Source organism: Triturus cristatus, chromosome 9 (genome assembly GCF_964204655.1).
Source record: "Triturus cristatus chromosome 9, aTriCri1.1, whole genome shotgun sequence".
Taxonomy (NCBI): domain Eukaryota; kingdom Metazoa; phylum Chordata; class Amphibia; order Caudata; family Salamandridae; genus Triturus; species Triturus cristatus.
The window spans coordinates 1,040,900,577-1,041,477,292 of NC_140592.1; the positions used below are offsets into that span (position 1 = coordinate 1,040,900,577).

Consider the following 576,716-nt stretch of genomic DNA (forward strand, 5'->3'; position numbering starts at 1 on the left):
GAACCACAACCCACTTTTTAGAACAGCAAAGTTTTGCGACCCACCTAACTTTATGGCCATGAGGCAGGTAATTTTTTAATGTAACTAAAGCATGGCAATGCACTCTCAATTATAGACAGCACATTGTCTATTGAAATGGCCACTACAGTTTCACAGCCATACAGTTTTACTGATAAAACCACATTGAACATAAATGATGTGTGGAAATTGGTTTTCAGTGAATATTTTTTAATTTGTGCATCAAGAAGTAAAGTGTCTCGATTTGTTTAGATCATATTAATATTGCTGCTTCCATCACAATTAAGAATTACAAACATCTGCAGTTTTGCTTTTCTAACTGCTGAATGTGTACAGTTCATTTACAGGTATTTGCATTTTGGTGTGTGTTACATAAAATGACATCCTACAGCCTTTGCATTCACACACTCTGTACTCCAGCAAGATTATCACATCATTCACTTTACTTGTCTTTCTCTGACTGTAAAGGGAAAGGGGTTTGTAAATACTAATCTCTGTGTTGAAAACATAAGAAGCAATTTGTCTGAAGACATAGGCTGACATTTGATCTCTGTGTTTGAAGCACAGCAAATGTGACAAGTTAAATACAGAACTTAAAGGCATCTTTATTTATTGTTTGGATTTTCCACGACCCACTAAAAATCGGCTTGCGATCCACTGGTGGGTGACGACCCACAGTTTGGGACACACTGGTCTAGGTTGATTTTTTAAAGAAATTCTTGAACATGAGTGTGTAGACACTGTTAGAGAGAATGGGATCGTGTTTCTATGTATACATGGGAATAATTAATACGATCATGGAAACAGGACAAGGATAGTTTCCGAATGAAAGCACTTGGACTTTGAATAATCAGCGCAATTGGTATACTAACCCTTTACAATGCTTAGAATGAATGAGTACAACTTACCTTTTAAAGACCAATTTTTAGAATGATCGGAACTTATATGAACATGTGTACTTTAAAGTGATAAAAATTGGAAAGATCACACTTTACACTGCACTTCTCTCAATACAGTGTGCTCTTGAGTCTGTAGTATCCAGATCAAAATCGAATTGTAAATTCCCGGTACAAACTGGCATCTATGGCAAAGGTACTTCTCGAGACCCAAGCCCCTTCCCGCAGAACAAGCTCCTGGGTAACCTGAGGAAAGTAATCAGTCTACTTAGACTCAAGTGAACGTTGCAACATTTCTGACTTCATGTAATCATGCTGCCCATGTTTACTCACTATGTTAATGGGAAATAAACTGTTCAGTTTTACTGTTAGGATATACAGCACTTCTAGACAGTTCTCCATAGAAATTACTACTGAAATGTCCTACTAAATTTTATTATATTCTGTTCTATTTTAATACGTTTCAACCACTCAAACCAATAGCATTCTTGTTCCCATAGCACTTTTACACCACAGGATTCCACATGGCCTGCCACTCTTCCCCTCTTACTTTATGTTTCAATACAGACATGAACCAATGCCTTCTTTGGAATTTAGTGCATGGTTCCTTGTTTGGGTATGCAGATTCAATTGTTGATCAAATCTTTGAAGACCATCTCACATTGGGCTGATCACTTCTCCAATTGTTACGTTCCAACGCAGACTAAATGGTGGATGTCTACAGGTGGAAACAGTGTTTTCTCCAGACCACTGCGTAAACAGACCTTTTTCAACTGCACTTCTAAATTAATTCAATTCAGTTAACTCATGCGCTCTTTAGCAACCTGTGTAAGATATAATGAGATTAAAAGTAACCTTTACAATACCAAAGATATACAGCACGAAAAAAGTAACTCATGAGTGCAGTCCTGGCAAATGAATCATTCCAGATTTATTTTTTTATGCATTGTTTTTGTGGGTTTCGTTTTCATTTTCCATTCACATACTATTTTATTCTGTGTTTGTAATATTCTTCCTTTAGAAGTACACCTGCTGTACAATACCAATGTAACTGCAGTTTTCCTATCACTTGAACATAATTTGAGAAGGCGATGGTTTGCCCACTTCATTTCAAAAATTCTCCCTGAAAAAAATCAGTCCTCCGTGCCTTCTAATGCAATCATCAGATTGAAAAAGAAAAATATTCCCTTAGAAATAGAGAATTGTCCTCTTTTCAAGGCACCGTTGAATCATTCTGGATCAGGCAAGAGATTAACATCCATCAGATTTCCTCCCTATAACAAAGGAAAGAAACAATTAAAGTAACATTTTAATTATGAGCTTTATTTAATGTGGAATGAGGTTTGGCAAAGGGAACGAGAGAGGGCACAATCACAGTTGTTTGTACAAGCATCTAAATGCTGGATCACTGACACAATAGCAAAACCATAAATATCATGTCAAAAATATCGATCACAAAAATATCATTTTTCTATACATATAATTGTAAGTACAAAAATATTTAAAAAAAATACCCTTTCACACTAATATCGAAAGATATATACAGAAATATCGTTTTTAGCTATATATGTAGTTTAACTAAGTAAACCTAATGGGCCTTGTTTTCGATGTCAGTCGGAGTTGCCTTCGACCAACACCGTTTCTGTGAAAGGGAACTGCCCGACCAGAGGTCGGCGTTTCAGCACACCTGAATATGATGTGACCGCACATAGTCTGGTCGCAAACTCCAATTTCTCTATGGGAGCTTGCGCGGAGGGCGGAAACTGCCCGCAGCACAAGCTCCCATTGAGAAATGAGAGTTTGTGAAAATCCCTGCACCGTGTGGCAGGCACTTCATTGTGTGGGGGGCACCATAGGCGCTGCAGGGCCAAAATATATAGAGGCATGGGGCTGCTAGGGGCCTCCAAAGTCCCTTTCCAACAGCCTTTCCATGTCTGAAAGGCAGACATCAAAATCCCGGCAGCAGAACATGTCCTTAAGGGGTTATGAGGCCATTCCAACTGGCTGGCGGGCTCCTTGTGCCCTTCGGAATCATGTCGGATTCCCCCACCGGTTTAAACTCCGACCACCGTCATTGTAGTATGGCGGTCGGACTTTTAACCTACAATATCGGGTGGAAAGCCTCCGACCCAGGGGCTGCTCCTCCACGTGGGTGGAGGAGAGTCGCCCCACTGCTTTCTTGCAGTGCGAGAAGCAGAAACATAAAATGGTATTTTAAGTACCATTTTATGTTTCTGCTTCTAGCACACGAGAAAGCAGGAGGTAGGGTTTGGTTGGGGGCGGGCATTCCTGCTCCAGGCAGGGGAGGAGTGGCTTGCCCACTGTTGTGGGCGCTGACTGTTTGGTTGGCCCCAGGGCCGACGAAACCAGTCATGTACTCTCTGCATTTTCTCTATGTAGGCCAGCCTACATAGAGAAAATAGCCTCCTCATAGATGCCTGTGGAGTCAGCATCCTAGCAATGGCAGCGTTGTGATTGGCTTAGGGGGCAGAGAGGGAGGCTGCCTGCTTCTGCTTCCTGTGAACAGACAGAGGAGACATGATGGGGGACCGGAGGCGAAGGTAAGTTAGAGGTTTTGTTGTTGTTTTTATTAAATTAACCCCCACCCCTCCCCCTGAAAAACCCCTCCCCCCTGACCCGCGAGTGATGCTGACCGCGACTGCTCCGACCGACATTGTAATTAGACCCTAAATATTTTACTGTAAATGAAATATTTTTAAATAATATATTTTTTTATATATATATAAATATTTACTATATTAAACAAACAACCACATATATTAAAAAGTGTGTATGTTTATATACACATATATAATATATAAAACTATTGAAAAAATATTAATTATTACTTATATTTTTATAATAATTTTTTCATTTTTATATATACACACATGTGTGATCAAGCTCGCGTGTGGCGAGAGAAACGCGTCATGGCAGGCACTATGCCTGAACAGCTTTGGAGCTTATAATTTTTCATGTGTGAAAAAATCACAGCACTGCGCATCAATAACATTGAAGTTGAGGTGACACATGCAAAAACAACAGTTGATGGACATCCCCTTTGGTATCACTTTATTCTTTTGGAGGCGTATAAGAGGTCTGTGCCTGGAGGTCCCATCGAGTTACTGATGGGTAAGGATTTGGAGTTATATATCACACAATTTAGTCCAGTTAGGGAGCGCCCTCAGGTATTTAACATACAGAACAAATGCAAATGTATTCAATCCTGTTATGCTTTTCGACTGTCACCAGTCTTGATCAAAGTGTGATCAAGACTGTTGACAGTCCAAACGCATAACACGAATGAATAAAGTTGCATTTGCACTGCACGTTGACCACCTGAGGGTGCGCTCCCTAATTGTAATATATTGTGTGGTATTTACTGACCGGCTAGCTCCGCCGGCATAGAGCACCACCTTCCGAGTGTTCCAGAAGGGGCAAGATTCTGTGGAAAAATATATATATATATATTTTTACTTATAAAAAAAGAAGTGCATCCAATACACTGCAAATTTTTTTAAATATTTCCAATTTAACAGTACATAAAAAGTTAACAATATATAAAAATACATTTTACTAAAAATATCGAATGTAATAGTACATAAAAAGTAAACAATATATAAAAATACGTTTTACTAAAAAAATCTCTAAAATTACATACATTTATATATAAAAACATAAAATGAAATACACAAACACTTAATAATATATATGTAACCAATATTAATTAAAAAAACAAAACTCTATAAATAATAAATGAACTATTCCCACTTCAATGTATACAACAGTAGAGAAAGCGTTAAACTGAGGAGGGGTACAATTCACTATTCCCACTCCAGTCTGTGCAACATTAGGGAAAGCATTGGACTCAGAAGGGATAAAAATTACCATTCCAAATCCAGTCTGTGCAACAGTAGGGAAAGTGTTGGACTCGGAAAGGATAAAAATTACTATTTCCACTCCAGTCGGTGCAACAGTAGAGAGAGAGTAGTTCACTTCAAACAAATAACAAATATTTAACAACATTATTAAATAACAAAAAATATAAATATTTAAAGTTAAAAATTACATCTAAATCTTAATAAAAATTAAACAAATTACTTATTTATTATACTCAAACACCTCCGAGCACTCAAAAATCCATGTTGAAATAGAAGACACTAAACACGTTTTGAATCTTTTGGTAGGTATTGTATGGCAAGATGGGATGCTATTGGCTACTCTTGACGTAGTTTCTTTATACACGTGTATAGACCATGGACTGGGCATTAAGGCACTTGATTTCTTTCTTAGTCGCAGGGCGGCCAAACTTTATGACCACACACAAATGATTTTGCAGATGACTGAGCTGATCCTTACTAACAATGTCTTCTTATTCGATGGGCATTGGTTTAGATAACGGACTGGGACTGCTACGGGATCCAGATTCGCTCCGTCTTTCGCGAACCTCTTCATGGGGCGGTTCGAGGCAGAGCGAATCTGGGGACCAGATGGCAGGGAGTGGGTGTCCCATATACATTATTGGGGCCGCTTTATTGATGACTGTCTGCTGATCTGGACAGGGACGGTAGACCAGTCGAAAGGTTTTTTCGACTATCTTAATGACAGTACTGCCAACCTTAGGTTTACAACACAATATGATACTCACAGCATCACATTCTTGGACGTTGAACTATTTGTGGATGGGGATAGACTCAAGAGTAGGATGTTCAGGAAACCAACTAGTTGTAATGCTATTTTGCATGCTGGGAGTTGCCACCCCAGCAGTCAAATAAACTCAATACCCCATGGCGAGATGATCAGGGCGCGACGGAACTGTGCTCTGGACGTAGATTTTGAGAGGAATCTCCAGGATATGGAGGGGAGATTTTTGAACAGGGATTATAACAAACATATAATTGAGTTAGCGGCACGAAAAACAAGGAATATGAAACGTGAGACTACTTTGATTAGACGGAGCAAAATGGAGAAAAAACTGGAAAGGGATAACAAGATTATCAATCAATCAATCAAAGCATTTGTATAGCGCACTACTCACCCGGAGGGTCTCAAGGCGCTAGGGGAGGGGGTCCGCTACTGCTCGAACAGCCATGTCTTGAGCTGTTTCCTGAAGGCGAGGTGGTCCTGGGTAAGGCGGAGGTGGGTCGGGAGGGAGTTCCAGGTCTTGGCGGCGAGGTAGGAAAAGGACCTTCCTCCTGTGGTGGCTCTTAGGATGCGGGGGACGGCGGCGAGGGCGTGGCTGGTCGATCGAAGCTGGCGTTTGGGAGCGTAGAAGTTGAGGCGGCTGTTGAGGTATCCTGGGCCTTGGTTGTGTAGGGCTTTGTGTGCGTGGGTGAGGAGACGGAAGGTGATTCTCTTGTTGACCGGGAGCCAGTGCAGGTCTCTCAGGTGTCCGGAGATGAGGTTGCGGCGGGGGATGTCCAGGATGAGACGTGCTGAGGCGTTCTGGATCCGCTGGAGTCTCTTCTGGAGTTTGGCGGTGGTTCCGGCGTAGAGGGAGTTGCCGTAGTCCAGACGGCTGGTGACGAGGGCCTGGGTGACCGTTTTCCTGGTCTCGGTGGGGATCCACCGGAAGATCTTACGTAGCATGCGCAGGATGTTGAAGCACGCCGAGGAGACGGCGTTGACTTGTCTGGTCATGGAGAGGGAGGAGTCCAGGATGAAGCCCAGGTTGCGAGCATGGTCTGTTGGTTTGGGTGCGTTGCCTAGGGCTACCAGGAGTCGTCCCAGGCGGAGGGTGAGGAACCCAGGATGAGGACTTCCGTCTTGTCCGAGTTCAGTTTCAGGCGGCTGTTCTTCATCCATTCGGCTACCTCTTTCATCCCTTCGTATAGGTTGGCTCTGGCGGTGTCGGGGTCGTTGGTGAGGGAGAGGATCAGCTGGGTGTCGTCGGCATAGGAGATGATGTTGAGGTTGTGCTGGCGTGCGATGGCTGCGAGGGGGCTCATGTAGACGTTGAAGAGGGTTGGGCTAAGCGAGGAGCCTTGAGGAACGCCGCAGATGACTTCGGTGGCTTCTGATCTGAACGGTGGGAGGCGGACTCTCTGTGTCCTTCCGGTGAGGAAGGAGATGATCCACTCCAGTGCCTTCTCCTGGATTCCGACGTTGTTGAGGCGCTGCACTAGGGTACGGTGGCAGACCGTGTCGAAGGCTGCGGAGAGGTCTAGGAGGATGAGGGCCGCTGTTTCTCCGTTGTCGAGCAGGGTTTGGATGTCATCGGTGGCTGCGATCAGGGCGGTCTCGGTGCTGTGGTTGGCTCGGAAGCCAGACTGCGAGAGGTCGAGGGATCCATTCGTCTCGAGGAAGGCGGACAGCTGCTTGTTGACGGTCTTCTCGATGACTTTTGCTGGAAACGGGAGCAGCGAGATGGGGCGGTAGTTCTTGAGGTCGGTGGGGTCGGCTGATGGCTTCTTTAGTAGAGCGCTGAGTTCGGCGTGCTTCCAGCTCTCCGGGAAGGTAGCGGTGTCGAAGGAGGTGTTGATGATGTCTCGCAGGTGGGGTGCGATGACAGCGTCGGCCTTGTTGAAGACATGGTGGGGGCAGGGGTCGGTCGGAGACCCGGAGTGGATGGAGTTCATCGTGCGGACGGTGTCTTCGGAGCTGATCGGGGTCCAGGCGCGGAGGGTGGTGGTGGGGGGGCGGTGGTTCGGACGTGGCGTGCGACGGTAGAGTGCTGAAGCTGTTGTGTATGTCCGCGATCTTGTTGTGGAAGTAGGAGATTAGACTAATCACCAATTTTGGTACAGATAGTGCTAAGTTATACAACGTTTTGCGTAAACATTGGCATTTATTAATGTTAGATTGTGACCTACAATCCTTTTTGACGTCAAAACCTAGCTTGACATTTAGGAAGGGCCTGACATTGGCAAACATGGTTAGTCCGAGCTACCCTAAAAAAGTGGACAAACGAGACTTTTCACTAAAATACAAAGGGTTTTACAAATGTGGAAGGTGTAGTTCTTGCAGATGGGCGAAACCAAAGGTCCTGCAATTCAATTACAATGCAACTGGTGACTTTGTGATCGAAGACTTTATAAACTGTGACACCACTTTTGTGGTGTACGTTATTGTTTGCTCCTGTGGCAAGATTTATGTGGGGAGCACTATTAGGAGACTAAAAGACAGGATGGTGGAACACTATAGGGCCTTGAAGAATGGCGACACAAGATACCCGATTGCATCCCATATGGTACAGAATTTTGACAAAAAAGATGAACATATCTTTACATACCATGGTATCGATCATGTACCGTGGGATCCCCGTGGGGGTAATAGACTGCTTGCACTGAGAAGGAGGGAGGTACTATGGTTGATCAAATTAAGGGCGGTAGAGTGCGGCCTTAATCGTGATCACGAATATGAATTCTTTTTAGGACAGGAATAAGGTAGATGAATTAAATGAGAGTGTCAATTTTTACTGATTGGAATTTTGGTACATGCTATATTCTTGATTATCAGTATAGGAATGCAGTACTACTAATAGCTGACTTTTGAATGGGATGGAAAATTTTCGGTGTTAATAATTTTTGAAAAAACTGAACTGTCTTTAATTTTGTAAGAATTTTTTGCAGGATGATGAATATGTAAAGTTGCATTATGAATTTTGACATATATGGGCAGATGTTTAGTTCAATGCCCGTGTAAGTAATGTGATGTTGTATGATTTTAAATAGTTTTGAAAAAATTGTCACAAGTTACAGATATTATACTTTAACTGGGACAAATTGAATTAAGAACTGTGAACTCCTACCTCTATATCATCTCTCTCATGGACTGGTGGAGGGGACTAGATATACTTTTGTTCAGAGATGTGGTCTTGGGGTGGGGACCGCGTCATACCATTTATAGCAAACTAATTATTTTGTATTCCAAAGGTACGGTGGCATATGGACTTTGTGTAGCATCTTGAAGGATAGTTACGTAATCTCCAGCCGTCTCAACATCGCGGTATTGCGGAAATATGGACATTCACATTGAAGATAAGTTATGAAGCGGGGTACTGAGCAAGATTATCATTAGCGATTGTGTGGTCAGAGATGACTTTCTGGATAACAAGACCACTGCGCGCGATATCTGATTTAAAATTGAATCGTATACGATTGGAATCCTGCGCGAAGTGTAGGACTTTTGGCATTAATTGAGATAAGAACGGGGTTAGGTGAATATTGCCCGTTCCAAGATGGTGTATACTTTTGTTGCACATATAAAGCCACTCTAAGATGGCGCCCGGTGTGAACGCCACCAGTTTGAACGAAGATTGGAGTTACCGTGGGTAAGTGAGTAGGCTGGAAGCTGCGAGTATAATTAACAGTATTGAATAGTGGATTTGGTGACTTATGGTGCGCTTTTGACTCTTTTTACAGGGCACGTACTCGTGTTCCGATTTTGCATGCAAATTTGGAGAGCTTTTATTACGGTGAGGAGTAGTACAGTTGGCCTATGTTAAGACCGGACCGGAGGAAATCCACGTGGAAACTGAGTTATGTTTTTGGTGAGATTATGCAAATGATAACTCGTACCCAATGGAGTACGCTGAATTGAGTGTACTTGATATATGTGCGCTCAAATAAGACAATGGTCAAGGTGATCAGTATTATTTATATACTGTTTCCTTGGATTTTTCTTGAGAGTTATTTGCTGATTTACTTAAGTGGAATGAAATAAGAAGGAAGTAACTTGGGAACTCCTTAAGCAAATGAGGGTGAGTTGCCATTATGGATAAATCGTTTTTGAAGACACTAATATGGAATTATTAGGGTGACATTTACTACGTTCATTGTGTTATTATAGAGTTTATAAGGGTTCATTTACTGGCGATCGGATTGGATGGATAATATTTCCTCTTTTTGTGGACTTGAAGGAGCGCTAAGAATTGCTATTTCAGGTATGACGTGGAATCCACTTGAGTCACATCACTTTTAATTTCTGGTTTCTTTACTTGGGGCCTATTTGACATCAATATGGGCAATAAATGTTATGTTAATTTGGTACGAAATGAGAATACATTTGGCATGCGGATATTTTGCCTGCCATTTGGACATATTACACTCTTTTGGGTGACTCATTCATGTCCTTGGAGGGGTCTATGTCATCTTTACTTTACACCACATTTCTGGGACTTGAGAGTGTTGAAGGTGTTTCCACTGTAATTGAACTGTGCTGTTAGAATGCTATACTCCGAGAGCGGAGTACTTATATGTATTATTTGGCCTTGAAGAAGTTGTGAGTCTGATCTGACTTTACGAAACACGTGTCGGCTGCGCTTGTATTGAACTGCTGTCCTGATGAATAAACAGTGGATGAATCTTATCAACTGATGATTCTAATTTTTGGAACTTTTTTCAACATGGATTTTTGAGTGCTCGGAGGTGTTTGAGTATAGTTCTGGACCACCTTGGTTGTCCTATTAGGGTTGTGGGAACCAATCCCTTCCTCCTGAGCACCATTTTTGGATTGGACATTGTTGACTGTTTGACCTACATCTGCTGAGCGCTTGAAATAACTGTTTTCCCAATTTGTTGAATTTACTTATTTATTATAATGTTGAATAATTATGATAAATTAAAACAAATACTATTAATGTAATTAAAATACCACACTATATTCTCACAATCATAACTAACAAATAAAATATATTTGAAATTAAAAAGCATAACACAATTAACATATAACAATAAATACCATTTTCAATAAATGAATACATATTTTTAAATTTATTTCTACTTAAATAACTTCCCATCCTGTTCCTCTACAAACTAAAACAACACACACCTAAACTATTACTTAACAAATATAATAATTTCACAATTTACATAATTATCAATTAAATAATTACCAAATTAATAATTATCATTAAAATATTTCTTAATTAACTTCCCACCCTTTACTCCTAAAACCCCAACAACCAACACCTCAAATATATCCTAAACATTATAACAATTACACAGTTTTAACAATGAATTATCAATTAAACAACTATTAACTAATATTAAATTAATTATATTCAATTAACATCCTACACCTTACATCTACAAACCTAGCAACCCACACCTGATATCTAACTTAAAAATATGTTAATTCCACAATTTACATAATAATCAATTTGAGCAATTAATAAGAATTAACAAATTAATCATATTTAATTAACTTCCCACACTTAACCCCTAGAAACCCAACAACTTGCAACAGAACTTGAAAAATATCTTAATTAAACAATTTACATAATTATCAATTAAATAATTATTTATAATTTACCTTCCCACCCTTTACCCCTACAAACCCCACAACCCGCACCAAAAATATAATTTAAAAGTGTAATTAATTACAAAACTAACAATTATCAATTAAATAATTATTAAAAATCAAATATTCTTCATTAATTATAATTACATTCCTTCCCACCCGGTACACCTACAAACCCCACAACCCGCATCTAAAACTCAACTTAAAAAAAAAAAATGTAAAAAATTTTACACAATTTACATAATTATTTATCAATTAAATAATTGATAAATACAATTAATTAATCATAATTTACTTCCCACCTGTCCCCCTACAAACCCCACAACCCACTATGACACTAAAAATACAATAAATGAAATTGAAAAACAACTACAAACTATATTAAAAACATTATCAATAATTATACAAACAATTTATAACACATACAATTAAAATATAAACTAAAAATACATAATAATTAAAAAAAATACTTTCAACAATATTTTTGCAACTGACATTAACATAGATATTTTTAACATCGATATTAACATAGATAATTTTGTAAACGATATTAACAACATAGACATTTTTGACATCTGTATTACTTACCTTAGAAAATCAATATTCTTGTCAACGATATTCCTGCATCAGGATATTTGTGGATCACAATATTAAAACTCAATATGTTTTACTCAATATTTTGTCCAAAAAACATAAGTGCTTTAAAAGTCAATCTGAAAAAAGTTGTTTGGAACCTTCTACAAAATACAGTATGCATTCAGATGCAAGGACACAAATCGCCATTATGCCAGAATTAACACAAAGTGAAAAAAAAGAAACATTGATTTTGTGGGCCATCAGTCCAAATCCATGCTAATCTGTATATGTGTGGCTTATAGCTGAAAGTGCCTCTTAATAGTTTGTCTGTGTTACTGTGATTGGGCTAGTGAGCGAGTACAAGAATTAGCCTGTGGAAGCACCCATGTACTCAATCATCCATCTCCCATGCACTCAGTCACTCAACATCCACAGACTTGGCCAACGATCTTCATCCACATTTATCCACCCATTAACACCCATACACAGTATTACAAATAGGGCTTTATTACGACTTTGTCGGTCTTCCGATGGGACCGCCACCTTGGCGGTCCCAGTAAGACTGCCAAGACCATGGTGTCCCCGCCCGCCAAAATATGAGTGGGTGGTGTTGCGGCAGTTTCACGGCAGCGGCTGTGTTAGGCTCTTAGGAGAGCTTAACCAGCATACTGCTGCCATGAGAGTGCCTGCAGCACGTATCTGCACGGTGTGGCAAGCACCATGTCATGCATGCCCCAACATGTAGGAACGAAGGTGCAATTTCAGGGGGCACACATATGCCCCCCCAATGCACCCTCAGGCCCAGAATTGGCCGGGGGCCCTGTTAGGGCCCCCTTACCTGCATGTCTGCTACCCTTTTCATGGTGGGGTCCCTGCCATGCCAAGGGCTGTGGATATGCAGATTGGAATATGCTCACATATTCAGGCCTTGAAACCGCAGAGGCAGCGGTCTTGTGGCAGTCTCACCTCCACACACTTACTAGGGCGGATGGGTGGTGGTGGGTGGACCGCCACCTTGAGTACGGTAGTCCCACCGTACTTGTTATATGGCCCATAATGTCATGACAACTAGATGGATTTCTGAGGGGCCATTGCCGACTGAGAATAGCACTACTGGCTTTGTTGAGATGAGAGTTCTATGTGTATTGCACATTCACATCTATGCAAAAGTAAGGATTTGGACACAACAGCCCCCCCACCCCACCAATGGCGCTACCTAACTCAGTCAAATGCGTTTCTTATTCGTCCAAAGAATACAATTTTTAATTTTACATTGAAAGACTTGAAAATATACATGTGGATCAATTGTAGATGTTTACAGGCTGTGTTTAACCCAATGAACTATTTCCCACGATTCTAACTTGTGGCCTGAAAGTTACACAAGGAAATCTACAACAACTGTATAAAACAACGGAGCCATCATGAAACTGGTTAGCAGGCTACACGAAGGGCTGCACTGAAAGTTCAATAACACTGCTAAGAAAGCTTTAAGACTGTGGAAATTGTTGCATGTAAAAATAGCAACTACACATGTGACAAGTATGCTGCAAAAGGACCTGACACTATCCCATGGGTAGGGCTTAAAGACCGAATTTGACTGAAGCTAAATGGATACCTTAGGAAAAGCAGGCTAGCAATGTGCCTACCTGCACAGATGAGGCAGGTGTCTGGACACTCAGTGAAGTGAAGAGATAAGAACAGGTTGGCAGGGAGTCACATGGAGTGTGAGGGCTCTGAGACTTGTGTAGGGTGTCTTAAAGTCCTTAGTGAGCGCAGATGAATGACTCAGACTCTTAGGGATCAAAAAGAGGTTCCAAGGCTTGCAGCCGACAGCAATGGCCGCAACCTAGGAGAGCTCCGCGATAGCCAGCGTCTCTCCCCAGCAATCCTGTAATAAATCCGGAGCCACAGTGATTATTGGAACCGGGACCGGGCGCCGGAACCTGCCGGCTTGCCCCGCTGCCGTTTTGAGATCGCCACATGAACGGAGGACAAAACATCACCGAATTAGGTGATCGGGGCCTACAAAAGGAAGGGCAGCCGGGGACTCCAGTACGGGGATGCTCCGCCCAAAGAGGTACCTAACGAGAGACTGGAGATACAGGCACGGGGAGACAGCGAGGCGGAGGTGCAAGACCACAGGAGGCGTAGGGGCCACCGGTTGACGCCGTGGTCCATTTGCACATTTATTAACACGGAAGATCTGCTGTCCGAATAGAGGCGCTAGCCAGGGAGCGGATCGTGCACCCAAGATATACCCGCGCTTCACCCGAAAACTCCTACGTGGACATAAATCCGACGCCCAGTAAGAAAGATCCGCCCGCCTGCTGCTGCAGAAAAGAAAAAGCGCCGATCAAAGACACCGGCCGGGCCAAGTCCTCACGCGCTGGGGTGCGGGGCCCGAGACACGAAGGCGGACGGTGGAACAGACGAGCGGCAAAGGGCCAATCACAGTCAAATTAGCAGGGACAACGCACCTGTGGTGAGGGAGTAACAAAGCGGGTGTCACGTCACTCTTGCCCCAGTCAGCACCGCCGCAACGTGCTCCATAATATGAACCATACTCAATAGCATGGGGCGGCAAGAAAACAAGGCGCACCATCAATAGCCTGCAAAGCTGAGGACTACATGTCTTAGTCCATTAGTAGAAAGTGTTACCAGCCACCCGAAGCCCCGGAGGGACGACACTCAGATCAGACAACCAAAGAGGCGCGAGCACCTGCAGTGGGACTCTAAACTTTGAGGGGACAGTGTCCGCACGTGCTCTGACCACAAGCACCCTCCCACAGTTCCGGGAGCCGCAGGATGGATGACCCCATCCGCACTCCATCACAGTAAATATAGCTACAGAGAGGTATTTCAGTGCCATCAGCGTGGGGGGGGGGAAACAGCACCCGGATAACTCCGCGCCCACAGCCCCGGACAGAATTGGGTGTCTCTCTGGGAGTACAGTGTCAGGACTAACCTTTTAACTACCGGAGGAGGTGGTGGGCGGGAAAACCGAAAGGCCGTGTGTGAAATTTTCTCACACAGTCAGGCAGAGGCGATTACCAATCACCATCCCTCATAGAGGTCAAACCTACCGGCCTATCTTGCAGCCATGGGGGGCAAAGGGCAGTGTGGGATGCAAGTGAATAAATTGGAAAAATATGCATACCGCGTCGACAAACTACAGACCCCAGAGACTCAAACGGAGGGAGAGGACGGCGCCCCGTCAGGAAAACCTAAAGAGGTTACCCTGCAGGATATAATGCACGCACTAAACCAAATTCAGACATCTATTGGTACGATTTCTACAGATATCACACTCCTGCGTGCGGACGTTTCCAAAATAAGTGACAGATTAAAAGAGGTGTAATCCACGATGACAAATCGTTCCACGGATACGGCGATGCTGCAAAGACAGGTACGGACTCTGGAAAAGGCGCACAAACTACTGGAAGCGAAGCTTGACGACCAGGAAGGCCGCTCCAGAGGTAACAACATCCGCCTGGTGGGGGTTCCGGAAAGTGTGCGGGGTCCGGCTCTAGACCCCTTTGTGGAGGAACTAGTCACTACTCAACTGCGACCAAAAGGATTATCTAGCTTCTTCTCGGTGGAACGCGCCCACAGAGTACCGGGTGGGAGACCAAAGCCAGGAGCTTCACCCAGGCCTATCCTAGCTCGGATATTCAATTTCCGCGACTGAGATGCTATCCTGCAGATAGCACGTATAGCACCCCCACTGCTAGTTGACTACAGCAAGACAGAGATGTACCCGGACTACACCGCACTAGTAACCAGGACACGACGCGACTTCCTGGACGTGAAAAAGAGCTCCGGAATAGAGAACTCAAATACGCAATGCTCTTACCCGCGAAGGCTTGCGCAAAGCCCAGGGATTCCGGAGATCGGAACAGAGGCACAGAGAAGCAGCCCAGAAATCCACAGGTTCAGAGACACCACACAAGAGAACCAATGGTGGGGATACGTCCCAGACTATACAGGATGACTCAGATTGAGAATGAATCGATCAGGCACAGACACCGGTACCACGAACAACCCCAGAGAGAACTGAGGGTTTTCAAAACTCAAACGGAGTGCGTTCACTCCGATGCGACACTACAACATAGATCTCACCGCGAACGTAAAGATGATACTGATGTAGACGCTGATGGACTACGGCGATGATGTTACTGAATACAACGTAGGAAGCCGTGGACATGTTATAGCATACAGGGAGAGACCGGGACTGGTCACGACTGGCTCTCCCCCTCAGCACGAAAGTACACAGTTATGGGGACTAAGCCGGGCAGGGAAGCAGGGAGGGGGGATGAGGGTTGGGATCAGTTACAGGGGTTGTTGTTTAAATTGGTTCAGCTGCATACCACATACAACGAGACAATACAAACTAACAGTAACGCATACACGCCTCACAGTAACTATGCGTTCCATAGCCGGGTAACACAACACAAGAATATGAACGTAACCACTGATGGGTGACAACACGCACACTATAGACCGTGTCGGGAGTCTTGCACACCTCTCCGTGATGTCCTGGAATGTGAATGGGTTGGGGGACACGATCAAGAGGGGGCTGGTCCTACAATATATCAAGAGAAAGGGACCGGCGGTAGCCCTACTACAAGAATCGCACCTGAAGGGCTCCACCTGTAAGGCCCTAGACAGATGGGGATACAAAATGGCGGTGCATTCCGAATTCACTTCAGGGTCCAGAGGAGTTGGGGTCCTAATACAGAAACGTTGCCCTTTAATAGTAATAAAGTCTTGGAGAGATGAACACGGCAGATTTGCAGCAGTCACGTGCCAATGGGAGGGAAAACCATATAACCTGGTATCGGTCTACATCACACCTGGTCTCCATCGCTCCACCCTCCCAGACCTAGGTAAATTCCTGCTCACACTCCTGCAGGGAGAACTTATTATAGGGGGAGACTTCAACGCAGTCATTAATGCACCCATAGATAGTAAACCCCCCCCAGAGACTCCGGTAACCCCAATTCCAAACTGCGGGATTTCATAAACGCGATCGGCTTAACAGATGTTTGGAGGACCAAACACCCAAATGAGTGCCAATATACCTTTCACTCTGGGGCACACAACAGTTTGTAAAGAATTGACTATATATTTACACTGGCGGCAGGGATGGAGAGGGTACTAGATATAGCACACCTACCTAGGGGTATATCGGACCACTCACCAGTATTGCTTACATATGCCTCCTTCGTCCCAGGTAGGCGCAGGGTTTTCCCCATATACCCACACTATTTAAGGAATAAAGACATAAAGAAAAAACTAATCACAACCACGAAACGATACTTTGAAGAAAATGTTCACTCAGTGCCGGCGCCAGCGACGCTGTGGGAAGCATACAAAACAGTCCTACGTGGCCAAGCTATATCACAGGTGGCACATCATAAGACACAACAACGTCAACAAATCCAAGCGTTAGAACACCAGTTAGAGAGGCCAGAAGCTGTCCACGCCTCTAATATTAACGAAGATACCACCCACGGGCTTCAATTAGCAAAACAGGAATATAAAACTTATGTATGGGAAGAAACAAAGTCCAGACTCACAGCCACGCTGCACACCATTTACGAACAAGGTGATAAGGCAGGAAAGCTGCTAGCATGGCTGGATACAAAGTAAACAGCCAGCAGATGGATAGCCCAGCTAGAAATACAACAAGGGGTGATGGTAACAGACCCACAGGTCATAGTCGACACACTAGCAACCCATTATGAACACATCTATACACCTACAGCCACTACCACAGAGGAGGAGAATATAGTCTTTCTTAAAGACATAAAAATGCCACGGCTAACCCAAGAGGAAGCGCAATCACTGGAGGTGGATCTCACATAAGATGAACACGGGCAATATCAGCTCTACATACAGGTAAAGCCATGGGACCCAACGGAATCCCGGTCGAATTTTATAAACAGGCAACTGATATTCTTACACCCCACCTCCTTACTATGTACACAGACAGCTTAGATAAAGGTGAACGTCCTAGAGATCAACGCCTGGCAACGATAGTAGCTATACATAAGCCTGGTAAACCTCCACACAAATTTATGTCCTACAGACCTATCTCCCTTATCAATGCAGAGGCTAAGAATTTGGCCAAAGCGCTGGCAACACGACAACAACTACATTTAGAAACTGAGATCCACTCGGATCAGTCGGGATTTATGCCACACCGCAATACTGCATTGAATCTACGGAGGGTCCACAGTGTTCTGGCACGCAGGTCCACTATCGAAGAGGACGCAATCATTCTATCTCTTGACGCATGGATGGCATTCGACATGGTCGAATGGCCCTTTCTATTTGCAGTCCTCCATCATATGGGCTTTGGACCCAAATTCATACGCTGGGTGAAATTGTTATACAGAAAGCATATGGCACAAGTGGTGGCCAACTGCCGCATCTCTGAAACCTTCCCTTTGTGGAAGGGAACAAGACAGGGATTTCCCTTATCGCCGCTATTATTTGCAATGGTATTGGAACCACTGGCGGCATGGATTCAACAAGACCCGGTAATCCGTGGGCTAAAGTGGACACTAGACTGGGAGGATCGCATCTTGCTCTATGCCGATGATGTGCTCCTATATCTGGCCACACCCTCTCGCTCCCTTAACTGTCTCCTGGACATTTGTGCGGCTTTTAGGCGTGTGTCAGGGTACACTATTAACTGGAGGAAATCTAATATGTTTATACGCTCGGTAGGTACCCCACGACTCCCGCGCAATTGTGACATACAAATAGCTCAGGAAGGGTTTAAATACCTCGGTATTTATATCACGTATCAAGACACGAAGTTTATTTCAGAAAATCTCATGAAGCCTCTGGCGCGTCTTCGCCGAGACTTAACACACTGGCGATCTCTGCCACTCACATTATTAGGCAGGGCAGCCCTTTTTAAAATGATGGCGCTCCCTAGATGTCTCTATATCCTGCAAAACACACCATTTCCGGTCCCACCGACATACTTCATAGAAATTAACACTGAAGTGAATAAACTATTGTGGGATGGTAAGGCAACCCGTATTGCCATGCATAAGCTGGTCAGAAGCTTTTATGATGGAGGCGTGGCGCTCCCCCATATCAAGACGTACTACTGGGCATCCCAACTGGCAGGAGTGAATCAGTGGCTACACGCCGCTCAAGACAACCGGCTTACCGCATGGACAGACATCTCCTGGGTGTAGATGGTATGATGGAGGAACTATACAATAAAAACAAGACAAAGAATATAACGGGACCCACGGCGCACACGATCAGGATATGGCATAAGGCGCAGAGAGAGTTGGGGTGACAAGGAGTCCTGACGCAGGCGACGCCATTATGGAACACAAGACAATTAGGCAGACTACGTAACACCAAGGGCTTTAGGCAATGGGACCTAATAGGCATCTCGAAGATTGGAGACCTATGGAAAAAAGGTGAGATCCTCTCCTTTCCACAATTACAACAGTCCTACGGCCTAGCAAAATCGGAGGCCTATAGATACATGCAAATAAGACACGCACTCACGACGTTGTTACCACATGGCACGCAATTACCAGAGTCGTCACCCCTAGAAGATAGACTCCTCACTGATCATATGATGAAAAGAGCTATCTCATTGACTTAATGGCAGGAAGCACTGGCGTCCCCTAGAGAGGTAGTGATCCCCTCCAGATTCAAACTAATACAACTCAAGGTTCTACACCGCACGTATTATACCAGAACACTGCTTTACAAACTACACAAGACAAACACACCACTATGCCTCCGGCAATGTGGAGAAAGTGGCACATTCTGGCATACAATCTGGCACTGCGAAGAGATCACCGTGTATTGTAAGGCAATCATGTACACAATTTCACAGGGGATAACGATTGACTTGGAACCGAAAAGATACTTACTCAACATCTGGGAGCCTACTGATCTCAATCACGCAGCTCAAACTTGGGTGGCGTTGGGTATGACCTTAGCTAAAAGGAACATAGCACAATTATGGGGGGCCAGACACACTCCCACGATGGGTAGATGGTGCAGAGACATGGATGGCTTAATGGTGACTGAAAAAAATCGGTATTTGTGCATAGGAGATGCCCCAAAAAATGGACACAAATATGGGGAAAGTGGAATTCATATAGGGGAAACATTTGCAATCCCCCACAAGAAGACTCTTTATCAGAAGATACGGATTAGATAAGATATTAACAGAAGATGTTGGTACGCTATATATTAATGTGGGCAGAAACGAAGGTGCAAAAGAAAAACCCCGAAATGGAGATGATCCAATTGTATTATTTCATGATTCTGTAGTGATTTGTTACTGTGATATATGCCGCAATGAACATGTATGGTATGGCAGCATTAGTATTTTCATTGAAAAGATTAATAAAAATATATTTAAAAAAAAAAAGAGGGTCCAAAGACTAATAACGATGCAAAGTGGGTGTATGAACATTAGTCAGGATGATCCAATGGCCATATGAGGTACACTTCTGTCTCAGTCATTTGAGGTCTCTGTGACTCTGGTGGCTAGCATGGTGGTGATGAGGATCTCAAATGATACATCAGAAACAATAGTTCACTAAGAACTCATTCTTGATCATTCATTCACTCATTACAATGATTCAGGCGAAATGAATTGCCAATACAATAAATAATATGAGAAAACCTAGCCAAAAAAGCTCTTTAATTGACAGAGATAAGAAAAGCATCAATGTAAGATTTTAGATGGTGAGTGCAGTGCTTAGTGCCCTGAAGAAAACACACAAGCACAGATTTACAAATAGTTACCACAATGCAGGGCAACAAGTAAAGTTGCAATGCTGTGTGGCATGAACTGAAGAGAGCAGAACTCCGCCATATCTACAAAGAAATGGTGTAGTTCTGCTCTCTGCATTCACTGGCACGCTTTGTGCAGCCTTGTCCCAACGTGGATACCCTTGAGACATAGTAGGTCTCTTCCTGCACAAAAACTATCCTTTGAGGCTATTTTCTCTATGTATGTGTGCTGCAGAAAGCAGCCCACATGCAACCAGGAAAAAAGGAGAAATACAAATATTTCTCCTTGTAATGCCAGCCTCAGGCAGGTGCAGGATTTTGGCGTACATTCTTATCTACAAGTCACTGTAGATATGGATTGGCGTCAAAACCAATGGCTGAAGGCACAGCAATGCCCATGCTCCACCCAAGCAATGCCACTGTGATGCAAAGTAACACAATGCTCCATCCGTGGAACACCTCCCTGATGCAAAGTAATTGTGCTGCATTGAGTTACTTTGGGTGACAAACCAATGCAAACTGTGATTTGTAAATCCCACTAGAAGACTTTGCATTGAGTTGGTGATCTCAAAACAGACCCATTTCTTTAATTAAATACAGTTTTACCCTCAGAAACATACATATACACACATGTTGACATACACAAACTCGTTAATTGGGAGAAAAAAAAACATTTAAGGGTTTTCAAAAATGGTGGTGAACTATCTCTGTGCAACACAAAGAAAATGCATATAAACTATGATTCGATGGTATTTGTCTTCAACAAGGTTGCATGCTGTTAAAACGATGAAGAAAGCGGTTCTCTGTTCCATATGTGGTGAGCTTGCAAGCATATACAAATGTATTGGAGGGAAATTCTGTCACAAATTGAGGCTAAAAGAGGAATTACCATGCCATTACGGCCCTTTATGGTGCTGCCTGGTGATCCAGGGAAAAACGGTATATATTCCTGTTAACTACCCGACGGGCAAACCTATTTCACATTTGTTTCTGAGAGCTTGAATGGCAATGGGCAGGTTTCCAAACTCCAATCTACTCCGTCAATACATATGTGGTGGGCAAAAATTCTTCAAAATACATGCTATAGAGAAATTATCCGTTATCTTGCATGATAGAGTCTACAAGTTGGAAAAAGTTTGACGCCCATTGAAGACAGATGTGAAAAGATTTTGCTTTGTGGAAGGGGATCTGACGAACATGTCAGAACTGTTACGCAAGTCTCTAATGCTGACCTTAAAACCCTACAAAGGTTTATTTGTTCTACAATTAATGAAGAGATTGATTCTGAATCCTGTTGATACTCTTTTGTAAATGTAAAAAAATTGATTGCTTATTTTGTAGTTATGCTATTGATTGGGATGCTTGTCTTCCTCTCGCAGTGACAGAAAAGTTAAAATAAAGTTTTTTAAAAACAGCTACATTAAAACAGCTGTTGTCCTTGATTTTGATTTATCAACAAACTATTTCTTACTCTATGCCAGGGCATAGAGTTGGATGAGCCACTGAAAGCTTGAGCCAAAGGCCTGGCGTGACGTAGTGGCTACAGCTGCCGACCATGTAGCATGGGGAACCAGGTTTGGATCTCAGCCTCGGCTCAGCATACTATGAATCCCAGGCAAATCTCCTTGTGCTGAAAAACTAAATGTAATGTAGTATCTGTCTGTTGTGAAGCACTCTTATGCCCTTGGACATGGTTTGCGTTACGTAAAACTGCCAAAAATAAAATGTGGAGTATGCCTGTCACTCATATTCTAATCTCACCCTCCAAGAATTAAGGGAAAGGCATTAACATTTGATGTCAGAAAGAAAACCCCATGTAGTGGCTGATCCGCGTACAGTGAAACTTGAAAATCTTGGATCAATCCTGGCTTTCATGCTTGACCAAATTGTGAGGTACTTGGTAAACACTTTCTTTCACCAAGCCTACTTTTTAGGTTTCACCTAAGACACTGCACGTGCTGTCTCTTGAGACACCTTTTGTTATCTTACAGGGGGCTTAGAATCCGCCCACTGCCTACCATTGGTTGGCTTCATTGTCACTTTCATTTGCTTGCTTTTTATTGGTTTGCTTCTATAAACGTATTTCTTCTCCGTGTGTTTATCCCTCCCTGGAGTATAGACGCATTATTTGTGTCCTTCCACTTTTCATTTTTTCAAGCTTTTTTTTAAAATATTTTTAATTACGCGCTCTCTGTGAGAGTGTATGTTTTTCAGCTGTCTCCCTTGTGTACTTCTCCCCTCTTTGTGTTCCTCCCCCAGTCCCACCTGCCTGCTGACCCACCAAACTCCAACCCTCTGTTTTGAGACTGCTTACCATAGCCCCTCCCATCACCCTTCTTTGTCTGTGTACTTGCTCCCAGCACCTCCAGACCACACTCCGTTGTTTATCTGATTACCCCTAGCCACTCCCTCCCACACTCTGTTGTCCGTCTGCTATCCCCCAGTCCCTCTCTCCAGCTCTCCTTTGTCTATCAGCTAGCCCCCAGCTTTCATTCCCACCCTCCATGTGCTTGCCACGAGCCCCTCCCTCCCATCATCTGTTGTTGGTCTGATTGCCCCAGACCCTTACTCCAACCTTTGGTTGTCCGACTGCTTGCCCCCAGGCCCTCCCGCATACCCTCCCTTGTCTGTGTCCTCTCTCAACTGCATCCTTGCTTCCTGTCATCCATGTTGCCTCCCTCCCTCTTGTGTTTCATCGGTGAAGCAATAAAAAAAAGGTCTGCGATGCAGCCAGCGCTGGCCATTTTACAGCACCTTTTTTTAATCCTCCCCGACACGTGTACTTGTATTGCCTCGGAGTAATAAAAAATGCTAAGACTCAGCCAGTGCTGGCTGCATCAATGTGCCACTTTTATTATTACTTTTAGCCATGCTGTACAGCACACGTGCTGCGGTACAACACAGCTACACAACATTGACTAAGCCAGTAGCTCTCATAGGCAAGACCTATTGGCTTTGCCAATGCTTGTTGTTCAATATAATATATGATGGCACTTTCAAATACGTGAAGTTCAGGGTGTGTTCTGACCAAAAATTGCCTCTTTAGCTTGATTTATTAGACTAAAATGTAGCTCCATGAATAATAAGAATCTAGCTCACATACAGGGTACACATGACCCTTAACCTCTCAGTTCACTAATAGCATTGCCATCAAGGCGAGTGCAAGAATGTTTCTTAGTTCATGTTTAAAAACTCTAACTTTTTATTAAATACTTGTTGTGACACAATGTAATGTTACTTACCCAATAAGCACTGTTTGTGGCATGTAGTGCTGTAGATTCACAAGCTTAGCATAAGTCCGCCATCTAGTGTTGAGCTTGGAAGTGTGGAAGAAAATCAATGTGCACAATTTCGAGCCCAACACTAGCTGGTGGACTTATACAGCCACACATGCCATCAAACATACACTTATTTGCATTTTTAAGTCAAATTATATTCTAAAATGATCTTGGTTGCATGATTTACAAGCCAAATACTTTTAAGACTCGGCTTGTGCACAGGCTCTTGGAGCCAGAGCTGAGCCTTGGCGTGACTCCCACAGTTAATTTGTTGGTTCACTCTCCTCTACGAATACATGATTTATTTTGAACGTAAATAACATCAAGACCATGGTGACAGAACTCTTCATATGATAAATCCATGATACATGCAATTTGTAAAATACATCAAATTTCTAATTCACCACTGCCAGCAAGGCTTGAAATTGCACCAGGTTCAAAGGCATAACGGGCAACAATGATCTTTGTCACTAAAACTCCTACCCCAAAACTTTGGCTGTGTTTATCAAGTTAAGATCCCGATAGCTTGGTGAATGCCATGTGCAAAAGTATATAGTACACCTTTAAAGGTCTATTCATTTTAACATGTGCTTTTAATAAAAAATAAGTCAGTTATAGATCCTGTGTTGTAACTTTTAATAACAGAACAGACTATTGGCATCTGACATGACTTCATAATGAACCAATAATGCTTCTAACCTTTAAAATTGGTTTCACATCACTATCAACTGGTGCCTGCTATATTGGGCATAAGCTTTCTCACAAAGTACACATCAGGCATGCAGTCATCAAGTTATAAAAATGCACAAAATTGTAGCTAGCAAAGCAATATACACCCAGTCCTAAAAGAAGCCCAACAGTGCAGATCTTCAAACCCCAGGGTTTGTAAGAGGGAGTAAAGAATACCAACACCCTTGCCTACTGTGGTAGATGGTGAGATTATTTGTAACTAAATACCTGTCTGGAGGCTTTAGCGCAGTGTACAAACAATCACCTCATAATTCATAATAAATAGATTAGACATTTAGCATCTGACAACCCGTTTACCAATAAACCAATGAGGCCTCTAGCCTTTAAAATTTGCATATCACCATAAGAAACTCAGGCCTACTGAAGTTAGCATAAGCTTTCTCAAGAGCAATCGTCAAGTACACTGTCTTAAAATTAAAGATATATACAAATGTACAATTGGTAACTCAATACCCAACCCCTCCTAAGTATTATCACAGTACAAATCTTTAGTGCAAGTGTTTGTTAGAGGGATAATAAACATCACACTCCTTGGCTACTACGGTAAGCTATAAGAATCTAAGTAATATACCTGTCTATAGGCTTTAACACTGTATAATAGCATTCCAACTTGAAGGGCTATTGGCTTTAGTATAGGCTTTTCACAATACACAAGTCAGGCATATTGCCTGCCATACCTTTAATATTGAGGAGGCCAGACCAATGGCATCTGACATAGCATACCCCAATGAACCAATCACACCTATAGCCTTTATCAATGCTTGTTACTATACCCAGTTCAAGCATACAGCATTGCACATAAGATTTCCCACATGGCAACCATCAAGCTTACAGTCATAAAATTACAATTATGGAAAAACTGCAGCTGGCAAAAAACATACAATCTTTTCTAGGAGTGTTAACAAGGATTATTAAAGTGAAAATCTTCTACCCCAGGCTTGTCGGAAGGGTTGACCAACACCAAGGAGCTTGCTTGCTTGAGGAATGTTGGAGATCTCATGAAACCCGCCGCCTGTCTGCAGGCTTTATCACAGCGTAATAACAATCTACTCTTACATGTCTATCGGATTTTGCACATGCTTTTTACAATAAATATGCTAAACCTGCTGCCTTTATCCTAACTTTTTAAAATAAAAAGGTAAGGCCAATAGCTGTGATCATTCGTTTACCAGCGTAACCAAATAACTCCTACTGTACTGAGCATACACTTTCCCACAAACCAAAAAAGGAGTAAAAGCACTTTTTTGGGGGGGGACTACGCACAACTTCTGCCCAATCAAATGCTGTGCTTAAGGTCCTCAACACGTGGGCCGAGTCTAATCCTATCACTCAGAAGTGCTTCTTAAAGCTCTTTTGCTGATGATCACAAAGTCTGGCGAGAGCAGCGCTCTTAAGCCAGAGAGCACGAAAACGCAGTGTTTGCCACTGCTAGAACACAGAACAATTACCATTGAGAAAAGTACCAGTTATACGGACTCCACTACATGCAACCCACAACTGAGCCTCCCCTAGAAAAGCAGTAAAAGGATGCAAAAAAAAGCCAACAAGGTGCCTAATGTCACCAAATCCAAGAAGCGCACCAGTGACATATGAAGCTAATATAACAAAAGCCCGGAGCACAGCTCCTGAACAATATCACCAGACGAGTTTACAAGTCAGGTGGTGCGTAATATCGAACTGGGCCAGGATGTCAGTGACCGGGACTACATCCCACAATTAAAGCAACATGACAGAATGGAAAGCAGTGTTGGCATTCAGATCCACAAGACGACAACAGGAGGTTCAAACAGATCACCCAGGGTGAGCACATTGACAGGAGGCAAAACATTTGCTTATTTCCATGGACAGGTGAGGCGGCCAACAAGGCTTATGGTCAGAGGCTGGGTGATGGACATCCTCGACAGCTCTGGCAAAGGCCACATCAGAAAACCTTGCACTTTGTAGGGTATAGCAGTTCAGGCCCACTCTACTAAGACTAGTTTAGGTCCTGTTTTTTCACCAATAACAGATACTGCATAGCTGAAAGTTGAAGTGGCTAGAGCTCCCAGTGATCTGCACAGGAAGGAGTAGTTTCTTTTCTGTAACTCCAGTTCTGTAGTAGGGGTATCTCTGTTATAGTCATAATCTAGTGAATAGTCCCGCCCATGTGCGTGGACCCCGGAGCAATAAAAAATAATCTCTAAAAGGTGACAAATCATGCAGACCTGCATACACCTTTAAGAGAGAATTTAATTTAAAGACAGATAATGCAGCCTATACCCACAGGCTACACTGTCCAGTACTTCAACTAGAATTCCACCAACATCCACAAACAGCACTGCCTGTCTAGTTTTTCTCCACATAGGAAAAAACCCTGCCTCTACCAGCAAAAGCCTCTGGAATGATAGAGAGGAAGGAGTGGACAGACAAGCCCCATAGGCTGCCATTATGTGGCTTGGAACAGGATACTGTGCCTTTAAGAAAACTTTCCAGTTTTCCAGAACTTTCCCCAGTATCCCAGAATGCCCAGCAGGTCCCATTTACTTTCAGTTCTTTTTGAAGGCGTAGCACGCCAGACCTGTAGCATTCTACATATGAATATGTATCTCTCCACCGGGGAGGAGGGCGGGAGCTTATGACTATAACAGAGATACCCCTACTACAGAACTGGAGTTACAGAAAAGAAACTACTCCTTCTGTAGTAGGGGATCTCTGTGTATAGTCATAATCTAGTGAATAGAATGGCAAGCCCATCCCCACACAACAAAAGCGGTGGAGAATACAGAAGACACTACCACTACTGTGCGAACAAATTTCGCAGCGAAGCCTGCCCAACCTGAGCATCTGCCCTGGCATCCGTGTCCAGACAGTAATGCGCAGCAAAGGTATGGACCGACTTCCAAGTGGCCGCCTTACAGATTTCCGCAATCGGAACATTACGCAGCAAAGCCGTCGTGGCAGCTTTGCCCCTGGTGGAATGAGCCTTAGGTTTACCCCCTAAGGTCTTATTAGCCTTTTGATAACACAATTGTATGCAGGACACAATCCACCGAGAAATGGACTGCTTAGAGGTCGCAAGACCAGTCCTGACTGAGCCATAATTAACAAACAATTGGTCAGACCTACGAATATCCTTGGTCTTATCCAGATAAAATTTCAACACCCTCCGAACATCCAGGGAATGGAGAGACCTTTCCGCTGGCGAAGAGGGATTCTGAAAGAACGTAGGTAAAGTTATGGTCTGGTTGACATGAAAATCAGAGATAACCTTAGGAAGAAATTTAGGGTGAGTACGCATCACAACCTTAGCAGCATGAAATACAGTATAAGGTTCTTGACAACATAATGCCTGAAGTTCACTCACCCTGCGGGCCGATGTAATGGCCACTAGGAACGCCGCCTTCCAGGATAGGTGCTGCAATGAAGCCTTGTGAATGGGTTCAAAAGGCTCCTTCATCAGTCTGGACAGCACCACATTCAAGTCCCAGGAAGGCGAGGGAAGTCTGACGGGAGGAAACACTTTCTTCAAGCCTTCCAAAAAATCCTTGACCACAGGGATCTGAAAGAAGGAAGTCTGTGAAGGGCATTTCCTGTAAGCAGTCAAAGCAGCCAGATGAACCTTAATGGAATGGAAATTAAGGCCAGACTGCGCCAGATGTAAAAGGTATGGAAGGATGACATCTTCCTTACATGTTGTCGGATCAAAGTTCTTGGACTTACACCAGATACAGAACCTCTTCCACTTGTAAGCATAGGATGTTCTAGTGGAAGGTCGCTTGGACTCCTTCAGAATGTCCATACAATCGTCTGGTAGATTCAGATGGCCATATTGCACTATTTCAGGAGCCATGCCGCCAAACTCAAAGACGAGAGGTTGGGGTGCACCATCCGCCCCCCGAACTTCGTGAGAAGGTCCGGCCTGCACGGCAACCGCATGTGAGGAAGGAGAGACCGGTGAAGAAGGTCCGTGAACCACCACTGCCTGGGCCACTCCGGGGCGATCAGGATCATCCGCGCCCTGGACTGGGACAACTTGATGAGCACCGCTGGAATCAGGGGAATGGGTGGAAAAGCGTACAGAAAGCTGTTCGACCAATCGATCCATAGCGCATTCCCCAGCGTCCCCCGCTGGTAGTACCTGGATGCGAAGTCTCGGCATTTGCTGTTTTCGGCGGTGGCGAACAGATCTACGTCTGGAGTCCCCCACCTTGCGAAGACTTCTCCTAGTACTTCGTCGTTTAAGACCCATTCGTGGTTTTCTTGAATCAGCCTGCTCAAGGCGTCCGCCTGAGCATTCTGCACTCCTGGCAGATGCGTGGCCGTAATCGTCAGTCCTCTGGCCAGCAGCCAGCGCCAGATCGCCTGCGCCTCCTGCGACAGAGTGCGCGATCTCGACCCCCCCTGCTTGTTGAGATAATACATCGTGGTTGTATTGTCCGTCTGTATCAGCAGCGAGTTGGTCTGGAAGGACGGAAGGAAGGCCTTCAGTGCCAGGAAGACAGATCTGAGTTCCAGGAAATTGATGTGGTACGTCGCTTCCAAAGCAGACCACTTCCCCTGAATCTGAAAGGCCCCGGAATGCGCTCCCCAGCCCTGGAGAGACGCATCCGTCACGACACTCGTCGTGGGAATGTCCTTGTGGAAGGGAACCCCCTTGAGGAGGTTTTCCGCCGAACACCACCACTTCAGAGACTGAAGAGCATGCAGCGACAGGCGTATCTTGTCGTCCCAAGAGCCTGTCCTCTGATCCCACTGATCCTCCAAACACTCCTGCAGTGGTCTCATGTGCAGCCGAGCGTGAGGCGTGAGGAAGATACAGGAGGCCATCGACCCCAGTAGAGACGACACCTTCCGCACTGTTGTCGATGGAGCAGTACTGAGGTCCTGAGCCTTCCGAAGGAGTGATAACCGTCTCTCCTCCGAAGGAGACACGCTTGCTGACCGCGTATCGATGGAGGCCCCCAGGTACTGTATGCACTGGACCGGAGTCGTGACCGACTTGGACATGTTGACGTGTAACCCCAGCTTGTGCAAGAGCTCGCACGTCCATCGGAAGTGTTCTTGCGCTTCCGCGAAGGATGATGCCTTGATCAGCCAATCGTCCAGATAGGGGTAGACAAACACCTTGTTCTTCCGCAGGTGTGCCGCCACCACCGCCATGCACTTTGAAAAAGTCCTGGGTGCAGATTTTAGCCCGAATGGCAGTACTGTGTATTGATAGTGATTGGCGCCGACTTGGAATCGCAGGAACTTCCTGTGCTTCCTCGCTATGGGCACATGGAAGTACGCATCCTGTAGATCTATGGCACAGAGCCAGTCTCCCCGTTGCAGCTGAGGGTAAATCTGGTGCAACGAGAGCATACGGAACTTCTCTCTGCGAATCCATTTGTTTGCCTGCCTCAAATCCAGAATGGGCCTGAACTCGTTCTTGTCCTTCTTGCGAACGAGGAAGAACCGAGAGTACAGACCTCTTCCCCTTTGAGACAGAGGTACCTCTTCTACCGCCTTTTTTCTCAACAAGATGTCTGCCTCCGCCTGGAGCTCTCTCAGCTGGAATCGAGAGCTGACCGGCGGAATCGCTGGAGGCGGGCTGATAAACCGAAGACTGTATCCATTGCAAACAATATTCAGCACCCACTTGTCCTGAGTAATTTTTCTCCACACTGCCGGAAAAAATTGAATGCTTCCCCCCACTGGAGTGGGTAACGGTTGAGGGGGAAGTAACCGCTCAGGGCCGAGACCCGGCCGGGCCCTTGGTTGTGGTAGTAGCCTGCTGGCCTCCTCTACCCCTCTGGCGTTTCTGGAAGGGCTTGCGGAACTGCTGCTGTTGTGGCTGCTGCTGTCCCGAGCCCTGCCCTCGCCCTCTGCCCGACGATCCGAACCTCCTTTGGAACGGGCGCTTCTTTTTCTCGGCCTTCTCCAACCCGACGGCCGTCAGGGTTTCCGCTTCAGCCTTCATGCGGGCCATCTCATCGTCCGCATGTTTCCCGAACAGGGTTTGCCCCGAGAAGGGCAGGTTGGCCACTCTTTGCTGCGCCTCTGGCTTGAGTGACGTCAGGCGCAACCACGAATGACGCCGCTGGTGGACGCCGTGACAGTAGGCGTGGGCGGCCAATAAAGCTACGTCCGCCGCTGCGCTGATCGTTTGATTGGACACCAGCATGCCTTCGCGCACCGTCTCCAAGAAGTCCTCCTTCTTGTCCCGTGGCAGGAGGTCTGCATATTGCTGCAGGGACTCCCACAGGGCCCAGTCGTAACGGCCCAACAAAGCCCCTGCACTCGCCGCCTTCATGGTGGTGGCGGCGGTGCCACACACCTTCCTGCCCGCAGAATCCAGCCAGCGGCTTTCTTTGTCGGGCGGAACCGTGGAGGCCGGGGCGGTCGCATGTTGTTTTCTTGCCGCCGTCACGATCACCGAATCCGGCTTCGGGTCCACTCTCAGAAATGACGGATCCGACTCCGGGGCCCTGTACTTTTTCATGAGCCTGGAAGGAGCGGCCTTCGTCGTCGCGGGAGTAAGGAACAGTTCCAAGGCGGGTTCCACCAGTCCTGGTACCAAAGGCAGTAGGGGGCGAGACAGGTGTTTTTTATGAAGCGTCTCGAATATCACGGACGTCGTGGGTGTTGGAACCGTCACCGTGATACCCAACTTTGCAGCCCCTCGAAACAGCACCTCTTGGAAAGACACCAGGTCGTCCACAGGAGACACCCTCGTCCCCGGGGAGTCCGACAGCGTCGGGGAAAGACCTCTGTCCGAGGTGCGCGACCTGGACCTATACCTCCTACGGCGTCGTCTTGAGTCCGACGAAGACCGTCCACGGCTCCGTGATCTTCTCCTCCTATGAGAGCAGGAGCGCGACCTCTTCGGCTTCGGCCTGTCCACCGGCCTCGCTGGTCCAGGCGACCGTGGGCGTCGTGGTTTCGGGGTCCCCTGCGGCGGAGTCGGGTACCGTGGAAGGGAAACCGACCGCGGAGGAACCGGCGGCGGCCCCACAGGGGTGCGTGGCAGCGACAGAGGCTGGGGCGGCGGAGGCAGCGCCCGCGGCCGAGGTGGCGGCGGTGGAGGTGTTTGTGGAGGTGGCGGTGGTGGTGGAGGTGGTGGTGGTGGCAGTGGCGGCGGCGTCGGCGGGAGAGGAGGAGGCGACGGAGGCATCCGCGGCGGCGTATACACCACCGAGTACACCGATCCCGGTGACTCTCTCTTCCTCGACGTCGATCTACTCCTCGACGTCGATCTTCTCCTCGACGTCGATCTGCGCCTCGACGCCGACCTGCGCCTCGACGGCGATCTGCGCCTCGACGGCGACCTGTGCCTCGACGCCGATCTTCTCCTCGGCGTCGATCTTCGCCTTGACGGCGACCTTCGCCTCGACGGCGACTTTCGCCTCGACGGCGACCTCAAGCGTCTCGACGTCGATCTCCTTCTCCTCTTCATCGACGGCGAGCTGCGATCCCTCGACGGCGAATGCCGACGCCGGGTCCCATCTCGACGACGACCGCTGGACGGGGCCGACGACGGCGTCGTCGCCGACGACGCCGATGTAGTCGACGGCGGCCTATGCACGTCCCTCGACGGCGATCGTCGACGTCGCTTCTCCCCAGAGCCCTGGGGGGACGGCGAACAGACGGTGGTCATCCTCCTCGACGTCGCCGTCGACGCCCTCGACGTCGACGGGGAGTGGGAGCGTTTACTGGTCTTCCTGCCCCTGGGGAGCCCCCCAGAGGCCTCAGTATGGGCCAAATCAGCCCCTCCAGACCCACCTGGTGCCTTCAGTCTTCGTTCCTCCAGAACTTGAAGCCTGATCTTCATTCTGTCCCTCAGGGTCCTTGCAGAGAACGAGTGGCAGATGGTACAGCTTTCAGGCACGTGGGACTGGGGAAGGCAACCTATGCACACCTCGTGTGGATCAGTTTTAGCCTTCTTTCGACCACATTCCGGGCACTTGTCGAACAAGCCAGGCATGTTGACAGTACCAGCTACTAAACACAAGAAAAAATGACTAAAATTGCCAAAATCTCAATTAAACCCTTGAAAGGGGAGAGCTCAATGCTCCAGGGTCCTGCTAGCAGGAGCCGGAAAAAAGAACTGAAAGTAAATGGGACCTGCTGGGCATTCTGGGATACTGGGGAAAGTTCTGGAAAACTGGAAAGTTTTCTTAAAGGCACAGTATCCTGTTCCAAGCCACATAATGGCAGCCTATGGGGCTTGTCTGTCCACTCCTTCCTCTCTATCATTCCAGAGGCTTTTGCTGGTAGAGGCAGGGTTTTTTCCTATGTGGAGAAAAACTAGACAGGCAGTGCTGTTTGTGGATGTTGGTGGAATTCTAGTTGAAGTACTGGACAGTGTAGCCTGTGGGTATAGGCTGCATTATCTGTCTTTAAATTAAATTCTCTCTTAAAGGTGTATGCAGGTCTGCATGATTTGTCACCTTTTAGAGATTATTTTGTATTGCTCCGGGGTCCACGCACATGGGCGGGACTATTCACTAGATTATGACTATACACAGAGATCCCCTACTACAGAATTGTAAATTCGCAGGATACAAGGGAATGTTGAGGGAACAACAGCAATGCAATCAGTACACGGGCATTGTTCTGAAGCACTTTCCATGTAAGTGCACAGGATCATCCTGCCAGATTGTTTATGCAGGTTTGCAGACATGTCCTCCAGGAATGAGGAGCAAAGTCAAGCAGCTGCTTCTTCGAACCATGACACAGGAGCAGAAAAACAAAGTATCATTATGTAACTACTAAAACACATTACTCATTAGGAAAATGTGCATGCAATGTATTGGCAGTGGGTTCACCTATGACAGCTTTGCAGGGTGCCTCTGTTGCATATGTCACTAAACTCATCCTTGTCCCTCCCAGTGATGGTATGGCACGCCGACCAGGATATGTATGCAAATTCACAGCTCTTATACTGCTCATACGACACACATCCCCACAGGCATCCCAAACCAGGCACCCATCACTGTCACTGCAATGTCATCCTTCTTTGAGATATGTCACCACCAGTTTTTCTGCATGTGAAACCTAAACCTGGCCATCCATGGCTTGACTATGATGTCTGCCTCCAATGTGGGGTCTGAAATAGACATGGCCAAACAGCAAGTCTGTTTGCCACACAGGACGCATGTAGTAGCCACAACAATGTCACCTGAAGACGTGTAAGGTCACAAAGTGCATTGAAGGCAACACTTCTCCTGCTGATAGATTGCACAGTGTAATTGGGGGCTTGAGGGATGCATGTATTACAGTGTAGTCCGGCATGCATAAAGTGGACGTGACAAGGACATTGCACACACCTACTCACTTCACTGAAGAAAATCAATTGGATAAACAAGGTACTGCGAGCTCACACACAGGTGCAACGCCAACATCTAGCACTGTTGGTTGAAATGCTATGTCTCAGCAGCATGGCAGTAGAACAACATGCGGGGTCAAAACAAATGTAGCAAGGCTTGTGAGGTGGTGTGCACCAACCAAGTCTCAGGAGGGCAGTTCAGCCAAACACCTCCAGCAATGTGCTTATGTACCAGGTGCTGTCAGTCATGCATCACGTCTGGTCGCCACAGCTCCTTCTGCAGACATTCCATCTGGTGTGCGTACTCCGGTTACAATTTGACATGGCATAAACTTGCTTACTATGCATGTTACAGTAGGTGTTAGCAAGTCTAGTGATATGCCTGCTGAGGACAGCAATCAAGTGAGAGAGCACAGGTGTTATTATATAAATTGAGCAAGTGGCCAGAATTCCTACGAGGGTGCCACTGCTCCCATTACAGATTCCTTCACGTTCTTAAATAATTACAGATGCATCTGCACAACCCTACCCATCAGCGTGTCAGTCATTAATTTCATAGGGAAGTGCTGTCATTATCAGGTATCTGCCACATGCTGGAAAGTCTGCGTGGCTGCGGTAGTGGGCCTTGCAATGGTTGTCCATGTGTTCAAGTACTGAGAGTCCTCTGAGGATGCCATCGTATGGTGCATGAGCCAGACCAGCGGCACGTCTCCTGCAACAAGAGGATCTGCTCCTCCAGAGCCCCTGAAGCAGGCTCAGAAGCCTTGTTTCACTATTCCAGTAGCTCTCTCGGAGGTAGCGTGTGTATATTTGTGGGGCTAGATCTCTTCTGTTAATGTTGACTAGATATTTAGTGGACCTCATTGTGAGAAGTTGGCCTGATGTATGATGTCACTAGTTCTAGTGTACACCTTATATCAGTCCAAATACCCTTATGGTGATTGGTTGTAAAGTCAACCTTATAGACCAGCTATCCTAGTGGTAGCATGGACAAGAGCAGTCTTAGGCTAAACTCTGAATGGCATGTGAAGCCAGCTGTGATACCATATATAATCCCTTGAATACCAAATGAAAGGACACCACAACAGATATATATATAAAATAAAGTGTATTTATTCTAAGCAAACCCTCAGCACTCTTTATGAGATTAGAGGTAAGTACAACACAGTCTTATTTATGCATACATTAAGTCACACAGGTAAGTAATACAGTTAGGCCCTAGGGGCCACGCAAACCATATACTAAGTAAGTGGTATAAGAACCACTGTCACGGAAATAGAATAGGCCTAGGCCTAGGGAATCGCTGGGGCTACACTACACTAGCGTTAGTTAGGAAGTGGGAGGCCCACGGGATTCGTGTGCAGAGTGGAAACACTCACGCGTAATGCGTAACAGTCAATAGCAATAGTACAGTTTAGAAAACGGTAGATTTAGGACACTTCCGGAGTAGCTAGGAAGTTGAGACTTGAAAACTAGACACTAGGATAGTCACTATCCTGATGAGCACCGGAGTACCCAAGTTACCTAGCCCACAGGCTGCGGGTGCATAGGGGTGAAGATGCGTCGTTTTCGTCGTCGACTCCTATGGATGCCTGAAGAAAGATGCTGACAGGCAGTCAGTGAAGAGTGTCCGGTGGATCCCAAGGCTGGGATCAAGAAGAAAGGAAACCTGCAAGCAGAAGGGACAGAGTCAAGGTCACTAGCCAGTGACCACGTGGAACCAGGAAGGAACCAGGCGATGTTGTGAAGATTGCAGGTGAAGGTGAAGCTTGTCGCTGCAGCCAGGAGGACCAGGAAGCGTCGAGGACGACCAGGAGGCGAGCTGTCCCACGAAGGCTCTTGCTGTCGGCGGCGTCGAAGTTGGACTAGGACTCACCAAGCCTTGGCAAGCGGAACCCACGAAGAACGAAGGACTTGCTTCTGGTGCAGACCAGGAAGGTCTGGGGTGCTTCTTCTTTGCAGAGAAGCGGGAGCCAGTCTGGAGGAGCCAAACCAGCGCAGAAGATTTCAGGGTGCGTCGTCACAAAGGCCACTAGCCAGCGGGCAAGCAACCGGACAGACGCGGCAAGCAGGAAAATGCTGAAGGGCCCCACGCAGGACTCGTGGAGTGTGGGGGGCTGATCTTCGGTGCAGATGGTGCTTGGGGTTGGGGCTTCTCAATCCCCGGTGCACAACTTCGAGGGTACCTCAGAAGCTGCGCTTTAAGTTACTAGCCACTTTTCCCAGGTAGCCGGTCCCACGTCACTCGTCGCCTCCACGGATCTCAGCTTTGCTGTCGATGTGGATCAGGGTCGGAGAAGTCTGGAAGTCAAGGCTTGGGTCAGGCTCTGCAGTCGGTTCCTCGTAGAACGTGGGCAAAGCAAAGGGTAGTCTCTTGATGGTGCCTGTTTGCACAGGGTAGCCACTCCTTGGCTACAAGGGAGATTCTTCAGTCTTCTTCTTTCGTCGAATGTCGAAGGTCCAGAGTTTCTGTTCAGTTTTGCAGGTTCAGGATAATCCAAAGTCTTGAGGCCCAACTCCCACTCTTATACTAATCTGGGGGGCTGGGATACCTGCTAGGTCACGCCTTATGGGTGGGACCTGGGAGGGGGTGGTTACACCCACTTCCCTTTGTCCAGTTTCGCGCCAGAGCTGGGGCTGGAGTGCCCCAGCGCCGGTTTGAACTGGACTATGCAAGGAACACCTTGTGTGCCCCAGGCATGTCTCATTCCTTTCAGCCCACCCTGCCCCAATACACTAAAGGCTGTCTGGGGAGGTGCTAGCACCTCCCCAAGCAGGAAACCTATTGTCCAGGCCTCCCTGGCTGGGATCACTCCCAGCTGCAGGAGGTCAGACTTGTGTCTGTGGCAGCAGCATCCATTTTGTGATGCTGAGGCTTTGGTTAGAGTTAAACAGCAAAGTAGGATTTTAACATGTCTCTCCCTCTAGAAGGGAGGAATACTATCCTCATCACCAGAAATGGTATGGGGGTATTATTCCAAAGTGTTAGACACCTTACACGACATGTTTTGATAAAGCCAAACCATAGTTACCATAACCGTTTAAGATTATAAGGCACTTTAAGAGTATATGGTAGGCTATATCATAGAACAGCTATAAGGACATGGTTCCGAAAGCTGCAGACAGGCTCAGCTCATGCTAGAGCACCATCTCACATGTTACCAAGCACTCTGCCTCCAGGATTGTTAAGGCCTGCCATAGGAGTGAATGATAGGTACACATGTGTCTATATATAAGGGTAGATATAGGCATACTATATCTAAGCAAGGGGTGATTACACGACCTTGCCCCAGCTGAGTGATCAGCCAGTTGTGTCTGATTGGAAGGCCAGACCAGGGGTGGCATAATACATGCTGCAGCCCCTGGGAGGCCTAGGGTACACCTATGCCCTGGGTACCTAGGGTACACTGTACAGGGTCCAATAAGGTGATCCTTACCAATTGGGAATGTACCTAGGGTACATGGAGTCCATTTTAAGGAGAGAGCAGACAGCCTGAGACCCTGAATGGCAGGATCTCAGGCCAACTAAGTCGAAAAACCAGCTAGACACTAGGCAAAAAGTTGGGGGTAACCATAGTCAGATATCCACCTTCCTACACTCATCAACTATGTCTTCAGTAGACAGCCCATGGCACCTCTCAAATAGAAAAATGGCATCACGTGTGGCTGTTGGTGTAGTATATGCACTGAAATATGCCTCACAAAGTAGGACACCGGTATCTGTGCCTTTGCACACATCTGAAACCTACACTGGCTTCCATAAAGTCAGCATCATGACATGAGCCAAGGAAGAATTTTCAGTATTGAGTGAAACGTAGGTGGGCATCGTATACAAACTGACGCTCATGCTGATAGTAAGGTGTGTGCAGTGAAATGCCAGGATGGCAAGGGAAAAGCTACTTGCAACATAGATATTTGAGCTCATCTCGTCCCCTGTGCTGTGCACGATAAGGGGACTAGAAAGCCATATGCAGTTTAGGGGCGTGCCTAATTTATCACACTGCCTTGCTGACTAATGGTGGTGAAATATAGAGTTTGCCTTAAGTGACTAACTGGAGTTAACATGTAGCGTATTATTGTAGTTCACATACCACCGTCGTCTCAGATGACATGGCATGAGGCATTTTTTGCAGGAAATCTGAGGTGCTACCAAGCTTACTAGCTTTTTCATGATATGCATAATCAAGCAATCTCTCTGTAGATATTTCCAGTCCATGAATTAAAACTCTGCTCTCTTTTCTCTAAATATGTTTCTCCTGTGTGTATCTGTTCTCCCACTCTTTGTGCAAAGTGGCACCGAGATCTTCTGGTGGTTTGCCATGGAATTGCTGTAATCTACAGTTATGGCTTCATCTTTGTTTGCTTTGGGTATTGGGACTGCTAGTCTAATACTTTTATATCGCCTTTGCAAGTGTGACTGTTCATAGGGCGCAGGCCTGTGCATTATTGTGTTGAGATTGTGATGTTGCAGTTGAAGTGGTGGCCTTCTATTATAAAGAACCAAACTTTATAATAGAAGGCCACCACTTCTCCTGTTTGCACTTTCAGCTGGCAGAAATAATCAATTTGTATGCATACATGTGAGTTTCTCTTTTTCTTTGTAAATCACTGTGGGTATTTGTATTTGTTTCTAGGCGCCTCAGTCTGATGAAGATCCTTTTGGAGCAATTTAGGTTCTGCCGTTTGAGCAGTCTGCGGTCTTTCCCGATTCCTTTATCTGCTTGATTTTGATGTTCACTTTGATTACAGTGTAGGAGTCCAAATGTGATAATATTAAGTTCCTTTATCACCGTGGTTTGTTTGGCAAAGATAGGCTTTCCCCATCTGCAACCATGTTTGTATATGATGGTAATTTGCATGAGCAATTATTTAGGTTTTATGGTCCATGTCCAAACTAGCTGCTCTTTAATCACTTTTGAGGCATTTGTGGTTTTGCTTCATGAGACCCCTTAGGTCCCTGACCCCAACATTGACTACCTTGACATTCGCTTACCTCGGCCATTGCTTCTTTTTGTCCGTCAAAGGCACGTACATCACTCCCATCAACTCTGTCTGGACTATCTGGCCATCACTGGTCTTGTCATACTGCTGCAGGGCCTGCCTTCCATACTCTGGCCCAACAGGAATAACGAGTCTTCCTCCGGGCTTCAAATGATCCAGCAACTGCAAGAGAATCAGAAACATGACATGTAAATCATCCACGATAAATTATAGGCCTTTAAGACCTGAAGCAATTATACAAATATGTGGAGATTTTAAGGTGGTAACAGAACATCAGAACAGTCCTTTTGTTTGGATCATATGGTTTCAAATACTGTATTTACAATGGACAAATTATACATTTGCTTTATCAATCGACTGCGTGATTGGGCAGAAATGATTAACCATTTTGGAAATGCAACAGTAATGCGGTTTACAATACAGAAGCGAGTAGCGTATGATGTGTCCTTGAATCATCAGGGTTGAATCTTTAAATGAATAACGTTGCGGAAAACCCCCTCAGTATAACTCCATCTGTACCTCAAGTTCGGCCAAGTCCCTCAAGTCTCTGCAGTAAACAGATTACCTGCAGGTTCTGTAAATTCTGACATAAAATATTAGAGGCTTGATAGGGCTACTGCAGCAGCTGAGTTATCAAACAAAAGTATCTTACTCATACTAGAGCAAAGTAATCCAAATGAGCTATTCATATGAAGAGTACTGCAATATATGTGGCAGTATTTAATATTAAAGCCTTCTAATACCTACCCACGTGTTCAGTGACAAGAGTGGGAAAAACTTCATTAGCCACCTAGCTGTGTGTCCGGGAGTTGGACGTCATTTACGGACCGACAGGGGTCGCTTCTGCGACCCCTGCCATGCCTCTTGTGACCCCTGGCACTGCTCAGGAGTGGCAAAATCAGTGGCAGAATCAGAAGCAGCTCGTCTTTATGGACGTCGGTGGTGGCTTCACTCATCGTTTTTGGTCAATTTTTTATTATAGTAATAGTGAATAATATTACATTATTCGCTATTATTTAAATAAAAAAATGGAGTACAAATAGCAATTTTGAGTGTGTATGTGGGTGCATGCATAGGCAGACTGTGTGTTTGTGTGAGTGTGTGTGTATGTATAAGCATATATCTGTGTGAGTGAAAGTGAAGGTCAAGGGGACGTGAAGTCACTTCCTATACCCCTAGCACTTTGTTGAATTGAGGTCCATGGGGGCCAGGCCGGCTGGAGGTTTTAAAGACGAGGACAGCCCTGTTCATCAAGTGTCCCACGTGATCTCAGAACATGCAGAACATTAAGGGCCTGATGCGTCAATGAGTCTTAGACGTTCTACGTCTATGGGGAAATGCCTTGATCCGAGAGGGCTAAGGCCCTTTAAAAGGAAGGCCTTATAGGCGGCATTTGTTCTTTTGAAATCTGCTTTTCGCACTGCACCCCAGGCCAAGCTGAGGAAAGTGTTTCTGGAACTGACACTTCCAGTTACTTTGTTTAAGCTGATTATTCAGTTACATTTCAAGTAATTGGCCAATGTAAGATGAGGCTCAAATGGAAAGAGACAAGGCCCCAAATGTTGTTAAATAGGAAGTGTCTTTCAGAATGTACACACAATACTCCTACAATGATAGTGGGGGAACTAAGGCCTCACTGTTTCCAGATGTCACCTGGCTGCTTCCAAAGATCCCGGAGGGCATTCAAACGCCCATGAATAAATTACCTGATTCCTGCCAGAGGTGTTCACTTATTGTTAATGCAGCTAAAAAGGAAATCTATGGCACGCAGATCTTCCAGAGGCAACTTTTACTTCACGGAGCTTGAAAAGGTCAACGAACTTGATTACCTCCGTAAACAATTAATTGCAAATGTATCTTGGTTCAAACAGATCCACCAAAGTAGCCTTATTATGTCGAAAGCTGTATTAAGGTTTGCCAAAAGAGTATGTGATCCTGCAGTTTTCCCTATTATTGAGGGTTATCGGAACCAGGAACAGTCAGTCACCCTGTATGGCAGTGGTAATGTCCAAATAAACACTAATGAACTCAGAAAAGTATAGGCATTTTTAAATTCTTTCTTTGTTTCGCATTAGTGCCTGAATTAATGTTTATCAAGAGTAAAGAACACTTAAAAGCGTCTCCACATTTCGGTTGATATCATGGGTGAATGTGCACCTAAATGTGATTTTTGAACCCAAATGTGTTTTGCACTTCTATGTGTCTTTTCAGTGCTATTTTTGTTGCTTCAACGATGGTTTTGCAACTAAACTAATGTTTGCTCCTAAATTTGATTTCTGCGCCTAAAAGCATTTCTACACTCCTGTTGATGCTGTAACAATAGTAACTGTGCAATTAAATGTGATTTTGCACCTAATTGCTTGTGTGTTTGTTTGCTCCTGAATGTGACTTGGGCTCCTAAACGTGGTTCCACACTTTTGGTGATGGTGCACCAAGAGTGATTTTGCACCTAAATGTGATTTTGCACCTAAATGGGTATAAACATTCTAAAAGGATTCCGCATGCAGCTGCAGCGCCAACTCGGATTATGCACTTCAGTGTGTCGACAACCTAATGTTATATATATATTCATGCACACCCTTTTAAACCTAATGTGAAATCTTACCACTGCATTTTTCTCACTATGTTGCATGATTTTGTGCCTAAATGTGATTCCACCCTCCTTCAGACTTCGCACTAAGGATGAATTGACCTAAATGTGTATGTACACCTACATGTACTCTCTGTACCTAAATATGTTATTGCTGTTAAGTGTTTGAACACTACTGGGATTATTTCAAATATATTTTATTGATTTTAAAGATCACCACAATAATCAGAAAATCAATAACATAACAATCCAACTAAATCCTGCAGTCATCAATTAGAGCAACAACCAGGCCTCCTCCCGCCCTCCGCCCTCCCCCGCTCCCACTCTGAGGAGTGATCACGAGTATGCAACCACCCCCCATCCAACACTCCCGAACTCCCCCCCCCCCCCCCCCCCGATAACACCGTCCTCCCCCACCTGCAGGCCAATGTCTAGGGCTCTACCCGCCCAGGTTTCTATATTTTCTCATATTTACGCAAACAAACCCCACCCTCACAAACCATTCTTTCTTTCACTCTAAACATTTCCATCCCTTTCTACCACTGCAGGCTACCCAAGCGCCTAGCCATGTGTCTCTTTGCTACTACGTAGCCAAGGTTGATCAGTAACTTATTGTGAGGAGAAACCTCAAAGTCAGTCTAGATCCTCAATAACACCTGCGATGTGTTCAGCTGCAAAGACACCCCCATGTCCACCCCCCATGTGTGTCGTCACCCCTTCCTGAAAGGGTCAGAGGTTCGGGAAATCGCACAGTGTGTGAAAGAAAGTGCCTCTGTCCGAAGCCTGGCCTATGTTGTATTACAGAACCCGGGTATAGTATGTCCTGTGGAGGATTTTTAGTTGGATGAGACGGAAGTTGGCCCGGGTGGCCACTCCCCATGGGAACTGCCAGGCCTTCCCCAGTCCTCTTCTTCGAGCCTTCCCACCTCAGCCTGCCATCGTTACCTTAAGCATGCTAGCTCCCTCCGTATTCCTCATTAGGGTCGCATACGTGAGGGAGATGGCCTTTCTGTTACCACAATGCCACGTGGTGAGGTATTACAGATGCATCTGGGGGATGTGCCACTTCCTCATGGAGGGCGTTTGTCAGATTTGGCTTCTACTGGAAGTAACTTACCTTCGGTAACGATGTATCTGTAAGAAACATTAGTTAGTTAGATTCCTCACCTTAGAATATCCCCAGGCGTCAGACTGGATCCGGAAGATTTTTCGTCAGCAATACCCCTTGCGCGTCGCTAGGCGTCGTCTGCGGCTCCGCGTCCGTCATCGGCGTCGTGCGCCGGGATGACGTCGTCGGAGTACTTAGACGCCGCCCTCGCGCGCTGACGTCAGTTCTTGTACATAGCCTTCCGCGCCAGGAATGCAGAGCCATGCAAAGACCGACACTGGTGCCAAAAATAAAATCTAGGGGCCTGAAAAGGATAACCTTAACCCTAGAGGTCAGTTCGCAGAACGGGGAGGATGGGTGGGTCGGTGAGGAATCTAACTAACTAATGTTTCTTACAGATACATCGTTACCGAAGGTAAGTAACTTGTTCATCTGAAAGAAACACGTTAGTTAGATTCCTCACCTTAGACTAGATACCCAAGCAATACCATCCCCGGTGGTGGGTCTGCGAACCAAGATCACACCAGAAAGTCCTGGAGGACAGAACGGCCAAAGAAGCCATCCCTCCGGACTTGGCTTTCAAGGCAATAATGCCTGGCAAACGTGTGTAGCGAAGCCCACGTCGCCGCCTGACAGATGTCCTGCAAAGGGACACCCCGTCCCAAAGCAGTAGTAGCCGCTGTGGCCAGAGTAGAGTGGGCGCGCAGCCCAACAGGAGGGTCCTTTTTTGCCAAGGAGTAACACATTTTGATGCACAAAACGACCCACCGAGAGATGGTCCGTTTGTGCACAGCCTTCCCCTTCTTAGCACCCACGTATCCAACGAAAAGTTGGTCGTCCACCCGGAACTGCTTTGTGCGGTCCAAATAAAAGGAGAGCGCACGTTTTGGGTCCAGACGGTGGAGCCTCTCTTCCTCTTTGGAAGGATGCGGAGGCGGAAAGAAGGTGGGCAAGGTGACAGACTGCCCAAGATGAAATGGAGTCACCACTTTCGGAAGAAAGGAGGGACGAGGCCGAAGGACAACCTTGTCCGGATGAACAGAGAGAAAAGGAGGCTTCGAAGATAAAGCCTGGAGCTCACTCACCCGTCTAGCCGAGGTGATGGCTACCAGAAAAGCAGTCTTAAGCGTCAGCAGACGAAGAGGACAATTATGAAGAGGCTCAAAGGGAGCACACATTAGAAATGTGAGAACAAGATTCAAGTCCCACTGAGGCATTACAAAAGGGACAGGAGGGAACGTGTGAGTAATGCCTTTTAGAAAGCGTGTAACTACAGGGGACTTGAAAAGAGAAGGCTGATCAGGAAGCCGCAAGAAGGCAGAGATGGCAGCAAGATAACCTTTCAGGGTGCCCAGGGCAGAGCCCTGCCGGGCCAAAGAAAGAAGAAAGAGGAGAACCTCAGAAAGAGGGGCGGAAAGGGAATCCACAGCCTTTGCTGTGCACCATGCCACAAATTTGTTCCACCGGCAGGCGTATACCGTCTTTGTGGAGGGACGCCTGGCTGCCAGAATGATATCACAGACTTCAGGAGGCAAGTCAAATGGCATCAACTGCCGCCGCTCAATCTCCACGCATGGAGGTGGAGGCTGGACAGGTTCGGGTGGAGGACCGTCCCCTGCTGCTGCGACAGAAGATCCTCCCGAAGGGGCAGACGTATCGGAGGATCGGTCAACATACTGAGTAGCTCGGGATACCAGTACCTTCGTGCCCAATCCGGAGCCACCAAGATGACTTGGGCCCGGTCGCGCCTGATCTTCTTCAGCACTCTGGGCAGTAGTGGTATAGGCGGAAAGGCGTACAACAGACCGCAACTCCACTCGTGACGAAAAGCGTCGCCGAGCGAGTGCCGCCTTGGAAATTCCAACGCGCAGAACTACTGACATTGCGCGTTCTCTTCGGTGGCGAATAGATCTAACCAAGGCTCTCCCCACTGCTGAAAGAGACCTTGCGCCACTTCGGAGTTCAGACGCCATTCGTGATCCATCATGCACCGGCGGCTGAGTTCGTCTGCTCTGGCGTTCAGAGAGCCCGCCAGATGTTGAACCACTAGGGTGACGCCCTGGTGTTCCAGCCACGTCCAGAGGCGCAGGGCCTCCTGACAAAGGGTCCACGACCCCACCCCGCCCTGTTTGTTGCAATACCACATGGCGGTGGTGTTGTCCGTGAACACCTGCACGACACTTCCCCTGACAGAGGGAAGGAAGGCTTTCAGTGCAAGTCGGATCGCTCTCAACTCCAACAGGTTGATGTGGAGACGAGACTCCGCCAGAGACCAGAGGCCTCTGATCTCCGCCTCTCCCATATGGCCACCCCATCCCAGGAGGGACGCATCCGTCACTACGACATGCTCCGGTTGGGACCCAATCGCGGTCCGTGAGCCACCACTGCAACTGCTGTGCAGTGCCCTCCGAGATCAAGACATGGTCGGACAGGTTGCCGTGATGCTGGGCCCACTGAAACTTCAGGTCCCACTGCAGAGCCCGCATGCGCCGCCTGGCGTGATGCACTAGTAGGATGCAGGAGGCTATCAGCCCCAGAAGCCGCAACACTAGCCTGACCGAAACCCAGGATAGAGCCCGAAAGATGGGAATCAGGGCCTGAATATCCCGGACCCGCTGTTCCGGTGGATAGACCCGGAACTGCGCCGAATCGAGAACCGCTGCGATGAAAAGGAGCTTCTGAGAGGGACTCAGGTGTGACTTCGGCACGTTGATGGAAAACCCCAGCAAATGCAGGAGATCCGCCGTAGTCTGGAGGTGGGAGACGACTGCCTGGGGCGAGCCCGCCTTCAACAACCAGTCGTCGAGATAGGGGAAGACTGGAACCCCTGATCTGCGCAGATGAGCTGCGACCACCGCCATCACTTTCGTGAACACCCGAGGGGCACTGGTGAGGCCGAAGGGGAGCACGGTAAACTGAAAGTGCTCGTGGACCACCGTGAACCGCAGGTAACGCCGGTGGGCCGGCAGGATGGGGATGTGGAAATATGCGTCCTGCAAGTCCAACGCTACCATCCAGTCTCCGGGGTCTAGGGCAGCTAGAACCTGAGCCAAAGTCAACATCTTGAACCTTTCCTTCCAGAGGAAGGCATTGACGTTCCGGAGGTCCAAGATAGGGCGTAGGCCCCCTTTGCCCTTCTTGGGAACCAGAAAGTAGTGGGAATAACAACCACGACCTACTTCTGGACTCGGAACGCGCTCGACGGCCCCCTTGGCCAAGAGGGCCGAAACTTCCTCGTGGAGAAGATTCAAATGATCCCCCGAGATACGGTGGTGCTGCGGTGGCATGGCTGGAGGGGTCGTCTCGAAGGGGAGGGAGTAGCCCCTTCGGACGATTTGCAGCACCCACCTGTCCGATGTGATGGACCGCCAGTGGAGCAGGTGATGGCGAACTCTGCCGCCCACTGGCGTGGAATGGGCCTGAAAGCTCGGACTAGGAAGGCTTTGAGGCGGATGCTGCCGGGGTGGATGTGGGCTGACCTCGTCGTCCTCCAGAACCGCCTCGGCGGAAACCACGTCCGCGACCGCGCGCAGGTTGGTTCTGCGGCTGGTGGCTAGGCGCACGTGAGGAGGCACCCCTTCCTTGGCCACGAAAGGGGCGAAAGGCGGAAGATTGCGACCGCGGGGCCGAGAGGCCCAAGGACTTGGCCGTAGCCCGGGAGTCCTTAAAGCAGTTCAGCGCACTGTCCGCCTTCTCGCCAAACAGGCGAGTGCCATCAAACGGCATGTCCATGAGAGTGCTCTGGACATCGCTCGAAAATGACGTGGACCGCAGCCAGGCGTGACGTCTAAGCGCCACTGTGGTAGAAATGGCCCTACCCAGCGAGTCCGTGTTGTCAAGCCCACAACGTATAGCATGTCGCGCGGCATCCCTCCCATCGGCCAGAGCCTGGGTGAGTCGTGTCCGGACCTCCTCCGGACACAGGGGCAGCGCGTCCTCCACCGCATCCCACAGAGAGTGGGAATAACGGTCCAAGAGACAAGCGGTGTTCAAAGACCGCAGGCCCAAACTAAGGGAAGAGAACAGCTTCTTGCCAAACTGTTCTAGTCTCTTGGAATCCCGGTCCAGCGGGGCGGTCGGGAACGAGGATTGGTAGGTGGAGGCCTGGATAACCAGGCTCTCAGGGGTAGGGTTAAACCAGATTGGTCGCACACTGCTACACCTACCAGTCGTGTTCCCCCAATGAAAATGGTCCCTGAAGGTCAGCGTCGGCGGATACACCTATGCTCGAGTGTGAATGTAAGTATGCGTGGCGTGTGCCATCCCTGGACACGTGTTTCGAGGTAGTTGCCTCTCGTCAGCAGGGAGTAGGAAAATGTTTGGGGATTGCTGTGTACCACTCCAGAACTCCATGTACCAGCTTCCCCAGGGGCGACCCGGAGGAGGGGCTAGCGGAGTGCGGTCCATTGCGATTGGTCTACAAATATGGCTCCCTCGAGCTTTGGGCTGACGAGCTCCTGGACGACGCACCTGCGTGCCTGTGCGGGCAACGAGGCCTTTGACGGTTGTTTGGCGGCCCTCTTTTCCACCCCTAACTATTTTCTCTACTGAGGAGGGAAGTTATCCCGAAACCCGAGCCATGTCTCGGGTGATATTCTAAAACCCGGGACATGTATCGGGTCTAGAGATCATCAATTCAACAAGTACTTACTTGCACCCACTGGGGTGAACCACTCAAGAACTCCATGTCAGAGATCATCAGTTCTACAAGTACTTACTTGCACCCATTGGGGTGAACCACTCCAGAACTCCATGTACCAGCTTCCCCAGGGGCGACCAGGAGGAGGGGCTAGCAGAGTGCGGTCCATTGCGATTGGTCTACAAATATGGCTCCCTCGAGCTTTGAGGTGACGAGCTCCTGGACGACGCACCTGCGTGCCTGTGCGGGCAACGAGGCCTTTGACGGTTGTTTGGCGGCCCTCTTTTCCACCCCTAACTATTTTCTCTACTGAGGAGGGAAGTTATCCCGAAACCCGAGCCATGTCTCGGGTGATATTCTAAAACCCGGGACATGTATCGGGTCTAGAGATCATCAATTCAACAAGTACTTACTTGCACCCACTGGGGTGAACCACTCAAGAACTCCATGTCAGAGATCATCAGTTCTACAAGTACTTACTTGCACTCATTGGGGTGAACCACTCCAAAACTCCATGTACCAGCTTCCCCAGGGGCGACCCGGAGGAGGGGCTAGCGGAGTGCGGTCCATTGCGATTGGTCTACAAATATGGCTCCCTCGAGCTTTGAGCTGACGAGCTCCTGGACGATGCACCTGCGTGCCTGTGCGGGCAACGAGGCCTTTGACGGTTGTTTGGCGGCCCTCTTTTCCACCCCTAACTATTTTCTCTACTGAGGAGGGAAGTTATCCCGAAACCCGAGCCATGTCTCGGGTGATATTCTAAAACCCGGGACATGTATCGGGTCTAGAGATCATCAATTCAACAAGTACTTACTTGCACCCACTGGGGTGAACCACTCAAGAACTCCATGTCAGAGATCATCAGTTCTACAAGTACTTACTTGCACCCATTGGGGTGAACCACTCCAGAACTCCATGTACCAGCTTCCCCAGGGGCGACCCGGAGGAGGGGCTAGCGGAGTGCGGTCCATTGCGATTGGTCTACAAATATGGCTCCCTCGAGCTTTGAGCTGACGAGCTCCTGGACGATGCACCTGCGTGCCTGTGCGGGCAACAAGGCCTTTGACGGTTGTTTGGCGGCCCTCTTTTCCACCCCTAACTATTTTCTCTACTGAGGAGGGAAGTTATCCCGAAACCCGAGCCATGTCTCGGGTGATATTCTAAAACCCGGGACATGTATCGGGTCTAGAGATCATCAATTCAACAAGTACTTACTTGCACCCACTGGGGTGAACCACTCAAGAACTCCATGTCAGAGATCATCAGTTCTACAAGTACTTACTTGCACCCATTGGGGTGAACCACTCCAGAACTCCATGTACCAGCTTCCCCAGGGGCGACCCGGAGGAGGGGCTAGCGGAGTGCGGTCCATTGCGATTGGTCTACAAATATGGCTCCCTCGAGCTTTGAGCTGATGAGCTCCTGGACGACGCACCTGCGTGCCTGTGCGGGCAACGAGGCCTTTGACGGTTGTTTGGCGGCCCTCTTTTCCACCCCTAACTATTTTCTCTACTGAGGAGGGAAGTTATCCCGAAACCCGAGCCATGTCTCGGGTGATATTCTAAAACCCGGGACATGTATCGGGTCTAGAGATCATCAATTCAACAAGTACTTACTTGCACCCACTGGGGTGAACCACTCAAGAACTCCATGTCAGAGATCATCAGTTCTACAAGTACTTACTTGCACCCATTGGGGTGAACCACTCCAGAACTCCATGTACCAGCTTCCCCAGGGGCGACCCGGAGGAGGGGCTAGCGGAGTGCGGTCCATTGCGATTGGTCTACAAATATGGCTCCCTCGAGCTTTGAGCTGACGAGCTCCTGGACGACGCACCTGCGTGACTGTGCGGGCAACGAGGCCTTTGACGGTTGTTTGGCGGCCCTCTTTTCCACCCCTAACTATTTTCTCTACTGAGGAGGGAAGTTATCCTGAAACCCGAGCCATGTCTCGGGTGATATTCTAAAACCCGGGACATGTATCGGGTCTAGAGATCATCAATTCAACAAGTACTTACTTGCACCCACTGGGGTGAACCACTCAAGAACTCCATGTCAGAGATCATCAGTTCTACAAGTACTTACTTGCACCCATTGAGGTGAACCACTCCAGAACTCCATGTACCAGCTTCCCCAGGGGCGACCCGGAGGAGGGGCTAGCAGAGTGCGGTCCATTGCGATTGGTCTACAAATATGGCTCCCTCGAGCTTTGAGCTGACGAGCTCCTGGACGACGCACCTGCGTGCCTGTGCGGGCAACGAGGCCTTTGACGGTTGTTTGGCGGCCCTCTTTTCCACCCCTAACTATTTTCTCTACTGAGGAGGGAAGTTATCCCGAAACCCGAGCCATGTCTCGGGTGATATTCTAAAACCCGGGACATGTATCGAGTCTAGAGATCATCAATTCAACAAGTACTTACTTGCACCCACTGGGGTGAACCACTCAAGAACTCCATGTCAGAGATCATCAGTTCTACAAGTACTTACTTGCACCCATTGGGGTGAACCACTCCAGAACTCCATGTACCAGCTTACCCAGGGGCGACCCGGAGGAGGGGCTAGCGGAGTGCGGTCCATTGCGATTGGTCTACAAATATGGCTCCCTCGAGCTTTGAGCTGACGAGCTCCTGGACGACGCACCTGTGTGCCTGTGCGGGCAACGAGGCCTTTGACGGTTGTTTGGCGGCCCTCTTTTCCACCCCTAACTATTTTCTCTACTGAGGAGGGAAGTTATCCCAAAACCCGAGCCATGTCTCGGGTGATATTCTAAAACCCGGGACATGTATCGGGTCTAGAGATCATCAATTCAACAAGTACTTACTTGCACCCACTGGGGTGAACCACTCAAGAACTCCATGTCAGAGATCATCAGTTCTACAAGTACTTACTTGCACCCATTGGGGTGAACCACTCCAGAACTCCATGTACCAGCTTCCCCAGGGGCGACCCGGAGGAGGGGCTAGCGGAGTGCGGTCCATTGCGATTGGTCTACAAATATGGCTCCCTCGAGCTTTGAGCTGACGAGCTCCTGGACGATGCACCTGCGTGCCTGTGCGGGCAACAAGGCCTTTGACGGTTGTTTGGCGGCCCTCTTTTCCACCCCTAACTATTTTCTCTACTGAGGAGGGAAGTTATCCCGAAACCCGAGCCATGTCTCGGGTGATATTCTAAAACCCGGGACATGTATCGGGTCTAGAGATCATAAATTCAACAAGTACTTACTTGCACCCACTGGGGTGAACCACTCAAGAACTCCATGTCAGAGATCATCAGTTCTACAAGTACTTACTTGCACCCATTGGGGTGAACCACTCCAGAACTCCATGTACCAGCTTCCCCAGGGGCGACCCGGAGGAGGGGCTAGCGGAGTGCGGTCCATTGCGATTGGTCTACAAATATGGCTCCCTCGAGCTTTGAGCTGATGAGCTCCTGGACGACGCACCTGCGTGCCTGTGCGGGCAACGAGGCCTTTGACGGTTGTTTGGCGGCCCTCTTTTCCACCCCTAACTATTTTCTCTACTGAGGAGGGAAGTTATCCCGAAACCCGAGCCATGTCTCGGGTGATATTCTAAAACCCGGGACATGTATCGGGTCTAGAGATCATCAATTCAACAAGTACTTACTTGCACCCACTGGGGTGAACCACTCAAGAACTCCATGTCAGAGATCATCAGTTCTACAAGTACTTACTTGCACCCATTGGGGTGAACCACTCCAGAACTCCATGTACCAGCTTCCCCAGGGGCGACCCGGAGGAGGGGCTAGCGGAGTGCGGTCCATTGCGATTGGTCTACAAATATGGCTCCCTCGAGCTTTGAGCGGACGAGCTCCTGGACGACGCACCTGCGTGCCTGTGCGGGCAACGAGGCCTTTGACGGTTGTTTGGCGGCCCTCTTTTCCACCCATAACTATTTTCTCTACTGAGGAGGGAAGTTATCCCGAAACCCGGGCCATGTCTCGGGTGATATTCTAAAACCCGGGACATGTATCGGGTCTAGAGATCATCAATTCAACAAGTACTTACTTGCACCCACTGGGGTGAACCACTCAAGAACTCCATGTCAGAGCTCATCAGTTCTACAAGTACTTACTTGCACCCATTGGGGTGAACCACTCCAGAACTCCATGTACCAGCTTCCCCAGGGGCGACCCGGAGGAGGGGCTAGCGGAGTGCGGTCCATTGCGATTGGTCTACAAATATGGCTCCCTCGAGCTTTGAGCTGACGAGCTCCTGGACGACGCACCTGCGTGCCTGTGCGGGCAACGAGGCCTTTGACGGTTGTTTGGCGGCCCTCTTTTCCACCCCTAACTATTTTCTCTACCGAGGAGGGAAGTTATCCCGAAACCCGAGCCATGTCTCGGGTGATATTCTAAAACCCGGGACATGTATCAGGTCTAGAGATCATCAATTCAACAAGTACTTACTTGCACCCACTGGGGTGAACCACTCAAGAACTCCATGTCAGAGATCATCAGTTCTACAAGTACTTACTTGCACCCATTGGGGTGAACCACTCCAGAACTCCATGTACCAGCTTCCCCAGGGGCGACCCGGAGGAGGGGCTAGCGGAGTGCGGTCCATTGCGATTGGTCTACAAATATGGCTCCCTCGAGCTTTGGGCTGACGAGCTCCTGGACGACGCACCTGCATGCCTGTGCGGGCAACGAGGCCTTTGACGGTTGTTTGGCGGCCCTCTTTTCCACCCCTAACTATTTTCTCTACTGAGGAGGGAAGTTATCCCGAAACCCGCGCCATGTCTCGGGTGAAATTCTAAAACCCGGGACATGTATCGGGTCTAGAGATCATCAATTCAACAAGTACTTACTTGCACCCACTGGGGTGAACCACTCAAGAACTCCATGTCAGAGATCATCAGTTCTACAAGTACTTACTTGCACCCATTGGGGTGAACCACTCCAGAACTCCATGTACCAGCTTCCCCAGGGGCGACCCGGAGGAGGGGCTAGCGGAGTGCGGTCCATTGCGATTGGTCTACAAATATGGCTCCCTCGAGCTTTGAGCTGACGAGCTCCTGGACGACGCACCTGCGTGCCTGTGCGGGCAACGAGGCCTTTGACGGTTGTTTGGCGGCCCTCTTTTCCACCCCTAACTATTTTCTCTACTGAGGAGGGAAGTTATCCCGAAACCCGAGCCATGTCTCGGGTGATATTCTAAAACCCGGGACATGTATCGGGTCTAGAGATCATCAATTCAACAAGTACTTACTTGCACCCACTGGGGTGAACCAGTCAAGAACTCCATGTCAGAGATCATCAGTTCTACAAGTACTTACTTGCACCCATTGGGGTGAACCACTCCAGAACTCCATGTACCAGCTTCCCCAGGGGCGACCCGGAGGAGGGGCTAGCGGAGTGCGGTCCATTGCGATTGGTCTACAAATATGGCTCCCTCGAGCTTTGAGCTGACGAGCTCCTGGACGACGCACCTGCGTGCCTGTGCGGGCAACGAGGCCTTTGACGGTTGTTTGGCGGCCCTCTTTTCCACCCCTAACTATTTTCTCTACCGAGGAGGGAAGTTATCCCGAAACCCGAGCCATGTCTCGGGTGATATTCTAAAACCCGGGACATGTATCGGGTCTAGAGATCATCAATTCAACAAGTACTTACTTGCACCCACTGGGGTGAACCACTCAAGAACTCCATGTCAGAGATCATCAGTTCTACAAGTACTTACTTGCACCCATTGGGGTGAACCACTCCAGAACTCCATGTACCAGCTTCCCCAGGGGCGACCCGGAGGAGGGGCTAGCGGAGTGCGGTCCATTGCGATTGGTCTACAAATATGGCTCCCTCGAGCTTTGAGCTGACGAGCTCCTGGACGACGCACCTGCGTGCCTGTGCGGGCAACGAGGCCTTTGACGGTTGTTTGGCGGCCCTCTTTTCCACCCCTAACTATTTTCTCTACTGAGGAGGGAAGTTATCCCGAAACCCGAGCCATGTCTCGGGTGATATTCTAAAACCCGGGACATGTATCGGGTCTAGAGATCATCAATTCAACAAGTACTTACTTGCACCCACTGGGGTGAACCACTCAAGAACTCCATGTCAGAGATCATCAGTTCTACAAGTACTTACTTGCACCCATTGGGGTGAACCACTCCAGAACTCCATGTACCAGCTTCCCCAGGGGCGACCCGGAGGAGGGGCTAGCGGAGTGCGGTCCATTGCGATTGGTCTACAAATATGGCTCCCTCGAGCTTTGAGCTGACGAGCTCCTGGACGATGCACCTGCGTGCCTGTGCGGGCAACAAGGCCTTTGACGGTTGTTTGGCGGCCCTCTTTTCCACCCCTAACTATTTTCTCTACTGAGGAGGGAAGTTATCCCGAAACCCGAGCCATGTCTCGGGTGATATTCTAAAACCCGGGACATGTATCGGGTCTAGAGATCATAAATTCAACAAGTACTTACTTGCACCCACTGGGGTGAACCACTCAAGAACTCCATGTCAGAGATCATCAGTTCTACAAGTACTTACTTGCACCCATTGGGGTGAACCACTCCAGAACTCCATGTACCAGCTTCCCCAGGGGCGACCCGGAGGAGGGGCTAGCGGAGTGCGGTCCATTGCGATTGGTCTACAAATATGGCTCCCTCGAGCTTTGAGCTGATGAGCTCCTGGACGACGCACCTGCGTGCCTGTGCGGGCAACGAGGCCTTTGACGGTTGTTTGGCGGCCCTCTTTTCCACCCCTAACTATTTTCTCTACTGAGGAGGGAAGTTATCCCGAAACCCGAGCCATGTCTCGGGTGATATTCTAAAACCCGGGACATGTATCGGGTCTAGAGATCATCAATTCAACAAGTACTTACTTGCACCCACTGGGGTGAACCACTCAAGAACTCCATGTCAGAGATCATCAGTTCTACAAGTACTTACTTGCACCCATTGGGGTGAACCACTCCAGAACTCCATGTACCAGCTTCCCCAGGGGCGACCCGGAGGAGGGGCTAGCGGAGTGCGGTCCATTGCGATTGGTCTACAAATATGGCTCCCTCGAGCTTTGAGCGGACGAGCTCCTGGACGACGCACCTGCGTGCCTGTGCGGGCAACGAGGCCTTTGACGGTTGTTTGGCGGCCCTCTTTTCCACCCATAACTATTTTCTCTACTGAGGAGGGAAGTTATCCCGAAACCCGGGCCATGTCTCGGGTGATATTCTAAAACCCGGGACATGTATCGGGTCTAGAGATCATCAATTCAACAAGTACTTACTTGCACCCACTGGGGTGAACCACTCAAGAACTCCATGTCAGAGCTCATCAGTTCTACAAGTACTTACTTGCACCCATTGGGGTGAACCACTCCAGAACTCCATGTACCAGCTTCCCCAGGGGCGACCCGGAGGAGGGGCTAGCGGAGTGCGGTCCATTGCGATTGGTCTACAAATATGGCTCCCTCGAGCTTTGAGCTGACGAGCTCCTGGACGACGCACCTGCGTGCCTGTGCGGGCAACGAGGCCTTTGACGGTTGTTTGGCGGCCCTCTTTTCCACCCCTAACTATTTTCTCTACCGAGGAGGGAAGTTATCCCGAAACCCGAGCCATGTCTCGGGTGATATTCTAAAACCCGGGACATGTATCAGGTCTAGAGATCATCAATTCAACAAGTACTTACTTGCACCCACTGGGGTGAACCACTCAAGAACTCCATGTCAGAGATCATCAGTTCTACAAGTACTTACTTGCACCCATTGGGGTGAACCACTCCAGAACTCCATGTACCAGCTTCCCCAGGGGCGACCCGGAGGAGGGGCTAGCGGAGTGCGGTCCATTGCGATTGGTCTACAAATATGGCTCCCTCGAGCTTTGGGCTGACGAGCTCCTGGACGACGCACCTGCATGCCTGTGCGGGCAACGAGGCCTTTGACGGTTGTTTGGCGGCCCTCTTTTCCACCCCTAACTATTTTCTCTACTGAGGAGGGAAGTTATCCCGAAACCCGCGCCATGTCTCGGGTGAAATTCTAAAACCCGGGACATGTATCGGGTCTAGAGATCATCAATTCAACAAGTACTTACTTGCACCCACTGGGGTGAACCACTCAAGAACTCCATGTCAGAGATCATCAGTTCTACAAGTACTTACTTGCACCCATTGGGGTGAACCACTCCAGAACTCCATGTACCAGCTTCCCCAGGGGCGACCCGGAGGAGGGGCTAGCGGAGTGCGGTCCATTGCGATTGGTCTACAAATATGGCTCCCTCGAGCTTTGAGCTGACGAGCTCCTGGACGACGCACCTGCGTGCCTGTGCGGGCAACGAGGCCTTTGACGGTTGTTTGGCGGCCCTCTTTTCCACCCCTAACTATTTTCTCTACTGAGGAGGGAAGTTATCCCGAAACCCGAGCCATGTCTCGGGTGATATTCTAAAACCCGGGACATGTATCGGGTCTAGAGATCATCAATTCAACAAGTACTTACTTGCACCCACTGGGGTGAACCAGTCAAGAACTCCATGTCAGAGATCATCAGTTCTACAAGTACTTACTTGCACCCATTGGGGTGAACCACTCCAGAACTCCATGTACCAGCTTCCCCAGGGGCGACCCGGAGGAGGGGCTAGCGGAGTGCGGTCCATTGCGATTGGTCTACAAATATGGCTCCCTCGAGCTTTGAGCTGACGAGCTCCTGGACGACGCACCTGCGTGCCTGTGCGGGCAACGAGGCCTTTGACGGTTGTTTGGCGGCCCTCTTTTCCACCCCTAACTATTTTCTCTACCGAGGAGGGAAGTTATCCCGAAACCCGAGCCATGTCTCGGGTGATATTCTAAAACCCGGGACATGTATCGGGTCTAGAGATCATCAATTCAACAAGTACTTACTTGCACCCACTGGGGTGAACCACTCAAGAACTCCATGTCAGAGATCATCAGTTCTACAAGTACTTACTTGCACCCATTGGGGTGAACCACTCCAGAACTCCATGTACCAGCTTCCCCAGGGGCGACCCGGAGGAGGGGCTAGCGGAGTGCGGTCCATTGCGATTGGTCTACAAATATGGCTCCCTCGAGCTTTGAGCTGACGAGCTCCTGGACGACGCACCTGCGTGCCTGTGCGGGCAACGAGGCCTTTGACGGTTGTTTGGCGGCCCTCTTTTCCACCCCTAACTATTTTCTCTACTGAGGAGGGAAGTTATCCCGAAACCCGAGCCATGTCTCGGGTGATATTCTAAAACCCGGGACATGTATCGGGTCTAGAGATCATCAATTCAACAAGTACTTACTTGCACCCACTGGGGTGAACCACTCAAGAACTCCATGTCAGAGATCATCAGTTCTACAAGTACTTACTTGCACCCATTGGGGTGAACCACTCCAGAACTCCATGTACCAGCTTCCCCAGGGGCGACCCGGAGGAGGGGCTAGCGGAGTGCGGTCCATTGCGATTGGTCTACAAATATGGCTCCCTCGAGCTTTGAGCTGATGAGCTCCTGGACGACGCACCTGCGTGCCTGTGCGGGCAACGAGGCCTTTGACGGTTGTTTGGCGGCCCTCTTTTCCACCCCTAACTATTTTCTCTACTGAGGAGGGAAGTTATCCCGAAACCCGAGCCATGTCTCGGGTGTTATTCTAAAACCCGGGACATGTATCGGGTCTAGAGATCATCAATTCAACAAGTACTTACTTGCACCCACTGGGGTGAACCACTCAAGAACTCCATGTCAGAGATCATCAGTTCTACAAGTACTTACTTGCACCCATTGGGGTGAACCACTCCAGAACTCCATGTACCAGCTTCCCCAGGGGCGACCCGGAGGAGGGGCTAGCGGAGTGCGGTCCATTGCGATTGGTCTACAAATATGGCTCCCTCGAGCTTTGAGCAGACGAGCTCCTGGACGACGCACCTGCGTGCCTGTGCGGGCAACGAGGCCTTTGACGGTTGTTTGGCGGCCCTCTTTTCCACCCCTAACTATTTTCTCTACTGAGGAGGGAAGTTATCCCGAAACCCGAGCCATGTCTCGGGTGATATTCTAAAACCCGGGACATGTATCGGGTCTAGAGATCATCAATTCAACAAGTACTTACTTGCACCCACTGGGGTGAACCACTCAAGAACTCCATGTCAGAGATCATCAGTTCTACAAGTACTTACTTGCACCCATTGGGGTGAACCACTCCAGAACTCCATGTACCAGCTTCCCCAGGGGCGACCCGGAGGAGGGGCTAGCGGAGTGCGGTCCATTGCGATTGGTCTACAAATATGGCTCCCTCGAGCTTTGAGCTGACGAGCTCCTGGACGACGCACCTGCGTGCCTGTGCGGGCAACGAGGCCTTTGACGGTTGTTTGGCGGCCCTCTTTTCCACCCCTAACTATTTTCTCTACTGAGGAGGGAAGTTATCCCGAAACCTGAGCCATGTCTCGGGTGATATTCTAAAACCCGGGACATGTATCGGGTCTAGAGATCATCAATTCAACAAGTACTTACTTGCACCCACTGGGGTGAACCACTCAAGAACTCCATGTCAGAGATCATCAGTTCTACAAGTACTTACTTGCACCCATTGGGGTGAACCACTCCAGAACTCCATGTACCAGCTTCCCCAGGGGCGACCCGGAGGAGGGGCTAGCGGAGTGCGGTCCATTGCGATTGGTCTACAAATATGGCTCCCTCGAGCTTTGAGCTGACGAGCTCCTGGACGACGCACCTGCGTGCCTGTGCGGGCAACGAGGCCTTTGACGGTTGTTTGGCGGCCATCTTTTCCACCCCTTACTATTTTCTCTACTGAGGAGGGAAGTTATCCCGAAACCCGAGCCATGTCTCGGGTGATATTCTAAAACCCGGGACATGTATCGGGTCTAGAGATCATCAATTCAACAAGTACTTACTTGCACCCACTGGGGTGAACCACTCCAGAACTCCATGTACCAGCTTCCCCAGGGGCGACCCGGAGGAGGGGCTAGCGGAGTGCGGTCCATTGCGATTGGTCTCAGGGGTAGGGTGTTGGGACAGAAAACTGGGGTCGCCCGGAGCAGGGCGGTGGCGCCTGGCGACGTTCCTGTCCACAGGGGGAACTGTGGAGGGCTTGGACCAGGTGCCCTGCAGAACGTCAATGAGGGCCTCATTGAATTGCAGCAGCGGCTCAGTGGAGCTTGCTGCAGACTGAAGCACCTCAGTAAGGACATTATCCTCACAGCCACGGCAGGCAGCTCGAGCCCAAGGGCTGCGGCCGCCTTGCGCAGCACCACAGAGAAAGCAGCGCCCTCCTCCGAAGCCACAGTCGGAGGAGAGACAAATCCAGTGTCTGGAGAGGTATCCAGGCCACTGGCCTCCCCCAGTTCATCTGCCCAGTCCTGGGACAGTTGAGCCTGAGCGGCCATAGGATCCTCGGATCCCTCCCAGTTGTCCCCATCATCCGACTCCTGGTATAGAGGAGAAAGTAACGGAGCCGGGCGGTAGACATAATGAGTCTCTAGCGGCGCCGATCTCGGCGTCCATCGACGCCGGGCCCGGAGTGGGACTGACCTGGGGTACGACGTCGAGCGGAGTCGACGTCGGCGTCGGGGGTGGTACCGGTGTCGACGCCGGCGGAGGAGGCGTGACGAGGTTGACCGGCGTCGACGGGGACTCGAGAACGGGTCCCTCGGGCGCTTGCGGCGTCGAGGCCGGAGCCGTCAACGGCGCCGGGGCTGGAGCCACCGGCAGGCAAGGCAGCCCAGTCGGGTCCGCGGGGCCCGAAGGCGCACCAGCGGGCGCCGACGGCGGAGCCAGGTTCCTCATGGCCGAGAGGAAGGCACTGACTTCCGCCGGCGTCGCGTTAGTCCCAGGGACCGGAGGGTATGGGGACGGGCGCGGCGCCTGCGGCTCCGCCGGAGCCGCGGGGGTGGAACCACCCTGACCCTCGGCCGAGTCGCGCGACCGGCGAGGGGAGTCCGAAGAGCGATGTCGCCTCTTGGACTTCTTGGAATGCTTCGACTTACCCGAAGACTTGGATCCCGACAACCGATGGTGACGTCGGCTGCGGCTCCGCGACCGATCCTTGGACCTCCTCCTGGACCGGGATCGAGAGGCGCGCGGAGCCGAGTGGCGAATCTCGAGGAGCTTACGGGACCGCTCCCGTCTAGCCTTCGAGGTCAGGGCCTTGCAGTCCGAACACGACTCCGCGTCGTGATCGAGGCCCAAGCAGTAAAGGCACCGGCGGTGATGGTCCGTAACCGACATCAATCGGTTACAGTCCGTACAGGCTTTAAACCCAGGCATCCTACCGGCACCGGTGTCGAGACACGATCAAAAAGGATCAAAAAAGTTAGTCAAAAATTGACTAAAGGGGTAGCTCTCCCGGATCTGCGCTTACTGGCGCGGAAAAAAGAAGAACTGACGTCAGCGCGCGAGGGCGGCGTCTAAGTACTCCGACGACGTCATCCCGGCGCACGACGCCGACGACGGACGCGGAGCCGCAGACGACGCCTAGCGACGCGCAAGGGGTATTGCTGACGAAAAATCTTCCGGATCCAGTCTGACGCCTGGGGATATTCTAAGGTGAGGAATCTAACTAACATGTTTCTTTCAGATAAGTTCTCCCAACATTTACCTCCCGTTGAATGTCTGAGGGCGGGAGATTTCCATGCCATTGTGATACTTCGTTTAAACAGGACGAAGGCCAGATCGATGAAACGATGTATATGTTTAGCACCCTTAGCTCGCTGGTGCAGTCCCAACAGGCAAGATTCAGGAGTGGGGGTTAGTCTGTGTGCCGACATGTCGGCCACAAGTTGTTTTTGTTCCTTAATATGATTTCACAATCCTTCTTTCTTTGCACCAAGGGTGATTTTTGAACCTAAATGCGATTGGTGCTCCTAAGTGTTTTACACACACGCTAAGACTGCATAAAGAGATCCTCCATGAAAACATTCAAATGTAGCCTCTTACTACAACATTGTCTTTATGCCCCGAGTTATACCTCATGGGTGCATATTAAGGCTATCTCATGCTACACCATACTCTAAAGATCGATTCCCCCCAAATTTCTTGTGTGATTTTATTATTGCCACCGAACCCAAAATTTAGAGTTTCACATCAGATCAGACTCCAGGTAATAATACCTGCAAGATTCTATTTTCACCTTTTCTACCCAAAAGTACCCTCAAATGCAACGAACACTGAACCCTGACAACCAATTTGGAAACCTTAATCCTTGGCAAATACCAATAACCTGTATACAAATGGGAATGTTAGCATCCAAACATTGCATTATCAACCTCCAAATCTTCACCAAATTGTTTGATACTCTAAAGGCCCTAATAGCTTCTACTATGGCTAGGGCTGCCAGGTATTTGAGAGACTGTGAGAGACCATAAGAGACTGTAAGAGTCCCCTGTGAATGCCTAAGCCTTGGCAGACACTAGAAGGTGACAGGAGGGCTCTTGCAGCCGAACATACATGGCTGTCTCTGGAGTGGTCCAATGCAATGAATGATTATCCGTGGGGGCTTCCCTCCCTATTATTGGATTGTTTTGTGGGAGGAAGAACATAGGGGCAAAGAAGATTAAGCATAAAGGACTTGTCTCTATGGTTCTCATCACCCTACAAAGCAGGCATCAGCACCAAAACTAGCAGAAGTTGGACATTCTATGCCATTCATTTTACACTCTGACCAATCAGATTTCATAAGACCAAAACAAGGTGGATAATTTACAGAAAGAAAAATAGCACATAGTGCAGAATATCACATGCTTGAAAGAGGGAAATGTCGCTTGCTTTCATCACCAAGAAGGCGTCTGAATCGGTGGATTGGCGGTTTTTGGAAAGCACATTTTTTGACCTTGGAAATGGGGATAACTTTATGACATGGATTATGACAAGCTAGTAAAGCCCCTCAGCAAGAGTAAGGGCCAATTGGACCCCGTCTGGACCCTCTATCTATCAGATTGGAATTCACCAAATATGCAGACTCTCGCCACATATATTTGCACTAGGAAAGAAGTCATTTACAAACAATATTAGGCAGAAGGGGCGGTCAAGGATATAAATAAAGGTCTGAGGCATGAGTTCAAACTCTCAACCTACACAACTGAAGTGTTTATCTCAGTGTCTGAGCTTCCGATGTCGTCCCATCCACATGTTGGAATTTTAGAAATGCTGTCAGTTTTTTGGGCGGTTCAAAATTATTGTTCAGCCTCCGCAGAAACAAGGATCTCCGAACTTGAAGATATGGTCACAGGCCTTTCGCAAGGAAGTCTCGGAGGCCTGGGCCATCACCAAAGACGTGGTTTGGAGACTTGAAGATGCTGAAAACCACGCCAGGCGGAACAACCTACGTTTCGAGGGGTTTCCGGAGAGCGTATAACTCTAAAAAAACAACGATGAGTAGCAAGAGTAATGAATAGTTGATCATTAATATCCTTGGATGAGGGCAGCACAGGTACTCTTTGAGCTAAAGCAGCTCGAAAACAATGAATGTTAGACCTCAGTCTGGGGAAGGCTAGACAAAGGAACTACATGATTTACTAAATGGAGAGATATTCTAGGGGAACATGAGGCAAGGAAAGGGTCAGTGTAGCAGGATGAGAATGATAGATTTATTCCAGTTGATTTCACAAATTGGGAATTTTGCACTGTTATGAAAGCATATTGAAAACTCAATAATGATTTAAATAATAGGGGAGTGCCACAGCATTCATTTGTTTAATCTGCTAATTAGTAGTGTTAACTCGTAGGTTATGTACATTAATCTGTATAGTGTAGCATATTTACAGCTCGTACAGTGTTCCTTGGATGTAAGGACTTACCTAAGGTGTGGTTAACTTAGCCTGCTTTTCCTTCCTGTTATAATAAATGGCTGATATTTATTAGCACACTATAGGCCATAGTATTTAGTACATGTAACAATGAGGGCATTATTTTTGTGTACTACTGTAATTCATCTTACATATTGAGCTAGCTGCTAGGGTTAGGTGTGATCATTCTTTTCTACTGGTCCATGTTTTAAGCTCCTGCCCATTCAGCCTACCCTTTTACTTTCAGGGCAGTCTTTATCTACCCTATGGAGGGTGTCTCTAGTCAGCTAAATACCCTTGGTACATGGGTACTCACAAGCTTTCTCTCGGGCTTGGTGGCAAGATGGCGACCGACTGATACCGCTGCAGTGATGCTCTGCTAAACATTTCCCCACAAGACATATCTACGGCGCCGTAAACATAGACTCTAGGATACTCGTAATATGAGCGAAATGTGAGAAATGCGGCTGCAACAGGAGTGCTTCACAGTTACCTGCTTGTTTTGGCCCGAGGGTGCACGGCGATCCGCTCTGGAGGACGCCCGGCAATTGCTGATAGCGTTGACGGCCCTCACGCTGACGGTGTTCCCTGGACTACGCAAGCAGCGGGCGGAGCTGCGGAATCGCGGGAAAGTGCCCAGGAGCGGAGACAGACGTCAGGCGAGAAGAGGCTGTCGATCTCTACTGCTGCAGTGTGGAAAGCGTGGACACAGCGGGAGGTGCTCTTCATACGCTGGCCCATCTGCACTGCTGCTCTCTGTCAGCAGCCTGGAGAGACAAGTAAGGATGGCTGCAAGAGGGGGGCGATTTGCAAAAAATAAAAATCTCATGATACCTCCCACGGACAGCACAACCCTAGGACTATCACGTCACAAGAAACCAGATTCTTCAACAGTGAAAGGCAAACCCGGGGTACAGAAGGGGGAGAAAGTGGAATATGCGAATAAAGGCCCTGGAGAGAGTGGGATGGTAAATACCGGGGCCACAAAAAAGAAAATCCTTACTAACTTTAATAAAGCAATTGACGGCTCTCAGCCTTTGATCACTAGTAGCTTTGTGGCTACGAATACTACAAATGGGGAAGGTGGCGATTTCCTACAACCAGAAGTGCTGCCTGGAGCAGGCACCTCAGCTACCTCTGTACCGGGACAGATAGAAATAGAAACATTGAATGATTTAGTCCTCTTGTACTCCTCCCGGCCCGCAGGTAATTGCGATTTTACAACTGATTTGGCCTCTTCTGCGCTGCGGGGGAACACTATCTCCGTGGGGGGAGGTCGTGCGGAGGGTGGATCAGAAGTTGCCCTTTCACCACAGGCCACAGATTGCACATGGAAGGATTATATGCTGAAAACATCTGACAATCAGGATCAATTTTTCTCCCCAACAGAAGAGTCTGAGCTGTCGGACATCAGTACTTCCTTATCTAGCGGAGCAGAGTAAATGGTATAGCAGCTCAAATACTGACCCACAGAGAACTAAACTTGTTGCTAAAAAATTACAGAAAAAGAGAAATAGAGACCGCTGTAAAAAATTTGATGGAATGGAGGCAATGGGTGAAACAAATGTCACTGACCTGGAATGGGAATACAACGATCCTTCACTTACTATAAGTTCTAATGTTACGACAGCATGGGGGGTAACCAAACATTTACGGACACTGCCAATGGTCAAATGAAAACACATGATGCCCCAAACGCCGAACAAGCTTTAATAGATATTTTGCAGTCTATCAAGGGCTTCCAGGCAGAAGCCAAAGCTGATAGTCACAGATCTCGTCACGCAGCAAAGAAACTGCAAGGGGCAGTCAGGAAAGTGGGTAAAACGTGTGCCGAAATTGCTGATCGAATGGCTTCAGTGGAAGCAAGAACGGAACAACTTGAGCAGGATGTATCCTCGCTGAATACTAAGTCGAAGGAACATGAGGGGGTAGTTAAGGATCTCATGTGGAAGCTGGAAGAACAGGAAAATCGACAGAGACTTAATAACCTCCGCTTTCTAGGGATTCCTGAGGGGGTCTAGAAAGAGGATCCCAGAAAATTTATGATTTCACTTCTCAAAGGTTCGTTCCCTGAACTACAATCTTGGGATTGGGACAAGGAAATCCAAAGAGCCCACCGGTTTCCTTTGTCTCTTGGGAAGCGTACCTCGGCACCCCAACAGCATCCTCGAGCTATGCTTTTATTTTTTGGAAATTTTTTACTGCGGCAAGCTCTCTATGATCTGGCCAGACCTACGAGTAAACGGACTTTTGACGGAATACATTTTTTTACGAGGCCTGACTTTGCACATGCCACAGTAGAACGTAGATGGAGAATGCGGCAGCTTTTTGACCCCCTTTTAAAGCTTGGGGCAATGGTATACCTTCAAAATCCAGCTAGATTGAAAGTTGTCCATCAAGGGACTACCCGTAGCTTCTTTTCGGAAATACAGGCGAAAGAGTACCAAGTGGAAATTTCGGAGCATAAGTAAAAAGGTATAAAAAATGTGCTGTCATCCAGATATCTAAGAAAGGAGCAGTAACAGAGATGCTCTGGGGTTTTTTTTTTTTTTGGCAATATAGTTACCCTGATATGATAATCCCGGGTGAAACACGATAAACTGAGGCTATAACCATATCTAAGGGATTCGTGGTGGAACTTAAGTCCCATGGTAGGATACTTGCTTTTTTGGTTTTGTATATTTGAAGGTTACTTAATAGTGGGGGAAATGTTGGCGGACACACAGGTGTTGTATTTGTCGGATGTCACACACCTGGCCCTGTGTTTGGCCAGGTAACCTCTAATAATGGTGGTGGGGGGGGGGGGGCGCAGCGTGGGGGGGGTTGGCTGGATAGGGTGGGCAGGGTCGAAGGTCAGACAGGTGGTTATATTGCTCTATGTTGGCAACAAGTTTTTGGAAACAGGGGGGTATGGGCCAGCTACGGGGGAATGTAAAAAACTAAGTACATATCCAGACCGCTTGATCTAATTAGATGGGGGTCCTAAAGGTGTTATCTTTAAATATTTGTGGTTTGAATGACCCCAAAAAGAGACAGATGGTCGCGATAGGATTACAATCCACCGGTGCAAATGTTGTGTGCTTACAGGAAACCCACATAGAAGGCACACAGACACATATACTCAAAACATTGAGGTATAAACTGGTGTGCGCAACTTCACAAGGTGGGCGGATACGGGGGGGTCGGCATACTAGCTAAGGGCTCAGCGTACACTTTTAACCGCTCTAAGGCCGATAGACTTGGCCGCTGGGCGGTGACGGAGTGTCAGGATGGACAGGGGCAAAAGACTATGCTATGTGCTATTTATGGGAGCAATAATGATGACCCGTCAGTCTTCCAGGAGATCTCTAATGAACTTACACATTGGCCTCTACCCCTAGTGGTTTGTGGGGATTTTAATATCAATCTCCCTAGCGACTGGTCACTAAGGGACGATTGGCAATACAAAGGCCGGAAACCTAGAGTGTTTAGGGCAATGAAATATATGTGCGATATACATTGGCTTATAGATGGCTGGCAGACTTTAAAAACTAACGATCCGGGCTATACCTTTTTTTCCAACCCGCATCGCACACACACTAGGATCAACTATATATTGATATCCAACTCGCTTAGATCTAAGTTTCAAATTGAGAAACTTCCCCGAGTACTCTCAGACCATAACCCTTTGATTGGCACTCTAGACATGGCACCTGGAAGTACAATATCTATCTCTTAGACATTCGAAAAATCCTTGCTTCTAGATGATAAGTACTTTGCGCACATGAAAGTGTGGATTCCTAATTTTATAGAGGATAACGTTGGGAGTGCTTCAATTGAAATTGTATGGGATGCTTTAAAAGCCGGGATTCGAGGAGAAACTATGCAATACTCATTAAGAGCTAACAAAATGGTCAGGGAACATCTGAGAGGGCTGCAGGAAAATCTTCGATTAGCGGAAGAGGAGCTGATAAGTGCAACTCGCGGGAGCCAACAGTTAGTAGATTTACATAGAATTCAAAATTTGGTGGCAATTGCAAAGGCCGCAATTACAAATATCTTTACCGTAAAAGCCATAAAAAAAGCTACTGCTCATAAAGAGATGGTGTATGAGGTTAATGAACAAGTCGGCCATCAACTGGCTATTCGCATGAGACAACAGGCCTCAGTGAATTTGATACGGGAAATACAGGATCCAGTGGAAGGCCAATTAACTGATCCCGAACGAATCAGAGAGGCATTTTGGCGATTTTACAGCACCCTATATGCCGAAGAGGGGGGGAGGGACTTAGCCAGAATCGAGAGTTATCTAGATGGAGGAGGGACCAAGAGGTTCGACAAAGATGATCAGCTCACCCTAGACGAAATCCCCAATAAAGAAGAAATTATAACTATAATCCAAAATTTACTTAAAGGGAAAGCAACCGGATTGGATAATATACAGTCGGAATTCTATCTAGTATTTATAGAACAGATTAAAGACATTTTATTTGAGTTAATAGTACATATCTTTAAAGGGGGGCAGCCTCCCAACTCATGGTCCAGGGCAAAGATAGTTATTTTTCCGAAAAAAAATAAACCTCCGGATCAGTTAGGTGCATATCGCCCTATCACCTTAATAAATGCAGATTCTAAATTATATTTAAAACTGTTGGCAAATTGGATCATCCCGATTATTCATAAAGTAATCGCCAAATACCAGCATGGCTTTTTCCCAGGGAGATCAACCACCAATCACATCCAGAAAGTGATCACCCTGTTTGACTATATGGATAGCACCAGGGAACCTATGGCATTGGTCCTTCTCGATGCTGAGAAGGCCTTTGATAGGGTCTCATGTCCATTCTTGTGGGCTGCTATGTCTAGAGTGGGGATCAATAGAGGGTTCATTCAGGCGGTGCAAAAACTATATATGAACCCCAGGGCCATGGCAATGGTGAATGGTAGCCTCACTAAAGAGTTGATTATATCTCGCGGAACTCGACAGGGGTGTCCTTGTTCGCCACTGCTTTTCGTGATCTATATCAACTCTTTAATTCGGAGACTAGAGGGTAATTGCGAAATAAGACCGATCTTGTCACAAGCATATCCAACTAAGATCTTGGCCTATGCAGACGATATTGCGGTGGTAACCGCGGATCCTAGCACGGCTATGCCGGTTATCGAATGCGAGGCTAATACATTTGGGGTCGTACCTGGATACGCAATTAATCAAGGGAAGACACAGATTGTGCTGAATAACCAAAGTGAAATGTCTGATCATCGAGTTATGCCTATATACCTATATACTTAGGTATTTGTATTACCTCTAAGCTTGAGACTCTGCTGGATGTAAATATGACACCGTTGCTATGTACCATACAGAAAGATCTCCGTCGCTTAGACAATTTACATCTATCACTAATCGGTAGGGCTAATGCCTTGAAAATGGTGTTTTTTCCCAAGATCTTATATTTATTTAGAGCAATATGCTTAGAATTTTCTGATCCATAGCTAAAATCTATGGAACGCACCTTCGCAAGTTTTATGTAGGCGTATGCACAACCTCGTTGTGCGTATAAATATCTGACCCTGGCAAAGGAAAGAGGAGGTCTGGCTCTCCCAAATTTAAAAGCCTACTATTGGGCATCTGTGCTACTCTACAGTAGGGAACTATTACAGAATACCGGAATAGAAATGACACCTGAGGGCGATTCTCCATCTATTTTTCAATTAACGTTAGGTAATAAGAATTATGGATATCTCTGGCGCCACCTTCATGATAGCTATCATAAAAAAGTGAAACTAAAAACATTGACTAACGGGTTTAGGGTATGGAAAGCTGTGAGAAAAATACTGGGTATTGGACGAATATCATTCTATACTCCCATAAGTGATAATCCGACTTTGCCTGAGATTTTTAAAGACAATCACATCAGCAGGTGGAAGGCGGCAGATATTAATCACATTGGGTGTTTCCTTTCCTCTGTAGGGATTCAATCATTCGAACAACTCAGGGATAAGTATCAATTGGACTGGCGGGATTTATTTAAATATCTACAAATTAGAGATTTTCTTATACGAAGGGTGCGGGGAGGGATTCTTCCAGGAAAAATAACTTTAGTAGAAACATTAATTCACAATAGGAAAAACACAATTGGGGGAATTTACTCCCTTATAAACTCACAATTCCCGGACGATCTGGAGAAAATATCTCAGAAGTGGCAGGAGAAAATAGGTTTAACTTCGGAAAAATTCTTCTCTGCATACTCCATGTTTCAAACAATTCTTCTGTCCATTAAACTTCAAACACAATTCTATAAAACATGCTTTTTTTTATACTACACTCCAGATAGGATTGCTAAATGGGGGAGTGGGAAGGGGACTTGTTGCCCAAGATGTATGCTATTCAATGCTGATTGTGTGCATATTTTCTCCACTTGTGATGGATTAACATATTTATTACAAAACATTGAGAAGTTTTTGTCGACCATACTGAAAAGAGAGATTGTCCTGGCTAGTGAAGTTATATTATTGGGAGCGACAGATTCTAGTATGCCCAACCCGGGTCATGAACTTATTTTTATAGCTATGGCAGTTTTAAGAATGTGTATTGCCTTGGCCTGGCTAGACCGCAATGCACCGTCTTTTCACCAATGGCTGGCTAGGCTCCTCGCAGTCTCCAATCTGGAGACTGCTATTTATAAACGGAAAGGGAGAATACGGTGTAAAAGGGGCTGGAAAATCTGGTCCCCTTTAATAGAATGGTGTCAATCCCAAAATAACATCGAGAACATTGTGAATCATAGTTAATTTTAATCGCAAGTGGTAGTTACAGGGATAATGTATAATGTAATATGATGATGAACTGGTGTGAACATACAAATATTTTTTTTTTTTTTTTACTTTGCTTGTATTGTATTATCAAATGTCTGACCTGGGTTGGTGGGAATTCTGGGCGTGTCAATTATGGTAAAATCAAATAAAGATAAATAAAAAAAAAACAAGCTTTCTCTCGGGGGCCAACTTTACAGTGTGGTTTGTGGCCGAGGGCCGCACCGGTGGGGGCGGGGTCAGAGGTGTAGGGGCGGGGCTAAAGCAAAAAAATATTGTGACCATGAGGTTGAACACAGGTCCCTGCAGCAGACGCCTTCGTCCACTGAGCCACCAGACCCAGCATACACACATCTCTCTCTCTCCCTCCCTCCCTCCCCCTCCCTCCCTCTCCCTCCCTCTCCCTCTCTCCCCCTCCTCCCTCTGTCTCCCTCCCCCTCCCTCTGTCTCACTCCCCCTCCCTCCATTTCTCCCCCTCCCTCTCCCTCCATCTCCCTCTCTCCATCTGCCTCTCCCTCCATCTCCCTCCCTCCCTCTGTCTCCCTCCCCCTCCGTCTCCCTCCCCCTCCCCCGCCCTCTCCCTCCGTCTCCCTCTGTCCTGTCTCCCTCCCTCCCTCCCTCTGTCCTGTCTCCCTCCCTCCCTCCTTCTCCCTCCCTCCCTCCACCTCCCTCCCTGTCTCCGTCTCCCTCCCTGTGTCCGTCTCCCTCCCTGTCTCCCTCCCTCCGTCTCTCTCTCCCTCCCTCCCCCCTCTCCCTCCCTCCCCCTCTCTCCCTCCCTGTCTCCGTCTCCCTCCCTGTCTCAGTCTCCCTCCCTGTCTCAGTCTCCCTCCCTGTCTCAGTCTCCCTCCCTGTCTCTCTCCCTCCCCCTCTCTCTCTCCCTCCCTCCATGTCTCCCTCCCTCTGTCTCTCTCCCTCCCTCTCCCTGTCTCTCTCCCCCTGTCTCCCTGTCTCCCTCCCTCTGTCTCCATCCCCCTGTCTCCCTGTCTCCCTCCCTCTGTCTCCATCCCCCTGTCTCCCTCCCCCTCCCTCTGTCTCCCTCCCCCTCCCTCCCTCTCCCTCCATCCATCTCCCTCCCTCCATCTCCCTCTCCCTCCCTCCCTCTCCCTCCATCTCCCTCTTTCTCCCTCCCTCTGTCTCCCTCCCTCTCCCTCTGTCTCCCTCCCTCCCTCTCCGTCCCTCAATCTCCCTCTCCCTCCATCTCCCTCCGTCTCCCTCCCTCACTTTCCCTCCCCCTCCCTCCCTCCCTCCCTCCCTCTCCCTCTGTCTCCCTCCATGTCTCCGTCTCCCTCCATGTCTCCGTCTCCCTCCCTGTCTCCGTCTCCTTCCCTGTCTCTCTTCCTCACTCTCCCTCTCTCTCTCTCTCTCTCTCCCTCCCTCTCCCTGTCTCCATCTCCCTCTGTCTCTCTCCCTCCCTCTGTCTCTCTCCCTCCCTCTGTCTCTCTCCCTCCCTCTGTCTCTCTCCCTCCCTCTGTCTCTCTCCCTCCCTCCGTCTGTCTCTCTCTCTCCCTCCCTCTGTCTCCCTCCCTCTCCCTCTGTCTCCCTCCCTCGCCCTCTGTCTCCCTCCCCCTCCCTCTGTCCCCCTCCCTCCCTCTCCCCCATCTCCCTCCCGCCCTCTCCCTCGGTCTCCCTCCCTCCGTCTCCCTCCATCTCCCTCTCCCTCCCTCCCTCTGTCTCCCTCCCTCCCTCTGTCCCCTCCCTCCCCTCCCTTCCTCTCCCTCCCTCCCCTCCCTCCCTTTGTCTCCCTCCCTCTGTCTCCTTTCCTCCCTCCGTCTCCCTCCCTCCCACTGTCTCCCTCCATCTCCCTCTGTCTCCCTCCATCTCCCTCTGTCTCCCTCCATCTCCCTCCTTCCCTCTGTCTCCCTCCATCTCCCTCTGTCTCCCTCCCTCTGTCTCCCTCCATCTCCCTGCCTCCGTCTCCCTCCCTCCCTCTGTCTCCCTCCCTCCCTCTGTCTCCCTCCATCTCCCTCCTTCCCTCTGTCTCCCTCCATCTCCCTCCCTCCCTCTGTCTCCCTCCATCTCCCTCTGTCTCCCTCCATCTCCCTCCCTCTGTCTCCCTCCATCTCCCTGCCTCCGTCTCCCTCCATCTCTCTCCCTCTGTCTCTCTCCCTCCTTCTGTCTCCCTCCCTCCGTCTCCCTCCCTGTCTCCCTCCCTCTCCCTCTGTCTCCCTCCCTCCGTCTCCCTCCTTGTCTCCCTCCCTCCCTCTGTCTCCCTCCCTCTGTCTCCCTCCCTCTCTTACCCTCCGTCTCCCTCCCTGTCTCTCTTCCTCTGTCTCTCTCCCTCCGTCTCCCTCCCTCTGCCTCCCTCCCTCCCTCCTTCTGTCACCCTCCGTCTCCCTCCCTGTCTCCCTCCCTCTCCCGGTCTCTCTCCCTCCGTCTCCCTCCCTCTCCCTCCATCTCCCACCCTCCCCCTCCCTCCCTCTCCCTTCCTCCCTCCCTCTCCCTCCCTCTGTCTCCCTCCGTCTCCCTCCCTCCCTCTGTCTCCCTCCAACTACCTCCATCTCCCTCCCTCCGTCTCCCTCCCTCCGTCACCCTCCCTCTCCCTCTGTTTCTCTCCCTCCGTCTCCCTCCCTCCCTGTCTCCCTCCCTCTCCCGGTCTCCCTCCCTGTCTCCCTCCCTCACCCTCCGTCTCTCTCCCTCCGTCTCTCTCCCTCCGTCTCTCTCCCTTTCCCTCCATCTGTCTCCCTCTGTCATCTCACCCAGTGAGTGTGTCAGCCCTCAGCCGGGGCTGGACAGCTTCCCAGAGCGCGCACACAGCCCCACTGAGACAGCTTCCCAGTGCGCACACACAGCCCCACCCGAGTACTTCACAGGTCTTTAAAAGACCATTTACATGTTAATAAAGCTTTGCTGTATTTCACCTCTTAGGCCCCTGCATCTCCACTTTGACAATCACTGGAATCCCCCGGCCCCCACAGAGCAGAGTCTGGGCTGCTGCAACCTGTCAGTGTTTGCTAACACTATTTAATATATATTTTTTTTAAAACACAGGAAGTCTGCAAGGTCCGCGGGCCGCCAAGGAAGGCTTGCCGGGCCGCTGGCGGCCCGCGAGCCGTACTATGAGTAACCGTGCCTTGGTAGAACCGTGCTCTACCATTCATCCCCTGCACAGTTCTCCTTACAGTAACTATACCCAGTGAGGACCAGTCATAGACGCCTACTGTTATCTACTAGTTCACTTCTCAGTGCCTACCACCTGCCCATGCATCCACTACTAAGTTATGTATATTTAACTTAAGCAGATGACCTGAAACTCTCTCATGGATCCAGGCTTTCTCGAGCTACAATAGCCCTCCCCACATTAAGTGCATTTGCAAATGCTTTGAAATGGTCTTCCACGCTAGACCTTTAATAAACTGTTACACCATAGTTCTCTGGCTGATGTGTTTGTACGAGGACACGCACTGAAGAGATGCATGTAAGGCTCCTGCTAATGGTATAACTATTCTTTGAATGATAAGTCGACCACTTTTTGCACTTCCCAATTCTGACCTTACCGCTTGCGGGACAGTAGATGCTGCTGCGCCAACGTGGATGGCATCGTAGGGCGCTCCCTCTGGATATCCCAGCCTTCCATCTCCAACTGTAGAAAGTACAGGGGAGAACGAGTAATAGTAAATATATGTTTCACCTAATCACACATCCTATGGCTCCTAAAGACTTAGGTGCAGTGTGGGATTTATAGGGAATAGGGTGGGAGGTAAATTAATTAATAATTAAATTATTATTATTTAAATGATAATTGTGTAATTAAGAGATTTCTTTCATTATATGTCAGGTGCGGGTTGTTGGGTATGTAGGGGTGCAGGGTGGGAAGTAAATTATTTTGATTAATTATTAAGCAATTTAAATGAATATTTAATTCATACTAAACTATGTAAATTGTATAATTAAGATTTTTTTTAAATTATAGGTCAGGTGTAAGTTGTGCTTTTAGGGTTACATGGGGGAGGTTAATTAAACAATAACTTATTGATAATTATTACTTTAATAATTATTTAATTGATAATTATGTTAACTGTAAACTTATCATATTTGTTACGTTATATTTTAGGTGTGTTTAGTATGTAGAGGAATGGGGGAAATTATTTAAGTAATGATACATAAAATAAAAAATGATTTATACAAAAAAAAATATTATTTAATGTGTTAATTGTGTTATACTTTGTTTATTTCTATTCCATTTTAATTGTTGGCGGTTATGTTTGTGAGAATAGAGTGTGGCATTTTAATTATAATAATATTTTTGTGAATTGATGATTATAAAGAAAATTATTATTTATGTTATTTTTTTTTTGTTAAAATTAAGACATTTAGTTTTTAGATTTTGAATTTTATATTTTGGGTATTTAATAGAATTGTTAGAAATACGTTATTTGTTTGAAAGTGAAGTACTCTCTGTACTGAACCAGTGAATGGAGTGGGAATAGTAAATTTTACCCCTTCTGAGTCGAACACTTTCCCTACTGTTGCACCTACTGGAGTAGGAGTAGTAAATTTAACCCCTCCCGAGTTCAACACTTGTACTACTGTTGCATCGACTGGTGTGGGAATAGTTAATATAACCTTCCTAAGTTCAACGCTTTCCCTACTGTTGCACACACTGGAGTGGGAAAAGTACATTTTACCCTTCCTGAATCCAACACTTTCCCTATTGTTGCACAGGCTGGAGTGGGAATAGTAAATTTAACCCCTCCTGAGTCTAATGCTTCCCTACTGTTGTACACACTGGAGTAGGAATATTTAATTTAACCCTTCCTGAGTCCAACACTTTCTCTACTGTTGCAAAGACTAGAGTGGGAGTAGCAAATGTAATCCTTCCTGAATCCAACGCTTTCCCTGCTGTTTCACATAATGATGTCGGAGTAGTAAATGTTACCCTTCCCGAGTCCAACGCTTTACCTACTGTTGAACCTACTGGAGTGGGAACAGTCAGAGGCCACTCCCCCTTTTTACACCACTCTGCAAATGCTCCTCCTGGCGCACTGCTGCTTGGGGGATGAAGTCCACTTTAGTCCTGAGGACACAAGGGGACCTCATCACCCCACCACCAGTGCGCCAAGAGGCATGTTTGCAGAGTGGTGTATAAAGGGGTGTGGCCTCCTACCACCTCTCAGCAATCCCACTGTGTGAGCCTTACTGGAGGTAACAGGTGAGCTAGTTGGCCCCTAAGGACCCTCAGTAGCGCCGGGGACTTCATCCCCCACACAAGATCACACCAGGAGGTGCGTTCGCAGAGTAGAGGTTAAAGGAGGCAGAACTTCCAGCGAGTTTCCGGTTCCACCATTTTCTTTTGTAGCGGGGGCTGTGTGGCCCCCCTTCCCTTGGTGCTTTTGGAAAGGGAGGGGGGCAGCGTGGCCCCCCCCAACCCGAGGCAGAAATATGCCTTGGGGACCCCCTCCCACGAGGCCAGGCCATTTATGTTTTTTTTAAGGGGGGGGGGGGGGGGGGGGGGTGAGTGGACCCTTCCCCAGGCCGATTTTGGCCTCGGGGACCCCATCTCCTGAGGCTCGGCCATTTTTGTTTTTATTTTATTTACTTTTTTAAGGGAGGGGCCCTGGTACCCCATCCAAAATTGTAAAGGAGGGGGCCACGCGTCCCCCCCTCCCCAGGCCGATTTCGTCTCTGCGAACCCCATCCCCTGGGGCTTGGCCATTAACAAAAAAAAAAAATTGTAAGGAGCGGGCCACGTGCCCCACCCCTCCCGGGCCATTTTCAGCCCCTAAGACCCTATCCCCCTGGGTATGGCCACTACATTGGGGACCGTAGGGGGAGCCCCAAGGCCCCTGTGATCCCTGCCAGCTCCGAACCTCCTGCGGGAGCCGGTATTGCTTTCGGACAAAGGGAGCTGCTAACATGCACCTCCCTTTACCCAAAAGCAATTCTGCTTTGCTTCATGGAAGCGAAAGCATTTTCGATGCTCTCGCTTCCATAGCAAACTGCAATGTCCCGGGCGTGGGCACCCTGGGACATTGCTGGGGCCAGCCCTGGGGGGTGGCGGTCCCACGGGCCTTGGAGGGCTCCTGGAGGGGGCCACACAGCCCCCTTCCATCTTATGTATAGCCGCGGGGAGGAGGTGGTTCCCGGGGCTGGGGGTCCGCAACAGACCCCCACATTTAATTAATCTGTGTGCCGGGGAGGTGGTGTACTCCGGTCCGTGTGTGTGGGGGTCGTGAGTCCTCCCACTCTTCATTTTTTAAGTTATCCCCAGGGAGGTGGCGGTCCCCAGGGCTTGATGGGGGGGGGGGGGGGTAGGACCCTCACGCCTTATTTTAACAAGATATAGCCCGGGGGGAGGGGGGGGGAAGGTGACGGACCCCGGGGCTTGGGGGGGGGGCGTGGCCCCCTGCATTTAATAAAATGAACCCCAGGGAGGTGGCGGTCCTCGGGGCTGTGTGGGGGGGCAGCGTGACCACCCCCCGCATTTAATAACTATGGCCCCAGGAAGGTGGCGGTCTTCGGGGCAGCGGGGGCCATTTCTGGATCCCGCATCATAATTAGGCATTGCCCCCGGGACCTGGCCCACCCGGAGGCTTAAAAGAAACGACGCACTGAAGACCGCACTTCGTTTAAAAGAAAAGTTTGCCAGGATTTGCGCACCAAGCGCGAATCCCGCTGCAATCTTTTTTTTTAAAAATGCTTTTTTTTGGCCCTCGGGGTCACGGTGTTTCTATCCTGCCACCTTTTATTGTTTTGTTACCTTTTTTTCTTGTGACTCGGTTGAACCGAGTCACAAGATGGCTGCCAACACTTCCTGGTTCGAAGTGTTGGCAGCCAATCAGATCTCACACTCAAGATCGGGAGGGTTCGCGGATCCTTCATGTCCCTAGATATGCAATTGGGAATTTCTTTGAATTTCTCAAAAACTACGGAACTGATTTACACCATTTAACAAAAAGAATGCACTCTGGACCAAGAGCTACATTTTTGCCAAATTTGGTGTAATTCAGTTCAGCAGTTCGGGCTGTAGCTGCGTCAAGAGTTTCTTCTGGAAATTAACAAGGAGAAAAAACATTTTGGGACCCCCCTCCTTATTCTCGGCCCCCGTTTGACAAATCACCCCGAAACTTTCAAGACAGCAGCTAAAGAGAGCGTGCCATTAGTTTTGAAAATTTTGCGAAGATTCGCCAAACGGCGCCACAGATATTGGCAAAAGAAAAAATGCTTTTTGAATAGAAACAAGGTCCTAACTATAACTACCTGCTGGCGACTGCCAGTAGGGAATATATATATTTGTTATATTGGAATATTAAAACAATTAAACTATTTTATTGTATATATATTTATATTAGTGTAAAACGGTCTGTTTTTCTCAATTGTTTTGCTTATGTATTGAAAAACTATATTTTAGTGATGGATATTTTTGACACAGTATTTTTGTATCACAATATTTTTTATTTGGATATTGTGTCAGTGATCCCAGGGTATCACATATATGACGATAATGGGGAGCTTTTAACTGCACATAACTTTCAAACTCTACTCCTGGCAAGCCAGGCATGCAGAATGTGAGTCCAGATTGGTCAAATAGACTGACCCACAGGATGACCAATTGGGTTTGGCAAAACACTAACCAAACTGGGTGTTTTGATGGGTGGGGATAAATAGGTCAGCGCAGACAAATCACTGTTGACAGACTGTAGAAAGAGTTTGAAGATACTCTGCTTTCGTCACCAAGAAATTGACAACCTTAGCATCAAGGAAATTCAGGTAACATCTCTGATATATCTAAGATGACTACCACATTACCTTTGTTTACTACACAATTTAAAGTCCTGTGTCAACCTAATGCATTCTGGGTGGTATAGTTTGGGTTCACTTCTATTGACCTAATAAGACTGACACACTTGATAGCAATGATTTGTAGGTTAGAGGTTCATGACTAAAAGTGGTGTACCAAATAACAAAGTGGAGTGGTCACCCTACATATATCAATATACAAACACGTTGCCCACCTTCTAAGAGCCCAATCTTATTGTGAAGGTAAAGAAACCCCAAAACTTGTCTCAAACTAGAAGACTTGAATACTCACCAACAATCTTTAGTCTGCCAGCTTCAAGTAGAGTTTGGTCATCCAATCTGATGTTTTCTATGGACTCCTGAACGAGCTGTTCGATATGTTCAATACCAACAACTTTTCCTGTGGGGCCCACCTGAAGAAAAGCACAGCAGAGCAATCAATCTCCAATAAGAGACACATGCCTTTCCTTCCACAGGCCTTGAAGGTCAGGAGTACCAAGCACAGGGACAAATTAAATGAAATGTAGCAAAATAATGTGTCCCTTGTCTGAGGCAAACAGCTGTTCTTTTAATGCAGCTGCGTCCAGAAAACACGAATAATTGGACTATAATTATTTGTGCTTATTAGTATCACTGCTCACAATTTCTGTGCCCAGTATTGGCAGTACTGGCCACAGTGCTTGGCCTTCAGCCACACCTTTGGCTCTGTGTCACTCTCACAAGTACACAGGGCCATGGTGAAAACTGCAGACCAGGTTTAAGCCAAACCACATAAAGGACCTATTTTGGCATAAGCTTTGTCTTTACGTGAGGTCTGGTGTAAATTTGTTCAGTAGTTTGGGCTGTAGCACAGAGCAACATTTTTTGCATTCATTAATCTCAAAATGATTTACCTTAATATCATCTAAAACCCTTGACCAATCTGAACCTAATATGGAACAAAGAACCTTAGTCAGAGGGGGGCATGTCCTTGTTAATTCTGGTGCAGATCAGAAAAAGGTCAATAGTCACCAAAGATTAACACAAATTTTTTTAAAACAGTACACTGTAATGACTCATCCTAGTAACTATAACTACAAGCCGTAATCTCAGTAACATACGGTTATTTTATCAAGAAGGAGCTAGAAGCAAAAATGTTTGATGATGAAATGGATGTATATGAGGTGTGCAGACCACTCTTTCGAATATGCCCTAATCATATTCTTACTAGATGCCACATATCTACTGCATCCAACTCTCAGTAGGTAACTCAATTTAATGATGTATACGGACACCTCCATTATAATGCGGTATGGCGGAACCAATTTTTGGGATGCCTTAGAGGCTCTGGCTAGAGAACTGTGTATGGCATGTTGGTGTGCCAAACTCAAGAAACTCAAGGAAAAAAGAGATCTCAATCCTCTTGTCCTAGATAAATCTTGAGAAACGTCACAAGTGGAGGGACAGACAAACGATTCATGAGCAGCTTATCAAGCATTGTACACATCTCATACAGGTTATCTCTCCAAAAGCTGAATAGTGTTTTTCAAGATGCACTCTGCAGTTAGCTGAGGAAGGAGACAGGTCCTTCTGGAGCCAAATTTACTTTTTAAATTGTAAACAGCAGGCACATTTCATTGTGCAAAGAAGAAGTTACAATTGCCCTCTACTAGGAATGATAGATTTAAAAATGTGTGCATCAATCTCTGTGCAGTACCTCTCTGCATTTCACTCACATGTGCCTTGGAATTTCTTCCAGCCACTGTGTCTTCCTCAGACTTTGAGCAAACATCATTATAACTTCATAACCATAGTACAACAAACAGTAGTGGAAGCAGCTATTAAATGTATCCAAAAAAGATGTCCAGCTAGGGTAACCATGTCTCCAAAAGAAAAATACCAACTATGTGTTTTAAGACTCGATTAGGTGATATTTAAATAGAACTGCATATAGAGTCATTTTTATAGATTTGTAACATGATCTTTCTGTTTTTATTTACTTTACTTATAAGTCAGTGATCATTAATGCAACTCTGGAACATGTTTTTAAGTGCTTTCTTCTTATATTTGTGGTATATACTGATAAGGAGGAAAAATACAGAGTTTCGATGATTTTGAATGGACGGACTGGCCCTAGCAGGCACTAGGTGTTTTCCCGGTAGGCCGGAAGTGTGGGGGACGGTTTTGAAGCAGTGCTGCAATATTGGCCACCCATTACAAAAGTGGGAGCGGTGCTGGTCGAGCAGATTACCAGTGCTGGTTGCCGTTTGTGGTAAAGGAATGATAAAGAGTCCAGCTGTACAAGTAGAGTACTTCTTTATTTGTAGCTTGGTTCCAAAATAGGAGGCCAGGAAAGTAGAAGAAGACAGATGGTACAAAGACAGCCCCCCCCAGCAGCAGGCTCCTAGCAGCTCAGCCTGAGTTGACCAACTGTCCATTGACCAACTGACACTGTCAGCACAGAGAGGCACTCAGACATTCCATGATGTCATGGTACATTCTACAGAGCAATACAGTGGAGAACAGTAGAGAAGTAATTTACTACACATCCTCCTTCCTTAGGGAACGACAGCAGAAATAAAGAGAAAGATAAGTAAGATACCTCAAATGTAACATTAACATGAAAGTACAACAAAAGATGCACATATGTAATAGTGTATTACATGAGGTATCAGAAATACCACTGGCATGAGCAGAAATGCATTAAGATGCAAAAATAACTGAATACATTGAAATTGAAAATAACATTACTACTACACGCCCCATCCCCCTCCCTTAGGGAAAAAACAAAGCATGGCTTAGATGAAAAAAAAAAACAATGCAACAGAGAAGGGTGGTAACCCTCACAACCTCCCCATAAGCGGGTACACCACAGGGTAGGCACCCTGTTAAACTAAGGTGGGTGTAGACACTGACCCTTGGGAGAAAACAACATCCCCAATAAAAGGTACAACAGGGGTTAGATTCACTCTAGATAACCGGAAGAGTGCAACCTCAACGACATAGATACACCAGAGAGAAAACGCTCTGGAAAGAAACAAAAGTTCCCATGATTAGGATAGAAGGCATGCTGACACTTAAACTAGAATAAAGGTCCGATAAGGATAACAGAAAAAGTCTAAACACTAGAGAGAAGCTTCCCACTCAAAGTCCTATGAACATGAAACCCTTGGCAACGAGTTCCAAGCAGGTGGACTTCAACCGGAGCATAGTGTCAACATGAAAAGATGTCCCATGGGTAGTAACCCTAGGCACTGACCAAACAACCTCCACCAAAAATAGGGGACAACACAGGGTAGTAACCCTGAAAAATACGCAACCTCCTCTAAATAGGGTACATCACAGGGTAGTCACCCTGGAAAACAACATAACCTCCTCTGATAAGGGTACACCACGGAGTACACACTCCGGAAACAACACAACCGCCACTAAAAATAGGGAACAATGCAGGGTACTAACCCTGGAAAATAACACAACCTCCCCTAGGTAGGGTACACCACAGGGTAGTCACCCCGGAAACAACCCAACCTCCACTAAAAATATGGAACAACGCAGGGTACTAACCCTGGAAAATAACACAACCTCCCCTAGGTATGGTACACCACAGGGTAGTCACCCTGGAAAACAACATAACCTCCCCTGATAAGGGTACACCACAGGGTACTCACCCTGGAAAACTGAAAATTACAACCTCCCCTAAAAAGGATACACTAAAGAGTACTAACCCTTAAAACAAGACTAAGTCTGAAATGGGCACTAAACGCCACCACAATCTCCCCAAAAGAAAAGGGTATACTCCAAGTTCACACTATTCTTCAAAACAAAGTTGGATCACTGGGGAACTAAACATCCGCTCAAGACATAGTGTTAAAACATGAATGGAGGTAATAAGTTCCCCCCACCCCTTACACAAAAAATACAAGAAAAGCTATATGAGTAAAGGCATTATAACCAAGAAGGAAATGTTAGACTCCGGTGATCGGTCTTTCACCCGAGGTCTCCAACCAAAGGCTTCCCGCAGCTACCAGCATACCATATAAAACATTTGAGTTTCTTCAGTGTGCACTCGCTGAATTCCGCCATAGAAATGAAATGTCACAACGTTGGAAGGTTCATCCTAAGTCACACACCTGATCGTGAGCCAAAAGTTCCAAACGGCACAACATCCTCCGCTTTTTATGCCGCACCGGTCGTTGACCACAGGAGAGAACTGTGTGACTGGTAATTTGTTGTCCGCAAACTTTATTAGCAACGCGGTTGGCAAAATAAGTACACCGCAGTGAAGATTGCCATGGAAGAAGAAAACTTCCAAACGCAAAATGGCGGCACGCATCCCTGACACTGTACAGGATGGCTTGCGGCAGGAGCGTGCACCAAAACGTCCACCGCAGCAAGTCACTGGAAGAGGAGACGGACGTCACCGAAGATATATTGCAGGCATCACTGGACCGGTAAGGCTGCGCATGTCGAGTGCGCGCGCGCGGTGGGGGCTTGTTGGCTATTTGAAAGGCAGCGGTTAAACTGCCATGGAGCAAAAGTAACATCTCGAATATCCAAATGAGTAACGTAAAGTGCCCCACACACCGGTATAACACGGCCCCGGTCACTGCCCCACATAACATGCGCGTCGGCTCACTAAAGGTGCCCCTCGTAACACATACGCTAGGACAGCTAGCAAAGTACTCCCTGTCACTGAATATTACTTGTCCAAAAATGCGCATGAGCTTACCAACGGTGCCGCTATTCTGAACACTCATAAGTCTTCTCCAACGCTGCCGGTTACTCTCATGCAGGCACCAAGCTCCACAGGCATACCAATAAATAGCATCTATATTGAAGAGTGTGCCAAAAAAGGGAAACTTGTAGCGTCTGTGGGAAGTGTGAAGCTAGAGAGAAAGATCACGGTAGAAGACTTCCAGGTGACAGTAGGGAGTGTGCCACAACAGGGAAACTTGTAGCGCCTGCGGGCAGGGTGTAGCTGGAGAGACAGATCACTGTTGAAGACTCCCAGGTGACGGTAGACTCCTCATCAATGAAAAAACAAACGCCCAGGCTGCAGGCTGTCCAGATGGTACAGGACACTGGTGGGGCTGGCCAGGGCGTTATCTTTGAGTATCAATTGACGTTTTGAAAGTCCTTAATGTCTTTAGTTCCTTGTCCTTTAGTTCCGTAGTTGTCCTTACTCCACACGTAGGTTCAAGATCGTTGCCAAATTGTGGTAAAGGAATGATACAGAGTCCAGCTGTACAAGTAGAGTACTTCTTTATTTGTAGCTTGGTTCCAAAATAGGAGATCAGGACAGTAGAAGATAGATGGTACAAAGACAGTCCCACCAGGAGCAGGCTCCTAGCAGCTCAGCCTGAGTTGACAAACTGACCGTTGACCAACTGACACTGTCAGCACAGAGAGGCACTCAGACATTCCATGATGTCATGGTACATTCTACAGAGCAATACAGTGGAGAACAGTAGAGAAGTAATTTACTACACTGTTCCTAGTCCGGCTGTGCTCCCTTTTACTTTTATCCCCTTGTGACTGAGGTTCTTGCACCAAAGATGACCCTGATCTTCAGAATGCTGTGACCACTCACTACTTTACTCTTCCCTAAAGAAGGGTTAGACGCCATCCGCTGCACTCCTTACAGACCAATATCCTTAGTGACTGAAGACACAAAATATGTGTTCAATACATTGCAAGGAACCTCAAATGGATTATATCAGGTTGATTAACAGAAGACATCACACAGATGTTAATCTTTTTGGTTCACACCAAAGAGGACGACATGATTCTCTTGCTAGATGTCGAGAAGGTGCTTCACAGAGGTAGTTAGGATTACTTGTTCCTCACCTTGACAGCTTTGTGAGTACTCTACTAATGATAATATCCCATCTACTCTGACCCACCACATTTGTCCTTACATATGGAGCACTATCTTGCCATTAATATATCATGTGTGGAACAAGTCAAGGATGTCCCGTCTCCCCTTTGCTTATTGCCAGACTATTGAATTGCTGGCTCAATGTTCCTGGCAGGAAGATGATCTACAAGGGATACAAACATCCAGCATGATGCATTAAATATCTCTTTATGACAATGATGTTCACTTTGGTTTATTGCTAGTACCAACTCGACACTCATTATACGCTATTGTGAGCATATGGTCGTATTTATGGCTATAAAGTTAACCTAAATGACTCAGCACTTAAGCAAATTTGAGACTCTAGGATTGTAACCCTACAAGATAACTGCCCCTCCAGGTTAGGTACTTAGGGCTCAATGTTCCTCACAATCTCTGCCCACTGCATACGTTTAAGTAGAAGTCCTTCCTTATTACAATTAGAGACAAAATGATGTGATGTGATGGATAGCTAAATGCTGGAATTAGCAGACACCCGCGAGGAGCAGCAGAAGTTATGTTGTAAAGAAACTGGCACTGCAAGCAAAGACCTGAATGATACCCAGACACTGTTGCATGGGATGTATTGAATCGAATTGAAGAGTGAGAAATGCAGGTCACCCTCAACAAGAGCTATCAGAAGGTAAAAACAGGAAAAAGAAGTTCTTGGATAACCTTCATGAAAACTGAGATAACATGCAAGTCAGAATGGTATTGATCGAAGGCAACATGGAGGAGACTCACACCAAGAATTATAGGACCAGGGAAGACTTATTCCAATGTTGGTTTGAGATTGAGAGGAGTGGACGTGGTAGGTAATAAAATCAGAGAACGCAAGGCAAGTGTTTTCACATTTTTAAGGTAGAGTGGTCACTCCCAGTTTCTACCTGGACAAAAATGTGAATATCTTGAAAATAAAGCAAGAGTAGTGCACCTACAGCACTATGGGTCACCTTGTAAAAATGTATTACCAGATAGAGAGGGCTTATTCTCGATCTATTGGAAAGAGTTGAAACTTTTAAATTTGATGATGTCACTGGTAGAAATCAGAGGACACACATTTCACACAAGGGGGCCTGCTAGAGAAGCAGATGGAGGTGGTGATGCTCTGGCAATATTGAGAGATCCTGATTTGCGTAACACAATTATCATGGCGGGCGCTAGGACCAAGCAGATGGATCACAAAAGTGAAAGATTTCTGTTTTACTGGAATTAAGGGAAGATCTCTAAATGAGAATCAGGGAATGGTTGCACTTAAAGGAAAAGGTGGGGGAAGAGGGAAGCCAAGGCATTCGTTCTCCAACCAATGTGTTTGTGAATGGCACATGAAAGCAAGATTTTCATGTTAATGGAACTAGCAAAGACAATTTTGGAGGACGTTAAAAAGGCCAAATATCACATGTATGATATGGGGGCAATGTAGGTTGACAAATAACAAACACTGCTGTTGGCCAAAATGAACTGTAGCGTGTAGTAGAATCCATGCTGCGGCGGAGATACTCAATGTTGGCTAAACATATAGCATTTGAATACTAGTGTTTATGCAGCACATTATAAATGTTAAACAAATAGTTAATGCAACAACACTTGCTGAAAATAATCCAGTGTAGTTATGTTAGAAGTTAGCTACGAAATAAGTGATGTACAAGGGAAAGGAGTACCTCATAGAGGCAGTGGGTGGTTGTCACCTTCAAAAGTACAAAACACAGGGCTAGCGGAATCCCACTAAGACAGCACCGGATTTTAGAATAACTCAATATAATAATATGGTGAAAAAGATTATTTATTCACCAGGAGTGTGCACTTTTGGTTAGCACCCGCCAGCACAATGCTGTTCCAATACTTGGAATCTACATATGAAAAAACACAGCACCAAATGCACCACTCAATCTATACAATACAAGTGAGTCCAAATCGTTAAAGCAGTTCGTTTTCCAAAAGGTTCTTCTTTATTATACAGTTTGACATGTGATTTTTTAAAAACTTCCGACAACAGCAAAAGCAGCCGACGCGTTTCGTCCAACTTTGGACTTCTTCAGGGCTGCAACAAATTTATATACAAAAAGCAAAATGAATGACATACATAAGGACCCAAACACAAGCAGCAAATACAATACAATTGTAAATATTAAAAAACAATTTGAATACAAACATATTGTTATCAATCTATATAAAAAAACTCGTCAGAGCACATCATATTGCAGCTAAAAGGCATTAGAGATAAGCAACATCATAGCAGTGATATATTATACACATTGAAATGTCGAATCAGTGTATTAGTAAAGCGTCAGGACACTCCTTACCATATGTCACATTTTTGGAGGCCCATAAAATCATGACAAAAAAGAGAAAGAGAGCCAGTAGGGGACAAGAAAGAGTGGGAAAGTCGTCACCCAGGGTAAAAAGTGCAGAGTATGCGACACGTGATAAAAAGATTTTTTAGAGAACCCGTAGAAAAAGAAGTGAAGTCAGGTGAAGGCGGTCAAATGAAGGGAACCCAGCTAGTGATAACATCTGGGCCCAACGAAGTAAAAAGAGAAAAGAGTGACTACAAACAAACAAAACGCTGGGTCTGTACCCACCCAAAATAGTAGATTGAATAATAAACACGTAGGGTTCTGATTAACTCAATTCAAGAGTCTTTCTCCATCCAATCGGATATAGTATATCCTTGATACGAGATCACTGTCCCTGAAAGGAAAAGCAGGTCACATCAGAGGCACTGTAGAGAAACGAGATCATTCTCTCTAGCTATTGTCATATAAAGGTCAAAATGTAACCCTACTTACTGTTTAAAAACAGAAGTAAATGGTACTAATTAGAAGTAGAAGATAAAAAAAGATTGTTTGCCATCAGTAACAAGCAATAGTAGGATAGTGGGTTTGTATGTAAACTCCTCCAATGATAAGGGCGAGTTTGTCCTATCGTGGGATACCTATGAAAAAAAGAAGGGACATACATGAGGCATGTTTCTTCAGAGAGATGGGCGTTTGTCGTTTTAATGAAAAAAAACAACAGAGAGGAGGTATCCAAATACCTTAGGAGTAGAGACCACGGACAAAAGTGAAAAGCGTGTGCTAAAACCATACATGTCTACATTAGGCATAAGTTAAGCGTTTCCTGCGCAATAATAAAGTTTAAAGCACCAAAAATCCTATAAACCTCACTTCAGAAAACTATAAATATCCAGAAGGTAGAGGCCATTTAGGAAATAAACAATACCCTCTGTAACTATCCACAAAGCGCTATTAACTCCATGCACGACTACCCTCCGTAAAAGCATGTCGGACAGCATCTTACCCGATTCAGTATCCAAATGGAAATCAAAGGGAGGCGCCAGCCCCGTCCGGTAACAGCGACATCCACTAGTGAAGAGAACTGTTTAAATAGTGTCAGATAACAGGCTATAATGGAAACACCTGAAACCAATCCCCAAGTGCGGGGAATCCAAACTATAGGTCAGGCGTCTCTCGAAGGGAAGGAAGATCGATAGGTCGGCCGCCATGTTGGAAAGGTGAAAGAAGCCTGTAAATCTGTTGCCCTCATCGTAACGTCAACGGGATATTCTTAATCACAAGTGTACATCAACACCCTATGCCGAACCTGTAGTAATGTCCCAGATTACCACAGGATCAACTGTGAGCCGTACAAAAACAATTATCCATGATTCAAAATGTATCGTCAACGGTATGTTACTAATCCAAAGTGTCCATGATTTAAAACTGTTCCGAACCTGTAATACTGTTCTAGACGTAAGGTAACCACTATGAGCCGTCCAAATTCATGTATGGACAGGGTTAGGATACGAAAATAGTCGCCATCTTAAAGTGGTGAAATGCGTGCGTGGTCGTATAGTTAAACAACGGTCTCAACCAAAGTATATCCGGAAAAAACACACGAGGTGCGCCGCCATCTTTAAATGGCCAAGGTGAAAATGGCTTCTAGTTGACGACAACGATGTACAAGGTGACTATGTCTCATAGTCAAAGGAGTAACCAAAAAGAGGTGAGAGTATTAAAAAAACCCAGCCAAACAATGGGGAAACACCCCCAAACGTCAATCTATGATTGGCAATAACTATCCAACTACTGCCTCAATATCGGGAAGGGCGCCATCTTGAAGGAGTAATGGACGCCCATGTATTAGCCAACATAAAAAGAAAAAATTGACTGGACACATCTTTATGAGCAGTCGGTGCAACAAAGAACGCCAAGTTGAACACCCCGGTCAGTCCCAGAATGGGCGAATGTTAATATATGAAGGGGGCGAATTAACACTGAGTGCCCGCTGCGGAAATGATAAAAGCACAGGATATGTCCCTTAAACCAGTAATGTCTATTGCAGGGCAGCGATCCACAGATATTGGTACCCATAAGTCATGTGTCATATGGAAAGGGGTGCCCAAAGGGATAATAGAGGGACGGGAGTACAATCAGGGACCAGAGCATTGTTCGAAATCGGAATATCACCACACAAATATGTTGAGCATCGTATCTAGCATGGTCAGTGGTGATATCATTAGAATTCACATCTAATTTGAATGCAGATTAGAAACACAGAGGTCACCTACAGAAGGAAACCGTTGGATGATCTGGTAAATTTCAGAGGAAATAATGCATTTCGGATTCACTGTTGTGACCCATCTCTACGCACCGAAGTCTACAAATCCAACTTGCTTCATTTCTTCTCAGGTCCTGTTCCCTATTCCCACCCCTAGGTGAGATCCGTATGTGATCAATACCGAAAAACCATAACTCATCCAGGTTATGTTGTTGTTCCTGGCAGTGCAATGTTAGGGGGTATCTCAGATCCCCATTCTTGACTGCCCTTAGATGTTCCTGTATCCTGACTCTTAGTTCTCTTTTGGTGCTACCAACATATATCTTATTACATGGGCATCCCAGTATATATGTCACAAACTTCGTTTTGCATGTAATAATATGTTTAATTGTATGCACTCTGCCGGTGTTAAATTGAAAATTGCGGATTCTGTTTCTACCTATTTTGCAGACGGAACACTGGGTGCATGTGAAAAACCCACCCTGGCCATCCCTCATCCAATTAGGGGCTTTGGGTGATAAAACCAAACTGGGACAGAGCATGTTTCTTAAATTCTTGCCCCGTCTGTAGGTAACTTTCGGGTGTTTAGTTATCTCATTCTTGAGGCCAGGGACCTCCTCAAGTAATCTCCAGTGTTTACGCAAGATGTTATAAATTCTGCTACTGTCCCTATTGTAACCCGTTACTAAGGCAGTGGGCGAGCATCTCCTTGTCATACTCGGTGTTCTCAATGCAAGTGTACTCTCTCGCCTGATATTCAATGCCCTTTTCTCAGTTTTGTTCATCAAGCTGGCAGGGTAACCTCTTTCCAAAAATCTTTTTTTCGTTTCTGTTAGGTTTTGAACAAATGTCTCCTGGGTACTGCAGACCCTTCTCATTCTCACCATTTCACCGAAAGGGATGTTGTTAACCACATGTCGGGGGTGAGCACTGTCATAGTGTAAAACACTGTTACAGGCAGTATTTTTGCGATGGATTGTGCTTTGTATTGTATTGTTATGGATAACAAATTGGATATCGAGGAAATCAATCCTCTCTCTGTTCCAGTTTAGGATGAGTCGGATATTGTACGGATTATCATTTAGATAATTGTAGTACTCCATGAGTTCAGGGACAAGTCCATTCCAGATGATGATAACATCGTCGATGTACCTGCCCCAGAATAGTACATAATCCGTCCATGCAGAGGAGTGTCTGCCCCAGGCATGCACCCGCTCATACCAGCCCATAAAAAGGCCAGCATAAGCGGGCGCAAACCTTGAGCCCATGGCAGTGCCCTGTGTCTGTTGGTACCACCCATTGTCATGCATGAAATAATTTTTTGATAGGATTATGTCCGTCATTTCCATCAACATTTCATTGTGGCCCAAGTGGTCGGCCGTTCTTTGTCCCAGAAAGAACTCCATGGCCCTAACACCAAACTCCTTTTTGATACTGGTGTAGAGGCTGGTAACATCTAAGGTCACAAAAATCATGGAATCCAACCACTCCAAACCCTCAAATTTTGAAAGGATATCCTTGCTATCCTTTATATATGCAGGCAGTTTTTGTACCAGTGGCTGGAGGAAGCCATCCACGTACTCAGATAATCTTTCCGTGGGGGATGATGCCTGAGATTATCGGTCGCCCCGGGGGAAAGGGGCCACCCTTGTGAACCTTGGGTAGAATGTATATGCATGGAAAGGTGGGTTCCATGACCGTCAGGTATCTATACTCTTTCTCATCAATAAGGCCAGTTTCACGCCACTCAAAAAGTTTACTGTTAATGTAATCGCATAATTGTCTAGTGGGGTTGAGTGTCAGCCTCTTATAGCAGGTGGCATCCGCCAACTGCCTCTCAATTTCCCCCATATAGTCCTTCTTGTCCATCACGACAACATTGCCCCCTTTGTCCGCCTCCCGGATGACTAGAGTGGAATCCGATTTTAAATTTTTTATTGCTTGATTCTCAGCCAGGGAGAGATTGAATTTAGTATTATCCGTTCTAGGATAAGGGGTTTTGAGTTTGTAGAGGTCACGTGTGACCCTCTCATGGAAGATGTCGATATTAGGGTGTGTCCCTGATGGAATAAATTTAGATTTCAATTGAAGACCACTGTTTACACTTAAATCCTCCGTTATGTTTAGTTCCATGCGAAGTGAATCTGTATCAATCTCCGTCTCAGACTGGATTGATAACATGGATCTTAAAGTGTTGAATTCCGAGACAGTTTGTTCAGTACAAATACGGTTAGCAAATTCATCAATACATGGAGGCAAAATATTTGCAAAGTGATCTTTTAATTTCAGTTGTCGTACAAATTTGTAAACATCCACAAAAATATCAACATCATTGCCTGTTTGGGTTGGGCAAAAACCCAAACCCCTACTCAGAACGGTTATCTCATCACTTGAAAGTTCTTTTTTAGAAAGGTTAATGATTTTCAAATTATCAGTCATATTAGTATCAACTTCCATCACTTCCTGATTCCTCCCTTCCTGGTTCTTGTTGTCCTTTCTGGGATCTCTTTTGTTATGTTTTTGTTTTTTTCGCTGTTCCTGCCATCTCCTACCACCTCGTCTTGTCTTTGTTCCTTTCCCACTGGTCTTCCACCCACCCTGACTTTCTCCATTTCTAATAAAAAAGATGAAGCGGAGGAGGGTTGGATATTATCAGTGGGTCTTGGAGTTGTGTCCTCAGGGGCTATGGAGCTGACGGAGGATGAGATTGAAGACACACTGCCCGCCAATGAAGAACCCATTGTGTCCTCACGTTGCCTCTTTCCTTCCCCTGTCACCTTGATGTTATCGTATTTACGGGCAAACGTATAAACCCTCCCGTCCCTATAATCTCTGTCATCCCTGCGTATCTTTTTGACCTTCTTATCCTTTAGATAGATCTGGTGATCATCCAGAATCTTGTCTAATATTTCATAGTTTTTCTTGATAGCCTCCTTTAGATCCATGGATGCTATTTCAGACTCTAATTCAGTGATCTCCTGCTCTAGTTTTTTACCCTTACATTCTGCGTTTTTAATAAGAATTCGCATCATCACAAATGATGCATCGTGTAAATTCTTTTCCCAATCCCTAAGGTCCCCCTCTTCGAGGTTCTCAAAGGTGGGGAAAATAAGAATTCTCAACCCCCTGGGAATTTTGTCATTTTCCATATACTTGGTCAGGGTGGTGCCATCCCACCACCGTGCCATTTCAGCTTTTTTTAGCCTTTCTAACTTTTGAAATTTGCTACGTAGTCCTTCGGAACTGGGGGTGACCGTTGCATGTCCTCCTGCTCCTGGACTACTGACAAATAAGTCCTGGGCCAGCTCGTGTCTTCTGTCCTTAAACTGAGCCATAATAAACTAGATTATGCTAGAATAAAATTGAAGTATTCATAGGTATCCCACGATAGGACAAACTCGCCCTTATCATTGGAGGAGTTTACATACAAACCCACTATCCTACTATTGCTTGTTACTGATGGCAAAGGATCTTTTTTTATCTTCTACTTCTAATTAGTACCATTTACTTCTGTTTTTAAACAGTAAGTAGGGTTACATTTTGACCTTTATATGACAATAGCTAGAGAGAATGATCTCGTTTCTCTACAGTGCCTCTGATGTGACCTGCTTTTCCTTTCAGGGACAGTGATCTCGTATCAAGGATATACTATATCCGATTGGATGGAGAAAGACTCTTGAATTGAGTTAATCAGAACCCTACGTGTTTATTATTCAATCTACTATTTTGGGTGGGTACAGACCCAGCGTTTTGTTTGTTTGTAGTCACTCTTTTCTCTTTTTACTTCGTTGGGCCCAGATGTTATCACTAGCTGGGTTCCCTTCATGTGACCGCCTTCACCTAACTTCACTTCTTTTTCTACGGGTTCTCTAAAAAATCTTTTTATCACGTGTCGCATACTCTGCACTTTTTTACCCTGGGTGACGACTTTCCCACTCTTTCTTGTCCCCTACTGGCTCTCTTTCTCTTTTTTGTCATGATTTTATGGGCCTCCAAAAATGTGACATATGGTAAGGAGTGTCCTGACGCTTTACTAATACACTGATTCGACATTTCAATGTGTATAATATATCACTGCTATGATGTTGCTTATCTCTAATGCCTTTTAGCTGCAATATGATGTGCTCTGACGAGTTTTTTTATATAGATTGATAACAATATGTTTGTATTCAAATTGTTTTTTAATATTTACAATTGTATTGTATTTGCTGCTTGTGTTTGGGTCCTTATGTATGTCATTCATTTTGCTTTTTGTATATAAATTTGTTGCAGCCCTGAAGAAGTCCAAAGTTGGACGAAATGCGTTGGCTGCTTTTGCTGTTGTCGGAAGTTTTTAAAAAATCACATGTCAAACTGTATAATAAAGAAGAACCTTTTGGAAAACGAACTGCTTTAAAGATTTGGACTCACTTGTATTGTATAGATTGAGTGGTGCATTTGGTGCTGTGTTTTTTCGGTTGTCACCTTCAACTTTGCTTAGATTCCCTAAGATACTTTTCTTTTTCACCAAAATGTTGGCCTTTGGAGTAGAAAGCCATCAAGCCAGTTTTTGTTTGATTCGGTCTAGAATAACTGATAGAACATATGCTAGTATTGAATGGAAAAAGTGAATTGAGGAGCTGGTTACACTGTGGTATGTGTTATGAAGAATGTTTCTGTCTCTGCATATTGTACTTTGATAATTAAAATAATAAAATACACAATGGCTAACATGTATATGCTCACATTTGCATGCTCGCTAGGGCCTTTTCATGATCTGCCACATATGAAGAAAATCATGATATCACACTATGAAGCTTAATATCTACATTGCATGGCAGTATTGTTTGTTTCACATTAAATCTATATTTAATCAATTCTCTGCTGTCAATGTCAATGTGTTTGTCCATGCACATGACATGAAATAGAAAGCCAAGTGCATTGTTCATTGTGTCTTTAATGGCAGGCACTGTCATAAACATCTGTGAGAACTGGTTTTGGGGATCAAACGGCAATCAGGGTGACTGGGCAACAGTTATGATTTACAAACAACAAGGGCAACCCTAGAACAAGAATCTGAGGCAATATCAACTATGTTCCAAACAGTGGTTCATGAGCTAAAATAACATACTATAGAGCAATTAAGATAAAAAAGAAGAAATTGTGCAAAAAAAGGGAGAAAAAACTGTGCTGGCTCAATTTCACAATAACCATGTACATAATTAATCTCAAAAAGTGTTTAATATAAATTGAATACAACACAACAGGGAATAAGGGCGCTCAAACAGTTACACAAACAATGATACGGTCAGGAACACTGACAGGTGTAAACTGAACAAACAGTGGCGGAGAAAAAACATAAAACAACAATTAACAAAAAATACACAAATAATACTTGTGTCCTCTCTTGATTAGGGCACGTTTTTTATGCCCTCCAGAGCTGCGAGGGCCATTTACATCCCACTAACAGCCTTACCACAAATGTTCATTTATTAAAACACACTTCAACAGGCAGTCAAGTCAGTCCCTAGTTACAACAAGCATTGGAAATGCAATAGGGCTCGCATTTGCTCAAGTTAGAGCTATTGGCGTTTTAATTGGCGTTGTAAATGACAATGTCTTTTATCCATGTTATGGAGTGTATGTGGTGTGTAGTGAAGTTCTTGGTTTCAGATTTACTTGTAGAGCTTTGTAGTGTTTGAAATAATAGTTTTTTTCTGCAGAGTTCTTTATTGGTTCTTCCAACAAAAGTGTGTTACTGGCTGAATGGCAGTGCTGTGTAGGTGTGATGCTGACTCTGTGGCAGCGCCGCGTGCTGTTGGCTCAGTGGCAGCGCTGCGTCCTGTTAGTCAAATTTAATACAAGATCTTTCACTTCAGGACTAATTGGCTTGCTGGAATTGAAAATAAATATGCCATTCTGGGTAAAGTCAAATGTATTGATATGTCAGTTTCCTTATATACTAAGGTTATGAGTGCATGGGATTATTAATTTTTTTAGGAATTAATATTTTCAAATGACAACAAAGAAAGTGCTGCAGGCTTTCAGCAGCAAGCTATTGCTTTGAACAACTGCCACAAAATGCATTTCAAAGAAACCATAACACTTTGCTTCTCTAAAATTTCAGGAGCATCAACTTTCTTTCTAGCTGCTTATTAGTTAAATAGCTTTCATCACTGCAGGAGTCAGGCATCAGTGTACCGTAAAAGTCAATACACAATGAAATATTAAGTGCCTCTATTAAAAAAAAAAATGCTACACAAGTATTTCTTACTCCAAAATGTATACGAATCGGAAATATAATAAAAACAAACCACACAGAGCACAACACAAACAACTGTCTCTTGGTGTCTGATTAATTGGTGTTATTATCAAACTTGGAGGTGGACTGTTGGGATCCTAACATGTAATTTAAAATTATAGGCACCTCTACATTGGGCGTTTAATGAACTGAGCTATAATATTAGCATTCAAGAGAGAATTAAAACTATGAATTTGTATTATTGCTTAGTATTTTATTACCTTTGTGCTGGCAATAACAATTAGGCGATTTAATATCTTTGGGAAAAGGGATATACAGCGCCATTAAAAAATACAAATACTCATAAAATGGGTCTCAAAATATATAATATTATAATATATAAAATATATATATATACATATATAAAGAAACCAAAAAAGTTTAACATGGGGAAACAGAACTCATCGTAGCAGTTTTAAATACGACACCAGCCGATAAAGTTGGCCCCATGGATGCAGCAAAGCAATGCATAGCCTTTTAATGAAGCCCTTAAGTGGTCAAGGAAAGTACCCTGTAGCCATGCCACTTAAGGAATCTAGAAAAAAGCAACACATAGGTATTTTAGAAAACACTACTAGTTTGGTTATGTGTACCTCACTACAGAAATGTCATTAAACTTAGGTTGTGCATTGCTGCATAAAGTCAACTCTATATTGTTATATATAAAAAGTAGCAAACATAACTATAGGAAAGCTGCACACAAACTGGGTACAAAATATTGCCTGATAAATTCACCATATACCACGATTGAATATCAGACATACTAGTGTACGGTGAGAAAAAATATACAATTGGCAGTGACCGTTTCTCACAAAGGAGAAGAAGCAGGTACTATGGCTTGAGGGGATTGTCGGATCTGCCAATCTAAACAATGTGGCCTTGGTCACTAGTAGTAAGCTAGACCAATGTATAAATGTTCAATTACTTTCCCACGTGTCGGCTCAAAGCACTAGATTGTGCAGGGGGAATAAAATCAAGCTAGGGCATGAGGGGTTCTAAACTGGCAGGTAGCGTTTCGCGGCTGGACAGCAAGTACATAGCACCTGCACTCTTGTGAAGACGGCAGACTCGGTGTCACATCCCAACCCTTCGAGCATTGTAGAGCTACTCAACATTATTTTTCACCCTCCCTCTGGTTCGACCGGTTCTAAAACCGGTCGATAGTCTAGTTCTGTGGCAGCTAGCAATTCGGAAACAACATCAGAAGAAGTTGTTATATAAGCAAAAGGTAACAAGTAAAAAAGTCTTACTCTAAGAGTTTTGGCGGTGGGAGAGGGAGATGATGGGGGCGAGCCGGAAAGCGATTTCCGGTTGCGGGTGTACTCTTTGCTGCAAGAGTATGAAGACAACATGGTCACTTCAAGAACAGGGGCAACGACAGCAAGCAGGTCACGGCGCATGGTGTCCTCAAATAGTAGTGTGTGGGTGCCCTGGTGATCTATATGCGACAGGATCTGACTCACAATTTTAACATTTATTTTCGATCTTCAGGGGTTGGGAGGTGCAGTGACTCGGTGCGAGTATGTTCTACCATTTAATCTGCATGGACGGGTTGTGGTAGGTAGAAAGCAGCATGTAACGAGCTGTATGATTTATGCAATGTTTGAACGTGCTCTTGACCTGCAGACCTTGGATATGTGGAAATACAGCCGTATGTGTATTCATGTTGTCAAACCTCAGAGCGTTATCCTGATCTGCCAAGGGTGTATGGCGCTGCAGTGCTGTGACTTACTGTATCAACTGTGATGTGCTCGATTTCGTTCTGCAGAGGCTGGCGCCCAGGGTGCAGCAAGGAGATGATTACATGTGCTGCATGAATGTAGGTGTGAGTGGATGTACACTTTGGCGGTCTGCAGATGTGGGATTGTGCACAAGGTGGCATACAGCAGTTCCACTCAGTTTATGGTGGTTCTGAGTCAAGGGCCTTACAGCCTGAAGTGCTGTATGCAAGCACTGTATATCTGTAGGAGACACACTGCACACGTTAGAAATATACAGGGGCTAAACATGTGCGGGCTGTGCACAAGGTAGAGTGACGGCTTTACTCAGTTTACGGTTGTTGTGGACCAGCCGGGGTGCAGCCTGGAGGACTGTTTTTACGCAGCGTAATGCAGACTGGCATAGTGACTCACTGTTTGAACATGCTTTCCATGCTCTTGATCTGCTTCCTGCTGAACTCCTTGAACTCGGTGTATGGGTTGAAGACCCGCAAACTCGGCTGCTGCTGCTCGCCTAACCCCTCGTTCAGGTCGATCCGTCGCTGCAACTTACTGCTGAGCTCCGGTCCAGCGCTTGGCGCGGACTACCCTTTCTGCCGCGCGAGCAAAATTTCCAGTGTGGGTGGGCAGGGACCAAAAGGAGACAGGGCGGGAACAAACAAGCCTCACTCCAAATCAAAAGCGAGCGTTTAACATAAAGTGTAACGCGCGCCAATGAAAAGCACGGGCGGAGCTTCGACCCCAGATCTCGCAGAGCGAGCAGTGAATGCGCTGCGATGCTAGGCGAGACTTAAAAAACACAAGGCTAACACATAGATATTTCACAGTTGAAAGCATCCTCGTTTGAAACTTGCCACCTCTTGTCCCTTGCAGCTCACAGCACTATCTTAAGATACGGGAGGCCTTGCCAAGCTAGATTCTCACTCAGCACCTACTGGAATGTTGTAATGCTTTATGCACGGGTTATCTAGAGCGCTATAAAATGTGGGGTGACTTCGCTCAGTACCCAACAATGTAACAGTATTTATAAACCATCAATTAGCATATCGATAGAATACTTTGAGACCTTATAGGGTCATACTATGTTTTTACCCAATTCAGACTTTCATTATTATTCAGTTTTTGTTTTCTAAATGAGATGCATCTTCACCTTCCTTACCGATGGCCTGGGTCTGGGTCGCCATATTGTATGATCGTATGGAATATATCGCATGGCACTAATACTGTATCAAAAGCATCAAACTGCCACAACATGTGAGCCAAGTATTTAACGACTACTCCTAATTACACTTATAATACTTACCTTCCGAAGTAGCGGCAGCAGTAGGTCATTACTGCCAACTGCGTTACATTAACACAATGTCTTATGGCAAATGCCAGACAGAGCAAAGAGCAAAATTGGAGGGTCGTGTGCTATCCCTTTCAAAGGACATTGCCATGTGTGTCTGGCTCAGGTTTACTTTGATTATGGAGACAGACTGCTATGAAGACATATGTCATGTACGTAATTGGACTCCATGCTTTGCATATTTAAACACACATGCCCTTGTTGTTTCACCCACTCTAATACATCTCTAGGTTTAATTATGAAACGCTCTGGGTGCTTACCATTCGAGCAAAGCAGGCTGACAAATATCCACTTCCGGAGCCAACGTCCAGTGCAGAGGCTCCCGCCACCAGCTTCTCTTTCAGCAACTCCAGCGCATGCGCATGCTGCAAAGACACGAAAGAATATCAGACATACTGGTGTACGGTGAGCAAAAATATACCATTGGCAGTGACCGTTTCTCGCAAAGGAGAAGAAGCAGGTACTGCTGCTTGAGGGGATTGTCGGATCTGCCAATCTAAACCACAGTGTGGCCTTGGTCACTAGTAGTAAGCTAGAGCAATGTATAAATGTTCTATTACGTTCCCACGTGTCGGCTCAAATCACTAGATTGTGCAGGGGGAATAAATCAAGCAAGGGCATGAGGGGCCCTAAACTGGCAGGTAGAGTTTTGATCTCCAAATCTAGAAGAGGCCAATCAGAGGAGGTTGCAAAAACCACCCTGAACTGTCACAGAGTTCTGCACCTGACTCCTTACCCTGATAAGACCCTGCTCCTCCTACAATATCTTTTGTATTATTTGTGTGCCAGTGGAGCACCTATCTGATTAATTCAATATTCCCTCTTGCACGGTTGCTCCTGGTCACGATATTGAACTGTCCTCTACCTGAATCTGAGTGGGGCGGTGTTCCAGCGCCTGGTTTTCCGAAGTGTTGGAACACTACACCTTTTTTTATTTTAATGCTTTTGATTAAAGTTTCAGATAGAGATACAAAGAAACAAAACAACAGCATTGCCAATCATGTCAGAATACATGGATCTTCAGGTAGAATCAAATTGTACATTTAGACAATAGCCGCACATTGCTTATACCTCTCCCCAAAGAAATTAGGAAAGAAAAGGGAGGGAGAGAGGGAACCGGGGGGAAAAGGTAGCCAACCAGCAGTACTGAAACAAATGGGGATCCTGTAGTAGGGAATTAATTCATACTCTCGGGGTGGGGAGGGGACGACTGGGGCGCAACACGCAGCAGACTTAAGCCTCTGCAATGGAAGATACACAATAAACCTGGTGGAACAACAGCTAATCTGCCACTCGCATGTCAGGAGCAGTATCGTCCACTCTCCCCAACTCGCCTGTTCAAGTACAACTCCAGGGGGGACCTTATATCTTTAGGATATGACCTCACTCGCATCAATTCCCAATACGCGGTTAGGTGGTCTTGACAACTCACCACATCATTTATCCACTCAGGCATCTGTGGAACCAGTGCATCGCTACCCGCCGTTTAGCAAGCAATAGCAGGAGTGCTGTCAGGGTCCGCACCTCTGGGGCAACCTCCTTTTCTTATCCCATCACATTCACAGTAATACTAAACTAATAGACCTTGAATATGGAAGAAGAGATGGTGATGAGCAAGACAGAGAATTTATGGGAAGAGCCAAGCCTAGTCAGGGATCTGGCTTGGCTCCAGCATTCAACATTGGAGCCAAGCCAGCAAAAGATTAGTCAGGTGCAAATAATATTTTGAAAAACACAGAAATTGTATTAGTATTGTATTCTAGATATGGAAAGAGTTTGTATGTTACTACATTACTGTCCACTACAATGGGAATCACTACATTGAGACTGCCTTTAATTTGCAGGTAAGTTAGGTCTCTTTCTCCTTGTATCAGTAGCGGCCCATGTTTGGGACGTGTGGCAGGGCGGGTGGATGTAGGGGTCGCAAAGGGAGGGGGCAAAATGAAAAGTTTTTTTTATCTTCAACCGGCAACCTTCCGCGTCTTGCTCCTCTGCTTCAGGCACAGGCTCCCAGAATGCACTGCGGCCAATCCTGAATATGCTCTCACATAAGAGCGGCTTCAGGATTGGCCTGAGCGCCCTTGATTGGGCTGCAGGACAGACTATGAGTCTGTGCCTGCTCTCTCCAACCCCAGCAATGCCGCTGGGGTTGGAGAGAGGTTCACTGAGCGTGATGGTTTGGCTGGCCTAGAACGGCCGGCCAAACCATCATGCGCAATGAAGGGAGTGCACTACCATTCCACTCAGTGCCGTCACCCCACAGGGCCGGCCCCCAAGACTCGGCAGGAAAAGAGAAATAAAATGACTGTCGTTTTTTCTTTCTTGCCTGACGCTTTTTCGGGGACGGGGGTGACGCTCCTCCGCCATAACACACAGCACAAGCTCCCATAGAGAAATGGGAGTTTGTGTAAATACCTGCACCATGTGGCAGGCACCTCACAGTGCATGCCACGCCGTGCAAGGATTTACAGGGGGCACCATAGGTGCCCCCTTGGCCTCCGACCGGAGGCCGCAGGGAGAAGGGGGCCCTGCCAGGGGTCCCCAAAGTCGCTTTCCGAAAGGCTATTCATGACAGAAAGCCCAACATGGAAAGCCTGTCCGAAACCGAAATCATAATCCCGATGGCGGAAACGCCGTCCGTAGGGATTATGTTGCGGTTTCCTGCTGGCCAAAGGGCTACTTGAGCCTGTTGGAAGCTAGCTGGAATGACCGGATTGACTTCTGACCACCTACGCGGAAAGCCTCCTTAAATGAACTGTAACTCGTGCCATCCCCATGCACTGCTTATACCCTTTCAAATTACATTACCTACTCCAAGTTAAATTATAGCATTTATAACAAGACTTGTGACATTTAAAATAACATAATTTATGAAAACATGGTAAAGGGGCAAGTTATAGTTCATTTAGGGTAGCTATCGAGTTTGGAACACTGTGTACAGAGGAGCACGAGTTATAGTAAATTTTAGGTGGGGTGCAAATTTTAACAAAGTTAAAACTATAACTTTGGAATTTCTTAGGTTTGTGTAGCTTAATGTGAATAGAAATATAGAAATAATACATTAGTTTTCCTAACAAACTAATTTTAAACCTTTAGTTTTTTTCATTGAAATTATATATATATATAGAACACCCAATATTACCAAGGCTGTATCTAATTCCTAAAGTCCACAAACAAACTACCCCGGTTCCAGGCAGACCTATTATAGCGGCAATTGGCAGCGTGGGGGTGCACGTAACACAATACGTGGACTTTTTTCTACAAGATTTGGTGAAAGAACTTCCTACTTTTATAAAAGACACCGGAGACCTATTAAACAAACTAACGGATATACAATGGGCGGATGATTTGTTGCTTATCACGTTAGATATAGAATCCCTTTATACGAGCATCGAGCATGAAACGGGTCTGAATGCCTTATCTCATTTTTTAGGCACCAAACCACTGGAATTATATACTCACAACAAGATGCTCTTAGACTTAACAACTTGGTGTCTTTTTAATAATTTCTTTATGTTTGGTAACAAAATCTTTTTGCAAAAGAGGGGTGTGGCGATGGGGGCCTGTTTTCCCCCAGCTATGCATGTTTGCATGTTGGCTGGTGGGAGGAACAGGTCCTGAAGCACACTTTTCATTCTGAGTACTGTAACCATGTAGTACAATGGTGGCGTTACATTGATGATGTTTTTATTGTTTGGAGGGGAAATGAGAAGAGTGCTAGCGATTTTATGGACAAAATTAACATCAATACTGTCAATTTAGGAGGAGGAGCCTAGCGCGCACCCAAGATGGCCGCGTAGGTGCGAGGCTCCCGAGGACCTCCGCGACCTCCTGCATAAATCCTGACCGAATCCTATCCTAGATGAGGGGACTGTGTTTGTGAACCCGAACTGAGGTGACGCCCGTTTTCCGTTTTCAATTCGGACTTCGGACACCGGCGGGAGCACCGATTAAGGTTTGCGGCCTTCTCCACACCGGCCCCCCGTACTGGAGTTGTGGGGCGATCCGGCGACAAAGTGAATAACAGCGGCGGGCAAGGCTGGGCGACTCGCGCACCCCGCACTTTCGCTTTTGCGCCCTCCTTGCTGCCAGGCGAGGTAGGGTCGCGAAACGGTGTGCGGTGGTGTGGCCTCGTTGGGGTGCCCTGCCGGCCCGCCGGCTGCGGTCCGTCCTGCGGAGCGGTGGTCGCCCCCCCCCCCAGAGCCCTTGAACAGGATTGTCTGCCCCCTTTTTGAGGAGATTGGCTCGATTTGGGGACCGCGACCATGGCCACAAAACAAGATGGCGACCGGGCTAAGGTGAAGTCGACCCGTCGTGGCGCGGCCCATCAATCCAACAACATGGACCGCTACACCCTCCAGAAGGGGTCTCCAGAGGCGCTGCGTAGGTCCCCTACGGGCCCGACTGATGCTCCTGCTCTGCCCACGGACCTGACCCTCCGAGACGTCATGGGCGCCATCGCCGAGATGAAGGCCTCGGTGGACCAGCGCTTTGACACTCTGGCGCAGAAGATCGACTCGGTCCTCGTGGACGTGGGCCTCGTGAGAGCCGATCTGTCCAAAACAAATGACCGGGTCGATTCTTTGGCCCACTCTACCTCGGGCCTCACATCTGACGTGGCGGCCCTCCAACAGGAGGTGCGCAGGCTTGGCCAGGCGAGCGCCCTGATGCATCGTCGACTGGAGGATTCCGAGGGTCGGGCCCGGAGAAACAACGTCCGCATTATCGGGGTGCCGGAGGGACGCGAGGCAGAGGCAGCGGATCTGTTTGTGGAGGACTTGGTCCTCACCCATCTCCAGCCTCGGGGGCTGAGTAAATTCTTTGCAGTGGAACGTGCCCACAGGGTCCCCGGGGGTAGGCCTAAGGCCGGAGCCCCTCCGAGGCCTCTCATCGCCCGGATTTTCAATTTTCGGGACAGGGACGCTATCCTGCAGACTTCCAGGCTACAAGGGCCGGTCAGACTTGACAATATGGATATAAATTTCTATCCTGACTTTACTCCGGCGGTCCAAAAGCAGAGACTGAGCTTTCTCGGTGTCAAACGTCGCCTACGGGACCTGAATCTCAAATATGCGATGCTTTTTCCGGCTAAGCTGAGGGTGGAGGTGGATGGCCGCACGCACTTTTTTGATCGTCCCGAAGAGGCCGGGGACTGGCTGGACACTTTGCCCGGAGATCGGGGCCGGGGGGGTGGGGGGGGAGCGGTTGGTGGGGAGGGCCCGCCGGATCAGGACTGAGGGACTAATGGTAGGCCTTGCTCTGGACTGTGTTATTGTCACCATTGACTGTTAGGGTAAGTTCCCCTCCTGTGGAGGTCGTGTGGGGTCTCTTGGGGGATCTCCCTCCTCCTCTGGGGGACTAGTTAGTTTTCTTTCTATGGGGCGACAGGCACACTGCACTTTGGGGGGGCTGTTTGGGCTCATGCAGGGGTGCAGGGTGGGGGGAGTTCTGTTGGGATGGGTGGGTTGGGGTGGGGTGTGGTTCGTTTCTACCGCAAGGCAAACCCTTCATTGTATTGGTGTTTTTGAGATGCTCTCGGGGGGACAAATGATGGCTTCTGTATGTGATGGGGGGTAGGGACCTGACTTTGTTGTCCTGGAACGTTAACGGACAGGGTGATAGGATTAAGCGGGGTGTGGTCCTACAATATCTGAAACGGATTTCGCCTGATGTGGTCTTTTTGCAGGAGACGCACCTCATTGGTAACTCCTTTTGTGCCATGAATCGACGTGGCTATCATTTGGTTGCCCACTCGGGCTTCACATCAGACTCACGAGGGGTGGGCATTATGGTCAAGACCTCGCTCCCGCTAGAAATAGACGAGGTGCGCCATGATGAGAGGGGACGCTACACTGTCTTGGTGGGGAGAATGGAGGGCAAAGTAGTCGTCTTTGTCTCAGTGTACGTCCCACCGGGGTTACAGTCCACCACCTTTGCGGACCTGGGACGCCTCCTGCTTGACCTTCCGGGGGGGCTTCTGGTGGTTGGGGGGGACTTCAATGCGGTGGCCTCTGGGACTATGGATCGCTATCCCCCTAGGGACCTCCCCCGGGCACAAGCGTGGCTGTCTGGCCTTTTGGACACACTGGGATTGGTGGACTGTTGGCGTCTAAAGCATCCCACTCAGCTGCAATACACCTTCCATTCGGGGGCCCATGGTAGCCTTTCGCGGCTTGATCATGTCCTTGTCCCTGCGGCCTATGCCGGGAGAGTGGGGGAGGTGCGCCATCTGGCGCGGGGTATTTCAGATCATTCCCCACTCCTGTTGCACTTTGATGTCTTCCCGAGGGGGGAGGGCAGGGTAGCTCCAATCAATGCCTGGTACCTGCGCGACCCCACTATTCGTGCTGACTTGATTAAATCCTTGCAACGGTATTTTGAGGAGAATGTGGGGTCTGTCCCGTCGGCCATCTCCCTGTGGGAGGCTTTCAAGACAGTGCTTAGAGGGGAGGCCCTCTCCTTTATTTCCCATGCCCGGAGGCGCGCACAGGAGGAGGTGATCCGGGTGGAGGCCGAAATTACTGAACTGGAGGGTGATCTGGGGAGTGGGGTGACTGACGCTGCGCTGCACGTTCTACACCTCAAGCAGGCGGCCTATAGGTCCCTTGTCACGGAGGCGGCCAGGGGCCTCAGCAGAGAGCAACAGGGGCGATTGTATGATGTGGGTGATAAGGCTGGCAAGTTGATTGCGTGGTTGGATAAGAAGGAGAGAGCTAGTCGTGTGGTCCCGCTGATTGAGAGAATGGATGGTGTACGTGTTACTGAGCCGGAAGGCATTGTCTCTTGCTTCGCGGATTATTTCCGCGAGGTATATTCCCCGGTTTCTCCCTGCCCGGAGGAGGATTCCCATGCCCTGCTGCGTGACATCGCGCTGCCCTCCCTCTCAATGGAGGACAGGGAGTTGATGGATGCCGCCCCCACCTCGGACGAAATTGCCCTCGCCATCCGCTCGGTCGCTTCTGGCAAGGCCATGGGCCCGAACGGCATTCCTATCGAGTTGTATAAACTGCGACCGGAGGTACTGGCACCCCACCTCCGCGCAATGTTCCTTGCGGCCCACTCGCGGGGCTCCCTCCCGCCGGACCAGCGTCTGGCTACCATCGTGGTTATCCACAAGGAGGGGAGACCGCGAGACCGGGTCACATCCTACCGGCCTATCTCGCTCTTGAACGCGGAGCCTAAAATCCTCGCCAAGGTGCTCGCCAACCGGCTGGTCGGCGTGGTGGGCGATTTGGTCCACCAAGACCAGTCCGGCTTTATTCCCCATCGCAATACGGCCCTTAATCTGCGGCGCTTGCACGGAGTGCTCGCGCGTGTTCCGTTCGTGCGGGAGCCGGCCATCTTGGCGTCCTTGGACGCCACCATGGCGTTCGACACGCTTGAATGGCCCTACATCTGGGCGATGCTGGCGAAATTTGGATTTGGCCCGGGATTCATCAGTTGGGTCAAATTGTTGTACTCGGACCCATTGGCACAGGTGGTGGTGAATGGTCGAGTCTCGGCCCCATTCGTGCTGGGACGGGGCACGCGACAGGGTTGTCCCCTGTCGCCGCTCCTTTTTGCACTGGCCTTGGAACCCCTGGCGGAGTGGCTGCGGTGGCACCCTTCTATCCGTGGTCTCCGTTGGACCCCCGAGTATGAGGACCGCGTGTCCCTCTACGCTGACGATATCCTTTTGTACTTAGCCTCCCCGCGCAAATCACTGATTGTCCTGGTCGATGTTTTGCGCTCCTTTGGCCGTAATTCAGGCCTTGTCATCAACTGGGCTAAATCCTGTGTCTATGTGCTTTCCGGGGAGGCTCCTGTCCTCCCTCGGGGCTGTCCGATCCAGATTGCCTCGCAGGGATTTCGATACCTGGGGGTCTATATTACGCTGGACCCAGTGGCCCGCTACGAGCGAAATTTGCTTCCCCCCCTCCAGCGCTTGAAGGAGGACGTCGCGCGCTGGCGGCGCTTGCCGCTTTCGCCGCTCGGCTGGGCGGCATTGTTCAAGATGATGTCATTGCCGCGCTTTCTGTACGCTCTCCAGAACACTATGGACTTGGTCCCGGCGCGCTACTTCCGTGAGGTGGAAAGCTTACAGCGCCGTCTGTTTTGGGACGGGAGGCCGCGTATAGCCCTGGCAAAATTGACGCTCCCGTGGTACGACGGAGGGATTGCCCTCCCGGATATTAAGCGGTATTACTGGGCCTCCCAGTTAGCTGCAATTAATCACGGCTTCTATGGGCCCGCCCTAAACCCGGCATTTGAAATGGACAAAATGCTCCTGCCCGGTGGCGACTACAATCGAGCGCTCTACACTAGCGTGCCCGATTCCCGCTTGACGGGACCCACGCGTGTCATGGTGCGAGTATGGCACGCGGCTAATGCAGCTATGGGATGGAAGGACCGTTTGACCCGGGCGTCACCGTTGTATGCGTCGGAGAGGCTGGGCTCTTTGTGGACCTCGAAGGGCTTCGAGAGGTGGGACATGATAGGCATCAGTACAGTGGGAGATCTCTGGACGAGGGGAGGATTCAAAACATTCGAGACGCTGCAGGCGGAGTTTCAGCTGCAGGGCAGTGAATACTTTCGCTACCTGCAGGTCCGTCACGCACTGGGTTCCGTCTTCCCAGACGTGGCCTCCATCCCGGAGTCCTCCCCCCTGGAGGATAGAGTGCTAGATGGCCACGTTCCGGACAGCACGATCTCCCTCATTTACAAGAAATTGATAAATGACCGCTCGGGCTTACTGACTGGCCTCCGCGAGGCTTGGGTTGCCGATGGGCTGGAGTTGGACGACGAGGACTGGATTTCCGCGGTGGCCTCTCCGAAGGAGGTGGCCATCCCGGCTCGCCTTCGCTTCGTCCAGCTTAAGATACTCCACCGGGTGTATATGACGGGGCCAAGGCTTCTGCGTATGGGCTATGCCGAGGATGGATTGTGTAAGCGTGGGTGTGGTGCTTTGGCGACTTTTTTGCACATTCTGTGGGAATGTCCGAGGGTGGAGCGATTCTGGCGTGGCGTGCATGAGGTCCTGCAAGCGGTTACGCATGTCGCGCTGTTGCCTGAAGCGAGGAGATGCTTGCTGAATGTGTGGGAGCCGACCGATTACTCGGTTCCGCAGACGCGATGGGTGACTCTGGGATATATGATAGCTAAACGTGACATCGCTCAACTGTGGGGATCCCAGAGGCCCCCGGCGGTGTCGGCCTGGAAAGAACACATGGATTGGTGCATGTTCCGAGAAAAGGTGGTGTATGTGGCGTGGGGTAAGCCTGGGGCATGGGTGAAGATATGGGGCCCCTGGAACGCCTACCGCGGGGGTATTTGCGAGCCGCCGTTGTTGCCTCCCACTTCACCAGCTCCATCCCCCTAGTTGACCCCCTCCCTCAGCCCCGGGCACATTGTTCTCCCAGTCCCGGATCTGTTTCCCTTCCCCTCTCTGGATTTCTTTGGATGGTTGGGGTCCCCCACTTGAGGAGCACGTGTTGTCATTTTTGATCGCGGGTTGCCTTGAGGGTGTGGTTTTATGTTGTTGTGTTGTATAAAACGAAACCGTATTGTGGGCTCAGAGTCATGTGGCCTACGTTGTTGATACCTCCTGCTTTATCGTCTCTGCAAAGTCAAGTGCCTTATTGTATGTATGTCATTTGCTTCTGTCACTTTAGCGGCCGGCCGGAAGGTTGTAGGCCCATACCTGTATATATTTGAGATTGCAATAAACGGTTTCAAAAAAAAAAAAAAAAAAAATACTGTCAATTTAAAATTTACTTCACAGATAAGTCAACAAGTGGATTTTTTGGATGTTAAAATTTACATCAAAAATGGACACATAGCAACCACTCTTCATAGGAAGGACACAGCTGGCAATACTATCTTACACGCCAGCAGCGCGCATCCTCACCACACAATAAAAAGTATCCCATTTGGAGAATTAATACGCCTTAAGCGTGTATATGTAGCACAGAGGAGGATTTCGCTGTATGCAAACATGAGGCCCTAGAAAGATTCAGAGATAGGGGCTACAGCGAGTCCACCCTGGCAGAGGCTGTACAGAAAGTAGATATGAAATTGAGGGAAACACTCCTATCTACTAATGACCAAGTGGAACAGAGTGATACCACTATTAGTACCCCAAGACTCATTACTGCCTTTAACAAATAGGAGAGAAAAATGTAGATTTTCATCAGCTTCGATGGACAGAAAATCTGGATTTTATTAAAGACACGGAGGCTAATATTATGCAATCCTCTTTAGTTGCCCCACCCACAGCAGCATTGTAAGAACACAGAACCAAACAACATTCTTTAACATATTAAAGATCTGGAACCTCCATGACTCTTCCTTCTTTTTTATGCTGCATTAATCGAAAACATAAGTCCTTAATAACTCCACATTAACATCCATGAATCAACAAAATCCAGATGTAAACACGATCCATCTTCTTCATTGTTGACCCGAGCTGAAAAATAACAAAATCATTACCAACAAGGGAAGGGAGAGGAGGGATAATATTAGCCTCCGTGTCTTTAATAAAATCCAGATTTTCTGTCCATCGAAGCTGATGAAAATCTACATTTTATGGCACGACCAGAGGCTAAGATTATGCAAGTTCAAAGCCTGTCAACTAAAAATGAACTTGAATGCATCACAGGTTTAAAATTAAATTTCCTAAACACAGAGTCATTAGACCAATCTGCACTTCTAAGAATATCTTGTAACGCACCCCCTAACGAACAAGTTACTTACCTTCGGTAACGATGTATCTGTAAGAAACATTAGTTAGTTAGATTCCTCACCTTAGAATATCCCCAGGCGTCAGACTGGATCCGGAAGATTTTTCGTCAGCAATACCCCTTGCGTGTCGCTAGGCGTCGTCTGCGGCTCCGCGTCCGTCGTCGGCGTCGTGCGCCGGGATGACGTCGGAGTACTTAGACGCCGCCCTCGCGCGCTGACGTCAGTTCTTGTACATAGCCTTCCGCGCCAGGAACGCAGAGCCATGCAAAGACCGACACTGGTGCCAAAAATAAAATCTAGGGGCCTGAAAGGACAACCTTAACCCTAGATGTCAGTTCGCAGAACGGGGAGGATGGGAGGGTCGGTGAGGAATCTAACTAACTAATGTTTCTTACAGATACATCGTTACCGAAGGTAAGTAACTTGTTCATCTGAAAGAAACACGTTAGTTAGATTCCTCACCTTAGAATAGATACCCAAGCAATACCATCCCCGGTGGTGGGTCTGCGAACCAAGATCACACCAGAAAGTCCTGGAGGACAGAACGGCCAAAGAAGCCATCCCTCCGGACTTGGCTGTCAAGGCAATAATGCCTGGCAAACGTGTGTAGCGAAGCCCACGTCGCCGCCTGACAGATGTCCTGCAAAGGGACTCCCCGTCCCAAGGCAGTAGTAGCCGCCGTGGCCCGAGTAGAATGGGCGCGCAGCCCAACAGGAGGGTCCTTTTTAGCCAAGGAATAGCAAATTTTGATACACAAAACGACCCACCGAGAGATGGTCCGTTTGTGCACAGCTTTCCCCTTCTTAGCGCCCACGTACCCAACAAAAAGCTGGTCGTCCACCCGGAACTGTTTTGTGCGGTCCAGATAAAAGGAGAGCGCACGTTTTGGGTCCAGACGGTGGAGCCTCTCTTCCTCTTTGGAAGGATGCGGAGGCGGAAAGAAGGTGGGCAAGGTGACAGACTGCCCAAGATGAAATGGAGTCACCACTTTAGGAAGAAAGGAGGGACGAGGCCGAAGGACAACCTTGTCCGGATGAACAGATAGAAAAGGAGGCTTTGAAGATAAAGCCTGGAGCTCACTCACCCGTCTAGCCGAGGTGATGGCTACCAGAAAAGCAGTCTTAAGAGTCAGAAGACGAAGAGGACAATTGTGAAGAGGCTCGAAGGGAGCGCACATCAGGAATGTCAATACCAGATTCAAGTCCCACTGAGGCATTACAAAAGGAACAGGAGGGAACGTGTGTGTAATGCCTTTGAGAAAGCGTGTAACCACAGGGGACTTGAAAAGAGAAGGCTGATCAGGAAGCCGCAAGAAGGCGGAGATGGCAGCAAGATAACCTTTCAGGGTGCCCAGGGCAGAGCCCTGCCGGGCCAGAGAAAGAAGGAAGAGGAGAACCTCAGAAAGAGGGGCGGAAATGGGATCCACAGCCTTTGCTGTGCACCATGCCACAAATTTGTTCCACCGGCAGGCGTATACCGACTTTGTGGAGGGACGCCTGGCTGCCAGAATGATATCACAGACTTCAGGAGGCAAGTCAAATGGCATCAACTGCCGCCGCTCAATCTCCACGCATGGAGGTGGAGGCTGGACAGGTTCGGGTGGAGGACCGTCCCCTGCTGCTGCGACAGAAGATCCTCCCGAAGGGGCAGACGTATCGGGGGATCGGTCAACAGACTGAGTAGCTCGGGATACCAGTATCTTCGTGCCCAATCCGGGGCCACCAAGATGACTTGGGCCCGGTCGTGCCTGATCTTCTTCAGCACTCTGGGCAGAAGTGGTATAGGCGGAAAGGCGTACAACAGACCGCAACTCCACTCGTGACGAAAAGCGTCGCCGAGCGAGTGCCGCCTTGGAAATTCCAACGCGCAGAACTGCTGACATTGCGCGTTCTCTTCGGTGGCGAATAGATCTAACCAAGGCTCTCCCCACTGCTGAAAGAGACCTTGCGCCACTTCGGAGTTCAGACGCCATTCGTGATCCATCATGCACCGGCGGCTGAGTTCGTCTGCTCTGGCGTTCAGAGAGCCCGCCAGATGTTGAACCACTAGGGTGACGCCCTGGTGTTCCAGCCACGTCCAGAGGCGCAGAGCCTCCTGACAAAGGGTCCACGACCCCACCCCGCCCTGTTTGTTGCAATACCACATGGCGGTGGTGTTGTCCGTGAACACCTGCACGACACTTCCCCTGACAGAGGGAAGGAAGGCTTTCAGTGCAAGCCGGATCGCTCTCAACTCCAACAGGTTGATGTGGAGACGAGACTCCGCCGGAGACCAGAGGCCTCTGATCTCCGCCTCTCCCATATGGCCACCCCAACCCAGGAGGGACGCATCCGTCACTACGACATGCTCCGGTTGAGGAAGGGAGAGGCTCTTGCCCTTGACCCACTCGCGGTCCGTGAGCCACCACTGCAACTGCTGTGCAGTGCCCTCCGAGATCAAGACATGGTCGGACAGGTTGCCGTGATGCTGGGCCCACTGAAACTTCAGGTCCCACTGCAGAGCCCGCATGCGCCGCCTGGCGTGATGCACTAGTAGGATGCAGGAGGCCATCAGCCCCAGAAGCCGCAACACTAGCCTGACCGAAACCCGGGATAGAGGCCGAAAGATGGGAATCAGGGCCTGTATAACCCGGACCCGCTGTTCCGGTGGATGGACCCGGAACTGCGCCGAATCGAGAACCGCTCCGATGAAGAGGAGCTTCTGAGAGGGACTCAGGTGTGACTTCGGCACGTTGATGGAAAACCCCAGCAAATGCAGGAGATCCGCCGTAGTCTGGAGGTGGGAGACGACTGCCTGGGGCGAGCCCGCCTTCAACAACCAGTCGTCGAGATAGGGGAAGACTGAAACCCCTGATCTGCGCAGATAAGCTGCGACCACCGCCAACACTTTCGTGAACACCCGAGGGGCACTGGTGAGGCCGAAGGGGAGCACGGTAAACTGAAAGTGCTCTTGGCCCACCGTGAACCGCAGGTAACGCCGGTGGGCCGGCAGGACGGGGATATGAAAATATGCGTCCTGCAAGTCCAACGCTACCATCCAGTCTCCGGGGTCTAGGGCAGCTAAAACCTGAGCCAACGTTAGCATCTTGAACCTGTCCTTTCGGAGGAAGGCATTGACGTTCCGGAGGTCCAAGATAGGGCGTAGGCCCCCCTTGCCCTTCTTGGGAACCAGAAAGTAGTGGGAATAACAACCACGACCTACTTCTGGACTCGGAACGCGCTCGACGGCCCCCTTGGCCAAGAGAGCCGATACTTCCTCGCGGAGAAGATTCAAATGATCCCCCGAGATACGGTGGTGCTGCGGTGGCATGGCTGGAGGGGTCGTCTCGAAGGGGAGGGAGTAGCCCCTGCGGACGATTTGCAGCACCCACCTGTCCGATGTTATGGACCGCCAGTGGAGCAGGTGATGGCGAACTCTGCCGCCCACTGGCGTGGTATGGGCCTGAAAGCTCGGACTAGGAGGGCTTTGAGGCGGATGCTGCCGGGGTGGAAGTGGGCTGACCACGTCGGCCTCCATTTCCGCCACGGCGGAAGCCACGTCCGCGACCGCGCGCAGGTTGGTTCTGCGGCTGGTGGCTTTGCGGACGTGAGGAGGCGCCCCTTCCTTGGCCACGAAAGGGGCGAAAAGCGGAGGTGTGCGCCCGCGGAGCCGAGAGGCCCAAGGACTTGGCCGTAGCCCGGGAGTCCTTAAAGCGGTTCAGCGCACTGTCCGCCTTCTCACCAAACAGGCGAGTGCCATCAAAGGGCATGTCCATGAGGGTGGCCTGGACATCCCCGGAAAATGACGTGGACCGCATCCAGGCGTGGCGGCGGAGCGCCACCGTGGTTGAAATCGCCCGACCCAGCGAGTCCGTGGTGTCAAGCCCACATCGTATGGCGTGCCGTGCTGCATCCCTCCCATCGGCCAAAGCCTGGGTAAGACGCGTCCGGACCTCCTCCGGACACAGGGGCAGCACGTCCTCCACCGTATCCCACAGGGAATGGGAATAACGGTCCAAGAGACAGGCGGTATTTAAGGACCGCAGGCCCAAACTAAGGGACGAGAACAGTTTCTTGCCAAACTGCTCGAGTCTCTTGGAATCCCGGTCCGGCGGAGCGGTCGGGAAGGAGGATTGGGAGGTAGAGGCCTGGATAACCAGACTCTCGGGGGTGGGGTGTTGGGACAGGAAACTGGGGTCGCCCGGAGCAGGGCGGTGGCGCCTGGCAACGTTCCTATCCACAGGAGGAACTGTGGAGGGCTTGGACCAGGTGCCCTGCAGAACGTCAGTGAGGGCCTTGTTGAACGGCAGCAGAGGCTCAGTGGAGCTTGCTGAGGTTTGAAGCACCTCAGTGAGGATGTTAGTCCTCACAGCCACGGCAGGCAACTCGAGCCCAAGGGCTTCGGCCGCCTTGCGCAGCACCACAGAAAATGCTGCACCCTCCTCCGAAGCCACGGTCGGAGGAGAAGTGAATCCAGTGTCTGGCGAGGTGTCCAGCCCACTGGCCTCCCCCAGTTCATCTGCCCAGTCCTGAGAAAGCTGTGACTGAACAGCCATAGGGTCCTCGAACCCCTCCCAGTCGCCCCCTTCTTCCGATTCCTGATAAACAGGAGGAATGATCGGAACCGGACTGTAGAGATGGTAGGACTCAAGCGGCGTCGGATGCGGCGTCGGTCGACGCCGCTGCGGCGCCGGGTCCGGATGAGGGCTAAACTGGGGTGTCGGCGTCGGCGGCGCCGGAGGTGTAGGCGTGTGCGCCGGCGGCGCCGGTGACGGCGTCGGTGGTTCAGGCGTCGGCGCCGGTGGAGGAGTGACTAGATCAACCGGCGTCGACTGGGGCCCAGGCATGGGCCCCGCGGGGACCTGCGGCGTCGAGACCAGAGTCGTCGACGGCGCCGGGGCCGGAGCCGCCGGCAGGCAAGATCGCCCAGTCGAGTCCGCGGGGCCCGAAGGCGCGCCAGCGGGCGTCGACGGCGGGGCCAGGCTCCTCATGGCCGAGAGGAAGGCACTGATCTCCGCCGGCGCCGCGTCAGTCCCAGGGACCGGAAGGTATGGGGGCGGGCGCGGCACCTGCGGCTCCGCCGGAGCCGCGGGGGTGGAACCACCCTGACCCGCGGCCGAGTCGCGCGACCGGCGAGGGGAGTCCGAAGAGCGGTGTCGCCTCTTGGACTTCTTTGAGCGTTTGGACTTACCCGACGACTTGGAGCCGGACGATCGATGGCGTCGGCTAGGGCTCCGCGAGCGATCCTTGGACCTCCTCCTGGACCGGGATCGCGCACGACGCGGAGCCGAGTGGCGAAGCTCGAGAAGCTTGCGGGACCGCTCCCGCCTAGCCTTCGAAGTCAGGGCCTGGCAGTCGTTGCACGACTCCGCGTCGTGGTCGGGGCCTAAGCAGTAGAGGCACCGGCGGTGGTGATCGGTCACCGACATCAGTCGATGGCAATCCTCACAAGCCTTGAACCCAGGCATCCTACCGGCACCAGTTGTCGACAGACAAGGATCAAAAATGATCAAAAAAGATTTAGTCAAAAAAGACTAAAAGGGGTAGCTCTCCCGGATCTGCGCTTACTGGCGCGGAAAAAAGAAGAACTGACGTCAGCGCGCGAGGGCGGCGTCTAAGTACTCCGACGACGTCATCCCGGCGCACGACGCCGGCGACGGACGCGGAGCCGCAGACGACGCCTAGCGACGCGCAAGGTGTATTGCTGACGAAAAATCTTCCGGATCCAGTCTGACGCCTGGGGATATTCTAAGGTGAGGAATCTAACTAACGTGTTTCTTTCAGATATAAAGGCTTTAGAAGCAGATGCACTCCTTACTGAATGTGCACCAAATCTATTCACATCAACACCTGCATTCTTCATTACCTCTTTCACCCATCTCGCCAAAGTTGGATTTGAAACAGCCTTGTATGGCTTCCTATATGAAATCAATAGCTGTTTCTCATTTTCCGGTCGTACAAAAGATGTCCTCCTCTCGTACTCTTTCAAACAACGAACACCACACAAACGTTCATGACCATCAAAATATGGATAGAAAATGCTGTCAGAATTTGTCTTTGTTCTTCTGCACAGATAAAAACAAACACCCTCTGGATTAAAAATCCTTGTCCCTACATCCAAAGCCCTGACATCTGAAACCCTTCTAAAAGAGATAAGACACAATAGCATTGTCAATTTACCACTTAACACTCTTAAATCTAGGCTGCTATTGCATCCTAAATTCTCCAAATACTGCAAAACTTTGAAACGTCCCAAGTAGAGGAATACCTATCCACTGGGGGCTTAGAAACTCTTATACTCCTCATTAACCTTTTCACTAAAATATTCTGTCCTACAGAAAACCCATCAATCAAATCGTGTCCAGCCGCGATAGCTGATCTGTGCACATTAATAGTTCTGTATGCTAAACCTGAGGTAAACAAAGACGCTAAATAATTTACCACAAACACTACATCCACTGAAACGGGATCGTAATCCCTCTCCAAACACCAGCGTAACCATTTCTGCCATGCCAGTCTATACATCTTTCTTGTTCCTGGAGCCCAGGATTCTTTAATAATTTGACTAGCTTCAAACGAAAGTCCTGGCACTTCCCAGATTCTCCTGAAATTCTCCAAGCCATTAGTCTCAATTGTCCTGAAAGAACCAACTTGTGAAACTCCCCCTGAGCTCCTTTCAAAATTCCTGGGAATGCCGGAAGGAGGATTGGACAATCTACTGACATCTCTAAAAGAATTGGATACCATACTTGAGATTTCCAAAGAGGAGTTATCAACACCAACGTCTCCATCCATTTGCGCACCAACACAGTCACTCTGGTTATCAACACAAAAGGAGGAAAAGCATAAGGTCGAAGGCCCCTCCAATCCTGCCTGAAAGCATCTATCCCAGCAGATTCTGGATCCGGACGCCAACTGAAAAAATTTCTCAGTTGACTGTTCCACCTGTTCGCAAACAGATCCACGTAACAAGGGCCCCACAACTCCATTATCCTCCTGAAAACTGACCTGTGTAGAATCCAATCGCTGGAATCCGTTTGATTCCTCGAATACCAATCTGCCTGTACATTCTTCTGACCTGGTATATATTCCGCTTGTACCAAAATATTCTGATCCAGACAATATTCCCAAAACACTCTCGCAAGATCCACTAGATCCTTTGATTTCGGACCCCTTAACTTGTTCACGTATCTTACCGCCGAAACATTGTCCATTCTCAGCAATAGTGAACATTTTGCCTTCCCTTTCGTGAAACTCTTTATTGCAAAAGACCCTGCTAATAGTTCCAGGCAATTTATGTGCAACTTCCTTTCCTCTACAGTCCACATACCTCCTGTCGAAGTTGCACCACAACGAGCTCCCCAACCAGACATACTCGCATCTGACTCTATAATTAAAATTGCTTTCCCTTTCCATGCCTCCATATTCTTTAGCCAACAGACAAGTTCTGATCTTGCCTCTCCAGAAAGGGAAATCTCCTGTGAATATTTCATTCCACGCCTTAAATGACTACTCTTCAACCTCTGAAGAGCACGATAATTCAAAGGTCCTGGACAAATAGCTTGAATAGTTGAAGACAACAGACCTATAATCCTTGCCAACATTCTCAAAGAGATAACATCAAACGACAAAACCCTTCGAATTTCTTTCCTTATCTTCTTTATCTTGTCCATTGGCAATCTCAACTGACCCTGAACAGTGTCCATCAAGAAACCTAGAAACTGTGTTTCCTGACTCGGAGAGAGACAAGACTTGTCCCTGTTCACAACAAAACCCAAACTCTCCCAAAGATTTATAGCTAAACGTGTATGATTCTCCACTCTTCGCTTGGTCCATAATCAAAATGTCATCTAAATAAATAATTACCCTTATTCCTCTCTCTCGAAGGAAAATAACAACTGGTCGCAACATTTTTGTGAAACACCATGGGGCCGAAGATAGTCCAAACGGAAGACAAACAAACTTGCATAATCTTCCTCCCCATCTGAACCTGAGAAATCTCTGGTGCTCTATCCATATTGGGATCGTAAGATACGCATCTTTTAGATCTAAACATGCCATCCAATCCCCTGTCTGCAGGACATCCCTCAACATATGCATACCTTCCATCTTGAAATGATGATATTCCACCCAATCATTCAGATTCTTTAAGTTTATCACTGGTCTCATACCTTTCCCCTTCTTTTCCACTAGGAAAATATTGCTTACAAAACCTGTACACACTTACAATTCCTCTACAATTGCTCCTTTCTTTAACAACTCTTTTACTTCTTCCTCTATCATTTCTGACATTTTTTAATCGAATCTTATCATTTCTGGTAATTGATCTTGTCTGGGTACTTCTAAAAAATCTATTCGATACCCTAAAACCGTCTGTAGAACTCAAGGGTCCCTTGTTAACAAACGCCAATTCTCGTAAAATTGGGCAAGTCTGCCGCCCAACCTTACACGGGTAACAAAACGGCCTTTCCTTACCTGATCTTCTCGCTCTTCTGTTCCCTCTTGAACTACCCCTTTCTCTTTGAGGGTAGAAATTTCCTGGCTGGTATCCAGACTGTAGCTGGTAATTATAGTTGTAGGGTCTGAAACCCCTTGAAAACGAGGCCCTTGTGATGCCTTGGCCTCGGCCGGGAAAACGACCTCTACTTCGCCCGGCCCTGCCAAGAACTCTACGAAGACCTTTTTAATTTCTCTTTGCGATCTCTGTAGAGAACTAAATGCACCCACATATTTACTCATTTCCCTAATAAATTCCTCTCCAAAAAGCATCCCATTTGCCTCCGAACCACCTTCATTGTTCGCTAATTCAGCCAATTTTGGATCTATTTTCAAAAGGATACTATTCCCCCTTTCAACTGAAATAGCTGTGTTGGCATTTCCCAATAGACACACAGCCCTTTGGATCCACTCCCTTAGCTCTTCAACGTCCAATGTCTTATTTCCAACGTAGGCCTCGTCTGCCATGTCAAAAATATTTTGTAATTGGACCCGTTAGATCCAAAAGCCTGTCTTGGCACATTCTTAAACCTTTATCCAGACCCTTCTTCGGGTCTCTTCCACCTTTCCCTATAAACGTGATTATCTTCGCGTCTAATTCGGGCGTCATAATAATTTTATTTTGCAGACTTGGCCTTGGACATTCTGAACGGAGCCTTAACCTCACGTCCTTCGGTATATGGTTCCTCAGCCATAACTGAACGTATTCTGCAACATGTGGAGCCGGGCTCCATTCAGGTGACAACGGGTGCTTCAACAACATTGGGTCGAACATCGACTCACCTAAAGGGTCTTTAACCTCAACATTTCCATCTTTTTTATCTTTTGTTTTATTCTCTGCATTTTTCCTTGACTCTACTACCTCTACTTCTGAGTCAAAATCTGAAGAGCAACTTATTTCAATCTCCGCACTACCCGAAGACTCCTCACATAAGATGGTAGAATGCCTTCTACCACTCTGACTTCTTTCTAGGTCCCCTTGTGTGTCCTCGACACCACCATGTTTCGCACTCTTGCGATTATCCGAGTCTGGATATGCGCTTTTTGCTCTTTTGCTTTTATAAACTTCCATTTCCACATTTTTCCTTTTCCTACTCACTTTCCCTGATCTCTTTCCTATTACTGGACCCTCTCCTGCAGACCAAAATTGTTCTTCCTGTGAGGAATGACCACCGCCTCTTCTAAATTCGTCTAGTTTCTTTTCTATTTTCGAATCTAAGTCATTCGCAAACTTACTCAACATTAATGATATCCTTTCCTCCATATTCAAACTCCCCTGTGTACTCTCGTTTCCCTCAGACATATTTAAATTGTCCTTTACCAAACTTCCTTCTCAAAATCTCCAATCTCAAATCCACTAAACTTATCCTCTTTCTTATAAACTCCAAATTCCTTAAGAAATACTTCAAATTTAAAATTACTTTCTTTCCCCCCCTTTTTTTTTTTAATATATTTTCCTCTACTAATTATACCACAAATATTCTCTCCTCAACAATTTAAATTAATTTCCTACACTGTTCTCCTACCACATCGCCGTTTTAAACTATCGATTCCAAAGTGATCCTCACTTCACTGTCTCGAGCCCCACGCATGCGTGTGAGCTCCGCAACGCTTCCTTAAAAACTTTGCGCATGCGTCTTATTTACACATTACGCATTCCCCTCTGCCCGACCCAAGATGGCCGCACAATATTGTGACGCTCCCCTCGCGCCTGACAGCGGTAAGCTCCGATAATTTAAAAAATAAATTTTCTTCCTTCGCTACTTCCAAATATTTAAACTACACTACAATTACTATATCTGAACAACAAAACGTCCAATTCGCGCACGATCAAATATCCTCATATTATGCTGCTAATGAATACAATAAAAACAAGTTTAAAAAAAAAATAAAAAAAAATATCCTCATATTACACCCCCAATGATCGCGCGCATTACCGACCCACTAAGATTTGTTAATTCATATTTTCCTTGCATTAATCTACAAACGATGTTCCCAAATAAACATTCAGCGTTATTTCTGAAACTAATACTCTTTCATCTTAAATCCTTAAATATATATGTTACATTCCTTCTTTAAATGTTATTATTCTTACACACTCTCTCCATACTTACTTTATTAAATTCATTTTAAATCTTTAACTAAGCATTCTCAAACTTTTCTACTTAAAACCATTCAAACACACACCAATCAAACTCTTAAAAGAGAGTCAAAACATTCATGACTTAACTGACAGGCAGCAGCAAAAAAGAAGGAAGAGTCATGGAGGTACCAGATCTTTAATATGTTAAAGAATGTTGTTTGGTTCTATGTTCTTACAATGCTGCTGTGGGTGGCGCAAATAAAGAGGATTGCATAATCTTAGCCTCCGGTCTTGCCATAAAATCAGATCTATTGTCAGACGTAATTGACGTAATCATGACAGATGGAGTTGTGGCTCCTATTCTACCATCTCAACCTACGATCACATACAGGAAGGGACCTTCCATGACAACACAAATTCTGAAAACTTTTCCCGAACTTGCTACAGCAAGAAAATGGTTACAACCAAAGCAGGGGTTCACTAAGTGTTCCTCCTGCAGAGCATGCAGGTTCGGTGTTAATACTGCCTCATATTCCACTCCTTTTAGTCCAGACTTGGTTATGATTCGGGGCAGTTTCAATTGTAAAACTGAATTTGCGGTATATGTTCGGACGTGCACCTGTGGCTTAAGATATGTAGGTAGTACCAAGCTGCAGGTGCACGTCAGGATTTTGCAGCATTTGCGGGCCATTGTTAATAACGATTCCACGTATCCAGTGGACCGGCATTTTAAATCTGTGCATAACAATGATCTCAGTTGTTTTCAATATTTTGTCGTGGCAGCCATTCCCAAACCCCGTCGGGGAGGGAATAGGGAAAAAATGTTGAGAAAGTTAGAATCTAGAATGATTTTAGAGCTGGACAGCAAAACACCTAATGGCCTCAAAAACACAGAGGATCTGTATCATTTCCTATAAAACATTCTTATGGACATAGGAACCATCTAACATAGGAATGGCTTGGTTGTGTTTCTTGAATTAGGACTGAATTAAAAACACCTTTAGTTTTTATGGTTTTAGCCCAGGTTTTAACTTTGTTGAACAGGGTTTTAACCCTTTTTACTTAGGTGTTTTTAGCCGCAATACATTTTAACATATAGTTATAAGCACCAGCACTTTATGGGGATCTATTAGGATTTTTTTTTGCACTTTAGAATACTTTTGCGAGATTTGCACATTCCAGCCCTATTATTAGACTTGGCAATATCCAGCATTTAAGCTGGAATTTGAAGATAACTCAGGTCCATACAAAATAGCAACAAGAGGGTTTTAAATATAATGTTTACATAACAATTGTAGTCTTTGCACAGCCATATTTTGCATAAGAAATAAGGAGTGTCATGTCTCTATTAAGATTCAAATATGAGGTACATGATTCCTGTTTGCTTTATTTGCACTTTTAAAATGTGAATTTTTAAGCATTTATTATGGATCAGGTATATCTTTTTATTTATATTATATTTATACATTTATAATATAGATTCATTTCCTGGAAAAGAAACTGAAATACTTTTAACATCATACTTTATGCATTCAAGCAGCAATTGTATGTCTCTTGTCACATTATGAATTGTTTGTTGGCTGTTTTCTGCAATGTTTGAAAAACAGACTTGCGATTGCCTTACAACAGCTTAGTAGTATTTTTTCTATGTTGTTTAATCACATGGTGTTGGCACTTGAACACTGTTTTGCATTCCAAAATGGCGACTTACGTGTCTCAAATGACTTGTGAGCAAGGGTACTTGTTAGCCGAATATATATATATATAGATATATATATATTATCTACTGGCGGTCGCCAGTAGATAGTTATAGTTAGGACCGTGTTTCCATAGGAAATCCGCAACATTCTATTTGGAATAACGTTGGCGCCGGTTGACGAATCCTCGCGAAATTTTCAAAATAGGTGGGGCGCTCCGCTCCGCTCCTACCCTGAAAGTCTCGGGGGGATTCGTCAAGCGGGGGCTGAGAAAAAAGGGGGGTCCCAAACGCGTTTTCCCCATGCATTTTCCCATAGGACCTTTAGTCCGAGCTACAGCCCGAACGGCTGAACAGAATTACTTGAAATTTGGCAGAGAGGTAGTCCTCAGGTCAGAGATGTGCCTTTTGCAGGTCTGGCGTAAATCTGTTCAGTAGGTCCTGAGAAAATAGCATTTAAATCAATATATATATCTGTAAGCGCGCTCCGTGCACTTACGGTAAGCTTACCGTACGCGTACGGTGCCGTGCGCGAGCTCAATTCTGATTGGTGGTTACATGACTGTAAACATTCGAATCGGTCGAAATCAGAAAGTGTCGGCCGCCATTTTCTGTCTCTCGCACTGAAAAACAAAGGTGGATAACGTGAAAAGGGGGCAACAAAGAGAGTTGCAGACCCCCTAGCGTTTGTCAGGGGGTGCACGAAGGACCAAAAAGTACAAAAAATACATTTAATTATTTTTTTAAAAAATCGCGGAGTGCGTGTACGGCAAGCTTACCGTACGCGCACGGCAAAAAAAAAAAAAAAAAAAAAAAAAGAAAATAACGATCACATTTATTAAATAAATTGAAGGACCCGCAAGGGAGAAAAAAAAATTGTTACTGTGTAAAAAGAGGAGAGGCGCGAACGGTATGAACTGCGCAACGTGGGCGCTCGGTGCGCGAAGCGCACCTAGTGCCCACAGCGCGCGCACGGTGTGCGAAGCGCACCGTGCGCGCAGGGTGTGCGCACGGTGAAAAATCAGAAAAAAAAATTAAAAGTAAATACATAACTTAGCATTTAAAAAACCGTACAAATTCACTGAAAAAACCATAGGTTTCACACACGTTATAGTTAGGAATTAGCATTTAAAAAACCTTGCAAATTCACTTAAAAAACCAAAGGTTTCACACATGTTATAGTTAGCTGTACATTTCACTCGTAAAAAAACAATGAAATTCCACGTTAAAGTTAGATCAGGTAACTATAACTTGCGCAACCGCAATCCACAATGTGTCATTTCAGATGTCATCATTGATGTGATGAGTGATGTCACTGACCATGTCATGAGTGATGTAATATGTGACGTCATCAGCAGTTTATTGTGGGCGCGCAAGTTATAGTTACCTGATCTAACTATAACGTGGAATTTCATTGGTTTTTTACGAGTGAAATGTACTGCTAACTATAACATGTGTGAAACCTATGGTTTTTTAAGTGAATATATATCGTGTACTCTTTCCTGTAGCAGTTGAAGGATCCTCAAGGCTGTTGGAAGTAGTCTTTCTGATATATATATATATATATATATATTTATTTTCACTGAAAAAACCATAGGTTTCACACATGTTATAGTTAGCTGAAAACCAATGAAATTCCCCCGTTAGTTAGTTCAGCTAACTATAACTCGCGCGCCCGCAATCCACTGCTGATGACGTCACATATTACATCACTCATGACATGGTCAGTGACATCACTCATGACATCACTGATGACATCTCAAATGACATCACTGATGACATCACTGATGACGTCATCCATGTGATAAATTACCACATCTTCTCACACCCTAATATAACCTTTGATACAGCGACTCAAAATTTAAGAGTTCCATTCTCAAAACCATACATACTGCAATACCAATACTCCGTGTGCGCATGCGTACGTGCTCCACGTGCGCATGCGTACGTCGTGCGTGCTCCGTACGTGCGTGCTCCGTACGCGCATGCGTGCGTGCTCCGTGCGCGTATGCACATGCGCGCGTGATCCGTACGCGCATGCGTGCGTGCTCTGTGCGTGCACGGCAAGTTATGTGATTTAGAAACAACACTTTTCATTGGTTTATAGTAGTTTTAGGTCATGTGATTAAGAAACAACACTTTTCATTGGTTTATAGTAGTTTCAGTTCCAGAAACTTCCAACACCACACCCACTCCCCTCATTATTACTTCTGATTCCCTGGGAGAAGGAGCTGAGCAGCTTTTCCAGTACTCCAGTACTTGAGAATGGCAGAGCAGCAGTCATCTTCTGGGAGTGAGCAGGAGACCCTTGTGAGACAGAGACAGAGGAAACAGAAAGACTCTTTTATATGGCAATTTTTTACATTTCCACAGGGGCAGAAGAAGGTGAATGCTCCAAAAGTCACCTGCACTCTTTGTGATCGTGTCTTATCACGAGGAGATCCTAAAAAGAAATACTCTTTAAGTATCTTCACTATGATCAGGCACGTTAGAGATGTACATCCTGTGGCTTATGCTCGAGCTGCTAGAGAAAACCCTCCAGCAGCTCAGCCGAGCACATCCGCAGCAGCTCAGCCGAGCACATCATCGGCAGCTCAGCCGAGCACTTCATCTGCGGTGGCAGCTTCACCTTCTTCGGTTCCTCTGGATATACACCCTCTGTTTAAGAGGGTGCATATACGGTGCAATGCTCTTCTCTCTTATGCGGACACCAGCATTCCGCTAATAGAGAGCAAGATACAGCAGCACACATGCGGCACCCTATAATATTTGCCATGTCTTTTTTTTCCTCTGTCCCTCAATTATCACAACGGCTCTTTTTAGAGCCACCTAACATCTAAACACTTAAATTTGATTTTTAATTCTATTTTTTTAATGATTTCGCGGTGCGCGCACCTCGCGACGGTGCGCGTACCGTGCGCGCACCGTACGCGCACCCCGCGATTTAAAAAAAACAAATGTTTTTTTCACCCTTCATGGTCCTTCAGGGACCCCCTGACAAAAGCTAGGGGGTCAGGAACTCTGTACCCTGCCCCCTTTTCACGTTATCCACCTTTCTTTTTCACTGTCACACACAAAATGGCGGTCGACACTTCCTGATTTCGACCGATTCGAATGTTGACTGACATGAATCCACCAATCAGAATTACGCTCGCGCACGGCACCATGCGTGGCTATAGATATTTATGTGCTTTTAACTGCAATTTTCTCAGGAACTACTGAACAGATTGACACCATATATGCAAAAGGCACATGCCTGACCTGAGGACTACCTCTTTGCCAAATTTCAAGTAATTCTGTTCAGCCGTTCGGGCTGTACCTTCGACTAAAGGTCCTATGGGAAAATGCATGGGGAAAATGCGTTTTGGGACCCCCCTTTTTTCTCAGCCCCCGCTTGACGAATCACCCCGAGACTTTCAGGGTAGGAGCTGAGCGGAGCGCCCCATTAGTTTTGAAAATTTCGCGAGGATTCGTCAACCGGCGCCATAGTTATTCAAAATAGAATTTTCAGATTTCCTATGGAAACACGGTCCTAGCTATAACTATCTACTGGCGACCGCCAGTAGAATATATATATATATATTTCCCACCAAAACGCTCCTTGCACTCAGGCTTGCACTCAGCGATGCTCCCTCAGTAATCTCCTCGAGGCTGCACACATTACCTCTGTCCTTTAAGTAAAACCATGCCCGACGCGTTTCGAGGACAACGCCTCTTAATCATGGGCTGCACATAGAGGCATGGAAAAGCTCACCTGTTAGTTAACTCCTTTTTGTTATTGTTAAGAGCAACCTCCCACAGTGGGCGTGGCTCACAGTAGCTGCCACGTTTGCTTGCTGGTAATTGCAGTTCGACAAGTGAGTTACAGTGTTCATCCTTAGTAGGCACCGTGCCTCTACGTGTTCTTTACAGCGTTATAACATCCTTTAGTAGGGAGTGACTTTTGGCTTTGCGTGCTCTCTTTGGCCCAGGAACATCGTACCATTCTGAAAGGCATTCGTGCCTTTCCCAGTCTTTCACGTTAGGAAATGGTGCACTGCCTGTTTTCGTGGCTCGGCAAGCCGCGCATATTTTTTCCACCAAAACGCCCTTGCACTCAGGCTTGCACTCAGCGATGCTCCCTCAGTAATCTCCTCGAGGCTGCACACATTACCTCTGTCCTTTAAGTAAAAACATGCCTGACGCGTTTTGATGACAACGCCTCTTAATATATATATATATTGTTTTTTAAAGGGGAAAGGAGAAGCGGAGATAATAGCCCACATTGTGTGAGCAGTGCAATTATGGTCAACAACTGTAACACATATCAAAGAGTACAATAGCAGTCTCATCACATGAATCAATGATTTAAAAATGCAATACAGATAAAAAAAAGTAGAATAAAACATTAAAAAAATTACAAAATGACTGAGATAGTATAAGAAATCATTAAAAAACAGCTTTCATTATTTTTTTTTCTCTTCTACCAGGTTGCCTCTAAAAATGTATTAACAGCAAATACAATTTATTGGGAAGTATCACTTTTTGGAATCCTAGGAGATACCTGGTATCGGGTTATTCCCATATTACGACATTAGGGGCGTATCCATTTGCGGTGGGAGTTCAAATACTCGGAACAGAAAAACAATAAATGGGATTCGTTTTCATTGCCATGGCCACACATAGGACAAATAATAGACTCCTGTTCCTTATCCCATTTATGAGTGCACGATCTTAAAGGAAGACTCCCAAAACAAGTAAATACAGGCTCTTGGCTAGAGAACATGTCTAAATAATGCACAAGAGATGGTATAAGCTTGTATTCAAGGAACGCATTGGTTAGGAAACCATTTGAGCTGCTGTTTATATATTCCTCATTAATGTAAGCCCAATAGTTGGCAGTCAGTACGTTCATGTCTGCTTTGTTGATTCTAGTAGGATCAGCCCAATAACATTGTATCCCCAGCTTCCCCATCCATGTACGTACCAATTTTACCCAGGGAAGCATCCTGGCTCATGGAATCTTTATAAATTCTGCAAGCGAGTCCTTATAATGACCTAGCTCGGGCGTGGTCCAAAGGTGGACCCAATAAACTAGTATTTTTAGTACAGCTACATCTGTTTTTCTTTTTAGCCCCAACTCAAAATACAGTGGGATAAGGGGTGAGCTAGATGGAAGACAAGAAGTTTCGTAGCTAAGTTATTTTCATCAGTGGCCACGGGCTGGACAGCCACATGGCCCCACAGAGCGCAGCACCTTGGGCCATAGCTCGATATATCCCCAAAACTGGCGAGACTACGTGTGTGATTGTTTGCTTATGCATTCGAAAAATGGCATTTGATCTATACTCAATTACAATGCTGCTCTTATTTAGTTGACCCAGCTACTTAAAATCCTGTATGAGTCGCAACTCTTATATAATCAAAGTTGTCTATCTTTCTAGTGCTTCATTGCCAACTTGAATGACAGTGGGTTTTTTCTCGCTTCCTTGCCCAGCACCATAAATTTGGTCTTATTTATATGCAATTCCAGGCCCCTTGATCTGCAGAGACCTAAGAATCTATTGACTAGGGGAGTCATTTCTGCAGTTTTCTAAAACTTCAACAATATCATTCATATATAAAGAAAACAGTGTAGGTGCAAGAACACATCCTTGGCGCACCCCACGTTCAATTGGGATGCGTTGGTTCAGCTCTCCATTAGGTCCCCAGCGAACCTGTGTTCTCATGCACTTTGCTTAGAAGCTGAACAAGATTGCCTGAAACTTTCAAGTTTAATAAAACATGCCATAATTTTGGGCGTGGGATGAGATCAAATGCAGCTCTTAAATTTATAAAAGCCACATAAAGCTTTTGTTTTTGTAATAAAACTGTTTTCCAATATAAAACTGAAAATCTAAAAATCTGGTCAATTGTGCCGACCTTTGGCCTAAAGCCAGCTTGGAGAGGGGACATGGTTTTATTTGTGTCCGCCCAGTTAATCTGTTTGTTTAAAACTGGTCTATTGAAAAAAATGTGTACATTGTCAATTAAACTGATCCACCTGTAATTGGCGTGGTGGCTTGCATCACCCTTTTAAAATATAGTTATGATCTCAGCTCCCCTCCATGATTCGGGTAATTCGCCCTCTGCAAAAATAGCATTTGATAACAAGTTCAGATAAATCGTCCACATTTGAGGGTCAGTTTTATAGACGTCTCCCGGAATTTTATCTGGACCTGGTATATATTTTCCTACCAATAACTAATGTTAAACCTTTTTTCATTGAAATATATATATCTCGCAACACAGTTAAAGTGCAGGTATGGTTACAAAAGAAACACTGAAATTCGCCCGTTATGACATAGGTAAGCTAACCATAAGTCATACCCCCGTTATGCACTGCTTATGATCTTACATGTGACATCACTAATTACTAATGGCATCTTAAATTACACTACTGATGACATCTCAAATAAAATCAATGATAACCCACTGTAGGGCGCAAATCTACATTGCACACGGCCGAAGGCCATGTGGAATGGAGCTTAGCTGCAGCATACGGGCAAGGGTCTGCGCCAAACACGCTGTGGACGTCAACCCCACACTCCGCTTGACCTGAAGGACCTCTGGTTGAGCTAGAACCGGACATGTGACTTGAGCCAGGCCCGAGAATTCAGTAGTTCGTCCTCCTCTAAGAAGATACATTTTTGTTCTTCCTTGCAAAGAAAAATATTGACCCTCTTGTCCCTAGTGTGTCAGTTATTCACTGTGTAGGTTCATTTTCGGAACGTTTCCATTTATTGCGGACGGTGTCTCAGGCCCTAGATGTTTTTTAAAAAACATCATCTTAACACAGCGAAGGTCCTTGGCCAATACATACAATAAATGTCACCCGATTTTCCTTATAGGGGTTACAAGAGTCATCTTTTTATAATTTTTGGTAGAAAGGACTTTACGTGCTACTAGCTAATTATATGATTTCTTCATGCAATCTTAATACTTGTAACATATCCTAGTTTCAACAAATGCTGTAGCGCACTGAGATTAAAGGAACCCACTGGAAGAAAAAATAAAGCTTTTTCTGGTGGAAACTCTATCTCACCACATATTGTTCAACATAGAATATTTCCCAGGTGCCAGAATGGATCCGGAAAATTTTGGGCGGTACCTCTTAGAGCCGGTGGTCAGAGTCAATCGGCTCTGCTGCGTCGACGATGCTGCACCGGAATTTGTCACAGTGCCCATGTATGCACCAACCAGGCATGCTGACATCCGTTCCTTTCCATCCGTGCTAGCAACGCTGATCCGGAGAGCTACCTCGGTCACTTTTTCAACATCTTTTCTGATTTTTTGTCAACTATTTGTTGACCAATTACTCCCAGTTTGCTAGGGATATGTACGTTAAGAAACCTACGGGTTTTAAACCTTGTTGTGAATGTCAGAGACAGATGTCTGTGTTTGATCCTCACTTGGTCTGTCTCTAGTGCCTGTGGTCAGGCCTGCGCTGAGTGCAAGTCAATGCTTCCAAAGGCAATTTGCAAGCGAGCATTATAGTTCCTGGAGGCACAGCAGAAGCAGCCTCCACGTCATTCCCAGTCCAGACCTGAGGAAGATCTTGGGGCCACTCTCTGAGTCGATCCCACAGATGGTCGTATTTCAACTCCAAAATGTCTTCCTCAAAGTCTGGTAAATCCAAGAAGCAAAAGAAGAAGTCAAAACGTTCTTCAGCTTTGCACTCCAAACACCGTACTTCGGGCCTCGCTCTCGCACTCCACCTACGGAGATGGAGGCTGGACCAGCTTCACACTTCCCCGAGTTCCCCAGAGTTAGAGCAACTCCTGCCCAACTCAAAGAGTTCTATGATGCCATGAATGCCATCTTTCGGCCATGACGCCCTCTGACATGCCTTTGGGCCCCATGGAACCAAAAGGTGCTCAAGCTGGGCCCTCAGGATTCACCCCTGGATCCAGTCTGACACCGACACAAGTGCCACCACCTGCTCCGGCCCCAATCCTTCTGATGCCTTCTCCAACGCCACCACTGGACAACAAGCCTATCCCAATCTATGACTCCTTGACGGCCCCCCCCGACAACACTTGACACTGGTGCCATGTAAGCCATATCAACCCCTGGATTTGGCCACCCTTGGACAGACCCACCCTTCCTACCTGAAAAGGGGGGGGGCGAGAAAGAAGGGTATGGCCCCTTTGAGGCTGGCCCCGCACATATAAGAAATCAAGTTACAGGTTTCAAGACAGGGGTGTATTTCTGTCATTTCATGGGTGCTGTGGCCCAGACAGTCTGTAACCCTCTACTTTCAGCATGAAGTCTAAAATTCCTGCTTTTTTCAGTTAGGGGCCCAGATATGGAGACAACAGGTTGGCTGTCTTCAGTCAGAAGTGTCACCACTTCAGCAAGCCTGATATTGTCCTCCTGCGTTATTGGGATGTCTTACAGTTTCCCCCTTCCTCTTTCTAGAACTGTTTAGAGAAGGAACTAGACAAGTCAGGCTCTTTGTCTTTGGTGGGTTGGAAGAACTCAAGGTATCCTTGTTCTCGCATGGCCTTTCAAGAAGAAAAATAGGGCAGCAAATTCCAGCCTCTGTTTGAGGTAATTAGTGAAGATGTGTAAGCTGCTGGGTCTTGAATTTCCTATAAAGGGTTTTGGACATGCACACTTTTTATGTAGATAAGTGGATGTTTTGGCTGTAAGATGTATGCATCCATGGAGGCGGAGCTAGCCGAGCCTGAAAATGGCCGCTCTGTGAGCGAGCTCCCGCGGTCACTGCGCAATCCTGCACTTATCCTGTTCATGCAGCCTGCTATCGGTTACAAATCCGATGAAATCCTGTGTCGGAAGACAGTGACGATATGGTGCCCTGGTTAGTGCGATCCTAAATGCTCCCGAACAGACGGCAATCGGCTATCGTTTCTGCGGCAGAGAGCGGCCTGCAACTCTGGTACTGATATCCTGGCCGGCGCAGAGATCGAGTAGACAGAGACACCGCTGCTGGTGCTGGGCGTGCTGGGTGCTGTGGCGGACTTGGCTCCCTGACTGGTGGTGCATCCTCTCCGACACATCAGCCGGAGGAGGTGAAGAGATCTGTGCTTCTTGCTCCCGATCGGGGGGCGGAACTGCACAAGGTGCACCTCCAGGGCGCTGCAGGCGATCTCCTTGGGATGCGACTGGGGTGTGTGCAGTGGAAGACCATGCTATGACTCGCCGCGCCTGCAGCGGCCACCGAACCTGCTGTGCACTTGGACCCGCCGACGGGTGGGACGGAAAGGCCATTGACGGCCTCGTCACATCTGCATACCTCCTGAGCTGTGTGCTTGACGGCGAGCTTCTGTGGCTCCCCCCTTCAGGTATGGCGCACTTCCTTATCTCATGAGCGTGGAAGCAGGAGACTGCTGAGGGATGCCCGTGATGGGAGATAGCACGTGAACGGCACAAAGCGCGAGGGAGGTAAAAGACACCATGAACCTGCATATTGGTGCCTCTCCCCCCTGAACTGGGCCTAATCCCACACCAGTGGGCCTCACACTGACATTCCTGTTTGGGACACTAGTGGCTGAACTGCCTGCATACGGTCAAGACTGTGGTGTTGCTGGGGGCGGCCGCGACCAATCCTGTTGTGTACTGGGACCCACCGGCGAGCGATGCGGCCAGATATATGACGGCCTCTTAACATCTAGAGGTCTATTGAAGTGGGCGCTAAAAGGCGCGCTGTTGCGGATACCCCCCTTCAGATTTCTGCATCCTGGAACAGGGCTGCTAGGCTACCAATGAAAACCCTGTAGGGCGAGGCAGTACACATAAGGAGTAAGATACTAGTGAAATGACCGTGCGCAACTGTAAATTGGCACCTCTCCCTTCTGATCCGGGCCTAATATCTCACCGTTGGGCCTCACACTGAAAACACTGACTTGACCACCAGTGGCTGAACTGTCTGGCGGCGCACGTGACTGTAGTTCTGCTGGGGGCGGCTACGTCAACGCTCTGAGACACAGAAAAGGGCCGACTCCCGTCTAGGGGTGAAGTAGTTTACCTACTTGGCCAGATCACTGTTGTCCTTCACCGATCCTCTCACACTGCGTACTTGCAAAAATTAAGTCACCATTGTGGAGTATTGCTGCCCACATTGCACTGAGTGGTGGGAATCCTTGGACTCTGAGACAACATCGTCCGACGAACCCATTGACTGCCCACAACGCAGTAACGATGGGAAAACTTGACAAGAATCAGCCTAAAATCCATTTTGACCAGGCAAAGAAGGTGGCAGACAGCAATGGAACAGAACAGGCGTCCGCCCAACCACCTACGTCGGATGCGGGCACCCCTGCCGTTGTAGACTTTCAGTCCATGTTCACAACGATCAAAGCCACTCTGACAAACATCGATGGGAAAATTGACTCTTTGACCTATAAAGTTGATCGTATGTCTGAAAGACTGGACAGACATACGGAGCGTATCGATATGGCAGAAAGGTGCATTTCGGACGCGGAAGATGCACAGCGCCAAACGGAGACAAAACAAGAAAAGATCGACAAGACGCTCACAGCTCTCATGGCGAAATCAGAAGATTTAGAAGCGAGGTCCCGCCGCAACAAATCTGCGCGTTCTGGGAGTGGCAGAGTCGACAAACACGGGCAATATGGAACGCTATATTGAGACACTGCTGGTGGCGCTGTTTGGACGGGAGACTTTCTCGGAGGTCTTTATAATCAAACGGACGCATCGGTCCCTTGCTCCACCACCACCTCCTGGGGCAAAACCACGCCCGATCATAGCTAAACTATTGAACTACAGAGACCGAGACGCGGCCCTCGGGAAGGCCAGAGAGCTGGGAACCCTCACGCACAATGGGTTGAACATATCCATCTACCCGGATGTCACACAGCAAGTGCAGGAAGGTCGTAAAAAATTCGTGGTAGTTGAGAAGAAATTACGTGACCGACAAATTCCATATGCAATGATCTACCCAGCCCCGGTTCACTGATGGGGGAAATCTGTGATATTTGCCGATCCTAAAGAAGTGCTCAAGGTCCTCCAACACAAGAACTCTCAGGCGCCGCGACGGAGATCACCCAGAGGGGAGCAGGACGGGCAGGGAAACGCCTCAGACGTTAAATAATGTGCGAGACTACTGCTATCGGCACGCTGCTGATGCAATCCCCATGGGTTGTCCTGGTCTACGGCTGGCATAGACATGGCGGAGTGTGTCTGGCTGCCTCCTGGTCTGCTCTCCTTATAGTGACTGTGTTTGAGGACTAAATATGTATATATGAGGGGCAGATTTTCTACCACTGTGGATACTTGAACTCTGGACAGGGCACCGACTCGTTGTTGCAAGTGGCGGACTGTATTGCATATACTTGGCTCTTTGCAGTGACCCCCCCAGGCGGCTTTGTCACTGGGGTATCCGGCCGGCGGTTCCCGCCACTCTGTGTGAGCCACAACAAACTTTTGTTTTCTTGGGGAGTTGTTTGGGGAATGGGATGGAGGAACAGTTAGAATTAATTTGGGATGGCTTTAGCGGTTGGGGTCTGCTGAAGTGGGTGGGGGAGGGGGGTTGGGGAAGTTTCAATTTGGGGAATGTTGAATTGATTGCACCGAAACACCACGCAAAGATCATGTCCACCACAGCCTTTGACAGTTGTAACTTATTAATGGAACTTGCGGATCTATTCAGTGTATCTCAAGATGGGTGAGAAATATAAATGCCTGACGTGGTACGTCAGAGGCTTAAACACTCCCAAAAAAATCAGACAGGTCTTCACCTATTTAGATCGACATGACATTCAGATAGCGTTCCTCCAGGAGACGCACTTGACTACAACCTCTGAGGCCAAGATTGCTCTTAGATGGGCTGGTTATAAACTAGCAGCATCGTTCTCCTCGTATGCCAGAGGGGTCCTTATTTTAGTTAAGAGGGGCATCTCTTTTACACCCATTGACACACATACTGACAAAGAAGGGCGTTGTGCCATGGCACATGGTAAACTAGGTAACTTCCTGGTCACTCCGATTAATGTCTATGGGCCCATAATGGATGAGTCGGAAACCTTTACACGCATCTACACAGTCTTACGAGAGTGGCCCGAGGCGGCGGTCCTCTGGGGGGCGATTTCAAAACCTACTTGGACCCACGCCTAGATAAATCGAGCTCACATGGCCTGCGCACACCCAAGATAGCTCAGAGTGTCAATGATGCAATGATTGAGTTTGGTCTCCCTGATGTCTGGCGGCTGCGACATAGCTCAACCAGAGAAGGCACGCATGCCACGCCTAATTAAGGTAGCTGGTCCAGGCTGGACTATTGGCTACTAAGTGATGGAGCGAATGACTGGGTCAGGGATTTCACTATACTACCGCGCACGCTGTCAGATCACAACCCGGTATGGCTTGCACTTCAAGTCGAGGGCAACGTCCATCGCCCCTACACTTGGCGCTTCAGGGCCCAGGCTCTACTAGACCCCGTGTACGACGACACTATCAGACAAGCCATAGTACAATATTTCACCATTAACACGGGAACTGTGGAGAGTGCAGCTACATTGTGGGACCATACGTGGGGTATGCATAGGCACTACAACTGGCATTTTGAAAGATATCCGAGGCCAATTTGCACAGACCAAACAAACTCGCAGAGTTAGAACGCCAATACACAACCGCACCCTGCCCCGAAACACTCACTCGTATTCACGACTTACTGACGGAGTATGACTCTCTGGCGGAATCGGAGACACGATACAGAGGTCGTAGGCACACAGCACGAGCATATGGTGAGGGGGCCGTCCTAGCCGCACCCTAGCCTTTAGGATCAAAGCTCGGGAGGACCACCATCATATCACCAAGATTACAGATTCCCAGGGAGTGAAACATTATACCCCTTCGGCTGTACTGGATCAGTTTCGTAGTTTTTACTCTGAATTATATGCCTCCCGGGGTGCCACGTCGGACCATGATTTGGCAGAGTATCTATCAGATATAGCATGTGCCTGGTTGTCGGACCACCACCGGAAATATCTAGACCAACCAATAGACAAAACAGATGTCAAGTCTGCGATTCGCTCATTACCTAACCAAAAGGCTCCAGGGCCAGATGGGCTCACAGCTGAGTTTTATAAGGAATATATCGCCCTAGTTACGCTTCCCCTAGTGGAAATGTACGCAGAGGCCCACGAGACTGGTTTACTGCCACCGTCACTGCGCGAGGCGCTAATTATTACTTTGTTAAAAAAAGAGAAGATCCCAGTTGCCTGCGAATCTTATCGCCCACTGTCCCTGATAAACTTGGATGCAAAAAGTTTAGCAAAAATATTAGCTACACGGTTGCAACCCCTTATGCCCAGCCTGGTCCTCCCGGATCAATCAGGCTTCATACCGGAACGATCTACGTCACACAATTTGAGGACTATTTTTGCCATGTTCCATGTTTTAGATCCTGCTCTGCCTGCTGCTGCTGTGATGCTGGACGCAGCGAAGGCGTTTGATTCCATAGAATGGGACTACATGTTTTACATACTCAGACGCATGGGGTTTCCGTTGTTGTTCTCGGGATGGGTTCGCCTATTATATACTGGCACCTGCGCATTGGTGCGTGTCGGGGGCCTAACGTCTACACCATTCAAGATACACAGAGGCACGAGGCAAGGGTGTCCGCTGTCGCCTTTGCTGTTCGCTTTAGCATTGGAACCACTAGCTTGCATAATTCGGCAGCGCCATAGAGAAACAGCACTTAATTTCCTACATAGACCGGTGGGCATATCACTTTACGCCGATGACATGGTCCTGTTCGTAAGGGATCCCACACAACACTTAGCGAAAGTGGTGAGGGAATACATCAGATTCTGGCGTTTCTCGCGTTTGCAAATTAACTGGAATAAATCGATAATGATACCCCTTATAGCTAATACATCACCACCGAGCGTGGAATACTCCTTGGTGTGGACTACGGAACCAGTGAAATACCTGGGCGTATGGGTACACCGAGACCCAGAATTAAGAGAAAACTATGGCAGAACATGTGCCTCTCTAGACCAACAAATACACAGGTGGAATCATCTGCCACTCTCTATAGCTGACCGCATTGCTGTTATCAAAATGGTTATATTACCGCGGTTTTTATATTTATTTAGCAATATCCCGATCAAGCTGACAATTTTTTTTCATGGGGATACGATCCTCATTACTCCGGTTGGTCTGGGGGGGTAAACAGGCCAGAGTTAGCTGGACCACACTGACACTGGACTACGCCCAGGGGGGTTTTAATGCTCCGGATATTTTTCTACATTACCTATGTGTACAAGCACAATATGCATATTACTGGTTCCGACCTCACGCGTTCACTCCGCATGTTGCAGTGGAGGAAGGAGATGCCCACACTGTCCCAATACCTGGTGTGCTCACACACACACACACACACACGTAGAGGCACGCCGAAAACAGAAATAAACTCCATTGACACAACTATTGCTGCATGGCAAAATATAGGCAATATCACTGACAAACTCTCATTATACGCACCAGCAATGCCTATTGCAGATCATGCGGCACTTTCAGTAACACAGGAGGAGGGCTCACTTAGGGCGCTGAGGGAGGTGGGCATGGTAGCTATGAGAGATATATTTCCAGATGGACATTTTCTGACGGCAGACGACTTAGCCCACATTTCAAACCCTTCGCTGTTGTTCAACTTTACTATGCACAGACTGAGACAGGCGGTCAAGGCCCACTACGTCACATACCCGGCTGAACCGCCCATTTCACATGCCCTGCAGATGCTCTTGGTCACGTCATCGCTGCGCAAGCTAGTCACAAAACTTTATAAAGAAATACGGAGTGACAGAGTCCTCGACTCGAGCAGAAGCTTGGCTCATTGGAATAGTAGCCTGGCCTCACCACTGTCAGACTTGGACTGGGAACACGTTTGAAAACTGACTGGAGCTCTTACACCTAATGGGAACCTGCGCATTATTCATTTTAAATTCATTCACCAGACTTATCACCCCCCGTTAAATTACATAAGTGTGGCTTGCGGGAGACCAGCGCTTGTAAACGATTGTGGTCATCTCGATGCAGATTTTCTGCATCTTGCGTGTGGATGTGGTAGAGTGAGATCATTTTGGGACACTGTACTGAAACACATTCATGAAATGACGGAGACTATGCTGCACTGTACTCCACCAATTTGTTTATTATGCCATGTACCGCATTTAAAAGGGGCAACAGGTAAGCTAGTGCGCATTGCACTGCTACTGGCCAAACACCGAGTGGCTTTACATTGGGAGAGTAAGTTAGCTCCAAAACCCTATTGTACGAAGAACCTAGCACACTATGCGGAAGAACTTTCGGTAACATCCAGGCCCAGAGACATTTGGGAACCTCTGCGAAAGTATCTGGTACGATTGACTGTTAATGATTCAGACACTGATTAATAATGATGTTGGGTATGATCTTGAATTCTTGATAACGCAACGATACACATTGCTGCAGAAGGTTGGGTGGGCATCCTGATATTTGGTGTATGAGCAATCGCAATGTTATGTTGTTTTCTGATCTGTTGTTACTATGCTGTCATGTTTGGCAGGGGACTTCAATACATTGTTTGAAATGCCAATAAACAGATTTAAAAAAAAAAAAAAGATGTATGCATCCATGTGCACAGGAGAGCAAACTGTGAATCTGTTTCTAAAAGGTTACCTAAATAATAAAAAGATATGCTTGATTGACTTTGTGACGTAGTCCTAGAGCATGGTTTAATGTGGAATTCCATCCCATCATTCATTGCTCTTAGCGAAGCCACACAATTGGTGTCCTGCTAGGCAACAGAAAGTTTAGGAGAAGTCCTTACTTATGGCTGAGGCCGGCCTAATATGCTTTAAATTGGGGCAAATTTGACTAGTATTACTAGTTTTAAAAACCTTCCATATAGAGAGGGGGAGATTCATTTCCCAAGTTATTTTAAGGCCTACAGATTGGTTCCAGGAATAAAAAATGTAAAAGGCTGATCTGCATAATATGTCAGAAACTAAGAGGCTCATTGATGACACCTATGCGTGCTAAGTTCTTTTTCTAAAATTCCGTCTTAAGCGGTTGTCTGCAACAAATAACAAAAAAGAAGGCTTAAGAAAAATGTGTGGAACTTACCTTTGTAGTTGACAGCTTTATTCAATTTTAGGATATGTTAGGCTAAAACTATCTCCTGTATTGTGGGGGGGAATGATGTTTGATTTTCTCTTTTAATCAATATAATATTGCCCAATAGCTGTGAAGGATGGGGTCTTACATGTATTTGAAATCTTATTGAGTATAGAACTTAGATTCTAAGCATTCAGGCCTCATGTTGCTCAGAAAAAAGATCTAACCAACTTAAAACCTGCCAAATGGATCACCAATATTTCTGTTTTAATAATGCATCTTTAAAAGCACATACTTCGCCCAACCAAAAGGTCACTTAGGGATTTTTTGGGTCTAACGTATTAAAATGAGTTCCAGTTCCTATGCCACTGAAAGGAAATACAATTTCCCACTGAAAGCATTGATTATCTAGCTGAACAAGTGGAGAAACAAAAAGACTGTCATATAAAATGGTTAGTGCTTTTTCCAGCCCGCTGGCAGCTTTAGAGGTGAAGGTCTTCCAAAGAAGAGGGGAATTGTAATCCATATTAAATAAAATATATAAATAAACAAGGCATAAAAGCTAATGCTAAGGGCCATTCGGCTAGATCTAATTCTCTAATACAGGGTAGTGGTTTTCAGACCTTTAATCTCTGGATTCAAGATGCATGGACAGAATCTACACATAACTAAGCAGAAATCATCAAGCGACCCTTTTTGGTGCAGTTACTAAACAGAAGTGTGGTGGGTTTCCCAAGGCACAGCCCTTGCTCGATTGGGAGTGCGGTGAGTTTTTCAACAGGGCCGCAGAGACATCCCACACAGGAAACAGCGGTAGCGGTACAGACTCTCGCGGATGACGCAAGGAAGCCCCGCCCATCAAAGAGGGTAAAAAACCATGAAGTGAGGAAGGTGTGGCGTTCGGGGGAATGGTGGAGGAAGACGCAGAGAGAGAGAAAACCGAGAGCAACACGACCGAGGAGGAGAGAAGACGACCCGGGACTCCAGAATGGCGGTGGAGAGGTGGCGGGAGCAGAACAACTTGAGAACGCTCCAAGAGTACCACGAGCGAGACCAGCACTCCGAGAGAAAACGAGGAGGCTGAATCTCACCTTACCACGGCCCCGGAGGGTCGTGGGCTCAGGCAAGTGCCGGCTGTGAGTGCCTTTACTTTAAAGTGCTGGTGGGCAGGGTTAAGGGTCACACCGGCGACAACACAGTAAATCTCTCACACAGCCACTGCACAATTAGGGATACTGGTGAAGGTGCACTTACCCCTCCCCATAGTTTGTATAAGAAGGCAGTAGCCTAAAGTTTTCTTTCTGTTTTCTTTTGTTGTTTTCCTCTTCCACACCCTCCCGAGTGCCACAACCCCTGAGCGGAAACCACCAGGAAAAGAGGAAGAGAGAGGAATACCCCAAACGTCGACCAAGAAACTATTAGAAGGCCATCTGTAACGGAGAGAGAGAGCCCGGTTTTATTTAGTATCGATAAATAAAACCCTCGAACCTTGCAAACGTCTGTGCGTCATATCCACTGGGAGGGGGGAGGACCAAGATAGCCTCACGGGCCACGTGACAACAAGAAGATACAATAACTGTAATTAAAACTGTCATTGTAGAAAAAGTATTCCAGGCAAAATAACCAAAGACCTGTTGGCGTCCCAGAATTTGATGAAAGTGGATAGGCAAGAAGATTTAGAAAATTGGATTAATGAGCCAGCCACACGTTTTCCACTTCAAAGAAAGAGTCCTGTCACCACTAAATATAACTATTAGAAGAAAGAAAGGAGGGCACAAAGACATTGCAGCACAACTGGAATATTGTAATTGGAATTGGGAATGGAGAGGGAAGAGAACAGAGTCAGCACACAAAGCCAATACAGGGGAGACATTTGAAGGGGCTCAAAAGTGTGCAGGAAAGTATGTGACCACTCTCTAGCACGTCATAACTTTTGATCTACATCTCTGCTTATGGGATAAGAACAGGATGGGTACTACTTCTTTGTTGGGGATTGGTTTTAGTGTCATCATATTCAACTTCAGTGGGAGGTTTCCATTCACAGGTGGGGAAACCAATCTCCCCTTTGGAGGATTCACTCTTGATTACACTAGAATATGGGCAAAAGAGAGGCATTGTGTCACGTAAATTTGATGTCCCATAGATTTCCCCCAAAGAGGACACAATTATTTGGGCACCTAGTCATAGGCCAAGTATTAAGATTTCAACCATGCCCGCGGCCTGTATATTTCTAACTTTACTTGCTCTTCTGTTCTAGCCTTGCCAAGAAATCAGTACTAGGGCCCAATTTAAATTTCAGTTATTTTATCAAAAGCATCACTACTTTGAAATCACTGGACACAAACTCCAACTTCACTATCTGCAAAACGAGGTTGTTTTGGAACTAGCTGTTAAGGGTCCCTTAGATCAAGCAAAAGTCCAATGAGGCCGAGCCTCTGAGAAAAAAAAGGCAGGCTGAGTGAGGGCCAACCTTGCGGCGACATATTTATAACTGCACTTGCATATCTTAACCCGTGGAAACAATAGATTATGGAAAAGCATCTAGTCAAAATTAGGAATAATAGATGGTATCTGTGAGTACATGTAGGTGAGAAAATTCAAAAAGCAGACAAGAAATAAAAATATTACGCAATGAAGCACAGTTCTGTATGGGCTCAACAGTGGTCTTAAACATGTGGTAAGAGCAATGGAGGAAAGCAGAATATAATTCCCTAGAAAGGTCTACTGAGTTGGAAATAGGAAGTACCAGAAACAATGAATAAAGAAAATAAGTGACATGCCTACCATGCGCAAAAAACGACACAAAATTCTGAAAAAGTAGATGTTAATATTGTGGTGTTTTAAACAAATGCTATTTTGTTCACACAAATGTTTTATTACAAAAGATCACCATTCAATCACAGGCCAACATGACAAATAATTTAAACCATTCCACTTTGCTCTTACCATGTGAGGGGCACTGATGGTAGCTTTGTATCCTAGAGTGAAATATTAAAAAATAAAGTCAGTCTACTATTCAACACAATGATATGTTCTGCTGCAAAAGTCACAACATAGGATATTGTGTTGTTGCCAAACTCTATATCTGCATTGAGAGCTGCTCTTGTGCTCTATCAGTATTATCAAATGAGTGTCACCATATGCCTTCACAGTTGTACATTATTTTCCAAATATGGAATAGAGTATTCCCTTATACCATGCGGTGATCTGCTAATATGATTTGGTTGAGGTCTTTGACTTGCTCACTCAGGGGAGTCATTTGATTCTAGGCACAGTGTGGCACTGGCAGTGTGTCAGCTGGGCCTTATATGGCTGCTTAGAGGAAGAAGGGGCTTTGTATGCATTCCAAAATGTGAGAACACAATAAAACCACCACCTCCTAAATACTAGGCTATATGCAGAGCCATTAGGAAATCCAGATGTCATTGACATGTACACCCCAAGCCACACACAGATCTAATGGTATGGACAAACAAGACACACTTCATCAGATTGGCAGAGGACTGCAAAAAGTTGCAGGTCTACACTCCTTTCCTCATGAAGACATCAATGGAAATAACAGACAACCTGCAGATATCAGTTAAGGGGGCAGAGAGGCCTTAAAGAGAGCATGCAAAAATACATTCTTCTAGCAAAGACATTTCCAAGATTACTATGATAAACAACCAACAACAGATCTGATAACAGGAGGGGACTAACTTCAAAAGCACACACCAACAGGACATGATGAAAGGTAAGGTGACGGATTCAATGCCAATGCAACCCTCACCAGTCCACAGCCGCTTAAAATCCCCAGGCTCTGGGTCATCCAATGCAATAACAGTGAGGAGGATTCAGGAGCTAGCACACAGAACTATTTGCAATAGTTGCAGTCATGATGGCCTAGCTTTGTTACGGGCAATCATTTTTCTAGACCTTACTGGGGAAGTGAGTCTAGATCTCTGCTTTTCTCCCATGCGCTTGCTCTCTGACTGAGCATTTGTTCATGTGGTACATGAAACAATTGTTTCCTTTGTGGTCAGTAACTCTGAATGGACATTGGTGCTTCATGAGAATTCATAGATAATCTTTTCTAACCTGTCATGCATAAACCTTTCTCTTGGGGATACTAGAAATCTGCCCTTGAAAGAGTGGAAGGTGTTGCACTTCCTCTCCTGTCTAGGGTGGCCTCAGGCTAAACAGAATATTGAGGAGGACTTGTTTCTACTCATATTCACTGAGGGGATTCAAATTTCAATTTCAGGCTGTTTGCTCAGATCCCCTGTGATGTAGTGCATGAAAAGGAAGATGACCCAGGAAATAAACTTTTTATTTTTTGGGTACTGTGTTCAATGCCATGAGACTGTTGGCTCTCTGAGAGTGCAGTAAACAAATGCCCTCTGCCAGATAAACCTCCAAATCTTGCTTGAATACCATACTTTGTAAAGGCATGTTTCAAATAGATACAGTTAGCATTAACCTATTTAGACAAATGAATAAGTCTCAGGTCCTCTTGTCCTCTGAACTAACAACTGAAAGGTCTATTTTCAATACTTTTTGCTCGCCAGATCTTCTTTCATTATTATATTTTAATATGTCCCAGTCTTTAAAAAGAGAAATCTTCTTCTAATATTTCAGCACAGTGATTCCCTAAACTATCTTGTAAACCTTGAAGAGGTTCGGATGCTAATAGAGCAATATGTAGTATTAATGTGAACTTTGCAAAAAAATCTATTTTAGGTTGGAACACAAATGTTTTAGACGCAAGTTGCTGTTTTGTAGACGAGCTCCAAATGGTCGACATTTCCATGGATTCATAATGCATATAGAGCCACATTCTCAAGCAAATTAAGGGAGTCCTGTATACTATGCCGAAATTACATTACTTGCACCGAATCCAGAGATACACCACATCTTTATCAATGGATGCTTTTCAGTTCAACTGTCAGGTGTTATTTCGATTGGACGGATTAAGGTCGATGAAGCGAAAGATGTAACAGTCAGCAAAGACACACAGACTAAAGGTGGTACAACAAGATTCAACCTCAAGGCGGGTGCTGTGAAAAGATGTTATATAACGGCTGAACACAGAATCGCCTTTTTGAGTCAGATATGGGAAATGGTTTGTAACAACAGATCAGATCTTACGCACGCAGATCTACATAAGTCACAAATTGAAAAAGACAAAGATTCTGTTAAAAGAGCTATTAGTCTGGCTCAAAGCTGAATAAACCCATTTGTTGGGCGGAGGAGCATTGGAGTGCGAGAAAGCCAAAAAATAAAATGGTACCTTTTAGTTATTACCATTTTATGTTTGCTTTGGGCAGGCGGGTGGGCAGGGCTGCTCCGCTCTTTAAGCAGGGCAAGGGGGAGTGGTTTGCCCACTCCTGAGTGCGCAAAGACTGTTTGGTCTGCCCTCTCGGGCCGCTCAAACCAGTCATGCGCACTCTGCCCTTCTCCATGCAGGCTGCTTTTGAAGAACATGCCCACCCCACTAGCCCCTGGCTAGGCGCCGTCCCGACCAATCACAACGCTGCTTGCAGCATTGTAATTGGCTTAGGGGAGGAAGCCTGGCTGCGTGCTTCCTGTTCCTGTCAGAGGCAGGAGAGTCGAAGCAGAGAAGACACGGGACCCTGCGAAAAGGTAAGTTTCATTTCATTTCTTAGATTTTTTATTTCCCCGCAACACCCCCGCGAATCCCACCCCATGCGACCTCTCCCGCCCGCCCCTCCACCCGCAAGCAATGCAGGCCACTACTGCTCATTAGTCTTTTCAAGGCAAAAAAAGGCATCGCAAGACATACTATCCAATATAATGAAGGCGCATGAAATAGGTGTACATTGCTATACAGACTTCAAAGTTGAGCGACTTGAGAATAATCCACCTATCAAGAAGTTTCATGACCCAATGAAAATGAACAAACTAAAAACCTTCACTAACACGTCCAAGAAGAAAGCAGTGAACAGCAATGGCAGGACAATCATTATGAAAGCAGACAAAGAACTATCTGGTTCAATCACTGTGACAACACAGAATCGGAACCTTCAAATGGAGGATGTACTCTCGCATCCTTTAGGACCTTTACCATAGGCTTTAGTAACTCCAGAAGGTATGTTGCGAAAGAAAAAGTTGTTTTAGCAACAAACTTGCAGAAAAGTTACCCCTGCTGAGGATATCTGGAAATTCAGCCAAGCTGATGGATGGTATGGTTCTTTTTCAGAGAGTAAAAGGAGAGGAATTAAACTTGGGTGAGGTGGCTATGTCTGTTTCGTCCATGGCTTTGCAGGAAGGAAATAGGAGTCAAAGAATCAATGTTGTTACGTCTATCAAGAACAGCGAAAGGACAATCAGAGGGGAAGAACTCGGGCACCAGTTACAGAGTATCTCACCTTCCCAGATTGTCAGACAGTGGAGGAAATTTCTAAGCCACGTAAGAAATAAAATAACTCTCGTCGCATTTCTTGTTAACAAATAGAGATAACCAGAGTATTTTGTAAAATTTGAGAATAAAACACTGTTTGTGAACTGTGAAGATAACTGCTACAAAATCACATCTGAAGGGAGCCACAAAGTGCCCTATCTGAACAGTACACACTAAGAAGCAGATGGTTGTTTGTTGCTGCATGCTGTACATGCTGCTAATGAGGGTTAGGAGGCAGTAATGATCAGCTCAGATGACACCTATGTGTTTATGATGTGTTTGGGATTCCATGACCGAATCATGGCTAAATTGTTTCTGAAATGTGGTACTAAAATATGCATGTGAGTCCTTGACATTGGGAATATAGCTTCAACTCTTGGCCAAAATGTTTTGTCGAGCTATGATGGGTCTCCGTAAGTTTAACAGATGTAACACAGTAAGAGCATTTGCAGGAAAAGGAAAAGTGAGTGCATTCAAAATCCTGTCTGCCAATAGACGTACACAGGAAATATTTTCACAGCACGGAGACAAATGGGATCTCTCTGAAAAACGAATGGACAAATTGGAGCAGTGCTCATTCTTGATCTATGCCACAAAATCTTTGGTTTATCACGTGAATTACTTGAGATATCACCTATTCTGCGCAAAGAAGGGTGAGTGAGTCAGTCATCAACATCCACCTTGCAGGGACTGTCTGAAAAAACATGCAGAACAAATGAATTATCAAGCTGCTATAAGCAAAAGATGTCTTCTGAATGATCCCCAGACACAGAGTCCAATTGGGAGTGGGTGGAAGTTGGAAAACCACGAGGGAGCAGAGCAACTGGTAGTGGACTGGATGGAGGGGCAGCCAGCAACTCAGGCTGTGTTACATCTACTAGCTGGCAACTGTATTAGGAACCGCAAACTGCCAACATGTGTCTGCTGTTTAAATCACCTCAAGTGCACGGACATGTGCAGACTTCCCACCTGTGAAAATCAAACTGACGCAGAGAATGATGACACCTATTCGGAAGAAGATGACGACGATGAATGTGAATGATAAAATTGCCTATATAAGATGCAACAACTATTATTATTTGAAATTGTAAGAGAAAATTATGCATATAATCAATATATGAGGAATACAATGAGGTTTTATTGTTATTATTTTATGGACTATATTGTTATTATTACATTTAATAATCATTATTATTTTTTAATAATTTTGAATTTGACCAATCCGATGGAATTAGATTTATTTTTCCACATATTATGATGAATATGTATGCTATTTATCAAAAATATGAAACCATTTTTTTGTCAGCTATTGTTGCTAATCCAATAATATCAGACAAAAGGAAAAGAGTGATGACTTGATATTACATAATTTCCATCTCTAGGCATCCATATCTTGCAAACAAATCATGTTAGAACTCATCTCCCCGAGTAGTACCAAAGGCCTAAAAGTGGGGTCCTGGCTCATGGCCTAATTGAAGCAATAATTGCAGTATGGCTATGTATATGCACAGCATGTATAATTATACACATATGCTCGAATTGTAACAGATGTAAGATTACGGAGTATGCCTGAAATTCAATATAGAACTCTACCCAATACGTTCCTATCCTAACTGATATGAGAAGACCTTTACAATGCCTCTTTTATCCAGAATTGAAAGTGCAACATGCAGGATATGCACATTTATTGCATAACTGTGTTCACCAAATCATCTAAAAAAAATTTTTAAAAAAATCGGTATAAAGTATTACCACAAAGATTTGGCAGTGCCCAAGAGCTATGTATGGGAGAAAAACCGGTGCGTGAGTACCACGTGTTAACACAGAGGATATTTTTTGATTCATCCTCTTAATGGCTTCCTTCCCACTAGAACATCTGGTCTAGGGAGGAAGATACCCAATGCCTATGTAATCGCTGAGTAACAATATACTACTTGCAGCATAAAACCCATTAAAAGTTATTTTAAAAACCAAGACATTTTAAAGTATAAAATATAAAAATGGTCAGTGGCCATATCACTTTATCATGAAACTGTTTAGCAATTTCCATTACTTCAATTTTATGTCATTTAATCACATAGAACTCATTACTAATACCACTTGGTAAACTCCTATGTTTGAGATTTACAACATTCTTGTTAAACCAAACTGATTTGAGCATCATGTCGGTGATCTAAAGTTATTGAGGGCTTGGTGGAAGGCTTCTGTAGAGCTATGTCTTCTATCACAGTTTAGTTAATCTTCTTGCTCTTTAGATATTCCTATACAAATCGCCTCATCACTGCAAGTTGAGCCAGTTTGTGTTCATGGGCTGAAATTTAACATGCCCTTTTTAGCCATCTCCTTTCCCAATACTTTCACTCAACGCAGTCAGCTACAGTGCTTTTTCAACATTTAATAGCAATTTAACCAGTCAACAACAGTCCATTCTTACCACACCCATTCTTTGCAAACTTTGCATATGTTCTTTCACTTCCTAAGTGAGCCCTCAACCTCAGGTGATGGCTGTGAGTGGACAAAATGTGCAAGTCATACGAACAGGAGATAACACACAATTAATCAACAAAAAGCCACAATATACATGATGTTTGGCTTCCTGGGTTATTATTCCAAGGTCAGTCACATACCAGGAACATGTATGTGGAGATACCCATTTGTTTTCAAATGGAGTTCTGAGGTCTGGTCATCTTAACTACAGCCTGAACCACAGGGCTAGATTCTTGCTTATCTTTCTCCTACTTGAACTGAAAAACGTATATAAACAATTGATAATAACAAGTGGTCTACGGGATAGGGTACAAGAAGCATGAGTTTAGAAACATTTTGTATAGTGGGACATGCTTCCGGAAATCACCAAGTTCATTTGTAACCATCTTCTGGCCAAACCAGTCTCGGTTTCACTCTATGCTGCTCTGTCATTTCTAGGGCCTCAATAAATGCCTATAGCGTATGTTTTCCAGCCATTGCACCTAGGGTGTTCTCACACTAACCCGTTCTTTACACTGGATCCTACGTAACAGCAGATTATCTACTTCATGATAATGAGTATGCTATGATGTTGTATCTTTGCTGTGTAATATATTTTTGTGAGTAAATCATCAATTATCCAGTGTTGGATGCACAAACAGAGCTCTTTTAAAAAGCAGAATAACTGCACAACACAATGAAGTCAAACCAAATAAGAACTAGATTTGTAATCCTAGTTGTGCCCCAGACTTCAGGGTCAGAATCGCATGCTGCAAGTGTCAACTCGCCCTGTGAAAGATAGGTTTAGAACCGGCACAGAATGCATAGGTCTATCCTCCATCTCAACCAATCAGCAGATTCTTACCAATGGTCTGAGGGGAGTCCATGTATGGGAAATTTTTGATGTAATGACCTCTGTCTGTGGCCAAAAGTACTTCGTAGACACGCTGAGAAGTAATTATTCCGTTTTCTAAGGAATATGGAAAGACACACAATTAGGTCATCCCAAACAATTCCATCATCAGTTCAATAGCAGCCATGTGTACTTGTAGCTTTAGTAGTCAACCTCATTATTTGTATATTTTCCCCAAGGACAGCAAAGCAGGTAATTATCATTAACAGTTAAATCAAATCATTTCTCAATCCCAGCACTTGGGGCATTCATTACTACTCAAGTCATGGCCCTTCTTGATTTATTTAACAACATTCATGCAAATGAATATGAACATGGTAAAGACAGCTACAAATAGAAATATTGGAGCAAATGCAGTAAAAGCCCCTCACGGCTGTGGTGAAAAGATGCAAGTTCTGGTGGGGTTCAGAAACAACTTTCAATTGGAGAGGAGGGAGGTCCGGGCTCCTCCTCAATCATCTGCTAACCTGGATGGCAACATGAGTACTTGGGCTTGGTCATATAAATTAGGCTTTGAATTGAGTCCCTCTGGATATTTATGGATACTCCTTCCAGTCCTGGACTTTTGTGTGATATCCTAATGCATTCTGGAGTTTTTAGTCTTGTTTTGCTTCCATTGAACTACTAAGACTAACAGACCTGATACCAATATATCATGTAGGTAAGCATACACAGTGTAGCCTAGATTAACTCTGCATTTATGTACATGAAAAATATAGTGACCTTTGGTACAGCGGAGTTGTAAATGCAAGTTGATATAAAAAACAATCCTTAATATTTTAGTAGAGCACCCTTCAAAAAACAGATCCTCGACTTTTCCTCCTCGTCTTTTTTAATACCCTTGTCTACCTCTGTCTATTTCCCTCTTGAACAGCTAACCTTCTCCAGTCTGCTATAAATATAGGGGTATCTTTCAGTGCACATTACAACCACCTCCATGGGAGCTTAATATCAAGTAATGCTCTAGTATGTAGCAAAGTAGATTACTGCACCAGGCTGCTGACATGCCTTCTTCTGTACTGTAGCTCTCCACTGGACAAGGTGCTTAACATCACGACCAGAACCTTATTTGCCATACCAAGACACATTCCCAACTCTCCCTTTCATCGCAAGGCTGGGTGGTGGTTGTCCTCTAATAAACGAGATCCCTATAAACTGTTTAAATCGTTTTCCAGGTAATCCATCGCAGTTCCACTGACTGATATTCTGACCTGCTATACTCCCTCTGTGAATTTACACACCCTAAACCTGAACCTACCGGCTACTCTAAAATCACCTTCAATAGCACCCAGATTCCACTATTTCCATCTATGAGGCTCCCTCACTGGAATGCCTAAAACCTGGCACACATTAAAGCAAGCCTAAAAAGCCATCTCATGAGATTGGAGAGGTAGAATTAAAAAAGGTTGCACTTTGCCTCTACATTGTAAATACCTCCATTGCCCTTGATATTTTCACACACTGTTGTTTTGGAGACGTTCAACACGAGTGGCATGGGAGCTATCCATTGATGAATCATAGTACCTGATTGGAAGTCGGGAGAGAGTATGGAAAAAGAAATTAAAAATGATGTGTGGGTCGTCGGTGTAGCAACGGTAAGAGATGCCAAGTTCCTAAGGGAGTTGGTATGTAGGGAGACCAGGAAGGTACCAATTACTGATCTTTGAAATACATCAACTTGGAGAGTGGTTGGTGGGATATCTTTGTGGTTGGTGGGGTATTTTGGAGCCCCGATAAACTGAGGAACAGTGTTCGGGAATAAATTATGAAACTATTTTAGAGCCATGTGTTTTTGAAGCAGAGATACTGGAGTGAGATGAATAACATGGAGTCATCTATTGTGCCAAAGTCTAGGTCAAGAGGAAGAAAGATAAACAAATGGTGAATGTGGTGCCCAAAAGAAACAAAGGTGGCAGCCTAGGGGAGTGCTGTTTCCAGTAAATGAAGCACATGAAAGTCAGGTTTGAAGGGATTTGTAAACTGACAGAGGCTCAAAGAAGGGGGGAGAGAGAACTAGAAGAGGGGGGCACGGTTGTACATATTTAAATACTGCTATAACACACAAGGGATAGGTTAGAAAAATGAATGAGAAGGGAATATACACAAATTGCACAGAGAATGGGGATAAACCCAGCAGAATGTTGGCTTGGTTACTTCGAAGGGAAACAGTTAGACACCCGATAGTTATGTTATGTAGACGGGATGGGACAACTGCCACCACTCAGCAACTGATCAATGACACGCTGAAGGAACATCTGCAGGAGGTGTATACAGGGAGCAGAGCACCGGAAGGGCAAAAAATAACAGAGTACTTGGAGAAAGCAGGGCTTCCTCGATTGAATGTTCTATCCCAGGATCCCCCTAGAAGAAGTTAAAAGGGCAATAAAGAATCTGAACAGGGGTAGGACTCTGGAGAATGACAGCTTCCCTGTAGAATTTTACCAGATGTATACACAGCAGTTGGCGGGTCGGCTGCTGGAGGTGTACCATGAGGCCGGGGGCCCCTGCCTCAGACGTTCAGAGATGGAGTGATATTTATGGTGCCCAAACCAGGAGGGTGGCACAGCAGATCCATCTGCCTATTGGGCCCTTACAATGCTTAACATGGTTTTTAAAGGTACTATGCAAGATACTGGCGGATAGGCCCAGAGCAGTGGTGGGGGCATTGGTGCATGAAGTTCAGAGCAGAATCATACCGAGGCGGAGCACAGCCCTTACCTTGCGCTGGCTTGCATACGTCATACATGCTGTGAGGGGTAGTTAGGAAGACATGGTCCTAGTCTCAGTGGATATTGCAGGAGCATTTGATACTGTTGAATGAAGTTATTTGAAACAGATGCTACAACACATGGGTTTTGGGACACAAATCTGTCAGTGAGTTAAGTTAGTATATACCTCGCCTAGAGCCAGGGTGCTCAGTGGGGGCATCATGTAAGAAGACTGGGGTGTACAAAGAGGCACGAGACAGGGTTGCCTGCTCTCTCCGCTATAATTTGCACTTGCGATTGAACCCTTGGCATCTAGACTCAGGAGGGAGCAGGAGACTGCAGGAATAAGAGTAGGAGAGATGACACACCTGATATCTTTATATGCCGATAATGTGCTATTTTATCTGCAGTGGCCGGCGGAAACAGTCCCATAGCTTCTGCAACATTTGGATCAGTTTGAGAAGATAGCGGGGCTTTGTGTTAAAAGATGCCAATCGCTCGCCTTGGGAGCTTTAGAGGGGACCCTGAAGGGGGACCTGCCACAGTTGGGTCTCCGCTGGGAATTGTCGTCCTTTCGGTACCTTGGTATCATGGTGAGTCACAGCATGGTTGACCAAATACGCTTTGGTATAGATTTATTGGATAATGGGCTATCTACATCAATTAAGTTTTGGAATGCCTCCAAGTTGCAATACATAGCTCATTGGGCGTCGGGGGGACGATAATGGAGAGTGCCGACTTTTGAGGGACACGCATGGCCCACACTCCCTAATGGAGCTGCTCATGCGTGGGAAGAGAGTCCCACCAGGAACTCCATATTTGATAAGCCAAACCCCTGAGATATGGGAACATGCAATCACGAGGGTTTAAAAACAAAAAATCCCTTTGCCAGGGATCTGGATATATGGACATTAATTCCGTTTAACCATTTTGCTAAAGACATGACCATGGTAAGGTGGAGGGAGGGTGGCTGCACGATTTTGGGAGATTTGTATTTGGGGGAAACATGCTTGATGTTTGAGGAGGCATAGATGGCATTCGGGGTGGGACGGGGACAATTTCTCCAATATGCTAAAATAACGCATACAGCACAGGGTATATGGACACATTTATTGAATGGCCCAAAGGAAACGTTCACATTACAACTGCTATTAACGTCAGGAGCAACAAGACATATGGTGACCTCCTGTATAAGACATTGCAGGAAGATAGGGTGTGGAAGGAGGCACCTGCTAGACGAGTGTGGTAGGGAGATCTGGGCACTCCCTTTGCGGATTCTACCTGGAATGAGACGTGAACTAGTTAAGAAAGTGTCCTGCAACACCCGTTTTAAATAGACCCATTTTAATTACTTGGGCCGCATATACTTAACGCAGATCAAACTTAGCAGGATTTATGTGGGAAGGGGAGCAAACTGTTCCAGCTGTGGTGTGGATGGTGCAATGTTTCTTCACATGGCATGGGAATGTCATTTAGTTCAATAATACTGGCAAAATGTGACAGAAAGGATGAGAGAGGTGACAGGTCTGATACTGATGGCATTTATTGGGAATTGTTAATATGCCTAGAGGGGGCAAGATGCTTTGGAAATTCGTGCAGTTGGCACGGGTGTTGGCGAAACGATGGGTGGCCATCAGATGGTTGAGTATGAGGACACCATCAATAGAATTATGGTATGAAGATTTGGTTGAATTGGCCCTGGCACAGGAAGTGAACATGAAGCATGCCCACACAGATGATAAATTTGAGAAGATGTAGTGGACTGGGAGGCCCTCATGGAGAACAGGAATCAGAGGGAGGGAGAGGAAGGGGATGAGGGAACAGGGGGGGAAAGCATTCAGGAAAGAGGCACACAGGATTTTTAGGAGTGGGAATGAAGACTGGTACAGGTGAAAGAAATGTAGGCACGATTAGCATGAGAGCACTGTGGGTTCGAACTTATATGACGTGATGGGAAGCTGATGGGAGGGACGAATATTCACAATGTGATAATTAAAAGTGAATGTGTCAGGTTGCCTAATGTTAATGGAGGGTAATACTGGGGATTGTGTAACAACACTGTATTGGTTGCTGGTTTAGAGTTTGTTTATTATGCAAATACAATGTACAAGTCATTACTGACGGAATATGGTTTATCTGTATGTATACTTAATACACAAGTGTATTATGCTTGTTGAAGGATACTGTATGATACAATGAATAATAAAAAGAGTTTAAACAACAACAAAAAAGGCGGGTCTAATCTGTCAAATGGGTTTTCACTCTAACAGATTGGATCAAGGAAGATTTTGAAAGGCTCAACAGATATTTTAGAAATTTCCCTTCCAAATAATTTTATTGTTATCTACCATCCAGGCGTAGTACCTCTGCTCCACAGTGAATGGGAGGTTGTATTATTGCAGAACAATGTTCTAATATGGGCCACAAAGAGGAATCACCATATTCCCAGCTACAGTTTTTCAGCCCAGCTCAGGACAAACGTATGGTAGCTTTCAGTCTCAATACGATCGTTCCACTGCAAGTTCGTACACAAGAACAACCCCAAATGCTTTATAAGAGCTCACCTCTGGTGGCTTAGTGGACTAATGCATCCAATGTAGGGGTCTGTGTTCAATCTCATAGTCATAGGTTCAAAACCCGGAAGGTCCACTCAGCCTTTCATCCCTCTGAGGTTGATAAAATGAGTACCATAGATTTGGGTAACAATAAACATCTGTTATTCAGCACCAAGATACCCTTGGATGAATGTGTGCGTTACAAATACACATGTTATGTTATCATGTGGAACAATAAGTTGGCTCATGATTGGCGGTCTCTGGTCATATTTTACTTCATGTATGATACAGAGAGTTTTGAATTACATTCTTTTCCTCCTAACAGGTAACCAGTTGAAGACTGGTCAGAGTAGAACGCACCAATTGTGTTTTTGGAATGTTCAGCAGAATACTGACTGCAGCATTTTGAATAACCAGCAGCTTTGAGGTGATGATACTTTGCTAGGTCAAGAAACCAGTCTTTAGACTGTGATACCTTCTTATCCCAACAAAGTGTAACCTTGTGTTTCTCTACTGAGAGAGCCATGAAAACCAATATGGTCTTCAGAATCCCCTGTGTGTCCCCAGTTAACACCACTATTGGGTCCCTTGGAAATCCTGTCCTAAACATTATTTTAATAATACTAATCTCTTCGTCCTGGGATGCTTGTGTGATAGGGCATCATCAGGTTAAAAGTACAAAATCAGCCCCAATCAAACCTGAATCTAGCACATCATTCAGTAGTATCAGGGTACATATATTGGAGCCTTTGTGATATATATTATATTTAGTGCAGATACTTGAAGCACAATAGCATTTGCCTGAAATTAAACAAAATGTATTTGGTTTGTTGGCTAAGATAGTCATTGACCATCCAGACCAGGTGTTTCCGCCACCCTGTCAGATCTCGCTATCGTCCTCCCAGACTAGGCCACTAGCAAACCAATCACAGTCATATAAACTATGGACACAAGTTTCCCTGTTCCTTTCATAATAATGACCTTATCCTAGGCATCAAGCATTGCGGGTTGCAACGGAAAACCCGGCAAAGTAGAGGTCAGGTTTCTTCTTCTTGCATCATAAGCATGTTCTGTTGTGGAACAGAAACTGAAGGGGGCTTGTAGGCTGAAAAGAGCATACTGCAACACATGGGAAGACAACTGACACAGACAGCACCCTAAAATAATCCCTCCTATAACCAAGGCTATCACTAATAATTTCCAACACCAAGTGAGCAGTACTTCTCTAAACCAACCTGACCAAGTCCGGTCTCCAGTATCCAGTATCCTGATGTATTTCAGCAGCAATTTTGTGAAGTTTTTGAATGGCCAAATTCACATTAGGAACGTTATCTTGAATATGTACACAGCAGGAGCTGCCAATTAATTTGCATACCGCCCATTCTCTGCTAAAAGAATGTCTAATACAATCCGGTTTTGAAGGGAAACAAGACGGGTAGCTTGCATTTCTACAGTAACATTACTGAATGCACCAGTATGCTCATTAATAACAGCTTCCACGACTCTGATCAATTGGCGCACCTGTACACTATTGGCCATAGGAACCCCAAAAAGGCACTATACCCTTCATTGCATCAATAAATTGCTGCATAAGCAGGGTTTAAATCTTCCTAAATTTAAGGTAAAGTACTTCTTTCTTGATCTCCAGAAGGAGCAGATTCAATGTTTTGTTGTGCAAACAGATAAGGGCTTGTTGCTAGAAAGGATTTTCCGGGTTTTGGAGATATTTGAAAAAAGCAATGTCTTGGATTTCAGATTATAAGCAGGGATGCATATTTTAAATTTGTTTTGCAAGAGAACCAGCTCCAATGTACAGAATGCAGACATTAAAATATCACATGCTTCTAGATTGGGAGTCAGTGAAGCTTGGTAAGACAGGGCCCAAATGCATCCTTTATGCTAATGTGTACAGTAGATCAGGCGGCCATTTTCTGAACTATCTGGAATCTGACTAATAATTATATTGGACCTGGGTGCGTGGCTAGCCAACACCCAAAATGGCCGCTCAAGCGCAGAGCTCCGTTCGCCACCTAAGCATAATTCCTCCACATCCGTCTAAAACATCCGATTTGGCCGTTAGAACCTCGGATCTGGGGCCCCTACCCATTGGGCATCACCTGCCGCAACTAAGAAGAAAATCCGATACCTCGATCCCGAGATATCAGCTCTGACGCTCCGGCCACACGGAGGACGGAGCTCCGGCCGTGACGTCGCACGGCTCTCCGCTACAATAGTCTGGCACAACAGACGCGGGCCCGCAGGCCCAGGAGCGATTAGCGAAACGCACCATTGGCCGAAGAGCCCCACGCCTCATCGGGGGTATCCAGACCGTCTGCCTGCACCGCATCAGAACACCAGCGGGAGTTTGGCGCTTGAGCGGGTGCATTGTGCAGGCCCCGGTGCCTGCGGTTGCGTTGAGGCCCTGCTCGCGTCCTTCTGGTTGTCCCCGTTTAGGAGGTGAGTGGCGGAGGCTGCGTCTGGGTCCTGGTCCCCCAAACGGTGGATTCGAACTGCGGCACGATTGGCCCCCGGGAGAGTGAGGACTTGGCTTCCTTCTTTCTGTCAAAATTTGCCCCACCACCATTCACGACACCCCTCCCCAGCGAATACCGACAGGCCAGGTGGGAAACCCTTGACTACGCACTCCCTGGAGACTCATTATCAAGTGGCTACCATCCAGGTGATCGTGCGCACTGACTACACTGCTGGCTCGGGTGCAACGACACCCAGCAACCCCATCTATGCTGGAGTTTCAGTGCGTTGTGACGCAGTGCCAGAACTGAGGCCGGTCGAGATGCATGGTCGTTCGTTTCTAAACATGTTTGCAAAGTGCAGAGACCTGGGGTCCTGGCGGAACTTGCATACCGTAGATACCCAGTGAACGATCACTAAGACATTCTCTAGCTACGCTACGAGCGATCCCCGCTAACTAAGCCTAAGCCACTCCTTGTGATTGGGCTCATCATTCGTCGGTAGAATTCGGTGTTATGGCCACCGCAAAGAACTCCAAACCAACCCATGTTACTAAACTGGCGTAATTTGCGCACTCCAAATCAGACGCTGCAAATGGCCAACAAGACACACTTAACGGTAAGCAACAAATTGATGAGGATGCTCCGACACTGGTAGACGTAATGGAAGCCATTCGGGGGGTTTGCACTGCACTAGAACAGAAGATCGACGCAGGTGACCACGGAAGTCACCCTCATATGTGCCGGCTTGAGGAACATGGGCGAAAGGGTCAAAGCGACCGAAAACTCAGTTTCAACACTCTTCAAAGGTGCTAGAAACTACGGTTAAGCGACTACAAGCCCAGACGTCGGACCTTAAAGCTCGGCTGGAAGATTACAGTAGATAAAATGGGTTCTAGCAGCACAGATGAGTTACAAACTAGCTGCAACTAGCTGCAAACGTGGGCAAGGGTTTCCAGCGCTTCCTACTGTTCAGTGTGTGAATATGTCTCTTTACTGGGTGGCTGTGTGAAGGGCGCCAAACGTGTGACGTGTAGGAAAACACTCACTTTCACGTTTCTTCACAAAGCTGTGTATTAAGGGGACCCTTCTTATGTTCCCATCAGTTTTTACAAGCTATGACTATAATATACACTACCCCGCGTAAGAACCAGATCAGGCATTCAGGCCAAAGCAGCACAGCGCTTCGAGGCCAGATAGTGACAGGAAGGCGCTACACAGATGTGAGTTTGTGTTCACTGTAGTCCCTAGAAATGTACCCTCACGGTGCGTTTAAAGCGTCTGCTTATGGAACAGTGTCACTCTGAAGCGTAATAAAGGTGCCACCGTAACTGAAGTGAAATGGAATGTATAATACCTGCCAATCTGTAAAGTAAACTGCGCATGTCAGATGTGAATATGAACAAGTTACTTACCTTCGGTAACGATGTATCTGTAAGAAACATTAGTTAGTTAGATTCCTCACCTTAGAATATCCCCAGGCGTCAGACTGGATCCGGAAAGATTTTTGTAGCAATACCACTTGCGCGTCGCTAGGCGTCGTCTGCGGCTCCGCATCCGTCGTTGGGGTCGTGCGCCGGAATGACGTCGGAGTACTTAGACGCCGCACTCGCGCGCTGACGTCAGTTCTTGTACATAGCTTTCCGCGCCAGGGACGCTGAGCCATGCAAGGGACCGACACTGGTGCCAAAAAATCTAGGGCCCTGAAAGGGAGAAACTTAACCCTAGATGTCGGTTCGCAGAACGGGGAGGCTGGGTGGGTCGGTGAGGAATCTAACTAACTAATGTTTCTTACAGATACATCGTTACCGAAGGTAAGTAACTTGTTCATCTGAAAGAAACGCGTTAGTTAGATTCCTCACCTTAGAATAGATGCCCCAGCAATACCAACCCCGGAGGTGGGCCTGCGAACCAAGATCACACCAGAAAGTCCTGGAGAACAGAACAGCCAAAGTGGCCATCTCCCCGTCCCAGGGCAGTTGTCGCCGCTGTGGCCCGGGTGGAATGGGCTCGCAGCCCAACAGGAGGGTCCTTTTTCGCCAAAGAATAGCAGAGTTTAATACACAACACAACCCATCGGGAGATGGTCCGCTTGTGCACAGCTTTACCCTTCTTCGCACCTAGATATCCAACAAAAAGTTGGTCGTCCACCCGGAACTGGTTTGTGCGGGACAAATAAAATGACAGCGCACGTTTTGGGTCCAGGCGGTGGAGCCTCTCTTCATCTTTTGAAGGAGGCGGAAAGAAGGTGGGCAGCGTGACAGATTGCTCGATGTGAAAGGGAGTCACGACTTTAGGAAGGAAAGAAGGACGGGTCCGGAGGACAACCTTATCCGGATGAACCGAAAGGAAGGGAGGCTTAGCTGACAGAGCCTGGAGCTCACTCACCCGCCTAGCGGAGGTGATAGCCACCAGGAAGGTAGTTTTCAGAGTCAGTAGACGAAGTGGACAGTTGTGAAGGGGCTCAAAGGGAGCGCACATCAGAAAAGTAAGAACAAGGTTCAAGTCCCACTGAGGCATTACGAATGGAACAGGAGGGAACATATGAGTAATGCCCTTAAGAAAACGGGAGACAACAGGGGACTTGAAAAGAGAAGGCTGATCAGAAAGCCGTAAGAAAGCAGAGATTGCAGCAAGATAACCTTTCAAGGTGCCCAGAGCAGAGCCCTGCTGGGCCAAAGAAAGAAGAAAGAGGAGAACCTCAGAAAGAGGGGCAGAAAGGGGATCCACTGCCTTTGCTGTGCACCATGCCACAAATTTGTTCCAGCGGCAGGCGTATACAGTCTTTGTGGAGGGACGCCTGGCTGCCAGAATGACATCACAGACTTCAGGAGGCAAGTCAAATGGCATCAACTGTCGCCGCTCAATCTCCACGCATGGAGGTGGAGGCTGGACAGGTTCGGGTGGTGGACCGTCCCCTGCTGCTGCGACAGAAGGTCCTCCTGAAGAGGCAGTCATATCGGGGGATCGATGGACATACCGAGTAGTTCGGGATACCAGTACCTTCGTGCCCAATCCGGAGCCACCAAGATGACTTGGGCCCGGTCGCGCCTGATCTTCTTCAGCACTCTGGGCAGAAGTGGTATAGGTGGAAAGGCGTACAACAGACCGCAACTCCACTCGCGACGAAAAGCGTCTCCGAGCGAGTTGGAAATTCCAACGCGCAGAACGACAGTGCAAGTCGGATCGCCCTCAGCTCCAATAGGATGATATGGAGCCGAGTCTCCGCCGGAGACCAGAGTCCTCTGATCTCCGCCTCTCCCATATGGCCCTCCCATCCCAGGAGGGACGCATCCGTCACTACGACATGCTCCGGTTGGGGTAGGGAGAGGGATCTGCTGCTGACCCAATCGCGATTCGTGAGCCACCACTGCAGCTGGTTCGCAGTGCCCTCCGAGATCAGGACATGGTCGGACAGGTTGCCGCGATGCTGGGCCCACTGAAACTTCAGGTCCCACTGCAGAGCCCGCATCCGCCACCTGGCGTGAGGTACCAACAGGATGCAGGAGGCCATCAGCCCCAGAAGCCGCAGCACCAACCTGACCGAAACCCAGGACAAAGGCCGGAAGATGGAAATCAGGGCCTGAATGTCCCGGACCCGCTGTTCCGGCGGATAGACCCGGAACTGCGCCGAATCGAGAACCGCTCCGATGAAAAGGAGCGTCTGGGAGGGACTCAGGTGCGACTTCGGCACATTGATGGAGAACCCCAGCGAGTGCAGGAGGTCGGCCGTAGTCTGGAGGTGGGAGACGACTTGCTGGGGCGAGCCCGCCTTCAACAGCCAGTCGTCGAGATAGGGGAAGACTGGAACCCCCGATCTGTGCAGATGAGCTGCGACCACCGCCATCACTTTCGTGAACACCCGAGGGGCACTGGTGAGGCCGAAGGGGAGCACGGTGAACTGAAAGTGCTCCTGACCCACCGTGAACCGCAGGTAACGCCGGTGGGCCGGCAGGATGGGGATGTGAAAATAAGCGTCCTGCAAGTCCAACACGACGACGTGAGGAGGCACCCCTTCCTTGGCCACGAAAGGGACGAAAGGCGGAAGTTTGCGGCCGCAGGGCCGAAAGACCCAAGGACTTGGCCGTGGCCCGGGAGTCCTTGAACCGAGCCAGCGCACTGTCCGCCTTCTCACCAAAAAGGCGAGTGCCATCAAAGGGCATTTCCATGAGGGGACTCTGGACATCCCCCGAAAATGACGTGGACCTCAGCCAGGCGTGACGCCGAAGCGCCACCGTGGTGGAAATCGCCCGACCCAGCGAGTCCGTGGTGTCAAGTCCACACCGTATGGCATGCCGTGCTGCATCTCGACCGTCAGCAAGAGCTTGAGTGAGTCGTGTCCGGGCCTCCACCGGACACAAGGGCAGCTCGTCCTCCACCGTATCCCACAGAGAGTGGGAATAACGGTCCAACAGGCAAGCGGTATTTAAAGACCGTAGTCTCAAACTCAGGGACGAGAACAGTTTCTTGCCAAACTGCTCCAACCTCTTGGATTCCCGATCCGGAGGAGCGGACGGGAAGGAGGATTGGGAGGTTGAGGCCTGGATAACCAGACTCTCGGGGGTGGGGTGTTGGGAGAGGAAACTGGGGTCGCCCGGAGCAGGGCGGTGGCGCCGGGCAACGTTTCGGTCCACAGGAGGGACTGTGGAGGGCTTGGACCAAGTGCCCTGCAGAACGTCAATGAGGGCCTCATTAAACTGCAGCAGAGGCTCAGTGGAGCTTGCTGTTGCTCAGGACTGGGCAGAGGAGTTGGGGGATGCCAGCGGTCTGGATACCTCCCCTGACGCTGGTTTCATCTCTCCTCCGACTGTGGCCTCGGAGGAGGGTGCAGCCTTCTTAGTGGTGCTGCGCAAGGCGGCCGAAGCCCTAGGGCTGGAGTTGCCTGTTGTGGCCGTGAGGACTAACGTCCTCACGGAGGTCCTTCAACCGTACAGTTCTTCTCTGCAGCAAACGCATTAACCCACTGTTATGTTAGCTTGCCATACAGACATATTAAATGCACAAATTAGTTTAAAAGAGCAAGAAAGCGGTGACAAATAATAAGAAACAGAGGAGGTCATATTAGGGATTTGAGGCGTTGCTTGTGAGCTGGACATGGGAGCGCAGTGGATTGCATCGGCGAGGGAGGGGAGTGTAAACCAGGCGAGTCCTGTATCAGCAGGAAATCCATAAACCAAGCTGATGAGAAGTGTCAGAAAGAATTTAGACATTGATCTAATTTACTTGAGATGTGGGTTGCTGCCCCTGCAGCAGAGAGTGTATCAGACGTCAGCCTGCATTACAGTGACCCGCAGGGAGCAGCAACAGTTTGTTTTCATTTTCATTTCTCCCTGCAATCACCCTTTTGGAGCTTGTGGTATAGTACTGTGGGCTAATGTGCCTGCTGCGGAGAGCAATTCAAATCAGCCCGGGCACATTCAATCATGCTGAAGAATATGAAATGATGCAGTACATTCAAGTGCATAATGTTGGTACTGGCTGTTTTTAGGCTGAGGTTAAGACAGAGCAATTTGTAGATGACCTTATGTATTATAATGTCCACTTTATTTTTCTGCAGAGTTTTGTGGGCCATGTAATATTGTTGAGATATTGCACAAGTGCACCTTCAGATTTTCAGTATTTCTGACTTTTTAGCCGCTGCTAGAAATGCAATATATATTAGGTTTGCTTTTTTTTTTTTTTTAGTTTTGGGGAAACGTGGTCAGGATTCGTAAACATATTTACAGAAAGGCAGTGCAGTGGTGAGGTTATCTTGATGTTCTACGGATGTTGATATGCACCAGAATGAGTCACTGTGTGCCAAGCATGAGTTGTTTTCAATCGCTATTCTTCAGATTTCCTCAGCAGCCCCGGGAACCTGGTGAATTGAACAGGATTCTATTTATTAAGGATTAATTTAACCTGCGCGATCACGGGTTGTGCCCTCAGATGAGGCACGGGCCTTTATCGCAATTACTGCTCCATGAATGAGTCCTAAGTCTGCCAACCAACCGGGGAGAGGAAGTGGTCCCTTGGCTAAACTGCCGACTTTGGTGCTGGAAACCAGTGTTCGAGCCTCGGGGTCGCGTCCACATCCTGTGATTCTGGGCAAATCACTTAATCTCCCCGTGCCTGAATGTGTAGTGTAAATACGGTGCTCATGTAAAGCGCTCCAATACCTTTGGGTCGAGTTCGTGCTAAATAAATAAGCAACAAAAAAAAAAACCTATGCCGCAAAATTGTTATTGATGCCGATCTAGCGGTCCCACTCTTTAATTTGGCAATAGTGCTGTATGAGTGTGCAAGGAATGACTGACAACGATGGAACGCAGGCCCCTGCACTGCAAGCTGGCTCCTCAAGCCTTCAAGGGGACCCCATTCAGCGAAAGGACAAAAATATATGTGAGATTCGGGAGACTCTGCAGACCCTCTCCACATTCTGCAGGGGGGCATCGTTTTGCATTACAACACTGGTTTACAGCACACCCGAGATAAGTAGTCTAGATGGCAGGGCATTGAAAAGTTTGTTGTGTAGCATAGTGGGTGTTTTATTTTTGTTACGCTCCTACAATAGCCTTAACAAACCAACTTGTTTCATTTGTGAAGCAAAGGAATTTCTGTGTTAAATCCTTTAGATGACTTGCGCAAATGGAAAGTGGGTCTTTCCCAACAAGCAGCTGCCTGTACAGTTCAAGCAGGGCTGGGGTAGAGCCAGACCAATGAGGGGACTGGTTCTGGGTCGGGTTACACAATCTGGACCAATCACTGGGTTGTATTTTATCATTCCAAGGTTCATACCAAAATCATATGCTGAAGTGAGTCAGTCTGAACTGTGCTGAGATCCCAACCAAATGTTGGCTAGCTTTCCCTAGTTAAATCTTAAAATTGTTAGGTGAGACCACACTAAGAAGTATAACAAGCATTGACATAGCCAATAGGCCTCGCCTTTGGGACCTTATAAGTATTTAGTTATGCAGTACAATATCCTTGGTGCAACTACAACCGTTGCATGGCTAAACACTTATAAGGTCCTAAAGGCAATGCAATAGGTTTTGCATTTGCGCAAGTTTAAGAAATTGACATTGTAAATAACAATGCCTTTTGATTATGTTTTCAAAACCAATATGTAAATAAAAGGCATTGTCATTTACAATGCCAATGGCTCAAATTCTCGCAAATGCCGAGACCTATTGCATCTTAAATGCTTGTTTTTATGTGTTGTCTCTATGGCCACTTTGTAATCACATAGCTTTAGTTTACCAAATACGTACTCCCATTGTCCTGTCATCTTTGTGTGCATTTTGTGCCATAGTAGCATACTTAGGTCTCGCATTACTAAAAATTAGAGCTATTGGTGTAGCATTATTATTTGCAACGCCAAAAGCTCATACTTTTACTAATGCGAGACCTATTGCATTGCAAATGCTTGTTATGTCAGCCGACTGCTGTCTGGTCATAGACTAAACTTCCTGCTCTCCTTATTAAAATTCGGCATCTCAATCTTCCCAAAAAGGGAGAATTTGGAATATTGCATATCCATAGTACCCTTACATAGGATGTGCAACACTCCACATTTACACTGATGTACAATATGGCAGTCTCTCAAACCTGGCGCACCATACAAAAGTATTCTACCCGTCTAGATGCCAGGAAGAACAGCATGTGCCGTGGATCCCTTTACTCCTGCTGTCCTCTTGTGTTATGCAGATATTTCACTGAAGTAGGTTCAGTTTGATGCCTGTGTAGTAGTAAACTTCTATTTTTATTTGTCAAGCTGTTCAGTCTCTGCCACGGATTTACAGATTCTCAGCATATATAGTCACGCCTGTGGTAACGGAGCCATCCGGCCCGTTCCGCTACGCACCACACGCATCCACGCACCCGGAGGGCGGGCACGCCCGAAGGTATAAATAAACGGGCGCAAGACCGCTCATGGTCTTTGGCCCACACTAGCACTCCTGCCTACTGTGTCCCTTTGTTCCCGGCGCCTACAGTGTACCAGGCCTACACACCCTCTACATTGGCGACGAGGCGGAGCCCACCCGCGCATCGCCCCTCCCGCATACCTGCTGTGCAACGTTCCCGCTGTCGGCGATTCCTGGCAGTCCGCGGAGGCGGGACAGTCCGCGTTTCGAAACGCACGCCCTCGCGCTGACAGGCAGGGCCGTTGAAAACGCTCTGGAGCCCTGGGGGAAGATCATCTGCCCGCCCACTGCCGGTAAGCTCGCCCCGGAGGGGGGGAAATCGACCCTCGCGAGCCCGTGCTGTGTCTGGTTGGGGTGGGGAGTGCCCCATGGTCGTCTACTTTGCAAGGCCCCCCTGCCTCATAGCAGTGTGCGTGAGGGAAGGAAGCTGCAGGGGCGTCCTCAGCAGTGCCTGCCTGGGAGGCTCAACCCACAGGGACAGACAGCATTGAAGGGAGCAGCCAGTGGTCTCGCCTGCGCGCAGCGCCAGCCTGGCAGCTGCAGTCATCCTAGGCGGGGGAGGAAGGAGACAGTGGTCTCGCCCGGATAGCGGACCTGCAGCCACAGCCAGAGAGAGGAGTGTGTCTGACGGAGAGGTGCAGCAGGCATGACCACCCCCGGCACCAGTGGAGGTGGCACCCAGCAACCGCCACCGCAGCGGGCCGCGCAGCCAGCGCCCGCCGCGCCTGGACATGGCGCAGTAGCCCCGCTACCTCCATTTAGCGAGCTTTCGGACCCCTCCACGGCGGCAGTGCGATGGCGCTCATGGATCGGACGGTTGGAGCACTACTTTGTTGGGGTGCGAGAAACGGATGAAACAGTCAAGAGATCTCTCCTCATGTGCTACGGTGGCAAGGAGCTGTACGACCTCTTCGAGACCCTACCAGACAGAGGGAACGCCAACGACTATGCGGGTGCTATTAGGGCCCTAAATCGTCACTTTGACCCCCAGACTAACCCCGACTTCGAGTGGTTCAAGCTCCGCCAGGCGCGACAAGAAGAAACGGAAACCATCGACGGCTTCTATGCCCGCCTTCGCAAACTCTCGCTATCGTGCACGCTACCGGACCAGAGAGCAGAGATTCGGGCGCAGCTCATCCAGGGATGTCGGTCGGTCCCACTGCGGCGCCTCATCCTACGGCAGCCGGGCATCTCCCTTGACGAGATCTTGGTTCTGGGCCGGTCCCACGAGCTATCCAATGCACGCGCGGACGCGATGGAAGCGGCCCTCAACCGGCCGGCTGCGGCCCTGAAAGTGCCTGCAGTCAAGGAGGAGAGAGTGGATGTACTACAGAGGCGACCGACCCATCAGCGCGGAGCCACGAGGGCTCCCCAGAGGAACGCCTGCGGCAACTGCGGCCTAGACCACCCACCAGGCGGAAGGTGCATCGCGAGAGGACAGACGTGTTTGAAGTGTGGACGGGTGAACCATTTCGCGAAGGTCTGTAGAGGCGGAAGAGGGCGAAGCAATGCTGGGGGCACGCGAGGTGCCGCGGCGAGTGTGTGCCAACTGACGTTGGAGGAGTCCACCGCCCAAGGAGACAACACCCAGCTGGAGTTAGAGGGCGAGGCGGATGATGACGAGGTGTTCTTCGTCTCGTTTGTTGGCAGAGAAGGCACGAGGCGCAGGCCGCCGCCCATGTGCGACATCACGGTGGCTGGGTCTCCAGTGAGCGCTCTCATCGACACTGGGGCGTCAGTGAACGTAATGGATAGCTGCCAGTACGAGAGACTGTCGCCGCGACCACCCCTGCGACCCTCCAAGGCCCAAATATTCACATATGACAGCGACAAGCCACTGTCCCTGCGAGGAGTGATCGAAGTTGAAGTCGTTAGTGACGGCAGGAAGCTGGCCACGACGTTCCACGTGGCGGAAGGAAAGCGGGGCACCCTGCTGAGCTGTCACACCGCCGAAGACCTGGCGCTGGTGTTCTTCGCGAACCAGGTGCACGACCTTCACGCCAGGGAGATGTTAAAGGACTTCCCCATGCTGTTCCGAGGTCTTGGATGCCTGCGCGGGAAACAGTTCAAACTGCACGTGGACCCCACGGTCCGGCCCATGGCGCTCCGGCATCGGAGGATACCATTCCTCCTGAGACCACGAGTGGAGGAGGAGTTGAAGAAGTTGGAGGACCTGGGGGTGATCGAAAAGGTGTCGGGCCCCACCCCGTGGGTGTCCCCCCTCGTCGTGGCGCCCAAACCCAAGCAGCCAGGCGCCATCCGCTTATGCGTCGACATGCGCCTCCCGAACAAGGCAGTGAAGCGCGAAAGACACCTCACACCCACCATGGACGACATTGTGGCCGACCTCAACGGCGCCCAGTGGTTCACAAAACTGGATCTCAATGCAGGATACCATCAGCTAGAGCTCCACCCGGACAGCCGCAACATCACCACCTTCTCCACCCACGTTGGCGTACGGAGGTACAAGCGGCTGAGTTTCGGGATCTCGTCAGCTGCCGAGGTGTTCCAGAATGCCATACGGGAAACTCTCTCTGGACTCCAGGGAGTCATTAACTTGAGCGACGATATACTGGTATTCTCGAAGACCTTGGAAGAGCATCACAGGCATCTTCGAGACACACTGCAGCGGCTGGCGGACAGTGGCCTTACCCTGCACGAGGCCAAGTGCTCCTTCTACCAGGAGTCGGTCGAGTTCTTTGGCTACGTCTTCTCCAGGGAAGGTTTGAGAGTCGATCCGAAGAAGGCGGAAGCGATCAGAGCAGCCCTGAGGCCCACATCTGCCACCGAGGTCAGGAGTTTTCTAGGGATGGCAACCTATTGCGGACGGTTTATCCCTAATCTCGCGTCCTTGTTGGAGCCACTCCGACTCCTCACGAAGAGCGGCCAGCACTGGACCTGGGCAGCGAAGGAATATCTAGCATTCCAGGCGGTCAAGGACGCGCTCATCGACGACAAGGTCATGTCGTATTTCAGACCCCATCGGCAAACAGAGGTGGTAGTGGATGCGAGCCCCGTCGGGCTGGGTGCAGTCCTGATGGAGGAGACGGAAGCGCGGGAGTGGGTCCCCACCGCATATGCCAGCAGGGCCCTGACAGCCACCGAAATGCGGTATGCGCAAATCGAGCGAGAGGCGCTGGCCATCAAGTGGGCCTGCCAGCATTTTCACCTCTACCTGTATGGTCATGACTTCCGGGTGGTCACCGACCACAAGCCCCTTGTCCCGCTCTTCGCTGGCACCGCACGACTGGGCCCACCACGGATCGAGAGATGGGCAGTCCAGCTGCAAGCCTATCGGTTCGAGGTAGTCTTCCGACCTGGGGCCAATAACCCTGCTGACTTTCTGTCAAGACACCCGGGCCCAGCCCAATCGGGTCCAGATCCTTCGGATGTGAGCTGCACGGAAGAGTTCGTCCGGATGGTGTCACAAGCGGCGTGCCCGGTGGCACTCACGCTGGAGGACATTGGCAAAGCCACGGAGTTGGACGAATGCCTCATCAAGGTGAAGCAAACGCTGGTGAACCGGAATTGGCGGAACTTTCTGGACGGGGTGCAAGCCCTCACTGAGGATGAAAGAGTTTTTCGGCAACAGGTGTGGAAAGCGCAGAGTGAGCTCAGCGAGGGGCCACAGGGAGTGGTCATGAGAGGTGCCTCGCTCGTAATCCCGAGGAGTCTCCAAGGAGAGGTGGTTCGCCTGGCTCACCAAGGACATCAAGGCGTCTCCAAGACCAAGGCCAGGCTACGGAGCAAAGTGTGGTTTCCTCGGATGGATGCCATGGTAGAGGAAGTCGTCCGCAACTGTCACTCGTGTAACATCACGGGGGGCGAGCCGGCACCACATCCGGTGATCACGGAAGACCCGTGTCTAGAACCCTGGTCCAAGCGGTGTGTGGACTTCGGATCTTTCCCAGATGGGCGACACACCTTGGTGGTAATGGACTCGCACTCCAAATTCCCGGTGGTGGAGGTGGTGTCCTCCACAGCGTTCAGCCAGGTGAGAGCGGCGCTGGACCGCATATTCGCCATGATGGGTCTGCCCGAGGAAGTCCGGTCGGACAATGGGCCGCCCTTTCAGGGCAGGGAGTTCCAAGAATACCTGGCAGCCCGAGGAGTCCGGCACCGGAAGATCACCCCGCAATGGCCCCAGGCCAACGGAGAGGTAGAACGGTTCATGCGCACGATGAACCGGGCGCTGAAGATAGGAGTGGACCAAGGGGAAGATGCGGAGCAATGCCTATCACAGTTCCTCAGTGCGTACCGCCGGACACTTCACTGTACCACTCGGTGCGCGCCTGCGCACCTCCTATTCCGGAAGGCCCCCAGAGACAACATCCCGGCGAGTCAGGCGTGGCAGCCTCGGCCGCTGGACCAAGGTGCGGCTCAAGCCAGGAGGCGGACCTCCAATGAGAACGCCAGTCGGGCTCGGAGGGCCCAGGCGAGGAGTCTCTGGGTGGGAGACAAGGTTATCATGAAGGACCGCTATCCAAACTGGAAGTATCGCACCCCGTTTGAACCGGAAGTGTGGGAGGTAGTCAAGGTGCAGGGCACCATGGTGTCGGTCCAGAGAGGAACACGAGTAGTGACCCGAAACACATCCTGGTTCAAGCAAGTCAACACGGCCCCACGAGAGACTGACCCGCAGGAGGAGGAACTGGATGCCGGAGAAGGGTGTAACTCGTCCGGAGGGCAAGCGAGCCCACAGCGGAGCGCGCCCCCACCGTCCGGCGCGGAAGTACGGGAGAACGGGTCCTCCGAAGGTGCGGGGGCACCCAGTGGACGAGGAACCTGCGGGACCGGACGAGGAGAAGTCCCCCGGAGCCAGCAGTATGGCCTCCGGCCGAATCCGGCCCCTAATCAGAGACTAAGGGACTTAGCGTGGTGTGCGCAAGAGAGTCGAACTGTTCCGTAGTGAATGATCTCTATATCTGAAAGATTGGAGGGATGTGGTAACGGAGCCATCCGGCCCGTTCCGCTACGCACCACACGCATCCACGCACCCGGAGGGCGGGCTCGCCCGAAGGTATAAATAAACGGGCGCAAGACCGCTCGTGGTCTTTGGCCCACACTAGCACTCCTGCCTACTGTGTCCCTTTGTTCCCGGCGCCTACAGTGTACCAGGCCTACACACCCTCTACAACGCTAGGGCAGGTGACATCCAACTAGACCGCTGATCGGGGTGCGTGGCCAAGCTGCATGGCCAACAGGAAGTGGGCTCCTTCGGCTCCCGACGGGCTAGCCGATTAAATCCTGAAATATCCTGTTTCCCGACACCCACGACCGAAGTCTTTGAGTGGCTGGGACCCTGCAAGCGGCTGGAGCATCCTGGGAGCGAGTGAGACTGGGCGACGGCCTGGCCTCGTCCACAACGACTCCGTGCCCGCCAACCTGATGGGCCGAATTCACGCGGGACCGGGGATGCGGCCTACGCCTGCCTGAGCTGTGCCCGGACATCGGTGACGGCGATTCCCTTTCCGCTCGACCCCGCGACCCTGGCGACTGCTGAGGGGGTGCCCTCTGTCATCGGGGGACTCCCGGGGTGCTTCGATTCCGGCCGTCATCATTAGGCCTTGGAGCGAGCGACGATCCGCGGGGGCGCCGCGAGGCGTCCGATGTCCGCCTGCGGTGCGTCGGGGGGCCGGGCCTGTCTCCCATTGCTCCTGTGACCCCGGCAATCGTGGAAGAGGTGCCTGCTGTCGTGGGGAGGCTACCGGAGTGAGCGGTGTTCCTGTGTCACCTTGCCGGCCCAGAGGTGAGCCGCGAGACGCGGGCTGGGCCGCGGGGCGTCCCCAAGCGGAAGTGCCGGGGGAACAGTGATTGGCGGCGGCCGCCCAGAAGCATCGGGCGGTCGCGTTCTCCCCCCTCCTGTGGCGGAGTGTCTGCAGGACCGAGGCATGACATGACTGGCTGCTTCGTGAACCCTCTTCCGCGGGGCCATTGCGGATCTTCCTGCTGGCGCCTTGCGGCCCCCTGGCCTGTGGGGTCCCCAGGCGATGAGACCCTGACGCCTTGCTGATGCCATGCTGGAAAGTCGCTGCCTTGCTGTGGGAGGGCTCATCTTGCTCCGGGTGCGGAGACGCCCGGCCGGACTCCTGAAGTATTTGCCTCGTTTGCCTGGTGATCGCGGGGGGTGCCTGACCCCTCTGGGGACCCTCGGGTGGTCGGCCTGCCTGGAGACAGCTGTGGAGGCGATCCCAGCGTTCGGGAGTACTGCAGGTGCTCTTCCTGGCGAGTGAGGGGTCCAGATAATCACCCTGGAGCCACCGGCCTGGCGGCCATATTGAGGTGAGCAGTCCTGGGATTGCTTTTGGACCATGTAATCGGCCCTGTTCTGGTGCACGACGGACTGAGATCTCCTAATACGCTGGGTGGGGACGGTGTGCCTCTAGTCCCCCGCGCTCTCTGTGACACCTGCGGGAGGGACGTGCACTTGATGCCTGTAGCCCCATAAAGTGGGACTGAGCTCGGTCATTGAAGTGCTTGCGGACTCCTGAGAGACCCTCTGTTGCCTGCATCATGGGTAGGGACAAGATACCCCGCGCCTCCAACCCAAACACCATCACGCAGTATACCACGCAACGCATCCCCATGCAGCGCATCACTCGTCAGTCGGGCCTGGACGGAGAGGGCGACACCTTCAACGAGCTGTCCCGAGCTGAGCTCCTAGAGGCGATACAGGGATCCCGCACCGCCCTGGAAAAACAAATAGAGACAGTCTCCATTGATGTGACCCTACTGCAGGCGGATTTGCAGAAAGTGGTGGATAAGTTCTCAAATGCAGAGGGGGACATCGTTCAGCAGCAGGGGGAAGTGGCCTCCCTGAAGCTACAGGTCTCTCAGCTCACCCACACTACTGGAGCGTTGAAACGTCGAGCGGAGGAAGCGGAAGGCAGGGCCCGTCGCAGCAACATCAGGGTCCAGGGTATCCCGGAACGCTCGGAACAGGGTAATGCGGAGCGATTCCTGGAGGACTGGATACGCGCTAAGCTATGTCCCACGGGTCTGTCCGAGGTCTTTGTGGTAGAGAGAGCCCACAGGGTGCTGGTCCCACTGCCGCCGCCGGGGGCTCCTCCTAGGGCCCTCATTGCCAAATCCTAAACTATCGGGACAGAGACTGTACTCTGAAAGCTGCAAGAGAAGCGAAATACCTCATCTTCGACAACGCCAAAGTATCCATCTATCTGGACTATACCCGCCAGGTCCAGGAACAGAGGAAATCTTTTCTTGGCATCAAGCAGAAGCTACGTGAACTCCACCTGCACTACATGCTATTGTACCCTGCGAAGCTTAAGGTGATATCCCAAGGAAAGGCTTATTTCTTTGACTCTCCAGATGAAGTGTGGGAGTGGCTCCTGATCAGGGGAGAGGCCCTCCCCCAGAGTGAACAAAGGGGACCCCGGAACACTTGGAGGTCCAGACCTTCGAGGAATCGCAAGACCAGGCGCAGGAATAGATCTGCGGGCGATGCCCAGGTGGAGCGACAGCGGATCAAAGTGGGGGACGATGGCGCCCTACGTGTGGACTCTTCGGACTCCGAGGACTCTCCCCCACGGACTGTGACAGATACTCCCGAAGTGGGACTGGTACCAGAAACTCTCCCGCCAACCACCCATGTGGTTCCAGAAACTATCATGGATCCACCAGCTGGTCGGGAGTTAGACCTGGGGAGGGGGGGTGGGGGTTTCCTTAGTTTTTCTTTGTAAGGTAGTTTTGGCCCCGGTTGGGCTAATGAGGCAGCTGTGCATGTCCTGGCTCCAGCAGGGGAAGGGCATTTCTGCATGTACCGTTGTCAGTATATTGCTCGTGGGAGGGGGGGGGGTGTTCTTAGGGGGTTGTTTTTTTTTTTCTTAGGCATTGTGTGTACAGCATCTGCGGCGCAGGGTCTACGTAGCTACACGGGGTGGGGAACACATGAAGTTTGGTTACTTTACCATCCATGGGGTTTACATTTTTAAGCTGGAATGTGAGGGGGCTGGGCACGTGCACCAAGAGGTACAGAATCCTGTCCTTTCTCCGCAGACATCAGGTCTCGATAGCATGCCTCCAAGAAACGCACCTTACTGACGAAGGGGCTCAGAGGTTGGTGAAGAAATGACGTGGTCAGGTTTTCCACTATTCACTCTCTACCTATGCCAGGGGAGTCCTTGTATGGGTGGCCCCAGGGACCCATTTGCCCTTCAGTACGTAGAAGCTGACATCCATGGGAGATATCTGCTCCTTAGAGCGAAGCTAGATGGTAGAGATATACCAATAATGAATACCTATGCCCCTAACATAGACAACCCAGACTTTTTTCAATCCCTGCAGGAGGTTCTGGTATCGGAATTGGAAGTCCCACTGCTCTGGATGGGAGACTTTAAATGTGTCCTGGACCCCGACAGATCCCCCCCCCGCACAGGCACGAAACCTAGGATGACGATGAAACTCTGAGAGGTTATGGGAAATATAGGGGCACAGGATATATGGCGCCAGAGACACCCAACCCAGAAAGTGTATACTTGCTTTTCGCCAACTCATAATACGCACAGTCGCTTAGACAGGTTCTTAATCGCAAACCCAGACACGGCTATGTCCTTCGAGGTGACTCATAAAGCGTGATTCCTTTCTGATCACTCCCCTGTAGCGTGTGTGGTTGACTGGGGGGGGGCGATATGCCGCCCATGGACTTGGAGCCTGCCGGCAGAGGTACTTGAGGACCCAGTAGGGAAGCATCACCTAGAATCTGCCATAACCGACTATATTGATCTAAACTGGGACGGGCCGGACTTATCACTGGCCATGAAGTGGAAAGCCTTGAAAGCGGTGGTGAGAGGGGCATGCATGAGTCTCACATGCGGGGTTCGGAAGCAGTTCCAACGAGAGCTACAGGAGGAGGAGCGACGCCTCTTAAAAGTACAGATTTGCGAGACCCCTGACGCAGAGGGGAGGGATAGGGAGCATGGCATCCGGGAACGCATCCATGACATTTGGGACAGGCTCGACAAATACACCCTCGCACATTACAGACAGCGCCTTCATAGGAAAGGCGATAAATCGAGCCGTCTTTTGGCCTGGATTCTCTGGCGGGAACACGCCCATGCCGCGATTGTGGCTTTGCTGGAGCCCGCGGGAGGCCTGGTCCACTCAGAAGTGGGGCTACTGCGAGTCCTGAAATCCCATCTGCAGACAGTGTATGCTAACCCCGCAATCAGCGAGGCAGCCTATCTCCCTTACCTTCATGACCTGATCCTAAGGTCTATCCCTAAATCGGTACGGAAGGAGCTCGACGAACCCCTAACACTGGGGGAGATACAATCCGCTCTGCAACACCTACCACAAGCCAAATGCCCAGGTAGTGATGGGTTCCCTCCTGAGTTCTATCAAGCATTTACGGGTACACTTCCCCGCCTCCTGTTACAGGTCTACCTCGAGGCATTTGAACGTGGAGTTCTCCCACCAAGTATGACACAGGGGGAAATATGTATGATTCCGAAACCGGGAGGGAATGTTCATGAGCCCTCATCATATTGACCGATTACTATGATTAACACAGATGTTAAAATCTTATGCAAGCATATTGGAGGAATAGTTGGGTGAGTGGTGGACCATCTCCCTCTAGCTTTAAAGAGGCATGGCACACTGGAGTACCAGGCACAGCCTGGTCTGGGGGGTATGGGTCATGGACGGAACAGAATAGTAGTCGTGCATAGATCTGCTGCCTTGACTGGATGGACAGTGCGATGGGTGGGGGAGTGGGGTGGGGGGTGGTGTTATGTTTTTTTAAGGGAGGGACTGCTTTGGTTCTGCATGTCTCTTTTGTAGTCTGTATACGATACTTCATGAGAAAAATGTCAAAACTGGTATGTTGTGTTTTGATATGGTTGAAGTCTCTGGGTCACAGAGCTTCGCTGGATGTGTCTATGACGAATAAAATTTGTTTACAAAAAAAAAAAAAAATCTTATGCAAGCTCTTGTCTACTCGATTGGCGCCATACATGCCTCACTTGGTCCATGAAGACCAATGTGGGTTCATACCGGGACGAAACACGGCTATGAATCTGCGCCCATTCAACCACGTCATGCATGGGGTACGCGATCGGGAGTATCAGTTGGTCTTGGTATCCATTGACCTCGCCAAGGCGTTCGACACGGTAGACTGGGGTTACCTTCTCGAGGTCCTACGCGCTGTGGGGATGGGTCCCAAATTTTGTTGCCCGATTGGCATTTTGTATACGGCACCCCGCGCAAGGGTAAAACTTGGGGATGCGCGATCAGAAGACTGGCAATTGGGAAGGGGCACTCGCCAGGGGTGTCCCCTTTCACCTTTGCTGTTCGCCCTGGCTATAGAGCCCTTCGCGGTCCGGATCAGGGCTGGAATGAAACAATGGGTGACACGAGTCATGTTATCTCCCTATACGCCGACGATGCATTGCTTTATTTGGCTTCTCCCCGGGACACACTGCTGTATTGCTGCACCAGTTAGATAGGTTTGGAGAGGTCTCTGGATTGCGACTCATCCGCGGTAAGTCCCTGATCTTTCCGTTAGCGGGACTGACCTCTGTACCTTTGGGGGAGCTCCCGGACCTGGGGCTGCGCTGGGAATAGGTGGGTTTCCGTTACCTAGGGATACAGGTGGCCCGACGGACGCACAGGCACTGGCCCGGAATGTAGACCGCATCATTACCTCTCTGCGGCAGTCGGTGACACTTTGGAACACTCTTTCCCTCTCATTGAAGGGCAGGCTGGCCATCTCTAAGATGGTGATGCTTCCCAGGACACTCTACGTCCTCCAGAACTCACTATGCTCGCTACCGTCGTGAGTCTTCAAAACCCTGAACATGCTACTCATGTCCCACCTTTGTGGGGGGTTGGCGCAGTAGGGTAGCTCTCAATACTATTATCCACAGCTATGAGGAGGACGGACTGGAGGCTCCACGCTTCGATTTATATTACTACGTGGCCCAATTACAGCCTGCGGCACGATGGCTGACAGACGCGGGCAACTGGGAAAAACGCCTTCTCTCCGGCAGGGTGGATACCCAGACACTGCAGGAGGCAGGGGGTCGGCGACATCTCTTCCCTACATAGTACGTCATACAGCCGGTATATGGCAGCGATTTGTCGAGAAAGACTTACGGAAAGCCCCCTTTCACAGGGAGCTTTCGATCTGGATATTAGCCCCCTTTCTAGACATGGGAAGATACATGCCCTTTCAACCTTGGAGGGAGGGCGGATGCGAAGTTTTTGCTGACCTCTTTCCCAACGAGACTTTCATCACTTACGAACAGGCGGAAGAGAACTTTGGCCTCATACAGGGACAGTTCCTACACTATCGGGGAATTCAGGATGTGGTGAAGATCACCTGGCCACAGTACCCGGACATTCCACCTCCGACACAAACTCTAGATATCCTACTCACGTGTGGTACAGGTCGCAAATTAATTTCTCTCCTCAATACAGCTATGAAACGGGATTCTACCCCCCCCCCCATCTCGGGCTGCCTGGGAGTAAGATCTCGCTGTCCAGCTGGAGGGGAAACAATGGGCACACATAGGCTCCCTCACGAGCACAGTCTCCTGTAATGCCCGATTCAAACTGACGCATTTTAATTTCTTGCATCGCACCTACCTAACCCCGGTATCCCTGAAACGCGTTTCATGTGACAGGGGAGATTAGATGCCCAAGATGTGCCACAGAGAAAGCGGGCTTTTTACACTTGGCATGGGATTGTCCAATGGTCAGGCAGTTCTGGGCGGAGGTGGTGGGCAGGATTGCTGCAGTCACGGGCCTTCAGGTGAAACTGGAACCATTGAGTTGTTTACTTGCATCTGTCCGGAAGTCCAAGAAAAAGAAACTCCCATATAAGCTCCTACAATTAATGCTAGTGCTCGCTAGGCGCAGGATAGATATAACTTGGATGGGGCAGAAGGGCCCGGAAGTGCCAATCTGGCTTAAAGATGTTCGAGAGTGGTCCCTAGCAGAAGAAGCCCATATGAAACTCACCCGAAGGGATGAGAAGCTAGAAGCGGACCTAGTGGTTTGGTGCGAACTGTGTACTTCTGGGTTGGCGGAGGGGGAGCCCTCCTCTCAGGATACAACTGACGGCGGGGGGAGTGGGTCAGATGTAGATGGTGGGCCTAACCTTACTGAGCAGCGAGAGGACCGACCTCGGTAATCTACACACTGAGAGTTTGTGGCATGCCCCATGCTCCTTCACTGTATTACGCTTCTGTTAGACCTGTCAGCCCTTTGGGTGGTCCCTCCTCATCATTATTTATTTTGTCCCACTTTTGCCTCAAACCCTGTTTGAATTTTTCCTTTTTGGGAACCACCAGACTTTTTAGTGTTGCTACAGATTCAGGGAGCCATTTTAGCTACCCCTGAAACTTCTGTCTGAGGGCCTGGAGCACAAAATGGTGGCCTCCCATGACATCACCAGCATCCACTGGAACCTACCAGCACCTTCCAGAATCTTCCAGGACATTCCAGAACTGTGTGACAGTTGGAAACCGTTTAGAATGTTGGGAGGATAAGAGAGGCAGTTGGCAGTTGGAGCTGGCAGTTGGCACCTGACTGGTGAAGAGAGAGGAGCACAACAGTGAAGGAGGAAGGAGTGAAGCAGCAGGGGTGGAAACTTGTGCCTGGAGTGGGGTCCATAAACCCACCCTTGATACTTGTCCCTACTGATGGATCCCAGCCTATAGCCCTGTGTGGGAAGAAGACAGAAGAAAACCATCCTAAGGACCTGGACAGCAGGAACAGGCCTTAGAACCAAGAAAGCAGCAAGATTCTGACCTGAGAACTGGTTTCCCTGGAGCCTGGCGTCGAGTAGCCGAAGACCTGGAGCCCGAGGTGGAGAAGCGGCGCTGACTGAGGTAGCAGACGTCGTACCCGGAGCCGCCTGAGGTCGTAAGAGGGCGCCGGCGGAGGTCGAGAGGAATACCAAGGGTCGAGAAGGAGGTGAACCGAGGTCGAGTGAGCGGCGTCATCGGAGGAGTGAAGTCCGCCCTCCGGAGTCGTCGGAGACCGAGGTAGAGGAGCACCGGAGGTCGGGAGTGAGGATCGCACTCCGGAGTCGCCCGGAACCTGTGAGGAGGAACACCGGAGGTCGGGGGTGAGGATCGCACCCCGGAGTCGCCGGAAGTCGACAGCGAGGCCAGGCCGGCCGACGTCATCGGAGCCGAGAGCGCCATCGGACCGGAGCCGCCCGAAGTCGACATCGTGAAGAGACTGCCCGACGCCGTCGAATCGGAGGTCGAGATCGAACCGAGGCCACCGACATCGGACCGGAACCGCCTGCCGGCGTCGTCAAAGAACTGACATTGTGCCGAGGCCGCCGAGACCGAACCGGAACCGCCTCACGGCGTCGACACGACTCCAGCGGCGTCGGAACATCAGAAAAAGGGCAGTAAGTGGAGTAGAGGGCGCCTAAGGCCCTGTGGAGACCTGAGAGACTGCTCTAAGGGGCTAGGGAGGTGCTGAAACCCACCTGACTGTGCCTGGGGTGAACTGGGACTAACCTAGAGAGGTTGTGTGGAGAGGAAAGCCAGGGCATTGGAATTCCCCCCTTTGATCTACCTCAGTTTAGGCTTCAGCCTTTGCCTCAGCCAGGGAGTAGGACCCCCCAAGCCTTCCACACCCTACAAGCTGTGCCTGGGCCAAATCAGCCCTTAAGTATTGGAGTGTCATCTGATTCATGAGTGTTATTGTATACTTCTAATTATTTATTGGGGAAACTGTATTTATTAAATTCTTATCTATTTAATGCTGCACTGTATTTATAGGTCCACAGGACTTGTTGATGTACAGTATTTATTGGTACAGTATTTATTGGTACAGTATTTATTACCTCAAAGTATTTAATTGTCTGTATATATTGCACTTGTATTTATGCCCTGTTATTTATGATCACCCCTATTTATTTCAGCAAACAGCCAATATTTATTTGACCTGCTCTATTTAAGAATTTGTATATTGTGATTGTTATTTATTTTCCCAATCAGCAACTGAGAGAAAAAAGATAAAGAAAGAATATTTTCATAATCTTTACGGTGTAGAGTCGTTTTTGGAACGGATGCACGCATGGTTATTGTATGGGTATATTGTATGCTTAGCACTGCGCCTGTTTCCTGACCACTCGAGCCAAGCTACCACAGTGTGTTGGGAAGGTCCACCACCACCCTGCGGAGTGGAGGTGGGCTGTTTCCAACATAAATTGGTGTTCAGTGGTGGGATAGAGCTGTGCCTACGTATACTCAACAATAACTGTGGGTAGTCCATAGGCCTACACCGGGAGTTTTCTCAAAGCGGCCTTCCTAATTGTGGGTTTTTGTTTTTTCCAAATTTACTCTGGTGGTGGGAGGAGGTATTATTAAAGGTACCCCCCTGCATAGTTACTGCACCAAAACCTGTCCTCTAACCTGAGTGGGCAAGATGGAGTTTGTTCTTGAAAATCTAGACACGTACACTGTGGCCCAACTCAGGGAGTTTTGCCAGCGAGAGGGGGTGTACTGTCCCCCAGGAGCAAAGAAGGGTGCACTTCAAACCAGCTTAAGGGCTTGGGGGGAGGCACGCAGGGAAAGCAAGGCTGAGGAGGAAGACAGGGATGGAGAGCCTGACCCCGAGGGGGCTGAGATGTACCAACCTGAGGTGGGGAACCTGTCAGCAGGGCCCAGAACCATTTCTAGGAAGGGCAGCAGTGCCTCTAGCGGTGGCTTGTCTGAGGTGGAGTTAACAGACCGGAGGGAGAAAAGACAGCTCACATGGGACTTAGCAAGGCTGGAAAAGGAGAAAGAGGAGCAGAGGATGGCCCATGAATTGCGACTGAAAGAAATAGATCTTCAGATTTTGAGAATCGGGGCACAACCTGTTCCTAATGGTGGCAGCCAAAACCAAGAGTCCACCAGGGAATCCAAACCTTACCTGCCAAAGGACATTGTAGCGAGCTATGGGGCAGGTGACGACATCGCCAAGTGGCTAGCAGCCTATGAGGTCTCATTGAGGGCCCATGGGGTTCCAGCGAAGTATTGGGGAGGGGGACTGTATAAATACATGCCTCCAGCTGGTAGGGATGCTTTATTGGCCCTCGAAGAGGAAGAGCAAACCCACTACCCCACCATGAAACTGGCGCTCATCAGAAAGTTTGGACTAACTCCGGAAAAGTACAGACAGAAGTTCAGGGGTAGTCACAAACTGGGCACACAGAATTGGGTGGACTTCCTGGACTATGCAAAGAAGGCACTGGAAGGTTGGATTCAGGGCAGTGAAGTAAGGAACTACGAGGAGCTGTTTGACCTAGTGTTGAAGGAACACCTACTCGAGAAATGTTTCCCTGAACTGCGGCAACACCTGGTGGATAGCAAGCTGACCAGTCCCCGGAAGCTTGCTGAGGAGGCGGACATTTGGGCTAGTACCCGGGTGTCCACAAGGGGGACTGGAGGGGATACTCAAAAGGCCGGACAGGGCGCCCCCCAGAAGAAAGAAGGAGGGGAAAAGAAAAAGGAGTTCTCCAAAGGCCCCCAAAATAACTTCCAAGGGAAGGGAACAGGATTCACCTCTAAGGCTAACCCACCTAGAAACCCTAATCCTGGCCAGAGTCAGCAGCCAAGGGTTGTCCATTGCTACGAGTGCGGTGGCGTTGGACACTATAAAGGAGATCCGAAGTGTCAGAAACGATCACCCCCTCCCACTGGAGGAAAGCCCCCCGGAGTAGCCAGTGTAGTGCTCGGGGAGGAGATGCCCTTAACTAAGGGAAGGGAGTGGGCGGGTGTCACTTTAGTGTCCCTGGGAGAACGGGAGATGGTTCCCAAGATCCAGGTGCCCGCAAATACCGCAAAGTATGGGCAGTGGATCACCATCAACGGCCAAAGAGGGGAGGCTCTGAGAGACACAGGAGCCAGTATGACTATGGTACGTAGCCAACTGGTGTCTCCAGAGCAAGTCATTCCCGATGTACTCCACCCAGCCGCGATGGCTGACGGCAGAACCGGCCACTATCCCGTGGCTGAGGTTCCCTTTGAATGGGGGGGGGTTGCAGGTTCACTTCGAGTTGCCGTAAGCCCTGCCGTGCCAGTCGATTGTCTGCTGGGCAATGACATGGAGCACAACGCTTGGAAGGAGGTGGAATACCGGACTCATACCGAGATGCTGGGTACACCTGACTGGGCCTGTGTTAGCACAAGGTCCGGGACTACCCGAAGAGGGAGTTCATTCCGGCTGGAGCCTGGAACAAAGGCCCAGCCAGCTGCCAGTCAAGGGAAGAACCGAGGACAGGAGGAGCCTGCCTCGGCGTCTCCACCTCGTAGGACGGATAGGCCACCGGAGGTGGTGGACCAGGAGTCTGCGGAGGGGGACGTTACCAACCTGGAGGACCTACCCATCCCGGCCGAGTGGCACGTGGAGGGAGGCCCGTCCAGGGAGGAATTCTGCCAGGGCCAGAGGGAGTGCCCTACCCTTGAGGGGCTGAGGCGACAGGCCGAAGCCCAGGCAGCAGGGAACGTTGAAGGGAACTACAGTGTTTACTGGGAGGATGGCCTCCTCTACAGTGAACCCAAGGCACCCCTACATGGATCGTCACGAGCCTTGGTAGTCCCTCAACGTTATCGAGCCTTCCTTTTAGAGTTGGCTCACGAGATACCATTGGCAGGACACCTGGGGCAAGACAAGACCTTCGCCCGTCTTGTCCCACACTTTTATTGGCCTCAGATGAAAGTGTCGTCCGATACCTACTGCCGGACATGTGTGTCTTGCCAAGCCAGTGGGAAAACAGGGGTGAAGCTGAAAGCTCCCCTGGAACCACTTCCTGTCGTTAGCACCCCCTTTGAAAGGGTGGGCATCGACATTGTGGGTCCATTAGATCCACCGACTACAGCTGGTCACAGGTTTATCCTGGTTCTGGTGGATCATGCCACACGGTACCCAGAGGCAATACCTCTGAGGACCATAACAGCACCTGTTGTGGCTAGGGCCCTGATGGGGATCTTTACCAGAGTGGGTTTTCCCAAGGAAGTTGTGTCCGACAGGGGGACCAACTTCATGTCAGCGTATATGCGGGCAATGTGGAAGGAGTGTGGAGTGACCTACCGGTTCACAACTCCTTACCACCCCCAGACCAATGGTCTGGTGGAGAGGTTTAATAAAACCTTGAAAGGCATGATCAGAAGTCTGCCTGAAAGCCTGCGGAGGAAATGGGACGTCCTCCTACCCTGTTTACTTTTTTCCTACAGGGAAGTGCCACAGAAGGGAGTGGGCTTCAGCCCCTTCGAGCTTCTGTATGGGCACCCTGTACGCGGACCTCTTAACCTGGTGAGAGACGGATGGGAAAGAACTCCCAGAAAGCTCCCCCAGGATGTGGTGAGCTACATGCTGGCCTTCCGGAGCCAAATGGCTAAGTTGTGGAAGCAAGCTTCTGACAACTTGGAAGCCAGCCAAGCAGTAATGAAGGCGTGGTATGACCACAACGCTCACCCGGTGGAGTTGGAGCCTGGCCAGAAGGTGTGGGTGATCGAACCAGGAGAGCTTAGTGCCCTCCAGGATCGCTGGTCAGGACCCTTTGAGGTGTTGGAGAAGAAGGGTAAGGCTACCTACTTGGTGGACCTGAAGACCCCTCGTCAGCCCCTGCGGGTGCTGCATGCCAACCGCCTCAAACCCCACCACGAGAGGCCCGAAGTCATCTTGATGATGGTGACTGACGGAGGAGAGGACGTGGAAAGCGAGCCTCTCCCCGATCTGTTTGCGTCTCAAGAAAAGGATGGGTCGGTGGAGGGAGTGATTCTCTCCCCATCTCTAACTCCTGAACAGCAGGAGGACTGTCGCCAGGCCCTGGGGCAGTACTCTGCGTTGTTCTCCCTTGTCCCGGGTAGGACTCACCTGTGCGTCCATGACGTGGACACAGGAGACAGCCCACCTGTGAAGTCCAAGATCTACCGGATGTCAGACAAGGTGAAGGCCAGCATTCATAGTGAAGTCACTAAGATGCTGGAGCTAGGAGTGATTGAACCTTCTAGCAGCCCCTGGTCCAGTCCGGTGGTGTTAGTACCGAAAGCTGCACCACCGGGTGCCCAACCAGAACTGAGGTTCTGTGTGGACTACCGGGGACTGAATTCAGTGACAAAGACTGATGCTCATCAGATCCCTAGGGCGGATGAATTAATTGACCGGCTGGGAGCTGCCCAATATCTAAGTACCTTTGACCTTACTTCAGGGTACTGGCAGATCTCTTTGACTAATGGAGCAAGGGAAAGGTCAGCCTTCTCCACGCCCAATGGCCACTACCAGTTCTGTGTGATGCCCTTTGGGCTCAAGAACGCACCTGCCACGTTTCAGCGCCTGGTAAACCAGATCCTCACCGGAATGGAGAGTTTCTCTGCTGCTTATCTGGATGACATAGCCGTCTTCAGTAACAGCTGGGAGGATCACTTGCGTCACCTGCAAGCTGTTCTCCAGGCCCTGAGACAAGCTGGATTGACGATCAAGGCCAGCAAGTGCCAGATCGGGCAGGGGTCGGTAGTGTACCTTGGACACTTGGTGGGTAGGGGAACGGTGCAACCCCTCCAGGCGAAGATCGAGGCCATCATGGCCTGGGAACCCCCCAAGACACAGACTGAGGTCCGAGCATTTTTGGGCCTCACGGGATACTATCGCCGCTTCGTGAAGGGGTACGGTACCATCGTAGCCCCTCTCACGGAGCTCACGTCCAAGAAACAACCTCGACGGGTAGTCTGGACGGAGGCTTGTCAGCAAGCCTTTGAGAAATTGAAGAAAGCCATGTGCGAGGCCCCGGTCTTACGGGCCCCAGACTTTTCCAGGAAGTTCATTGTCCAGACAGATGCATCAGAACATGGCATTGGGGCAGTGTTATCGCAACTCAACGAAGAGGGTCTGGATCAACCCGTGGTCTTCTTATCCAGGAGACTACTTCCCAGGGAACAGAAGTGGAGTGCAATAGAGCGTGAAGCCTTTGCAGTGGTATGGGCTCTGAAGAAGTTGCGGCCATACCTGTTTGGCTCGCACTTCCTGGTTCAGACCGACCACAGACCCCTTCGTTGGCTGATGCAAATGAAGGGGGAGAATCCCAAGTTGTTGAGGTGGTCTATTTCCCTACAGGGGATGGACTTTCAGGTGGAACATCGGCCTGGAGTGGACCACGCCAATGCAGACGGTCTCTCAAGGTATTTCCGCCTTAGTGATGAGAACTCCCAAGGGGTTGGGTAGCTCTCCCCACTTTCAGCTGGGGGGGACGCGTGTTAGACCTGTCAGCCCTTTGGGTGGTCCCTCCTCATCATTATTTATTTTGTCCCACTTTTGCCTCAAACCCTGTTTGAATTTTTCCTTTTTGGGAACCACCAGACTTTTTAGTGTTGCTACAGATTCAGGGAGCCATTTTAGCTACCCCTGAAACTTCTGTCTGAGGGCCTGGAGCACAAAATGGTGGCCTCCCATGACATCACCAGCATCCACTGGAACCTACCAGCACCTTCCAGAACCTTCCAGGAGATTCCAGAACTGTGTGACAGTTGGAAACCGTTTAGAATGTTGGGAGGATAAGAGAGGCAGTTGGCAGTTGGAGCTGGCAGTTGGCACCTGACTGGTGAAGAGAGAGGAGCACAACAGTGAAGGAGGAAGGAGTGAAGCAGCAGGGGTGGAAACTTGTGCCTGGAGTGGGGTCCATAAACCCACCCTTGATACTTGTCCCTACTGATGGATCCCAGCCTATAGCCCTGTGTGGGAAGAAGACAGAAGAAAACCATCCTAAGGACCTGGACAGCAGGAACAGGCCTTAGAACCAAGAAAGCAGCAAGATTCTGACCTGAGAACTGGTTTCCCTGGAGCCTGGCGTCGAGTAGCCGAAGACCTGGAGCCCGAGGTGGAGAAGCGGCGCTGACTGAGGTAGCAGACGTCGTACCCGGAGCCGCCTGAGGTCGTAAGAGGGCGCCGGCGGAGGTCGAGAGGAATACCAAGGGTCGAGAAGGAGGTGAACCGAGGTCGAGTGAGCGGCGTCATCGGAGGAGTGAAGTCCGCCCTCCGGAGTCGTCGGAGACCGAGGTAGAGGAGCACCGGAGGTCGGGAGTGAGGATCGCACTCCGGAGTCGCCCGGAACCTGTGAGGAGGAACACCGGAGGTCGGGGGTGAGGATCGCACCCCGGAGTCGCCGGAAGTCGACAGCGAGGCCAGGCCGGCCGACGTCATCGGAGCCGAGAGCGCCATCGGACCGGAGCCGCCCGAAGTCGACATCGTGAAGAGACTGCCCGACGCCGTCGAATCGGAGGTCGAGATCGAACCGAGGCCACCGACATCGGACCGGAACCGCCTGCCGGCGTCGTCAAAGAACTGACATTGTGCCGAGGCCGCCGAGACCGAACCGGAACCGCCTCACGGCGTCGACACGACTCCAGCGGCGTCGGAACATCAGAAAAAGGGCAGTAAGTGGAGTAGAGGGCGCCTAAGGCCCTGTGGAGACCTGAGAGACTGCTCTAAGGGGCTAGGGAGGTGCTGAAACCCACCTGACTGTGCCTGGGGTGAACTGGGACTAACCTAGAGAGGTTGTGTGGAGAGGAAAGCCAGGGCATTGGAATTCCCCCCTTTGATCTACCTCAGTTTAGGCTTCAGCCTTTGCCTCAGCCAGGGAGTAGGACCCCCCAAGCCTTCCACACCCTACAAGCTGTGCCTGGGCCAAATCAGCCCTTAAGTATTGGAGTGTCATCTGATTCATGAGTGTTATTGTATACTTCTAATTATTTATTGGGGAAACTGTATTTATTAAATTCTTATCTATTTAATGCTGCACTGTATTTATAGGTCCACAGGACTTGTTGATGTACAGTATTTATTGGTACAGTATTTATTGGTACAGTATTTATTACCTCAAAGTATTTAATTGTCTGTATATATTGCACTTGTATTTATGCCCTGTTATTTATGATCACCCCTATTTATTTCAGCAAACAGCCAATATTTATTTGACCTGCTCTATTTAAGAATTTGTATATTGTGATTGTTATTTATTTTCCCAATCAGCAACTGAGAGAAAAAAGATAAAGAAAGAATATTTTCATAATCTTTACGGTGTAGAGTCGTTTTTGGAACGGATGCACGCATGGTTATTGTATGGGTATATTGTATGCTTAGCACTGCGCCTGTTTCCTGACCACTCGAGCCAAGCTACCACAGTGTGTTGGGAAGGTCCACCACCACCCTGCGGAGTGGAGGTGGGCTGTTTCCAACAGCTTCTAAATGAATATTGTTCCCCATTGTGTCTTCCCCCCCCTGATGCTACCACCTGTGCTACATACCATTAATAATATCAACGGTATGCCTCTAGAAAAAAAAAAAACAAGACCGCTGATCCTAAGGCAAGTTCTGTCACTTCCCATCATTGGCCTTGGTAAGACTCTGTTGTGCCAACCACATTAGATCTCGATGCCGCCGCCACTATACTGCTCTGTCACTTCTTGCACGCCACAGCTATCTCTGCAACTGCAGAATTCTCATCAAGTCGGCTTGTCCCTCCTCCCAACCCACAGAGGAGTACTACATCAGCTATGCAAAATATAGTAAAAGAATGGCAGCACTTCAGTTGGAATTTCACATTATAGCACAGTTGCGACAAAGAGCTCAGCTAAAAGTCTGTACATTGGCTCGTGGCACGCTAGCACCTGTCTGCCAACCCCTCAAAAATACCTTTGTGCTTTGGGTCCAAAGTGTTTAGAAGAAATGGTATCCAATTCCCTTCCTTTCTAAAATGATCTTACTTGCGCCCAACTGCTTAGTACACTTTTTAAATGACAACTGCTGGGGGCGGAGCCAAGATGGCGGAGTGAGCAGACGTCCTGCTCGAGAGCTCCCGATACGGATCTTTTCAGCACCGGCCTGACGGCCGCCAATAGCGCGGACGACGACCCTGTGGGGCAGCATTCTAAGCCCCGGAGCCAGGGGGGAACACTGCGGTGGTTGGAGCGGCGTCTGAGGTCTGTGGCGAGGTGGTGCGGCCGGGCCTCTTCGGAACGGCCGGCGGCCAGTGCAGCGACGGTGGCCTTCGGAGCTGGAGCTGAGCCCTCGGAACCCGGCGACGGAGACGCCGGTGTGGGACGAGCTGTGGGGGCAGTGAGGACGCTGGAGCTGAGGTGAGCTGAGGGCGGAGCCCCGAGTGGAGCGGCGACAGGGCCCGACGAGTCCTACTGCGTGGAGACTGCCCTGGGATCGGCGCGCTGGGGCCTGGAGTCCGGCGGACGGCAGCAGCGGCCCACCCAGGACCTGGGGAGCTGGAGTGAGGGCCGGAGGCCGTTCGGAGCAGCTGCGGCGAGGGACGGGACAAAGAGCGGAGGCAGCGCCCTGAGGGGTCCGCGGCCGGGGCGGGCCCGCCGAACTTGAGGAGCTGCGCTGGAGAGGTGAGCGGCGTTTTCCCCACCCCGGGCCTCGGAGGCAGTGTCGCGATCGGCCTTGTCGGAACTGGCGGGGAACTTGGTGGAGGTTGTGCGCCTGGGGGGGCCTTCCCTCGGCTGTGGTGGTGACCGAGCAAGCGATGGGCTCTGCCGGAGTCTGAGGAGGCCTGCTGTCGTTGGTGCTTGATCGGCGGAAGGTGAGAGTCTGAATCGCGGCTTGACTGTTGCAGCAGGGGGGGGCACGCCGGTGTCCCGGAGAGCAGTGGTGGGGGCGGCGATCGGGGCATCTGCCACTAGGAGGAGACGCGCAGCCGGCCTGGGCTCCGCGACATGAGGGGGCTACACAGTGTACACCAGCGTCCTGGGCGGAAGCGGCCCACCGGAGGGGCCTGCTCAGCCGTGGGGAATCGGTGAGTGGCGGCCATACAGATCTTGCCTCTAGAGCCCTGTCCCTCGGAGGAGCTCTGGTGGGGGATAGACGGGTCTCTCGCACGGGACTCTCCGGGTCAGGGGAGTGGCGCCATGTCCGGCCCCAGGAAGCGGCAGGATAAGACCCTCAAGGACCTGTTTTCCAAGGCGACGTCCGGACAGGTAGTGTCTGGTATGGAGGAGGGCCCCTCGGGAGGAGGCTCGCCGGAGACCGGGGGTACGGAACCTATCACCAAGGCGTTCCTGGAATCCATGTTTTCCGCGCTGCGGGATGACATCCACACGCTGAAGCGCGAGTTTACATCCGAACTCAAGGAGATTCGCCGAGATGTGGATGGCATTGGAGAGCGAGTGGCGGACCTGGAGGGTAAGAGTGATGGGCGGGATGTAGAAGTGACGGCCCTCCAGGAGATCATCAGGTTGCATGACCAGCAGGTGGACCTTCAGACTCACCTTGAAGACCTGGAGAATCGCTCCCGTCGCCATAACATCCGGATACGGGGGGTTCCGCTGGATGACGCCTCCAAGGATCTCTTTGCCTACACGAGAGAACTCTTTAACCAAATCTTAGGGCGTCCCCTGGACACGGCTCTGTGTATAGACCGAGCGCATAGAGTGGGCCCTCCTAGAGCTGCGGCGGCTCCGCCAGCGGATATCCTGGTATGCGTGCAGGACTATCGCACCAAAGAACTCATATTACAAAAAGCTCGCTTGTCGCACCCCCTTCAGTTTCGGGAGCACAGGCCAGTGCTGTACCAAGACTGGTCTGCTCTCACGTTACAGAAAAAGCGCCTCTTCAGGCCTATCACCTCGCACCTGCGGCAGCTCAACATACCTTATAGCTGGCACCCCTTTCGCCTGATATTCCGTAAGGAGGATAAACTTTACCAGTTACGCTCTCTATCTGAGCCAGCAAATTGTTAGGAGTGGAGCTTCCGGAGGAGGACGAGGATACCAGGACAGGTCCGGATGATGCCGGGCCTCGTTGGAAGCAGCAAGGTTGTAAACGCCGTCTCGGAAGGCCGCGGGCCGCGGAGATCACGAAGGGCCGTCAATCAGCGCTGGATGCGGTGGCCGCGGAACTCTCTGGCCCGGCTCTTGGCTGACTTTGAACGCTGTGCTGAGTCGGGGGGTCCCAACTCCAATGTCCAGATCCTTGGTGGGAGGAGGGCTTCCTTTCACTGTTGGTGGATTACCCGATGACTCTTCACCGATCACCGACGAGTGATGGACTACATGTTCTTTATTATGGGGGGGTCAACAGTTTTGTTTGAGGGGGGGGGGGCTGTTAGTGCTCCACGTCCATTTCTCCTTTGAATTTCCGCGTCCTGCTTGTGGCCGCGCTTTCCTGGTCTGTCTGCGCGCCGGCCAGCATGAGGTTACGCCAACTGTCCTTCCTCTTTTGCAGGGTTCCCCATACACTACTCGTCATGCCTCCCGCCACCCTTAGGATTTTGACCCTCAATGTGCGGGGTCTAAACAACCCAGTTAAACGCAGGGCGGTCTTGTCATGCCTAGAAAACTCACAGGCCGATATCTGTCTTCTACAGGAGACACATCTCCTGGCGCGTGACTGGTGCCGAATGAGATCCCGGAAGTTTCCCTACCAGTTCTTCTCTTCCGGGCCTACGAAGACAGCGGGGGTGGCGATCCTGGTGGCTCAGAAATTTCGGGGTGAGGTCCTACACAAGGTGGCGGAGATCAAGGGGCGGTTACTGACATATCGCATCGCACTAGGGGGACTGACGTTCACTATTAGCTCTCTGTACGCCCCAAATGAGGGACCGGTGAGGTTCATCCATTCCGCCATCACCGAGGCCACAGCCACACATGACTGCAACATCATCGTGGGGGGCGACCTCAACCTAGTTTTTGATAATGTTCAGGACAGATCAGCCCAGCGCACGCACCAGGTGGGGGCACTTTCGGCGGAGGGGCGGGGGCGGCTGCGGGATCTGGGGTTATGCGACCTCTGGCGCAGCCTTCACCCTAGGGCTCGGGAATACTCCTTTTATTCCAACGCACACAAGACTTATGCTAGATTGGATCACTTCTTAGCGACAGCCTCGGTGCGAGCGATCACGAACGCGGTCGACATCGGAGTGGCTTCTTTGTCGGACCATGCCCCGGTTATGATGGCCCTCACCCTCTCACCCATGTCCCAACCAGCCAGAGTGTGGCGTCTTAGGGACACCCTATTGCACCGCGAAGAGGTGGTTAAGCACATCCAAATCTCCATTCACAACTATCTTACACACAATGCCAATCAGGACACCACGCCCGCTACACAATGGGCGGCTATGAAGGCGGTCATCAGGTGGGAGTTCATTTCGCTCGCAGCGGCAGAAAACAGGGAGCGGGGGGCAAGAGGGAGGCACTCACGCAGCAGGTCCGCGAGTTGGAGCGGGTGCACCAGCGGACGGGAGCTCCCTGAGTGTGGCGGCAACTTAAAGCTGCTCGGCAACAGTTAACGGCGCTCGACCAGGATCGGGCAGAATATGCGGCATTGAGACTACGACATGCTTACTACGCGGGGGAGACAGGTGTGGACGCCTCTTAGCACACAAATTGAGAGAGGTCCGCCAACATCAGGGAATCAAGGCAATTTTGCGGGAAGATGGCATGTTAACTTCGGATGACGGGGCCATATCTGAGACATTCCGAGAGTATTACGCTGCGCTGTATACGGGGGCTTCCCTGGACCGTTCAGAGGGGGCGGAGTTTCTAGATTCGGTCACCTTGCCTATCCTGACGGCGGCACAAGCCGAACACCTCGACCGGGCTATTCATGTGGAGGAGGTAGTGACCGCCATATCTCGACTCAAGTTGGGGAAAGCCCCCGGTCCAGATGGTTTTTCCTCTGTATTCTACAAAAAATTCTGCTCCGTGCTGGCCCCGATTCTCGCCCGGTTGTTTAATACCTTTGCAGTTTCGGGGGAGATACCGAGTGACCTATTGGAAGCCTCCATTACGGTAATTCCCAAGCCTGGGAAAGATAGTTCCCGTTGTGGAGCTTACCGCCCAATCTCTCTCCTCAATATAGATTTTAAATTGTACACAGGAATATTGGCGGCTCGTCTCGACCCCCATATGCCCTGCCTCATTGATCCAGACCAGGCGGGCTTTATCCCCGGGCGCCAAACGTCGGATAACACGAAGCGGATACTACACCTTATTGAGAAAGCCACATGGACTTCGGTGGAATATATGATGTTGGCCATCGATGCCAAGAAGGCATTTTACCGAGTGCACTGGCCCTTCTTGGAGCAGGTGCTGGAGAGGGCGGGGTTGGGAGAGCGCTTCCGCACGTTTATCCTTAATTGTTATCGGTTCCCCACCGCCACGGTCCGGGTGAATGGTCACACCTCCTCTCGCTTCCGTATTGAGCGCGGCACGAGGCAGGGGTGTCCCTTATCTCCCCTCCTCTTTGCCCTTTATATGGAGCCCCTGGCCCAAAGGCTGCAACAGAACCCGGGGATCAAGGGGGTTAAGTTTGGAGGCTTTGTTCACACGATTAGCTTATACGCTGATGATGTATTGATCTCGTAAGCGGACCCGGCGACTGCACTCCCGGTCTGCTGGGCGGACATGGATGCTTTCTCGCAGGTGGCCGGGTTTAAAGTGAATGCGGAGAAGTCTTTAGCCCTGGACCTCTCATTGTCACATCCCACCAGGGAGTTGTTGCAGACTCTACTCCCCGTTCGCTGGGCGTCGGACACTATACCGTACCTAGGGATCCGGCTGGCCCCCTCCCTTCCTCAGGTGGTGGACGTTAATTACTCCCTGCTTCGCGACGGAGTCCGGCGGGAGCTTGATCGGTGGCGGCATTACCCCCTTTCCTGGTTGGGCAGGGTTGCGGCGGTCAAGATGACTATCCTCCCGCAGATTCTATATATTTTCCGCACTATACCTCTACGGCTGCCGACCGGGTGGCTTCCAAAAATGCAGGCCGACCTGGCCAGGTTTGTCTGGAACGGTCGGAAGCCGCACATGCGACGAACTCTGCTGTCGTTGGCGCCGGAGGCTGGGGGCCTCGGGGTTCCCGACTTAAAGCTTTATTTCCAGGCTGCTCAGTTGCGATATTTAGTAGAATGGAGCAAATGGGAATCCGAGAAACACTGGCTGTTTCAGGACCAGGCGGTGGTGGCGCGGCCCTTGCAAGAGATCCCCTTCCTGCATAAGCCTCATAGGCCCCCCAATCTGTACGCCTCCTTTATTACACGTGTTCCCCTGGAGGTGTGGGATGCCACTAGTCTCGCCCATGAGCTCACGACCTTTCCGTCTCCACTCACACCGCTGACTGGCAATCCGGACTTCACTCCTGGGTTAGACGACGCGGCCTTCGCAGGTTGGAAGGCGGCGGGTTGCCGGTTTCTGTACCACATATATGGGGTGGAGGGGGTGCACTCGTTCACTCAGATGCAGGACGAATTTGGGCTACCTGAGACGGAGAGGCTACGGTACTTGCAGGTGCGGCACTGGGCGCTCCAGCCGCAGGTGTGCACTGAGGCAAATAGGTGATTCTCCACGTATGAGCGTTGGCTCCTCACACGCACGACGGACAAAAATCTCATCTCTGATCTCTACAAGCAACTGCAACTCAAACACAAGCACTCACACAACCCCAGCAGGGAGCGGGAGTTGGGCAGAACCTTGAGCCATAAGGACTGGGAGGGTATTTACCATAGGGCCAGACACTCTGCATACCACATGGGGCTCACGGAGACACTTACAAAGATTGTAACATACTGGTATTATACTCTGGAGCGACTACACGCGATGGACAACTCTTGTGAGGCGGCGTGTTGGAGGGGTTGCGGCCAGCGGGGAAGCTTGGTCCACATACTATGGGACTGTACCCTTATTCAAGCTTACTGGACCCAGGTGTTAGATGAAGTGGATACGCACTTCCAGACTAAAATACCACGCTTTCCAGCATACGTATTGTTAGGCCTTCCTAATCCCCTGACCTACCCATTGAGATCCCGTAGGGGCAGACAGATAGCCATTGCCCTAGGGTCGGCGATACAAAACATTCTCATACATTGGCGCACCCCTCGGATTCCCACCTTCACCGGTTGGTTGCACCGTTTGTGGTACGTTCTGGGCATGGAAAAATTGGCTCTGACTCTGGCCGGGGAGGGGGACAGATATCAGGAATTGTGGCAGCCCTTTCTGTCACTTTTGGCAACTGAGTTTACAGAAATCACATGCCCCCGGTATCTCCGGCTCCTACGCATAACGGGGGTCCCAGGGGTTGGAGGACGATAGGAGCACGAAGGTCGGAGGGGTGCTGGGGAGGACGTGGAGCGCAGGGCGGGGGTGGGGTGCGGGTGGGGTTCTGTGTTCTTTTTTTCCAGGTTATAGTTTTTCATCGCTTATGCGCATGCAGTTCGGATGACACTGTTACAGGACTTCCGTCAGGTATTTTCTTGCTGGTTTGATGAGCGCTATGCGCATGTAATTTTGTTTGTCATGGTGTGCATTATTATTAATAAGAACATTTAAACCATAAATGACAACTGCTCACTTTATCACTATGCCTCTGTTTTTAAAATGTAGATGGGGGTGCCAACTTCTTTAAAAATAAACTGTGAATTTGCAAGTATAGAAATAGTCCAAATTTACGTTCTGTGAATGTCAAAAGTGAACTTGCACTCACACTTAAATGCATTTGCATGCATATGTTGAATTTACTCTAGCAAATATCTCTATGAATCACACCACAAAGTCTTAAAACAAGAAATCATACAGCATGTGCATAGCAAACAGTCCAAACACAGTAAACACTTTATTTCCCTACACTTGTTCCTCTACCCTTACAATACTACCTTCAGTGATCAATCTGCCAATGAGATGAATGACTTTCCAGAATAGATATGTCTTACAAGATTCACAAAGTGGTAGAATCAAGTTTCTCCACACTAGGGAGATCCAAGCCACGTGTTGGTCGAGCCCAAACAAAATACTTTTGAATACCCTTTGTGTCTCTGGTCTAATCAAATATGTTAATTTCCCCCTACTGTGCAAAGCCAGCGTATTGTAAACATATTACTCTCACCCTCTCACATATATAAAAACATGTTATTGCTGATGTAGGGGGAGTGCAGCATTTCAAAAAGTGCAGACTCGAGTACTCACTGCGTAAATTGTTCATCAGATCCGCATGAGTTTTTCCACTTGAAGTCCAAGCCATGGTTTTGGGAAGCAGCAGTCCCAAGGGCCAAGAGAATGTAGCCAGTCCGAGCAGAGGGATCATCTTCCAGGGCCAAACAGCTGTTCCTCTTGCTGCAAATGGAGCACAGAGAAAGTGTAGCAGGATAAGGTTACAGAAGTGAGAAGGACAGCTCAAGGGTAGATAGTCGATGGCCGATCACACAACTATATAATAAAGCTAGAGCAAACGCTCCAATGCACAAAAGAAAAATGAAGCATTAGAAAGATATGATTGTGAAGCAAATCCGTTAACGTAAGTTTAATTTGAGTTTAATTTCTGGGTTATGGTATAAAAAAAACAATTATGGCCTATGCACTGTCTTCCTGTGTTTCCCAATTTGTGAATATGTTTAATATTGATATTAGCTGTACAATAAAAATATTTTTTTTAACAGCTGTACAAAGTGTTTTGTAGTGCTGTCACAATGGCACATTCCCACCACTGTTAAATGCAGGTGCCCTTTATCTCTGATCTCAACCAGCACTTACAAGCGATTTAGTAAGTTAATGTTTATTGTACAGTTAATAAAAACATAACAATAAAGTTAATCTCGCAAACACCTATCCTAACCTTGAGGCACAGAAAATATAAACAAGCATTTCCAATGCAATTGTCTCGCCTTTGGGACCTTATATGTATTTAGCTATGCAGCACATTAGCCTGGGTGCTGAAACATCTACTGTTCTTTAACATGGAGGGAAAGCACCATACTGCGCGACACGCCAGGTATGCGAACACATGAAGAGAAATATTGCCTTTCAGTGGGAAATGGTATAGTCCAAAGCTCTGTTTTTAATATAACTTCGGTGGTCATATTACTGAAAATACAAGATTTGAAAAAAATATTATTGTCCATGGGTGCTTGTGGAAGACAATTTCTATGGACTGGAATCTACAGAATGCTAAAGTGATTCTGGTATTTTACTGACCTCTGCTGGTCGTTTTCTATCAAGACAGTTAAATAGAGGCAGTTGGACAGAAAAAAAAGTCCTTAAGCAGAAGCAGACAAGTCCTAGGGCTGATCTCCAGAGCCCACTAAGTACATACACATATAAGTATAAGTATATACTAAAGTATATACAAGAGGTTTCGAATGCTCAACCTAAAAATGGAGAGGCACTGGGTCGGTGCTGCTGCTTAAGAGGAATAATAACAGTTGATCAAATTAAAACACTTGGGGCATGATTCAAAAAGGTAAACGTTTGTGTACGTTTACGATTTTTTTCTATTCACAAAAGGATTTAGGATTAGTATCTTGACGAGAGCTGTGTCTCCTTTACCAGTGCTTTTTATGTGCAAATACTCCTCACTTGTAAAGATACTACTCCTATATCCCTTTGTGAATAGCAAACAATTGTAAACTTACACCACAGTGTAAATTGACGTTTTACAGTCCCATGATAGCATGAATTTGAAAAAAGTTCCCAAATAAAACTGTGTGGTTCAAATATGACAGAGATTGTGCATGCATTAATTCCCACCTTTATAAAAACAGGTCTCATTTGCCAAACCTGGCCAGGTGCACACAATGTGCATTATAGTTTTAGTATTCATTAAATATTTACACTGAATAGCAAGTAGTATATATTCTTCAGTCGGGATTTCAACTCATCCAGGGAAATTTGAAGGAAACAAAGCAAGAATCATTTAATATTATGTACTAAACAACCAAGGTTAAAGTTCATTTGAGATGGTCTTTGAGAATAAGATCTTAACACTGCCTAGTCCTGCTTTACATTTGCGAAGAGTGAATACACATTATAAGCAGAGACAATTTTCCATTGATCGATCAATAAGGCTTTGAAAGACTTCAAGTTCAGATTAAACACCCACTCTTCCTCAACTCCCAGTGACCTAATCATAATCAAATAACCTACCTTAGGGCACTTATCTGACTGGCTGGGTGCGGATGAAAAATGTTGATAATCTAGCCACTCCACGGCGCAAGCGATCCCTAGATACTCATAGGTAAACATGTCTCAGAACAAGAAACTGGACATAGAAGGAGGTGAAATGGAAGCATCACCTAACACAGTAAAGGATTTTCAGGGGGATTCAGATTGGCAGATCTTAAACTTAGAAATATATTTAAAACATTGTTTTGCTCTGCAGATTCCAGTGAAGGAGTTGACATTCTAGCCATTTTGTGGCATGCTGCACGCGGAAATATTTGTGGATCTGCCACCTCAGAAAACAATTGTGCAATGAGGTTCAGGGGTGTTGAGAAACATTCCCCATCTCTGGAAGAATGTAAAGAGTACCATAGAGGGGCAGATCCTACCCTAAAAAATTGTTGTGACTTCTACAGATTCATATGCAGCATCAGCGGATCAAGTGGAGCCACAAAGGCCTTGTCGAGCTAGAAAATCATGGCAGCTCACTTGAGATTTGGAAATTCAAAGCAAAAGCATTTCTTAAAAAACACAGGAAGCCCTGAGTGCTGAAATGTTTACTGAGGGCAGATAGGCTTGACGTGGACTGCTTTCAGAGCCTATTGACCACAGCTGAAGGTCATGTTAGGTGGATTTATGACAATCCCTTTGTTAGGAGCACCTGCCCAGCAAGACAAGGCTGAAACAAATGCCAGCAGTTACAACCTGCAGAATCCGGCCAAATATTGATACAAAACCTCAAAATCTCTGCAACTTCCCAGATGTGGTTTGCAAAACGACACAGTACTCTGTTCTTGACCGCACACGTATGGCAAAAAGCATACCACATTACTTCATCAATGATATCCAACTCTCAGGCAACACTATAGATGCACATCATAAAGAGTCCGCATTGCAGCAGGCTCAAGTCTGCACCTTGAAAGAAGCTGAGAAGAGGAAGCCATTCCAAAAGGTTCACCTTATAAAAAGGAGTTCCACTGAAGAATCACATATGTTATGTTAACTCAAGTTTGTATAGCGCGTAATCACCAGAAGGTCTCTTAGCGCTTTGAGAAGACCAAAGTCCACCAGCAATCGCCGATAAGCACTTGGCAGGTGATTTTGATATTTCAGTAACCTTGGCATTGGACACCACTCATGAATGCCACTATTAACAAAATTAAAGAAAATAATCTTTTGATATGTTTTAGATTGAGAACAATGGCACTCATTCTTCAGCTTATGAGGAATGCCTGTGTTAATGGGATGCTGCAGCGACTTAATGAAGAGGTGGGAGATACCTCTTCCAGAGGTATAGGCAAAAATGCATGTGTAATTGCACGTTGAATCAGTTCCCACCAAACATTATTCCCTGCACAACCTGGTGAAGAGAGAGTAGTCTCGTCTCACTTTGGATATACACCTAGTTCAGTTCGGTCTCTCAGGCGGAATGCCATTTTCGCCCTGGAGTGAGATGTTAGTGTAATATTCCATTACGTTCTGCTGAGAGCAAATCTGCTCAGAAACTATGAATGTCCCAGCCTCTCGACAAAATCGTCCATTCTCGAAATTGAATGATTCAATAGAGTTCACAAAATTGCAGCTGACTAGTCCCTACCCTCTGAACAAACGCGACCAGATCACCCATTGACCCTGAGGTTTTCAGTGACTTTTAAGTCCAGCATCTTGGTATTGTTATTATGGGGCGATTCAGCAAATTAAGAATACACAAAAAAGGTGGTTGTTTGTCCCGACCTGTGGAACGAAGTTGAGCATCCTATCCTTGACCAAACCTTCTGTAAACTTTTCTCTTCACGGGAAGAGAGCCCTCAGAATCACTTTCATGGGCGCAGGTAAAGGACAACTGTCCAGCAAACTACTGAAGTGCGGCTCTACGCTCCTAATCAACAGGTGCCACATCAGATGCAAAGTGTCACTCCCTTTCAGGAGCCTTCATAACTATTTTCCTTTAACAGGTTAGGGAGGGGATCACTATGGTATGTTGCCACAGGGATGGATGCAGACTTCACCCTCAAGTGATAGGACTTCATTGAATAACGTAAAACACTTGTGTGTCTCGGGCCAACAGTGAGGACAATGAAATAATTTACCTAGCTGACCTTTTCAAGAAATAGGGTCTTTCAACTTGTTCTCAAGAGCATAAGAACAAGCCAGATTTATGATCTTGTTGCAGAATAAGTGCAGATGTACATTTGTAGAAGCCCTTATCGAGATCCTATTAGGCTCAGCACCGATATGTTAAATACAACGCTGATTGGGACCCTGCCTATGGCCTCCAATGACTTGGATTCTGCCACCAACAACTATCATCTATGGATAGACTCTATTCTTAACCAACTGGTTCCACCCAAAATGTACCAAAGCTCAGAGCCACCCCTTCCGAGCCCTGGTTCACAGAAATGCGTAGGCTTCAAAAGCAACAGTGCCACAGGCAAGAACGAAAGAAGAGAACTGCTAGAAGTTGGGTTTTCAGTTGGTAGAGGTATGCACCCTGTCCAAGTAGGGCCCACAATCCTAGACAGGATAAGTCGCAACACAATCCCAAATTATCCTGTGCTCACCCTCAGGCAGCTTGGCACAGAGCAGGCAGGCTTAACTTAGAAAGCAGGTAGCGCAAAAAAGGTTACTTCAGGTCACAAAGGACTGGTGTAATTCCAAAGTTCAGGTCGACTGTGACGGATCGAAGGCCGGCTACAGGAACCCACTTGGGCCTGCTGAACATAGTACCTTGAATCCTGGGGCACAGTCTGCGGGGCGAGGTTTTTTGTCATCTGTCCTCGGTTCCAATAGTCGTCAGCTGTGCGGCGAGGTTTTGCAGGGCTTCGGTTCAGATTTGGCAGAAACTCAGCTGCAGAACACACTCCTGGGGTCCAGAACTTGGAGGGGGCATCTCAGGAAAGGGTAAGACTCACAGAAGGCAGAGTCCTGCAGCACCAGCAAAACTGCAGAAGTCTTATGAAGATGCCTCTTCAGATTGCCTAGCTGACCTTCTCTCCAGTCCCACTGTTGGCTCTACATTAGTGGACAATCCTACTAGACAGACCTGTTAGGAGCCACCTCGGAAGACACTGAAGAGGCACCGCAGGAGGTTCCCGTACCGACAGGCTTCCGGACTACAATTCCCATGAGCCCCGGCCGAGGCGCGGCGATGACGTCAGCGCGACGCGCGAGGAAAGGTATTTCCGAGGCTGAACACTCCGGTTACTCCAGACGCTGAGGAGCACTCGCTGCCAAAGGTCCGGTAAGGGTGCGGTTGCACCGTATCTTGTTGTCTTTCGTGCTCCAGTGTGGCAGTGCTTCGCAGTGGAAGCGGCAATATTCCTGGTGACGCATACGCTCCCGTTGGCGGAATCCAGGTCAGGATTCTTGCGGGAGGTAGTAGCTTTTGATTTCTTCTGGGAAGCCCCGGCTGGGGTATCCTTCCCCGGAGCCGATAGTGGACCGCGCCGTGGCGTCTGCCCCGCGTGTCACTTGCAACCAACTTTCTTAGGGTCACGTTCTAGCTGGGAAGGGTAAACCCTCCAAGGGCAGCCCCCGTGAGTGACCAACAAGAGAACGTATTAATCAGTGCACGTAGGTACTTGTGAATTGCTGGAACTTCTGATTGCCGGCAAACTAAAGACATAACAGTGCTGAAGCCTTACAGGTGTGAGAAGTATCAGACCTTGATGTGTGACAATTATCGTTTATCATTGCAAGTTTGAATAACGCTCGGAGTGGCGTATTGGGTGATATAGCAGTGCCCAGTGAATGTTATATATTGTGCATTAATCCCTCAAGAGAGGGTGCTGTGTTTCTGTTATTTAACTACAGGGGAACGTGCGTCTCTGTCAGCCCTGCACCCCTGTACCGTCGAGCTCCCAGGCTCCTGGGGTAGGTGTTGATTACGTCTTTGAGGGGGTCACAAGACAATAGGGGTGGGGCCGCTCTTGCTAAACACACTGTGGTTCTTGTTTTTAGATACAAATGAAAACTGCTAATTCAGACTGCTGACGAAACAAGCAGAAGCCTTTTCTTCCTTTACAGGTATACTCATATGCCAAAGGTGCCATCCCAGTATAAGTGTTGACAGGATATATAGAGTATGTTTATGTGAGTTCCTTATACCTGAGTGTTTGTACCCTTGTTTACAGGTCTCCCTCCCCGCTGTCCCCATCCTTTCCTTCCCCCGCTTGACCACTCCATGGGGTCTGTGAAAACAAACCAGACCGTGGTGGTGTCGAGAGGTGGACCATAAAAGCAACGTACGATTCCGAGGATTCCAGGCTGCGACAAGACCACCTTCTCCCCATTATCTTTGAAGCAAATGCAAGGCTTACTAAGCAAAATAAAATCAGGCTCCTTTGCCCTCCTAAGATCATGCACTTAGTACCGGAGATCACTGTGGTTAATCTTATGGACATCTTTAACAAATTGCTCAGTACCGGTTATTTCCCTAAAGAGTGGAAAAAAGCCTCCATCCTTCCTCTTCTTAAGAAGCCCTACCTAGATGCCGCAGACCCTAACAACTAGCAGCCAATCTTGTGTCTTCCCTTCCCGGCAGAAATCTTTGAGAAAGCAATCAACTTGGAACCAAGTTCTTTTATCAATGATAACCATCTTCTAGACCAAACCCAGTTTGGCATTAGAAATCAACACAGTACTGAATTGCCTTTGATCACGGCCTCAGAGGAAATCAGACGGACTCTCGATACTGGAGGAAATGCTGCTTTGATTTTATTATACATCCCGGCAGCATTCGAAACAGTCAATCGCGACCTACTTAGCGTCGTTTTTCCATTGGAATGAAGGGACAGCTCTCTCTTCCCTATGAAATCGTGAGCAATTTGTCACATTGGAGGACTTCGTTTCACCCTCCTTTTTACTGCCATGTGGGGTTCCACAAGGCTCTTCATTGAGCCTTACTCTTTTTAACCTATATGTAATCCCACTGGCCAGTCTGATTAAATCATTTGGTTTCTTGCTGGTGTCCTATGCCGATGACTCCCAGATTGTGGTGTCAGTGTCCACTAACCCGAAGGTCACCGCCATTAGATTACACAACTGTATGCTTCAAATTGGGAGATTGATGAATGACAACTGATTGAAGTTGAACTCTACTAAAACTGAGGTTCTGCTATTTGGCAGAAACAAGTCCAGAAACCCCCCCCACCCCAGTGGCCTCAGGATCTTGGTACTTTTTCCACCCAGGTCACAAAATTGAAAAATATTGGGGTTCTTTTCGACGATAAGCTGGTCAGACCAATTCCATCACCTCCTCTTCCTTTTTAGGTTGAGCCTAGGCAGTGAATGCGCTGTCTAGAAGACCTGGGGTATTCAATTCAGGACTTTAATCCCGCCTGCACATTGGTTCAGCGCAGTATCGCTCCGTTTTGCTACCTCCTAGTTGGTTCATGGAGCGATACCTCACTTCCGTTTCTGCAGCACAGCAGTGCTCAACTACTATGTCTTTCCGATTCTATTTCTTATGTGTTCTGGGGAGACCTTTTTCCTAATTGCTGTACACCGCAAGCCGATTTATGCTTCAAATATAGCGGCCGCTACTAGATTTAGTTTTACACAACGCGCATCTTGCGGGCTTCATATAGTCCTTCTTTATGTGGTTATATAATATATGTGTTGCCGTTTTGCTGTACCGCCGCATGCCGCGCATTAGTCTTTAAATGTGGCAGCCGCTACTTGCTTTTGTTTTACACGGCGGGCATCTTGAAAGTTGTGCTGGTCACCCCCAGTCAGTGACCTCTTTCCTCTAGTGCTTGGGATTAGAACTGCTGGCGACCCCTCTTTTTCTGAGGCTCTCACAGGTCGTAGTGGAGTGGATACACTGTTGGGGGGAAGCTGTGTCCAGTCGGCACACTCTGTAGTAGGATTTTTTTTAATTTCCTCCCGGGCACTCAGAAATTAATTGCAGTTGTGCCCCGCTCACTGCAAGCCCCGAGGTAAACAGGAGGGAGACGGGGGGGTCGAGAATCAACCACTGCTCTTCTCCTAGTCCAGACCTCAACTTGTGCTGCTGCGGTGCGATGCCCAGGCAGTCAGGGCCCGACTTGCGTCCAGCAGCTGTCACGCCAACGTGAGTCTCAAATTCTACAAAATATTATTCTTGGTCTGTGCTGAATTAGCATTGCCCCAGGAGACACGCTCTTCTCCTGTAACTCGGGGATCAATCTGTTTGCCTTTAGCGTGAGACTGCCTCTTCTTCTCGGTCAGACATTCCTTCCATATGCCTCCACAGAGAATGTATACATTTTAAATAAACATTACCACAAGTGGGCTTGAAAAACTAAAAGCCAAGACAATTAATCAGGAATATATTTGTAGCAACTACCAACAACAATTTTCCAAGTATTGTACAGGGTAAATTATTAAAATGAAAACATATTCTCCATAGTGTTTTCCGAGTTCTAGGTAACAAATTGGAGTTCGGTGGTGAAATAAATTAATGTGAAATGCCTTTCAAAGTTCAACTATTAGCGAAGCTCAGACTTTTATCATGCTAATAAAGGAATGCGCTAGGCTTGTTAGACACCTCCTATCAAATCACTAGTCCTTAATGCTTCATTACTAATTCCGGAGTGAGTTTAATTGACTTGAGTAGGCTTAACTATTGAGCATTTCTGTTATGCCGGCCTTGTAATCAGGACATGCTGTACCATTATGAGAAAATTTGTTGTGTGTTTCCAAAGTCAAAAAGCATTCATTTAACTGCTAACACTGCAAATGTTTTTCTGCTCTGTTATTCACCCATATACATATACCCATTAAGATTATTATTGTTGTGCTGTGGCAAAGCAATTCCCTGGACAGTATTTCTTGCATTATTTATTTATTTATCTGTTTTATATATGTAAGTTTTACCCAGAAGCCAGAAACATTCCCGCTGGAAAGAGTGTAGAGTTATGTCTACTGCCAGTTTTGACTCTCACCATAAAGTAGCACAGAGGGTTAATATGCCTGCTGCAAAGAAAGTCTACCAGCATTTACAGAACTGTATTTTATGTGCATAGCTCACTGGGTTGCTGCTTTTGTGACAACTTGTGGGTCAGCTGCACCTTGGGCAGAGGTTAAGGCGGAAGGTGCTGGTTATTTAAATAATAGGTTTAAAAGCACCAGCTGCCGAGTTCCATAGAGTTTCTCGTTGCTCAAGTGATTGTGATTTCTGATATTTGTCTGTTTCAATGGACCTCGTTACATGATTTTAGTCACAAGAAAGTGTCACTCATAGTCATCGAGTTTCACTAATAAGTACATTGAAACTTTGAAAATGTCACACATAAGCAATCTGAAACCTTGGCAGCTATGCAGGTGGAAGAGTGGGGTGGCCATTCCGAATAATAGCAGGGTATTTGGCTAACAACATCTTGTGGCTCCAACTTCACATGGCACCTTCTTTGTGGGCGGGAGGGTGTGCTTGCAGTTACTCTGCTTCCAATTGTTTACCCACCATTACTCTCTGATATCTCTCTTCCAGTGTCCCCTTGCAACCCGCTCTCACGCTAAATTGAAAAACTGTCTTCTTTGCAAGTGGTTTTTAAACTCTGGTGCCCCTCGCCAAGGTGTCCATTTAAATTTGATGTATTTTGTCCATTTGCTGGAAACAAGCTAATCCTGCTGATAAAATAGGAAACACCGAGCTTTCAAGTGCACCTTAGCTGTATAGAAAGCCTTCAATGGCAACTCCCAAGAGCAATTTGCGATTCGCTATTAAGGAATATGTAAGATTCGCAATTTTGTTTTGCAAATCCTACATACATTGCATTTTGCGATTCTTAAATAGCGAATCGGTAAAATTTACTATTTAAAAATCGCAAAAGCAATTCTTGATACATCTGGCCCTCAATGTTTTAGTTCCCTACAAAGTCTTTGGTGCCTTTAGACTGGCAAAGGTAATAGTCTTGTAAATAGCTTTATTACCAGGGCAGGGACCACTGCTATTTCCTGTTATTTACATTTTCTAACGAGCAAATATAATTAAAAGCTTCCTGATAATAAATATAGTTTCCAATAACAAACAGGGGTTGTAGTATTTTCTTTAAGTCCTTGTAAAATGTAAGGAACAAGATAAAATGTATAGTGGATTGATTAGAAGTGCCATCACATGCCACTCTCTTCCCCATTAAATTAGTCTGTGCCAAGCTAGCAGGCGGCTGAGCACATGCTAATTTGAAGTTTGCTTGTGCCTTACCAAGACTAGGATTGTGGTTGCTGTTTGACCAGGGCTTACACCCCAGTCAATCAATAACCCAATTTCTAACATTGTGTCTCATATAGTTCTAATAAATACACAGGAGGTTGATGTTTGTGCCAAGGCCCCCGCCTAGTTGTCTTCTCTCTTGATAGAAAAATCTCAGTGCACCTCATTTTCCCTTTCAAATTTGATTTTAAATAAATTACATGTGGTGTTCCCCCAATGCTCTTGTTTGAGCCCTACATTGTTTTACTCTCTGTGTCATTCCCTCAGCTAAACTTATTTGGTTTGAAACAAAATCCAATGCCAACAACACTCAAATAATTCTTAGAATTATGACCATCCAGTTATGGCTCTTATCTGCGTTGATTAGGTGAGTGACACCTAGCTGCCTAAATCTCAACACTGATAAGAAAAAAGATAGTAATCTTCAGAGGTAACCTGGCTGTCTGGTCCTACTGTTAGTGTCCTACTAACTCTGGCTCCTGTTCTCCACCAGTTGATGCCGCTTATTCAAAAATCAGGAGCTTGCCGATTATTAGGTGTTTCGCATTGTAGTTGGTCTTTTCCTGTTTTATTCAGCTCCACTGGCTACGAACTGACAAACGCACACTTTTTAGCACCTCATCTTTGTGATGAGATCTTAATTCATCACAAATCTTTTTTTCATGGCACTGTCCTGCTTATTATCAACGCACTCCTCAATTTACCTGTTGGAGATCCCTAAATATTGATGAGTTTACCAGCGTGGCTGTTCATTCTCCTTTTTGGTCGCTAAGGTTGGGGATTCCCGCCCTTCCTTGATTTGGGCCAATGCCATTCAACTAATGTTTAGGAAATCCCTACAAACAGGGTTATTTACTCATTAGAAAATTGCTCCATTAAAAGATACTTGATTCTGTCAGCTCTCTGAAAACTTACCTGGTAACAGCATTCTCCACAAAACTCTAAGATAATAATAAATAAGCAAAAATGCCTGATTAGCATCCTAGTTCAGAAGGAACATATAGTCCAGAAGGTTGACATCCTACAGTAGAGGAAGCACCTGTAAGGTTCGAAACTTAAAAGGATATGTTTGGTGGATGACTACACTATTATCCAAGACTGAAAGTAATGTACTTCTGATTGACAGAAGTTCAGAGCGCACCCTCTAGAATGAGGGAAAGAGTTAGAGGAACACCGGGGGCAGATTGGTCATTCAATACCTCATTCGTATGAACTGGTCATTCTTCAAACATGCATCTACTTGCAAACGTCCTCCCAATACCACCTAGAATAGATAAAAGACAGAAGAGATAGTTAATACAAGGCATAACTAGTGGAATTATATGAGAGAAGCACCAGAGGAACACAACAGTGAGGTAGGTTCAGCATAAAGCTGATACAGTTAGACAGCAGATGAAGGAGCGAATAATCCAAACAAAGTAGACAACAGCAGAGGGAAGGAACCAAGGAAGGGGGGGGGTGGGCAACAAAGGTGCAGACAAGGAGCAAATGGTGGTCGAGACTACCAGTTGGAGAGCTATACAACTAAGCAGTTGTGAGACAACTGAGCACTGTTTCCGATAGTACTTAAGTTCCCTTGAAAGCTCTCTGCTTCTCTCAAAGCTTCACTCCAATTGGTCTTTTAGAGATCTTGACCTGGAAGGACTGCTTGCTACTTTTGTGCCCAAGCTGCCACTGACCAGCTCTCTAAATACACTAATCTTGCTTCTCACTCTTCTTTCCCTGTTGTGCATGTCTCCTGCTGTTGTTGGTCACATGCCTGCCATTACCCCTGATCCTGACAGCACCCTCCCAAGGATTGTAAAAACGTTTCCCTCACAGTCCAGACCAAGAAGGGAAATTATTGACAGACTGGGCCCATTGTGGTGGATGCTTCCTTACTGGTTCTGAAAGCTTTGACCGAAAGGGCACAGCAATTTTAATATCTTCAGCAACTTTAATTTGCCTATCTTCTGTCCAAATTTTTTTAATTTAAAACAAGACGTTCTTCTGAACAGCATTCTCTTTTAGGAATTTAATCAATATTGACCATATTCAGCTACTGCATCAAAAAATTGCTGCCTTGAGACAATCTGCAATTATGTCAGACGAAAAACCGAAGCTGATCTTCCATGATCTGAGGAATAGGTCCACAACTGACTCCAGAGCCTAGGATGTTGCTTAAAACTGAAAACTCACAAAACCAATGGTTGAGTGGTAATGCTGTTTAGTATAAGAAAACAAGGGTACCGCAGAAGAGGAGTGTAATCTTGTCAAAGCCAACTCCATCTTCTTTTCTATTGGATCAGAGAGTGGCCTCTACCAAAGCACTATTTATTTGACTCAGCAGGCTTAGAATTAAAGATGCCACCTTGTATGTTTCAGGAAATTCCTCCCCAAAATCCTCAATACGATACCATTTTCATCAAGCAAAAGAAACAACAAGTATTTTTAGGTTCATGAAATTCTTTAAGTATGGCAGTCTTAGGGAGGAGCTTCGCGCGCATCCAAGATGGTCGCGTGAGCACAGGGCTCCCCGGACCCTTGCCGCTCCTCGCAACTTATCCTGACATTATCCTGGATTTGCGGACGGATTCTGGAAGATGAACCTTGGCTGAATCCATAACTCTTTTCAGAACGTAAATCGGACCTGGGAGACCTGAAATACAGCGTCTTGCATTTTGGAGGCCCACCTGGAAGCTGTGCCCGGTGCTTTGGTGAACCGTGGGGCCGGGGAGTAGTTGAACAACAACGGCATCGGAGCCTTGCCAATGACCGCGCCCCCACTTTCAGTTTCGCTTTTGCACTTCTGCATGGCCTGATCGAGGAGATACTTCGCGCGGCCGGGGCGTCCTCCGGCCTTTGTACTGGACTGATTTGTGCCTTTTTCTCAACTCTTTCGAGCGGGCCCTCGGACAGTCTGTGTCTGATCTGCTGGCGCCCCTTAGCTATCGGTCCGGGCGGACCCCACCGGTGAGCATCGCTCACCATGGCGGGCAAGGGGGATCCCGAGAAACGGAAGACCAAGACATCCCAGCGTGGGGGGACCAGTCCAGAGTAACATCATGGATCGTTATACCCAGGGTAAAGGATCCCCCGGGCCAGCAAGTGCCGTCGTGGAGGACTCCGGTGGGGGTCCGTCCGTCCCCACGGAATTGTCGCTGCAGGACGTTATGGGCGCCATCAACGGCATAAGGGAGACCATCGCCCAGCAGTACGAGGCTCTGGCCCGTAAAATTGACACGGTTGCCATTGATGTTACGTTGATTCGGGCAGATCTCTCTAAGACTAACGAGAGGGTTCAGTCGCTGGACTTGAGGACATCCACTCTTGTTACGGATGTATCAGACCTCCAGGCAACTCTTGGCGATCTAAAGTCGGCAAACGACACGATGTCCCGGCGGCTGGAGGATTTCGAAGGTCGGGCATGACGCAACAATATCCGTGTCATAGGTGTACCGGAGACTTCCGACACTCGTCCGGTGGACCTCATGGTCGAAGATCTCATCCTCAATCATCTTGCTCCTTCAGGCCTGAGCAAGTTTTTCGCCGTGGAGCGACACCAAAGACTCTTTCATTGGTGTCGGTCTATGTTCCCCCGGGCCTCCAGACCTCCACTTTCTCGGATGTGGGTCGTATGTTACTCGAACTTCCTGACAGTCTCTTGCTTGTGGGTGAGGATTTTAATTCCGTGATTTCTGGCGAGTTGGATCGTTACCCCCCCAGAGCCCTCTCTGCCGCCCAGGCGTGGCTCGGCGGGTTTTTGGACACTTTCGGTCTAGTGGACTGCTGGAGGTTGATGCATCCGACACAGAGTCAGTACACATTCCACTCCGGGGCCCACGGGAGTCTCTCCAGACTAGATTATTTTCTTATGCCTGCGGCCCAGACCGCCCGGGTCCGGGAGGTTAAGCACCTGGCCCGGGGCATTTCCGATCATTCCCCATTGTGGCTCCTCTTCGATATCGGGATGCGATCCGCCGGGCGGATCGCCCCCATTAACCCCTGGTACTTGCGTGACCCCAAGATTCGCAAGGGCCTCATTAAGTCGCTTGATCAGTATTTTCTTGAGAATGAGGGGTCCGTCTTGTCCTCAGTGTCCCTGTGGGAAGCTTTCAAAACGGTTCTCCGAGGACACGCCCTGTCCCTGATCGTGGAGGCCAAGAAAGCTAAGAACGGGGAGGTGGTTGCGTTGGAGGCTGAGATATCGGGGTTGGAGGCTGCCTTGGGGACGGGTGTCACTCAGGACGGGCTCCACGCCCTCAGCCTGAAGCAGTTCGAATATAAGTCTCTTGTTACGGATGCTGCTCGGACAATGTATAGGGAACAGCAGGGTAGACTGTATGATGCTGGGGATAAGGCGGGTAAATTGATTGCTTGGCTTGATAAGAAGGAGAGAGTGAATCGAGTGGTCCCCGTGCTTCAGACGTCGGAGGGAGTAAGTGTGACTGACCCTGGTGAGATTGTGGAGTGTTTTGCTGACTACTTCTGTGCTGTGTACTCCCCGGTGTCTGCTAGAGATGGGGCTGACTCTCGTCACTTGTTGAAAGATATTGCTTTGCCCTGCCTGTCGGTGGATGAGCGTGAGCAGATAGATGCCCCACTATCGGTCGACGAGATTGCTACCGCGATTCGTTCCCTTCGCTCAGGCAAGGCTATGGGCCCCAACGGACTCCCGGTTGAACTCTATAAACTGCAACCGGATAAAATTGCGCCATTTCTCTGTCGTATGTTTTTGGAGTCGCTTGAACTTGGTTCTCTCCCTGATGACCAACGTCTGGCCACTATAGTCGTGATTCCCAAGGACGGTAAGCCTCAGGACCGTTGTGCCTCGTACAGGCCTATTTCTCTGTTGAACGCCGAAAATCCTTGCCAAGGTTCTTGCTAACCGCTTAACTGCTTACTGTTATTTGTGATCTGGTGCATCCGGACCAATCCGGTTTTATCCCGCACCGAAATACGGCCCTTAACTTGCGGCGCCTACATGGCGTACTTGCAAGGGCGGAATATCTTTCAGAGCCGGCCATCTTGGTTTCCTTGGACGCCACGATGGCCTTTGATACGATAGAATGGCCGTATCTTTGGGCCACCCTGGCAAAGTTTGGCTTCGGGGCGGGATTTATTAGTTGGGTTAAACTCTTATACGCTGCTCCGTTGGCACAGGTTGTCGTTAATGGTAGGGTTTCCCGGCCTTTCGTTCTTGGGAGGGGCACTAGGCAGGGGTGTCCGTTGTCTCCCCTGCTCCTCGCTTTGGCTTTGGAACCGCTCGCTGCTTGGCTTGGTTGGGAACCGTCGATAAGAGGGATCCAGTGGGCTCCTGGCTTCGAGGATCGTGTTTCGTTGTACGCGGACGACATTCTTTTGTACCTCACCTCACCACGTAAGTCACTCAATGTGCTCTTTGACTTCCTCACTTCCTTCGGCAAGAACTCTGGTTTGATCATTAACTGGTCCAAATCTTGTGTCTATGCTATATCCGGTGGCTTTCCTCTCTTGCCTTCTCGTTTTCCCATTAAGGCGTCCCACTCCGGCTTTACGTACCTGGGGGTGTACGTCTCATTGGACCCGGCTGACCGCTACGAGCATAATCTCCTCTCTCCACTTCGGAGATTGAGGTTAGACGTGGCCCGTTGGCGTAAGCTTCCCTTGTCTCCCCTCGGACGTGCGGCACTTTTTAAAATGATATCTCTTCCCCGATTCCTTTATGCACTTCAGAACTCCTTTGATATTATTCCGGCGGCCTACTTCCGGGAAGTGGAGAGCTTACAAAGGAGACTTGTTTGGGATGGTCGTGCACGTATTGCTCTTGCAAAACTGACTCTCCCCTGGTATGACGGGGGCATCGCGCTCCCGGACATCAGGAGGTACTATTGGGCTTCCCAGCTATCTGCTATTAACCACGCAACGTACGCACCTGGTTCGAATCCGGCTTTCGAAATGGATAGATTTTTGTTGCCTGGTGGCAACTTTGACAGAGCGCTTTACTCTCGATCGGCTGGGAGGAACTTAACCGGTCCCACTAAGATTGCAGTACGCTCGTGGAAGGCTGCGAATGTGGCCATGGGCTGGAATGATCGTTTGACGGGTGCGACCCCCCTGTTTGTGTCTGAAAGACTGGGAAGCCTTTGGACGACGAAGGGCTTTGAGCGTTGGGACACGATTGGCATCAGCAGAGTAGGTGACCTCTGGGTGAAGGGTGCGGTTAAATCCTTTGCTGCGCTGCAGAGTGAGTACGAATTGAGTGAGGGAGTTCTTTCGGTACGTTCAGGTTCGGCACGCCTTGCTCTCGGCCTTCGGGGCTGAGACTGCAGTCCCTGTGTCTTCGCCACTCGAGGACCGCATACTCAACGGTCACTTGCCCGACAGTACTATTTCCCTTATCTATAAAAAACTAATAAACAATCGGGCGGATCTCCTCGTGCGTCTTCGGGAGGCGTGGATCGGGGATGGGGTGGAACTGGACGATGAGGATTGGCAGTCTGCGCTGTCCTCCCCTAAGGAGGTGGCCATACCCGCGCGTCTCCGTCTTGTCCAGCTTAAAATTCTCCACTGTCTCTACGTGACGGGCCCTCGTTTAGTTTTGATGGGTTTTTCTGCAGACGGGCTCTGTAGGCGCGGCTGTGGGCTCAGCGCCACTTTTCTCCATGTTCTCTGGGAGTGCTGTGAGGTGGCGGAGTATTGGCGCCGGGTGCATGCTGTCATGGAATGTGTCACTGGGGTCGCTCTGTTGCCTGAGGTTCGCCGATGTTTGCTGAACGTGTGGGAGCCTAATGACTATAATGCGGCTCAGACTCGGTGGGCGGCCCTTGGGAACATGGTTGCTAAGAGGGACATCGCACAGCTTTGGGGTTCCCGGAGGCCTCCCACCGTGTCAGTATGGAAGGAAAACATGGATTGGTGCATGTGCAGAGAGAAGACTGTGTATGTGGCTCGGGGTAAGCCGGGGGCGTGGGGTAGAATCTGGGGTCAGTGGAACGCGTACCGAGGGAACATCTGCACACCCCCCCTCGTGGACACATCTGATGCTGCCTTGTCCCCCTGATCCTGAGGTTCCCGGACTATTACATTTTACTTGTAGATGGTTGTGGCTCTCCCGTCGCCCCCACCTCCCTCTTGATCATCCTCGTTTACCACCCGAGGGTGGAGTAGGTATTGTGTGGTCCCCCGGCTGTGGTTAGACGCCCCCTTTTTCGATGGTTTCCGCCTTGCTTTTTGGTGTTATTTTATTTTTCTTTCTTTGTTTGTATTTCTAAAATTTCTGTATCCTGATAACCTCTGAGGTGCACACAGTAATTTGTTAATTCGGCTGAGCCCCAGGGGGCCTATTACTGCCTTGATGTTGTTGAACATGTATATATTAGCGGCCGGCCCTGGTGGTTGTAGGCCCATGTTTGTATTGAGTTTTTATGTGCAATAAAGGTTTTCGCACAAAAAAAAAAAAAAAAAAGTAGGGCAGTCTTAACACTGGGCAAAAGCGGCAAAGCAAGTGAAAAAACAGGTTGGAATCCACTAAAGGCATCCTACTCCACTTCATGTCAAAAGCAGATGCTGAACAATATCTAGGTACCCAGGCTCTACTGAACATGGTGCGTAACTTCAACAAACACTTTGCACCTAATGTACTTACCAGGCTATCCAGGCTTCCCTAACATTGCATGCTCTTCCAAATCAGAACGCATAACATCCAAGAATGACGATTCTCAAATTAACATGACTAGAGAATCAGGATTTTATGAAAGACGCAGAGATTAATTTTATGCATAACCTTGTATTGTCACTCCTGAACAGCAGTCCCTTTAAAGAACTTCACCATAACAATCCAGAACTGGAATTATAAAGTCCATAAATGTCTCCTGCACAGAATACTCATCCTCTTTTAAATGCAATCCTGCAAAGAGAAATCTCCATCTTCTTCTGCCTTTAAATCCACGATTGTCTTACTTCCCTATGACTGAAAATACTTTATTAAAGTAAATCAAACTCGACATATCAATTCCTGGAAAGAAACCATAATAACAAATAAACCATTTCATAAACAAATTATTTTCTTATATTTTCTTTTTTTTTTTACTACATGCTAACATTCCCTCCAAGATAGGGTGTGATAATGTTAGCCTCCACGTTTTTAATGAAATACTGATTCTCTAGTCATGTTAATCTGAGAATCGTCATTTCATTACAAGACCGGAGGCTACCATTACGCATGTTTAAAGCCCCTTAACACCACTTCGGACATATGTTCCACTGGTCTAAAATAATGTTCGCAAAGGTGTCCACATTTGACCAATCCGCTGCTTTCAAAATATTCTCTAAATTTCCACCATACCAACAATAGCCCCCCTGATGAAATGAGCTTTGAACTTTTCCATATTCACTCCTGCTTGTTTCATCGCACATCTCACCCACCTTGAGATTGTTGTCCTACTTACCGCTCTAAAAGGTTTAGCAAACAAAATCAATAGTTAATGTTCACCATCCATCCTATTCTCTGCCTTTAGACAATCTAACACACCTCAGATAAAATAACGAAATCAACATAGTCTTAGTTCTCTTATGTATCTCAAAAAACACACCATCTGGGCAGAAGTACCTATTAAACATTTCACATCAGACACCCTTCTACATGAAATCAAACACAACAGAGTCGCTAGCTTAATAGAAATATTCTTATTACACAAAAACCTACGTAAAGGCCAGTTAAGAAACAACTTCAAAACCAAGTTAACATCCCACATCACGTCGTATCTTGCCTTAGGAGGCCTCTTCAGTCTCATACTCTTTAATACTCTACAGACCAAAACATTGCTACCCACAGATCTACCTCCTACAAATGCATGCCCTGCTGAAACAGCTGACCTATATCAATTAATGGTTCTATAGCTCAACCCCTTATTAAACTGTTCCACCAGGAAATTCACTAACTCCACTACAGGAGCCTCCACAGGATCCAAACTCCGTACCAAGCACCAACATACCCAGAACCTCCAAACTCCTTTATATTTTCTCCTAGTTCCTGGTGCCCAAGATTCTTCAAGTAACTCTGCAGCCTCCTGCGAAGGTCCCTTGACTGCACTGGATCCCCTGATACCTTTTAAACAAGAAGGTCCAACATACCACTCTGAATCAGAGGATTAACCTCTCCTAGCTCGTTTACCAGCATTTGCTCTTCTGCTCTAATTAGAAATGGAACCTCGCAAGCCAATTCCAGCGCCGCTGGAAACCATGCCTGCGACACCCAAAAAGGCGTTACCAAAACCAACTGACATCCTTCTCTCCACACCTTCAGTAATACTCTCTGAATCATTGCAAACGGTGGGAAAGCATAACCTTTCATATCCGGCCAATCTTGCTGAAAAGCGTCTATTGCCGCAGCCCCTGGATCTAGAAACAAACTGTAATACCACCTCAACTGGCATGTCAACCTAGTTGCAAACAGGTCCACTTCCAACGGACTCAAAACCTCTTGTGTCCTCCTGAAATACTCTGCCCAGGGCATCCAGTCACTAATCTCTCGTATGCCTGGAGTTCCAATCCGCTACTACATTCCATACTCCCGGAAGGTACTCTGCTCTTAAAGCTATTCTGTTTTTCAAACAAAACATCCACAACTCCTTCGCTACATCCGATAGACTCTTTGATCTGCAACCCCCCAAATGGTTTATATATGCTACAGCTGAAATGTTGTCCATCATCATAAGCACTGTCTGACCTTGTAACTTCTTCCTGAAACTCTTCAATGCATACAACCCTGCTGTCAGATCGAAACAGTTTATCTCTTGCCTTGACCAAACACCACCTGTTTCCGAACTCCCAGGCAAGCACCCCATCCTAAAAGGCTGGCATCCGTCTCCAGGATAACATACAGAAGGCAACCAAAAATTGCGCTTCCATTCCAAACTTCCAAATTGTGCAACCATCACTCTAGTTCTTCCTTCGCATCCATGTTCAACTCTAACTGGTCCCCATACCATAATCCTGCTCTCAACGCATCTGCTTTCACCCTTTGCAAGGCTCGATAATGCAAGGGCCCTAGAAAAAATTGCCTGAATCGAAGAAGAAAATAAACCTAGAATCCTTGCTAAATCCCTCAAGGCCAGTTACATCTTTCGCAGAACTCTCAAAACCTCTTTCTTTATCATTTTCATCTTCTTCTCTGGTAACACCACTCCAACCGTATCTATTGTAAACCCAAGAAAATCCAAGTTCTGTGCTGGTATAAAAATCGATTTTGTTTTGTTTATCAAGAACCACAAACTCTCTAACATATCTATCACAACTCTGAGCTGTCTCCCCAATTCCACCGCGTCCTGTGACATCAAAAAGATATTGTCTAAATACCTAATCAAAAGGTGACCTTTCTCTCTGAAGAATGCCACTACTACACTCATCAACTTCGTGAAGCACCAAGGTGGTGAAGACAGGCCAAACGGTAAACTGAGAAGCTGATATAACTGGCCTTTCCATCTGAACTGAAGAAACTTCTGACTGCTTTCCCACATAGGAACCGTGAAGTAGCCATCCTTCAAATCCAACTTTACCAACCAGTCCTACGACTGCAACATATCCCTCAAAAGATGGATCCCTTCCATTTTGAAATGCCTGTAAACTAACGACCGATTCAGACTTCTCAAATTTATCACCGGCCTCCAACCCTGGTCCTTCTTTTCCACCAAAAACAAGGTGCTTACAAAACCTTTCCAATGTTACTCTACCATACACATCGCTCCTTTCTTTAACATCTCCTTCACCTCTAAATCCGCAATCTCTGCTTGATCCTGAGACAAAACTAATGCCTTTGGTTCCACGATCTAAACTGGCCGTTGCACAAAGTCTATTTCGAAACCTTGTACTACATTTAAAACCCAAGGATCCCTTGTTATCCCCTGCCATGCTCCTAGGAAAAACCTTAATCGTCCTCCTACTTTTCCTTGGCAAGAACCAGAATTTATCTGCATACTCACCACGAGTGCTCGGACCCGACTGACTTGTTCCTCTTCCACCTCTTGTCCTGGGATATCTACCTCTTTGAGGGAAGAAGCCTGAGAAACCCTGGAAACCCCTTCCTGTTCCTCTGTAGGTAATTTTATATTGGGACCTCTGAAAACCTCGGCCAGCATACGGTCCTTGTCTACCGGCCCTGCCAAAAACACCTTCAAAAACCTCTCTCATATTAGTCTGTGCCTTTTCCAGCACAGTAAAAATTTAAACATGTTTACCCACACTTTTTAAAAATCCTTCTCCAAATAGTAAGCCTTTAGGCTCCTCACTAGGCTCCTTGTTTGCTCTCCCACTTTAGGGCAGATTTTTATTGAAACTGTCTTCCTCCTCTCTGCCAATAATCCTGAATTAGCATTGCCCAGGAAGACCATATCCCTCTGGCTCCAACCGCGCAACAGTTGCACGTCAACCTGCTCTCCATTTATGTACGCCTCTTCTGCCATGTCCATTATTTTTGCTAATGGACCCAACACATCTCATAATCTGTCTTTGCACGGCTTCAATGACCATTCCAGTCCTTTCCGCCTGTCCTTCCCTAAATTAATTAAATAAAATAAATAAGATATAAAATCCGGGTACAGATTCGGTGTGTAGCAGACCTTATTATCAATTTGAGGTCTTGAGCACTCCGCTCTAAATACACCCCTCACTTATCTTTCTGGTCCAGCGGTCACCAATCCGCACTTCTAGGGTGCCGTAACTCGTAAGGCCTAAACATTTCCTCACCTAGAGGATCCATTATTACTGCCTTAGAGGTAGGGGCTTGATCAATCTTTAAATCATCATTTAGATCATCCTCATGATCCACATCAAAAACGTACTTGTCGTACAATTTCACAACCCTTTCTTCATTTCTTTCCTCCATATCCAAATTATACTCCTCATTTGAGAAATCCTGTGTGCCGCCAAGAACACCTTGCCTTTGCGTGCCACCAAGGCCACCACTCTTTTCAATGGAGTTAAATCCATCTTTCTCTTTTTTATCCAAGTGCTTTGTTTTCCTAGCCTTCATTGTCGGTCTTTTCTCTCTCCTTTTATTTTCTTACTAAGAAAATGACCACAAATCCTCCTCCGATCTAGCCCCCTTTCTTTTTCTATCCATAACAATCTCTACCTCCTCTCTAATAGAACTTTTCATCTCACACTGCATCAGTCTCCTTAAACTCTCCTCACTAACTAAACTGCCTGCTGACTAACACTAGCCTACTTACTCACTAAACCACCAAGTAAACACTCCAAGAGCAACCCTTTTTAAAAATACCTCAAAATCTCACTTGCGCTCCAGCTAGCTCTCCTAAACTGTATCACCGTTGTTCAACACACAAACAGCGGACCGTTGTTTTTGTTTTATTCAGATACTCCTGTGCTCATGCACCAGTCTTTTCCACTTTACAATGCACTTTAGCCCAAACTAAGATGGCCGCAGCTCTCACGCGAGACTACGGCGGCCAATCCTCTTCACCGGTGATGGCGTGACCTCATTATTTCATCACGCCATCAGACAAGGAGCCTACTTGCTGCTCTCGTGCCTCCAACTGACTATTCCTTCCTAGAGTCTCTGCTCGACCCTTGAGCCTCGAGGACCCGCGTACACCGAAGTCGTCTGCAGCTAGCAGGCAACCCCCACAGTCAGCTGGAAACTGAGAGGATAAGGCTGTGTGCAGTTTCTTCTTTCAACAAAAGCATACGACGCAACTAAATCACCCAAAGAGATACGCTGCTTACCAAACGGCCCCAGTTACTATCAGTTATTAAACTAAAGTTTCCCACAAAACTTCGCTCACACTTAAAATAACCTCCGTCAGAGAAAGTTTAATAATCCACACATTCCACTTCTAAAAATTAAAAGCTTAGCTTACAACACTTTTAAACAAGCTTCATACATATAACAACAAACCAGCCGTTAAGCACTCAACCAAGGCTAAATTAACAAGTACTTATCTGATAAGGAGCAGCATTTAAAAGGAGGATGAGTGCTCTATGCAGAAGACATTTATTGACTTTATAATTCCAGTTCTGGATTGTTATGGTGAAGTTCTTTAAAGGGGCTGCTGTTCAGGAGTGGCAATAATAGGTTATGCATAATGGAAGCCTCCGGTCTTGTAATGAAATCCATAGGGACCAAAGGGTAGGTTGGTGGATGAATATGTGGTCTTCAAAAGTGCAGTTCTAAGAAACGCTAAGGAGTAGGAGGAGACTAGAGCCTCAGGAGATCCAACAGGTACCCAAGATACTGCAGGTACTCGAGGGGCAGCTGGTATTGCAGGAGCAGACCGCCTCCTGTTCAAAGAAGCTTTAACAGTAGCCTCAACAAGGAGCTTTAATTGTTCTGTAGAAATAGTAATATCAGAAGGATCAGCAGGAAGGCCTCCAGATAGTGAAAACTGCCTGCACCAAAATATTTTTTTCTCCCTGTGAACATAATTTAGAGGCAGGGGAAAGCCTGTGTTACATCCTGTGCTTAAGCTTAGATATGCAAGGTCCAGACGAAAAGCACAAATTATCTCTGGACAAAGAGTATTAATACTACTGAACTTCCCTGCTGTGTAAACAGAAGATTCTGGCCGACTCAGCAATTAATTTCCAAACAAACATCACCCCTATTTGCTCCTCATTGCTCTTTACGAGCTGCGTCCCCACCAGAAGTACCAAGGAAAAGCCTGTACTGGAAGCCGCCCTCTGCACTCAATTCAGGACAGTGCTTCCAGCCTCAAGCCAGCTCAACCCACAAAATGGCAGGGACTACACAACAAAGAAGAGAAGGGACTGCATGGCTATGGGGGACCTAGAGCCTAAGAACCTGAAGTATCCTCAAAGTCTATCATCATGGGCCACAAGCCCAGAGCCCGAGGAGTCGCTACTCCTACATGCCCATGCAATGTCGCCGAGAACATCTTTCACAACAGGATGAAGGCTGTCGCCACCTGGATGAAAAACAGCTGCCTCAAGCTCATTCCACAGAAGATCAAACTCCTCATCACTGGGAGGCAGTGATGTCTACAATAACGAATGTTAGTGGGGCCCCGGTACCTCCGGAACCTAGGAGATGTCTATCGAATATCTGGGATGCCACAGATTTTACCAGTGCAGCACAAATCTGGGCGACACTAGGTATGACCATAGCTAAAAGGAATATTGCAAAACAATGGGGAGCGCGAAATACTCCCAGTGTAAGAGATTGGAGTAAGGATATGGATATGGAGATGGAGGCCGAAAGGGCAGTATACATACACAGGGGGTGCCCTAAGAAGTGGGAACAGGTGTGGGGAAAGTGGAATACCTTCAAAGGTAATATATGTGCATCACTGACCAACGATCTGTCAACAGACAACAGTGATTGAATCGTGACCTGTATGGTGATCCAAACTGTATAGACTTCATTAAGGAAGCATGTAATGATGAAGACTGCTACATTGCAAAATGTTTATTGGTCTCACTGTTCTGTAAATCTGATAATGTTTCGTACCAATTTTCTAAATATTTTTTTTTTTTTTAAGTCCTCATCATGGGCTCCATCCCCTCTGCCTGGGACAACTCCTGGTGGCATGCAGCACTCGGAACCCCCCTCTCCCACAACCACAGACCATGAACAAAACCTCTGCATCATCCTGGACTCTTTGCTCACCATGAGCCTCCAGATCAACACCGTCTCATCATCCTGGTTTCACACACTGGGCCTGCCCTGAAAGATTTTCAAGTGGATCCCTACAGAGTCCAAAAAGACAGTCACCCATGCACTCATCAGTAGCAGAATCGACTACGGCAACGCACTATATGCCGGCATCACCCAGGAACTCCTCAAGAAACTGCAGAATATTCGGAACACCTCCGCCAGACTCATCCTCAACATTTCCCACCACAGCCACATCACCAGTCACCTGAGAGACCTCCACTGGCTCCCAGTCAACAAAAGAATCACCTTCAAGCGCCTCACACATGGCTACAAAGCCCTACATGACGCAGGAACTGTGTACCTCAACCAGTACCTCTCATTCCACGCATCCACCAGGGACCTCAGCTCCACCCAACTGGCCATGGCTACCATCCCATGTATCCGCAAGACCGCAACCAGAGGAAGATCCTTCTCCTACCTCGCAGCAAACACCTGGAACCCACTACCTCTCCACCTCAGGCAATCACCGTCACTGTCTCACTTCAGGAAGGAACTCGCGACCTGGCTCTTCGCCCTGTCGGACCAGTTGCATTCATGTTTATTATTTACTTTTTTTAGGGTTTTCTAAAGCACGGAGGAAACATTTACATCCCTACAGCACTGTGCTAGGTGGCTGGTGCAGTGGATTTTGTTTGACTGGGAGAGAGAATCAAAGTCCATAGTATTTATCCCACCCCTTAGTCACGGTTCAATATCTTCAGAGTGGAGTGTTTCATGTTCTCCGAAAGCAGACACCAGGCCGGGTATGAAGCTTGGCAGTTTGGGCTGGATTGTTCTTATTGGAACAAGGTTCAAGACTGATTTGCATATGGCTGGGCATGGTGGGCAAAAGAACAATGGGTTGGAATGCTACCCCGAAAGATTGTCAGTGGTTAGAGTTATTGCAAGCATCCTCCCATCACCTTTAGTGTGTTTGATGTACCACCCTAAGTGCCCAGCAGCAGAGCAGAAATCTGGTACTGGACATGGGAACCAGCAAGCCATAAGGTCAGGTTTGAAAAGGGGAAGACCCACCTCAGTTACTCTCCCAGGTTCTTAAAAAGATTGGATGCACAGTCTTAAAAGAAGCTGGGACAGTGCTGGGGATCCTGCCCCTGCTGTCTGTAATTTCTTATTGGCCTCAGGGATGCACCGATGAGCGCCCTGACAGCCACATTTCAGCAGATGTACTGTGCTGCCTGAGGCATGCGCATCATGTCTCCTAAATAAAATGGATTGTGTCTGTGTGAGGGGATCGTAGTTGAACTACGCCCCTCACATATGCAATCCATACATCCACTTACAGCGTGCTATGTTTTTAAACAACATTCTGTAGACGGACTGTCGCTTAGCCCCTCAGGCCACTCCTCCTCCTGTCATCAGGAGCCTAGCAATGAGGCTGAGGGCGAAACTGCACACGGCAGTGTTCATGAAAACACAAAAGTTGTGTTTTCATGAATACGTTATGTTATGTTATGTTAATGGGTGACTTGTATAGCGCACGGCTACTCCAAGGAGTGTCCCGGCGCTTTCTGACCCATTACTGAGAAAAGAAAAAAGAGAACAGAAACATAACAGAATTACTGATTAAAAAGCCAGGTTTTCAAGGCCTTTCTAAAGGCAAACAGGTTGGGAATAAGACGGAGATCAACAGGAAGGGAGTTCCATAGTTTGGGAGCGAGATATTTAAAGGAACGTCCACCAATTCTGACTTTCCTAATGGGAGGCACCATTGCCAGGCCAAGATTTTCCGACCGGAGAGATCTGGAGGGTTTGTAAAAAGAAAGCCGTTTCTGAATGTAGGAGGCCCCCACCAAATGGAGTGCCTTATGGGCCAGTGTAAGAGCTTTGAATGTGATTCGCTTCTTGATCGGAAGCCAGTGAAGGGAGGAAAGCAACTCAGATGATCTGGCTTGCCGGGGTAGGCCGAAGATGGCTCTTGCCGCTGAATTATGTACAACCTGGAGTTTATGCAAGAGATAGTCCGGCAAACCCAGGTAGAGGACATTCGAATAATCAAGCCTGGAACAGATCAGAGCTTGTACTGTCAGCTTCCTGTGGGCTAAAGGGAGCAAAGGAAGGAATTTACGCATCATTTTAAGTAAACCAAAACAGGTACCCGTGAGACCTGTGATCTGTGTTTTCAGAGCCAGGGTGTTATCGATTTTGACCCCAAGGTTTTTAGCGACCAAAGAGGAAGAGGAAGGGGGGGAAATGCAAACCGGCCACCATTCCTGCCAGGGCGGTTCTGCCTGACAGCCGAAGAAGAGCACCTCGGATTTATCCGGGTTGCACTTAAGGCTGCTCCGCTGAAACCAGTTGAAGACAGCCCCAAGGCAGCCACGGATGCTCTCCCCGTCAAACTCCATGCCCTTCTTGCAGGTGAAGAGGAGCTGGGTGTCGTCAGCGTATGATATGATCTGGGCACCCATCGACTCCGCCAGTATCGCCAATGGAGTCATGAAGATGTTAAAAAGGGTCGGGCTCAGCACCGATCCTTGAGGGACTCCGACATTCATAGGCGGCACCTCGGCGGAGTACGGGGGGGCCCAGACCACTTGTCGACGACCCGCTAGGTAAGATCTCAGCCAGCTCAACACCGTCCCTCTGAGACCGATCTCGTGAAGTCTTCTCAAGAGGGCCTCATGCGGGACGGTGTCGAAGGCCGCCGACAGATCCAACATCACCAGCATTGCTCTTCCTCCTGAGTCGAGAACTTCCTTAATGGCTTCATTAACTTCCAAAAGAGCGGTCTCCGTGCTCAAGTTGGAGCGGAAGCCAGATTGGGTAGAGTGGAGTAACCCATGGTCTTCAAGGAAGGAAGAAAGCACAGAGTGGACGTGCTTCTCGACGATCTTAGCCAAGCTGGGCAGGAGAGAAATGGGCCTATAGTTAGCATGTATCTCTGGGTCAAGGCCTGGTTTTTTAAGAAGGGGAACGACCATTGCCTTCTTCCAGGCTGGCGGAACAGTGCCGCTGGACAAAGATAGGTTCAAAACAGGAGAGATTAAGGAATTCAGAATCTTGGCAGTCCTGGCTAAAAAGCTCGCCGGGCATGGATCGAGCGGAGAGCCAGATTTAATCCTGAGTAAAAGATCCAGAGAATTAGATTCCAATAAAGGGGGAAACTCCGATAAAATGGGGCAAGAATCAAGAGGTAAAGTCATCAAGATGGAGTCATGCACTGAGGCACTTGGGGCAGCTGGTGGAAAAGATTCTTGAATCAATTTGATTTTCGTATTAAAGAAAGTGGCCAGCTCCTTTACCCAAGATTCGGAGAATTTATGCTGGACTATGCTAGATTTAGGAGAGATAAACTCTTTAACAATGGCAAAAATTTCTTTACTGGAATTTGAAGCAGACTCAATTCTATTTGCAAAATAGTTCTTTTTGGCCTCAAGAATGTCAGAGTGGTAAGATTTAATAGAAAGTTTATAGGCAGACTTAGCTTCTTGGTCATATTGCTTCCGCCAGAGTCTTTCGGCTAACTTACAGTTACGCCGTGCCAGAGCAAGTGACTTAGAGAACCAAGGAGCCGAACTGCGCTTGACAGATGAAAAGGGGGTAGAAAGAGGAGCAAGATCATCAAGCCTTCCAACTAACCATTCCTGGAAAGTTTCAAGGTCCCTCTCCAGATGGCCGGATAGGATACAGGGATATTCGTGAAGCGCTAGAGCAAGATTCTCAAGGGTGATTTTATGCAAAGGTCGTCTGGGGTGCCTAAGGTGGTCTGGGTTAGTATAAGATGTTTTACTTCTGCCCTGAATTAAAAAACTAATCAAAGAATGGTCGGACCAGAGAACAGGGGTGGGACGGGACATAATAAGGGGAAAGGTGGAGAACACTTGGTCAAGCGTGTGGCCCTTATCATGAGTCGCACTTGAGATGTAAGGAGTTAGACCAAGAGGAACAGTGATGTCCTTGATTTTGACCGCTTCACTGTCCAACTCAACGTCCATGTGGATGTTAAAGTCCCCTAACATTATGCAGTTTTCCACCTTCAAGCAAAGAGCAGTAATAACAGATTGAAGGTCGTCAAAGAAGGAACCCCGCAGACCCGGAGGTCGGTAGACCAAAAGCCCAGAAAAAGATTGATGCGGGGAGAGTGCAATGGAAAAGGCGAGGGATTCGCAGCCAGAAATAGGCTGAGATGGGATAATTGTGCAGGCAAAAGATCTAAGAACTGCAAGTGCAACCCCACCACCTTTACCCACTGTCCTATCCTGTCTGTAAACAATATACTCTGGCGGAAAGGCTGCCGCGATGTCAGGATTAGACGACTCACAGAGCCATGTTTCTGTGAGCAAGAGACAGAGTGGGTTCTCCGAGGTAAGTAACTCAAAGATGTCCAAAGCGTGCCTATGTAAAGAACGGGTGTTGAGCAATAAGCACTTAAACTGTTTGGGAGGGAGCGGACGGGAACCCTCAGAAGCCCGATATATGTTGGGATACCATCCACACCCTGGACAGCAGCATTTACCTTTGAATCGGCCGGGAAAGACATACCGACAGGTAGCGGTATTAAGGTTAAGTGAGAGTAGATCCGCTGCAGAGTAGGAAAGCCTATGGCCAGAGCCTGCCGCCGCGCCGTCCGCTGCCGTATCGCGGACGGGCGCAGACGGGCAGGACTCTGGCACGACTCCGGCGCAGATCCGGCGCGCCCGCTGATTGCGTCCGCTGCGCGGAGTCATCCCTGCCCGTTTTTATAGTGCTCTCAATGGCGTACCCAACCCAGCCCAACCCAAGATGGCCGCCAAAAACCGGCGCCCGGTGCTCTCAGCCGAGAGCAGGACCGGCACAGCAGGACAGGTAAGAGTATACTGCTATATAAACATGTTACACTGTCAGGAGTGGCTTGGGTAGAATGTGTGACCTCACAGAAGGCAGGGCTGTACCCTGATGCCCCTTTTAAGGAACAGCCACTGATCACGAGAAGCAGACCCTGACAGTCAACTTACACTATTTTTTTTTGTTGCAAACTCGGACCCAAAAGAGTTGTCAACATTGACAAATGTGATAACAAAGTTGTCCTAACTTACTTAATTAATCTCAAACATTCTGCATTTGTTAATTCATACAGATTAAGGCACCTTCCACAGAGATCTTTGTGCACCCACCATTTCCCACGGTATAGTAACAGTAAGATAACTCTGGTGGTTAAAGTGCTTACTGGAAAAAATATATGCACCTTCTTCACAGCACAACGTTTAACATGCAGTTCACAGATTTGTATTTTATCTACACAGCTTTATAGGTTACTGCTTTTGTGGCAGAGATCCTTGGGTTACCTTCAGGTCATGTTATAATCCTTTACAAATATAGCTCAGTGAGCTAAGAACGATCATCAAGAAGCTGGATGGAAACTGCAAGGTATAAGCGTAGTACCTTTTTTTCCTCTATCTCTCCTCATTCTAAGATTGTTTAAAGTGTTATTTTGGGTAGTATGAAGAGTATACATGTATGTATGTGGTATTTGTATACCGCAAACCTAGCCAAAAAGGCTGCAGAGCACTGTACAGGGCCAGCAAGAGTTCAAATATATCTAATACCTTGGCAACAAAATCAAGTCCTTAATACTTCAGAAATCCCTCTTCATTATCAGAGACCCTAGTAAATCCAACGTTTTCAATCTGCATAGCCCCACTAATCCATCATAGACACATCACATTGTTAATGGACCTCAGAGGTCTTTCCAAGGACAGTGAAAAGTGGGCAACCACACACACCCGCTTTACAGTTAATACAAAGTGCTAAGCGCTTATTACCATAAATATTCATATAGACAGATATAGCTGATTTTCTTACAGTGTATGCATATCTGTTTGATAGAAAAACATCCAAAAGGGAGATAGAAGGAAAAACAAAGAGGACTCATCCTCCAAACGTGTATGTAAATAACAAAGAGGAGTCACTCTTTTGACAAAGAAATATTATGTCAACCAAGTAATGAGAAGAAAAAAAGATTTTCATTTAAATAATCCTCACCCACCAGGGTTACACCTTGGTGGCATGCTTCATTTTAGGGTTCTTCCATAACCCGCTATGGAAATGGGTGCGCTGCGACCGAGAGATACGTGGGATTACTGATAGTATCTATGCCTAACCACAATGCATAAATATCGGAGTGGGTTTTTTTATATGGAGACTGAGTTAAAAATATTTGACCAGTGGGAAAAATACATTATTTATTGGTTCCCCTAGTCAATATGGTTAAAAAAATGGGGATAGTGAGAGACTGTTGGAAACTGCCCACTCCCACTCCGCAGGGTGGTGGTGGACCTTCCCGACACAATGGGGTAGCTTGGCTCGAGTGGTCAGGAAACAGGCGCAGTGCTAAGCATACAATATACCCATACAATAACCATGCGTGCATCCGTTCCAAAAACGACTCTACACCGTAAAAATTATGAAAATATGCTTTCTTTATCTTTTTCTCTTAGTTGCTGATTGGGAAAATAAATAACAATCACAGTATATACATATTCTTAAATAGAGCAGGTCAAATAAATATTGGCTGTTTGCTGAAATAAATAGGGGTGATCATAAATAACAGGGCATAAATACAAGTGCAATATATACAGACAATTAAATACTTTGAGGTAATAAATACTGTACCAATAAATACTGTACCAATAAATACTGTACACCAACAAGTCCTGTGGACCTATAAATACAGTGCAGCATTAAATAGATAAGAATTTAATAAATACAGTTTCCCCAATAAATAATTAGAAGTATACAGTACACTTTGTGAATCAGATGGCACTTCAATTCGTAAGGGCTGATTTGGCCCAGGTACAGCTTGTAGGGTGTGGAAGGCTTGAGGGGGGGGCTACTCCCTGGCTGAGGCAAAGGCTGAGGCCTAAACTGAGGTAGATCAAAGGGGGGGAATTCCAATGCCCTGGCTTTCCTCTCCACACAACCTCTCTAGGTTAGTCCCAGTTCACCCCAGGCACAGTCAGGTGGGTTTCAGCTCCTCCCTAGCCCCTTAGAGTAGTCTCTCAGGTCTCCACAGGGCCTTAGGCGCCCTCTACTCCACTTACTGCCCTTTTCTGATGTTCCGACGCCGCTGGAGCCGTGTCGACGCCGTGAGGCGGTTCCGGTTCGGTCTCGGCGGCCTCGGCACAATGTCAGTTCTTTGACGACGCCGGCAGGCGGTTCCGGTCCGATGTCGGTGGCCTCGGTTCGATCTCGACCTCCGATTCGACGGCGTCGGGCAGTCTCTTCACGATGTCGTCTTCGGGCGGCTCCGGTCCGATGGCGCTCTCGGCTCCGATGACGTCGGCCGGCCTGGCCTCGATGTCGACTTCCGGCGACTCCGGGGTGCGATCCTCACCCCCGACCTCCGGTGCTCCTCCTCACAGGCTCCGGGCGACTCCGGAGTGCGATCCTCACTCCCGACCTCCGGTGCTCCTCTACCTCGGTCTCCGACGACTCCGGAGGGCGGACTTCACTCCTCCGATGACGCCGCTCGCTCGACCTCGGTTCACTTCCTTCTCGACCCTTGGTATTCCTCTCGACCTCCGCCGGCGCCCTCTTACGACCTCAGGCGGCTCCGGGTACGACGTCTGCTACCTCAGTCAGCGCCGCTTCTCCACCTCGGGCTCCAGGTCTTCGGCTACTCGACGCCAGGCTCCAGGGAAACCAGTTCTCAGGTCAGAATCTTGCTGCTTTCTTGGTTCTAAGGCCTGTTCCTGCTGTCCAGGTCCTTAGGATGGTTTTCTTCTGACTTCTTCCCACACAGGGCTATAGGCTGGGATCCATCAGTAGGGACAAGTATCAAGGGTGGGTTTATGGACCCCACTCCAGGCACAAGTTTCCACCCCTGCTGCTTCACTCCTTCCTCCTTCACTGTTGTGCTCCTCTCTCCTCACCAGTCAGGTGCCAACTGCCAGCTCCAACTGCCAACTCACTCTCTTATCCTCCCAACATTCTAAACGGTTTCCAACTGTCACACAGTTCTGGAATCTCCTGGAAGGTTCTGGAAGGTGCTGGTAGGTTCCAGTGGATGCTGGTGATGTCATGGGAGGCCACCATTTTGTGCTCCAGGCCCTCAGACAGAAGTTTCAGGGGTAGCTAAAATGGCTCCCTGAATCTGTAGCAACACTAAAAAATCTGGTGGTTCCCAAAAAGGAAAAATTCAAACAGGGTTTGAGGCAAAAGTGGGACAAAATAAATAATGATGAGGAGGGACCACCCAAAGGGCTGACAGGTCTAACACGCGTCCCCCCCAGCTGAAAGTGGGGAGAGCTACCCAACCCCTTGGGAGTTCTCATCACTAAGGCGGAAATACCTTGAGAGACCGTCTGCATTGGCGTGGTCCACTCCAGGCCGATGTTCCACCTGAAAGTCCATCCCCTGTAGGGAAATAGACCACCTCAACAACTTGGGATTCTCCCCCTTCATTTGCATCAGCCAACGAAGGGGTCTGTGGTCGGTCTGAACCAGGAAGTGCGAGCCAAACAGGTATGGCCGCAACTTCTTCAGAGCCCATACCACTGCAAAGGCTTCACGCTCTATTGCACTCCACTTCTGTTCCCTGGGAAGTAGTCTCCTGGATAAGAAGACCACGGGTTGATCCAGACCCTCTTCGTTGAGTTGCGATAACACTGCCCCAATGCCATGTTCTGATGCATCTGTCTGGACAATGAACTTCTTGGAAAAGTCTGGGGCCCTTAAGACCTGGGCCTCGCACATGGCTTTCTTCAATTTCTCAAAGGCTTGCTGACAAGCCTCCGTCCAGACTACCCGTCGAGGTTGTTTCTTGGACGTGAGCTCCGTGAGGGGGGCTACGATGGTACCGTACCCCTTCACGAAGCGGCGATAGTAACCCGTGAGGCCCAAAAATGCTCGGACCTCAGTCTGGGTCTTGGGGGGTTCCCAGGCCATGATGGCCTCGATCTTCGCCTGGAGGGGTTGCACCGTTCCCCTACCCACCAAGTGTCCAAGGTACACTACCGACCCCTGCCCGATCTGGCACTTGCTGGCCTTGATCGTCAATCCAGCTTGTCTCAGGGCCTGGAGAACAGCTTGCAGGTGACGCAAGTGATCCTCCCAGCTGTTACTGAAGACGGCTATGTCATCCAGATAAGCAGCAGAGAAACTCTCCATCCCGGTGAGGATCTGGTTTACCAGGCGCTGAAACGTGGCAGGTGCGTTCTTGAGCCCAAAGGGCATCACACAGAACTGGTAGTGGCCATTGGGCGTGGAGAAGGCTGACCTTTCCCTTGCTCCATTTGTCAAAGAGATCTGCCAGTACCCCGAAGTAAGGTCAAAGGTACTTAGATATTGGGCAGCTCCCAGCCGGTCAATTAATTCATCCGCCCTAGGGATCGGATGAGCATCAGTCTTTGTCACTGAATTCAGTCCCCGGTAGTCCACACAGAACCTCAGTTCTGGTTGGGCACCCGGTGGTGCAGCTTTCGGTACTAACACCACCGGACTGGACCAGGGGCTGCTAGAAGGTTCAATCACTCCTAGCTCCAGCATCTTAGTGACTTCACTATGAATGCTGGCCTTCACCTTGTCTGACATCCGGTAGATCTTGGACTTCACAGGTGGGCTGTCTCCTGTGTCCACGTCATGGACGCACAGGTGAGTCCTACCCGGGACAAGGGAGAACAACGAGGAGTACTGCCCCAGGACCTGGCGACAGTCCTCCTGCTGTTCAGGAGTTAGAGATGGGGAGAGAATCACTCCCTCCACCGACCCATCCTTCTCTTGAGACGCAAACAGATCAGGGAGAGGCTCGCTTTCCACGTCCTCTCCTCCGTCAGTCACCATCATCAAGATGACTTCGGGCCTCTCGTGGTGGGGTTTGAGGCGGTTGGCATGCAGCACCCGCAGGGGCTGACGAGGGGTCTTCAGGTCCACCAAGTAGGTAGCCTTACCCTTCTTCTCCAACACCTCAAAGGGTCCTGACCAGCGATCCTGGAGGGCACTAAGCTCTCCTGGTTCGATCACCCACACCTTCTGGCCAGGCTCCAACTCCACCGGGTGAGCATTGTGGTCATACCACGCCTTCATCACTGCTTGGCTGGCTTCCAAGTTGTCAGAAGCTTGCTTCCACAACTTAGCCATTTGGCTCCGGAAGGCCAGCATGTAGCTCACCACATCCTGGGGAAGCTTTCTGGGAGTTCTTTCCCATCCGTCTCTCACCAGGTTGAGGGGTCCACGTACAGGGTGCCCATACAGAAGCTCGAAGGGGCTGAAGCCCACTCCCTTCTGTGGCACTTCCCTGTAGGAAAAAAGTAAACAGGGTAGGAGGACGTCCCATTTCCTCCGCAGGCTTTCAGGCAGACTTCTGATCATGCCTTTCAAGGTTTTATTAAACCTCTCCACCAGACCATTGGTCTGGGGGTGGTAAGGAGTCGTGAACCGGTAGGTCACTCCACACTCCTTCCACATTGCCCGCATATACGCTGACATGAAGTTGGTCCCCCTGTCGGACACAACTTCCTTGGGAAAACCCACTCGGGTAAAGATTCCCATCAGGGCCCTAGCCACAACAGGTGCTGTTATGGTCCTCAGAGGGATTGCCTCTGGGTACCGTGTGGCATGATCCACCAAAACCAGGATAAACCTGTGACCAGCTGTAGTCGGTGGATCTAATGGACCCACAATGTCGATGCCCACCCTTTCAAAGGGGGTGCTAACGACAGGAAGTGGTTCCAGGGGAGCTTTCAGCTTCACCCCTGTTTTCCCACTGGCTTGGCAAGACACACATGTCCGGCAGTAGGTATCGGACGACACTTTCATCTGAGGCCAATAAAAGTGTGGGACAAGACGGGCGAAGGTCTTGTCTTGCCCCAGGTGTCCTGCCAAGGGTATCTCATGAGCCAACTCTAAAAGGAAGGCTCGATAACGTTGAGGGACTACCAAGGCTCGTGACGATCCATGTAGGGGTGCCTTGGGTTCACTGTAGAGGAGGCCATCCTCCCAGTAAACACTGTAGTTCCCTTCAACGTTCCCTGCTGCCTGGGCTTCGGCCTGTCGCCTCAGCCCCTCAAGGGTAGGGCACTCCCTCTGGCCCTGGCAGAATTCCTCCCTGGACGGGCCTCCCTCCACGTGCCACTCGGCCGGGATGGGTAAGTCCTCCAGGTTGGTAACGTCCCCCTCCGCAGACTCCTGGTCCACCACCTCCGGTGGCCTATCCGTCCTACGGGGTGGAGACGCCGAGGCAGGCTCCTCCTGTCCTCGGTTCTTCCCTTGACTGCCAGCTGGCTGGGCCTTTGTTCCAGGCTCCAGCCGAAATGAACTCCCTCTTCGGGTAGTCGTGGACCTTGTGCTAACACAGGCCCAGTCAGGTGTACCCAGCATCTCGGTGTGAGTCCGGTATTCCACCTCCTTCCAAGCGTTGTGCTCCATGTCATTCCCCAGCAGACAATCGACTGGCACGGCAGGGCTTACGGCAACTCGAAGTGAACCTGCAACCCCTCCCCATTCAAAGGGAACCTCGGCCACTGGATAGTGGCCTGTTCTGCCGTCAGCCATCGCGGCTGGGTGGAGTACATCGGGAATTACCTGCTCTGGAGACACCAGTTGGCTACGCACCATAGTCATACTGGCTCCTGTGTCTCTCAGAGCCTCCCCTCTTTGGCCGTTGATGGTGACCCATTGCCCATACTTTGCGGTATTTGCGGGCACCTGGATCTTAGGAACCATCTCCCGTTCTCCCAGGGACACTAAAGTGACACCCGCCCACTCCCTTCCCTTAGTTAAGGGCATCTCCTCCCCGAGCACTACACTAGCTACTCCGGGGGTCTTTCCTCCAGTGGGAGGGGGTGGTCGTTTCAAGCACTTCGGATCTCCTTTATAGTGTCCAACGCCACCGCACTCATAGCAATGGACAACCCTTGGCTGCTGACTCTGGCCAGGATTAGGGTTTCTGGGCGGGTTAGCCTTAGGGGTGAATCCTGTTCCCTTCCCTTGGAAGTTATTTAGGGGGCCTTTGGAGAACTCCTTTTTCTTTTCCCCTCCCTCTTTCTTCTGGGGGGCGCCCTGTCCGGCCTTTTGAGTATCCCCTCCAGTCCCCCTTGTGGACACCCGGGTACTAGCCCAAATGTCCGCCTCCTCAGCAAGCTTCCGGGGACTGGTCAGCTTGCTATCCACCAGGTGTTGCCGCAGTTCAGGGAAACATTTCTCGAGTAGGTGTTCCTTCAATACTAGGTCAAACAGCTCCTCGTAGTTCCTTACTTCACTGCCTTGAATCCAACCTTCCAGTGCCTTCTTTGCATAGTCCAGGAAGTCCACCCAATTCTGTGTGCCCAGTTTGTGACTACCCCTGAACTTCTGTCTGTACTTTTCCGGAGTTAGTCCAAACTTTCTGATGAGCGCCAGTTTCATGGTGGGGTAGTGGGTTTGCTCCTCCTCTTCGAGGGCCAATAAAGCATCCCTTCCAGCTGGAGGCATGTACTTATACAATCCCCCTCCCCAATACTTCGCTGGAACCCCATGGGCCCTCAATGAGACCTCATAGGCTGCTAGCCACTTGGCGATGTCGTCACCCACTCCATAGCTAGCCACTATGTCCTTTGGCAGGTATGGTTTAGATTCCCTGGTGATCTCTTGGGTTTGGCTGCCACCATTAGGAACAGGTTGTGCCCCGATTCTCAAGATCTGAAGATCTATTTCTTTCAGTCGCAATTCATGGGCCATCCTCTGCTCCTCCTTCTCCTTTTCCAGCCTTGCTAAGTCCCATGTGAGCTGTCTTTTCTCCCTCCGGTCCGTTAGCTCCACTTCAGACAAGCCACCGCTAGAGGCACGGCTGCCCCCCCTAGAAATGGTTCTGGGCCCTGCTGACAGGTTCCCCACCTCAGGTTGGTACATCTCAGCCCCCTCGGGGTCAGGCTCTCCATCCCTGTCTTCCTCCTCAGCCTTGCTTTCCCTGCGTGCCTCCCCCCAAGCCCTTAAGCTGGTTTGGAGTGCACCCTTCTTTGCTCCTGGGGGACAGTACACCCCCTCTCGCTGGCAAAACTCCCTGAGTTGGGCCACAGTGTATGTGTCTAGGTTTTCAAGAACAAACTCCATCTTGCCCACTCAGGTTAGAGGACAGGTTTTGTGCAGTAACAATGTAGGGTGGTACCTTTAGTAATACCTCCTCCCACCACCAGAGTAAATTTGGAAAAAACAAAAACCCACAATTAGGAAGGCCGCTGTGAGAAAACTCCCGGTGTAGGCCTATGGACTACCCACAGTTATTGTTGAGTATATGTAGGCACAGCTCTATCCCACCGCTGAACACCAATTTATGTTGGAAACTGCCCACTCCCACTCCGCAGGGTGGTGGTGGACCTTCCCGACACAATGGGGTAGCTTGGCTCGAGTGGTCAGGAAACAGGCGCAGTGCTAAGCATACAATATACCCATACAATAACCATGCGTGCATCCGTTCCAAAAACGACTCTACACCGTAAAAATTATGAAAATATGCTTTCTTTATCTTTTTCTCTTAGTTGCTGATTGGGAAAATAAATAACAATCACAGTATATACATATTCTTAAATAGAGCAGGTCAAATAAATATTGGCTGTTTGCTGAAATAAATAGGGGTGATCATAAATAACAGGGCATAAATACAAGTGCAATATATACAGACAATTAAATACTTTGAGGTAATAAATACTGTACCAATAAATACTGTACACCAACAAGTCCTGTGGACCTATAAATACAGTGCAGCATTAAATAGATAAGAATTTAATAAATACAGTTTCCCCAATAAATAATTAGAAGTATACAGTACACTTTGTGAATCAGATGGCACTTCAATTCGTAAGGGCTGATTTGGCCCAGGTACAGCTTGTAGGGTGTGGAAGGCTTGAGGGGGGGGCTACTCCCTGGCTGAGGCAAAGGCTGAGGCCTAAACTGAGGTAGATCAAAGGGGGGGAATTCCAATGCCCTGGCTTTCCTCTCCACACAACCTCTCTAGGTTAGTCCCAGTTCACCCCAGGCACAGTCAGGTGGGTTTCAGCTCCTCCCTAGCCCCTTAGAGTAGTCTCTCAGGTCTCCACAGGGCCTTAGGCGCCCTCTACTCCACTTACTGCCCTTTTCTGATGTTCCGACGCCGCTGGAGCCGTGTCGACGCCGTGAGGCGGTTCCGGTTCGGTCTCGGCGGCCTCGGCACAATGTCAGTTCTTTGACGACGCCGGCAGGCGGTTCCGGTCCGATGTCGGTGGCCTCGGTTCGATCTCGACCTCCGATTCGACGGCGTCGGGCAGTCTCTTCACGATGTCGTCTTCGGGCGGCTCCGGTCCGATGGCGCTCTCGGCTCCGATGACGTCGGCCGGCCTGGCCTCGATGTCGACTTCCGGCGACTCCGGGGTGCGATCCTCACCCCCGTCCTCCGGTGCTCCTCCTCACAGGCTCCGGGCGACTCCGGAGTGCGATCCTCACTCCCGACCTCCGGTGCTCCTCTACCTCGGTCTCCGACGACTCCGGAGGGCGGACTTCACTCCTCCGATGACGCCGCTCGCTCGACCTCGGTTCACTTCCTTCTCGACCCTTGGTATTCCTCTCGACCTCCGCCGGCGCCCTCTTACGACCTCAGGCGGCTCCGGGTACGACGTCTGCTACCTCAGTCAGCGCCGCTTCTCCACCTCGGGCTCCAGGTCTTCGGCTACTCGACGCCAGGCTCCAGGGAAACCAGTTCTCAGGTCAGAATCTTGCTGCTTTCTTGGTTCTAAGGCCTGTTCCTGCTGTCCAGGTCCTTAGGATGGTTTTCTTCTGACTTCTTCCCACACAGGGCTATAGGCTGGGATCCATCAGTAGGGACAAGTATCAAGGGTGGGTTTATGGACCCCACTCCAGGCACAAGTTTCCACCCCTGCTGCTTCACTCCTTCCTCCTTCACTGTTGTGCTCCTCTCTCCTCACCAGTCAGGTGCCAACTGCCAGCTCCAACTGCCAACTCACTCTCTTATCCTCCCAACATTCTAAACGGTTTCCAACTGTCACACAGTTCTGGAATCTCCTGGAAGGTTCTGGAAGGTGCTGGTAGGTTCCAGTGGATGCTGGTGATGTCATGGGAGGCCACCATTTTGTGCTCCAGGCCCTCAGACAGAAGTTTCAGGGGTAGCTAAAATGGCTCCCTGAATCTGTAGCAACACTAAAAAATCTGGTGGTTCCCAAAAAGGAAAAATTCAAACAGGGTTTGAGGCAAAAGTGGGACAAAATAAATAATGATGAGGAGGGACCACCCAAAGGGCTGACAGGTCTAACAGAGACTACTAGGATGATGTCCCTAATTTTCTCTGGTCAATTAGTTTCAAGCCCTACCCCAAGGCTTTTCATCAGGTTACTCCCGGTTTCAACTCTTTCAGTCATCCAGATATCATTTTCTGAAGTGAGAGTAGAGATAGATAAAATATAAATAAATGCATACAGCACCTAGTTGGTCTGTTCTTATGTTATCTACGAGGATATGAGGAAAAAAGAATTTAAAACATACACGGCCCGTCCGCCACATTATAGCTTTATGTTTTGTACATCGTGCACCCTTGCGAGTAGATGGTGACATAATTCTCACGTATGAAAAATGTGAGCAGGCTGTGAGAAAAAACTTGTAAGTGATGAATAGACACATAAAACAACTTTAAACACACACAACATTACCTACATGTAATTAGCCTCAATCAGGCATCACGAGTCCAATCTATACACAGGACTTGAAAAACTCTTATGAAGTGTGTTGCTTTTGTGATGATTTTTCATGCAGCATATTGACCTTGCATTAGCCATAATGTGAAGTGGGTACCCTATATGTGTCTATGAGAGTTCCGTTTATCGGTGGATAGTTGGTTCTAAAAAAACATGATTGAGAGCTCTGGAGTGGAGGCTGAAAGTAGGACGAGGTTCTCACAAAGCCGGTCAGTGGATCAAGAAGGTGTTCAGAATACATGCTCATTCAATCCTTGGTCCTTCTGCAGAGAGTACATAATAACAGTGATGTGCCAATTCTAAAAGTGATTATATGCAAAAGTGTGCTAATGAGGTACACAGCTCCTCAAATATTAACAGAGCAATAATCGGTAGTAATGGTTTCAGTTATCGCACTTAATGTAAACATATACAAATGTACTGTGGGTGGAGTACTGAGAACACAGAGAAAAATTATTCTGGTGGTGCTATAATGGTTTCAAACACAAGACTACCAATGGTGGTTTTAACAAACTGAAAAAAATCCAGTGAGTCGAATCACATAATTTAACAATCCAAAGCACTCAGAAGTATTTATAACAAAGTACACAGTCCAAACGGTAAGGACTTGTAGGGAGCACTGTTCTTGTTTATTTTTGAGTGTAGACAATCAGGTAATCATCAGATACAGACAATACACCAACTAATGTTCTTCAGGGATGAACAGCCAACACGTGTTTCATCAAAACAAGACTTTTTCAAGGCTTCTCAAAATATAAATAGGTATTCATTCCTTTTTCAACAACACAATCTAGAAGTAAGCCGTCGAATGGCCAAAGTTGTTCCAATGGAAGGGTGCTCCTTCGTGGTAAAAGAGTTGTGAAACTAGAACTATTCACAAGAAGTATGGGACGATTGCCAGTATAGTAGCTGTGATCAGAAAAAGAAAGGTATTGACCCACTGGTCCTGAGTAAAGCAAGAAGATTGCCAAACAAGTATGAAGTTTCTAAAAAGTTATAGGTCACCAAGGGCTTTAAGTGGGCCGGGTCTCACCGGTGCAGAGCACTGGCAGTTTTTTAAAGGAGGCCTCTCAACGGGTTTCTATCGGGCTCTGTTTTGTGCCCTGGCACAGGCGGTCAGTTTTTTCCAGACTGCAGTGACAGCAGGCACATAGATGTGCGCGTGCTCACACTGCTCACTTCTCACTAGTGAAGAAGTTACGGCATGACGTACTCCCAGGTGAGCGTTGTAGGGGAAGGGAAATCCTTTAAAGAGAGTCATTTTCCCTCCGGATTTCCTTTCTCTTTTTGAAACTCAGGAGCAGCAACATTGTCATGGTGTCACCAGGGCTGGAAGCGTTTTCAATATTATATACAAGCCATAGTTGCTGCTTATTAATCTTATCCATCGAACAACCATTGACAAAGCCAATAGTCCTGCCTTGTTGCTGGTATGCTGATACTTGCTGTATCATATCTGGATGCAATGACCGAAAAAGCAAAATAGAAGTCGGGCAGCAAAGTATGCTAAGCAGTTTTTTTTTAGCTTGGGTGTTTTTTTAAGCCACGCCCCTTTGAGAGACCCCCCAGTTTTTTATTATTTATTACTGTAATTTATAGAGCGCGCAGCTACCTCCAACGGAGGTGTCCCAGCGCTAGCAGCATGAGCAGAAATGTAGTTGGGGCGCTGGAAAGTGCTAAGTCCGGTCAAACAGCCATGTTTTCAGGGTTTTCCTGAAAACACGTTCTGATGAGGACTTCCGCAGATGTTCAGGTATAGAGTTCCATAACATGGTGGTTTTTACCGAGAAGGCCCTGTCACCAATAATAGATTTCTTAAAATGTGGAATCACCAGTAAGTCCTGATGATTTGAACGAAGTGCCCTAGTTTGGTGGTATTTCTGGAGTCGTTTCTTAAGGTATGTTGGACCCAAGCCTCAAGATGCTCTATAGGCCAGAGTTAGTGCCTTAAACTCTATCCGCCTTTTTACAGGTAGCCAATGTAGGCTCCGGAGATGAGGAGTGATATGCTGGCGAAAAGGGACATTCCTAATAAGTCTTGCTGCCGCGCTTTGTATGACCTACAATTTTCTGATAAGATACTCTGGCAGGCCAAGATACAGACTGTTTGCATAGTCTAGCTGAGAGATGACCAATGCATCCCACTTAAAGCCCTGAGGTCACCAGAAGGAAATCGTCAATTTGACCAGTTATAATTCAGTAAAAAGAGATAACGGAGGATAGGTCTGGGGTCAAGCAAAACATAATGTTCTATTAGTTCAGAGTCCATAGTAAGCTCTCGAGGAAACGGCAACGCCAAGTCTCCGTGCTGCTCGGCTCCTCCTCATGGAAAGTCAGAGATTGTCTACACTCTGCAATAAACAAGAACAGTGGTCCCTTCGAGTCCTTACTGTTTGGACAGTGTACTTTGTGATACAATACCTCTTTGGGTGCTTTTGCTTGTTAAATTATGTGCTCAAATATTAACACAGCGAAATAAAAGAAAATGCAGTGCTTAAAGGTGAATGGGTGTATCGTGTGGGGGGGGGGTGAAGTGATGCAGGGAGCCATGTGCATAGAAGGAAATGGGGTGTGTAGGAGGAACGAGATGAAGTATGAAATATGCATATGGATTGTTCACAAAAACTTTCGGAGAAAAATAATGCAAATGTCTCACAGGTAAGATTCAGATGTATGTGGCGTGAAGGGCGTTATTTGGATGCAATAACAGAACATTCGGAAACAGGCAATCGGAAACTAGTCCGGTGGCAGGTTGTGCGAAACACAAGATTTTTACGTTTTAAGCCACGCTCTTAACGAACTGGGCCGCTCGCTCATCGTCACATCTTAGAAAGGATTCATAGACTCACAGCCACCGTTTCATCCCACTTAAACTCTGTATGAGGCTTCCTTTACCCGAGGTTGCTTTCTCTGAATGAGCACACAAAAAGTGCGGGCACGGCTGAAGTGTTTCGCTGTCGAAAACTGTGGAAAGTATGCATAGTTCACTGAAGCGGTCCCGGATCCGGCTCAGTAACCGGATCCAGTTGGATCACCCTAATTTCGAGCGCTCGCTTAACACATTTTTTGGGCACATTTATATAGCTCACACTCGACCCGAAGGTATTGGAGCGGTTTACATTTGAAGCAGTTACTTACATTACACAGGGACACGTTTATTTGCTCGAGACTAGAACCCGGTTACATTTTCTAAGTTGGCAGCTCTGGCCGTACGCAGTTGCAGTTAAATATTGGTAAGGGGTAAGGGTACCAAAATTGATGTAGGAGGGAAATCAAATTTCTTTTGAAAGTGGCTGGCTGTAAAAAAAAATTAAAAAAAATACTAATGTGCGAGATGAAGGAAAACAAAACAGCCCACCTGAAAGTGAAACCCCTTTAGTGAAAAACCGGCCTAGTTTACGTCGCGCATGCTCAGAAACCCTGGGAAACGTTTGTGGTAAGAGAAAAACAGCGTCCAACAGCTAAACAGCAACGTCGCTCACCTCCTCGCTCGCGTTTACGTCTTCCCTGGACTGTCATGGGCTTTGCAGCATTCTTTACGGCAGCAGCCGTACCTTAGCTTTTTGGCCTTTTACTAGTTTATGTTTCCTCCTGTCAAAGAGCTGCGATCCGCGGGGCTCCTGTGAAGAGAGGGCGCTGCGACGATACTCAACACAAACACGTTAATCATAAAAAGATATCGAAGCCGTAAAGCAGGTTGTTCTTCCGTACTGTGATTGGCCTGCTGTGGTGTCAGTCAAGCCCTGGTCCCGCCCCTTTGGTGCTTTAGGTGTTCGCTGTGTACTCTGCTGCTGTCTGACCCGGAGTAGGCTGGCCCGAGCGCGTCTAGTGGTCCAGGAGACCCGGCTTCACAATACAGGTTGGTTGGCAGGCGAATATGTGTTCGCGAAAACGATAGTTCTAAGAAATGCTGAGTATTTGAAGGAGACCGCCATGGAACCGGAATCTACGGCGTCGCTAAAGGGGGGCTAACGGAGCCATGCATGTTGACCACTTCATCCCATGTCGCCGGGGACACAGTTTCTAGTCCTGGCCTCACAAGAGGTGAATGAGGCTTGTTCAGCAGAGGAAAAGCCATGTGACACTACTTCCAGAGGGATAACGAAAAGTGGACACATACCTAAAGACTGGCCTTAAAGCGGAGGAGTCCTTTAAAAGGGTCATGGCCTATTTCATTATGGGTGTGGCTTAAACATATAAACCACATTTCTGTGATTCCCGCTCACCTATAAGCGCTGATTTTTTTTTTTCTTTCATTTGCCTTTTCACTATTTTGAAAACCGTGAACATCCTTCACACACATTTGCACAGAGTCCCAATTGCAACTGGAATTCGAGACCATTCCTCAGTGGGCTCGGCAGAGAGGCCAAGAATTGAATGCCCATGTTTTCTGAACACCTTTTTGGTCCACTGACCAGAAAACACAGAGAAACTCGCACTGCTTTCACCCTCCACTCTAGAGCTCTCAATCATGGCCATGTTTTACCCTCCCCTTTTTTTACGTTCATTGTTCAGAAATCAATGTTTTTCCTTTTAAGTGAAAGGCATCCATATAGGGCACGGTAGGGACCAGTTTGAGTGGCCATTTATAATTACTCCCAGGAGGGATCTGCCCCTCTTAAAGCCCTGTCCACATGGATGGGGAGGGGAAGCGGAGCCACCCAAAGAAAAGGGGGTTGAATAGTCTCCATTTGTATGGATAAGGTCTCTGTCCCCAGGAGCCCAGTAATTGGGAGCTGTAGAGCAGTAATGTAGAGCAGTGGAGAAGGCAACCGAGTCATGATGAAAGCAATGATATGAATAGCAGCCAAGTCAATAAAAGTAAGTTTATATAGTCTGAAAGTACATGTGCATTATTTTTAGAAACTCTACCCTGAAGGAATCACCAATAAGGAATAAAGTAAAGCTGTGCCGGCTTACTTTATTGATTACAAACGGAATACGTTTTGACATGTTTCATGGCTTAAATACATGCTTCGGAGATGTGTGTCTGTTGGGACGGAAAATTCCTGCACATGGTAATGGATGTGCACCCCTGCCCTGAGTTCCCTAACTGTACTGATGTGTGGATCCCTAATGCTTATTTTTGTCGTCATAGACACACACAGATTATGTGTATGCGCCGTGGCTTGGGCCTGTCTCACGGATTGTGGTCTTGTTGGATCCTGAGGGGCGCCCAATTTCTATCCTGCTAGTAATGGACGGCTACTGCCTTCACCAGGAGTTAAGTACCACAAGTGTGGTGATTGTAGCATACTGTGTGTTTATTAACCTCTGTCACTGGAGTGAGGTCCACAGGCTCACTTGGTTACACTTGTGCTGCTGTATGCTTAACTCATCATTGGCAGGATAAAGTGCTGTGTAGGGTGTCTATGCTGTATACATGCAGTGGGTGTATCTGTGCCTGTGAAAGCAACAATACTTTTAGGGCCCTGGGTTTCATTTTGGGAGACTCCGGCCTGCATGGTGAAACACGGAGAGGGCACCTCCAGACAGATTTGTATATTCCTGCATTCTTGTAAGGTGGGTGGGGGACATACTGGAGATGGGAGAGACAGGCTTCCACTGTACACTTCAAAGGATACTCTTCGATTAAGTGAAATGTCACAAGGAGTGGGCCTGGGGACATTTCAGGAAGAAGATGGGGCTGATATGTGAATCATAAAGAGTAGGACTGGGACCCTGGGATAACATTTTGACGGACATATCCCAGTGGTTGATATTCAGGTGTGAACTCTAGTGACTCCCATGGACTGTAGACTCTAGAGAAGACCACTACGCTATTGCTGCTTTCATTGATCTTGCTGCTCGTTTTTAACTTTTTTTAGCACTGCTTTTGTGATTTTTAATATTACATTGTTTGAGAGTGTAATTGTGTTTTTTACTTTCCTCATTCCCCCTTACGTCCGCACTGCCCGCACTTTAAAACAAAAACGCACAAAGACTCACCATTTCGGTGTTCTAAACGCGGTGCTGCTCCCGACCGCCATCTTGTGTGGGTGTAGTTGACGCTCCCAGGACGCTTCTGGGGTCAGCGTTCTAGTGGCGGTACAAACCTTCTGCCACACACTATTTAGGGGGCAGTATGCAAGCGCGCAGCGTACGCGCGCAGCGTCGCGCCAGAGGAAAGCCCGTCTGTGCCCGTCCGGGCCCGGACGTGCCCAGGGCCGGCCATTATGTCCGGTACGTCATATTTGCAAGGTAGTCGCATCAGGTATGACACGACTGATCTCCTCACATTACGACCACCGAAATCGGATACATGTGGATTTATCGTGAAGGAGGGTCAACCTTTTGTAAGTTGTAAGGTGTGTAGCCCGGGGTTTGGGGCCCATAAGACCAGAAAAAATTTAGAATTTGGCCTGTTGAATTGTAGGTCACTTCCTCGCCACTCCACGGAAATTAATTCATTAATCGTGGACTATGACCTTGATATTTTATTCTTAACAGAGACATGGATCACGTCCACTTCCAGCCCAGACATGGTCCAAGCCCTCCCGCCGGGATTTGTGATTTTCCATCTTGATAGACCCATAGGGCGGGGAGGGGGTTTGGCTATTTTGTATAGGGATACGCTCAGTTGCAAAGCACAGGAAGCAGGGATTAAGGACTGTGAAAGTTGTCAATTTACCCTTCAACTGTCCCCCACGGTTGTTATTTCAGGGCTCCTGGTGTACCGCCCCCCTGGGGCAGTGGCCAGTTTCATTGATTCACTAATGGAATCCGTCACCTGTCTTGCCTCCTCAACTACGAATTTTATCGTGCTAGGAGACTTGAACCTTCATTTTGAAGACGCAACGGACCTGCCGGCTACTGACCTGCAGTCTGACATGGGTGCTATGCAGATGAAAAGAATCAATTCAGGTGCGACCCATGGAAAGGGTCACCTGCTTGATCCATTTTCTCCAATATGGAGCAACTAACCGCCCTACCTCCCCTTGCTCTACCATGGTCGGACCATTGTCTAGTTTTAGCTAGCTTGTCTCCTGTGGGTTGGGATTCTTCCACACCTAGGACATTCAGGATAGATAGAGCTTGGTCGAGGCTCCCCATGGATAAATGGACGGCCCATTTGGAGTCCACATGCCCCCAAGGGGGGTCTGACCCGGAGGAGGCGGACGCCACCTTGGAGAGCTGGTTGAGTAGTTCCTTAGATGCCATCCTTCCAATGAAAAAGATGCTCATCAGGGAGAAGAGAGTGGGCTCGGCCCCTTGGTACTCTCCTGAGTTAAGGGCACTAAGAAAGAGCTGCAAAAGGTCAGAACGGGCGTGGAGGAAGGACTGGGGGATAACAAGTAGGAACAAGTATCGCCTAGCCATGAGACTGTATAAGAACGCGATAAGGGAGGCTAAGATCAAATACTTTGACGAAAGAATTTGTAAAGCCACCTGTTCCTCGAGAGAGTCCTTCAAAGTAATGAAAGAGTTGCTTAAAACCCCCGACCCACCGGTTATTTACGATAATGCCCAAGGGAAATGTCTGGAGCTAGCTACTTACTTCAGTTCCAAAATTGAGACCATCCTACGCTCACTCCCCCAGCTAACCGCAGTGGCATTGTCAACGGCTCCGCATAGGGCAGGTACACCGGAGTTGGATCTGTTTGGCCCTGTGACGGCGGAAGAGGTACTGAGTGTGCTTGGGAAATTGAAGAGTGGCTCCCCTAAAGACCCTGTCCCGATGCGATTTTTAAAGCAGGCTGCGCCAACCATTGTGGCTCCAGTGACCGAGCTAATTAATCTGTCTCTGTCACAGGGAGTGGTGCCACCTGGATGGAAAGGAGCGGTCGTCAAGGCCCTCCTGAAGAAGCCGAGCCTTGACCCCTCTGATCTGGCTAATTTTAGGCCGATTTCCCTGCTCCCGGGTGTAAGCAAGATTGCGGAAAGATTGGTTAACCACCAACTATCTAATTTCTTGGAGACCAATGGCCGGCTACGGGATTCCCAGACGGGATTCCGCCCTGGACAGGGTACCGACACCGCCCTTCTGGCCGTGGTGGAGGAGGCCAGGTGCATTCTGGATTCAGGAGGGTCAGTGGCAGTGATCCTCCTGGACCTGAGTGCGGCTTTTGATACCGTAAACCACCAGGTATTACTCCAACGGTTGGAAGGGCTGGGTGTCACAGGGATGGCTCTGAGATGGCTTGCCTCCTTCTTAGGAGGTCGGTCATTTGAAGTGTGGGAAGGAATTGAGAAATCTCCCCCCTTTGCCCTCCAGTGTGGGGTCCCTCAGGGCTCGTCGCTGAGCCCTACCTTATTTAATGTATATATGGCCCCCCTGGAGGATGTGGTGTCTCCGTTCGGCTTTAACATCATTAGCTACGCGGATGACACGCAGTTGGTTGTTGGGCTCTCTCAATTAGAGAAGCAACCTGTGGTACTTCATTCTTGCTTGGAGGAAGTGTTTAGGTGGATGTCGATTTCATCCCTTAAACTGAATGGCTCAAAAACTGAGCTCATGATCTTAGGCCAAACGTCCTTTGCTCTGTCTCCCAGTAGCTGGCCTGACTGCATGGGAGTCCCTCCCAGCCCGAAGAAGGAGATCAAGAGCCTGGGGGTGTGGCTGGAGCAGGATCTGACATTTAGAACACACGCCAAAAAGACCGCTGGTGTATGTTTTGGTATGCTCCGGTCAGCCCGCAAGATTCTGTCACTCCTTCCTGACACCTCCCGTAAATTGCTTATACAGGGGCTTGTCATTTCGAGGCTGGATTACAGCAATGCACTCTTCTTGGGCGCGCCGGAATCTACATTTAAGAAGTTGCAGCAGGTGCAAAATGCCGCGGCTAGACTGCTGACAAACGTCCCCAGAAGGCAGTCCGCCAAACCGGCTCTAAAGGCGCTTCACTGGCTTCCGGTGCGGGAAAGAGTAACCTTCAAAGCACTCTGCATGGCACAGAAGAGTCTGCAGGGGAAGGGTCCTGCGATCCTAAGAAATATGATCCAACCCTATAAAGCAGCAAGGGCCCTCCGTTCGGATCATAAATTCCTCCTTCAGTCTCCTAGAGTAAGACGAGCCCGTACTGGAGGGAGAAGGTTCTCAGTGAACACGGCCTCCGCTTGGAACTCGCTTCCACTTGTTTTGCGGGCAGAGACTAGTACTCGGCGTTTCCGCAAACTACTAAAAACTCATCTTTTCCCAGACTAGTGGGTCACGTGTTAGCTTCAGTCGGTCTCTGGACAGCGCTGGGATGCTCTAGGGTAACCGTGCGCGATATAAAACTCCAAATAATAATAACTGTGTTATGGGACTATTCGCTTTGGAGTCACTTCTGCTGTGACAGACTGCTTGTAAGAGAGAGAGCGGACAGAGGAGCAGGTGCTTCAAAAGAAGCTGACCAACATAAAATTCAAAGACTGAGGCTCTAAGTCAAATTTAGTTCCCAGAAATGGACTATAAGGAGAGCTTGAGACCCTAAAAATTGTCAATTGCCAAGCAGTCAGAGAGGCTGTGTGAGGATTGGAAGCTCAGCAAGACTTCTGCCTGTGACCAGGACTGGGGGCCAAGGCCTGCTAGTCTCCCTTCTGGGTGACGGGACATCACCCAGGGAATCCCAGACCACCTGCCCTGAAGCCTGCAGCGCCTGCCTGCTTGCCAAGACCAGTGTGCCCTGTGAGGAAGTGGAGAGCGACTGAGGTCTAGTGGGGAGGCCTGTCGAGTGGACCTGTTTTGAGAGGTATGAGGAGATGCCTGCTGCTCCAATCATGTTTCCTGTGTGCAGGACAAAGTTGTCGATCCTTGTATACCAGAGGAGGGCTGCTGTGAATTGAGCCGTGTGCAGATCGGGCCAGATCCCATATGCCAGGAGGGCCCACCGCTAGAAGACTGCTGTGCTGTGGGGGCCGTACCCCATATGTTGTGGTGAGCTGTAACCTTATATGCCAGGTGGGGACGATGCTGAGGACTTCGCTGTGCCAAATCTTGTACAGAGAGGGATCAGTGACCCCATATGCCAGAGGGGTCACCAGGAGCAACAAGACGTGCAACCTGGCTCACCCTTCGGAGAAGTGAGGCCACCCTCGGAGCACCTGCGCACAGTGATCAAGGCGGGGGACCTGCTTGAGGATTGTTAATCATCCCCACTGCCGAGCAGATCGGACACTTTCTCTGCAAGGAGGAGCTGCTGAAAACCTTCGGTCGCTTCAGTGGCACAACTGCTTGTGAGGACCTCTGCGCCCGCTGAGTGCAGAACGCCTGAGCTGCGAGCGACAAGACTTCCTGATTCAGCTACTGCTGTTCCAAGCACTCACGGACGAGATGTGCTCATGAACTCTCAATGCTCCAAGCCCTCAGGTGCGGATAAGAGTGATTTTGGGTCAGTCGGCCTAAGGGAATTTGCTTGCTAGTTAGCACTGTGGCGCTGGAACACTGTTGACCTTAAAATGGAGTTGGGTTGGACTCCTGAGTCTCGGACTACTGGTTGGGTTTGCCCTGGAGGCTGCCTATAATGAATGGGAAGTAACCACTATCGCTAGGAGCGAGGCATGAGTGGAATCAGGAGGACAGCCTTGAGACCCTGACCTCGGGAACCATGTAGTTGTTTGCGCATGTCGTATTTTTCCTTTGCGTTAGTAGCAGTATATATAACATACTACATTTTTTTCCAAAACTGAGTATTCAAGTGCTGTAGCTGTACTTGGCCCAGTTGCCCAAAATCCATAGTAGGTTGAGCCCCGGAACATCAGGAGTAAAAGTCCTCCGCTCCTACGGTTAGGCCCAGTAACCCTTGCTTGGCCCTCTGAAAGGGGTTCCGACAGTGTCTATCAAGCAAGTCTTGGAATAATACTGGTATGATGGCTTAAATGGTTAAAGCAACTTGCAGGAGAGACTTGTGTGCAAACTCTGGTCACTGGTTTGAATCCTCATAAAATAGCTTAGAAGGTTAATGTTTCTGCTGCAGAGCATTACATGTAATATTTTGGTTAGAGATGTGCATTTGATGCAAGACAGCACAGTGAGTTAATACGTTTGTTGAAGAATCCTATGTGAGTGAGTGAGTACATTCTTATATAGCGCATGGCTACCCTAGAGCATCCCAGCGCTGTCAGACCGAGGAGACGTTTAGAAGACATTATTGAAACAAAAATGTCTTTAGTTGCTTCCTGAAAGCGATATGATTGGGTTCATGCCTGATGTTATCGGGGAGTTTATTCCATCTTTTGGCCACTTGGACCGAGAGCCGGTGGCCACCCATCCGGGACAATTTCACCCTAGGAACTGCAAGCAGATTTCGTTGGTTGGATCTGAGGGGTCTAACCGATTGATGGCGGCAGAACAGGGGGTCCAAAATGGGCGGGCCAGCATTGTGGATAGACTTATGTGCCAAGCACAAATTCTTAAACACAATTCTCTCCTGGATTGGAAGCCAGTGAAGGAAACGTAATGCGGCCTTTGCTGAGCATCGTTTGGTGACTTTCATAAGCAGGCGAGCTGCGCAGTTCTGCACCGTTTGCAGAGTTTTTATGGTAGCTGCTGGTGTCCCCATATAGATAGCATTAGCATAGTCCAGTCGCGAAAGAATCAACGACTGGACCAAAATGCGTCTAGCATCAAAGGGAAGGAGGTCCAGGACTGTTTTTTAAGGCTCTCAACAAACTGTAGCAGGTCGCGGCCACTTTATTAGCCTGGTGTTGGAAGTTCAGGGCGGAGTCCAACCAGACCCCCAAGCTTTTTATTTTGGTCATAGGCTTTGGGGAAGGTCCCAAACACTGCGGCCACCAGGGATCAAGGTTGATTGGAGCTTTATATCCCAACAGCTTGATATCCGTTTTGGCTCCATTAAGCTTTAAACAAGATGAGGTCATCCATTCAAGGACTTTACTGAGACACGGGGTCAGATTATTTGTCCCCTGAGGTAAGGCATCGTCCCTTACTAAGGAAACCACCAACTGCGTGTCATCGGCATAGGTGACAAGCTGAATTCCCCAAGGAAGCACCACCTCAGCCAAAGGTCTCATGTAAATGTTGAACAACGTAGGGCTGAGCGATGATCCTTGGGGAACGCCGTGACTCAATTGCAGCTGGCTAGATGACGCCTCATCCTCAAAGACGGAAAAAAATCTGTCCGATAAAAAGGAGTGAAGCCATTTAAGGGCCAGTCCTGAGACCCCTACAAGGCGAAGCCGATGCAGCAGGAGAGAGTGGTTGACCGTATCGAAGGCTGCGCTGAGGTCCAATAGGACCACCGCAGCGCAGCCTCCCGCATCCACAATACTCCTAGTCGCCTCTACTACTGCCACCAGTGCTGTTTCTGTTCCTTGATTGGCCCTAAATCCAGTCTGGGTAGAATGTAAGGAACCCGAAGATTCAACAAATAAGGAGAGGGCCTGGTTAACGTGTTTTTCCGCTGTTTTGCTCAGACTCGGGAGCAGCGAAATAGGTCGATAATTAGACAGATCTTCAGGGTCCAAGTTAGGTTTTTTTAACAGGGCCCGGACCTTGGCCTTCTTCCAGTTAGGAGGTACTACTCCCGAGTCCAGCGACACGTTGATGACCTGCATTATCACCGGGCATACTGTGTCCGAAACCTGCTTAAGCGCCTTCGGAGGGGCAGCATCCTGGGGAGAGCCTGATTTTAAGTTATTAAGGAGCCTTACAACATTGACAAGATCTAAAGGCGGAAAGGCTTTGAGTTCTCCAGATAGATTAGGATTTACCGCTTCCGACCTTTCATAACCACTTTCCCAATCATCAAGAATATGGGAAGTTGTTGCAAAGGCGGAGTAAATGTTGGATACATATGTAACCTGCAGGTCAAATTATGACCATGGTAAAACAGCTCAGTGCATTCTGCACAAGCTACATGCAATCTACAAGTTGTAAGTTGGAATCCTTGGAGGATTGAAATTATTATATGGTTGATAAAATAGGTACAGTTGTGTTGTAATAAACACTTATTAGTGCCACAAAATAACGTTGTTTGTATAGTGTACTGACTTTATAAGGGCTTAGGATTAGTGTACTAACATACATGGCTGACATTCAGACAGAACACAAAGATCTGTTTATCTTAGAAAAATACTGAGCTTGAAGTGTCATGCGGTGTATCTCTTTGCCCTGATAGGGTTATAGTTCTGGAAGCAAGTTAAAGTTGGGCTATCCACTAAAAGGTCGAGCCAGGCTAAAGCCTGATTGTGGCTCAGCTACAGGTCCTCTTGATACCTCAAGTCCATAACAAACTAAGCTTTAATATGACTTCTGCCTTCCTCCCTCTACACAGGATATGGCCTTAAGATCAGAGCTGCCATTTGTGGAGCTGGGGAACCAGGTTCCAGTCTCTGCATCGGTTCAACATCTTGTGATCTGGGCAAATCCTTTCAAATGCCCATGTATGTGACCTTGTTTAATGTAACTGGTGCACGTGTAAAGTACTCAGCCTTACGGTCTTTGTACTATATTTAAAACCTGCAATAAGATGTAAAAACAAAGCCTTAACATAAGGTATCCTAAATGTAGGTTTCAATCCTTTTAAAATAGTCCAGATGGTTAATGCACTTTCCGTTTAACCTGGAGACCACAGGTTAAAATTTATGTAAGATACCACAGTGGGAGCATGCATGTATTGCAGAGGGCCAAGCGTAACCTGCAGCTAACAAGCTGCAGTGTTGGTAAAATAGCTCATTAGTTTATGTCCCTTCTGCAGCGATGTCCAAGTAAACTTGCAAGGCACGAGTTTGAATAACTGCATGGTAAACTCAACCTTTTGTTCTTGTGACATTGATAAACCGAGTACTGTATGGAGCCAGATTGATGACAAAGTGTTGAGGGTAGCCTTATTTTTCTATGTGATCTGTAGCTGAGCTTCCAAAAGTTAAACAATATTCTGCCTAAAAAGTAAATATTGGTTCCTGGTCTTTCCCTTGGTAACTGCGACCTAAGCGTCAGACTTTCCTCAGAGAAAACTTGGGTAAATTATTTCAGCAGCATCAAAAAACCCTTAAAGTCAAGAAATAAGTTGGATACATTTTCCAAAGAACTGTAGCAAAGTAATTAATATCTAATGATTTAAAAAAAACACACCGAAAGGACAAAAAAAAGCTTATCAGGAGGTATGATTTAAAAAAAAAAGAATCTCAAATGGCCCATAAAAAAACATTTGGCCAAATTAAGTCCATGGAAAGCAGCAGTCTAGGGCAGAGACTTCAGCTGCCTGATGGATCGAGTTTGGGTACAAGCTGCAGGTTCGTTCTTGTCCCCAGTTTAATCTTTAGACTTAAAAAACCTTCAGCGGTCAAAGGCAACATGCTGGAGCCGAAGAGGATTAATAATGATGTATGCCTTCTTTTTGCAGTCCCATGGTTGTCCTGTCATGAACCTATTTTTATTGGGCCTGTCGGGGGGCTTAGGCACCAGGGTTAATATCTTTGGTTCATGCCGCCATGGAGTAAAGGAATACATAACTGGTATTTCCCCTCCCCACCATTGGATTATATTTACAGATGTGGGTTGATGTTTAGAAGCTGCGACTTTATCGAGAAGCTATTTCTCCCACAGGGTATCCATAGCAAATGCTGTCCTTTAACCACCAGTATCCATACATACAAATGTAATATTTTATGATAATTAGGGTTTATTATGTGCTAATTTTAATTCTACAAATTAAGATTATCACTATAGTGATGGATTAGAAATGTTATCACATTTAAGAAAATATAGACCCCATACGTGTTCATCACGCATCCCTAATCAATTTGTGTAGAACTCCCTACACAGTTTACCCTGGAGGTGATTTACTGCCATTTGCCATAATAGTCTCATTATTTTACCATACAAGGTGTATCCACTATTTTGTTCTGATGAAGACCCGCTTTCTAAGGTAACCACATCCTACGGGTCGAGACGCCAATGCCTGGTTGCTATAATCTGTTATTCGGCAAGAACTTTGCAAAGTTACAGATAGCCTGTATAATAATTGAATTATTATCCGGTATTTTGTGTTTATCATTTTTATCAATTGTTCACCATTTTGCACACCTCACTAGCACTGCATCACATACTTCATTCTGTGGAACACCACTTGGATTATGTACATTTGATTACTGATGCAACATAAATGCCACTGTTCGTGGGCTATCACTATTACGTGGACCTGTTGTCTCTCATTGATTGTATATGAAGAAGACCATAATTTGGTCTCTCTCCCAATGTCTAACTATTCTTTGTTTAGTCCACTCGGAATTCCCTCAAACTCAGACAAGACACAATTACCTTAAATGGCAGGAAGCCATCTGTAAAAAGGTGGGCAACCTCTGCAACGTAGAAGGAATAATGGACTTTCCCCAACTATCTGCCAACTATGACTAACCTAAAGCAGCCTACTGGCAATACCTGGCCTTGCGACCCTGGGTCACGCAGCCACATATCTGCCCACACGCAAGCCGTCCATTACCAATATTTAAAAAATAGTTTATAACCCGAAAAACGGACAAGCGCCTGCTTTCAGATATATATTCCTTTCTCCTTACATCCACACAGCGAGTTAAGTCCCATGCTCAGCGTAGATGGGAGTCAGAGTGCGAGCGAGAATTCACCCCGAAATAACTGCATGACCTAATACACAGAGCCAGGGCCTCCTCTTGCATTACCACTGGGAAAGAGATGTTTCTCAAGATAGCACATTATTGGTACTACACCCCAACAGGGTGGCACGCTGGAAGCCCGGGGGGGCACTTGTTGCTGGCGCCACTGCGGCCAAGTGGGCACACTCTCTTACACGTGTTATAGTACTGTCCGAAGATACAGCCCTTCTGAAACTCAATACTACCCGACATAAATGCCACCTATGACACGGATATACCTAGATTCCCTAGCTACATACGCCCGTGTCTCCCCAACGCCTTAAATTAACCTCTTGGGCCCTGCCGGGGAAGGGCCAATACCTTGGCACTGGGTGCTGCCAAGCAGGTGTTACTCTCTAAATGGAACGGATGGAGTCCCAACTAGGTTGAATTGGCTACATAAGCTATGGGAAGTGATCGGCATGGAGAAACTTATAGCAAGTATTACACATAAGCTTCATCGCTTTGACAAAACATAGGGCTCCACTATAGAGTTCTTGTCAACTGAATTCACTGAACTCACATGCCCGAGATATCTACGGGTACTTCGACTCACTGGGAATACCCCAAGACAGGTGGACATACCTCACAGAAGTTGACTTAAATGCAGAAAGGACATGTTTTGCTGCCCAAGCTCTTGTCCCTCATTAGCTCTCTGAGACTTTTCTCGTATCTTTCTTTCCCTCGATTTACTACTACACTTTACCTTATTCTTTTCTAATCAACCCTATAATGATTCTTCCCCACCGGCCACTGGATGTAGGTGGCGGCTATTGTTCTAATTGCAAAATTAAATTAAAAAAAATTCAAACCATACATATTCTTTGTTGAAGTTATTTCAGACAGAATCACTTTGTTTATAACTGTATTTATCTTTCATGGCAAGTGACTGATGAAGTGATTCTGCTGGAATCCTAGATTTGTTCTCAGCCTTGAGGACAATGACAACTGCGTAGTCATGTTCCTGGGCAAACATCCCATTGTACTGGTAGAGCAGAACCTCTCCATATCATTTGAATGTAACATGCAGGCTCAAGGGAACCATTACGTATAGTACATTTCTGGCACTGGCAGAAAGCAAGAGCCAATCCAGTTTAGATGGGAGGTTAAAAAAACCATAACCCCAGGCAATCAAAATAGAAGGCATCTTCATGGGTTTTCGTGCTGGGCTTCCACAAAGGAGGGAATGCACAGGCTGGCTGATCAAGTAAAAGTGGATATGTAGGGAGCACTCTGATAGAGGCTCTCTGCTTCCTTCTTCCCATTTTTCAGTCTTTGCAGACCACAAAGTGGAGAGTCCACAGATGGCCTCAGTATGAATATTGGACTGGACACAAATTAACCACACGTAGTGAGGTCAGCTTAATTTTGTGTAGAGCTGCCAAGCAAGAGAAATGGTTTGGGTCAGTCTTGAGTTAAAACGCCTGCTCTAAAAGTATATTGCAAACAGAAACCAGACAAGGGTAAATGTACTGTATATAGGTGCAGCCCCAGGGCCTTCTACAAGGATAGGAAAGGTTGACTGACCTTACCGAGCGCAGGGACCCATCATCTTGTGATATTTCTTCATATCATTGCAGAGGCACTTAATGGATTAATTAATTGTAAGCCTAAACACGCTGAGGCGCTCTTCAGTTGTAGGGGGCTGAATTGTTCCTGGAGGTTGCCTTTTGACTACTTTGCTGGGCATACCAGTTAAAAGAACTATTCTCCTTACTAGACTCCTAGTTCAGTAGCGCCCCCCGCGCCTTGAGACCCTCGCGGGTATGTAGTGCGCTTTACAAATGACTGATTGATTGATTTGATGTCTGATGAAGTGGTATTAGCCACCCTCCACTATAGGACCAATCCAGCCAAGCCCCTTGCTCCGCTAGTGAGCAAAACAAAAACTGGGATCACTCATATTAAAGTCCACCTAGGTGGGGGGATCGGAGTCAGCCAGGCAGTTGAAAGGATGTCCGTATAATAACCTGTAGCCCTTTATCTCCTGTTATCCTTTCATCAACCAATCCAGCAATCTATGCATGTTGTCTGTTTGTATCCCTAAGTGTTTATATTGCTGCATATATTTTTCAGATTGGTTCTCCAGTTGAAGGCTCAATGAAAATGATTGAGGGCATTGAGTCTGCTGTTACAAGGCCAGGCCAGGAACTCTGGGCTGAAATCTGCTCCAGTTTACCAAATCCAGAAAGTCGAGATGTTACAAACGAACTCTTTGCAGATTCATTTACTGCATCTTCTGAAGAAACCCAGAGTGATTTAAATGCTGCACTATTCGATGAGACGTCTGCACCGGGGTTACACAATGGGCTGAAGCCATGGGCTCCACTACAGGACTCTGAGGTCTATTTAGCTTCTTTAGGTAAGTACTTGTTAGTGGTCGGAAATGGGGAATTGTTAATATGCTATATTGATAGATGGCCGGTATATTATGGTTCCGTAAAACAAGCATGAAAATAAATTCTTGGAGATGGGGAATTCATACATGTACCTGTCCTGTTGGGGGGGGGGGGGGGGAAGTATTCCGAGGTGTCAGAAATTCCCTTCATTTTAATTCACATTAACTGGGGAAATAGATTTTAATATTGACATACAATACTTTTTAAATTCTAAATCCCTGTAATATATTTTGTAGTTTTTCCATTTAAAAAAATTTGGGGATATCTTGTTTTCTCACAATTTCTCCAAAATGCAAACCATTTGGTCCGAAGGAGCTCATAAAATATACGCATATAGGGCAACCAGCTCTTTGGAACCACTTTCAGCCTTCTCGACCATGCTCTGTAGTAAGGGCACTTTAAGTCACAAATCCGCAAACTTTGCTTGTCTTTCCCTGTTGACCAGCTCCTTAGCCCATCGCTTTGTTCTCCTGCTCCTTTTTTTCCCCCCAAAAACGTTTTATGATTGACTTTTGAAAAATGGATGCAGACGCAAACAATATTCCATCACCTTGACTAAGATAATCTATTCTACAAAAGCCCAGTGCAGTGCCACCTTAAGTAACCCGATCAATGGTAATTGATTTATGCAGTGTAATTTTGGGGGAGGGGGTTAATGAAGGCTTTTGATTCTCCCAAACTCAGTAGCTTTGCCTAACCCCTACAGTCTGACAATCGGGGGGGATGTTCTCCACAGGGTGTGGGCATATGAGTGTTGTGTATCTCTATATTTTCGTAGAAGTGTGAAGGTGGTAATGGAGAGAATGTAGCCTTCTGGCTAGAGGGGTCGACCTCGAAACTGGGGAACCGGGTTCGTGTGTCGGCAGGGACGCTCAATTTCCTGTGATTCTGGGAAAAATCACTTAATCGCCCCACGCCTAACAAAAATGAATGTGTCAGTCTGTAACTCAACTGGTGCTCATGTAAAGCGCTCTGATACCGGATATCTTCGGGTCGAGTTTGCGCTATATTATGTGCAGTGTGAGCACACCTAGTGTTGGATGTTGTTTTGTATTTAATTATCATGTGTTTTAGAAGTTTCAGTCATTTAAGCCATACTTTCGCGTAAATCTTTCTGTAAGTGGGAGCACTGGTCCATACCTCTTCTCCCTTCCTGCAGAGGGGGGTCTCCCTGGCTTTCCATCTCCATGCTGTGTTTCTTTTTGCAGTCATACATCCCATCCCAATAAAAATGTGACTGCTTCTTGTCCCTCTGTTATACCACCGAGGGCCTGTTTTGGAGTAAGGACTCTGGACATGCCCAACACCGCCTCTTTTGAGTGTTAGATTTTGTTCCAATATTGTTGTTTGATGGGGCATTCCCAAATGATTTTTTTTTATATATATATATATATATATATATATATATATATATATATATATATAGTTTCAAACCATGTTGTGAAGGTTTATGCGTGTAGGAGAAGTCCCAGTGCCCAACTGCAATTGTCATTCTGGGGCATAGTATGTTGTGTGTAAATAGTTGATTTGGATGAGGCAAACGCAATCCTTAAATTGCAAGATTATGAGGTGCCATCTTGGTCTCTTCCAATTTGTCGTCCTTCAGCTTGCCCAGATCTCCCTCACAACTACAATGAAGAGTTGCCTTGGCCATTAACAACCAGAGTCTGGTACAGCAGGCTGTACCTCTCCTCCCCAGTGACTTCATCATTAATTTGGCTTCCAGAGGGTTGAACTCTACGAGTTCTGCCTGTCGTGTCTTAAGGGGTGCATGTCTCAGTTGTAGGAACCTAAGGAATTGTGAGTTATGCATTGAGTTTTTTTTCCTTGGGGGTTTTAAACGACTTCATGCATTTTTACTCCCTCTCCTCTCCCAATTTTGAAATCCCTATGCAGACTTATCCCTTGAAGACCAGCTGTCTGGTCAATCATGGTAGCCACTCGTCCAGCCACTGAAGGGTTTCCCTTGTAGGTTTTTTTGTACCAACCAATATAGTTCAGCTTGCCACGCCATGTGCATAACGTAATTTTTGTTTACCTCAGGTAGGTGTTCAAGGATTTTAGCCCTATACAGGAATTTGAGTGGTCCCTGTCATGGAACATGTACAGCTTCAGTCGGAAAGTTGGGTTCCCTCTTTCCGAACTTCCAGCCACTAACTGTGGTCGGCATTGCAACCCAGTTATAGACCTGGGCGTACGCCATTCTCATAAGTTGACTGTTTTTACAAATCAAACGCTTGGCTGTTTACCTGCTCACAAGTATTCCTAAATAGGGGCTCGTACTTTATTAAGAAATTGTTGTAGGATTTCATGTGCCAAGTGGTCGATACCCTTCTTTGGATCCTGAATGTATTTGGCCAGTACGGTAGCCATTTTGGTATGTATTTCGGGCGCAAAGCAACTTTTTTCCCTCCAAGGATGGACATGGGCATTCAACCCTCAGGCAGTTGTGGATCTCTTTATCAGATCCTACCTGGCACACAGGCAGCCATCTCCTCTCCTGGGTCCTATTCAGTGGACCCGGTTTGGAGTATGTCCTCCGCGTCTAGCATGTCTGATGTCTTCATTTGGTCCGGTTTGGTTTGGCAGAATTCCCATTGGTTGTCCAATGTGGAGCATCCAAAGAGAGACATCATGGCCTATCTTGCCCCATTCTCCGTAGGAATTCCTAATGGAATCGCATTCCTCAAGAGATTTAGGAGTATGAGGACTGGCAGTCTCTGGGTCTGTCCCCACTGCATCTGTGACTATAAGAGGGTAGGTAGCAGTTGTGGGGCCCTGGGCATTATCGTGGCTGTTTAGGAAAACCTTTTTCAGTTTATCAAAGGCCCCAGATGGACGCCTGCCTTGTGCGTAGCGTCTGTCGAAGTGCACGGGAGGATCCTGGGAGTTCCTCTCTAACAAAGAGGGGTGTGCACCAGTTCTGTTTCAGCCGCAGGAGTTTTCTTTCAAAGTGGTCAGCTACTGACGAGACCTTCTTATGGATTGAGGCATCCACCGCCTACTTCGCACTCACTGTTACTCTGCTTGCAGTGGGGACTGCCCGGCTTTTCTACGGGAGCCCATCCTTAATACTCTATTGGCTCTTTGTTCCTTTGGTGGGGTCATCCGGACTGTTCCATTGAGCGTCAGCAAACTCCCTCAAAACTCTCATACTCACTGTTACTCCGGTGGGTGCCGGAAAATATCCTGGCAGTACCTTTATGTGTTAGAGCCCCCCACCCCGGGTAGTAGCTCACTCTTACTTGGTGGGTACCGGCAGATATCTTGGCTGTACCAGTGCGTGAGAGCTCACCTCCTGTGTTTTAGGAGATGGCCATTACTCCTCCATCCAGGCGTACGTGCATCGGAGAGGCGGAAGCAGCAGTGTTAAAAAACAAGAAGTCAGCGGTTGTTTTATTTAGTTGCTTCGCCGTGAAATGGATCCAAACAAAAGAAGCTCGCGTGTGGTGCGCGTGTGCCACAGCGAGCCGTGGTTTCAATTATTGCGCCCGTGTCTGGGCACGATAATTGAAACCACATGGCCTATTGGTGTCTATTACGCGCACCAATAGGCAGTGGGAGGAGCAATGCGCTCGCCTCGGGCCAATTATGTGCAGTCTTTTACAGTAAGACGCACGCAAAGGCCAATGCGGGAGCTCAAAAGGAAAGGCACACGTGCGATTCCTATGTCAGCTTAGATTCCCCGTTTTTTCACCTACAAAATGTCTCGTGCTGCGCGAGCACTGTTGCGCAGTACACCGCTAGGCGCGACACCTTTAAAAAAAAAAAAAAGCATTGATTACACTGCTGGAACGTTACCGGTGGTGGACAGAATGAAGCCATAATTCATTGAAATGTCCTAAGGCTGTGAAATAATAATTCAAGCTATTGCTTGAGAATGTAATCTGTAGGGTAGAACTCACTCACTCACTCACACACTTTAACCACTGATATAAAATAAATATTTATTTTCTTTTAGAGAGAAGACTACGCAGAATTAAGGGATTGTCTCAGGAAGTCACCTCCAAGGACATGCTGCACACTCTTGCCCAAGCAAAAAAGGAGCACTGGGACAGACTGTTAAGGGAAACCTTTCAGTCAGAGGTTTTCGTGGACGATCACGAATGTGATGAGAGGTAATGAATTCACCGGTATGGAAACTGATGTGTCGAACACCTGTATCTTGGAGCTACCTATATGCAGAATATACACCCCAGGTGGCGGTGTCATATGACTTATATTGACCTTGAGTTGGGTTAGGACTGTGGCTGATAAGAGGCAGATCCTTGAGTTACCCATGGACGTCCATTTTTATTGGTGAATGAGCATATTGCAGTGCTTGCAGGAATGCATGTATGGGTTATGCCATTTAGCTGAATAATATCTCTGCACCCTCTTGGCAAAGTATATCCTGTTAACCTAGTTTTGCATTGCACAGACACAATCTGACCACTGCTAATATTTATACCAGCTACCAACCTGTTGAACCTGTGATTCAGTCCTTTTAATAATAAAGTACCCCTATTTCTCCCGCAGCCCCCATATGCACACATACACTTTTTGGCATGATGGATTCACATTACTAATGATTTTTCTTCTTTGATATCTGTAAATGAGAACTTCACTCTAACCAATGCTGTTCATTAGGATTTTGAAACATGTACATCTTTCTGACTAAGTGTTAATAGAATGGATATACAGATGCTGGTGCTAAACTGCTTTAGACTAGATTCATATGTTGGGAGAATCCAAGAAGGATTTTCACTCGGTTTATTGACCTTGGAGGGATGAAAGGCTGAATCAGCCTATCGGGCATGGGGCTGCAACAGAAAGTGATCTGCCTTGTATACAACAAAGGAGAATTTATATTTATCCAGTCACTGACTCATCCTAGCACAGTCTCCATCGGCTTGATAACCACCACACTAAAAATTACCCCCACACTCAAATTGTTGTTCCTCCTTTAAATCTATCCAATTTTAAGGAACGTAGGACTTTCCTCATTTCAAAAAGAAACCTAGGAATCGCTGATTCTGTCTTCTGCTCTCCAAGTATGACCGATAATAGTGGGCGGAGATGGAGGATCTCAAGCACTTTCCGGCCTCTTATATGAAGCGTGCAAAAGCAGTTGTCCAAGAGGAAAAGACCATTTCTAATGCGAATATCAGATGTGCTTTTGATGCCACAGACACAGCTGCCTGGAAGCCCGACACCAACTTTATTGTATGTGTTGGGTAAAATCAATTGCAGAGTTAATCATGGAATTATTAAAACATGAAAAATGTGTTTAATACATATATTAAAAGCATACACTTTAATAAAATTCTGGAATTGTCTATAAGTAAAGCTTCCTGTCCTCTTTGTGAGGCATCCTTTAAGACACACTCTGCCAATGCTAAATATTTTATTAAGCTTCCCGTTTTTTTTGTTTCCCTTAAAGCATAACTACATAGCTTCTGCAATTATTTTAACCTCTTTTTCAGAAAAAATGGGGCATAAATAGTTCTTGCGCTGTTCCAGTAATTTTGCGCAAAAACAGAATGTGCTCAGTTGTTTCTTCACAAGAGTGACACAAATCACAAAGCTGCTTATTTTTAGACATTGTCGAAGAATCTTCAAATTAATGTAGAGTAATACATAGTAACCTAAACTTTAAAAATGCAATTGTTGAGCCCAAATATGTTTTTTCTTTTTAGAGTATATGTTGTTAGAATGTTTATTTCTTCATGGTTTATTTAGTTAGGTCAGTGGAAAAAATTACCTGCTATAATAGTTTTCTTGATTAAGTATTTTTTCTTTAACTTGTATAACCCTGAAAGTTCAGTCACTGGTGGTAATTTATACTGAACAGAATTTTGTGTCATCGTATATTCAAAGATTGTGACAACCCTTTTGAGGGTAATTCCTTCTTAATTAGGTTTTTTTGCATTTCCCTCATTGGCATTTATGCAATTTTAAACTTAAGGATGTCGATGTTGTTTGAAACGACCAACGATGGAAAGCCCAGCTTTACTCCTAATTGACAGTGAGGTGTGGAAGTTCTCAGATTAAATTTGATTCAAATAGTCTTTCATGAACAGTTTATTAAAGATTTCTAATAACTTGATCTTTGCAGGCAAAGGTCCCATATATAATCAACAGTAGAAGTTTAGTGATTGTGACAGTCGTCGTGTTGGTCCAATCGGCCGCTCCATATTTTCTAGAAAAATATCTAATCGCCCCGCAGACTTCTAGGCTTTTATTGGATCGATGAACAACATGGGTGCTCCATGTGAGCTTTTTTTTTAGATTTTTCATCCTCTGGTATGTGTATTGCTTGAACTAGTCAATTTTATGATTTCCAAGGACTCGTGGAATTTTGGTTTATTACATCTCCAAACATGATTTTTGTCTTTTTTGTGATTTATCGTCAGTCTGTTTTAAGTAGTTATATCCTTGAAGTCCTTTATTTGTTGCTGTAACGCTATCTGTGTAGAAGAAAGCTTATACAGGTGACCTGGTGAATCTAAGTAAGTCGCTTGAGTCTGATATTTGGAGAGTCACCATTGCTGTGGTATAAGATTTTGTGTAGGTCAGCAATTTATAGCGAGAAAAGAAGAGGGGCTAGGATGCGACTTATTTTTAATCCGTTTTCAGTTGCAATTCTAAATTTTATACCTGTTGCATCTTGACCATCAGAGTTTTATTTGAACTCGTGTCACTATGAATTTCAATCAGTAAATGTCAATAGCAGCTGGCACTGATCAGGGGTGGCAGGGCAGGGTGACAGGAGGTAAGGGGTAAATAAGAAATTAAATAAAACCTACCTCCTGTCTGTGTTGCCATGTCCTCCTCGTTGCGTCTCTTCACTCCGGCCGGAACAGGAAGGACCCAGGAAGCACCTAGACTTCCCTGAGCCAATCACAAAGCTGCAATGCAGCATTGTGATTGGTCTGAGCCCCATGGTTCGGCCCTCAGACAGGGACTGGGGGCCTGGGCAGGTTCTCCACCTAGGCTGGGTGGAGAGCATGATATGTGCGCATGAATGTTTGGCCCGCTAGAGATGGCCGGCCAAACACTCATGCCGGCCAAACATTCATGCACACGTAGGGAGTGAAATCCACTCCTCCCCTCCTCTGCTCTTTCAGCAGAGCAAAAGAGACACAATTGATGTACGGAATGCAGAACAAATCAAAACATTCACCCCCAGTCAAGAGATCTGGGTTAAATCCATCATTCTTTTGCTCACCATGCCACCCCAGTTTAGACCTGGCCATATGCAAATCAGTCTTGACCCTGTGCCTCATGGGAGCAGTCCAGCCCGAACTGCCAAACCAGGTCCTCCCCTGGACCGGAAACAAGCATCCTAGGACTGGTTTCGGGGTTTCACCCCTCTTCAGCCAGGATAGCTTGATTCCAGTGGCACAGTGAGCCCAGGACCCACGCCCCACTTCGGACCTCACTTTAATAAATGTGTTCTCAAATTTCGAACTTAAGCACGCTTTTTAGGAAAAACAGACCCATCATTAAACCCTTCAATTGACCTAATGCGAGGATGACCTTTGCCCAGCAATTTTAGTAGAATGTGGCCTGGTACTCGGTTACTTCCAGCTTTATTAATGCTTCTGTTCTGTTTCCATGTCTCTTATGCAAGCCTAGGTCACTCAAGGTTTGAAAAAGCACACATTAGACCTGTTGTCCTGCAGCAATTATCGACTCCTAGCTAACATAACATTATTTGTCAAACTATGATCAAAAGCTGCAACTGTCCAACTGCAGCCTTTACGGACAATCCTGGGATCCTTGCTTAATGGCGGTCCCTAAATACATATGGATTCGTTATCTGCTTTCAGTACCCTTGACCACCACCTCCTTTTATCCAGAAATTGCACTGTGGTGGAGTCTTTGATGTGACACAAGATTAGTTCTATACGATCCATCAATGGTAAGCTGTGGTGTTGCTTAGGAGTCCGGTTTATATGAGGTTATCTCATATAAACAAGAAAGCAAGACACCGGAGTGTACAACACAACTACCACATCTCATAAAAGTAGCAAATATCGACTATAGTTCAACACCATTTGCATGTGGATAGTTAGATCTCTACAATTCGCAGCTAGAATGGCAGAGGTAAGCTTCTTTCCTTCTACTCAGCGCATCTCTGATGGTCCTCACCCTAACTGAGGTCCACACGTGAGGAGAAAGATGCCCCTATAGTCGCTACATCCAGATTTTATCACATTTCTGGGGGCACCCCCTCCCTCAGTAGATTGGTTTCTCCATGCGCATGCTTCTGTCTAGCCCTCTTTTCTATTACCCAAGCTTTTTTTTTTTTTGTGGGGAAAGGGGTATTTGGGTGCGTCTTTACAGTATTGAGCAGTGTCGTTTTGTACTATAGAGAGCCGTAGGAGATTCTTTTGTACCTGTTAAAGTCAAATTCCACATGGATATGTGATGAGGTCAGTTTGGGATTATGTGGCAGTGACCAGCCCAGAAACATTCCCAGTGTGTTGATTTTCCCCCCTCGTGAATGGAGCGTGTGTGTCACAGCTCCAAACTGTGTGCACAAAATCTCCAATGTTGCCATGCCACCTTAAGCTTTTCAGGGAAGAGAAGACCCAATTCTAAATCCTTCCCTCTTCTATCCCTCCACTATCCATCTCAATCCAAATAACTGACTAACCTATCCACCACTCAAATTACTTTCATATTTCACTATACTAATTCACCACTAATCCGTTATGGGTTCCTCAGTAGCGGGCTACTTGCCAAAAAAACACTTAGCCGCCTCGCCAGGGGTAGTAAACGTTATATAAATTCAATTACAATACAATACCTCTCATCTAAAGGCGCTCCTTCGTAAAGTATACTAGTGTGCAAATATTTTAGCTGGATAACACATTAATGACTCTCACCACGGGAAGCCTCTGCCTCCATCCAGTCGTCATCTGAGATTGGGCCCAATCCTCTTCCCATGCTCAGCAGGGCACACTAACGGAGTCCAGGGTGTGAACATTATATTATGTCTTTTATTGTTCAGCATCAATGTACCACTACTCCATAACGTATATGTATGTATTCACAACACTCGTGGAGCAGCAAGTGTAATTATATATACTGCTGAGCAAGGCAAGTTCTTTTGCTGGCAGGATTTCTTTGTAAAAATACTTTGCTGGCTAAAAGTGAAATCGTTGAATAAGATTGGAATAGAAATAGAGTTCCTCCTAATAGACTCCACCAACAAACTCCAAAGGGCCAAGGCTCTATATAAAATTATATTATCAAGAATATATATTGTGATGGCACTCGAGCGTAAAGTTTTGGGAGTGACTTTGGATTTGTAGTAACAGTGTAGTCTCATGCTACTGCAGTTTTTGCTTTGTCTAAACATATCCCATTGCTGTGCTGCATTGATATGTTTTTAACTGAGATGCTTGGATCAACAACAGGCTGAGCTATCACTAACTTTATAATAGACTACTACAAAGACCTACATCTAATGGCCTTTGAAAAGTGCTAAATCATGCTGCCAGCTTCGCAGAACACAACTTCATAAGGTGCAAGTGCTACAAACAATTGCAGCTAGAGCATGGGCAGATACCCCATATCTGGATCATAATACATATGTTTGAAACGTCTGCATTTACTCCCTTTTACATTTACTAATCGGGTCTGGTGGCTCAGTGGACTAGTGCGGCCACTGTAGGGGCCCTGTGTTTGACCTCATGGTCACAGGTTCAAATCCCAGCGGGTCCCCTCAGCCTTTTATCCTTCTGAGGTCGGTAAAATGAGTACCGTTGGGTAACAAACATCTTTTATTCAGCGCCAAGATACCCTTGGGTGAATGTGCACTTTACAAATACACATGTTGTTTTACAAGTACACGTTATGGTATGTTTAAAGGCTAAAGTTCTATTTAATTTGCTTGCAGTCACTCGCAAAGTCTTGTTTGGGAAGTCATGTGACTATCTCAAGCATAACCTAAAAATATATTCCATAGTGAGGTGCTTTAATATGAGCTGTAAAATAGTGCTAGTCCCCTCCTAGAATGAAAGGGCACAAGCAGGTTGGTGATTGTTTGCTGTGTTGGTGAATCAACAGTGAAATTGCCTTCAATTATATCAAAGGACTCCGCGGTGTATTTGGTGGACGAGATATAGTTTTCTTGACAGGGTTGTGAGTTATGGTTTTTGCTGCTAACCAGTAGAGGTTTCGATTTGAGTTTCATTGTAACTATAACTTAACTGTGTGGTTTTCTTTTTAGGTCTCGCCTGACCCAGCGCATGCGCTGGTCTGGCGAGACTGATTGAGAGGGCTCCAAAATGTGCTACCAGGCCAGCCTAGAGCTACAGTGCATGTGCGCGGGCGCGCATGCCACGCTTTACCGCAATTTACTTTCACATTCACGGCCACTTTGATGTTTGATTGCGATCACTTTCGCCGCCGCTTGGCATAGCCAATAGGTCTCGCTTTTGGGACCTTAAAAGTATTTAGTTATGCAACTGTTGCATGGCTAAACACTTATAAGGTCCCAAAGACGAGACCTATTGGCTATGCCAATGCTTGTTATACCTGTCTTAATGTGTATGAGCTGGAAAAAACATAACTTCCCCTTAGCAAAGATTTTATTTTGTGTATATATAACAAGCATCTTCATAAAAGTATCCCCAGTCTGCATTGTTAGTTGGCTACTGAGATTTCACCCAAACCCTGTGCCCAAACCTTTGTAGTGACCAACCTCTGCTCTTGGCATTTGGCTCTGGGCAAATGACATCTTGCCCTTATTTCTGTGCTGTCGTTTTTTCAGGACGCTGGCTCCGGTGCCTAGCATCCTATAATGGTTGCCACAACAAAATGTTTCATGTGGATGATCTAGAGAATGAAGACCCTGCCCTTTAAGAAATATAAAAACATACAGAATCGACAGTTCTAATTGGATGCCAAACAACCACACTGGTGGTTCACTGTAACCTGGAAGATTTCAGTTATACAATTTTTTCTTTGTACAAATCCCCATATTTAATAAATAAACTCTGCCCCCAGTAACTGTAAATTGCCTCTGTATGCCGCTGGGTGACATGCGTCACTAGTTTTGTGATCAAAGGGGCCGGTGCGCAGTGTGTGGCCAAAGATCATATCAGTCCCCTAGTGTCTGCTTTGCATAGCCAAAGGCTGTGTGCAATGGGTGCTTTGGGCACTGCTGCTTTGCTCAACATACTCTGCACCTAGATCCTACTGATGTATGCAGTATGGGTAGCATGCTTGGCTAAAAGCCATGCACACTGGGTTCTGTGGGTGATGGCTGAAGCCCAGAACTTCTGCCCAAAGCCCACTGTGCTCAGTCAAAGGCGTTTTGCAGTGGGTTCTTAGGGTATTGGAACTGGGCAGGTTGTAGCCAAAGGCCTTGTACAGTACTCATTAAAAACCTGCTAATCTAATGGAAACCACTTTGTTTAAGGGATGTCCTTGTTATTTACCTAGAAACAAAACAAGAAATTTATTATAAAAATGCATATTTGAGAACCTTTTTTTTTTTTTTTTTTGCATTTCCAACAATCGATGCCAGGGACTCACAAGCCCTCTTATTTCACACGTATGTTTTTAGGAAACTGCTTGTTGTTCTTCCCGATCTTGTGTCCTTGTGGAGGTTTGTGATGCCATTGATTAATGGTAGAGCAGCAGTTGATACCTTTAGTTTCTCCTAAAGCATTCGCCTGTCAACAAGGTCAAAGTTAGCCATAAAATAATGAAAGGCTAGATCTATGTCCATTCCAGTTATTTTGTTGGTTCATATTCCAGATGGTGTAGCATGAGGGCCTGGCCAGTGATTGATAGCCAGGCTCTAAAGGTGCCTTGTTTGGCTGACATGGTATTTCGTTCATACCTTCTGTCTTGTAATTCTCTTGGGTCAAGTCTAGACTACATCTTTGAATCGATTTCTAATATGTTGATGGCCAACGAGAAGCTGGTTTGAGCACTGGGGCCTTCTTGTAGAGCAGAGTTTTCATGTTGGCCTTCAGAAAATCCATATGGATGGATCTTTGCAAGGCTGGAATCATGACTTTAGCCTACCACTAAGAGCTAGTCTTAAACAACTCGACTGGAAATAATCTTGCCTCCGTAGCTTTCTCATTTCATTAGGCTTTTGAAGGCTTGAACAACACCATTGTCCTTTAGCTAGATAATCTGTTTCTTGTTAGTAGAAGAGCCCTAGTTTCTACGTGCTACAATAAAAACGAACTCAAACGTCTGATGTCTTCATCCCCTCTTATTCTGCAAACAAGGACTGAATGGGACGCACCTTGAAAGTCAAAAATCCCTTTGAGATGAAAGATTATTGACCCTCTCTCTAGCTGGAGGGATTCCAACCCATTGGTAGCCACAAATCCAATATCCTTCTGTAGGTGAATAATGGAGAACTTAGTACTTCATGCTTCAATTTGATGTAAAAGATTGAACATTCCCTTTTGAAACGTAACCAAGACAAAATGTCATGCAGCCAGAGCAGGATGCCACAGGAAGGCCAATGTTTGTTTTGCTCATTTTTGGAATTTGTCTTTCGCAACATAATGGCATTGTATGATCAGTGCACGAGTCTTATGTGTTAGTGCTGTATGCACATTTTTGCATGAAGCGAGGGATGATCACACTTTATATTAGTGACAAAGCTCATTGTGAGCATGAGAAACGTTAATGGTTGGACCAGAAGAAGCATTCAGTGGGTCATTCGATGTTGGCCTGCATCTTCGGGGCTGATTGACTGCTGGGGCAGTCAGCTGCCCCTCTGGTTTCACCTCCAAGTCTTCGTTGAAATAATCATGGCGAGTTTAAGTCGGGGAATCAGGCTGTTGTGTTAGCACTGTGCGCACAATTTTCATGAGGGTAGGTTCAGCCGCAGTATGTTTGGAGCAAAGCCCACTGTGAGCACACGCTGGCGGGACCTGTCGCTGATGGACTGATAGGTCTGCCAGATCCCTGATTGTTTTCAGCTCTTGGCTACTGTCAAGTATTTATTTCACCACCCATCTCTATAACTATGCAAACTATGTCTGTAATTAGAAATTTTAGAAATAGTCTTCGCCCTTCAGTTCCAAACATACAAATGAATATAAGGAATGTCCACTGTCTGTGTGTTCGTGCTTGGGTGCTCTGCAAGAGGAGAGAGCAGCTACTCGCATGCTCTCCAAGGTAGCAAAATAAATACTAATACATGGAGAATTCTGATGCTAGCATGCCACTTGAATTCAACAACATATTATCCTTCCATCAAATGTCTTTATTCCATATTTCCTACGTATGTAATGTTATAGCCAGCCAACACGTGTTTCGTCAAGCGGTTGTGACCCAATGATTTCTTATTGCTAGGAAAGATGCATGTTAATGTACAGTCAGTCCAACATGATCATGCATGAAATAGTGTTTGTTTGTGATTGTCTACACTGAAGCACAGGAAATGTTATACTCCATCGGGTATGAATACAAACAATGTTTGGGGTATTTATAAATTTAAACCTTATGTAACATTTATTTGCTGATATGTTTATAAGTGCAGTGATAATTCTTGTCTAGTGATTTATACAAGAATATCATTCAATAAATTGTAATACATTATAAAGGATCCTTCTTTCTGTGTGGACTAAATCTGGGATTTAGGGTGGGGCATCTGCAAAGTCACCTGCACATGTGTAAGATCTGTGTCTGTGCCAGGTTTGTTGGCTCCTAAAACATATATATCCTGTGCACATAAAGGAGTGTCATTGTGGGTTGGAATTACCTCCCAGTTTTCATCGCCCCAGAAAAGGTCATAATTTCATTTTTGGGTTTCAAGAAATCTGCAGAGTATGACCTCCAGAAATTTAAGGGTAGGAGGTAAAGGCCCAAATGTTTACCTAGTTCAAGCAACATCGTGTCTTGGTCAGACCTTTACTGTCGGGTGTGGCTCTGATGCAAAAAAGACAGTTGATGGACAGACTGCAGAACAATGTCATACATTCACCCCAGAACAGAGATCTGGGCCTAAATCCATCGATTTCTTTTTTTTTTTTTCTTTTTCTTTTTTTCGGCTCACCATTCCAGTTTGAACCCAGCCATATGCAAATCAGTCTTAACCCTGTGCCTCATGGGAACAGTCCAGCCTGAACTGCCAACCAGATCCTCCCTGGACTGGAAACGAGCATCCTAGGACTGTTTTCGGGGTTTCACCCCTCTTCAGCCAGGATAGCTTGATTGCAGTGGCATGGAGAGCAGGGAGGACCTGGCTTGGCAGTTCGGGCTGGACTGTTCCCATGAGGTACAGGGTCTAGACTGATTTACGTATGGCCAGGTCTAAACTGGGGTGGCATGGTGAGCAAAAGAATGATGCATTTAACCCAGATCTCTTGACTGGGGGTGAATGTTTTGTTTTGTTCTGCATTCCGTCCATCAATTGTGTGTCCGGTGTGGCTCTGATGCCACAATAAAGGAAAAGGCGATGGGTTGATGCTGGTTGTTACGGCCTGATCAGCCTTCTCAGAGCCAGTGCCAGGCTGTATGCAAAATTAGTGTTTACAAGCTTCGATCAATGAGGGCAATATTAGCTTCAGAGAAAGGAGCAGAGGTGATCAGAATTTCTTGGGTCTTTGTGGACCTAAGAACTGTCTTTGGACCAGAATTCATGTCTAGATATATTTATTGCAAACAAAAAACCTAGTACAGCATTGATGTCTGATAGTATAAATCACTCAATTGGAAATTGATCCCAGTAAACATAGCAGTATTGAAACCACATCAGTTGGACTCTCCTTATTCCTTACAAACACTTACAAGTGTCTTAGCTTCCGAGCGTGGCTGCAAACGAACTAAAGAGTCTAAAAGGGTGGAGGTGGAGTAAAATGAAAGCCTAACTAGGCTCGATTAGCATTTTACTCTAGGTTATCTGTCATATCAAATAGTAAACGGCTCCTTTAACCTAAAAGAGAGGATCGACCTCCGATAATTAAGCTTAGAGGCAAGCTTTTTCAGAGAAGTAGGCCTAAGCAAGGAGCCAACCTGGCCTGTCTCACATTCCTCTGCATTCCACTGTGGCTGTGTGACCCCAACAAATGCTGGACAGACTCTATGTGAGGGAAATTAAAGCTGTTCCATTACGTTTTCATGAATGCACAATACCGCTTCAAAGCCCTCTGCTATATATAAAAAAAAAAAATCCTCTGCATTTCCTGCCTCCGCAATATAATATTTCCACGTTGCATGCACACTTATTGAAACACCTGCATCTTCACCCAAGAGAAGCAACAATCCGGTTTTTTGGGCTGTTGCTTTTTGCATAGCTTATATTTGCTTAGCCTTGGGTAACTCCACCATGAACACATAAACCCTAGGATATCTGGATGCCAGTCCTTTATTAGGAAAACTGGATACCACGCTCACCTCTACCCGGCATGAAAAGAAGGAACCCAATACGCCTTCGTGCAGTAAATCGCTTTACGCATTTCCTTGCCTTTGCAAGGGTGCCCCTCGGACAGACCTGAGATGAGTATTTCAAGCTACATTCTCTACGGCAGGAATCCCTAACCTTTTGTGAGCAGGAAGCAACATTTGAGAATCATTCCAGTTGGTGAGCAACATCCGAACCACAGCAGAAAATATAACCGATGCTGGAGTAAAATGAATGGAAAACAAATTAATATGATAATGTTCAGGCTGCCTGTATAACGCACACATATTTGCTGTACTGAATAGTATATTGAGCGATCATCACTCTTATTGTCCATTTAAAGCAGAATATTGTCCAGTGACAGTAATCATAATTTGATTGAATTTTAATACCAATTTATCACAGGTGTGGGTTTTTGCAAGGAATATTTGCAAAATATTGGCAAATTTGGATTTTAAAGAACTTTGTGCCAGGAAAGCAGGTTAGTATTGGGAGGATTCGCCTGTTGTCCCTAATTTTGCAAAATTCTTTAGTGTAGAAGTGGTGTATTTTGCATATTAGCCTCAAAACCTCGGATGCGAGAGAACATTAACAATGATATTTGAGGCAAATTATCACTAAGAATCTTTTGGACATTTAGTGTTAAATGATATCTGTAAAAAACATGAAATCGTAAACCTTGCTTGAAATTTGGCAGGGTTGAAACCCACTTAATTTGGATAGTTTCTTCCCATGAACTGTGTCTAAACTGGAGTTGAAAACCGTACATTTTATTTATATCAATGTAGAAACATTTGTATAATGAGATAGGATGTGAAGAGCACTATTGCATAGTATTCCAGTAACTTTGTGGGAACCTGGTAGAATGTAAGACCAATTTACACTTGAGATTTTAGCACATTTCCAAACTTCCAAAATGCTCCTTCTGTGCTAATTCCGCAATGGAATTCCACTTGCTGGCTCACAAATTTCTAAAATCCAAATTCAGAAGTAATCTACACGTAGTCCTACGAGACATGGGCACACCTGTCATGTAGCTTTGTGAGCTGCATGGCATTCACTTTGAATTATGGGGAAAAATACTGTGCTCCACATTTCCATAGCATAAGGCCAGGTGGACGGTGCTTCTGTTGGAACCTTTAAAAGATTACTTCTTTTTAATACATCTGCTTCCTAGACACTCAAACCTTTGTGCTTCTACTATGTAATCGATAAGGAAACAAGTGTGAGTGGAGTAACTGGACACCATAGGCCCTTTAAAAGAAAATAAATGCTTGCTCTCTAGCACTGACAAAAACCACATATGTAAAGTTATCCAGTGAGCACCATTTTATTGTGCTAATGTTGTTCATGAGTGTTGGGGCTGCTGCTCTAGGGATTTCACCTTGTTTTCTAAATGTGTAATTGAAGCACTGGCACACTCTTCAAAGTGTTTTTGGCAATGATTCTCCCTTGGCCTCTGCTTTACCTGTTTCTAGCACTAGAATATGCTGACCTAAGTGTCCCACATCTTTCTTGTTTAGGTCTCGCTTTAGACGGCGCATGCGCTTTCACATGCAAGTCCTTGCGTTTACTTACAGGGGGATTAAAGCCCACCCTTTTCTTACAATTGGTTGGTGTTATCACTCATTTCCTTGCTTCTCTTTAGTCAGCACCTACCAGCTTTACTTCCTCTGTGTTAGTCCCTCCCCTTAACATTGCGCAAATGTTACTTACTTGTCCAGGGTCTTTCCATGGCTCGTGTGTTCGGAACTTCTTTATTTTAGTTGCAGCAATCCATAAGAGTGCTTGTGTTTGCAAACTATTCCCCATCTCCCCCCACACACACCTGCCCCGCTCCACTAGTTGCCCCCCTCCGGCCCCGCTTTGTTGCTTGCCTGCATTGTTGCTTTTCCCTCCCAACTGCTCTTTTTTGCTTTTCCCTGCTCCTTTTTGCTTTGCCCCCTCCCTTCCCCCCGCTTGCGTTTTGCCCCCACCCTCCCTGCCTACCATCCATGTTGCTTTGCCCGCACCCATCCGAATTGTTCCCAGGACCCACCATAAAAACACATTATTACGCGGACACCACTGGCTGTGCCATATCGCTTTTTCACGTTCACCCACCCCCATTTGTGTTGCCTCCCTCCACTCCCTACGTGTTGCCTGCTGCCAGATCCTCCCTCCCGCCAGCAATAAAACATTTTTTTACTATACCGCAATCCACCTGATATTTCATCCTTCCTAGGCTTGGACAATTATAAGTCTGTTAGGTGTCACACATTGAACCAGAGTCTCTCTTACTCTAGCCTGCCCTGTTCCTTTCTGCAGCCGTTTGACTTTTGTTGCACGGTCGCTGCATTCAGAGATCCCTCCTTCCTTTTCCTCCCCCTTAAATCCACCATTCACAAAATAAGGAGCAAGTGAAGAGTTACTCACCGAGGGCTGGTTCAGTGGACATTCTGTTGCTGTCTTCACTGTGACGCCTCGAGCATGAGAACAAGGAAGTAACCAGCATTGGCAATACCAATAGGCCTCGCCTACTTGAGAGCTATTGCCTTTGTCAATTTCTTTTAGCCATGTTGCACAGTCAACGTGGCTGCTGTGCAACATGGCTGAAAAAACATTGACAAAGCTTATAACTCTCGCGTAGGTGCCACAATTGGCTTTGCCAATGCTTGTTATAGTAATGCAGCATTTAAATCAGCGACTTCCTTCATAGAGGCAGTCTTCTGGTTGTGAGGTTTTTTTTTTTTTGTGGGTTTTTTTCCCGCTCAGAACTGTCATTGTGATAGCTTCTCCTAGTGAAAATAGTCTCATCTAGCTCACCCCCTTCCAGTACATAGTTGTGAAGCATATAGTAACACTTCCATTTCACATCCCTCTGTTTAAGTTTTTAGCTTGCATAATGATCTCCTTTGTATTATCTTGAATTCCCAAACTGTAAGACCGTGCCTACCCAAGGTGCTTGAATGGCTGGTCAATGTGGTCCTTCTGCTTCACTCACTGCCACTATGCCAGTGCCCGTTTAATTTAATACTGCGTAGGCTCAGCTGCCATGATGACTGATGCCATCCTCCCTTTTATTGCAGTGGCTGATGTCCCAGCTCTTTCTGCTGCCACCCTCTACTGATCCGCAAAACAGTTCCTCTTCCCGTGCTGTCTCCTGTAAATAGTGTGGGCGCTAAGAACCACATCACAGCCATACTGCATTCCCTATGGAATGTTGGGCAGAAAGTATAACACACAACATTATGGTCAAGCGCCAATGTGTCTGGGGGGTAATCCATAGGAGCGCTGCCACTACTGCCATTAACAGGACTCTCCAGATGATCCAGCTTCCTGGCAGAGCTGCAAAAAAGAATCCACACTAGAGTACTCAAGGTAGGCAACTAACTAGGGTTGTGTGGTACACTCCACTCTGCCGTCAGAGCTTGTAGAGTTTGGCGCGCTCTGCTTGGAGTACAGAGTCCGGCAAACTCCTCCAACTGCTGCATGTTGGAGTTTTTCATGCGTTCAGCTCACTAACGTTGTTTGCGAGCGAGGAAAAACGAGGGCTAGACCGCCTCCCGCCTAGATTTCAGTTCCGGCAGGTCAATACAGTTTGTGTTGAGAAAGTTGCCCCTTGAGTAGAAAATCTACTCGAGCAGCAGGAAAAAGCAACGTCCTCTGGTGTGACATGTGGTGTCGTTCGCGCTGATTTTACAAAGCGGGACAAGCTCCTGGTGCTAAAAATCACTGCGAGCAGCGCAAATTCTGCCGCTTGCGGAACTCCACGGAATCTCGTGGAGTTTTTGGGTAACTCCATGGAATTCTGCAGAGTAAAACTCCATGAATTCTGCCCACCCCTAGAACTAACACTGTGCTAACTTGGCCATGCCCTTTTCAACCAGAGTTTTTCTCAATAAACTATTTTGTGGCAGATAGGAAACTGGTCTTGTAAAGCTTTATTTTGATTATTTCGCCAAAGTGTCCTTTGCTTTCAATTTATGTCTTCTCTCTGCTCAAGGTCATACATAAGTTGTTGCAGATGCTGTGGAGCAAAGGTATACGCTGTTGCAAGAATAAAAGCATGGTAGTGTACCATAAATACTGTCTAAAGTCATTAACCAGTCTCACGAGAACAACTTTTTTAAAATCTTACATTCTGATAAAATATATTCATACTCTTTACAAACTGCCCCTTACAGGGATGAGGGTGATCAGATATGGCACAGGGGAGTGATTAAAGGGAGAGTGAACTATGCATTACTTCAGCAACACAATATCAAGATGTCCAGTCGTATCAACGTATTATATAGGATTACACAACATAAACTGAAGATACTTTAGAGATTACTCTATCAAGTCCTCAAGTTCCGCTTCTGTGAACTGCAGAGCATCCCAGAAAAGTGTAATGCCACATTGGGCAGTGAGGACAGGGGCACCTTTTAATTATGTAGTCCACAAAGTGTTTCTGGTATCAAGCAGAAGTGCTTAACGTCTCTTACTGGGATGGGATGTTCTGGTGCATTCTTCTTTCAGAAGCCAAAATTTCCAAGGGAACATCCAGGGGAGAAAAGGAACTAATGGGGATATCTGCCTCGTTATTGTCCATCTCCTCAGTAATTTCCAAGTACTCTGATGATTCTCAGAGATTAACCTGGAATCCCTGCTAATACAGTATCCCGGGTGTTATTGGATCCCCTGGTAAGTGAGCACTGGTAATGAGTCCTGTATCAGGAAATGCTGTTATACCTCTGTCAAAGTAAATCAACAAAATTGTATTTCATGACCTTGTGTACTTCTTGTCTTGAATCTATCCGCTGTCTTCTCTTTCAGTACCTTGGAACATCTGAAGAGGTGGCTCCAGCCAGATAAGGTTGCAGTCAGTGTGGAGGAGGTGCAGTGCCTGATCCCGCCACAGCCCAGTGCAGAGAAGCAAGATGATTCAGAAGAGCTGCCACCTGTAGAGCAGTGAGCCACATGATAAACATTGAGACCCTTTGCCCCTAGTTGGCCTTCGAGGAAAGTGAAAGTGGAATGCAGTCGACAGTGGCCATCTGGTGTGTAGGATGTATGAAGGATTCACCCAGAGACATCCGCACTAAGAAAATTATCTTTGGAATCGAGAAAGCATCTATTGACACAGCATGGGCCCGCTTTGGACAAACATCCTAAATCGTGTCTTGAAGCAGCTGTTCTAGATTATTGGGTCTCACCATTGATACTTGCATTGATTTTAATATAGCATTAGGGGGACTTCCTTTTATGTGAAAATGAAGTCCATTTAAAACAGGCGGCTTGTATATACAATGCAGGCAGTATGGTTTGCACATTGTCATCCGTTCCTTCGTTTTCATATGCTTCATGAGTACTTATGTATTTAAAACCCATAAGCCATGATAGAGGTCCTCTTTTTACCGCATCTCCTCCCAGTTGTAGCAACATTTGTGAGACGCTGGAACAGAGAACTTTTTGACCTTCTAATGCCCATAAGATGCAAAGATTTCAAAATGTATGTTACGCTGAGCTCTTTGGCAAAGGTGGGAGGGATTCCCAGATGTACAGTTTTAAAGTAAAGACATCAAATGTATTTCTCAAAAGGTCGAGCTAGAATTGCTTGCGTTGTTGTCGCTTGGTGTTAATACACCCTAGTGCTAAATCCCACACCTGCATTTTTGTATTCTATGAATATCCTCACTGTAAATAATGCATAAATAATGAGGAAAACCAATTGTCCTATTTAGCAAAGTCGATCGCGGCACAGCACTCATGATAGTTTCTATTTTTTTTGTGTGTAAAATGCTAATTTGGGGAAGTAATTTTGTTTAAGAAAGAGAACTAGAATTTTTAACCTTCACCAGCATTTCTATATTGATGAAACTGGACAAGCCTCTTTGTAATGGTAGATTTAAAAATTTTACATTCACGTTGAAAATGGGAGGAATGTATTCATGTTCCATTTGTTGTTATGTCATCCCCTTGGGTCAGTTCTGTACTTTATATGAAAGGATCTGCTGCCGAATGGTGTGTAAAGCAGCAAACCGGAGTCTGTATTGCAGATCAGTCCTTACATTGGACTTTATAGTGTACAATATGTTTTCACTGCTCGTCCAGCCACTGGACATTTTCAGTGAGTGAAAAGTTAGAATAGATTATAAATGTAGAGAAATGTTTACCTGTCTCAAAAATAATACACTCCACAATGACACCAATCAAAAAGATGGCAGAACACAACTTTCCCAACTGCGTTGTTTGCCCTCTTCTCTTATCAGTTTCCAAATCAATCCATTCTTTATCATTAATAGACCAAAACAGGTTTCGTGGCTATTTAGACTTGTGCTCTTTGCAGTAAGCAGTGATTGGTCACTGCTGAGGCAGCTCAGCTCGACCCTCCTCTTTAGTCTGCCACTAATATCAAAAACTCCATGCTGTTTGATCGACCTTTACATTGTTTTTTACCTAGCTTGATAACCTAGAAGTAGAACCAAGTTAGGACTACTTTGAAAGGACCAAGAATAAACGTTGCATATTTTTTCATTGTTTTGAGTCGTCTGGTACATCTGTCAAATTCTGACTCTATTGTAAAGCCCACACGCCTTGAGATCTTTGCATGTGAAATTGCAGTCTGCACCAATTAACCGCCAAATCCCTTCGGTGTCTACAAACATGGCAAGGGGACTGACATCCCCCCCCCCGATAAAGGAGCCCTCAGAAGTACATGCTCTATCGTGCAATTAAATGCCTGCTGGTTAGAGGACTGCAGTACTAAATGGTCCATTTAAATGAATGGGAAACTGCAAGTGAGTTAAACATACCTGCATAGGTGGTAAAGATCAGATGTGTGCCTCGAGATGTTTCTATTTTAGTTGTAATGTCTATATTGGGACTATGTTGGGTAGTGAATGGCTAGCCTGTTTCTTGTTTTTAAAAGATTTATGTATACACGCTATCTACTTCTATTTTTTGTATATACGGACAATACGCATCGCTTAATAAATACTTGAAAAAATGTCTATAGTCTCTAAAATATGAATTGAAAATGGTAAGTGCTTTAGAGGTTCACGCGTTGCCACTTGCCAGGTTGAAGGTAATGAAAGAGCTTTGAACGAATGCAAATTGTTAATTGTAGACATCAAATTGAACTACTCATTACCTGCACTTGCCTTTGATACACCAAGTGGCATTTAAATCCGAGAACAAAGAGCTGAAACGCACTAAAATTAAGCAGTAATAGGTTTATTTCGATAATAACCGTGGTTTAACGATCTGTTTATATTGCCCACAGATGACAACGGTGTGATCCATCTAGACTGCTGATTTCCCCATCTCCCTAGCTTAGTGTTCAACATTGTATTTTCTCTTACATTACAATGTATTAATGGGTCTGATGTCCAAAGGTATTTTGCAGCCTGAAATTTACAAAACCACAAGGTTTGCAAATGTAAAATACCTTTTTCCATTTACAAAAGCCTTTTACAAGCCAGAACAGTCTTTCCAGCCCTTGGATATCTGCCTGCCAGTAGATCAGTCAGAACTTGCCGGGTGCTAGACTGGTGTATCCTAGTGGCATGTACCATCATCTGGTCACCAACCTGAACACATGGTATGGCAAACCTCCACATAGTAGGGCAAAACTCCACCAGCAGTGACCACTGCTAGATTGTATTAGGTGGGATCTGTAAACACAGTTAAAATTACCTCCAACTCCTAAAATTCTATTTAATATACTATCCGGGTTTGGATAAGGTTAAAAATGGAGGGGGGGGGGGGTGTACATAGGGACAAGCTAATGATCCCTCACATCTTACAAAAAGTAAACGAAAATCACCGTCTACAGGTTTCAGCCATTCGTACCCAGTAGTCATGGGGCTTTCGTCAGGACCTCAAAGAACCGATCCCTGTTCTAGATATCAGAGCAGTACCCTAGATTTGTATGTCATATTCAACAAGCACAGCCACTTAAGTTCCTCAGGGATATTTTCTGTTTCCCAAGCTCTAGGGAGGAAAAATTGAAAATAATGAGGGGATACATCTCACTCATCTGTAGGATACAGTATATCCTGACACGGTGTACATGCCACCATTAGTGTATTTCTTATAATTAATATTGTTGCTATCGCCATTTGTGAGGCAGATGTTTCTACCACAACAAATCCCCAATAACATAGTGCATTATATACAAACCACAGAAGGTAGGTGTAGACGCAATCAGTGTGAGGCACTGCCCCCTGAGGCTGACTGACTTACTGAGATATTTATTAAGCGCCCTTATGCCGAGGCGTCTTGGCGCTGTGAGATAAAAGGAGGTATTCGGGGATCGTATCTAAGATTTAGTAAATAGCCAGGTTTTTAAGGCTTTTCTGAACATTGTCTTGTTTGTTCCTAATCGCAGTTCTGTTGGCAGGGTATTCCATAATTTTGCCGCTTGGAATGAAAAGGCCTTGCCACCCCACCGGGCCCTCTTGGTTTTAGGTAGGCACACTAGGCCCAAACTCCCCGATCTTAATGTCCGAGTCGGTACATAGCGAGGGAAGAGCAATTTCATATCATCTGCACCTCCTCCATGTACAGCTTTATGTACAAGGCATAAAGCCTTAAACTGTATCCTCCTCCGCAGAGGGAGCCAATCAAGAAACCTCATGCTTGATGATGTAGGATGGTGTTTCGGGATATCTAGCAGTACTCTTACTGCCGCGTTCTGCAAGGACTGGAGTTTAGAGAGCTGTCTTTCCCCAATTCCAGCATACAACACATTGCAGTAGTCTATACGAGATAGAACTAAAGCCCCTACTACTGTTTTCCTTAAGAAAAAAGGAATAAATGGCAGTATCTTCCGAAGAACCTTAATCATCAAAAGGCAGGCCGAAGTGACCTGGTTGACTTGAAAAGTTAATGTTAAATCTTTATCAACCAGGAAGCCCAGGTTCTTCACTTTATGCGCTGGGACTGGGCACACACCTGCTTCTGGTGGCCACCAAAGATGGTTCCAAATAGAGGGTTTTTGGCCAAATTCAATCACCTCCGTTTTCTCTGTGTTGAGCTTGAGAAAATTAGTACTCATCCAGCTCATCACACTAGAGGCAATTTCTGAATCTCTCCGCAGTGACTTCCACACTTTGAGTCAGAGACCCCACCAGCTGAGTGTCGTTAGCATACGATACTAATTTTAACCCTTGATCTTTTATTAGGTTTACCAGTGGTGTTACGTATAGATTAAACAATGTCGGGGATAGCGCAGATCCCTGAGGGACGCCACATGGGAGAGAGAACTCCTCAGACTGAAGTCCTTCCCAGTGAAATTTGTTGTGATCTAGAATCCAGAAAGGAGTGAAGTAGCGCTAAAGCAGAGTCTTTGATACCTAATGATTTCAGTCTTCCCAGTAATACCCTATGGTTTACGGTATCAAACGTTGCCGTTAAATCAAGAAGGACAAGGATGGCTCTGCCACCATTGTCCATAACTCTACGGATTTCCTCCGCTGAGGCCAGTAACTGTAGGTTCGAGGCATATGAGCTGCAGATTACACACTTTTTTTTATTTTTTTCCATTTCCAACTGCTCTTTTAATATAAAAATGACCTAAAAGCAATCGGAACTACATCATCATTTACAGCAGTAAAAAGGTAGTGAAATTATTACATTTCTCAAGTAAACAAATCGATAAGAGAACTCTAATGGTGCACAAAATATTTTTTCTGCTATACAAAGACATCGAGGCCTTGGTTCCAGGGAAAAGAAGACAGGAAATATGGATTTATATTTTAGATCTTTATGAATTACAAATATTCATGGTCTTCATTTTAGCCACATTTATCCGATGTTAAATGTAATTCAACTCTCCCACCAGCGCTCAGTGACTGAGGTGAAGAATGTGGACTTTTCCAACACCAATAGTCAGTTTGGGGCAGCTACAGTCAGTGAGCACAGTCGAGTTCAAACAAAAAACACATCAGTTGTGAATGATTCCAGTCAGCTTTCAATTCAATTTAACTGTTGGCAAATATCTGGATTACAACTCAGCGTTTCTTTACACCAACCTGTGGTCACTGACAGATAACCAATTCTTACTTTATTTAAGTAGGATTAGTTAATTTCACATTCCCGCCCATGCTCATTGGATATATCTGTTGCCTGACGCCCCACAAGACAATTAAGGCAGCAGAAAAAACATTACATTTTTAGGTTCATAAAAGTTCTTTCCATTGGTGGGACAGTTGAAAATCAGGTTTACTGTACAGTTTTGTTTCCAGTGCAAACAGCTTCACTGGCTGCTCCCAAGTATATTACAGAGAATGCTCATTTCACACCTTGGAGGATAAATAGGGTAATAATAGCGCAGTGATAAGTCGGGTTTAGAAAAGAGGAATAAGAAATACATAAATCAGGAGGAGCCAAGATGGCGGACGGACAGGACGTCTGAGCTCCCGGCTCCGCAGCCCGTCTGCTGTTTTACATGACATCCTGATCTTTAATCCTGCCTACGGCGCGAGCGAATGTAACCACGAATGCGCTGACACTTTCCGCATTCCTCCGATGTCCCTGCCGGCTTTTTTGGTCGAGGATTCATAGAGTTTGCCGACTTTGGACTTTGCCCACGCACTCTGGCCCGACCACCGCCGCCGGACACCGCTTATCACGTACGGTGAGACGACTTGGGGCCGGACCGGCGCCTGGGGAAACGTGACCGGCTGTGGAGTGGGCGGCTTGGCGGAGCCTTCTTCGCGACGGAGAGAATTCCTGTATGATTGGGTCCGGGCTGGCGAACCTTCCTTTGTCATGCTACCAGCGGTCAGAGCGGTATCCATTTTAGAGCGCCCACCACCCGCATTGCTATACAGCCGAGGGCTCTCACATCGTGTGAGCCCCGTATAGCGAGCAGTATCTCTTCTTGCCTTAAATGCTATTCCTCCGTCCTATGGAGCCACCCTCACCCCTCCGATGTGGGCTGACTGCAAACATGGTGGCGGTGTCGGTCTACCTCGCTGGAAAGACAGAAGCCTCCATATCCCTGACGCAAGCTGCCCTGCCTACTGTCGAGCTGGAGGGTGTCCCGGTGGCGCCTTTGCATACTGCCGACATGCTGAAGCGGGGAGCAGACCTGACCTATGGTGATATCCTTCTAGCCCTGGAAGACTTGAGGGCGACATGGTGGCAAAAAGCTCGAGAACTGGAGCGGAAGATCGATGTCGCTATGCCATCCAGGGAACTACTGCGGTTGTCTGACCCCCCAATGCCTCTCATTCCCTTCGATGCGGATACAATGTGGCGGCAGGGGGATACTGTGGAACGTCCTCTCCCTGGCTACAGTGTTGAGTGTTCTTTTAATGACAAAGTTGCAGATACAAAGCTCCCTTCCACTTTACAAGCTGAGACTCTGCCTCTGCAAGTGTTGCCACGGCTTCCTCAACATCGCCGGAGTGTGTGCCGTTCTGTGGGGAAAACTGTGTTGGTCACTATCGATGTGGTGATGGTCTATGATTGGGAACTCTTGCTTCCTCTTCCACTGCGTCTTCTATGCCGGGCGCGGCCATCTTGCTCCTTTGTTCTGCCTGAGGTACACTCCCAGCGGTGGCCATGCTTGGTGGGGTTTCAGCGTTCTGGCCAGGGCTGATGTTGCCTCCCTTGATGATCCTGCCTGACCGCTTGGCATGACCCGGACTAGAATATTTGTCTATGTATCTGATGTGCCGCATGCGTGTAATTTGCTATTGTCGATTGCGGGGGTGGATCTGTGGGGCCGCTTAGGATCGGGCCAGGGCTGGGCGATTTCCTTTAGTTTGCTGTACGTATTGGCGGGCGGGGACTAGGATGGGACTGCTAATTATCTGATTTATTCGCACATTTGGAATGGAGTCTCCCCACCTGCTGCTTTGCTTGCTACTTCAGTTGTGCTGATGATATTCAGGGTGGGGGATGCTTATGGGGCTGGTGGTGACCGGGAGTATGTAAAATTTTCTCCTCCTGCCTTCTCTGGGAGTCGGAGACTGGGATGTTCTTTCCCACTCTCCAGACTCTCTTTCTCACTTGGGGTTCTTTCGGGGCGACAGGCATGCCTATTGGGGGGGGGGGTGGGCCGTGGCCTTCCGCTGGTATGCAGGGTGGGGGGATGGGATGTGTTCTATGTCCTTTCTTTGTCTCTATGGCCCTCTTTCTCTTTCTTTCTCTCTTCTTCTTCGGTTTCTTTCTCTTCTAGGTTTCTTCGTTTCTTCGGGGTCGGGGTTCAGTGTTAGTAGAGAGTTTATTGTGTTCTATCATTCTGTGGTATAGTGTTTGCTCTTAGTTCCTGGATGGTGGCCACCTGTTTCCTTACAAATGCCCTCCTATATAACGCCTCCTTCTGGGTGCCCCGTGAACGGTGATGTCTCTCCTGGTCAGTGATCAGCTTCGATTCTTTTTGTAGTTTACTACATTGTACTCGACAAAATCATAAAATTAAACCTTTTTCTTATCCTGACATTATTGTTCTATGTTCTACACGGTACTTTTCACTCAGAGATTGCCTCAACGGCGCTCTGCCCAATTGGTTTTTCTTTTTTCTTTTTCTTTCATCCTTTTCTGATATGTCATAGCGGCCGGCCCCGAGGGGTTGTAGGCAGACGCTGTGTATTGTGCATTTACCAAAATAAAGGTTTTTAAAAAAAAAAAAAAAAAGAAATACATAAATCGAGCCATCATGCTTCAAACTCAAACTCCAAGTACTGAGAGTCAAAATTATGGATCCGAACATAGCCGTCTTCACCGCCACTGCTGTAACTCTTTCCATCCGGGTGAAATTCAGCACTGTTAATTGGCCCGAAATGTCCCTTGACTCTACCAAACTCCTCTTCAAACACCAAATGGAAAAATCTTGCCTCAAACTTTCCAATCCTGGTGGAAGTTGTGGTTACATCCATGGCTTCTTGACCACCACCTAAAATCACATGGTCATAGATTGGTGACAGGGCAGCCGAGTTGACTGGACGCTCTGTGCGGAAGGTCTTTAAGTGTTCTAAAGAAGTGGCATCAAAAAGCTTTGCTGTGTTGTCCTTGGAGGCTGTAACAAACATGGTCTGGTCGCGGGAGGTCTGGATGTCATTGATCTGTTTGTGGTGCTCCTTAATGTTGCCAACAATCTCACCAGACTTAGCACTGAACTGGTTCAGTTCCCCATTCTCATGCCCAGCGATGACACACTCCCCAAGAGGGCCCCACACAGCGCTGGTGATCTTGGAGTCATTGCAAGGGATCTTCATGTATGGCTCGTTGTCCTCTATTTGACTGGGATCCCGCAGGTCAAAGAAGTTGATAAAGCACTGATACCCCATCTGCTTATCTGTGGAGAACATAATGATGTTTCCCCCAAAGTCGAAGCCACAGGTACGAACTGCAGAATTGGTATTTACCAGTGCCAGCTGCTTCCCTGTTTCACAGTCGAAGAGTCTGCAGGAGTTATCGGCGGAGCCAGTGAGGACATGCCTGGTGTCCCAGTCAGAGTCCACACACCAGACTGATCCAGTATGCCCATTGTAGGTGCCAAGTCGCTCTCCATTCACAGAATACCAGACATTCACTATCGGATCTTTTGCAACAGTGAAGAGGAGGTCGCCTTCTCGGTTGTATTTGATCTGGGTTATAGAACTCTCGTGGCCTTGCAATAGGATAGGTTTCATGATGCCGGTGCCGAGCTTGGGCCTCTCCTGCGACACTTAACGTGCGGGATGAAAAAAGCCAGATTACACACTTTTGCATAGATCGCCATCTGGTGTTGGGCCCGGATGTTTGCAGTTTGTTTTTCCTCTTGGAAAGTCTTTGGAAGTCACGAGGTCGGTGGTGACTCCTCCCTTGGATCGTATTGCGCATGGGCTTCGGCTCCATCCGCAGATTGTTTTTTTTCCGCCATCGGGCTCGAATGTAATACTTCGCGCTCCGGTTCCGAACATTTCCAGTTCGACGATCGAAGCGGAATCCTCGCTTATCGCGGTATTGTTCAGATCCAGATCTCCTCAATCACCTTCTCTTCGACACATCTTCGATTCCAGTCGTCGACGGCGGCCTTCGGGCCTACCCAAGCTCCGGTCCCGGCTGATGGAAAGAACTCCTTTCAAGAAGTGCTCTCGATGTGGGTCCAAATTCCCCCACACCGATCTTCATGAGGTGTGCAACCTCTGCCTCGCCCCTGAACACGAGGCTCGAGACTGTCCGGTCTGCAAGTCTTTAAGATCGAAAAAGACTATTTGAGATCAAAGAGCCAGACAAAACATGGCACACTCCTCGACCTCCGTTCCAGTCGACATCTTCGGGGACGACGTCGAAGATCCGGGACAGCAGCACACCGAAGAGGACCTCGTCAGTGCTTCCGAAGCCGACGACTCCGATGTGGAGGACATCACCCCGGCGCGCAGAGGGTCGTGAGTACTATACCCCCTCCCACACCCACGCCCACACCCAAAAAGGCTTTGGTCACGCCTTCGCCTCCGGGCCTAGGCAAGACCAGAGACACTACTTCACACACCCCACCTTCGGGCCCGGTGAAGAAGCCAAATAAGCCTTCCGGCTTGGGCTCGAGCCAGCCCTCTAGCGGTGCCGAGAAACACACTTCGGCACCGAAAAAGAAACCGGCCTCTACCTCGACACCGAGCTCCGCACCGAAGCCCTCAGTGTCGAAAGCCAGCCTTTCCGTACCGACGCCATCTACGGTACCGACCAAACCCCATAAGGCCCTCGGCACCGACACTTCCACGCCAAAGCCCATCTCGGCGCCGACCAAGAAAACGGAAGTTCCCAAGCCCAGTGCTAAGCACGGCACGGACAAGCCTAAAAAGTCATCGGCCCCGAAACCTTCGGCGCCAACGGAACAAACATTGTCACAGGAACTGTTTAAACCGGATCCCTTGCAAAAGACTCTTACCAAGGATCCAAAAACTGGACATTTGGCACTCTCTTCCAAAAAGAGACATTTGGACAAACAGGCTCCGCCTCCACCTCCAAAGAGGAAGGACTCTGCTACCTCCCCTTTCAGAATGCCTTCCCCACCACCTCCGCCTTCTCCACCCCCACCTCATCGCTCTCCGACCCCGTCTCCAGACGATGATGATCAGGGGGACCCATATTACGATGCAGGGGATGTGCCCCAAGACCCCACCCCTACAGGATCCCCAGACCCATGGGACAACTACAATAATCCAGATATTCCAGACGTCCCACAAGATGACCTTTACCCTTCCAGGCCATCTCCACCGGAAGATTCATTAGGTTTCCACCACCTACTTCAGAGGGTGGCACATTATCACGGGGTAGAGCTACACACTGACCCAGTGGAGGAGGATTTCCTCCTCGCCACCTTTGATACCGCACATAGGTCTACCTACATACTACCTATGCTCAAGGGGGTGATAAAACATGCGCCAGAGGTTTTTAAGGACCCAGTCAGGGCTAGGGTCATTAACCCACGCATAGAAAAAAAGTACAAAGCTGCCCCCACAGATCCTGCCTATATCAAAGGGCCATCGCCACTCGATTCCCTAGTGGTTTCCACTGCACGGAAGAGGTCAAACTCCCAGGCGTCGGGCGAAGCACCACCACCTGACAAGGAGTCAAAGATTTGTTGTTTATTGCCATAACAACACAATCAATCCTCTAGACGTGTCTATACAACACATCATATGCTACTTACTCCATCTACAAAGGTGTAACCTAGCATATACATCCATTCGGCTACATCTCGCAGCAATTGCCGCTTACCTACAAAACAGACAGCACCTATCACTTTTCAGAGTGCCTGCCATTAAAGCCTTCATGGAAGGCCTCAAACGAATAATTCCCCCCAGAGTACCACCCTCACCTGTGTGGAACTTAAATATAGTTCTCCCAAGACTAATGGGACCGCCCTTCGAACCTTTGCATAAATGCGAACTGCAATTTCTCACATGGAAAATCGCTTTTCTTGTAGCCATCACTTCCCTTAGAAGGGTCAGTGAGATACAAGCACTTACCATACAAGAACCTTTTCTCCAAATGCACCAGAACAAGGTTGTTCTCCGTACCAACCCAAAATTCCTACCTAAAGTCATTTACCCTTTTTATCTAAACCAATCGGTAGAATTACCGGTATTTTTCTCGCAACCTCAAACTGTTGCAGAAAGGGCTCTACACACGCTAGATGTTAAACGGGCCTTACTTTACTATATCCAAAGAACACAACCTTTCAGAAAGACCAAACAACTATTTGTCTCTTTCTCTCCACCACACAAAGGCAACCCCATCTCAAAATCAGGGATAGCAAGGTGGATTGTAAAATGCATACAGATTTGCTACCACAAAGCAAAACAAACGCTATCTGTTCCCCCCCTAAAGCCCACTCTACACGAAAGATAGGGGCTTCTATGGCTTTTCTAGGGAACATCCCATTAGATGATATCTGCAAAGCCGCTACATGGTCAACACCGCACACTTTCACTAAACCTTACTGTGTAGATGTGCAAAACAAGCTAGTGTGGGCCAGGCTGTACTAAAAACACTATTTCAGACCACTGCAACAGATACCGGTGGTCGCCGCTAAGGTTGGGAACTGCTATATAGTCTATGCAAAAGTGTGTAATCTGCAGCTCATATGCCTCGAACGGAATATGCTACTTACCAGTATGCATCGGTTCTTGGCATATAGAGCTGCAGATCTACACACGCCCACCCGCCTCCCCGGTTACCTGTATCTGTTCCAGTATATCTTATTTAGATACAACACACATGGGTTTCTTCACTGTTATTACTACGCATCTGAGGATGGAGCCGAAGCCCATGCGCAATACGATCCAAGGGAGGAGTCACTGACCTCGTGACTTCCAAAGACTTTCCAAGAGGAAAAACAAACTGCAAACATCCGGGCCCAACGCCAGATGGCGATCTATGCAAAAGTGTGTAGATCTGCAGCTCTACATGCCAAGAACAGATGCATACTGGTAAGTAGCATATTCCTTTTAACTCTTTTTAGAACTCCTTTTAAAAGATAGTCTGTTTGCATTTGACAGATACTCCATACGTGAGGCTAGTTTAAAAACCAATGATGAGGCCATACATTGACTGTGCAGTTCAAGACTGTGTGGTCCATACAGGTCGATGACATCTGAAACGGTAGCGCATACTTGTGATTTCAAACTCTTAATCAATAAAAGTCAATAGGCATATATTAGCAATCTAAAATTTAATATACATCATGGTTAGTAAGTATGTGGAAAGATAACAATTTGACCAAGTTATACGAAAGTTATGTCCAAACAGACAATTAAGTATGGCACATAATACCTAAAAATGGTACCTTTTGGTGGGCTCACTCGTGTCCCATTGGAAACCGTGGAGGCGGGTGGCCCTTTAGTCTCGCACTACAGGCCCACAACAGATACAGACATTACTAATGGTTCAACCACTTCAAAATTGTCTGTCCCATCTATAGGCACAACCCCTCGCCAGGTAGCTGTGACCTCCACGTCCTGTATATTGGTGGCCATGGAGGCTGTGTGGGGTTTTAAACTTGTAAGTGCATCCAGTCTCTGGGACACGCCTCCCCCAGTCGTGCATGCGACAAGCAGTACGTAATGTAGACGGGGCTTAGAAATTAAACCAAGATGAAAGACTATAAGTTTGAAAAGTATGGTATGTGAATGGTGTTATTGAAGTGCAGAACTTGTTAATTAAAGAGTGATGTGGATGTAACTAAAATGTCAGTTGGGGTGTCATTCTGTCAATATTAAATTCCTCCAAATAAAAAGGAATTTTTTTTAAGCCGCTTATGTGCCTCGTAGTCCATAGTGTAGACACCGTGTATGGGCATAATACAACGGAGGTGAGCAAACTATTAGTTGCCAATGTTTCCTGTGTAAATTATGTTTTCATTAAGACTGACTGGGCCAAGTGCCTTAAGTATAGCAAATACAACCAGTACACTGATCTCCTAATTAAGGAGGGAGGTGAGCGTATTCCAATTGTCTCCTAGAATCCCTTATCAACCATGTCAAAAGTACATAGGTAAAATCATACTCTCTTTAAACCATCATTTTGATGAGTTCCCATGCAATAATCTGTCAAGGCACTAAGTGTCAACTCGGAATGAAGGTCCCATAAAGGTTACTTTCAGTTGTCTCTAAAGATTAGATATGTCCCAGTAACTTAAGAGTAAAAGGCCAAACAGGGAATATGGTCGTTGAGGCCATTTTTGAAGGTGATAGATCAAACGTTGCTCCTTTTCTAAAAGGACTTTGTCTGCATTTCTATGTACATGGTCAAATGTCTCCATTTGCTCATTCTTGTGGTGATCTTCTTGCACCTAATGGTGCTCCTATGTTTCCCTATTGGGATCTTTTTCTTCCTGTTGGTCATCTCAATGTACTTTAAACTGCATGGGCAGGTGATCATATAGACCACATGGGTGGTACTTCAGTTCATGTGCTTCTTTAGAGTCCATTTTGTGTTCAAACCATGATCTACAATCTTAGTCGGGTTGGTTAAATGACAAACATTACATGATCTACACGGATAATGGCCTACTATTGGTTGTGAGCCCCACAGCTCTGACACAGTATTGGGTTTTTGTGGGTGGTGTGTATGGTTGTGTGCGTGTACTATATGGTCTCATATATTCAGCCCTTTCTTATGGGCGAATCTTGTTTTTTGTGTTCGATTCAGTGATCCTGAATTGGTTATGCCCCAATTCTTGTGGCGAACCCTTTTGATGTAGTTAGAGGTAACATTGTATGTGGTTACGCAGGTAAGGGTTTCCGTCTTGAGGGCTTGTTCAAATGGATCCAGTAGTCTCTCTGTATTGGTGCCTTACTAGTTTGTAAATGCTTCTGTACAATGTGATCAGGGTAATCTCTGTCCCTCAGTTTGCCTGCGAGGTCATTCACTTGAAGTTTGTAGTCCTGGAGGTTGTTGCAATTGCTTCGAATCTGTAAGAATTGACTATACAGGAGATTTTCTCGTAAAGGGCGTGGATGAAAACTGCTGAATTTTAACAAGCTGTTCTTAACCATCGGCTTATAGTATGTTTTGTTTTTCACGCCATTTCCATCTGACTAAATGGTAATATCAAGGAAGGGGAGTGAGATGTCACTCGTGGAATGACCGAACTTTAGAAAATTGTCAAACATGTTCATCCAACCATGGAATTCCCTGACCGTTCCTTCATCTCCTTCCCAAACAATCAGGAAGTCGTCTATATAGCATTTCCCAAAAATTATTCTGTTTGTGTGGATTTCGGTGGATCAGCATGTGTTCTTGTTCAAAATGACTTGCATTCAGACAAGCTGGGGTGGGGGGGTGGGGGGCCAAAGATGCTGACCATTGAAGTTTCGAGGGTCTGGAAAAATTGCGAAAGCTGGAATAGAAAAAAATTATCAGTCCGTGCCAACCTACAGCATTCCAATATGAAATACTAAGGTGTGTTGTACTGCCATTCTCCGCTATGGTCTCTAGAGTAGCATCTTGGGGTAGGCTCGTATACAAGCCCTCAATATCCAGTTCGACCAGTAAATTGCAGGCTGGGTCAAAGTGTACATCCATCATAAGTGATCGTAGATCCCGAATATCCTTAAGGTAAGTTGTTGTGCGTTGTACAATTGGCCTGTGGAAAACGTCAGCGAACTGGTAGAGGGGTCCAAGGACAGTTTGATCACCCTCACCTCCCTCCTCAATTAGGATAGCTGTATACTGGTCGCAATACACTACACTTAAAGCACTTGGCCCTGTCAGTCTGACTCAAAACATATTATTTACACGGGACACATTGATGACAAATAGTTTGTTTGCCTCTGTTTTATTTTGCTTATAAACACCGGCCACACTGTGGACCACGAGGTACACATGCTGCTTAAAAAATGCCTTTTTATTAGGATTAATTTTAGGACAGAATGACATCTCAACAAACATTTTAAGCACATTTACCTCCCTCTTTAGTTAAGTTTTTTACTTCAAAAGCACCATTCACACGCCATACTTTTGAGACTTATAGTCTTTTGTCTGTTTAGTTTCTAAACCCCGTCCACATTACGTACAACGTGTCGCGCACAGCTAGGAAGGCGTGTCCCAGATAATGGATGCACTTCAACAGAGTTTAAAACCCTGCATGGCCTCCATTAGAACCAATATACAGGACGTGGAGGTCAAGCTAGGTGAATACGGCAGGCTACCATGACGAAGTAAGTGGTTGGCCCTATTGAGGGGGACGGACTCTATTGAAGTGGTTGAACCATTGGTAATGTCTATATCTAACTTTGGCCTGTAGTGTGTGACTAAAGGGCCGTCTGCCTCCATTGTTTCCTATGGGTCATGAGTGAGCCCACCAAAAGGTACCACTTTTAGGCATTATGTGCTTTGCTGAATTGCCTTTGTTTGGATATAACTTTTGGTGATCCCTGTGGTCACATTTTCATCTTCCGACATACCATGATGTTTATGAAATTTTGGATTCCTAACATATACAGATTTACTTTTATTGATGGAGTTTGAAATCACTAGTATGCGCTACCACTTCAGATAGCATCGACCTGTATGGACCATGCAGTCCTGTATGTCACGATCTATGTATGACCTGTGTCGATGTATTGATCACTGGTTTTTAGGTCTCTCTTAAGCAGCGCTTGTGCTGCGTCTTCGGGACCTGCTGTGTTCAGGATATAGGCTTTAAGCTCCGCCCATTTCCCACCCATGTTATCAATTGGCTCTTGTGACAAGGTCCCAAAGGGCGAGACCAATTGCATTGCAAATGCTTGTTTAACAGGCCTTGCAAATGGAGTATCTCTCAAATGCGAACAGACCGTGTCTTTTAAAAAGATTTCTAAGGAGTTAAAACTACAGTTACCAGTTCCCAGGGGCTTCTCTGATCTTATACGCTTGCTGTATATAGATCCATTGGCCCGGCTCCATGTGAATGGCGAGCTCACAGATCAATTTGCCCCATTGCGGGGGAACCAGACAGGGTTGTACCCTATCAACACTACTGTTTATTATAGCTATGGATCCTCTTGTGCGTTATCTGCAGGAACGCCACTTGCAACATGGGTTAAGATTTCATTGCGGCCCTCTGTTGGCTTTGTTACATGCAGATGACCTTCTGTTGTTTGTCAGGGACCCCGTTGCTAACCTCCCTCCACTCCTCAGCAATATTGTACGATTTTGTGTGTTTTCCGGGCTTCTTATAAATTGGACCAAATCCAAAATAGTCTTGCTAACAGATACTATGGCCCCATTTACTCTGTACTTCCCCTTATGCTGGTGTGATGAGCCCCCCGCTACCGGAGTATTTCCCTGCATCGCAAGGCATCTGAGGTCATTTGTCTCAGTTACGAGCCCGCTATTGATCGACTGTCTGTTCAAATTGATGGCTGGATCAAGTTTCCGTTGTCCATTGCTGGTAGGATTGCCATTATCAAAATGGTAGTATTGCCCGGTTTTCGACATCTTTTTCTTAACATTCCTATTTCACTCACTTCTACATTTTTTGATATGCTCCGGGGCATGCTTACCAGATTGGTTTGGGCCGGTGGACAGGCACGTATCAGGTGGCAGACATTGACAATGTCTTGTCAGCGTGGGCGGTTTGGCGTCCTAGACTTCTATTTATACTATTTAGTGGCATAAGCGCACTTTGTGTATTATTGGTACCATCCGGATGCAAGACTGCAGTATCTAAAACCCGAAAGGACACAGGCTCACCCTTGGTCGCTTTCCACTATCATTCCACATAGCCTATCTAGGTCACCCACAGAGATACAGACACTTCAAACCTCATATTGGGCTTGGGAGAGGTTGCGCCGCTATCTGAATGCTGAACTCCTCTACTCTCCACATGTGTTGCTTCTTGACAACCTATTTTTGTCCCCAACCACGGAAACATTAACAAAAAAAACTCTCACTCGCTATGGTTTACAGACTATATGAGATCTGTTTCGCAATGCTCGGTTGTGGACCTTGCAGGAGAGCAAGATGTGCCCTACATGGACAGGTTTATCTTGCATAGAATACGTACATCCATGTCTACGCCACTTAAATCTTCTACAGCAGAGCCGATCGATTTTTCTCCGCCTTCACTTGTCATTACATCTAATAGTGGCGCTCACTTGGTTTTCAGTTTATATTTCTTAGCCAAGAGGCTTTGACCACCAGTGGGGATGGGGGCCAGTGCGGCATGGGAGAGAGATCTCGGGCATCCCCTATCGGATGAGAAATGCACCTATTGCTGTGAACAGACCCATTTTGTCTCTGGTAATCAGACATAAACTTCCCCATTTTAAATGCTTACATGCGCCCAAATTGTTAGCAAAGATGAACCCCACTAAACCGCATTGCTGTAAATGGGAAGCAGACTTTAGGGAGGCCATTGGGGAGAAGCAATGGGGAGAGCTACTAAAACGGACCTGGAAGGGCACTAGGAACGTGCGCTTTCAGTTAATTCACTTCTATGTACTGCACAGGGCCTACTTTAAACCCAGGAAAATTAACGAGTACTTTGGGGTATGGTCCACCTGTCCAAGATGTAACCAGGATGGGGCAAGGGTTCTTTCATATGTTTTGGGAGTGCCCATGCCTGGGAGAATACTGGAGAGGGGTGACGACTGAACTGACCACCGTGACGGAGAGAGAAGTAGCATTGACGCCTGGTTGTTGTCTGTTGCATTGGTTCCCACATTCTGCTAAGACAAAAGTTACTAGTAAATTTATCGACTTGGGGTTAGTACTAGCAAAGAGAGAGCTTACCACCCATTGGAAGTCAAAGAATACCCCCAACCTTCTGAGATGGACTAGGGAATTAGTGAAATGGGCGGAGAGTTAGGGGGACCTGCAGGCTATGAATGGCTACGCACACAGGGAATGAAAGGTCGATGGAAATGGCACATGCCTGGATGGCATTGGTGAACCTGATGAAGCACCCGCCTGAGGATGCAGATGACGCGGTGGGGGAGAGGGGCGAAGCACTGGGTGACTAAGTCCAGCGATTCCGTGTATACTTGTATATAATGTGGGGCCTGGGACGGTACCGTTGCGGGCTCCCATTCATCCTCTCCATGATACTGATCCCTGAGCTCTGGTATGTGAGGGACAAAGGACATGGTGGATGCACTAGATGGCCATGAATGGATATTTTCTTGAGGGAACGGCATGCCTGAGGTGGTGTGGGGGTGGTGGGTGTTTCCTGGGAGTTTAGGAAGAGGGGGTGTTTTTTTTTTTAAAGGAAAAAAAAAAGAAATAAATAAACCGCATTGCTGTCCGAGGTGTGCAGTGGAGTAGGCTGATGTCTCCCACCTAGCGTGGAACTGTGCACCAAAACTGACATATTGGGTAGAAGTCTTTCGACACCTTGCTTTTATGATTGACTCAGACTTAAGCCCTTCCCCATTACTGGCTCTATTAGGATATTTTAAGCCATTGAGTGCTGGAGTTTGTTGTTTTTCCGCCATTGCCTTGCTAAGAGGCCAATCTCTAAGAACTGGGGTGCATCCACGGTCCCAACAGTCGAGGCCTGGATGAGGAATTTGATGTACTGTGATACCACTAGTGACACATATGGGACGTTGCACCAGCCCTCCTCCGGGCTCAAAAATATTTGGCGCCCACTTTGCTCCTATTTGTTACTTCACCCTGAAGAGATGAGATGAGCTAGGACTGCCTAGATCTGGTTTGTAGACCTGTGTATGCGAGTCTATGGAGATTATGGAGAGTTTGCACAATATGTAATGCTACATTTACACTGTATGATGTGATTATATTATTCCACTATTTATTTCTTTATGGAATCGAGATGCTCGATTCATCTTCACTTTACTACCCTGCTGGATTCGCTCTTATATGGACCATGATGTGTTTCCAACTAGTATTGACGTTATAGCTGATGCCTCGCTGATATTGTCGATATCCCTGTATGGTTCTTTTGTCTTTTTGGTCCTTTATATTCTGTTTTTACTGCTTATTCTTTTGACATTTGATGAAAAATGCAATTAAAAAAACCTACAGTTACCATCCTCCGCCCCAGGGGCAGCGACTTCGGCAGATTGCGTCTACGCCTGCCTTCTGTGGTTTGTATATAAGTCTCAATGCTCTTCGGGACTTTTTGTGGTAGAAACATCCACCTCACAAATGGTGATGGCAACAATATTAATGGTAAGAGATGCACTAATGGTGGCACGTACCCTTCCCCTATGTTTTTAACCTTATCCCAACCCCAATAGTATATTAAGTAGAATATTTGGAGTTGGAGGTAATTTTAACTGTTTAAAGATCCCACCTAATACGATGTAGCAGTGCCCCCTCCTGGTGGAGGTTCGACCTACCTGGACAGACCATGTGCTCAGGTTGGTGACCCAATGATTATACATGCCACTAGGATACACCAGTGGTGATAAAATACACCACTGGGACACACTAGTGGGTGAGGATCTCTTCAAACTTTTTTTGTGAGATTTATTAATCTAAATTGGCCCATTACATTCCACTCTTTTGATTGTTTAATTCTGTCTTTTGAAGCGGAGTGGACGTACTTCCATTGCTTCTTGCTCCCGCCTTTCTTTGTGATTTTGGGGCTAGTGCTAGACTGCTTGGCACTTGGAACATTGAGGGCTTTTCCACCATCTAGTAGGTGGCACTGCAATATTACTGCAGCCTTCTTAACTTATGAGATACAGCATTGGAGCTTCTTGATGGGCTCAGTAATGGTTGCTCTGCAACAACAGTGCTCCTGCGTTCACTATGCATTTTTCACTCTCACTGTAGGGAAGCTCACCCTGGACTTCTTAAAAAGTACTATATAATAAAGAAAAGCACAAGGAAATAGAACAAATGCTGTCAAAAAATACAAGAAACCATAAAAAACATTTAAAAGGGAAACTGAACATGTTTAATACTATTTAATGGGTGACCCTCAATTGCATGAATTCTAATTTTTTTTTCTTGATTCTTTTCTGATTATTAAACCTGGTTCTTCAAGATATGCCTAGACGTGGGTCGCTTGACCACTTTGCCACTAGATTCAAGCTAGCCTGGCTGATGTGGGGTGTTACCCTGAAAACGGTCCCTGGATACTTATTTCCGGTCCAGGGAACACCTGGCTAGGCAGTTTGGGATGGACTGTTCCCATGAGGAACAGGAATCAAGACTGATTTTCATATGGCTGGGTATGAACTGAGGTGGCGAAGTGAGCTAAAGAATTATGATGGATTCTAGCCAGATCTGTGACTGGGGCGAGTTTCTGAAAAGGTTCAGCGCTCCGTCCATCATCTCCTTGTGTTTGCTTTTTTCACCCACTTAAGTAGCCCTTCAAAAACATGTCTCAGGCCTGCCTTTGTGCAGTTTTAAACTGCCAATTTGACTTGACAATATAAAAATTTCCCGCGCCTACAACTCCCTGTTTTAGTACATATGTCACCACTAGAGTAGGCCCTAAACAGCCCATAAGACAGGGTGCATTTAATTTAATAGATTGGACATGTACTTTAAGTTTTTCATGTCCTGGTAGAGAAAAACCCACAAATTAATTTTTCACTACAGTGAGGCCTACCTCTCCCATAAGATAATGTTGGGGTTACCCGATTACAGGTAGTAAGTGATAACGTTTGTTTGGGAGAAAATAGAGATGTCATTCCTGGTGTCTAAAGTATTGTAATTTAAAATCCTCTTTAATGGTATAGTCGAACCTTAAGTCACAATTCTGAAAAGGTCACTTTTAGAAAGATGGCCTACCCATTTAGGTGGCATACACAAAGGCCAACTACACCTAGTAATGTGACCCAGGATATAGGCACCAGACAGTAACACAAAGGGGGACTAGGTGTTGGCAGATCATGCCATCCTGACAGGATTAGAGGGACATAGCTATGCAGTGCCACTTTCACTTCAAAGGAGTTGTCTCAGCACACACAAAAAATTACTTCCAACAGCCTTTTGTGACCTACGACCCTGTGGAGCCTGGGCAGGGAGGCAGGAAATTCGAGAACCACCTGTGTGTGGAAGGGGGCGGGGGGGGGGTTTTGAGCTCTGGTTGTTTCTTCCATGTTAAAGTAAGCACCAAGTATAAAAATGGGACCCTCAGACCCTCTTCAATTCACTACTGTACCATTTGAAGGACTCTGGGGACTGCCCTGCTGTCTGAATCCTGCCCTGTGCCCTAAGAAGACTGCACTGCTGCCTAAGACCTGCTTTTCTGCTTGTACCTGGGGCCACCAGAGTGATGCGAAGGACATGAGTCCTGGCCTCCTTTTCAGAGCTACAGAGACACAAACAAGCTCTAACAACTTATGTGGTGCCTCCAGGGCTGGAACCCTTGGAAATGGTTTTAAAAGTGCCCTACCAGCCAAAATCCCAAACTTGGGACTTTTGAAAGTTTTCTGCAAAACATGCTCTGAGAACCATGGGGAGAATAAGACCTACCTATCTACTCACCGATCTGCTAAAGGTGCATTGCCAGTCAGCCTGACTTTGCAGTGGCTTCTGCTACTTTCTCTACAGGAGCAAATCCTGTTCAGCTGCTCTTCATCAGAAGGGTATCCAACCTCGGGGAACCCTCGTCGGCAACATTCTGCAGCTTCGGCCTGCTGGAGGATTTTTAACTTTAAAAAATTAGACTAAGTTCAAACATAGAAATCTTTACTGTGACTTTGTTCAGCAGCTCACTGACAACGCCTCCTCAGGCATGCCAGCTGCCTTGCCCCGCAAAACTTTACCTTTGCAGTAATTCTTCACAAAATGTCTTCTAAGTTCAAAGGTAAGCGGAGACCGGGGCCAAACCACCTAGTGTATCCGAACCGCACTCTGCGATAACTTTTGTCTTTGCTCCGGTCTCACGCAACTTGATGTCTGCGGTTGGTACTTTGATCTGTTAGGCCCTAGTTTGCTCCAAAATCTTTAGAAATTCATAACTCTGGTTCTACTGATAGGATTTTTGTCGTTTTAGGTCGCAAATGTATTCGGTTTTACTCTATTTTTCTAAATAAGTGTGGGTTGTTACTGTATTGCGTTTTTCACGTTATTGTTTTAGTGCAGCATAAATACTTTACCCATTCCCAATTGTCTGACTGCTTTCGTGCCAAGCTTTCAAAGGGTTAAGTACAGGTTATTTAGTTACTTTTGTGGTTCACCCTGACCAGGATTGTGGCTGTTGCTTGAGAAGGGCTCGGCTCACCACTCCCCGCACCCAATTTACCACACCGCTCTTTTGTACTCTCCTTCACTACCATCTTCTTCCCTTGCTTGCTTCTGCTGTATTGGACCGTTTCTCACACAAACCTGCTCTATCTCCAGTTTTAAGTACTTGATCTTGAGAGCATTGCTTAACCACATCCGTGGCAGCTGTAGGCATAATAGTATAGGAGGCAGGAGGACAGACACAACATTTACAAGATCCTTATGATGCATCTAGCACCAAAGCACACGCTGTCTTTAAAGTTTACAGCACTACTCCAATCTGAACAAAGGGCATTTTCTGACCTTCTGGATCTGTTCTACAGGGCCGAGAACTACTGAATCCAACCGTTAAACAAAATTTCAAATGGCACCCAGACATCATCAGCCTCTGGTTACTAGGTTATGTGCTGGACTACATGCCAATGGAAGTTCAGATATACTGTTGGTAGAAGCTGATGGGGAAGGGAGCAGATGTAGATCTCCTCCGTCCTCTAGACACCTCTGGAACTTTGGGGCACTAAATAATGAGCATGCATATTGTCATATCCACAAGCGGATGAAGTCACCCTGAGGGAAAGACCGAGGGGCATATGCACAAGGCAATTATAATTTTTTTTTTTAATCGCCATATGTACAAGCTGTTGCTAACCTCAGTGGCAGTTTTATGGCGAAAATGTCCATAGAAAAGATTGCCACTTCTGTTAACGATAACGACATGCAAGGGAGGCGTTCCAGTGCAAAAACGGCCGCTAATCCCGCTTTGCGATATTTACAAGGGAATCCTTGAAGTTTGGATGACCCAAAAAACTGCCTCGAACTGCTGTTGGAGGCAGTTTTATAAGACCAGAAAATATCTGGTCTTAAAAATGGAGATAACACTTGGGGCCTCATTTCAGCAGGTTTTGGTGCCGGACAGCACTGCAAGCAATGTTGCTGCGCTGACCTGCGACAAACTACAGGGCAGGAGTGCGCACCATCAGTAAGATACTGCACATTCCTGGGCCTCAGTCATAAAAGTGTTGCAGCGCTGTGACAAGACAGCTTTGCAACGCTTTTCTCTACGCCCTTCTTGCGACACCATGGATGCGCTGTATTCACTGGACAGCGCTCCATGTTGCAAGTAATGACAGATACGTCTGGAATCCTGACGTGTCTGGAATCCTGACGTGTCTGGAATCCTGACATATCTGTCAGCGCTAAAGTCACACATTAGTGCAGTTGTGTCACAAGCATGATGCAACTCTAGCAATGCATGGGGCCAGCCTATCCCTCTGGCACTGCGTCACCCTTACGCCTGCTATCAGGCAGGGGTAAGGTACTTACGCAGTGCCGTCCAACAATAGTCGCAGTGAAATCTGATGGATTTCACTGTGCCACTCCTATAAGGCCTTGTCACATGGGAGCGCACATCCTGCATACATCATACCTGATGCAGGTATGATGTGGCACAGGGCTTCACAAGGTCATGCATATGCCTACATTCATCACTTTGCAAATACGGCGCAACGTGGTGCTAGATTTTGCCTGGTCTTTTCTTGAGGAGTGTCAGCGCAGTTGAGGATCCAGCGGTGGCGTTTGCTCGCTGCGGTGTTATCGTCTGTAAGCGTTGGTGGAGTGGTGATGCTGAGGGAGTTGACAAAAAGTTCTTTGGTGGCCTTGATCAAGCTGCAAGGGGGCGGGCGATGATGGCGTTGGTGTACGGTGGGCATGGTGAAGACATGATGTATACAATGATGGTCGGTCCAGGAGAGTCTGGTAGTGTGGCTGTAGTTGAAGTTCCCGCTGGCAGAGGAGACGTGCTCGACGGTGTGTCCTGCTATGTGGCTTGATGCGATGACTAGCTGCTTGAGTCTGATGTTGGCGAGCTTCCCCAGGAAAGGGTGGTGTTCTGGTCACTGGGGATGTCCAGGTGGAACTAGAGTTCACAGAGTAGGATGTCGTCCGTGGATGGGAGAGCCTGGGGTGCAATGAGGTCTACAATGGTATTGGAGAATGGGAGCCCATGGCCCGGGGGGCCTGCAGATGAGGATGCCGCAGAGGATCAGCTTGGGGTTGGCCCGGATCTGGAAGTTGCGGTGTTACATGGTCACCGTTGGGTCATTAGAGTGCGTGGTCAGTCGGAGTGTGCTTCTGTAGGCGATGGCAATGCCTCCTCCTGGACGGTCAGGGTGGTCCTTGCGGGTGATTTAGAAGCCGTCAGTGATGGCGATTTCCGGTCCGGAACAAAGGTTGGTCCTCGCAGACAATGTGGCATCCAGGGTTGATGGCGAGGAGGGTGGTGGCGTTGTAGCGGTGGAGTGTCTGAGAGGAAGGGTGCTTGGTGCTGAGCGCATTCCAAGGGCAGACGGATGCAGACGGGCTTGCCTATAGCACAGGAGACATCCATTACAACGCAGGCATTGCATCATAATGCCTTTACAATGCAACCCCAACAACGCAGGTGCATTTTACATCGCATTCCATTACAACACATTGTGAGGTCAGTGATGGGATATTTTTAAGTTTTAGGGTGGGTATGGGTATCGGAGATGAAATTTGGGGTATATTATGGGGTAAAATTTGGGTTGTGTTTTGGGGTCAATTATGAAAATTTGGGTGTGTATTTGGGCCAAATATGATTTTTAGGGTGTGTTTTGGGGGCTCAAAGATGGATTTTAGGGTTCAAGGTTTGCTTTGGGGTGCAATGGTTAGTTTTAGGGCTGCACTCACTGAAGTGGGAATAGTAATATTTACATCTCCACTATCCAACACCTTCCCTACTGTTGCAATATGCCTAGTATTAGTATGCATTGTAATGGAGTGCAATGTAATGGTATGCATCGTAACTTCCTATATACCTTTGGCACACCAGTGGTATGCCCGCTGCACAGTGGCCGCCATTGAGAAGTGCTGCAGGGGGGACTGGACAGCTGGGAAACACCGGAAAGGACACTAGATGAGGCGTGAACATGGGTGGTGTGTGAGAGGTTGTTGTAAATATGTAAATGTGAAATCTTACCTCAATGCTGGGTCCTGTGTATTCGCTGCTCCTGCGTCTGCTTCCAGGAACAGGAAGTAGGCAGCCAGGCTCCCTCCTTTAAGCCAATTACAATGCTGCAATGCGGCGTTGGGATTGGTCATTGGCGCCAGGACAAGGCGTTTAGCCAGGGGCTGGAGAGTTGGGCATGTTCTTCATCCAGGCTGTAATGCAGCCTGCATTGCGAACGGGACAGTGCGCATGACCGCTTTGGGCGGCCTAGGTGCGCCGACCAAACAATCATTGCGCACTTGATTGGGCATACCACTCCGCCCTTGTCCTGCTCCGTGAGTGGAGCAGCCCTACCTACCCTCCCTCCCGCAAAGGAAACATAGCACGATTACATCAGGAAGTTACCATCATGTGATGATTTTTCCTCTTTTTGAACTGCTTAAAAGCAGTGGGGCGATGCTCTTCCACCATAGTGGATGAGCCGCCACTGGGGGTGTATCTTCTACAGGTGCTAGGCCTGGCCGACTCGACCCCCGGGCCTCCACCGTTACACGTCCCACCTTCTCCTTACCTGGACATTGACACCGTGGCGCAGTCCGCTGCACTCTCTCCAAATCTGTGACTCAGCCAGCAGGAGCCTCAGCCAGGTGAGATTTCACAAGCCTGGGTTCAGCAGTCGCCGACAAGTCCACTGGTGAACCTCCCGATGCAGTTGATGCAGCAGGGCCCTCCTTAGGTGTGAAGTTGCAGCGCTCCCACAACACAAGTTCGGCGCAGCTCAGGGGCCTCACCCTCCACACCGTCCGACCAGCACAACATCATCCGGCCTGTGATGCAGAGAGGCGTCGCCCACCGTTGGTAATCGCCTCGGTGCACCCCGGCGTAGTGATGGATCGTAGTATGCGATGCAGACCTCCCTATGTTGGTGCGCAGGAGCGCCTCTACCATTCACAGCTCCAAGGGGCTCAAGGCAGTCTTGTCACACAGGTCAGCAACATGTCTCCATGCGACCTGCAGACTTCACCACCAGGTACAGGCGATCGCCGCGCCTCAATGTCTCCCGCCCGGCTCATTGACTCCACAGCTCCTCCGCATCCCAATCCAGGCTCCAGACGCAGGTCCAGCGAGGCATCCAGGCTCCAGACTCAGGTCCAGGGAGGCATCCAGGCTCCAGACGCAGGTCTAGCGAGGCATCCAGGCTCCAGGTGCATGTCCAGCGAGGCATCCAGGCTCTCATCCTGGTCATCCTGGATGTTGGGTGGCTTGAGGGGGTTGTTGATGTTTGCTGCACTTGGCCGTTCCATTCTGCATTTCATAGTTTTTTTTGCCTATTTTCTATTGGAGGTCGACTGACAGGTTATTTTTTTCAATAGAGGCAAAAAAACTCACGTTAGGCTGATTAACATGCGTTTTTTTGCCGCTAATGGGCCTTTTGTTGGTTTTCGCCCGCTAACGCCGGAATTGCTAGCATCCTCACGCTAATATTGGCTGCAGTTTTCCCCACCGATCCCTGAAGCTATCGCCATGTAATGACAGCTTGTAAATACTTCGCTAACATGGCGATAGTTTTCAACGGTACATGGAGGTAAGAAAACTGCCGCTAACTAACGTTAGCGATAGTTTTTGCCTGTCCTTGTTCATATGGCCTAGTTTTGTGTATGGACAAGCTTTGTCCTCAGTGGACACCACTGACCGTGTACATAGCCTCCCAGTCCCATGTAAAACACCACACTTTGAGTGGAATCAAAGACCCCAGTTATAGGGATCAAAGGATGTCCTACGGTGCCCAATTAATACACCTACATCCTTCGTTGTGCCTAGGTCCCTTGTTCTTGGTATTCTGGACCCTTGTCACAGCAGAAAATGAACACCATTCTGGCACTGTGGTGCTCCATGACTGCCGGCAGTGCTTGCAGCGACGTTTTCATAGGAGAGCACCAACGTTAGCAGATCTTACATGAGAAAATACCTCAGCATTCATGATAGGGGTGAGTGAGGCTCAGTATTTAAATTGTTTCATCCTGCTACTGTATGCCAGTTTTTGAGTGTCCCCACAAGAGAGGATCTTGTTGATTCTGGACTTCTGCACCGGCTGCCCAACTAGCTGCCTGTAAAGAAGTACACTCTTTCTAGATCCGATGTACAACTTTATTGTAGATGTACAGAGGAACATGTCATTTGACCCGGGAACTCCACCTCACCTGGATGGGTCGAATCTTGAAAAGACCAGACTCCAGCAGGAGAAAGCAGACTAACAATTTAAGATGGATGTAAACAGTAATGACAGAGGCAGGGATGAAAATGACGGGAAAGGAATAAGGAGAATTGATATAAGAAAAAGTACATAAGCATGTATAGTCAACATAACTATTTCCTTTGAAAAACATAATAGCATAAAAAGAATGGAAGGGCAAGAACCTTCAAAGTAGAATACAACTAAGTGATGATAATGACATCTTTCAATTGTGAAAATTGGAAACATTCACTTGCACTATAAGCAAAGAAGCTGGTCTGAATCCAGCCAAGTTTGGAACATTCTCATTCACTGAACCTTCATCAACTGACTACTGAATTTGCGTCTCACCAACATTAGTTGTTGTGAAATCTTTCAGTTAAACGATTCTTTGTAGTAGAAGATTTTAAAGTGCACACCGTATATAAAAAAAAAAGTTTGACTCCTCAACATGATTGGTTCTGTCAGTATTTGTGGATTCCAATGTAATGTCCACATTGAACCACAACTTGATTAACACTTGGTAAACTACTTGAATTCCATCATCTCCCATCTTGTCACTACACTTCCTTTGTTTACTTTAACCATATTCAATTATTTAATGAGTGGGAAGCTTTGCCTTTGTCAACATGATCTGCATACAAGATCCTTACACAGTCATCTCTTTTAATTTCAGAATCTTTCACTGTGTTTCTCATATCATAAATTGACCTGTACTTATTCTGGTTTTAAATAATCCGGTTTCCTAATTCCTTCATTTTTGCACCCACCGCTTTGCTTTCTCGACCATCGTGGGCACACGTGCAACACTCGGAATCTTCCACTAAGAAGATGAACATTATTTGTTCCAGGAATAAAATTAAGATTGAATCTGTAAACCCATAATAATTCTTATTGTATTAATCCACATAAAGTTATTTAGGTAATCTAGCTTTACACTATCTTTGAGGTACTAGTGAATTGTTCACTTTGTCCAATGCAGCCAATTCCAGGGCAAATGACATCTTCAGATATCTGCTACAAATTCTTTTAGGAACACCCCTCTACGTTTTCTTCATGCGGAAGGAATTTGCTTTCAACTGAATTTTGGGTTGGATACTCTTCAACCTACCTAACATGCCACTGAATGCCTGCGTAGTTCACAATTTTATGATAAAGATCCAAATCTTCAGTCAATAATACTTTTTTGTTTTTTTTCAGAGAATCTGTTGGGACTGAGGCTTCAGCATGGCTCTGGCGAGCAGGATCCCCTACCCTTTGCTGATCTGTTGGCAAATCACTGGAAAGTTGCTGCGGGTTTTATTGATTTCTAGCTCACTGAACAGGACAACCACGTGTCCACAGAGGGTCTCACTGTTGATATGGATTGAGACCCAACAGCGTGGATTTGTCGTCGAGGGGACATGCAAGTGCACCTGTTTCAAAGAGTGGCTACTGCTCTCACTACCCAGGCTGTGGTAGACTGACAGTGGGGGCAGCATTCATCTATACTCAAGGGTACCGGTACCTCTTAGGAGGGGTTGCCTATCAGTTCCCTCCTTGTGTAGTCTGTGCTGTCTCACTTACCGGGATTCTTTTTGATCTTATTTACCTTTCTGTTCCTTATAGTTCTGAGGTTGCCTGATCTTGACTTTTTATTGTTTTCCTTTCTTTTGTTGTTTTAATTTGTTTACGTGGCCAGTCTGCTTTTGGTTGCCACTTAGGCCTGACACCGACCTGTAGTAGCTGGGCGGTGCTGGGTCAGAGTCTGCCTCCCACTCAATTCCTGGAGTTACAGTGTAGCCCCAAGTGCAGATGCTCCGGTCTTTAGAAGACTGAGAGCTAGCCTGAAATTTGTTATTTGCTATACTGGCCGCCCAATAGTTTCTTGTACCACGCCCTCCGTCTGAAGGTTGCCTGGCCCTATTCAGCCCACTCTTATTTGGTCTTATTTGGCTTTTTAACATTTCTGTCACTTGTAGCCCCCAAGAATGCCTGGACTCGACTTTTTCTGTTTTTACTTTCTTTTATTGTTTTAATGTGTTATTAATGCCAGTTTGCTTTTAGTTAGAGGCAGTTTGAAGATCATATTGTTATCAATACTAAGGGGATATTTATAAAGGATTTGCGTCACCCTAAATCCTAGAAGACTGTCTAGCAATAAGAACAAAATGTTTTGCTTCAACACATGAACAGTGTACGTAATTGCTTTCCTTCCGGAAACAAAGCTTTTTTAAATTACTATTTGTAAATGTATTTATTTATAGTATAGAAAGTATCCTTGCATTGCTCCAAACATGAATACATTCTGTATCGGATATTCTTCATACAACAAAGCTTTCGTGTAATAACTTTTTGTAACTGCTGTCTTTCAATCTAGCAATCCTACTAACTAAACTCTGTAGAGGACGTCTGACACAGGTCATACAATTTCAAGTAAGAGTGGCACTCAGAAAAAGCAGATAGATTTCTGCGAGAACTCATACAAATGCAATAGCTGGTAACAAACTATTAGCTTGTTAGAAGGTTTGCTAGACTTTACTGAATAGTGAGCATTTACGTTTCGGCCACTTCTGTGTTCTACTCATTCCAAGGACACTGATAAGCATTTTCTACTTCGTAAACTCTTACATGACCACTTCTGTATAATGGAAACCCATCCACAGTAACATGTGCCACTGTGTTCATCCATATTATGCATTTTACATCACTGAACCCAGAACATAAACTGCAAACTCCAGAACTACTCCTAGAGAAGCCCATTCTTGATACAACCAGAGAAAACCCAAACATAGGTACACACCATTAGCACATCAGAAGCAGATCCTGCATTCCTACAACAGTCAGACCAAGTGTTTCAGTAACAAACATGTTTTACTTTTCACTACCCGATGCCTACCCACACCCAATACTTGCATCTTGTTCGCACCTCTGAAAACAAGACTGGACAATGAACATGCATTTGTATGCTATGTCTTAGACACTACACAGCAGAGTTTCAATCTTTTCCTATAGAAACTCAAAGCAGTTTGGCACTGACTGTGGCATAGACACAGGCTGATTAGATGCACATGCTATAAAACAGTGGGCGATTGTAATCTGCATAGAAGACTTTGAGGGGATTCAGTTTGGCTTGCTGTGTTGCATGAATCTGGTTACTCAATCAGGGTGTGCAGTGTTGGACATCTATAAGGTCTTGTGCACAGTTGTAAAGTTGGTATTATACTGTTAGCATACAATGACAGACTGCTATGTTGCTTCTATGGTTAAACCTGTGAACTAGGGGTTTGACTGCAAGCGTGAGTCAAATCTCAGGAATTTTTCTGCAACATTTAAAGTAAAGAATTGGGCGACTGTCAACAGGATTAGCTTCAGCCAATCCGGTTTTTAAAAAAATTAAATCCAGGGGTAGGGCTGGCTGTGGCTGGCTTGAGGTCCGTTACATAAAATAGTAAATATTTGAGTAAAAACCTCAGCAAATATATATGTATATATATGTATATATACATACATACACACCGATATGTGGTAGTCCTACTTGAGCAGTACACGAGGAGACGACAGAGGTTACCAGCCTCAATCACGGCTATGGACAGAGTTGCTGTGGCAGGTTGGTTGAAAGGCAGCCTTTTTTATGATGCCTGACGCGTTTCGCTGAATAGCTTCTTCGGAGGCTTTTGATGAAAGGAAAACGTGCGCGGTGTACCTACTCCCTCATTTATTGGCCCACAATGACACGCCCCTGGATGAAGCTACCAAATGAAACAGTGCTGTAAGCATTGTGGCGGATGTAGTGCAATTTTTTTTCACCTTTAAAAATTACTATTTGCACAATTACTGCTTAAGAAAAAGTCCTCAGTGAATCCCCGCCACCGAAAACGGTCCTTAATCCCGCGCCGCTCCTCCGTATTAAGGCCCGTATATCTGACCTCACAGCCCCCTTCATCATGGGGTGGTGCTTTCTCGACGGCAGGACCGCCGTCTTTAGATGCCGATATGGCTGAAAGGCAGCCTTTCATGATGCCTGACGCGTTTCGCCTTTCAACCAACCTGCCACAGCAACTCTGTCCATACCCGTGATTGAGGCTGGTAACCTCCGTCGTCTCCTCGAGAGCTGCTCAAGTAGGACTACTATATATATATATATATATATATATATATATATATATATATATATATATATATATATATTTTTTTTTTTTAAACACAAAAAAAAAAACATAATGAATAAGGAAATATAATGACATTTTCCCAGTTGCTAACAATGTCATTTGAGTAATATTATTATTCTTTCTCCATAAGGTTCCTCTTTATACTTTTGTAAACAAATTCGTTGATATTTCATTATAAAACATATAGAGGACTAGTATGCCATACAAAATATAGAAGCAGGGTATTTTGTTGTTTACATGTTCATGCTTTGTGGTGCGAGATCACATCCTCTTTACCCTGAGCTCAGAAGAACACACTTATCCACTCACCCAGTGGGAAGTCTCAGGTTGGCAAAAATACAAAAAACAACAACTGCTCATAACTCAGCCAGCTCGATACTTATATTAAACTTCAGTCAGGGTTTATTTTACTTCCAGATCTCTACATTAATAAGATGAACATATGATATCTTAGGCAAGTTCTTCAGCTGGAAGAAAATGCATTGGCCTGAAATATTTTTTATGAGCGCCAAAGACAAGAAGAGAGATCCAGATACACCATGTCAAAGTCCATGGCTTTCATTTAACAACAGTGCATTTTGGGAAATGGAATCTTCATTTGCTTCAATTTAACCTAATGGACTAAGGTACCAGCCTTTACTGATTTGAAAATGGAAACCCATACCTTTGTAAAGTTGTCTTCTCTATGGCACATATTGAGTTTGTAAACTATAACAAAGCTACACTGTCAAATCAAAGTAATTTGCAATTGCATATCTCCTTTATGTGACTTTTTTTAAATAAATAGATAGAGCTCTAAAATAACACATTTTGGTGGTTTTCTACCTTTTATTGACCCTTTGCATAATTTGTTATCATATAAAAGTCACTTGAGCTATAAATACAAAGAATATCATAATGTCCAGTAAAAATATAAATTCATATCTGCATAGTATTACATTAGATAACACGTTCACTATTGCCTGCAAAATTCAGCTGTAACATTTGGAAGAGAATAGGCAAACAATGTGAAATCTAAAATATACTTTGGTAGAAGTTCTTTCACAAGTCCCTTCCGGGCATTGCACAGGAAGTAATACAGTGTTTCTTTAGTAACAGGCTTGTACCACGCTTGTCTATCGGGGAACTTTATAAAAGGGGGTGCTTTCACTTGTTCAAGTACGTAGTTGGCATCATCGTTCAACCTTTCATAGGATCCAATGAAGTCATATTGGACTGCACATGGCTGACAGAGATTGTACATCGGCATCCAGTGTTCATTCATCTTCTCAACATCCTCATCTACCAAGTACCACAAAAATTCAGAGAAAGTGACGTCATCGCCCCTGGACTGTCCAGGGTTCTTCCTGTACCTTTTCACAATTTCAGTCCCGTACCTCATCTGGTACTCTTTAATCTCCCCAAATTTGTTCCTGTAGGCTGACAACAGTCTCTCCATCGGCTCCCGGACGAACATGAACTTGAAGTAATGCTTTAACCGATAGCGGATCTCCTCAGCCTTCATGTCTGCCAGGAACACCAGGTCGCTCTTATGATCCATCTTTACATTTACATTCACATTTTCCAGTGCCCCGTCTAGAACCTTCAGTACTTTTTTCCAATTGGAGCATGCAATTTTGGGAACATAGCAATATAAAAACTGATACTTGTCATTTACCAGTATGTGCTTTAGAACCGTTCTCCTCTGGCTTATCGATAGCTCCCAGATGTTATGGGGCATGTTCTTTTTCCCACAAATAGTCTGTATGGTCCTATTCCGAATGTTCTGTAAAACCTGATGGTCCACATCAGCACCATCCATCACATGCCTCATCACCCTTGGGCTGGCTCTCCATGCCAGGTCCCCTCGGGGGGATGGTGGGCTCATGTCAGTTAAAATGCCTTTCTCGATCATAAGGAGCAACCCACTGGAGGCCACAATTACAGCAAACATTAGCATGGAAGGGAGCAGCATGGTCCTACGGGCACGCGAGCGGTGGTGCAACACAGCCCGTTGCGCACCCAATGGACCACCATTCTTACTCATCATGTTCAAACCTTTGTCCACCTGCAACAGCGGGCGTGGAAACATTGTTCTTCAGGCGCCACTTCCAGCGGAATATCAGGTTGCTCGCTGTGGAAAGAAAAATGCTTTAGTCAAACTCAATTTACCACGTCTCACTGACCAAAATCTCAAGTTGACTCACTTCAGAATTATACAGGTACACTCCTTTTTAGCCCAGTACTTGGAGGCTACATTAACCAGCATTGAAGGGCGCTTTCCTGGTCTGATTAAAGAGGGGCTGTGTGCACAAGGGACAACAAAGGGTAAAAAGAAATGTTTCCACTCCTAGTTGTTGCAAACTGATAGTCCCCATCCATCAAACATCAATTTTATGGAGGAAAATCACAGTGCAGTCAGCCCGAATATAAGCAACCCCATTGAAAAAAAAACAAATAGTTTAACAATTTTGTAGTTAATCTTTATTCTGCCGACATGATCCATTTCCTGGTTTAAGCAGGTTTTTATTCTGAGTAGTATTGTTTTGTGAAATGGTCTCATGTATTTTCCTTTCGTAAGCCAATTGCTTTACAGCTGCTTGCAGCATCATAAACTTGTAAGGTCCGAGTACATCATCAAGTCTTTTATATTTTGGTACTTAGTCTAGTATTTATAATCAGTAACACGAGTACAAAACCATTATAGGACAAACTATGGTGAACTAAAATCCAGATTCTCACATTTGACAAGATCAACTACAGTTGTTTGTTGGGACACCGATTTATAATTTTGAACATGTAATACCATTCTATTAAAATTCTTAGACGCAATAGCAAGTTTCTCGTGCCAGGAGCACTCCAAAGCAACAGTTTCTAACAATCCCAGAAAGGCTAAACATCTCCGAGTGGACATGTAAGGTTTATGAGAGTGATTAAAAAGTGCCAAGGGCGGGGAGGAGCTTAGCGCGTGATCAAGATGGCCACGTGAGCCTAGAGCTCCCGAGACCCTCGCTCCCTCCGGCAGCTATCCTGTCTACTATCCTGCTTTCGACGCCCGGAATATTGGAGGGGAGCCGTTGCTGAGGCGAGAGCCGCTGTCCGGATCGAAATCGCCCACCGGAGACCGAAGTTGTACTGCCTGGAAGTTTGTGGCCTACTCCCCGAAAGGTGCCCGGGACTTGCGTTGCCACAGTGCCCGTGCACTAATTGAACAACAGCGGCCGTGCGAGGGGCGAGTCGTCGGAAGGAAGGTGTTTTCACTTTCACTTTCGCTTTCCTGTCTCCACCGTGCCAGTCACTGGTTGCATGGTTGTCTACTCTGTGTGGGCAAGGAGATTGTCTCCGCGGCAGATTGCGATGTCGAGCAAATCGGACGCCGAAAAACAGAAGCCCAAGAGTACCAGGCGGGGAGGCTACACCCAGACTAACAACATGGACCGCTATGCCCACCAGAAGGGGTCTCCGGGCGGATCGGGCCAGGCACTGGAGGCCTTGAAGGACGTGTCGCCCCCCTCCGTGGAACCAACCCTGCAAGATATCATGGGGGCCATTGAAGGGATGAAGTCCTCTATCGGGCAACAATTTGAGACCCTGGCGCATAAAGTGGACGCCATATCGATCGACGTCAATCTGATTCGGGCAGACCTGGGGAAAACTAATGAGCGGGTTCAGTCCTTGGACCTCAAGACTGCCGGCCTCCTGGGCGACGTCTCCGGCCTTCAGCTGGAAGTCCGTACCCTGCGGACTGCAAATGATCACTTTGCCCGACGGTTGGAAGAGTTCGAAGGCCGTGCAAGGCGCAATAACGTGCGCATTATTGGGGTCCCGGAAAATTCGGAGGAGCAGTCGGTGGACCTGTTTGTGGCGGACCTGGTGGTGAACCATCTGGCGCCCAAAGGCCTCAGTAAGTTCTTTACTGTCGAGCGGGCCCACAGAGTCACTGGCGGGAGGCCCAGGGTGGGGGCCCCCCCCGAGGCCGATTGTCGCCAGGATCTTTAACTTCAGGGACCGAGATGCCATTCTGCAAGCATCTCGGGTGTCCGGCCCGATGCCATTCCAGAACACTACCTTAAGTTTCTATCCGGACTTTACCCAGATGGTGCAGAAGCAACGACAAGGCTTCCTGGCGGTCAAGAGAAGGCTACGAGAGATGGGACTGAAATACGCCATGCTCTTCCCGGCCAGGTTGCGTGTGGTGTTCGAAGAGCGGACTTTCTTTTTTGAATCACCGGACATGGTCGGAGATTGGCTGGACACGTTGCCCCAAGGACGGACTGGCGTGGAACGCTCCGGTGGAGCAGACGGTGGTGGGGATGAACAATGAGCCAGGACTTAAGTACTAGAACTCCGGTTCCCCCGGGAGGGTGATAGTCCGGGGAGTAGCGGGGGCAGTATGGGAGCTTTTTCCTCCTCTGGGGTTCTTTTTGTAGATTAGTCTTTGTATGGGGCGACAGGCACACTGCAAGTTGGGGGGCATTTTAGAGCTTACGCAGGGGTGCAGGGTGGGGGGTGGATGGGGGTTGTTGTTGGGGTTGTTGTTGTTTTTGGTTAGGCAAGGCGTAAAGATGCAAGCTTCTGTGACTCGAGTGCGGTTCCACGCGGGGGGTGGTGGTCTCCTTACATGTTGGGTTGGGGGGTAGGGGCCTAAAAATACTCAGTTGGAATGTAAATGGCTTGGGGGATCGTATTAAGCGTGGGATTGTCCTGCAATTTCTGAAGCGCTGTACCCCTGATATTGTCTTATTGCAAGAGACGCACTTGATTGGTAACACGTGCTATGCACTCTAACAGGAAAGGCTACAAATTTGTCGCACACTCCGGGTTTTCCTCGGGTTCTAGAGGGGCGGGAATACTTGTCAGGTCCTCTCTGCCATTCGAGGTCGACTCCACTACGGTTGATGATAGGGGACGCTTTGCGGCAGTAGCGGGGAGGTGGGAGGGCAGGACGCTGGTCCTGGTGTCGGTTTATGTCCCTCCTGCACTGCAGCCTTCTACACTTGCGGACTTAGAGAGGACATTGTTGGATCTCCCAGAGGGAATGTTGGTGGTGGGTGGCGACTTCAATGCGGTTGGCTCCGGATTGCTCGACAGACACCCGCCAAGGAGTTCGGGGGGGGCTCAGAAGTGGCTTCCGGATTTTGTAGATACCCTTGGTCTGGTTGATTGTTGGAGACTGTTGCATCCCACACAGCGACAATACACTTTCAATTCAGGGGCGCATGGCAGTCTCTCCAGAATTGATTATGTGCTTAGCCTAGCTGCACACGCCTCCTTTGTCTCTGAGGCCAGGCACATGGCACGGGGTATCTCTGACCATTCGCCGGTGTGGATCTGTATGGATGTTGGTAGAGGAGTGGGGGGTAGGGTGGCCCCAATTAACCCGTGGTATTTCAGGGACCCTACGACTGGCAGTGCGGTGCTGAAGGCGGTCGATCGTTATTTCCAGGAAAATCTCGGCTCGGTCACGTCGGCGGTGTCTTTGTGGGAAGCGTTCAAAACAGTGCTTAGGGGTGAGGCCCTCTCCTTGATAGCAGCGGCCAAGCGTCGGAGAGACGCGGAGGTCGCCCAGATTGAGGCGGAGATCGCGGATCTAGAGCTGGCTCTGGAGGGGGAGGTCATGGCGGCGGCGCTGCACAATTTGAGCCTTAAGCAATCGGAGTACAAGGCCCTTGTGACGGACGCGGCCAAAGCCTTGAGTAGGGAACAGCGGGGCCGTCTGTACGACGTCGGGGACAAGGCCAGGAAATTAATCGCGTGGCTGGATAAAAAGGAGCGGGTCAATCGTGTTGTGCCAGACCTCGTGACAGAGGATGGCGTCGTGGTCACGGAGCCGGATGGCATAGTCCAGTGCTTTGCGGATTGCTTCCACACGGTCTATACCTCCGTGTCGGACAGGCCAGTGGGGGATTCGTGTGAACTCCTGCGCGATCTTGCTTTGCCTTGCCTCTCCGACATAGACAGGGACGATCTTGATGGCGATATCACAGTCGACGAAATCGCGGGGGCTATCCGTTCATTGCGTCCGGGCAGGGCCTCGGGCCCGAATGGCCTGCCAATTGAGTTCTACAAACTCCGGCCGGATAAGATCGCTCCGCATTTGCGAGCTATGTTTGTGGAGGCGCGGGAGACGGGCTGCCTCCCGCTCGACCAGCGCCTGGCAACAATCGTGGTCATTCATAAAGATGGCAAGCCCAGGAACAGGTGCAGCTCATATAGGCCGATCTCGCTCCTTAATGCCGAGCCGAAGATCCTTGCCAAAATCCTCGCTAACCGTCTGGTCAGGGTGATCGGTGATCTGATCCACCCTGACCAATCTGGTTTCATCCCGCATCGTAACACCGCGTTGAACCTTAGGCGCATCCACGGAGTGATCGCAAGGGTGGGGACGATGCGGGAGCCGGCCATTGTGGCAGCGCTAGACGCAACGATGGCTTTCGATACGGTAGAGTGGGCATATCTGTGGGCTGCGCTTGCGAAATTCGGCTTCGGACCCGGATTTGTGGGCTGGGTGAGACTATTATATGAAGGACCTCTCGCTAAAGTCGCAGTCAACGGTAGGGCGTCCCGTCCCTTCGACCTGGGGAGGGGTACCAGGCAGGGCTGCCCTCTGTCGCCGCTGTTGTTCGCTCTTGCTCTTGCTCTTGAGCCGCTGGCGGCCTGGATACGATGGCACCCAGATGTGAGGGGGATTCGATGGTCACCTGACCACGAAGACCGCATCTCCCTTTATGCCGATGATATTCTGCTCTATCTCACTTCACCCCGGAAGTCCCTCATAGTTGTCTGCGACATTTTGACTTCCTTTGGGAGGAATTTGGGACTAACCATTAACTGGGGTAAGTCATATCTGTATGCCCTGTGTGGAGACGTCCCGGTTCCCCCGCGGAATTGCCCGATCCAGATCGCCCGGGAGGGTTTCATGTATCTTGGGATTTATATCTCTGCCGACCAAACGGTACGGTATGAGAGGAACCTGCTCCCTCCGTTGGCGCGCCTGCGGCGGGACGTGGCGGGCTGGCGGCGGCTGCCGCTTTCCCTCCTTGGCCGTGCTGTGCTATTCAAAATGATGTCTCTTCCCCGTTTTCTCTATGCCCTGCAGAACACCCAGGAGCTGGTTCCGGCCAGCTACTTTCGGGAGGTTGAGAGCCTACATCGCACGCTGCTGTGGGACGGCCGTCCGCGTATAGCGATAGCAAAACTAACTCTCCCTTGGTACGATGGGGGTATCGCGCTTCCCGACATCAGAAGATACTATTGGGCCTCCCAACTGAGCGCGATCAATCATGGAGTCTACGGCCCGGCGCTTAGCCCTGGCTTTGCTATGGACCGGTGGTTGCTGCGTGGGGGTGGCTACTATAGAGCACTTTACTCGAGGCCCCCGGCTGGGTCCCTCACGGGGCCGACCGGGGTGGCGGTGCACGTGTGGAAGACAGTCACGAACTCACTGGGCTGGAAGGATAGGCTCACCCTCGCCACTCCGTTGTATGACTCCGACGTGCTGGGGAAACTTTGGCACTCTAAGGGATTCGAGAAATGGGATCTGATTGGCATCTCCAGGGTGGGGGACATGCTGACCAAGGGGCGGATTAAGTCGTTTGACGAGCTGCGGAAGGAATATGCGCTGGAGGGCACGGAATACTTCCGGTATGCGTAGGTGCGCCATGCGCTGCGGTCGGTCCTCGTTGAGGGGGAAAAGGTGCCTGAGTCCTCTCCATTGGAGGACCGGATCCTGGACGGCCATATGCCGGAGAGCACAATCTCCCTAATCTACAAAAAGCTTGTGAACGTTCGGACCGACCTCCTCCTGGGGGTGCGGGATCAGTGGACTAGGGACGGCCTTGAGCTGGACGATGAGGATTGGCAGTACGCCGTCTCCTCTCCTAAGGAGGTCGCAATCCCCGCCAGGCTACGGCTGGTCCAGCTTAAGATACTGCATAGAGATTATGTCACTGGGCCCCGGCTGGTCCATATGGGTTTTTCCGAGGATGGGCTGTGTAAGTGGGGCTGCGGGATGGTGGGCACCTTTCTACATATTATATGGGAGTGCGGTGTGATTGCGGAGTTATGGAAGCGGATTCACGTTGTGATGCAGGAGGTCACGGGTATTGTACTGCATCCAGAGGCGCGGCGCTGTCTTTTGAATGTGTGGGGTCCTACAGATTATGACGCTGCGCAGACTCAATGGGTGACCCTAGGCAATATGGTGGCTAAGCGAGATATAGCACGACTGTGGGGCTCTCATAGCCCGCCCACCCTGGATGCATGGAAGGACAACATGGACTGGAGCATGTTTCGGGAGAAAACGGTGTATAGTGCGCGGGGGAGGCCTAAGAAATGGCATAAGGTATGGGGAGGTTGGAACCAGTATAGGGGGGGCATATGTCTGCCTCCTGCCACTGAATCACCAGAGGAGCAACTTTCCCCCTAGCCTCACTTCCAACCCGGGTCTTTCTGATGCACCTCCGTTAGAATGTTAGCGCCTCTGCTTCTCCCTCATCCTCTCGATCGGTGGCTTTGATCTGATGTTGGAAATGGGGCCGCCCCCTCGTTGGGAACTGACACGAACTTATGATGTATATTGCCTTGCTTGTTGTGTTCATTCTAGATAGTTTTCAAAAATTGAAACCTTTGTCTTTATCCTGCATAAGAGCTATGGATGACTCCATGTGTCGATTGATGAGCTGCCGAACCTCCGGGATGTCGGCTGAATAGCTGTGTATCTGACTTATACGAATAAAGGTTTTTTTTAAAAATAAAATTAAAAAAAAAAAAAGTGCCAAGGGCAAGGTTAAGTTTTTTTTTTTTTTTTAGAAGTTTCTCCTATTAACTACAGCACAGAGTTTTGCATCTAATCCTCAAAGGCAAATAATACTTTTGTCAGCACATGACCCTATTGTTAAAGGAAGTATCAGTAGAAGCGCCTTTGCTGAGAAATTAATACAAAACAAAAGTGAACGCATACTAAAATCCCTCATTTCATTGGAGCGTGGCCATGTGAGGTGCCTCAATGCGCACATCACTGAGGCTCCCTCCCAAAATGGTGTTTCTAATGAGACCTGGAACCCCAAGGGTCCCCGAAGAAGCGTGTACTGAAATGAAACCGGGTCTGCCTAGCTGGATTTCTTTTCATTGCGATTCTTTGCGTAACTTCCCAAGCAGAGGCTCTGTTTGTGAGGTGCCTCCGCCAGCCACAGTGGCAATGCTGGAGCATGAATAAGCCCTGCAGCTCTGGTCGAACACCCGCTCCTTGATTGCCCTCTAAAAGAACGACCCTCACGTAGTCGAAATAGACCAAAGAGATCCCAAGAAAAGTCAAGTGGATCATAAGCAATGTTTTCCCAAGAAAAAGTTTGAAGAGTACACAACAGCCTGCCTATGGGGTCCACTCTAGGAGCTAAGGCTATTTAACTATATGTAAGGGATCACACCCTTGCAAATAAATGCATTATATATGGATAGTGTTTACTCCTCTGTCTCCATCCTAGAGAGCTCCTTGTGATGTTTGGTTCACGCAATTAGCTTTTCCCTAGAGAGAGGATGCTATGGACAAGCAACAAGTAGCAGAAAATGACAGTATTTAAAACTTCAGACACCCAAACAATCTAGCTGAACTCTTCCTCTGGGTCAGGCCCTCGAAAGGGTTATACTTTTTTTTGTTTTATTTTTAACTTCTTTATTTTATCGTTTTCCAACAAAGCAAACATCATAACACAAATTGCATGCTCCTGTCCCATCCCTCATGTGAGCCCTGCGCTCTGCTGCCTCCCACACCCCATTCTCCAACAAACCTGTATTATGGTGATTGTATCACACAAAGTGAGCCACTAAGCAAACGAGCGCACAGCGCTTTCAGTCAGTTCGGATGGCAGGCGTGCCCCTGAAGCCGGCTACATGCAGATCTAGCCCAACTCCTAAGCCCCCTCTTCTGTATTCTCAGGTGCATTTTGTAGTATTGCATCCCATGTTTACCGGCCATCCACCACTTTATTATAATTTCCAATTGTGGCCTACTGAGCCAGGGCCCATTCAATTGTGTCTACAACTTAACAATCGGACGTCGTCTACCCATCCAACCTATAGCTGTGCGTTATTTGGCCAATGGCAATTGTACAAACTTGTATTGCATTTTTTCTCTTGTACAGGGTCAATGATGTAAATCCATTCAAGGGCTGGAGAATATTAGATAAAGTGCTTAGCCCATTAAAATCCAGGTTAACCAAAAAATAAAAATAAATAAAATCGCAGTCAAGAGACCAAATGCTCCTCAGACCACTAACATATCAAAAGGCAAGATGTGGAAGAAGAGGTTTCCTGACAAAAGCCACAGCCACGTGGCATTCCATCCTCTCGGATCTATGCCTACGTAATGATCTGTGTTACTTTAGGACAGCTTTAAAAAATCACCTTTTTAATTGGGGAGGTGCATTACCTCAATGTGCCTAAGTTTCCCCAGGTTATGAACCCATTATGAATGATGACAGCTATCACAGTCACTAAAACTCTGAAAGCTGCTAAAACGCTGCACTAGGGAATAATAAAGTCTGGTATTCAGCTTTTTTTCCCCCCCGAAGCATGTCAATTTGAGGGAGATCTTAAGATTCAATGGAAGATAGTTCCAGATCACAGGGTTCTGCATCAGGGGTACCAAGATAGGATTAGGGGAGCGCCAACAGTGCTCGCTCTTGCTGCGTAAATTAAATTAAAGCATGGCAGATAAGGATGAACTCTTGAAGAGAAGGCAACAGAGGCTATGTGACAGAGATACACAAGGTTAAGATAAGCCATTCTGAAATGGATACAGTATGTCACAGGAACTCTTGAAGCGACCAAAGAGATGCTGAAACATGATCTCTTTTGTGAACTCCAGCAATGACTGACTACTTAGGGGTTGACCTAGAATGGTCTTTTGAAGCCTGCACCCAAGGCAGTTTGACTCCTATGGTCAAATAAAAAAAAAAACTTAAAAACATGTTAGCAAGGATATTTCAAGGCTTGTATTTTCTGGTTTCCTATTGAACGAGTACCGGGTCAATCTGTTTCTTATGAGGTAGAGCAAGACAAAGGTCCCAAACGACCAATTCACAGATTCCTTCAAGGTAAACATTGCAAGCATGTATTTCCCCAAGACGCGTGTGTAAAAATCAATAATCTTTTACCAACGGATCAACGTGTAAAGGAAAAATGCCAAGCAATATTTTTAACTAAACACTATGGAATGTATGTTAAGGGGCAGTATGTGTCAGTGAAGCGGGCAAGGTGGTGAAGAGGGGTTAACTATAGAAACTGGTGAGTATCTTGCAATAATGCCAGAGACCTACGAGTTTGGAGCTGGAATCAAACAAATAAGAATCTTGCGCTTCAGAATAAGAGCACTGATGGGGAAACTTGAACTACTGCAGTCTCGACAACGAGGCAAATAGAGTCAGTGCACACAAATTAAGATTTGGCACGATAGCAATATTTTTAACCGGTATTACTCCTGTTTACTTTTTGCACAACAGACAAACCTTGAGAAGCAAAACGCATTCCTAGACTCAGTACAACTGTCTGCAGCGTCAGAAGATTTTTCCTGGAGGTAAGCATAATAAGTAGGCGGTTGTAGCTGCCTTGCAATTTGTATTCAATAACAGTGTTAGGCACTAGGGGAATTCCCCCTTTTTAACAGGACATGTGTGGGAGTTCTTAAAGGTCCACTCAAAGTGTTGCTTTACAAGTGTCAGCATTTCCAACTTTTAGGCCTTACTTACAGCTATCGACGATGACCATGTGAGAAAGCAGAATTTCTTGTTTCTGTGACTTAATGCCATTACTTTTATTGTGAAAATACTAATGCTTGCGTTTGCCTTTACATAGCTGAATTGTAATGTATATATATATATATATTCTGCAGTCAATATTAATCCTAGCATATTTGCTAAATTTCTTATATTTCCAATGTTACAAAGCCATTTTAGTGTTGTACAATTGCACATTTTCTGCACTTCGCATTAAATATAGCCTTGTTCTGAGAATTGGCACCATGAAGTGTGAATTTTTTTTAAGTAAGTGGATTAAGCAATTGTTTGTGTTTTCTGTATCTAGTGTTCAAGGATGTCTTGCATTCTTTCTTGTGAGAAAATCCTGGCACTTGCTGATTATTCAGTTTCATTTATGAACAGTATCAATCACACGCTCTCATGTCCATTTACTTGTAATGAGAAAAAAAACCTATAAAAATGTGCTTTACACTTTTAGTATTATATGCTCCAATTGACTAAGGCTGGAAGCTCTGGTCTGCTGAAACGGCAACTGCTGTGCATGGTGTTGCTCGTGTACTGGCTATTTTTGCTTTAAACGCATGTTAAACTTTTCTGGCTTTCCCAAAGTCTTGTCTTTTCGTTTAAATTTGATGATCTCCAAAAACTATTTAAATCTTTAGGGAACTGGATATACTCCTGGGTGCAGTGAAATGGGAGAACATGAGGCACAGGGTAAAACTCAAGAAAGTTAAATTTCCGCCTTCAAATGGCAGAATATTCCCAATGGATTCAGAATTATATTATTTATTTATAAAGTTTTATACAGCGCGAACATGGCTTGAGCGGGTATTTCAATTCTTTTTTGAATGATGCAGAAGAAGGGATCAGTCTGAATTCAGGTGGGAGGGAGTTCCAGATTTTCGGGGAAATATCTGAGAAGGCAAGTTTTCTTTTTATGGAATATCTGTGGTTTTAGCAGTAGGGTGCTGTTACTTCTGGCTGCACTAATCCAATGAGCAGCCAGATGTATTGTAGGGAGTGATGGGATAGTTAGAAAAAGAGAGTCAGGGTAAGAAGCTATCGCCCTATCACTCCCCAGAACGCAGGACTCACGATCCCTCCCCAAACTGGTATGTGTTGCTCAAGGCTGCCTCCAAAGGGGTTGCATAAGACACAAAAGATATTCCCATATGCCCTAAATTCCTAGGGAAGGTCTTCGTAAGCATCAGGGGTTTTACACCACTAAATCCGAACAGGTGAGCAGTGGTATTAATCACCACAGTGAGAGATTTGCTCAAAGATGGAACGTATTTCCTGTTTGAGGGCTTGGTGGAGGAGCTTGGACTTCCGAAGGGCCAACTTCACATCTATGATGCAATAATGGGGGTGACGCATGGACTGTGGGAAGTATTTGAGATGGAACCCCAGGCACATGAAGTTATACACCTAATAGACATTATGAGGGAGGGCAGTCAGGAGATAGCTTAGTTCGAAAAGACATGGAAATGTTTAAAGATATCGTGAAAAGGAGAAAAGAAATATGGATTGTAAGGAGAAAAAAACAAATACGGTAGTTAAATGGGGTTACAAATATTAAAGACAAACTAAAGACAGAAACCTGGAAAGAATGAACGAAAAATTAAGAAAGGATGAAAGATAAAGATGAAAAACGAGTGACAATATAAGAGATAAAGTTTGAAAGAAAGATGAAAATTAGTGACAAAATGGGAAAGAAAGAACCATGGATAGCAGGATGAAATAAAGGAGGGAAGATAAAAGTAGGCGCCCCAGCCAATCTCTGTGGAGTAAGGAGAAGCCTCGTCTTGCAATGGCACCCGCTCATGGTTGAAAGTGGGAGGCGGTTTTAAGTTTCTAGCTACTTCTTTGTGCTTATAGCGTGCGTTGCGAAACATAACCAGAGCCAATGGGGTTCGAGCCACTACATGAACTGAACCCCCAGAGCCTATGACATCCTCTGATTACTTCTCCGGCAAGCATGTTGTATGTCGCAGGAGACATGTAAAACAGTGCGGGCACCCATGATCCCAAGCACAGGCTTTTCAGTGTTTTCACGGACCACGCATGGCACTTATTACACGAAGCCTGCCTTGAACAGCGGCAGCACGAGCTGCATTTGGGGCACAGGAGACAGCGGACCTGCAAGTAGCGGGGAGGGGGGGCACACCGCCTAATAAATCACATATTTTGACGAATAGTTGGGTACAAGTGGTTTCAGTGGGCATGGCGAGGTGTCTGTTGGAGGCAGTCCCCTTGGGGTGTTTGCATACACAAAAACGCAAACACTCCCCGTTTTGAAAGCCTCCAATAAATTGGTTCTTTTACAAAAAATTGTTTTTACTCTCTTGGTACTCCTACCAATCTGAATTTCTCTCCCTTTCCACTGCCCCTGACGCCCCTCTCAGGCATCCTGCTTGTCGTATAATGTATTTTAACATTTTACCCCCCCCCCCCCCCCCCCCCGTCTTACTGACCAAGCTACGCCCCTGCAAATATTGGAGTTTACAGCCAGATAAGTAAGCATACACGCCAGCATTAGTGAACACCGAAACGGGATAAAGAAGTAATGAAAAAAAAACAGGAGCAGAGTTTGATTTCCTGTTAACCTGCAATGATGTGGAAACAACTTAAAGAGTTAGAATTTAGCTAAATAAAAATAATCATGTTTAAAAAAAATCGTAAATCTCCTGCCTCGATCGACATTGCTGACATGTATGAGGCCGGCTTGGCTTCCGTGCCTCACGTCACCGGGCGCTGCACGATAACTTGCTCAGTAATTTCCGGAGACCTGCGGCTTCAACGATCGTCTTAAAGCATCCCTTTCCCCGACAGAGGATACGCATGAGTACCTAATTGCCAACGCAGCAGTTATCGCCTGCAGGTACCCTTTCACGTTTCCTGTGAAGGTTGACTAAGTAAAGCTATCTTGTATAAAAAATAATAAAAAATATTAAGAATGACACCAACCTTAGGCCAGTCATGCACCCAAAAAGGCCTCCGCATCGCTGGAGCGTCATTTAAGAGTCACCATCCCTTCTTGAGAAAGTTTATCTTCAGGAGTTCACAGGCTGCCTCTGTGAGAGAGAAAGAATGTGTCACTTTTTCCCGTCAGATGGAGGGGGTGGGGGGAGAATGTAAGCCGATTTCCTATTGGATGTTCTCGTGTTTTGGGATTGGCTGCGCTGCAAAATTCTCCTGCCTTATAGGTCAACCCATTCACTTTTATTACTTTATGCATATTCTATTGGTGCTGGTGGGATTTTCCTCCCAGAGCTCCTAAGAAGAAGGATTTCTGTTAAGCAGCTTGTGGAAACGAGGGCACGGCTAATGATTCTATTCTTATCTACGTTTAATGCTGTCTCTAAAACCTCATTTACTAATGTTGCAGTTATAAACTGTATTTCTCTACATAGATGACTCATAATGCAGATTATAATCCTTTGGTCATACAATTTGACTGACTGTTTAAAAAAATATATACATTTAGGGAGTCTTGGAAAAAAGGATTTTTAATACACTTCGTTTATAAATCCAGGAAGTGGGTTGATGAATCATTTTGTCTTTTTCATGGAGCGCAGTGTTAACTCTGTCCATAGGAATTGTTGTGAAAATCATATAATGCAAAAAGGAGATTTTTATCGCTCTCAGGATGGGGCTTGACAAGCCTCCAAAGTAGTGGGTGTAAATATGCACCCTTTTGTCACAGCACTCACAAAACCAGCATTGAAAAAGCCAATAGGTCTTGCTTCTGTGAGATCTATTTGGTTTGTTAATGTTTTTTTAGCCATGTGCAGCAGCGCAAGATTTGTGTAATATTAGAGGATATCTGGTAGTTAACAACAGATCCCAATATAAATTATATTGGCTTGAACTATGCGTTATCGTTATAAAGAAGGGTATACCCAAAATCACTGGGACCTGGGTGTAGAACAGTATAGAACATAGTGGTCCCAGTACTATTACATCCAAATAGTGTAATGTTATATCATAGAAAAAGAGTACAATGGAATGGTTGAATAGTGCTAAAGTGTTATTTAATCACACCAAGCATCTGACGTAAATTGTTTGAGAAAAACAATTTATAGAAAACATTAAAATGTATCGTTGGTGTACCCAACTGAGTGGGGGGTGGGGGAGGAGAAGTGACTTGAGTGAGGTAGTGAAGCAAGTGACATATAATATTCAAACGCATCACAATCAAATTGTCGGGCATGTTATTCAATGCCACACATTCATAGTATAGTTCATATCAGAAAGAATTCAATTATTTACATAGCCATGTACAGTACAAAATCACAGTGCGACCTGCACTGTTGATGATACTGGCATTGATGATGTGTCGACGTTTCGACCCCTGAAACCATGTAGGTTCATTCTATTCCTTACTGACGGGGTCTTCCTCAGGACAAAAGTGAAAGTGAAGTGCAGAGGGGCACCTAGGGATAAAATGAGGTGTTCGTCAGGTCCAACATTTTAATTAAGGATGCGAACAAAAAAGCACGGATAAGTCCCTATAGTTACCGTATCTGATAGGGGAAAGCCTAGTAGGTACAACGTTTCATCAAGGGACGGTGGGGCTTTTAAAGGCTCCGAACGTGGTGGGAGAGAGTGATGAACACTTGTAGAGATAAGGTGTCTGTCAAAAATGGCCTTAAATGAATCAAACGATACTGCATTGGAGAGGCCATGATAGAATAAAGGAAAACTTACTCAGAACGAGGTAAAGAGATCCGTATTAATCCTTCATGCCCAGTGTAAATGCTGCTAGACAAGCCGTGGTCAAGTCATCGGTCCCAAAGTGAAAGAAATCACGAGTAACTTCCAATAAATAGGTTCAATTAGTCTAAAGGGAACGGGGGGAAGGGAAATCAGTGCTAGGGCTCAGGTTAATCAACTAGATTCAATGTTGTGGTACAATGCATGGTGAAGCTGACAACTTACACGGTAACAACGCCTGTTTAAAAAGAACCAACTAATTCTCTGAGCATCTGAACTCAATGGTGTGGTACAGTGCCTGGTGAAGCTGACAAATTATACGGAACATACGCCTATTTCAAACCAACTCATTCTCAGAGGAGAATCGTTTACATATTCAAAGTGCTGAAAACGGGTGGCCGCATCGAGCATACAGGATTATTCACTCCGCCTCTGACAAACAGGGGAACGTGCAGAAAGTAAAATTGAGCAGTGCGACTTTGAATTGAGGCCTGCTCACTAGGGGCTATAAAATTAAAAAGGCCCGCGGCTCATAATCCCGAATAGCTAAAGATGAATCAAAGTGACTAACAACAGCTAAACCGTGATGATTCGTGAAGTCAGGCAGACGCGGTAATTATGCAGTTCTCAGAGTGGTGTTGTCATGGTTATGACAAGTGTATATTCAGTTTTCTTTTCCAGCAAACCACTGGTTTCTCAGGCACCTTGTTCACTGTGAAGCGTAACCTCGGTAGTCCGCTGCGGGCACGAGTTTTCACTTTGTAGCCAGTATTTTTGAGATGATTACTGTGTCTGCGTGACTTCACGAATCATCATGGTTGGTTTGAAATAGGCGTATGTTCCGTATAATTTGTCAGCTTCACCAGGCACTGTACCACACCATTGAGTTCGGATGCTCAGAGAATGAGTTGGTTCTTTTTAAACAGGCGTTGTTACCGTGTAAGTTGTCAGCTTCACCATGCACTGTACCACACCACTGAATCTAGTTGATTAACCTGAGCCCTAGCACTGATTGTCCCTTTACCCCCGTTCCCTTTAGATTAATTGAACCTATTTATTGGAAGTTACTCGTGATTTCTTTCACTTTGGGACCGATGACTTGACCACGGCTTGTCTAGCAGCATTTACACTGCGCATGAAGGATTAATACGGATCTCTTTACCTCGTTCTGAGTAAGTTTTCCTTTATTCTATCATGGCCTCTCCAATGCAGTATCGTTTGATTCATTTAAGGCCATTTTTGACAGACACCTTATCTCTACAAGTGTTCATCGCTCTCTCCCACCACGTTCGGAGCCTTTAAAAGCCCCACCGTCCTTTGATGAAACGTTGTACCTACTAGGCTTTCCCCTATCAGATACGGTAACTATAGGGACTTATCCGAGCTTTTTTGTTCGCATCCTTAATTAAAATGTTGGACCTGACGAACACCTCATTTTATCCCTAGGTGCCCCTCTGCACTTCACTTTCACTTTTGTCCTGAGGAAGACCCCATCAGTAAGGATTAGAATGAACCTACATGGTTTCAGGGGTCGAAACGTCGACACATCATCAATGCCAGTATCATCAACAGTGCAGGTCGCACTGTGATTTTGTACTGTACATGGCTATGTAAATAATTGAATTCTTTCTGATATGAACTATACTATGAATGTGTGCCATTGAATAACATGCCCGACAATTTGATTGTGATACGTTTGAATATTATATGTCACTTGCTTCACTACCTCACTCAAGTCACTTCCCCTCCCCCACCCCCCACCCAGTTGGGCACACCAACGATACATTTTAATGTTTTCTATAAATTGTTTTTCTCAAACAATTTACTTCAGATGCTTGGTGTGATTAAATAACACTTTAGCACTATTCAACCATTCCATTGTATTATTTTTCTTTGATAATACATTACACTATTTTGATGTAATAGTACTGGGACCACTATGTTCTATACTGCACTATGCGTTAGGCAGTGTAGCAAGGTCCCTTGAGGAATGGAGGAAATGGTATCCTTGTGTCCAGTAAAAAAATCCAAATGGAAGCAATATTTCATTGTCAATATGTCCTTGATGTCTGGTTGTCCGTCTGTGACTGTACCTGTTGCACAAATAGAAAGAGTAACATAGAAGTGTGTGTGCAAAAGGTACGGACAGGAGAAAGAGACATCTGCTAAAGTGTTATGACATATTACTGATGAAGATTTGATATTTCTAAAGAACACATTGGCATAGGTTAGAGGTGATAACGAAAGGAGGTTGTAGGAAGCTCAGGATCACTGGGGTAAATTCACTGGATAGGTGAGCCACTCAGACTCAGGCCGTGTGCGCCTGGTGCAGAGTCGGCAGGAGTCGCGGTTCCAGCTGGATAGGGAGCTTTTGGAGTAGATTATTTTGGACAAGTCCGCTGTCCTCAGGAGATTGGAGTCTTTTTCGAAGGCAGCAGTCCACCCAGGGGTTTCACAGGTTGCTGGCTGCAACACAGGTCGCCGGTTCGTTGAGTCTGAAGACAAGCCGGTAGAGCTGGGGCCAAGGCAGTTGTCATCTTCAGTTTTCTCTGCGGGGATGTCTTCTTTCTTCTTAGGTTGTCACAGATCTAGTGTCTAGGTCTGCAGGAGCCCTCTAAATACAAAATTTAGGGGGCGTTTTTTAGGGGAGTGGGCACCTTACTTGAGGTGACTACACCCAGTAGTGTGCCACCCTCCTGTGGGAGTGGGCATACACCTAGCCCTGATTGGAGAAGTCCTCTCATCTTCAAGATGGAGGGGACTGAAAAGTGTGCTTAACTTTGCCTCCTCCACATGAAGGGGGAGTTGGCAAAGGTCAGCACACCTCTTAGACCTTCCGCCGGTCTCCCACCCAAATTTGGGGTGTAAACCGGGAGCTGCCATCTGCTGCTAGCAGCAGAGGTTAGGGATTGCATTACAAAGGGGGCAGGCCTTTGAAGCTTCCCCTTCAAGCACTGGCCCGTCCTGGGTGGAGTAGGTGTGGCACCCCTGCCCAGGAAGTGCATTGTTTCTGGTCCCAGAGAGCAGAGGCTCTCCACCCAGGGGTCCAGAAACAAGTCTGTGTGTGGCAGACTGCCCAAAGCCAGACTGCTCACACCAGGGTAGGTAGGTTTTCAGGATACACTTCTGAGGTGCCTTCTGAGTACATGGTTTAATCAATGGCACACTGGCATCAGTGTGGATTTATTACAAGGAGCTGTTTGGTACCAAACACTCCTGGGTTCAGTGAAGCGATCATGGTGCTGTGGGACTCGAGTTGTCAAGTTACCAGCCATGTGCTCTCTATGGCTATCCTGGCACTTACAATGTTAAGGAATAGAACCTAATACTGTATGGGCATATCTGCTCGTGCAGATATGCCCACATCTGGGATGTAGTGTATCCTGCTTTAGGGCTGGTAAGGACTGCTAGATGGGTGACTTACCTATATCTTTGGCAGTGCTAGCTGGTATGGCACACAGGCAGTATGCCATGTCGACTTGGTAATTTCTTTTACCTCACAAGGGCATGCAAGGGGCAGTGGCATGGTCCTAGTGAGGGGGTCCCAGGCCCTAGCACCCATGTCATTCTCTGCATCACTGTCCCCCAGTAGAACTGTATCCTAGGGCACACCCAGAGTATGAGATAGAATGAGCACTCCTGTCCACAACCCTACAACCCTGCAGGCAAAGAGCAGAGTCACCACTTCCTATCTTCTGGCGCAACACCCTGGAGTAGTATGATCTGTGTAGGATTCGAAGTTGCACTAGTCTGAACTGGGTCCGTTCACTATTTCTCGTGGGCTCTGGAGGGCCTCCACTTAGTTTTGTCCTAAAGGTTTCACAGATCTCCCTCCCAGGCCTCTCTTAGTGCCACCAGGAGGTCAGCTGAGCTGTTGATCAGTTGTTTGTATACAGTAGAGATGGTCTTATCTATTATGGGTTCAGAGAGGAGCAGATATCAAGCAGAGTCGCCCCGGCAATTGCTCCTCCTCGACTATATGCCTCCTAAGGGTGTGACCAGGCTGTATGTATTTGCAACTCTCAATCTCAACGATATCATACTGTTTGGTGCAAGATCTCAAATGTGATTAGTGTGTTTCCCCTCCAAACGTCCCTCAGGTGCACTATGCCAATCAGGCCACACCTCGAAAATCCCAAAAACACACAGGATTGGTTCAGCACCACAATCTGTCTGTTAAAGTAGTATGCTAGTCGAATTGGACACTATCCACCCTTTGCTATATGTTCTCAAACAAACCTACTGGCTTTACGCTATCTCAATACTATGGTTATCGAGCCACTTGCCCCTGGACATTTCTGTATGAACTTAGATGGATATTGTACATCTGCATAACTTTATTCCGTTTTCGTTTGGATTATTTGATAATACTTTAAATAGAAACCACTTGGTAGTAATAGATCTGCTCATATAACAGCACCAGTTGCAAATGGACAATAACAGTTCTTGATTGATCTGTGGCTGGTCTTCCATTTTTGCCCTGAAGAAGTCCTAAGTCAACAGGACGAAACACGGCTGATGAAGAAAAAAACTTTTTTGATTAAATGGAATAAAAAAAAAGAATGAGAAAAGACGATCTTGCATTAGCAGTGATTTGTTTTTACTGTTGCTAATTTTGTACAATTACGGATTATGCTATTGACAGATTGTGGTGCTGAACCAATCCTGTGCTTTTTTTTGTGTTGTATCCCCTTTAGTGGGGAGGTGATCCTGGACAGGGGGGCCTTTTGGTTTGGTAGCACACATGTCTATTATTGATACTGTATGGGTGACTGACGGTACAGGTGCTGAATTTCGTGTATGGTCCATTGTCCATTGATTTAGGTTTACTCCTTGAAAATCCCTTTAAGTTGCCCACCTCCCATAAGAGATCACTGTCCTATTGTGGGGTTTGATTAGTAAGCTTGCCTCTCCATCCTAGATAGTTAGTGGATTCTCTCCACACTCTTGCCAATGTGTGAGTATGTGTCAGTAGGACACATTCACCCTTTTGCCGGTACACAGCCTCTTCATGCCCCCCGTGGCCCATTGCCTCTCTGGCAACCTGGTAGGCGGGTTCTCCGCAGTCAGAAAATACACAGTCATTCATCACAACCAGTTGTGCTGCCCAGTAGTTTTTAAGTATGTCTGGGACCACAAGTCCCCCATCGTAAACCCCTCTTTGAAGCTTGAGTAGGGCAATGCAAAAAGCACCTCCATCCTACAGTAGTACGCAAACCTGGCGGTCTATTTTCTGAAAAACTCAGGGGAGATCTTGCATGGGGTGTTTTGGAGAATGCAGAAGAGGGTCATCATCTTGTAAAGGGCTGCTCTGCCCATCAGTATGAGCGGTAAGTGTCTCCAGCGGTCTTCATTTCTGTGTAATCTATCAAGCTGCGGGAATAGGTTCCTGTGAAGAAATTTATCTGGATCTCGGGTGACATAGATACCGAGGTACTGACATCTGTGTAGTGCCAAGGGCACCATGGATCAGGGGGGGGGGGTGGTAAGTCTTGGAGCATCTCCTGCCAGGGGAAATACAAGGGACATTGTCCAATTAATACGATATACGGAGTAATTTCCAAAGATGTCAAATATTTGCAGTTTTGTGTCTATGGAAAGGGTGGGTTTAGTGATATAGAGCTATACATAATTGGCGTACAGAGAGATGTGTTCCTCCCAGCTATCATCATTCCATAACCCCCATATGAGCGGATCTTGGTGAACCCATGCCACAAGTGTCTCAAGCGCCAGTGCAAAAATCATAGGGAATACCCTTGCCTCGTGCCCTTCTGTAAGGCGGATACCCAGGACACTGCACCATTTACCCTTACCCGTGCAAGAGGGCCCTGGTCAGGAGTTTGAGCCTGCCACAGAATGTGGGACCAAATCCCATCCTAGCCAGAGTTGCGAAAATGTAGTTCCACTCGACACTGTCAAATGCCATTCTAACATCCAGAGCCATGAGTGCCACCTGTTCAGCCAGTGCGGACCTTGTCATATGCAGTACGCTGTAGAGGCGCCTCAAATTATGCTGTGTGCTCCTATTCGGCATAAAACCTGACTGGTCAGGATGTATGACAGAGGGGATGACCTTTCCGTAGCCTGGTCACTAAGGCCATACCAAGCACTTTGTCCTCCCCGTTCAATAAGGATATGGGTCTATATGATCCATAGTCCATCGCCGGTTTCCCTTTTTTTCGGGATGACCACGATAGTTGCTATTCGCAGGTACTCTGGTAGGCCACACCCCTCACGCGCTGCATGGAATGTGGCCAGCATGTATTCAGCAATTGTGTCTGCCATGTCTTTGTACAGTTCCACCGGCAGATCGTTAGAGTCCACCGCTTTCCCTGACTGAAGCGCCTGGATTGCCGCTAGTATCTCATCGGCTGTGAGATCTTCCTCTGGGGATGGGGGAGGGGGGGGGTAATTAGTTGCGAGTGTCAGAAGTTCTGTGTCCTTCAGAAAGTCAGAACAATCTGCGTTTGTCATAGTCATCATGGAGGTGGACATATTTTCATAGTATGTAGCAAATGTGTCGGGTATTGCAGCGTTAGATCTTTGCGGCACTCCGTTCCTCTCAAAGACCTCTAAAACCCCGTTGCGTTCTGTATCCCTTCTGTCTAGCCATGCCAGCAGTTTATTGGCCTCCTCCCCCACATTATATAAGTGTTGCTGCATCTCCAATGCGTAGCTACAGGCTGTGTCCTCCGCCAACTTGCGGATGTCCAGTTGCCTCAGTATGGGTCAGTGCTAGAGGTCAGGGTTCTCATCTGTCAGGATTATGGCTTCTAGGGATGCAATATCTCGCTCAATAGTTTCATATTTAAGTTTCATCTCCTTATTCTAGCCCCAATCAAGGCCTGGGCATGTCTGCGTGTGACCACTTTAAATGCTTCCCCGAGGGTACAGTCGGAGTCCACTGTTCCCTTTTTTCCCTTGAAATAGCACTCTGCCCCTTCCCAGAGTTTGTCTTTGACAGCACTATCTAACAGGTGCTATTTTTCAAGTCAAGGAGCTAGTGTGGAATTGCATACCGGCCCTTTCAGTACAACCTCTACAGGAGAGTGATCTGAGATCCCCTGCGCCTTTTGTGTTGCATCACAAAATTTGCCTGCATGCGGCTGCTGGGTGTATATATATGATCTATACTGGAGAAGCTCCCGTGGGGTGCTGATACGTGTGTGTACTCTAGCTGTTGTGGATGGGGGAATGCCAGAGGGCCATCAGCCCCATCACGTCTATAAAGGGTCAAAGTGCCCCATCCCGGATTGAGGAGTGGTGTTGCTCAGCCTATCAACACCCGGGTCAGCTACAACATTCATATCTGCCCCCTAGTATCAGGATCACGGACGGCATTTCAAAGAGTAGGGCCCTGACATCTGAGAGTATAATCCCATGGAGTCTTGGCAGTATATAAAGAGAGCAAACATTTAGTGTTAGACCCTTCCATTTCCCAGTTAGAGCTACATATCTGCCTAGGGGGTCAGACCACATGTGGTCTAGAGTTGAGGGTATTGTCTTTTTAACTAGGATACCTGCTTGTCTAAAATAAGTAGAGTACCCGGCATGGGCCAGAAGGACAGGTAGTGGTTACCCCAGAGATGCATTTCCTGCAGTAAAATCAAATCTGGTGCATGACGACGGGGGTATTGGCATTAGACTTCCTTTTTCCAATCTGATCTTGGCTGGGTACGGTCTGGTGCTCACACTTAGATGCAAATGGAATGGAGGGGAAAGAATTCTGAGGACTCTACGTCAGGATTTACAGTTGGTGTGTAATACCGCATACTGTACTTTATGCCATACTTACTGGAAAGATGTGAATGATGTATGGTATATTAAATCTGAAAATGTCAATAAAAATATGTTACAAAAAAAAGAGGGGAAAGAAAGGCTCACAGCTTGTTATCACTTCACAGGTGCTTAAGAGAGGCTTGTTTTTGATGTCATTCAGTCCCTGTATAGAAGAGAAATGCATGCCCTGGAAGAAAGTCAGATGTGTTGGTCTGTCCCAGTATTTGGAGATATAACAATGTAACTACCACTATTTTATTTCTTTTTTAGTGCTACTCATCCTAGTGCAGGATCTCCGAGTGCTTTACATAACATACATATTTTACATTCACAGTAAAATATGTAAATCAACGTATAAGATGTTTGTTGCATAAACCAGTGAGGGTTACAAGGTGTACAAGTCCTTCATAGCTCACTGTTCTACATTAGAAGGATTACAATTTATGAACTGCAAGCAACAAAAGGATCTCTGTGTTGAAAGTAGTAACCCACTTACCTATCTAGCTAAAATAAAAATCTGTCATCTGCATGTTACATGATGTGCTATTTAACAGTTATGTTACAGCCTCGGAAACTTTCCCATAAATGCTCTCACTTTAAAGTCAGCAAAAGGTAACACCAAGCTCCCTCCCAAGACACAGCTTGACATTTGACCTCTATCTTTGAGTGCACAGCAAATGTGACTAGATAAGAACAAAATTTAATGACCTGTTTACAGAAAGCAAGTTTGTGGAAAAATACCGTAAACAAGGTTTGGGCAATGGGAGGGATCAACTCAAGTTGGATAGCCTAAAGCAAATAAAGGCAGTAAATAGAAAGCCAGAAAATGTGAGTTACAAACTACAAAGACAACAGGTGGAATACATTCCTAGGTCAGCTTTCTGAGTGTTCCAAAAATGTCTTTAGGAAACCAGACAGTTGAGCTGTCTGGTAGGCTGCGACCCAATTAGTAAGCTCAGCTTCCTCCTGAGTGGCTCGGGTCGATGTCCCCTGAAGGATTTTTTTTAGTGGAGCTAAATAGTCCATTGTACAGCACAATGTCATTCATGTATTTGCTAAAGTCCTGGTTCTGAACAGTCATTCACAGAATATTCCATTACTTTAATGGTGTGCCAAGCACTTCTGAACTTCCAAAGGCATGTTGGAGTGTGGCCTGCCCAAAGCAAGTATGGGAAAATATCCATTGAAGAGACACAGCAAAAATATAAACATTACCCAGATGGTGTACTCTCAGGCTGTCCACAGCACAGCTAGACATATTTTTTAAAGGCTGAGAAATCACAACTATAGCTGTGATTTAGATGTTCTTGTAGATTTGAACAGTAGATGGGTTCGCCAATCTTATAGGGTAGATTCTCAGGCAACAGTAGTGATCATCACTAAAAACAGCTTGTTTGTTTAAGTAAATACATGTTCCTAGCTTTTCATTTTGAGTAAATATGTTTAATGCCTAAACACCAATTTTTAATTTGAACAGGTTAGGTACCACGCATGGAAAGAGTCTGCCTCCCTCTCAATGTAATACCATCACATGCTACAGATGCCAATTATATACCACACATTAACACCATTCCAATAGTGCTAGCACTATACTAAGGTGGGCATCATCAAGCCATGGATGTCCACAGTGTGCCAGGAATTACCACAATTATGTAAGGGCTATCTTTGCATCAGGAAGGGATACCCCGGTGTCATGGATGCCCACAATATACCAATATACCAAAAATTACTACAATCCAGGTTCAGCAATATACCATGGAAGGAACCCCTGTGCCTTGGATGCTCAAAATGTACCAGAGATTGCCACTTTTACAGAGAGATTGCCTTACAGCAGGGGTGACCACAAACACCACTGTGCAATGGATGCACACAAAAAAACAAGAATTACCATAATTGTCGGTACCAATGCTGGACACTAGCATGCCAAAGAAGCCCGCAATTGAATAATAATTACGGCCATTGTGCCAGGTACAGCATTTTACCAGTATTGGACAATGTCATGCCACAAATGCCCAAAATAGGCAAATAATTACCATAATTATTCTATGGTCAGCGCTGTACTATGGAACTGGGGTGAACACTACACGGACACAAAATAAATAAACACATGTACACACAGCCACATAGACATGCACCAACGCATGTATACAAACTTTGTCATAGTATTCAATATTTGTTTTAAACCATGAATGAGCTGTGCATGTTATACAGCTATCAGACTGCCTCATGATCCCAGTCTCCTGGTTTGAAAGGCATGGCAGTCACAGTGTCATGCTAACAGTGTGATATATGCATGGAGGCTACTCGGTCCCTGCTATCTCTGATCTTTACTCCTCTAAGTCCAGTTTTCTTTCTCCTTGAAACCATTATTTGTAATAGAACATCTCTGTAAGACACTGGAGTATTTGGGTGGATGACGGTCCACTTCATGGAATAATCACAACCCCTGTCAGGGTGAACCAGCCAAGTAACTAAATTAATCTGACCTCAACCCCTTGAAAGCTATGGCACAGAGCAGATAGGCTTAACTTCGGGCAACGTGTAAAGTATTTATGCAGTATAAAAACAATAATAAAGTCCAAATGCAAAACAATAAAACTTCCAAGCTGATTAACAAAGAAATTTGAGAAAACTAAAATAAAAAAATGATACTAAAAGGACAAAATTCAATAAGGGGAACCAGAGATATGAATGTTTAAACATTTAACTAGAAATAGCGCCAAAAGTGCAAGGCACCAATGATAGTCAATGGCCATAGCAGACCGGGAAGGCAAAATTTCAGGCTGACTACGATGGGGTGCGGATCGGATACCCCTCCCCCGAGGTTCGTTCCAGTCATAGATTTTACCTTCTGACTTAGCCCTTTAAGTCCCAATCAAACACGGGAGCACACCTCTAAAGCCCCAGGACTTCTGGGGGGGGGGGGGGGGACTTAGAGACTTCCAGTATGGTAAGCAGAGGCCAACAGCAGGGTCCAGTCCAGGTCCAGTTGCCACTGGTTAGCTGGGTACTTCCAGGAAAAGGCATCTTGCACTTTGTTGTCCCTGTGTAGTCTCACAGGAGACCAGCCAACTCATTGTTGTAGTTCTCTTTTTTCTGGGTACAAGAGGGAGACCTCGGATCTATCAGGTCACAAACAGGATGTCCAAAACCCTTACAATATTTAGCTGCTCCAGAAAGTGTTCTGAAGTGGATGTCTGGAGGGGCCACATTTATGCCTGGCACCAGCTAGTAGATGTGGGTGACTCCTGGACATGCCCTAACCAATGAGGTAAAAGTTCTCGGAGCCAACCCTTCCAACTTTTCAGTACTTCCTGTTTGCCTTACTGCAAAAAGGCCCAAAATGAATGTGTTAGGGCATTTTTAAGAAGGTGAAAGTCTTTGGCCCCACTAAACTTGGGTTCTTGTAGCTGGGGGTGGGTTTTGGAGTGTCATAGGGAAATCACAGTGTCCTTCCACATCTAAAGATAAAATCTAGTTTGAGGCAGGCACTGTACCCACAACATACCCAGAGACAGGGGTATGGTAGGACAAAAGCAGGGTCCATCAATAACCAAACAGGGGATCCACAAGCATTATCTTGGCATCCTGTGCTCTCTCTTTCAAGTATGCCTTACGTGTTACATGTGACTGAACAGAGCTGTCAAGCAGGATTTGACAGTGCGGTGTCACCGGATGCCCATATATCCCACCCTGCATATTTTGGGGAGTTCGGAGGAGTCATCTCTGCCCATCGAGGCCAGTCAATTGTTTGCCCCCGAGAGGCATGTCACACCTCATTCACACCTATTCCATGCTGAGCACAGGCTGGAAGAAGCTGGAGAGCAAATGAAAATTAGCCTCCATGAATATCAGGAAGGGAATGGGTAACTTTCTAAAAGTTTATTTTTCTTAATAAAATCTAACTTCACCATTGAATTGGATCCCCCAATAGCCTTGTCCACCTAATGCGGTCAGTACAAGTCTCAATAGTGAGGGCAAATAGAACAGGGAAATATGGCACCCTAAATGAGTACCTCTGCCAGTTTGCATTGAGGTTGACTCTGGAGGTGGGAGCAGATATGAATTTGTATCCAGACCCAACTTTGTGGAGTGTATTATCAAGCAAATGCAGCCAGCATATTGGGATGTCTCCTGTGCATCCATGGATACCAACACTGCGAGGACCAGCTTTCTTCTGGCTGTTTTCAGACAGATGAACTGTGCAACAAGTGTTATTGTGGTCGTGTTGCCCATTAACAAACTCAGATTGGTCAGGATTTATTGGATCTGGGAGATCAGCACCTTGTCTTATTATGAGTATTTTAGTGTGTAGACCTTATTGTAAGGAAATGCCTCTTTTGGTTGATCATTCCCAAAGTTTTGGACTGATGCTACTGGTTTTTCGACTCTGATAGTGCACTGACACCTAATAATCAGGCCTCAGTGGCAGTTCTCTGACCCCTAAAAGTATATGCTTGATTGGCTTAAACCCAATTGAAATAAGTTAACTTACTTATAAGTCCTTAGTATTTGGTACTCGGGGTAACCAGGGCCTGTAAGTCGAAGTGTCCCTCATGGACTGCAGCACTTATTGTGAAAATGACAAAGTAAAACATGTCTCCCAGCCTGCCACTGCAGACTGGTAGAACAGTTCTAACCTGCTAACTCAACTTTGCCATTTAAACTAATTACAAAGTCCAGACCTCCCTTTTTAATATATACATTTGGCATTTTTTCATCATCGTGTGTCCAGCACCCTGCTATTCCACTGGGACAGTATATCCCCCCTGCAGCACCTACCTGGATCACAGGTGCATTCTGGGACCCGTAGTTCCGATGAACTTCGGGCTGGTGAGCAAGCATTCAGGAAAGGGGGCCGAGCGGGTTCCCACCTATGGGGAAGCAGCTGTACTCACATATTTAAGTGTTGCAAATGCCTCCTGAACACTAAGCATCTGAAGAAGGCTGACTGTGGCCGAAATGCATTATGCCACCTCAACTCCATTAAAGCGTTTCCAACCTGTCCTCCGCTCTTTTCTTGGGAGGAGATGTTTTGGAGATATATATATATATATATATATATATATATATATATATATATGTCACCCCTATGGTAGGCCTATCAAACCCTAAGGCAGGGTGCTTTATATTAAAAAGTAGGACATATATTTTTATCTCTCCTAACAGTAAAGAACACAGATTGTTGTTTTTACTGTGGAAAGGCTAGTAGCCCTGTTGGCAAGTGCACAGTTACACACTGACAATTCAGCTATGCTAACTCCTGAATTGGGCTACCAAGCCTGATGCGTCAAAGTATCAAAAGAGTTCCTACATTAATCCGACTTGATGCCAAAGTCAAATTTAATGTAACATTTGAGTAAAAAATTGAGAAAGTTGGCATTCTGTTGCCCAACGTTTTACAGGGCCATTTGAAGATGCTGGCTGCAAGATACCCTTCTACCTTCAGGGGTATAGGTGTGAATGACTCCCAGGAAAGGACACAATAGAGGCCTGCTTTTGGAAGAGGTGTCACTTCTCTGTGGCATTAAGCCCAAAAGGTGAGCTTCAAATTGGAAAACGCCTTTGAAGGGCAAATGGTGATGCACACGAGAGGGACTGCTCTTTGTTCTAGTAGAAAGGCAGGCACCAGGGACAAAGAGGGGAAAGCAGATGCCAAACCGGTTTCCCATGGGCGTGAAGCCCTAAAGGTAGCCACACTTCTAGGGTGGGCTACCCAGCACCACACAGTAAGAGAATGGGTTCTGACACATTGGGAGTGGGAAATAAAATGCACACTGGGATAGCTGGATGCCAAATTTTGCAGGAAAACATCATCAGGCGGGATGGGATCTGGCAGCCCAATGACTAGTAGTCACCACATCCCCAAGGGCAAGTTGTGGGCATAAAAAGGGGCACCCGTGGCACCCAGACCTTGGATCATTTCTATACTGGAAAGAAGACTAAAAAAAGAACTGCCCCGCTCTTCCTTGAACTTGGCAAGGAGAGGCTGCACTAAAGATTGGACTGCACTTGCTACTTCTGAGCTAGCAAAGAGTGGACTGTGCCTGTGGTGCTCTGCTTGAGGAAAAGTAATCCTGAGCCCCCGATAGAAGATGTGAGTACCTGTTACAACACCAGGGCCACAAAAGCGGAAGAAGCTGCTTCAGGTGCGTTGGTAGCTACAACTGCTTAGTCACTATTGACTGCCAAAGCACAGCCTGGGAGACCGAGCCCCAACACTCAAAAGTTGCACCTGAGCCCGCTGGACCTGGGAAAGTCCTCAAAGTACAATTGGGTTGTTCAAGATAGACACTAGCCACAAGTAAAGGGAAACCTGGTTTCGCTGTGACCGGAGACTAGTAGGCCGCTGTCAACTGTTCTTTTTTATGGATTTCACCTGGAATTCGTATGCCATCCACATCTGTGTCCCAAGTCACCCTATCATGTTTGTGGGCAGTGGGGTGGCCCCAGAAAGAACCCTGTCGACTGAATCAGCATCCTCAGCATCCTGTATCCATTGCATCATGAGCACTCCATTGATGCCTATGGCAGTTTGCCCATAGAGCATTTCCTTTGTGTCGCATTTCTTTCTTATTCAATTGTTTTGGTATTTCTAAATGCTTTTCACTTGTCCGTTAGTTAAAGCCTGACTGCCTGAAGCCAAAGATATGCAGGGTTGAGCTAAGGTTTTACAAACAAAACTGCCGGACCCAAGACAGGTCTGTGGGTTTATTATACCATGAGGTCACACAGCCACACCATATATTAAAACACATTTACTCATAATTATGCTCTAGTAAAAGGCACTGGTTGAATAATATGGTTAACAGGAACGCTGATCCCCTACTAGGAAATATGGTATGTTAATCAGAGGTAGCCAAGATTCTGGTTGAGCTTGTGAGGCTAACCACACCTTCTAAAAACTAGCAGTTCTCTAACCATGACATAGCAAGTAAAAAAGTTTCTGGATAAAGTCTTAAAAATGAGCAGCTGCACAAAGGAAATGGATAATCAATTTTTAGATAAAGGTGAAGACCCAATTGTTTTAAGTACTGCTGTTGTTATAGATGAGAGTGTAGTTAATCATGTAAAGTCCATAAAAAGATCAAGCCACAGTTTGGGTAAAAACTTCAGCAAAATACTTATAAAATATAAAGAGCCCTTAGAAACAGCTATCACCAGAAACAGGTTTCCCCTATTGTGCCGTATTTGACCAACAGCTAAATCTGGTCAAGCAGACACATTTCTGCAAGACAGTTTCCTTAAAAACAGTACATAGCTTGCAGATTTGTCATAGAGATGCATATAACTTTTTCCTTTCATTTAAACAATATTTATCCTTCATCTTTGTCAGACCATGGCTCATTGAACTATAAAGAGAATTCTCCATACTTTAGTGTCTTGAGAGCTGGATTCCAGCAGAAGATGAAGAAGAAGATGCACATCATGATCCTGATGATGATAAGAAGATCCTAGATTAGACCATTTGATTGGTTGAATTACCGCAGACAATCCTGATACATTTCTGAACTACTCCATACAATTCATTACCCACTCAGAAAATCAGTTTAATAAACTCAATCTGCACTCTGAATAGATATAATCTTTGATGTACATAAAGCAGATGGCAAGATGTTTTCTGTGTGATTTAAAATAAGTAAAGTTACTCATAGACAAGTTGAGCGGGCATAAACAGTGACAAAGAAATGGCCTGCATTCCTGCAAGATGGTCAAAAGAAACAAGAGCCTTTTGACTTAGTGGCCATCCAGAAAGCAGCAGCAGTATATCATGCTAAAGTTGTAGTTATACAAGAGGAAAGAGTTAGATGTCCCTATTCAGGTGCTGCAACTACAACAGAGCAACTGGAACCCTAAACCCAAGAGGAAGCTGACACAAGAATGTTTCTTCATGCTGCAGATGGTGTTGCTGAAGGTTGGAAGAGGAGTTTCAAATCTACTGTAGACAACAATGTTAGGTTGGTGTAGGTTTCAGACCATCGTCGCCAGTGTAAAATCATGAAAAGTCCTCAAAATAGATGAACAAGATTAAGTTTATTCCAGATGAAGGATAAGTCCCATCCATTAGCTAGCTTCAGCCAGGTGCAACTGACTTGCAAGCAACTTCTCAGCATTCCACTGCCATGGCGCTAATCAAACAATAACTAGAGCATGAAAAGAAGATAAGTAAATGAGCACTATGTTACAGTTGGCTTAACACTTTGAAACAAACCTGAAGTTTACGCAACTGTGGGCTGCATTTGTCAGGCACATTTTTCATATTTCTGACATTAGTGGGGTGACTGAAGCGTGTGAAATTGACTGATGCATAGCTCTATCAGCCTTTCATGCACTAACTGGGAGTGACACCACATCAGAGTTTTCCAGAAAAGTAAATAACTCAGTGGAGAATTTGAAATAGTTGCCTAAAAGTGCAACCTAAATTGGAATAGATTGCAGCATTTATGACTACTAATAAAAGGTTTGTCCTATCCCTGGAAGTTATATTACATATAGGGACGCTCTTTTCTAGGAGACTCAATGGGTCCAGGACTCCATCTACCATAATTCCCTGTACGCCAGGAAGCAGAGGGACACACAGCAGCTCTGAGCAGGAGTTTAAAAGCTGCCTGCAGGTCTCACAGTGTGGGACACTGTTTTTTGGGGGAGCTTAATAGGGCAAGGACTCCTTCTACCATAATTCCCTGCATGCCAGGAGGTGGAGGAACACCCAGCAGTACCTAGTGGGCGTTTAAAATCTGACTACAGGTCCTGCGGTGCTGGACGTGCATGGGGCACACCCTAACACATGCCCGGGCCAAGAGCTGGCCTTTCTGCGCCCATCTGAGCCTGGAGGAGGCTGGGATGGACCACCTCTCTTTGTATTGAGATATTTTCATTCTATTTTTAAAAATGGGGAAGAGGAACCTGAGCATACATCCTGACAGCGCCGCAGGTAAACCCCAAAACCCATAACTACCTATCTGACAAACGCCACTGATAAGGGAATTAGTAATACGGAGGAGAGACTGACATTTGTACAACAATCACTGAGAGAAGGCTCTGGTCTTTCCCCAAAGTCCATAGCAGAACTAGACAGAAGCAAGAAGGGGAACTTTGACTGCCATGCCTGTCGATTGAAATCCTTTTCTACACTTGCCCCTGAGACTTTCCCACCACCAAAGAGAAAAAGGGAAGCAACTGCTAACATTTTAAGTAATACATCTGATATACCAGGCAAAGAGGAGCCCTCACAGGGCCCTAGAGCTGATAAAGAGATCCCTAAAAACACCAGAAGTAACCCTGCCTTGGATATAAATTATCTCTAATTTTATTCCATAAAGGGTGTGGAGTTGCAGATAAAACAATCGCTGGACTCACTGCTATCTAGATTACAGTTGGTTGTTTTTGTTACCTTAATCTTTGATGTCCCATCAGGTGGACAATACCGAAATTGCCCATCTATATCCAAGGAGGGATCTAAGGTTAGGATGAGAGTGCTAGCTGAAAGTGGGGATCAACTAATCAGGAGATACATACATATTGGAACCCCTCTGACTTCTTATCCCAAACCTACCCCTTCATCAAACTCTTCTCAAGTTAGTCAGGCTAATTTAAGTTTTTCCACCTAAGGCTAGCACCATATGTTATTGTCTTAAGAAATGTCCCACCCCTAGAGCCCAATCAGTCAGAGCCCTGGGAGAATTTTGGGAATAAATCTGTCCACTGGATTGGGCAGAAAACAGGTCTGACGAGAGAACTCTTTAATGAGCTTATCATGGTCTGCACTGCAACTTGGGTGGGCAGGAGTATACAAAAAGGGCCCAGGGGATTGATAGCATTGTTATGAATTTTAGATCTTCCAATTTGGTCAGGCTAATCTTCCACAAATTGGAAAAACTATGGTACTCCAGCATAAAGATTAATGCTGTTTTGCTGGGTTAGTTTTACAAGCCCGAAAAATGTGTCGACCCTTGTATAACATGAGCAGTAGTAGCGATAGTCATGTTTTTAATGTTCTTATATCGAATCGTTTCACTGCACTGAGTTCAACAAATGATAATGATTGACTACTGGCTCACAGTATTGATATTGGTCCCACAGGTTTGCCTCACAGAGGGTGTATTTTGAATTCGTCCTGTGAAGGCGCATTCTGAGTTTTCTAGTTTGTCTATATAAGTAGTACCTAGTACTGGTTTTCAATTGGACAACTGTATGGATCCTCCTTATCCCCGGTCATGCAGCACTAGGCCCTGTGTCCAAAGTTATTCTGCTGTTATCTCTTATCAGGGCTATCAGTTCAGTCTTCTTTTTTGGAACATAGCAGGCATCAAGAGTAAGATAGATAATCAAGATTGGCTAACTTATGTCGAACAGTTTCATGTGATTTGTCTCCAGGAAACATGGACCATTGATTGTCCCCATATTGCTGGATATACTAAATTTCAAACTGCGGCGATACCATCTATACCATCTATGGTGGACAGGGCAAAAGGAGGCCTTATTATCGTTGTTTCTACTTTGACTCCTGGGGGGGCGTTTAGTAAAAAGTTAGATTCCACTTAATATCAGGTTATTTATCTTAAAATGTTGAGAAGTTCACACCTGTACATATTTAATTTGTAGAATAATGTTTATGGAGACAAGGGTTCTGTACTAGAAACCTTAGAAAATGATGTAGAAAATATATGCTCCAAAACTGGAGTGGTCAATTACGTGAAATGGGGGCGGGGGTGATTTTAATATTCGCCTTTGTTCTTCCCCTGCAAGAGAAGTGTGTAGAAATGTGGCTGTCACTGACCAAGGTATAACTCATTTTGTCCGTAATGGGTACGGGGAAAGATTAAACAACGTACTTTTTAAATACAACCTGGTCTTTGCCAATGAGGTCAGTGTTCCACAAGCCCTTTCAATTATATCTTCCTGGGCCTAGAGTCCAGATCAACAGTTGACTTTATTTTATCCACGACTACTTTAAGTTCATTGATTTTGAATTGCATAACACATTCTACTTTGTTAAGCGACCATAGCACTCAGAGCAAAGCTATTATCGCCCAAGATTCTGCTTCAAAGATTAGAGGCACTGAACTTATAAATGACATCAAATGTAATGGTATTAGTTTGAAGTGGAGCAGAGTTATACCTGATGTTTCCTTTTCAAATCTTGTTTAAGAAATTTACCTTGATGACTGTGCTGAGGAGGTGGAAATTAGGTATGCTTTTATGGAAATTGCTAGACACGTGAAAAAGAGGTTCTCATGTCCAATTCTTCATTCTAGTGGGAGATTCCAAGGTCGGTTGGATACAAAGTGTACTAAAGCCCTTAGTTAATTGAAGGCAGCTCTGAATAGGCCCCTTAGAGCTAGCAATGTAGTTGCAGCCTGCAGACAGGATTATAGGTTTGCATTGGCCCATAGGAGGGTGAACTAAAACTGAGACATGGGCCACACTAATCACTGTTCGCAAACAACAGGAATTTCTGGCAGATAATTAAGAGTCTCTATCTCTGGAGAACTGTCTGTTCCATCAATTGAGGATGCAATTCCATCTGAAACCTGGAAGGCCCATTTTTCTACCATCAAAGCTGCTCAAGACCCGGTGTCTGGAGGGTGGGGTGACCCTAAGTTACACAAGGCCTTTGAGAACTATCAAGAAACAGACTTTCTTGTTTCTCTTTAGATGAGGTATCTGCTGCCATAAATAGTAGTCATGGTGGGAAGGCCCAAAACCCTGATGTGGTCCCAGTTTACCTTTTTAAAACTAACTTGGAAGTTTGGGGCCCATTACTGACCAATGTTCTGAGAACCATTTGCAATTCGGGGGCACTAACAACATGGTCTAACACTTTGATTGTGCCAATTTATAAGAAAGGGAACACAATGTTATCGGCCGATCTCACTCTTAGATTCCCCCCCTAAGGTGGCTGTAGGTATACTACTTTCTAGATTGGAGACCTGGGCTAAGGATAAGCAAATCATGTCCGAGATCCAGTATGGTTTCTGAAAAGGGGTAGAAACAGTCGATCAATTACTTAATTTGAGTCTCTTAGGGAAATGCACTTTTTAGCAATGGGAGGTCGTTTTTATAAGGCATTTATGAACCTTTCAGTGCATTTGATTGCGTCAACCACAACAAATATGGAATATGATGACTAGGATGGGCATTGAGCATCCCTTACTTAATGTTTTGAGAAAAATTATACTGGTGCTAATGCCAGAGTTAGATTTGGGATTCATTTGGAGTGTACACAGGAGTTTACCATTGTCCATCGAGTACGTCAGGGCTATGTCCTGGTGCCCTTTCTCTTTACACTTTACATTAATAATATGAGCAGGGTTCTTGAAGAAGTAAGCATGGACGATCCGCAAATTGGCCAGAAGCCAATACCCGTACTTCTGTAGGCGAATGACGCAGTACTCTCAAGGCCCTTGAATTATTTTCTGAAAACTGTTTTTATTATTTTCATGTTCAAGGCATAGATATTTCTGACACATTTAGGCAAATACATATAATCATTACCTTTACATTGTTGAAAATTATGGCACTTGGTGTTATAAAATCCTAAACATTTCCATAAATTGCTAACTGTCTTCACAATACATTTCCAGCACCCCTCCGTTTTCAGTATCTGAGTTCTCCTCTACTCCGATGTCGGGGGGTTCACAAATGTATCCCCTGTATTTATTCCAGGCCCCCCATATCTTGTTCCATTTCCCCGGACAGCCACGATTTACAAACACTGCTTTCTCTGCCACCATGGCCAAATCGAGATCCCCACACCAGGCGGCAAGTGACGGTGTCTCTTTCGCTCCCCACTTTTGTGCGATGTTGCGCTTAGCCACCATTATCCCCATTGTTACCCAGTTCTGTGCTGGGCGTGTGAGGTCATTCGGTTCCCATACATTTAAAATGCATCTTCTGGGCTCTGGTGCCAGCGATATTTCCACCACTTGTGATATGGTCCTCATCACTTTTACCCAGTATTCCACTATCTTGGGACATTCCCACAAGGTATGGAGGAAAGTGTCCTCCTCCCCACAGCGTCTCAGGCAGTACGGATGTGTAGCCGATCCTATTGCGTGTAGGATATGTCTAGTGTAATAAGTTCTATGTAAGATTTTTAGTTGCACAAGTTTAAGTGTGGACGGTATCCCCACCTCCCGTGGTGAGGCTAGCGCCTCTCGCCATTCATAGTCGTCGAAATCGCCCACATCTCGTGACCATTTTCCCCTGAGTGCCCCGTGAGGGTCCGGGAGATTGTTCACTAACTTTCTATATGTGAAAGAAATGGCTCGTTTATACATGCAGTCTCTCAAAGCCTATCCTCCAAGGGGGTGGCCTCAGGGACCTCTGTGCCGGGTGGTAGGGCCGCCTGTAGCGCGTGTCTGATCTGCAGGTATCTAAAGCGCTCAGAGGGCGCCAGGTCGTATTGCGCCCTGAGATGCTCGAACGTGGCTATTCCTCCCTTATGCCAAATATCACCCACTGTTGATATTCCAATTGCATCCCACATGTCAAAGCCCTTGCAATGTCCCAAGCCGCCCAGCCGCTGTGTCACCCACAGAGGGGTGAGCTGTGTTATGTTTCCTGCCCATCCCATTTTAGCGTGTGCTACATGCCAGATGTCAATCGTCTGCCTAGTGGGTCCGAGTAGTATCGGTGTACGCTTTCTGTTATAAAGTGCGGACATCATGCCTTCAGCCCCAAGCCCATAGCTATCTGCCTTATAGGCGGGATTCGCCTGTGGAGCATGCACCAATGATTAATGACTTTCAAATGCGCCGCCCAATAATATAGCTGGACGTCCGGCAGTGCAATGCCCCCATCATACCACCCGTTGTTGAGCTTGCGTTGTGCGATGCGTGCCGGTTTGTTCCCCCACAGTAGCCCCGTGACTTGAGCCGCAATGTGCCTAAAGTAGGTGGGCGGCACCGAGTATGGCGTATTTTCGAGGGCATACAGGAATCGAGGCAGTGCCATCATCTTAAAAAGCGCTGCCTTCCCCAGCAGCGTTAGGGGAAGAGTCCCACAGTGGGTGGCATCTCTTTTGAGACGCTCCAGGGGAGGCATAAGATTCTGTTTAAAAAATTCATCAGGATCCGCCGTGATGTAGATTCCCAAATATCGGAATCCCGCCACCGAGATCTGTAGTGGGCAATCCTCCGGAAGCTGTGGCGGTGGGCTCCGGAGTACGAAAAGTACTGATTTGGACCAATTGATAGTATAGCCTGATGCACGACCAAATTGGTCACATAAATTGAGAAGTACCAGGATGGAGCGTCTGGGTGAGGCCAGGTAAAGCAGAACGTCATCCGCGTAAAGCGATATACGATCTTCTGTCCATCTCAGTCCGCGTATCTGTGGCTCCCACCTGATCCATGCCGCCAGTGGTTCCAGCACCAGCGCAAACAGTAACGGTGACAGCGGACCGCCCTGACGCGTGCCTCGGGACAGTGGGAAGTCCTCGGATATGTGTCCATTAGCCGCTACGTGGGCCAGTGGCTTTGTGTAGAGTAGGCGCACCCACGCACAGAACCGTGGGCCAAACCCCAAGTGTGTCAAAACCGCAAATAGGAAGGGCCATTCCACCATATCAAACACCATACGGGCGTCCAACGACAGGATAACTGCTGGCTCCTGAAGATAAGGTATACGGGCCATCACTCCATGCAGTCGCCTCAGATTTAACGCCGTGTTCCTATTAGGCATAAACCCCGATTGATCCGGGTGAACCAGGGTTGCGAGATGCGGAGTAAGGACCTGCGCTAATATTTTAGCTTCCGCATTAATTAAGGAAATGGGGCAGTACGATGTACATTCTTCCGGGGGCTTCCCTGGCTTCGGGATAGCCACTATTGTGGCCACACGTTGATCCCGCGGGAGTTCTCCCTTCGTCAAGCAGTCCCGGTACATGTTAAGTAGGTGTGGGGCCATTGTCCCCGCCAGCTTTTTATGAAGCTCTACGGGGATTCCATTCGGTCCTAGCGCTTTTCCCGTCTGCAAGGAGCCAATTGCTACCTGCAGCTCCTCGGTCGTCAGATCCGCCTCCAAAGTGAGGGCTGTCTCTGGGGTAATCTTGGGCATCGCAATATCCCTGATATAGGTCAGTGCCTCTTCCATTGTCATCGCTGACTGTGACATGTATACCTGCTGAAAGTGCTGCGCTAGCCTGTGGACTATGGCTCGTGGGTCAGCGTTCATTGCATTATCTGTCGTTCTCAGCTGCGCTATCCACTTTCTATCTCTCTCCCTTTTATCGAGCCACGCCAACAGCTTCCCTGCTTTATCACCGGCCTCGTACACTTTATGCCTCGTTGCTGACAGTCTAAGTACAGTCACCCCCCTCAAATGTTCCCTGTGCAATTGTTGTTGGAGGCGTAGGGTGCGGGCCGTAACGGGAGTCGGGTCCTATGAATGTGGTGTGTCAGCCTTCTGGAGCTCTAATTCCAAGGCAGTGAGTTCTCGCCGCTGTTCTTGCTTATAGCCCGATATAGAGGAGATAGCGTGCCCTCGGAGTACGGTTTTATAGGCCTCCCAGAGGGTGGACGGGGAGTGAATCGACCCAGCATTTTCCCTGAAGTATTGTTGTGTGGATGTGCTTATGGATTTCATGATCTTGGGAACTTTCAAGTAGCCTGGAAATATGGGGAATATTCGCCGCCTTCCCCCTTGATAATACGTGTACCTTAAGACCATCGGCGAGTGGTCTGAAATACCTCTTGGCCGAATGTCCACTGAGTCTACGTGTCTGAGGCTCTCCGGGGAGGCCACAAAGTGGTCTATTCTCGATAAGCTATCATGTACCGCAGAATGAAAAGTAAACTGACGCGCCGTGGGATGCCGATGTCGCCAGGCGTCCACCAGCCTCATTGCCTCAAAAAAAAACCCGAGTCGCGACCCCCCCACCGCCCGCCCCCTCACAGGGTGCCGGTCCACATCTCCGTCCACCACATCGTTAAAGTCCCCTCCAATCAGCAGTTCCCCCTCCGGGAGATCAAGGAGGAAGTCACTCAGGGCCGGAAGCGCAACTGCCTGTAGCGCTGGGGGAATATACACCGACACTATGTTGATAGAGTGTCCCTCCCATTGCCCCACCAGAGCCGCAAAGCGGCCATTCGTGTCCGTTTTCGTTTTATGTATTATAAGTGGCGATTGTTTACGTACCAAAATGCCTACCCCTCTGGATCCTGACGTGAACTCTGAGTGGGCCACCATCCTGAACCCCCATGTATCTAACACCTGACATGCACTCCCAGTGAGATGCGTCTCTTGCAGCAGGACAACAGCTGGGGAGCTTCGCTTAATACACTGCAGCACAAGACCCCTCTTGATTTTATCCCCCAGGCCACGTACATTCCACGTCATTAGTGTTAGGGATCTTTCCTTCGTGTCCGACCTTTGCCCTTGCTCAGTGGACTGCGAGTGTGACAGTGTCATAATCATCAAGACTTATAGTCAATGGGACGGATCTGTGTGGAAGGAGTCTCTGCCATTCTCATGTGAGGACATATCATTTCCAAGTGCCTGCATACAAAACATGAACACATAAAACCAAACCATAACATTAAAACCCAACCCTCCACCCCCCACCCTGCCTCCCTGCTAGACGGACTTACAACTACCCGCCACCCCAACTTTGCAGAGCGCTTTATGCCCATTCCCAGTAACAGTACTTGCGTGTCGGGGGTTAGAAGTCCGGTGTTCACCACAGTCCATCCCCTTCCTTAGGGCCATTGTTCTTCGAGACCGTTCTGCGGCCGCCATGTGTACCCTGCATCGGCGGGTCCTCGCCCACCCGTTTAGTGTGTATAGAAGATCACATGAGGCCCCCACCGACCATCAACCTGGGCAGCATTACCCTACCGTCATATTTTGTCTCTGCGTGTGCAGTTATGCGAGGTCCATGGTTCCTCCTCTCATTTCTCTGTCTCTGCCTCCTGCGCCGCGCCTCCTTCTCGTGTCTGTTCGTGATCCTCGGGGCTCTCTTCCACTCGTCGCCGCTGCTGATGTTTGTCTGGTCGCATACGTCCTTCCACTTGTTGCCACCCCTCAAGCCACTCTTGGGCCTCCTCCGGGCGATCAAAGAACCACGTTTTTCCATCAGCTACTACTCGCAACTTCGCCAGAAATAGCATTGAATAGGCAATGTCCTTTCGCCGGAGATCCTTTTTGATCTCAAGGAAGCTTCTGCGGCGTTTAGTGACTGCATCTGTGAAGTCCGGGAAAAAGGAGATGAGTGAGTTATGCACACGAATTGGTGGGGCCACTCTTGCAGTCTGTAAAATGGCATCTCGGAAGTTAAAGATGCGCCCCAACACTGGCCTGGGGGGTGCCCCCGGTTTAGGCCTACCACCCGGCACCCTATGCGCCCTTTCAACCGAGAAGAAGGTGGATAATCCTCTCGGCTGGGGTCGTGTCTTGATGAGTTCTTCAACGTACAGATCCATGGCCTGACCCCCTTCACTCTCGGGAAGGACCGTAATTCGCACGTTATTGCGGCGGGAGCGCCACTCCTGGTCATCGAGCTTCACCGCCATAGTTTTGTTCTCGGCCTCAAGGTGTGTCACCCTCCGAAGCAGCGCTGTGGTATCACCAACCAGGGATTTAGTCGTGTGTTCCACCTCTGTGACTCGCGCCGCCATCTTTTGAAAGTCGGCTCTCAAAAAAGACACATCGGTTGAAATGGTGCCCACCGTAGACTGGACCTGAGAAAGCACGGCCATAATATCATCAAGCGTCACCTTACTCGCCTCCCATTGGTTTGCTGCTTTTTCCTGCACCTCTTTGCTGGACACGGAAAGCCGGCATTTCTTTCGTGTAGGCGTACTTCTCCAGTTTGCCCTGGGTGTTCGCGCGTGGGCCCCTGCCTCCCATTTTTCCGTGATGAGCTCTGTCGCAGTCGGTAATCGCCGCCGCCTGGAAGGCTCCGAGGCCGCGGGTCTTCAAACAATCACTTCAGGGGCTATTGCACCTTAGTCCCCCCCAGCGCAGCTCAGAGGGGCCAGAGTCAGCGCCGCCGTCCAGCTCAGAGCCGTCCAGCACGCTCCAGTTTTGGTGCACCAAAGCAAGGCTCCAGAAACTTCAGTGAAGGGCCTCTTCCGCCTGCCCACGCTGCCCTCAGTGCCGGCGTCTATGGCACCTGTTGATTCGACCTGGTCGTCACTGGCCGGTACTAGGCATCCAGGGCCGCTTTCCCCCGCCCCGGGGCACTCCGCCGATGGGGTCCTGTGGTCCTATTATTCGGCAGTACTTTTTCCACCATGGGCACATGTCTCTCTCCTCCCTGCCCCTGCCTCGCCAGCAGCTGGTCCCGGGCGGGCAGCACAGCGCCACCCAAGTAGCAAGAGGGGGGAGAGGGGGGATAAATGCCCGCCGGCAGGGCCACTCCTTAATGCCTACTCCAAGAGCGGTCACCGGGTCTGCGCTGCGCACCTCCCAGCGTCGTAGTGAAGTGGAGCGCCACTCCGCCGGATCTAGCAGTCAAGGCGAGTCCCCGGGTCCCGGTGCACGTCCAGGCCGCTCCTCGCGCTACGGTCGAACCGGCGTTCCAGACTGGACTCTCGCCGCGTAAGTGCCGCGATCGGGACAGCAGCGCCTCCGGATTGCGTTGCGGGCCCTTTGGTTCCGTATTTCGTCCGGATTATAGCCCGGATTGCTCGGGGAAATCGCTGTGTCCCCGGAGCTTCTCTAGGTGGCGGCCATCGTGCTTGGCCGCAAGCCACACCCCCGGCCCTTGAATTATTGATTGATTAAATAGTTTCAAAATATGCAGATTAGCTTCGCTCCACTTACAGTACTTTGGCTAACCTGAAACCTGCTTTCGTGTATGCGCCTTCCTGAAAGCAGCGATCCAGGCCCAGAAAAGCATGATAGGATAATTTGTACAGTGTTTTATTGCATTGTTTTACTGTATGTTTTACACTCACTGCATGTATTTATCTGCTAGAGGCATGTTACTGGCCCATATACGACTGAATGCATGCTAGTATGTATTTGAGGAGATTAATTATCAGTGTTAGCGTATGCCCAGGTAGACATGACTCATATTAAATGTATTCTTAATTGAATGTAGAGGCACCCCCTTCAACTTTCGCGCCAAGAGGAGTACATAGGGGACCCTTGTTATGAGCTTTTTGTTCCCCTTTTTCTGACTCGGACCGAATGAGTCACGACTGCTTGGGCGCCTCGAATACTTGAACATGAACTGTATTCTCTAATGTCCATTAACCTGGTTATTCGCTGACTCATGAATTTTTTAAAAAGCACGCTTCAGCTTCGACCTTTTAATATATTTCTTTAACTTTCATTTAATAGTTTTCATTTCTATGCATGATGAATTCGAATTGTATTTTTTTTGATAAACACATTTTTATTGATTTGACAAAAGACACCAGCAATTCATCACGACACCATGAAATCACAGGAGTGTAATCAGCGTTCTGAGTGACCCATTTTACCGAGACAGATTGACACAAGGCAATATATCTTTGAACTTTCCCTGCGAAACTAAACCATTACCCCCAACCACTTCCCCCAGACCCTCCGATATTTCTTAGGACAACCGCGTGCCTCATACATAGTTTTTTCTTGCGTAGCACACCAGTCAACCCAGTCCGCCAGCGTCCAACACTTGGTGGGTCAGGGCACTTCCAGGAGGCTGCTATGTCTCTTTTAGTCACCACCATTTCCGTAGTAAAAAATAATTTTTCATTCCTGGACCCATCCAGCCCATCAGTGATGCCCAGAATCGTGTGTTTTGGCTCGTGCGGGACTTCCCACCCCAGTATTTCGGTAAGTTCCTCTTCAATGGCGTCCCAGAACTGCGTCAAGTGTGGACAGGCCCATACCATATGGAAGAATTCGGCTGGCACGTGGCCGCACCTAGTGCATGCGGGGGTCGGGCTGAATCCTGCTCGGTGAAGGCGCACAGGGGTCAGGTAGGCTGTAATAGTAAAGCTGTACCATACGCAGCTTGGCGGAAGCGGTGACTGTCCTGGGGGCCATAAGGGCATCACGCCAGTCCTCCTCCTCCAGAGTGCCCACCCATTCCTCTCACTGATTACGCAACCGGTCTGGGGATGTTGGGGTGTTATTGATCAGTGTACGGTAAATGCGGAAGATGCCACCTTTCCCCAGGTCCCCAAGCATAATCTGCGCCTCCGGCGGGCTATGGTCAGGAAGCCGTGTGCCGGTCGTGAGGTGTGTGCGAAGAGCAAGTCGCAATTACAGGTATTTGTAAAACTGTGACTGGTGCAGGGAGTGTCTGGTTCGAAGATCCTCGAAGGAACGCATGTGATCACCCACCCACACGTCTCCCAATTGCGAAATACCTATAAGGTCCCAAGATCGGAAACCCTGCAGCCCATTAACTTCCCTGAGCCAATTACCCTGCCACAGGGGCGTGCACTGAGTCAGTTTACGTGTCCACTTAGTGTGTCGTAGCGCGGCCTGCGAAGCCAGCAGCACAGAACGCGTCACTTCTGGTAGTCGGGACGGAATAAGGTCCCCATACAGCATAGACTGGACCCTGGCCACACCCAGCTCGTCTAACTCCAGCCTGTATGCCGGATCGGACCAGCCCCCATTGAACCAGTCGTGTATAGATAGTAGGCGTGTGGCTAGATAGTACAAGTATAAGTGGGTCATCTCCAGGCCCCATCGAAGGAAGGAATCCTACAGACGTTCAGAGCCAGGCGGACCCTCCCTTTCCCCCAGAGGAACTTAAAGGCCATGCTATCCAACTCTCGAAACCAGGCACTCGGGAAGCAGAAGTGAGTGTTCTGAAGAACGGAAAGGAACCTGAGGTCAATCATCATTTTAAAGAGGGCGACTCTCCCCATGGGGTTCAGGGGCAGTGTTTGCCACTTCTGGAGGTCCGCCTTTGCCTTCTTCACTAGGGGAGTAACATTGAAGGCCCAGTTGAGCTCGGGGAGTAGAGTCACCCGTATCCCCAGGTATTTGAACGATTGGCGGCGGAGCGGTATATTGGACTGCCAATCAAAGCATTGTCTAGACAAGTGGAGAGGGACCAGGACCGACTTGTCGGGGTTCAGCCGGAGGCCTGTTCAAAGCAATGTAGGATACGGAGACAATGTGGGCCTGATCGGGCGGGATCGGCTAAGTAAATGAGCACATCGTCTGCATAAAGCGCAATCTTGTCAGTCTCTGTGCTTGGCCAGGCCCAACCCTGCACATGCTCGCTCGATCGTATCAGGGCCGCCAAGGGCTCCATCACCAGAGCAAAGAGCAGGGGGGAAAGGGGACATCCCTGCCTTGTTCCCCTATGGATCGAGAAGGGCTCCGACAGGACCCCATTCACCAGGACACGTGCCCTAGGATGGGCGAACAGAACACGGACCAGACTCTGAAAGTGGGGACCAAAGCCCATCGCGTCAAGAACTGCCTCTAGGAACCCCCAGTCCACCAAGTCAAAAGCTTTCTCAAAGTCTATAAGGAGGATCGTTAGGTAGGGGGTAAGCAAGTGACGGTGAGCCAGGGCTAGTTGTAGCTGGGTACCGCGTGAGGGCATGAACCCACATTGGTCGGGGTGAACCAACGTGGACAAGTGGGGTTTGAGCCACTGGGCGAGGACCATGGCAAACAATTTTAGTTCCGTGTTGAGAAGGGAGATGGGACGGTAATCTATACACCGTGGCGAGGGTGGCTGGGTCTTAGGGAGAACCACTATGGTGGGCAAATCCGTCTCGAATGAACCCTTTTCAGCCGCCTCCTGGAATAAATGTGCCAGGTGAGGAATGAGTGTGTCACGATATAGAGCATAATATTCTTGAGGGAGGCCATCGGGGCCCGACGTCTTGCCAGAGGAGGTAAGGGTGATCGCCTCCCCAATTTCTTCTTGGGTGGTAGGGCGGTCTAGGTCCTCCTGAACAATGGAAGTCAGGAGAGGAAGGCAGTCATTCCTAATCCCGAATAAACCCGAGAGGGAGAGAGTTGGAGTTTTAGCTGCATATAGTTGGTGATAGTAGGAGGCAAAGGGGCGGGCCATCTCCGTTGGGGAGCGGCACACCGAACCATCCTGAGCTATGATTTCAGGGATTATGCGATTCGCCCTGGGGTAGGTGGCTAGCCTGTGGAGAATTGAGCTATTTTTGTCACTCCAACCGTACACCCTGGCAACGGAAGAGCAGTGAAAGCTGCCGAAGCTCTGTACGAATACGGGCAAGAAGCCTCACTTCGGAGGCGTCCGAGGTCTGAGCGGAGGATCGTTCAATGCGTAACGCCTGTGCCTCTCGCGAGGTAATCTGCTTTAGTTGCGCCTGTCGCTGGCGCTTGAGCTGGCCCTTGGTGACCCCTCTAATCGTGGCCTTGCTGGCCTCCCAAAGGGTGCCCGGTGAAGACACTGATCCCTCATTAGTCTGAAAGAAGTGCTTGAGTTCCTGTCCCACCACCTTCCGGAAGTCCTTGTCCTGAAGGAACCAAGCATTTAATCTCCACGTCTGACGCAGTGAAGCGGGAGGGGAGCCCGCATTAAGTATCACAGGGGAATGATCAGAGATACCATGGGGGAGGATAGAAACATCTTGGATCTTGATACAATCAGTCAAGGGGACAAAAATCACGTAAATACGTGCCTGCGTGTGGTGAGCGGCTGAGGTGTGTGTGAATTGCTTGGAGTGTGGATGCCAGATGTGCCACGCATCGCAGAGACCCAATGATTCAGACCAGTTCATCAACTGTCTAGCTTGCGCAAGTCTACTGTGGGAAGGGGGGCCTGTCGTGTCCAAGTCAGGGGAAGAAACCGCATTAAAGTCGCCCCGAGGAAAGTGGAGCCCAAGGGCAATGAAGTCAGGAGGTTGGCGGAGTTTGCTAGGGTCTATGTTAACATCGATGGAGGAGAGTAGGATGATACAAGGTTAAGGTGGTCACCATACAGTGTGCCGCTTAGGGCCACAAAGGTGCCCTGCGCATCGTGGATTACTCGTGTGGTCACGAAAGGAAGGGAACATTTCAGCAGGATCGCTGCCCCACGGGAACCTCGGTTGAAGCCTGTGTGCCAAACCCTGTCGAACCTATATCGCGCTAAGAAGGGGCAATGGTTACCCATCAGATGCGTCTCTTGTAGCAATAGAACCTCCACTCCCAGGCGCTGCGCGTATCTCAAGACAGCCATGCGCTTAAGGCGGTCTAGAAGGCCGTTGACGTTCCAGGACACTACGCGCAGAGAAGCCCTTACCAAAGGCGCATCAGGTGTAATGGCAGATTTTTTCAGTGGCTGGGGGAGGATCCACAGGGGAGCTCGGCCATGAGCTGGGTTGCCAGGAGGCTTGGTCTGGTACCCATAGAGGAGTCGTTGTGTCCTACTGGGAGTGGAGCAGGGCTTCATGTGAGTGCTGGTGCAACAAATGAAAGGAACAACAAAACACAAAGAATAAAACTCGGGACAACGGTCCCCCCACCCTAACCCAACCCCCACCCTATACTTCAGGAATGGAAGCAACTGTCCCCCTAAAATTGGAAAACTAACAAAGGACCAAACTAAAACGCTTGGGAATGGGGAAGCATGGAGGACCCCTCCTCGTGACAGGATGTACATAATCGAGTCCATCAGGAATAGAAACAGTGAAGCGCCAATGCATCATCTCCGGCTGTGGAGTCAGGCCTGGCAGGCAGAGACAAGTTCAAGCAGGGTCCCTGAGAAGCATTTGGCTACATGAAAGATCCGTGTCCGGGAGGTCCAGCAGCAAGGGCTGAGGCGAGGCACCCCCAGGGTCTACGCGGCCGGAGGAACCAGATCGCACCACACCCAGGTGTTCACCAGGAGGCGGCGCCGGATGCCGAGAGGAGCCCAACGGGGAGTCTGAGCAGGCTCGCCTCTGGCCACAGCACCTACGGGAGCGGTTGCACTGATGCCGTGGTAGGGGGTCTCCAGGCGGGTGGATCCGCCCTACGCACCACCAGGCGATGAATCCCGGTCACTGGTTCGCAAGGGACACTCCTCCGTAGCCCAAGTCCAGGCCTCTTCAGGAGTGTCAAAGAATAGGGTCTTGTTGGAGAACACCACTCGCAGACATGCCGGGAAGAGGAGCCTATACTGTATATTAAGGGCAGGGAGCTTTTGCTTGACTTCGTCAAATGGGCGGTGCTGACCCTGAACCTCATGAGTATAGTCCGGGAAGAACATGATCATGTGGTTGTCATATCGGAGACGCTGCTGTTTGCGGGCTTCAGTCAGGATAGAGTCACGGTCTTTAAAGTTGAGAATCTGCATTAATACCGGTCTGGGGCCGCACCCGTTGGTGGCTTAGGAGCAAGGGAGCTTGATCACAAACCACGGGGAAAGGGAGCCCTCAGGGATCCACGACCGCAGCCACTTCTCCATGAAGTACGCAGTACGGCCTTGTTCTACTCCCTCCGGGAAGCCCACCAGGCGAAGGTTGTTGCGGCGGGACCTGTTTTGTGCGTCTTCAGCCCGCCGGTGCAATTCCTGGGTGTGTGATTGGAGACGAGCGACCTGCCCCTTCAGTTGTTGGACGTCATCTTCCACAGTAGAAATTCGAAATTCTGTCTCTTTGATCTGGTCAGTTGCATTTCAGAGATCGTGTTGGATGCGGGTCATATCCACAAGGACTTCCGCTATCTTGCCCTCCACGGAAGATTGCGAGGCATGGATCGCCTGGAGGATGGTGGACAGGTCCGTGGCATGTGGGGCCCCCCCCGTCCGCGGCCCACCCGGTCGCCCCAGTCTCTGTGGTGGTGATGCGGTCTATTTTAGTCTGGGTGGCCGGGGTCTTGGCAGGCCTGTCCCGGCCCATGATGCAGCCCGACAGGGATGGGCCCCGAGGGTTTTCACAGAAGGTTTTGTAGCAAGGGGCTGGCAAACGACCCTGGAAGGCACAGGAGTGACAAGGCAATGTGGGGGAGGGAGGAGGCTCTCTCAAGGCCCTCTGCCACTCGATATCCGCGGCCAGTTCCACCCCCCCAGGCAGGACCGCACCACGTAGGGCTCCAACATCCAGTCTCAAGGCAGCAGCAAAGCCCCTGCTCTCAGGGTCCGCAAACCACACCGGGCGTCGCTTGTTCGGGGTGGAAGTCAGTGGCCCGGCGGAGGAAGCGCCCCTCTAGCCTTCACGCCTCTGCAGGAAAGGGCCAGCAGTCCCCAACAGGCTCCGCACACACAGGTCAGGAGGGTGGCGGCGGGGGAGGTATCACTCAGTTCCTCACACCGCTCGATGGCTGCGGCTGAGTACCCTCTCCCAGCACCGACAAATCGGGAAGTGGAACAGTCGGGTTGGTTATGCAGGTCAGGTCGATGGGGCTTACCCCACCAGGAGCCCAGAGATCGTTCCGGGCCAGGCAAGGGCAGGCCGAGGGGCAGCAGAGAGACCTCACCAGGAGCCCCTCGCCACTCGGTGAATGCGGCCGGTACCACCCCTCCAGGCCCCCGTGAGCCAGGATGCCGGAGACACTCCCAGTATGCTACTGCGGGACAGCACTAGGGCCCAGGATGCCAGTCCAAAGGTTACGGGGCACAGGAGACGAGGGGGTACAGCAGGGCCCGGCCCCACTCTCCAGCTGATTGCCCACACGTGCAGGGGGACGCACCTCAGCTGACACGGGACCCCCCACCCCCTGCCGCCGGGACTCACCAGCTCGCAGGCTTTCCAGTTGCTGAGGCACCAGGCCACACCACGTCAGCCAGGATCCGGCCACCAGCACTCTCCGACCTCAAAATGGCGGCCGAAATTAAAGGAGCGCCGCTGGGGGTCCGGTCGCGGCCGCAGGGTTCCCCCACAAGCGCAAGCAGAAGAGCAGCCCCGCGCCAGATGCTCTGTTTTAAGCATCAGCTCCCGCCACCGCTCACACAGGATTGCGGCTGGGCGAGGGAGGGAGGACGACACAGGCGGTGCTCAGGAGGGGGCAGCTCACCACCAGATACCCCGGTCCCAGGGGGGGCTCCCCCGTATTCTCAGGCGCCTGGACGGAAGATGAGGCGGCACAGTTCAAAGGCGGTAGACGCCGCAGCGCAGAGAGGGATGGCCACCATCTTGAGTGCGAATCCCAGCAGCCAGCCGGGCACATTGTGGCAATGTTGCACGGGATTTTTCACACGTAGGGACTCAGTCCAAGATGCAGCACTGGAGCGGCGATTATTTAAGCACGTAGGGACTCAGTCCAAGATGCAGCACTGGAGCGGCGATTATTTAAACGCCGGGTGACTATCAGGACGGGCGGATTACAGACGGATTACAGATGGATGGCGGAGGGGTCCGGGAGCACTCTCAAGGTGCGTCCACCCTCGAATTGTATTTTATGTACTATTCTGAACTGGACTGAATAAAGATTTTGATTTAGTTAAATATATGGCTTCCTTAGACAAGAGTGAATCTGTCAAAAGCCTCTATTGTGAAATATTGTCAGAGGGCAGATAAGTTTTACTAGTTTGAAGTTGGGGTTCCTAAACTTGCAATGACATCCACCTTCTCCTACTTGGGACCGTTGTTTGATGCTCGGGGAACCTGGGGGCAGTTGGTCACAGTTAGAACAATACAGATGAATAAATCAATTGCTGCGTTAAATATAATTTCTGTAAAATTAGGAGAAAGCCGCTTAAAGATCTGTATATTATAGACAGAGCAAAATGTACCCACTTGACCCAAATGGGGCAGGCATTTCGGTCTATGTCAATTTAGAAAAACTACAGTTTGCCAAAAACGCCTGCCTTAGAGAGTGCCATTTTGTTCTACAAGGTCTCTCATTTCTTGAAGATTCCTACTTTGGCACAGATTTTGGACCCAGCCTCAGATGTATTTAAAGAGGAAGATTATTAATGAATGTTTATCTTCGGACCAGGTAGATAAAATTCCATGGCTCAAATATGTTAAGGCTTTTGTGGCAGGTTGGGTAGACTGGATTATTTTTATTGACCCAGCCTTCCTATATAGTGTTACAAAGGCAGACATTAGACACGTCCGTTAATTTGTTGGAGAATGAAAGATTTTACCTGAAGTGTGGAAAGCAAATTTTTTGAAATCGTGAACTGGTGTGAACCAATGAGGGCATACAATTTTATCTGGAACATGTGTATACCCCTCAGCATAGATTTGCTTTAATCTGATTCAGATGCAACATCATCCATCGCTTTGTGTCCTTCCGTAGAGTAAATGACTGGTCACCCACCCTGGTCAGCTGCTGGTGTGATGATGTTAGTGAACAATGCACATTGCATGTTACTTCTTTTTGTAATTTTTATGATGTACTCCAACACAATTCTGAAAGATGACATTGCAACGATTGAAATGTATACAATGTAGACCAGCTTTGCTTTTTTTTTTTTACAACAATTGCACTCTCTTGAAATCTGATCAGCTGTGTCCAAGTTTATGGAAGGCTATAATAATACTTAAGAATATTAGTGGGTAATCAATTAAAATGAGTTTTTGGATGTTTATAAATTTTCTTTAAAGATATCTTATAAAGGTGTTGTTTAGAACAATAAATATACCTATTTTTTTTATTTATTTACCTTGTCTGAGCTGAGAAAGGAAAGGACATCCGCCTGTCAAGGGCAAGTGATTTAACTAACAAACTTCACACAATCAAAACATAAATTCCATCCAATTGAAACATTTTTCAGGTTCCCACCGGACAAGAACAAATCAAAAAACAGTTTTCTGTCTGTACTTGGTGTTGGCCTCCTTCTCCCAGATAATACAATGCATCTTCTCTCATTACGACTTTCACGATATCTCACAAAGGAATATTCACCTCTTCAGTTTTCCTTCCTATGCAGGTGCTGAAATCAGTATCCAAACCAGCTAATTGCCTCTCTACGACTTTCAAAATGTAAGCTAACAAAGAATAACATTTCTAAATGAGAATATGGAGACTCTGGAGACTCTGGTGTCTGAAACAGAAGAAGTGTTACACACAGAAAGCAGAAATACAATGTTTATTCCAAACATAAAGTAAGGCACCTAGGGCTACTCATGATACTATTGACCTGCACATATGGTAAATAAATTTAGTCAAATGTATGATTTATTCACTATAATAAACCAAAATATAAACATCATGAAAATAATATGTGAACTGATGTGTGAAAATAATGAATAAATCATGTGTAAATCATGTAAGCTATAGTTATGTGGGTTACAGGTTAACATTAAGAAAAAAATAAATGTTGGTGACACTGCACCTTCAGTATTTGGAAAATTAATAAATAAAAGTAAAATCCAGTGGTGATGTTTGACTGTATTACTTAAGGTATTTACTTCTGTGTACTATCTTTGGGCGTGGCACGTTTTTAAACAAATATCAGCAAATAAATATGGGAACAGTTTACAGCACATCTTGCTTTTTTGTGCTTTTCTGTCCCATGGCTGAATGGACCCTTGAGGGGGGACTTACTGAGCATGCAACAGGCTTATTGATTTTTCCAGGCCACAATAAGAGTTGCTGTTTGGATGGTTTTTAGTGGCCTGGCCTGTATTTCTACGTCCTTGCCTGAAAAACAACCTTTGAAAAGCAGCAAAATTCTGTATTTTTTACCTTTTGAATAATAAACCCCAAAACAGCAAACCTGTGAAGATATCACTCAAAAAGTGTTTGAGAGCTGTCTAAATAATATCTAAAGGATTATTAAAACAAAGAAACTAACAAGCAGACAGAGAATTATATGCACCAAAAAAATACTTTGCACATGTTTTTTTCTTTTTTTCACATATAGGCAGTTGCCTTTCCAAAATAGCAAAGCATAAACAAATGGTTGGTATTTTTCTTTGGAGAAAAGTAGTTTTTTGAGAAAAGTAGCAAACCTACAAAACAGAAAATCAATGACGAACCCCGATAATGTTGTTTGTGAGGCCCACAGTGCTTAAACGTGATCCAGTGCAGTCAAAGGGGTGGAGTTTAGGTGCATCCATGTGTGAGTGTGTGTGTGTGTGTGTGTGTAACCACTGCAGCCAACAAAGAGGACAGAGGCAGGATCATAGCATGGATGATAATACAGCCAACATATGTAAGTTCCCACAACTAGTTAGAAGTGAGCATTAGTGAATCACCCATCCAAACAGAACACTTAATGTTCATGAGATCAAACCCAACTATGAAGTCTGGTTGTTGTTCTGACTTTCTTTGCAACATTCCACTAATTTGTGTACTAATTGTTACATTAATATTCAATAAACTCTAGGAAATATGTCCTACGCTGACATCATACATGGGAATCGGACTGCTGAGCGATCAAGTCTGCATAAGAGGGCACCAGTGCTCATGTCCTACTTCTTGGCTCCCCACTCCCCACCCTGCGCCACCACTCCATCTGTTGTTGCCAGACTCTTGCTGGACTTCGTGTGCTTGTTCTTGTTCAGATTCCGTGACTTAGAGGACCCAGCAGACTTGGTTTAGTGTCAGGGCTGGACTGGGAACACAAACCAGCCTTGGCAATTCTGCTGGAAAGGCCCGGGAGGGGCAAGTGGGGGGTGCTAGCCAGAAGCAGCACTGCTTTTGCTTTAGCACTGATGCCCCCACCACTTGAAAACCAGCCCCCACCCTTCTGGCCCACTGGGAAAACAACCGGTGACCGCTACGGACAGTCCGGCCCTGTTTAGTGTCTCCCTGTGGAGCGAAGTTTCGTTGAATCACTCTCATTTGAGCGAGTCCAGGGTGCTCAGGGAGATGCAAGTCAGCTACTCTCACAAGACCTGTGCTCCAATTGCTGCTCCGGCCATAGCACCGGAAGCTGCTACCTTTGCAAATGAAGATAATTTGCAGGTACTGGAGGTACTATGGCGATAATGAGCTGTTTTGAACCACCACTTCTGGTTGCCTGTAACCTGCTGGACACTCCATGAGTGTGGGAAGCTGAGGCTCAGGGCTGTCGCCATTACACATCTGGTCGAGAAGAGGATTGCCAAGTGGAGAATAGGTCCCATAGGCCCAGAAGTCCCATGTGGCTGAGTGGTTCTATTGAAGGCAGTTATAACAGCACAAGATAGGATAAAGTAAGGCATTCTCCCAAGCCTTCCATCAGAATTAGTCCTTCTCTCCAACAAGGTAGCTATCGGTCATCAACACACATTGAGCTCCAGATGAGGAGAATTGCATACAGGGAGTTGCGATTGTGCAAGGTTGGAGTAGGCTGCATGGTTCAGCTTGCAGCTCAAGTGTAGGTGAGAAAAGCTGAGCTTTACTTTTGGTCAACTAAGCAGTCCGCTTATCCACTGTACATTCTGCGCATAGGCATAAGGCCACTCTGTGAAGATTTGACTCCACTGTGTTCCCCGAGGGTAAACATGTGGCATGGGGTTTTTACTCACAGATTGCTTTGTAAGTTCTTTTTGTACTGGGCTCTTAATCACTTCCTAATAAGTGTTAATTACAAACTTAGAGGAACAATTTGGGGCATTCCTTGTGTAATTATACAACAACAATTACGATTAGACAACTTCCCATAAGATCCATCGCTATCAGGAGACCCCTTGTGACTCAATACGTAAAATCATCCATGCTCAAATCCTTGTTTACACATACCACTTCCGGTCTCTCAACTTTTCCCTCCTTCTTTACACAGACTAACATATGGATTCTTTATTATAAGTCCTGAATGAAAAGAAAATGAGCATAGTATATAAAAATTGAAAATCAAAATGATGCCGCTAATTCGGAAGTATCTTTTTCCCTCTCAATATCAGCTCAACCACCTCAGAATGAGATCAATTCGAGCATTGTTAGAAAAATCTACCTGGAAAAACAGACCATATTTTACAATATTCTTTTACCATTTCAACAGAATGATATAGTGTCCTTAAATCCCTTATGTAAAAGAAGAAACACTCAACCTAACTCCAATCCAATACATTCGAAAAAAAATTGTTAAAGACAATTTAAATAAATAAGCACAGGTTAATATTTAAATGAAAAAAAGTAGAAAACCCAATAAGAAGATACACACCAATAACGCTCTGATAATATTTATTCATTAAAAAAGTTGTTTTTGATGAGTCACCAATCCCACTTCTAGAACGACCAAAAGTCAATAAAAGAGAAATTTCACGCCACCCAATTTTTAAAAGATGTACAAATGTCAGACCCGCTGCTACTGAAGAATAACAAACTCAGAACAGAACTGAAATAAAACACGTGATAGGAAAAGAGAGAATGGAATAATTAACACCGATACAATAATAGAATGCATTTCCTCCAAACAGTGGGAAAGAATTTAAAAAGGCATCCAAAAGGAATGAGTAAAGAAAAATGAGGAAAATCGCAAGCACTCAAAAAAGAGACCTAGATGTCTCCAATTTCTAAACTGTCCTGATTCCCAAAATGAAGCAAAGGTTCAGAGTGGCCCATCTAATCCCATCCCTGGCCCCAGGGAGGATGTCAATAAATCCATTCGGTTAACTAACCTCCTCACTTGGCTTTTACAGCTATACAAGCTCAGATAAAGACCCCTGTCCCACTGGGCTCAGACTAAACCCACATGCTACAGAGTTTCCATTAAAAAAAACTCCAACATTGTCAGAGTTTAAGAATTTAATACTCTAGATACCATGATAATAACCATTGCTCAGTGATTAGGCACCCAAGAAGTGCAGACTGTTGGTCGCTTGCACATGTGGCAGGGTTTATAGGAATGTGGATAAAGAAGCCATTAGAGAAGGAAGCTAAATCTGTGATGCGGGCTGAGTGTTCTCGCTCAGTATTGTATAATAAGGCGTGCACAACCCCAGATCTAGATCCGTATCTGATTAGATTTTTATTCAAAATGAGTCATGATCTCAGGAAAAGATTCGAAAGGGTGCTAAAACAGTGCCAGGATAATTTGTTGGACGTTATTGGTCCACTGGCTAGAATACTGGACATAGCTGTAGAAACCGAGGCAAATTCAGTCTCTACAGATACAGAGCTCCTAAGAGGTTCGTCACAAAGGTCGGTGTGTTTCCTTGGGAATGCAAATGTGGCGATTATGGCAGAAAGACTTAAGGCTGTTCTCATGCGAATCTGCCCAAAGTTGGAGGACTTTGCCAGAAACTAATCTAGCGAGGATCCAAAAGGATATTTATTTGGGAAGGGACTAGTAACAGGAGTGGGAAAATATGTGTCCACCTTCACTAGCCTTGATAAGGGACAGAGTTCCCCTAAGGAAAGTTTTTGGAGTTCTTTATCAGTTTGTTTGCCTCCCATTTGGCCTGGCGTCGACATCTTGGTATTTTACAAAGGTATTAAGACACGTGGCCTCATATCTCTGGGAGAGAGGAATACGTATGGTAATGTATCTCAACGATTTCTAGTTGATGTCTCAGAATCTGGAAGATTTGAGGAATCAGTTGTCATAAGCTCGTCAGCTTCTGGAGTCTCTGGGATTTTTAAAAAATTTGGAGAAGTCAATTCTAGAACCATGTCAAGATTTGGAGTTTCTTGGTTTCCAGGTCAATACTTTACGAGCAGATTTGCGTTTACCAGAAAGGAAGGCTACGAAAAAAAACACAGAAGTGAAACAGATCTTAAAGAGGAAATGTATTTCATTGCGAGATTTATTAAGAATAATAATTTTGTTTGCTTCTTCAATTCAGGCGGTTTTCCAGGACCGCTTCATTACAGTGGTTTGCGAAGGTGGAAGGTCTGAGGGAGGGATTATGGTATGGAGATCAGATTAAGGTTACTGCGGAAGCAGAGGAAGTGCTAGTTTGGTGGCTGGAGAATATAGAAGCATGGAATGGCAGAGCAATTTTTGGAATATGTCCAGATTTTGTTCTGGAAACAGATGCAAGCCTTTTTGGCTGGGGAACTTGTTTTGAACGGGAAGAAACAGGTGGCAGATGGCCATTAAAAGAAAGTCAGAGTCATATAAATAATTTAGAAATTAGGGCAGGCCTTTTGCGTTGCAGAGTTTTGGGGAAAAAATGAAGAATTGCAATGTACTGCTAAAGATGGGCAATGTGTCAGCAGTTCGTTACATAAAACGTTTGGGCATACGCAAATCGAAGAATGGAACTCAGCTGGCGAAAGAGATATGGAGTTTTTGCCTGAAACAGAAAATAGGGATGCAATAGGGATGCAGGCGGAATATGTTCCAGGTCTGTTCAACGCGGCAGCAGATTGGAATTCGAGGTATCTCCGAGATTACAGCAACTGGAAATTGAGTGTGAATGTGTTCAGAAGAATTCAGAATGTTTGGGGTCCTTTAGAGGTGGATCTATTTGCCTCGATATTTCAGTTGGAGAGTGGATCCTCAGGCGGAGACAGTCAATGGTTTTAAACAGGTTTGGAAGAATTTCTGGGTTATGCTTTTCCTCTGTTTTCAATGCAGAGGGTACTGTTGACGGTCAGGAGGCAGAAATGTCAGATTGTTCTAATAACTCAGTTTTGGACAGCACAACTTTGGTTTCCCGGGTTGATGGAGTTGGTAGTAGAAGAGCCTTATTTAATTTCTATGTTAGAGGAAATCTTAATAGGGCCAGGAGGAGAGATTCATCTGTTAGTCGTAGACGGTACCTTGAACCTTCTTGCTTGGAAGATTTCAGGGGAGGAAAGCAGTTTGAAGGACTTTTGGAACAGGCTCAGGAGTTGCTCAATGAATCTTAGGCACCTGGAACAAGAAAGAGATACATTGGAGTTTGGAGGTAATGGGTTGGTTGGTGCATGGAGAGGGATTTGGACCCTGTGTAGGAATTTCCCGTAGTTTTTGAAAATTATCTGTCAAGTTTGTTTGAGATGGGATTTTCTTATAGGCCTATCAATTGTTATAGGTCTGCGGTAGCAGCAGGACCTGCACCAGTGGAATGTTTTTCAATAGGAAGACAGGTTTTGGTTTATAGCGTTACGAAGGGGATCAAGTTATGTATACCATCTAAGCCTAGATACAGTCATTTATGGGACGTGAATTAAATTTTAAGAAAGATAGAGTTGTCCTTCTAATATGTTTTTATGCTTACGGCAATAGAGTAGCAAGATTGCAACACTTTTGTGTTTAATGTCTTTCAGGAGGGTATCAGATCTTCGCGCTTTAGAGGTGAGCAATAGATTTTATAACCCCAATGGGGTGTGTGACAAGAGGTCTGCCAATGACCTACAGAGAGGGGACGATTCGGACCTGTTTCCCCCTCATGTTTCTCCTCTCCTCTGTTTCCAGTCTGCTGCTGCTGTCGGAAATCGGGACGTGCACTGTGCCTTTAACGATCTGGAACACCACACTACTGAGCTGCCACATGTGACCTGGTCACATGCACCTATCAGCCACTGGAAGCGTTCACAGGCGGAAGTGAAAGGAAGCGGGATCGAGACAGCGAGCGGATCTTCGGAGCAGAGGGACCTCTCACCTGACGCTGCAGGAGGAGTAACGGAGAACCCACTCATTCCGGTGCATGAGTACCCCAGTGGAAAGAGGGAGCCAAACCCAATTCGGCGCTGCGACCACGCCAGCCACGTTCCTGGAGGAGCGTGGCTTCAAGAGGTACGGGACCGTGTCTCTTCCTTTTGGCTCAAGGGCAGGGGAGGCGGGCCAGAACCTAACAACAAGCAAAGAGAACGTGCCAACACTCAATCCAATTAGTTAGGACTGATAAGCATGGCGTACTAAGCACTGCTGGTGGTACTCTGGTCTTCCGCCCCCCACTCCCTTCCCTCTGTGAAGTGTTTTCTCTTACGGGACCCAATCTTAAGTTTCCCTCTCTGTTTTGTTTTACTCCCCAAAACCTCGGAGCGTGAAGATCCGAAGAGGACACAACGACTCCTGGACCCGTGCCCTGACGAGAGCGGAAGCGGACGCCTCATCTTCCCCCGCCCCGGTTCCATATGATTTGTTTGATTACCTAAAATAAAAACCCTTGAACCGCTACCTCTCCCCGTCATTCTTGTCTCCAGGCGCCACAGGGTGATATTTAATTTTTCGAAAAGAACTAAGACAATGTCAGCTTCAATTTTTTAACCTAGGTTTGCTGACCATCCGCAATTATGCGTTGTGTGATGTTTAAAGGAGTATGAGAGTAGAATGGCTGAATACAGAAAGGATGGAGTGAATCAGTTATTGATTTCGTATGTTAAGCCATATAATGCAATGAGTGCTGCGACTATTGTTAGTTGGGTGAAATGGTGTATGTTAGAATCTGGAGTCGATATGTCTAAATTTGGAGCTCATTCAGTAAGAGGGGCTATGGCGAGTAAGGTGCTCGCCTGTGGAGGTCGCCTTGAAGAGATTCAGAAGGCCGCAGACTGGTCTAATACGGGTGTGTTTGCAAAAGTTTATCTGAAACATAAAGAACATGTTTCAGTCGTGCTGTTATCACAGCTTTGAACATGCATAATGCTAGCCTCTGCTCTTGACTGTAAATGTAGATTTTCCATGTTTTAATGATCAGAGAATCTGGATTTCATTAAAGACATGGAGGCTAGAATTACCCCTCCCTCCCATCCCAGGTAACCTACAAAAGGAGTTGGAATTGAGTTAAGAGAGAGGCTTAAATAGTTTAATATTTGGGCGATATGTTCTACATTAATTACAGTATTCATTCAAAGTTATGCTGTGTTTATTTGACAGAAAATCTTTAAAGATGGAGAGTGGGAGAAGACAGGAAAGGATAACTAATTTTATGGTCGTATTATTTGGCTGAAGTTCTGGAAGTTCCTTGGAGCAGCTAAAATAGGAAGATGGGTGCTGTGTTCTGGTTTATATGGACTGCGGTGATGTTCTAATTCTGAATTTTTGGGTGTGTTTAAGAAATGCTTCAAAGTGCTGCAGTTTGGAGTGGCAATAAAAGGTTATGCATAATGCTAGCCTCTGTGTCTTTATTGAAATCCAGATTCTCTGATCATTAAAACTTGGGGAATCTACATTTATTTGTATTATTACCAATGTTAAATTATTGTTACTATTATTGACTAGTTGCTGATAATGTATGAACTGTTTAAAGTATTACATGCATTATTATTTTGTATATCCTATTGGGGTTTTTGCAGGCCATCATCTGACACTACAACTGGACCACATTCCCTGGCATAAGCACTAATTCCACAAGTAAGTTCCATTTTCACTTCCTTTACATGACCCTTTACATTTATTTTCTCATCCACAGACTGAATTTGATTAATTGCATCAGTGAGTAATCTACTCTTGAGACATGCCCATACAGTTAACTACTCTTTACATCCAATGTATATAATTCCTGGCCCATTCCATCCTTGTTTTATAGTCACAGACTATGGATTATGCTCCTTAAATCTCATGTCCTAATGATGACCCTTTAAAGTGGTTCAAAAAGCCATTGACGCCTGGGGCAATTGAACCTTATTTTGAATGAATTCTTAACTCCTTGTTTGGATAGCTATGATTCTATCAGTAAAAACTACGATGAAATAATTATATATTTGATCTATTGCCTTTCTGTATTTGAGACACTCTCATGTATCCTCTAACTCTAATGCAGTGTGTGATCACTTGATCATGATGCCTTAAATGCCATTTATGCTAATGTGCTCTACGGCAACTGTTAATTATAATCTGTTTCTTCAACTTTATATATAAATAATTATTATTGATATGCATATGAATAACTATTCTCTATTTATCTAACCTAAGTCATGACAGACAGAACTGTTTAATACGTTGTTTAATCAACAAACTGTCACGCTCAATGCACAAGTCGGAGACAATTTGGAAAGTCATTGAACAATGGCTCTTCTATCTTTCATGTGGAATTTCAAAATTGTTCCTAAGAATAATTATAAATCCAATATGAAATGTTTCTATTTTTTTCTCTCCAAGTATTTGTTCTGTTGTTTATTTGATTCATGTGCACATATGGGTCTTGACGTACATTAAGGGGTCTATTACAATGTCGGGCGGATCGCCACCGCCCGCATGGCGGTGGCGATCCGCCCGACATTATCCCCCGCCCGCCTCCCATTCCCCCCGCCATATTATGATGGCAGGGGGTACCGCGGCTGACAGGAAGACCGTCCGCCTCTTTTCCGCCCGGTCAACGAGTCAAGCGGGCGGAAAAGGGTTGAATATGGTGGCGGTGTCTGCTAGACACTGCCATCCATATTACAATGTCTGCGAGAAGCAGCCCAACGCCGCCACGGAAAGCCATGCGTTTTTCCCAGCTGGGGGCCCGTTGCGGTCCCCCAGGATGTTGAGGGGTGAGAGGGCACATGGGGGGTACCTATGGTACCCCCCCTGCATTTGCATGCGCGACGTGGAAAGCACCGCGCGGTGCCTGCCACAATGTGCATGCAAATGCGCAAATGCCTTTTTTGCATTGCGGCGGATGCTACTGACAGCACTGCCCGCCACAATGCAAAAAATGCAGGATGCGCCCGCCAGTGTGGCAGGCGCATCCTAATTGTGTATGCGGGATCGCCGCACACATGGCGGGCGGTCCCATTTCACAATCGTAATAGACCCCTAAGTCTTTCGCCCCTGCCTTCATTTTTTCCCCAGACTTTTCTAGAGTTTATTAAAAATTAAATTAACGTTCTGCGTACAAATTAGTGGAATCTTGCAAAGACAGTCAGAACAACAACCAGCCATTGAACTTGGATTTGTTCGCATGAACACTAGATGTTCTTTTGTTTCCCAAATAGTGAATCTAGTGGCAACAAAAATGGATTGGAGATTCCCTAATGCTTGCTTCTAACTAGCTGTGGGAACTTGGATATGTTATCGCTAAGGTAATACATGCTGTGTGAACATGCCTCTGTCTGCTTTGCTAGTTGCAGTGGCTACACACACACACACACAAACACTCACTCACACACACGGCCATCGTGAATGGATGGATGGGTGGGTGTGTGGGTGTGTGAGTGAAAGAGTGGATGGGTAGGTGAGTGAAAGTGTGGATGGATAGATGGATGAATGAGTTAAAGTATGGATGCAAGGATGGATTAGTGAAAGGAAGGGTGGATTAATGTATAGATGTATGGATGTATGGATCAGTGAAACAGTGAATGGATGGATGATGAGAGATAGACTGGATGGATGGGTGAGTGGATGGATGGATGAGTGAAGGGGTAAATGAATTGATGGATGAGTGGCTGCATAGATAAATGAGGAAGGGTGAATGGATGAGTGAAAGGATGGATGCCTGAGTGAAAGGGTTGATGGATGGATGGATGGATGAGAGGAATAGTGGATGGATGAGTAAAAGAATGGGTGGATGGGTGAAATGTTGGATGGATGGGTGAGTAAAAGGATGGATGGAGAGGTTTGGATATGGATGGGCAGAGAAATGGATGGATGGAATGGTCGAAGACTTAATGATGGATAAAAAAAAATGATAACAGAATGTAAAGGTAAAATGATGGATATCAACAGGTGCACGGAATTGTGAATATATGAATGGATTTATGCTTGGATGAAAGCGACAAGAGAGCCCTCATAGGCAGGGTCATAATGACTTGCTTTACTTGCTTGGTGCCATAAGGACTTTAGTTCAAAGTGGGGGTATTTGGGGGGCGCTAGTGAGTCCGGCAGCAAGATGGCTGCCATTCGGTGAGACTCTGCGGGTGGGACAGAAAATCCGTCCATTATCCGCTACCTGTAGCCAGCATCAACGCTCGTAACTGCAAGGGGGGTAGCCCAGAGAGTCCAACGGTTTGAATGATACCACTTAAGCGGCTGACAGTGCTCTAGCAGTGGCCTGAAACCCGACTGACAGCTGGGCGGTGGAGACGCCTAGCCGAGAGACACACATGGTGACATTTCCCGCAAGTAAAGAGACAGTCGCCCTGCACTCGCCTTGGATGCAGCCTTGGGAGTGGCTCCCCCCTTGAAGAGGTGACGAGCTCTGTGAGGACTGCCGTGCTGTCGCGGACCAGGATCTGCGCCATTAGAGGTGACCGGCACAGAGGAGCACCTGTAGCCGTCGACCCGGGCTGCCTCACGCTAAATGTGACTGCAGCGGAGGAGCGAAGAAGTGTGGGGGGCCGCTGATGGACTGCTGCTATAAAACCGAGCTGCCCTACTGGCCTACTTCACCCACTCGGCCAGAGGGGCATTGTTGGAAACCGGGCAACCGGGTTAGCAGTCACCAGGTTCCCAGCACAATGGTAGCTTGGCTCGAGCGGTCGGGGGTCAGGCACCGTGTTAAGCGTACGTCACACCCTCACAATAACCATGCGTTCGTCCGTTCCAAAAACGACACTACACCGTAAAAATTATGAAAGAAAGTAGTTTGTCTTTATCTTATTTTCTCGTAGTTGCAGGTTTCAAAACATTCATACAATACCATAAGACTTTTCTTGAAAATAGCAGGTCAAATAAATAATACCACAGTGGGGTTTCAATAAATAGGATCAGGTCATAAATAAACACGGAATAAATATAGGTGCAATAAATACAGATGGCAAATAAATACAGTCAGGAATAAATACAGTGGAAGACAATAAATAAAGCACCCTCAATAACTTAAATAACACAATCAATGACAATTACAGTTCACAACCCTTTCACGAGGTAGTTTGGTTTCACTTTGCCCAAGTACAGCTTGTGGTCATTTGGATGACATGGGGGTGTCCCACCTAGATTGGTCAAGGCTGGGCCTGAACTGAGGTAGAATAAGGGTAACCTAAGGATCTGGCTCTCCCAAAATACACAACCCCTCACAGAGGTCACTGCACCAGTCTCAGTTCACCCCGGGCACTCCCAAGCTGGTTCTAACACCCCTCTAGCCCCTAGAATGGTCTTTTAGGGCTCCACGGGGCCTCAGACGCCCCCTCTACCACTTACTGCCCTTTTCACGATGATCGGCTCCGCTCTGCGCCGGGTCGACGTCGCTGGGCGGCTCCGGTTCGATGTCGCTGGGCGGCTTCGGATCGATGTCGCTGGGCGGCTTCGGATCGATGTCGCTGGGCGGCTTCGGATCGATGTCGCTGGGCTGTTCCGGATCGATGTCGCTGGGCGGCCTCGGCTCGATGTCGCTGGGCTGCTCCGGCTCGATGTCGCTGGGCGGCCTCGGCTCGATATCGCCTTCCGGCGTCGCAGGGTCACGGCCTCCCCGCTTCCGGGTGTCTCCGGAGTGCGACCTCCACTCCCGACCTCCGGCGCGCTTCACCTCAGATTCCGGCGACTCCGGAGTGCGATCTCCACTCCCGACCTCCGGCGCGCTTCACCTCAGATTCCGGCGACTCCGGAGTGCGATCTCCACTCCCGACCTCCGGCGCGCTTCACCTCAGATTCCGGCGACTCCGGAGTGCGATCTCCACTCCCGACCTCCGGCGCGCTTCACCTCGACCTCAGGTGACTCCTTACTCGACCTCCGGTGCCTCTCCACGACCTCCGTCGGCGCCCTCTCTCGACCTCTGACGGCTCCGGGTACGACGTCTGCTTTCTGTCAGCGCCGCTTCTCCACCTCAGGCCTCAGGTCTCCAGGCTTCTCGACGTCAGGACTCCAGGAGGACACCGCTAAACAGGTCAGGAGCTTGCTGGTCTTCTTCTTTAAGGCCTCTTCACAATATGTAGGTCCTTAAGATGGTCTTGGTCCCACACAGGGCTCTAGGCTGGGCTTGGTCAGTAGGGACTAGCATCAAGGGTGGGTTTCCGGACCCCACTCCAAGCACTGGTTTCCACCCCTGCTGCCTTACTCCGACCTCCTTCTGAACTGGTCCTCTCTCCTCTCTAGTCAGATGCCAACTGCCAACCTGAGATGGCCTCCCAACATTCTAAACTGCCTCCCACTGTCACAGGGTTCTAGAATGTTCCAGGAGGTTCTGGTGATGTCACAGGTGACAATAGGTGGCCACCATTTTGTGTCTCAGGCCCTCAGACAGAAGTTCCAGGGGTAGGGAAAATGGCTCCCTGACCCTGCATCAACACTAAAAAGTCTGGTGGTTCCCAAAAAGGAAAAATTATAACAGGGTTTGAGGCAAAAGTGGGACAAAATAAATAATGATGAAGAGGGACCACCCAAAGGGCTGACAGGTCTAACACGCGTCCCCCCCAGCTGAAAGTGGGGAGAGCTACCCAACCCCTTGGGAGTTCTCATCACTAAGGCGGAAATACCTTGAGAGACCGTCTGCATTGGCGTGGTCCACTCCAGGCCGATGTTCCACCTGAAAGTCCATTCCCTGTAGGGAGATAGACCACCTTAGCAGCTTGGGATTCTCCCCCTTCATCTGCATCAGCCACCGAAGGGGTCTGTGGTCGGTCTGAACTAGGAAGTGCGAGCCAAACAGGTATGGCCGCAACTTCTTCAGAGCCCATACCACTGCAAAGGCTTCACGCTCTATTGCACTCCACTTCTGTTCCCTGGGAAGTAGTCTCCGGGATAGGAAGACCACGGGTTGATCCAGACCTTCTTCATTGAGTTGCGATAACACTGCCCCAATGCCATGTTCCGATGCATCCGTCTGGACAATGAACTCCTTGGAAAAATCTGGGGCCTTAAGACCGGGGCCTCGCACATGGCTTGCTTCAGTTTCACAAAGGCCTGCTGGCAAGCCTCCGTCCAGACTACCCGTCGAGGTTGCTTCTTGGACGTAAGCTCCGTGAGGGGGGCCACAATGGTACCGTACCCCTTCACGAAGCGGCGGTAATATCCGGTGAGGCCCAGAAAAGCTCGGACCTCAGTCTGAGTCTTGGGGGGTTCCCAGGCCATGATTGCCTCGATTTTCGCCTGGAGGGGTTGCACCGCTCCCCTACCCACCAAGTGTCCAAGGTACACTACCGACCCCTGCCCGATCTGGCATTTACTGGCCTTGATCGTTAAACCAGCGTGTTTCAGGGCCTGGAGAACAGCTTGCAGGTGACGCAAGTGATCCTCCCAGCTGTTACTGAAGACGGCAATGTCGTCCTGATAAGCAGCAGAGAAACTCTCCATTCCGGCGAGGATCTGGTTCACCAGACGCTGAAACGTGGCAGGTGCGTTCTTGAGCCCAAAGGGCATCACGCAGAACTGGTAGTGGCCCTTGGGCGTGGAGAAGGCTGACCTTTCCTTCGCTCCATCAGTCAGAGAGATCTGCCAGTACCCGGAAGTAAGGTCAAAGGTACTCAGATATTGGGCAGCTCCCAGCCGGTCAATCAGTTCATCCGCCCTCGGTATCGGATGAGCATCAGTCTTAGTTACTGAGTTCAGTCCCCGGTAGTCCACACAGAACCTCAGTTCCGGTTGGGCCCCCGGTGGTGCAGCTTTTGGTACTAGTACCACCGGACTGGACCAGGGGCTGCTGGAAGGTTCAATCACTCCTAGCTCCAGCATCTTAGTGACTTCACTGTGAATGCTGGCCTTCACCTTGTCTGTCATCCGGTAGATCTTTGACTTCACAGGTGGGCTGTCTCCTGTGTCCACGTCATGGATGCACAGGTGAGTCCTACCCGGAACAAGGGAGAACAACGAAGAGTACTGCCCCAGGACCTGGCGGCAGTCCTCCTGCTGTTCAGGAGTTAGGGACGGGGAGAGAATCACTCCCTCCACCAACCCATCCTTCTCTTGAGACGCAAATAAGTCGGGGAGAGGCTCGATTTCCACGTCCTCTGCTCCGTCAGTCACCATTAACAATATGACTTCGGGCCTCTCATGGTGGGGTTTGAGGCGGTTGGCATGCAGCACCCGTAGGGGCTGACGAGGGGTCTTCAGGTCCACCAAGTAGGTAGCCTTACCCTTCTTCTCCAACACCTCAAAGGGTCCTGACCAGCGATCCTGGAGGGCACTAAGCTCTCCTGGTTCGATCACCCACACCTTCTGGCCAGGCTCCAACTCCACCGGGTGAGCATTGTGGTCATACCACGCCTTCATCACTGCTTGGCTGGCTTCCAAGTTGTCAGAAGCTTGCTTCCACAACTTAGCCATTTGGCTCCGGAAGGCCAGCATGTAGCTCACCACATCCTGGGGAAGCTTTCTGGGAGTTCTTTCCCATCCGTCTCTCACCAGGCTGAGAGGTCCACGTACAGGGTGCCCATACAAAAGCTCGAAGGGGCTGAAGCCCACTCCCTTCTGTGGCACTTCCCTGTAAGAAAACAATAGACAGGGTAGGAGGACGTCCCATTTCCTCCGCAGGCTTTCAGGCAGACTTCTGATCATGCCTTTCAAGGTTTTATTGAACCTCTCCACCAGACCATTGGTCTGGGGATGGTAAGGAGTGGTGAACCGGTAGGTCACTCCACACTCCTTCCACATGGCCCGCATATATGCTGACATGAAGTTGGTCCCCCTGTCGGACACAACTTCCTTGGGAAAACCCACTCGGGTAAAGATTCCCATCAGGGCCCTAGCCACCACAGGTGCAGTAATGGTCCTCAGAGGTATAGCCTCTGGGTACCGTGTGGCATGATCCACCAGAACCAGGATAAACCTGTGACCAGCTGTAGTAGGCGGATCTAACGGACCCACAATGTCGATGCCCACCCTTTCAAAGGGGGTGCTAACGACAGGAAGTGGTTCCAGGGGAGCTTTCAGCTTCACCCCTGTTTTCCCACTGGCTTGACAAGACACACACGTCCGGCAGTAGGTGTCGGACGACACTTTCATTTGAGGCCAATAAAAGTGTGGGACAAGACGGGCAAAGGTCTTGTCTTGCCCCAGGTGTCCTGCCAAGGGGATCTCATGAGCCAATTCCAGAAGGAAGGCTCGGTAACGTTGAGGGACAACCAAGGCCCGTGACGATCAGTGCATGGGTGCCTTGGGTTCACTGTAGAGGAGGCCATCCTCCCAGTAAATATTGTAGTTCCCCTCAACGTTCCCTGCTGCCTGGGCTTCGGCCTGTCGCCTCAGTCCCTCAAGGGTAGGACACTCCCTCTGGCCCTTGCAGAATTCCTCCCTGGTCGGCCCTCCCTCCACGTGCCACTCGGCCGGGATGGGTAGGTTCTCCAGTTCGGTAACATCCCCCTCTGCGGACTCCTGGTCCACCACCTCCGGTGGCCTATCCGTCACACGGGGCGCGGATGCCGAGGCAGGCTCCTCCTGCCCTCGGTTCTTCCCTTGATCGGCAGCCGGCGGTGCCTTTGTTCCAGGCTCCCGCCTAAATGAACTCCCCCTCCGGGTAGTCGCAGACCTTGTGCTGACACAGGCCCAGTCAGGTGTACCCAGCATCTCAGCATGAGTCCGGTATTCCACCTCCTTCCAAGCGTTATGCTCCATGTCATTCCCCAGCAGACAATCGACTGGCACGGCAGGGCTTACAGCAACTCGAAGTAACCCTGCAACCCCTTCCCATTCAAATGGAACCTCGGCCACCGGATAGTGGCCCATTCTGCCGTCAGCCATCGCGGCAGGGTGGAGTACATGGGGAATCACCTGCTCTGGAGACACCAGTTGGCTACGTACCATAGTCATACTGGCTCCTGTGTCTCTCAGAGCCTCCCCTCTTTGGCCGTTGATGGTGACCCACTGCCCATACTTTGTGGTATTTGTGGGCACCTGGATCTTAGGAACCATCTCCCGTTCTCCCAGGGACACTAAAGTGACGCCCACCCACTCCCTCCCCTTATCTAAGGGCATCTCCTCCCCGAGCACTACACTAGCTACTCCGGGGGCCTTTCCTCCGATGGGAGGGGGTGGTCTTTTTGGGCACTTCACATCTCCCTTATAGTGTCCGACACCACCGCACTCAAAGCAATGGACAACCCTTGGCTGCTGGCTCTGGCCAGGATTAGGGTTTCTGGGGGGGTTAGCCCTAGGGGTGAATCCTGTTCCCTTCCCTTGGGAACTATTTTGGGGGCCTTTAGAGAACTCCGTTTTCTTTTCCCCTCCCTCTTTCTTCTGGGGGGCACCCTGTCCGGTCTTTTGAGAGTCCCCTCCGATCCCCCTTGTGGACACCCGGGTACTAGCCCAAATGTCGGCCTCCTCAGCAAGCTTCCGGGGATTGGTCAGCTTGCTATCCACCAGGTGTTGACGCAGTTCAGGGAAACATTTTTCGAGCAGGTGTTCCTTCAACATTAAATCAAACAACCCCTCGTAGTTCCTCACCTCACTGCCCTGTATCCAACCCTCTAATGCCTTCTTTGCATAGTCCAGGAAATCCACCCAATTCTGTGTGCCCAGTTTGTGGCTACCCCGGAACTTCTGTCTGTACTTCTCGGGTGTTAGTCCAAACTTCCTCACGAGTGCCAATTTCATGGTGGGGTAGTGGGTCTGCTCATCCTGATCCAGGGCCAATAATGTATCCCTACCAGCTGGAACATGTATCTATACAATCCCCCTCCCCAATATTTCTCTGGAACCCCATGGACTCTTAAAGAGACCTCATAGGCTGCTAGCCACCAGGCGATATCATCACCCGCACTATAGCTAGCTACTATGTCTTTTGGCAAATAGGGTTTGGATTCCCTGGTGATTTCTCTTTCTTCGCTGCCACCATTAGGAACAGGGTGTGCCCCGACCCGTAGGATCTGGAGATCTATCTCCCTGAGCCTCAACTCGTGAGCCATCCTCCGTTCCTCCTTTTCTTTCTCCAGCTTCGCCAATTCCCATGTGAGCTGTCTTTTCTCCCTCCGGTCAGTGAATTCTGCTTCTAGTAAGCCGTGGCTAGAGACACTGCTGCCCTTCCTTGAAGGTGTTCTGGGCCCCGCTACTAGGTCCCCCACCTCAGGTTGGTACAAACCAGCCCCCTCGCTGTCAGGCTCTCCATCCCTGTCCTCCTTCTCAACCTTACTTTCTCGACGTGCCTCCCCCCAAGCCCTTAAGCTGGTCTGGAGCTCACCCTTCTTTGCACCTTGGGGACAAAACACCCCCTCTCGCTGACAAAACTCCCTGAGTTGGGCCACAGTGTAAGTTTCCACATCCTCCAACACAAACTCCATTTTGCCCACTCAGGATAGAAGACAGTTGCTTACAGAAGCTATGCAGGGGGGTACCTTTTGTAATACCTCCTCCCACCACCAGAAGTAAATTTGGAAAAAACAAAACTCAAAATTAGGAAGTCCGCTTGGAGAAAACTCCCGGTGTAGGCCTATGGACTACCCACAGTTATTGTCGAGTAGACGCAAGCACAGCTCTATCCCACCACTGAACACCAATTTTATGTTGGAAACCGGGCAACCGGGTTAGCAGTCACCAGGTTCCCAGCACAATGGTAGCTTGGCTCGAGCGGTCGGGGGTCAGGCACTGTGTTAAGCGTACGTCACACCCTCACAATAACCATGCGTTCATCCGTTCCAAAAACGACACTACACCGTAAAAATTATGAAAGAAAGTAGTTTGTCTTTATCTTATTTTCTCGTAGTTGCAGGTTTCAAAACATTCATACAATACCATAAGACTTTTCTTGAAAATAGCAGGTCAAATAAATAATACCACAGTGGGGTTTCAATAAATAGGATCAGGTCATAAATAAACACGGAATAAATATAGGTGCAATAAATACAGATGGCAAATAAATACAGTCAGGAATAAATACAGTGGAAGACAATAAATAAAGCACCCTCAATAACTTAAATAACACAATCAATGACAATTACAGTTCACAACCCTTTCACAAGGTAGTTTGGTTTCACTTTGCCCAAGTACAGCTTGTGGTCATTTGGATGACATGGGGGTGTCCCACCTAGATTGGTCAAGGCTGGGCCTGAACTGAGGTAGAATAAGGGTAACCTAAGGATCTGGCTCTCCCAAAATACACAACCCCTCACAGAGGTCACTGCACCAGTCTCAGTTCACCCCGGGCACTCCCAAGCTGGTTCTAACACCCCTCTAGCCCCTAGAATGGTCTTTTAGGGCTCCACGGGGCCTCAGACGCCCCCTCTACCACTTACTGCCCTTTTCACGATGATCGGCTACGCTCGGTGCCGGGTCGACGTCGCTGGGCGGCTTCGGATCGATGTCGCTGGGCGGCTTCGGATCGATGTCGCTGGGCGGCTTCGGATCGATGTCGCTGGGCTGTTCCGGATCGATGTCGCTGGGCGGCCTCGGCTCGATGTCGCTGGGCTGCTCCGGCTCGATGTCGCTGGGCGGCCTCGGTTCGATGTCGCTGGGCTGCTCCGGCTCGATGTCGCCTTCCGGTGTCGCAGGGTCACGGCCTCCCCGCTTCCGGGTGTCTCCGGAGTGCGACCTCCACTCCCGACCTCCGGCGCGCTTCACCTCAGATTCCGGCGACTCCGGAGTGCGATCTCCACTCCCGACCTCCGGCGCGCTTCACCTCAGATTCCGGCGACTCCGGAGTGCGATCTCCACTCCCGACCTCCGGCGCGCTTCACCTCAGATTCCGGCGACTCCGGAGTGCGATCTCCACTCCCGACCTCCGGCGCGCTTCACCTCGACCTCAGGTGACTCCTTACTCGACCTCCGGTGCCTCTCCACGACCTCCGTCGGCGCCCTCTCTCGACCTCTGACGGCTCCGGGTACGACGTCTGCTTTCTGTCAGCGCCGCTTCTCCACCTCAGGTCTCAGGTCTCCAGGCTTCTCGACGTCAGGACTCCAGGAGGACACCGCTAAACAGGTCAGGAGCTTGCTGGTCTTCTTCTTTAAGGCCTCTTCACAATATGTAGGTCCTTAAGATGGATTTTCTGGTCTTGGTCCCACACAGGGCTCTAGGCTGGGCTTGGTCAGTAGGGACTAGCATCAAGGGTGGGTTTCCGGACCCCACTCCAAGCACTGGTTTCCACCCCTGCTGCCTTACTCCGACCTCCTTCTGAACTGGTCCTCTCTCCTCTCTAGTCAGATGCCAACTGCCAACCTGAGATGGCCTCCCAACATTCTAAACTGCCTCCCACTGTCACAGGGTTCTAGAATGTTCCAGGAGGTTCTGGTGATGTCACAGGTGACAATAGGTGGCCACCATTTTGTGTCTCAGGCCCTCAGACAGAAGTTCCAGGGGTAGGGAAAATGGCTCCCTGACCCTGCATCAACACTAAAAAGTCTGGTGGTTCCCAAAAAGGAAAAATTATAACAGGGTTTGAGGCAAAAGTGGGACAAAATAAATAATGATGAGGAGGGACCACCCAAAGGGCTGACAGGTCTAACAGGCATGGACTGGGAGGCAGTGCCGGGGGGCTGCCAGAAGTGGTGGGTAACCCTGCATGTGCGGAACGGGGCCATGACCTTGCTTGAAGCCGGGTGTCGTTTGTCTGGAGGAGAGGGCCTTGGGGGCCCACCCTTGCAGCAGGAATGTCCTGGAAGGGGGCCGTCTCTACGCCCCTTCTTGCCTCATAGTAGCGGAGAGCTGTCCCTGACATTGAGGCGCAAGGTGATCCCTGGGGCCATCCTTGGGTGCTGCATGAGGCTGCGCGGAGAGGGTCTACCTGGTGGCCGCTGAGATAACAGGAAAGAACTCTGTGGTGGAGCCGCCGCTGCACTAAGTTCATAACGCCAGCAAAATGCGCCTACACACAATCTGCTAAGCCTGTGGACTACCTCTCACTACAATAAAAGCAACAAGACTTTTGAGCTGCACTTGCCACGAAAAAATGCACATCCATAACCTGCTAACCTTGATAGCAGTGCTCACACGTCCTGTGCTGGCCCTGCGGAGAGAAGACAGTAGGAGGCTGAGACTGTTGCCCGCCGGGCAGGTGCCAACCCGGCGTGCAGCGATCCCAAGTCACTATCACAGGGCCCTCAGCCCAAGACGACTGGGGCAAAGTCACCCCACCAGCTGCTTGGCAGCAAGGTAGGGATATGTCTGGGACGAGACCATACCAGAAAACTGTTGAGGACAGGTCCTCCCTAGAGGAGGTGTAGACATCATTGTCCCCCTTGTGGATTGAAGGAGGGCTTTGGCGCCCATGTCCTGTGTGTCTGACTTGGAGCCACAGAAGACTCAGTCCAGACCTGCGGCTCTCCTGCTTGGGGCACCTGGGTGGCTGTTTGACGAAGACGCCCCAAGGCCAGAAGCCTTTTAAGAGGCAAGAACACGACCCTGCTGAGGCCAGGAGCATACTTGCAGAATGGGGAAAGGTGACGCCAATCAGTCAAAACTGGTCTTCGAGTAAGCAAGCCAACTCAAGGTCCCCCAGCCATGGAGGGCAACTAGCAAGATTCGGAACCTGGAGGCGCAAACCCCCTGAACCGGACATCCAAGAAATGTTTAGGGACCTCAAACAATTCCTCACCGCCATTGCCAATGAAATTGACACTCCTGCAGACAGATTTGACTGCCTCGAAGAGAAAGTGACAAATCATTAAGAACGTCTTGAACAAGTTGAACAACGCACCTCCGCGCTGAAGGATGAGCGTTGGGCCACCCGGGAAAAACTCTTCGGCATGGAAAAGGTACTGGAGGTGATAAGGAATAAGGATGAGGATTTGGAAGCCAGATCGCACTGCAACAATCTATGAATTGTAGGGGTGCCAGAGTCCCCCGCAATGTAGCGAGTGGAGGACAATGTGGAGGAAATGCTGCAGCCTCTCTTTGGTGAACGGCTGTCACCCATGTGCATTGTGGAACAAGCGCACAGATATCTGGGCCCCAGGCCCCCGCCGGGTGCGCCTGCCAGGCCAATCATTGCGTGCCTCTTGAACTACAGGGACAGAGTTACGGTGCTCCGGTTGGCAAGAAATCCGAAAAATGTAGTGTATCAGGGGGCCCTCTACTCAGACTTCACCTTAACAGTACCAGTGGCTAGAAGAGAATTTCTAGTAGTCAAACGCACCCTGCAACAACTGGATGTTAAATATTCCCTCCTATACCTGGCAAAGCTGCGAGTGTTTAACGCCGGAAGAACCTCATATTTAACAGACCAGAAGAGCGCAGCTAGGTTTGTGAAGGATTTCCGGTTCGTCAAGAAGGCATAAAAATCAGGAAAAGCCGTGGAGGAGGGAAGCCGCACCTGCAACAATGACTAACTACGCACTGTGCTGCTGTATCATAAATGGCTGTGAACGATGACTCATCTGTGACGGCCGGAGCTGCCTCACAGGACAGTGACTTATCCCCCTTGTATCCTTTCAGTTGTGTACTTGTTGCTGGCTGGGGTTGCTCGGACCAAGCTAAGTCAGGCTGCTCCACTGTGACGTCTTTGTTCTGCCACCCAGCTCTTGTACGTCTGGGCTCCTAGATATTTCTCCCCCAGGAATGATTCCCAAGTTCTGCGAAATTCAAAATCTACGTTGGGGTTGTGGGGTGATCGGGGCTAATGCTCAGCCTGTTTGGGGGGCTGGAGTGGGTGGGCCTTTTGGAGAGTGTTGTTTGATGCCAAATGTTTACTGTATTGTCAGATCTTGTGTGACAAAATGGCCTCTTTCTTTCAATCAAAAGTTCAAACAATATACAGGGAATTAGAATGGCTGGCCTTCGACCCTCCCACTCCACAGGCGTAAGCAACGGATGAGGAGTTAACCACTACTAACCACATGACCAGCTTTGCGCTAATGACAGTGGTCTCAGTTAATGATCTTCTACTGGTCACCAAGTCAGGTTCCCCGGCTGATCCATGCCCGGCGGAAACATTCATGGTGTCTCAAATCATGTCAGCACGTTACTTGCCCCCTCTTAAACATTGTTGTTAGGATGGGGGACTTCCCGGTAGCCTGGAAGAAATCCTGCACCAGACCCGTTCTAAAGAAACCTTTCCTGGACCCATGTGAAGTAACAAGCTATTGACCAATTTCCTGCCTGCCCTTGGCAGCCAAGGACCTGGAAAAGCTATAAACTCAGAACTTAACTACTATCTGAATACCAACAATCTACTCTACAGTACTCAACATGGCTTTCACTCTGGCCATTCCACTGAGTCTGCATTAATCATGGCCATGGAGGAAATCCGTTGGCAAATCAACAGAGGCGGCAGAGCTGTCCTTTTCCTACTTGACCTATCAGCTGCATTCGACACGGTCAATCACTCGATATTACGCAACGGCTGAAGGCAATAGGAATGCGGGACACCGCGCTAGCCCTCCTCACCTCCTTCCTGACAGGCAGAGAACAGAGGGTGTGCTGGGACAATCTCAAATCTGATAAATTTGATCTCCCATGTGGAGTTCCACAGGGGTCAGCACTCTCGCCCACATTGTTCAACGTCTATGTGACACCGTTGGCTCAGTTACTGAAAGACCACGCTTCTCGCTTGTATCGAATGCCAATGATACTCAAAATATAATTTCTATTTCATCCACGGAAGACACACCATCGACTAGATTCCACAGCTGTCTCGAACACATCATGAAATGCATGCACCATAACTATCTAAAACTAAATACTGATAAGACGGAGGTTATGGAATTCGGCAATGGTCTTCCCATTTGGAATTTAGCGTGGTGGCCGGCAGTGGCAGGAGCCTGTCCGGTCCCAGTGGACAAAATGAGAAACCTAGGCTTTGTATGTGATGATCAGCTCAGCTTCTCTGGTCAGATCAACCAGGTAACATCAACTTGCTACTGCCTTATAAAGATATTGCGGAAGATTTTACCTTTTCTCCCCCTGGAGCGGAGGAACACGGTTGTGGTAGCACTTATTCTCTCTCGCATAGACTACTGCAATGCCCTCTACCTAATGGTTGACAAGCTGCAATCTTTACAGAACGTCGCAGCCCGAACCTTATTGAATATCCCAAAATATAATTATATCTCCGGGGCTATTGGAACCTCCATTGGCTTCCAGTTAAGGAGCGGATTGAGTTTAAGGCACTATGTCTGGTTCACAAAGCCCTGTATCGAGGCGGGACAACGGATTATCACAAACTATTTACATGGTACACCCCCGACGCACTCTGAGAACAGCTAAGCAAGCACTGGTCAACGTCCCTAAAATCCAAAAGGCAAGATGGGGAGGCAGATGTCTCTCTCATCTAGCTTCCAAGCTCTGGAAGAAGCTACCTCCGAACATCAGGTTTCAATCTGTCCAGTCACAATTCAGGGGCACCTTGAAAACCTGGCTCTTCCCTCTACAGTAAGGACCTGAACCTTCCTGGTTTCGTTGCATTTCTGTGCTACCCCAGCGCCAAAATTCCTCGGCAATCGAGCACTTTACAAACCATTTACTTACTTTACCCTCTTTTTTTTCCCGACTGGTCTTTGCTTCACTTACCACACTGTGGGGTGCTCTTCAGGCAAATCGTAAGGCAGGGCAACATGACTAGAGTGAAGTCTATCACCTGGAAAGTCTGTTGCCTGAATGATATTAGCAAGGCGAGGATGGTTGCCGCACAGCTTGATCGCCATGGAGCAGACATCTGCTTCTTGCAGGACCTGCACCTCACAGAGCACAGACGCAGCCGACTGCGAGCGGGATGGATGGGCGAAAGACATGTTGCATGCTACTTCAACTATGTTCACGGGTGGCCATACTCATCAGGAAAGGACTGCAGTGGCGCACGCGCACAACCATATGCTACAAACTGGGAAGATATATGATGCTGGCAGGATCACTTGGGGGGGCAACCAATCAGACTGGTCTCAATATATGGCACCAATACTGATGACCCCGAATTTTTTACAGAGATCTGGAAGCTCGTTGACTCTCTCGGGCCGGGCGCAATACTATGGGGAGGAGACTACAATGTTGTGCTTGATGCTAGAAAAGACAGATCGGGCGACTCTCGTCACCCCCATCCTAGGGCTGCAGCACGATTGAAGCCCATAAGAATGTATGGCAGCGCAGACATCCAAATTGGACACAAGATACATGCTTGTCGTCTGCCGGACCCCCCTGGTTGCAGATTGACTACTGGCTTGTTTCCCGCTATGTAGCGGCCTGGGTTGTTAAGGCAGTACACTTGCCCCAGACCCTTACTAATCAATCCCCGATGATGCTCACACTGGACATTCCTGAGCACCCGACCCGAGCATTCAGCTGTAGGCGTCCGCATGGGGCGTGAAAGATCAAGAGTTCCGATAAACTGTCAGACAGGCCATAGATGAGTACTTTGGACTCAATGAAGGTACAGTCGACTCCCTCAACTATATGGGAGGCGTTTAAAACCGTCATACGAGGAGAATGCATTGCTAAACAAGCGGGTTGCTCCAAGAGGGCCTTCAGTGCCTAGAAAAAGAAATACAGGCCTTAGAACAAGATTTTCATTTCAGCAAAAACAGTACTTTGCTGCACCAAATTAGAGAAAAAATGGATGACTTTCAGGAGGCTGCCACACGTGAATCCCAATTCCTCAGTACGAGGCAAGACCCAGACAATATGGAGAGTGAGACCGCTCAGGAAAGACACTGGCGGGACTCCTCAGGAAACCTTGGACCAGTGAATACTTTCCAGAGTTACATATAGCTGAGGACGAACAAGTCCCCCCAAGCTGGCAGGGTTCTTTGACACTATACAGCAGCTATGCCTGAGGAAGGGACATAGAGCCTACCTAGATGTACCGTTCACCGAGGAGGAGGTGATCAGAACCATTCGATCCCTACGTGGGGATAAGACCCCTGGCCTTGATGGCCAAACAGCTGCCTTTTACAAGGAATATGCTGCACTACTTGCCCCTCACCTCATCAATATGTACGAAGAATCCATGGAGCGTGGGGTGCTTTCCCCATTGCTTCGGAAGGCACTTATTATCACAATTCTGAAACCTGAGATGCATTTCATATCGGCCGTTGTCCATGATCAATATGGACAATAAGATTCTTGCCAAGTTCATTGCGGCGCGACCCCTCCCACTGCTACCCCCTGGTACTCTGCCCGTACCAATGATGCTTTGTCCCAGGTAGAGCCACTGCCCACAACCTGCGAACACTTTTTGCCACAATCCAGGAGTTGTACCCGCAACTGCAGGCAGCAGGAATTTTCTTAGATGCCACCAAGGCCTTTGACTTGCTCGAGTGGCCTAATTTATTCTCCCTCCTTTCCTGTATAGAACTTAGCACTAAGTTCATTAAATGGATTGCTCTCCTGTACTCCCTCCCTTACGCGCGGTTCAGGGTTAATGGTGTGGTATCTCCTTCATTCCCAGCCTCCCGCGTCACACGCCAAGGATGCCCTCTGTCGCCATTACTTTTTGCCGTGGCCATGGCGCCACTCGCGGCTCGATTACAGCAACATCATGCCCACAGAGGCTTGGCGTTCACCCCCCGGGTGATACTTGTTTCACTGTATGTGGACGACGTCACACTATATGTGAAACACCCCGAGGACAACCTCGACCCCTTGATCAGGGAGTTGCTTAGGTTTGTTGGGCTCGCGGATACTGATAAATTGGGCGAAATCAATGATTTTCCAGCTGACGGAGGTCACAACTAAAGTCCACTCAGAATTTCCACTGCAGTGGTCTCAAGGTCCAGTGAAGTACCTGGGCATCTGGATTAGACACAGCTCTGAGGAGTTATGGCGCTCCAACTATGGGCAACTGATGGACTGGCGTGAGCAGCGCTTAAAGAGCTTTATTGCTCTTCCGTTGTCCATGACCGGACGGTTGGCCTTTGAACAAATGGGGGTCGTACCTAAATTCCTCTAACTCTTCACAAATCTCCCCCTCACTAACTGCTTCAGGAGAAGATTGCGTTCCAACATGATCACTCTGACATAAGCTGGTAAACAGCCCAGAATCTCCTGGGAAATTCTTACATTACCATTTGAGCAGGGTGGACTAGGCATGCCCGATTTTGATTTATATTACTGTTGTGCCCAAGAGCAGTTTAGCTTCCACTGGGTGTACCCCACACAATTCATGGCACATACCACCCCGAATATGACCAAGTAGCTCCACTCCCTCACCGTCTGGCTATTTACAGAGCTCAGACTAGACCCCGTGCTGGCGCGGACACAGTGGGATGTACGGTTTGGGTGTGGAACGAGCTGCGCCGCAGAGCGAGGCTGGAGGTCCCCCTGATTCAGCACCCTGTGTTGCTGTTTCTGATGGAAGCAGACCCCAGTGCTCATGTGAGAAAACTGTAGCTTACCAAAATAGGAGATGAATTCCCGTAGGGAAACATTATTGAGCCACACCAGATGCGGGAGGTGGGGAATCTGACTATACTGGAAAAGATGACATACTATCAGCTGCGAGCCACAGTGTGTGCCTATCTCCCCTCCTTGTCAGCTACGTCACCCACATTTCACACACTTGAGGCGCTTTCTGTGGAACCCCTCACCACGCAAGCTAATCACGCGCTTAGACACCGATATGCAATGCGCTGCGCCCCTACGCAACCCGCGAGCCCAACAATAGTGGGAGGCCTCGCTTGGCATCTCAATCACGTAAGGGCAGTGGACCTTCTGCTGCGCCCAGGCACCGGCACTTTCCCCGAACTATCGGCTCTGTCTCATCCATTTCAAATTTCATCATAGATTATATAGCACACCAGTTTGGCTCCACAAAGCGGGACTGACAGATGAGGTGCATTGCCAGCGATGCAGCTCCCCCGCTATGACCTTTCTCCACCTAGCCTGGGAATGCCCCAAGGTTCAGCATTACTGGGCGAGTATTTTCGATGCAATAGATGAAATGCTTGACATGCGCATGGAGAGACCCCCCCTGACTGCGTTGCTAGGGTACGTGAAAGACCTGCCAACGGAAGGCAGAAAACTTGCAGCTATGATCCTCCTGCTTGCAAAGCGGCACATTGCAATGAATTGGGGGTGGAACCGGGTTCCACATAGAGACGAGTGGTTCAGGGATGCAGCGTTTTGTCAGTAGCAGCTTTCAGCTAAGTGGGACCTCCTACCCCTTCAGACCCAACCTAGAGATATATGGGTCCGCTGCAACTATATATGTGATCACACGCAGAGAATAAGGTGCCTACACATTCCCTTACCTCAGGCAAAAGGGGTAGCACAGGGATCATTAACTGAACAAATTCACGAGGCTTGAATTACCCCTCATGGATCAAGAGATTGAGACTGGATAAAGAGATTGAGAACGATCACTCCAACCTTCTCTCCGTCCCTGTTTCCCCTCCCATCCCTGTTCTGTTGCGACACGTACTATGTTTTTGAAATGCACCTTGCAATCTTGCACTGTCCTATCTGATGGCAATATTAGGCCTCGGGCTCCGAGGGGAGATTGATTAAGACTATATGATATATTTTTTATTTATTTGAAAAGTTTTATATAGCGTTGGCTAGACCCGGAGGTATCAGAGCGCTTTACATGAGGACGAGCATTGTTTCAGAGCATAGTTACCAGTTACATAGTTACAAGTTACACAGTTTCAGAGCATAGTTACAAGTTGCTGGAGCGTAGTTACATGTGTTAACAAGCATTGGCATAGCCAATAGGTCTCGCCTTTGGGACCTTATAAGTGTTTAGCCATGCAACAGTTAATGTTGTTGCAGTAAGTATATTGTACTGCATAACTAAATACTTATAAGGTCCCAAAGGCGAGACCTATTGGCTATGCCAATGCTTGTTTTACCTTAGGCTGTATGGTTTTGATGGAAAGGCGTATTTTTAACACTTCACTGTACTTTCATTTTAATGTTTCCGATGAATTTATTAATAGGTTGCTGTGAACATGCTTTCATTGAGTTGTTTTTATACTGCATTTTCCTAAAATATTGTTAGGCTGTTAGCGGAAACAATAAAAAAATAACATGGAAATTGAGTTATGGAATGTTCCACTATCTTTAAAAAATGATGTATGATGGGGGGATGCCTAGGAGGTTCAGTATAGAAGTTGTAGAATGTTGTACTGGCTATAGACATGTCATGTGACTGGATGATTCCAAGGAGGTTCCATATCGGCCGAGTACACAACTAGTTCCAGTGTCCGGAAGAACGCAAATCTACACGTTTCTGCAGGAATCCTCTTTTGTGTATCATGAGGCCCTATGGCATGATGGCTCCGCACATGAGAAGTGTGGCAGCCATATGTAGCCTTCGTTTTTCTAGACGGTGTGGTCATTTCAGAACAGCTATGTGCGAATAGCAAGCCACGGAGAAAGCAAGGAAACCAGAGCGCGCGCGTTTCCATTAAAAAGATCACATTTCCTGCCGTGCTGTTAGTCATTTTGGTGCTTCCGGTCCAGCAGCTGCGAACCACCCGATTGCTAACCCCAACAAGCAGGAAGTGGGATAAGGGAGGGGGGTAGGGCATGTCGCGCGCACTAAGGCGGAGAGAGGCACACAGGCTGGCAAATTGTGTGCACTTTCGCAGCCGCTTTGATGTTCTCAGTGGCTGCGCGGCTCACTGAGAACATCAAAGCGGCCACGAAAGTGATCACGCAGGCTGACAAATGGTGCGCGCGCCCGGCGCACATGCACTGTAGCTGGAGGCCTGAAAAAAGCCACTAGTTAGCACTTCCAAAACCCGCTTACTAAAACTCTTGCCAGAGCAGCGCTAAAGCGCAAGCTCAGGCGAGACCTAAAAACATATATACGTAAGGGAAACAGAAGGCAAGCAGAGAGATTCAGGGGAGAGAGGATAGGAGCAGGGGAGGTAGACACAGAATGAAATGATATATGATTATATCACATGACTAATGCCTTAAGCTCTGAGAAACGATTTTCTTCTGTTTCTGGGGTAACTGGGTCTGGTAGCTCAGTGGACTAATGCGTCCACTTCAGGATCCTGTGTTTGACCTCATGGTTAATACTCACTAAACAGAGAAACGCTCCACAAACTTAAATCCTCACAGTTAAATATGATAGTGAAAGGCACAATACTATCCCTATTATCACATAAACCTAGAGTATAGTTTAGAAGGAAAAAACATTATTCTTAAAATACTGCCCTCACACACTTTGCAGTGTCATGCTTCATCATTGGGCCGCGTCGAACGCCCCCGTGCAGACCAACACAGTGGGCGGAGCGCAATGTTTTTTGTAAGATGAAGAATAAAGTGGTGAGGAAACGGAACAGAAAAGGGGTTTGACAAAATAGAACAAATAGTGTCTAAAGAAAACAGAACAAGGACAATATTCCCTAAAGGAGGGACCACAAAAGTGCAGACATAAATATTAAAACTGTCTAGGAGGGGACTTATTTAATTTTTATTCCTGTCACCCCCTGGCAGGGTTAAAAGTAACTGGTCGGGATTTTATTAGGGGAGGTAAAAGCCCCTAAATCCCTGCTGCTATTACCAACATGTTTCTGCCCAAATCAAACGCTCATAAGAGTCGTGCAGGCATTCATCAGGGTGTTGGTCCCTTGGTTATTTATCTGGGTCTACCCCCAACTAGGGGATTCGTTACCTTCTACTGAGAAGCGGCCAGTCGCCTTTACTACTTCAGTACTCTGAATGGTTTCCGAGAGTGAACAATTATCTGAAAGAGAGTAGAACATATTTTATCGTTCCACTCATCTACACCCCCTAGCATTACTTTAAAAATAAGAACTACCCTCACATCTCTAATGCCACAGATCGTCATGTCTTCCCAAAAGTGTTCACCACATAACACCCCCCCGTGAGAACTGTTATTCATCACACAGGTCAAAGACCCCACGAATTCATTGTACACGTAACGTGATGGAAAACGATGTGAAGCCCCACACCACAACACCACGAGTGTACACGTCTTTTTACACATTCAGTCCCCAACATCATGCTGTTAATTATTCGTACATGCTGGTTCTGCTAGATACGAACCAAAATAAAGAAGGACTTACAAGGGTTTATTGGAAAGTCTCCAAACCCGGGACCGGTGAGAGGCCGTGGTCCTATAGTCACACTCTATATACAAAGGAAGGAAGTCAAAATGCATGATATCATCAATTCCCTCGCATTAAGTCAAAAACGCTTCTCTTTCCTGCTCAGACCACTCGTCTCACTTACTACTCCAAGAACGCACGGCACTAATCGTCCCCACAACGGTCCTCCGTCGCCGAAGACAGAGACGAATTCTCTTCCATTTAAAGACATGATTATTCATTCCGGTGGGAGGGCTCTGAGTACACGTGATGCCGCATAGTTCAGGTCATCTGACACTACGCGAATGAAAAGAGAAGACGGACCAAATACGGACGGGAGTATATTGAGTGAAAAAACCACCCGCCGACATCTTGGAGGTCCTGTATCACTCGTGAAATGTCGGGGCTCCTACATGGGTATCTGTATTCCCAATTGTGGGAGTAACCTCTCGATGATATCTTTCTTTAATAATGATATTCAGGCAACCTAAACCCATAATAAGTTACCTCACAAACGAAAAAATGAGTGGCCATAATTCGTGTATTACACACGCGTTAAGTGTCAAAAGTGACCAGAAAACGCTCTCGCATCCAAGCACAGTGGTAGTTGAATGAAGAGGACAATAAACGAAACCAACCTGCAGGTGCAAATCCCTTTCAAGATGATATTATTTACTCAGGTGATGAGCCACACTGTGTCAACCATACTCTCAATACAAACTGACTCCACTGAGAAAAATCATTTCTTACCCAACCCATATAAATGGAACCATGGGATGGAATCATTCAAACCCACTATACTGCTTTTGAGTCTGTCTACCCAACGTTGTTCCCTACAAAACAGGAAGTTAGCAATATCTACTGTATTGGGTGGTATAAAGGGTTTGTCCAGCACAGTCCACCTCAAGTCATGTTCACTATGTTTTTGTTGGTGAAAATGTGCAGTGAGTTTTGTGTTTGTTTTCCCGCATCGTATCGTACTCAGATGTTCAAGGATGCGTGTTTTTACTCTACGCGTAGTCATTCCCACATACAAAAGATTACACGGACAACGGATTAAGTAAATCACGTTCTCAGTGTTGCATGTGGTATGTTTTCTCTGCTCCCACGGTTTGGACGTCCCAATGTCAGCCTTTTTTCCATTTAAAGACAGAGGGCATGCCCTACAGGAGCCACAAGCATAGTGTCCCATCACAGGGGGCAGAAAGTGTTCCGGTTGGGGACCACTATTGCCAGACATGATAGCTCTCGGACGTGTATTGACAATAGTATCTTTTATACTTGCACTCTTTTTGAAAGAGAATAGTGGTTGAGGTTGTTCTAATCCATTAGAGTTCAAAATCCTCCAGTTCTTTTGGATTATCTTTTTTATATGGTTAGATGCTGTATTGAATGTCGTGACGCAAATGCTGCTCTCCACTCTTTCTTTTTCTTGTGTTTGTAGGAGCGTTTCCCTATTGCAGTTTCTCGCTCTTTTTTGTGCCTTGGATATGACTTTTACAGGGTAGTCTCTATGTTTAAGTTTCTCACTCAAAACATTGGCCTCATTTTTGTAATCCCCAATGTCGGAGCAGTTCCTGCGAAGACGCAAGAACTGACCGTAAGGCAAATTCTCTTTCAATGAACGGGGATGAAAACTCTGAAAGGAAAGCAGGTTATTCCTATCGGTAGGTTTGTGAAAAACACTACTCGCCAACCCTCCGTTTTCTGCCTTAATCCAGAGGTCCAAGAATGGTAACGCTTTATTGGTGATTGTACTGGTGAAAAACAAAAATGGGTTTTGATGGTTAAGCCAACCCAGGAAAGAGTTCGCCTGGTCACTATTGCCTCTCCAAATGATAAGTACATCGTCGATGTACCTACGCCATACCCTAATGTGTTCTAGAAAGGGGTTGGCTGCTGTGAACACTGTCTCATTCTCAAAATTCGAGACATAGAGGCATGCCAGGCTGGGGGCACAGGAACTGCCCATGGAAGTTCCATGGGTTTGTAGGTAGAAGCAGTCTTCAAACTTAAAAAAGTTTCTGGTTAGGGCCAGTTCTAAAAGGCTCAAGATAAATGCCCGTGGAGTATTATAACCCCATTCCTCAGCAAAGAGTATGTTCTCAATCACTCTTAGTGTTTCTTGCTGAGGAATGTTCGTATATAGCGATTCAATATCCAGTCCCATCATAAGGTCTTTTTCAGGGTCAAACTCCAAGTCTTTTATCAGGTTCAAAACCTCTCTCGTGTCCTTCAAATAGGCAGGCATCTTTTGAACAAGTGGACGAAGAAACACATCGCAAAATTTTGACAAGGGTTCTAGTATCGAGTTGGTACCTGATACTATCGGCCGTCCAGGAGGGGGCCGTGTGGGTTTGTGCACCTTAGGTAAGATGTAGAAGTAGGGCACAATAGGGTGTGCATTGCAGAGGAAAGCCGCCTCTTTTTGGCTAATCCAATCATTTCCAACTGCTTCTTCTACATATGTGTTAATCAAAACTCGTAGTTCCTCTGTTGGGTCTGCAGGCAAGATCGTGTAATTTCTTCTATCACCCAGCAGACGGAGACATTCCGAGTTATACACATTTTTATCCAAAACTACAATTGCTCCCCCCTTATCGGCCGGTTTTATTGTCAGTGTAGGGTCATCTCTCAATTCATTCAGGGCTTCTCTTTCAATTCTAGAGAGGTTATGGAATGATTTTATCTTTTCGGAATTTTCCAACAATTCCACCTCCCTAAGTACCGCTTGTTCGAACACAACCACCTCTGGGGGTAGTTGTCCTACACTGGGTACAAAAGTCGAGTGATTTCTAAGCCCTGTGTCGTCCCCTTTGTCCTGGACCTCCTTGTCTTCAAAGAAAATCTTCAAACGTACACTCCGAAAAAAGCCAGCCAGTTCACATTTTAATTTGAAAGAATCTAACTGGTTGGTAGGAACAAAGCCTAGTCCCTTTGAAAGGACCGCTTCTTGTGTTTGAGTAAGTGACCTACTGCTTAGATTCATCACTAAGTGTGTTCCCTGCTGGTGCTCGGTTCCGCCTCCCGTGCCATGCTGCGTGTTATTCGTTGGTTCATGTCCTCCCATTGCACCCGTTGGGTTTTCTGCTGCCTCTGTCTCCCTCTCCCCCTCCCCCTGCCTCTCTCTAAAAAAGGTGGGTATTCATTTGGGAAGAATTGAGGTGGGCCCATGTGGGGGTACATAGGGGGCCATCCGAATCCCATCTGTGGTGGTTGGTGGTAAGGACGCGAGAAACCCCTTGACCAGCCCCTACCTCTAAATCTTGGTCGGTAATCCGCATCACTGCTTTCACTCCCAGAGCTAGATGTATCTGTCTGATTCTTTGTAGATTTCTTTTGCATGTTTTGATTTTCCTTCTGTTTAATGTATTCATCTCTTATATAAGGATACACTTTCTCTCTTGAGAATTTTTTAAGGTCTTTCTGTAACTTGTGCACCTTTGAATTCATAAGATAATCTTTATACTCATTTACTGTTTTATTGGTCTCTTCTAATTTCTTCTTAAACACAGAGATCTGTACATGTGTCTTTAAATTATCTTCACTTATTTGTATTTGTATCAAAAGGTCGTCAGAGATTTTTTTCGCCGTTTCTATGATTAAGATGAGCCAATCTCTGGAGCATCTCCAAGCGATCAACGACCAATCCTTTCTAAATGAGGCGTTGTCTAGAAAGATAAGGGGTTCATTGACAACCAGTAGACCTCCTGGGGCAGCATTCGACCTGAGATATTCCGTGAGGATTGCACCATGCAGGATGGTCTTGACCTGTGTCCTCTTCAGTTCAGTAAGTGTATCCCAACCTTCTACTTGTGTTAGGGCCTGGGTGAGTGTGGCGTCCCCCAACAGGGAAGGACATGATAAGATCCTAGTGGCGGCTTCGTCCCCATAGGCGAGGCCTGTTTCCTCCATCAGTAGTATAAAGTATGACTACCTTGTTTTTTAATATTATAAGAGGTTAAGAGAAAGTCCCTCAAGGATCTCTACGGCTCAGCGGCCGTGCTAACTAATAATATCACAAAAGAGAGAAATAAGGGAAAAATTGAGCCTTCTCTGACTCCCCTAGCTAACGTTTAATACTCACTAAACAGAGAAACGCTCCACAAACTTAAATCCTCACAGTTAAATATGATAGTGAAAGGCACAATACTATCCCTATTATCACATAAACCTAGAGTATAGTTTAGAAGGAAAAAACATTATTCTTAAAATACTGCCCTCACACACTTTGCAGTGTCATGCTTCATCATTGGGCCGCGTCGAACGCCCCCGTGCAGACCAACACAGTGGGCGGAGCGCAATGTTTTTTGTAAGATGAAGAATAAAGTGGTGAGGAAACGGAACAGAAAAGGGGTTTGACAAAATAGAACAAATAGTGTCTAAAGAAAACAGAACAAGGACAATATTCCCTAAAGGAGGGACCACAAAAGTGCAGACATAAATATTAAAACTGTCTAGGAGGGGACTTATTTAATTTTTATTCCTGTCACCCCCTGGCAGGGTTAAAAGTAACTGGTCGGGATTTTATTAGGGGAGGTAAAAGCCCCTAAATCCCTGCTGCTATTACCAACATGTTTCTGCCCAAATCAAACGCTCATAAGAGTCGTGCAGGCATTCATCAGGGTGTTGGTCCCTTGGTTATTTATCTGGGTCTACCCCCAACTAGGGGATTCGTTACCTTCTACTGAGAAGCGGCCAGTCGCCTTTACTACTTCAGTACTCTGAATGGTTTCCGAGAGTGAACAATTATCTGAAAGAGAGTAGAACATATTTTATCGTTCCACTCATCTACACCCCCTAGCATTACTTTAAAAATAAGAACTACCCTCACATCTCTAATGCCACAGATCGTCATGTCTTCCCAAAAGTGTTCACCACATAACACCCCCCCGTGAGAACTGTTATTCATCACACAGGTCAAAGACCCCACGAATTCATTGTACACGTAACGTGATGGAAAACGATGTGAAGCCCCACACCACAACACCACGAGTGTACACGTCTTTTTACACATTCAGTCCCCAACATCATGCTGTTAATTATTCGTACATGCTGGTTCTGCTAGATACGAACCAAAATAAAGAAGGACTTACAAGGGTTTATTGGAAAGTCTCCAAACCCGGGACCGGTGAGAGGCCGTGGTCCTATAGTCACACTCTATATACAAAGGAAGGAAGTCAAAATGCATGATATCATCAATTCCCTCGCATTAAGTCAAAAACGCTTCTCTTTCCTGCTCAGACCACTCGTCTCACTTACTACTCCAAGAACGCACGGCACTAATCGTCCCCACAACGGTCCTCCGTCGCCGAAGACAGAGACGAATTCTCTTCCATTTAAAGACATGATTATTCATTCCGGTGGGAGGGCTCTGAGTACACGTGATGCCGCATAGTTCAGGTCATCTGACACTACGCGAATGAAAAGAGAAGACGGACCAAATACGGACGGGAGTATATTGAGTGAAAAAACCACCCGCCGACATCTTGGAGGTCCTGTATCACTCGTGAAATGTCGGGGCTCCTACATGGGTATCTGTATTCCCAATTGTGGGAGTAACCTCTCGATGATATCTTTCTTTAATAATGATATTCAGGCAACCTAAACCCATAATAAGTTACCTCACAAACGAAAAAATGAGTGGCCATAATTCGTGTATTACACACGCGTTAAGTGTCAAAAGTGACCAGAAAACGCTCTCGCATCCAAGCACAGTGGTAGTTGAATGAAGAGGACAATAAACGAAACCAACCTGCAGGTGCAAATCCCTTTCAAGATGATATTATTTACTCAGGAAGTTAGCAATATCTACTGTGGGAGCAGAGAAAACATACCACATGCAACACTGAGAACGTGATTTACTTAATCCGTTGTCCGTGTAATCTTTTGTATGTGGGAATGACTACGCGTAGAGTAAAAACACGCATCCTTGAACATCTGAGTACGATACGATGCGGGAAAACAAACACAAAACTCACTGCACATTTTCACCAACAAAAACATAGTGAACATGACTTGAGGTGGACTGTGCTGGACAAACCCTTTATACCACCCAATACAGTAGATATTGCTAACTTCCTGTTTTGTAGGGAACAACGTTGGGTAGACAGACTCAAAAGCAGTATAGTGGGTTTGAATGATTCCATCCCATGGTTCCATTTATATGGGTTGGGTAAGAAATGATTTTTCTCAGTGGAGTCAGTTTGTATTGAGAGTATGGTTGACACAGTGTGGCTCATCACCTGAGTAAATAATATCATCTTGAAAGGGATTTGCACCTGCAGGTTGGTTTCGTTTATTGTCCTCTTCATTCAACTACCACTGTGCTTGGATGCGAGAGCGTTTTCTGGTCACTTTTGACACTTAACGCGTGTGTAATACACGAATTATGGCCACTCATTTTTTCGTTTGTGAGGTAACTTATTATGGGTTTAGGTTGCCTGAATATCATTATTAAAGAAAGATATCATCGAGAGGTTACTCCCACAATTGGGAATACAGATACCCATGTAGGAGCCCCGACATTTCACGAGTGATACAGGACCTCCAAGATGTCGGCGGGTGGTTTTTTCACTCAATATACTCCCGTCCGTATTTGGTCCGTCTTCTCTTTTCATTCGCGTAGTGTCAGATGACCTGAACTATGCGGCATCACGTGTACTCAGAGCCCTCCCACCGGAATGAATAATCATGTCTTTAAATGGAAGAGAATTCGTCTCTGTCTTCGGCGACGGAGGACCGTTGTGGGGACGATTAGTGCCGTGCGTTCTTGGAGTAGTAAGTGAGACGAGTGGTCTGAGCAGGAAAGAGAAGCGTTTTTGACTTAATGCGAGGGAATTGATGATATCATGCATTTTGACTTCCTTCCTTTGTATATAGAGTGTGACTATAGGACCACGGCCTCTCACCGGTCCCGGGTTTGGAGACTTTCCAATAAACCCTTGTAAGTCCTTCTTTATTTTGGTTCGTATCTAGCAGAACCAGCATGTACGAATAATTAACAGCATGATGTTGGGGACTGAATGTGTAAAAAGACGTGTACACTCGTGGTGTTGTGGTGTGGGGCTTCACATCGTTTTCCATCACGTTACGTGTACAATGAATTCGTGGGGTCTTTGACCTGTGTGATGAATAACAGTTCTCACGGGGGGGTGTTATGTGGTGAACACTTTTGGGAAGACATGACGATCTGTGGCATTAGAGATGTGAGGGTAGTTCTTATTTTTAAAGTAATGCTAGGGGGTGTAGATGAGTGGAACGATAAAATATGTTCTACTCTCTTTCAGATAATTGTTCACTCTCGGAAACCATTCAGAGTACTGAAGTAGTAAAGGCGACTGGCCGCTTCTCAGTAGAAGGTAACGAATCCCCTAGTTGGGGGTAGACCCAGATAAATAACCAAGGGACCAACACCCTGATGAATGCCTGCACGACTCTTATGAGCGTTTGATTTGGGCAGAAACATGTTGGTAATAGCAGCAGGGATTTAGGGGCTTTTACCTCCCCTAATAAAATCCCGACCAGTTACTTTTAACCCTGCCAGGGGGTGACAGGAATAAAAATTAAATAAGTCCCCTCCTAGACAGTTTTAATATTTATGTCTGCACTTTTGTGGTCCCTCCTTTAGGGAATATTGTCCTTGTTCTGTTTTCTTTAGACACTATTTGTTCTATTTTGTCAAACCCCTTTTCTGTTCCGTTTCCTCACCACTTTATTCTTCATCTTACAAAAAACATTGCGCTCCGCCCACTGTGTTGGTCTGCACGGGGGCGTTCGACGCGGCCCAATGATGAAGCATGACACTGCAAAGTGTGTGAGGGCAGTATTTTAAGAATAATGTTTTTTCCTTCTAAACTATACTCTAGGTTTATGTGATAATAGGGATAGTATTGTGCCTTTCACTATCATATTTAACTGTGAGGATTTAAGTTTGTGGAGCGTTTCTCTGTTTAGTGAGTATTAAACGTTAGCTAGGGGAGTCAGAGAAGGCTCAATTTTTCCCTTATTTCTCTCTTTTGTGATATTATTTGACCTCATGGTCACAGGTTCAAATCCCGGCGGGTCCACTTAGCCTTTCATCCATCTGAGGTCGATAAAATGAATACCATTGAGTTGGGTAACCATAATCATCTGTTATTCAGCGCCAAGATACCACTGGGTGAACGTGCGCTTTGCAAATACACTTTATGTTATATTACTGTGCATTGTAAGGGTGCTCACGTATTTGTATTCATGAAAATGCAGAATAAAAAAAAAGGTGGGGGGTATTTTAATTTTCAGGCTGCTCCCTTGCTTACACATACACACACGAGGACTCCACCTCTTTGGCTGAAATGGAGCACTCCAAAGCTTTGTGTTCCTCACGCCCAACGGGACATGGGTTGTCCTTATTATGCGTTTTGTTGCCACCTTTCTGAGAAAAAAAAACATGCCCATTTGTTTGTTTTGCTGTACTGGAAAAGCTAACTGCTGACAGGTGAAAATAAATTGTGTAAAATTCTCAGTATTCTTTTATAGCACAGACATTATCCCTCTGTTTGACAATTTAGATATTATTTAGACACCTCTCAAATATTTTTTAGTGATTTCTTAACGTTTTCTGTTTTAGGTTTATATTTCAACAGGGTAAAAAATATCGAAGTTCACTTTTTTCTATTTTTTTTATTTTTTACCGACGGATACATAAAAGTACAGGCCAGACCAGTGAAAAAAAACAACCAGGCAGCAACTCTAATTGTGGCCTGAAAACCCCCCACAATAAGTCTGTGTCACGCTCAGTAAATCCCCTGTCCCCTGTAACCGCCTCGGGTGGTTCATTCAACCAGGGAACAAAGATCACACAAATAGCACCGATATGTTTAAAACCCGTTTCCACGGGTTTTGCTTAGATTTCTATAGAAGGCAGATATTCTGGGTTCTCGACTAAACGTGTAGCGTGAATTACATATACAAAATGAGAATTTATATATGTAGCTACTGCCATCCAGTGGACATACGTGGTAACGACTAAGGACAAAAAGATTATTAAAGGAATGGGGAGAAAGAGCGTGGAGTACTCAGATTAACTGCTGTAAATCACATTGCCGTGTGTTACCAGCGATTTAATTTGAGCTATGATGTTTTATTCAATTGCTTTAACTCTGCTGCTTTTTACTGAGCAAAAACACACGTAGGACATAAAATACCCCCCCAAAAGGCATTGGTAAACGATAAAAGTTAATCTTTCCAGCAACAGACTGGCTGTTACAACTTGTGTCCCTCCACTATCCTTTTCAATCCAAATAACAGACTAACACGCCCACCTCTCAAATTAATTTAAAATTCACTATACTGATTCACCACTAATCCTTTATGGGTTCCGGAGTAGCGTGCTACTTGCCGAAAAAGAGCTTCAACACCTCATCTGGGGTAGCAAGAGCTATATAAATGCAAACTTTTCCCCCTCTTCTATCCCTCCGCTATCCTTCTCAATCCAAATAACTGGCTAACATATCCACCACTCAAATTACTTTTATATTTCACTATACTAATTTACCAATAATCCTTTATGGGTTTCAGGGGAGCATGCTACTCGCCGAAAAAAACGCTTCAACACACCATCAGATGTAGCAAGCGCTATATAAATGCAAACCTTTTTTTCCCTCTTCTATCCCTCCGCTATCCTTCTCAATCCAAATAAGTGAGTAACATATCCATCACTTAAATTACTTTCATATTTCACTATACTGATTCACCACTAATCCGTTATGGGTTACGCAGTAGTGTGCTACTCACCGAAAAAGCACTTCAATGCCTCGTCAGGGGTAGCAAGAGTCATATAAATGCAAACCTTTTCCCTCCTCTATCCCTCCACTATCCTTCTGAATCCATATAACTGACTAACATATCGACCACTCAAATTACTTTCACGTTTCACTATACTAATTCATCACTAATCCATTATGGGATCCGGAGTAGCGTGCTGCTCTCCAAAAAAGCCCTTCGACACCTTGTCAGGGGTAGTAAGCACTATATAAATGCAATTACAATAGAATACAACTTTCTTTATTGTTGAGCTCTTGTGAATGCACACTGGCTGTTTGGAGGCGCTGGTCTGCTTTCCACCGGAGGCGGTGACCCGGCTGCTCTTTTAGAAGGGTCAGACGAAGGGCTATAGCCATGGTAGGGGGTGGTGGGAAGGGCTGGAAGAGCCAGGCCTGGCCATATTACACCCCCTTCATACCTTGGATTTCTGACAGGTCATGTTTTTAATTTGACTTCTTGTTAGTCTGTGCGCACACCTAGTCTACTAAAAGTAGATAATTATGGAAGCCAGCGTGCAAGACATTCTCTGCCTTTCGAAATAAACATTTAGAAAAACACCAACTGGTTCCCTTCATAAAGCACAATTAAAGTATTAGCAAAGGAGAGCTTGAGCACTTCTAAATGAGGATGAGGCCTTTGTCTAAAAAACGATAAAACTTTTTTGAACAGTATTGTTAAATTACTGATACAGCCACTGGGCTTATTTTGGAATAGTGTTAACAGGGATGTTCTGGACGATTTTTGTTCATTAGATTGTAACATTGTGTAAGTTTTCATAGCTGTTAAATTGACACCAGTGTTATTGTGGCAACTTCCTTGTCGTTCATGATTATTTTATAATTTCTAAACTTCATTTTCGACTGAGAGAATGTTTATACGCGCAACAACCAGGTTAAATGATTATTGGTATTGCTCTGATAATATTTGGTGTGCTCCTCGGGGTGGCATCCTCCGGTCAAGAGCGTCTAGTGAATGTAGGTATCAGCACATCCTGGGTGGCGATGTGTCCCCCTGGGCACAACCGGTGGTCTATGGCAAGCTCCTCAAAATAAATTCCACTCTTGTTTGGGATTCAATTCATACTTTATTGAAATCCTTGTATTAGATATATTTTCATTTCAAAAGTTCATTCCATTTATTGAAGTTATAATGACTGGATATTGGTGTTGATCCAATGCATTTCAGGTATTCACCCTTCGTCAGGGAAAAATCCCGAGGCATTGTTTCCCTGACGAAGGGTGAATACCCGAAACCATCTGTTTACCCGTCTGCCACCATGGAGGTCCATCCGTCCATATATAGTATGGTGTGTTGAAAGACGAAAGTCCATCACCGTCTGCCAACTCCGCCACAGTTTCCTTCCTCTGTTGACAGAGTTATAGTCCAAATACAACAGATGAAGCGACGGAAAGCCAATACTTCATCTGCCGTATTTAGAGTATACTTTCCATTCATAAAAACATGGCAGGTCATCCCACACACCTGTGTTTTAGGAACTAGAACATAAATAGCTAAACTGCGCCCACAACACCTGCAAAAACTACTCAAACAATATGTTTCTGTTACTACAAGGCGTAGGCCTCTATCTGGCAGTGCTAGATGAACAGCAACACAATCTCCTACAAAACAGAAGGTAAGTACAACATTTTTTTAAATGTACTATGTTAAGTAGCAATACAAGTAAATGTAACTTTATGAACTACAACTACGAATGAGTTTATCCCTATCTGGCCATATGTCTCACACTACAAACCTATATAAAATACTCACTGGATACTATTTTACTACCCGCCCTTCATGTCAGTGTGTGAAAGCACATTTTTTTAAAACATACATGTTTACACTTACATATAACCTTAACACCCTATTACTAAGGTTTTTGTCAAAAATGTTAATCCTATTTCGTATTTGAAGTTCAGTTTCAGTTTATTATGCCTTTAATTAAAACTTTTACAATCATACATTACACATTTTTTTCCTTATACTTAAAATTGATTGTTGTTAAAACACAATAAAATAGGAGAATCACAATAAAAGGAGAGCCCAAAGGTGACATTAGATTTGCAGAAGACGAGCTGTTTTAGGAGTAGTGATGGAATGTTCATTTTTTCTAATTTTTGCCACAGTAAGTTCCTATTTATGTGGTCAAATGCGGCGCTATAGTCAATAAAACATAGATATAGGGGCTGTTTTTTGACAAGTGCAGCATCTATCACCAGTGAAAGGGTCATGATGTTCGTGGTAGTGCCCATGTTCTTGCAAAAGCCTGTTTGATTTAACGGGATTGAAGATGTTTCCGCCGCCCAAGTTGTTAGTTCTTGTAGGAGGAGTCCTGCGTAATATTTTGTTTCGTTATCAAGCAGAGCTACCAACCTATAATTTTTTGGGTTATCCCGGTTGCCGTTTTTATGGATGGGGGAAATAATCGAACCCCTCCATGAAGATGGTATCGTAGAGGTTCGCAAGATTGATTCAAAGGTTGGTTTTAATATGGATGCCCAGTATTCTGGATCTTGTTTATATAATATGGGCGGGATCCCGTGTGGGCCTGGGGCACCCTCGCGCCTGCCTTTTGAGATTCTTTTGCAAATGTTTTTACGCGTAATTTTGAAAAGTTGGTCTGGGATTGGATTAGTAGGCAGTTGAGGTGTTAAGGGATCGTTTTCGGGTGAGGGAGCATTGATATAAAGTTGGGTTTCCAGATCTTTATTGAAGTGGGTATGTAGGAAAGTTGTCCAAGCCTCTTCGGTAACGTATGAGTTAATGCCTAAGTTAGATGAGCTGGCAAGTGTATTGACCTTTATCCAGAATTGAGCGCTATTGTTGTTTTTAATGTCGTGCAGGAGTTTTGCCCAAAAGGCCCCTTCAGCATCTTTTTTTAGGCGCCATAATAATTTCCTTCGTTTGACTTTCAGAGCCCTCAGTTCTTCTAGGGTCGTTTGGTCCAGTTGATTTTTCTTTAGTCTCCGGAGTGTACGGTTTATCAATGTTCTGAGATTTTTAAGTTGCGCGTTGTTTACAATGTGGAGGAATGGGCATTTCGGTTGAGCGAGGCCTGGGCTTCTCTTTGAGTATGATTCCTTTTTTACACCATATTTATTTCCTAGTTTCCTTGTAAACATCTCCCAGCTTCTCAGGCTGTCGGAGTCTGCAAGTTGTGCCTCTTCCATCAGTAGTTTTGCGAGGGTGAGAAACCCTTCAGGGTCGTTTATTTTGCATTTTATTCTCTTTTCCGTAGCTGTGAATTCTAAGTTGTGGGCGTTTGCTGACAAGGTATGTGGTGTAAAGGTTGAACATATTGTAATTTCCTGTGGAAGATGATCGCTGTAATCAGAGATTCCAATATGATAGTCAATTATTTTTGAAAACATACAGCGAGTAACAAATGTATAATCTATTGTAGTACTTGCTATTGAGTTATGGAATGTTGCATTCTGTGGGCGGTCTCCAGGAAATCTTCCATTTAGTGATCTAAAACCCAGCTGTTCAAGGATTGCTAGAAGCTTCTGAGATGTTTTCGGTGTTTTTGTGTGACTCCCGCCTACATTGATATCTTTTATTATTGCGGACCATGCAAAGGGATCATCCCCCATGTCGGTTTCTTCAGATGTTCTCCTAAACATGTTTGCGTTGAAGTCCCCAGTAATAATCAGCCTATTGGTCTGCTGTTCCGTTAAAATGATTTCTAGCTTCTCCTTCAGCTGCAAGATTCCTTTAGATCTGCCGCGCGGGTGTAGATAGAGGTTTATAAGAATTACCGGCTCATTTTTTTTTCCTACCCTTGCAGGGTTAATCTGAGTACTTGCATAACGTTTGGGAGAGTTAAGTTGTACGACATTGGCTCCAAAGCATAGATCCTCTTTATGGAACTGTATGTAGCCAGACCTCCCTTGCTGTGTCCAAATTTGGCTCTTTTTGTTGCAGGTGTGGAGAACAAGTTGAATCTATTCAGGGCTGGCGGAATTTCGCACCAGGTTTCTTGGAGCGAAATTATATCGAAGCCTTCTAGGTAAAGTTGCAGTTCCCGGTCAAAGATCTTCTCTCCAACCCCGTTGATATTCCACGAGCAGATTTTAAGAATTTTATTTTTTATTTCAGAGCTTCGAGTGTCACAGGTTTTGGTTTTTTGTATTTATGGTCCTCGATAACCAGGTCCACTCTTGTGGGGGTGTGGTTTTTGTTACGTTGGGTATAGGGTAACGCTGGTCCCTTGTTTCGTTGCACTCTGGGCTTTCGCTGCGGGCTCCGCGAAGCACTGAGTAAGATTTATTGCTCAGTTGAGACCCCCCGGGTCCTGTTTGATTTGACAAGATGTTAATTAGTGGTTCCGGGTATCCTGGTTTGAAGTAAGGCCGAAGCTTGATGCCCCAGGTGTTAAATTTAGCGTGTTCTTTTAAAATTTTAACTGCTACCGTGGGTGAGGCCCAATCTGTTTTGGTTGCTTCCACCCCCGGATGCTCCGAGGACTCCACAAATTCTATTGACTCTAGGTCCTCGGATCTTAGGGTCTTCAGGCTGTTAATCGAGTGTATTAAGCGTAGAATGTTTCCTCTGTTGAGTATATCTATCCGTCCCCTGGACTTATATTCGGGGTGAAACATGATTGTTGTGGGGTTCAGTTGCGCAGTTTGGACTATAGATGGTTCTTGGGTGATTTTAAGTGTATCCACTAGCTCAGGGGGTACTCTTGGGGTGGATGGGACCATGCCGTCGGTTATGCCCTCTTTAGCGTAACCTCTTTTTTCAGGGGGGTAGATCTTTTGAGCTTCTCCTCCGCTTATGGGTGTTCTAGGAGAGTTGCTTCCCTGCGCTCCTGTCCCCTCTTCCAAGTGTTCTGGGGGTTCCCGATGACACTCTGTCGCCTCGCCCAGCTGGGCTGAAGTATCTAGGGGATCTGTGCTGGAGTCTTTCCCAGAGTCTCGGACCGATGCCCTACCAGAGGGGTTTGATTCAATAGGTTCAGTAAGTTTCTGATTTCGCCTCTTTCTCATCAGCTTCCTTCGCTGCTTGCGGGTAAGCGAGCTGGATGATGGAGAGTTTGTTTTGTTGTGCTTTGTTGGTCCCGGCGAGGGTGTCCGAGGTCCAAACCTTGTTTGGTTGTTTTCCTCTGAGCTTGTTGGGGCGGAGGCCTCTTCGTGGGGGCAGGAGTCTGGTTTCTGGTCCGTAGTGGCCTGCCCCACATCCCCGGTTGTCAGTTGTGGTAGTTGTTGCTCTGCTGTGCTTGTTAATGTGGCTAAACCCTTTTGGAGTTGCCTTCTGTGACACGGTGTCTTTTATATCAGATAAAAGATTGTCCATTGCCTTCAGAAGGGTAGCCAGCTTGTCTATTAGTGTTGCACAGGTGCAGCTGGCCTGTGTTATTTGTGTCTCTGCCTGTGCTCTTCTAATCAAATTGTTACGGTCTGCCAATTTGTCATCGATATTTGCCACAAAAATCGAGAGGGAGTTCAAAACTGAGAGTTGAACATCCATCTTGTCTGAGTGATATTGCATGACGTTAACTGACATTTGCATTGTGTGTAGCAAAGCAGTCCAAATGTCTTGTTTTTCCTGTTTCTCCTGTTCTTTTTCCTCTTCTTGTGAATGTTTTGTGTTATTCCTTGGCGAGCTATTTCTTCATTGGGGTTCGACTTGGGGACCGAGAGAGTAAGAGGCAACTAATTCCTCCCATTCCTCCGGTGTCAGATAAGAGCATTCGGGTTCAGCTTCCTGTGTTATTAAGGAGGATTGCCGTTGTGTGTTGTTTTGTGTTGTTGGTTCGTCTTGTACAGATCTTGTAGTCAGTTGGCCGTGATTACCTTGCGGGCATTCCTGTGTAAGTTGGGAGAATACTTCCAGTAATGCCTTTGGAGTGGTCGGAGTTTCTCCCACCGCCGTTTGAGTTGGCATATGCAAGGGGTCTTTATTCCCCATCATTGCAAACTTGGACTCGAGCCCTGGTAAAGGTGGGAGGGGGATTTCTTTTGCCGTGTGCGGATCTGTGTTTTGCTTTTCCGTTACTTTTTCCTCCTGTAGCGGCTGTAATTCAGGGGTATCTGAGTCCTCCTTATTGATAGTAATTTTATTGTGGTTGTCAGCAATGCTGTTGGCAGGGTCACCTGGATCTTGTTCCTCGCACTCATAGAGCATTGATTCCTTTTTCCTCTGGTTATGTGGTGTCCAGTCAATCAGGGTTTCTTCTTTGTTGTCGCTAAGAAATGTGTGAGTATTGTGGCTTGTGTTCTCTCCATCTTTCATAGCTCTTGTAAGACTGTTGGTCCGAGCTTGGTCAACTGTTCCACTTACTTTAGTTTTATTAATATTTTCCTGGATGTTTGCTTTTGGCGTCGGCATCAGCTCTAGTTGGTTCAGTTTGATGTTTTTTACTTCCTCATATGCCTTGACCCCCTGTTTCATCTTCCCTTCATACATCTCGTACCTCTCATCTTCTAAGCTGATTTCACACAGTCTTGTAGCACCTGGCACTTCCCTGCTGGGCGAAGGTCTCTCGTAGCCATTGTCTAGCTGCTGCTGCTCTTCGGTGTAGAATGTTTTAATGGGTTGAAGGGGCGGTGGGAGATTCTTTTCTTTGTTATTGGCTAGGCATAGACCTGATCCTACGTCCTTTAGAAATGAGAATTTGGTGTATATTTTTGGCTGGTGGTTTTTGGGTTTGGTGATCCCAGTGGTTGAACTGTTTATATTGGCTATTGGTGGTACCTGCGGGCTGCTAAAGAGTGGGGAGATCAGAAGAGTTTCCCTTTCCTTTGTTGAATGAGCTTCTATGCTCTCTAAATTCTCTATTGCGGGAGTCTTCTTTGTCCTGTGCGTTCCCCTGTTGGGGTTCGACGTCAGCTGCTGTCTTGTCTTCCCTGATCTCATTGTTGCGTCCGATGTGACTTGCGATGCGGGCCCCTCCGCTTGCCACCTCCACCTGCTCCCCACCCCAAGGCTCCACACAACAAGAGCGGGGGGCAAGCGGGGTAAGGTGTGCGGGGGCAGCAAGTAGCTAGGAGCAGCGCAGGAGGGAGCCAGAGGGCTGGGGGGGCGGGCCGGGAGCTGGGATGGGCAAGGAAAACAGTACCCCCCTCACACGCATGCAGCAGTCAGCCCTCACCAGCCAGCCCTCCCCAGCCAGTTGTCTCTAGTCCAAGCGATAAGCAGCGGCCCAATTCGATTACCGCCTCTCAGTATGGCGTGCGGCGTTGATGGCGACTGTTGCTAGTCCGTTCACTCCCCCACGCTTTAGCCCTGCTTCAGCACCGCCCGGCTACTTGTGGGTCCGACGGCTCTGTGGCGGCTCTGTGGCGGGTCGGTGGTGGCAATGGCAGCGGTAGCTTTTCAGCGGCTTTTCGGCGGTTACAGTGGCGGTTAAGGCGGCGGTTAAAGCAGCTTCTGTAAACTGTTCCCGCAACTTGCGCAGCTCCTCTCCTTCTGCTGTCCCCAGAATCCTTTTGTGATGGAATACCGCCGAATGCTGTCACTGGGTGCCAAGGCTCAATTAGGCGGGGGCTGCTCCTGGTACGAAATTCTGGCTGCTCCTCGGCACCGCGACTCGGCTACTCAGCTCACCTTCTCGCCTCTCGCAGCTTGCCTCTCGCCTCACCTCTCGCCTCGCCTGCTCCTCACCTCCTCCTCTCTCTGCTGCTCTCTGCTGCTCTATATTCCTGAATTCAGCCCTATCGTATTTTAAGTGTTTATTAGAAAACACAAAACTATTCACACTTTTCCTACTTAACAGATACTTCACAGTCATATCAATCAACCACGTACCTTAAGTACAGATTTTCACTACCCATTCACTGATATGTTAGGTATAAAAATCTGCCACATTATCTCAAGGGCTGGATACACACTAACAGGCCAGGCATTGTATTCAAATCCTTATTCTAGGTGTAGGCACACATAATCTATGGGATGATCTATATGTGACCCCAATATCTCTACCTACGCCTTCAATTAGTTAATAAACTCTTATTTTTTATTGTAGTGCACTCACATACTACCACTCTGAAGGTCTCTTGCAGTACGACCTCACAAATCGAGGTGGGTGAGCAGGTGATAGCTCGAGCCAGGTTCGAGCCTAAAGCCTAGCTCTTGCTCAGATCGAGGTCCTCTTGGAACCTCGAGCCCCTAACAAGCCGAGCTGTCACGTGACTTCTGTCTGCCACACTCCCACCAACCAGGATGTGGCATTACGGCCAAGGCTGCCGACTTTGGAACTGGGGAGCAACTTTCGAGTTCTGGCATCTGTTCAATGTCCTCTGATTCCGGGCAAATTATTTACTCTCCCCGTGCCTATAAACAATGCATTTGACCTTGCATAATGTAACTAGTGCACATTTAAAGCACTCCAATGCCTTTGGGTCGATGTCACGCTATTAATAACTGCAGAAAAATGCACAAAGAGGCAAAAAGAAAGACAAATAGATACACATTTTCTGGCTTATTTGTACATAGTGAAACCAGAAAACCTGAATAAACCACAGCTTCCCTGATTAAATTGTGTGATCTTAGGAAAATATTTGATTAAAACTCTTTTTTCTTCATTATTGCGTATGCAAGTACTCTCAAATATGTGAATTAAGAGTAACAGTTGTACAAAGACGTATTGTGTTTGATTTTTTAGAGTATAATGTTGCTCTATAATAATCTGGGACGCATACAGGGTTTAAGTTTAAAACCGATCATTTTTAATAAGTACATCTGGGTGCAGTGTTATAATATGATGTATTAACGTCAAAGCTCCACATGTTAAAGAAATACACAGTTGGAACTTTGAAGCAACTTTATTGTATTTGGCCTGATGTTTGTTGTGAGATTTACATAGCAAACATTTACAGAGCGCGCCTCGTGCACAGGCTCTAAGATCCAAGCCAGACCCTTGTGTCGGCTTTCCACGTAAATTTGTCGATTTGACCACTTCTAATCACAACAACACTTTCATTACTTTTAACACAAATTGGGAAAGGGACTGAACTAAATCTCCTACAATGCAACACACAGTAAATAGGAAGCCCTGGGAATGGAAGTAAATGTGTACCATATTCAACATATTGTAATATATCATCACATATTGCAAGGCAGTGAATTATTTTTTGGGTAGGAGGTTGTCCACCTCAAGGATGAATGACTGTAAATTCTCACGAAGAACTTCAAAGTTGCAAAACAAACCTGAGCTCAACCCCTTGGTAGCTATGGCACAGAGCAGATAGGTTTAACCTGGAGCAATCTGAAAAGTATTTTTACAGTACCCACAGGGGTCAGATTGTGGCAGGACTCTGCTGCCTGTATTAATTAGGGGGGATATTCTCAAGAATGTGTGAAAACGACCGCAAATGTAGCTTAATGCAACTCCTCACATCGCAGTCTATCGCGGGAAAATAACACCGTGGTAAGGTGGTATTCCCAAGCTGGCGGTACCATGTGATAGGCCCACGATAACGCGTCAAATGTTCACGATACAGTCAACGCGACGCCGCGAAAATGTGAAACACGAACGCAAAAAAGTTGAGATGAGGCCAATCCCGATACAAAAACCAGCCACATGCCTGCAAATCCCACGCGTCATGTGGGAAAACGCAACACAAAAGCAGAGCCCAAAAAAGGTGAGATGATAATGTACGAGCACACCACCACATCCGTGACGTAGAACAAATGACCATTGTCCTGCATCACATAGGCATCGACTCAAAGTCACAATGTATATTGACATGCAGTCTGCATGTAAACTGCGCCAATGCAGACACATGCATGGAACACGCAGTGACACCACCTCACCCCTTCGCATTGCAGAGGGACTTGCAACCCCTCCTGCACACAGACGTGTCATGACCATGAACAATTTTTCATGACAGCGTGGACGAATGTAGGGGCAATGACTCCAGCTTACGTACATGTTCCACATGTTGTGGGATGTGAGTCACAGTGGGCATCCCTGCATCATGGTGGTACATAACTGACCCCACACGGAGCCCTGTTGTCACCTGTAGTCCACAAATGTCAGCCAAAATGGAATGACCCTGGACACATGTGAAACGCCAAAGAGTGGGATACACTACCAACTGTGACACACAGGACTGGCAGTTAGAATACGTGACACCCCAAACAGCCCCTCTGCACAGAGGTGACACACCCACCATCCATGAACACATCATAAAATTGCCATCAACACATGTCGCACTCACCCCTGTCTGAGTGATGTGCCTGTACAGATGAGTGACATGCACTTAGTAAATACAATTTGTAATGCATTTATTTGCAAATCCCGTGCCTGTGGTCATTCTGTACTGTCCCATGATTGCCAAGGACAGTCACCATGTGACGTGATCATCAGAAGAAATGTATAATGATGTCGTCCCTGCGGGCTATTCCTGCTGCGGCTGCAGTGGGGCGTGGTCCACCTGCCTCATCCCCATCCTCATCACCCGGTGCATCTGGAACAGGTATACGTGGTACCTTTCTGTGTACACAAATGTTGTGCAACACACAACATGCAACGATCATCTTGCACACGATGTATGGGTTGCACAGGAGCCGTCCACCGGAGGCGTCCAGGCACCTGAAATGTGACTTCAACATGCCAAATGTGCGTTCCACGATGCCCCTGGTGCGTTTGTGGTCCGCATTGTACTGCCTCTGGGACTGTGTGTTCGGGGCACAGAGGGGTGTCATCATCCAAGTGCAGAGTGCATGTCCTTGGTCACCTGTGACAGTACAGAGAGACATGAGTCAACAGTTGGTTCTGCATGATGTGTTGGCAGGCTCACTGTGTCATTGGTGTGTGATATATGTGATTATGTGATTCCTGTACGACATGTACTGCTTTTTGCAAATGAGCGGCATCAATGTGTAGTACGTAGCCTCATTACTGCTCCTCCCTCCCCCCGAGCCCATTCACTAGTGTGCGCAGCGCGGTTGCATCACCTGCACCCCTACGGCACACCATTGACATGCCCGTCTGTGCATGTCCACAAGCCTGACAACGGCACAGTGATGCTGTGCGCTGAAGGTGTGCGGCCACGTGCGTGTAGGCCTATGGTAAGGACAGAGCGGACACAGATGTAGGGTACATGCCTGGCCCAACTCACCCTGCACTTGAGGGTAGACCTCTGGCTCATGCTGCGGAAATAGCGACACACACAACAGTTGACATGTATGATCCCGGACCCTGGGCGGGCTTGCTCACCCTCAAGTACCCTTCGTCCGAGGCTGCACGCCGTGGGCACGCTACATAGCAACATTGCACAATGCGTGATGGGTGGCGCAGACACCACACCAGAGGTATGCCAAAACGGGAAGACAAGACGCCGTCACGCTGAGATTGCTGGTATTGTGGAACGCCCTGATAGGCGCATCAAAAGTCTACCGGGTTTTTTGAATAAGGTGCGGGCAGAATAAGACTCCCACATCCCTACGAACTCTACAAACGAGTAATAACTGTCATATTGAAGTTGCTATATGTGGTTGTAAGTGTGCCATTCATCCTGGGTGCCGCCTAAAAAAGTAAAAAAGAAAAAAAGGAAAAACATAAGGCCAGCCACATTAAACAAGAGAAGGAAGGACTGAGGACACAATTGATAAATCCGGAGATCCAGTAAACGAAAGGATCTACGATAGGATAACAAGAATTCCTGTCGAGCAGTATGACCCTACATGTTTTATAAATCTCTATATTGTGGAGAAAAGTGACCCTTTATCAGTTGTTGTCCTGAAGAAGGTGGTTTTGGTTTATAAAGCCAATACACCACCAAAACGCGTCGACGCTTGTGCCAACTAAGAATCCAAACAAACAAGGGACATTTTAGATAAGAAAGAAATATTTTTACTAAAGTACCCTCGCATACTATGTATTGTATTTGGATCATACTGATTTTAAACAGACATTTATGACTGTTTTCTTTTTTTGGGTCTATGTTTTTTAGTGATTTAATATGTTGATAAATGGATACTGTATTGTATGAACTGTGATTTTAAATTTTTTTGTTTTTATGTCCATCTACAGATTCTTCCGTATATATATATATATATGAGGAGAAAAGCTCTTTTTAAATAAAACTGTGTAAGCATTACATTTCTGTTTGGGGTTTAATTTGTGTGCCAAACATAAGTAGCATTGGGCAGTCTTGAGGTGAATAGGGGTAACATAGAACCGATTGGGAGAATGGTTTTAGAGTGGAAGCGGATGTGATTTACCTCCAGGGATCATTTTCTTTTCCTATGGACACCACACCAGAGACACAAGCATCAGTTGCATCTTTCTCAAAGCCTAACCTCAACCACGCCCAGAGCCACGTGTCGAAAAACCACACCCCGCGCCATATGCCGGTCAACTCAATTACGCTCACAGGGGGGTCCGACACAGCCACATGTCCAAGGTCTATACCACTGCCTGAGGTGACAAGGTCGCGCACGCTGTACACAGCACAACGTGATGTGGTATGGCCCGGGGCCCTCATGCATACATAATGACCACACAGACACAATGAGACAATTTGTGGTACGGGCATGTGCGCCTGGCACCTTTTATTGCCAGGGTCACACATCCAGTGACGCCTGTGTTGGATGGGTGTTGGGTGGTGTAAGTAACCCCTCAGGGATTGGTTGGTGCTGGCAACAAGTACAACAGTGACCTGACAATCAGAATTCCAAAGTACAAACAGCAAGGGTCCATGACTTGAGCTGCACAGAGTTAGTGGCCACGCATGCATCGCAGCAGGCACAGGCACACCCGCAAGGGACGGTGGCTTGTAGTGCACTGAGATAGGGCCACGAGAGCTGAGCAGGTCCTCGTTGATGTCCCAGGAGAATGAAGCAGAGTGTTACGGGGGACAGTGGAAGGTGTCCATCCAGGCCATGCTGCAGAGGGCTGAAGCAAGCAGAAACAGGCACAATGGAGGAGATGGATGCTACAGTCCCCTCGTCCCACCATGTCAGTATCAGCTACATGATGAAGACAACCCCCAGGCCATGGACTCAGACGCCAACATAGTCCAACGGGAGAGTGCTCATGACTCCCGTGGCACTGAGTCAGTGGTACCAGAGCAGGAAGGGGATACAGTCTGCGATGAGGCATGTACATTGATATCAACTCTGCAATTGACAAATCAAGAGTCATTTTCAAATGTGTGTCTTACTTGACCGCAGTGTGTGCCAGAGGCAGTGGTCAGCGTGGGGCAGCCACTATGCAGGCAGCTCCTCCTGGGTCTCTAACACTCGGCGTTGGAATGGCATGTGGAGAGGTTTTCTGTTTGACGCAGGTGGAGGCACCAGAGCAGGTCGGGTGTGCAGTCTGTGACGAAGACGTGTCCTGGCTGGGACGGACTGGAGAGGATTTGTCTGAGGCCTGCTGGACAGGTGTGTAGGCCTGAGGCAGCAGTCCAAAAGGGCCCACAGACAGGTGTGGTCGGAATGCTATGCACAGAGTTGGTGGCACCACATAGAAGGGAGTATAGGGATTTAAGCTCTGCCTTAAATATGTACTCTGCCATTGTGTAATCAAGACTCAGTTCCAAATGTGCAGCCTACTTGTCTGCTGTGTAGGCCGGTGGAGTGTGTCAACGGGAAAGAAGTACTGCGGGCCTTGCTCGCAGAGGCCGTGATGGTCTGAGGAGGCTGCCAAGGTCGCGGACCTCAGGCGTGGAGCTAGCACAGGCATGTGGTGGGCACTCTTGGAGACACGCCGGTGTCGGGCAGGTGAGCAGTGAGGCCTGGATGCACAGGGGCGGACGAGACTGGTTCGGGGTGCAGCGGCCCAGGTAATGGGAGTCGCACATGATCGCAGGCACTGCCACACTTGGCGGTGGCCTCGTGGTGGGGTGAGAGGCACCACACTGGCAGCCATGTTGGCCATTCCGGAAGAGAACCACACCCAGTGCTATGTGCTTTTTATTCATACCCCTACGCTAGCTTGGCATACGCCGGGCAAGCCCACTCCGCACACGTGTACAGGGGGGATGTAACAAGCTACATTTCCCTGATCTTCCCCACTGGCTGTGGTGACATGGTTGCGTCCACTGTCCACAACACTAACACCACCAGCAGTGTATGTCGACATGGAGATGTCTGTGGTCTGCATACTGCAGTTTGTCCAGCACATCCATGCCACACTTGGCAATGTGTGCATTCTCATTCATGGGTCACTAGCCTCCTTCGCACATGCCTGGTCCCACCTACCTAAACATTCGGCTGGTGTGTGGCTGATGGGCCATGCCGTTGGTGGCTCATGTACATGGCTAGCCCATGTTGCCACAGTAAGTTGTGCTATCGTGAAGGGTGCTTGGGCATGTTGTTTGGCATGTTGTATGTGGGTTTGTGACGTGTGCATTGCCAGAGTTGTGAGTTGCATGATTGTGGAGTTGAGGTGTGTGGTGTGTTCATTTTGTACTTACCAACGAGCACTGCATTTCCGTAGGTGCCATCCTGGAAGCGCCGGTTGATGATGGACTGTCGAAAGATGTATGAGTCGTGCACACTGCCTGGGTAGTTTGCGACGACGTTGGTGAAGAGTCCCGGTGGTCCACTATTGCCTGCACATTGATGGAGTGCGTGTGCTTTCTGTTGCGGTAATTGTGTGCCGTGTCGGCAGGGGGGACAAGTTGGACATGGCAGTCAATTCCCCCCAACACGTGTGAGAATCTAGCTATGGCGTAGAATCCGTGCTTGGTCTCCAGCTGTTCCTGCGTGGTGTGGTGGAAGTATAAGTACTGGGGTACCAAGCTGATGATGGCATCCAGGACAGGTTTAAGGAAATTGGATAGGGCTGGCTGTGAGACTCCTCCGACTCTGGCGGTTGTTGGTTGGAATGTCCCAGAGGCCAACAGGTGCAGCACAGCCAGCAGCTTTGTCTGCGGAGGGATGTTGGTTGTCCGCTGTGTTTGTACAGTCAGCCTGTGGGAGATGATGTTCAGGATGCGGAGGATGGTTATGCTTTTGAGCCTGTAGTGGGCAATGACATGCTCTGGTGTTAACTCTGTTAGGCTGGTGCGTTTCCTGAAGGTCCGATGTCTTTGTCTGCGCTGCCTCTGTGGTGGTCCGGGGGGGGGGCGGTGGGGGTCCGGATGGGGGTGGCGGTCCTGGGGGTGGTGGAGGTGGGTGTTGTGGCCTTCTTGGGGCTCCGAGCTGCATGATGAGTAGCTCCATGGCATCTGGTGTTCTTCAGGTGTGGCTTTGGGCTGGGCTCCCTTTGTGCTGGTGGTTGTCGTCTGGATTTGCACCAGGTCGGAACAGGTGTTAATTTCCTGCTGCTAACGCGCCTTAGTGCATGTTTTGTGTTCTTATCGCCGATGTGACTGGTTGTTGTGAATGTTGCGGAGTGATGTTGTTGTGGCTTTTTGCTCGGGAACGCCTCATTAGCGATAGTTGCCGGGGTCATCTGTGGCAATGTTTTTTGAGCATGCTCTTGCTGGAAAACTGGTGTTAGCACTAGCTTGTGAATGGGGTGGTATTTTTATCGTGACTTTGGCTGCGCTAAAGTGCCGATATATGCCCCTAGGTGTAGTGTCTTCAGGAAGAGGAAGAGCCGTAAGTTGTTGGCCACACAAACCTAATGGACAAGGATACAGTTCAAGTTGTCACTAAACTTATGTCCGTCGCTCTGAAAAGTATTAGTTTAATGCGGCAGCTGATTAGATGGCTCAGTGAGTCAAACACTCAATGCTTACATCAGCCAGGGTCTGCAGGCTGATAGTTTACATTCTAGCAAATTCTAACCAAGCTCTCCATCACTCCAAGTCTAGCAAACTGTAGACTGTTCCATTAGGTAATAGTAAAACGTTTTATTTCCAGCATGTTGAAATGGCAGAAGTGTGGTGTGAAACATTATATAAAATAATAATAATAATAATATAATAATTATTTTAATTGCAGATAGGGCGGTCCTTCTGAGATGTATTGATGCTGACCTTAAAAAGTGCATGCTATCTGCGGATTATTATTAATACGATCCCTGAGAGAATCACTATCGCTGTTTATAAGTGTATGGCAGATTATTAATAATTTGCTCCACAATGCATTTGTACTGTCCAATACAGATATGAAAGCCATAGAGAGAAGTGTTACTGGGTGACATTAAATGAATGGAAGCCCTTGTGGTACTTTTGATTGAAGTATAGGCTTTTGACAATTACTGATATTAGTGTGAGGTGGGGATGATGGATTTCTGCAGTAAATGCCACTTAGCTGCCTTATCAAGCTTCCTCACATGCAGTAAGCCATATTAATCCATGCTATTTCCAATCATACAATACCAAAGTATATATTTTTGATTTCCAGCACAAGCAAAACTCCTCCATGCATCATGCAATCACATTAAAGACAAGTGATGTTGCAATTAGGACCACCATGAAGTGCTTAATTTGAGCCGGGGGTTTCCGGTGCTCGACACTGGCACTAAACTGTCAAAACCTTACTAATGACTGTTTGCCACATGGTGGTTCTGCTCATCTAATTTAGAGATGAGCAGATCAAAGGTTGTTTACGAATACACTACACATTAAATAATGCCTACTACTTGCCTCCCCATCCATTCCTTTAGTTTTGGGGACCTGGAATAATCTGAACTGTCGCACTTGCAGGCGAGAGATGGTTAGTAGCTGTTTTGGCACCATCATTGGCAGGTCTGACAGGGGTAATGGGTGGTGCCTCCTGGTCAGGGTCCTGGCACTTATTATTTTACAAACTAAGCACTGCCACCATGTGTTTGTCCAAATAAAGTTAGTTTGCTATCTAGGGGGCACTTAGCAACATGTTTGAAAATGGGTGGTAATGTTTGCCTCGGAAGTTGCAACTTATTGTTCTCAAAATGGCAGCAAAGAATAAAGAGAGAGGGAAGGAAAGAGAGAGGGAGGGAAAGAGGGAGGGAGGGAAAGAGAGGGGGAGGCAAGGAGAGAGGGAGGGAAAGAGAGAGACTATGCTGCTGCCAGAGGCTCAGGTACTGTTGTATTCCATATAGGTACCCTACATCAGCGCAAGTAACACTGCAACCTTTCACCTATATCCTTCCCTACATTACATGCATAATGGTTCATAGGGACTGACCTTTTACCTAGATACGGCACTGCATTCAGAACGCGGGTTTTCCCTAGTTCGTATCTTATACATTATGCATGAGGTTTCTTGGAAGAACATCAGGACGAACATCTCCTGTATAATATCTCTGTATAAAGTTCAGGCCCAACGTCATCCTTTAGGCTGACACAGTAACACAGCAAGGTAGGACCCCTAGGGAGACCTGTGGGAATATATACATCCTGTCTTGCTCAGAAAGACAGAGGAGACCGTGACTTCCCGGCTGACACACTGACAAGAGACGCTGAGGTTCCTGCATGCAGACACTCCAGCTCGCAGTAGTCTAACATCCCTCGGGGGTGTCCAACTTGAGACCTGGACGGGGTCCCATATTCTCTCATTCTCAGGTAATGGGGTTGACTAGATCCTAGAGGGATTCTAGGCATAACACCTACACAGATGCTAGGTACATTTAGGTACATCTAGTTAGGGAGACATTGTAGAAGTACGCATTTATTATCATGTGTTTTATGTACGTGTATAGATTCATGATTACTGCATAATGGTAGAACTGTACCATCCCTTTACTTTCGTAGTACTGCTAATCATATATCTCTGCTTCTGTCTAATGGTTGTTACAGCACATCTATTCTACACTAGAATAACAACTGTTCAATAAATTCTTATTGAAATGCCCAGACTGTTTATTCTGTGTATCTCTGAAAGAAACTAAGGGAGCACGAGTGACTGAGCGAGAGGTAGTATATTGTTTCCACGATCCTGGGGGATCAAGGTTGCCAGAAACTATTCTCTGCCCGATAAGAGGAGATTCTAGTGGCACTGTGAGCTAGCTGATACAGACAGGCTAAGATATGCGGTGGGGGTGCTCGGAACCAGTCTGCCACCAATCCCACAGTTAATATTTTCCAAACGCGCAGATCCTGTGTAGGATATATAGGAACTACACTACATGGCGCTGCCAACATTGGTTGGGTACTTATTTAACAGTAGAATCTGAGTAGTTCAGTCGTGCTATTCTCAGAGACCCCTACTCACAAAACAACAGAGACGTCTGGAGTGGGTGGGCACAAACTCCGCCACAGCTGAGTAGGCAAAAAATCCTATTTATTAGCTGTTGGTTAATCAAGCTTGAAGGACACAGTGTTCCTACAATGGTACATAAACACCTTATCTTAGTTCCCTTGGAAACTTCTTCCTCTAAAAATGACCGAAGGCGAGAACGCAGGGGGAGTTGTGCATAATTTGTAACTCTCAGACGATGAAGATGCAGGTGCAATACAAATTGCAGAAAAATTTAGAAATACAGTCACCCTGAATTTGCTAGAGAATGGATTTTCAGCTAGGGGTGGCACAGTAGCTTTTATGATTGAGGCACACAAATTAAACAAAACAGGGGTATTTTATTTGTGGGTTACATTCCCAGCAGCAAATGCAAGAACACAGACATTTCACTACTATACAGAAGGTGATGCACCAGCGGAATATTGTCCGTTTGAGGACATTGAGGTTCCACTCACGTACCAGGAACACTTATACTGGTTTATAGATGCCCCAACCCATACAAGAAGAAGAGTAGGACTCGGCCCATTCGGAGGAGAAGGGGCAACATGGCCGATATTAGCGGGCTACACACCACATCCTGACATTGATACAATGCCAGTAGGAGACTTACTCATACAACATAAAGATGTAATTAAAATCTATAGAAACATGACGCAATTCGTCATGAGGACATTTACAGTCCAACCAACGATAAGTTGCAACAAATGGAACGCAATCTCAGGGTATAGAAACTAAAATCACACCACAAACATTACATGCAGTAATGGGCAAGATGCCCACAAAACGCAAACAAATGCCATTCTGGGAAGCTCAAAAAATAACACAGTTAGAGGCAGCATTCCCAAATACTACCCCATATGAAAAACACAGAATGCTAACAATCTGCTTGCCCATGGGGATAACACCACAAGTAGAGGATTGTACCACTTTGGGTACAGTCTTTGCTGCCATTTATACCAGGACTCATGGTATTCCGTCCTTAGCAGTGATACCGGATGTATTAAGACAAATACAAAACGAGTATGGAGCAGAGCCTGCTCTGAACTTAGGGATGAAGTTATTATGTAACTATGCCCTGGTATCAGCCATAATATTAGCTAATATTAAAGAGCAAGCAGCTTCAGTGGCTTTCCGCCAACGCCTAAGGGAGTTCAGTCCTTTAGAACAGGAACATGAACTGCCAAAAATAATTGAAACTGTATATGCAGAATTAGGCAGAGACAGTTTGGGTGGGAAAGCGTTAAAACCACAACTAATGGGCAGTTCTGAAAAAGACACTATCAAGCAGACGCCTGCTTCTTCTAAAAAGAAGTGGGATAATTTAAAGGAAACAGATCTCAATCCCGAGGTAGATTTCCTCCACAGGAGCCCTCCGAGAAGAGGTATAACGTCACGGAATAGGGATAATATTAGGAAACCTGACAGGTATCAGGATACTGATACACGTTCCTCTCGTTCCTTTCATGGTTCATCAAAAAAGTCTGAGAGGGAAGGACAGTTAGAAAGACAAGAAGAGTGTACAAAGTCCAGAGACAACTAGCACGCTCAAGATTACACTTCCAAAAAAGAAGAGAAGCCAAAGCAAAAGCCACAGTTCAAAAAGAAGAAGGTTGCAGGTCTAAAGATCAGACATGCCCAGGACTCGACTACTGAACGGGGAATGGGCTCTGACGATGCTAGACAGTGCGGCAGAAGTAACAATAGCTCACCAGAACCTGATGGAATTTCTGTTGACAGCAGACTTGAATGATTATATCACGGTAGAAACACCTGATACTAGGGTAAGTGTCCCACATAAAATATCCTTCAGATGGAGGGGGACAAGTGTAGAACAGTGAGAGGTCTCTTTTGGGAGAACATTACGTTTGGCTATGACATTTTGTTAGCTGAACGAGATTGGCAGCCAGCATTCGTCATGGATTGTCCTAAGGGAGAAACGGTAATTCTACCCGCATTCTCAGACCATATTCCCAGGCACTTGCAACACACATATGCGCAGGAGTGGGCGGTAACCCAGGCTCCAGCATTATACAAAAACTATGTTGGATGGGATGAGGATTCAACCCACCACATAATTCCTTTAAAAAATACTCCAACTGCACAGAGGTAGTATCCACTAAAGCAAGAAGCTAAAAAACAAGTCAACTTGAATACCAGGGGTGATTGAAACTTGCACCTCTCAAATGAATAATCCTTTGTTTCCAGTCATGAAATCCGACAATTCATATCGTCTAGTTTTAGATTACAGACATTTAATCACTTGCACTAAGACATTTGCAGTCCAAAATGCACACACTGCTGCATTAATGAATAACATTGTGCGGAAAAAATACAAAACAACACTTGATATCTCAAATGGATTTTTCTGCCAATCTATAGCGCTTGAAAGCAGATATCTAACAGCACTCTCAGTGCTAGGTTCTCAGTGGCAATTTCGTCAACTTCCCCAAGGGTATAAGAACAACCCATGGTTGTTTTGGCCAGAGTAACTGATGTACTTCAAATGTAAATGATATTTATTTGAAGGACGATGACCTAGAGGAACACTTGAACAGGGTGAATACCATAATTTTGGGATTTGCATCTGAGGGCTACAAATTCAACTTTAAAAAATCAAAAAATGCCCACCTCAGTGTCCTGTTTTTAGGATATGAGCTTTCAAGTGAAGGAAAAAGCCTGGCAGCCATTTTTTTAGATAAATGCGCGCTGCTTCAAGCTCCAAAATCATTAAAAAATCTACAATCAATCCTGGGATTCCTAAATATTGGTAGAACATACATTTTAGATTACACAGAAAGGGTAAAACCATTCTACGATTTAATAAAACCTGATTTTTCAGGGAGGCAATAGACATAGAAACACACAGATGCACTTCGTTCCTTACAAGCTGACATCTACGGAAAAGATTTTGACAGCAGTACAGACTGCTGTAGTGAGAGAAAGAGCACTGGTTCAGGGGAAACAAATAATAGTAGTGACTCTGGTTCCAGCTTTAGAGGCTGCGACAAAGGTAAGCGTTCCGAACGCTAAAGCTTTACATCCGAGATGGATACAATGTGCTAATTCTCTCACTGCAACAGATGTAGAATATAGGTATGACCCAAATTTATAGACACAAGCATTCCTGCAATATGAACAAGAATATCCTCTACCAAATGAAATAATACCTCTAGATCAGTATGAATATATCATTTACACTGACGGATCTGCTCAACCGGCCAAAGGATGTAGGCAACAATTTAGCGTGGCATGTGCAATCATTAAAGGTCGCATGCGGGATGGAAAGTTCCATCTAAGTTGCACAAAAATGCAATCTCTAGGAGACTGCACTGCACAGTTGGCAGAGTTAAATTCCTTGATACTGGCACATGTAAATATGGATCGAGAATTCCCCACACTTATTGTGTGCGATTCCTTTTACTGTGTGCAATCATACAATGAATACTTGCAATACTGGACACAAAACGGGTTCAAAGATGCTAAAGGTGGCACAATTAAGCATAAAATGCTATGGGAACAGGTAGTGGAGTTGAAATCCGAACTACCAAGGGCTCACGTGATACACACACTGAATCATCAGCTTGATGGCATTCACGTTGAAGGGAATTTATTGGCTGATGAAGCCGCAAAGGGGGCTCTACGCACGGCTTCCATAGCTGCAATCACTTGTTCTAAGACAAAAATAGATGTGAGATTATGGTGGCTGTCATTGCTTCATGCAAAAATAGCAGTGCAGTACCAAAACGATTTCCACTCAAGTACTCTTACAAGTTAGATGCCAATAACATTCCATTTGCTCAGATTCCTGGAGTGGGGGATAGAGTAATTCCAAACATGGAACGTAGGTTAGGTTTAATTCTAGCAGCACACGAGGGGATAGGTTCTGCACATGCAGGAGTTACAGCGACAATTTCTTTATTGGAACAACACTATTGGTGGCCCGGATTAACAAAGCAGACTAAAGACTACATCTTGCAATGCGACATCTGCCAACACATAAACGGTTCCACCGTAACACGTCCAGCGCACACACCGTTGTTAATATCTGACAAACCACTAGCGATTGTTTACCTAGACCACTGCAGGTCCTTAAAAAGAGATGGAGCTAAAAGTTATATCATGGTAACAGTGGATTCCTGCTCAAGGTTCCTATGGGTGTGGCCCCAGCGCTCGACTGACACTCGAACTGTTATAAAAGATTTGCGAATCTTCATAGAGACATACGCAATTGGCACATTACATTCTGACCAGGGCCCTGCGTTTAGCTCTTGGGCTTACAAGGAGGCCATGCGAGGATTGGGTGTAGCATTACGGTACTCCTCTCTGTACCATCCCGAAGGAAATTCGGTCGTGGAGAGGACAAACCGAGACTTAAGGCAGTCTTTAACTGCTAGAGTATTAGGCACAGGTGAGAGCTGGGTAAAACATCTTTATGGAGTACAGCGGGCTCTGAACAATATGCCAAGAAGTTCTCTGGGGGGGGTCATTCCGTATGAGGTCCTTTTTGTAACAAGAATGTGGGTACCTGATCTTGATTGTGAGGGCGCAGTGGCAGATGAAAAACCTTTTGACATCCATGATCGTTTGGCTGTTTTACAGGATCTAAATGAATCCAGGACACAACAAAGTAATGGCCACCTGAAGCAGACCGCCACTGGGGAAGTCAAATCAGTCACGGCAAGACCTGTCTGGATCCCAAAAGTCAGGGATCTAGAAAGGGAAAAAATAGCGGACAAGAAAGAATTTGGGCTATCCGACAGAAAACCTGTACAGGTCCTAGCAGTGAAAGGAGCAAGAACTGTACTTCTACCGCCTCTTGCCAGAAAAAAGGAGAAAACATTTTCTTAATTGACCTAATCAAACCACACTATGTGGCCGATACTGAGCAGTAGGCCATGTGGATTTCAAAGTAGCAGATGCCCTCCTCTCGCCTTGAACCGGAAGATCAACTTCAAAATAAAACTCAATATATAAAACAAATTGCTATTCGACCAAATACAGATGTCTACATCAACATGCCTCAACAAGAACAAGCAACGATTTATACAAACAATTGATTGAACTGCTTCTGGCTACTTCATAAACTTTGATACGTTTTCTTTGGATCCAAGTGAACTTGAAACGACGCCAGCCCAAAAATCACGCAAGCAGCAAGTTAAAGACTTTCTGAACTTTCTTAAAAAGACTTACATGGTATCATCCTGGGTAGAATTATGGGTAATAACAGGGATACTTTTCTTTCTTTTCTGGGTAGGCTTAGTAATAGTTTTTAGCATGCTTGTTAATGGCAAATAACTTCGACAAACCTCTGAAGCCAAAAAGGTCAATTTAATTTAGAAACCACATCAATCATCTCATCAAGAACAAAGAGACTTGTCATCAGTGAGCATTACAGCAGTTCCTGTACCAGATGGTATAGTTTGGGACAAGGTTGATTTCAATATATTTGGCCCAACAGAAATTTTAAAAATTCCACACTTATTTAAAATATCGTTGAGTGATATCATTACCTCAATTACATTTTTCAATGATTTGAAACTGTGAATAACATGTTATCTGATTTAGAAAAATCTGCTGCATTTTCTAATAGTGAAACATTGGAAAGCACATCAGATTTTGAAACGATGTATTGTGTTCAACATTATGGTCATCCCTTTTGCATTAAAGCTGCTAATCCTAGAAATGTGTTCACATACCATCAGTGGGAACATGGTCTAAAACCGCCAAAAGGCAGTTCAAAAACATTTGCACAAATGTTTCCATATTTTGCAGGATTCAATATGTCTGACCCAGCCTCATATTAATATAAGGTTGCACCAACATCAGCTCAGAAAAATATGTCAACAAACACCAAACAGATTTACTCTGCATCCTTTAATGCCCATTTGTCTGAACAAGGTTACAACTTATGGAAAGACACCATAGACTTAAAATTGGTCTGGGGTACTAGAGAATGGCAAGTTCAGGAAACGGAAGCTTTGTTTAGCGCATGCCTTTTCCCTCAACAGCTCATGTTTTTGAACGAGATCGTGCAACAGACATCTTGCCTTGGACTAGCCAAGAACAAAGACTTGAACACACCTTGGCTGCCAACACCATCACTGACCGAGGGTAATGAAACATCACAAAAAGAGGCTACATTAGATGACATCATGAAGACCCCGATTGGAAGAAATGGTTGATTTAGCCCACAGACACCAATAGTTGTCAGGCAAGATTCATGGGTAAAACCAAAGGGTTCGCCATTGATAGGCCAGTTCCATGTTATGTACAAAGAGAACATCAAGGGGTAGTGACATCCTACAGTGTTGGGAAGTTGTGCCTTGATTGGCTAAAAACCTCAACACTCACACAGGTGAAACAACACTTATCCTTACTGTCACAGGATGTGGATCTTAGGGATTTTTTTTACTAGGTTTCAGGAAGCCACGTCAAAAACGTTTCATATATGCTGGCATTTATGCTGCCTACAACGAAAAATGAAAAATATCCCAACAAGAGGCCGCAGAGAGATTAGGGGAAATAGACCGTATAAATCTAGAAAAATCTCTAGCAGTGGTAGACAATGGGATAACAACATTGACCTCCAGGATATATTCCTTATGCAACATTGTATCTTCTGCAATAGACATACTAGAACAAGATTTGGCCATATTACAACACGGGCAATCTCAATTAAGTTCTTTTATGTTGTTGAGCTGGACACTGCAATCTTTGCATGCAGGCTATGTGCCTTGGTATTTTATCAACAGTACGTCCCTGTTTTCTGAATACAATCTAACAGATAAACAGATAGAAATGGCACAAAGGGGAGCAAAATATACAATGCTGCGTATAGAAAAACTGGATAGATTACCATTTACAGTGGCAGAATAACCATCCACAGAATGGCTAATCCATGGCCACATAACTCTACCGGTCACTACTTTTCAGTTTCAGTATTGCCTTGATCAAAGCAGGCAGGCAGATATGAAAAAACGGGTAAGGAATACATTAAGGAATCTTGGGAATTACGATACAGATTTGGATGCCGGAGTGGGGATTGAGAAGTGTTTCTAAGCGGTACAAACTATGAGAACGCTTTAAGTGATTCACTCATATGTCAGGATATAATGTTGCATGGGGCTTGTAATGGTTCTGTAGCAAACTTGTCCTGTCATCTGAGGGGTGACCCAGCTGCCGTGATTACTCCAGCGTTCGGGCTACTTTCAAATGGGAGTTACTTGATGCTGAACAGTCAAGGCTGCTGCGGAATGCTCCTGGGCATCGCTTATCTGGTAACCATGAGCTCCAGGGTAACTTGTTGTATGCAAGTATTGTTTCCACCAACACATACAGTCAGAGAGGCACTGTGATGGCCTTCACTGAATGTTTCTCCAATACGGTTTGATACTCTACAGAATGAAAGCCATGCTTTTACAGAAGACTGTGCCCTTAACTTAACCTCCGTTCAAGAGACTTTTGATCTCCAGATCACAAGTTCTTCAGCAGAGATGCAGGCGCTTATCCATACAAACTTCCCTTGCCATTTTGTAGAAATAGAAAATCGTATCTTTAACATGCCTGATACGACTGGCATTGTCCACCTATTTAAGACCATAGGTTCTGGACTTCTAGACACCTTTTAGACGGTACTTGGAGTTATACCAAACTTCATACACTCGGTATTCGGAAGCATCTTTGGAGGACTTCCGCTAATTCTGTTTCTAATAGCAGGTATCCTACGCAATGGACGTCCCAGTCACCAAGGAGATGAAAAGAGCACTCCTGGAGCGGAAATACCGAGACCGAATGGTACAACATCTAGGCACACCTCACCTAAGAGAACTAAGTGCATCTTGGTTCCTGTCATTTCGACCGGTCTGGATGGACTGCATCTTACCTGTCCTCCGATGCCTGTTTTGCGGAGAAGAATGCGTGTTAGACCTTTGTTTGACACTCCCATCATGTATGCAACCGGACATGAATGCACTACTGGACCCGATAATGGCTCATGTTCTGCAGTGTCTTCAGCGTATTCCAGTATAGATGGTGGCATTCCTTGAGCCACCGCAGGTAGTAACTGCACTTGTTAGTATGGACACCAGCTCCTGCAATGACACCCAGGCTTTGGACGGCGCATAGGCTGCCCCAGCACCGGCTGCGGACTGCGTGGAACATCATCTGTGCTCAATTGACGTACTCTGCGAGGTGTTACAGGGGCCGTCTACTGTGGAAGCTAGAAACAAGAATGTTGCGTCTACTAGCCAGGACACATAAACAATTAACTCATTTGGCTTGTCTTGTGCTGGAAGAAATTCTCCCTTTTTGAACAAGCTCAAATTTGGAACTCAAAAACAAAATTGACATTCTTTTCATTTATTGGGCATACATGGCTTTTAAATGCTTATAGTGGTTCGGACTATAGCTACGGACACTTTTTAGAGCGATGACTTGCATAAAAAGTTGTAAACATTTTTTTTTACTTTTAGAATTTGTTTTGAAGTTTTTAAACATTTTAGCAAAAGTAAGGTTTTTAACACTTTGTGTGTATCAATATCTAGTTTGAATGGTAGTACAATAAAAGGTTACATATGTCGTCCAGTCAGAAGAGGAGTGGGTGTTATATTCCATATAGGTACCTATATAGGCGCAGGTAACACTGCAACCTTTCACTTATATCCTTACCTACATTACATACATAACGGTTCATAGGGACTGACCTTTTACCTAGATACGACACTGCATTCGGACCGCAGGTTTTCCCTAGTTCGAATCTCATACATCATGCATGAGGTTTCTTGGAAGAACTGCGGGATGAACATCGCCTGATTAACATCTCTGTATAAAGTTCAGGCCCGACGTCATCCTTTAGGCCGACACAGTAACACAGCAAGGTAGGACCCCTGGGGAGACCTGTGGGTATATATACATCATGTCTTGCTTAGAAAGACAGAGGAGACCGTGACTTCCCGGCTGACACACTGACCAGAGACGCTGAGGTTCCTGCATGCAGACACTCCAGCTCGCAGTGGTCTAACATCACTCGTGGTGGGTCCAATTCGAGACCAGGATGGGGTCCCATATTCTCTCATTCTCAGGTAATGGGGTTGACTAGATACTAGAGGGATTCTTAGCATAACACCTACACAGATGCTAGTTACATTTAGGTACATCTAGTTAGGGAGGCATTGTAGGAGTACGCATTTAATATCATGTGTTTTATATACGTATATATATATTCATGATTACTGCAAAATGGGAGAACTGTACATCCCTTTACTTTCGTAGTACTGCTAATCATATATCTCTGCTACTGGCCTATGGTTTTTACAACACATCTATTCTACACTAGAATAACAACTATTCAAAAAATTCTTATTGAAACACCTGGACTGTTTATTCTGTGTATCTCTGAGAGAAACTAAGTGAGCACGAGTGACTGAGCGAGAGGTAGTATATTGTTTTCACGATCCTGGGGGATCAGGGTTGTCATGTTCTGAGGTTGCCAGAAACTATTCTCTCTCCGATAAGAGGAGATTCTAGTGGCACAGTGAGCTAGCTGATACAGACAGACTAAGATATCCGGTGGGGGTCCTCGGAACCAGTCCGCCACCAATCCCACAGCTTATGTTATCCAAACGCGCAGATCCTGTATAGGATATATAGGAACTACACAACAGTACAGCCCTGCAAATAAAGGATGGACGTGTTGTCTGATATCTCCTGTGACTGGAGATCATGATGAAGCCAGTTTCACCCATACCAAGACACCAGATTCCAATGTCCTCTCCAAAGGGCTCATGCCCACCCTGCTTGCCTGTCTCTAAACTATTCAACCAGGGCTCCGTACGCTGGAACCTGAAACGTTGTGTGGCTATAAGTGATAAAGGGCACATGTACCTGTGTCCCTCTGTTTACTGTGGTTCTTTGCTATGCTTGTATGTACATGGTTGATTGCCTTAGTGTCAGCTCAAGTCTCTTCTCACCCTTGAGCAATGATTAGCACGCTGAATGGCGTGCTGACATAATTTGCCTACCAGACGACCCACTGAAAGCAGCAGGTGAGTGCTATCTGTATGACTGCAGGACCGGACTGGCCGGAGCGGGCACCGGGCATTTCCCCGAAGGGCCGCTAGGGTGGGGGCCGGTTTAGGGCCCCTGGGGGGCCATTCTTGTTACCGGGGACTGGCAATATCGGCCCCCTGAAACAAAATCATCCGAAACCGGTCTTAGCAAACAGCTCGGCCGCACCCCCCCTCCCCCCCTAGGGGGACCAGCTGGGCAGTTTGCCAGGGCCGGTTTCGGTTCCCAGTCCGGCTCTGGTTGTCTGAGGGCATTTCCTCCCCTGCAGGTGTCTAAAGGGAAGGGAGAGGCATCACTGGAAAGGGGAAAGTGTCACTTTCACAGCGATTTCCCTTTACTGCTCGGGGATTGTGGCTTGGGCTGCAACCGTAAATCCCAATAGACACCACGGAAGTTTGCTTGGGGGTGGGGTATTGCCCCATCCCCCCAGGGGGCACTTTCTTTTTTATATTTGGCCCACAACAGCTTACAGCATGTGGCAATGGGTCAGCTTACTTCAGCCATTGGCTAACTCTAATGATTGAGGGCAATCGCTATATATTACTGGGGTTTTCAGGCACCTCGCCATCTGTTGGCCTATTGTGTCATTCACAATTGTGTACGGCCCATTATAGCATGGTGCAATGTGTTAGGCCACTGGCTACCTTCATTGTGAGTGGGAGCATTCTGCCTTTTCATAAGGAGAACATCCTCACATAAAGTAGTTCCTTAAGTACCATGGACTACTATGTGCTCAATGTGCTACTGGAACCGAGCTACACCTGGCTGATGAACCCTTATCGGGGCAAAACCAGTCTTAGGATGCTTGTGTTCCAGTTCAGTGAGGACCTGGCAGTTCAGGCTGGACTGTTTCCATGAGCAGCAGTTGGGGACCAAAGGACATGGACAGCTACTCTACCTCTGGGTCCGGGGTAATCTCTGAAAAGGAGAAGGGCATTAGGTGAAACTCAATGGAGTTCCATGTCATCGGCATCACTAGAAAGTGGGGTATGTTGGTCCTCACAATCGTTTCTGTCGAAGATGTGCCTCATACTATCTTGAGTAATGGCAGGAATATAGGTTCAGTGTCTAGTGGGGACCGAGTGGACTTGAGGTCTCGAGGGGCAGTTCTTGGTGGTGGGATCAGCCTCACATCTTAGACGCTGTAATGCTTCTTGGTCTAGCGCTTCAAAGTCAGCTGCTTGTCTCACTGTGTCCATTTGTACCTTGTTTCCTAATGCTCCGTCTGCTGGCTTCACAACTAGTTCTGCCCAGTCACAGGCGTGCCTCCAGCATCCCATGATGGTGTGGTAAAATTTAAGACATCTAAAATATCGTCCTTCCTTGCTTCGTATTAATTTGCAGGCTCTGTGATTTGTGAGAATAGGCAGGGAGGAGGAGGGCCAGTAGGAGTACAAGACCTAATCCTGTCCTCAAAAGACTCATTTGGTATTTGAATCTCTCATGGGGCTGCTTTATCTTGTGGAGCTGTGCCTCATGTTTCATTTTGTTTGCTTTCTTATATCAATTCAAAAATTCTGGCCACTGTATCTATTCTTTTTTTTTTAGGGTCTTTTAATTGTTTTCTTAAATTGCTTAATCGTTCAAGGTCAAAGGATCTTCCCTCTGGAAAGGACGTTTTTACACCTGTGCCAGTGAGTCCCACCCACTGTTTCAAATAAAGGCGTATGCTTTTTCTATCCTGATGGCACATAGCATTGATGGGAATCTTTTTCACCAAGGGGTCCTTTCTTAGCCCCCCCATCTGACATATTCACACCTAGGAACAGATAAAGATGTATGCTAGCCTTGTGCTGCAACTCATCCTGTAAGGAGGGGGGGGGGTAGAGGAATAGACATGAAGGTAGGGGCCTCTCAGTTGTTTTCTTCTAACTGTTCTCCTGGAGGGAGGAATGGCAGTACCTTTCATTCACACACACTGACCCTTGCTTGTGTCTTATTTCTGGTTAATGCTGTAAGGCTAGCAGAGGAGCCAGGGAGGTTGGATCAATAAGCCTATTTCTTTGCACACATCCACCCTTGTAAGGTTTGCGCTAGTGACCTGGTACTTCTATGTTCCCCTTTAAACGATGCTCTTGAGATCACCCGCTCTATAACTCGGAGTTCACTCATACATTTCTATATGGGACTCCTGCTGCCTCTACCTACTCGCCAAGTCTAAACCTGTCATCTCCTAACCCAAAATCATCTGTGCACCTTGAAAACACCTAAATAAATATGCATAGCAGCAGAAAAATAAGCATGTTTAGACTTCAAGCAGTTTGATTTGATCGCAATAACGCTGTCTGCCCTGATCAGTGGGTCGCAACTCAGTGCTGTCTTAACGCATGGGCATGCTGGCCAGTTGCCCTGTGGCCCCACGATCATAGGGGCCCCATGGAGACCAGAATTTAACACTAATTTTCTGTTAAACATTTTTATTCCTGTGAGTGGTTGTGTAGGCAGGGCCCAGTGCACCGTTTTGCTCGGGGGCCTATAATGCTGTTAAGACGGCCCTGGGTCACGTGCTGGGCTGCTCTCCACCCCAGTTCTCCTGGAGATGTTTCCCTTACCTTTGGTGCCTAGGGCCATAGTGTGGAATCCTGTCCAGCTCTCTTTCCCCCCTCAGGGCAGGAGTAGGTGGTTCCTGGCCAACGCACAATGCTCAGTGGATGAGAAAAACAGCAACATGTCTGCTTGAAGTCTAAGACACTTGTATTATTAAAAAATCTGCAAACATAGTATAATTGCGGTGCAGCAAGACAGAGCTTCCTCTCTCCATGCAGATGAGCATCTAATGCCAACCCCTCTTCAAATGTTCCCAATATTTATACATTTTCTTCACATAGGCAATCGAAGGAGGATACATGTGGCAGAAACTGAAACTTTAGATAGTGGTAATATCAGATGCATGACTTTCTCACAAGAAGGGTACACAAAGGCCTTGAAAAAGCTACACCAAAGGAGCTTCCAGAGGCTGAGTTAGTTCAATTTAGAATATTTCCTTTGCTGTGCCAGGTATGAAAGTGAGGCAGGGTACGTCAGAAGCAAGAAGGCCCAAGCAGCACAGTTAAACATGGACATACAAAACAGCTAGAGGCTAAGCAACATGGCGTTCAATACATGTGCAGTATAGAAACAAATGTAATTAATTTACAGGAGAATGGCGAGGAAGACCGTTGTAGAGTTAGGATACTAGGCATTTGTGCAATGGATTATTTGGGGACGTGTTGAGATGGAGTTGGATTTTATTTTATATTTAAAAATAAATGTTTTAACACATTCCACTCAATCAATTAATCAATCAATCAATCAATCAGGTGATTTATAGAGCGCACTACTCACCCGTGAGGGTCTCAAGGCGCTGGGGGGGAGGGGGGTGCTGCTACTGTTCGAATAGCCAGGTCTTGAGTAACCTCCTGAAGGTTAGTAGGTCTTGGGTCTGCCGTAGGAGGATGGGGAGGGTGTGTGGAGTGTGATTTGTGATGTACAGTATATGACAAGTATATAGAAAAATAGTGTTGTGAACATATATTTCAGCCCTTAAAAATAATTTGAACTAGTACCAGCATTAACATCTTGCTGCAGTTGGTCCTGTCGAGTGCTGAAATATTGTGCATTACAAACACCAGATGTGAGGTTTTGCATCCGGAAAATGTGCAATTATACGTGCAGATTTATTGCGAAAAGAATACATGTGGTAAATGCATTCTGCACAACTCGCAGTCAGGGCCTTGTTATCTTATGTAACATGACTGTGAACCCAGCCTCTGACTGGTTAAAAGTGTTCCAAATGTGTGGGCATGAACGTCCATGAGGACATGAGGTCCACCTACCAAGTCCTTTCACATCCATGGGTTTTGCCAGTTTCACCGTAAAGTTGTAGATGTGGTTGTTTAGAGAGAAATCAATATAGAGCTTCCATTACTGATCTTGGGAACGTAGAGGTTTGTATCTTTACGGAATGGTCCACAACCCAACTCTCAAAACTTTTCAACCCACTTTGTTCTATCAGGTCACTTTCTGAAACTCGTCTGTATAAACTCCCGTTGGTCAGAATATCACTGGCACAATCTTAGAATCAATGCTGCAAGATTGCAAAACCACCTGAGGAAGTAATTGACAAATGGTGTTGTTCAAAACATGCACATAATGGTAAGAATGTTGATAGTGACAAGTGAGATATCCCATCTGTGCTTGGGCTTCAGGGTGCTAGCAGGACACCAGACTTTATTGTGGCGCTGAATGTCCCTTTGCATTGGGAAGCAATAAGGGAATCATGGTCCCACTTTGAATTTCCTGTTTTGACCGCCATATAAACAGAATGAAATGAAGTTATTATACAATTCAACGTGAAATGTTACTCTGGCCCTGAAGAAGGTATATGTGAAATATTTGGGATGCTGAAATGTCATAGTAGCTATTCATAAGAATCATAGCCTTTCTTGTTTCTAAACAAGATACCTTAGGAGACAATGCATTTTCCAGTTCATTGGCCTTTACTCGTTTGATATGAAGAAGTGGATAAATTAAGCATTTTAACAAGTTGTATGTATTTTTAGGGTGATGGTCCTTTGCATTTGAATTAATTATAACTTTATGTTGGAGTTTTTACGAAATGTTTTTTTGAATTATTTGACGTTTTTGGTCTTCGTCTTTAAATCGGATGACCACTAAATGAACAAAGTTTATTGATAATTTGCAGTATCCCTCTGAGTGTGTCTTTCAATTGAACTCAGTTGGGTTATAGTCTCATTGTGTATTTGTCAGGATTATTTATGCATTGCACAATATGTAGCGTGAGCTCTCCTAACGATATTTTTATTTTTTAAGCATAATTAATTTAAAAGAGCTAGCCATACCTGATGAATTTATGTACTGAACATTTGAAATTTCATAGAGGAACAGTGATGGGCAATTTACATACTTTGTTGCAAAAATGACATTGCCCTGCTGAAATAGAAGCTGCAGCTTTTATCAATGATGCTAGCTTTGCAATGTTATGCTATACTTTTTTTTGTTTACAATTTGTATTGTGCATGTGCCAAAAATACAGAGGACCTCAAATTGGAACTATTACATAACATTTACAGGTTACAGCATTATATACAATGCACAGGTTACCCCAAGGTTCGATACACTGCTTCCAAAGATAATCACGGTCCTGCTGTGGAGTATGAATATAGGGTATACAACAATATATGTCATTACTAACTACCCCGCAATCGATCCCTCATGTCCCGTACTTGGTTCATTTAACACAAATTATCTAGCATCATAAGGGTGAGAGAAACACCAAGCCTATGCAAATCCTGCCATACCAATGGGAGCATCTGCTCTGCCTGCAATAATTTCCAAAGTTATGAGGGAAAGCAGATGCCCAGCTGTCCTCATGGTTGGAGGAGTCCCGTGTAAGGAAAGCTCGAAGTGGGCCCTAAATGTCTTTAGATCTGGAGGTCATGGGTTGTAGAGTGGAATGTATCTAAGATTGATCATTACAGGTAATCGCGTCTCTTCGTTATTCATGGTCCTTGGGATCATCGTTCTGCCCCCGTTCATAGCCATTCTACGTTTAGCCAACAAAATATCTGTTGCTAGAAATGGTCTAGTCGTGCTCGGGATATATTTGATATAGCTCAGCTGGGCTGTTGTAAGATTCATCTCTAATCTGCTCTCAATCATTACTAAAAATCACCTGCCAATATTCCAGGATGGGGGGGCATAACCAAGCCATATGAAAAAACCTTTGCATGGTCTGTGCTGCAGATCTCACCATCTCTCAGGTATAAACGACTGGCCTGAGATCCGGAATCCTAGTGTATAACCCGGACACCCGGTTGCATCTGGTAATCAATTTATCTGAGTTAGTGGAGTGGCCTCCTTTGGCTCCATAGGAAACATGGATAGCCTCTCCTGTGCAGTGTCCTAGTCACAGATGAACTAAAATGTCTAGTGAGGATGCCTGACATCATGTCTAAACCTGTTCTACTGTCATAAAACTCCTGCATTGCAGTGGCCTAGTACTGTGAGACTAGCCTTTACCTGTGTCTGTAGGGCCCTGCTTTCTTTAGTGAGTGGTAATAGTGGGCTACTTGCCAATCATAAAGCAGATGAGTTTAGAAACAGATACTCATTTTTTGACCCATGAATCTCCAATCCCAACAAGTGTCTGCCACTGTAAGTATTTCCACCTTTGGTCGCTGAGGGCCTATTGACATCAAGAATCCCAAGGGCATGTCATCTGTCTGCTCTATCTCTAGTTTAAGATAAGTTATCCTGCTATGTTCGTGGTATCAGTATCTAATAAAGGGGTTCTGTGTCATCAGGAAATAGGACTCCAAGCCTGGGGCCTTAAACCCACCTATCTCATATAGCAATACCGTACTCTTACAGCCAATCAAAGGCTGATTGCATCCCCAAACTAGTTTAGAAAGCAGTGTTTTCAGAGTGTGAAAGAATGCCTTAATCAAGGAGATAGGGACATTTGGGAACAGATGAAGGAATCTGGGGAGCGCTATTGTCGTAAATCTCTTGTCTTCCAGTGCAGAGGCCACTTTCATTTCAGTGTGGAAATGTGTTATTGAACACGCAACAAGTGGTGAACTGTGATTCCTTCAAGTTCACAATTCTGGCATATTTTTCTGTTCTGTAAGTGTGTATTGAATTTACGATAGTTAAGCATGTGCAAAAACACGATCTGAGATTGTTTAGTTTAGAAGTTATTCCAGGGATGTCATAAGCCCTATGACCTTTCCCCTTCACAACTCTATTATTTTATTCATTTTAATGACTTGCTTTTAGGCTTCTTTATTTTAGTTTTAGTAGAATGTTTGAGGTCCTTAAACACATGTACGACAGGTTCCATTTTTGTTAGCCTGTCTGCACTTTAGTTCACAGTCAGCATTTCTGTCATCTTTAGCAAAGCTTGTGTGGCACCACAATAGCGGCATCGCAAGCCTTTAGATATAGACACTTAAAGTAAACAGGAGTCAAAGATGATGCAACTGCTTAGAAGCTTTTTACATAAGTGGCATATTTTGCATCCAATAGGTTTAGTCCTGTTAGAGCTACAGTCTTAAAATCCCCACTTGATTCTGAAATGCAGGCTAAAAGTCAGTGGTCAATCCCCAGACTCAGATGTAGATGGCCATGGCACCAGAGTCCTCTTGAACCGAAGAAGGCTCCGGCAAGACTCTCAAAGGCCCTGCAAAGCATTTTGCCTTCACTGACTGGTGCCAGGATTGTGCTCTCGCACAGACACAAACTCCTTGCCCATGGGCTCGAATTAGCTGGCAAGATATTCCAAACAGACAACAGACCTTGCTGTCCCTGATAGGTGCCCCACCTCTGACACTCAAGAATAGGCTTATTAAATATTGATTCTGCTACATCTAGCCTAGCGCCTAGAGATAGCAAAGATAGGGTGTTAAAGGTTACACATTGTGATAATGATGTTACAATCGTTTCACTATTATTTGCACTACTCCTGTAACGCTTGGCAGTTTTTAATTTTTATCTTCTGTGATCATACCAAACAATATTGTGCACACCAGATTCAGGAGTGTTAAAATAACGATTTTAAAATAAATACATCGAAATGCAACCCTGAAAGCACGGACACCACACCAACAGGTATGCTCAGTGGGTGTGTGGTACTACAATAAGCTGGACTCCCCTGCTCAAGGGATGGTGCACTGATCTCAGTTCCTGCACCCATGAATAGGGAAGCCAAACCTTGGAGACCTGGGCCAGGATCCCAACTTATGCAAAATTGCGCCCACATGGGGCTTTTTTGGAACTTCTAGTAGTTTCTGAGTACCCATTCAAAAGACCAAACATAACTCAGAGGGGTTAGCCATACTGATTACATAGGAATACATATAGATTAAATAGGAAACCTCATTTATTGTAGGTTTGTCAAACGTCTGGCTTATAAAAAGTTATTCCGCATTTGATTTCTGTGGTTGGAATCTCATGTTTCTTGAATCTGTTTGTTAACATGGCACAAGTAGCTCTATGGAGATAGGAGGTCATTTCAGGGCACATACAAATAGCTCTTTGCTGGACTTGTTCCTAATAGAAAGAGATGGGTAAATGCACACCCTGCATACCTCTTTGAAATACTTTACTTATGGGGTTATGGAGTTTGGCGCTATAGATCCCAACACCGGGAACTTTTACGAATACAGACCTACACAAGTTGTGGTTAAATATTTACAGTACAGAGACCTAGAAGTCCCTTTTGGACATCAAGAACACCAGACTTGGTTTGGTGATCATATACCCCATACACCACAGAATGTTAGAAGTGGTTTGCTAAATAATGACAGAGCTCGTGTTCTCTGTTGGCTCGGTTTGCACCATATGCTGACATACACATTTTTTACACTCCCACATATAACATGCTTACTGAATTAAGTAGTGTAATAGGTCCTACAAATAACCTGAACTCCCCTGCTCCAGCGATGGTGCACTAAACTCCCTCCATCTATGGACTGGGAACCCAAACCTTGAAGACCTGGGCTAGGGTCCCAGGTAACACAACACTATCAAGTGCAACCTGACCCGCCAAGGAGAGGGGGACCTTAACCCAAGAGTTGGTCTGCAGGTCCATTACGGGTCCATAGTTCAATCTGAGCACTGCCCCAGTCTCTCTGTATAGGACAACCTCCATGTATTTGACGCAATAAAGTGTTTTTTGTGAGCCTGAATAATTCAGTTTTCTCCCAATTTATAGCTGTACTGAGTTTTTTCCAGAATCTGATCACCTCTTGGATCAGGTGTAGGGCGTAGGGGCAAGTTCTTAGCTGGTTGTTGGACAAATTGGAGAATGTCATCTGCATACATGGAGAGGAGGACACAACAGCAAAAGTATAGACCCCTATTTAGGTGGCATTCCTGTACCTGTCTAACCAGATGTCCTATGGCTAATACAAATAGCAAGGGTGACAAGGGGCAACTGCATGGTTCCCCTGGCACTAGAAATGAGTCAGATGTCAAGCCACTTACGCAGAAACCTTACCTATTGGCCGGAAGTACAGCAATATTAACAGTCTAACGAAATAAGCCAAGATACTGTACCTCTTCAAGGTGGATATTAAAAACAGTCACTACAGGGTGTCGAAAGCCTCTTCAGCACCCAGAAGGGCCACCACGGCCTTTAGTTCGGTGTTTAAATTATGGAGGGCCACAAACACTGTTCGCAGATTGATCACCAAGGATTTATGTGGCACAAAGCCAGACTGGACAGGAAATACAATACTCTCCATTAGCAGGGCAAGGCGGTCTGCTATTACATTAGCTCAATGGTCTTCATACTGTTTAATACCGCGCCCCTCCCCCCCCCCCCCCGTGGGAAAAAAAATCGGGCCCCCTCAGAATTTTTCATAGTTATTCTATTAAATTGGTAAGATTTAATAAGTCTAGATGAATGTAATGATTGCAGTTAAGTTCTGTAACTGTTTTAAATGCAATAAAATACATAATTGCTAAACATACTATTCTGGTCAGGCAGGACTTACTAACATGTAAAAGTAGCCACCGATTGACTATTAGAAATGGGGGTTGGGGTTTTGAAGAATATTTGGAGTCCTTTCCCTTTTCACTCATACTCCCCACCTCATTTCCTTGTTAACCTTCCTTCCTGTATTCTGTATAGCTGTCAGCTTGTTAGCCCCATGCCATACTCTCCTAGGTATAAAATCGGTCCATGTGACATGACACCTCGACCACTGCCTTTGAATCTCCTGTATATCATCTTTACTGTTTCTACCCCCAGGTCTTTCTCCCTTAAATGCAGCAGCAAAAGATCAGGACACCTCCCTCTTACCAGCAACAATTCAAACAAGGCAACAGTTCTTTCCACCTCATCACCCCCTTCCCATACCAGAACATTCGAAACCCATTGGTGTCTAGGCCCATATACACCAAGCCCTCCTACCTGCTTCTGTCACAATACTGATGCAGAAAGAATGTGTCCCAAAGCCCTTTGCATCCACTGCAAGCTGGGGCAGTCCTTTTCGCAGAACCGGCAAAAGCTGAAATGTCGTCACAGACTTTCCATCCGCATGCCTAAAAAACTGCCCTACCCTTCCTGGAAACCTCTTCCGCAGGAAAGCAGCACATTTAAATGGGCAAAAACGTACTACTGGGTACGTACGCAGCAGGACCGATCTACCCTGACCCTTCTGTTCCATTTTTGCCTTATGTAGCCCAACCTGTAGGGCCCCCTCACAAGCGCGGTCTTCCTCTCACACAATCCCCCTCCCCCTGCCCCCCCTAGAGACCCTCTGCCCCTAACAGCTCAGATACCCGGAATGCCCCGAAGAACATCCAGGTCATTAATGCCGAGAAAACCACCCATTCATCCGTGAAGATCCCCGGCCGACTCAGTATTACTTGGCTGAATAATCCCCAAGTCAGAGGCCTCCTCTTCATCCTATATATGCCCAACCTCTTTGTCCCATCCTTCTAATATCCTGGTTCCCAGCTCTCCCAATGATGGGCTGTACCCCCAAAAAAGCTTGCCCATGAACGCAATACCCGCTAATTTCCCAGCAATCGTAACTCTGGACTGCCCTCTCTTGACCAAGCCTAGAATGAACTGTACCACAGCCTCTGTTCATCCTCGTGCTTTATTCCTCCTCTGCGCCCCGCTATCTACGGACTCCCCACATGTCTGCCCTTATGTCATCCTCATCAAGAACACGAGCAATTCTAACACCAGCTGAAGCATCCTTTGTCGCCTACCAACCATAGCTCCCGAGGCATCTTGGTCTGCACTCTGTCCGCCTCCGTGGCCAGCCCATGGAATCTCTTCCACTGTGAACGAGACAAACCATCTGCAATGTCATTGTCCACACCTGGTATGTGTCGTGCTCTAGATAGAATATCCCATTGCAGACATTGGAACACAAAAACCTGAAGCAACTTCAATGCCTGGCCGTCCATTGCGGATTGCTGGTTAACTACCTGTACCACTGCCACATTTTCAATGTGAAAAATAACTTTTTCGTGTGCTAACTGTTCTCCCCACAAGAAAACTGCTACTATTGGTGGAAAAAATTCCAAGAATTATATGCTCCTGCCCCGCACTTCCAATCTGTGGGCCATTCCTCTGTGCACAATTTTCCCTGCCAGTGTAGCCTGAAACCTACCTCACTGCCGCATCATGGTAAACCTGTGCATCCCACTGAACCTCTGCCGTGGCCACCAAGGGCACTCCGTTCAAGGAGTCTCAAAAAACAGCGCCACATTCTCATGTTCTCTTCCGTCCCTGCCGAGAGTCCAATGTGGTGATGTGGCAATGATAGGCTGGAAAATGACATCCCCAACCCTACATGCGAAATTCAAATGCCCCAACAGCACTTGTACCTCTTTGCCTGTCACTTTTACCTTTGCCAACATGGCATCCAGCAGCAATTGCATCGTTAATTTTTTCTCCAGAGGTAGGCGAGCCTCCATCGCCACAGAATCAGTTTCAGCGCCCAAGAATAACATCACAGTACTACGTCAGACTGTCTTCTCCGGTGCAAAAGGCACTCCAATGTACCCCATGATATCTTGGAAACTGGCCAGCATCCACCGACCTTCCTCCGCCTAGGTTTTCCCACAAAAAATAAATCATCATGATAATGTGTTACTTGCATGTGTCGTGTGCTCCAAGAGAAAACACATTGAAGGAAGATTGTAAAACGCTCAAAAAGTGTACATGACATAGAACACCTGATCGGTAGCTCCTTGTTCACATACCATCGGTCCTCAAACTAAATTCCTATCAGCTGAATGTCCCCTGAGTGGATCAGAAGCAGGCAAAAAGCTGACTTGATGTTCCTCTTGGGCACGAGGGCCCCCTTTCCTAACTCTTCCACTATGGACCGCGTCACGTCTACTGACGAGTAGTTCACTTAAGCCTGATCCTCTGGGATAAAATCATTAACTGCTGTGCCCTCCTGCCACAACAAGTGTTGACTATGCCTGAACTGACCCTTCTCTTTTTTTCGGCACTACTCCAATGGGAGACACAATGAAATATTACAACGGGCAATCATCAAATGGGCCGGCCATTCTCCCTTCCTGTATCTCTTTCCGCAGTTTGTCTCTCACTACTTGTTTGAAGGAGCTGGCGTATTTGAGCTTATTTGCTCATCTACGCACCCGTTGCCTCTGGTACCCCAGTCCGAAATCTCTTGTGAACGCCTCCTATCTGCAAACTGGCATCCCCCTTGTTATCATAGAGTGCCAGCCAATAATTCAGACGATCCAACTTAATTGGAGTACGCCCTTTTCTCCCCAGGGCCCTGTGCCACTCATCCGCCCCTCAATCCTGCAGCCTGTTCACACTGCTGCCCGCTATTGGGCCCCTGCTGCTGTCCTTGCCTTGAGAAATTACTGAAGTGTCCCCATGCCCATAGCAATTAACAAGGGAACGTTTACCAGCACATTTTGAACATTCATGTCAGAACTTGTAGTATTCCCTAGAGCAAACTCCTTTGTTAATATCCCAACAGGCCCCATGTGCACCTCTGTTCCTTTGCCAGTTGCACCCACCCCTCCCCGGGTAGGGTGCCCTTGGAAGGCCCGATACACAATAGGTAACCCGCTAGGCGTAAAGATTGTCTTGCCGAACTTGGACGGGATGTAGTATGGTGCCAGATATTTGAGTCTGCCTCCATACACTGCGCATGGGGGTCAAGCGTCATGCGTGCCCTAAATTCATCATCATACTGGGCCCATGCGTAACACCCATAATTGATCTACGCCTTCCTGATTGTTTCCATGTATTTAAAGAGCACTACAGACCTTTCAGGGTACTTTCCACAGTATAAGCTGGCATAAATTAAAAATGCCACAGTCCAATTTTCTATTTCAAGGGTACCTTACGGCTCTTAGCCAGCTTGTATTCTTCCTCCTTACAGCCCTCAACTCCCTATGTAAGAGCTTCAGTGTTTCAACATATTCCCCGTTCTAAATCTTTTCTTTTGTAGCGAACATTAAGCGTGTTCCTAAGGGCTTAGAAATACCCAAATAGGCCAGATTCTTATCCTTCAATTCCTTACTCTCCTTCCCTTCCGTCTTCTACCCTGGCTCCACCCCTCCCCACATCCCCCTGCACACTCTTCTCTGCTACCTTGGCTTGTGCCTCTAGAGTCCCACCGACTCCGCTGCTAGAACTTGTGACTGCCTCTGTTACGCCCATAAAACGACCCTCCCCGGGTCCTTTTTTATTTTCTGACCTGACGGAACTCTGTTCCTTCATGCCTACCCCATGTCTGCCACAGAGCATCCCTTGCACAAGTGTATCATGTCTCCTTCCTGCGACTCCATAACATCCACACCCACTGACACGATTGCAGCCACCATGAATTCGCCTCTGTGATCCTTACCTGCCACTAAGTCGGTGCCTGTTCTGGAGCCCGCTGCCTCACCACTCTTCCCCTCAGATCTGACACTCCACTTCCGCAGTGTTGCCGCAGTCCCATGTTCACACTCAGTAAGACGGTATCGACAGCATGATAAAAGTCCCCGCCTACTGCCACCTGCCCCACATTGCCACCACCTTGCCTCCTCTTGCGGTTTGTCCTCTTCCACCACTTTCTCTTCCTTCAAGCTCTCTTTGTCATAATCCAGAACAATATCCTCCATAGCAGTGACCGTAACACCTGTGACAGAATTTGCTGTCTGCCACTACACCCTGACCAATCATTGTGAACTTGTGCTGCACTCTAGTCTGTGCCCTCCCAACTCCAAGATGCCAAGTCCCGTGCTGACTGACTCCAGGGGTTATACCGTACCCTCCAGTATGTTGCATCGCTGAAGTCGTTCTGGACCTTCCTGTGGCTGTGATCTTGCCGTCCCCTGCTGCCATCCAACTGACCGTGCTGGGCCCAGCCTTCTCTTCCCCTCAGGGTACTGGAGCCGTGCTGAGCTCCATTGAGGCCGCCATACCGCCGTACCAATCGCCCTGCTGGCACCCATGTTACTTTGCTCAACACTACTCCCTGTGGTAGCCCACCCACCGCTACTATCTGCGCCTATGCTCGTACCCGCAGCCTTTATATCCCCCTTTGCAGGGGGGGGAGGGGGAAATTCGGTAGTCCCTGACCATATCGAAAGGCGGGGCCGGAATCGGCCCCGCTGCAAATATGGCGGGGCACCGACCCCCTCCCCCGCCTGCCCTCGCATGTTCACCGGCGGCGCGGCCCCCACCGCGTCATCATGACGCGGTGGGCGCGCCGCATCTGTGAATGGCTGGCGACGGCGACCTCGTGACCCGGAAGCGATTCAGGCGCTTCCGGGTCAGGGGGCGTGGGAGTCGGACCAGTTAGAACTGGTCTGCCCCCAAGTAGCGGTTAAAAGGCTGGCGAGCGTGGGACTCGACGTCTTGGTCCCGCGCTCTTCCAGCATTTGGTCACAGCCCCTAGGAGGCTGCGTAACGTCTTTGTTTGTTATTGCAGGTTCAGTGGACGGTTCAGCGACGGTGATTTCTGCGGATCGGATCGGGGGAGACGCTGGCTACAGAGACGCGTGTGCAACGACATCTGACTCCTGGCGCTCGAGCGGATTCGGCGGTCGGAGTATCGTGGCTGATAGGGGCTGCATGCGGAGGCATCTGCGGACGGGTGAAGCTCGCGAGGTTGCGGGGCGCGCGCACGCGCCTTTGAGGTAACCGTCGGGGGGGGGGGGGGCGCCCACGGGTCTGTGCTGTGATCCGGGACGAGGATTTGCACGGGTTGCATTGCCGGTTTGTGCGGGGAGGAGCGGGCGGGCATTAACTCCTCCTTCCATTATTGGGTGCAGGCGGTAAAAGAGTGCCGATTTATAGAACGGGCAGTGGCTCAGAGGCACAGCTGCCAGCATTGTGGTGTGGTCGGTTCCCCTAAGAGGCAAGGGTTCATACCCAGCATTGGAGGCAAGCGTCTTTGACGGGGCAAGGAATTTGTAATAATTGTTTACGTATTTCGAGGCTGTTCTAGGCTACATGGTAAACGGGGGGCCCCATTGATTCATCCAGTTTTTGGGCATTTTCCGGTCTGGACTGGGCAGGGCTTCAGGGAGACATAAGCAACGGCGGGGTTGGCAATTATATTAGGTGGGCTGTTGGGGACACAGTGTTGATGACTATCTCGCTCTCATTGTCTGTTTATTGAACAGTTTGCCCGACACTGCAGTATACTTAAATCAATGTGTATATGGTCACGTTCAATTTTTTGAATTTACAGTATTGTGATTATTTGTATTGCGTTACGCCTTTGTCGCTTGTGTGTTCCAGGAAACGGCGAGGGTTTAAGGTAGTGGGGGTCAGACCAGTTAACAAAGCATAGCATGTCTGGGAAGCGGGGGGGAAAACGTTCACGCATGGAGCATATGTTAGAGGCTATGATGCGGAGGATGGCGACTATGGATAGAAGGTGGGGCAAGGTGGAGCAAATGGGCCACAGCTTGGCTGAGTTGAGGCAGAAGGTGGAGGACCAGGGTGGGCCGTCTGGGAGGCCGAAACGGACAATAGTACCACCAAAGCCAAGGGGGGGAATTGGAGGCTCTCCCTAAGAGGGTTAGAAATAAGAAAGGTAAGATTCAGGACCCCAAGGTAGTGGCGCCTTTAGAGACACCGGGTGGGGGTGGTCCGTCCGGGCTCCCAGCAGTGCCAGAGTCTCCAGAGTTAGTGCCCCCCGCCCCAGCTTTACCAGTGCCAGTACCAGCACCAGTTCCGGTGGCCCCTGTCATTGAGCCGGTGGTGCCAATTATCATCCCAGTGGTGTCCCCGAAAGGCACCAATGCTCCTGTATTGAATCCTGTGGCCCCGGTGCTAGCGCCAGCAGGGGTTGGGCAGGTCCCGTTGGAGTTAGCCACTCAAATAGCTGCAGTTCTACCATGGTTAGGAAAGGGGGGGTGTTGCCCCTGGCGGCGGGCACCGATCCTTTGGCAGAGGCTCAAAGATTGGTGGCAAAGATCATGGCAGCCCCGGGCGGAGAACAGAGCTTGGGCACAGAGAAGGCCCAGCAAGCACAGCCAGGGCTGCAGCAAAGCGACAGTGGGAAAGCCAAGACGGCAGAGCCAGCGGGTAAGGAGCAGGCTTTACCTTTGTTGGGCGCCGGGGTTTTACCTTACAGGAAGGATTATTTAGCGCGCCATGTTGCGAAAGATGTGAAGGAATTGATCTGGGCTGGGGCATATGTAAACATGTTTTCTTTGTTGATGGATAACAGGGAAATGGATTATGCAAAGCTGCAGAAGGATTTGATGCTTCCCAGTGAGTGGCGGGCGGAAATGGCTAGATTTAGGGTCGAGGAGACATTGACAAACTGGATAAGGGCATTTTCAGTGTATATGGCCATAGTGGCGGAACATACACCTAATATGCAGGCGGAAATGGCTTGTTATCAAAGCAGGGTGGCAATGGCGCATGATAAATACGGAGGTGTGGGGTGGAAGGATTATGATATGAACTTTAGGAAAGCAAAAGAGTTTGACCCTTCACTCACATTGGACAGGGTGGATTCTATTTCCTGGTTTGATCAGTTTGGCCCAGGGCAGTCGGGCAGTGCAGGCCAGAATTGGGGCACGGCACACATTTCGCCGCCACATCAGCCCTTTCGGTCAGGGAATTCCGGTGCGGCAGCGCCGGCCGCGGAGAAAGGGGGAAAGCGAAAGGGAGTGTGTTGGGACTTTAATAGGAAGTCCTGTACTAGAGCCCAAGGCACCTGTAAATTCAGGCATGCATGTGCCATATGTAATCACCCCTCTCACCCAGAGTCAAAGTGCCTTAAGAAAGGGAATACATTTTCAGGGCCAAGAGGGGGTAAAAAACGGGAATGAGGGGGAAATGAAAAAGGTAACGCACTCACCCATTGATGTCCTTGCGATGAATCCCTGGCTAAATAGGTATCCAGACCATGCGGCAGCCAGAATGCTGCAGGAGGGGTTTTTGTATGGTTTTAGGATACCGGTGGGGGATTACAAGGGGACTTCTGGGTGCAAAAATCAATTGTCAGTCAGATCAAACACAAAGGTTGTAGTGCAAAAGATCCATAAGGAATTGAGCTTGGGCAGAATAGTGGGTCCGTTTCGGGTTCCCCCGGTGCCTAATTTTGTCTGTTCTCCCCTAGGGGTTGTACCAAAAAAGGAAGAGGGTGAGTTTAGGCTGATTCATAATCTGTCGGCACCCAGAGGCAAGTCATTGAATGATGCCATTAATGAAGAACTTTGCAGTGTAAAGTATGCGTCCTTTGACCAGGCAGTAGAGATGTTGAGGGAGTTGAGTCGAGGGGCCTGGCTGGCAAAGTAAGATATTGAATCGGCATTCCGTCTATTACCAGTGCATCCTCTGGATCATCATCTGCTGGGTTTTTCATTTCAGGGACAGTTTTACATGGATAGGTGCATGCCTATGGGGTGTTCAGTTTCCTGTGCTTACTTTGAAAAATTTAGTTCATTTTTGGAGTGGGTTTTCAGGCAAACGACAGGGCATTCTTTTGTGATGCATTACCTCGATGATTTTCTCTTTTTGGGACCAGCAGGCTCTCAGGTATGTTCGGTGGCATTGGAGGAGTTCTGTGCACTCATGCGTAAGTTCGGGGTCCCCCTGGCTCGGGGGAAGACAGTAGGGCCAACAACCACAATTGAGTTCCTAGGCATCGAAATTGATTCAGTGCAGGGCTGTTTTAGGCTACCTGAACAAAACAAAAACCCGGAGCAGGCACTGAACTGCTCCAGTCTCCCCCTTGGTCAGCTGTCCCCCAAGACCCTAGCTCCCCATGGTCAACGTGTAGAAAAGCAAATATTGGGCGAAGCCAGGCTCCACACTGTTCAGCCATCTTGGAAATCCACGACCCGTATGTCGTACTTTTAAAACATTGCTTGATATCATGGCTTCAGGTTCAATTTTAATAGAACAATGGTAAGCTGAATTGTATGCTTTTACACAGCGTTGCAGCATGTTCAGACAGCTATCGGTGTTTTTGGCCATTCTGAATTTTAAAATGGTGTTCAAGCATTCTACTATGGACAACACGCCTATGTGGGGAGAGTAGGGGAACATAATGGAGTCTACTGTACTGTTTTAACAAAGCCACACTGACTTTCTTTATAAATGCTTTACCCACATCAGTTCTCAGTTTAAGAGTTACAAAGCTTTCTTTTATAAATGTGTTAGCAGGCTCTGGTAATGCCTATTATTGTCAATATGTATTTTGTGCCATTAACATACCCTGTAAAATGTCTCATTTCAGCTAAATCTGCTTGGTAAAATAAAATTAAAAAAATCTAATCGCAAGAACAAGTGTTGCAATCAACTAGCCACTGGATATCTAGACGGTCAGTAACTGCAGTCAGAATTATGACAGTAATATTTAAGCTTAGGTTCCAGATTGTAAGCATCTTTATTTGATCACTTCTCAACTTCAATCACAATTTATGAATCTGCTAGATAGATTTTTAAAGCATTGAGAGGCTCCTGTAGTTACTTACACTTGTGCTCCTAAAGTAGAGACCACGCAAATGTCTCTCCATGCTTTCAGAATGTGCGGTGATAGGAGTGATGATACTGGACTCATTGACAAACAGAGATCCTACCTAATGGGTCGGGATTGGTGGAAGGGGTCCGAGGAAAAAAGAAGGGTTGGGGGGGGGGGGGGGTGGCGTGTGTGTGCGTGTGCGTGTGTGTGTTCTGAATTAGCACGTTTGTTTGCCTGTGCATATGAGCATTTCTCTTGCCATTCAGGTGACAACTGGTGGCCACCATTCCCTTTCCTCCAGTGGTCATTGATGCCTCATGTCCTCTGGTAACCTCCTTCTCCCCAAATGGTTCCCCTTGCATGAGGTGGTCCTATTTGCAGTTACTGTGGGCATTATCTTCCTGTGCACTGTGCTTCTACTGACACATGATGGCCATTGATGATTTAAGATGCCGATCCTGATATAAGGTGAGCACCCTCTACGATTGCAGGCAACCACTAGTATACAAAAACATCTCTGCAGTGGGAGTATGATATAGGTGCCTTTTAGGCGGTGGTATGTATGAGTAGCTGTTTAAACTGAGCCAGAGATCAGGCATTTGCTAAATAAGTAGCTGGGACATCATTTTCTAAAAATGACATGCTTTTGTTTGAGAAAATTGTGTTTATTTAGACAAAAACCTAAAGCTGAAATTTGGAGCAAAACGTCTATTTAAAAAAAAAAAAATGTCAGAGATATTTTGAGTCAAAACGACTTAATGTCCATATTATGTTATGCTGAGTGCTAATTTATCTTGTGTTATGACCATTTATTTCTGATGTTCATTCATTGGTGTGAGAAGGCACCTTCCTGCTATAGCTGGTATTTCATGAATCATGTGGAGGTACTTTCTCATCTATTTTAGAAAAGCTTTTAAAGACATTATCATCAGGTCTGCTGCCGGAGACCAGGGCCTAGGAGATTGGTGTGATCGCCTGGCTATGGCTGCGGTCTCACCCTGACAGATGGCTGTCACCCGGGCAGCAGCTCCAGCCTGTGACATCTGTCTAACTTGAATAGCTCCATTTTTTACTGACTGAGAATATGAAATCTATGTGCCTGTTCATTTTTTACTAGGCTGTCCACAAGTAGATTGTCAGTCAATTCAATTCAATTAAGCTTTATTCGGTGCAAATTAATGACCATAAAAGCACATACACAAACATAATAGGAAAATACAATACAGTTATAGTAGACATGATAATACATTAAAAACCCTATAAATTAATTAATACTAATTAAAATAAGAGCAATTACACAGTTAAAAACACATACTTTTCCTGGAATTGATGCATTTGTTTAAAAAGGTTGCAGTATAAAAACATACGTCCGCAGATTGCAAATTAAAAATCAATTTCATTGCGTGCTCAACTGTGCGTGTTCCATATTTAACAAACATTGGTTTGAGAAGGACAATACGAAAGTTAGAATACAATTTACAAAACAACATAAAGTGCAGTGTGCTTTGCGTGGAAGTCCCGTCACATCTACAAGGCCCAGATGGGTGTTTTTTCATTGTTGGATGGGCTACCAAATGGTGTACTATTCCGAATCTGAGTCTTGTTAACACAAATTTATGCGATGGTCTGGTGACCAAGGTTAAGTAGACTGGGAATTCATCCTTAAATAAATATCTGTTATAAAACATAACAGTGGACAGAGTTCCGGCGGCAAACGCCCTCTTTCTCTCCGCAAAGGCCAGAAAAACCCTTTTTAGCTCAACTTTGGGGATCTGTAAAACAGCATTAGGATCGATTACAATGTTCAGGTTAAAAATATCTGAGAAACACACAATAATGTATTTAATCCAGGGTATTGCTATAGCTTTATCTAATCGCAAACAGTCCTATTCTGCTTTTCCCTATATACCACCTGTAGCGGAAGAGCCTGCAGACTCAGCAGGAGATGAAGCCGATCAAAAGCTGCTACTCCATTTTACTATCCCCTTACCGGAGGATTTAGTTAAAATTTGCAGATCTGTCAAATCTGGCTCCCCTCGAGATCCCGCATCCCCAAAAAGGTTGAGTGACAGTCTGGAGACACTTGAACCCTACATCAGGCACCTGCTAGATGTCTCCTTTCGATCCAGTTCTATACCTGAGGATTGGAAACAGGCTGTGGTGCTTCCCCTCCGCAAGAAGCCCAACATTAGCTTTGAGAAGCTGGACAATTTACGCCCCATTTCTCTGCTGCCTTATTTCTCTAAGGTAGCGGAGAAGGTGGTAAACAAACAGCTAATGAAATATGTGGAGGAAAGCAACCTTCTTCACCCTACCCAATTTGGGTTTCGGCCCCGTCATTCCACGGAGTCTGCCCTTCTCAGGGCTACCGAAACCCTCAGGCAAGGTGCTGACGAGGGACAAACCATGGCTTTAATCCTCTTAGACCTCAGCGCGGCGTTCGACACTGTAGCACATTCCATCTTGCTACAGTGTCTGAACAAAGGTGGAGTGAGAGGGGCAGCGCTGAAATGGATTTATTCATTTCTTGCAGGCCGAGGCTTCCAAGTGAGGCAAGGTGACCATTACTCTGAGCGAATCGCTTTGGACCAGGGGGTGCCGCAGGGCTCGTCCCTGAGTCCAACACTTTTTAATCTCTATGTTGCCCCGATTGCCACCTTAGTAGAGAGTCACAGCCTCCGAATGGTGTCTTATGCCGACGACACGCAGTTGGTCATCTCCCTGTCGCGCGCACCCGATCTTTCGGCGGACATCTTCAGAGCTTGCATGCAAGATCTAGCTGCCTGGATGTCCGCCAATTGTCTCAAGCTTAACGGAGGCAAGACCGAGGTGCTGGTCGTGGGGGGAGGCCGATCGGCATGGACGTCGGCATGGTGGCCACCATGCCTAGGTCCAACACCCATCCCGTGCCAGAAAGCAAAGAACTTGGGCATCTGGTTCGATACTGACCTGACCTTTGGCCCCCAGATCAATCGGGTGGTCGGATCATGCTTCGGGACCCTCAAAAGTCTCAGGAAGGCATTGAAGTTTTTACCTGTAAGAGCCCGTCAAACCCTGGTGCATGCACTAGTCACATCAAAGATGGACTATGGCAATCTTCTCTATTTAGGGACCTTGGAGAAGAATTTGAGCCGCCTACAGGTCTTACAGAATGCCGCTGCCCGACTAGTGCTTAGACTACCCAGAAGAGCCGCATCTTCAGCGGCCCTCCGGTCTTTGCATTGGCTCCCGATCAGAAGCAGGGTAGAATTCAAAGCACTATGCACGTGCCATCGGATCATCAATGGGAGGTCTCCTCTCCCTTTGAAAGGACTGCTGACGTCTTATGAGCCGTCCCACTCCCTGAGATCTTCCGGCTCAGGACTCTTGGCTATCCCCAAGGTGTCTAGAGCACGGATGGGCGGAAGATCCTTTAGGTACCTTGCAGCTTCTAGATGGAACACACTACCCATAGCATTGCGACTAGAACCATCAGAACTAATCTTTAGAGCCAAGCTTAAAACTGCACTATTCGAACAGTAAGGTATTCCACTTCTGTAGGTTCCAGTAAGTATCTGCTCCTCAGCGCAGGGACACGCCGCTGGGCGTCACCAAGCGCTTTACAAAACCCCCTAAATAGAAAATAAAAATAGAAATGGATAATAGACCTAGTAAAAGACTTCTCGTCCTTCAGCCAAATAGACCGCCAGGTCATCAAAGGCCTAAGGGACAAAAAGTCAAGTAGGTAATTCACAGATAGTTCCTGATGGCACAGAACATTGGAGGCCGATGTGGGTAGGCATAAAAGTTTTTTAAGAAAGTAATTCTCTTCCAGCTGCAAATTATGGGCGCAGCTATAACCCCAAATGCCTGCCCCGTACAATGCAATTGTTACACATCTGGCCTGGTAAATTTTAATCATGTCTCTGGTCCCACGATCCCCAATTTTTGTGGCAAATCTGAAAATTCCGTGGGCATTTCTAGCCATTTTGTTATGTATATTATTAAATTCATAAATCCACTTCTTGTCACTAGAAAAGGTAATACCTAAATAACAGAATTTATCCACTTGCTGCACTTCTACATTATCAATAAAAAACCCTTTCGTTGCCTGTTTTACTTTCTTAGGGCCACAGATCATGGTGTACGTTTTTCCTTTATTGATAACTAATTTTCTATTTTTAATAAATAATGCAAAACTATCCATCAACCGCTGCAGTCCTACAGAAGTTCTGGATAGTAACACAGCGTCATCGGCGTATAATAACACCGGCACTGATACTCCATTGATCATAGGAGCATCTGCGTTAACTTCCTTTAAAATAGCATCAATTCCATTAATAAATAAAAGAAATAAAAGAGGAGCTAAAACACAACCTTGCCTAATACCACGTTTAACGCTAAAGTTCGGGGTACATTCTCCCTTCCTACCAAAACGTACACAGGTTTTTAATCTCTCATACATCCTAGCAAGGAAGAATATTATGCCCTCCGGTGCTCCCAAATTCAACAAGGTTGGCCACAAAATTGAGTGGTCAACCATGTCGAAAGCGCTGCTTAAATCAGCGAAGCATAAGTACATAAGGCCAGGTTTTGCATCACTGTACTTCCCGATCAATAGTTCTAAATTGACACATTGATCGAGCGTTCCCCTGCCTTTCCTGAAACCATACTGGCTATCTGCCAAGACCATCCTGTTCTGCCCATTCTTACAATCTTATAAGCATAATCCTACTCATAACTTTTATGGAAGAGTCCAATAAGGAGACAGGGCGATAATTCTTTGCATCGGACCTGCTTCATTTTCTTATATATAGGAACAATAATGGACTCCCCCCATGTTGGAGGGGGTTCAGTACAAACAGCGGCATTAAAAACAACCGCCAACAGGGGACCCCAGACTTTAGGCGCTTCTCTATAGACATCAATCGGGACCCCGTCCGGGCCTTGGGCCTTCCCGCCCTTACTCGCCCTGATCCCCCTTTCAACTTCTTCAACCGAAATATCGAGTGGTAAAATAGGCCATCTAGATGAGCCAGCATTACTAATTTTACCTGAGTCAAAGATAGTTGAAAAGTGAGCAATCCACCCTTCACTAGAGACATTTGCTGTTAGCTCAGGTATGTTTCCCTCCTTGAAGAATGGAGAATTAACTGTTGCCCAGAATAGCGCACAATTAGAAAGTTCTGCCGCTTGGTTAAGTGAATCCCAAGCTTGCTGTTGAAGAACCCCCTTCCTGGATTTGATAACGTTTTTATAATCTAACCTTAGAGATATTACTAAATTTTTATCCCTAGGCTTCGATGCTAAAGCCTGCTTAAGGTTAGTCAAAGCTGCAGAACAGGTTTGATCAAACCAGACGGGTCCGGATCTTAAACGACCCCTATTTCGGCCGGTAAACTTAGCATTAATGGCAGTGTTGATCCCTATAAAAGAAGATAAGACCCGCTCATGGTCGAATCTATTTTCTAAAATAAAAACAATGTCTGCTAAATTCCCCTTTATTATGGATGTGGTCAGTACAGAAGCATTCTCCCCTACCCACCTAAGTCTTACCCCGTTAGCCCGGCGAGCGTCAATATTGTCGATTGTAGTCCCCACCTCTACATCATCCTCCTCCCACAAGGTCGTGGGCACAATAATACAATTGTGGTCACTTGTAGCCAATATTTCGATTTCCAGTGGGGCAAAACAGTCATCAATACTAGAAGATACTAGCACATGGTCAATCACTGAATTAGAGCGCCAGTTTTTGAATGTAGGGATGGGCAAGCCATTCCCATCCCTACAACAATCCAATATTTCCAAGTCATGGCATCCCATTAATGTATTCAAAATTTCCCCATAAGTATCATGGCCAAAGTGCGATACCTCCCAGCCAACATTATTAGTGACCCCACATGCCTTTAAAGGTAACAATTCACACAACGTAGTATTAAAGTCCCCACACCAAATGATATCAAATACAACGTTGGTTTCCAAACTCAGGGTGTCGATAGTATTGGCCAATTCTGTTACTATTCTTCCCCTGGTGCTATCAAAGATATTATTATAATAGTTGATCAGAAGGATATTACGGTCTCTACCTTCAAGGATCCAGAGCATCTGAACAAGATCACCCACCGGTATATACTTTTTTACAATATTCGTCGGTGAACCGATATAAGTGTGAGTAAACCCCCCTTAGCTCTTCCCGGTCCCTCTCCTCGCGCTGGGAGATTATATGACACGAATTGCGATTCTCCTATTAACATGACCAGAGAATCTGGATTTCATTAAAGACATGGAGGCTATCATTATGCATTAATCCTTTAATGCAGTCACAGACAGCCGCACTACATCATAAACAAGAAAGTTCTAGAATGTAGAGAATAGGGTACAAGTGGTATGAGGCACAAACAGACTGCCTCTTTTAAATGCGGCTCACAGACAGATAAGTAGCATTTTTATTATCTCCTTATTTATTGCCTTAAGATGGTATTTTCTTAATGTTTATCCTGAGAAGGAGTAAGCTCGATATCTATGATTTGTTCTTTCTACTGCCCTCCTCTCTTACTTATACATTTTATACCTGCCATAACCTGCTTGTTATAACCTTTAATTTCGACCTCCTCGTACTCCATACTCAGGTTTCCGTCTATGGGCCTTCTCCCCCCTCCTCCTCACCCTTTACACCGGCTTCCTATTAAGGTTGCCGATCCTAATTAACACTCGCGCGCAAGTCTCCGTTTTTTCACTTATCTTATACTTTAATACCACTGTTCTCAAAACTCGCCGAATAAATCCTTCTAATTCAAATCTTACCCCTTTTTATAATTCGCTCCCTCTCACCGCCCCTTGCATCGTTTTTCCTCGCGCTCGCCCGGTCCGTGCGAGCGCGTTACAATCTTTCAAGGAATGCACCCTGGCAACGGTGCACGTTGCAATGCCACCCCCCAGGCCTCCTTCCTCTAATTTGACGCTTCCATGGCAACAGCTGACCTCGAGGGAGCGCGTCAGTTACTCCACTCGGGTCAGCTGCTGCCGGCGAATGCTTTTTTCTAACGAATCCTTCGTTAAATGAGAAAGCTTATCTTGAGACCCGTTTTTACTTTAATCTGCCCCCATTAAACCCTGAAATATACATATTTATATATTTCCTTGCCACCCTAAATTATTAAAAAAAAAAAAAAAGGGGAGACATAAAATAATTAACTAAAAAACATAAAAAAAAAAAAAAATCTAATAATTCTGATCTCTACTGATTACTTTACTCATTTCGAATTTATTTTAATTATCCCCCCCCACACAATGTCAGACCTTGACTCTGACGATGCCACAGCCAGCTCTCCCCTCCATAATAGTGGCAACTTTAAAGAACTCCTGCAAAAAGAGATGTGTGCCTGCATGCTTTCAACTCTTAAAGAGGTGATGTCTACCAAAAGACCTTTTCCATCCGATCCAGATGGTCGTTCTATCGACTTTGTTACCGAGGGCAAAAAGAGTAAAAAAACCAAGAACTGCGAACATTCCTTTGCTATGGGAGGTCGTGGCACCTCAGTTGACATGGAAGGTCCTATGGGAGGTCGTGGCACCTCAGTTGACATGGAAGGTCCTATGGGAGGTCGTGGCACCTCAGTGGACATGGGAGGTCCTAGCACCTCATTTAAGTTGGGAGGCCCTCGCGCCTCGAATGAGAACGCTGCCCTTCGCGGCATGAACCTGACCGGTGTCCATAGCGGCACAACTTTGACTAATAGCCTCCGCGGTTCAAGCCGCTATGTTTCTAAGGATGTCGCAGATACAGACTCTAATTCAGAGGAAGAACATTTTGATAATCCCCTTGACGAATTCGTCTTGGACTTAGATGACCCAAACCAAGACTTAGACTTTAACCTTCCTGTTGAAGGAGAATCCCCCTCCTCTTCCGACAATATTATTCTTAATCCTCTGGGAGAAGAAATGTTCTCTCCCCTAACTCTTTCCCATCCTAACAGTTCTAAATGGTTCCCTCAGGAACATGTTTCAAAGATTATTAAAAGATGGCTAAGGAATTCACTGGAAAGGGAGACCAGGAATACACTCAGATCAGAGTGCCCAAGACCTACTATTCACGAAAAGGTCTCCCAAACCCCCAACCTTGATCCGGACTTGATTAAATTCCTATTTAAGCTAGGCAAAGACCCTAGAAGAGGTCTGGAGAGAGCACTTAAGGGTTGCCAGGACCGCCTTTTGGATGTCCTAGGCCCCCTCACCAGAATCCTTGACCTGGCTGAGGAGTCTCACATTTCCAGAACCCCTCTTGACATCAATCTCATCCGTGGGTGGAGTCAAAGAGCTATTGTCTTCCTCGGGAATGCTAATTCGAGCTTAAACACCGAAAGGAGGAGGACCATCCTTTCTAAGATCAACCCAAAGCTTAGTGACTTGGCAGTTAAGGAACCGTCAGACAATCCTAAAGGTCTTCTCTTTGGCGAGGACGTCATCAAATCAATCGGAAAATATGTTGCTACTTTTACCGCCCTTGATAGGGCTCAATCGAATATGAGACGTGTTTTTAACACAGGCCTTTTTGGACAGGCTGGAAGAAGGGGCCGTTCTTCCGGCCGAGGTAACCAGCAGCCCTTCTCGTCCTACAGAGGTTCCGGTAGAGGCTTCTACCCCTCAAATCAGCAATTCTTCCCTCATCGAGCAAGTGGACCACGCAACAGAGGCTTCAGATCCCGAGGAAATCCAAACTCCTCCAACCTCCCAAGTAAGTCTTCCTCTTCCTCTTCATCTTTCCTCTTCTTCCCAAGTCGGGGGCAGACTGAAGCATTTCTACCATGTTTGGGCATCACTAACTCCGGACCCCTGGGTTCTCGAAACCGTCCAGGGTTTCAAAATAGACTTTTTAGAGACTCCTTTCCAATCTCGTCCCCCAAAACCCCTATCTCTTTCGCTCGATCACGAAAAAATTGTCGAAGAGGCAATCTCTTCTATGCTCACGAAGGGAGCTATTATAGAGGTGCCCTGGTCCCTAAAAACATTTATCAGTACTCTTTTCTTAGTTCAAAAGAAAGACAAGGGTTGGAGACCAGTAATAAACCTTCGGGAGGTGAACAAATACTTAATTTACAGACATTTCAAAATGGAGGGTATTCATCTCCTAAGGGATCTTCTTCTAGAAGGCGATTGGTTAGTGAAACTAGATCTCAAGGATGCTTACTTTACCATTCCTATGGCGCCGGAACACCAGTGCTTTCTACAATTCAGCTGGAAAGGTCTTCTTTATCAATTCCAAGCTCTTCCCTTCGGACTTTCCTCCGCCCCCTGGTGCTTTACCAAAATTATGAGGACTATCGTTTCTATCCTCAGAGAGAGAGGTATTCGTCTTATTATTTACCTAGACGACATCCTCATAATGTCCCAATCCTTTTCCCAAATTCAGAGAGACCTAAATGTCTCCATACATCTTATCGAGAGCCTCGGTTTTATTCTAAACAGAGAGAAGTCTATCCTCATTCCCTCGAAATCTCTAGAGTTTCTCGGATTCACGGTGGATACCTCCCGTTGTCTCCTCCTTCTCCCTACCAAAAAGATCGCCAAAATCAGGAAGGAAATCAGGTATGTCTTAAAGAAAGACTATTTAACCCTAAGAGAATTAGCCCGCCTTATAGGCCTCCTCTCTTCCAGCATTCAAGCTATCTTCCCGGGCCCTCTGAACTACCGTGCTCTTCATAGATTAAAAAGGAAAGCTCTCAATTCTGGTCTCTGGTACGAGGACTTTGTGACCTTGGACGAAGAAGGCAGATCAGAACTTTCATGGTGGCTAGAGAATCTCGACGCCTGGAACGGGAGAGCGATTTTTGGCTCTGCTCCGGAATTCATCCTGGAATCAGACGCCAGCCTGCACGGTTGGGGCGCTCGTCTCCTCGACCAAGACACTGGTGGCGCATGGTCGCATAATCAACATCTCTTTTGCACCAGGTTTCTTGGAAACATAAGATGTCATACTTATTAATAAAAGTTTCCCAGGTTGGATCTCTACCCTTAGATTTCAGACCGGCCACGTTCCAGCAAACCAGTCTGGAACATGTGCCTGTTCTGGTAGTATTCCTAGCAACTGAACCAGAAGCATATTCAGCAACAGTGGTCTCCCTGATTGATTGCCCCAAATTGCATGGATTCACAAATCCGTCATGGACAATCTCTGCCTCAATCAAATTAGGCATAGATGGTATGACCGTAAATGTAGTTTTATCAACACAATAATCTACGCCCACCCCCTCCTTCCTTACTGAATACATCTCCCTCTCTTGTACAAGTCAATCATTAGAATTCATGGAGCTTAAAGCATGAAATCTATTTTGTGTAGGAATGGCAAAATGGGGTCTATAGGTGGCCGGGTGGGTAGTAATTCCACTACTCTCCTGTTGATTGGTATTTAGATGACTATAAAAGAAACCTAGCGATCGAGCGCATACATTGACATCAGAGCTTGGAAGAGATGCAGCTCTTAGGAGGACAGTGGCAACATGTTGTGGGTGCTTAAAATTTACAATCACACAATCCCCCTTTGAGCTTTTCTTAGAACTCCCTATCCATTTAACCCTCCTGGTAGTCAAAACTTGGTCAGAGAAATTTAATGGGAAACCGCATTGCCTATTCAACCAGGATAAACATTTATTTTTTAAAGAGTCATGTGTTTCTTGGTAACCCCTGTTTTCTACTGGTGGTACATTGGTTAATACCATCACGTAAGGTGCACACTCCGGTGGGAGATTAATAACGTGTCTTCTATTAATTTCTTCCCATCCATCATTATTTTTTATAACAGATGTAACCTGACTGTCAGAATGAGTTGGCACGTGAGATGTTATGGGGTTAACTATGACATTTTCTTTACTGCCCGTAGCCTTAATAGAAGAGGCACCCTGTATATTACATTTACATATGTTGTTAGTTATGGCAGTAGTTACTCTTCCTGATTCTTCCACGGCCTTATTAAGCAGTCCGCCCAATCTTGCGACTTCCACTGTTAATTCCTCGATTTTTGACACCAGCTAAGTTCTTTATCGTATCGGCATCTAAACTAACATTGTTAAACTTAGCAGTCCCATCTATTTCGGACTGTTTTAGAGGTGAGGCTGCTCGTTTTCTTGCAGATCGTATTCCCCCCTTCTTATTTGGCATTTTCCTACATGTTCTAACTGCCCGTGTTACGGGGGTAGGAGAACATTGTAATACCTTATCTGGGCAATCAACTAAGTCCACCACAGTGGGGGGGGTCTGTTCGAGATCGGGCCGTCCCTCAACTAAAACATCCACATTAGTAATATTAAATTGACTGTTCACATCCCTTGATGTAGGAACTGGTGACCCCCCAGTAGGGGATACCGGTGGTGGAGAAATGCTTTTCCCTAATGACTGTCGTCTTTCTAAATTTATTTTGCTCACCTTCTGAACCAAATAGTTATCCAGAGTGCGTGGGCCAGAAGGGGCCCTAATTTTCGATATACTAATAGCAGGCAACAGACCACAGCAAAGCTTACTGAATTGTACTACTAGTTACACCATCCACTGATGATGTGATATATTTAAACAACAACAATTAAAACCTAAAACGGACTCTCAAGCACACTACAACAGCGCCAAATACCACTACAAGTTTCCGTATATCTACCAACAATCTTGTTATGCCAGCGTCTCTGGCCCAGCCCAGTCTCTTCAGGCCTCGGAGGGCCACAGAGGGTCCGCCCTTTGTCCGGGCTTCGTCCGGTGCGTCCCGCTCGCGTCCCGCGTCGCGGGGGCACTCAGCAAATTTAAGCGCCTCTGGGCGCGATGATGTCACTGTCGGGCTCCCGCCGCTAAGGAGGCTGGGGGTTGTAGTCTCTCCTTGCCGCTCCAGTTACAGTGGAGTAAGGCTGCTACGGCGATGGAAAGGCGACTTGTCTGCCCAGGTATCACTCCCACTGCAGGACAAAAGGTAGGGCTCAATCACCCCAAACGCTGAAAACGCTCTGTTCCCTGGCCGTACGCTCTCCCTGCTCCACAGCTCCACTGCAGTTCTTTCACTTCTCTGCCATGGTGCCACTACTACAGAGCCACTGATAGGCACTGTAAAGCCAATACTCTCTCGGAGGCCCTCTGGGTCTCTACTTGGTAGAGTGCAGCATAAATCCCCGCTGGAGTCTACTAGGTAGCTGGGAAGCTGCTCTCCTACCGGCACTGCTCCATCCTCCGTTGTTGGGCCCCTGGGGCCGTTTTGACTGGGCTTGACTGGGCTTACGGCTCTCCAACCGTATCCACGATTACTCCTCAAATTAGCAGTTAAATGTTGAAGAATTAAAATGTCCTTGCAGTGAATGCGGTTCACGGCTTGCGGCTTGGCAGCTTGGTTCTCCCGCATTCACCCGCGTCCTCAGCTGCTCGTGCGTGCGCATCCACATCCAGGGAGTCTGCGCATGCATGTGCTCAGTTCGCGTCGTGGGAGGTGCAGGGCGAGCGTATCCCGATTGTCAGTCATAATCTAGAAATGGTAATGTACATTGTCAAGGAACGTGTCTGAAAATAAAAGGCGGTGGAGGTGAGGAAAGATGCTCATGTTCCTTGAAAAATTATATGAAATTATATGAAAGGCTATTTAAAAATTCCTTTCCATAATATCTGAATTACTGGGTAGCCAATGCTTTCTAACCAATTGTTATGAAAATGAGTTTTTAAAAAACCTTATTTTGCTCCGATTGCACCAGGTTTTCATAGGGGTAAATGTCCCGAATATCCATAAAGATGAACAGACTTATTTAATGCAACATTAAAAGTATAGGGATTGCTCATGAATACCTCTTTATGAATCCCAATAGATTTGGAAAAGTGTAATGTAAAATGCTCTGTGGGACATTATTATTCCAAATATGCCTTTAGGAGAAGAACCTCGTCAAAACCCTTTAAGAAAGTAAAGCACTGGCTTGCTTGCTAAGCTCACCCCACTCCAAATATGGTGCTGGCATTATAAAGGTTTCTATGGTATGTTAGGTTCCCAGTGCAGCTGTGGAAGCACGATCTGCCACTCCCTACAAGGCAGGACTCCTCCACCCATCCTGAAATATGAAATACCAGCATTTGTAAAGCGCACAGCTACCTCCGGTGTGGTGTCCTGGCGCTGGGGGCCGTCGGGAAGATTAAGCAAGCTATTGCCCAGAGTCACATGGTGCTGGGCTAACCTGCCGCCGGCACCGGGGATCGAACCGTGAACCCCGGGGTCCAGAGTCAGGCACCCAGGCCGCTGCGCCACACCTCTTCACAAACCAGCCATTTTTGCTTTCTCTGGGTGAGGCAGATAGGGGATGTCGTTGTCCTCTGATATGACACATTCAAGAGCAAACTAAATCATAAGTTTTTTTTTTTTCAAAATCGTTTTTTATTGGTTTTAAATTCTCAATTATACCTTCTCATGACAGCTCATGGCCAAATCCTCTGCGGCTAGTACAGAGTTATCATATTATTGATATTACAGTACTAAGCGCCTGATTCAGAGTTTGGTGGACAGGTTACTCCGTCACAAATGCGAAGGGACACGCGTCCTCCGTATTCCAAGTGCATTATATCCAATTGCACTTGTAAAACAGCGGACGGGATATCTGTCACATTTGTTGTTGAGTAACCCCTCTGCAGAACTTTACATAAGGCCCTATGCCACGTATCTGTTGGGCATCACACTGCTCCTTCGACAGCCTCAATCTTTGTATCTTTGCAAAGTTCGGTATATATACATAACCTTTAGACCATGTAACAAGTGAAGTTGGCTGATACACAGCCAGTGTTCGGATAACATTGTTCAAGATTTATGTTAATCCTTTAAAATCTAATACAAAATACTGTATCATTTGCAGACTCACCTCTTCCGACGTTGTGCCGGTACCTAAATTGCGACTAACTGTCCCTTCATTCCTTCCTTATAATGATAGTGGTTCCTCAGGGTCACCTTTGTCTTGTTCAGTGAATACTGCCATTTGTTGACAGTGCTTAATTTGAGCCAGTGGTTTCCGTTGCTTGGCACCGGCACCTAATTGCCAGCACCGGGGCTTATGACAGTCTGCCACATGGTGGCCTTGTCTGGCTAATTTAGGTATGAGCACAACAGTTTATTAGTTCAGCTTACGTTTACAATGATTAATACCTGCCTCCCAAGCCAGTCTTGTAGCTTTGGGGGGCCTGAAATAGAATGAATTGTCACACTTGTAAGAGTGTGATGGCTAGTAGCTGTGTTTGTACTGTCATTTGTAACTGCAGGGGCACTGTGTGGTGTGAGCTGCAGTGGCCTCCCGGCAAGAGCCCCGGCACTTATTCTTTTACAAATTAAGCACTCTTTGTTGAGCTCATTTTCAGTCACTGGCAACCCACGTCAATCCCCTCATTCTAGAAGCGCTACGATATTTGAATGGGTCTAATGCCCCCCCCCCCCCACCCCTCTCCCCCCCCCCCCCCACACTGCCATACCCCTGCTTTGTTCACCAATAACAACATTAAGACAAAAACAATCCCACCATGTTACAGCTTACATTCCTTTGCAGAGTCAAACTCAATCTCTGTTTCATGAGCATCTAGGTCTAAGAAATGTGCAACTGGTCACAGAGTAGTCATTGATACCTAGCAAACGTGTTCATCATGCACGTGCTCGGCTAATAACCAGCCATGTTCTGAGAACAATGCATCCAGCCCTGCTCCACGCCAGAATGTTACTTTAAAGTCTGCCTAATTCATAAAGCAATCTGTGAAAGTAAGCTGAACTACATTGCTTCTAAACTAAACGTTTGTGGGAGTTCATACCCGTCAATGCTGAAAATCAAGGAATGCACATGTTTTTATTTTCAAATAATTTTCATTGGAAATTTTGAAAAGTATAACAGAGAGCGAAACCAATGCACCCAAGTAATACCAAATACAAGGTAAATAATTAACACAGAGTGCATCAGTAAAAAAAATGATTAATGAATGGACAAGTCCTCTTACTTCAGTCCGTGTTGAGAGCGTGTGGGCCGAAGTGAGTGCGCAAGGTTAAGTTTACATCCAGAAGGTGCCCAAGAAAATGGAGACTGAACAAGAAGTTGAATTCTCTAACACAGAAACCAACGGAAAGCGCCCAGCAGAGGACATGGAGGAAGAACAAGCATTCAAAAGATCCAGAAATACAGACGAGATGGTAGAATTGCGCATTCTGCTCCAAAGCAAGAATGCCGGGGCAGTAATTGGAAAAGGTGGCAAAAACATCAAAGCACTGAGGACAGACCATATTGAGCATCAGCGCGGACATAGAAACAATTGGAGAAATATTGAAGAAAATTATTCCCACCTTGGAAGAGTCTCTATTTAATCTGCAGTACCAACACTTCAAAGGAAGCGACTTTGATTGTGAACTAAGACTATTGATTCACCAGAGTCTCGCAGGTGGAATTATTGGTGTGAAGGGTGCGAAAATCAAGGAGCTCAGAGAGAACACCCAGACCACCATTAAGCTCTTCCAGGAGTGCTGTCCTCACTCAACTGATCGCGTTGTTCTAATCGGTGGAAAACCTGACAGGGTTGTTGAATGCATCAAAGTTATTCTTGACCTTATATCGGAGTCTCCTATCAAAGGCCGTGCTCAGCCGTATGATCCAAATTTCTATGACGAAACCTACGATTATGGTGGCTTCACAATGATGTTTGATGACCGAAGGGGACGTCCTATGGGATTTCCTATGCAAGGCAGAGGCGGTTTCGACCGTATGCCCCCTGGCCGCGGTGGGCGTCCCATGCAGCAGTCGAGACGAGATTATGACGACATGAGTCCTCGCGGGGGGCCTCTTCCGTTGCCTCCTGGCCGTGGGGGTGGTGGCGGAGCCCGCAATCTTCCTCTGCCGCCACCACCGCCTCCCGGGGGAGGTGACGGAGGAGGACGTCCCGGCGAATATGACGCAATGTCTTCCCAAACATATTATGACGCAGGGCGACCTGGCGAATATGATGCAATGGGTGCATCTGGATATGGGGGCCGTGGTTCTTATGGTGATATTGGTGGGCCAGTCATCACCACACAAGTAACAATTCCTAAAGACTTAGCTGGCTCGATTATTGGCAAAGGCGGACAAAGAATAAAGCAAATCCGGCATGAATCGGGAGCTTCCATTAAAATAGACGAACCTTTGGAAGGATCAGAAGATCGGATAATTACTATCATTGGTACACAGGACCAGATTCAGAACGCACAGTACTTGCTCCAAAACAGTGTGAAGCAGTATTCCGAAGACTATTCTTATGGGTTTTGACTTCTAAACAATTGAGGCACATGCTCAAGGGTTATAATGTACAATTTATTTTGGTGTGAAGCAGTTTTTTTTGGCACCTTTTCTATAAGACTAGTGAAGAATGAAGGAATCCTGCACCTTTTTTCTTCTGCGCTTCTGGTAAAGCCATCATTCCTCTGCTTCATTAGGTCATCTGCGTTTGAGGTGTAGCAGCACCTTTCCAGTTAACCCAACACTTAGTTCTTACGTGAAGTGGGAAGGGAAGTGTCTGAACGAGTTTTATTTTGGTTGTAAATTGTCCTGTTAAAATGTAACTATTGTGAAGACTGATGTACACTGCATCTTTTTGAAAAAGTTAGTATGTCCTGCCATGAGCAATGTGCAGAATGTGATGTTTTGTAAACATTTTATTATTTTTAAAAAATAAACTTCCGAGAACCTTCTGTGTCTTGTTGAAACTTGTATAGTGAGTATAAATTGCTGGTTTTGTGAGGATTAAAAACTATTGTTTAACAGTGTCAACTCTACAAGTAGGCATCTTGTAGCTATACTAGAGCCTAGTGGGCAGGTGTCCACGTCTGAGGCCGAGGGGTGGTGAGAATGAATTCTGTTTAAATTTGTATGTGGCTTGAGCACTTCATGCTCATTAATTTTGTTTGCGTTTTAGGTGTACTGTAGCTAACAGTATACCTGCCGTGCATTTAGGACTACTAGAGGAAGGGGATGTAGAATGAGCAGTACCGAGTTCACCCTTTGTGGCTGTTAATTTTAAAATTAAAACGCTTGTTTTCTATTCTCACAAATAAAATTAATTTTATTGGAAAAAAAAAAAAAAAAAAAAAAAAAAATGAATGGACAAGTAAAGTAAAATAAAATAAAATGCACATGTGTAAAGGCATTCTGTCTCTGGGCAGACACTGTGGAGCCGCTGCTTTGTGCCTCCTTTACCTCAGCCCCGTTTGATACAGATGTGTAAAGCCACAGCCGTCCATCATTTTCTATCATTCCTCGTCCCACTAATCTAGTTTCTGAATTCTTCTTTATTTATGTACTTTTCGTGTCTTGCTGGTGATGTTCATGTATCTGCGTGCCTCTGTCCCTGTTTTTAATAACCGAGAATCCTGTTGCTGTATACAACAGTGCTTCTGGTAGGGGGGATAGCCTCACTTTATACATGCCCCATAAAGTAAATAAAAATTACTTCTGGAGCATATACATGGCCCGCAAAAAGGTTCGTGGGGGAGGGGGGATGCGGGGGGGGGGGGTGTACAGTCTTTTCTTAATCTAGGGTAGCAACGCAGAACAAGCAGGCTTACAAATAATGAAAAACGTGGGCGAGTATCTGGTGATTCTGTTTTGTGTGGTGTACAGTTTAGATGGTCCATGGATATCTCATCAACTAGGCATGGGTTGGTGGTTCAGTGATGTCAGTCTGAAATCCCTGAAATGTTCTTGAGAAGAGAGGTATGTCAGATTTTCCACTTCTTCTGCATATGTTAACCGAGCCGGTCTTCTGACATTCACTAGGGTTTGGCTACAAGTGGTAAAATGGCTGTGTACATACATAACCTCAAGCTTTGACCTACATCGGAAGGGATCCCGGTCCAGCGGAAATCAACTGTTTAACCTTCAGGGCATATACATCCTCCTACTAGAAGGTGATCATGAGGCGCAATGTACCTGGATTGTTATTGGTTTTAGATTTCTTTTCAAGCTTTGTCATAAGCAGAATTTGCAAGTTTGATAACCCTGAGGAAGAAACCTGACAAAGGCGTTGGCAATCATTAGCCACTTTTGGCTGAGGCCAGACGAAGCTTGTAACAACCAGGCTGAGATTCCAAATATGTCAATGGTGACTCCTACCAGGTGTTTGTACAAACTGGGCCTGGTGTAAGCACCAGTGGCGCAACAAAACTTGAGGGGGCCCCCCTGCAAAGTACATGGAGGGGCTCCCCCCTTCTCCGCGCCAGACAAGAGCTCTCAGGCCAGCGACCCGCCATACTGCAGGGGCTGTGGGGCTATTGTTACGCCACTGTTACCAATACAGCTGTTACAAGTAAACCTGGATAGTGGAGTCAATAGTTGGGTATACTCTGCCAGCAGTCTATCATAGGTGGTGGTCTATCCACTACAGGGTCCCTGCCATCAGTACGCAGAGGAAGTTTGCCCTATTTTAGGTGGGTTTCCTGATGCAGACTCCTGTCATGATATACAACATTGGGCCCACTCTTCTTTTAGTTTTGCCAAAAGTGCATCCACTGCTCCTTGTCTTTCACACCTCCTTCCTCCCTCTTGCTTTCTATCTCTTCCTTTCCATAGTTTCTGAGCATCCTATCTTTTCTTCATTCTCATGCCTGCCGTTTTCTTTCTATTCTCTGTCACTTTTATCTCCAACTTTTTCTCTCCCATCCTGTCGAAATCATTCCACTATGCCTTCCTATCTACTGTGCAGTATTTCACTCTCTTTCTTGGCTCTTTGTATGCTATCTGCTTTGTATTTCCTTCCTCTATTTTCTCACCCACTCCATTCCCTAGCTCTCTTTTCTCGTTTCCTCTTTTATACCCCACCCTCTCTTCCTTATCAGCTTTCCAGCTGACCTTGTCCTTATAGCCCCACTGGACTTCTTTCATTCATACTTTCTCGCTGGGTCCCTTGATTAGCGCTGCCAGTGCATTCTTATCTATCACTATGCTCTTCATCAATCCTGTACAGACCTTATTGCCCTTCTTCTTCCTCATACTCTCCCAGAACCCCTAGCCTCAAAGGTTGTATTTATTTACTCCAGAGTCTTCACTGGTGTTTCTAGAGAGGCCAGATGGTGCCATTTCCTCAGTGCTATTTTTCTTGGCTTCCGTAGTGCCCACCACCACAGCTGCTCAATATATTGGGTGATAACACAGAAAAAACAGACACTGCTCCTTGCCACACACTTTAAATTGTCCAACTACCTTTTGTAACAAATCAGTGTTTGATTAAAATGTTTGAATCTCTTTCTATATATATATATATATATATATATATATATATATTCACTGAAAAAACCATAGGTTTCAGGGGTGTTATAGTTAGCTGGACTTTTCACTTGTACAAAACCATTGAAATTCCCCCGTTATAGTTAGTTCAGCTAACTATAACTCGCGCGCCCGCAATGCACTGCTGATGACGTCACATATTACATCACTCATGACATGGTCAGTGACATCACTCATGACATCCCTGATGACATCTCAAATGACATCACTGATGACATCACTGATGACATCATCCAGTGAATGTGTGTTATTCTGAAAATTAAATATGTTTTATATATGTATATCTCAAGGTCGATGGAAGAATAAATGGGTATATAAGTGTCTAAATGGATGATTTGTTTTTGAAAAATTGATTGTGTAACTGACTGATTAAGTGTATCATAGTGAATACATGGCTTAGTGAGTAATGTTTAAATATGTAAATATCTGTATCAGTCTCTCACTTTGTGTATAAGTGGCTGCATGGGTTGGTGAGTAGCTACATGGGTGTCTATATAGGTTATTAGTTGGTTTTTTGAGTATCAGTCTGAGTGTCTGCATGGTTCGGTGGGGGTATTACGTAGTGCATAGGTGCATGAATGAGTGACTCACTGTTTGTATGTGTTGAACACAGTATGTGTGCAGGACTGTATGGGTGGATGAGTGTGTGTATGGGTGTGTTAGTGAGTGAATGACTGTCTCAATAGTGTCTTTATGAGTAACTACATATGTTTTAAACTAGTATATGTGACTATTGGTGTATATATGTGAGTATATGTGAGAGTGAGAGATTGAAAGAGTTCCTGTATGAATAAGTATGTGTTTCTATAAGTGATTGTTTAAAAGACTAAGTATGTGTACGTTTCCGTAGAAGTAAGTGTGGTGGTGTGTGTATAACTGTATATGCAAGTAAATGTATGTTTGATTCTTTATTAGCATGAGTGACTATGTGTGTGAGTAACTCTATGGATGAGTGGCATTGTGTAACAGGATGTATAGGTGTATGAGTACATATGATGAGTGAGTACATGTATGAGTGACTGTATTGGACTGTTGGTGAATGAGTGGATGTGTATGTGGATCTTAGAATTACTGACGAGGTTGTTGTAACTGGTATTGGTATGTCCATTGTTTTGAAAATTTTAGTCTCTATTTTTGAATGTGTGTATCAAAGGTTATATTAGGGTGAGAGGAGGTCTGCCACTCTATCACAAGGATGATGTCATCAGTGATGTCATCAGTGATGTCATTTGAGATGTCATCAGTGATGTCATGAGTGATGTCACTGACCATGTCATGAGTGATGTAATATGTGACGTCATCAGCAGTGCATTGCGGGCGCGCGAGTTATAGTTAGCTGAACTAACTATAACGGGGGAATTTCAATGGTTTTGTACAAGTGAAAAGTCCAGCTAACTATAACACCCCTGAAACCTATGGTTTTTTCAGTGAATTTCTGAGGTTTTTTAAATGCTAATTCCTAACTATAACGTGCCTTAAACCTATGGTTTTTTCTGTTAATTTCAAAGGTTTTTTAAATGCTAATTTCTAACTATGCCTACAGAGATAGGACATGTGAAGAAAGAAGAAAAAATGCACAGAAAGAAACAAAAGAAGTGCAGAAAGAAGCAACAGAAGTCCTCAAATACGAAGATAAGTGCAGGAAGAAGGATAACGTGCAGAAAGAACAAAAAGAAGAGCAGAAAGAAGCCTTGTTGCAAAATCATCCTGTACCCTCAACTTTTTCAGACGGATACTGGTGGTAACTGAGTCTGACTAACCAGTCCTAGAGCCAGTGCTATGTTAAAAGACACTTAGAATACAGTGAAAACACCTACATACACTAGGGAACATTATGCGTTGGGGTCCCCCTGTGATTAGCCTTACCTCCTCTATAAGCCCCTAGTATATAATAGGGCATGGGGATTAAAACTACCTCTTAAAACAGGCCACAGGGCGTTTTTGCACACGTTAACTCAGGCCCCGTCCCCTCCTTTCACCATTGTGTAAACACGCCCTGTGTCCGTTTTTAGTTGGGAGATTAAGTTCATTTGAGTCCTGAGGGTCCCTAGGGTCCAACTAGCCCACTAGGTACCTCCAGTAAGTGCCACAGAGCTGCGTTGCAGAGAGGTGTAAAAAGTGGCACGGCCTGGACCACCTCTCTGCAATGCAGCTCAGTGGCGCTTACTGGAAGCACTTGGTGGGCTAGTTAGCCCCCAGGGGCCCTCAGTATTGAAGGGAAATTATATCCCCAATTTAAAACGTGCCATGGTGCGTGTTTGCACACGTCACCTCAGGCCCCGTCCCCTCCCTTCACCACTGTGTAAACGCGCCCTGTGGCTGTTCTAAGTTGAGAGATTAAGTCCCCTTGAATCCTAAGGGTCCCTAGGGTCACACTAGACCACTAGGTACCTCCAATAAGCGCCACAGAGCTGCGTTGCAGAGAGGTGTAAAAAGGGGCTTGGCCTCAGAACACCTGTCTGCAGCGCAGCTCCCTGGCGCATACTGGAGATGCCTGTTGGGGGCGCGTTTGCAGAGTGCTGCATGGAGGGGGCATGGCCTCCGGCACGATGCCAGTCTTTTATTTATTTTATTTTTTTAAGAAGGGGGGCTGTGTGGTTCCCCTTCTTATTCTAATTTATTGGCCCTGATGACCCCATCCCCCAGGGCCTGTCTCCTAATTATATTTTTTTGACCCCAATCCCCAGGGCCGGCCACTGTTTTTTATTATTTTAAAAAAATATATATTTATAGACACACCTAGGACATGCTGGACAAACCGTACGTACCTATCACCATGACGATTTGCGTGATATTCATTAAAAGGCGACTATGCATGCAATTAATCCACGTGGAATGTATTTACACCACTAGTGAAGCTCTGACATGTCTGATGCTCTACCGTGCCTAATCCCGGTAGACACCCTTGTCGTTTATTTATACAAACATGGGTAGCTATTGACGGGCACATTTAATACACATGCACACCAAGCCATTCAAAGGGGATTCGACAAAAATTCGACCAAAACTATGCAAGAAACCCCCCTCACAGTTAATAAAACACACATCCACTGCCGGATGTGTAATACTTTTTATTTTACTCTCTGGAAAGGGGACGAACATCACTTGCGAGTCACAGCGCACTCCTGACAGAGCCCAATGCTGTGTTACACCCACCATTGCCTGCCGAGTGCCACACACCTCTGTATTGTATTCCACTAGCTAGTGCATATGCTATGACACTCTCTAGCCCATGTGCACTGTAACACCACCCCGTGAAAATGTCATGCCACACTTGTCTTCGCACGGGTTATATTGCCCCATCTAACGTGCCTTCCTCGATGCCTATGTTATAACGCACAGTGCTATGCCATACATATTACAATTTGGGATTCATATCTTTGTCACAGTGCATATGCAACGTTACACTCCCCAGCACATATTTTATATTACAACTTTAGAGACTAGTTAGGTTACACAACACTGCCCTGTGCATATTACACTCCAAGGCGCATATCGCATAGCACGCGCTAGTGCCTGTGCTATCTTGCGCTCTCCAATGAATCTGTCATTGCGCACAATGTATTGCATATTATATTTCACGCCTGGTTCATCTTATATCACACTTTTTGGTGCATAGTTTATACCATACACTATATCTAGTTTTCATTTTCAATCGTGCTCTCAGGACTATGTTCTATATAACACTGTGTTCACCTACCCTTTTCACGGGCATTACATTTTGCGATAGGGGGTGGAGGGTCAGGGGGTGTTTTTGCCAAGTGAGCCCGGAGTCACAGTCACTAACGTCTTCTTCTTCCTGAATAAAAGTGAGATTATGCTGCATACTTGTTCATATTTTAAGTAGTTTGCACAGACAAAATGTTTTAAAAACAATAAAGTTTCTAATACCCGCCTTCTCTGAACAGTTAGCTTGCTGCCCCATCCCCCTCCTCCCTATCCTCTGTTGTGTGAATCCATGGACTAGCCTCCTCCCTCCTGCCATGCATGGTCTGATGTGCTGCCACTGCCCTCAATTTAGTATGATGTACCAGTCCACTCCTCCTGCCCTCCATTGCCCAATTCTATGCCCCATCATTGACCTCCTGCTTAAACTCTGTGCTTAGCTTGCTGCCCCTATTCTCCTTCCCCCTGCCCTCCGATGTCTTTGTGCATGCCCCTGCTCCATCCTTTTTGCCCACCATGTCCCATGGACCTGCCACTCCTATCTACTCTGAGTGTTCTGTTGAGCTGCCACTCCCCTCCCACCTGCCTAGCATTGTCAGATGACTGTAACCTGTCCCTGCCACCTCCACCCTGCCTGTCCACATGCCATGCCTCTATCCTCTTCCTCCTGTCCTACATGGTCCATTGTACTGCCACACCCTTCTGCCCTCCCTGGTCTGTTGTGCTGCAACTGCTCCTCCTGCCTGCCCCGTGTGGTCTGTTGTGAGGCCCCTTCCCCTGAACTTTCTTGTCTGTGCACAGGTCCTGACCCTCCCTTCTATCCTCCATCGTCCTTTGTGCATGCCCCTGCACCCTCCTTCTTGCCCATCATAGCCATTGTGCTGCCACTAACCCTCCCACTTGCCATGCATGGTCTTCTGTGCTGCCATGGTCCCTCCCACCTTCCCTGTGTGGTCAGTTAGCTGCCCCTGACCCCCTCCCACCTTCCCTCCATGGTCTGTGTGTATGCCATCACAGTCTCACTGTTGCTCTTCATGTTGTGTCTTGCTTCTAGTGCCCATCCTGCCTGACCTCCATGGCCATCTTGCTGCTCCTGCCCTGCCCCCTTGCCCCCAGCCCTCTGTTTACATGTGCAGACCCCTACTCCCTCCCTCCTGGCTTGTCTGTTCCATTGTAATGCCCCTGATCCGTCCCTCCTGCCCTTTATGGTCTGTTATGCTGCAGCCTTCTCTCCTGTCTGTCCATTATGGTCAGCTAGCTACCATTGCCTCTTGCCCCTCTGTTCTCTGTTGTCCATGTGCATGGTCCTGTCCCCTCCCTCTTGCTTTCTATGGATTGTTGTGCTGCACTCCCGTCCTGCATGCCCTGTGTGGTGTATTGTGCTGCTGCAAACCCTGATGCCTGCCCTGCAGGGTCAGTTTGGTGCACCTCTCCATGTCTCTCCTGTCCTCTGTTATCCAAGTCCATGTCCCTATCCCATTTCCTTCCATGATCCAATGTACCATACTTGCGAACATTTTGAACTTGGTAAGAGGGAGATTTTGAAAAAAAACTGGGGTATTGATTTTCCCCTTTGAGTTACATTGAAAAAGAGGATATTGTAGACAGGAGACAGATCAAATAAAGCCCATTTGAGCTTAAAAACATTGGACGTTTCCTGGCTGAATCGGGTCTGTTGGCATGTATGGTTGTACTACCATTGCCTCTTTCTTCTGCCCACAATGGTCTATTACATTGCCAAAGCCTTGAAGGAGGGTAGATTTTGTATCACAGGGGGCCCCTGGACCGTTCTGTCCACACCTGAAGTATGAGACCCTTGTCCTTGCCCTGCCAGCCGCATTTGTAGGCCGTATTAAATTGACCAGCGGGTCCTGTGTTGCTATATAATTATCCTGAGACATCCTTACCACTCAGCCAGCATAAAACCCCTGTGTAGGCCCTTCTGTTCAATATGTAGGCCTCTTTGTTAAATTGACCATAGCTCTGCAATTTTAGTGTATAGCAGTCTGAAGGCAGGTCTGCGAGGCCTTCTGCTCCAAACTAGTAGCCCCCACCCTACCCGAGTGCTCCGTGCTCGGTATCAAAGTTCAACATCCCCCTGAAGCTGTCGACATACAGTAGGCTGCATTCTGGACGGGTACTTGCTTCCTGGGCAGGTTTCCCGCTTTTAAGGAAGTGGCAACCGCAGAGCGTCAAATTAGGAGAACTGAGGAGATTTTATACATGAATATATTGAATTCCTGTACAATACCCATTATTTTCTGCTTGCTCTATGGAACTTATGATAAGCGATTGGCCTGAGAGACTGACCTTTTCACCCAGTCCATTGTCAGCATTAAGTGGGTAAATGACGAAATGTCTGGTAAAATCTGCAGACGAAGCTTTTGGGTAGCATACGTAGGTAGATGTAGCGTGCAAAGGAGCCCACAAAATGATATAAAAAGGGAGCACCCACAGATATCGACGGACAACCTCGCCGTCTGTATGTAGGTTAACAGGCTGTGCAGGTTTTCCCCAAGAACTGGGAGCTCTTGTCTTCCTTTGCTTAAAATGTCTTGCTCTGCTTTGCTTGAAGTATCTTATTCTATTTTACCTATATGAAATGTCATGTTATGTTTAACCATTGTTCTCTTTACTTTTGCATTTAAAAGATGTTGTATTGTAATTGCAGGAATGCTTGCTCTAAGAGTAAATGTGAGTGTCCCTAGGTAACATTTTCCTTGGTGTAACTTGTTTCTCATGATGCATTTATAGATGTGTTTTCTCTCTCTCTCTGTCAGTCCATTAATTGAGATACAGAGAATATGATGACAGCTGTATGATTATCTGGATTCTGTATTTTGTACTTTAGGTCTCTATTCTGCGGTTTCTTTGAAGTTGCATCTTCTCATTAAACTGCCATTGTATTCTGCCTCCAATTCCATGTCTCATATGTCTGTTTTCTTCATTTTTGGAGCAAGCGTTCCTAGGCACCCCGGCTCAAATTAAGGTGCCCCTTTTGTCCCTGACTCACTCTCCTGCTCAGTTCTGTGGTGGCTCCCGGGGCTCTGGGGACCGCCCCTAGCTTCCTTGACCCGTAATAGATCTTCCCTCCAACAGCCTCTCTTGCAAGTCCTGTATTGTTGGTTTGTTGCCCCTGCCCCCCTTTCCACTGCCCTCCATAGTCTGTTGTGCTTCCACGGCCCTTCCTGCCTGCTCAGTGTGGTTAAATTGTTGCCTTTGCACCCTCCTACCTGCCTTCAATTTTCAGAGTCCGTGCCCCTGGCCTCTGCCTCTCAACAGTATCCTAATGAACAACTAGATTGCTAACATTCTATATTTATTACAAAAGTGTGGAACGCCTGACATCATCTTGATGTAATCAAAACTGTAATACCTAGAGCATTCCTTTAGAAATTACATATATGAGAGGGTCTTATTGGCATCAAAATTATGGTTAGTGCTCTAAAAGACTAAAATAAGGACATATTTTCTGAGTTTTCAAATAGCGACAAAGCACTTTTAAATTATTTGTTATCTTTATGTTTTTTTATCTAGTTGACAACTTGATTAAATGTTGTACTTAGGGGAGAGGATGTGGTGTTACTTCCAGAACTGCAGACTTTGCAACTGGGGAACCAGGTTGAAGTTTCTGCTTCAGCTCGACATTCTGTGATTCTGGTCAAATCACTTAGTCTCCCCATGTCTACAACCAAAATGAATTTGTTCTTGTGTGATGTAACCAATGCTCATGTAAAGCACTCCAATACCTGACAAGTCTGCACTATATAACACTGCAAAAACACAAAATAATAAGTGTTTTGCACACTTCTGTCATTGGGCTATATTTGGGCTATATCTGGGTGATTTTGGGCTACATTTGGGCTCTTTTGTCTCCGGTGGCCATCTTGGGAGATTTATTTGTTATGAAGTTTCCTAATTTCCTCATGTACTGCAGTCTCCTCAGTCGGAAATGCTTTCAGTTTTTTACTTTGATTCCATCATGAAGGTATTCAGATATGTCACACATTTGCCATGAATTCTGAATGTTAGCACTCTAGTTGCTCATTAGATCACTGTAGTAAAACTACTGTTCACCATGGAAGTCTGCTCCTGGTATTAAAAGTGCATGTTTCAGTCTGCATGTCAGAATTTTTTAATGAAATAGAAGAGGATTTGAAAAGTCACTCAAAATGTGCCCTCATTTTCTTTCTTCTGCATTAATCATAATTTCTATGGCAAAATGAACCCCCTCATTGTGTTCCTTTTTAAATTAAATGTTTTAAGTGTTACCAGTTTATTCCAATCAAGATGGCTTCAGGTGTGCCATACTTTTGTCATAATGAAGACAGTAAGTGCTCTAGTTGTTTTTAAGAACATTCTTGGACATTCTGTCATTGGGCTATACTTGGGCTACATCTGGGTGATATTTGGGCTACATTTGGGCTCTTTTGTCTCTGGTGGCCATCTTGGGAGACTTATTTGTTATGAAGTTTCCTAATTTCCTCATTTACTGCAGTCTCCTCAGTAGGAAATTCTTTCAGTTTTTTACTTTGATTCCATCAAGAAGGCATTCAAATGTGTCACACATTTGCCATAAAATCAGAATGTTAGCACTCTTTTTGCTCATTAGATCACTGTAGTAAAGCTACTGCTCACCAGGGAAAACTGCTGCTGGTATTGAAAGTGCATGTTTCAGTCTGCATGCCATTGAGAAGTCACTCAAAATGTGCCCTAATTTTTCTTTCTGCAGCACTAATCATACTTTTTATGGAAAAATGAACCCCCTAATTTTGTTCCTTTTTAAATTAAATGTTTTAAGAGTTACCACTTTAATCCAAGCAAGATGGCTTCAGGTGTGCCATACATTTATCATAAGTAGGACGGTTAGCGCTCTAGTAGTTCTTTGGAACACTCTGGAAAGCTGCAGTAGAACACAAAGGAATCAACTGACAGTCTCTGCCCTTGTTGGATGTACATGTTTTACTGAGAATGTCAGACTTCATTCTCACATGACTGAGAAAGATAATGTGAATTTACAGAAATTAAGCTCTCAGTTTAGCTTATAGATCACCTTCCAAACCTCTGTGGTAAAAGCATGAGAAAATATTTTTCTCTCAATCATGATATCCCAGCAGAAGGCTTTTTCACATGGTGAAATCACCTTAGAACATACCACAATTCCTAAAATGAGTATGGTACCATCAACAAATGATTTATAATGTAACTAAAGTCTTAAAATCTTCTATTAACTGCAATGCTTTTTAATGAGGTGCTATCATGTATATTGGTCCCAAGATGGCTGCCAACACTTCTTGGATGAAGTGCTGACAGCCAATCAGATCTCAGGATGAGATGTGTGGTTAGGCTCCGCCCACATATATATATTGATTTAAATGCTATTTTCTCAGGAACTACTGAACAGATTTACACCAGACCTACAAAAGGCACTTCCTTGACCTGAGGACTACCTCTCTGCCAAATTTCAAGTAACTCTGTTCAGCCGTTCGGGCTGTAGCTGTGTCTAAAGGTCCTATGGAAAAATGCATGGGAAAAACGCGTTTTGGGACCCCCCTTTTTTCTCAGCTCCCGCTTGACGAATCCCCCCGAGACTTTCAGGGTAGGAGCGGAGCGTAGCGCCCCACCTATTTTGAAAATTTCGCGAGGATTCATCGACCGGCGCCAAAGTTATTCCAAATAGAATGTTGCGGATTTCCTATGGAAACAGGGTCCTAACTATAACTATCTACTGGCGACCGCCAGTAGATAATATATATATATCTACATACACACGCACACACACTCACACACATACAAAAAGGCCACAGATGGAGGAGAGGATTTTGCTGGAGTTGGGGGACACATCCTTACCTCTGACCGACCACAAGCCCTTTTTATTTTGGACCATGTATAATAGCCTTGTTCAAACCCCTTGACTTCCCTTATCACACATTCAGCATTCTTGTTGTTTTCTGTACAGTGACATAGAAATGTTGTTGTGGACTCTTATGCAAACAAAAAAAGCTCCCAGAAGGTCAATACCTCATATACAGAGACATCCACATTGACACAACTCCCCCAAAAATACAGGCATATTCCCACATAGGAAAAGGTAAAAAAAGAGTACCATGCATGAGGTGCACCATTTAGGTCAGCACATTGGCTTAAAGAAGATGCACACTTTTCTTGTGGTCAGAGTACCTGTATCAACATTTTCCATCAGCTGTGACATTAGTAAACCTGGTCTTGGAATCTCTTCCTGCTGCCTTTTAATTTTGCTAATTCATTGGTGTCCACACTATGATAATAAATTGTAAAGACCAGGCAGGGCTAAGGTTTTTAACAAATGCAACTGTCTGTTACCATTCTTGGACAGGTATATTTAAACAGTCCATTGTTGTATATCCTGGATGCTAACATCTCGCTCTTGCTTCTTTTTCAACTTCCACGACACTACCTCACAAAGCCATGTACTGATGAGCACCACTATCGATCGAGGACAAATTCACCCCAAAAAATAAGCTGTGTTCCAACCAAACACCTTCTTCCCAATAACTCACTTTCAAATACTCCGCAGAGGGCTGATCAATTTAATGTTTGACAACAGCCCTTGAACAAGACTTCCTGTAGAGCATCACAACCCGTCCAACCTGCTACTGTTCAGAGAACATCTCAAGGATCTCCCGCAAACACCCAGCCTACCAACATGTGATGCCGCTACTCAAGACTCACTAGTTTCCCCAACTCCTGGTTTATTGATCATCAGCCCAAAACTAAGACCGACCTCTTCCTCCAACCTACTGTCCTGCAGAAACAATCCAATGTGTCTTTCCCACATTTCTTTAAATCAATAAAGACAAAGAGAACCAGCCACAAACATAATCTTTCACACTGTGCAGTTATCATTTCCAGGGTGCCTGAGGGACAGACAGAGAGGCACACATTCACTGTAGACTGAGTCTCAGCACTTCTCTTGTCAATTGACAGAGACAAGGCACTTGATCAAGTGCACTGGCCTTTTTCTGTGGGAAATACTGGATAAGGCGGGTCTGGGTACACGATTCAAAACATGGGAATCATGCAACTATTCTAGCCCCGCAGCTCGGAGGTTGAGCTGGACTTTCACTTCATCCAAAATAAATGGACTGACATCCTCCACAAAATGCACGCCTCCTCATTCTGTGCCTCGGGAAAAGAAGCAATTCTTAAGATTACTCACTATTGGTACTACACCCCAGCCAAAAGGTGAAATGGAAACTCAACAGTCCTAATGGCTATTAATTCTACTTCGGCCACCCAGACACACTGAATCATCTCCTCTGGCTCTGTCCCAAACTCAAACGCTACTGGTAGGCCGTCTGAAAGATATCAATGAAATGTTTGCAACCTATATATCCTGTCTTTCTAGCTACGTCCTACTGAGAGTCCTCAATGCCCTCTACACCCTCTACACTCTCACGAAAGAAAGGCAATGATAATGGCTTTGGCTTTGTGTGGGGCTAAACAAGTCATCAAAGCCAAATGGGGCACAGGTACATTGTCGTCTCACTTTGACTGGCTGCATAATCTGTGGGACCTCACAGGGATGGAAAAACTTACTGCTTCCCTGCAGAACAAGTTGCTACACTTTGACAAAATGAGGGGCCTATGCATCCAACCTCTGGCACAGGACTTTTGGGAACTTACCAGTCCTATTTACTTATGAGTACACCAGCTTACAGGACGAGGGGGCTCGCCTGAACAGCAAGTCAAAGACTGACTGCAGTGGGTATGATGACTAGACCCAGCCTGCTGACACTGAATACATTGAGAAAGAGCTCATTCTGGTGAGAGAGGTGATGCTCCCTGGATGACAACCCCTGATATTTTATCCCTCCTCTCCAGGCTTTCCCAGTCCCCCCCTGTATTCTCCCTTCCTCGCCATCTATCTCCTTCTTCTGTTCTCCCACTGTTATGTCCCACTGTTCTACCTAATCGGCCTTTGGATTTAGGTAAGAGTATTTGTTCCTGGATAAATAAATAAAAAGATCTGAACCGGAGGAGCCTAGCGCGTGACCAAGATGGCCGCGTAGGTGCGAGGCTCCCGAGGACCTCCGCGACCTCCTACATCTATCCTGCCTTCATCCTGATTCGGTTGAGGGGACTGTGTTGGTGAACCTGAGCCGAGGTGGTGCCCGTTTTCCGTTCTTAAATCGGACCCCGTGTGCCGTTATGGGCATCGATTGAAGTTTGCGGCCTGCTCCTCTCCTGACCCCGGACTTGAGTTGGGGGGTGATCCAGTGGAGAAGTGAATAACAACGGCGGGACGAGCCTGGCGAGACGCGTACCCCACACTTTCACTTTCGCTTTTGAGCCCCCTTGCCATCATCGCGAGTGGGATCACGGCACTCCTTTGTCTGGTGGCTGCCTCGCTGGGAGACCCTGCCTGCCCTGCGGGGACCTGCTCCACCTTCCGCAGGAGACCTCTGGGGTCCTTCGCCTCGATTGTTCGCCCTCCGCTGCAAGACTCGTGGGTGTACGGGACACAGGACGATGGCGACGAAGCAGGATGGAGAGAGGCTGAAGGCCAAATCGACCCGGCGTGGCGCTGCAACTCAGGCCAACATTATGGATCGCTACACCCTACCGAAAGGTTCTCCCGGCGGGTCGCATAAGTCTCCGGAGTGCCCCGCGGATGCCTCGGATTTGCCGACGGATCTGACTTTGCAGGACGTCATGGGCGCCATAGCGGAGATGAAGACCTCGGTGGGTCAACAGTTTGATACCCTGGCACACAAACTCGACGCGGTTCTCATCGATGTTAACCTTGTTAGGGCAGACCTTTCCAAGACAAATGATAGGGTTGACTCTTTGGCCCACACAGCGTCGGGCCTCACGACTGAGGTGGCGGCCCTCGAGACGGAGGTGCGTCGGCTCCGGCAGGCCAGTGCGCTCACGGATCGGCGACTGGAGGATTTCGAGAGTAGGGCCCGGAGGAACAACGTTCGCATTATCGGGGTGCCTGAGGGACTGGAGGATTCCGCAGCGGATCTCTTTGTGGAGGATCTGATCTCTAATCGTCTGCAGCCTCGAGGTTTGAGTAAATTCTTTGCAGTGGAGAGGGCCCATAGAGTTCTGGGTGGCAAGCCGAAGGTCGGAGCTCCCCCGCGGCCTTTTATTGCCCGTATCTTCAACTTTCGGGACAGGGATGCGATTTTACAAGCTTCTAGAGTGCAGGGGCCGCTTAAGCTGGAGAACGTGGAGGTGAACTTCTATCCTGACTTCACGCAAGCGGTCCAGAAGCAGAGGCTGGGTTTCATGGGCGTCAAGCGTCGGCTCCGGGATATGAACTTGAAATATGCCATGCTTTTCCCGGCCAGGCTGCGTGTGGAGTCCGAGGGCCGCTCTCATTTCTTTGACCGTCCGGAGACGGCTGGGGACTGGTTGGACAATTTGCCTAGGGGACATGATCGAGAGGGGTTGGGGGCCGCGGGAGGAGAGTGCCCACTGGATCGGACCTGAGGTATTGACACTGGGGCTAATTCCTGATGATGCCACTTTTCGGCTGTGCTCAGGGTTTCTTTGACTGTCGTGCCTTGCTCCCCCTCCCTGGGAGGTTGTGGTGTGTCTCGAGGGGGTTCTCTTTCCTCCTCTTGGGGGTCTTTGTAGTTTAGTTCATGCAAGGGCGACAGGCACACTGCAAGTTGGGGGGGCTTTTCGGGCTCATGCAGGGGTGCAGGGAGGGGGGAGTTTCGTTTGGAATGTTGGGTTGGGGTTGGGTATTGTTTGTTTGTACCACAAGGCAGAAATATTGTTGAGTTATATTCATGGTGCTCTCTGGGAAGGGACTGATTGGTTTTGGCTGTGATGGGGGGGAGGGGACTGAGACTTCTTTCCTGGAATGTTAACGGACTGGGGGACAGGATAAAACGGGGGGTGGTCCTGCAGTTTTAAAAACGGATTTCACCTGATATTGTGTTCTTGCAGGAAACACACCTTATTGGTAATTCCTTCTGTGCTATGAATAGGCGGGGCTATCGCCTTGTGGCTCATTCGGGCTTCACCTCTGGTTCGAGGGGTGTGGGCATCATGGTTAAAACCTCGCTCCCGTTGGAGGTTGACGAGGTGCTCCATGATGACAGGGGGCGCTATGCGGCTCTGGTGGGTAGATGGGAGGGTAAAGTGGTTGTTTTGGTTTCGGTTTATGTCCCGCCGGGGTTGCAGACGACTACTTTTGCTGATTTGGGGCGCCTTCTTCTTGGGCTGCCGGAGGGGATTCTAGTGGTTGGAGGGGATTTTAACGCTGTGGTCTCCGGATCTGCGGATCGTCACCCACCCAGGGATCTCCCCCGGGCCCAAACTTGGTTGTCTGGCCTCTTGGATACCCTGGGACTGGTGGATTGTTGGCGGCTAAAACACCCTGCGCAGGTACAATACACCTTTCATTCCGGGGCTCATGGTAGTCTCTCGAGACTTGATTATGTACTGATGCCAGCGGCACAGGCGGGGAGGGTCGGGGAGGTGCTCGGGGTATTTCAGACCACTCCCCACTCTTATTACACTTTGATATTGTCTCGGGGATGGAGGGGAGGGTGGTCCCGATCAACCCCTGGTACCTGCGTAATCCCGCAATTCGCGCAGATTTGATTAAATCCCTTGAGCAATATTTTGGAGACAATGTGGGATCGGTCTCGTCTGCTGTTTCTCTGTGAGAGGCGTTCAAGACGAAATGAGGGACGGGGGGAGGCCCTGTCCCTCATTTCCCATTCCAAGAGGTGTGAGCGGGAGGAGGTGACCCGTATCGAGTCTGAGATAACTGAGTTGGAGGGCGACCTGGATTGTGGTGTAACGGACGATAAACTGCATGCTCTCCGACTCAAACAAGCGGACTACAAGGCCCTAGTCACCGAAGCGGCCAGGGGCCTGAGTAGGGAGCAACAGGGGCGTCTGTATGACATGGGTGATAAGGCTGGAAAACTGATTGCGTGGCTGGATAAAAAGGAGAGAGCGAGTCGAGTTGTTCCGCTGGTTGAGAGAGTAGATGGGGTGTGTGTTACTGATCCGGTTGAAATTGTTGATTGCTTCGCAGAGTATTTCCGCGGGGTGTATTTCCCGGTATCTTCTCGCTCGGAAGAGGATTCTCGCGACCTGCTTAAAGATATTGCGTTGCCTTCCCTCTCGGAGGAGGATAAATCGTTGATGGACGCGACTCCGACATCTGAGGAGATCGCCCTGGCCATACGTTCAGTCGCCTCTGGTAAGGCCATGGGTCCTAATGGCCTTCCCATTGAGTTGTACAAATTGCGGCCGGATACATTGGCGCCGCATCTTCGTGATATGTTCCTCGAGGCCCGGGCGGCGGGTTCCCTCCCGCTGGACCAGCGTCTAGCCACTATTGTGGTTATTCACAAGGAGGGGAGGCCGCGTGATCGGGTCACGTCTTACAGGCCCATTTCGCTTTTGAATGCGGAACCGAAAATTCTGGCCAAGGTGCTGGCTAATCGGCTGGTCAGCGTGGTGTGCGATCTGATCCATCAGGACCAATCCGGTTTTATCCCTCATCGCAACACCGCGCTTAATCTGCGGCGTCTGCATGGGGTGCTCTCGAGGGTTCCGTTCATACGCGAGCCGGCCATTTTGGCGTCCCTGGACGCCACTATGGCGTTCGACACGCTTGAGTGGCCATATATCTGGGCGACGCTGGAGAAGTTCGGGTTTGGCCCGGGATTCATTGGCTGGGTGAAATTGTTCTATTCCGGACCGCTAGCGCAGGTGGTGGTGAATGGTAGAGTATCGGCTCCGTTTGAATTGGGCAGGGGCACGCGACAGGGTTGCCCGCTGTCGCCTCTCCTCTTTGCGCTTGCCTTGGAGCCCCTGGCGGAGTGGCTGCGGTGGCACCCTTCGATTCGTGGTCTCCGATGGACTCCTGAGTATGAGGATCGAGTCTCTCTCTGCGCGGACGATATTCTTTTGTATCTCGCTTCCCCGCGTGAATCGTTGATTGTGTTAGTGGATGTACTGTATTCCTTTGGCCGTAACTCAGGCCTAGTCATCAACTGGGCTAAGTCCTGTGTATATGTCCTCTCAGGGGAGGCTCCTATCCTCCCGCGGGGTTGTCCTATCCAGGTTGCTCAACAGGGATTTAAGTATCTGGGTATTTTCATTACCCTGGACTCTGCGGCCCGATACACGCGGAACCTACTCCCCCCCTCCAACGTTTGAAGGCGGATGTGGCGCGTTGGAGGCGCTTGCCGCTCTCGCCGCTCGGCCGGGCAGCGCTGTTTAAGATGATGTCGTTGCCACGGTTTTTATATGCCTTACAAAACACGATGGATGTCGTTCCGGCTAGTTACTTTCGAGAGGTGGAGGGTCTGCAACGCCAACTGTTTTGGGATGGGAGGCCGCGGATCGCCCTCGCGAAGCTGACGCTCCCGTGGTACGATGGGGGGGTCGCCCTCCCTGACATCAAACGTTATTACTGGGCCTCCCAGCTGGCCGCGATAAAACATGGGCTTTATGGGCCCGCCCTTAATCCGGCCTTTGAAATGGACAAATTGTTGTTGCCGGGTGGCGACTACAATCGTGCGCTCTACTCTAGATCGCTCGACGCACGCTTGACGGGTCCGACGCGGGTCGCGGTACGGGTGTGGCATGCGGCAAACTCGGCGATGGGGTGGAAGGATCGGTTGACCCAGGCGACGCCATTGTATGCCTCTGAGTGACTGGGTTGTTTGTGGACGACGAAAGGCTTCGAGAAGTGGGACACGATTGGCATCAGTAGGGTTGGCGATCTTTGGACGAAGAGGGGATTTAAAACGTTTGATGTGTTGAAAGCGGAATACCAGTTGCATGATAGGGAGTACTTCCGGTATGTACAGGTTCGTCACGCGTTGTGTTCCGTATTCCCGGAGGTCGCGTCCATCCCGGAGTGCTCCCCTTTGGAAGATAGAGTGCTAGACGGGCATGTACCGGATGGCACTATCTCATTGATCTATAAAAAGCTCATCAACGATCGATCGGGACTGCTGACCGCCCTTCGTGAGGCATGGGTCGCTGATGGACTGGAGCTGGACGACGAGGATTGGGTATCTGTGGTGGCCTCCCCGAAAGAGGTGGCCATACCGGCCCGCCTTCGTTTCGTCCAGCTCAAAATACTCCACAGAGTCTACGTTACGGGACCGGGCCTGATGCGTATGGGATATGCGGTGGATGGGATGTGTAAGCGTGGGTGTGGCTTGTTAGGGACCTTCTTCCACATTTTGTGGGAATGTCCGGAGGTGGCTCGATTCTGGCGCGGTGTGCATGCGGTGTTGCATGAGGTCACGCATGTTGCGCTGTTTCCCGAGGCCAGGAGGTGTTTATTGAATGTGTGGGAGCCGACTGATTACACGGTGACGCAAACGTGGTGGATGACATTGGGATATATGGTGGCCAAGCGTGACATAGCACAATTGTGGGGCTCCCAGAGGTCACCCACGATTTCGGTATGGAAGGAAAACATGGATTGGTGTATGTTCCGAGAAAAGGTGGTGTATGTGGCGAGAGGCAAGCCTGGGAAATGGGTAAAGGTGTGGGGCCCCTGGAACTCCTATCGAGGCGGGATTTGTACCCCGCCACTGATGCCCGACTTGGCGGCGGCCCTGACTCCCTAGTCTGTACGTTCCCTTGATTCTGTGTTATCGTGATCACTTTGTCTCTGCCCCTGCCCTTCCCTCCCTCCTATTCTTGTAGGTTGGTAGGGCCCTCCCGAGGGGAGCACATGATGTTGCCTAGACTTTTGCCGCCTTGTGGGTTTGTTTTTCGTTTTTCATTTAAAATGAAACCGCCAATTGCGATGATTGGCAATGTAGCCGCAAGTGACATCTTTGATCTGTGGGACTCTTACTGCTTGCTGCTTGTGTTTATAAATGTGTTCTATGGTCTCACTGTTTACTAGCGGCCGGCCTTAAGGTTGTAGGCCCATACTTGTATATCTATTGAACTTTGTAATAAAGGTTTCAAAAAAATAAAAGATCTGAACCATAAAACATCAATGGGTCAGCAAAATATTTAAATTCTAACATTGTTACTATAATATTCCATCGACATAAGATTTCTCAGATTTGTGGTCTTATATTTTGCTGTTACTCTAAAACACTGTAAACTTATTTCACTCTCCTTTGGTCTGCAGAACTCTCTGATAACCCTCTTCACCTCAAGGCACCTCTTAAAATAAAGTGTTTCTTTGTTCTGTATTTCTACTGTCTCAAAGGCATTACTGTACACACTTACCAACCTCAAAAAGATGAAACTATGACTTGGCCTAGTTGAGATTCAAATCCATGAACAGATCACAAAACAGGTCTTCTCTTTTGATCTCATTTTCTCCCTCTCTCAAAGTCTTCTTCTTCTCTTCTTAGTTCTCTCTCCCTTCGTCTCTCTTTCTCTCTCTGCCTCACTTACTCTCATTCTTTCCATTTATCTCCTTCTCATTAGCTTGCTTCCCCCGTTGTCCGTGCTTTCTCCCCTCCCTCTGCCCTCCCGTTGTTTGTGCCTTCTGCCCCCTCCCTCTCGTTGTCCGTGCCTTCTCGCCCCGCGCTCCCTTCCTTTGTCTTGGATGCCTACCGTTTGCAATGCAGTAGGTCTTGCGTAAATGCAAGACCAATTGCATTGCAAATGCTTGTTTATGTGAGGCATCAGGTTGGCCATTGCCCCGGTTCTTTCCCTTCCTCCCCCATCGGCGGTGGCACCATGGCTTTCATTAGAAAAGCTTTCCAGCGTGAACTGCATGTTGTGTACTTGCGACTGATACAACGTAGCTGTCGCTGACCTGATGCTCTTTTGCTCTACCACACAAGAAATAAAACAATCTTGAAGGAGCGAGAGGTACACTTCACCCCCACCCTGTCGCGAGGCTTCAGCTACGATCGTCGTGGTCAGAAAGCGTTTTTCGAATCTTCCCTGCTCTAGGTTTGTCAACTAGAAACGTTGCCGGGGGAGGGGGTTACACTCTTCACACAAAAGGAATCATGTGTTGTGTAAAACAATTGCAGTGTCACAGGGTTAATTCAGGTGGCATTGTGTTGGGCATGCAACGCTAACAGACATGGGCCCATCGAGAGGGCACAGGGTATTGAAGGAGACGAGCAAGAGAAACTAGCTGGCGCATTACATACGACCAGCAGGTAACTACACATACTACACGCTATACATGCCAATGTGGAACTCTATGAGCACAGAACATACAACACACTAGGAGATGTGGATATGCCAATGTGAAATCCTTCGAACACAGAGCTCAGACAGTGGAGACGTGCGTGCCAATGTGAAGCTATTTGGGCAGTCCTTCACATACCAGAAGACAAGTGCACACCAACTTGAAACAATCTGGGCACAGGACGTACTTCATACACAGGGCTACATACATGTTAACAAGAAACACATTGTAGGGGACATGCATGACAATGAAAAACTATTTAGGCACAGTAGAATCAGAAGAAACGTGTGCATGTCATTGTGAAGCTATCTTGGCACAGTTTATTTTACACCTGCTAGAAAACATGTGCATGGCAATGAGAAATGATCTGGGAAAAGTACACACTTCACATCTGAGGACAAGTGCATGTAAATGAGAAACTATCTGGGCACAGACCATACAGAGTTTACCTATGTGTATGCCAATGAAAATCTATTTTGTTGCAATACATATAACACTCAATATGAGACAGCTTCTTGTCAACGTGGTACTATCTGGGCACAGTACACGTTGCACTCACTAGGAAAGATGTGTATGCCAATGTAAATTTATATGGGCACAGCACACGCAGTGCCTGGTGTGTCAATGCAAAACTATCTGGGTACAACACACAATGCCTTGTGTGTGCAAACAGTGCTGTGTGTGAGAAAGTAAAACTATCTGGGCACAACACACAGTGCCTTGTGTGTGAATACAGTGCCTTGTGTGTAAATACAGTGCCTTGTGTGTAAATACAGTGCCCTGTGTGTAAATACAGTGCCCTGTGTGTGAAAGTAAAACTATCTGGGCACAACAAACAGTGCCTTGTGTGTGAATGTAAAACATTCTGCTCACGGTACGCAGAGCACTCTATAGGAATGCTGTGTGTGTCAATGTAACATTTTTTTGTCACAGATCATGCAGAGTTCTCTAGAGAAGACTTGTGAATGTAAAACTGTCTAGACACAGGACATACGGGGCTCTCTAGGAAAGATGTGTATGGCAATGTAAACATATCTGAGTGCAGTGCATACAGGGCTGTGAGTTAATGTAAACCTATCCGACTTGGTACATACAGTGCTCACTGGGAAAGGTGTATGTGCCAATGTAAAACTATTTGTATACAGTGAATGAGTACATGGCTTACTGGGGATGACGTGTGCGCAGCGTGGATACAGTGTTGTGTGTCAATACAAAAATATCCGGGGGTAGTACATGCAGTGCTCGCTAATGAGCAAGCATGCAAATGACAAATATTTGTGAAAAGTACAACACAAACTAGAAAAATCATTTGCAATGCAATAGGTCTCGTATTTTCGAAACTTTGACCTAATGGTACTGTAAATGACAATACCTTTTATTTATCTGTTGTTTTTAAACAAATAAATAAAAGGCATTGTCATTTACAATGCCAATAGCTAAAATATCTCGCAATTGCGAGACCTATTGCATTGCAAATGCTTGTTTTTCTACCTGTCCTCCCAGTTTCTTTCTCTCCAGCGAGTGGAAACAGAGAGGTTGGAGCAGGGCAGATAAGAGGAAAAACACTGATCTGAGGAGCCAACAAGTAAAATAAATGCATTAATCACAGGCAAGATGCCCCACCCTCGCTCCTGAACCCCGGTGCCACTGCACTGGCTGCACCACTGATAGGCCCCTGATTGTGTACCTTCCAATGCATCTGATCAGAGCTACAAACCTTCTGCTTCCCCAGTCAGCTCCTCCCTTCTGAGGAGCAGTGCCCTGTGCTCTCTCTGAGGCCCCCACCCCCATCCTTTTCCGGGCCTGGCTCTGACTGGAGAGAAACAATGTAACTTGTCAGCCAGAGGAGCTCAGAGCAGGCTGCACACTGCAGCTGCCTTCGAGCAAACCTCTCAGGGATTTCTAAGGATGAGCTGAGAGGGCCCCCCTTAATGTACTGAAGACTGCCCCCCCCCCACACTGCGGGGGCTGCGGGGGTGTTTGTTACGCCCCTGGTAAACACCTAATCTATAGGATTTAAAAACTCATTTTTACTACAATTTGAACAAGGGATAACTGTTACTAGAAAGGTGAAATGCCCTTTTATTTGCACCTGCACGTCAGAACCTTGCATTCTCTGCAGAACAGAGAGTCATCAGCATGCAACTCACTAATACTAATTCAACACTAATTCTTTAATGGGTTCCGGAGTAGCGTGCTACTCGCCAAAAAAAGCGCTTCAACACCCCATCGGGGGTAACGAGCGCTATATGAATGCAAACCTTTTTCCCTCTATCACTCCCCTATCCTTCTGAATCCAAATAACTGACTAACCTATCCACCACTCAAATTACTTTCATATTTCCCTATACTAATTCAGCACTAATCCTTTATGGGTTCAGGAGTAGCGTGCTACTCGCCGAAAAAGAGCTTTGACACTTCGGCTGGGGTAGTAAGCGCTATACAAATTAAATTACAATACAATACATATGCCCATTTATTCTTCGACCATCAGTGCCGCTTCCTCAGCTACTGCCCATTTTTTTAATTCTATCATCCACCAGCTAAGCAGAGGACCCTCTGGAGACCTCCAATGCATTGCTTTGGCTTGCTTTGGTGTCCATAGCCCCAGATCTATTAATTTGGAGCATATGTTTTGTTTCTTTTGCTGGGGGTACAATCCTATAATCAGTGGCATAGCTAGCCCTATGGCCGCCCGTGGCGGCCACTGCGTTTGCTGCCACTTATTGAAGACGGGGGGTACTGGCAAGATTCTGCACCAATTGCCACCTCGCTTTGGTGGCAATGTAGAGCGGGCGGGGGGGATTGGAGCCCCAAGATGGGACGGTAAGAGCGCAGGAGGTCGCCGCCCCCAGAAATCGTGCGGCCCAGGGCAGACTGCCCCCCGCCCCCTTACTACGCCACTGCCTAACATGCAGGTGGGTCCTGCACGCCGAACATTCTAGGTCTACTCTCACCATTTGCCAGAAGTAATAAGGTTATTAGTGAAGGTTTTTTTTACACCTATTGTCGTGGAAGTCAAGGGCTACAATTCCCCCATAGGGACCACTTGTGCTTTTATTACTTATCCTACCCAGGGTTACTGGGTTGCCCCTTATTTATGAATATACCATTTGCCAGAAATCAGCTATGATTGGGCAAATCCAGACCATGTGTATTAAGTTTGCATCTATCAGCGTTTACCTAGGGCAAGTCTTTTCTCTGGTTCCAGCAATTACATTCATCCTATGTGGCATCAGATACGAGGGGTGGAGGTAGTTAAGTTGAGTGTATCTAAACCTGGGAGTTCCTATACACCAGATGTGGGTATCGGAGGATATCGATCTTTTTCCGATCTGCCAACTCCCTACCCATTACCCCTTCCCATCCAGCTTTTGTATTGACCAAAGTATCCATGGTCATGTACAGTGTAGGTATATATATCCAAGAGATCAACTTCTGTCCACCTCTCAATCAATCAATTGTCAGGCACGCTACTCACCCGTGAGGGGCTCAAGGCGCTGGGTGGGTAAGCAGCTCTGGTCATTCGAAGAGCCAGGTCATGAGGATCTTCCTGAAGATGTGCAGAGAGGGGGCAAGTTTGATGTCGATCGGAGGCTCGATCCAGGTCTTGGCCGCAATGTAGGAGAAGGACCTTCCACCTGCTCTGGCTCTGTGGATGTGCGGGGTTTCAGCGAGGGCGAGGTCAGCGGATCGGAGGTTTCTCTTGGGTACGTTGAAGGAGATTCTCTTGTTGAGGTATTGGGGTCTGGTATTTTGGAGGCATTTGTAGGCATGGGTGAGTGTCTTGAAGGGTACTCTCTTCTTGATGGGGAGCCAGTGGAGGCCTTGCAGGTGTTGGATGATGTGTTCTTGTCGAGGGATGCCGAGGACGAGTCTGGCTGCGGTGTTCTGTATGGTCTGGAGTTTGCAGAGAAGAGACTTGTTGATTCCGGCATAGGAGGCATTTCCATAGTCCAGTCTGCTGGTTATGAGTGTGTGGGTGACAGTCTTTCTTGATTCGGGGGGATCGATTTGAAGGTCTTGCAAAGGGTGTGGAGGGTGTTGAAGCAGGTGAAGGCAATGCCGTTGAGCTGTCGGGTCATGGAGAGGAGAAGTAGAGTACGATACCAAGGTTGTGGGCGTGGCCCGTGAGGGTGGGCGGGCTGCCGAGGGCAGTTGACCACCAGGTGTTTTCCCATGCGGTGGGGGAGGGTCCGAGGACCTCTCTCTTCTGCAAGTTGAGCTTCAGGCAGCTGCTGCTCGTACAGGATAAGCCATCCTTCTTTCCTTTCTGGAAGCTGAGTCTGGTGGTCACGGGATCCTTGGTGAGGGAGAGGAAGAGCTGGGTGTTGTCGGCGGAAGAGACTATGTTGAGTCCGTGCTGTCTGACGATGGTGGCGAGGGGGGCAATGTAGATGTCGAAGAGCGTAGGGCTGAGTGACGATCCTTGAGGTACTCCTCAGTTAATCTCAGTGGGTTTGGAGAGGAAGGATGCCAGTCTTATTCTTTGGGTTCTGCCGGCGAGGAAGGAGCGGAGCCATTTGAGGGTGGTTCCCTGTATGCTGGTGTCATGGAGTCTGGTGGTGAGTGTGCGGTTGTAGACGGTGTCGAAGGCTGCGGAGAGGTAGAGTAGGATCAGAGCCGCGGTGTAGCCTTGGTCGAGGAGGGTGCGGATATCATCTGTTGCGGCGAGTAGAGTGGTCTCGGTGCTGTGGTTGCTGCTGAATCCGAATTGGGAGGGGTCGCGGATGGAGTTCTCTTGGATGAATTTCGTTAGTTGGGCTTTGACAGTCTTCTCTGTGACTTTGGCCGCGAAGGGGAGGAGGGAGATGTGTTGGTAGTTTTTGAGGTACGAAGGATCTGCCATGGGCATTTTGAGCAGGGACTTGACATCTTCGCGTTTCCAGTCGTTGGGAAAAATGACGGTTTTGAAGGTGGTGTTGATGGTGCGTCGTAACTCTGAAAGTTAGTAAAGTCTGTAGGACAGTGTACAAGGAGGTTCTGTTTCTCCTTCCCCAAACAGTAAACATTGTACGTGTGAGTGCACCAGCAATCAGAAATTGTGAATCTGATGAAACCTCTTCCTCCATCAGTACTGCAAAGCTAAACAGATCCCTGTAACAGTCCCCAACTGTAAGCAGCGCTGCTTCTGTCTGTTTCCTTCTACTTCCCCATCTCATAAAATACCCTCCCTTGGTGGATGAGAGACCCACTAGTGGCAGTGTGGTGCATATAGTGGTTACATCTATGGTTTCCTGACTACCTTGTTCTAATTCCACAATGCTACCTTGAGGAGTTTGGGGTGCCCAAAAGAGTTTAAGTTCACCCCAAAGAGTATCATGTTTAATGCACCCTCATTCCTAGCCTTCCCAGCATATACTAACTCCTCCTGCCTCATACCATCCAACCCCTTGACCACCCACTGAACCTGAACTGCCATATAATACAGTTCAAAATCTGGGACTCCCATCCCGTCCTCCCTAGAGAATCATTGCAGGAGGCGGAGGAAGATTCCCTGATTTCCTCCATCCCAGATTGGTTTCCTTAAGAGCACGTTCATAGTTCTAAACTAGGATTGAAATATCTAGATCGTGCGATTTGCAAAGAAATATAATACTCGCAGGAGCATCAATATTTTAGTCAGTGCCCCTATGGACATATTAGGGAAGTTCAGCGTATGGTAGACTGCAACTTTGTTCCTCAGCTTCCGCAGTGTGGTCCCCAGGTTTCCTTCACTAATGTCCTTTCCTACATGATAGACCTTGACACCCAGGTATTTTAGCATTGCTGGTTCCCATTTAAGACTGTTCCTAGTCACTGCCTGCGGTTCCTATGCTAAATTTGGAATTGTTGGAAATGCTCGTCTTGTCCCAGTTAGCTCCAACCCCAACACCGCTTTGGACCCTTCCAACACCTGCCCTCCACAAGCCCTTCCAATATTCACATCTCTAAGATACAAAAGCACATTGTCTGCATAGGATGCATTTGATAATCAAAAAAATGAAATGTGCTTTGGGCATGACCTCCTGCTTCTCTGTCAGATCTCTATCTACCATTAGCCTTTTTGCTATCTTGGGATAAAATGTTTTTGGCTGGCAGCCCCAATCCTTTCCCCTCTGGAGATCTGAAGTGCCCACTGAACACCAACAGCCATTTTTGTCAATTGAAAAAAGTAGAATGCATAAAAGTCATTATGCATGTAAAAATGTATGGCCTGAATACTCAAGTTCCACAACAGCAAATTTGCACTTCTCTCACCCAACAGTCACGCTATACTAATCAAGTTTGGTGAGGCATCTAGCAAGGGTGCGATCATGTTCCACTCGACTGTCAGCATGCACCAGAATGTCAATCTGGTAAGTTTGTACACAAGGGATGTCCTGAAGTAACATTTTCATAGGTTTCTGGAATACGCTGGCAGTGGATGGCAGTCTAAAAGGTAATCTGAGACACGAAAGTGGGGGGTTCCTGTGACTCAATGGAGAGTGGAATTTTGTAGTATGCGGACCTGAGGTCTATTATGGAAATATTTTTTTCCTCACTCAAATTAGCCAGAAAGTCATGAATCTTGGGAAGGGGATGGCAATCCACCAGTATGTTACGGTTGAGTGAGCGCAGGTCAGCACATAACCTGACCTCTCCTGACCTCTTTCTCGCTAAAACTAAGGGAGAAACCCATTCAGAGAAATCCCAAGGTGCAATGATCCCCTCAGAACACAAAACTCTTTAGAACACATTTCAACTCCTCCTGGTGCTTAAGGGTAAAGGGCGAACTTTATGCACAACTGGTTCAGCATTAGGTTTGAGCCAAATCTGATGCTCAAAACCTTTTACGTTACCTACTTTGTTGCTGAACACTGACAAATATTGATTAACAGTGCTATTAATATCAGTCTCTGAAAGGAAGAGTTGTTAATCATATTCACATTATACTCTTCATCATGTACATAGTTAGCAGGAAGTTCACCAACAACCATGGGTTCGTCCGCACCTGGTTTGAGGTATAGACCCATTTTGGCCAAATCCTGCCAGCCGATAATGTTTCTTCCTTTGAGAGCAAATATACTTTGCTGAACGTATGCTTGCCTAGACATTCTAATCTAGAGTGAAAATACCCAAGCATATCAATCTCCATCTCACCAAAAGCTGTTTGATTTACATCAGATTGCGTGAGGACAACACCACTACTCCAACACTACATCCGACAAAATGATTATTGGAGATCCCAAGTAAGCTATGACTGAACAGGAACAATGCCAATAATCATCTCGCAACAACGTCCTTTGGCTTTCCATAAATGAATTCAATAGTTGAAACAACATCACTAAGTTTTTCAGAACAACTGTCTATGTCTTCGGTGACTTCAATGCTGTTAACGTTTGCGAGTCTCTTCCCACCTCTACATCCTGCCTGAAAGTGGCCCACTTGCTTGCAGGACATGCATCTTTTGCCAAGTGCAGGACAATTGGGAAAACGTCCAATGTGGCGTCTTGAACCACACCTGAAGCACATCAAGGACTTCTTGAAAGGCTGTTCGTAAGACTTGTTCCCAATGTCCACTGCACACAGAGAGTTGTCCTCAACCATGTGTATACCATGCGATGCTTGACTTTCTTGAAGAACTTTAGACGAAATCATGGCGCGTTCAATTCCTTTAGCTATGTCAACAGTTTGTAGTAAAATAGGATTCCGGCAGGTGAGCAATCTTTCTTGAATTTTCTTGGAAAAGCAAGAAAAAGATAAATTGGTCTCGAATGCAAATATCAGTGGTTGCGCAAAAATCCCAAGTTGCAGCTAAAATTCTTAATTGTGCAATATATTCCTCCACACCTTTGTCAGCACTTTGTTTGGCCTCTACCCTCTGTCTGCATGCAAGAGCAGACTATGTCTGTTACTACCATTCCTGTCACCAGGGGGCTTGAAGTGCCCCGAGGACACTAGGAGCCTTTTTGGCGAATGAAAATATGAAAGTACAGAAACTGAAACTAGGCATTCAAGCATGCCTCTCTCTGGCCTCTACCCATCTGTATCCCAGCTTCCATGGCAGTGCATATCAGGGGTGTTACTTCACTAGCGCTTACCCTTTTGTAAGACTTCACAGTATTGGGTACAAAAAACACATAGATGATATAAGCTGAAACGTTTTGATATACCAGGTGAATGTTTCCTCTGAGGTGGTTGAACTTACATGGTGTTCCCCAAACAGTCGATGGAAAGGAGTATGTTACTCACCTTGTAAGCATCTATTCGTAGTGTATAGTGCTGTACATTCACATGCTATGCACACTCCTGCTATCAAGTGTTGGGCTCTGACTCGATAATTTGTTTTTATCAAGTAAGTCTGTTATTGCTGACTATGCAATGCTCCTCCTCTTCGAGAATGTGCATGTTCAATGGCTCGATTGTTAGATTGTTAATTTTTACTCTCCATAATGGTGAGTGAGGCTGGAGCTATAAAAGGTATAGAAAAGTCAAGCATGGTAGGTGCAATTCTAAAATCTAAGTGCATATTTGTATATACAATGTATGAGATATGAAATATGGCAGCAGAAAATGCCTGCCGGGGAGACGGGAGGGTGTATGTGAATCTGCAGCACTACATGCTACAAATAGATGCTTACAAGGTAAGAAACATAATCCATTTGTGGCTTGGTTGCAGATACACATGCTATGCATAATCTGTAAAGCAGTTCCTGAAGGACTGTTTGTCCCAAAAGAGACTGTTGTCTTGCCTGAACATCCATACAATAGTGTTTAGTAAACTTGTGTGGAGTTGTCCATGTAACTGCCTTGAAAGTGTCAGCAGGAGGAATGTTGCTTAAGAAAGCCAAAGAGGCACCTTTCTTCTAGTAGAATGTGCGTTTGGAACTGCTGGTAAAGTTCTTTTAGGTTTATTGTAACATATTTGAATACATTTGACCATTTATCTCGCAATTCCGGTTTGGAAATTGCATTTTCCTTTCTAGGATTTGAGAATGCAACAAACAACTGTTGTGATTTCCTAAAAAGAATAATGCTATCAATGAAGTACATTAGTGTCCTTTTAACATCCATCAAGTGTTCGAAGTGCTCTTACTGCCACTGTCTCTGGCTTTGGGCCAATCAAGAGTTTTAGTGAAAAGGGGATACGACCTTGGGAAGAAACTTGGGCTTTGTCCATAGTCACACCTTATCTCAAAAGTAAGGTTTCTCTATTGTGGGAGCATGTAGTTCACTAACTCTTCTTAGAGAGGTGATAGCTACTAGGAAAGCAACCTTCCATGACAGGAACTGTAATAGGCAGGAATGTAACCTTTCAAAAGTGGTGGACATCAACCTTGTAAAAACAACATTTAGGTTCCAAAAGGGTACTGGTGGTACCCGTGGTGGAATTGAAAAAGTGACTTACCTTCGGTAACGATATATCTGTAAGAGACATATATTAGTTATATATTCTTTACCTTAGAATTACCACAGGCATCAGACTAGATCCAGAGAACTTTTTCTCAGCAGTACCCTCGCTCGGCGGTAGGTGGTGTTGGTCGAATCCGCGTTCGTGATCACCGGGATGACGTTGCGGTATCTACTTAGAGGCCGCCCCTGCATGCTGACGTCAGTTCTTTACATGACATTCCACGCCAGAAGTGCAGAGCCATGCAAGACACTGACCACTGGTGCACAAAACTAGGGCCCTGAAAGGTAGTCCCTTACTCTAGAAGTCAGTTGGCAGATCGGGGAGGATGGGTTGGGCGGTAAGGAATCTATAACTAATATATTTCTCTTACAGATAAATCAATACCGAAGGTAAGTAACTTGTTCATCTGAAAGTGACTATTAGTTATAGATTCCTCACCTTGGAATAGATACCCCAGCAATCCCAATCCCTGGAGGTGGGTCTGCGAACTAAGTTCACACCAGAAAGTCCTGGAGAACTGAACAGCCAAAGAAGCCGTATCTCCGGACTTGACTATCCAGGCAGTAATGCTTAATGAACGTGTATAGTGATGCCCACGTGGCTGCCTTTCACATATCATCAAGGGGGACTCCGTGTCCCAAAGCAGTAGTGGCTGCATTCGCCCTGGTGGAATGGGCGCGCAGTCCTACCAGAGGCTCTTTTTTTTGCCAGGGAATAGCAGATCTTAATGCAAAGGATGACCCATCGAGAGATGGTACGTTTTTGCACAGCCCGATCTTTCTTGGCACTGACATAGCCAACAAAGAGTTGATCGTCCACCCGGAATTGTTTTGTGCGATCCAAATAAAAGGATAATGCACGTTTTGTATCCAGACAGTGGAGTCTCTCCTTCTCCTTGGAAGGATTCAGGGGCAGGAAGAAGGTGGGCAAAGTAATGGTCTGTCCTATGTGGAAAGAGGTAACCGTTTTGGGAAGAAAGGAAGGTCTAGTGCGAAGGACAACCTTGTATGGATGAACAGCAAGGTGAGGAGATTTAAAAGAAAGAGCCTGCAGCTCACTCACCCTGCAAGCAGAGGTGATGGCAACCAGAAAAGCAGTCTGAGTAGACAATTATGTAGGGGCCAGAAAGGAGCCCACATAAGTTAAGTTAAGACCAGATTCAAGTGCCACTGGGGCATTACAAAAGGAATAGGAGGAAAGAGGTGAGTAATGCTCTAAGAAATCTATTTACAATAGGGGACTTGAAAAGAGAAGGCTGATCTGGAATGTGAAGAAAGGGTGAAGCGGCCGAATGATAGCCTTTAAGGGTGCCCAGTGCAGAGCCCTGCTGGGCCAAAGAAAGTATGAAGAGGAGAACCTCAGAAAGAGGGGCAGAAAGGGAATCCACAGCCTTTGCTGGGCATCATGCCACAAATTTGTTCTATCTACAGGCGTATACCGTTTTAGTGGAGGGATGCCTGGCTGCCAAGATGACATTACAGACTTTGGGAGGAAGGTCAAAAGCTGTCAACTGTCACCACTCAATCTCAATGCAAGGAGGTGTAAACTGGACAGGTTTGGGTAGAGGACGGTCCCATGTTGCTGTGATAGAAGATCATCCCGAAGAGGCAGTCGGATATGAGGATCGATGGCCATGTTGAGCAACTCGGGATACCAGACTCTTCTCGCCAAATCCAGAGCCACAAGAATGACTTGGGCCCGGTCGCACTTTATCCTCTTCAGCACTATTGGCAGAAGTGGTATAGGCTGAAAGGCATATAGAAGACTGCAACTCCTCATGCAACGAAAAGGGTCGCCTAGCGAATGCCGCCTTGGAAATTCCAATCCGCAGAACTGCTGACATTGCACTTTCTCTTCGGTGGCAAATAGATCTAACCAAGGCTCTCCCCACTGCTGAAAGAGCCCTTGCACCACCTCAGAGTGAAGACACAATTCGTGAACCATCATGTACCTGCGGCTGAGTTCATCCGCCCTGGCATTCAGAGAACCTGCCAGGTGCTGAACCACCAGGGATATGCCCTGATGTTCCAACCATGTCCAGAGGCGGAGGGCCTCCTGCCAGATTCCAAGACCCCACCCCGCCTTGTATGTTGCAGTACCACACGGCGGTGGTGTTGTCAGTGAACACCTGCACTACTCTTCCTTTGACAGAAGGAAGGAATGCTTTCAGTGCAAGACGAATCGCCCGGAGCTTCAGAAGGTTGATGTGGAGCCCGGACTCCGCTGGAGACCAGAGGTCTCTGATCTCCGCCTCTTCCATGTGGCCGCCCCATCCCAGAAGTGATGCATCTGTCACCAATGTGAAGTCTGGTTGGGGAAGGCAGAGGGATCTGCCGTTGGCCCAATCCTGGTTTGTTAGCCACCACTGCAATAGGTGTGCAGTGCCCTCCGAGATCTGGACGACATCAGAAAGATTTCCCATATGCTGCCCCACTGGAACTTCAGGTCCCACTGCAGAGCCCGCATATGCCACCTGTCATGGTCCACCAGCAGGATGTAGGAGGCCATGAGGCCCAGCAGCCTCAAGGTCAATCTCAACGAAACTTGGGATAGAGGCTGAAAAATCGGTATCATAGCCCGAATATCCCAGACTCACTGTTCGGGAGGATATGCCCGAAACTGCACTGTATCCAGAACTGCTCAGATGAAAAGGAGCTTCTGAGAGGGAAGCAGGTGTGACTTCGGCATATTGATGGAGAACCCCAGCGAATGCAAGAGGTCTGCCGTAGTCTGGAGGTGGGAGACGACAGCCTGGGGCGAGCCCGCCTTCGACAGCCAGTCGCCGGGCTAGGGGAAGACTGGAACGCTTGATCTGGGTAGATGAGCTGCGACCACTGCCATCACTTTCGTGAACACCCCGAGGGGCGCGGGTAAGGTCAAAGGGGAGCACTGTAAACTGAAAATGCTCGCAGCCTACCGTGAACCGTAGGTAACGCCTGTGGGGTGGCAGGACGGTAAAGAGGAAGTAAGCGTCCTGCAAGTCCAACCCTACCATTCAGTCTCCATGGTCAAGGGCAGACAGGACCTGAACTAATGTCAACATTTTGAACTTCTCCTCCAGAGGAAGCAGTTGACGTCCCTGAGATCCAAGATAGGATGCAGGCCTTTGTCCTTCTTGAGCACCAGGAAGTAGTGGGAGTAACAACCACGACCTACTTTTGGGACAGGGACTCGCTCAATACCTCCCTTGGCCAAGAAAGCCATAACTTCCTGACAGAGAAGGGCCAAGTGATCCTCCGACAAGCGATGGAGTGTTGGTGGCATGTAGGGAGAGGTAGTCTTGAAGGGGAGGGAGTAGCCCCTTCGGACTATCTGCAAAACCCACCTGTCCGATGTGATGTTGTAGTGTCAATCACAAAGGAGAGTGAGGAACTAGGGTAGCTAGTTTACTTCCCCAAGGAATGTATGTAGTAATCAATAGGAGCTAGCTACACTGATAACGCTCATGTTGTGTGTGTCTCAGGAAAACATTAGTTTTTATGTAGGCCCTCACCCACCAACCTAGTTGGTGGCATGCTTCATCATCGGGCCCCACCCGAGGCACCGAGTGTGCCTCAGGTGTGCTGCGACACCTGTTTACAGCAGAGCAGAAAGTGTTAAGTGAGTGTGCAGTGATGGTGTTAAGAGTGAGGTTTAAAAACTGTCCTAAGTGTACCAGTGTCCAAAGGATATTTTATTAATGGGCCCTTGGCAGAGTTAAAAACAAGGCTTTTGGACGTAGTAGGAGAGACTTATGGTCTCCCACGTCTGGTGTGGTCAACTAGTTTTAGCCAGGCCTCGTGTTAAAAAACTGGCTTTCTTCAGGACCTATGTGTGAAGGGTGGGATAAGGAACTTAGTAATATAAGCGTCCTATGTGGAGCACTCGCTAAGGTGCTTTAACTGTAAGAGGAGGGTTTCCTCTAAGTTTGTACTTCCTAAGTTCGGAAAACAAACTCCATGAGTCTCTGGCGGGGATCTGAGACAATGATCTACTTTGGCGTGATCTCAGAATCCGCTGTTACACCTCTTGTCCAGGAATTCAGTCGATGTGATGTTGTGCCAGTGGGGGAGGTAATGGCGGATCCTGCCACCCACTGGCAACTGGTGGCCCTCAAAGGTCGGAATAGGAAGGCTTAGAGGCTGCTGTAGAGGGGGCACTGGTGCACTGGCCCACCCACTGACCCCCCAGACCTAAGGCGTTGGGTCCCACGTCCCCGGACGCGCAAAGACTGGGTAGCTTGCGCCGGCCTGTGGCCCTGGGTAGAACGTGGTGGGGTACCCCTTCCGTAGCCAGAAAGGTGCAAAAGGCAGCCTGCACAGGATGAGAGGTGGTAGCGAGGCCCAAGGATCTGGCCGTAGCTCTAGAATACTTGAAGCACTCGAGCGCACTGTCCGCCTTGTCGCAACAGGCAACGGCCATCAAAGGGCATGTCCAAAAGAGTTGATTGGACATCCCTAGAAAAGCCAGTGGATCTCAGCCAGGCGTAGCGCCTCAGGGCTACTGACGTAGAAATCGTTCTACCCAGTGAGTCGGCGGTGGCCAGACCACATCAGATGGCGAACTTTGCTGCGTCTCTACCCACTGCGAACACATGGGAGAGTGTGGCCCAGGCCTCCTCCGGGCACTGTGGCAATGCTTGCGCAACCGTGTACCACACAGAGTGGGTGTAATGGCCCAAGAGACATGCGGTGTTCACCGACCGCAGTCCTAAGCTAGCGGTAGAAAACATCATCTTCCCAAGATGGTCCAGCTTCTTGGTTTCCTTGACTGGGGGGCAGAAGGGAACGCACCTTTGGATGTTGAGGCTTTGACCACCAAGCTCTTAGGGGTAGGGTGTTGGGAGAGGAAAATTGGGTCGCCCGGGCAGTGGCGTCAGGCAATCATTCTATCCACAGGAGCCCCTGTGCTGGGCTTGGACCAATTTCCTAGAAGGATGTCTGTGAGGCCCGAAGAGGCCACTGCCGGCTGAAGCACCTCATTCAGGAGATTAGTCCTGACGGCCACTGTAGGAAGCTCAAGGCGCAAGGCCTCAGCTGTCCTATGCAACACCACAGCATTGGAGGCCCCCTCCTCCGTGGCCATGGTAGGGGGAGAAAGCATGCCAAGGTTTGGGAAGGTATCCAGACCACTGACCTCACCCAACTCTTCTCTCCAGTCCAGCTCATCAAGCTGGTCTGCCAAATGGTCAACAGACCTCCTCACCCTTCTCTGGCTGCCACTCAGGGAAATAGGGAACACCAGGGTAGAACAGTGGTACAAAAGTACCGGTCGACGTTGGTACCAGTGTCGGTCGACGCCGGTCCGGCTCCGTGTCCAAGTCGAGGGGAAGGCCGGGGTCGACGCCGGCCAGGGGCATAACCGGCTTTGGAAGGGGCTGAGGCGTCAGAGGCATCGGTGCCGGAGGAGGCATGGTAAGGTCGACCGGCATCGATCTGGATCCAGGCCTGAATCCCTGGGGGCCCTGCGGCACCGAGGCCGGAGCCGCTGGCATCAAAGGCCTAGAGCCCCCAGCTGAGTCCGCAGGGCCCAAAGGCGTGCCGGCGGAGTCCGGTTGCCCAAAGATGGAGTGGAGGGCTTCATAAAATGCACGTAGCTGGGCAGGGGACGCTCTGGCTCCTGGAAAGGGAGGGAAGCTCCGAGCCGTCCCAGTAAGCTCTGCGGGTGGAGTCAAAGGACGAAGACCTTCCGCGTCCCGCATCGCGTCGGCCAACGGACGGGGAGAAGGCGAAGAACGACGGTGCTTCTTTGCCTTTTCTTGAGCTTCGACTTACCCGAAGATGGAGACTTCGATGAGGAGTGATTGTGGTGACTCTGCGACCGGTTCCGCGACCTCCCTCTCGACTGGGACCTCGAGCAGCACAGAGCTGACTGCCGGGCCTCCAGAAGCTTCCCGGAACGGCTTCTGCAAAGACTTCTGGTTTATGGCCCAACAGTCGGAGCACGACTTCGGGTCGTGGTCGTGCTCCAGGCACCAAAGGCACACGAGGTATGGGTCCGTGACTGACATCAACTTGTGACAAGAGTCATAAGGCTTGAAACCGGTCCGACGATGGGACATCCCTACGTGCACCAGGAGTCGGACAACTAAAAGATGTTGACAAAAGTAAAAAAATCACTAGTCAAAAAATGACTAAGGGTACCGTTCTCTCCGGATCTGCGCTGGCTGGTGCGGAAAAAGATAGAACTGACGTCAGCGTGCAGGGGCGGCGTCTAAGTAGATACTGCGATGTCATCCCGGCGATCATGACTCCGACGCCGAACACGGAGTTGACTGACACCACCTACTGACGTGCTGGGGTACTGCTGAGATACAATTCTCCGGATCCAGTCTGACGCCTAGGGGTAATTCTAAGGTAAGGGTTCTATAACTTATAGTCTCTTTCAGATATTGTCTTTAATCTTTCCATTAAAGCCTTAATGACTGGTATACAGAACAGTGACAGGCATTTGTGGGTTTGCAGATATGCCGCAATCGCTGCCAGGTTCAGGCATATGGAAGTGTGTGTTAGATGTGGTTTTTGTAAGTGTAACAAGTAGCATACTATCTGTTGTACCGTTGGCGTGCAAGGATCAATGCGCTGGGTTATGCAGTGATGGACAAAGTGTTTTTACTTAGCTGCATAACAAGCTCTAGTTGTTGGGTGTTTTGCCTTTCTCAGAATGTCCATAAACTCTGAAGGCAATTTCAAGTATCCAAATTCTACAACTTCAGGAGACAAGGTTGAGTTGTTTCGGTTTGGGATGTCTGACCCTGCCTTTGCTGTGAGGGGGGAGATCTGGGATGCAAGGGAGCCTCTCAGTAGGTACTAGGGACAACTTCAAGAGCGTTGTGTACCAGGCTTCTTGAGTACAGGTGGGAGCTACTAGGATCATCTTTAGAGATGTCTGTCTGAGTTTCCTGACAAGGTAATGAATGAGTGGGACAAGCAGAAAAGCATAGGCAAATATCTCTGATAAATTCATCCAAAGAGCATTGCCCATGGACTGTGGATGATGGTACATGGTGGTGAAGTTTTGGCATTTTGCGTTTCTTCGGTGGCAAATAGATACATGTCCAGTGTCCCTTACCTCTGGAAGTAGCAGTGGAGGACTCAATTGTGGACTTGTTGCTACAATCTGCTTAGCAGTTCTGTCACTGTACTGCCCCCATGAGATAATCTGCCAATAGGTTGATATGATGGCGATAGCCCAGTGCCAAATTTTCTGTGCCAACTGAGACAACTGTATCGAGTGTCCACCCCATGTTTGAACGCAATACATTGCTGTCATGTCTGTTTGGCGAAGAACAGTCTTCCAAGTTTATTGGTGAGAAAGGTATTTCAGGGCCATTTGAATCGCTATGAGCTCTAGCTCATTGATATGCAATGTTTGCTGATGATCGGTCCATGAACCTTGGACCATCATGTCCCACATATGCAGCTGAGAAAGAACCAGTTGGTTCGGGAGATTGGGAACCCTCTGTGCGTTTGTGTATGCTTTGGTTGAGGCAGAACTGAGGATCACTCCCAGATAGGGCTATATCTGGAGAGGTTGCGAGTGGAACTTGGTGGCATGGATTGTGAAGCCCAATTTGTGTAACAGATTGATGATAGTCTGTGTGTCCTGCAGGCATTTCAGTCTGCCAGGACCCTTTATCAGGCAATCGTCAAGATATGGGGAGATGCGAGTATTGCGTCTGCTCAAATGGGCTGCCATAACTGCTAGGCCTTTGGTAAACACTAGTGGGACTGTCATCACACCGAATGGCCAAATATTGAACTGGTAAGGACATCCACTCACCACAAACCTGAGATAAGGACTATGTGCAGGATGAATAGGTATATGAAAGTAGGCGTCCTTCAGGTTGAGTGCCGTCATGAAGTTGCTTTCCTGAAGCAGTGGAATCACCTCTTGCAATGTCACCATGTGAAAGTGTTCTGACAGAATGTATCAATTAAGGGGGCATAGGTCCAGTATTGGCCTGAGCATTCCGTCCTTTTTGGATATCAGGAAGTGGAGAGGATATACCCCTTTGTCATGGTGACTTTTTGGAACGAGCTCTATGGTGCCTTTCAACAAGTGTGCTTTTACCTCCTCTTTAAGAAGGTGGTGGTGAGGGCTGAGAGTCTGTCTGCAAGGCGGTCTCTTTTTGGGGGTGTGGATGTAAGTTCTAGGCAGTATCCGGGGCTAACCATGGACAATACCCACTGGTCTGATGTTATCTCTGGTCACAGACGGTGGAACTACTGCAGTCTTTCCCTGATAGGTGTTGTGTGTCTGGAGGGATATGAGGAGAGTCCTTGTTTGGAGGTGGAGGGTCCCTTCCCGGGAGTTCCTCTCCCTTGTCCTATCTGATTACCATCCTTGTATCCTCCCTTCTAGTAACCTTTACCTCCCTGCTGGTGGTATGTCTGCTGCTGCTTTTGGTATGATTAGGCATGAGTTGTGATGGTTTTTGCCACCCCCCTGCCTTGATGCCTTCGAAAGGACTGCTGGTGTGGTTTAAATGCTCCCATGGATTTTGCAGTGTCCGTATCCCTCTTGATCTTTTTTAATTGTGAGTCCAACTATGGGCCAAATAGGTTTTCCATGTCAGATGGGACATTGAGCAGGTGGTGTTGCACCTCTGCTTTAAAACTTGAAATGCGTAACCAAGCATGTCTATGCAGGAGGATTGAGGAGTTAATTTCTCTTGATGCAGTGTCAGAATTGTACAGGGTGCATCGAATTGTTGCATTCAAAATCTGCTTGCCCTCAGTGTTTAATTCCTCCCCTCTCCTTTTGTATTCTGGGAGATATTGTAGCAGCTTCTCCATGTCATCCCATATAGCCCTGTTATAGCGCGACAGCAAGCCTACTGAGTTGGCTATGCACCAACGATTTGCTTGCCCAATTGCAACACGTTATTCTGCAGCATTTATCTGTTTGCTTTCTTTATCTGGAGGAGGAGCCTCACTAGTCCTCTGGTAAGCTGCCCTCTTGCTCAGTGGCGTCACTAGGGTTGGTGTCACCCGGTGCGGGTAACTCATGGTGTCACCCCATCACGACTTACCGCATGGACCTCCTCCGCCCCGAGTCCGCAAGTTGACAAAGTTGGCAAATAACGGGACCATACAGAATCCTTAGTAACGTTTGTAAATGTAGGTCCTATATTTATAAAATGTGCCTGTTAACAACAGTGTGATAATGACTCATTAATCAGGTTGTACAGTGGGCTACCTGCTAGTCAACAGTTTATTGGAAGTTATAATATCATAGGTATGGTACTTTTTACTGGTGTGTTGTTCCCACTATCCAGCAACATGATATATCAGTGGTCGAAATGGGGGAAAAAAAGTAGGGGAACTGTGGGCGGAGAATCAGAGGGCCGGAATAACCCAAGGATTGGATCAGTGGGCAGAACCAGAGGCGTGGCCAGAATGCGCAAACATCCCAATTTTTTGTATTTGTTTGGTTTCACTGCCCAGTTTTATGAGGTGGCACCTAATTTGATGCAGCTTCACAGGCCATCACAGGGGGCCGCTGCAAGCTAGGACCCAAGTGTAAAGCAACAGTGATTATGTAGGTAGAAAGCCCTTCCAAAGAATGTGAGTAGCCGAAGAGCAGGGGGCAATGGCCTGAGCATGCCAGGGCTTTTGTTGCCAGTAGTCACATGTCTCTTTTTCTTTTAGTGGGCTGAGTCTTCCCATTTTCCCAGTTTGTATTTTTACACCTCTTCTGAAAAGTTCTGCACCTCACTGATGAGGTCCGAGTCGGCAAGAAAGTGGCCTGGGGTCACTTATGCTACTGTCTGAAAGAGACCCGACTTAGCAGTTTGGGCTAGAATGTCCCATTAGGAGCAACATTAATATCTGCATATTTGGACATTGCTAATCTCAGTCTAAATTGGCACAATGGACTGGAATGCAACCAGTGGCTGGGATTAGTTCAAACATTTTGTTCATTACTTTGTATTTTATTGCAATAGTCCCCTATTGGTGGGCATAGCAGCTCTGGCCACATCCTTTATTTTCTGGCCTGGGCAAGTGGGTAAATCTTTTCATAAACTAGAGCATCAGCCCTGCTCCCTTTTACTACCATCTATTATGTACCTAAGATTCTTGTGTAGAGACCTGCCAGAATGCACTACTGGGAAACTTCACAACCATCCAGTCACAGAAGGCAGTACCCACTGATAGAGGACCGTAGATGATGGAGAGGTCACATGGGATGAAGAGATGAGGACTGATACCAGCTAAAGCAAGGTGTGCATTACATTATGAGCTTGCCTCCAAATATTGTCCTGTGGTGGATCAAACATGCCTTGGGGTTTGTACGGATAAATGGCTAAAGCCACAAAAGCATTAAACTATTCCACTAAACCCGAACCTGGTGCTAGATCTTGAAACCCTACGTGAACAGTGTCACATCCGGGGCTTAGCCCAAACAATAAAATTGCTTCGTTTTACCACCAATTTGATGCTTGGCAGGACCACGTATAACAGATGTTTCTAAACACAAACACAACTGTGAGCAACAGGAATCTACAAGGATCGAGCATCTAGTGGAAAATAGAAGAGCACTGATACATACCGCCCTAGTCCCTCCATCAATATTGCTACCTCACACGATGCAGTCATGGCAGTCACAGTGATTTACGAAAGCAGAAGGGAGAAGAATTCTTTACACCTGCTATGGAGATAAGGGATAAATCCTAGTTCTAAGGGATACATTGCCACCAATGGGTCAATGGCTGAACACTAGGTTGGATGAATTACTTTTGTTAAAGCATGTCTGATTTGAGATATTAGTGGACTGTCCAACATAAAAGCAGTGTTTGTAAATGTTTTATCCTTGCGACTAACTCTTTTCTGGATCTTTCTTTCGGTAAGGACAATTCTGAATTTTCAAGACATACAGCACCACATTGTTAGACCGAGGGACCCCATTCTATATGTTATGATATTTTTTCATGTAAATGCTTCTGATGCGATTGAAACGCATAACCAGCAGGCTACCACAGTAGGGTACAAAGAAGTTAATTATGGGTTTCAATAATTAGGTGCAAAGAATTGAAAATATGAGATGGTGGTGAAAGAGCTAACGTCCTCAAATTTGACAAAGGCTTAGCACTTTGCTGAAAGTGGGGTGTTAAGCACCAAGTAATAGATTCAAGGGGACAATTGCCACAGAGAACAGAAACATGACATTTCCATAGAAAGCACAAATCAACACAAAGGCTCTTAACTTGACCCCCTGTCCCAAGGGTACACGCACAATTTGATCACAACAGTCAAGGTACGCTCCCCGGGGGAACTATTGTCAGCATTCTGGCTGCTTTATAATGTTACACCAAGTCGGTTGTAAGTCTGAGAAAGACACCACTGCCATAAACCTGTATTGACAAAAACCAGAAATACAGTCAGCTGAATTCTGTTGAGTGGTCAAGTAGGCAAATAGCCTTTCAATAGACTTAAATGGAAAAACTGTTTTACCACAAAAGCCACTTGCGGTGCCAATGATCATCAGGGGTCAAGAAGAAAGGTTTTTGGCTGTCTAGCTGGTTCAAGACATGTCTGCGGGCAGGTGACAATATGAAGTGCATCTTTGCCTGTGAAATTTAGGTTTGGAAATGTTGACCAGTCCATTTATTGAGGGACAGCAAGAGGTCAACCAAAGAATTAGGCAGCTAGGCAAAAAGCACAGAGTTCATTTCTTAAACATGTCCTGCCCCATGCCAAGGGAAATGGAGAGTACCAGAAAACTCAACACAGCTACCCAAGAGAATATCCGGGATATTGTACCCAAGGTGAACAAACACAGAATAAATGAATCCACACTGCTGAGTCCTATTTGGCCAAGGAGAAGCTTTACCTTTTTGAAGCAGTGAATGTTGCAGGACTGTAAATAGAATCCTTCTCAAACTACGGGCCAGATTACATCAATCATGCTTTCGAACGCCAATTTGTTATGAAGACAAAATGGTGCGGGATGATGTTGTACCCTTGTGTTAATAATGTACAACTGTGCTGGTAATTATTCCTAAAATATCAGGAGTTTTAAAAAAACATTTTTGTAGCCAAGTATAACTCTTTTTACGTAATCTGGTAAAGGAGTCAATCTTCGGCATAGAACTTTGTATTTGTATACAAAATTGTAACTGTACAAATGAACCACTGTATGACATTTACAGCATTTAGTTTGTAAGAAAGTCGCAGTTATGCATAAAAATAGCAAACAGTATGCAAAATAATATCCCCCTCTACGAAAAAATAGTTTAAAAGAGCATTGCTCAACAACACAACTGAGCAGCACTAAGTTTACACCAAAGATGATACACTGGCAACTGGGGCAAAACAAAACACCACCCTGGCATCATTATGAGCGCACAATAAATTACACCACTGAACTTATTTGATATAGTGCAGACCAAAAAATGCATCTAACGTTTAAGCAGAAGTCCAAGATACATGCTTGAATGCCTGCATATCCATAGGGGATCATTTTACATGTAATACTTCTTGGGAATAATTTACATAGTCAGTGGTTAGCTTGAAAAAAATCTAGAAAGGATACACCTTTCGTGGATGCCACAGCGGCTGGCATGGCATGGGTTGTAGACAAAAATGAGGGCCAAAAACTTTAATTTTGGTTAAGTGGGTCAGTATAGTGGTACGTGTGCTTTCTAGGAGGAAGTACTCAACTGTTCCAGACGCCTTACCTAAATATGCACCAATGATCTGATAGAGGAGTGAAGAGCTGATATGTTGAATGTTGTTTTGTATGAACCTATTCTAAGTTACTTTAAAAATATTTATATATGATTTATGTTTTATTATGGAAAGTTTAGATTGGTGACCTGTACGGTCAATGCTACGTCATTGAATGGAAGTGAACATGGTGGGAGAAAGTGTAATAGTTATGGTTGGGGCAGCAATGTGTGACAAGAAATGTTGTAAAAGTTGGTCTGATGAGTATCTCCAATGAACCCGCATTCAGAACGGGGCATATGACATATGTTTCTTTATCTGATACGAACGAGTAGACATCATTTTTGGAAATCAAAATTGATCCTTATTTTACATTGCACACTAATTTTGAAAAATTAGATTTACATTAAGTTTAAGTGGCAATTCCTCATATCAACAAGAACCTTTCAAGAAATAAAGCAGAGGATTTATTTATGTATTACTTTATTATCACAGCATCAGGCTGCCTTTCGGGCACTTGATACAAAAGGGTAGAAGTGAGTAGAACTGGCTGAGTATTGGATGAGTGAGGTTGGCATAGTTAGGGTAGTTGTTGGGTTAAAAACAACTATCGGGAATAAAGTTAAACAGCAACTGTCCCGATATTAAGGACTGATGTGTTAAGGGAATTTTTAACTGCACTTTATTTGGGTTGTGTTAAACGTTATACATGTTCACAGTTTACATATTTGTGTAGCATGTTTTGTGGATGTTTGTCTGCACAGGGAGTCCGTTGCATCAGGTGGATGCGACACTTAAATACATATGGGGGACACGTGTCATGTACCTTTGACAACAAGACTGTGGTAACAACTCTCACTTACAGTAAAGAAAAATCCAGTGCTCGCAAGTGCCGCGGGGTCTGTCCTGGCGAAGAAAGGCCAGTTCTTGAAGGAGTCCAGTCTCTGCTCCTCCGGCTCTGAACCTCTCCACACTCGGTACTTCCGGTGGGACCTGGATACGCATGTCAAACTTGGGGACATTCCCCACCTCTTTCCCTTGAATAAAGTCACAGTCAGGCTGACATTTCAAGTGGTCGCGGTGCAGGGAAATTCTGAGATTGTGGAGCACAGCACTAGCTCACACAGCAGAAACACTGCATACTGCTCGCCACACCGGTGCTGTAGAAGCCCGTGCTGGCCATCTGAGGGGACCAGGATGAGACAGGCTGCAAATAAAGGAATGTTTTCAACCCTAAGGGTAAAGAGCTGACGCAGACGTGAAGACAACTGCGCGCTGCCGCACACCAATTAATTTAAAAAGAGACAAGGTGCAACGACGTCGAGCGTAACGTAAGTTACGTAACCTATCACATCCAAGCAAGACTGATGTGTTGTGCTTGCTGACTGCCGAGGGGGCCCCTGGAGCGTGGGGGCCTGTGTTACGCCCCTGGCTCTGCAGTCTGCACCACAGTGACCGGCCCTTTGGTGTCACCCCGCGTGAGGGTGTCATCCGGTGCGGTCCGCACCCCCCGCACCCCCCTAGTGACGCCACTGCCACACATGACATGGGGGTCACTTTATAGTTTTATCCCAAATAATCAAGACATGTAGGCATTGGAGGAGGAAGGGTCTCCTTTCTAGTCTATAAACGTTGGCTCCAAACTCCAGACACTGATTATTATGCCCCTCCCTATCCTCACCCTCCAACATGTCTCTTCCCAAATACGATGGCACCCTAGAACCACAGAGCACAGAGGACAAACCGGCATCTAGAGGCTATTGGTCAGTTTTCCCAAATCACTTTAAATATATGTTCAAAAAATGTCATTGCCCAAACCACAATCCGCATCCTCTCATCTAGGCACTATTATTCTCAAGTTTACAGGCCTTTATTTTTAATCAACTGCGGAATGTTGAATGGTGGAGTCATCCATGCTGGGGTTTACATCTACTGGTGAAGCACAGATTTCTTGCTGAATCCACTAAGCCACGTAGAGCACGGTTGGCATCCGCAGGCATTGGCATGTCCTGTGGATGAATGAATGAATGTTCTTTTACCTTCTATTGTGAAATGAACTGCGTCGAGCCAGTTTCTATGTTTCATCGTGCTCAGTGCTTGAATTGGACAGGTACTGAGTACCTGCACCTCTTTAATTTGAAAGGGAGCATACAACACTCCTCAGTGGCAAACAGATAGAGAGTATAAGCACTTCTTTATTGTTTATTTTACGCACTGGTTGTGTACTGTTAGTGTTTGTGTAGTGCACACAGGACACGTGCAGTGCTTAATATGCTACGTATAACTGAGAACCGGGGACCTGGGTAAAACTGGGGGCGCTGGGGAAAACCAGAAAGAACAACATACAATAGGTGAAGTCTAGAGACACTAATAGTGCTGTGATATGCAGTGCCGCACATCGGAGTTCTAAGTGTATATGCAGTTTAGGACCTGCTGATTGCAGGCCTCTGTGTGTATTTAGTGGGTGTGGGGAGGACATGTGCCTAGTGGGTGCGGGGAGGACATGTGCTGCTTTGCTACAGGGCATCTCGCGCAGTAAGTCTTGTTCGGAGAGTTTATTTGGCATTGTTGGAAACAGCCCCACTCCCACTCCGCAGGGTGGTGGTGGACCTTCCCAACACAATGGGGTAGCTTGGCTCGAGTGGTCAGGAAACAGGCGCAGTGCTAAGCATACAATATACCCATACAATAACCATGCGTGCATCCGTTCCAAAAACGACTCTACACCGTAAAAATTATGAAAATATTCTTTCTTTATCTTTTTCTCTTAGTTGCTGATTGGAAAAATAAATAGGTCAATCACACTATACAAGTTTCAATTAGTGCAGGTCAAATAAATATCGGCTGTTTGATGAAATAAATAGGGGTGATCATAAATAACAGGGCATAAATACAAGGGCAATATATACAGACAATTAAATACTTTGAGGCAATAAATACTGTATCAATAAATATTGTACACCAACAAGTCCTGTGGACCTATGAATATAGTGCAGCAATAAATAGATAAAAACTCAATAAATACAGTATCCCCAATAAATAATTACAAGTATACAGCACCCCTCATATAATCAGATGACACTTCACTTCTTAAGGGCTGATTTGGCCCAGGCACAGCTTGTAGGGTTGTGGAAGGCTTGAGGGGGGAGGCTACTCCCTGGCTGGGACAAGGCTGAGGCCTAAACTGAGGTAGATCAAAGGGGGGAATACCAATGCCCTGGCTTTCCTTCTCCACACAACCTCTCTAGGTTAGTCCCAGTTCACCCCAGGCACAGTCAGGTTGGTTTCAGCACCTCCCTAGCCCCTTAGAGCAGTCTCTCAGGTCTCCACAGGGCCTTAGGCGCCCTCTACTCCACTTACTGCCCTTTTTCTGATGTTCCGACGCCGCTGGAGTCGTGTCGACGCCGTGAGGCGGTTCCGGTTCGGTCTCGGCGGCCTCGGCACAATGTCAGTTCTTTGACGACGCCGGTAGGCGGTTCCGGTCCGATGTCGGCGGCCTCGGTTCGATCTCTACCTCCGATTCGACGGCGTCGGGCAGTCTCTTCACGATGTCGACTTCGGGCGGCTCCGGTCCGATGGCGCTCTCGGCTCCGATGACGTCGGCCGGCCTGGCCTCGATGTCGACTTCCGGCGACTCCGGGGTGCGATCCTCACCCCCGACCTCCGGTGCTCCTCCTCACAGGTTCCGGGCGACTCCGGAGTGCGATCCTCACTCCCGACCTCCGGTGCTCCTCTACCTCGGTCTCCGACGACTCCGGAGGGCGGACTTCACTCCACGATGACGCCGCTTGCTTGACCTCGGTTCACTTCCTCCTCGACCTCTGGTATTCCTCTCGACCCCCGTCGGCGCCCTCTCACGACCTCAGGCGGCTCCGGGTACGACGTCTGCTACTTCAGTCAGCGCCGCTTCTCCACCTCGGGCTCCAGGTCTTCAGGCTACTCGACGCCGGACTCCAGGGAAACCAGTTCTCAGGTCAGAATCTTGCTGTTTTCTTGGTTCTAAGGCCTGTTCCTGCTGTCCAGGTCCTTAGGATGGTTTTCTTCTGTCTTCTTCCCACACAGGGCTATAGGCTGGGATCCATCAGTAGGGACAAGTATCAAGGGTGGGTTTATGGACCCCACTCCAGGCACAAGTTTCCACCCCTGCTGCTTCACTCCTTCCTCCTTCACTGTTGTGCTCCTCTCTCTTCACCAGTCAGGTGCCAACTGCCAGCTCCAACTGCCAACTGCCTCTCTTATCCTCCCAACATTCTAAACCGCCTCCAACGGTCACAGGGTTCTGGAAGCTCCTGGAATGTTCTGGAAGGTGCTGGTATGTTCCAGTGGATGCTGGTGATGTCACAGGTGGCCACCATTTTGTGCTTCAGGCCCTCAGACAGAAGTTTCAGGGGTAGCTAAAATGGCTCCCTGAATCTGTAGCAACACGAAAAAGTCTGGTGGTTCCCAAAAAGGAAAAATTCAAACAGGGTTTGAGGCAAAAGTGGGACAAAATAAATAATGATGAGGAGGGACCACCCAAAGGGCTGACAGGTCTAACACGCGTCCCCCCCAGCTGAAAGTGGGGAGAGCTACCCAACCCCTTGGGAGTTCTCATCACTAAGGCGGAAATACCTTGAGAGACCGTCTGCATTGGCGTGGTCCACTCCAGGCCGATGTTCCACCTGAAAGTCCATCCCCTGTAGGGAAATAGACCACCTCAACAACTTGGGATTCTCCCCCTTCATTTGCATCAGCCAACGAAGGGGTCGGTGGTCGGTCTGAACCAGGAAGTGCGAGCCAAACAGGTATGGCCGCAACTTCTTCAGAGCCCATACCACTGCAAAGGCTTCACGCTCTATTGCACTCCACTTCTGTTCCCTGGGAAGTAGTCTCCGGGATAGGAAGACCACGGGTTGATCCAGACCCTCTTCGTTGAGTTGCGATAACACTGCCCCAATGCCATGTTCTGATGCATCTGTCTGGACAATGAACTTCTTGGAAAAGTCTGGGGCCCTTAAGACCGGGGCCTCGCACATGGCTTTCTTCAATCTCTCAAAGGCTTGCTGACAAGCCTCCGTCCAGACTACCCGTCGAGGTTGTTTCTTGGACGTGAGCTCCGTGAGAGGGGCTACGATGGTACCGTACCCCTTCACGAAGCGGCGATAGTATCCCGTGAGGCCCAAAAATGCTCGGACCTCAGTCTGTGTCTTGGGGGGTTCCCAGGCCATGATGGCCTCGATCTTCGCCTGGAGGGGTTGCACCGTTCCCCTACCCACCAAGTGTCCAAGGTACACTACCGACCCCTGCCCGATCTGGCACTTGCTGGCCTTGATCGTCAATCCAGCTTGTCTCAGGGCCTGGAGAACAGCTTGCAGGTGACGCAAGTGATCCTCCCAGCTGTTACTGAAGACGGCTATGTCATCCAGATAAGCAGCAGAGAAACTCTCCATTCCGGTGAGGATCTGGTTTACCAGGCGCTGAAACGTGGCAGGTGCGTTCTTGAGCCCAAAGGGCATCACACAGAACTGGTAGTGGCCATTGGGCGTGGAGAAGGCTGACCTTTCCCTTGCTCCATCAGTCAACGAGATCTGCCAGTACCCTGAAGTAAGGTCAAAGGTACTTAGATATTGGGCAGCTCCCAGCCGGTCAATCAATTCATCCGCCCTAGGGATCGGATGAGCGTCAGTTTTTGTCACTGAATTCAGTCCCCGGTAGTCCACACAGAACCTCAGTTCTGGTTGGGCACCCGGTGGTGCAGCTTTTGGTACTAACACCACCGGACTGGACCAGGGGCTGCTAGAAGGTTCGATCACTCCTAGCTCCAGCATCTTAGTGACTTCACTATGAATGCTGGCCTTCACCTTGTCTGACATCCGGTAGATCTTGGACTTCACAGGTGGGCTGTCTCCTGTGTCCACGTCATGGACGCACAGGTGAGTCCTACCCGGGACAAGGGAGAACAACGAGGAGTACTGCCCCAGGACCTGGCGACAGTCCTCCTGCTGTTCAGGAGTTAGAGATGGGGAGAGAATCACTCTCTCCACCGACCCATCCTTCTCTTGAGACGCAAACAGATCAGGGAGAGGCTCGCTTTCCACGTCCTCTCCTCCGTCAGTCACCATCATCAAGATGACTTCGGGCCTCTCGTGGTGGGGTTTGAGGCGGTTGGCATGCAGCACCCGCAGGGGCTGACGAGGGGTCTTCAGGTCCACCAAGTAGGTAGCCTTACCCTTCTTCTCCAACACCTCAAAGGGTCCTGACCAGCGATCCTGGAGGACACTAAGCTCTCCCGGTTCGATCACCCACACCTTCTGGCCAGGCTCCAACTCCACCGGGTGAGCATTGTGGTCATACCACGCCTTCATTACTGCTTGGCTGGCTTCCAGGTTGTCAGAAGCTTGCTTCCACAACTTAGCCATTTGGCTCCGGAAGGCCAGCATGTAGCTCACCACATCCTGGGGGAGCTTTCTGGGAGTTCTTTCCCATCCGTCTCTCACCAGGTTAAGAGGTCCACGTACAGGGTGCCCATACAGAAGCTCGAAGGGGCTGAAGCCCACTCCCTTCTGTGGCACTTCCCTGTAAGAAAAAAGTAAACAGGGTAGGAGGACGTCCCATTTCCTCCGCAGGCTTTCAGGCAGACTTCTGATCATGCCTTTCAAGGTTTTGTTAAACCTCTCCACCAGACCATTGGTCTGGGGGTGGTAAGGAGTGGTGAACCGGTATGTCACTCCACACTCCTTGCACATTACCCGCATATACGCTGACATGAAGTTGGTCCCCCTGTCGGACACAACTTCCTTGGGAAAACCCACTCGGGTAAAGATTCCCATCAGGGCCCTAGCCACAACAGGTGCTGTTATGGTCCTCAGAGGTATTGCCTCTGGGTACCGTGTGGCATGATCCACCAGGACCAGGATAAACCTGTGACCAGCTGATGTTGGTGGATCTAACGGACCCACAATGTCGATGCCCACCCTTTCAAAGGGGGTGCTAACGACAGGAAGTGGTTCCAGGGGAGCTTTCAGCTTCACCCCTGTTTTCCCACTGGCTTGGCAAGACACACATGTCCGGCAGTAGGTATCGGACGACACTTTCATCTGTGGCCAATAAAAGTGTGGGACAAGACGGGCGAAGGTCTTGTCTTGCCCCAGGTGTCCTGCCAAGGGGATCTCGTGAGCCAACTCTAAAAGGAAGGCTCGATAACGTTGAGGAACTACCAAGGCTCGTGACGATCCATGTAGGGGTGCCTTGGGTTCACTGTAGAGGAGGCCATCCTCCCAGTAAACACTGTAGTTCCCTTCAACGTTCCCTGCTGCCTGGGCTTCGGCCTGTCGCCTCAGCCCCTCAAGGGTAGGGCACTCCCTCTGGCCCTGGCAGAATTCCTCCCTGGACGGGCCTCCCTCCACGTGCCACTCGGCCGGGATGGGTAGGTCCTCCAGGTTGGTAACGTCCCCCTCCGCAGACTCCTGGTCCACCACCTCCGGTGGCCTATCCGTCCTACGGGGTGGAGACGCCGAGGCAGGCTCCTCCTGTCCTCGGTTCTTCCCTTGACTGGCAGCTGGCTGGGCCTTTGTTCCAGGCTCCAGCCGAAATGAACTCCCTCTTCGGGTAGTCACGGACCTTGTGCTAACACAGGCCCAGTCAGGTGTACCCAGCATCTCGGTGTGAGTCCGGTATTCCACCTCCTTCCAAGCGTTGTGCTCCATGTCATTGCCCAGCAGACAATCGACTGGCACGGCAGGGCTTACGGCAACTCGAAGTGAACCTGCAACCCCCCCCCATTCAAAGGGAACCTCGGCCACTGGATAGTGACCTGTTCTGCCGTCAGCCATCGCGGCTGGGTGGAGTACATCGGGAATTACCTGCTCTGGAGACACCAGCTGGCTACGCACCATAGTCATACTGGCTCCTGTGTCTCTCAGAGCCTCCCCTCTTTGGCCGTTGATGGTGATCCACTGCCCATACTTCGCGGTATTTGCGGGCACCTGGATCTTAGGAACCATCTCCCGTTCTCCCAGGGACACTAAAGTGACACCCGCCCACTCCCTTCCCTTAGTTAAGGGCATCTCCTCCCCGAGCACTGCACTAGCTACTCCGGGGGTCTTTCCTCCAGTGGGAGGGGGTGATCGTTTCTGACACTTCGGATCTCCTTTATAGTGTCCAACGCCACCGCACTCGTAGCAATGGACAACCCTTGGCTGCTGACTCTGGCCAGGATTAGGGTTTCTGGGTGGGTTAGCCTTAGAGGTGAATCCTGTTCCCTTCCCTTGGAAGTTATTTTGGGGGCCTTTGGAGAACTCCTTTTTCTTTTCCCCTCCTTCTTTCTTCTGGGGGGCGCCCTGTCCGGCCTTTTGAGTATCCCCTCCAGTCCCCCTTGTGGACACCCGGGTACTAGCCCAAATGTCCGCCTCCTCAGCAAGCTTCCGGGGGCTGGTCAGCTTGCTATCCACCAGGTGTTGCCGCAGTTCAGGGAAACATTTCTCGAGTAGGTGTTCCTTCAGTACTAGGTCAAACAGCTCCTCGTAGTTCCTTACTTCACTGCCCTGAATCCAACCTTCCAGTGCCTTCTTTGCATAGTCCAGGAAGTCCACCCAATTCTGTGTGCCCAGCTTGTGACTACCCCTGAACTTCTGTCTGTACTTTTCAGGTGTTAGTCCAAACTTTCTGATGAGCGCCAGTTTCATGGTGGGGTAGTGGGTCTGCTCATCCTCTTCGAGGGCCAATAAAGCATCCCTACCAGCTGGAGGCATGTACTTATACAATCCCCCTCCCCAGTACTTCACTGGAACCCCATGGGCCCTCAACGAGACCTCATAGGCTGCTAGCCACTTGGCGATGTCGTCACCCGCCCCATAGCTAGCTACTATGTCCTTTGGCAGGTAAGGTTTGGATTCCCTGGTGACCTCTTGGTTTTGGCTGCCACCATTAGGAACAGGTTGTGCCCCTATTCTTAGGATCTGAAGCTCTATCTCTTTCAGTCTTATCTCATGAGCCATCCTCTCTTTCTCCGTCTCATGAGCCAACCTCTGTTCCTCCTTCTCCTTCTCCAGCTTTGCTAAATCCCATGTGAGCTGTCTTTTCTCTCTCCGATCTGCTAACTCCACGCTGGATAAGCCCCCACTAGAGACAGTGCTGCCCTTCCTAGAAAGTGTCCTGGGCCCTGCTGACAGGTTCCCCACCTCAGGTTGGTACATCTCAGCCCCCTCGGGGTTAGGCTCTCCATCCCTGTCTTCCTCCTCAGCCTTGCTTTCTCGGCGTGCCTCCCCCCAAGCCCTTAAGCTGGTTTGGAGTGCACCCTTCTTTGCTCCTGGGGGACAGTACACCCCCTCCCGCTGGCAAAACTCCCTGAGTTGGGCCACAGTGTACGTTTCTAAATCTTCCAGTACAAACTCCATCTTGCCCACTCAGGTTAGAGGACAGGTTTTGTGCAGTAACAATGCAGGGGGGTACCTTTAGTAATACCTCCTCCCACCACCAGAGTAAATTTGGAAAAAACAAAAACCCACAATTTGGAAGGCCGCTGTGAGAAAACACCCGGTGTAGGCCTATGGACTACCCACAGTTATTGTTGAGTATATGTAGGCACAGCTCTATCCCACCACTGAACACCAATTTATGTTGGAAACAGCCCCACTCCCACTCCGCAGGGTGGTGGTGGACCTTCCCAACACAATGGGGTAGCTTGGCTCGAGTGGTCAGGAAACAGGCGCAGTGCTAAGCATACAATATACCCATACAATAACCATGCGTGCATCCGTTCCAAAAACGACTCTACACCGTAAAAATTATGAAAATATTCTTTCTTTATCTTTTTCTCTTAGTTGCTGATTGGAAAAATAAATAGGTCAATCACACTATACAAGTTTCAATTAGTGCAGGTCAAATAAATATCGGCTGTTTGATGAAATAAATAGGGGTGATCATAAATAACAGGGCATAAATACAAGGGCAATATATACAGACAATTAAATACTTTGAGGCAATAAATACTGTATCAATAAATATTGTACACCAACAAGTCCTGTGGACCTATGAATATAGTGCAGCAATAAATAGATAAAAACTCAATAAATACAGTATCCCCAATAAATAATTACAAGTATACAGCACCCCTCATATAATCAGATGACACTTCACTTCTTAAGGGCTGATTTGGCCCAGGCACAGCTTGTAGGGTTGTGGAAGGCTTGAGGGGGGAGGCTACTCCCTGGCTGGGACAAGGCTGAGGCCTAAACTGAGGTAGATCAAAGGGGGGAATACCAATGCCCTGGCTTTCCTTCTCCACACAACCTCTCTAGGTTAGTCCCAGTTCACCCCAGGCACAGTCAGGTTGGTTTCAGCACCTCCCTAGCCCCTTAGAGCAGTCTCTCAGGTCTCCACAGGGCCTTAGGCGCCCTCTACTCCACTTACTGCCCTTTTTCTGATGTTCCGACGCCGCTGGAGTCGTGTCGACGCCGTGAGGCGGTTCCGGTTCGGTCTCGGCGGCCTCGGCACAATGTCAGTTCTTTGACGACGCCGGTAGGCGGTTCCGGTCCGATGTCGGCGGCCTCGGTTCGATCTCTACCTCCGATTCGACGGCGTCGGGCAGTCTCTTCACGATGTCGACTTCGGGCGGCTCCGGTCCGATGGCGCTCTCGGCTCCGATGACGTCGGCCGGCCTGGCCTCGATGTCGACTTCCGGCGACTCCGGGGTGCGATCCTCACCCCCGACCTCCGGTGCTCCTCCTCACAGGTTCCGGGCGACTCCGGAGTGCGATCCTCACTCCCGACCTCCGGTGCTCCTCTACCTCGGTCTCCGACGACTCCGGAGGGCGGACTTCACTCCTCCGATGACGCCGCTTGCTCGACCTCGGTTCACTTCCTCCTCGACCTCTGGTATTCCTCTCGACCCCCGTCGGCGCCCTCTCACGACCTCAGGCGGCTCCGGGTACGACGTCTGCTACTTCAGTCAGCGCCGCTTCTCCACCTCGGGCTCCAGGTCTTCAGGCTACTCGACGCCGGACTCCAGGGAAACCAGTTCTCAGGTCAGAATCTTGCTGTTTTCTTGGTTCTAAGGCCTGTTCCTGCTGTCCAGGTCCTTAGGATGGTTTTCTTCTGTCTTCTTCCCACACAGGGCTATAGGCTGGGATCCATCAGTAGGGACAAGTATCAAGGGTGGGTTTATGGACCCCACTCCAGGCACAAGTTTCCACCCCTGCTGCTTCACTCCTTCCTCCTTCACTGTTGTGCTCCTCTCTCTTCACCAGTCAGGTGCCAACTGCCAGCTCCAACTGCCAACTGCCTCTCTTATCCTCCCAACATTCTAAACCGCCTCCAACGGTCACAGGGTTCTGGAAGCTCCTGGAATGTTCTGGAAGGTGCTGGTATGTTCCAGTGGATGCTGGTGATGTCACAGGTGGCCACCATTTTGTGCTTCAGGCCCTCAGACAGAAGTTTCAGGGGTAGCTAAAATGGCTCCCTGAATCTGTAGCAACACGAAAAAGTCTGGTGGTTCCCAAAAAGGAAAAATTCAAACAGGGTTTGAGGCAAAAGTGGGACAAAATAAATAATGATGAGGAGGGACCACCCAAAGGGCTGACAGGTCTAACAGGCATACAACTGGAAACCAAGCTGCACATTAAAGGGCAGAATTTGTAGCATGGGTACAAAATGCGAGGAGTTTGAATGAGAGCGAAGTAAATGGTTAAAGTTTGCTGCTCGTGCCTCCCTCTGTAGCTACGAAGCATGTGTGGACTTGTAACTGGAGAAGATTGGCCAAGCATACTAGCCATGCCATTTGTTTGTGATTTGCCCACGATCACAAAATGTAATAAAATAGAAGACGCTGCCCTGCGACGCTTTGTCTGCCCTTCTTAATTCTTTCCTGCAGAACTGGAATCCAATATTATCTCACAGACATTCAGCCCGGGGGAATGTGTCACTCTCACCACAATGATAAAGTGCAGAGGCTTTCTACAGCTGTATCTACATTCACCGCTGCTGGGGTGGGAGCAATTGTTGTGAAAAACTCGCCTGTCTCTTTCATGCCTCACCTCACAGTGACCGTCATCCTTCAGTCAGCTGACAGCGTACGAATTGTGTGAGAGAGCGCCTGCCCCCGTGAGCTGTTGTGTCGTGAAGACAACTGCGCGCTGCCGCGCACCATTTAATTTAAAAAGAGACGAGGTGGCACGACGTCGAGCGTAACGTAAGTTACGTAACTGTTGTGTCCTACTTTGATGTTGATGTGTTAGTATGTGTGGATGTGTCTGAGGTGAGAGTGTGAGCGTGCATGGAATGTCACTGAGTAAGTGACATTCGGATTCGGGGCAGTAGCAGTTGGTCGGCGGTGGAAGTAGAGGTGTATCCTGGCGCTCACCTGTTTATGTATCTTGTTCAATAAAGTATTGAACTACTACAAGGATTTGTGTCTTCACTACAATTGGCGACGAGGATGGGATTTCGCCGGTCGTAGTTGCCCGCAAGTCCAACGGAAAAATCCGTTTGTGTATAGACTTGCGCCATTTAAACAACAATATTGTGATAGAAAAGTTTCCTTTGCCTAAAATCAATGAGATGGTAGCGTCATTGAGAGGGGCTACGTGGTTCTCTACCATCGATCTATCCGCGGCCTACCATCAGGTCGTACTGGAACCACATTCAAGAAGTTTAACAGCATTTATTACCCCATTTGGGTGTTTCCAATTTACACGAATGCCTTTCGGGCTTGCATCCGCTGCAGCGGTTTTTCAGAAACTAATGCACAGGTTGTTTGGTGATGTGGATGGTGTGCGTTTTTTTCAGGATGACATTTTGGTTGCGGAAAAAAGTAAAGCGGAACATGATAACAAACTGATTCAGGTTTTGGAAACGTTGCAGTCTGTGGGATTAACAGTTGAGTTGACTAAATGTAAATTTGCGCAAAGGAGTGTCTCATATTTGGGACACATTATAAGTGAGGAAGGGGTGAGACCTAAACCTACCTTGGTTGAGAACATTATTAAGTCACCAGCTCCTGTGTCTAAGGAAGAGATAAGGTCGTTTCTGGGAATGGCGGAGTATTGCGCAAAGTTCATAAAGAACTTTGCGTCGAAAGTTTACAATATTCGTTCTCTTTTAAAGAAGAACGTCAAATTTGAGTGGAGCAAGGAGTGTGAGAGAGAGTTTATGGAAGTCAAAGTGGATCTTCAAGCGGTGAATGCCCTTGCCAGTTTTGATCCAAATTTGGAGAGTTTGTTGACCACGGATGCTAGTGACAAGGGGCTTGGTGCCGTGTTGTCACAGAGAGGTAAAGATGGAAAGGAGGAAATTATTCTATTTGCATCTAGGGCATTGTCACCAGCGGAAAGTAAGTACCCGATCATAGAGAGAGAGGCATTGGCGTGTGCATGGGCACTTGAACATTTTCGTGCTTTTGTGTGGGGGAAGCCGGTGCTGATTCGTACGGATCATAGACCGTTGGTTCGCATTTTATCTAGTGAGGGTACGGTAGTTGCTTCGGCTAGATTAGCCAGAATTTCGATGAGGATGAAAGAGTTCATTTATAAGATGGTTCATGTTCCGGGAAAGGAAAATGTGGCGGATTGTCTGTCAAGATTGCCCACTCCGCTGGAGGAATGTGTGGATGATCCGTGGGGGAATTGTAGTGTGGCTTTCATACACGATTCTGGTGCATCCGCTATTAGTAAAGGTGAATGGTTGGAGGAGCAGTTAAAGGATGAAGTATTGGGAAAAGTGTTGGAATATGTTTCTAATGGGTGGCCGAGGAAGGCGGGTGTCACCGGGAGTATGCAATCTTATTGGGAGGTACGGATGGAATTGGTTCTAGACAGGGACGTGTTGTTGAGAGGAGATAGAATAATTCCCCCAACAACGTTGCGTGGAAGGATTTTACAATTATGCCATGAAGGGCATTTTGGGATTGTCAGGACAAAGTTGATTGTGAAGGGCATGTTCTGGTGGCCTGGAATTGACAAGGAGGTTGAAAATTTTGTGAAGAGTTGTTCAGTTTGCTGCTCAGCAGATAAGTCTCTTAAAACACTAAGACCCGCTATGAGTGAGGGTTTGATTCCTGAGTTGCCGTGGGATACCATTGCAGTAGATATTTTTGGACCGGTGGGTGAATTGAAAGAGTATGGGTTGGTAGCTATTGATTTGTTTACCAAGTGGCCGGTGGTGGAAATTGTGGAAAGGGCGGATACCCAGTCTGTGTTGAGATTTTTAGATAACATCTTTGTGATGGAAGGGTTGCCGGGTTGCATTCTTACAGATAATGGGGTGCAGTTTCTTTCAATTATGGCAAAGGAGTATTTTAGAAGGTGTGGGATTAAACACAAAACTACTGCGTTGTACAACCCAAGTGGGAATGGTACGGTAGAACGTTTCAATAGGGTAATTAAAGGAGTCATACAGGCTTCAATGAACAAAAATCTGGATTGGAGGATACAAGTACAGAAAGCTGTGTGGTCATACAGAGTTACGTCTCAAGTTCAAGCTGGGTTATCTCCTTTTGTTATGATGAGGGGTAGAACGCCTAGAAGTAAGTTTAATCCAAATTGGTTAGTACAAAGTGAGGTACAACAGTGGTCTCCTAGTGATGTACGGGGAAGGTTGGAAGAAGTGCATTCAAAGGCAAAGGTTTATTATGACAGAGTGCATGGTGCTAAGGAGGTCAATGTTGAGGTTGGTGATTGGGTACGGGTCAGGAAACCTTTCAGAGTCGTTAAAGGAGAGAGTAGATTTGAGGCACCCAAGCAAGTAATGGAGGTTTTGAGGAATTCTGTGAGATTGAGTGATGGAAGAGTGTGGAATTTGAAAGACATAGCCGTGGTTAGCGGTCGGGATGGAGATGATCGTATGAGAGATCAAGGAGTAGATTTTGACTGGGTGGAGGATTATTTTGAGAACAGCAATCTACAGTCGCAGTTAGCTGCTGAGGAAGCGAGGGATTGTGAGGTGGCTCAGGAGGATAAATTAATTCATGAGAGTGAAGGGAATTCTTCTGTTGTTTCGGAGGGGGAAGGGTCTGTGATGCGTCCGCCAGTCATGGTAGCTCCAGCACAGGGAAGCGTCACGGTACCTACACATGGAAGTGCTGTTTCTGGTGAAGGTGATATTGGAAAAAGGAAAAGGATTTTGCCTAGTTGGCTCAAGGAGTATATTGTGTAGTAGTGTCGTTTTTGTTTTGTGTTCCTGGATGGAAGCTGTTATTTTATTTTGTTTTTTTTTGTTTGTTTTTTTTTTAAGTTTTTGATGGTTTGTCGTGTTTGTTATTTAGGGCGGGGGATGTGTTGTGTCCTACTTTGATGTTGATGTGTTAGTATGTGTGGATGTGTCTGAGGTGAGAGTGTGAGCGTGCATGGAATGTCACTGAGTAAGTGACATTCGGATTCGGGGCAGTAGCAGTTGGTCGGCGGTGGAAGTAGAGGTGTATCCTGGCGCTCACCTGTTTATGTATCTTGTTCAATAAAGTATTGAACTACTACAAGGATTTGTGTCTTCACTACAGTAACCTATCACATCCAAGCAAGACTGATGTGTTGTGCTTGCTGGCTGCCGAGGGGGCCCCTGGAGCGTGGGGGCCTGTGTTACGCCCCTGGCTCTGCAGTCTGCACCACAGTGACCGGCCCTTTGGTGTCACCCCACGTGAGGGTGTCACCCGGTGCGGTCCGCACCCCCCCGCACCCCCTAGTGACGCCACTGCTCTTGCTTGCAGTCGTCACTACCAGGGAATCAGCGTCCGGTGTCCCCTGATGTACAGTGGGTCAGTGGGGGAAGGCTTGTATCAATACGAGGAGTTAGCACCATTGATTTGATTGGGTCCTTGAATATCTCTGTTTGGACCTTCAGCATTGACCCGATCATGGGCAAGTGTTGAACTGAACGCTCAGTCTTGGAGAGCACCTTGACTAAGAAATCACTTTCTTCTTCTGTAGTGTACATCTGATCCTTATGATATTTAACTGCATGCTGAAGGACACTATGGGAGGAATTAGTATTATCTGGTGGTGATGCTGTAGCTGGGACTGGCACCCCAGTGTCAGGGTCTTGTGGCACTACATTGTATGCATCCCTGGTGTCTGGACTAACCGGGGACCCTCCCGGTGAATCCGTATCATGAGATGGCTCCCTGTGTCTGCATCATCTGGGTGTGTGAATGATGGTGACATGGTTTTTGGAGGTGGTGTAGTGTAGTTGTATCAACATTTTCTACCAGGAGCCAAAAAGGGAAAAGTATCATCCTAAAATACTGGCCAATGTTACAAACTGAAGTCAAATTTAAAGGTATATTTTAGCACCAACCTCTTTGCGTATCAAAGGACAAGAAATTTAAAACAACTACTTGGCAAAACTAGTGACCATATTAGTCAGACATATAGGGGAACAATACCCTATTTGAACTGTGGAAGTTGTAACAACATAATAAGGTACCACAATTATGCACGCTACCCACGGGACGCCGATTAAACTACAAACCACAGCAACTTGTGATACAAGTAATGTTATTTATTTGCTCAAGTGCCCCTGTGGACTTGTATACGTGGGAAAAACTGAACGAAAAATAAAAATCAGATTAACAGAACATAAAAGTAATATAGGCACCAAAGATTTTAAATCTACGATTTCAGTACATTTTAATACTTACAATCACAACATTATTCAACTCAGATTGCTGGTATTAGAACAAGTACCACTCAAAGAAGGAAGAGACAACAATAAGTACCTTCTCCAAAGGGAAATTTACGGATGAATCACCTGGACTCGATCAGTCAGTAGAGACTTAATGAACAAATGGACTTCAATTGTTATTTATAATTCAGGCTCCCTGTTTTCCGTTTTTACTGATTTTAAAAAATAAATACAGACAGAAAACCCTTTATTTTCTTGTCTTTATTTATTTTTTACATATGCATAAAAATGGAAATTGGGTGCATTTTGAGTGATTCTAAATACACTTTGCCATGACTGCAGGCCAATAACTGTGTGGAATAATAGGTAAGGGGGTTAAAAAAGAAAGGAATTTTAGTTAAGAGGCATAAACAGCAGTAGATATGCACAAGGTTGATACCGAAATGTGCATATTTTTATATGAGTACATTGATTTATCTTCTGCGGGTAATCATATCACTGAAACCTGGCAGGCATTCCAGCATGACTACATATTTATTGGTTAAATAAATGTGGAAATATACCAGTTTCAGCTTTATTTTTTTCACAAAACCCATAGTAAACCTGGATAAATACAGATAAAGTTGACAAAAAATTAATATGGAAAAATACAGACTGAAATGTCAAAAAAATAAATACCATAACACCGGGAGTCCTATTTATGAGGTCAACAAGTAGGAAGCTCCTTTTCCGGTCTACCATTATTGTAGATTTCTGTAATTATCTGATTCAATTTGGATTTAATTATAGAGGTTGCAGGGTACCATTTTTATTTTTATTTCATTTCTTGTTTGACAATACCATTAACATTGATTTTATTTTATTATGAAGCATATGCATTTGTACTACTTCAGATAGATACAAATGCCTTCCACTAGTTTATTTTTGCTTGAATCCTCCTAAACTAGTTCACTTTTACTTTAATCCGTCTTCTAATTTACTATAAACCCTTTTCTATTTCTACTTCACAGAGTTCACAGTACACTTCCGACTTGAACTCGCACACCTGACCCTTTTCTATTTCTATTTCTTCTCACCCGATTCTATGGCAGGACGGAGGCGAGGATTATGCAGATCTTCCTTCACTTTATTTTGCATAGCAGGTTAAAAGAACATCGTATAAAACAACACAATAACACAAAAAACTACACATCCCATGAACCAAGTGGAATAGTCTCTATGGTAATAACAGTCCAATCCTATGACAGTCCACCATATATATTCCGATGACGTCCCTTCCGCTTCCTCTTTCTTCACTGCTCGGCAGTTAAGTGGCATTCTTTTCATTCCTCACTTATCTGACGTGTTAATCCTCTTGTTTGCGTAGCGGTTAATATGGATAGCGTGTTACAGGCGTTTATATAACATTGCTAGCGTGTGTGCTTACTTGTTTAGCGCGGTAGGCTTTGCCCAAGCGCTTAGTTCCCCGTTGTACGCTGTCCTTGCGGTGTGCGCTGCGCGCGCTACGGGGATTCCGTTGGGCGTGTCATCGCCGTTGGTGACAGCTCGGTTGAGCGCTACCGCCGGCTTAGAGGCGCGATTGGGAACGCGAGCACTGAGCTTCTGCCGGCCCGCTTCCCAACCAACTCTCTCCGTGACACCGCTTTGCAGTGATTTTTCCTCACACGTTGTCACAGCGCCATCTGGTGGTTGGATTTTCACTCGTTTGGGAGTGAAATTGACAGCTAGGGTTTTACTGGCTGTGTGAGCACCGGAGAGGGGGCTGCCTGGATTATTTTGAAGGCGTATATTGTGCTCTCACCCTCTGTAATATGTCTTCTTCTGAAGACCACGTTTACTCCTCCTTTCAGGAGGCAGATGAGGAATGGCCTCCACAGCGACTCCCACTTGCTGTCAATGTTCCCTCTAATTTTTTTCCTCTGTGTGCGGCAGTATAAGGTCTCTGTGCGCTGCAACTAAGGCTATGTGCGCCAGGAACCAGACCGCGCGTGTGGGTGCAGCGCCAAATATCACTCCAAACTTTTACTTAAAAAAGTGAAAAGAGTGTGCATTTCCACACATGTAGCGCCATATGAAGTGTCTTAAAGCAGGTTTTCAATTTAGAAATACACGCAATGACATGAATTGGTTACACAGGCAAGTACACTTTGGGTTTAGAAAAGCACAGGACTCCAATGGTGGTACCGTAATACGATTTTAATAAAGATCCTCAACTCGAGCACTGTTCATAGGGTGGGGAATGTTGGGAGCCTATACAAGATCACATATATACACAATTACATACCATATTTACAATTTGATGTGCAAGCTACGGAGTAATGTCTGGCTTTCCCGTCAGAGATAGTTTGTCACCAGTCCAAAAACGAGCCCCCTACAGCAAGTCGTCGTAACAACTCCTGAGTTAAAGTAACATGTGGTAAACTCGCAGTCGGGGTAGTGAATGCTTTGCAAAGGCTAGTCATTGTTGACACTGCGAGGTAAAGGAGGTTTCCCGTGATTAATATTTCTGCTGGAGAGAGTTGTTTGCCTAGTTGCAGTTTTGATTCACCATAAAGTAGTACAGAGGGTTATTATGGCGGTTTCAAAAATGTGTATGATGTGTCAAAGAGCTGCTTGCAATCTGCATGGTATAGGTTAAAGGTATGTTTTTTTTCCTTATCTTTCACTATACTAAAGTAGGTAAAAAGGGTTGGTTTGGGTGGAAATACATTTTTATTAGTAAAGACAACCCTAACCACTCCAGTATGTTTTAACCCCTAGACTTCTCCTGCAACCACTGGCTCAAATTAAGCACTAGCAACACAGTATGTTGCCTTCTGTTAGGGCTCTAATTGAGTTTCAGGTTAGAACTTTGAGGTATGAGTTCTCGTCTCAGCATTCAACCCCTTTATGAAAGTATAGCAGTTGGCACAAGCCACGATCCAAACCACCAGCTGCACAGGATTTAGGGCAAAACAGAAAAACAGTTCACATAGAGGATTTTATAGCTCCCAATCCAAACTACAAGTAATGTTTGTATTTACCCGTGTTTTATATTGCAGGACAAATATGTGATAGTATTTTCAAGGCACATTTTATTTGTTCTTAAAAAATGAACATATATGCTTTTTTAAATAAGATGAATATATTGAACCACATTCTGCCTGCAAAGCTAATAAAGACAGCATCCGCTTTACAACTACTTCAACTGTCCTGCGTTTTCATTTTTTCTTTGTTTTGGCATTGAAACATAGAAGACCAAAAGGTTCTGATTTAAATATCCTTTAGCTTTTGGAACTTGATACAAATGGCTCGTGCCTTTGCGTCCTCAAATATGGAAGGCCTCAAGGTATCTCTATTTCAAACATATGACAATAAGTAGCAAGAGCCTAGCGCCAATAATGGTCACTCTTCTTTTGTTACCTGCTTGCGATGGGTGATAGCTGGTCACTGCAGGGAAATGACACAGTGATGGCTGGTGCCGTAATTAATCCATGCAGGGCAGAAGAGCTTCGACCTATCATTGGAGAGGGTGCGGCACAGAATATTTAAAGAATTACAAAAATAAATCACCATAAAAAGGAGACACAGGGAAAAGGGCACAATAAAACAAGTATGAAGAAAAGTAATAGATGGTGTAGAAGCACTAGAGTATAGGTAGTCTAAAAATGAATGTGTCTGTCCGTAATGCAACTGGTGCTTATCTAAAGTCCTCTGATACCTTCGGATCGAGGTAGCGCTATATAAAACTGCCAAAGGCCCACAATCAGCGCCGCAGCCCCGCACTAATAAAAGAAATGCAGTCAGCCCTGCCAAGTGTCACGCATCAGGCGTGAGACTATTGCATTTCAGTGCGGTGGTCCGCATCACTGCACTGAAATGGAAAGTCACGCATTATAGCGCCTCTCACAGCTGTCAAGCGGAGTGTCTATGATGTATACACACCATGCTGAAAGCTATGAGAGTAGTGCACGATGCTCCCGGCATACTTTGGAGCTGGCTGGGCTCATCTGCGCTAGCGCTGCTACAATGTAACACTAGAGCCGCACAATAACTTTGACGTCAGAGGAGTCACTGTCAGTGCGCCCAATGGCTACTGTGGAGACAGTGTGTGAGTCTTTTAAAGTTGTAATTTTAATAGGCACGTAGTCCGCGGCACGAGCGGAGCGGGAGGCATCTGCAAGTTAATCATCCTGCAGCGCTTTGCGATAGCTCCTTGGGCCGGAACATTTATCATTTGAAATATCCTCAAAGCTTATTACTTGCCGGGGCCGCTACAAAATCCTCTTTTGCCCACAGCGATAACACTCTCATTGGGTCTCCTCCGGGTCACAAGGGGGCCCTCAAGGTAAAGAGGAAGGAAAATCTGTGCCGGTTGAGGCCTTGATAGACCCTGCCTGGTGAATGCGCTGGGTGGGTGAAGCCAAATGTGCCTGGGCCACAACTGCCAGCCCTTGCTGGCACCCGGAGACAAGGTGCAGCCCGCAACATGAAAAGAGAGGTGGGGTACCAGTGATAAGCTCCGGTCCTGAAGTAGCAGCATGTGCGATAAGAACACCACGCGGTGGCGTTTGCTCAGCTCAGTATGGGTAATAGCATGGCAGCTGGGCGCATTGATCTCACCACAGCGGCGGCGCCTGTATTGTATGGAGCATTATGTATCCTGACTAAGTCGACCCCGGCCCCACCAGCGGCAACGGTGGCTGTCTCGCAGTCATGAGCCAGACCCACCCGGACCAGGTAGATGGCGTGGTTACCCGCCGAAGTCAAAATCGATGCGGTCTGGCCACGCAAGGGCCCACCTGTTGCCACAGACCCGACACGCCTGAGAACGTCAACCAACAAAGTATGGGCCAAATCTTAATTAAAAACGTGTTGTGCTGTCACCCATCAAACATAATAAAGAACCAAAGTAGCAGTTTGTATTTTAATTTCACATAATGCTTTTTTCGTGGCTGCATATGTCACTTGTGCTTTGCAGCAGTTAAATTCATAGAGTTTCTCATTTCTCAAATGGATGTTGTTTCTGATATTTGTATATTTCCCTCGTCCTCTTTGCCTGATTTAGCTCGCAAGAAAGTGTCACTGCTAGTCATTGAAATGTCACTCATAATTAGTCTGAAAATATGACAATGTCACACATAGCAATCTGAAACTCTGGCAGCTATGGGCAGTCTCAAACATGACGTGTGCTTTCAGAATCCTGAACGCACAAGTCGTGCTTGTTGACTTTCTGCATTGCTTTTCCCAATAGTGCAGGGCTGCGAGGCTGATGTGGGCCTTTGAAATAGTATTCATGTTAATTGCAGCGCCCGTGTGCTCTGCAATTAACATGAATACTATTTCAAAGGTCCACATCAGCCCCGCCACAGCGCACTCTAAAGAAAAGAAATGCAGAAAGTCAACAAGCAAAACATGTACTTTCACGAGTCTGAAAACACACGTCGTGTTGGTTAACTTTCTGCATTAATTTTTCGAATGGTGCGCGGCTGTGGGGCTGATGTGGGCTTTTGAGATAGCATTCATGTTAATTGCAGCGCCATTGTGCTCTGCAATTAACATGAATACTACTATTTCAAAGGTCCACATCAGCCCCGCCACAGCGCACTCTTAAGAAAAGAAATGCAGAAAGATAATAACACGACGTGTGTTTTCAGAATCCTGAAAGCACACGTCGTGCTTTTAGATTTGCTGCATTAGTTTTCCTAATGGTGCGCGGCTGTGGGGCTGATGTGGGCCTTTGAGATAGTATTCATGTTAACTGCAGCGCACAAAGGCGCTGCAATTAACAAGAATACTATCTCAAAGGCCCACATCAGCCCCACAGCCGCGCACCATTCGAAAAATTAATGCAGCAAGTGAATGCCAGCCCTCCCTAACCCCACAGGTGGTAAGGAAGACACTTACCTGCCGCTCCGCCGTGTCACCATTGGCTCTTCCTGCCTCCCGCAACCAGGAAATTACCGTATTTCGTGCCGCTCGCTTTTTAAAACCGGCGGCACAAACGGTCTCTCAGAGGCAGTGTGCGCGCTAAATCCAGGACACTGCGCGCTCCGGGTGAGCATGGTGCGCACGCTCGCGCGCACATTATTGGGAACAGTGCCTGCTGTGGACCGTACCCTCTCGCAGGCCATCTCTAGGGTGCTGGCCCCTCTGCAGGATAGGGTGGATCAGTTAGCCAAAAGCATCCCGGGGTGTTCAGTGATCCTAGTTCTGCGGAGGTGGGTCCCAGTGGCTCTCAAGTGTAGAGGAGGAATGCCATGAAGCGTCAAGCGGGGCACTTGGAAGGGTTTGACAGGCTGAGAGAAACCTTCCTGAAGAGGGCGCGAACGCTCAAGCACACACCCTGCCGGGAGGAGGAGGAGCACGGAGAAAATTGCGACACGATCGCCCCAAATTCGGACCCAGATGGTGGTCTTTCACTTGAAGGGGAGGGTGTTTCGGAGGGTGATATCTCCTCCGATGAGGATAAGGATTCGGGACGTCCATGGCGCCCAGGTTCCCATTCCTCGGAGTCCCAGGACGGGGACGGGGCACATTCCGACATGTTTGAACCCTCGCAGATTTACCATCCTAGGTCGTCCGAATGGTTCCCTGATGCCAAGGTGGCGGAGTACGTGGCGGCTAAGATTCGCCAGCCTCTGGAGAGGGACGTTAGAACTAGAATGAGGGGAGAATGTCCCCGACCTTCGCTCAAAGGGAAAGTAGCGCACACTCCAGAGATAGATGACAAACTTTGTACTTTTTTCGCCAGGTATATGCGAGACCCCAAAAAGGGTATAGCTAGATCCTGGAGAAATTGTCAGGATAAACTCAGACGTGGTGGGGCCCTTGACCCAAATTATTCAGCTGGCAGAGAGGTCGAAAGAATCTGGAACTCCTTTGTCTACGGACATAGTCGCGGGTTGGGCACAACGAGCTGTATGCCTTCTCGGCAATGCGAACTGTGCCCTGGCTGCGGAGAGGAGAAGATCCCTCCTTATAAAGATTGATCTGAAGTTAGGGGACCTAGCTACATCTGAGGAGGGCCCCGTGGCTCAGGGCAAACGTTTTGGTGAGCCGTTCGTCAAAGAGTTGAACAAATTTATCACCACTTTTTCGGCCCTGGACAAGGCTCAGGCCTCAATAAAAAAGATGTTTCCCGGGCATGTTGTTGCCGGGGCCGGAAGACGCAGGGGTCGCTCCTCCGGCCGCCCCCAGCAGCAAGACCCCTCCAATAGAGGTAAACAGCAACGGAATAATGGCTGGAACGACGGTCGACAGGGAACCTTCTATCCCACTAGAGGTTCCAGAAGAGGGAAAGGTCGGAACAACAGAGGAGGCGCAAACGCCTCTGGAGGTCCCTCTGGTAAGAATTACCCCTTCTTCCCCTCAAGATCTCTGGTGGAGGCTTCTACTCTTCTCTCACAATTGGGAAAAGATAATATCAGATCCGTGGGTATTGCAGACGGTAAGGGGTTTCCACATAGAGTTGAGACATAGGAGAATGGCTAACTTAGCTGAGAGCTCCTTGCAGGACAGATATTGATTATGCTGCCAATCTAACAGGATTCTCAGAACCTGGTTGACATCCCACAGGCCCGAATATCTAGGCTCCGGAGGCTTAGATAACCGGATGCCTCGCTTCAGTCTACAAACCAATGGATGTTCTCCCGCCGGTCTGCCATCAATCTCACAGTGTCCTGCGGAAACGGCTGAACGAAAAGAGTTAACCATTCGGTATGCCAGGCCTTCATGGGACAATTCTGATCAAACAGTTTAAATATGAGTAACTTGTGCCCCCAAGGAATCCATGCGTCTCTCCAGACACCAACGATGCCATCGTCACCAAGCCCGAGCGATACCTCTTGATCGTTCCCGATGCCCACGCCTGCTGGATGAGATTTGCAGCATCTGAAGAAAGATGGTCGTCTTGCCAAAGTCCCCTGAAATCTTCCACGCCATGAGCTGCAAATGGCATTGAAGCACTAAAGGATGTGGGCCCCCCTTGGGTTCCTTGAGAATCGAAGGGAATGAGGGCAGCTGAATCGGGCAATCCCACGACAACTCCATTAATGTCGGGAACCATGCTTGTGCCCTCCAGATCGGTGTAATTAACACTATGGACGCTGCCTGGCGACAAACTTGGGCCACCACTCTGGGCATCATCATGAAAGGAGGGAAAGCGTAAGGAAACTGTCGACCAGTCCTGAAGAAAAGCATCCACCGCTGTGGCCTCCGGATCTGGTCTCCAGCTGACAAAGCACAGAAGTTGATGGTTCAACCTTGAGGCAAAGAAATCCAGACTGCATGAACCCCATCTGACCATCAAAGCCAGGAAGACTGCACGGTCGAGTCGCCAATCGCTGGAATCTAAGAAATTCCTAGAGTTTCAATCCGCCACCGTGTTCTGCAGGCCGGGAAGGTATTCTGCCGTCGCTGAGATCTGCTTCTGGAGGCAAAATTGCCAGAAGTCCTTTGCCAGGTTGGATAAGGCCCGAGATCGAGGGCCGCCCAGGCGATTGATGTACTGCACCGCCGAAATGTTGTCCATCCTCAAGAGGATGCAACAAGAGATCCTGTCCTTGGTCAGAGACTTCACCGCAAAGGATCCTGCTAGCAGCTCCAGACAATTGATGTGCAATTGGAGTTCCTCTCCGACCACCTGCCTCCCATCGATATGTTAATCAACTGTGACGTGGGGAAGTGGGCTAGAGCCAACTCCGGCCGCCTGAGGTTCCCCCCCTCTGCTGCACAAAAATGTTATCAAGGTTGAGATCCCAGGATATTGGACAATCATATGAAGCAATCATGGTGTGCCTATCCGGACTGTACTTTTGCATATTGCATTTAACAGATTAGGATCAGGCTATTGTGTATGTGTATTCCCAGCATCGCAAAAGGTTACTACAACTTCGAAGGAGCCGTCCGTCAGTTCAACCGGGTCCCAATAGCCGCCCCCTCCACATTTTAGCAATATGGCAATTTATACATTACAGTTTGACGGCATTGTCCCCCAGCTTCAGTACTGGAGCCCATGTCCCTTTAGTCTCCCTGCGCCGCCGACAGACCCGGACTGCTGGACCTTGATCTCCAGGAGCGCATGCTGTGCCTTTCTGTGTCGGACTTTTCCCCGGGCGATCCCGGTCCGCGGACATTGGGCTCCTTTTGGTGTGTCCCAGCCCCAGACGTCTTCTTCTGCTCCGCTTTACCATCCAGCCAGTCCTGTACTTCAAGTGGAGTGGTGAAGAAGAGCGACTTTCCGTCCGCGATTATTTTGAGCTTCGCTGGGAAGAACATCATATATTTGAGTCCTCGTTGCCATAGAACCGCCTTCACCCCTTCGAAGGATCGCCGTTCCTGCTGGACCTTGAGTGTGAAGTCCGGGAAGAACCGGATCTTGGCGTGGTCGTAATGTAGGTCCCCCTGGACCCGTGCTGCCTGCAGTATAGCGTCGCGGTCTCTGTAGTTTAGGATCTTTGCAATAATTGTCCTGAGGACCGCACCCGGCCTGGGCTTGGGGATAGGCGCTCAGTGTGCCCTCTCCACCGTGAAGAGCGAGGAGAGCCGTTTTGGCCTGAGGTGGCTGAGAATTAGGTCTTCAAGAAAGAGGTCAACGCTCGGTCCCTCGAGGCCCTCCGGGACCCCTACCACTCTATTGTTACTTCGGTGGGCCCGCCCTTCCTGATCCTCAAGCTTCAGGGCCATTTGTCGGTGTTGGTGGGTCAGGACATTTATTCGCTCTTCGAGGTTTTTGGTAGTTGTCTGGAGTTCCAAGACGCTGGCCTCGTTCGCTGTGACTTTTTCCGCCGTTTTGCTCATGTCGGCTCTCATCAAAGTCATTTCGATGGACATTTTGTCAATTTTTGTCTCGAGGGTGGTTCCCAGTCCCTTGATGGCTGCCATTATAGATTGGAGAGATGGTTCCGCTTCACCCGGCTGGTCCCCCTGCGCCCCTTCGTCCTGCGGCGCCGATTTCGGGACTGCATATTTGTCCAATTTATTAGATTGCACTGTTTTGGCGGTCTTGGGTTTCATGATGACGTTCCTCTGACTCTATGTGCACCCCTCCAGCGGGTACCCTTCCTCCCGAGACGTTATTCTCCGCTCTGGCGACTATGGCCACCTCGATCTCGTCTACCGGACCTCGCCTTCCGCTGCCTCAACTGGAGGCCGTACGGCCGGCAGGGCGGTCCCCACCACGATATCCAGAGATGTCCTGACGTAGAGCCCAGGTGACAGCTCCGTACAGTGACTCGGTGACGGGCATATGGGGCCAGACACTCCCTCCGGCGCCCACCGTATCCCGGTGATGAGGAGGACTCACTGTTGCAGGCAGTAATCCATGGACTCGTTGTCCCTCCTGCTGGTGGGAGGGCGGTGTCCCGCACACCTTGGCCGCTCCAGACGCGTCACACGCATTCAATGCTGCGTGGTTCAGCAATTTTCACACTTGCCGCCTCTGGTTGTAGAGTCTCCGCCGCTGGCGGGTGATTGGGCCCCCCGTTTAAGTGGTATACGGGCAACCCGCACCCCCGGCTGCACTAGCCTACTAGTTCTACTGCCCGGTAATGAGGCCAACAAGGATCAATGCAGTGTGTGGAGGGCACACCCCCGTCTGGTCCTGCCCCAGGGGCAGTTCAATATCACCCTTCTTGCTCCAGCCTCCACAGCCTCAGAAGAGAACCAGCCTTCAGCCAGCGAGACCCACCGCCTCTCTCCACACTCTTGACGGTGCCCCCTGTTCTATATTCTGTGGCACTGTAAGGATTCTGGAGTGTCCACTTGTGGTTGTTTCCTCTTGGAGGGACGTCTCCAACCGCAGTGCAGGAGCTCCCCAGCAACGCGGGAGGTGCGGATCAGCAGGCCCGTGCCGCCCGCAGACCGCGCGCCGCACCCCCCCGCCGCCACCTCGTACACTGTGTTGCTCCCGCGGACGGGCCGACGGACTCAGGGGAGGCTCACCAGGAGTTAGTAGGTGTCACAGTCTCTTCCGCCCGCTGATCGTCCTCCGCCCCCGTCCTTTTTAGCCAGCCTCGTTAAGCGATGAGAGGGACGGCACCTCTCCTCCGTCCCGCAATGGATGCCGGTGTCTCCGCAGCCTTCAAAGGTGTTTACGGCCGCTTCCCGGCCTATAATCGATAACACCAGGGAGGGGTGGGGGCCGGCGCAATAAACAGTTTCCTGTCCCGTCAAGGTCCGCGCGGGCCGCGCAGAGGCCAGACGCCGTCTCGGTCGTCCGCCATCTGCTCCTCACCTCACCCGCTGCTGCACCTTACGGGTCCAGCGCGTCACACGGCAGCGATTTTGCCAGCGATTTTGTGGGATTCGGATCCGTCCTGCCACCTCCAGTGCCCGGCGCCGTTTTGATCTCGTCCTGCCGGATTATGTGCGGATATTGAAGGGATTTGGGTCTCAGCTCCGGCGGAGCTCTTCGGTTAGGCAGCCATTGCTGTTGGTGCCAAGCCACGCCCCCTCTTTATTTCATTTCTTGTTTGACAATACCATTAACATTTATTTTATTTTATCATGAAGCATATACATTTGTACTACTTCTGATAGATATGAATGCCTTCTACTAGTTTATTTTTACTTTAATCCCCCTAAACTAGTTCACTTTTACTTTAATCCGTACTCTAATTTACTATAAACCCTTTTCTATTTCTACTTCACAGAGTTCACAGTACACTTCCGACATGAACTCGCACACCTGACCCTTTTCTATTTCTATTTCTTCTCACCCGATTCTATGGCAGGACGGAGGCGAGGATTATGCAGATCTTCCTTCACTTTATTTTGCATAGGAGGTTAAAAGAACATCGTATAAAACAACACAATAACACAAAAAACTACACATCCCATGAACCAAGGGGAATAGTCTCTATGGTAATAACAGTCCAATCCTATGACAGTCCACCATATATATTCCGATGACGTCCCTTCCGCTTCCTCTTTCTTCACTGCTCGGCAATTAAGTGGCATTCTTTTCATTCCTCGCTTATCTGACGTGTTAATCCTCTTGTTTGCGTAGCGGTTAATATTGATCGCGTGTTACAGGCGTTTACATAACATTGCTAGCGTGTGTGCTTACTTGTTTAGCGCGGTAGGCTTTGCGCGAGCGCTTTGTTCCCAGTTGTACGCTGTCCTCGCGGTGTGCGCTGCGCGAGCTACGGGGATTCCGTTGGGCGCGTCATCGCCGTTGGTGGCAGCTCGGTTGAGCGCTACTGCCGGCTTTGAGGCGCGATTGGGAACGCGAGCACTGAGCTTCTGCCGGCCCGCTTCCCAACCAACTCTCTCCGTCACACCGCTTTGCAGTGATTTTTCCCCATACGTTGTCACAGTGCCATCTGGTGGTTGGATTTTCACTCGTTTGGGAGTGAAATTGACAGCTAGGGTTTTACTGGCTGTGTGAGCACCGGAGAGGGGGCTGCCTGGGTTATTTTGAAGGAGTATATTGTGCTATCACCCTCTGTAATATGTCTTCTTCTGAGGACCACGTTTACTCCTCCTTTCAGGAGGCAGATGAGGAATTGCCTCCACAGCGACTCCCACCTACTGTCAATGTTCCCTCTAATTTTTTTCCTCTGTGTGCGGCAGTATAAGGTCTCTGTGCGCTGCAACTAAGGCTATGTGCGCCGGGAACCAGACCGCGCGTGTGGGTGCAGCGCCAAATATCACTCCAAACTTTTACTTAAGAAAGTGAAAAGAGAGTCCATTTCCACACATGTAGCGCCATCTGAAGTGTCTTAAAACAGGTTTTCAATTTAGAAATACACGCAATGACATGAATTGGTTACACAGGCAAGTACACTTTGCCTTTAGAAAAGCACAGGACTCCAATGGTGGTACCGTAATACGATTTTACTAAAGATCCTCAACTCGAGCACTGTTCATAGGGTGGGGAATGTTGGGAGCCTATACAAGATCACATATATACACAATTACATAACATATTTACAATTTGATGTGCAAGCTATGGACTAATGTCTGGCTTTACCGTCAGAGATAGCTTGTCACCAGTCCAAAAACGAGCCCCCTACAGCAAGTCGTCGTAACAACTCCTGAGTTAAAGTAACATGTGGTAAACTCGCAGTCGGGGTAGTGAATGCTTTGCAAAGGCTAGTCATTGTTGACACTGCGAGGTAAAGGAGGTTTCCCGTGATTAATATTTCTGCTGGAGAGAGTTGTTTGCCTAGTTGCAGTTTTGATGCATCATAAAGTAGTACAGAGGGTTATTATGGCTGTTTCAAAAAATGTGTATGACGTGTCAAAGAGCTGCTTGCAATCTGCATGGTATAGGTTAAAGTTATGTTTTTTTCCTTATCTTTCACTATACTAATGCTGGTAAAAAGGGTTGGTTTGGGTGGAAATACATTCTTATTAGTAAAGACAACCCTAACCACTCCAGTACGTTTTAACCCCTAGACTTCTCCTGCAACCACTGGCTCAAATTAAGCACTAGCAACACAGTATGTTGCCTTCTGTTAGGGCTCTAATTGAGTTTCAGGTTAGAACTTTGAGGTATGAGTTCTCGTCTCAGCATTCAACCCCTTTATGAAAGTATAGCGGTTGGCACAAGCCACGATCCAAACGACCAGCTGCACAGGATTTAGGGCAAAACAGAAAAACTGTTCACATAGATTGTTTTATTGCTCCCAATCCAAACTACAAGTAATGTTTGTATTTACCCGTGTTTTATATTGTAGGACAAATATGTGATAATATTTTCAAGGCACATTTTATTTGTTCTTAAAAAATGAACATGTATGCTTTTTAAAATTAGATGAATATATTGAACCACATTCTGCCTGCAAAGCTAATAAAGACAGCATCCGCTTTACAACTACTTCAACTGTCCTGCGTTTTCATTTTTTCTTTGTTTTGGCATTGAAACATAGAAGACCAAAAGGTTCTGATTTAAATTTCCTTTACCTTTTAGAACATGATACAAATGGCTCGTGCCTTTGCATACTCAAATATGGAAGGCCTCAAGGTATCTCTATTTCAAACATATGACAATAAGTAGCAAGAGCCTAGCGCCAATAATGGTCACTCTTCTTTTGTTACCTGCTTGCGATGGGTGATAGCTGGTCACTGCAGGGAAATGACACAGTGATGGCTGGTGCCGTAATTAATCCATGCAGGGCAGGAGAGCTTTGGCATATCATTGGAGAGGGTGCGGCACAGAATATTTAAAGAATTACAAAAATAAACCACCATAAAAAGGAGACACAGGGAAGAGGGCACAATAAAACAAGTATGAAGAAAAGTAATAGATGGTGTAGAAGCACTAGAGTATAGGTAGTCTAAAAATGAATGTGTCTGTCCGTAATGCAACTGGTGCTTATCTAAAGCACTCTGATACCTTCGGATCGAGGTAGCGCTATATAAAACTGCCAAAGGCCCACAATCAGCGCCGCAGCCCCGCACTAATAAAAGAAATGCAGTCAGCCCTGCCAAGTGTCACGCATCAGGCGTGAAACTATTGCATTTCAGTGCGGTGGTCCACATCACTGCACTGAAATGGAAAGTCACGCATTATAGCGCCTCTCACAGCTGTCAAGCGGAGTGTCTATGATGTATACACACCATGCTGAAAGCTGTGAGTAGTGCACGATGCTCCCGGCCTACTTTGGAGCTGGCTGGGCTCATCTGCGCTAGCGCTGCTACAATGTAACACTACATCCGCACGATAACTTTGACGTCAGAGGAGTCACTGTCTGTGCGCCCAATGGCTACTGTGGAGACAGTGTGTGAGCCTTTTAAAGTTGTCAGACTCATTTTAATAGGCACGTAGTCCACGGCGCGAGCGGAGCAGGAGGCATCTGCAAGTTAATCATCCTGCAGCGCTTTGCGATAGCTCCTTGGGCCTAGACATTTATCATTTGAAATATCCTCAAAGCTTATTACTTGCCGGGGCCGCTACAAAATCCTCTATTGCCCACGGCGATAACACTCTCATTGGGTCTCCTCCGGGTCACAAGGGGGCCCTCAAGGTAAAGAGGAAGGAGAATCTGTGCCGGTTGAGGCCTTGATAGACCCTGCCTGGTGAATGCGCTGGGTGGGTGAAGCCAAATGTGCCTGGGCCACAACTGCCAGCCCTTGCTGGCACCCGGAGACAAGGTACAGCCCGCAACATGAAAAGAGAGGTGGGGTACCAGTGATAAGCTCCGGTCCTGAAGTAGCAGCATGTGCGATAAGAAGACCACGCGGTTGCATTTGCTCAGCTCAGTATGGGTAATAGCATGGCAGGTGGGCGCATTGATCTCACCACAGCGGCGGCGCCTGTATTGTATTGAGCATTATGTATCCTGACTAAGTCGACCCCGGCCCCACCAGCGGCAACGGTGGCTGTCTCGCAGTCATGAGCCAGACCCACCCGGACCAGGTAGATGGCGTGGTTACCCGCCGAAGTCAAAATCGATGCGGTCTGGCCACGCAAGGGCCCACCTGTTGCCACAGACCCGACACGCCTGAGAACGTCAACCAACAAAGTAAGGGCCAAAGAGACTGAGCTGGTATAATAATCTTAATTAAAAACGTGTTGTGGGGGGAGGAGCCTAGCGCGCAACCAAGATGGCCGCGTAGGTGCGAGGCTCCCGAGGACCTCCGCGACCTCCTGAATTAATCCTGGCGATATCCTGTCCTTGTTGAGGGGACTGTGTTGGGGAACCGGAGCTGAGGCGCCACCTGCTTTTCGGGCTCGAATCGGACCCCGAACGCCGGTGGGAGCATCGATCGAAAGTTGCGGCCTTCTCCTCGCCGGCCCCCCGGATTGGAGTAGTGGGGCGATCCGGGGACAAAGCGAATAACAGCGGCGAGCGGGGCTGGGCCACTCGCGTACCCCGCACTTTCACTTTCGCTTTTGCGCCCTCCTGGCTCTCAGGCGGGGTCGGGCTGCGGAGCGGGGTGCGGCGGTGTGGCCTTGTCCAGGAGCCCGGTTGACCCGCCGGCGGTGGGTTGACCCGCGGTTCGGTGGTCGCCCCCACCCCCCCCCTGGCACCCGTGATTTGGTATAGCGGCCCGCTTGGGGAGCTTGGCACGACGGTGGAGAAGCCAGCATGTCCACCAAACAAGATGGCGACCGGGCGAAGGTGAAGACGACCCGCCGTGGCACGGCGCACCAGGCTAACAGTATGGACCGCTACACGCTCCAGAAGGGTTCTCCGGAGACATCGCGTGCATCCCCGGTGGGCCCGACGGAGGCATCTGCTCATCCGGTGGATCTGACCCTCCGGGACGTCATGGGCGCCATCGCAGAGATGAAGGCCTCGGTGGACCAGCGTTTCGACACCTTAGCGCAAAAATAGACTCGGTCCTGGTGGATGTGAGCCTTGTGAGGGCAGACTTGTCCAAAACAAACGACCGAGTCGACTCTCTGGCCCACACCACAACGAGCCTTACGACAGACGTGGTGGCCCTCCAGAAGGAGGTGCGCCGGCTTGGCCAGGCGAGCGCCCTGATGGACCGGCGACTGGAGGACTCTGAGGGTCGGGCCCGGAGGAATAATGTTCGTATTGTGGGGGTGCCGGAGGGACGAGAGGCGGAGGCGGCGGATCTTTTTGTGGAAGAGTTGATCCAGACCCATCTCCAGCCCCGGGGGCTGAGTAAGTTTTTTGCGGTGGAGCGTGCTCACCGGGTCCCCGGGGGCAGACCTAAGACTGGTGCCCCGCCGCGGCCTCTCATTGCCCGGATTTTTAACTTTCGGGACAGAGATGCTATTCTCCAGACCTCCAGACAACAGGGACCGGTCAAGCTTGACAACATGGAGATACATTTCTACCCAGACTTTACTCCGGCGGTCCAGAAGCAGCGACAGAGCTTTCTTGGTGTGAAACGTCGCCTAAGGGACCTTAACCTCAAGTACTCAATGTTCTTTCCAGCTAAGCTGAGGGTAGAGGTGGATGGTCGCACGCACTTCTTCGACCGGCCCGAGGCGGCTGGGGACTGGCTGGACACTCTGCCTGGAGATCGGGGCCGGGGGGGTGGGGGGGGCGCGGCTGGCGCGGAGGGCCTGCCGGATCAGAATTGAGGGGTGACTTAATATGCCTTGCTCTGGACGTTGTTCCTTCACCATTTATTGATTGCGTATGTTCCCCTCCTATGGAGGTCGTGTGGGGTCTGCTGGGGGCTTCCCTCCTCCTCTGGGGGACTAGTTAGTATTTAGCTATGGGGCGACAGGCACACTGCACTTTGGGGGGGCTGTCTGGGCTCATGCAGGGGTGCAGGGAGGGGGGAGTTCTGTTGGGACCGGGGGGTGGGGGGGGTGTGTTGTTTGTTAGCACCGCAGGGCAAACCCGCTACGATGTTGTTGTTTTTAGGATGCTCGATGGGGGACGACCGATTGTCTCGACGTATGATGGGGGGTAGGGATTTGACTGTGTTGTCATGGAATGTTAACGGTCTGGGGGATAGGATCAAGCGTGGTGTGGTCCTGCAGTACTTGAAACGTATTTCACCAGATGTTGTCTTCCTGCAGGAGACACACCTTATAGGTAACTCCTTTCATGCACTGAACCGGCGGGGATATCATTTGGCGGCCCATTCTGGCTTCTCCTCGGGCTCGCGGGGGGTGGGTATTATGATCAAGAACTCGCTCCCGTTGGAGATTGATGAGGTGCGCCATGATGAGAGGGGACGCTACACGGTTCTAGTGGGAAGAATGGAGGGCAGAGTGTTTATCTTTGTATCAGTGTACGTCCCGCCTGGGTTACAAGCCACCACATTCGCGGACCTGGGGCGCCTCCTTCTGGACCTTCCGAGTGGCCTGCTGGTGGTTGGAGGGGACTTTAATGCGGTAGCCTCTGGGTCTATGGATCGCCATCCCCCTAGGGACCTCCCCCGGGCACAGGCGTGGCTGCCCGGCCTTCTGGACACGCTGGGCCTGGTGGATTGCTGGCGATTAAAGCATCCCGCATTGCGACAGTACACTTTCCACTCGGGTGCCCACGGTAGCCTCTCGCGGCTTGATTACATCCTTGTCCCGGCGGCCCATGCAGGGAGGGTGGGGGAGGTGCGCCATCTGGCGCGGGGTATCTCAGACCACTCCCCATTGTTGTTGCATTTTGATGTCTTCCCGAGGGGGGATGGCAGGGTGGCCCCTATCAATGCATGGTATTTGCGCGACCCCACCATTCGTGCCGATTTGATCAAATCCTTACAGCGATACTTCGACGAGAATGTGGGGTCGGTCTCTTCGGCCATCTCCCTGTGGGAGGCTTTCAAGGTAGTCCTTAGAGGGGAGGCCCTTTCCTTTATCTCCCATGCCCGGCGGCGCGAGCGGGAGGAGGTGACCCGGGTAGAGGCCGAGATTGCAGAACTGGAGGGTGACCTGGGGAGCGGGGTAACAGACGCCAAGTTGCATGTTCTACACCTAAAGCAGGCGGCCTATCGGGCCCTCGTTACGGAGGCGGCCAGGGGTCTCAGTAGAGAGCAGCAGGGGCGATTGTATGATGTGGGTGATAAGGCTGGCAAATTGATTGCGTGGTTGGATAAGAGGGAGAGAGCTAGCCGCGTGGTGCCTTTGATTGAGAGTGTTGATGGTGCGCGTGTCACAGAGCCGGAAGCCATTGTCTCCTGCTTTGCGGATTATTTCCGCGAAGTCTACTCCCCGGTTTCCCCCTGCTCGGAGGAAGATTCCCATGCCCTGCTTCGGGACATCGCACTGCCCTCCCTTACGGTGGAGGACAGGGATTCGCTGGACGCCCCTCCCACCTCGGACGAAATTGCCTTGGCTATTCGCTCGGTTGCATCCGGCAAGGCCATGGGCCCCAATGGTATTCCCATCGAGCTATACAAACTACGCCCGGATGTGTTGGCACCCCACCTGCGCGCGATGTTCCTAGCGGCCTACTCGCAGGGTTCCCTCCCGCCGGACCAGCGTCTGGCCACAATTGTGGTGATCCACAAGGAGGGGAAGCCCCGTGAACGGGTCACATCCTATAGGCCGATTTCGCTCTTGAATGCGGAGCCCAAAATCCTCGCTAAGGTGTTGGCCAACCGGTTGGTTGGTGTGGTGGGCGATTTGGTCCACCAAGACCAATCTGGCTTTATACCGCACCGCAATACGGCGCTCAATCTGCGGCGCTTGCACGGGGTGCTCGCGCGTGTCCCATTTGTGCGGGAGCCGGCCATCTTGGCGTCCTTGGACGCCACCATGGCGTTTGATACGCTTGAATGGTCATACATCTGGGCGATGCTGGCGAAATTCGGGTTTGGCCCGGGTTTCATTAGCTGGGTCAAATTGCTATATTCGGGCCCATTGGCGCAGGTGGTAGTGAATGGGCGAGTCTCGGCCCCATTCGCGCTGGGGCGGGGTACGCGACAGGGTTGCCCCCTGTCGCCTCTCCTGTTTGCCCTGGCCCTGGAGCCCCTGGCGGAGTGGCTGCGGTGGCACCCTTCTATCCGTGGTCTCCGCTGGACCCCCGAGCATGAGGACCGTGTGTCCCTCTACGCTGACGATATCCTTCTGTATCTCGCCTCCCCGCGTAAATCACTGATCGTCCTGGTTGATGTTTTGCGCGCATTCGGTCGCAACTCAGGTCTGGTCATCAACTGGGCGAAATCCTGTGTCTACGTGCTTTCCGGGGAGGCTCCGGTCCTACCACGGGACTGTCCGATCCAGATTGCCTCTCAAGGTTTTCGGTACCTGGGTATCTATATCACTCTTGACCCGGAGGCCCGCTATGAACGGAATTTGCTACCCCCCCTCCAGCGCTTGAGGGAGGACGTGGTGCGCTGGCGGCGTCTGCCGCTCTCGCCGCTCGGCCGAGCGGCCTTGTTTAAAATGATGTCCCTGCCGCGCTTCCTCTACGCCCTCCAGAATACTATGGACTTGGTCCCGGCGCGCTATTTCCGTGAGGTGGAGGGCCTCCAGCGGCGCCTGTTCTGGGACGGGAGGCCGCGCATTGCTCTGGCTAAATTGACGCTCCCGTGGTACGATGGGGGGGTTGCCCTCCCGGACATTAAACGGTATTACTGGGCCTCCCAACTGGCTGCAATTAATCATGGCCTTTACGGGCCCGCCTTGAACCCGGCATTTGAGATGGATAAGATGCTCCTACCCGGTGGCGATTACAATCGCGCGCTCTACTCCTGCGCGCCCGACTCCCGTTTGACGGGACCGACGCGTGTCATGGTGCGTGTCTGGCACGCGGCTAATGCAGCTATGGGGTGGAAGGACCGTTTGACCCGGGCGTCACCGCTGTATGCGTCTGAGAGGTTGGGCTCCCTGTGGACGTCGAAGGGCTTCGCGAAGTGGGACACGATCGGAATCAGCACGGTGGGAGATCTCTGGACGAGGGGGGGATTCAAAACTTTTGAGACGTTGCAGGCGGAGTTTCAGCTGCAGGGCAGTGAGTACTTTCGGTACCTACAAGTCCGCCATGCGCTGGGCTCCGTCTTCCCGGATGTCGCATCCATTCCGGAGTCTTCCCCCCTGGAGGACAGAGTGCTGGATGGCCATGTACCGGACAGCACGATCTCCCTCATATACAAAAAACTGATCAACGATAGATCGTGCCTGCTGACTAGTCTTCGCGAGGCCTGGGTTGCCGACGGGCTGGAGCTGGACGACGAGGATTGGATTTCCGCGGTGGCCTCTCCGAAGGAGGTGGCCATCCCGGCTCGCCTTCGTTTCGTCCAGCTCAAGATCCTTCACCGGGTGTACGTGACGGGGCCAAGGCTTCTGCGTATGGGTTTTGCTTGTGACGGAATGTGTAAGCGTGGCTGTGGTGCGTTGGCGACTTTTATGCATATACTGTGGGAGTGCCCGAAGGTGGAGCGATTCTGGCGTGGTGTGCATGAGGTCCTGCGTGTGGTGACGCGTGTCACGCTGCTGCCTGAAGCGAGGAGATGCTTGCTGAATATATGGGAACCGAATGACTATTCGGTCCAGCAGACGCGGTGGGTGACTCTGGGATACATGATAGCTAAGCGCGACATTGCTCAATTGTGGGGATCCCAGAGGCCCCCTGCGGTGTCGGCCTGGAAGGAGCATATGGATTGGTGTATGTTTCATGAAAAGGTGGTGTATGTGGCGAGGGGCAAGCCTGGGGCGTGGGTGAAACTCTGGGGCCCCTGGAACGCCTACCGCGGGGGTATTTGTGAGCCACCACTGCTACCGGCTGCCTCGCCTGCTCCGTCTCCCTAGACTGCCCCTCTCCCTCTGCCGCGGGCGCGCGGTCCCCCAGTCCCTGATCTACTCCCTCTCCCCTCCTCAGAGTTCTGCTGCTGGTCTGGATCCCCCACTTCTGGAGCATGTGCTGTCACTTTGGATTGCGGGTTGCCTTGCGGGTGTGGTTTTTTGTGTTGTTTTGTTTTGATAAAAGGGAACCGTACTGTGGGCATGGAGCTATGCGGCCCGCAACATTGATTTCTCCTGTTTTGCTAATCTGCACTGCCAAGAGACTCTTAATGTATGTATGCAATATGCTTTTGTCACTCTAGCGGCCGGCCAAGTGGTTGTAGGCCCATACCTGTAACTTTTTCAAACTGCAATAAACGGTTTCAAAAAAAAAAAAACAAAAAAAAAAAAAAAAAAAACGTGTTGTGCTGTCACCCATCAAACATAATAAAGAACCAAAGTAGCAGTTTGTATTTTAATTTCACATAATGCTTTTTTCGTGGCTGCATATGTTACTTGTGCTTTGCAGCAGTTAAATTCATAGAGTTTCTCATTTCTCAAATGGATGTTGTTTCTGATATTTGTATATTTCCCTCGTCCTCTTTGCCTGATTTAGCTCGCAAGAAAGTGTCACTGCTAGTCATTGAAATGTCACTCATAATTAGTCTGAAAATATGACAATGTCACACATAGCAATCTGAAACTCTGGCAGCTATGGGCAGTCTCAAACATGACGTGTGCTTTCAGAATCCTGAACGCACAAGTCGTGCTTGTTGACTTTCTGCATTGCTTTTCCCAATAGTGCAGGGCTGCGAGGCTGATGTGGGCCTTTGAAATAGTATTCATGTTAATTGCAGCGCCCGTGTGCTCTGCAATTAACATGAATACTATTTCAAAGGTCCACATCAGCCCCGCCACAGCGCACTCTAAAGAAAAGAAATGCAGAAAGTCAACAAGCAAAACATGTACTTTCACGAGTCTGAAAACACACGTCGTGCTTTAGATTTGCTGCATTAATTTTCCTAATGGTGCGCGGCTGTGGGGCTGATGTGGGCCTTTGAGATAGTATTCATGTTAACTGCAGCGCACAAAGGCGCTGCAATTAACATGAATACTATCTCAAAGGCCCACATCAGCCCCACAGCCGCGCACCATTCGAAAAATTAATGCAGCAAGTGAATGCCAGCCCTCCCGAACCCCACAGGTGGTAAGGGAGACACTTACCTGCCGCTCCGCCGTGTCACCATTGTCTCTTCCTGCCTCCCGCAACCAGGAAATGACCGTATTTCGTGCCGCTCGCGTTTTTAAACCGGCGGCACAAACGGTCTCTCAGATGCAGTGTGCGCGCTAAATCCAGGAGACTGCGCGCTCCGGGTGAGCATGGTGCGCACGCTCGCGCGCACATTATTGAGAACAGTGCCTGCTGTGGACCGTGCCCTCTCGCAGGCCATCTCTAGGGTGCTGGCCCCTCTGCAGGATAGGGTGTATCAGTTAGCCAAAAGCATCCCGGGGTGTTCAGTGATCCTAGTTCGGCGGAGGTGGGTCCCAGTAGCTCTCAAGTAGAGAGTAGGAATGCCATGAAGCAGCACGCGGGGCCCTTGGAAGGGTTTGACAGGCTGAGAGAAACCTTCCTGAAGAGTGCGAGAACGCTCAAACACGCACCCTGCCGGGAGGAGGAGGAGCCCGGAGAAAATTGCGACACGATCGCCCCAAATTCGGACCCAGATGGTGGTCTTTCCCTTGAAGGGGAGGGTGTTTCGGAGGTTGATATCTCCTCCGATGAGGATAAGGATTCGGGACGTCCATGGCGCCCAGGTTCCCATTCCTCTGAGTCCCAGGACGGGGACCCGGACATTCGGAACATGTTTGAACCCTCGCAGATTTACCATCCTAGGTCGTCTGAATGGTTCCCTGATGCCAAGGTGGCGGAGTACGTGGCGGCTAAGATTCGCCAGCCTCTGGAGAGGGACGTTAGAACTAGAATGAGGGGAGAATGTCCCCGACCTTCGCTCAAAGGGAAAGTAGCGCACACTCCAGAGATAGATGACAAACTTTGTACTTTTTTCGCCAGGTATATGCGAGACCCCAAAAAGGGTATAGCTAGATCCTGGAGAAATTGTCAGGATAAACTCCTAGACGTGGTGGGGCCCTTGACCCAAATTATTCTGCTGGCAGAGAGGTCGAAAGAATCTGGAACCCCTTTGTCTACGGACATAGTCACGGGTTGGGCACAACGAGCTGTATGCCTTCTCGGCAATGCGAACTGTGCCCTGGCTGCGGAAAGGAGAAGATCCCTCCTTATAAAGATTGATCTGAATTTGGGGACCTAGGTACATCTGAGGTGGGCCCCGTGGCTCAGGGCAAACTTTTTGGTGAGCCGTTCGTCAAAGAGTTGAACAGATTTGCCACCACTTTTTCGGCCCTGGACAAGGCTCAGGCCTCAATAAAAAAGATATTTCCCGGGCTTGTGTTTGCCGGGGCCGGAAGACGCAGGGGTCGCTCCTCCAGCCACCCCCAGCAGCAAGACCCCTCCAATAGAGGTAAACAGCGACGGAATAATGGCTGGAACGACGGTCGACAGGGAACCTTCTATCCCACTAGAGGTTCCGGAAGAGGGAAAGGTCGGAACAACAGAGGAGGCGCAAACGCCCCTGGAGGTTCCTCTGGTAAGAATTACCCCTTCTTCCCCTCAAGATCTCAGGTGGAGGCTCCTACTCTTCTCTCACAATTGGGAAAAGATAATATCAGATTCGTGGGTATTGCAGACTGTAAGGGGTTTCCACATAGAGTTCTACGGCACTCCGGTTCAACCCGTGTGCCCAAAACCCTTACATTTCTCAGCGGAAGAGGAGAGTTTGATAGAGACCGAGATTTCGGATCTTCTAAGGAAAGGAGCTGTTTGCAGGTCGGTACTTCACCCGAAGGGTTTTCTCAGCAACCTTTTCCTAGTAGAGAAAAGGACAAGGGCTTCAGACCGGTTATCAATCTAAAAGAATTCCACGAGTGGCTGGTGTATCGCCACTTCAAAATGGAGGGGATACACTTACTTCGAGATATCCTCCTCCCGGGGGATTGGATGGTCCGAATCGACCTGGATGGATGCTTACCTGACGTTTCCCATTTTTTTCCCTCACAGGCAATTTCTCCAGTTTGTGTGGAAATGGCAGATTTTCGAGTTTCGAGCACTGCCCTTCGGCCTTTCTTCAGCCCCGTGGTGCTTCATGAAGCTGTTGCACCCAGTGGTGGAGACGCTCCGCCAAAGGGGGGTGAAAATGATTATCTACCTGGACGATATCCTGATTTTGGATCAGTCTCTGGTGCATCTCACTCAGAACGTGACCATGACTATTGCATTACTCCAGGATCTGGGTTTTGTAATCAACGCTCAGAAGTCAGAACTGCGCCCAGCTCAACAGATGGTCTTCCTGGGGTTTCTCATAGACTCAGTCTCGGCGTCCTTGAGTTTGCCAGAGCCGAAGGTGACCAAGATACGGAAAGAACTGGCACAAGTTCTAAGGAGGGACAGGATTTCACTGCGCAAGCTCACCAGAATAGTAGGATTGCTCTCCTCTTCGATCCAAGCCATATTCCCCGGCCCCTTGCATTACAGGGCTCTGCAGAGATTGAAGGCGCAGCATCTTCGGAGGGGTCTGACCTATTCGGAGATCATCTCGTTATCGGTGGAGGCCAGGACCGAACTTCAGTGGTGGATCGACCACATGTCGGCCTGGAACGGTCGGGTGATCTTCGGGTCGTCCCCGGACTTGGTGATCGAATCGGACGCCAGCAGAGCAGGCTGGGGAGCCAGATGTGGAAACATATCGATGGGAGGCAGGTGGTCAGAGAGGAACTCCAATTGCACATCAATTGTCTGGAGCTGCTAGCAGGATCCTTTGCGGTGAAGTCTCTGACCAAGGACAGGATCTCTTGTTGCATGCTCTTGAGGATGGACAACATTTCGGCGGTGCAGTACATCAATCGCCTGGGCGGCCCTCGATCTCGGGCCTTATCCAACCTGGCAAAGGACTTCTGGCAATTTTGCCTCCAGAAGCAGATCTCAGTGACGGCAGAATACCTTCCCGGCATGCAGAACACGGTGGCGGATTGGAACTCCAGGAATTTCTCAGATTCCAGCGATTGGCGACTCGACCGTGCAGTCTTCCTGGCTTTGATGGTCAGATGGGGTCCTTGCAGTCTGGATTTCTTTGCCTCACGGTTGAACCATCAACTTCCGTGCTTTGTCAGCTGGAGACCAGATCCGGAGGCCACAGCGGTGGATGCTTTTCTTCAGGACTGGTCGACAGAGTTTCCTTACGCTTTCCCTCCTTTCATGATGATACCCAGAGTGGCGGCCCAAGTTTGTCGCCAGGCAGCGTCCATAGTGTTAATTACACTGATCTGGAGGGCACAAGCATGGTTCCCGACATTAATGGAGTTGTCGTGGGATTGCCCGATTCAGCTGCCCTCATTCCCTTCGATTCTCAAGGAACCCAAGGGGGGCCTACATCCTTTAGTGCTTCGATGCCATTTGCAGCTCATGGCGTGGAAGATTTCAAGGGACGTTGGCAAGACGACCATCTTTCTTCAGATGCTGCAAATCTCATCCAGCAGGCATGGGCATCGGGAACGATCAAGAGGTATCGCTCGGGCTTGGTGACGATGGCATCGTTGGTGTCTGGAGAGACGCGTGGATTCCTTGGGGGCACAAGTTACTCATATTTAAACATTTTGGTCAGAATTATCCCATGAAGGCCTGGCATACCGAATGGTTAACTCTTTTCGTTCAGCCATTTCCGCAGGACACTGTGAGATTGATGGCAGACCGGCTGGAGAACATCCCTCGGTTTGTAGACTGAAGCGAGACGTCCGGTTATCTAAGCCTCCTGAGCCTAGATATTCGGGCCTGTGGGATGTCAACCAGGTTCTGAGAATCCTGTTAGATTGGCAGGATAATCAATATCTGTCCCGCAAGGAGCTCTCAGCTAAGTTAGCCCTTCTCCTATGTCTCATCTGATGTAAACGGGTGTCAGATGTCAGAGCTCTAAACATCACTGCAAGGGTTTTTACTCCGGAAGGAGTTACCTTTACCATTGAATGGAGAACGAAAACCAATACCAGGTCAGTATCGTATCCTTCCTTTCCGGATCATCCTGAGTTATGTGTGGTGAGGTGCATTAAGGCATATGAAGAGATGACCTCGGAACTCTGCCCTCCTGGAGAGAGGCAGTTGCTTATTGCCATTCAGAATCCTTTTAAAGCGGTTTCTTCCCCTTCCATCGCCAGGTGGGTACGATGGGTTATGTCTTAGGCAGGAGTGGATGTGCGTAGGTTTGGGACACACTCCACGAGGTGGGCCATGGCATCGAAGGCTATCCAGGTAGGTGGTAGATTGGAAGACATTATGAGTGCAGCCGATTGGTCATCTGATTCTACCTTTAAGAGGTTTTACTTTAAACCTATCTCGGAGGCGGCGTCTTTGGTCGTAAGTAAGCTTTGAACTTGCATAATCCTCGCCTCCGTCCTGCCATAGAATGAAAAATGTCCTAGCTTACGAGAAGGAAAGTTTCAATTCTATTAAGGACTAGGAGGCGAGGATTATCGCTCCCTGCGATTAACTTCATTATCTTCCCACCATGGAGGTTTTTCCGTTATTAGTAAGTAATTTCTTCCATGGATTGTTGTTGATCAAGTACTTACCTGTATTGTGGTTGATTCATTGCCTATGTCATGGTATTTAGTGCATTTGCCATGTTTTTTCTGCTTTGGTTATGCTTTTAATGAACTTTGTGAAAGTCTCGATATGTACAGGAACTGGATAACGAGAGTTTTTCAATATTTCAGGGAATGATCAAAAGTTCGAATGAGGCGGTAATCCCAGCTTAACCTCCTCCAGTGAAGAAGAGGAAGCGGAAGGGACGTCATCGGAATATATATGGTGGACTGTTATTACCATAGAGACTATTCCCCTTGGTTCATGGGATGTGTAGTTTTTTGTGTTATTGTGTTGTTTTATACGATGTTCTTCTAACCTGCTATGCAAAATAAAGTGAAGGAAGATATGCATAATCCTCGCCTCCTAGTCCTTAATAGAATTGAAACTTTCTTTCTCGAAAGCTAGGAAATTTTTAATTATTGACACACCCTTGATATCGATGAACACAGCTAACACTGAGCACGTTTACCGAACTTGATGAACACAAGTTAACACACCCGTCAGGTATGTGACATAATCGTGAACCGTTTATTGTTTCAGTAAAGCGAGTTATGCGCCACTATTCACTTTGATAAGCGGTTTTAAACTAAACACATTGTGGAATGAATTACCAACTCAGCACATTTAATTGGCTTAACTGTTTACCATTGATCTTACTCTTAACCTTTTTTTCACCTTTTAAAAAAAAAATATTTTTACAAGCTCTCTTTACAAGCTGTTTATTTGTTAATTTTTTTACTGTAAACAGATTATTTTCACTCTCTACAAATTTCCATTGATTATTTTTTTAACTATACACGCATGCGATAATTTCACTGTATTTTCTAAATCGCTTTCACTCACATATCTTCTATAAACCACCGTTTCGAATTCGGGCCTGACGGACTAACCATTTAGGTGGTACTCAGTACTCAAGATTCATTAGTGATGTTAATTTTCAGGAAACAGCCCCTGATGAAGGGCTCAGCCCGAAATGCATTGGCCTTTCTATCACAAGTAAAACTAAGGATTTTCAGACAACGTAATGTGACGACGACGTAATGTGATGTGAACATTACATATGCTTTGAAAAAATTGCAAAGAATAATACATAGAAATTTAAACTACCATGGATTAATGGTCTAACTTTCAAAATCAACTACAGGAGTGCTTATTGGGGACGTTTTTGCCATTCAGGAAAACACATCACTAGCAATTCTGCTTCCACTGCCATCCATGTTTTTTTGATAATCGAGTTTATTGGTTTCAAGAACAAATCACAAAGAAAAACCCTTGGCAGTAAAATCAAGCACAGTGATTGAAGAGACACATTAGAAAGAAAAAGGACTAAGGGCCATATGTATCAAGCAAAACTGTGGTATGTATGAAGGCAAATCTGCGTGCAAAATAAGGAATCGCAAAATTTGTGATTCCTTATTTTGCAATTGCATTAAAGGAATCGCAAATTTTGCGATTCCTTAAATGCAATGTAAGAAGCACCAAAAAAGTGCAATTTGGACTTAAGGAATCGCAAATTACCACCAACTACAGGTTGGTGGTAATTTGCAATTTCTTTCAAAAATGCACATTTTTGCATTTTACAAAGTGGCATGTGGCGCACACACGTGCCCTTAGGGCATGCATGTGCGCCACATGTGCACCCATGCTCATTTCAGGGGTGCAACAGGGTGTCCTTTTGACACCCTGGCACACTTGAAATTGCATTCTCAATTTGCGATTCTCTAATTGAGAATCGCAAATTGAGAATGTTTTCCCATTCATTCCTATGGGCCTCTAGGTCCATAGGAATGAATGGGGAGGTATTCCTTAATTGCGAATTGCAATTTGCGATTCGCAATTAAGGAATATGTAGAATTCGCAAAATGATTTGCAAATCCTACATACATAGCATTTTGCGTTCTCAAATAGCGATTCTCTAATTATCTCTATTTGAGAATCGCAAAACCAAAGTTTCATACATATGGCCCATAGACTTGTAAGCGTAAGAGACTAGAGCAGAGTGTTCTAGACAGGGAATGCACTACTTATGTAACTCAAAAAATGAGTAAAAAACAAGTGAAACATCATTTTCTGTTTAACCAAACAGTAAGTAGTATACACCATATAATCATCTGTTAGTTGTTTATAAGTGAAAATAATAGATCTTCTTTTGTTCTTATAGCAGTGTTAATTTATTCACACTTCTGCCAAAATCAAAGCACGATTGAAGATTCATATGTACAACGTTCTATATTACATATAGTATAGCTCAATTTTCCCATTTTCCCAATGCATTTCGGGCGCAATGTTCGCCCTTCTTCAGGGGATATCTGAAAGTAAAACATCAATCAATCATATGCATAATAACTGACCAAGAGCAACAGTTTGAGAATTTTTAGGAAGGCAATTCTGGCGTCACGTGGGTCTTACAACAAAATAGGGCAGTGGAGAATTGGATTGTGTCATTATCGAGTGTAGACCAAGAGGGGGTGTGGTCCCGGCAAGAGAGCAGCGTGGTTGTAAACAAGAAGGTGAAAGACACCGTGTCTGACTAAGGGTCGTCACACGTGCACAAGAACCAACATAAAACCACCACCAAACCAGAGCGGCGGATAAATACCTGGAAGAGCTAGAGTCTCTAGAATTAATCCAGAAATGTAAACAATAAGAACCACAATCTAAAAAGAATAGAAGCGTAGTGTTAACAAAAAGTGACAACGAGACACTGATGCGGTAATGAAATAGACATGGAAAGCGCTTACCAAGAATAATATCGGCCCTAACGGACAGTGAAAAACAGTCGGGAACTGTATTAGCAATGGCGCGGGAACAGCGCTGTGATGTAAAAGGTAGAAACCTGCGAAGTAACGAATGGGGAGGATTAAACACAGCGGTGTATGCGCCGCAACAACTAAAGACTAGAAACAAGTCAGTCATGGTACCTGGAGGTGACTGCAGATGTCTACAGAAATCATCCGTTTGTTCATAGGGCAAAAAGTTGATCCACACGTGGATTCCAGTTGAATACGGGATCGCGAGTGAAAACAGCAGTGTACAAAAGTGAGGACGGGCTTATAAACACGAGAAACAGTGGCGGCCATATTAGGTTGGAAAGTAAGAAACAAGTGCAACAGAAGAGGGGCTTATAAACACGAAGGACAGTGGCGGCCATATTAAGTTTCAGGAGTAGAATACAAGTGCAAAGGAAACAGAAGAAAACGAAGAAAGCGAGAAAAGTGAATGAACATGCAACAGTGTTTTGAAACGTACGAAGTTGGGCAACTATAACACATCCTGCCTATTTACAATCTCACAAAATAATAAAGGTCCATAAGACGAACATATTATCTTATTGTGAATTAAATCCACAAGAATTAATAACAATAGCTCTAACCATAGAAACTGATGTTAAAGGTGTCCTGCCTATTTACAATCTACAAAATGTGAAGAATGACAATTCTACCAACTTATCTTAACAAATAATAAAACAAACACACATAAATAATGACGTGACCCAATTGAGATGTAAATACATGCCAATGTGTGTGTGGGCAAATTAGGAGTTGCAAATGACAATTCTCCCAATATAATACATGCAGTACTGACTTTTTTGCACTTGAGTGAACGCAGATAAGGACAAGAATCTATATGTGGCTAAAGGCCCACGTGTATATGTAAAAAAGGAATGGGTGACAAATGGGACCTGTGAGTGCTCAAATGCTGAATGGGGACTACTGTAACCACCCTCCTGTTACTAAATGGAAAAGTCTACAGGAAACAGGCAAATTCAATTTTGTCATTGAGACCTTTGGGACTCAAGGTATTGAGATACCGAATCCAAAAGGACTCCCTTTGTACAATGAATTTACTCATGTCACGATCATTGCAATGTTGAACAACCTCAATAACACTGAATTTGAGTTGAGGAATTGTGTGATGTAAATCACTCCAATGACTAGCCAGTGGTGACGATGTGGATCTAGTTCGGATGCGGCTTTTGTGCTCCGTGATGCGAATGCGTACAGATCTCTCAGTTTTACCAACATAGTATAGGCCACAGGGGCATCGAATAATGTATATGACATTTGCAGTGTTGCAATTTGCAGTGAAATTGAACTTAATGGGCTTACCCGACCAGGGGTGAGCCAGAGACACACCTGTAATAACATTATTACAGTGTGAGCAATTGTAACATCTAGTCATTCCTTTGAATGTCACATCAGTGTTAAGTGCTCGTTTTTTGAGAAGTTCCTTGAGATTGTTAGAACGTTTGTATGCAAAAAGTGGTGGATGAGTGAACAAATTCCCAAAATCCGGTTCACTCTGAAGAATATCCCATCTGTTGAGGATTGTTTTTTTGATGGCAGGAGAGAGGGTCGAGAATTTAGACACATAGACTTCCCTAGATTGAGAAGGTTTAATGCGTTTCTCCAGGAGTGTTGATCAGGACACCTGGTTGAGACGTTGAACTGAAGCTTCAATGAGTTGATTGGGATAACCACGTGCCAGGAAGCGAGTTTTAGTCTCTTCAAGGGTGGTGTGTAGTTGTGCGTCATCAGAAATGATACGTTTGATTCTCAAAAATTGAGAGTAAGGGAGATGGCGTTTCAATGAGTGCGGATGAAAACTGTCGTAGAGGAGCGTGTTATTACAATCTGTAGGTTTTGTGAACAGAGAAGTTGCCAGGTGGTTATATGATAGTTCTATATGTACATCAAGATACGAAATTGAATGTTTATCCAATGTGTGTGTGAATTGAATTCTGGGATTGATATCATTTAGAGCTGCCAATTTTGATTCCAGTATCTGTCTGTTACCTTTCCACATGATAAAGATATCATCGATATATCTGCGATATATGACAAGATGATCTGTCCATTCACTGTCATTGAGAATGTTCTCCTGTTCGAATTTCATCATATAGATGTTTGCGTAGCTGGGAGCTCCCGCAAAACCCATAGATGTTCCGTGGGTTTGGAGAAAAAATTGATTGTTCCATGTGAAGTAACTGTGAAATAAACAAAAGTGCAAAAGTTCCAAAAGAAAAATTTTATTTGCAGGAATAGTGTCCATTTGGAGCAATGCCCATTCAATCGCTTCAATACCCTCAGAATGTGAAATTGAGGTATATAAAGAGACAACGTCAACTGTGAGTAACCAGATATCATCAAAACTCTGGAGATTAAGATTACTGAGTATTTGAAAAAAGTGTGTGGTATCTTGTACATATGTGATGCCAGTCTGAACAAATGGTTGCAAAAAGTAGTCCAAGTACCGGCCAATAGGATCATGGATAGAATCACACCCTGACACTATCGGTCGCATTGGTGGATTGGTAAGACGTTTGTGTATCTTAGGAAGAGCGTAGATGACTGGTCTACGGGGAAATTTATTGTACAAAAAGTCATGTGTCTTGGTGTTAATCCACTCCATGTCTTTAGCATGTTTAAGAATGGTAAGCAGTATTTCCTGAAATTCAACAGTAGGGTCCGACTGTAATGGAACATAAGTAGACTCATCAGACAACATTTCACTGATTGCTGATTCGTAAAAGCAGGTGTCCATTATAACCAGTGCACCACCTTTATCGGCCGCTTGAAAAGTTAAAGAGGGGTTATTTCTCAAACTCTTCAATGCTGCTTTGTCCTGTGGTGTGAGATTCTGATGTTTTTTCGATGGTGCTCCCAGATGTAATAAATCGTGTTTAACCAATGATTCAAAAGTGTCTAGCACTTTATGCGAAACAGGGGATACAAAGGTACTCTTAGGTTTGAACTCCTTGTACTCCGATTCACTGGTTGTCGGAGCAGAAACAATTTGCGTGGAAAAGAAATATCGCAATCTTAATTTCCTCATGAATTTATATAGTTCAACCTCTGATTGAAATGAGGTGGTATGGTAGGTGGGGACAAAGGATGTTCCCTTATTGAGAAAAGCTATCTGTGAATCTGTCAAACTGGAAGAAGAGATGTTCACAACTAGTGTTTTTTCTGTCTCCTGCCTGTACTTTGCGATTTTGTGCTTTCCACCACCTCGACGGGTTTTGGTGGAATTGGATCGAGGGGAGATTGACTCGTGGGTGGACTGTTTGCTGCTGGGCTTATTTCTAAAAAAGAAGCCTTAGTGCTAGAAGTTGATGGAGCTGATGAGCTCCCTGACTCATTAGCGGTTGGTACTGGAGGTCTATTTAAACGGGTATCACTTGACGAAGCTACACTTTCCTCAGATGAAGCATCTCCTGATTTAGTAAATGTTCGTTTGTGAGCGTACACTTCCGCCCAAGAGTAAACTTCGTCTAATTTATAGTCAATAGTGTCCCGCCTAAACTTACGAACTTTGCGTTCGTGAATTTCCTTGGCGTAACTGTCCAACTTGTTATTGATGGTTTCTAAGGAGTTTGACAAAGCTTCACTAGTCATGTGTTTTTTCAACGAATCTTGTAGTTCAGAAATTTCCATTTCAAGGTCAGCCAAAACTTTTGAAAGTTCTTCCACAATCAGTAAGATTAAGTCTAATGAGCACTTATTGAGTATTGAAAACCACTTTTCCATGAATTTTTTGTTCATTTTGAACATCATAGGTCTGAGTGGAAGTCTCAGCCCTCTTGGGATCCTGCTGGCTTTATGGTACTGTATTAAAGTGGTGGCATGCAGTCGCTGATTAATTTCGCGACGCATCAAGTATTCAAGTTGTCTTAGTTGCTGTGTGGATGAGCCCTGTGTGGCGTCGAATGTACGAGCCTCCCGTATAAGTCCATATATTGCTTGTGCTTCATTGTCGGTGTATGCCTTAGTGTCCGCCTTATTGGCGGTAAGATTAAGAATATCATCGAATGACATGTTTCAGTGTGGTGCTACAATTAGCTGTTGCGGGTGGAAAAAAGACACGAAATGTGAGGAGAGAAAACAGCTGGTGTGCACTCGGATAATAAGAGTAATCCCAAATTTAATTGATAGTTCACAAACTTGAGTGGGGCTTAGTGTGCTGACCCTGAGGTGGTTCCACCCACCACCTGAATTCAAAAGCGTAAGAGACTAGAGCAGAGTGTTCTAGACAGGGAATGCACTACTTATGTAACTCAAAAAATGAGTATAAAACAAGTGAAACATCATTTTCTGTTTAACCAAACAGTAAGTAGTATACACCATATAATCATCTGTTAGTTGTTTATAAGTGAAAATAATAGATCTTCTTTTGTTCTTATAGCAGTGTTAATTTACGTTTCAAAACACTGTTGCATGTTCATTCACTTTTCTCGCTTTCTTCGTTTTCTTCTGTTTCCTTTGCACTTGTATTCTACTCCTGAAACTTAATATGGCCGCCACTGTCCTTCGTGTTTATAAGCCCCTCTTCTGTTGCACTTGTTTCTTACTTTCCAACCTAATATGGCCGCCACTGTTTCTCGTGTTTATAAGCCCGTCCTCACTTTTGTACACTGCTGTTTTCACTCGCGATCCCGTATTCAACTGGAATCCACGTGTGGATCAACTTTTTGCCCTATGAACAAACGGATGATTTCTGTAGACATCTGCAGTCACCTCCAGGTACCATGACTGACTTGTTTCTAGTCTTTAGTTGTTGCGGCGCATACACCGCTGTGTTTAATCCTCCCCATTCGTTACTTCGCAGGTTTCTACCTTTTACATCACAGCGCTGTTCCCGCGCCATTGCTAATACAGTTCCCGACTGTTTTTCACTGTCCGTTAGGGCCGATATTATTCTTGGTAAGCGCTTTCCATGTCTATTTCATTACCGCATCAGTGTCTCGTTGTCACTTTTTGTTAACACTACGCTTCTATTCTTTTTAGATTGTGGTTCTTATTGTTTACATTTCTGGATTAATTCTAGAGACTCTAGCTCTTCCAGGTATTTATCCGCCGCTCTGGTTTGGTGGTGGTTTTATGTTGGTTCTTGTGTACGTGTGACGACCTTTAGTCAGACACGGTGTCTTTCACCTTCTTGTTTACAACCACGCTGCTCTCTTGCCGGGACCACACCCCCTCTTGGTCTACACTCGATAATGACACAATCCAATTCTCCACTGCCCTATTTTGTTGTAAGACCCACGTGACGCCAGAATTGCCTTCCTAAAAATTCTCAAACTGTTGCTCTTGGTCAGTTATTATGCATATGATTGATTGATGTTTTACTTTCAGATATCCCCTGAAGAAGGGCGAACATTGCGCCCGAAATGCATTGGGAAAATGGGAAAATTGAGCTATACTATATGTAATATAGAACGTTGTACATATGAATCTTCAATCGTGCTTTGATTTTGGCAGAAGTGTGAATAAATTAACACTGCTATAAGAACAAAAGAAGATCTATTATTTTCACTTATAAACAACTAACAGATGATTATATGGTGTATACTACTTACTGTTTGGTTAAACAGAAAATGATGTTTCACTTGTTTTTTACTCATTTTTTGAGTTACATAAGTAGTGCATTCCCTGTCTAGAACACTCTGCTCTAGTCTCTTACGCTTTTGAATTCAGGTGGTGGGTGGAACCACCTCAGGGTCAGCACACTAAGCCCCACTCAAGTTTGTGAACTATCAATTAAATTTGGGATTACTCTTATTATCCGAGTGCACACCAGCTGTTTTCTCTCCTCACATTTCGTGTCTTTTTTCCACCCGCAACAGCTAATTGTAGCACCACACTGAAACATGTCATTCGATGATATTCTTAATCTTACCGCCAATAAGGCGGACACTAAGGCATACACCGACAATGAAGCACAAGCAATATATGGACTTATACGGGAGGCTCGTACATTCGACGCCACACAGGGCTCATCCACACAGCAACTACGACAACTTGAATACTTGATGCGTCGCGAAATTAATCAGCGACTGCATGCCACCACTTTAATACAGTACCATAAAGCCAGCAGGATCCCAAGAGGGCTGAGACTTCCACTCAGACCTATGATGTTCAAAATGAACAAAAAATTCATGGAAAAGTGGTTTTCAATACTCAATAAGTGCTCATTAGACTTAATCTTACTGATTGTGGAAGAACTTTCAAAAGTTTTGGCTGACCTTGAAATGGAAATTTCTGAACTACAAGATTCGTTGAAAAAACACATGACTAGTGAAGCTTTGTCAAACTCCTTAGAAACCATCAATAACAAGTTGGACAGTTACGCCAAGGAAATTCACGAACGCAAAGTTCGTAAGTTTAGGCGGGACACTATTGACTATAAATTAGACGAAGTTTACTCTTGGGCGGAAGTGTACGCTCACAAACGAACATTTACTAAATCAGGAGATGCTTCATCTGAGGAAAGTGTAGCTTCGTCAAGTGATACCCGTTTAAATAGACCTCCAGTACCAACCGCTAATGAGTCAGGGAGCTCATCAGCTCCATCAACTTCTAGCACTAAGGCTTCTTTTTTAGAAATAAGCCCAGCAGCAAACAGTCCACCCACGAGTCAATCTCCCCTCGATCCAATTCCACCAAAACCCGTCGAGGTGGTGGAAAGCACAAAATCGCAAAGTACAGGCAGGAGACAGAAAAAACACTAGTTGTGAACATCTCTTCTTCCAGTTTGACAGATTCACAGATAGCTTTTCTCAATAAGGGAACATCCTTTGTCCCCACCTACCATACCACCTCATTTCAATCAGAGGTTGAACTATATAAATTCATGAGGAAATTAAGATTGCGATATTTCTTTTCCACGCAAATTGTTTCTGCTCCGACAACCAGTGAATCGGAGTACAAGGAGTTCAAACCTAAGAGTACCTTTGTATCCCCTGTTTCGCATAAAGTGCTAGACACTTTTGAATCATTGGTTAAACACGATTTATTACATCTGGGAGCACCATCGAAAAAACATCAGAATCTCACACCACAGGACAAAGCAGCATTGAAGAGTTTGAGAAATAACCCCTCTTTAACTTTTCAAGCGGCCGATAAAGGTGGTGCACTGGTTATAATGGACACCTGCTTTTACGAATCAGCAATCAGTGAAATGTTGTCTGATGAGTCTACTTATGTTCCATTACAGTCGGACCCTACTGTTGAATTTCAGGAAATACTGCTTACCATTCTTAAACATGCTAAAGACATGGAGTGGATTAACACCAAGACACATGACTTTTTGTACAATAAATTTCCCCGTAGACCAGTCATCTACGCTCTTCCTAAGATACACAAACGTCTTACCAATCCACCAATGCGACCGATAGTGTCAGGGTGTGATTCTATCCATGATCCTATTGGCCGGTACTTGGACTACTTTTTGCAACCATTTGTTCAGACTGGCATCACATATGTACAAGATACCACACACTTTTTGCAAATACTCAGTAATCTTAATCTCCAGAGTTTTGATGATATCTGGTTACTCACAGTTGACGTTGTCTCTTTATATACCTCAATTCCACATTCTGAGGGTATTGAAGCGATTGAATGGGCATTGCTCCAAATGGACACTATTCCTGCAAATAAAATTTTTCTTTTGGAACTTTTGCACTTTTGTTTATTTCACAGTTACTTCACATGGAACAATCAATTTTTTCTCCAAACCCACGGAACATCTATGGGTTTTGCGGGAGCTCCCAGCTACGCAAACATCTATATGATGAAATTCGAACAGGAGAACATTCTCAATGACAGTGAATGGACAGATCATCTTGTCATATATCGCAGATATATCGATGATATCTTTATCATGTGGAAAGGTAACAGACAGATACTGGAATCAAAATTGGCAGCTCTAAATGATATCAATCCCAGAATTCAATTCACACACATATTGGATAAACATTCAATTTCGTATCTTGATGTACATATAGAACTATCAAAAACAACAGGAGAGGAAGGGATCGACACGGCTAGTCCCCTCAGTGGAATATCAATAAACAATAAAGCCAGTGTACAAAAGGGGGCACTCTAATCAATGTGGTACATCAATCAATCGAGCCACGAGCCTCAGATTCCCTGTGAACCGTTATGTTCATAGGAAGTAAGCTTGGCAAATTTAGAACAATACCCAGTGGGTATGAAAAAAGCCCTCACTCACCAACCTGGTTGGTGACATGCTTCATCATTGGGCTTCCACTGGGACGACCGAATGTCATCCCAGTGTGCTGCGACGCCAGGTTACTGCGGAGCTGGGTTGGTTGTGTGGGGAAAGTGAATTTAAAATCACCAATCAAGTCAAAAAAGAAACTTTATTAAATTTGCTTAAAAGGCAAGACATAAAAAGGAGTGAGGGTCAAAAAAATAAAAGACCTGGTTCACTCCGTGGCGGTCAACATGTTTCTGCCTCAAAGGTTGTTAATCGGGCATTCGTCAGGACCAGAGGGGGATGTGCGTAGCCCCGGTGGTGTGCACGCTCTAAGGTACACCCAACCGTGGGCTGATGTGTGAAAAAATCAAAAAACACACTGAGTAGTGTGAACTCCGCCAGGAAAGTTAATTTGGGGAGAGGAACGAGTTTACTAGCGAGGCCTGTCCGTTGGAAGCCTCATGGGTCCCGGTAGGGGGGTGAGAGCAAAATGGCACACCGCCCTTGCTGCTCTCAACCCGCGTTATGCCTAAACAGCCTCTTGCTGCCGGGTCCGAACTATCATCTAACCACCTGGCAACTTCTCTGTTCACAAAACCTACAGATTGTAATAACACGCTCCTCTACGACAGTTTTCATCCGCACTCATTGAAACGCCATCTCCCTTACTCTCAATTTTTGAGAATCAAACGTATCATTTCTGATGACGCACAACTACACACCACCCTTGAAGAGACTAAAACTCGCTTCCTGGCACGTGGTTATCCCAATCAACTCATTGAAGCTTCAGTTCAACGTCTCAACCAGGTGTCCCGATCAACACTCCTGGAGAAACGCATTAAACCTTCTCAATCTAGGGAAGTCTATGTGTCTAAATTCTCGACCCTCTCTCCTGCCATCAAAAAAACAATCCTCAACAGATGGGATATTCTTCAGAGTGAACCGGATTTTGGGAATTTGTTCACTCATCCACCACTTTTTGCATACAAACGTTCTAACAATCTCAAGGAACTTCTCAAAAAACGAGCACTTAACACTGATGTGACATTCAAAGGAATGACTAGATGTTACAATTGCTCACACTGTAATAATGTTATTACAGGTGTGTCTCTGGCTCACCCCTGGTCGGGTAAGCCCATTAAGTTCAATTTCACTGCAAATTGCAACACTGCAAATGTCATATACATTATTCGATGCCCCTGTGGCCTATACTATGTTGGTAAAACTGAGAGATCTGTACGCATTCGCATCACGGAGCACAAAAGCCGCATCCGAACTAGATCCACATCGTCACCACTGGCTAGTCATTGGAGTGATTTACATCACACAATTCCTCAACTCAAATTCAGTGTTATTGAGGTTGTTCAACATTGCAATGATCGTGACATGAGTAAATTCATTGTACAAAGGGAGTCCTTTTGGATTCGGTATCTCAATACCTTGAGTCCCAAAGGTCTCAATGACAAAATTGAATTTGCCTGTTTCCTGTAGACTTTTCCATTTAGTAACAGGAGGGTGGTTACAGTAGTCCCCATTCAGCATTTGAGCACTCACAGGTCCCATTTGTCACCCATTCCTTTTTTACATATACACGTGGGCCTTTAGCCACATATAGATTCTTGTCCTTATCTGCGTTCACTCAAGTGCAAAAAAGTCAGTACTGCATGTATTATATTGGGAGAATTGTCATTTGCAACTCCTAATTTGCCCACACACACATTGGCATGTATTTACATCTCAATTGGGTCACGTCATTATTTATGTGTGTTTGTTTTATTATTTGTTAAGATAAGTTGGTAGAATTGTCATTCTTCACATTTTGTAGATTGTAAATAGGCAGGACACCTTTAACATCAGTTTCTATGGTTAGAGCTATTGTTATTAATTCTTGTGGATTTAATTCACAATAAGATAATATGTTCGTCTTATGGACCTTTATTATTTTGTGAGATTGTAAATAGGCAGGATGTGTTATAGTTGCCCAACTTCGTACGTTTCAAAACACTGTTGCATGTTCATTCACTTTTCTCGCTTTCTTCGTTTTCTTCTGTTTCCTTTGCACTTGTATTCTACTCCTGAAACTTAATATGGCCGCCACTGTCCTTCGTGTTTATAAGCCCCTCTTCTGTTGCACTTGTTTCTTACTTTCCAACCTAATATGGCCGCCACTGTTTCTCGTGTTTATAAGCCCGTCCTCACTTTTGTACACTGCTGTTTTCACTCGCGATCCCGTATTCAACTGGAATCCACGTGTGGATCAACTTTTTGCCCTATGAACAAACGGATGATTTCTGTAGACATCTGCAGTCACCTCCAGGTACCATGACTGACTTGTTTCTAGTCTTTAGTTGTTGCGGCGCATACACCGCTGTGTTTAATCCTCCCCATTCGTTACTTCGCAGGTTTCTACCTTTTACATCACAGCGCTGTTCCCGCGCCATTGCTAATACAGTTCCCGACTGTTTTTCACTGTCCGTTAGGGCCGATATTATTCTTGGTAAGCGCTTTCCATGTCTATTTCATTACCGCATCAGTGTCTCGTTGTCACTTTTTGTTAACACTACGCTTCTATTCTTTTTAGATTGTGGTTCTTATTGTTTACATTTCTGGATTAATTCTAGAGACTCTAGCTCTTCCAGGTATTTATCCGCCGCTCTGGTTTGGTGGTGGTTTTATGTTGGTTCTTGTGCACGTGTGACGACCTTTAGTCAGACACGGTGTCTTTCACCTTCTTGTTTACAACCACGCTGCTCTCTTGCCGGGACCACACCCCCTCTTGGTCTACACTCGATAATGACACAATCCAATTCTCCACTGCCCTATTTTGTTGTAAGACCCACGTGACGCCAGAATTGCCTTCCTAAAAATTCTCAAACTGTTGCTCTTGGTCAGTTATTATGCATATGATTGATTGATGTTTTACTTTCAGATATCCCCTGAAGAAGGGCGAACATTGCGCCCGAAATGCATTGGGAAAATGGGAAAATTGAGCTATACTATATGTAATATAGAACGTTGTACATATGAATCTTCAATCGTGCTTTGATTTTGGCAGAAGTGTGAATAAATTAACACTGCTATAAGAACAAAAGAAGATCTATTATTTTCACTTATAAACAACTAACAGATGATTATATGGTGTATACTACTTACTGTTTGGTTAAACAGAAAATGATGTTTCACTTGTTTTTTACTCATTTTTTGAGTTACATAAGTAGTGCATTCCCTGTCTAGAACACTCTGCTCTAGTCTCTTACGCTTTTGAATTCAGGTGGTGGGTGGAACCACCTCAGGGTCAGCACACTAAGCCCCACTCAAGTTTGTGAACTATCAATTAAATTTGGGATTACTCTTATTATCCGAGTGCACACCAGCTGTTTTCTCTCCTCCCATAGACTTGTAAGGCACTTGTAAAGAAAGTAAGAGTACATTTGCCTACGTTCAATCTTATACAACAAACACTTGCACCCCCTAGGGCCGCAGGTTGAACCACTTGCACCATACCTTATCAAAAAGCTCGGGACAGTCCTGGGCCTCGAAGAGGGCCTCTTCTTGGGTACCGCACCAGTCCACTCTCCTTCTCCATTTCCGCCTAGTCGGAGGCTTGGCCTGGGACCAGAGTGCCGCTATATCTCGTTTCGCCACCGCCAACGCCATGCCCAGGAAGCGCTTATCAGCCCGGTAGCCATCGACACCGTCAAACACACCCTGGAGCAAGCGCAGTGGGTCATGAGGAACCTCCCATCCCAGAGTCTGTGAGAGTTCCAGTTCCACCCCTGCCGAAAACGGCGCCAAGACGGGGCACTGCCAGGTCATGTGGAAGAAGTCCGCAGGGGCGTGACTACAGAGCGTGCAGGACGGGGAAGACCTCAGACGGGCCTTATAAAGGCGCGCTGGGGTAAGGTAGGCCGTATGGAGATAATAAAGTTGGATCAGACGCAACTTGGAGGAGGTCGTCAGGGTCTTGGGAGCCATAAGGGCATCCCTCCAATCTGCTTCTAAAAGGGGACCCAACCACCCCTCCCAGCGAACGCGCAGCAAGTCCAGGGATGCAGGGCCATTGTTGAGGAGGGAGCGGTAAATCCGCGATACTCCCCCTCTTCCCAGGTTCCCCATCATCACTTGGGCCTCGAGAGGACTGAATTCCGGGAAGGAGGTGGGGACAGAATGTGCATTCTCAGGGCATGCCTTAATTGTAAATATTGATAAAATTGGGAGGAGTGGAGTGAGTAACGTTGTTGGAGATCCGCAAATGATCTGATGTGGTCCCCTACCCAGACGTCTCCTAGGAGCGAGATCCCGATGAGGTCCCAGTGACCGAAGCCTCGGAGGGACGAAGTTTCCTTCAGCCAGGCACCACTTCCATAAGGGTGTCTTCCTGGTGAGTTTCCTGTCCCAGTGTGTGTGGCATAGGGCCGCACGCCAGGCCATGAGCACCATTCGTGTGACAGGGGTGAAGGCTTGTGGTATGGGTGCCCCATACAGGTAGGCTTGGTGCTGCGGGAAGTCCATGGACCGGAGTTCCACCCGGTATGCCGGGTCGGACCAGCCGCCCGCAAACCAGTCATGGATCACAAAGAGCCTCGTGGCCAGGTAATATAGGTGGAGGTTGGTGACCCCCATGCCACCATCGTAAGGAGGTATGCGACAGTGCGCCAGGGATAGTCGTGGCCGTCCACCCTCCCACAAAAACTGGGAGAGGGTACTGTCTAGTTCCCGAAACCAACTTCCTGGGAGGTAAAGGGAATGTTCTGTAAAATATACAAAAAACGGGTTAGGATCATCATTTTGTAGAGGGCACTTCTGCCAAGGGGGTTTAGGGGAAGAGATTGCCATTTCCGGAGATCCGCTTTGACTTTGGAGACCAGGGGTGCAATGTTCAGGGCCCATTCGAGTTCCGGAAGGAGGGCGACCCACACCCCCAAGTACTTGAATGACTGCCTGCGCAGGGGAATGGACGTTTGCCAGTTGAAGCAGTCCAGGGATGGGTGCAGGGGGACCAGTGTGGATTTCGCCGGGTTGAGCCGGAGCCCAGAGACTCGTTTGAAGGCAAAGAGGGCATCCAAACAACGTGGGCCCGAGCTCTAGGGGTCCGCCAGAAAAAGGAGAACGTCATCGGCGTATAAGGCGATCTTGTCAATCTGGCACGGGTCCCAAGCCCAGCCTCGGATATGGGGATCCTGACAGAGGCCAGCGGCTCCATTGCTAACGCAAATAGGAGCGGCGAGAGCGGGCAGCCCTGGCAAGTGCCCCTGTGAATGGGAAAGGTCTCTGAAAGCACGCCATTGATCAGAACCCTCGCCTTGGGACTGGAGTACAGTACCCGGATAAGGCGCCGAAACGGGAGCCCAAAACACATCACCTCAAACACGTCCCCCAAATAGCTCCAGTCCACCATATCGAAAGCTTTTTCAAAATCAATTAAATGCAGGGCCAAATATGAGGTAAAGTGGTGGCGGTGTGCTAGGGCGAGGTGAAGACGGCGTATGCAGTGCCTGGTGCCCCGGGCCGGCATAAAGCCACATTGATCTGGGTGGACCAAATCGTGCAAGTGGGGGCGGAGTCTCTATTTTTACCTCTGTATTGAGGGAGATGGGACGGTAGTCCGCACATGCCACGGAGGGTGGCTGTGTCTTCGGGAGGACCACAATGGTGGCCACATCCGTCTCTGGTGGGGAAAGTCCCTGTGTCCACCACATGGTTGAACAAGTCCATTAAATGGGGAACCAAAGTGTCACAGTAGGTGGCATAATATTGTTGGGGGTAGCCGTCCGGCCCTGACATCTTGCCTGAATGTAAAAGTGAAATGGCCCCATGTATCTCCTCCGGGGTGAAGGGAAGATCCAAAGTTTCCGAGATCGCCCGGGGGAAGCGGGGCAGCCGAGTCCCGGTCTCGGACAGCAAGGCGGTGAGAGAGGCAATGGGGGGGGGTCGGGCCGCGTAAAGGGCAGCGTAGTAGCCTGCGAAGATGTGGGCGATCACTCGAGAGGTGACGTGGTGACCGCCGGTCTCATCACGGATCTCGGGAATAATGCGGTTGGCTTTGGGGTAGGACACCAAGTTGTGGAGCAATTTACCATTTTTATCGCCCCAACCGTATATGCGCGCCACGGAAGACCGCCATAGCATTTTAGCTGACTCCAGTGAGATCTGACAAATCTCTTCGCGGATCAGTGCAAGCTGCCGAGCGGAACCATCGCTGTCAGGGGCCCCCTCCAGCTGTGCTGTGTGAGCCTCTAGCTGCACAAGACGGGCGGTCTGTTCTGCGCATTTCGCGTGGACCAGGCCTCTAGCCACTCCCCGTATAGTGGCCTTGCCGGCCTCCCATAGCGTACCCCGCGAGGGGACCGAACCCGTGTTGGTCGAGAAATAATGCCACAGTTCCTGTCTGAGGGCTTTAACAAATTCGGGATCTTGTAGGAACCAAGAATTCATCTGCCACACCGTACGAGTACCACTAGGGGAGTTCCCGAGAGGGAGAGAGACGGGGGAGTGATCGGAGATGCCTCGGGGCAAGATAGTAGCCCCGGACATCAATTGGCAGTCTGGGGCTGGGAGCAGGAGTAAGTCGATGCGGGAGTGGGTGCGGTGGGCCGCAGAAGTGTGAGTGTATTGTTCTCGGTGGGGGTTCCACACCCTCCAAGCATCACAGAGACCCAGGGCAGAAGACCAATCAGACAAGCGCCTAGCAGAGGTATTGCGGGGTATTGAGGGAACACCTGACGTGTCGCGGGAGAGTTGCAGAACGGCATAGAAATCGCCTCCAATGACCGTCAGGCCTTGAGGGAACGAGGAGATGACAAGTGTGAGACAGCGAAGGGCAGAGACCATGGCGGCAGGGGGGAGATACACACATAGGAGGTTGAAGGGGTGTTCCTCGACCCTACCCGTCAGGGCCACATAAAGGCCGTGGGCGTCAGTCTCAGCCTGCGCCAGGGTAAAGGGAAGCCCCTTCCGAAGCAGTATGGCAACCCCCCGGGAACCCCGGTGTAAAACCGGAGTGCCAGACCCTGTCAAACCCATACCGGGAAAGGAAATTGCAACGTGAACCCAGAAGGTGCGTATCTTGTAGAAACAGGATGTCAGGTGCGTGTCGCTGATCGCTACGAAGGACAGCAGTGCATTTTAATGCGGTCCAGGAGACCGTTGACATTCCATGGCAGGACATGGAGGGGTCTATTCAGGGTGGACGCCATCCAGATGGAAAGTGTGCGGTGGAGGGGCCGCAAGCGCAGGTGGACCAGAGTCCCAAGGGAGGCATCGGTCCCTGGCCGGTGTCAGTGAGTGAAAGTAGTGCGATTCAGTAAGTCTTAGGTCGTCATCGTTAGTGTACATGCATAGATCTCTGCTAAGAAAAACAAAAAACAGCGTCCCGTAGGCGGCTGAAAACAACAAACACGTGGGAGACAACAGTCTACCCCCCCCTCCCAAGCCCCCCCAACACCCCCACCCTACAGTTCTGAAGATGAAGCATCTGTCGCCCTGGAAAAAAGACAACTTATAACAACAACCTACCAATGAGTCTAAATGCTAAGCTAAAACGGTTAGTTGAGCATGGACAAAGCAGAGGTGAACCTCCCTCCATAGAGTCGGATAGGTAATCGTCATCACCTGCAAAAAGATTATGAGAACAATCATGCAACAAGGAAACACCAATAGGACCCAACACTGAAATAGGAAACATCAAGGATGAGTCGATCCCATTACAGAGACGGAATAACACTCATGGGTATAGGGGCCCTTTAGGAGGCCAAATTGGAAACCCTGCTGTAGGCCAGAGTTCCAGTCCCCTTGTCTCTCCCGGTTCCACGAAGCACAGGGCCCCTAGACAGGTCAGATATAGCAGAGCACAAGGCCACGGAGGGATCAGGGAGCTGGCTCAAATCAATCAGGGAAGTAGTCCGGCTGGGAGAGGCGGACCCCTGAGTCGATGCACGAGAGGGAGGGCACTGGGCCGGCACTCCCGGTGAGCGAGAATCCCCCCCCCCCCGGACGGTCGTTTTTCTTACGGGACCTGGTCCGGCGTCTCTGGGGTTTCAGCATGATCGGGCGAGACTGCACGGGGTCCTGTCCGGCGCCAGGTCCCTGCTGCCTGAGGGTCATCAAAGAAGAATATCTTATCTTGAAAGACAACCCTGAGTTGGGCCAGAAAAAGGAGACCGAAGCGCAGGCCCAGGTTGCGAAGCTTCTGTTTGACATCAGCGTATGTCCGATGTTGAGCCTTCTGGTGTAGTCCGGGAAGACCATGATCTTGCTGTTTTGGAACATCAGCGGACCCTGCTCCCTAGCCGCCCTGAGAATGGCATCTCTGTCCCGGAAATTGAGGAGCCTTAAAATAATGGGGCGGGCAGGAGCCCCAGGTGGAGACTTGGGAGCCAAGGAGCGATGAGCACGCTCTATAGCGAACCAGGGCCAGAGGGATTCGGGGGCATCCATGAACGCACCCAGTTCTCCACGATCATGTCCGCGTGGCCCTGCTCGGCCCCCTCGGGAAAGCTGACCAGGCAGAGATTGTTTCTTCTCGACCGGTGTTCAGCGTCTTCGGCTCGTCGGTGGAGCTCCGAGGTCTGAGTCTGGAGATGGGCCACCTGGGACTGAAGTTGGCCAATGTCGTCTTTGGCCGAGGAGATACGGGATTCAGCCTCCATAATGCACGCCGTGGCATTGCGCAAGTCCTGACGAATAAGGGCCATGTCCACCCTTACCTCGCCAATCTTGTTTTCGACGGAGGCCTGCGACGTGCCTATCGCCTGAAGGCTCGTGGAGAGATCGCCCCCGGCGGGGACCTGTGCAGCTGGGGTCCCCCCTCCGGGACCCCGGTCCGACGTGGTAAACTGGTCCATCTGCGTCTAGGTTGGAAGGCCAGGGGTCTGCAAGGTATGAGTCCTCTCCATGTGTGTGTTAAACCAACATGCAATCCCATAATATCAAAGCACAGATTTCCAGCAGCTGCAGCTGTGTAGCATGTTTTGTCTAAGTGCTAGAGACTAACCAGAACAGAATAACAAGGGGCATTGTTTATCGACCTTGCACAGTGTGTTCTGACTAAACTCCAGGAACAGGCAGAGAATGCAGAAAGCAGACTGTTCTCATGTCAAAGGCACAAACAGAGTTTTGCAAAATAAAGTCAAATAGTAACGTGCGCAAAAGCAGCATCATGGCAGCAGAGCTCATGCTAACTTAGCAAAGTCAATAATGTCCCCATCGGCCATACTACAGCCCCACACTGAGGACACTTCCTGAAGAGTCTTTCTTTTTACCTTTTATTACCCGGAGCAGAGCATTCTCTGTGGTACGGAGAAAGGGGTATATGAGTTAATGATGCTTTAATTGGTGAAACGATAAAGCTCGCAGGACACAAATCCAATTGTTGATGAAGTTGAGGCAGAGTAAGATTCTTGTAACGCAGAGTACAAGCTGCCCTGAGAATGTATTAAGTCAAGAGCTCACTGGGGTACCGAAGTTGCAACGAGCTTCGGAGCAATCCATCCGAACCCGATGGCATAAAAAAATCAATCTAACAATGAAGTCACTGAAGCACATTCTCGAAGAGAAGGAGTATCCATGTCACATCAGCAATACAATACTTCTTTGAGAAAAAAAAGTCATAGAGTCTGAGCCCAACACTAAATGGCAGGAGTGTGCTTAGCATGTGTACCTGCAGCCAACACATGATACGAACACGTTTTCTGTTGTGTCAGACATATGCTGAAAGTAAACAGACACACTGGGGCCCTTGTGGGCACCAGCAGCTGCACCTGTTCAAGGCAGGGTGCATCTCTGTGAATTTACAGATGCACCACTTGCATCACTAACCTCTAGCCAAAGAATAGAAAATGGGTGCTAGCACATTATTTTTCCATTCTCAATCCATCTTCAGAAACGTTGACCTGCTGCATTATTCTGATAAATAATGACTTTTTAGAAGGCTGGTTTGTTTTTCCAAGGAGTGGTAATGTTAGCCCATTAGCAGTAAGATGCTCACCTCTGCCATTAAGAGGCTATCACTGCCCTCTCACCCACTGGCCAGTTTAACCCTTGATTGCCTCCAAGAAAAAAAAGCAGAATATCAGAACTACATTTTCTGCCAAGTGGTACTGTGACAACCAACAGCATGTGACATTGTGTGACTTGCAGTTTTGCTTTTAAAATTGTCATTAGGAGCTTCAAACCCTGGCATGCAAAGTGGAGCTGGGTTAAATGTCAGAATTGCTTGGAGGTGTTATACATGACATGGAAGCACTTGCCAACAAGGTTTCATATTTTACAAAGCTGTCTAGTCCATTTCAAAAATTGTTTGTTGCACAAAACCAAATGTAAACTAATATCACATATTTGGTGAGGGTTCAGTCTTTCATTCACATTATTCATTAAAACAAGCATTGGCAATGCAAATCGCTTTGTATGTTTGTAGTGGAAATGTTTACACTGATCTGCCCAACACAACAAGGGTGAAACATGGACAAAAGCAGTGCAATCCTCCCTTACACAAAGAAGCACAGGACAGGTGGTAATAGCAGCACGAACATCACATGATTCTCTCACACAAACGTAGAATAAAGGTAGCTAGCACACTTAAAGAGGGAGCGAGAGGAGCTAAAAGACTTGCATTCTCTCTGTAAACAGTCATAAAAAAACAAGAAGTACAAACATTCCTGGAAGAAACTGTCAAACCTCTTATCGAATTACCACACATACATGTACTCACATTAGATGATGAACCCTCACCCACCCAGTGTGGAAAGATTTAACAGTGATTTCCACATCTTGTACTGGGAAGAATCTGGGAGTATTACTGTTCACTGGTAGTACAGTATCTTAGTTACGTGTTCACTCGTTTGCGTGAGGTTGAGTCCCCTATATCAATATTGATGTTCGCCCTTTGTTAAACTATCAGACCTATTTTAAAATTGTGTGCAGGTGATATAAAAATGTTTTAACTGGTGTCTCCCTAACACAAGATTAGACAAGCATTGGCATAGCCAATAGGTCTCGCCTTTGGGACCTTATAAGTGTTTAGCCATGCAACAGTTGCATAACTAAACACTTATAAGGTCCCAAAAGCGAGACCTATTGGCTATGCCAAGCGGCCGGGCGGCCGCGAAAGTGATCGCGATCAAACATCAAAGCTGCCGTGCGGCCGCTAAAGTGAAAGTAATCGCGGTAAAAGTGGCGCGCGCGCCCGCGCACATGCACTGTAGCTTTAGGCTGGCCTGGTAGCACTTTTTGGAGCCCTCTCAATAAGTCTCGCCAGGCCAGCGCATGCGCTGGGTCAGGCGAGACCTAAAAAAGGAGGGTTGAGCAACAGACCTGCTTCTCTTTTCCATCAACGTTTTGGTTCTCGAATTTTGCCCATATGGGGCCAGCTGCTTTTCTCAGGTCTGATGGTCTTGGTATCTCATATCAAATATTTTGAACTAACCTCTGGTTCATAAGGCATGTGCTAGATTGCGATCCTGAGGGTAAAATGAACATCCTGTTCAAAGGGTTGTATTTGGCCTTTCATTGACGACAAGAAAAAAAACTTTGCAATTAAATTAAAGTTTGATAATCCTTTTGCAAGTCCGTATATCTTCTGTATTAATCCGGAGGTGATTTTAGGTATATTCTTCTTTCTTTCTCCCAGGTATCAACCCGTCTTGGAGCCCTTGACAGAAACAAAAGAGAAACACAGGTGAATGTTCTCTTATATAAGGATAATCCTATTGTCCCCTTAACTTCTTTCTTTTCTTATGTCAGCCTTCTAGAACTGTCTTCTTAATATCTTCTCTTTTACAAAACAAAAGTTTCCTGTCCTTTTCTGCCTTCTTCTGCAATCAATGTTTCCTATTTCTGCTTCCACAGCACAGACGTTTCTTTGTTACGTATTGGTAAAGTCTTTTCCCCTCTATTCTAACGAGGTGGTCTTATCACTAAACACCAGGGTTTCTCAGAGTCTGCTCCCATCTGATTGACAGGCTACTGATCATTTTGCTGAGCCTACCCATCTATTGGATAAGTAGTTTGATAACAAAAAGAAAAAAAACTCATTTTAAATAAAATGCCACCAGAAAAACCACTCAGAATAACGATTCCTCACTCTTAACAAGAATACATTCGGTTTAATTATGCGAGCGTACAGACCCCGGTCCGCTATTTACACTTACGAGTAATTCCCTCCCCCCCCCCCTCCACCCCCTCCACCCATGTACCATCCGACGTACCTAGCTCATGAACCATGGCGGGTTGAGACGCAGCTCCGGTGGGGTTCTACAAGACAATCTTCTTCGGTCTCCCTCTCGCCTGCTGTCTCCGGTATCCCGCTTTCCAGCAGAATGGCCAGTCTTCTCTTGCTCAGCAACTCCTTTTCACACTCTTCTTTCAGCAGCTTCCTTTCCCTCTGGCAGTGTTGCCACATTTTTTAAGCATTCTCTAGCACAAAGCCAACCAAAATGTAGCCCAAAGTAGTCCAATATTGCTACTTTAAGGAAGGAGGGGCAGGGACATTGTCAAGTAGGTGGTGAATGCATTGGAATTGATGTTGCAGCAGGCTGCCAAGTAAATATTTGTCTAATAAAGCGCTTTAACATACTAGTTTGCTGGAGCGCTGTAAATATATTTATAATCTGGCAACTAGCACAAACCAAAATTTACCGCACAACCGGGAATAATGTAGCCCAATTGTGCGTGATCTAGCCCAATATGGCAACAGTGCCCTCTGGTTGAACTCTGGCTCTACCCATTGTACTTCCTTCTCCTGTTCCTCTCCGTCTTCTCTTTCCTCTTCCCTTTTACCGTGTAAGAAGAAGAATCCTTCCTTTATCTTCTTTTCTGTTGTGGTTAGTCCTTCTTCTCTTTTAACCTTTTTCCCTTGGTTTCTTTTACAAGTCCTGATTGGGAAGCCAACCAACAAAGGAGTTGAAGTAGATTTTGTGTTCCCTCACTCACCGGTAACTTCCGACATAACCCCTTCATATGATTTTCTCGATTGGGGAAGAGGGGATATCGGAGAGAAAGTTTATGTTGCCTTGTTTACCCTTTTATTGTTGAACTTGAAATTGAAATGGCTGGAGGGAGAGAAACCATCTAAGAACTCTAGGATTAGTTCCCTCGTTCTTACTAAGCCATGTCAGAGGATCAGGATAGATGTATAATCTAGATAATATCGCAATGGCCAACGTAATGGCTAAACATTCTTATTCAATACCTGGATAGACCATTTTCCCTTGAGAATAATTTATGGCTAATGAAGAGAACAGGTTTCTCTTCCCAACTTTCGCTGGTCTGTGACAGGACAGCTCCAATAACATAATCAGGGGCATCAGTCTGGAGCAAAAAGGGTTTCGAAAATTCAGGAGAAAGAATAATTGGTTTTGAAGCTATTATTTGTTTTAGATGCCCATAAGCTTCTACAGCCTAGGAGGATGGAGTCTAAAATTCTTTATTGTGGACGTTCTTTTTAAGTAGATCTGTTAATGGTGCAGATATTTGGGAATATTGTGGAATAAACCTTCGATAAATACAAGGCCTAAGAAGGCTCTCATATCTCATTTGTTTACAGGAAAAGGAGTGTCAGGGATGGCCTTCATCTTCTCATCTTGGGGTTCAATGAAACCTCCTCCTAATAAGTATTCTAAATACTTCACTTGATTATGGGCACAATTTGGTTTTGAGACATTAAAACAATGGAGTCCTACCTTCTGCAACTCTGTGAATACTGGCTCTAGATGTGTTAAAAGGGGCTTCCCAGTCTTTGCTATTGATGACTATGTCATCCAAATAATCCACGGCATATCGATGGTGAGACTTTAAAAGGTAGTGCACTGATCTCTGAAGGGTGGCCGGAGCAACATGTAAACCAAATGGAAGAACTGTAAATTGGAATAGGCCATATGAAATGAAGCAGCTTTTTCTTTGTCCTCTTGTCTCAAGGGTAGCTGCCAATACCCTTTCATAATTTCTATGGTAGATATATATTTAGCTTCCCCTAATTGCTCAATTCATCTAGGCAGTGTAATCGGTAGTTATCGAACTCCGATATGCTATTTACTGCTCGGAAGTCAATTCAAAAGCGTAGAGTACAATGGGATTTGAAACTAGTACGATGGAGGAGGACCAGTCACTAACTGAGGGTTCAATAACTCCCAGTTGCAACATCTTTTCAATTTCTTCCCTTATGGCTTTTCTTCTAGCTTCTGGAATTCTATAGAGGTGTTGTTTTACTATTTTCCCCTATTTGGTATGGATAGCGTGAACAGTGAGAAGAGGCTGCCTAGGTAAATCAGAGAAGATGCAGTAAGGTTATCATTTGCCAAAACTGATCTAGTGTAGACTCTACAAAAGGTAAGCTTGTAGGTGTCTGTACTGAAGCTGGGAAGGAGCCGGGCCATTTTTTGAGTAGATTTATATGGTAGATTTTCCTACCCCCTGGTAGTTTGTAGGTGACTTTTCCAATCTTTTCTATGACCTTGTAGGGTTCTTGCCATTCAGATCTCATCTTATTATCTGAGGTGGGTTGCAAAACAAGCACCCAATCGCCGACTGCCAACTCTCTACATTTTTTCCCTCTGTTATAAAAATGTTGCTGTTTTTGTTGGGCCTTATCCAAATTCACGTGAGCCAGTTCCCTCAGCTTTCCTAATCTTGTTCTTAACTGGGAAGTATAGTCTAACAACACTTCTGCTGCTTCTCTGTTATCCTTTTCCCATGCTTCCTTGGTAATCTCTAATAACGTGTGAGGTTTAATTCCAAAGAGTAATTCAAATGGGGAACAACCCAAGCTATATATCTTTTTTAGGGTAAGTTTTAGAGTTCCACTATATTTTCACCAACCCATCAGTTTGAGGATGGTACCCTGACGTTCTACGGTGATGGATATTTAGCCGTTTACAGATTAGCCTCAATAATTGAGATACAAAAAGGGTACCCTGATAGATCACCATTTCTTTTGGAAAACCCATTTGCGTAAAGATCTCAATTAAGGTCTGGGCTATAATCTTAGTGTTGGTTTCTCTGAAGGGTATTGCCTCGGGCTATCTAGTGGCATACTCTACTACTACCAATACATACTTAAATCCCTTACAAGAGCAGGGTAATGGCCCAATCAAATATATCCCTACTCTTTCAAAAGGTTTCCCAATAATCAGCATTGGCTGTAAGGGAACCTTGGGAGGTTGATATGGGTTGTTCCATTGGCATACTTTGCATTCTTGGCAATATTTCTTTATTTGTGCTACAATCTCTGGCCATTAACATTTTCTAGTATAGCTCTGGTAGTCTTTTCTGGGCCAAAATTTCCTTCCATTATATGAGAATGGGTATAAAATAGAATTTGTTCTCGGAAAGTGGTCGGGACTAGAAGTCGGGGTGTATCCTTTTCTTTCCCAATCCTATTTAATAACCCATTGCTTACTTTGAAGAAGGGATAGTCCCTTACATGATTTCCCTCTTCCTGTTTAGCTCTCTGCCAAGTGTTTTGTAAAGTGGGGTAATTTATTTGGGTAGCCTTAAAATTATGATCGAAGGTCCATGGCTCTTGGGCCACTAAAGTATCTCTGGGCTTATTCTTTTGCAGGGTTTGTCTTAATACGGTGAGAAATTGGGGGCTATCGGATCCCAGTGTGACATCTTCTGGGAGGTTCCAGAGGACGACCACTTCTAATATTGTGGCTTGTCCTCCCAACATTTTTACTTCTATTTTAGCAATGGGATATGTTTTTAAATCATCATGTACACATTTTATGCAAACCTGTTTTGTATATTCTGCTGGGTTGAAACTAAGTTGCCCTTAATTAGGACTGTCTACACCCAGAGTGTAGTAAAGCTGTCACCCATTTTCCAATTATTTGCAGACTCACATAATAGTTGGGGCTCATTTCTTGAGTGAAGTATATAGAAAGTGGAGCGTAATTAACCCAGAATCAGGCTATATGGCCACACACTTCATATTCATAGCATTGTAATCCCATATTGGGTGCTGATTCTCCTTTAGTGGGTTTTATTCTGGGAAGATCAGTGGACGTTTTTTATTAGCTACTTAAAAATCCTTCCTGTGGGTATCTGATTCGAAGATTGGACTCCCTTTTTGGATTCAAGACCACACGGTCGTGATTGGGCCCTAGCATATGTAGTCACCATTTCTAGGGCTTGCTCAAGATTCAATCCGGGATGTTGTCGTAACTACCTCTGGGTGGACATTGGGAGGGCTTCTCAGTAGATCTTGGTCATGATGTCCTCATTAGTTGCTTCCCGGTCAAAACCACCTGGCAGCAGCATATTTTAATTTCAAAAACAGTGTCTTAGGGTGTCTCCCCGTTGCACCCTTTATCCCTGGAATTTGATTTGACGAGTTCTTCATCCATTCTAATCTATCCAGAATAATCTTTATTATCTCTAGATACAGGGTATTTCCATTTGCATTGGCTGTCTGATATGCTGCTTGGGCTTCTCCTGTTAATAGCCAAGCCAAATAATGGGGCTACTCTCCACTGGGCAAGAACTGGCACTAGCATTTCTTTCAAAATTAAAAAGAAATGCTTATGATTCTTCTTCTCCCAGAATTTCTATAATCATATAGTCGGTTCTGCCGGTCTAAATCCTTTACTTTATACTAGTCCTAGAGTGAGCTGCACTTATTTTTCAAGGACTTTTTGTATTTGCTTCGCTTGCATCTTCAGAGTATCGTGAAACACTCCACGTTCTGCATCAGCTAGTTCAAATACTGGTCTAATGCCCATTCTAATTTCCTTTGTCCTTCTGCTAGTTGCTGGAGGATGTTCTTCATCTTGTATCAGACAGACTGAAACCCAACTTTTGACACCACGTGTTAGATTGCAATCCTCAAGGTAAAACGGATACCTTGTTTAAAGTGTTGTATTAGTCCTTTTATTGAAGACAAGAAAAAAAAAACTTGCAATTAAATTATAGGATAATCCTTTCTCAAATCCTTATACATTCTGCATTAATCCCGAGGTGATTTTAGGAATATTCTTCTCTTTCTTTCTCCCAGGTATCAACTCGTCCCGGAGCCCTCGACAGAAACAAAAGAAAACAAGCATTGGAAATGCAATAGGTCTTGTCTTTGTTAAAGTTAAAGCATTTTTATTGGGAATGGTATTGTTTTTTGTTTTGTATTTATAGTATATGTTTTGTATTGGTTCAACAGTCACTATTTTCACTACTTTTTTCAATTTGAAGGCAGTGTTTGGATGCAATAACATTAGTCAGTTTCTCCGTCCATCCCCGTGTGACACCCGATCCAGCGTGCTTTGGTTTCTTTCTGATTGCGAGTCTGAGCTTCTTAAAAGCTTTCTGTGTACACACCTGAGCTATTCGTAAACTTCAGTAAACAAGAAAACGGCGGTGCGTGCACTCAAAATATTACTACAAGCAAGGAAAGCAGCTGTGAATAGGGCTTGGCTTGCCCATATCTAAGCAGATAAGCCATCCCCTGCCAGACAGTGCGGGGTTTGACAGAGAGAAGCACACGTCTGGGAGAAAACACGAGAAGTCTGGGCAGGGAGGGCACCGGGGAGCACAATTCATGGCCCTGGCTGCGTCTCCGGATGACGGCAGCCTCGCTTGGTGACAGGAAGAGAGGGTACTTTCGAGGGGGATGCTGTTTTCGCAAACAGTGGCTCTGCAGGTCTGGGGGCACCATGTGACGGTTGTTTATAAGTCTGGAGCGCGGTCACGTGGCACCGCGCGAGCCCACCCTCCTCCTCCATCCTGCATTCCAAACCTCCACACCCTGCCCCCGCCACAAGGACTGCTACCTCAGACAAAACAAGCAAGCACTAGAAAAAACAAAACATACGTGCTTCAAAATGCAAACAAATAAATGCAAACGAAAGAAGCCCCATGCGCCTCTAACCTACATATGCAATCTTTCCCAAAAACAAATCGCCACATGCCCTAGGAGCCTCGAGGCTAGTGCATCGCACAGACAAAACAAATGGCAGATTCCACTTAAATAGAACAGCAGAAGCTGAGGGGGCGTGGTTTTGGTGCCGACAAGATGGCCGCCTGAGTCCGGGACTTCGTTGTACCAGGATGGATTTTTGATTGCCGAACCAGTTTTCGCGCTTCTCTCTTCGAATTCCGGCCAGATATTGACGTCGGAATACAGCGCGCATCTGGTGAGCGTCATTATGTCCTTTTTAGCGCTCATTTAACGCCTTTTCCATCGCGCTGTTTAATCCCCTCAGAACGGCTGCCATTTCGTTGATAGCGCGACGCTAGCGCGTTGCTGGCACGCGCTAAGGACTTAAAATCTACAGTTTCTCCAATGGATACTTTCAAGTTTTGGTGGCCTCCTCATCATTAATAACTTTTTTCTGCTCATCCTATCTGCTGCCTTTTTCCTAGTTTCTTTAACTCTGAATAACCAATCACAACAAGAGCCATGATGCTATGTTATACTTCACTGACTCAGCTCTGGCATTACTGACATGCTGACTTACCTGATCCTTTTCCACTGCAGAATGTACCAGTCTTGAGGGCTTTTCTAGAGACTCTCTTATTATGTATGCAATAATTTTTTCCTTTTCTCCAATATAAGCCCGCTTTGTCAGCTCCGTCAGCCACATGGTGTCAAGTCTTTTTGTGTTACGGCTCCCACATTCTTCCCTTTTTATTGTGGTGTGAATTTCAGCTATCTCCAGTGCGACGCTTCAGCGCTTCTGTCATGGATTTCCTGGCTCAATATTGATTACCTATCACTGTGAGTTGAATTTTTCTTTCATTGGTCTTCCTCATAGCAATGGTTCTCCCTCATCTCACTATCTGAGCACTCCAGTTTCTATGTGCAAATTACGTAACCCGAACTTTGTTTATGTACCTTCAAAGAGTGCTCCCACAGCAACATCTTCCTTCTCCCCATCACCAGACTCCCCTTCTACCACAGTCCAAATGGCGGGAGTTCCTCCCACTCGCCCTTCCTCGTTGCTGTCAAATTCGGACAAATCTTCTCCTCCGACTACATCCACTAAGCGTTTGAAACATGACTCCTCCTCCAGATAAATCGCCATCTCCTATCTCCATGGAGTTACTTTTAGAGGAGATTTGCGCTTTGCGTCCATTTGTAGAAGAAACTAACAGCAAAATGCAGTTTCTTGAGGAGAAATGGTCAACTATGGAGAGCAGGGTGACTTCCATGGAGCAGCAGGTTTCAGAGATCCAAGTCAATTCCCAACGCATCTCCTCTTTGGAAAAGTCTGTCCTTGCTCTTCAACAACATACTGAGGATTTAGAAAACAGGAATAGGAGGAATAACCTAGGCATTTATGGTCTGCCGGAGACTCAGGAAGGTGATGACCCTGTTTCCTTCTTCTCCTCCTTCCTGCCGAAACTTCTAGATATACCTCCTACCACCTCCCTTAGCATTCAAAGGGCTCACAGGCTTGGTCCTCGCTCATCTGCCTCAACTAAGCCACGAGGAGTCATCATTCTCTTCTTGAAGTTCACGGATCTTCTTTCAGTCCTCTCTGCAGCGAGATCCAAGCATCAAGTTTCCTGGTTGGATCAGAGGGTGTTTCTCTCTCAAGATGTTTCTAATGCCACTGCTTCAAGAAGGAAAGAGTTTTTGAATCTACGCACTCCTCTACGTTCTCTTGGAGCCAGATACGGTTTATATCACCCATGTATCTTCAAAGTTACTCATCAAAATCGAACTTGGACTTTTCAAGACCCTGCTGAACTTAAAAACGTAATTCATATTCAGACCAGCAGTGGCATGGATACCTCCACTTCTGCTTGTGGCTGACTGTTTAATTTTCCTTTTTCTTGCAGGTTTTCTCGGATAATGTTTTTGCATTTATCTTGGTTTGTTATATTGTAGGTTTGCCTTTTGATATTTTCAAAGAGTTTAAGTATGGTTTCTTTCAATGTTTACCTCTTTTTCCAGTTGTTCTCCTCAAGATGTCTCTTTTGTTCTAGTTTTCTATTTCTTCCAGTTGTTGGTTGGATTGTAGTATAAATTCTTATGTATTTTCCTATATTTTTTCCCTCGCCCTAACCTCCTTTATATCTATTCCTTTAGATTGGTTGGTGTGTTTCCCTTCATCTGCTATGATTCTTCTTCTACGTTTTCCGTCCTGGTGCGGTTTGGAATCCTGGTTTTGGGAGGTTTGTCTTGTTGAGTGTTGCCATGGCCCCGTTGTCTTCTTTTATGTTCCCCTCAGGTATGTTTCTTTCAGTCATCCTTTTTGGATATGTACTGTCTCTTCTCGTACTTTTTTCCTTTTATCCTGCTTCTCTTTTCCCTTTCCTTCCCTCTCCCTTGTTGCCTACGCCCGTTTTTCCTCGGTTTGTGCTATTATCCTACTTGTATAGTTTCAATTTCTTCCTTTTTTTCTGGCTCCTCCTACGATTCCTTCCTCTTTTTTCTTTCCTTTTTTCTCTCACTTTCTGACATTTTCTTTTCTCTATTTGTTGCTGTAGTTTTTGTTTCTATTGCCTTTTTGCAACTTTTAAATTCAGGGTAATCTCCTGGAATGTAAAAGGTTTTATTAGCCCTATTCAACGACAGAGGATCCTTTCCCACCTAGCTTCATACAACCCTGATATAGTTCTCTTACAAGTGACTCACCTCACTGAGGCGGAGTCTCTTAAGTTAAAAAGAGGCTGGGTGGGTACGGTCTTATTCTCACCTTCTACCAATAAGAAAAATGGTGTTGCTATTTTATGCCACAAGAAATTAAAATGTAAAGTTTTGTTACAAGAAACTGATTCTGATGGTAGATGGATACTAACTAAGTTGTTAATTAATTCTATTCCTTTAACTGTTTTTAATGTTTATGGTCCTACGCAATTTGATTCTTCTTTCTGGCCCTTAATTACGAACAAATGTATTAAATATAGAGATGATCTCTTCATTCTAGGTGGCGATTGTAATCAGTTTGTAGACCCGTTTTTTGATCGTAAGTCAACTGTTCGTTTCACACCTCACAAACAGTTTCTGGACTCTATTTCTCACTCGCATCTTATTGATTCTTGGAGACTTTTTCACCCTGACACCCTAGACTACTCCTTTTTCTCTCCTCCTCTCTCGTCTTGATTATATTTTTCTTTCTCAATCCTTAGCTCAAAACTTACTATCTTCTTCTATTGAACCTATAGTCATTTCGGACCATGCCCCTATTGTAACGGATCTTGACTTACTTCTCCCACATCCCAGTACCCCACCCCATCTTCTCTAGGATTCCTTTAAAGCTTCAGCACGAGGGTTTATTATTGATTTTGTTTCTAGGAAAAAGAAACATTTTCTCCAGAAATGGAATGCCCTATTGGCTCGTATTAAATCTCTGGAACACAAATTCTATTCTTCTTCTAACAATTCCATCTCTCCTGATCTCATCCGCGCTAAAATGGAATTTAATAAATCCACTACTGATAATGCTTCCTCGATACTTCTCCGTAGTAGTGCTCGTTATTATGGCTGTTGTAATAAAGCAGGGAAATTCTTAGCTAACTATCTTAAATTTCGCAAAGAACGTTCCATTATTGACTCTATTCTTCTGATAACACTTTACTACACAAAAATCAAGATATTCTTGACCAATTTCAGCTATTTTATCGTACTCTTTAAGTGCCCGAATCTCCTCCCACTCCGTTTCTTATTCAATCCTATTTTGAGAAACTTCCTAATCCCTCTAATTCTCATCTTAACTTTCCAGATCTTGAAGTCGATCTTTCATTACATGAACTATCTGCGGCTTTGACTACCCTCTCTAAAGGTAAATCACCAGGTCCAGATGGTTTTTCAGTTGAATTTTATTTACATTTTTCTGATCTTTTACTTCCCAAACTCTTAACTCTCTTCCAATCGTTCCACTTGTCTGGTAAGGCGGAGGGCACTTTTCAAGAAGCTACCATTTGCCTCATCCCTAAAGAGGGCCGTGATCCCCAATTTTGTAAGAATTATCGCCCGATTTCTTTAGTTAATGTGGACTATAAATTATTTGCCAAAATGCTTGCTTTGCGTTTAGATCGTATTATGCCCCATCTCATTGGTAAAGAGCAATGTGGATTTGTTAAAGGCCGTCTTACTTCTGACAACTCGAGTCTTTTCCTTAACGTTTTAAATAAAGCTTCATCCCTTTCTACTCCTTTAGCTGCTATCTCTGGGGATGCAGAGAAGGCTTTTGACAGAGTTGATTGGTCTTTCTTGTTTGCTTCGCTACGTTGGCATGGTTTTGGTCCTCATTTTATCTCTTATTTCTTTGCTTTATTCTGCTCCTAAAGCCTCCGTTCTAGTGAATGGTCAGGTCTCCTCATATTTTCCTCTCCAGCGGGGTGTTCGCCAAGGTTGCCCCTTATCTCCACTTCTCTTTGTTCTAGCCCCCGAGCCCTTTTTATCCTCCATCGTAACAACAACTCCATTTCTGGTTTTCCTTATGGTAATAATCAATTGAAACTCTCTGCGTATGCAGATGACATTCTTTTATTCATTTGCGATCCAGACACATCTATTCCTCCTTTACTATCTGAATTAGATTCATTCTCGCAGGTCTCAGGCTACAAAATGAACTCAGATAAGACTGAAATTCTTCTTCTTACTAAATTTTGTCTTCCCCATTTCTTCTCATCTACAGGGTTTGCTTGGAACAGCTCGAAGATTAAATATTTAGGTATCTGGTTCTCTAATTCTATTCCCTCTACAATTACATTGAATATGTCCGCAGTCTTGTCTCGAATCGAACAATCACTCTCCGCTTGGAACCCTCTTTTTCTTTCATGGTGGGGGTGGTTGGATTCGATTAAGATGATGATAGCCCCTATCCTAATCGACATTATTTCCATGTTACCTGTTCACGTTCCCGCAATCTATTTTAAGCGTATTGATTCATGTCTGTCAAAATTTCTTTGGAATAACAAGAAGTCTAGAATTTCTTTAGCACTTCTTCAAAAACCCAAACCAAATGGTGGAGTCAATTTCCCAGACTTTCGTCTCTACCACAAATCCTTCTCTTTACGTCAAGCTTCACGATGGCTTGCAACAGATTCTTCTGCTTTCACTCCTCTTTGGCTTCTCATTGAACAAACACTGCTGTTACCTTTCTCCCTTCGTGAAATTGTACACTTCTCTGCTAAGGCTCCTCATACTTTATTTCCTTTATTTAAATATACCTCTTCTCTTTTAAAACCCCTGGTCGGTCCTACCTCTGTTACCCGTGAATCCTTTTTGCGTTCCCCTATCTGGTACAATTCACTTATCCTTATAAATAATAGACCCATCTTTTGGAATTCTTGGAGACTAAAGGATATTGTATGGGTTAACCAGCTCTTTGATGGAATGTCACCTTGCTCCTTTCCTTAATTTCAGTTATCTTTTCATTGCCCTCGTTCCTTTTTGCAAAAGTTTGTTACTCTTATGACAGTTATTCTTGACCTTTTTTATTCTCTTCCTTCTTCGTCTTCTTCTGTTACCCAAAATCCTCTTCTTAAACTCCTCTATACCCTTCCTAAAGCCT

General features: G+C 47.1%; 4 protein-coding genes and 1 pseudogene across 10 annotated transcripts; 2 read left to right on the top strand and 3 right to left on the bottom strand.

Moving 5' to 3' along the window:
• Positions 1-211: 211 nt before the first annotated feature.
• Positions 212-233,785, bottom strand: LOC146799314 (protein-L-isoaspartate(D-aspartate) O-methyltransferase-like). 4 transcript variants are annotated; one of them, XM_085626864.1, is made up of 10 exons: positions 233,559-233,785; positions 200,991-201,055; positions 189,630-189,776; positions 145,019-145,123; positions 138,234-138,265; positions 96,472-96,576; positions 76,723-76,843; positions 72,188-72,273; positions 38,830-38,999; positions 212-2,188 (listed from the first exon to the last, which is right to left on the bottom strand). In XM_085626864.1, exons 3-10 carry the CDS (start codon positions 189,745-189,747, stop codon positions 2,176-2,178), a joined length of 750 nt encoding a protein of 249 aa, XP_085482990.1. In that variant the 5' UTR covers positions 189,748-189,776; positions 200,991-201,055; positions 233,559-233,785; the 3' UTR covers positions 212-2,175. The 4 variants fall into 4 exon arrangements, with proteins under 4 accessions (XP_085482990.1, XP_085482991.1, XP_085482988.1 ...); XM_085626865.1 differs by lacking the exon at positions 233,559-233,785 and adding an exon at positions 233,435-233,551; XM_085626862.1 differs by lacking the exon at positions 200,991-201,055 and having other exon boundaries at positions 233,559-233,765.
• Positions 233,786-233,802: 17 nt separating this feature from the next.
• CCDC32 (coiled-coil domain containing 32) lies at positions 233,803-270,380 on the top strand. Its single transcript, XM_085626866.1, has 4 exons — positions 233,803-233,935; positions 247,708-247,993; positions 251,992-252,148; positions 268,204-270,380. The coding sequence occupies exons 2-4, from the start codon at positions 247,732-247,734 to the stop codon at positions 268,340-268,342; spliced, it is 558 nt and encodes a 185-aa protein (XP_085482992.1). The 5' UTR covers positions 233,803-233,935; positions 247,708-247,731; the 3' UTR covers positions 268,343-270,380.
• Positions 270,381-276,022: 5,642 nt separating this feature from the next.
• Positions 276,023-277,066, bottom strand: LOC146799316 (eukaryotic translation initiation factor 3 subunit I). Its single transcript, XM_085626867.1, has one exon. It carries the CDS (start codon positions 277,014-277,016, stop codon positions 276,039-276,041), a length of 978 nt encoding a protein of 325 aa, XP_085482993.1. The 5' UTR covers positions 277,017-277,066; the 3' UTR covers positions 276,023-276,038.
• A 23,599-nt stretch (positions 277,067-300,665) lies between these two features.
• CHST14 (carbohydrate sulfotransferase 14) lies at positions 300,666-500,138 on the bottom strand. 3 transcript variants are annotated; one of them, XM_085626868.1, is made up of 3 exons: positions 499,747-500,137; positions 314,560-314,666; positions 300,666-301,970 (listed from the first exon to the last, which is right to left on the bottom strand). In XM_085626868.1, the coding sequence occupies exon 3, from the start codon at positions 301,926-301,928 to the stop codon at positions 300,813-300,815; it is 1,116 nt and encodes a 371-aa protein (XP_085482994.1). In that variant the 5' UTR covers positions 301,929-301,970; positions 314,560-314,666; positions 499,747-500,137; the 3' UTR covers positions 300,666-300,812. The 3 variants fall into 3 exon arrangements, with proteins under 3 accessions (XP_085482994.1, XP_085482995.1, XP_085482996.1); XM_085626869.1 differs by lacking the exon at positions 314,560-314,666 and having other exon boundaries at positions 499,747-500,138; XM_085626870.1 differs by lacking the exons at positions 314,560-314,666; positions 499,747-500,137 and adding an exon at positions 314,284-314,402.
• Positions 453,728-455,447, top strand: LOC146799318 (heterogeneous nuclear ribonucleoprotein K pseudogene; annotated as a pseudogene). The gene has a single exon (XR_014968885.1). The product of XR_014968885.1 is annotated as a heterogeneous nuclear ribonucleoprotein K pseudogene (transcript).
• Positions 500,139-576,716: the final 76,578 nt, after the last annotated feature.

Bases quoted from the DNA above. Each gene is read 5' to 3' on its own strand.
- LOC146799314 (XM_085626862.1), bottom strand. From the start codon at position 233,595: ATGACAGTCCAGGGAAGACGTAAACGCGAGCGAGGAG. The intron at 189,777-233,558 runs GTGAGCGACGTT...CTCCATTTGCAG, and splicing joins ACGTAAACGCGAGCGAGGAG to CAAGAGGAACAGCTGTTTGG. The intron at 96,577-138,233 runs GTAAGAGCAAAG...GTGTCTTTGCAG, and splicing joins CCATCAGTGCCCCTCACATG to CATGCGCATGCGCTGGAGTT.
- LOC146799316 (XM_085626867.1), bottom strand. From the start codon at position 277,016: ATGAAACCTATCCTATTGCAAGGCCACGAGAGTTCTATAACCCAGATC.
- CHST14 (XM_085626869.1), bottom strand. From the start codon at position 301,928: ATGTTTCCACGCCCGCTGTTGCAGGTGGACAAAGGTTTGAACATGATG.
- CCDC32 (XM_085626866.1), top strand. From the start codon at position 247,732: ATGAAAATGATTGAGGGCATTGAGTCTGCTGTTACAAGGCCAGGCCAG. The intron at 247,994-251,991 runs GTAAGTACTTGT...ATTTTCTTTTAG, and splicing joins GGTCTATTTAGCTTCTTTAG to AGAGAAGACTACGCAGAATT. The intron at 252,149-268,203 runs GTAATGAATTCA...CTTCTCTTTCAG, and splicing joins GATCACGAATGTGATGAGAG to TACCTTGGAACATCTGAAGA.